This window comes from Podarcis muralis, chromosome 2 (assembly GCF_964188315.1).
Source record: "Podarcis muralis chromosome 2, rPodMur119.hap1.1, whole genome shotgun sequence".
In the NCBI taxonomy this organism is placed as follows: Eukaryota; Metazoa; Chordata; class Lepidosauria; order Squamata; family Lacertidae; genus Podarcis; species Podarcis muralis.
In genome coordinates, this window is record NC_135656.1 from 26352501 (window position 1) to 26894699 (window position 542199).

Here is a 542199-nt window from a genome sequence, read left to right on the forward strand (position 1 = left end):
TGTGCTTTTGTTTAAAATGCATCTCTGGGTTATTTGTGGGGCATAGGAATTCGTTCATTTCCCCAATATATATATATATATATATATATAGTCCAGCCCACCACATGGTCTGAGGGACGGTGGACCAGCCCACAGCTGAAAAAGGTTGCTGACCCCTGATCTACCTGTTGGACATGCCTGTACTATAGAATAGCAAATAAAAAATCCCATTGAAACGAATAGAAGGAATTGTTCTTGTTGTTTTGTTTGACCCTGGAAAACGATTTTGTATTTCTGATTGTATTTTACCCTGGAAATATTGAAGGCACGTTCTCCAGCTATACAACTTGGATCTTGGGCAAGAAGGGCTGTGCAGGGAAACTGTAGGAAGGGACAGGATGTGCTAAGCTGCCTGAAGGGACATTGATGGATTGGAAGGAGCTGCTTAAGGAGATAAGATCAAAAGCAGAAGGGAAGACTCTCATTTGGCATAACGCTCCTGTTACAGAGGTTCTAGAGTACTTCCAGGTGGGGGGAATCAATGTTCAAAGCCGAAAAGAAGTCTCACTATTTTACTGAGCAGACCAACTGGAAATGCATTTATGTTCTGGGAGTAGATGGTAAAGATGTATCAAGTCCTTTGCTCTTTCAAAGTATTGGCCTTACTATTGCACGTAAGGGTATCTGACATCTTTCAAAAACCAGGCAATTCATTCACAACAGTGAAATCTTGGAGAAAAACTCTTTTGCATAGATAGTTACAGCTGAAGCAACATCTTAAAAGGCAGGTCCTATGGAGCTGATTCTGTTGGAGAAATCAGATCACATTTCTTAGCTGTGCAATCAACTCTACGTTCTTCTAGAGCCATCACTCTTAGCTAATCCAGCCTGGTGTTTTACCTAAAGAGTGGTTTAAAGTTTGTGACGGAAATATGGGGAGAATCAAATACTGCCCCGAGCCATCGAGTCCGTTCATGTTACCCTGAACATGACACATATATTTCCATTGCCACAATGCAGAAGGAATACAGTATAGTTAGCATTAAGTATCAGACTTCCTTCCTTGGAGGTTTATAAGCAGAGGGTGGATGGCCATCTGTCATGTATGATTTAGTTGATATTCCAGCATCGCAGGGGGTGGGACTAGATAACCCTTGGAGGTCCCTTCCAACTCTACAATTCTTTTATTCTAATCCACGGCCCCATGACTCAAGTTTCGATTTACAGTTGCACAGGAGACAGGCATTCATAACAAGTTTGAGTGACGCTTGACCTCACAATCCACTTTTGCCTACAGGTTGGGAAAGAAAAGCTTCCCAAGAATTTGGCACCCAGGCAAAACATACCATTTAAATGCTCCGCATTATTATTGCCTTGGGTGCGTGAGATTTTTTTAAAAGACACCCTCTAACCTTCCAAAAGCTCGATGTTCACATACTTGCTCGCTAAAAAGGGCACGCCTGCTCTTACCTAGGTTCAGAGTTCAGTTGCTCATCCCAAACGTGGGTTCGCCAGCTAATTGTCCACTCCTTGGTGGCACTGGGAATACCGTATTTTTCGCTCTATAAGACGCACCAGACCACAAGTCACACCTAGTTTTTGGAGGAGGAAAACAAGAAAAAAAAATATTCTGAATCTCAGAAGCCAGAACAGCAAGAAGGATCGCTGCACAGTGAAAGCAGCAATCCCTCTTGCGGTTCTGGCATCTGGGATAGCTGCGCAGCCTGCATTTGCTCCATAAGATGCACACACATTTCCCCTTACTTTTTAGGAGGGAAAAAGTGAGTCTTATAGAGCAAAAAATACGGTATAGGGATTGGCAGCCTAATCAGGCAAGGACTGAGACAGAAACAGTGTATGTTGTCTCCTACCCCACCATAGAAGCATTTATCCCATACTCTCTGTTGCACATGGGGATTATGGGACGAAGCCGTAAAAAAAAAAGGAGAAGCAGCTTTTTAATACCACTGCAAACTGGAAGGATGAAACATTCCAAACCCGACTTCTGCACTCCCTCCTTCTCCTCCTCTCTTTCTGTCTTTCCCCATGAGCAACATGCTTGTGGGTGGCACTTCTGTATGGCAGCTGGTGGAATTAATGAGCGCCGGCAGAATTGTTTCCAGGCAAGCAGTTGCTCTGAGTACATTTCATCATATAACACCAATTGTCAAGTGCTTGGAGGCAAGAGGCTTAAATCAGCCCAGCCCTAGATCCTAGGAGCTGATAAGCCACTTAGCTCATCCAAAAACTTTCTGTTTCATACTTCGCTTGGGTAGATAAATACTGACGCTTAATATATTCAGTACAACCTTATCTGTTCAAGTGGCCTGGGAGACAGCCAAGAAAATTAGGATGATCAGAAATTTGGACAAATGAGAGTGCTTCCTGTTTTTTTGTGTGTGCATGAATGTATTTTTGGTTATTGCAAGTTTTAAAAACAGTTTTTCATGCTGTACAGTGGTGCCTCGCAAGACAAAATTAATTCGTTCCGCGAGTTTTTTCATCTAGCGAATTTTTCGTCTTGCGAATCACGAATTCCCATAGGAATGCATTGAAAATCAATTAATGCATTCCTATGGTCAAAAAAAGTCCAAACAAAGCCAAATTTGGTACAACAAGAGTTTATTAAGTGCTCTTTAAAGTCACACATACTGTAAAGAGCATTTCAAAAATTGAAGGAACAATAATTTAAGTTTCTAAACATGACAGAAAAACATTTAAAAATCAACAAAGTGTACAGTACATTTTCTAAGACTCTGGGGGACAACTCGAAGAAGGTTCCTCTTCCACTCTTTGCTTCTTGCTGAAGAACCTGTCCATGGTCTGCTGCTTCATCCGCCTTTTCAGCACCTCCCTGAAAGGCGACATGACCCTCGTATCAAAAGTGTTCACAAGGTCATGTGCCACATGCTTGTCAGGGTGGTGCCGCTGTGCAAAAGCCTGCACATCCTTCCACTTCAGGCAAATGTCCCTCAGTTCTTTGGAGGACAGCCGTTCCTCAGTTGCTTCCTCCTCTTCCAGCGAGGCCTACTCCTGCACAGCCTCTGCCTGCATTTCGACCAGCTCCTGGGTGGTCAGCTCGTGGTCGTGCTCCTCCACCAGCTCGCTGATGTCCTCCTCTGTGGCCTCCAGGCCCATGGTCCTCCCCAAGGCAACAATGTCCTGCACCACTGTTGACTCTGGTGCATCAGAGTCACTTGGTGCCGCACAGTCCGGCCACAGGCTGCGCCAAGCGCAATTCAAATTTCTCTGGCTGATCCCGTTCCAGGCCGTGGTGATCATCTTCAAGCAGGTGACGATCTCGAAGTGGTCCTTCCAGAATTCCCGCAGGGTGATGGTGGTGCACTCAGTCACCTCGAAGCATCGCCTGAAAAGCTCCTTGGTGTAGAGTTTTTTGAAATTGGCGATGAGCTGCTGATCCATCGGCTGGAGCAGTGGCGTGGTGTTAGGCGGCAGGAACATGATGCTGATGAAGCTGAACTCCTCCAGCAAGTCCTCCTCAAGGCCTTTAGGATGAGCAGGAGCATTGTCCATCAGAAGCAAAGCCTTCAGCGGCAGGTCGTTGTCCAGCAGGTACTGTTTGACAGCAGGGCCAAAAGCATGATTGACCCAGTCCACAAACAGCACACGTGTGACCCAAGCCTTACTGTTGGATCGCAACATGACACTCAGCCGCTCCTTGTTGACCTTGTGTTTCTTGAAGGCCCGTGGGGTCTCCGAGTGGTACACCAGCAGGGGCTTGATCTTCAGGTCGCTGCTTGAATTGGCACAGAAGAGCAGGGTCAGACGGTCCTTCATGGGCTTGTGGCCAGGCAACTTGGCCTCCTCCTGTGTGATGAAAGTCCTTTTGGGCATCCTCTTCCAAAACAGCCCGGTCTCGTTGCAGTTGAAGACCTGCTGTGGAACGTAGCCCTCCGTCTTCACAACCTCCAGGAACTCCGCTGCAAAGTCTTCAGCCGCAGAAACATCAGAACTGGCAGCCTCTCCATGCCAGAAAAAAAAACACAAGCTTCCAGATTCTTGCAACCCCCTCCCCAACTGTTCCCCCAGCCACCCACCACACAGAAATTCAAATCCAGATTTTTTTTAAAAAAAACAGCAGAGTGGCCCAATGGTCACAGAAAATCATAAAAATGCAGAAAAAAACGCACAAGCTTCCAGATTCTTGCAAACCCCTCCCCAACTGTTCCCCCAGCCACCCACCACACAGAAATTCAAATCCAGAATTTTTTTAAAAAAACAGCAGAGTGGCCCAATGGTCACAGAAAATCATAAAAATGCAGAAAAAACCACACAAGCTTCCAGATTCTTGCAAACCTCTCCCCAGCACCAAGTCCTTGAATTCCAAACACCCCAACCCAAAATCCAAAAACCCCCCAAAAAGTTTTAAAAGCTTAACTTACCAAATGGCTGCAAAAGAAGTTTTGGAAAAGCTTCAAAAATCACCAAAGTCTTTAAAAACCTCAAAAAAGGCTACTATGTACACTGCGTTCTATGAGTTGCTCCTCGAAGTCAAGTCGCAACTGTATTAACGGTGTTAAGAAAAAGGAAACAAACTTGCAAGACGTTTCCGTCTTGCGAAGCAAGCCCATAGGGAAATTCGTCTTGCGAAGCAGCTCAAAAAACGGAAAACCCTTTCGTCTAGCGAGTTTTCCGTCTTGCGAGGCATTCGTCTTGCGGGGCACCACTGTATTTTAAAGTGTATTTGCCCGCCCTGTGACCTTAGGATGAAGGGCAGCCAATAAAATAAAATAGAAACACATAATGCATTCAAATTATAAGTTTTGCATCACCATTTTTATAATGCATGCATACATACAGAAACAGTCACACAATCCTAAACACACCTACCAGACAGTAAGCCCTACTGAATACTGTGGTGTTTTCTTTTGATATGTGGATGCCACTTTGCAAACAGTTTCCTACAATGTAGGTTTTAAATTAATGGTAGTCTGCTGTTCCATCATATGTCTTTGAAAATGCTTTCTTACTTTATGCTTTGACAAGGATGAGAGCACAAAAATCCTCCGGCTAACCGGCTTCTGTTGGCTGTTTTAGCCAAATGTGAAATATTTGTGCAAATGTCTTATTAAATGTGGCGAACCCATTGCCAAAGAACTCCATACCTGGCAATGTGGAACTAGTAGCAATGATCAAACAGGTCATGCAGTGAGGTTCTATTCATGCACATGACCAATGCACAGAAAAGGGAATGACGTATGTGAGACTAGCATCCTACAGGCTTTTTTTTCTTTCTTTTTTTTTTTTTTTTGCCCCAGATCTCACACATGTCAACCAACATTGCTATTGCTGCATTGTTACCAACTTTTAGAAGCCACAGGCTACAAGGAGATATCACACAGGAGAAAGCCAATGCGGTGTAGTGGTTAAGAGCGGTAATCTGGTGAACCAGGTTCGTGTCTCCGCTCCTCCACATGCAGCTGCTGGGTGACCTTGGGCCAGTCACACTTCTTAGAAGTCTCTCAGCCCCACTTACCTCACAGAGGTGTTTGTTGTGGGGGAGGAAGGGAAAGGAGAATGTTGACCACTTTGAGACTCCTTCGGGTAGTGATAAAGTAGGATATCAAATCCAAACTACTACTCTTCTTCATCATCATCATCATCATCATCATCATCTTCATCTGTACTGCCCTGTAAGGAAGAGCAGGAAGATCTGCTTTGGGGCTAATGATATCAACTGGACCCCTATAAGTCTCCAGGGGAATGTAAAGAAACGGGGGAAATTCCAGCTAGGCTCCAGTAGGCTGGAGCCTCACCCTGGATGGTCAACAGCTTCTCGCTGCATCACAATCACTTCCAGAGAGGTTGAGTCACCACACTTCCCAGCCCCAGAGCCTGTTTTTTTAAAACTGTGAGAAGGCTGTTTCCACCCAAGCTAGTCCTTAGGCAACATTTTACAATCCCCTTCGTGGGGAGTGTGGGGAGGCAGGAAGACTGTTGAGTTCTTTGGTCACCTACCAACAATAAGGTAAATTCAGTCAAGTCGTCACCTAAATTATGTGGACATGCCTGAGAATAAGAGAGAAAAGCAGAAGCCTGTTTCCCAGGAAAAGGAAGCTTTTGAGAAATTGAAGGACATTTTTGAGGAGAACACTAACTCAAACACACCTGAAACTGGAGCTACGCAGCAGCAGTCAGCTGTATGAAAAATGGTTTCTCTTCAGACACAAGCCCATGAGGTCACAACCCCATCAAAACTACCATTTTTTTAAAAAAATGTCTATTTAAAACCTTCACAGCTGTTTCCCTCCAAGACCTAGCCTTTGCCAGGAGTTTGCTCAGAGAACTTTGAGTTGATGACATTATTGTTTATTTTCCAGATAAAACCATGGTATCTTTGATGCCATCGGAGTGCAGCTTGTTATTTTCCAGATAAAACCATGGTATCTTTGATGCCATCGGAGTGCAGCTTGTTGAAATGCTCTCATACTCAGCGCTGCAGGTGAAACAAGTTATTTTGTCTCTCATCCACTGTGTGACAAATTCTCCTCCATGATGTTTCTGCTCCGGGGATTGAAAAGAGTCTCTGTTGAAAGACAAAGGGGGAAAAACTTACTTCTGGGGAAACATAGTGCTCTGAGCTGTGTAGATACAATAGAGAATATGTCTGAAAGCCCAAGGTCCATCATATCACTTCTCACATATAATATGATGGCCCTTGATGAAAAGCTTTTGTCACTTGACTTTTAAATGAGCATTGGGTGTACTTTAAAAGTACTGTGTAAATTTGCCCTCTGTGAGCAACTAAGAAACAGTGACTTCTACCCCAAGGACACCTAGAAAGCTTCCTGGCTGAGTGGGGATTTGAACTCTGGTGTCCTAGGCCTTAAGCCAGGCTTCCTCAAACTTGGCCCTCCAGATGTTTTGAGACTACAATTCCCATCATCCCTGACCACTGGTCCTGCTAGCTAGGGATCATGGGAGTTGTAGGCCAAAAACATCTGGAGGGCTTAGTTTGAGGAAGCCTGCCCTAATCCAGGGTTTCCAAAACTTGGGTCCAGCTGTTTGGGGGACTACAATTCCAATCATCCCTGACCACTGGTCCTGCTAGCTAGGGATGATGGGAGTTGCAGTTGAAAAACCATTGGAGACCCAGGTTTGGGGAGTACTGAGAGTCTAACCCAGTGTTCCCCAACCTTGGGCCTCCAGCTGTTTTTGGACTACAACTCCCATCATCCCTCGCTAGCAAGACCAGTGGTCAAGGATGATGGGAATTGTAGTCCAAAAACAGCTGGAGGCCCAAGGTTGGGGAACACTGGTCTAACCAATACAACGAACTGAAATTGTCACTTCAATTTGTAGTGACTCTACAAACCACCTTTTCCCACTTCATTGACCTTACCCAGAAGATGGAGTTGTGCCACTCACCAGTCAGTGACTGTTCAAAACTAGTAAACTCCATGCCAAACCATGTTCAAATGCTGCTTAAGAATAGCGAAGGCTGTATCTATTACCGATGTACGTATATGTGAGTTTTGCACATGTATATGTGAGTTTTGTACAATAAACTACATTGTTTGTTTCAATTAATTTGCACAAGGATGTAGGTGCAGCCAATTCAGTGGTCCTACCAGCAAGTTTGCACCACACTGACCTCACCACCGTAGTTGCCACCCTCTTTGTCCTAGCATGCTGCAATGACTCTGCCTGATGGAGGCAAAAAGTGCTGCCTAAAAAGACACCTAATACGGGCCGTTTCTGTTGACAAAGTTTGCCATGCCTTTGATTATCGGCAGGTTGTACATGGACTGCGCACCCAGCACTGGCTCTGCCCCACCGATAAACCCCCGGAGCAGAGTGGAGTGAAGCCTTCATACTCTCAGTCCGCTCACTTGGGCCTGCCCTCAGAGATGCCGTGGATTGGCTCATTTGAACAGGGGTATAGCGGGAACCTCAACGATCCACGCTGCCAGCTCTGGCCAATCCAGTGTGTCTCAAGGGAGATTGGGGGTGCTGCAAATGGCACCCACTGTGAGACGGGTGAGAGGTTATTATGAGCAGGTTGTACATGGACAAGTATTTGGGTCTTCAAATTTCAGCAGTGCCCTGTGCAAGGCAAAACTTTAGCACCCCAACCTTCTCTTGCCTTCTATTCTGCATGTGCACAGCAACAAAGTTGTGGTGCCCTGCGACGACCCCATCAGCTTGGTGCCCAATGTGTGGAACCGGTCATGCTGTCCTAAATCTGCCTCTGACAAGAACCACTGCAGTTATTGGTAGGGACATTACCATACATGGCACACGTGTTTTCTTTACCTAGACCTCAGCAAATGGATACATAACCCAAAATATATTATAATTATATGGAGAGAGAACTAGAAGTCTCTTTTCTCATCCATAAAACAGTTAACTACTAATAGTTTTATTCTGCTGTGCAAACTATTGCTACGGAAGGAGCGTCTCCACCCCCATCATTCAACCCGGACACTGAGGTCCAGCACGGAGGGCCTTCTGGCAGTTCCCTCACTGCAAGAAGTGAAGTTACAGGAACCAGGCAGAGGGCCTACTTGGTAGTGGCACCCACCCTGTGGAACACCCTCCCATCAGATGTCAAAGAAATAAACAACTATCGGACGTTTAGAAGACATCTGAAGGTAGCCCTGTTTAGAGAAGTTTTTAATGACTGATGTTTTAATGTATTTTTAATCTTTTGTTGGAAGCCGCCCAGAGTGGCTGGGGAAACCCAGCCAGATGGGCAGGGTATAAATATATTTATTATTATTATTATTATTGTTGTTGTTGTTGTTGTTGTTGTTGTTGTTGTTGTTGTTGTCAGCAGCAAGAAATAGCTACTCACAAAACACAGACACACCTGCAGCTAAAGGTATTCCCTTCTTATTACTTGCACTCAGGCATGCATAAGCTTCATTGCTAACTTAAAAGAATATTTATTAATAGAGGGGAAGGTAGAGGGAAAGACAATGGAGTCTTACTCCTAGTTTACCTTTGCCTCCCAGTTAAGATATATTTTCTTCTCTATCTGGGAAGGTGGGTTTAACTAACCTAAGCCAGCATCTCCCTTCTTCGCACAAGGCAGTTCAACGCAACAGCCTTTGCCCTTGGAAATGTGAATTCACACCCTCTGACTCCTCTAGGAAAACATTCAGCTGTTGTGGGCTGAAGGACAAAAGGGAACTCACATGACAGGGATTATTATTTTTATTTTTAACTTGAAATATACATTCTAATGTTTCTACCTCTATGTAATTAATTCTGAGTGATGGATTTCTAATTACCTGGTATGGAGCTTGCTAAGAGAGATTGCTTTAGTCTTTCATCTCATAAATTTTATTAATGAAAGTCATGTGCTTTAGTAAAAAGTGGGCCTCTCATGTTTTGATGTATTGTTATGAGTTTGTGGGTGGGGGTTGTATGTATGTAACATCAGCTAACCTCCCTAATATCCATGCTTAGTCTGGGTGCCATCAAATTATTGTTGTGCAACCCATGTACCATCAGTGGGAGAAATTTCTGTCTTAGGGTGTGTCTGTGGGTTGAATCCCTTAGCCAAAATCTTCAGGAGAAAATGTCCAGGAGGCTTTAGAACAAGCTTGATGCAGTTAAGAAGCACCAGACATTCCCTACATCAACATTCTCCAAGGTACCGTATTTTTCGCTCTATAAGACGCACCAGACCACAAGACGCACCTAGTTTTTGAAGGAGGAAAACAAGAAAAAATATATTCTGAATCTCAGAAGCCAGAAAAGCAAGAGGGATCGCTGCGCAGTGAAAGCAGCAATCCCTCTTGCTGTTCTGGCTTCTGTGATAGCTGCGCAGCCTGCATTCGCTCCATAAGACACACACACATTCTCCCTTACTTTTTAGAAGGGAAAAAGTGAGTCTTATAGAGCAAAAAATACTACTTTTTCAACTACTGCTTTTCATCAAGTTAAAGAATCAAGTACCTCTAGTATCTTAATTCTAGAACTACCATCCATAAATGTTCACCCTCCTTCCTTAGCTGCAAACTGTTGCCTGATTAAAACACACAAACACATAGTGGGGTGCCACAGGGTTCTGTCTTGGGCCCAGTCTTATTCAACATCTTTATCAACGACTTGGATGATGGACTCAAGGGCATCCTGATCAAATTTGCAGATGACACCAAACTGGGAGGGGTGGCTAACACCCCAGAGGACAGGATCAGACTTCAAAACGACCTTGACAGATTAGAGAACTGGGCCAAAACAAACAAGATGAACTTTAATAGGGAGAAATGTAAAGTATTGCACTTGGGCAAAAAAAATGAGAGGCACAAATACAAGATGGGGGACACCTGGCTTGAGAGCAGTACATGTGAAAAGGATCTAGGAGTCTTGGTTGACCACAAACTTGACATGAGCCAACAGTGTGACGCGGCAGCTAAAAAAGCTGCATCAAAAAGCTAAAAATAGGCTGCATCAATAGGAGTATAGCATCTAGATCAAGGGAAGTAATAGTGCCACTGTATTCTGCTCTGGTCAGACCTCACCTGGAGTACTGTGTCCAGTTCTGGGCACCACAGTTCAAGAAGGACACTGACAAACTGGAACGTGTCCAGAGGAGGGCAACCAAAATGGTCAAAGGCCTGGAAACGATGCCTTATGAGGAACGGCTAAGGGAGCTGGGCATGTTTAGCCTGGAGAAGAGGAGGTTAAGGGGTGATATGATAGCCATGTTCAAATATATAAAAGGATGTCATATAGAGGAGGGAGAAAGGTTGTTTTCTGCTGCTCCAGAGAAGCGGACACGGAGCAATGGATCCAAACTACAAGAAAGAAGATTCCACCTAAACATTAAGAAGAATTTCCTGACAGTAAGAGCTGTTCGACAGTGGAATTTGCTGCCAAGGAGTGTGGTGGAGTCTCCTTCTTTGGAGGTCTTTAAGCAGAGGCTTGACAACCATATGTCAGGAGTGCTCTGATGGTGTTTCCTGCTTGGCAGGGGGTTGGACTCAATGGCCCTTGTGGTCTATTCCAACTCTATGATTCTATGATTCTATAAGCTCAAGTATGTACAAGACTGGTCTTAATCTGCATACATCTGAACATGAGAAAATCAATAATTCTAAAATCGGGGAGCAAGTATCACGGCACGTAACCATCATCGGAAAAGAAACTTTCCCACCACTTGTCTCACACAGGAGGGCACTTGTAGGTTTGTAGGAAAGACAAAAAGTGTTTTCTTTTTAAAAAAATATCAAAAAATTGCTGCCTATTTAATAGAGGATGCCTTTTTAGTCAATTAAGATGTTTTATGTTATTACTCTGACAGATTAATTAACTAAATTGCTGTTCCATCCTCCTTGATGTTTTCTTTGAGCGTCATTTCATAGGGTTGCCATATTTCAAAACATGAAAATCCGAACAGAAAAATTGTTGACTTTGGAGCTTTCTTTTAGGAAAATTGTCAAAATCTACACTTCCGACATGGGTTGCCATACACATGAGAGAGCACATTCTGAAGTGAGGTGGCTGCAAGGGGAATTACTAAGTTCAGAGTCCCTACACCTGCACTATTGTAAAACAGAGTTGGGGGCCCTCAAGGTATTGTTGGTCTCCAACTCCTATCAGCCCCAGGCAGTTGGGCCATTGGTCAAGCTTGATGGGAGTTGCAATACAACATCATTAGCTGCAGCAGAGGTTCCTAAACTTATTTGGCCCACCTCCTCCCCTTTTCAGAAAAAAAATCACTCAATGCCCCCCTGGGCTCAGTCCAATCTGCCCCAGGAGCAGGACAAGGCCAGGGCTGAGGCCCGCCTGCCATTGGCCAAATAGACAGGCAAGCTGCAATCCACTTCCTGGGCCTGGATGAAGCTGAAAAGGGTTCGCTCAAGCCAGAGGAAACCCCTCACCTCCCACATAACTGCTGGATCCAGGGGAGGTGTTGTCGCCATCCCTCAACACCGGTAAGTGTCATTATGCAACAGATTAAACATGTACGAACGGTTTTTCAAAATTTTCTTCTCTTCTTTCTTTATGCTTCCACTGCCCCCTTATTTTTATTCAACACCACCCAATTGTACCCAAGGCTGCTACTGCCCCCCCCCAGATCATTCCAGAGCCCCCCAGGGAGCGGTATCACCCACTTTGGGAAAAACTGATTTGGAGGAACACAGGTCCCCATCCCTGCAGTATATGTCCAGGCAAGGCTCTATCCTGGAGAATTGTGTAGAATTAGAGCAGGCTAAAAATAGGGAAGATATATAGCTGGTGACCTACCAAGGTATACTGCATCCCTCTTGAGTTCTGCCATGGGGCAAAGTAAGCTCACCCATTGGATGTGTTGCTACACAGAATTGTGAAGGTGCAGAGTTCACCAGAGGGGTTATTGTTTGTGGTGTGTATTTTTGTGCTTTTATATTGTGGTTTTCTATTGTAAACCACCCTGCAATCTTCAGATGAAAATTAATAAATAAATTAATAAATAATAATAACGAAGAAGAAGAAGAAGAAGAAGAAGAAGAAGAAGAAGAAGAAGAAGAAGAAGAAGAAGAAGGCGGCAATCCCAAACATAAGTCTGTGCAGAGCACTGCAATTCCATCCAACCAAATCGGGTTGTTGGCTGAGGTTCGAAAGTTTGTTTGGAAGCAAACCTATAGACACAGTGGGAAAGTAAGAGACAACACTTAGGCAGGAAGGAGATTTTCAAAACACATTCACAAGAAGCCAATTAAGCTAGATCAGGTGTTCCCATCACCTTAGGCGAGTGTCAGCAAAGAAAGAAAGAAAGAAAAGACAAACAGCCCATAATATGCTACTCTTCAGCTTTCCACTGCAGGAGCAGCTGCTGCTGCTGCTGCTGCTGCTGCTCTCCTTTTACCTAAACGTCTCCATGACAATGTATATATAAGTCTGTCCTCACTCTGAACTACGATACCTGACTTGACAAAGAACACTCATTTTGGATCCAAGGACAGGTAATCATCACGGATTCACACAAGGGCCTGCGTTGTTTTAGGCTGAAATCTGAGATGGCTCACTTTCTCCGGAGTATTTCTTACACACCATCCTCTCCCCTACCCCACCCACCCACACAACAAAGAAATACTGGAAAACCACAGAGAGGGGGAAAGCCTGGAGGGGGGGCAGCAGCAGAGCCCTCCTGGTTATACATCAATCCTCCAAGTTCACAGTGTTAACAATGAGAAGGAAGAGCATATGAACAAATTCCAAAGTATTGTTGTGTGAGGGTGACCTCTGGCCAGTCACTTACTCTTAGCCAAGCCTACCTCACAGGTTTGTTGAGATGACAGAATAGGGGGTTGGGGATGGACGATGCATGCCACCTTGAGCTCCTTGGAGAAAGGATGGGGTGTCAATGTCGAAATAAAATCAATAAATTTACAAGCTTCTTTTTATTTACATTTTCCCCCAACCATAATAATAATCATTTTCTTTTTCTTACTTTTACCACAGGCCTGATCTCTGTCAATTTTAGGGGGCAATAAAAATGCAAGTGCTGTTGAAACTTTGAAGGGCTTCTGTGCCTTTAATCAGAAGCTTCCTGTTGCAGGTGAACTTATTTCAGTGCTCTCTGATCAGCATAGCTGGTGGAGCCACGAAGAATTGGTGTCTATTTAATTATTAATTTTCTTTCATTATTGCTGCTGCTTTTTTTTACAGCAAAATTGGGTTATTTCACCGCAAAAGACAAGGATATTAAAGCAAATCAGTAATTAGCCCTTCACTTTTGTGGGAAATTGGTGAATAATTAAGGGGCAATTACTAATAGCCCAGCCAGCCCAAGGAAAGCAATTAACATGAGCTTCACCTCATCTAGGGAAACGAGGAAGGTTTCAAAGGAATAAGGACAAACATTGAATCTATCAGAACAGTGAGTTTTATTAAATCATCATCATCACCATCAGGGAAACCTACCAAGTGATGGGACAACTACATTGTCTTTCATGATTGCTGGAACAAGCAGTGGAGGTTTAACTAGAGCTGAGCTAAAGCTACTCGCCATTTTCCCTGAACGTTTAAGCAATGCTGGGGGGGGGGGGGATGAACATGTTTCTGCACACTTTGTAAAAAAAAAGTTCACTTTACTTATTAACATTGCCTTCCTGTGCTGTCAGTAAAGTCACCACATATTCAAATCTGATTCTCTACATGATGTCATGATGAGTGCTTTCAGGAAAAATGTGCTTCTGATCAGGGTGCAAAACAAAAGAAAATAAAAGATGCAAAGGGAGAAAATAAACGACAAGGGGATGGGAGAACAATAGGTAAAGGTAAAGGGACCCCTGACCATTAGGTCCAGTCGTGACCGACTCTGGGGTTGCGGCGCTCATCTTGCTTTATTGGCCAAGGGAGTCGGTGTACAGCTTCTGGGTCATGTGGCCAGCATGACTAAGCCGCTTCTGGTGAATCAGAGCAGTGCACAGAAACGGCGTTTACCTTTCCACTGGAGCGGTACCTATTTATCTACTTGCACTTTGACGTGCTTTCGAACTGCTAGGTAGGCAGGAGCAGGGACTGAGCAACGGGAGCTCACCCTGTAGTGGGGATTCGAACCGACAACCTTCTGATCGGCAAGTCCTAGGCTCTGTGGTTTAACTCACAGCGCCACCCACGTAGTACTGTTCAATTTTTGTTCTCTCAAAAAAAAAGTATAATTAACCATAACTGTGAAATCATGGGGTATTGGAGCTAGATGTTACAAGAAGAGGAATAGTCCAGTTGCTGCACTTCTACATCTTTTTCTCTCACTCACCACCGCAGTAAAAAATATGTCATGTGATGTCATCACGCTTTGAATTTTCTCACCCTGCAGACAACAGGCAATGAAGTAGAGCAAAGGCAGGGAAATTCAAACTGTGATTATGTCACAATCACGTATTTTTGCTCACTCAGTATAGGAAGGACTGTTGAGAAACTGGTTCCTGTGTTTTGATTTTGATTTTCCTCTTCCCTCCTTATACCCTTTCCATACCCTCCAACATTTCTCTGATGAAAATAGGGATGCTCTGTTTAATAATAAATAATAACAATAATAATAATAATAACCAACCACCCATCTAACTGGGTTGCCCCAGCCATTCTGAGCAGCTTCCAACATATGAACGAATCAATTTATTCCAGTCACTGACCAGAGTGCAACATATACAACAACATACAAACGTACAAACATAAATAGATTAAAATTAAGCTCCATGAGCTAATACACAATAAATAATTCAGATACAAAACAGTTAAAGATATAAGTGAAAACCTTAATGGCTAATTTAAAACATATTAAAGCATTGGCCGCTAGATTCATTTTTATATTGATATATGAAAACATCAAACATTAAAAGAACATCCCTATACAGGGCTGCCTTCAGATGTCTTCTAAAGGTTGGATAGCTACTTACCTCCTTGGCTTGGGGGTCGCATAACTCCATACCTTCCAACCTTCTTCAACCAAAGCGTTCTTAAACCAAGGCGTGCTTTCCCATAGCAGCGGAGGACTCAATTTACAAATGGAACACATTCAGCAGGAAGTGAAACATGTTCTTATTCCAAGGCAAAGTTCACAAACCAAAACACCTACTTCTGGTTTTGCAGCGTTCTTAATCCAAGTTGTTCATAAACTAAGCCGTTCTTAAACCAAGGTACCACTGTACTGGCCAATGAGTCCTTAAGTAGTCGTCATATAGACCACTGTGCCTCATACCATGGAGACATGGTGTTTAATTTTTCAGTTTCAGATAGTAGCCCACAGGGGACCCGATTCAAACCAGTGAGGGTTCTTACCCACCCTTTACCTATTGCTGCAATTTCAACAAGTTGCTGTTTGTGTTGGGAGGGAAGCAAAGAACAGCTTTGTGGATGGGTGGGGTGGTAAGACTTTTTATAGGATTCCTACGCAGCCATACGGGGTTTAAAAAAGAAAAACAACTTTGTTGCAGTCCTGGTCACACACACAACTCCAAAGGTGCTACTTAAAGAGGAAAAAATAAATTTGGCCAACAGACAAGATGCTCCAACTTTTTCATTTTAAGATTAGAGTGTTATGTTCCATCAAATCAAAAGTACATATGGCAGTGGAATTGTGTACAGCTAATATTATTTGGAATATCTTCTGCACTTCAAATGAAATTTATATTTTTCTACACCACATACAGATTTATTTTTTAATGAAGATTTTTTTTTCTTTTTTAGAAAATGTTTAACTATAGATTTTTCTTCTGGGGTTTTTTTGTACATTCTTCTGGTTGCTGTTTTTTCCCTATGAAGAACATTAGCCTGTTTTTGAGAAACAGCCAAAGCAGTTACCACACAAGATCTACACTGCATTCACAGAGGTTCTGAGTGAAGTTTTGTTGAAACTGGCATTTTAATTAGCAAAAATGCAAGGTATAATTTAAGGAGAAATGGTATCTCAAACTTAATAAGAGAAAGATTTTAATTGTGGTATTTAGCAAGTTCTGACCACATGGTAATGTTCCCTTGTGAAGAATTTGTATTGTTCTTCCAAAATGTGGAGACAAGGGGGGGGGGCAAGAGAGGATGTCACAGTACTAGAAAACGCATGTCTGACTTACAGTATCTCAGGAAGAAAATAGGAAACACTGGAGATTCAAGGAAGGCAAGGGGGTCCCCTTCACTTAGCTGCTTTTATTTGAATTTTTGGTACTAAATACTAAATGGTATGAGAGATCACCACTGGACCCAGGTGTTGATTTCAGAATTTAAGCAAGGGAATGGGAAATATTTAAACTGCCAATGAGCACTAACAGAGCACTAACAGAGAGCAGATGCCAGAAAAATTGAAATACAGTTGTACCTCGGGTTACAGACGCTTCAGGTTACAGGCTCGCTAACCCAGAAATAGTACCTCAGGTTAAGAATTTTATCTCAGGGTGAGAAAGGAAATTGTGGCGGTGTGGCGGCAGCAGGAGGCCCCATTAGCTAAAGTGGTACCTCAGGTTAAGAACAGTTTCCGGTTAGGAACGAATTAAGTTCCTAACCCGAGGTACCACTATACAGAGCTGCCTTCAGATGTCTTCTAAAGATTGTACAGTTACTTATCTCTCCTTGATGGGACAGTGTTCCACGGGGCAGGTGCCACTACCAAGAAGGCCCTCTGCCTGGTTCCCTGTAACCTCACTTCTCACAGGCCCTTGGAGGTGGACCTAAGTGTCCGGGCTGAACGATGGGGATGGAGATGCTCCTTCAGGTGTACCCCTCTTCCCACTTCCTGATTGGAAGCAGGGACCTCTATGATACCTATGCATAGATGGACTGTATTCATGCAGGGAACATTACAAAAAAAGAACCAGTGTGGTACAGTGTTTAGAGTGTCAGACTAGGGCCTGGCAGATCAGGGTTCAAATCCCCATTCAGCCATGAAGCTCACTGGATGATGTTAGACTGGACTTCCTTTCAGCCTAACCTACCTCACAGGGTTGTTGTGGCTAATTAAATGAGGAGGAATTGCTGTGCAATTTCTGTTCTCATCCTGAAGCAAAGTTCTCAACCCGATGTTCTGTTTCTGGGTTAGCGGAGTCTATAACCTGAAGTGTATGTAACCTGAAGTGTCTGTAACCCGAGGTACCACTGTATAGGGATGTTTTTAATGTTTAATGCTTTGATATGTTGTTGTATATGCTGGTAGCTTCCCAGAGTGGCTGGGGCAACCCAGTCAGGTGGGTGGGATACAACAACAACAACAACAGCCCCCCACTCCCCATGCAACAGTTCCATTCCAACTCCCCTCCCGTCAGCTATGCAAAGGACAAACTACGTGACAAACATCACATCTTTTTTTGCCTCCAGGGGAAATTACTGACCATCTATGAAATGCCAGTTTTTGAACGTCTCACCCTCACTTTTTTTTTTTTGCAAGCAGACTCAGGATAGCATTGTAAATTCCTATTCCGACACTGCTAATTAACACAGCAGAGGGTGGAAGCAGACAAAGTGAGTCAGGCAAGCTGGTTATTTTTCAACTGGATTTTCCCCCAAAAGGGAAGCATGCAGAAAATGTTCTGTTTTGCATATCCCAACATGCCACAATAAGTGGCAAGGCTGGTCACTGCCACATAACATCTTCCAGGCATCGTACAGAAAAATGGCACGCTGACAAGTCAAACACCGTTTAAAGTTTACAACCTGTCCCAGAAAAGAAATTGAGAAAGGAAGCAACCAACCAACCCTGAAAGACAATAGGCACCCGGATTAGGCTGGGTTTTTGGTTTTTGTGTGTGTATGTGTGTTTGCTTAAAAAAGAAAAAGAATTATAATTTTTTTTAAAAAAAGAAATCTTGGCTCATCTTTCAAAGACTGTTTTATTGCTCTGTCTGCTTTTATAGAAGCACACGAAAGAGTCTGCAGACAGCATTTTCACATATAGTCTCCAGACGTTTTGTATGCCTCTGACACCATGTTTACCGCAACAGCCTACATTCCTTTATGCGTTCACACCGTGATTTAAAATATATTGTTGCCTCACTTAAAAAAAAGAAAAAGCTAAGGTTGTGTTTGCATGAACAATTTATTCAGTTTAGTAATCTCTCCTAATATTATTTGATCTCTTCTGTTCCCACTTGATGAAAGAGATCAAAAGAAGCAATGCTGGCTCTCCTCCTCTTAAATATCCCTTTACTAGAGACGGCCCCTGTTCTCTGACACTTGTCTATGCTAAATCAGTATCCCATTTTTGTCTTTGGGAGATAATTCAAAAATGAAATATGAACAAATTTATTTCTTACATTCATATATTTTCAGTTTTCAGTGAGAAATCTCTATATGCACCAGCCTATTTGGGGTGTGGGCTGTCTGGCGATGGGAATGCCTCAACACATTATATTAACAGAAAAGATGGAGAGGGGAGAATGTTCCATCTTGTGCCCATGAAACCATTTCCTTAGGACTACATTGAATTCCTCCCATTTGTTTACCAATGACCATTGAATATACTGGGCAAATGGAAGCTCAAGTTCAACAACATATGGAGGGCTACAGTTTCCCATCCCTGGTGGAGAAGGACTATGTTATAGGTCTACTTCTGTGTAAATTCTGCAATGGAAAGTCAACTTATCAGTTGGGAAAATCTGGAAACAATCATCCAAAGCAACCTTTTACTGTAATGTCACAACTTTTGTTGCTAACCAAGGCTAGCAAACATATACTAGGTAAATGCCTCCAGAGCAGGTCCACCATCAGGAAAAATAAAACCATACACTGACCAGAACATTAAAATCACTTAAAATGCTTGTCTAAATTGGCTTGAATTCCTTATAGAAAACTGGAAGGAGAAGCCAAGATGGAAGCACTTATAGCAGGAGGAATGGAAGGTATAGAACAGGAGTTCTGGATAGGGCTGCAAGCCTCCTGAAGGAAGAAGTATGCAGTCTGGGATTCCTCCTGGAGTGAGCTGGGTGGACAAGTGGTAGCTTTGGCCAGGAATGCCTTTTGTTCCGCTTTATCTGATGTGCATGCCAATTGCAACATTTCCCAAAGAAATCAGATCTTCCCTCCAATTACACCTTGGGCAACTTAAAAATTAGATTGCTGTAAAGTACTCGACTTGGGGCTCTCCTTGAAGAGTATCCAGAACCTTCTGTTGGCAAAATTCATTTATCTTGTATATTTATTTAATAAATGACGCCTTTCGAGAACAAGATCCTTCTTTTCTGGTATTATTGCTGCTGAATTAGTTTTACTGTTGTAAATAAAACCACCTCTCCATTCCATACTCCTCTTTTCCGGTTGAAAGAAGCCAGCCTCCTGAAAGCCTTTCGAAACCTTAGGAGTACTAAGGGGTTAACGTCAGCTCATGGTTGAGGGATTTCTCCCTAATCTGTACACATGTCATGGGGATCAGGGCTGTGGGTGGTAGTGCTAGCCTGTGGCAGTTGTTCAGGCCCACAGTCCATCGCCTGACTGGCTCGGAAAGCCCTCTTATCCAGGCAGTTTTCAAATTTAATTAAGAGGGACCCATCACAGGCTTAGCTCGTTGCTGTGCCCTTCCAAAGGTCTTTCAGCAGCTGTACACAAAGGAAAAGTGAGGAGTGTGGTGGTGTCACGACAACGCGAGCGCTTATTAGCAAAGCAAGCCTGAGAGAGGCTGGGTTCGGCCCTCCATGATCCCTCGAAAATGACATCGCAACTGCTGTGTTCCGTAAAATGCAGTTTGTTCCGTTCTGCAAAACATGCAGCGTCTCAAGCGACGGGGAAATGCAGAAGATGTGCCATGGACAAAGAGTGCTTCCCGGTAGACAACCCTGCTCAGTCTTAGCTGCCACCCACCCACCCCAGCCACCGTGTCCTCCACTCCATGCCTAATCGGATCTCGCTCTGCTAGCAAACTGACATGTGAGATGCAAGGCAGACGGCATGGGCCAGACAAAAGCAGGGAGCTGTCGACAAAACCCACCCACTACCCAGGAAAGAAACAAAAACAACCTGTTGAGGCAGCCTGCTGAATCAGAGCAGAGGAGGAGCGCTGGGCAGGATGGTAGAAGGCAGCTTTCGGAGGTTGCTGCTTTCTGATTAGACAGGTGCCTGAGCTTTAAAATGTCTGAGCTTTTGAAGAATGTCAAAGGCGGCTGGTGCAGCTCTGTGCCTAGGTGAACCTTCACAAGGGGGTTTAGATGCCTGAGGTTTTGCTTTGATCTTTAGAGGAAGAGGGATTGGGGAGGGTGGAGGAGGTCCTAAAGTAGCTTCCCCACAAAACTTTCCTAAAAACAGCAGTACTGCAATGCCATAAGCCCTGCCCTTCCATGCATTGCTTTTTCAGGTTGCCAAATGTCGTTTTGGACATATGTAGCCAATCAACCAGTGTGGTGTAGTGGTTAAGAGAGGTAGACTCGTAATCTGGGGAACCGGGTTCGCGTCTCCGCTCCTCCACATGCAGCTGCTGGATGACCTTGGGCTAGTCACACTTCTCTGAAATCTCTCAGCCCCACTCACCTCACAGAGTGTTTGTTGTGGGGGAGGAAGGGAAAGGAGAATGTTAGCCACTTTGAGACTCCTTTGGGTAGTGATAAAGCAGGATATCAAATCCAAACTACTCTTCTTCTTCTTCTTCTTCTTCTTCTTCTTCTTCTTCTTCTTCTTCTTCTTCTTCGTGTTGAAACAAGATCAGAACTGAAATCCACAAAGCTCACAGTCATAAAGCTTCACTGCAGCTCCTTGAGCCTGCGGTTCAGTGGTTAGGGTGTTGGACTAGCGCCGGGATGCAAATCCCCACTCAGCCATGGAGCTCATTGGGTGACATTGGGCCAATCACTGCCTCTCTGCCTAACCCAACTGTGTAGAACCTTTGGCCATCCAGATGTTGATGAACAATACCCATTGGCCCCCGTAAGCATGGCCAACGACCAGGGATGATGGGATTTCAGTAACATCTGTAGTGCTATAGGTTTAGCTGCACCAGATCTAGCTTACCATACAGAGTTATTGCAAGGAAAAACTGGGTAGAGGCCTTTCCAAAAAGAACAAAGTGCCTTTTCAAGGTTGGAACTGACCTATTTGGTTGAGCATTGAATTGCCATTGCAGAAGAAGATTCACAAACAGAGACTGAAATCCAGTTATCTTTTATTTTCCTACTCATATTGAAATACTGGCCCACAATGAGGCCAAACTTAGATTCACAAAATGTTTCGGGGTATGCGTACTCCTGCGTCCCCCCAGGGAAAAAAAGAGCACTGGTTATCTCATTGCCAGAGTTCCGTCGGAATCACACAAGCAACAAGCGTACACATATAGAGAGTTGTTCTCTTGGACTTTTTGCAGAAATATGTGGACTCTTTGGCTTTGAGATACTAAGTTGCATATGTCCTTATTATTTAGGCATTGTAAATATCATTTAAGACCCTAAGTATCATAAGGTGTTGAATTTTGGTACAGTACTGTTAAATTAAAACCACATACAGAGTTATTTAGTTTGTACTCATCTGTCATAGCAGTGACCAGAAGAGGAATGACCGCTAGAAAGAAGAAGCGCCGTGATATACCCGCATCAGTACAACCAGACATATTCATCTGCCACAGCTGCAACGGAACACAATTTCCCCATATCAGCCTCTACAGCCACAGCAGACGCTGTAACTTCCTAATGGTTCAGCCCCAAAGGCACACTCTTCCATTGTCTCCCAAGGCAGATGGATGCAGTCAAGTGCCTAAGGTCTTGGACAGATATCTTTGGCACTGCATCCCTGATACTTAGGTGATTTTAATGAAGAGAAACTGGAGCAGGTTTTCTGTGTACAAAGACAGCGCACAACCACTGAGCTATGCAGCCCTTCCCCATTTATCAGAGTAGCAATGTCCCATTCCCCCTGACTCCTAAGAGCCTCACTCTTGCGCCATCTAAAAATAATGGGAATTCACCTTTGGGCAAGTCCACAGCCGTAATGTGCGCCCTGTCGGTGAAGACTTGTTTTTACTCTGGTTTTGATTTTGCCTGGAGGACTTCGCTCACTCAACTAGGAAATTAGGAAGGGAAACAGCCTTAATGTTATTGCTTCCCTGAGCTTATTTACCTCGAGCTATTTGCAGTAGATAATAACTGCAAAATATCTCACCTCCTAAGCTTTGTGGAAGGCCAGTGATGTCATGCTGAGGGCATCTCTCAAGGGGGAGGGAAGAAGATCTACCAATCTGAAGGAGGAAAAACCTGTAGAACAAACAGCATGTCATTAGGCAGAGGAGCTGCAAATACACCGTTCCCTAAAACTTTGCCTGCTGTTCATGGAGACAAAAGTATAAGAGTCCCATTGGGGGCAGACCAAAAGGCCATTTTGGCTGCCATTCTATACCCTCTTTAAGCCCCCTTGAACTCAGTATAACTTATTTCTGAGGAGATATTGTAGTACAACAGTGACAACCAGATCATGGTTTCCAAGAAACTTTTAAGCAGGGTGTGTAGGCAACAGCCTTAATGTATGTGCCCAACATCAGCTATACTGCCTCTGAGCTTGGAGGCTCTGTTTGGCTGTCAGGGATCATAGACACTGATTGATTTTTCTAAGCAGTCACAAGTTGACACAAGGTGGTGAAGATCTGAATGCCATTACGACATATCACGCCAAGGTTATGGTGGTACCTCACCACCCAGCTTTCTCCACGTTACCTGTTCTCAAGATAATCAGGTGACAGCAAAAACTGCAAAAAAATAATAATAGCAGGGGCAATTAGAATAAGAGCTATATGTAGTTTTCCAGTTTTGTTGTTCTGCATGGGACAATGACAATAAAGATATCGTATATGGTATCGTATATGGTATTTGATTATTGATGTAAACCTCTAGAACGTATTTTGTATAGTTAAGCTTTTACCTCTGTCTTCAGTACATTGCATTTTATTTTATTGCTATGGCTAGTGGCTGATGCAAATAAAGATTCTTCTGATTCATGTCACCTGTTGACATCATATTTGCTGCAAGGCCACGTAGACTACTAAATTTTTGATAGTTACAACCAAACACTACAAAAACATGTGAACCAAACACCGCAAGCATGTTCAGGGGTTTGGTTTTGCTTTGTTTTTGCTCAGCTCAGTCAAGCAAATCCCCGGAAACAATGTACCACACAGAGGCTTACTCCTCCATTTTGGCATTATTTAATACAGGGGCAGCCTGTCATAAACATCAAAACATTATTACGGTTGCAGACCAGCATAAGATAAAAACATGTGAATAAAATAAAGCACATAAGCACATAAGAGGAAGGGGATATAAGAATAATGTTGTTGCTTAAAGAATGGCAGGCAGCAAGTGCAAGGAAATCTGTGGGTGAGGAAAAGGTTTTCCAAATCCCACATTCACTTAGTTATATCTGAATGGTATAGCAAATATACAAGCCCCCGACTTTGGTACCTGGAATCTCCATTTACAGGGGTGGGGGTAGCTGTGTTGGAAAAGGACACATGCCTTTCAAATGTCCCGATTTTCCTGGGACATCCTGGAATTACAGAAGCCATCTTGGCAACTGATTTGATCCCGGAGGATCCCATTTTCATAGAGCAGAGCAGAACCAAACAGGACTTTAATATTTTGGCACATCTATTTTCTCTTTTGAATAGTTTTTTTTTAAAAAAAAAAAATCCAATTCCAAACTATTAACAAACACAAGAAGAGCAAGTGTCTCAGCTATTCAAGAACTAAATAAAAGTAATTAGGATCTAAGAGCTCACCCAAAATTTTAAAACAAAATCTCTTTTCAATAGTAGGAACCAACGGTGTACTAAAAGCAGACAAATTATAATACACTTTATCATTAATGTTGCAGTGATTCACTTATTACGTTAACTTGGTTGCTTTCTATGTTTCTATGTTGTTCTGGTTTCTGGTTTCATGTGAAGAATGTAGACTGGTACAGTGTGGCAGACATTCATTCTTCCAGTTCTTAGGGGGAATTTAAGTTGCAATCCTCCTATACACTATTTCCTGGAAATAAGCTCCATTTTACAAAGTGTGGCTTAACAAACAAACATATGTTTGCATGGAACACAGGGGACAGGTTGATTTGAGGTACGTATTATGTGTTATAATAAAACAGAAACCCTGTACAGTGGTAAAGGTAAAGGGACCCCTGACCATTAGGTCCAGTCGTGACCAACTCTAGGGTTGCGGCGCTCATCTTGCTTTATTGGCTGAGGGAGCCGGCGTCCAGCTTCCGGGTCATGTGGCCAGCATGACTAAGCCACTTCTGGCGAACCAGAGCAGCACACAGAAACACCATTTACCATCCCGCCAGAGCGGTACCTATTTATCTACTTGCACTTTGACGTGCTTTTGAACTGCTAGGTTGGCAGGAGCAGGGACCGAGCAATGGGAGCTCACCCCATCACGGGGATTCGAACCGCCAACCTTCTGATCGGCAAGTCCTAGGCTCTGTGGTTTAACCAACAGCACCACAGGCGCCCCTTATACAGTGGTACCTCGGGTTAAGTACTTAATTCGTTCCAGAGGTCCGTACTTAACCTGAAACTGTTCTTAACCTGAAGCACCATTTTAGCTAATGGGGCCTCCTGCTGCCGCCGCGCCACCGGAACCTGATTTCTGTTCTTATCCTGAAGCAAAGTTCTTAACCTGAAGCACTATTTCTAGGTTAGCGGAGTGTGTAACCTGAAGCGTATGCAACCTGAAGCGTATGTAACCCGAGGTACCACTGTACAGCCGGTCTGGGGAACTTTCGCCCTCCACATGTTGCTGAACTACAACTCCCACCATTGCTGTGCCTCAGTCATGCTTCCTGGGGCTGATGGGAGTTGTAGTTTGTTTTTAATATGATTTTTATTAAATTTTCTGTTTTACAATTTCAAATAAACATTTTACATCCTTAAGATATCAGTGACTTCCCTTCTTCTCTTTCCATGGTTCATTTTACATATCTTATATTCCTGCATATTTTACAAAAACTATACCAATCGGTTTTCCATTATTACATCCATCAAAACCTATTTACTCTGTTGAATTTATCTTATTGCTTCCAGCGTTTTCAGCTGTACACAGTTATTTCCCATATATTCAATAAATGTTTTTCCATCTTCTTTAAACATATATGCTCCTTGTTCCCTTATTCTATATGTTAAGTCTGCTGGGAGTTGTAGTTTGGCAACATCTGGAGAGCCAGCGGCTCTCTGCACCTGCTGAATGTGTATACTTATTCCAAAACAGTTGCCATTTCCAGTGGCATTTGAAAGTAAGTTTCGAAGTTGATGACGTTCACATGTCAAAAAATTGTCCCATAAGCAACCCAAAATGCAGGGGGCGAGGCACTAAATAGAGGAAGCAGCCCTTGGTCACACGTGTATAGCTACCATGTACTCTAAGGACGCGGGTGGCGCTGTGGGTTAAACCACAGAGCCTAGGGCTTGCCGTTCAGAAGGTTGGCGGTTCGAATCCCTGCGACGGGGTGAGTTCCTGCTCCTGCCAACCTAGCAGTTCAAAAGCACGAAGTGCAAGTAGATAAATAAGTACCACTCCGGCGGGAAGGTAAACGGCGTTTCCGTGCGCTGCTCTGGTTCGCCAGTAGCGGCTTAGTCTTGCTGGCCACATGACCCGGAAGCTGTTTTTCCCCCTCCATGTGGATTATTTTTAGTGGTAGGAGTCTACCATGCTTCATCTGAATATCTCAGGGTGGTTCACAGCATAAAAATACAAGATAAAAATGCATCGGCCAACTCAAAGAAATTACAGGCATGTTGAAATCCTGCCGTTTGATCTGAAAGAATGAAGATTCTGGCCCCCAGTTCAAGATATTTGTCAGGCCTTCTTTTACTCTTCCAAAAATGCAGCTTCCCTTACGACGATGGCATGGCAACTATTTAGAATCACTGGCTTAGACAAAATGGCTGTGTTTGATGTTTCTAAATAGCTGCCCTAATCATAAATGAAATTCCATTTTCACAAGGGGGAAACCAAGCACTGAATGATTACTGCCCAAGCTGCTTGAAAAGAGAGATGAGAAAAGGGAAAGGGAAACAGCATTTATTCCTATTCTTGTGACTATTTTCTTAAACCATTATCTCAAATTTCTAATAAACAGATTGAAGTTTAAATTACAAGCTCTCTGTTAACCAAGTCGGGATCCAAACAGTTCAGAAGCCTTCAGATAACAATCACCTTCCTCCAGATAAGTTTCAGATCATTTCTTGACAAAGACAAAGGTCCCATTCAGAAGCAAGGAGGAACCTCAGAGATTTTCATTATCCTAATCATTGTAGCGGTGAGGAAAAGGAAGGAGGGGAGCAGAAGGCTGCATAGCTTGAGATGACAGCGTGGAACGCAATGTGCCCAGTAAACTCCCCATGTTTGTGCGCTGATAAGGCAAAGAGACGGGCAGGAAGGTGGAAGAGCCTCAGCTGGTCAGGATAGTGGCTGGCAAACATGTTACATCACCAAGGCAGAGCGAAATGTGGCCTAACTCAACCAAGTGCTGCCAACCTGCAAGGAAAAATAGCTGCAATCTGCTTGGAGTGACAAAAATGATGCCAAGACAAAACCCAGAAGGCTTCCGGAGTATTTTCAGGTGAGATTCACTCACATGCCAGCAAATTCAGCTTGTGCAGTTTACATACCCTCCATTGAAAATGGGGATGCCCTATTCCATAATAATAATAGTAATGATTTTATTATTTATACCCTGCCCATCTGACTGGGTTGCCCCAGCCACTCTGGGCAGCTTCCAACATATATAAAAACAGAATAAAACATTCAACATTACAATACTGTGGGAACTCGGGTTACATACACTTCAGGTTACATACGCTTCAGGTTACACACTCCGCTAACCCAGAAATAGTACCTCGGGTTAAGAACTTTGCTTCAGGATGAGAACAGAAATCGTGCTCCAGTGGAGCAGCAGCAGCGGGAGGCCCCATTAGCTAAAGTGGTGCTTCAGATTAAGAACAGTTTCAGGTTAAGAACGGATCTCTGGAACGAATTAAGTACTTAACCCGAGGTACCACTGTATTTCCCTATACAGGGTTGCCTTCAGATGTCTTCTAAAGGTTGTATAGTTACTTATCTCCTTGGCTCGGGGGTTGCATAACTCCATACCCTCCAACATTTCTCCAATGAAAATAGAAACATCCTAAGGCAGGGGTAGGCAATTGAAGGCCCATGGGCTGAATCCAGCCCCATCGCCTTCTCAATCTGGCCCGCAGACGGTCCGGGAATCAGTGTGTTTTTACATGAGTAGAATGTGCCCTTTTATTTAAAATGCTTCTCTGGGTTATTTGTGGGGCATAGGCATTCGTTCATCCCCCCCCAAAAAAAAAAAAAAATATTGTCTGGCCCACCACATGCTCTGAGGGATGGTGGACCAGTCCACAGCTGAAAAAGATTGCTGACCCCTGTCCTAAGGAAAAGCGGGACATTCTGGGATCAAATCAGAAACTCAAACAGCTTCTGTAAATCCAGGACTGTCCCTGGAAAACAGGGACACTTGGAGGGTATGCAGTTACAGATGATTTTAAGTTCTTGTACAGCAAACCCACTTCTCCAAAATATCTGATTATTTTTATTTATTTTTTTGGCAATAAGGAAAGAGATAGGGAAGTGTGGGGTAACATTTAGACACCATGTGGCCTAGCCTTCTGCAAACAAATTAGAGTGCATGCTCATTCGCTAGCCAAGGTTCTCTGCTTTCCCTGCAAACGAATCAGGATGAAATGCCGAAAAAACAGGTCGTTTGAAAGTGCCTCCCATGACACTCTAAATCTGTATCCAGCCTTCATTGTTATATCTCCAATGGTGAAGGAGTTAATTGTCCATCTGCACACCATATTCATAGCTGTCAACCTTCCCTTTTTTTGCGGGAAATTCCCTTATTCCAGCGCCATTTCCCACTGCTTCCCGCTGCTATCCCGGATTGTTAGATATCCCGTAGACTGTCCCCGGGACAGGTGAGGCTGCTGATCCCTTATTTTCAAATCTGAAAGTTGACAGCTATGCATATTATGTATATATGAATGTAAAACTATACAGTGATAGGACTGATACCTGATTTTTCAGTGGGATGAGGGCAAAGTGCCCTCTGGGACCCCCAAAATGTTACTTGGGTACATTCCCCAGAGCACTGGCTTAGTAGATCCCCTACGCTGGCAAGCTTACCAGGTACCCAGGGCAAGCAGCAGGGTGGACAAGATGAGGTGCAGAGAGAGAATGCTATACACGCCTAGCCTGGTGTTTCTGTCTGCTTCAGGGCCTTAAAGTTTTTTTTTTTAAAAAAAGGCAGGTCATGCCCACTAAGATTGCAGAAAGGGTTTGTGAATGAGCCAGCATTCCAAAAATCAGATCCCCATCTGTAGTCTGAGGTGGTACAGTCCTCTCTGGATTTGACTGCCTCATCCACAACATGTGAAGGTCAGGCCTTTGAACAGCTCCAGCAGATTCTACTTCCAAGTCATCATTAGAAGGAAGTTGAATCCCCTACAGCACGAAACACATGACAATACCTATTTAGACAGAAGTCCCAGTTCAGTGGGTTTTGCTCCCTTTAGGATTATAGCCACCTCAATCCACCAACAGTCCCAATAAACCCAAGATAACCCCCAGCTACAGATGCATTTTTTATTTTCTTTCATTTTTTATTGATTTTCCAAAAAAAATTAAAACAGACAAACAAACAAACAAAAATCCTAGCCGTAATTAAACCTATCTTAATAACATTGTTAAGTCACTTCCTCAAATCCCCCTGGTTGAAATTTCAGTGTATATTATTTTAACAGCTTTCCATAATCAATTTTCTCAAAAAATTAACTTAATCACCAGCTACAGATGCATTTTACAGCCAGGGTTTCCTCCTCTTAATTTTAATTTTAATTTGTATATTTTTAAAAAAGCACATACATATATCTGCATGGTGCACCCATAACCAGAGCCCCATTGTGAGGGAAGGGATGCAGACAGGGAGGAAGAAGAAGGCAGACTGGCACACTTTTCAAATATGTGCACAAGTAATTTAGGGCCCTGTCTTGGGGCACACCTTGGAATGTGAGGTGTGCCTGCCTGCCTTTCAAGCAATTTGGGTTTCAATGCACCGGTCCTGGGATTGGGGTGTGGGGAAACCCCCTTTTCTGTGTTATTTCAGGTGTGCCAAGCCCAGCTCTGAAAATATTCCAACCTCGCTGTGCAACAAGGAAACTCCTCTTCTGTCCTCTTTGGGCTGGAACCTACCCCAATGGGCTGTTCTAATACAGGTATTCCATTTCATCCAGCTCTCTCATACCTCCCCGTCATGCTCACCTTGAAGACCTGAAAAACATAAGCCCCAAATATCCTTCCTTACAGACCCACTTGGGTGTCAAGATCAGCAGAGGAGACCAGCAAAAAGGGGGCCTGGCCTGGGAGAGAGCATTCTGTGTGGTAGCTCTTTAGCTGTGGGGTTTCCTCTTCACAGGGTTGTGTCTAGCATCCTAATTATGCAGTTTCAGTCATAAGCTGAAGGCATACCTCTTTGACAGCTGGTACACACACACAGGGGACGTGGGTGGCGCTGTGGATTAAACCACAGAGCCTAGGACTTGCCGATCAGAAGGTCGGCGGTTCGAATCCCCGCGATGGGGTGAGCTCCCGTTGCTTGGTCCCTGCTCCTGCCAACCTGCCAGTTCAAAAGCACGTCAAAGTGCAAGTAGATAAATAGGTACCGCTGTGGCAGGAAGGTAAATGGCGTTTCCGTGCGCTGCTCTGGTTCGCCAGAAGCAACTTAGTCATGCTGGCCACATGACCCGGAAGCTGTACGCCGGCTCCCTCGGCCAATAAAGCGAGATGAGCACCACAACCCCAGAGTCGTCCACGACTGAACCTAATGGTCAGGGGTACCTTTACCTTTACACACACACACACACACACACACAGAGAGAGAGAGAGAGAGAGAGAGAGAGAGAGAGAGAGTTTAGAGTCATTTATATACAGATAAGTAGAAGTGCACTTGGGCTGCAACCTAAGCAGACTTTGGTGACCATGGGAGAACATTTCAGGGGTCAGAAGATATATTGGAGCGCCCATTCCAGTGTCAGAGAATGAGCTCAGATGTTGGAGATCACAGCTGTGGAAATTTCTCCTGATCCAATGAACATCAGTAGAGCCAAATGGGGCTGCCTCAGGAGCAGTTTGGGGGCATGCCAAGACTGGGAACCTGCTTGGTTCCGAAGGATCCAACCCCATGCTCCAAAAACAGACAGGCAGGAGGGGATATATTTTAAAGGGTGTGTGTGGATGCAATATGAAAGAAGATTGTAGGAGTAATAATAATAATAATAATAATAATAATTTATTATTTATACCCCGCCCCCATCTGACTGGGCTTCCCCAGCCACTCTGGGCGGTTCCTGTAACGTCCTGTACTCCTGTAACGTCACTTCTGCCCCACTGTCAAGAACCAGCAATTCAACACTCTTTGGTTCCTCCCACCAACAACCACCACCTTGGGATTGGAGCCTTAGATTGGAGCCTGTCCCTCCTTCCCGCTTGCACAAGGCCTTGTGTAGACTTCTGCTATTACACAGCAGATTGGCGATTTCAGTCATCCAGTATTTAGAAATGCAGTCTTTGTGACAAACCCTTATCTTTCTCCATCAGGAAACTGTCAGTCACTTAATCCCATCCCTCCCTCTGCCTTCGTCAATCCGGAGGACACAGAGATGCCTGGCAAGAGTCTGAGCACACCCTCCCCCCCTTTTTTTATGCTGTTAATTATATATTGTATAAGCCCATCGCGTAAGGGATTGTGACTCAAAGCTGCAATTTTCATAGTAAGTCCCCGCTGGGCAAAAGCTTCATTCCATAGGACAGGTACAAGCAGTACTGGGAAATGAATATACCAGGCAACCATCCATGGGAAAGAGAAGGAAACTAATCCCATCTGCGAGGCCTCCCTCTTGCTTCACACACGGCAGAGGTCAGAAAGGCACAGGGAGTGCTTCTTCTGAGCTACTAGCTTTGCAATATTCTGCTTCACGGTCCAGATACAACTGGGTGAGCAATGATCCAAGTGTGAGCAGTCTCTTCCAAAAGCTGTATCCTATTATTCCTATAATCAGACTAGCCTTCCTTTCTGGCTGAATCACACAAGGAAGACTCCATGAGGAAGAGCTGTCTAGGCATCTCTCCTCTTTGTTCACGTCACTGCTTCCATCAGTGGGGAAGGGCTGTGGAGCTCAGTAGCAGACTTCCAACTGGCTCTACCTTGTTTGAACATCACTTCATCCCTTTGCTTCACAATGGGCAAGTCCTCATCTTGGGCTGTTTGTTAACTTCAGCGATTTGAGGGAGAGGAGGGAGCTCTGTTCTTCCACTGGATCTGCCACAGCCATCCATCCACATGGGCTTCCCCCTCTCTCCCGGCCCCCAGCTTTGCTCCATATTGAGGCCAATAATTACTGCTGAATAGATTTCCAGATTCCCATGCTTGTCAGCCTGCCCTCTCTGCCCACCCACCCCCTTTCCACTTTGTTCTTAAAAGGGGGGGGGGGGTTGAGTGAGGATTAACCGCTAGCACCAAATCTCTGAGGCGAGAAAAAGACAGAGAGGAAGTTTGCAACAGCTCCATTGCTCAAGAAAAGTGTATAAAATGCAGGTGAATAATTCCTCCTGCACTACCACCTCAGTTCATCCTCTCTTATTAGGATGTTCCAATTTCATCCTTCAGTTACGGTATTGATTGCCAAACTAAGCATTTACACACAAACACACACACACACACACACACACCTCACTGTCTTGAGCTGTCTGCTGTAATTATATAGAGTTCTGGAATAAACAACTCTTGAGAGTCCCATGGACGGCAAGAAGATAAAACCTATCCATTCTGAAGGAAATCAGCCCTGAGTGCTCACTGAAAGGAGAGATCCTGAAGCTGAGGCTCCAATACTTTGGCCACCTCATGAGAAGAGAAGACTCCCCGGAAAAGCCCCTGATGTTGGGAAAGATGGAGGGCACAAGGAGAAGGGGACGACAGAGGACGAGATGGTTAGACAGTGTTCTTGAAGCTACAGACATGAGTTTGACCAAACTGCGGGAGAGCAGTGGAAGACAGGAGTGCCTGGCGTGCTCTGGTCCATGGGAACATGAAGAGTCGGACACAACTGAATGACTAAACAACAACAACAAGTATCACTATTGAACTAGGATACAGAGTCAGACCTTTAGTCCATCTAGCTCCATGCTGACTACTCAGACCGGCAGCCACTCTCCACAGTTTCAGGTGGGAGATTTCCCCCAACGTGCATGGAGACACCAGGGATTGGGCATGGCACCTTCTGCCCCTGTGACCTACCACAGAGTCACAGTTCTATCCCACTTGGGGTGTGTATATTAAAGATTGACACCTTTGTATTACAGACTGGTTCAAATTAGCAGTCCTCCCTTCCCAGTTCTGAATATGGAATCACCTGCATCCCTCAGGTTGGGTGACACATGGACCAGAATGACATGACAGGATGAGAGAAGGGACTGTACCTTTTTTCTCTTTTAGTGTACGGTTGAAGTAGTGATGCCCTTATTCGTGTGCCTCCTCCCCAAGAGGTCAGAAGGGTGGCAAAACGAGAATGAGCCTTCTCTGCAATGGCTCCCTGTCTGTGGAACGCTTTCCCCAGGGAAGGTCACCTGGTGCCTTCATTATGCACCTTTAGGCACCACACAAAAACGTTCCTTTTTAACCAGGCCTTTGGTTGATTTGACTGGCATCCTATGGCCTTTTGAAATGTGGTGTTTTTTTCAGTGGGGGAGGTTATTGGGTTGCTGTTTTTATTTTGATTATATATTTTGTGGTTTTATATTTTGACTCTAGTGGCTAGGCCAATTTTGTGGCAGTTTTAGCAGTAAACTACTGGCAAATAGTAGTGATGTATGGAAGTGAGAGCTGGACCATAAAGAAGGCTGATCGCCAAAGAATTGATGCTTTTGAATTATGGTGCTGGAGGAGACTCTTGAGAGTCCCATGGACTGCAAGAAGATCAAACCTATCCATTCTGAAGGAAATCAGCCTTGAGTGTTCACTTGAAGGACAGATCCCGAAGCTGAGGCTCCAATACTTTGGCCACCTCATGACAAGAGAAGACTCCTGGGAAAGATTGAGGGCACAAGGAGAAGGGGATGACAGAGGACGAGATGGTTGGACAGTGTTCTCGAGGCTACCAGCATGAGATTGACCAAGCTGCGGGAGGCAGTGGAGGACAGGGGTGCCTGGCGTGCTCTGGTCCATGGGGTCACAAAGAGTCGGACACGACTAAATGACTAAACAACAACAACAACTGGCAAATAGCAAGCAAACTAAATTTAAAATTAACTTCTTTCAGTGAAGCTGTGGAGTTGTGGTTTCTTGTTTAAATTAGGGCTGGTCAACCCCCAGTTTTTGGTGATGGATCTGACTGCTCCCCAACACATTTTTCTGTTTATTTATTTTTCTGTTTATATATTTTCACCAAATATATTTTGGTGGGAGAAGCAAAAAGAAGTGTGTGTGTGTGTGTGTGTGTGTGTAGACATAGTGCTGGGATGAGCAAAACCCAGCATCCTAATAGGGATGCAAAATTGGCTCTCCCCTGCTTATCAGACTACTCGTTTGCTGTATAGAGAGTGGTCAATAACTCCCCTTCTCAGCCAATTTGTGCAGATCAGTTGATGAGAAGTGCCTATATGTGTGTGCCTATGTTATGTGCACATGAGAGTGTGGCTGCCACTATGCGTCAAGGCTCAGTTCAAGGTTTTGTTTTTAGTGTTTAAAGTCCCAATACAAATTGGGGCCAGGTTATCCAAGGGATTGCCTTGCCCCATATAACCCTGCCCGTAGCACTCTTCATATAGGGCATTGTTAAGAGGTCCTTATGCCCCAGAGGCATCAGTTAGATAGCAGCCCCAGTTAGATACCAGAAACCTGACCTCAATGTTGGAGCTCAAATCTATGGGGATCAGCTTCCAGGTGAACTTGGTCAAGTGTAATTTTGCTTTTAGGCTGCAAGTGTTCAGGGAAGCTTTTAATGTTTAATAGGTTATTGTATTTTAATATTCTGTTGAAAGCCACCCAGAGTGGATGGAGAAACCCAGCCAGATGGGCGGGGTATAAATAAACAAACAAACAAACAAATAATTCAATTGAGAACTTAACTCTTTTTTTTTTTTAAAAAAAGAGCTTTTCCTTAAGAGCTTAGCTCTTTAATACTGTATAGTATATGAAATCTTGTGATTATAAGATCTGGGTGTTTTTTAGACTGATATAGGCTCTTTTGGTATTTTTGTTATATACCTGCTTCAGAAACGTCTGTTGGGAAGCTGTTTATAAATAAATGATGCAAAATATTTGAAGGTAATTTTGATGAAGATGCGGAAATTCCTTTGCAACAAGTGTAAATGTGGGCCCTGCCGTGTGCTGGCTTGCTTTTGAGTTACCACAGTAGAACTGGACTCCCTTGAATGGATTCAGAGAATGAGCAAGGCTACAGTCTCCACTGTAACTGAGGGACATCTTAATGAGGTGCATCATGGAAGATTGCTTTTTCCTTCTTTCTTTTTTTACTGGTTTCATCTGGGAGTCTAAAAATATTGATCAGTGCAGTTGAGGCTTAGTTTAAGTGGCTCAATTCTTTAAAACCATTATGTTTGGGTCCCAAGTAGCTCACAGCTGCTGAGCAAAGGCATTGCCCTAACTTTTTTTTTTTTCCTTGGCTAAGCCAGCTCAGCCAGGGTTTGGCAACCCGAGAGACAGGAAATCATTTAGATACATTATCATCCTCTTCAGGCAGCTCAGAGGAGCTTTTATGGAAAGGTTCACACAAACATCCAGACTAATTATTTGTTAGTCATGCTCGCCCATTATATAACAAATGAGAAATGCTTCAGCTTTGTTGGGAGCTCAGCCAGAAACCACAGCTCAAGAGGTGAGAACAAACTGCTCTATGCTGCCTGCTCTCCATTAAAGTCCTGTGCTTCTTAAACAAGAGTCACACCTATTTGTTAAGGGGTTTTTAAAAATTTTGTTCACATTAAACTACTGCCACTGGAGCAGCTGGTACTACAGAGGACTTGGCAAAATAATCTGGGGTGGTGGTGGGAGATTTAGAGTTTGGGGGTGAACAGAGAAATTGTGTCCCTCCATTGCAATATTCTGTACGGCAATTGCTCATATTTTGTATTTATCGTGTGCTTTCCCCCCTGAATCTCTCTCTACTTGCAAGCTTTGTTTGCCTGGCATGCACATCTAAACATGCTACAAAATAAATGAGGGCCTTTGTTTGTTTCTAAAGTTTCCAAGCAACAACAGGAAAAGAAACCCAGTCACATAGAAAAGAAACCAAACTGATCATTTGTATTCAGAATGGTGACTTAAAACCCATGCAAATTCAAACATTGATGTGAAGATTTGCGAACAGTATTTGAGAACACACTGGCTATAATCAGAATGTGTTGCGAAATCTCCTATCTGAAAAGTAGACATTTAAAGCAACAAGGTTTCTAAAGTTTTGCTACATATTACTTATTTAATCCCCAAATAGATGAAAGGAATGTTAACAGAACTCAGAGTTCTATTCTATTGTTGAATATTTGTGAAAGGAAGTGAAGCATCAAGTTTTACTGTCAAAGTTGGAAAAGTATGGTGCAGTTTAGCTCTAGGTCCCTCTGCCCCAACCCAGCTAGATTCCCTTAAACACAGCCAGTTAATGTACACTTCAAACATATCACAAACTTCTGAGATGTGGGCATGTAGCTTAAACTTTCACCTGCGTGCATTAGATCTTGATTTTTTTGAAGCATCAATATATTTGCCATTAGAACAAAAGTTGTTCAGAGAGCAGGAGTGACTTGTGTCACTTGAAAAGAGCTGGAGAGCTTCTCAATTTGCTGCGATGGGAATGAGCAGGAATTCTGTTAATTTCTCCTCCCAGCCCTGGAACACATAGTTCATTAGCACCCCTCCCAGTCATATTTATTTGACAGGATTTCGCAAAACATAAAGACAACAGGGAATTTACTGTTATTGTTGTTAACTGTATGTTGTTCCCTCTCAACCTCGCGCTGCTTGTGTCAGGCATATAATGAACTGCCTTTCCTTTGGACAAGCTACAAGACTTGCTGTCACCTTGGCAACAGCATCCCACAGGGAAGCAGGGAGAGATGGGGAGATGGGAGTGGGAAAAACAAAGAAGGGGTGATGTCACCCCAAGGGGAGCAGAGCAGCCAATCAGCTGCAGCAAATATGAGGTCATTCCTCTCTCTCCCGCCCCCTCCCCTCTCTTTCTTCTGGGCCATTCCATTCAAAACTACAGAAGTGTGGTGAATTAAATGAAGCAGTAGCAAGGTCACACTCTCCCAGCCTATGCCAAAAGAGAAAGATGAAGCAGGAGAGGGATATGGGAGTGAGCGACAAACAAGGGGAAAACAAAGATGGGAGGGAGAGGGAAGAGGAGGAGAGGGAAGGGGGGGAAGCCCTTCCAACCAACTGAATAGATGCTAATAGTCTTGACCAGCAGCCTCATAAAGATGTCATCAACTTTGGCTCTTCGTGTTTAGAGCACAATGTGTGTATCTGGGGAGGAAGGGACATTGGGGTGGAAGTAGGGGGGAGAGATTTACGTCCGTTTCTTTCCTCCCCATCTACAGGAGGGGGGAGGGAGTCCTTGTGAATGAAGTGTCAGAAAGGTACCTCCCAAAGAATCAAACAAGACAGTAAAGGCAAAGTGGGAGAAAAATGGAAAAAAGAAGTAGGGCCTCACATCCTTTTTTTTCCTTTTCGTTTGCCCTTGTTTGCTTTCTGAAGCACAGACAATCCCCTCCCCTCGCTCGGAGCATGTTTTCTGTGAAGTGGGACAATGCTGTTGCCTAAACGTTGTGGGCGACAAAAAGAAACCCTCTTTTCTTCTGAGGGGAAAGAGACAACAAGGAGTTCCACCAGCTTCTTGCACAGTTTGCCTGGAAAAATGGGGAAAGGGATGTGGCTTAAAAATAAATAAATGAGCCTAACTTACCTTTACAGTTCCTGGTAGAAAGGACTTGCAGCATCCAAATGGCCCCACTTGTTCCAACAATAATCGTGTGGTGGAAATAAATACCCCATTAAATGACAAAATGACCAAACACAGGAAAATGACTTGGCTGTCCTCCCTGGGCATTCCCAGCAAACAGGCCTTTTCTATAGATTATGGAACCTCGTTTAGGTCACTTTCCTGGCAGAAAGAGCTTTTCCAGCAGAAAGGTTAATGGGACAGCAACAGAGGGATTTGGGAACGGAAAAAGCACCCAGGAAGCTAGTCAGAAAAGTAAGCAGAGAATAGAGAGGGGGCAAAACCACGTAAGCAGCACTGCTTTTTCAGTACAGTGGTACCTCAGGTTAAATACGCTTCAGGTTACATACGCTTCAGGTTACAGACTCCGCTAACCCAGAAATAGTACCTCGGGTTTAGAACTTTACCTCAGGATGACAACAGAAATCGCAATGCGGTGCAGCAGCAGCGGGAGGCCCCATTAGGTAAAGTGCTGCTTCAGGTTAAGAACAGTTTCAGGTTAAGAACAGACCTCCGGAATGAATTAAGTACTTAACCTGAGGTACCACTGCATTTTCCCCTTGCTGGTTGTTTCATGTAATTGTTGTTGTTGCAGCAGCAGCAGCAGCAGCAGCAGCTTTGAATTACTTATTATTTCTTTGACAACAATTAACAAAACTCAAATGCAGAATATTTGCTTCACATTGTGATATCACATGATATATTAATCTCACAGAGAACTCTCAGTTCACCGGAACTATATTCTGGGCTTCCACAGACATGCTGCATTAAGAAACCACGAGGAAAGTCAGTTTTGCGCCTTCCAAAAAAGAAGAAGTCTGTATTCCTAACAGCAGCAGCAGAACAAATTATTAGTTCCTTGAGAATTAGGGGTTTTTGTTTTGTTTTTTGGTCATTTAGTCCATGCTGCATTTCCACACAAGCGGCAGTGTGAGGAGAGCATGTTTCCCCCTTGCTCCACCATCTCGTCGTTAAGCAGGGCAAAATGCCAGCCTGACAAAATTGCCCTGGTGAAACTTCCTTTGGGGAAGGTTCTCAGGCTGGGTGGAAGGAAAAAGAACTTGCCCGTGTGAAGACCACCTGGTGGAAACCCTTACACATATGGTTCTTCATTGTAAACTATATGCTGATCTCCGCCAGCAATTTCTAGATCAACTCTGTATCCCCAAATGGAAACCAGAGCTGGAGGTCTATTACTGGGGAATGAACAGGAGCTCACCAAGTTAGTGGCTAAATATCTCTATTTGGTTTTTTGTTGTCGAAATACACTGCAGACTTCTGATCTCCCTGGAGATCAAGAGATGTGACGATAGACTGCCCTGCCTCCTTTCTTTTAGCAAATGTTTTGTGCCACTGAGGAAGTGGTAATTCTGAATTGATTTGTTTTGGATGTTTGTATGTGATGCCAATAAAAGGTTTGATGATGATGAATTGCCCTGATGGGAGAGGGGCAGGAAGAAGTTCAAGGATAACCAAACACAAAATAGGTGTTCAGTGAACCACAAGGGGAAGGGGGAACCCCAATCTCACTCTAAACCAGGTGTCTCTGCGTCACCTCCGTCGCAAAGGATTAGTCCATTACGAAGTGCAGAGCCCTGCAGTATCTCTTTGCATCTGAAAACTGACTACTGCCAAGGATGAGAAGCCCTGTTAAGCACCATCTACAAATTCAGAACTGTAAGGGAAAGCTATGGCCTTGGCTTCAGTGGTAGCTTTGGGGCCACTTTGCTTCCCGGAAAGAGGGCTCAATGCATCATTTGCTACTCAAGGCTTGAAGACCTATGGATTGATTGATGCGGCACCTCCTTCAAAAGCCTTAATATATATTTATATTATGTTAATATATATTATATTATAAATACAGTGGTACCTCGGGTTAAGAACTTAATTGGCTCTGGTAGTCCGTTCTTAACCTGAAACTGTTCTTAACCTGAGGTACCACTTTAGCTAATGGGGCCTCCTGCTGCCGCCACCCCACTGCCACACGATTTCTGTTCTCATCTCGAAGCAAAGTTCTTAACCCGAGGTACTATTTCTGGGTTAGCGGAGTCTGTAACCTGAAGAGTCTGTAACCTGAAACATCTGTAACCTTACAAAAAGCCTATAAAGTAGGTTAGGCTAAGATAAAGTGACTGCCGTTTGAGCTTTGAGACTGAGTGGGGATTTGCACCCTGGGATTTGCTTAATGTAGCAATATGTAGCACTTCTCGGTGCAAGTGGGACAACTTCTGCTTGAACCATGGGACTTCCCACCCTCTCTTCCTTCTGTGCCCTCCCACAATCTGTTCTGGGAATTCCCCCAAAGCTCTGGAGCAGATTTGGTGATAGTGGAGAGGTGCATGCAAGGGACAGGAGGGATGTTGTGTTGCATAATAATAATAATAATAATAATAATAATAATAATAATAAATTTTATTTATACCCCGCTCTCCCCAGCCAGAGCCGGGCTCAGGGCGGCTAACATCAATAAAATTTCAGTAAAAACATCATAAGGGAAAAAAAGAAAAAGAAAAAAACAATTTAAAATACAGGTTAAAATGCAATTTAAAATGCAGTCTCATTTTAAAAGTCAAAACCATAAGGGGAGGGAAACGTAAGGGTCAGACTGAGTCCAAACCAAAGGCCAGGCAGAACAGCTCTGTCTTGCAGGCCCTGTGGAAAGATGTCAAGTCCTGCAGGGCCCTAGTCTCTTGTGACAGACCGTTCCACCAAGTTGGGGCCAGTACTGAAAAGGGCCTGGCCCTAGTTGAGACCAACCTAACCTCCTTGTGACTTGGGGCCTCCAGAATGTTGTCATTTGTGGACCTTAAGGTCCTCCGCGGGGCATACCAGGAGAGGCGGTCCCGTAGGTCCGTGGGTCCTAGGCCGCATAGAGCAGATGCCGATCCACTTGCAGATTTATTGAGTTGAAGACCTCCCCATCATTCATGCACACCAAACATTTAAATCACATGGGTTCCCCTCTAAGGGCACTGGGAATTGTAGCTCTATGAGGGGGTCAGCTACAAGTCCCAGGATTCTTTGCGGGGGGGGGAGAGACACACACTAGCTCATTCAGTAGAGCATGAGACTCTTGATTTCAGGGTTGTGGGTTCAAGACCTACATTGGGTGAAGGATTCCTGGACTGCAGGGGGTTGGACTGGATGACCCTCGCGGTCCCTTCCAACTCTACAATTCTAAGATGTTCTTTAAATGTATGGTGTGTACACAGCTGCTGCCTGCTATGTTAACTACCACACCAGTTTCGATATACAGTGGTACATATGGTTACGTACTTAATTCATTCCGGAATTAACCTGAAACAGTTCTTAACCTGAGGTACCGCTTTAGCTAATGGGGCCTCCCACTGCTGCGAGCGCGCAATTTCTGTTCTCATCCTGAGGTAAAATTCTTAACCCGAGGCACTACTTCCAGGTTTGCGGAGTCTGTTTATATCCGAAGTGTTTATATCCCGAGGTGTTTGTAACCCGAGGTACCACTGTACCGCACTGGTGCTGCAAGCACAATGCAGTGTCTAAAATTTATAAGCATCTAGTCACAATCTTAGGGGACGCGGGTGGCGCTGTGGGTAAAACCTCAGCGCCTAGGACTTGCCGATCACATGGTCGGCGGTTCGAATCCCCACGGCGGGGTGCGCTCCCATCGTTCGGTCCCAGCGCCTGCCAACCTAGCAGTTTGAAAGCACCTCCGGGTGCAAGTAGATAAATAGGGACCGCTTACCAGCGGGAAGGTAAACGGCGTTCCGTGTGCTGCGCTGGCTCGCCAGATGCAGCTTGTCACGCTGGCCACGTGACCCGGATGTGTCTGCGGACAGCGCTGGCTCCCGGCCTATAGAGTGAGATGAGCGCACAACCCTAGAGTCTGGCAAGACTGGCCCCAACGGGCAGGGGTACCTTTACCTTTACCTTTAGTCACAATCTTGCTACACTTTAAACTTCTTTTCATGTGTAACTTCACTGGCAAGTCAAAACTGCTTTCAGCCTGACCATGTAAATCCTTAATGTCAATCAAAGAGGTCACACCCCGTGGATTATTACCTCAGAATTCCATTCAGAAAATAAATAGGAGACTGTGGAAAAGAGCTTCTTAGCACTATTCCTGCCAAGCAGGTTTGCTCTCCTGGCTCTATTTCCTTACTATAACAATGCAACCCCCCCACCCCCCCTTCTTTCCCCCAAACCGCAGGCATACTGAGGCATGTCCGGAAATTATCCGTGTTATCTACAATAATGTGAATATTAGCCAAGCAGTGAAAAACAACACATTGTTCCTGCATTTTATATATGGGTAAACTCTTATGCTTTCTATAAATGTCAAGTTATATTGGCCTTTGGGCATTCCCCTTCAGAACACAAAACAACTCATTCAATGCAGCTCCAGTCCAAAATAAATATCAGCTGAAGCTGCTTTTCCTTCTATAGGAAATAAAGTGGTGATGACTAGACCAGTGGTATCCGACATATTGCCTATTGCCTACACAACACAGTTCTCTCAGGACTGCAGTACTCCCCCCCCCCCCCCATGCCAGCCAAATTTTGCACATTACTGCTCTGTATAGCACTAGCAACACAGTGTTCCTCCTTCGGCTTGTGTTTGAGGAGATCAAATATTCAGTGCAAACGAGCCTTGCCACTGACTTTTTGCCTAAAGCAAATGTCAACCCGAATTTGGAGGGTTCGGAAGCCAACAGAATTCCTACAAAGTGAGCAAAATTTCTCTTGGGGCTAATCTCACACATCTCTGGTCAACATGAAACACGTATTTATCTTAAGGGGGAAAGGCAGGGGAACTAAAGTAAGCTCCGCTTTTTAAAGAACACATGCACGCTTAAGAACATGGCTAATGGGTTGTTCAGTTCTGGGAGCTGCTGCTATGAACACTGCAGAAAATAAACAAATAATCGTTCCCCATCCAGATGGACAGACATATTGAAATTGCATTTTAAATTTCATTTACATTTTAAACAACCAGAAATTATGTCTTAAAACCACCCGAATGCAATGGTTTAGCAATGACATTTTCGGTATAAAAAAGAATGTAGATGCGTGTTGATTTCAAAGAAAAGGCTTGCATGGAATCAATCTAAGATTCCTTCATGGTTTTCACAGCAACGGAAGCCTACTGCCTAACTTGTGTCCAATTTACACAATGAGGTGATGTATATTCAATATGTTCTTGGTTACAGGTTATGTTTTAATCTGTTGCCCTGTATTCCGGCATTGCTGCTTTCTATTAATTACTAAATCAGTGGCTATGAAAATAGGGACGTCCCAAGGAAAAGCGGGACATTCAGGGATCAAAGCAGAAACTGGGACGGCTTCTGTAAATCCAGGAAACTGTCCCTTCAAAATAGGGACACTTGGAGGGTCTGTGCCATGGCTACCCACCCAGTGGATAAGGCCTGCAGTCCATTCACAGCCTCCCTCAGCGCCTCTACCTTGTAGAGTTCAGCTGTGATGGTCACTGAGCTGACAGCCACAGGTGTGCATTGCTTATTGCACACAAACACACGCACGCCAAAGGACTGCAGCCAGAAAGGGGAACCTGAGCAGATGCTTGGTTCCTTAAGTGCCGGATGGCCTAGCTGTGCCCCGCCGCATTATGCAAAGCGAGACGAGAGCCAATTTCCGGATCATTTCAACAAGATCTACCCAAGGTGTGCAATCTTGGGGCTCCACCTGCAATGTAGCACGTTCAACTGGTTCCTGGTGGTTTATTTCCCATGCCCCTTCTCTCAACTGAGACGTTTTCTGGCTTTCTTGGCTTCCCCTTTCAGGCCCTAACTTGTCAGGCAGGCTTGCTTTGGTACCGCTGCTTATCCAAACATCTTCATCTCTTTCATAAATCCAATTCTTCCTTATCAGGCGCAACCATCAGGAGGAAATGCAAGAGTTTTAGCCACTGAACTGCGGGGAAGAGTAGAGCTTTGATTAGCCCACTTACTCCTAAAGGGGTCACGCATAGTTCACTTAAGAGGGGATTCACATATTAGGAACCCAGTTTGCAGCAGTGCTGGGAATGAAAACCCAGCCCCCTCCCCAAATAGACACTAGACCAGGGGTCAGCAACCTTTTTCAGCCATGGGCTGGTCCACCATCCCTCAGACCATGTGGGGGGCCGGACTATATTTTTTTGGGGGGGAAATGAACGTATTCCTATGCCCCACATATAACCCAGAGATGCATTTTAAATAAAAGCACACCTTCTACTTAAAGGGACGCGGGTGGCACTGTAGGTTAAACCACAGAGCCTAGGAGTTGCCAATCAGAAGGTCGGCGGTTCGAATCCCCGCGACAGGGTGAGCTCCCGTTGCTTGGTCCCTGCTCCTGCCAATCTATAAGTTTGAAAGCACCTCAAAGTGCAAGTAGATAAACAGGTACCGCTCCGGCGGGAAGGTAAACGGCATTTCCATGTGCTGCTCTGGTTCGCCAGAAGCGGCTTAGTCATGCTGGCCACATGACCCAGAAGCTGTACGCCGGCTCCCTCAGCCAATAAAGCGAGATGAGTGCCACAACCCCAGAGTCGGCTACAACTGGACCTAATGGTCAGGGGTCCCTTTGCCTTTACCTTTTATTACACCTTCTACTCATGTAAAAACACCAGGCAGGCCCCAAAAATAACCCAGAAATGCATTTTAAATAAAAGGACACATTCTACTCATGTAAAAACACACTGATTCCCAGACTACCCGTGGGCCGGACTGAGAAGGCGGTTTGGGCCGCATCCAGCCCTGGGCCTACTCCTGCACTAGACACATTCAGTTGAATTGCCTTATTGAGTCTTCTTGAGTCAAGGCAACAGCCAAAGCTCAAAACAAGTAGAAGGTAAATGTCATATATATTAGCAGCCTAATCCTGTGCATGTTTATTTGGAGGTATATTCAACTCAACAGTGGGAAAATCAGTCACCGGACAACTTGTGTGGCAGGATTCTGCCAAACACAGTCAGAGGGCACCTCCAGGCTGTCACTCTCCCAGCACATACCAGGAAATGTATGCAATTGAAGTGGATTAAAAGCGCTTTGTCACCCTAGCACTAGAAAGCATCTTTTAAAAAAATGAATGGGACTTTTGGGAGTTTGGAAAGTGAATGAATGGGAAAGTGTGGAATGAATGAAAGATTAATGGGAAGATGTGTAAATAACTGGTAAGCGGGAGGAATGGTCATTGTCATATAACCACCTTGTAAACAAAGCAGAATGAATGTGTGATAAAGAATGGATAAACTACCTAACCACTGCATAAGCTTTGTGCAAGCGAATCAGGGTGAATGCCCAATAAATAAGTCATCTGGAAGGGTCCAGAGACTTTCTCATCACTGTTGCAGCCATATTCTTTATTTCCACCCATACCTAGTGAATATCAGAGCAAAGCCCATTTTTCTCTGATATTGGACTAGCATTCAACAGGTGCTTCTTGGGTTCCTTTTGCAGTTTATTTTCTATGCTCAAGTGCAGAAAACTACTGACTGACAATATGACTTGATTTATTTCTTCGGTTTTTTGGCAGTTCAGAGTCAAGAGAACACGTCCATTGAAAATGATATTCTATGTGACCATCAGCTGTCATATCCTCCAACATTTCTATGATGAAAATATTCAATCATCATCATTACTATTGTTATTGTTGTTATTATTGTTATTATCTATTCATCTTCTTCATCATCATCACCATTTTACTATTTACTATCCGACTTGGTTGCCCCAGCCATTCTGGGCAGCTTCTAACATATATGAAAACATTAAACATTTTTAAAAATCCTTATATAGGGCTACCTTCAGATGGCTCGGAGGGTCGGATAACACCATACCCTCCAATATTTCTCCAATGAAAATAGGGTTGTCCCAAGGAAAAGCAGTACATTCTGAGATCAAATCAGAAACCAGGAAGGCTTCTGTGAATCTAGGACTGTCCCTGGAAAATAGGGACACTTGGAGGTTCTGATCTTAGTAGTAGCTGCCTTCACATCATAAGTGAACCACTTCACGTTGCCCTTCTAGTCTCACTGATTTTTCTCACCTCTGTGATTGCCACACTGTCTTGAACCACTGATGCAATGGAATTTCAGAAGCTCTTTTTAAATTTGCAAACTTTGAATTTTATCTTCCAAACCTGACCTCCTTTATGAATAGGGTTTATTTCTCTTTGTTCATGTCAATGGCACCTAGAAATCTCTCTTTGTGAGTCTTTCTAAATTCTTTACCTCAACTACTTTGCATGCAAATGATCCTTACAATTTGGTTATGAACCCCGTTTGAATATCCACTACAGTGGTACCTCGGGTTAAGACGCTTCAGGTTACAGACTTCGCTGACCCAGAAATAGTACCTTGGGTTAAGAACTTTGCTTCAGGATGAGAACAGAAATCATGCTTCGGTGGTGCGGCAGCAGCGGGAGGCCCCATTAGCTAAAGTGGTACCTCAGGTTAAGAACAGTTTCAGGTTAAGAACGGACCTCCAGAACAAATTAAGTTCTTAACCCGAGGTACCACTGTACAGGATAAGGAAGGATACATGGCTGCAGAAGCGTAGCAATGGGGGGCATTGCCCCAAGAACATTTTTTTAGGGGGCGCCTGGTTGCATCCCCATGACAGGCTCCCTCCTCTAGCCAAGAGCCGTGGGGTGGGAAGCCCAACAGGGCTCTGCTTGTTTCAAAACTCCCTTGCTTAGAACATTAATTATTTTGAGCGCACTCCTCTGATTCATTTCTGTACCACATGTTCAGGCTTTGAAAACAAAAGGGAGTTTCTTAATGCTCGTAATCATTACCTGAAGCAACGTATAGATCACAGTTGTACCGAAGTGACTGGAGAGCAAGTTTTGGAAAATCAGTAAAAGGCTTGATGTAGCAGGGACCGAATACTGGAAAAGCAGGATGACTCAAGTGCACTGACAGGTTTGTGGGCATCCCTTGTCTGGACCGCTGAGAATTTCTACATGTCAGGGCTGGGTTGCTGTAAGAAAGCTATGTGTGGGTGATGTTGGACCAGAACATTGGGGCCTTTAGAGGTCACGTTTGAGGTGTGGGGACGTTTTTAAGGCAGCGCTTGACATGAGGCTTTATCTAAAGACCTTTCAAAACCTACAGACAATTTTTGAATTATTTGCACGTGAAGTCTGTACACAAACACCGTGCTTGCGTCAGGGCTATCCCATCTTAGAACTTGGGATGGGGCTGGACTTTGAGTTGTTTTAGGGTTGCAGATTTTGGAAATAAGCCAAAACAGGGCCAGCACAGTTTGGGTCCAAGAATCAAGGGACTGCTGCTTGTGGCGAGGTGAAAAGGAAAGAGAGAGAGAGAAGGTGAGAGGAGAGACTGCAATACTGCCACCGCCTACAGCTACCCACACCCTCCATCTAGCCTTGCACCTCTTACCATCAGGCAAGTCACCTCCAGCAGATGAGAGCAGCAGTAGTCTTGTGACCTCTACCAGACCCTCCAAGTGTCCCTATTTTCCAGGGACAGTCCCAGATTTACAGAAGCCATCCCAGTGTCTGATTTTATCACAGAATGTCCTGCTTTTCCTTAGGACGTCATCATTTTCTTCAGAGAAATGTTGGAGGGTGTGGAGTTATCAGACCCCTGAGCCATCTGATCAGGGAAATTTTTTAATGTTTCATGTTCTTTTATGTTTTTAGATATGTTGGAAGCTGCCCAGAGTGGCTGGGGCAACACAGTCAGGGGTATAAATAGTATTATTATTATTATTATTATTATTATTATTAATTTTATAATTTTATTAATTATTATTATTATTAATTTATTCAATCATTATTGAATACGATGTCCCTATTTTCATCAGGAAAATGTTGGAGGGTATGTTCTGCATCTGCATCCAATCTACCTCTCTTGGCTGCAGCAACTACCAAGCAGAGACAGGCCTGCTGTTACATTTTTTAATGTTTTAAGTCAGGGGTCAGCAACCTTTTTCAGCATGGGGCTGGACCACCATCTCTCAGACCTTGTGGGGGGGGGCGGACTATATTTTTTTTTGGGGGGGTGGGAAATGAATGAATTCCTATGCCCCACAAATAACCCAGAGATGCATTTTAAATAAAAGCATGCATTCTACTCATGTAAAAACACCAGGCAGGCCCCACAAATAACCCAGAGATGCATTTTAAATAAAAGGGCACATTCTACTCATGTAAAAACACGTTGATTCCCGGACCATCCACGGGCCGGATTTAGAAGGCGATTGGTCTGGATCCTGCCCCCGGGACTTAGTTTGTCTACCCCTGTTTTAAGTGTTTAAAAGATATGTGGGCGGTTGGTTTTATTGAGGGACGGGAGGGATAGCAGGGGGGATACCTAATCACAGTGGTTCAGGGTAGGGAAAGGCATGGTGTGGGATGTCCAGAGGACTGCAGCATGAGAACGAGCCTTTTCTGCTGGGGGTCCCTAGTTGTGGAAAGCTCTCGCCAGGGAGGCTCGCCTGACACCTTTGCTACATATCTTCAGGCACCAGGCAAAAACATTCCTCATCTGCCAGGTCTAGGGCCTTTTAAACTGTGTGAGGCACATTGTTTTTGTTTGCTATTGTAGTATGTATTTTTGTATTTTTGTATTTTTGTATTGTAATCTGCCCTGTGTGATCTTCGAATGAATGGCAGTATAGAAATTTATTTATTTTTTAAAGATATTTATTGAAGTTTCAAAAAAAATTATATAAAATAAAAAAGAACAAAAATACAAACACAGACAACAGCAAGTATAATTTCGATCCCTTATTTTCTTAATTCCTTACTTTCCCGACCTCCTCATACCTCCCCTTTCTGTATTCCAGTTTCTAATTATTTAATTCAGCAAATCCCCCCCCTAATTTCTATTGATTTTCAACATTTCTTTTCTTAATTACATAATCATTACAGCTAGAAACCACTTAATTTCTAAACCAACATCGTTCTAGCATTCAATAATTTTACAATGTTTCTTAAGATAGTCCTTAAATTTCTTCCAATCTTCCTTCGCCGTCTCTCTTCCCTGGTCTCGGATTCTGCCGGTCATTTCTGCCAGTCCCATATAGTCTATCACCTTCATCTGCCATTCTTCCAGGGTGGGTAGATCTTCTGTCTTCCAATACTTTGCAATGAGTATTCTTGCTGCTGTTGTAGCATACATAAAAAAAGTTCTATCCTTCTTTGGCACCAATTGGCCGACCATACCCAGGAGAAAGGCCTCTGGTTTCTTCAAGAAGGTATATTTAAATACCTTTTTCATTTCATTATATATCATTTCCCAGAAAGCCTTAATCCTTGGGCACGTCCACCAAAGGTGAAAGAATGTACCTTCAGTTTCTTTACATTTCCAACATTTATTATCGGGCAAATGATAGATTTTTGCGGCAGTATAGAAATTTAATCATGGTAATTGTTATTTATTGCACGTCATGTGAAGAGTGCCTGTCTTTGAACCAATGAAATGGAACATAAGAGCCTGCTGAATCGGGCCAATGGCTCATCTAGTCCAGCAACCTGAAAGCAGGACCTGAGCACAATATAACTCTCCTTGTCTATGGTTTCCAGCACCTGACATTGAGAGGCATCCTGTCTCCAACTGAGGTGGCAGAGCATAGCCATCACGGCCAGCTCTGTGAGGTCATTACCCATAATTCCTGCATTGCAGGGGATTGGACTAGATGACTCTTGGGGTTCCTTCCAACCATTCTAGGACCCTATAACAAACTACAGTTCCCAGAATTCTACATGGCTGTTAAAGTGGCGCAATTGTGTGTGGATGTGACTAAATCATTGTTCTCCCTCTGGCCATTCCAACCAGGGGACTGTTTATTTTGTTCCCTGAATTTATGACGCCTTGTAAAAAGTTCTCCAGGTGTCATACAGAAGAATAAAACATAACAGTAAAACCATGGCACAATAAAAATCCACAATAAGCGTTAAAAAATAAAGCACAAAAGCCAAATAGAAAATACATTTTAAAAGCACAGACGCTACGATCACCATCACATCACATACAGGAGCTGAAAACCACCAACCACACCAGAGGCTAGAAGGCGAGGCTCTAAAATACCTGGGAGAACAGGAAAAGTCTCAGCTCTTGCTGAAAGGAAAGATTATTATTAAGTGGCCCAAGATAAAGTGTTGCCTGAGGCGAACATGCCACCCCTCTCAAGCCCACTGTATTTTACATTCAGAAGCCAACAAAGCAAGCAGTTGACTCTTCAACACAGGTGACAAGCTGGCCCATGTGTAAGATGAGGCTATTGTTTCAAGTGGCAGGGTCCACAAAAGTGGAAAATCTGGCCTCTGAGGAACACAACACCCACTGCCAGAGCCGTAGTGCCAGCAGCAGCTGCAGAGAGCTCATTGGAGATCTGCTGCCTCCTCAGCAGCCTCTCATTGAACAAAGAACAGGGTCACTCCACGTTGCAACATTTTGTGGCAGGTCCTATTTGTTCCACGCTTTATAAACATTTCTCTGCAACTAGAAAACCCTAATCCCGTGCATCGGATAACACGTGCAGAATAAGCAGATTAGCAAGGAGGCTTGTTACAATTTTGTTCCAAAACAACGCGCTTACTTTTTCTTGGCCGGGTCTTTAGCTGCTTTCGTCTTTGCACTTTGGCACTAAATTGATTGCCCCCGAAAGCTGTCATGTAAACATATGGGCAGGGAAAGTGAGATAGGACTTGGTAAACACTGGTAGCAAACAGGTACTTGGGCGCAGGGTCTGCGATAAGATTTGCCAAGCAAAGGGGAACTCAGAAAGAAAGTGCTTTCCCCCAGCTTTGTGGTCTGGAGTTAAGAACACAGGAAGCTGCCATATACTGAGTCAGACAATTGGTCCCATTTGGCTCCCTATTATCTGTAATGACTGGCAGTGTCTCTCTAGATTTTCAGGCAAGAGACATTCTCAGCTCTGCCAAAAGATGCTTCAGACAGAACTTGGATCCTTCTGGCTGTAAACAGATGCTCCTATGCTGAGCTATGGCCCAGACCAGAGAAAGGCAGTAAAAGAGGTGGCATATTGTCTGCTAGTTGGCAAACCATTAAGCTGAAAAGCCTGGTCACACCCTTCCTTCCTTACTTTGACAGAAATACCTGAAGTCTTCAGTCTAAAATAACTCTCTGACAAATCCCAATAGCCATTTGGTTTTGTGGGCTACAGTGGCAAGGGATATCTTGAGGTGCCAAGGCCACATCAGCACCTACCTTCATATGATAGCAGGAACATAAGGGCAGCCTGCTTGGTGAGGCCAATGGGATATCTACTCCTGTCTACACAATGTCCAACCAGATGCCTCTGGGAGCAGTGGCATAGCATGGGGAGGATACCACAGGGCAGCTGCAGGAGAACCAAAATTGTTAGGGGCACAAAATTTCAACATTTGGTGCTGCCTCGATACAGCTGTGCCCTTCCGTCGCTGGGCTCCATTGAAAACAGCTTCTCAATGCAAAGCAAGAAGCAACCTCTCCAAACAATGGAACAACTCTTTTCTTATCTTTGCGTCGGCGATTTCCTGGGTGACGCGAACACCATTGGAGTTGCATGTGTACTCCGTCCGTTTCTCTCCCTCTGCACAGCCCCAGTCACTGGCAACCCATGCTACACCACTGTCTGGTAAGCCCCGAAGCAGGACCTGAGCACAAGAGCACTCTCCCTGCCTGCAGTTTCCCGCAGCTGGTATTCAGGAATATCCTTCTCCTAACTGTAGAGGCAGAGTATAGCCACCATGACTAGTAGTCATTGATAGCCTTACTCTCTGTGAATTTGTCTAATCCGCTTCTAAAACCATCCAAGTTTGTGGTTATCACTGATCCTGCGGGAGCAAGTTCCATAGTCTCACTAGGCACTGTGGGAAGAAGAAGAAGAAGAAGAGTTTGGATTTGATATCCCGCCTTTCACTCCCCTTCAGGAGTCTCAAAGCGGCTAACAATCTCCTTTCCCTTCCTCCCCCACAACAAACACTCTGTGAGGTGAGTGGGGCTGAGAGACTTCAAAGAAGTGTGACTGGCCCAAGGTCACCCAGCAGCTGCATGTGGAGAGCGGAGACGCGAACCCGGTTCCCCAGATTACATGACTACTGCTCTTAACCACTACACCACACTGGCGTAGTGTGCCTTTTCATCATTTAGGCATACAGAGCATAAACATCCAGGAGGCACATTTACAAAAGAAGGCCTCTGCTCAAAAGTTGCTTAGGAATGACAGTGCACTGTTGATTCCCCCTCCCAATTTAAAAATCCACAAGCAATATATTTCTGCATCATGGTGTGTTTCCGTGCATTGGACAAAAGGAAGTGTCCTAACATCATGCTTCTGAGTACACCTTGACGTGTTTGAGGCAGAAAATGAAAAGAGAGAAACTAAAAGATAAGGTGAGAGATTGGTTTCATTATTATCAAATAATGGAGGTTTTTAAGATGGACAGGAAAATTGGCTTCCAGGTGGAAAAATCAAAATTAGAGACTGAATTGCTAGAATCCGGTACTAAAAATCTGTCAAAAATGTATAACTTGCTGTTGAAATGGAATACACAAGATGAAACGGTTAAATCAGCAATGATTAAGTGGGCACAGGATATTGGTCATAATATTATGTTTGCTGACTGGGAAAAGTTGTGGACCACCGGGATGAAATTTACGGCATGTAATCCCTTAAGAGAAAATATTATGAAAATGATTTACAGGTGGTACATGACCCCAGTCAAGCTCGCAAAAATTTATCACTTGCCTGTTAATAAATGCTGGAAATGTAAAGAAAATGAAGGTACATTCTTTCACCTCTGGTGGACGTGCCCAAAGATTAAGGCGTTCTGGGAAATGATTTATAATGAATTGAAAAAGGTATTTAAATATACCTTCCTGAAGAAACCAGAGGCCTTTCTTTTGGGTATTGTCGGCCAAGTGGTGTCGAAGAAGGATAGAACATTTTTCATGTACGCTACAACAGCAGCAAGAATACTCATCGCAAAGTACTGGAAGACACAAGATCTACCCACCTTGGAAGAATGGCAGATGAAGGTGATAGACTACATGGGACTGGCAGAGATGACGAGCAGAATCCGAAACCAGGGAAGAGAAACAGCGGATGAAGATTGGAAAAAATTTAAGGACTATTTAAAGAAATACTGTAAAATTAATGACTGTTAAAATGACGTTGGATTAGAAAATATGTGGTTATTAGCGATAATGGATAAGTTAAAGAAGAAGAAAGATTAAAATTAAGTCAAAAATAAGGGAAGGATTTGCTGAATAATTAATAAATTGGAATACAGAAAGGGGAGGTAAGAGGAAGTCGGGGAAGTAAGGTATAAGAAAATAAGGGTTGAAGTTATATTTGTTTTTTATATTTTTTGTTTGTCATTTTTAGTGTATTGTTTCATTTTGTTTTTGTTGTTATAAAAAACTTTTGAAACTTTAATAAAAAAATTTATTAAAAAAAAGAGAGATGCTTATATTATATTATTATATAGAGCCAGTGTGGTGTAGTGGTTAAGAGCAGTGGACTCATAATCTGGTGAACCAGGTTTGCGTCTCCGCTCCTCCACATGCAGCTGCTGGGTGACCTTGGGCTAGTCATACTTCTTTGAAGTCTCTCAGCCTCACTCATCTCACAGAGTGTTTGATGTGGGAGAGGAGGGGAAAGGAGAATGTTAGCCGCTTTGAGACTCCTTCGGGTAGTGATAAAGCAGGATATCAAATCCAAACTCTTCTTCTTCTTCCTCCTCCTCCTCCTCCTCCTCCTCCTCCTCCTCCTCTTCTTCTTCTTCTTCTTCTTCTTCTTCTTCTATATTTAGGTGACTGAATCAAGTCAGGTTTGGCACCATGGAGAGGTAATGCAGATTCCCACCCAACCCCCAGGCTGGGCTCCTCTGCCTTAAGGAGACCAGCTCCTTCCTTACTACATGTGCTTGCAAATTCTCTGAGGGGGAACTAGTGACCCCTCTTCCACCCTGTTCATACCATAAAGGTTTTTCATTCGTAACAACAGACATCGCCAAGTCATCAAGTGGGGAACAGGAAGGGTGCTTTGGAAAGTCCCTGTTGTAAAAGGACAAGGAGGGGAGAGAAAGAAATGTTCTCTCATTCTTAAAAAAAAAGAAGAAGAAAGATTAATTATCCACCTTGTCCAAGCGTAAAATACCTCACTAGTGCTGTAGGCAAGTCTGAGTTATAGAGTGAGAGTTCTCTGAAGGCTGCCGCTCCCCTCCTCAGGATTACACATTGAGTGTTGCAAGTTGAAAATTAAAGAATTGCATGCTGGGAGACATGGGCTGCACAAGATGGCTTTTGTCAAAGGGGTTGGAGGTTAGGAGCTTTTGTGGCAACATGAAGCCATTATATATATATATATATATATGCTTATATATATATATATATGCTTATGTATATATATATATATACATAAAATAAAATTGAGTATGATCCACTGCCAAACAGATTGTGGTGGTTCTAGTGGGGAAAGAAATGCTGCCACCCCCCGCCCTGAACCTTTGGGTAGAAACCAAGGAATTTAACATCCATTCCATATCTCAGTAAGAACTGGAATTCAACCAAGCCATCAACATTGAAACTATCAGCTTAACTTTTCACCGGACCTAAGTGAAGCTCTCCACCCAGCTAAACATACATTATACCCGGGTAGTAATTTTACAAAGCAGATGGAGGTTGTATCTTTGGGTGTTTGAATGTTTCCCCACATCAAAAGTTCCCCTCAGGAAGGCTAGACTACCTTTCTGATGTGTAACATTTCACCTTCAAGGATTCCAGAATGGCACGGTCCCGTGAGGGCTGTACCTCATGCTTTCCCCACCTCAGAAGTGTGAAACTGCCTTGAGGGATTCTACTGGGGTTCCAAAATGCATATTGAGGCAATGCCTTTATTAAGCCAACACAAAACACAAAATAGTGTGCAAGCTTTTGGGTTCTCCAGAACTCTACTTAAGGTTAGGTGATAAACTGAGCAATTAAGACAGGAGAAGGTGGGAGGAAACCATATATTGGCTGGTGTTGAAGTCATGGAGTCTCCATTTGGTCATAGTCTTGACACAGACAGTGGGACGAGGAAGGAGACGTTCAAATGAGGCTTTGTTAGATGCTGTGCAGGTATCAGGTTGCACCCAGGCTGGCTGGGAAGAAGAGTCATAGCAATGGCTGACTCCCCTTCTCTGAGAATGCAAGAACAGACTGTTACCCAAGTTTGTATCCATCCTTAGGCAAACCACAGACCTTCCTTGATAGGTGGAAGATGGGAATTAAGAGAAACTGGGCGGCCCTTATACTGGCAAAGAAGGGAATTAAATTCATGTGGCGCACTAGGCAAAAAGTTAACAGAAGCCAAGCTGGGTAGGGTTACTTAATATTTGAAGGGAATTGTCCTCAGAAAGTAAAGCCCCATCTTCAACGATTTAGGACCCATAGCTCTATTTGGATTGACTTTTAAATGGGAATATGTGTACTGAGCAATATTTTGCTTAACTTGATTTTAAGTGACACGACTATGTGTTTGTGTGAGAGAGAGGGAGTATGCGTGTGCATTCCACTCTGATCATTAGAGATGAAGCTAATCTAAGAATTCATGATCAATGATGAACAGCAACTTAAATGAGCAGCCCTTCAGTCTGAGGAGCAGAAACACTGGAAAGCCCATTCAAGGAGGAAGAGGAGACACCAGCCAGTGCCAAATAGAGTAAAGGCACCCATTCCTGTTGTTCTAACACCGCCAAGAACTGCCACTCACATTCAACTCAGGCACACTGAAAGGCAGGTCTCTAGGCCCCAAGTCTCCCCACCCTAGGGAAGCATGCTGCGGCAGCCTGTGCCTGGCTCGCTCCTAAGCCTATCACGTTCAGAACGCCTTGAGGCCAGTGGCAGCAGCAACCACACCACCCTCCACTCTCCAAATCAGATTAAAGCCGCACAACTGCCAGGTCTTTGCAGGTCACAGTGTTCCAATTAAATCAGGCTTTTCCGAGAAGGTGTTCCCCACCCCCCAACCCTTTTCCTTTCCAGACAGAAACTAATGACCCATAGAAAACGAAGAAGATAGCTTATGTTAGAGGTGGGAAGAACCAAGACAACACTTTTTCACCACTGATCCAATCCAACACCCTCCCCCAAGCAAGAGAACCTACTCAGTACCTGCAGAATTCTGATGAAACCCAGGAAATAGAGTAAAGGCATTCATTCCTGTTGTTGTCCAGGAAACCCAAAATTATTTTGGCTTAAGGACACTTTTTTTTTAACCAGGGCTCTTGGATTCTTTAGCAACTCTTGACTCTTCAGGAAAATATAAGTCCAGTAAGAACAGAGTCCCTCTGATAGCCAGGGCACTCTCTTGAAACTGATGGTCTATCACTTTCCAAATGAATACAGTTGGAGCAGGGGTTGCGTTCTGGGTCATTGGAAGTGTTGGCACAGCATACATAAGCTCGCGCTGCCCCGTTCTGCCCCCATCCCATTCCACCCCCTTCTGGGGCCAAAAATGGTGCACACATTGGTGGTCACACACCAATCAAATGCACGCAAAATGGTCACCACTTTTATTGCTGGTACAGACAGCATCAATGTCTACCTAAGAGACACACCACACATCTAAAGCACAATGATACCACTTTAAACCGCCATGGATTCCTGCAAATAATTTTGGGAACTGTAGTTTATTAAGGATAATGGGAGTGGTTAGGAGACCCTTATTCCCCTCAAAGAGCTACCGTTCTCAGACCACCCTGTTAAAAGGAGTTGATTCTTAAACCATTATGGGAATCATAGGGGGGGTAGGGATATTGAGTTCTCCTAACAACTTTTGAATGGTGCTGGAGGAGACTCTTGAGAGTCCCATGGACTGCAAGAAGATCAAACCTATCCATTCTGAAGGAAATCAGCCCTGAGTGCTCACTGGAAGGACAGATCCTGAAGCTGAGGCTCCAATACTTTGGCCACCTCATGAGAAGAGAAGACTCCCTGGAAAAGACCCTGATGTTGGGAAAGATGGAGGGCACAAGGAGAAGGGGACGAGAGAGGGCGAGATGGTTGGACAGTGTTCTTGAAGCTACCAGCATGAGTTTGACCAAACTGTGGGAGGCAGTGGAAGACAGGAGTGCCTGGCGTGCTCTGGTCCATGGGGTCACGAAGAGTCGGACACGACTAAACAACAACTCTCAGCACCCTTAACAAACTCCTGTCAATCACCCAGCATTCAAGTCTCCTTCCTGCCAGAAAAAGCATCACCTGCCAAATATCTGCTGTTTGGGAAGCTGAGAGAAACACAGGGGTGGGGGCTGGGGCTGGGGCTGGCGGCCTTCACAGTTGAAGAATGAGAAGCATAAACCAAGAAACAGAAGTATTCCAACTGCCTTTCAGGAACACCATTTCAGATTATGGGGATAAGGTTCTTAGGCAGGTTCAAAGTCCCGGTTGAAGTAGGTCACATCCACTGCATACATTTAAAGCACTCTTAGACCATTTCAAAGGTCATAGTGCCCCCCCCCCCAAAAAAAAATAATCCTAGGAACTGTAGTTTGTTAAGGGTCCTGGGAATTGTAGCTGGAAAAGTGGTATGCATGTGTTTTAAACATATGGCATGCACGTGACCATTATCAGTGTCAAGATAAAACTGCAAAGCAAAAGCAAATAGCATTGCATGTTAAGTGCACTTGTTGTGGTGGAGAGAAGCATTTGTTTCTTTGGCATGCAGAACTATCACACCAACCCATTTAATTGTTTATAACTATTTCCAGGTATGCAGCTGACCCGAGATGTTAAGTGATCTTGAAGAAAAAAATTACATGCAGCCTTCCATGAATGTTATTCATGTTCCCGTTAAGCTCATTACAGAAAATGGCACTATTTTGCAAGATGTGCAGAGAGGTTATTCGAACAGCTGAAAAAGTCACGGAACCGAGGGCTGCCAGACGTCCAGAATTTCCTGGACATTCCTGGATGTATTCGTCCATCGAAAATTGCATCCAGGAAGAATTTCTGAAAATCAGTAACAATGTCCGGGGAAAACCAGGCATATGGCAACCCATGTAGGAAGTGTTGTTATTGTTGTTGTTTTTAGTAAATTAGCCAACTCAACAACGCTCCAAAAACATAAAGCTCAGATTTTCACTTTTTGAAATATGGCAACCTTACAGAACCGAAGATAGTAGACACACACATACAGCCCACTGAAAGAGCTCCAATCCCCAGTCTGGAACTTGGTTCACAAGGCATTAAGCATGTCGCACCATCTAGTCATGCAAATCTTTGCATGGATTCATGTCAACACTAGGAGGCAGCTGCTGTCCTCATGAATCTGCGAGGTCAAAAGGCAGGACAGATGACAACTCTTTGACCTCTGCAACTTGATCAGAGAGTACTCAGAGCATCTGAAGAGGATCCCAGCCAAATCCCATCCACAGAATCTTGCTTGCAGCAAGTACTTCGACTGCCCAAAGTAACCATCAAGTACATCTGCAGCTCAAATGCAAACATGGAAAGCGTAACTTATGGTACAAGATCACCTCTGTAAAACAGCAACTCATGGCAACTCTGAACGTGGTGGTGAGCATCTCACTCATTCTGGATTTGTGCTTCTACAGTAACATTTGAAATGGGGGCTTATGCTTGTCTACATGTGGAGTCAGCTTAGACACCTCCCCATGTTAGCAAATCAACTTGAAAGCAAAAGGCAGAAGGGATTCCACTTTCTGTTTTACCACAAAAGCTGTCGGCAGCCAAAGCCACTCCCTGGGAAGGAGAAATTGGATCTTGCTTGCAAAAAGCTTAGTCATTTTCATGCACATGGGCGAAAAGTGAGACTTGTGAAATAACAGCAACTTGGCTGGTTTCAACCAACCAAGAAGCAGTCACACACTGAAGTTTAAAGCATCAAGGGAATTAAAGAACCAACACCTCTCTAAAGCTTTGCAAAGTTGCAGTAAGCAACTGAATAAGTCCCAAGTCTTTACAGGCTTCTTATTTGTTCCAGAGAGACCTTAATAAAAGCTTGGTTTGACTGTGTTGGTAGCATCCTTCTCTCTTGGCTGATGGTGCTCTGCACACACTGCTCCTAAGCTCCTTTTAAGCAGCACACACTTCAGAACAGGCTGGAGTTTGTCTCGAGAAGCTACCTGTAAACAGAGATGATGCAGCAACAGCCTGTAAGGGTGGAGAATGAGGGCTTTTCTCAGCTAAGCCAAAACAGTCATCAGTAGGCCACACATACACTATTTTCCTCAGTTCAGTTTTTCCTGCACCTCCCTCCTGAAACAGAATCTGTTTCAAGTTTAGGCAGCAATCCGTCAAATGCATTGGGGCTTACTCTTCATAAACATTTAAAAGACTCCACCATCAGTTCCTGTATAGGGTAGCCAGCATGGTGACTTCCAGAAGTTATGATGATAAGATTTTTAGTCCATTGGCATCATATTGACTCCTCCTCTGTAGTAGCTCTTCCTCCACTTTCTTCCTGCTTCTCTCTGTCTGGGAATAAACTTCTCAAAATAAGTTTAACTGCAGACCCTTCAAGTCTGCCTATTTTCCAGGGACTGTTCTGGATGTACAGAAGCCATCCCAGTTTCTGATTTGATCCTGGAATGTCCCACTTTTCCTTAGGACATCCCTATTTTCATCAGAGAAATGTTGGAGGGTATGGTAAGACATCCTTCTTTTCCTTGGAGAAATGTTAGAGGGTATGTAACTGTAATAGAAGTATGATCTATTAAAAATCTGGCGTGTGGCCCCTTTAAGAGAAGTAGCTATGACCCAGGAAGACAGCTCCTGGAGTGCTAACTCAGATGTTTGGCCTCCTTGGACAAGTGAACCTTCTAGCCTTTGCAGGCTCCCAGTGATGGTCAAGAATACGACTTAATTTATCATTAACTCAGCTCATAGTGTGTTCAAACACAGACAGCAGAAGACAAGACAACATAGGAGTCCCTTCTCTTATAAACTTCCCAAGTATTCCAGAACTTGGCTTTCCAACCGCATTCATGTAGTCCAGAATACTGAGTGTACACAAAACCTCCTCCTATCAAACCTCTGGAATGAGGAAATGCGATTCCTGTAACCTGAATAGGCAAATCACGCCAACTCAGGCCTCTTTGCACTTAGCTGCTTACTGTGCATAACCAGTTCTGCTTCCGAGTTTGGGGGTGGAATCAAAGGGTTGAAGATCATGGAGATGAGCAATCAGTGCATTTTTAGCTCCAGATTACTACTAGGCATTGTACACAAAGGGTTGCCAACCTGTGGGCCAAGGGTACCAAGTGTACAACCTATGGTGTTTGCAAAAGGTCTCTGTAAATAAATACCCATTAGATTACTGCAGTCTGTGGACTACAGGAGAGTTCAAAAAATCTCAGATGCTCACTCCACAGTAAGTCAGAGCAGGGCTTTTAGTGTGGATGCCCCTGTTCTGTACAACACAATCCCTGTTGAGCTACAATAGGCACCCATTAACTGCAGTTTCGACAAACAGTTGAAGACATTTTTCTTCTGACAGGCTTTCCTAGTTGGATAAATGGGCCTTTGCCATGAGTGTCTGTTCTATATGGTTTTAGTTTTGTTGTGTATGTATCTGGGCTTTTGTGTTTGTGTGTTTTTAGCAGTTTTTAAACTGGTGTTTTGATTCATTTGCAGTTTTTATTGTACCGTATTTTTCGCTCTATAGGGCGCACCAGCCCATAGGACACACCTAGTTTTCAGGGGGGGGGGAATCAAGGGGGGAAAATATGATTCCCCCCCCCCTGCAGCTCTGGGAGCAGACCTACTCCAAGACCTTCTCCCTGCTTTTGCGGGAGGTGGCGGAATTCCTCCACCTCCCACAAAAGCCCACAGGTGCCGCACACGACTCCTGCAGGCTTTTCGACCAGGAGGGAGAAAGGACTGAAACGGCCAGTCAGTCCCTTGTCCCTCCTCAGGGAAAAGCCCCCAAGAGCGGCGTGCTCTTTAAAGGGTGCGCGGCTCCTCGGGCTTTTCTACGAGGTGGGGGAATCCCCCCCCCTCGTAGAAAAGCCAGCAGAAGCCACACAGCCCCTTTAAAGAGTGCATGGCTACTGCGGGCTTCTGCGGGAGGTGGGGGAAACCCCCCCCCGAAAAGCCCGCAGAAGCCGCGCACCCTTTAAAGAGCACGCTGCTCCTGCAAGCTTTTTGACCCAGCTTGTGGGGCTGGCGGTGGGGGGAAGCGCTGCTTTCCCCCACCGCCAGCCTCAAAGCCGGGTAAGGGAGCAGCGCTAAGGCATTGCGTGCCTTCCCGCTGCCCCCCCCCCCCAGCTTGTGGGGCTGGCGGTGGGGGGAAGCGCTGCTTTCCCCCACCGCCAGCCTCAAAGAGCAGACTCTCCTGGCTTCAGCGAAAGCAACGCGAAACCTCCGGAGCGCAGGGTTCAGAGGCTTCGCGTTGCTATTGCTGCAGCCAAGGAGCCTGCATTCGCCCCATAGGACGCACACACATTTCCCCTTCATTTTTGGAGGGGAAAAAGTGTGTCCTATAGGGTGAAAAATACGGTACATTAACTTGAGATGATTGTATAGAGGATTATCAGTAATAATAAGATATCCTCTCAGAAATCCACATGGTATGAGAGACTGTTTACTCTTCCTGCTTACTGGCTTGGCCTCTCCTACATTGACCACTCACCCTTAAACACGCTCACATTTCATTGGGTGCCAGGACTGTACACACACCTTTCCTTATGTTCTTGAAGAGAGAAGAGGTTTTCCCCTCTCTGTGAATGAATACAGTGGTTGCTGATGTAGGTACCTATCTTTCCATTGACAGGGAGACGTGGTCACACCATTCTGTGTTTCCATCTCTTTTTCTAGATGTGGCAGCCATTTTGTGTCATGCTACATGCAGCCATTTTGTGACCGACACCCATGGTACTCCTTCAAAATTCCAAATGTGCCCACTAACCCCAAAAAACCTGCTCTTATGTAGCAGTAATGTTTTGACTGCCCAGTGACAATTAAGTACTACACAGAACATGGCAGCCAATTGAAGGAAAGTTGGGGGTATTTAACAGTAATGCTGGAGGAGGAAGGAGGATCAGCAATTGTTCTGTTAAGATGGTTTCTGTTATGTAGTGTAGTTTCACCCTGGGCCAACAGGGGGATACTGTATATAGTTTTCACTCAGGTCTGTAGATAGTTTTCACTCAGGTCCGCGGCAGTTATTTTAGGCGGGAACTCTGGGCTGTTGTGGTTACAATGTGACAGCCGGCTGCCTATAAATACAGGCCGGCTGAGCTGTTCACTGTCAGTTCTATTCCAGCTTACCATAATAAAGAGCTACTTGAAGAGATCGCTGTGCCGGCTGCTATGTCAACCCACGACTTAACACTGGCGACGAAGGTGGGATGGATGGACATCAGAGCACAGCCAGATGCGGCCAGCCTCTGAACTGAGCTGAATCACTGAGCTGAATCACAGAGCGAAATCACTGAGCGAAATCACTGGGCAGAACCAGTTCAGAGCTGACTGTTCTGGCTAGAGCACTGTGTTCCATCCATCGCCCTTCACGCCGGCATCGGAATCATGGCTTCACTTGTGCCTCTACCGCCGTTTGCGCCAGCCTCTGAATCATGGGACTCCTACCTCGCTCGGTTCGACTGCTACCTCCAAGCCAACGAACTGACAGCAGTATCACAGGATCGGAAGCGGGGCCTATTCCTCAGCCTCTGTGGGCCTGAGGTGTTTGCGACGGCCCGAGCGTTGGTTGCGCCTGAAGCAGTCCAGGCATCACCATGGGACACGATCCAAGAGAAGCTCCGCAACCACTACGCACCAAAGCCGTCCAAGATTGCTGCCCGCCATGCGTTCTACCACAGGAACCAGGCAGAGGGGGAGTCAATCAACAACTACACCACCGCCCTGCGACAGGCTGCAATGCACTGTGAGTTCCGAGACTTAGACGATGCCCTGATGGATCGAATCGTCTGCGGGGTCCGGGACATCCATCTGCAACGGCGTCTCCTAGCCAAGCCAGACCTCACGCTACAGAAAGCCATTGAGGAGGCTGTGGCCTCAGAAGCTGCTGAACGCTCCGCTCAGGAGATCCGCAAGTCCAGCAGCCTGCGTCTTGCTAGGGAACCCGTTCCGGTGCATCATGAAGAGGCCAGCAGTGAGGAGGCATCCTCCAGTGAAGACGATGATGTGCACCAGACAAAGCGGGAGCGCAGGAAGTTCCAACAGAAGTCCAAGGGCCAACCGGAATGTGCTGGCTGCGGAGGCAACCATTCCCGTGCCAAGTGTCGATTCAGAGACACCATCTGTAGGAGGTGTTCCAGAAGGGGCCACATCGCTAAGGTCTGCCGATCGGCTCCGTCTGACACCCCCCCTTCATCGACTCGCAAGTCCAAGTCTTCACTCCAGTCTGCCAAGGAAAGTTGTTTCGCTCTCACCAACTGCCGCTGCCCGTCTGGAACCACGATTGGCCAAACCGACTCGCCTACGCGACGCAAGCTGAACGTCACGGTGCTCATTGAAGGAGCTCCATGTGACATGGAGATCGACACCGGGTCTGCCCTGTCCATCGTGTCATGGAGCACCATCAAAAGACTGGTACCCAGAGTGTCCAAAAGGCAACTCGACTCTCACCGCGTACACCTGAGAGACTACCAGGGAAACGACATTCCCGTGGTAGGCATTGGCCGGTTCCGGATCGCCTTCAAGGATTTTTCGGGCCTGCTCCGGTTGGTGGTGGTCGAAGGTCAGCGGCCAAGCCTCCTAGGGCTAGACTGGTTTGATGCCCTCGGCCTGGAAGTCACCGGCATCAACTGCATCTCTAACGCAGAGACTGAGGGTCTGGTCAAAGACTTTGCCGAGGTTTTTGACGGCACCTTGGGCCAATATACAGGTACGCCCATCTCCTTTAGCCTGGATCCACAAGTCGCCCCCATCAAGCTAAAGCCACGCCGGGTTCCCTTTGCTCTCAAGGCTAAGGTGGACGAACAACTGGACAAACTGATCGCCCAAGGAGTTTTGGAGCCGGTTGACCACGCAAAGTGGGAAACCCCCATCGTCACGCCTGTCAAGCCAGATGGGTCGGTGAGAATCTGCGCTGACTACAAGTGCACGATCAACAAGGCACTTCAGCAGCACGCTTATCCGGTTCCTGTTGTCCAACACCTGCTGCATTCCCTGGGTGAGGGTAAGGTCTTCGCTAAGCTGGACCTTGCCCAAGCCTATCAACAACTGCCAGTCGATGATGCCACTGCTGAAGCCCAGACGATCGTCACCCACCGGGGGGCATTCCGTTGCCGCCGGTTGCAGTTCGGGGTGAGTGTGGCTCCTGGCATCTTCCAAAGCCTTATGGAGCGTCTCCTGCAAGGGCTTCCGGGCGTGGTACCATATTTTGATGACGTCTTGGTGTCTGCAGACTCACACCAGCAGCTGTTCGAGCGCCTCCGTGCCGTGCTGACCAGGTTCCAGGAGGCCGGGCTCAAGGTAAAAAGGGAGAAGTGCCAGATCGCCGTTCCACAGGTAGAGTTCCTGGGCTATCTTATCGATGCCTCCGGTCTTCATCCAACCACATCCAAGATCCGCGCTATCCAGCAGGCCCCCACTCCAAAGAACAAAACGGAGTTGCAGGCGTTCCTGGGGCTGCTGAACTTTTATAACATGTTCCTGCCCCACAAAGCCACAGTGGCTGAGCCTCTTCACCGACTCCTTAGCACTAAGACGCCTTGGGCCTGGGGTCATCGGGAGACGGCGGCCTTCAACGCGGTCAAGGCTCTCCTTTCTTCGGACAGTGTGCTGGTACAGTACAGTGAATCCAGGCCGCTGGTCCTTGCCTGCGACGCCTCACCTTTTGGCATCGGGGCTGTCCTTAGTCACCGTTTTCCAGATGGAAGAGAAGCACCGCTCGCCTACTTTTCCAGGACACTATCTCCGACGGAACGGAATTACAGCCAGCTCGACAAGGAGGCATTGGCACTTGTGGCTGGAGTGAAGAGGTTCCATGAATACCTCTATGGCAGGACTTTTGACCTCATCACTGACCACAAGCCACTCCTGGGCCTCCTCGCCGGTGATCGTCCAACTCCACCGGTCCTCTCACCACGCATGCTGCGATGGACTGTTTTCCTGGCTGCCTACCACTACCGGCTCATCCACCGCCCGGGGAAATCGATGGGCCATGCCGACGCCCTCAGCCGTTGCCCTCTTCCAGCATTTGTGGAAGACCCGGCTCCAGCTTCATCGCTCCTTCTGATTGAGGATCTTCCGGCAGCGCCTGTGTCGGCTGCCACTGTGGCCTCCGCATCTGCCCAGGATCGCACCATCAGCCGGGTGCTCAACTGGGTGTGGAGGGGGTGGCCACAAGGGCCCTTTGCATCGGAGTTCCAGCCCTTCGCAACCAGACAACATGAACTCTCAGCTCATCGCGGCTGTCTGCTGTGGGGAGACCGCGTCGTGATTCCCCAGGGACTCCGTCAGCGCGTCCTGGAGGCTCTGCACGTTGGCCACCCGGGAATTGTCAAAATGAAGGCGTTGGCTCGGTGTTACGTCTGGTGGCCTAATATGGACGATGCCATCACTGCCTGGGTGTCCGCCTGTCAAGCGTGCCAGGAGTCGAGGCCTGCACCACCGGCAGCTAAGGGATACACGTGGGAGACGCCAAAGACACCCTGGTCGAGGGTGCACATCGATCTGGCTGGCCCCTTTCACGGCCGGACCTTTATGGTAGTGGTGGACGCCTATTCCAAATGGCTGGAGGTCGCCCTGATGCCCTCCACCACTACCGAAGCTGTCATCCGGGTGCTGCGAGGCCTGTTTGCAACGCATGGGTGTCCTGATGTCCTTGTCTCTGACAACGGACCGCAGTTCACATCAGGCACGTTTGAGCGGTATCTTTTGGGACTGGGCATCCGCCATGCCCTAACGGCACCCTTTCATCCATCCAGCAACGGGCAAGCGGAAAGAATGGTGCGCTCGACAAAAGAGGCACTGGCGCGCCTGGACCGGGGAGACTGGCATGAGCGGGTCGCCGAATACTTGTTCGCGCAACACATCACCCCTCATGCGGCCACAGGGAGGAGTCCTGCGGAACTGCTTATGGGCCGCCGCCTCCGGTCACCGCTCGACCGGCTACACCCAGACTTTGCCGTGGCTGAACCCCCAGGCTGTGCCAACGCACCACGGTCATTTGTCCCAGGAAACCAGGTCTTTGCCCGGAACTATGTGGGGGACATCCCTTGGGTGCCAGCCACAGTAGTGGGAGTCACTGGACCTCGCTCGTACCAGGTGGCACTCGAAGACGGGCGCTTGTGGCGACGGCACATAGACCAACTTAGGCGCAGGGTTGGGGACTTGGACACTACCGAGGTGCCCCCAACTGCGCTTGCGGCTCCAGAAGAGACACGTACAGATGGCGAGGCCCCACCTACACCTCCCTCGCAAACTGCCAGCGTGGAGCCGAACCAAGCCGTCTCAGAACAGACTCAGACCACTCCACTTGCGGAGGCTCCACTCACAGCAGCGGATCCAGGGGAGTTGGTTCCAACGCCACCTAGGGTCGCACCACAGCCTCAGCGAGAACTGTGTGGCCCTCCGGACTTGGCTACCAGTCCCCGGCGGTCTGGCAGAGTTTCCAAGCGCCCAACTCATTTAAAGGACTATGTTGTTGGACAGGTATCACTGTTGGTCTAAGTATGGGAAATGTAACCGATATGCTTTTGTGCCTAATTGAACCATTACGCGTAGTGCTGTATATAAGGAAACCATTACGATTGTAACTAACGCCTTATCTCGGTGGGGAGGGGTGTTATGTAGTGTAGTTTCACCCTGGGCCAACAGGGGGATACTGTATATAGTTTTCACTCAGGTCTGTAGATAGTTTTCACTCAGGTCCGCGGCAGTTATTTTAGGCGGGAACTCTGGGCTGTTGTGGTTACAATGTGACAGCCGGCTGCCTATAAATACAGGCCGGCTGAGCTGTTCACAGTTCAGTTCTATTCCAGCTTACCATAATAAAGAGCTACTTGAAGAGATCGCTGTGCCGACTGCTATGTCAACCCACGACTTAACACTGGCGACGAGGATGGGATGGATGGACATCAGAGCACAGCCAGATGCGGCCAGCCTCTGAACTGAGCTGAATCACTGAGCTGAATCACAGAGCGAAATCACTGAGCGAAATCACTGGGCAGAACCAGTTCAGAGCTGACTGTTCTGGCTAGAGCACTGTGTTCCATCCATCGCCCTTCACGCCGGCATCGGAATCATGGCTTCACTTGTGCCTCTACCGCCGTTTGCGCCAGCCTCTGAATCATGGGACTCCTACCTCGCTCGGTTCGACTGCTACCTCCAAGCCAACGAACTGACAGCAGTATCACAGGATCGGAAGCGGGGCCTATTCCTCAGCCTCTGTGGGCCTGAGGTGTTTGAGACGGCCCGAGCGTTGGTTGCGCCTGAAGCAGTCCAGGCATCACCATGGGACACGATCCAAGAGAAGCTCCGCAACCACTACGCACCAAAGCCGTCCAAGATTGCTGCCCGCCATGCGTTCTACCACAGGAACCAGGCAGAGGGGGAGTCAATCAACAACTACACCACCGCCCTGCGACAGGCTGCAATGCACTGTGAGTTCCGAGACTTAGACGATGCCCTGATGGATCGAATCGTCTGCGGGGTCCGGGACATCCATCTGCAACGGCGTCTCCTAGCCAAGCCAGACCTCACGCTACAGAAAGCCATTGAGGAGGCTGTGGCCTCAGAAGCTGCTGAACGCTCCGCTCAGGAGATCCGCAAGTCCAGCAGCCTGCGTCTTGCTAGGGAGCCCGTTCCGGTGCATCATGAAGAGGCCAGCAGTGAGGAGGCATCCTCCAGTGAAGACGATGATGTGCACCAGACAAAGCGGGAGCGCAGGAAGTTCCAACAGAAGTCCAAGGGCCAACCGGAATGTGCTGGCTGCGGAGGCAACCATTCCCGTGCCAAGTGTCGATTCAGAGACGCCATCTGTAGGAGGTGTTCCAGAAGGGGCCACATCGCTAAGGTCTGCCGATCGGCTCCGTCTGACACCCCCCCTTCATCGACTCGCAAGTCCAAGTCTTCACTCCAGTCTGCCAAGGAAAGTTGTTTCGCTCTCACCAACTGCCGCTGCCCGTCTGGAACCACGATTGGCCAAACCGACTCGCCTACGAGACGCAAGCTGAACGTCACGGTGCTCATTGAAGGAGCTCCATGTGACATGGAGATCGACACCGGGTCTGCCCTGTCCATCGTGTCATGGAGCACCATCAAAAGACTGGTACCCAGAGTGTCCAAAAGGCAACTCGACTCTCACCGCGTACACCTGAGAGACTACCAGGGAAACGACGTTCCCGTGGTAGGCGTTGGCCGGTTCCGGATCGCCTTCAAGGATTTTTCGGGCCTGCTCCGGTTGGTGGTGGTCGAAGGTCAGCGGCCAAGCCTCCTAGGGCTAGACTGGTTTGATGCCCTCGGCCTGGAAGTCACCGGCATCAACTGCATCTCTAACGCAGAGACTGAGGGTCTGGTCAAAGACTTTGCCGAGGTTTTTGACGGCACCTTGGGCCAATATACAGGTACGCCCATCTCCTTTAGCCTGGATCCACAAGTCGCCCCCATCAAGCTAAAGCCACGCCGGGTTCCCTTTGCTCTCAAGGCTAAGGTGGACGAACAACTGGACAAACTGATCGCCCAAGGAGTTTTGGAGCCGGTTGACCACGCAAAGTGGGAAACCCCCATCGTCACGCCTGTCAAGCCAGATGGGTCGGTGAGAATCTGCGCTGACTACAAGTGCACGATCAACAAGGCACTTCAGCAGCACGCTTATCCGGTTCCTGTTGTCCAACACCTGCTGCATTCCCTGGGTGAGGGTAAGGTCTTCGCTAAGCTGGACCTTGCCCAAGCCTATCAACAACTGCCAGTCGATGATGCCACTGCTGAAGCCCAGACGATCGTCACCCACCGGGGGGCATTCCGTTGCCGCCGGTTGCAGTTCGGGGTGAGTGTGGCTCCTGGCATCTTCCAAGGCCTTATGGAGCGTCTCCTGCAAGGGCTTCCGGGCGTGGTACCATATTTTGATGACGTCTTGGTGTCTGCAGACTCACACCAGCAGCTGTTCGAGCGCCTCCGTGCCGTGCTGACCAGGTTCCAGGAGGCCGGGCTCAAGGTAAAAAGGGAGAAGTGCCAGATCGCCGTTCCACAGGTAGAGTTCCTGGGCTATCTTATCGATGCCTCCGGTCTTCATCCAACCACATCCAAGATCCGCGCTATCCAGCAGGCCCCCACTCCAAAGAACAAAACGGAGTTGCAGGCGTTCCTGGGGCTGCTGAACTTTTATAACATGTTCCTGCCCCACAAAGCCACAGTGGCTGAGCCTCTTCACCGACTCCTTAGCACTAAGACGCCTTGGGCCTGGGGTCATCGGGAGACGGCGGCTTTCAACGCGGTCAAGGCTCTCCTTTCTTCGGACAGTGTGCTGGTACAGTACAGTGAATCCAGGCCGCTGGTCCTTGCCTGCGACGCCTCACCTTTTGGCATCGGGGCTGTCCTTAGTCACCGTTTTCCAGATGGAAGAGAAGCACCGCTCGCCTACTTTTCCAGGACACTATCTCCGACGGAACGGAATTACAGCCAGCTCGACAAGGAGGCATTGGCACTTGTGGCTGGAGTGAAGAGGTTTCATGAATACCTCTATGGCAGGACTTTTGACCTCATCACTGACCACAAGCCACTCCTGGGCCTCCTCGCCGGTGATCGTCCAACTCCACCGGTCCTCTCACCACGCATGCTGCGATGGACTGTTTTCCTGGCTGCCTACCACTACCGGCTCATCCACCGCCCGGGGAAATCGATGGGCCATGCCGACGCCCTCAGCCGTTGCCCTCTTCCAGCATTTGTGGAAGACCCGGCTCCAGCTTCATCGCTCCTTCTGATTGAGGATCTTCCGGCAGCGCCTGTGTCGGCTGCCACTGTGGCCTCCGCATCTGCCCAGGATCGCACCATCAGCCGGGTGCTCAACTGGGTGTGGAGGGGGTGGCCACAAGGGCCCTTTGCATCGGAGTTCCAGCCCTTCGCAACCAGACAACATGAACTCTCAGCTCATCGCGGCTGTCTGCTGTGGGGAGACCGCGTCGTGATTCCCCAGGGACTCCGTCAGCGCGTCCTGGAGGCTCTGCACGTTGGCCACCCGGGAATTGTCAAAATGAAGGCGTTGGCTCGGTGTTACGTCTGGTGGCCTAATATGGACGATGCCATCACTGCCTGGGTGTCCGCCTGTCAAGCGTGCCAGGAGTCGAGGCCTGCACCACCGGCAGCTAAGGGATACACGTGGGAGACGCCAAAGACACCCTGGTCGAGGGTGCACATCGATCTGGCTGGCCCCTTTCACGGCCGGACCTTTATGGTAGTGGTGGACGCCTATTCCAAATGGCTGGAGGTCGCCCTGATGCCCTCCACCACTACCGAAGCTGTCATCCGGGTGCTGCGAGGCCTGTTTGCAACGCATGGGTGTCCTGATGTCCTTGTCTCTGACAACGGACCGCAGTTCACATCAGGCACGTTTGAGCGGTATCTTTTGGGACTGGGCATCCGCCATGCCCTAACGGCACCCTTTCATCCATCCAGCAACGGGCAAGCGGAAAGAATGGTGCGCTCGACAAAAGAGGCACTGGCGCGCCTGGACCGGGGAGACTGGCATGAGCGGGTCGCCGAATACTTGTTCGCGCAACACATCACCCCTCATGCGGCCACAGGGAGGAGTCCTGCGGAACTGCTTATGGGCCGCCGCCTCAGGTCACCGCTCGACCGGCTACACCCAGACTTTGCCGTGGCTGAACCCCCAGGCTGTGCCAACGCACCACGGTCATTTGTCCCAGGAAACCAGGTCTTTGCCCGGAACTATGTGGGCGACATCCCTTGGGTGCCAGCCACAGTAGTGGGAGTCACTGGACCTCGCTCGTACCAGGTGGCACTCGAAGACGGGCGCTTGTGGCGACGGCACATAGACCAACTTAGGCGCAGGGTTGGGGACTTGGACACTACCGAGGTGCCCCCAACTGCGCTTGCGGCTCCAGAAGAGACACGTACAGATGGCGAGGCCCCACCTACACCTCCCTCGCAAACTGCCAGCGTGGAGCCGAACCAAGCCGTCTCAGAACAGACTCAGACCACTCCACTTGCGGAGGCTCCACTCACAGCAGCGGATCCAGGGGAGTTGGTTCCAACGCCACCTAGGGTCGCACCACAGCCTCAGCGAGAACTGTGTGGCCCTCCGGACTTGGCTACCAGTCCCCGGCGGTCTGGCAGAGTTTCCAAGCGCCCAACTCATTTAAAGGACTATGTTGTTGGACAGGTATCACTGTTGGTCTAAGTATGGGAAATGTAACCGATATGCTTTTGTGCCTAATTGAACCATTACGCGTAGTGCTGTATATAAGGAAACCATTACGATTGTAACTAACGCCTTATCTCGGTGGGGAGGGGTGTTATGTAGTGTAGTTTCACCCTGGGCCAACAGGGGGATACTGTATATAGTTTTCACTCAGGTCTGTAGATAGTTTTCACTCAGGTCCGCGGCAGTTATTTTAGGCGGGAACTCTGGGCTGTTGTGGTTACAATGTGACAGCCGGCTGCCTATAAATACAGGCCGGCTGAGCTGTTCACTGTCAGTTCTATTCCAGCTTACCATAATAAAGAGCTACTTGAAGAGATCGCTGTGCCGGCTGCTATGTCAACCCACGACTTAACAGTTTCTTGGGTTGTACTACTAATGGCTTTCTGGCCTAGCTGTATATTTTAACAAAACAAATACTGTTCCTCCTCTTATTTCACCTCATCTGTCCTGAGAAGGTAGGAAACTTCACTGGAATCATATTGCAGCACCAGCCATGCCAGTAACCACCAGGAAACTGTCTGGAAGTTGTTTCTCGTGTTGCAATGTATGCATTGCTTCTGCAAGACTTTTCAGACCACCAGCTGTGTGTACACTATATGCACGTTCATTTGCACTTGCAGTATACCTAGGTATATACAAACTGTGTCCACAAAGAGACCCTTATGCCATCAGGGAATTTGCGAAGCAAACCACAAGTCACACCTATGCCATACATTTAAGTCACATGGCTTCTCCCAAACAACTCTGGGAATTGTAGTTTGCCAAGGGTGCTGGGAATGGTAGTTCTGTGAGGGGTAAGCTACAATTACAAAGATTATTTGGAGGGAAGCCATGTATGGTGAGGACAGTCTCCACTGCTGCATATGAGTCCACACATGTAGTCTGATCACAAACCTGCAAATGAGTGTGTGTGCCACAGGGCTGGGGCTCGACATGGCAATCCCCCCCCCCACTGCACAAACCCATTGCACGTACATTTAGTTGTCCATACAATTGCTTGAGTGTCTCCACCTGATGGATTTTCTCACAGGAACAGGGTCATAATGTACATGCAGGTAAATAATTCAGGTATGCTCATCTCTTCAGTTTGTTAAGGATGTTTCATTGCCCTTAGCAGCACAGCATGGGATGGTTTAGGGCATTGCCTGGTTGCCTTGGCAACAAAGGGTGCCTCTCCCATGCCCCATGAGATCAATACAACCTTGTGTGCTCTCCATTATGTTACTAAACATAGCCATATAGAATTGGGGATGTGGCACCATGATGGAAAGGTTGAGGTCTACTGTCCTAGCCATAACCCCTCAACATCCCTGCTCCACTCTCCTATTGAGTGACTCTGCCTGGCTGGTGTGTGTCCTTGAATGGTGATAATGCTTGCTGGGATTGAGGATAGAGGGGTTTGTGTATGTGTAAACCATTGACCTTTATATGGTGGAATGTAGCCTCCTATACATTGGTACCTCGGGTTACAGACGCTTCAGGTTACAGACTCCGCTAACCCAGAAATAGTACCTCGGGTTAAGAACTTTGCTTCAGGATGAGAACAGAAATCGTGCAGTGGCGGCACAGCAGCAGTGGGAGGCCCCATTAGCTAAAGTGGTGCTTCAGGTTAAGAACAGTTTCAGGTTAAGAACGGACCTCCAGAATGAATTAAGATCTTAACATGAGGTACCACTGTACACCCACTGAGTAAACACAGCTAAGGAGCAAGCACAGTTCCTATAGGCAGAAGGACTTCATACGAGTGCAGAAAAAAATGTCCTCCCCTCTTTTTACCTGTCTTCCTGGATTTAGTTTACTTCTCTTACTGCTCCCCATGGTGCTGACGATGTAATACGCAAAACACTAAAAATGGGCTAACACCTCTTAAAAAGATATTTCCACTTTGTGGTTAGCAATCAGACTTTCTCCTCCCCTCCCGCCCCCTCCTTTCACTTGCTACCAGACCCTGGCAACATAGTCTCTAAGTCCATTTAATTTGAAAAGCCTGATTTAGGCTAATTGATAGCAGATGAGTCCCGCAGAAAATGGCGAAGCGGGATTTACTGAACATGGCATATGACAGCTTAGAAACAGGCACCCTCCTCCCTTTGACCCCTAGTTTTATTTCACACATAGTGCACTACTGCCAAAGGTGGTATTCCTCCAAAAGGAGTGGGGGGGAATAGTGTTTAATTTTTTAACAGTTTTTAAACTTCTTTTTAATTGCTTTGCATAAACCTGTCCTACAATTTTACAACCTTCAATAGTCTAGACCTCCTTGCTGGTTTTCATTAGCCCAAGAGATGTCTGGCACATTAAATTAGAGAAGCAGAGTTTGCAGGAGTTTGGGGGCGGGGAGGGCACATTATAGAAATGGTTTGCTGTTGTTGGTGTCCATCTTATTTCGAACAGGCACAAGATGAGAAAGCACAGAACCAGGGCAGGCCACACACATCCTAGCACCCCTTATGGCAGAAATTTGGGCTCCTGGACTACAATTTGATGACAGCCAAACACTCCATTGTGGACCTAACTACATGTGACATTAAACATGCTTTCTTTGAGGGGGGTATGTGTGCTTAATATTGCTGCTTTTATGTTGAAGGAAGTGTAGCCCATCAAATAGTACATAGTTAATAACAGCATCTCCTCTATTTCCCAGCTCCCCAGTAGAGAATAGTCAAAAGGAGAGAAGGACCCCACCAGCCTTGACATCTCTTAACCTCACCCCATAGTGCCAGCTGTGAATAGTGAGAGCTGTGAAGCAGTGAATAGTGAGAGCAAGAAAAAAAAATAGTGGTACTCAAAATAAATCACAAGCAGCCACCTGTGCCCGCCTGGTCTCTAGGTCAGGGTAGCCAACATGGTGCCCTCCAAATCCTTTCTGTCAGAAAACCTAGTCTCACTCTGACATTAATAATAATAATAATAATAATAATAATAATAATAATAATAATAATTATTATTATTATTATTATTATTATTATTATTATTACTGCAGTATTCTGTAACAGCTGAGGCTGCTTTTTTATTATTATGGTATTAAAGTTTTCATGATTTACAAAAGTAGGTGTAATGTCTCTTTTTTCAAGTTACATTTTCCATAGGTCAGTTTCATTTGTTGAGACATTAGGGTTACGTTAGGAAGAAAAAAGGGGAGAAGAGGTGGAGGGCGCCATGGTGGATGAGGGTGGGGTTGGGAGGAGATGTTTCTATTTTGCTTAAAGTATGTGTGGGTTGTTGTGTCAGCATGGTTTGTGCAGGTTCTCTTTGCTATTTGCTTGTGTTCCTTTGGTGGTGAGAGAAATTGTGGTTGGCCTAGGGTGCGGTGTGCCATTGCCATTATAAGAGAACAAGAGATGAGTTCATGGCAAATTCCAGCACCTCTCTTTCTGGAAATATAGCACTGGATCTGTTGCTTTGGAACTAAGTGAAAGGATGAATTAGGTGCTAGTGTGGCGGTCTCAACATCAATCTGTTTTTCTCTAATATCCATGACACAGTGACCCAGCTGCTTCAGAAAGAACAGCCCTGTCTTTTTAGGGTCATCCGACCTGGAGAACTGGCTCTAGGCCACCACTGGCTCTAGGTCACCACAACCACCCCTCTATTTTCATAGTGGTGTGATTAAATTCTATACCTAGATTTGCAGAGATTCCAACTGAGTTTGGGTTTAGACTGCAAGTAACTGCAATGGGGTGAGCTCCCATTGTTCGGTCCCAGCTCCTGCCAACCTAGCAGTTCGAAAGCACATCAAAGTTCAAGTAGATAAATAGGTACCACTCTGGCGGGAAGGTAAGCGCTGGTCTGGTTTTGCCAGAAGTGGCTTAGTCATGCTGGCCACATGACCCAGAAGCTGTCTGCAGACAAACGCTGGCTCCCTCAGCCAGTAAAGCGAGATGAGCGCCGCAACCCCAGAGGCATCCACGACTGGACTTAATGGTCAGGGGTCCCTTTACCTTCACCTTTACTATGAGTGACAGCTTAAAAATACTGCTTCCAGTACCGCTCTGGAAATGTATCACCTGTACTCAGCAATAAAAACTCAAGTTATTGCCTGTACTTGGCCTTAGATAAGGTAAGGAAATCACAGCACTGAATATGATTTTGACAGTGGACAGCACCTATAAAACCTTTTGAACCTAAGAACAAAATAGCCTATTATAATTTGCCATTCAGATAACACAGCTGAGTAAATCGGGGGCTCTTGTTTGTTCATTAAGGTACTAATCCTTTGTTTTCCGCTGTGCAAATCTTTTCCAGGAATCCCAGGGTAGTGTAGCATTTAAGAGAGATTTATTTATATAAGCAGTGAACGGGGGGGAAGTCCTTCCGATGTCTTAAGGATTCCTGGTGCGTAACGTGTGTTGTGGAAAAGGGATTGATTTTGTTTTCCTCTCTTCATAACTGCAAGATACATTTCATACAGGGGAGGGCTCAAAGCAGGGAGGAAGGAACCCAAGCAAAACAAGGGAGAAACAGCTTATAACAGGGACAGCTGAAGTATACCAGAGTTATGACATCATTCTCATCATGCCCTGCCCTGCTCTGCACTACCTTGTCTTTGGCATCCGTAAGGTGAAGATACAATTCTATGATCCCATAAACACAATGGGAGAGTTCAGTTTGCTCGATGCTATTGAGATGTAGCAGAGTAGATCCAAACAAAGATCTGGCGGTGGGATGACAAGAGCCCAAGTAGATGCAACTCTGACATATCCTTTTTGGTTAGACATGGCCAAAATGAAAAGCAAAAGGCTGCACAGGTAAAGAGTGCAGAATCCTCCCTGTACCCACATGTCACTGAAATGGAGTATCTACCTCCTCTTCCCCAGCACTTTACTCCCCAGTTGACCTCTGATCACCAGAAGCGCAGCAGCAGAGCATGGAAGGGTGTGTGAGAATGTTCTGCACTCCTCATGCATGCATCTCTTCATCCTGTTAAAGACTGGGGAAGCTTCGTTCTTTAAAAAAGAGAGACATTGCAATGTAATGCAGAGGTTTTTGTTTGGTGGAACGGGAACCGCAACTGGGTTGCAGACTGACCTAAACTAGGTCGTGTCAGTGGCCATTTATTTGTTTAGTTTTTCTAGGAAGGAAGGGAGGGAGGGAGGGAGGGAGGGAGGGAGGGAGGAAGGAAGGAAGGAAGGAAGGAAGGAAGGAAGGAAGGAAGGAAGGAAGGAAGGAAGGAAGGAAGGCATGTGATTAAAAAGATACTGGCGCTCATGTTGCAGATTGGAGCAAATAGCAACTCCAGCCTGCAACATAGTGGAAAGCTAGTGGAGATATGGTCTGGCAACAACAATGTCAGCTTATAGGAGCCGGGCAAAGACATTCTTACCTTCCCAGGCATTTGGATCTTGATGCATTTTGATTTTTGGCCTGTTGTCAGCATTCATCTTTTAGCCGGGTGGAGAAGCATATTTTCCTTCTTATTGATTGCTGGTGGATGAATGTTATTAGTACTATGCATGGTTTTACTGCTTTCGAACATTTTGTGGTACTCTTATATTCTTAATTTGTAAGTTGCTTTGAGTTTTTTCTCTAGAAAGAGATGAACATGTTTAATAATATAAATAATGACAAGACTTCTGTCATTGTGGTGAGTTTATTTTGCAGTTGTTAAATATTAGACGCTAGAGGTGGATGTGTTCTGGATGTGTTCTGAAGGCAGATCGGCCCATTTAGTGGTAACTTAAGAGACAATGCAAATATCAGTAGGTATTCATTTCTAAACCTTCATTTAACAGATCGGTCTCCAATGTGGTGCCCTCCAGAAGTTATTGGACTACAAGTCCTATCATCCCTGACCACTAGGGCTGATAACAAATGTATTCCTAGGGTGAGTAACCTATGGCCCTAAAGGTGCTGTTGAACTCCAGATCCCATCAACTCCAGCCAGCGTGGCCAATGGCCAGGGATGATGGGAGTTTTAGTTCAGCAACATCTGGAATTCAGCCACAGGTGAGCCACCAGAGTTCCACAACTGGAGGGCACCATGTTGGCTTTTAAAATATATATATCAAGCTCGAAGCCCATTAATCATTGAGAAGCTAGAACCCAGAATATTCCTATGTTCTCCAGAGGGGCTGGTGCCACTGATCTACTGCCAATTAATGCACAATTTGCACAGCTCCCACTTGGCATGTAATTAGATGCCCCTTTGAATATTAATCCTTTACCTTATTTCACCTTGGTTGTGGTTTTTGGGCCCATTGATGCTCCCTTGGTTTGTCTGCAAACGGGACCCAACCCTGTGGAATAAGCCGAGCAGGATACGCCTGGCGCCAATGAGCAGGGCAGCTTGGGGTATGGAGCTTAGCCAACCTGGCTCTTCACACATGGTAGTTAGTGCTTTTTAAAACCCAGTAGTTATTACAATTAAAAACATTACTGGGGAGCGTCTCCCTCGTTAAGCATATTAGGATTAGAATAAATGAGAGCTGTATGAAGCAGCTGGTTTATACACTGTTATTATTTTCAGCTGGAATGATGCGGGAATTGGGATGTGTATGAAGGAGAGGGGAATATCTTGCAAATACAGTTAAGGATGTGGCATATCAGCACTTCCTGGTTAACTCTTCGTGGACTGCCAGATGGTCACTGCATCTCCTCTCTCGTCAGCAATGTCTGCTCTACTATCAATGTGAGATTCTCAAGGAAGGGGTGCTGTTTTGCCACTTTCCCATTAAGCTTCTTTACCCCACAACGGGTTCAATAGTTCAGGACCCAACTTGCTTTCCATGTCATTGAAATGTGTCATTTGGTATTGTAGCTATTTGGCTGGTAGAGTGTCAAGTTTAACCTTTGCTCGGGTACCAGATCCAACCACCCGCTAAATAGGAGAACTGCAAAAGTTAAACCTAGCAATGTTGTGGAGAGGCAAAAATAAAAATAAAAATCGCCACCCTTGAGGTGTTTGATAGAAGGGCAGGGTAGACTTGTAACATACAACATGTTAGCTGTGATGTGCAACATTTCACTTCCCCCTACTAACTTTCCTAACATCTCTTGTAGTTTGTGAGTCTGAGGGCAGGGAATGTCCTGTCACTGATATTTGTAAGCTACTCTGGGAGCCTTTTTCTTTTTTCCTTTCTTTTTCTTTTTACAAAGTGATAATCATAAATAAATAAAAATAAAAAATGTGCACCTCTCCGCCGAGACCATTCCATTGTAACTCCCAGTATTTCAACACCTCTTGCAATGGTTTTGACCCCTTTTCATTTTAACAGTACAAATTCTACAAACACCCTCCATATTGCTTCTAAATAATTTCACCTGCATATTCCCCATCTTACCTTAATGGCACATGTTAATTTATCATTAATAACTATATCCCACACCTCTTTAAACCATTCTTCCATTTTATGCTCTGTTTGCCCCTTTCACTTCCTAGCTATAATAATTCATGCAGCTGTCAATAAATTTGTGAGCATGGGGAGCCCTTTTTCATTTGCAAAGCTGGATTAAAAGAAAAATAACGGTGAGCAGCAGCAAAATCTAGGGTTGTATGGCATTCTAGATGCAGAGTTGAGGTGATATAGAACCATAGCACTGTAGAGTTGGAAGGGACCCTGAGGATCATCTAGTCCAACCTCCTGCAGTGCAGGAATATGCAACTGTCCCAAATGGGGATCGAACCTGCAACCTTGGTTTTATTAGCACTGAGCTATCCATGCTTAGTATAATACCCAGGAGATAGATATGGAGCGTTTTGTTCCAGCTCAATATGCATTAACCTGTATGTCCCCTGAATGGATTGCTTCTACTTGATCAGGCCAACAAAGCTGTCAGCAAGAGATGAGAGGGCATCTAGATATCCCAATGTTTGAATATATATATATACTCATGTTAAGTGTTTTTAGCTTACTGAGGTGAAGGCCTGAAGAGGATGGCTCAGTGAGAATAGCTTTCAACACAGGGAATGCTAAAATATTTGTAGCTTTGTCGAAACCCTTGTGATTTCAAGGTTTTAACTGCCACACTCGAAAGCTCTGTGACCAGATCATGAGGATTGCTAATCTTGTGTTGGAAAAATTAAGGAACACTGACCTGTTTTCCATTAATACCTATCAATGAATTGGAAAAGGGAGAAGAAACATGAACCATACAAGCACCATCCCCTTCTGCACTGCAACCAATTCAGTGTTTCCAGGTGTAACTCCTTGAAAAGGTCAGAAGCTTGACACTATGAGGCACAGGTTGTTTACAAAATGATAAGGGAAATTCAAGTCACACTCTGTTTGCTTGGCACTTGTCTGAGAAAGGTGGCTTAGCACACAGCCAGGAAGTAAGAGTGCTTTTCAGACATGAATCATATTATAAAAGAAATTAGAATTTCCTTTTCATATCTTATAGGCAAAGTTCCAAGATTGCTGAAACAAAACAGCCAAAGTTTAGGGATTGCCCGCTGACACACACGTGCATTCACACACAGAAACACACTTCACCACTTTTGCAAATCTGCTGAACCAGTGATGAGGAACATGTGGACTTCTGGGTATGATTGGCCTCTAGCTCCCATTATCTGCATCCAGCATGGTCAATTGTCAGCCCCAAACAACATCCAGAGGGCACCCTGTTGTGTAACCTTGCTGTGTGAGATCCGGGGGTTCGCTGCCTAGCCAGAGGAAGCAACATTAGGTTACAGGGAATCTCTGGGATCGGCAATCAACTCAGTGGAAGGCAGCTTCACATGTTCATGTAAGAGTCACATATGGGCAGGAGCTGTAATGAATCTCCCATGCATCTCTAGAGACTTATAGACAGTGGCATTTGCACAGGATGTCAATGTATTGTAGGGTTGACATACAGTGGTACCTCAGGTTACAGACGCTTCAGGTTACAGACTCCGCTAACCCAGAAATATTACCTCGGGTTAAGAATTTGCTTCAGGATGAGAACAGAAATCGTGCTCCAGCAGCGCGGCAGCAGGAGGCCCCATTAGCTAAAGTGGTCTTCAGGTTAAGAACAGTTTTAGGTAAGAACAGACCTCCGGAATGAATTAAGTTCATAACCTGAGGTACCACTGTATTTCGAAGAGCAAAAAAGAGGACACATTTGCCAACTTCTGCTTTTAACTATGGATTGCTATGATGACTCTCATTTTACATAGCCATGGGAAAAGAGGACGTGTCCTGGAAAAAAAGGACATATGGCAGCCCTAAATATGTCTAGTCTGAGACTGCTTGCCAGTTAAAGCAAATCCAAATCCTGCAGCCTTGATTATTTACGGAGCTCAGCTTTAAGGCAAACAACTGTCTGGATTGCCATTGTGAAGGTTGAATGCCTCCTCAACTGGCACGGATCAGCCACTCAAACGGCTCTCCTGGAAAAATGTAGAGCAAACTGCCCAGGTAGGGCCAATCTGGGGATGGAGCTTCATGTTGAACATTAGAAGATTTGCCTTGGGCAACTTAGCAATTTAGCCAAGCGGTCGCTAAGGAGTGCTGGTTTTGTGATGTGCGAAAACACCTTTACAGTCTCATTTCCCCCTTACCTCAAGTGAGACTAATAAAAGGCGACCTCTCTCCCTCCCAGGGCTGCCTGTGACTGTGATGGATGAGCTAATGATTGCAAAGTGCCCCATGCACTTAAAAAGAGCTCTATTAGATGTCGTAACTTGCAGCCTGTATGTAAACACTGTAACAGGATACAGAAACCACAAAGGAGAGTCCGTGGTAAGATGGGAAACAATGGGGTAACAATCAGGGGGCAGAGAAGGCACCCTTGGCAATCAAGCATGATGTGGTGGTTTGGCTGCTGGGGAGAGCCTTGTTCAAATCCCCAATGAGCCACAGAGCTCAATATCTCTCAGCCTGACCTCCCTCCCTCCCAAGATTGTTGTGAGCTCAAAATGTGAAAGGGGTCAGTGACAGAAACGTGTGCAATACCGTGAGTTCTTTGAAATAAGAACGGAAGTGCATAAATAATTTTTCAAGATTTGGCTACCATCCTTGTGTGGCTCAGTTATTGTGTGGTCCTAGCTGCTCCTGGTGGCTGCCATATCTATGGTGCACCTTGGTGGCACAGCAATAAAACTGCTAGCACATTGGCAAAGCTAAGCAGGGTCTGGTATGGTTTCAGATTGGATGGGGAACTCCATGTTGAGAGTCCTGCATTGCAGGAGGTTTGGATCCCTTCCAACTCTACAATTCTATGATTAAGGCTTACGTTGATGATGTCAGTGCCACAGCCCTACTTTGAAATGTGTTCTGCACGTATGTCCTGTTATTTGTTTACATTCATATCCCACTTTCCGTCCATCATGGAACCCAAGAGGGTATACATGTGGTCCCCAGGAAATCACCCATCCAGACATGGACCAAGCCTAGACCTTCTTAGCTTCAGCTAGGCAGTGGCCTCAATGCAGTCAAGACAAGACAATTCAGGCAAGGCAGCGGAAGACTCTGAATGGCATGTAGAAGGGGCAGAAATTTAAGTCTTTTTTCTTCCTACTCAGAGTATGCTATCCACACCCTGGATATAAGGTAAAGGTAAAGGACCCCTGGACGGTTAAGCCCAGTCAAAGGTGACTATGGGGTGTGGTGCTCATCTCGCTTCAGGCTGAGGGAACTGGCATTTGTCCACAGACAGCTTCCCAGGTCATGTGACCAGCATGACTAAACCACTTCTGGCGCAATGGAACACCATGACGGAAGCCAGAGCACGTGGAAACACCATTTACCTTCCCGCCGCAGCGGTACCTATTTATCTACATGCACTTTGACGTGCTTTCGAACTGCTAAGTTGGCAGGAGCTGGGGCAGAGCAACAGGAGCTCATCCCGTTGTGGGGATTTGAACCACTGACCTTTTGATCAGGAAGTCCAAGAGGCTCAGGGAGCGGGTGACACTGTGGTCTAAACCAGGATGTAAAGCACATCACTGCTATGAAGCATCGTTAAATGAATACACATTTTGGGAAAGTATCACTAAGACCTACGCTGAAACGTTTTCTGAGAATATTGGCTGTGGCCTTTTTTTCAGCTTTTACACACACTTCCTTTTGAGCCCATGCAGAGGCATCTCTGCGCACACCTGCAGCTGCTGAACCAGGCATTGTTAAGCTGTCAAAACAAACAGTGTAGCAGAACACATGCTGCATCGGAATCTGCAAATCATCAGTACAAGGGACCACACCAAGGGCTGGGAATTCCCCCGGAGCCGACCAGCAGCTCCTCCAGCAGATGGACTTTATGAGCCCCAGAGGGGAAATAAGTAGAAGAGCATCTACAAGTCCCTGGTAAACATACACGCCAGATGATGCTGGAAAGAACAGAAAATAGCTGGAGGAAGAAAGCTCGGGGGTGAAACACTGCAACGTAACCAGTGGGGGAAATATGCTTTGTGTGAACAGCCAGCATTGCAAATTCATTCATCTGACTTTTGTCTTTTCCTTGTCATTTACTAGTTCCAAGACTGTCAGTTTTTTGGCGTTTGGAGTTTATAAACTAGTTCTGTCTTTTCTGTGGCTACAGTCCAGAGGAAAACTTTAGGAGAGTGGAATTGTTAGATCCCGCAGAATATCCCCACCACCACCAGAATCGCAATGTTCCTTGACATATCACGAACTACTTTGGAAACACCCTTGAGTTTCAGAAACGTTTGCCCTGATCTAGATAAGGATACCTGCTTAATAGTTTTTTTGAGTTGAGAACCATGGGCAGAAATTGGACCCCCAATTTCTTTCCTCCAAAAAATATTTGTTTTCAGTTAGCTTCACATTTGAAGGCACATCGATTTGCACATCACCATCCTTAGTCCGGTGCAACTACAGGAGTCTAGAACAAGCCTCTTGAGCATAGGGATGTCTGTGTTTGGGTCAGATAAGACAACAGACCTCACCTGAGTGAGACCATGGTGTAGAGGGGAGATGGCCATCAATACAGCATGCACACACATGCACCACTGGCACATGCAAGTAGCAGTCATGTGCTCCTGTACAAAACTACCCTTCAGTGTTTACAGGAGCTGGCATGCAATCCAACCACAGGAAAATGACATTTGCGATGTATTAAAATAAGAGATGTTGGAACCTGCAATGTGTACGATTTCTGAGCATGAGGCACAGAGGAAAAGAAATCTGTTCACAGCATTTTGCACCAACGATGGACATGTCCACTTCAAGCAACTAGGCTACCTGGAAAAGGTAACTATTTACTGTTACTAATAGCCTTGTAACCGTACCTGGCATTGTCTTAAATGAGGTTGGGCAGAAAATTTGAGTTACCCTTCCTCTTGTGAACTCAGAGTGAACTCTTCCTTCACTTTGGTTTCTGGAGAGCTCTCGTCATGGGCTAGAAACATGGCACAAATAGCAATACTCTTTGCTTCTCTGCTGTGGTATGTAATGCTGAAACCAATAGTTTAATTCCACATATTTGGGTCAAGATATTTCCACAACAAGCCGATTTCAGGGATCAGAGAAATAAGAGCAGTTCTCTTAAACACACACACACAGAGAGAGAGAGAGAGAGAGAGTGAGAGAGCGCAAAGGGGAGCAAGGGGGGAGCTGAGCCCTGCTACATCATCATCATCATCATCATCATCATCATCATCATCATTATTATTATCCAGCCTTTACTAGAGACTCTTTTAACCTGACCCAATTCACATAAAAAGCTTCAACCTATGTCAAGGGAAAGACCTGGTTAGAAAAGGTTGGGAAACAGGTTTTGCTCCACTTTCAATAGTAGTGGAATCGGGAGAAGTCTAAAGAGGGCGGGATTATTATTATTATTATTATTATTATTATTATTATTATTATTATTAATACCCTGCCCATCTGGCTGAGTTTCCCCAGCCACTCTTGGCGGCTCCCAATCAAGTGTTAAAAACAGTACAGCGTTAAATATTAAAAACGTCCCTGAACAGGGCTGCCTTCAGATATCTTTTAAAGAGAAGATAGCTGCTTATTTCCTTCACATCTGAAGGGTAGGTGTTCCACAGGGTGGGCGCCACTACCGAGAATGAGATGAAAAGAATAGGGACTGAGGAGCAGAGCAGTACATAGAATCATGGAATTGTAGAGATGGAAAGGACCCCAAGGGTCATGTAGTCGAACCCCTTGCAATGCTATTTGGTATGTCTAAGGTTGATAACAGGATATGGTTTTAACCCCCTACCCAATTTCAGCCTCTTTCCCTCTTTCTGCTACCTCAACACATCCTCAACACTCCATTATTCCTTTTTTTATAAAAGAAGTTAAGACCATGCAGAGTGTCAATGTGCTCTGATTTCCTTTCACTAGGGCAGCACTCAAGCCATCCAAGATGGCATCATTTAATACAGTCAGTATGGTGTAGTGGTTAAGAGCGGTAGACTCGTAATCTGGTGAACCGGGTTCGTGTCTCCGCTCCTCCACATGCAGCTGCTGGGTGACCTTGGGCCAGTCACACTTCTTTGAAGTCTCTCAGCCCCACTCACCTCACAGAGTGTTTGTTGTGGGGGAGGAAGGGAAAGGAGAATGTTAGCCATTTTTGAGACTCCTTCAGGCAGTGATAAAGCGGGATATCAAATCCAAACTATTCTTCTTCTACTACTACTACTGATTTAGAGGTTTACATTTTCAAATACGAGTTGATATATTTTCTAGAAAGTCTAAACTAGATTAAAAGTGGGAATCTGTGATTAAGAGTATAAAAAATCCCCATTTCCAATCCGGAGTCTATTTCCTCAGTGGGGATTTGAACCCATGTCTCCCCCAGTCCTAGCCCAACACTTTTTAACCATTACACCACACTCTGCTCTCTGCAGAACAATAAAACCTGCTACTGTTGTTCCACATAATTAAATAGAGATATAGGCACAAACTGTGCCTCGGGTGCTTGGGTCCCTCAAGGTTATATCTTAAAATGCATGCCTCCCTCTGAGGCCTCCCCAATGTGTCATATCCTTCATAAAGCAGAGTTTAGGTGGAGAACCCCTGGAGGGCAGGGCATCCATGCCACCAATTCTTCCCAGTACCTCATAGGGCCCTAGGCAGTTTGCTCTTAGTAGAAAGCCCAACCCCAAAGCTAGGAGGAGATGCAGCCAAGGAAGGCGTTTTACAATGGGAAAGGCGAGAGCAATAACACAGCTTCCCATCATTTCCATTTCCCAGCCGCAGTTGATATACGAGTCCAGCCCTACTCCTAGCCGGCCTGAGACAAGTATGTGAGAAATATGGACTCCCATCAGGAATGGTTGCCAAGGGTCCACTGGGAGGCTAAATGGCAGGGGTGTATCAGTGGTTGTTAGCTATGATAGCTATATGTTCAGAGGCAGAATACCAGGAAACCACAGAAGTAACAGGCAAGAAGAAGAGAAGAGTTTGGATTTGATATCCCGCCTTTCACTCCCCTTCAAGAGTCTCAAAGTGGCTAACATTTGCCTTTCCCTTCCTCCCCCACAACAAACACTCTGTGAGGTGAGTGGGGCTGAGAGACTTCAAAGAAGTGTGACTGGCCCAAGGTCACCCAGCAGGTGCATGTGGAGGAGCGGAGACGCGAACCCGGTTCACCAGATTATGAGACTACCGCTCTTAACCACTACACCACACTGGCTCTATGATGAATTCTCCATAGCTGGCTGGGCAGAGCTAGGTGAGACTTCATAGCCTTATTGAAGGGATGGAGAACCCTTTGCTGCCCGAGGGCCACATTTCCTTCTGGAGAACCTTCTGGAGGAAGGTTACCAGATTTTTTTCAATGAATCCGGAGACACTTTTCAACTTCAATGGATTTTCTATGGGGACTGATTTGTAAATCCAGGGACTGTCCCCGGGAAACGGGGACATCTGGTAACCTTATTCTGGAGGCCACATGCCATTCAAAGCATGTATCAAAGTTCAAGAAAACATTTGAACCAGAGAAAGTCTGGAGTGTGCAAAGGAAGGGCAGCGAGAGATTTGGCTTGGGAGGGTCCCAAGGTGAGAGCCAGTGTGGTGTAGTGGTTAAGAGCGGTAGTCTCGTAATCTGGTGAACCGGGTTTGCATCTCTGCTCCTCCACATGCAGCTGCTGGGTAACCTTGGGCTAGTCACACTTCTCTGAAGTCTCTCAACCCCACTCACCTCACAGAGTGTTTGTTGTGGGGGAGGAAGGGAAAGGAGAATGTTAGCCGCTTTGAGACTCCTTCGGGTAGTGATAAAGCGGAATATCAAATCCAAACTCCTCTTCTTCTTCTTCAAGGACCTGATTGAGAGGCCTGGGGGGGGCACATCTGTTTCCTAGGCCTGAGGTTCCCCATCCCTGTCTTCTGGATCGGAATCACCTGCTTAACATCCCACAGGGATGCCACATTGAGGGATCAGTTCAGAGGACAGGAAGCATCTGTAGCTTGGCTGTCCTCTCAGCTGTCAAGAGAGTCAGTCCTTGAAAAAGTTCCACACAGACATGCCCTTGCTGGAGGCAAGGGCCACCAGACAGCCCAAGTCCTTAAGCAGACAAGAAGGTAGCTATGGGGACAGACTCTAACTGCAGGTTAATATTTGCCTTCCACAAAAGCAAACTTATAAATCCCACTGGGTTTATCTGCACTTCCAAGGTTTGTTTGCTCATTAACAAGAATATTCAGCTGCTTTTCCTCCAAGTGACACAGATAAATGGCTGTGCAGCTCCCACGTCCTCTTCTTTCCTCATCCATCCTTGATGGCTTGAGTTTGCCAGTTCTGTCCATCTCCACGTAAGCCGAGTGGCGATACTGCTAAAAAGGGACAGAAGGGCTCCTGCCCAACCCTCAGCATGGCAGAGGACATGCTTTGGCTTCCAGTTGCCATTGGTGTGGGGGCAATGCTGTTGCCCACTGCCTGTTGCTTTCGCTGGTGCTAACCTGCCTGCCACCTCCAACTGATTTTTGTTGCAGTACTCAGATGCCAAGCTGTTTGCTATGCACTGGGAAAAGGAGGTGGGGCCCAGAGTCAGAACAGTGCATATGTGGGGGACCTGTGGCATGGCCAAGGGTTTATGGAAATGATATACAATGAATTGAAAAAGATGTTTAAACTGGCCATTCCCCAAAACCCAAAGCCTTGGGGGGGGGGAATAATAAGGATGGAGGTTCCCCAAAAGCTGAGTAGCCTTTTTCTGTATGCAACAACTGCAGCTAGAACTTTAGATGCTCAGAAACGGGAAGACAAAGAGACTTCCGACTATGGAAGAACGGCTTATGAAACCGACGGACTATGCAGAAATGGTGAAACTGAGTGCTAAAATAAGAGGGCAAACTGGTCTTTTAATAGAAGAATGGAGACCATTGGTGGACCACCTATCAAATTATCATTTTTATATGAAAACATATGCAGGATTTGAGATATGAGCAACTGAAGGACATAGAGAATGGATTGGGGGGGTAAAAAATGTGCTTTAATGCAGCTGATTAAGGGGGAATAAAAATAAACATCAGGGAAGGAGGGACAGGAAGTCAGGAAGAAAATGTATAACAACAACAAAAAGATATCTATGATTGGAGTTGTGTAATAATTTGGAAGGTTTAATAAAAATCATTATTAAAAAAACAGAAACTTCTGCCTTGCATGTGTTTGCCATGCAGCTGATGCCTCTGATTCTTATACACACACACACACACACACACACACACACACACACACACACATATATATATATATATATATATATATATATATATATATATATTTGCACTGCTGCCATTACAGTCCCTGCAGTCCTGCCAAGCAGATGAACCTGGAGGAGCAGGCAGCCTGCAATAGCTGAGATTTTGCAGTTGATATGCTCTGCAAAACAGCCTTTCCCTTTGTAGGAATTGTTCATTACCATGCTGTACAGGAAGGGATGCGGTCTTCTTCAATGAACGATGGGTGTTGGCGGGCCTTGACATTGAAGAGGGAAGGAAAGAGATCAAACCATTCAGTGCTGTCCCTGAAGGAATCTTCCTCCGTTTCAGTTGGGTATGATGCTGAATAAAAACACCAGCTATATTGGGCAAGTCTACACAGGTACAGCTTGTGTGTGCATGCCAGCATGCTCACAGCAAGGAAGGGCTTTGAAAAAGGATCTCAGACTTCCAGAGTCGCTGTAACAATTGGTGATCTCTCGTCTCAAAGCAAAGATGCACGTAGCGCTGGTTATTAGCCCTGCTTGAGGTCGTGTTAGTTCAAAGGTAACCGCAGTGATGCAAACGTGGCAGGCAGTACCAGAAACTTGAGTTTTGTGCACCAAGGATCAAGTGTCCATCAAAAAGAATATTGCATGCCTCAAACAACTCTGAAATCGACACTCTTCCAATCTTCCAATTGAAAGAACCATCGTTCAATGGTGTCACATGATGTCGGATACTGACCTGGAAGGAACTCTCAGAATGAATTGCACAATACTTCATAAAAGGACAAATCACTTAAAACATCATGATAATGTAATGCAGAACTGGTAACCCTGCTGTATGTACCGATCATCGATAGCAGAGCAGAATGGGAACCACAAATCATTATCTCCATCTGGTCAGAACTATTACATTTCTAATCGCCTTTCTTCCATGTTAGAACTCAAGGCATCACACACAGGCAGTTTCTATCCCCAAGTACTGTTTGAAGCCAGAACTCCTTGGTTGCATCATGTACCTTCAGTCAGATGTAGTGCATACAATGAGTGGAGGTTGTTCTGTGTTTACTTCCAAAATAGTGTTTTTATTCCACTTTTATTCCACTTTTTATTCCACCTGCCTAGAGTGGATCATAGTGGAATTCACATGGGGATTACAACCCATAAGAGGACTATCACAGCAGGAAAATACATTAAAAGGTCAGGAAAGACTTTGTCCAGCTAAGATGATGTGTCAGGATGGAGGAAAGTCTAAGGAAAATTCATAGCCTAAAGGGAAGAGCAGACTTGACTATCAAGAGTCTCTTTCAAGGAATGCAACAACAATGCTAACAAATATTGCTGGGAATCTGCTGAGAATATGTCACTAATCTGAAATTTAATTCCCATGTTAAACCTTGGTAAGCAATAGTCAAAACCAAAAATTGAATATTGAAATAAATTGATCACCATGCGTACTATCTAGCAGTAACCAGCAACAATTTAGGCAAAACGTGGCATGTATGTGCTGAAGTGCTGATCATACTTCTGGGACTGGCATTTTCACAGTTGGGCTCAAAGCTCTATATGAGGTATGTTAAAACTGCTTTGAGCAGCGTCCTAAACCCCTGGCCACAGGCAGTCCAAGGTCAATCCAAGTAGCCAAGTCTGAAGTCCAGCAGTCAGGATACAGTCCAGAGTTAAACCCAGAGGACAGTCCTGTAGAGCAGTGTTTTTCAACCTTTTTTGGGCAAAGGCACACTTGCTTCATGAAAAAAATCATGAGGCACACGACCATTAGAAAATGTTAAAAAATTTAACTCTGTGCCTATACTGACTATATATAAAGTAATTCTCTTGAATAGGAATCAAATAAACACAAAGAAAGTATTTTATAATTACTTTATTATGAAATAGTAGGTAAACAGAAATATGAAAAATTATAAAATACTTTATTTTTAAATCTTTTGAATTTTTCCATTTTCCCCACGGCACACCAGGCAACATCTCACGGCACACTAGTGTGCCGCAGAACAGTGGTTGAAAAACACTGCTGTAGAGGTCCAGGAACATCCACACCAACCTGGGCAGTTGAGCAGACTCAGTCCCTCAGCTCTGCTTCCCTTTTATACTTGGCCTGATTGCAGCCTCTGGCCTGATAAGGCAGGTGACCCTCACCTGTTCTGAGTCAACTCCAGCTGAGGAATCACATACCTCTTCCCAAAGCTAGCGAGCCCCACCTGGCCAGCTAGGGAGCTGGGCTGTGGGCCCTTGCCTGTCTCAGCCTCCTAGAGCATCACTCCCACAGCTCATTCTTTTGAGATGTGTGGATTTGGTGTATTTTGCTGTTCGGTAGTACAGAAAACACACATTTGCAAGGGAACATTTTCATCACTGGACCTTCTGCATTTGAAAGTGTATGCTCACCAACCAGGAACTTCAGATCCTTTTCCACAGAAGGGCGTCATAGGAGAAATAGCACAGCATTTCTAATAGCTTGTTGCCCACCTTGCCCTTGAATATGCCACTGGCAAATGCACGATAAAACACATACTTTTGCTTCCCATAATCATTCTAAACAGCTGTATGATCCCTTAAGAGAATCCTCAGCAAGCCACAACAGAACTCTTGGTAATCATGAAATGCTCAGGTCAACTCACTCGATGGGGAAAAATATAATTCCACCACAAAGGAAACTCTTCCATGTACCCAGGAGAGAAGCCAAGAGATCTGTCAGAAAACCTGTATAAAGCCAAGAGATTATTTTGCATTCACACCCCTTTATAACTCAGTTACCAATTTAAACAGATTTTTGGGCTCTGCCCTGACACACAGATGTGTCTGTGGGTTGTATCCAATGACTATTCAGAGCAGACCCTCTGATATTAATGGACCTAGTCATTATGGGTATGACTAACATTGGTACGAGTCTGTATTTTGCTTTTTATGGTATTTTTATTTTGAAATCACTCCCCCTCTTTCTCTTATTTACTTTGTAGTATTATTGTTGTTGCTGACCAGTTGTTTTAAATTCTTGCAGCCTTGATGCAATCAGGCTCTCACCAACTGAGCTGGTTGGTGTTTTAGTTCTTTGTTTAGTTATTGTTGATTTTAAAATACCTGCTTTTACATTGATAATTTAAATCTTTTATTTAAACCGCTCAGAGTTTTTCCTACAAAATGCATTTTTTTAAATGAATAATAATAATTTATTATTTATACCCCGCCCATCTGGCTGGGTTTCCCCAGCCACTCTGGGCAGCTTCCAACAAAAGATTAAAATACAATGATTCATCAAATATTAAAAGCTTCCCCAAACAGGGCTGCCTTCAGATGTCTTCTAAAAGTCTGATAGTTGTATATTTCTTTGACATCTCATGGGAGGGCGTTCCACAGGGCAGGTGCCACTACTGAGAAGGCCCTCTGCCTGGTTCCCTGTAGCTTAGCTTCTCGCAGTGAGGGAACCGCCAGAAGGCCCTCAGCATCCGGGCAGAACGATGGGGGTGGAGACACTCCTTCAGGTATACTGGGCCGAGGTCATTTAGGGCTATAAAGGTCAGGATCAACACTTTGAATAAAAAAACCCAAATAGACTCCCTTCATCAATGGCAGATTTTGGTCTCCCAAATGGAGCCTTTTTGTGCTCCGTTCAACATCACTGTTGAAGTGCCCCCTGTGGTGCCGGTGTCCAGTGCAACTACCCTAAAAATGCCTCTGCCCTCTTGCCTGACAGCTGTCCATAATGTCTGAGGCTGATGGGGGTTGCAGAAGGCTGCTTTCAGCTTCTTTACAAGCTGAAATTTACTTTCCTCTCTCTTACAACCTCACTTAGAAAAGGTACAGTTCTAATGCATTCTCACCTTATTCCAGTAAAATAATAATAATAATAATAATAATAATAATAATTCTATTTATATGATGCCCATCCAACTAGTATGCCCCAGCCACTCTGGGCAGCTCCCAACAAAATATTTAAAACACGAAGCATAAAAAACTTCCTATGCTTATCCATGCTTACATGAGGCTGTCTTTTGTATGTCAGATGGACTCTTCGGTATAAGTATATGTGACATTATAATTTCCTTTTGACAGAGGAATGACAATTTGTATTTCCTGGGTTTCCATGTGACAACTCATAGTAAAATTTGTAAAACTGACTATTAATTCCACGGGAACAGATTTAAATTCTGTGGGCCCCCAACACTGGGTATATATAGTCCAATTTTCTTTTTTAAAAAAAATTATGATTTTATTGATACATCAGGACAACAACAACAAAACAATCTTCTTGTTCCAATCTTCCTGTTGATCATCTGGGCATCCTGAACTTCCACTGAATCATTAAATCGGCAATGAAAGAGGAGGCATAAGAGATGCAGAGGCCATTGGGAAAATTCACAGCTATTTCCATTGCCATATTTGAATCTTTCAACAACATAGGGTGTGTGTGTGGCATATACTCCTGTTTGGACCAAATGGCTGTTCCCTTTCCCCAAGTGGTTTTCAGGTCTCTGGTGGAGGTGACTATACAGGCACAGAGGAAAAGGAGGGAACATCTGGAAACTGTAAAACCAGGGGAAACAAACCAAAGTTAACTTGCTTCATTATGTACAGATACTGGTGAGGTAGCTTGACCCAGTATTCTGCTAGCTGAAGATCCCATACTCCACTTCTGCTGATCATGAGATGAGAGCTCCTCTCTTCACTAGACATCTGTTTCAGATCTTAGCAGCTGGTGGACTACAAGTCATAAGCATAAGCGTTCCTGACATTTCCAAAGAGGTTTCCTCCATCAGGTGAGGTCCTTTCTGCACAAACAGTTGGGTCTTCTGCATCTTGGCCTTTCTGTCAGCGTCCTCTGTGCACTGAGTACCTTCTTCTTTTGACATGTGATCCTACAGGAAGAGAAATAAGAAGCAATGGTCAGTTTGCTATGGAAACCATTGTGCTATTAAAAAAAACAACGGAACTACACATTCTTTCTCCCATTGACAAAGGCACTTAACATTTGACAGATGAAATAAATTATATATGTGTTTCATTTTGACATGCATGGCTCTTGCTTTAGCAGAACAATCCACTTCAATAGCAAGACTCTGGAGGGCTAACTCTGACCTCAGCTTGATATTGAACAGCCACCAAACATATGGTCGTAGAAATCGGGGATGGACAGCTGTATATTCTATCCAGGGGGATCTGTTGGAGAAAATCTGTCAGAGGAAGCAGGGCCAAAATCAGTGACTGGCAGGTCAGAGCCCTTTCTCGTTCTTTCATCCCTGTTTTCCTCCCTCCTTCTGCTACCTTAGTACAGCGGTACCTCAGTTTACGAACAGCCCGGTTTATGAACTATTCAGTTTACAAACTCTGCAAAAACAGAAGTAGTGTTCCAGTTTGTGAACTTTACCTCAGTCTATGAACGGAAGCCGAATGGTGGAAGGGCACAGGCAGCGGGAAGCCTCATTAGGGAAAGTATACCTCGGTTTGAGAACGGATTTGGTTTAAGAACGGACTTCAGGAACAGATTAAGTTCGTAAACCGAGGTACCACTATATTCCAAAATTGTATCCATCGATGCACCTACCTGTCTGTGTTACCATGTATCCATCTATGTATCTGTATCTATGTATCCATCTATGTGTTTATTTATGTATCCATATAACTATGTATTAGTGATGTATGGAAGTGAGAGCTGGACCATAAAGAAGGCTGATCGCCGAAGAATTGATGCTTTTGAATTATGGTGCTGGAGGAGATTCTTGAGAGTCCCATGGACTGCAAGAAGATCAAACCTATCCATTCTGATGGAAATCAGCCCTGAGTGCTCACTGGAAGGACAGATCCTGAAGCTGAGGCTCCAATAGTTTGGCCACCTCATGAGAAGAGAAGGCTCCCTGGAAAAGACCCTGATGTTGGGAAAGATTGAGGGCACAAGGAGAAGGGAACGACAGAGGATGAGATGGTTGGACAGTGTTCTCAAAGTTACCAGCATGAGTTTGACCAAACTGCGGGAGGCAGTGAAAGACAGGAGTGCCTGGCGTGCTCTGGACCATGGGGTCACGAAGAGTCGGACACGACTAAACGACTAAACAACAATAAACATATCTATGTATCTAGCTATGTATCAATCTATGTATCTCTGCATGTTTCTATGTATCTAGCTATCCATCTGTCTTCTACTTCTTCCTTACCAAAAGGCCTGATCACTTGCAGAGGGCTTTTGAAATTAGGCTGAGGACCAGATAAAATTAGGCAGAAGGTCCCATGTAGCTCTAGGGTTGCAGAGAGCCCACCTGTGACCTAGACTATGCAGTGAACTAGATGTGATTGTGGCAAAATTGGTGTGTTAGAAGCAAGATGCTTCTTAATTCCTGTAAACTGTGTGCTTTAATGAGCAGGCAGAGGGAGCTTGCATAACCCTTTCCCCAGTTGTGATTTTCCTCCTTGGAGCCACCAGCCCGGGTCTGGCTCCAATTCTGGAAGGGAAGATGCAACTTCAAAGTGAGGGGACATGGAAATAGAAAATCTCCCATCACTTTCTTTCACCCTTTAAATCACCACCTTCCATTTACAGGAATCTGAATTCAAACAGATGGGTAATGTCACTATAGTGGTTGGGCTCATAGGTTTCGAACCAGGTATTACAATGCCATAGATTAGCACCACAGCTGCAAGCTTTACCCTTGGCCTTCTCCTTGCCATTGCATGCTGGCTTGAGTGCTGAGATCCTGGCTTGTATTAGGTTAGGTCTGAACTGGGAAACTCAAGCTGAATATGGTTTAAGGAACTAGCAATATAAACCAGGATCTAAAGCACAAGTAGCATCCAAATCATGGCCAATGTGTAGAGGGAGACTGAAACACCCTTATGAAAATGGGCAGATGCAAGTGTATCCATAGAGCACATTTTAACTAGATTTCACAGTCAGCTGGGACTAATTAATTAGGAGAAACAGAGCAGCACATATTATATAGGAGCATCTGTTATGCCAGAATACTTATCATGTATGGTAATGGCAGACAAGCTTGTAAGCAGTAGAAGTTTCATTCTGAGCAACCCTAACTCACAAAAGGCAGAATTTTCACAAGAGGGAGTGATTCCTTGACCGAATTGGATTCATGAGCAGTGTTCAAAATTCGCCAGGCATCAGGCGCATTTTGCACCTGGCTATCAGCCACTTGTGACCAAGTGAAGATGCCTGGGTACCAGGATGGCACCTGATGTCTCCACCATCTGGAGGAGCATGCCTGAGGATCCTTGAATCTGGCCTGTTTTCATACACAAGCAACACATCCTGTAGAATTCTATCCATTTTATTTTCTCTGCACAATCAGAATGAATTTCAGGAACCAAAAAGTCATATTGGAAAATACAACTTTCGATCTGCCTGGCCCCGCAAATGGCAACAAGGCATTCTGTTTTGGCAACTGTAACCCTGGTTTAAGAAGCCATTTGGCACCTAGCTTATACAGTGGTGCCTCGCAAGACGAAATTAATTCGCTCCGCGAGTTTTCTCTCCTTGCCATTTTTTTCGTCTTGTGAAGCACGGTGTCGGGAAAGTTTTGGAAAAGCTTCAAAAATCACCAAAGTCTTTAAAAACCTCAAAAAAGGCTACCACACTGCGTTCTATGAGTTGCTCCTCGAAGTCAAGTCGCAACTGTATTAACGGTGTTAAGAAAAAGGAAACAAACTTGCAAGACGTTTCCGTCTTGCAAAGCAAGCCCATAGGGAAAATCGTCTTGCGAAGCAGCTCAAAAAACAAAAAACCCTTTCGTCTAGCGAGTTTTTTGTCTTGCGAGGCATTCGTCTTGCGAGGTACCACTGTATGTCTGAGTTTCTAACACTGCTCATGAGGGAAGGAAATATAAGAGCAAATTAAAAAGCAGGCAGTTTCTTTAAAAAAATACTTAGTTGTTAAACCCAGATGCAGATGCTTATTGACAACATCCTAATGAAGAAGCAGGTCAAGGCTCATGAATTCTCCATTTTACCTCCGAAAAATCACCGGTGTAGTTGTGACCTTATATCTCCCCTGTCCTCTTACAGATTCATGAATCACGCAGAATTAATTTTAATGCTAACTGATTACGTCCTAATGCGCTTAACAACTATTCTTCCATTTCCATTCTTTTCATTTTCTTACATCCTCGAAAACAGCATTATTAAAAGCACTCTAGTGCTGCAGCACTGAAGCTCTATTCATTCATTGGGTGGGGCGGGGGGGGGGGAGATACACAGAGTAGCAGGATTGTGAGAATGAGTCCATAAAAGTGGCTTGAGAAATGCCAGACTGGAGGAAGTGGGCGGGGTTGGGGGCGAGAATCTATCCTCTCCCCCCCCCACACCATTTAAAACACCATATCCAAACAAAAGGCTACTTGAAAAATGTTGGGCTAAATCTGTATCAAACTATATTCCAAATGTGTTACACAGTTTTGGAGTGGCACGTTTTATCAGTAGAACGAAATGAAAAGAGCAAAGTCTATCTCGGACTAAGCTGTGTATTATTTTTTTTAAAAAAAGAAAATAAATAAAAAATTACGAAACTTAATAAATATTCAGCCAGAAACTGTAAACACAATCCTTATGAGAACTAGTTCCAAGGAAAGTAGAAACCAAGAGAGGCAGTTTTGTCTAAACTGGCACGGAGTACGGGACACGCTGACTGTGTCGTTCCCCTAGAAACATTAGATTAGAAATAAATGAGACTTTGCCCCAGGATGCTAACACGAAATGACTGGCCACAACCACGTGGCCCTAGTTGGCACTTCCTTTCCGTTGCCTGGAAACAGCATGCGCTTGACAGAAGATGATAAACAGAAGGCCAGAGGGAAGAGGTTCTGCTTTGCCACTGTGCTCAGTAGAACTAATTCTGGGAGGGAAAGCTGAATTAGGAATGGGTGGTGGTGAAAAAGGAAATTAGCTTGGACAAATAACCGTCGCGCACACTCCCTCACAGGCGAAACAAGCAGGCTCTGTTATGCTTTTAGGGGCTAACAAGACATACCTTCCAGCATCTGGGCAATGTTTGACCAGTGTGAAGCCAGAGGCCAGAAACTTTAACTCTTGGACACAGTTGTGTCTGCCTATAAGTATACCTGGTTTCTTGTTGCACGCCTCAGTGGTAGGATTTAAGATAATGAAAAATTATTTGGGTCCTAGTTTTAAATCGGCACTGCTTTTGCCATTTGGTTGGTGATCTGACTTAGGTGGTCCAAGACAAGGGGCTATCTCCCTTTCACTTTCCTTGTCACTTACTGGTAGAGAGTTTTGCTCTCTCTACTCCCCACCCACCTCTCTGCCTCACTCTGAGGAAAATGGATCCTTCCTCAGTGCCCGTGCTCTAGAAATTATCGTTTAAATGGAGTTGGACTCAAAAGCCACTTTAGCAATTTTGATTTTATTTTGCTTATTGTTTAAAAAATGGAATTCCTAGCTACTGTGGAAAAATGGCAGTGGTGCAGACATTATTCCTGACCACCTCACCAAAAAATGTTTCATCCTGAGGAAGGACTCCCCCTGGTTATGACAGGATGAAATTGTCTCAGTGAAGAAGCGGCTCAAAGCAACTTGCCCAACTATTAACAGTGAATTACGTCTGTCCTATAACTGTGAGGGGTAGTGATACGTCCTGGGATTATCACCACTGCTTTATTCATTGAGCTTTTTAATGTCACTTTACACAAGCATTTCCAAATAGTGCCAGTGGTGATCTTTCCCTCCATGGCTCCTAGCTCCACAGCTGCGGCAGGGAGCGTCTATGCCAACCGAGGTGCAGGAGTGATGAAAAGATCAGTCTCCCCACCAGCATTTACTGCCTTCACAGTGAGAACTGGGCTCTCTTGCACCTTTAATTGGCTAAGGAAAAACAAGATACGGATCTGCCTATTCCATATTAAGTACATATCTAATTGGGACACGGGTGGCGCTGTGGGTTAAACCACAGAGCCTAGGACTTGCTGACCAGAAGGTCAGCAGTTCGAATCCCCGTGACGGGGTGAGCTCCCGTTGCTCGGTCCCAGCTTCTGCCAACCTAGCAGTTCGAAAGCACGTCAAAGTGCAAGTAGATAAATAGGTACCGCTCCAGCGGGAAGGTAAACGGCATTTCCATGCACTGCTCTGGTTTGCCAGAAGTGGCTTAGTCATGCTGGCCACATGACCCGGAAGCTGTATGCTGGCTCCCTCGGCCAATAAAGCGAGATGAGCGCCGCAACCCCAGAGTCAGTCACGACTGGACCTAATGGTCAGGGGTCCCTTTACCTTTACCTTACATATCTAATTGGGCATAGAAAGGCTGAACCCGTATCTATCTCCATTCTCATATGGCAAATTCAGTGATAAGCCTGTTTTACTCCATGTTTCCCTAAGAATGGCAGAAGCTGAGAAATTTAAAGCCAACCTTGGCACAGCCGTTCTTTTCTTTTGTTTTCTAACTGTGCAAGCTGGAAAACAACACTCTGTTACTTCCTGCTTTAGTATTTCAGCTAGTGCAAATATTTCTCAATGAGAGTAATAAACATGCCTCTATACACACGCCCGCCCCTCTTACGGTTCTTTGCACAAGGTGGTGCAATGGCAGTGTGCGCAGCTTTTGAAGTTTCCTTGGGCTCCTAAGTATCCTGCTGCAATCAAAGCCCCATAAAGAGCAGAATTATCACAGGCCCTGCGCAGAAAGCTGTTACCTGTTATCTCACCCTCTCAGGTAATGTTGCTCCTTCTGCGGCTTGTTTGAAAGTGTGTTGCCAGGAGAGATCAAAGCTCTTTCCCGAAATGCCCCACCCAGGCTCAGACGTAGGTGCCAAGCAGCCTTCCAAGAGGGACGCAGGAATGCCGCTGTGGAAGTCAGGATTTCAAATCCTTGCTTCAGAGATGGCAGTAATAAATCTTTAGCCAGTTTTTTACAAGTCAAGCGTTTTCTGCCTCGGAACGAAGTACAGCCATAGCAAAAATGTGAGCAGATGCCAAGATCCAGGGTGGAAATGTCTGCATACCACCATCACTACCGCTGCTGCAAAAAATGAAAGGTTGCTTGCGGCAACTTTTCGCCCCAATTGTCTCCCATTTGGAGTTGTTATCCCCAGTTTCCCAGCCTTGGAGATAGCAGTAGCTGCTGCTTCCCTTCCCATGAAAAGAGCCCACAATATACTGCAGCAAGGAAAGGGAAATGGTTCCTTGTCCCTACTGTAAGTTAAGAAAGCTTGGAAGCCACTTGCTGCTGCCCATAAGATTCTGAATCTTTCTGGGAACTGCTTAGGGAGACACAAGTAGCAATGAACATTCGTGCAGCACTAAACTGAAGCCAACTAAATTATTTGTTTTATTTCTGACATTTGTATACCACATTCTCCTCCAAGGAGGTGTACATGGTTCTCCCCATTTATATCCACACAACAACCATGTGAGGTAAGTCAGGCTGAGGTGGAGCAGCTGACACAACGTCACCCAGTGAGCTCAGTTCCGGCAATCCTCTCAGGTGGGCGCCATTGCCATTACAGTGGTACCTCAGGTTAAGGAATTAATTCGTTCTGGAGGTCCGTTCTTAACCTGAAACTGTTCTTAACCTGAGGTACCACTTTAGCTAATGGGGCCTCCCGCTGCCGCTGCGCCACCACCGTACGATTTCTGTTCTCATCCTGAAGCAAAGTTCTTAACCTGAGGTACTATTTCTGGGTTAGTGGAGTCTGTAACCTGAAGCGTCTGTAACCCGAGGGAGAACAAGGGAGGCATTCATGGTGAGTCCCGACACCTCTTTTTCTAGAAAAATATCAGTGGCAGTAGTGTTTCCATGAGAACCCTTCTCCGGGGGAACTGGGTGACAGGTTCCACATCCCTGGCCAATATGAAAGGGTACCACGCACAATTATTTTATTGGATTTATAGACCTAACCTTCCTCCGTCCCATTTAAAACAGCAAGCTGAATGTGCTTGTACATTTACACACCTCCATCTGGATTGAGCTGAGTAAAGAAGAGAGAGAACCGAGAAGCACATAGCCTCCTTTATCGGGGAAAATCAGGCTTATAAACCTCAAGTTACTGCTTTCTGGCAAGGAGGAAAGCTTGGTTACCCAGCAGTTGAAAACTCCCAGAAACACACAGTGAGGCTAAATGATTCAAGCCAATGGCCCACACATGCAGCGAGGCAACAGGGTCTCCAGGGTCAAAGAGTCCTGGCCTCCAACCCCCACACTCTTCTTCTCTAACCCCCGAGTCACAGAGATTCCCTCAGGCCATAAGAGGAGGCAGCATAAACTGCTAGAGTTGGAGCTGGCCTCCGTACAAGGGCACAAGCTGTAAATGTGCAAATTCCACCTCAAGCAGCGGGACAGGAAGACATCCCTATCCAGAGAAAACAGCAGAAGGACCAAGAATAAAAACAATAATAATGTGGATCTAGATCTATCTGCTTGTCACAAAGTTCTCCTGTTCCTCCACCTCCTTCTATTAGTTCAGCAAAGCATGCGCTCGCTCTTCAGCACAGGGTGTGTTTTTTCTGATTCAGGAGGAGGGGGAAACCCTCTCGCTGGGACTTGGAATTTTGTTTATCAGCAACTGCAAAACTGTGTGGGCAGAAAAACAAAACAGGAAAGGAAACGATTCTGGCAGTTTTCACCGTACAACATCCCCTTGGCAGCAATTAAAACTGAAAAGCCCCCCTCCCCTTAGCTGCTTTATTTTAAAAAGGCACCCCTTAATCTTGGTTCTGAGTGCAGCAAGAACTATTTCCCTCCCTTTTGGTGACAGAACAATCAGGAAGCAAGCAAGCTACAGAACAAAGCTACCTCTACGATACAGCAATGCAAGATTTAGAGTCTATTAGTAAGTCAAAGCTTACTTTCCACCATATCTCAGGGCAGCTTTAGGGAGATTAAACATTTGGGTTAACTCGCTTCCCTGGCATTCTGTTTGCAAGTTTGCAATGCATTCATGTGAAGCCAGCAGAACGAAATTTCTCTCTCACACACACACCATAATTCCAGCTTGGTTCTGAATTCACCTGCTTTTAAAGGGGTGGGGTGGAAAAACAGAACTCCAGTGCCATTTTAGAAAGGTCCAGCAACACAACAAAACACAACACAGCACAGCACAATACAATGCAATGCAATACAACACAACACAACACAACACAATACAATACAATACAATATCTTCTTCATGGCTGGAGATGTTGGAAGGAAAGTTCATGTCAAGTTCAATATCTTGTGGTGTGTGAAGAGTTTGATCCTCATGCACCCCTATCGAAGGGGATCCTAAAATATGTAGAACTCAAGGTAATGCATCACCTGGCTTGAGCGTTGTGAAGTCATGGAGCAGTCTAAGCATCCACATCAAAAAGTTCACAGTAAGGATTAGGAATAGAGGTGAAATTCAACTCAATTCACACCTATCTTGAATTTTGCCATTTCTGAAACAATATGAGAACCTAAACTGAGTCATCCTTCAAAACTCGAAGCGATTTGAATTTTTCAATCAACCAAAGTTTTCAAAACAAACCCAAACATACATTAGGGGGAAGTGATGGGATGCAGGTGGCGCTGTGGTGTAAACCACTGAGCCTTGGGCTTGCCGATCAGAAGGTCGGCAGTTCGAATCCCCATGAGGGGGTGAGCTCCCATTGTTCGGTCCCAGCTCCTGCCAACCTAGCAGTTTGAAAGCACGCCAAAGTGCAAGTAGATAAATAGGTACCACTCTGGCGAGAAGGTAAACGGCGTTTCTATGCGCTGCTCTGGTTTCACCAAAATCAGCTTAGTCATGCTGGCCACATGACCCAGAAAAACTGTCTGCGGACAAACGTCGGCTCCCTCAGCCAATAAAGCGAGACAAGTGCCATAACCCCAGAGTCGTTCGCGACTGGACTTAACTGTCAGAGCATAAAAATTGCATATATCAGTGAAAATAGCATACAATAATGCATTATGGTAGGTGATATAATATGTGGACATTATTCAGAACCGCATATGAAAATGTGTTTATTAGGAGGAATGCACACTAAAATACTAGCAAATTGCTGCAGGACTGAATTTAAGATGGGGAAAATTGAGAAATAGTGAGAAACAAAATTGACAGACCCTTCCATCCCTAGTCAGGAGTCTATGAAAATGGATAGTTCTCTGCTTGACTGGGCTTTAAATCTCACATAGGCTATTATTGGAAAGTTGACTGACCAGAAAGTGGCTAAAGAAGTCAGGGAGAAGAAAAGGTGAGCTGAAGGAATCGGGTAGAGCAATCAGTCCACTGATGTTCATGGACCTGAGGGAAGGGTAAGCGGAGGAGACAGGGGCCTGGGGAACAGGTTCGGGGATTGCAAGCTAAGGAGCCAAGGAGATATAATTTTGGCACGTCTACCCCAGAGATGCAGAACTTGTGGCACCCCAGATGTTGTTGGACGACAACTCCCATTAGCCCCAGCCTGCTAATGTCAGGGATGACAGGAGTTGTGATTTGACAACATCTGGAGGGCCACAGTTTCCTCACCATTGGTCTGGAGACTCCTAAGATGGAATCCTGTGTCTAAGAGCAGCACTGAAGGGAGAATTCTGCCAGCTGTTACAGCATTACTGCGGCATTTCTCCTGTCAATCACAAGAAGGGCACTGAAGGGAAGGAAGGAGAAAGATACGAAAACCCACATGTCAGTGTGAATTTCTTCAGCTACAGGTATCTGGCTATATTTTTATTAGGTAGTAAAAATGTCTGTAGTGCCTATGTTTGCTTTTTAGGCAACAAAATCAGAATTTTGATCTCTAGAGTTGGGTAGTTGCCTCTTAGCAGATGTAGTTTTTGGCAGCTATTTTAAAACCTTATCCAGAAATCGATTGTTGGGCACTCACTGACCATTGGCTAAGTGCAAGATCATATTATATACATTGCTCAGTGTACAAATTCTATTTGACAAGCAAGGAGAGGTCATTCAAACGCCAGGCTGGAAGAAACTTAAGCAAACTCTTTATTTCCCAGGACACCTTTGGCTAGCAATTAGTTAATAAGTAACCATGTCCCAGACAGGTGCTGTCGGCTAAGCTTTAGGAGTTCTTGTTTGGATGAAAGGTGAGTCATTTCCCTTTTATGTTGGTAAATGAATTATGTGTCATGGAAAAGACAGATCCTTTTAAGAAGGCAGCAGTAACTTTTTACACACTCATCTAATACTTTCGCATACAAATTTCACAGTGAGTGATGAATGGGAATTAAATTTTACAATAGAGCTTTGGCTCCATAAGGAAGGATGAAAGGGAACATCCAATTGGATCAAAATCCAATCTCCAGTTCATGTTTTAGGATGTCCTTTATTAACCCAACAAATACGAGCAGGGTCATGTGCACATTTGTGACGTTTTCACAGACCCTATATGTGCCACCATTGCTTTGTGATTTGCTTGGACCTTCACAGAATCAACTATACAGTCACTGAGCAGCAGCATGGTTTTATTACCATGTGAGCAGACTTCCCACCCACAAACAACACCACCCCAGCACCGTAAAAGCATAGGGGTCTGCACCTACCACCATGATTATTTATCTTGCCATACAAAATGGTGTCCCAAAAGATTTAGCTAACTGAAGATATGATGAATTCCCCTTCACAACTCCCCACCAAAGTGCCCGTCTCCTGCCAGTAGCTTCAAATCAGGGCAGCACCAGCACCTTGCTATTCCTGGATGTGATGATGACCCATCATTTGGGCAGCCCTCTACTTCCCGCAGGTTTTTAACCTCTCAAACTCTTTGCTTGGATCTGTGCCCCTTCCCCAGCCGCCAGGTCAGGAGTGCTCTGATGGTGTTTCCTGCTTGGCAGGGGGTTGGACTCGATGGCCCTTGTGGTCTCTTCCAACTCTATGATTCTATGATTCTATGTAAGAGCAGGAGCAAGCAATGCCAGTCAAGCTGTCCATTCTTGTTTCCCCCTATACATGGCGGAGGATGAGCCTGAGCAATTCTGTTATTAACCTGAGATGTACGCTGCAACCATCTCTGAAAACCCCTAATGCTCTCTAGCATGTTTATGTGCATGATTAAAATTCCCATCAGTCTCTGTTTCAGAGAATGCTCTGCACATTTTTCAAATGAACACCTTACTCGGTGGAGAAGCAGGATTATGGTGGCAAGCCCTGGTCCTCTTTCTAGCATAGACATGTTCATAAGACTCTCTGCGTAGTCCCTACCTACATACAAACTGCATGCATAGCCAGGGATGTTTCTTAACAGGGTTCCTTGACATGCCATACTGTGTGCAAAGCAAGCATGTAGGGATTGCATGGGTGGTCCTGGTTGGGGACTTTACTGTTGCAATCCTGTCATGTCACACACATTCACTGAATTTTATCCTGTGAACGGCCTTGAGACCTGAAGGTTTAGGGCTGTATTCAAATCAAATCAAATCAATCAATCAATCAATCATGTGTAACGATCATTGGAAAAGTTGATAACCTTTGGTGGAGAAGGCATTTTATTTAGCCAGCTTCAATTTTTACTCCTTCCCCCATAGTGAATGTTCCTTTACTCTCATATTCAAAGACAGGAAGAACAGAAGGCTTTGTTGCTGTATAGCCATTTATTATAACCCATTGCATTTGTCTTTTTTCGACTGTAGGCATACCCAGCCGTTTCCACTGATACACATGCATGGTAGATGTGAGCTTAGAACTTCGTTCCTATTTTACCAACATGTATACCATTATGGAATCATTATGGAATACCGCATTTACTTGAATCTAATGCTCACCTCTTTTTTTGGCCAAATGACATTGCGATAATTAAGGTGTGCATTAGATTCGATGGCACATTTACATTCGCCAGCAAATACTATTTTTGGTTTCAAGGTTCTGATAACTGAGGTGTGCATTAGATTCAATGGTGCATTAAACTCGAGTAAATACAGTAGACTTGACATGGTAGACGACTGGTGTAGTGTAGCATTTAGAGTGTTTGGCTAGCGCTGAGAAAGATCATTACTTTTGTTGTAACAAATAGCTTCTTTGCCTTGCATCATTGCTAAGAAGGCTGCTGCTCCTTTAAATAGCACATACTGTATGTGTCATATCTGAACTGACAAGGTGATGAAAGAATGAAGAAAATCCCCTTCTCCTTGGTTTCTAAAACAAGATGATAAACACCAAAGTGATGTTAGCACTGTCTAAACCACAATGGGTCTGGAGACAGCTCATTCAACCTGAGCACCTGAAAGATAACCTTGGGGCTTCTTCATTAAGCCCCCTTCCCCAGCTCCAAGGAATGAGGGGGATCCTGCGACTGCTAACTTGACAGGTGTGGTAAGTTAAAATTACCTTTTTCCAGCTGCCCTTCTTCAATCCTGACCCGGTACCAACAAGATTCTCCCTCTGCCTATAGACGTCGCCTGAACAGAGGAGGCTTGCACAATCCAACCACATGTTCTTGCAGCTCTCCACATTTTAAGGGAAAGGGCCTTAGTAAGTCAGTTTCAGGTTGCTTCTGTGCTTCGTTCACATTTTGTCACCCAGATTTCCTGAAAGAAGCTGCAAGGGGCGGCGGCGGTGGCAGCAGCAGCAGCTCCATTTCTCTGGCTCCACAGTCTCAGCATGTACCCATCTTTTCCCAAGCAGCGTCTTCCGGGGCTCAGCAGCTTGTCAGATGAAAGCATTGGCCTAAAAACCAGGAACTGCTGGTTCTACTGCCATGACGCCAGCTAGACATCTATCCCAGGACATCAGCAGCTCCCGTTGCTCTGTCCCAGCTCCTGCCAACCTAGCAGTTCGAAAGCACGCCAGTGCAAGTAGATAAACCACTGCGACAGAAAGGTAAACGGCGTTTCCGTGCACTCCGGTTTCCGTCACAGAGTTCCGTTGAGCCAGAATTGGTTTAGTGATGTTGGCCACATGACCCGGAAAGCTGTCTGTGGACAAACAGCGGCTCCCTCGGCCTGAAAGTGAGATGAGCACCACAACCCCATCGTCGCCTTTGACTGGACTTAACCGTCCAGGGCTCCTTTACCCAGGACATCAGGAGTGGGAAACCTTTTTAGCTCTGAGGGCCACATTCACTTATAGGCTACCTTCCAGAGGTCACATGCCAGGAGTGAGAGGGGTCAGAGGCAAAGGTGGCAGAGAAATGAATACCAATTTCATCTATGTAAAATAGGCTGCTTCCTACAAACACACACTTCTCCTTATCCTTCATTCAGGCAACAAGAGTCCCTTTTATTACCGTATTTTTCACCCTATAAGATGCACCAGACCACAAGACGTTTTTGGAGGAGGAAAACAAGAAAAAAAATATTCTGAATCTCAGAAGCCAGAACAGCAAGAGGGATCACTGCGCAGTGAAAGCAGCAATCCCTTTTGCTGTTCTGGCTTCTGTGATAGCTGCGCAGCCTGCATTCGCTCCATAACACACACACACATTTCCCCTTACTTTTTAGGAGGGAAAAAGTGAGTCTTATAGAGCAAAAAATACGGTATTCAAGGACACATTCCATCCAGACAGGGGTTTTCTTTGAGCAGGAACTCGAGGGAACTGATCTTGAAAAGGATTCCATTTCAGCAAGCCATGATGTGGCCACACCTGTAGTTTCTTTCTCTGGCACCCCAAGCCACCTGATACGCTCATGAGTACCAGGAATCTCAGGCAACTTAGGCTGGTTGACTGGCTTGAAGACCCAGAAGTGCCTTGGCTGCAAAAGCAATCCAGGATTTGTTTCCTGGCCAGGCAGAATAACACAGGTGAGAGCAGAAAGAGGCAGCACACTCCAACCATAAACAGCATAAATCAGTTTCACGGTTTGGCAGCTAGCAAAGCAGCCCATTAGAAGTTATACAATATTTCTTCCAGGCTTTTTGGGATTAAGCTCCTTTGACTCTCGACTTCTTTTTTAGCTCTTTTCTACTCTCAGCCGAAGAGTACTCCTTCCAGTTTTATGAATGAAAACCTCCTTCTGTTGCAGAGGTCTGGATCAGGTGCCAAGGATGCTGTTTCGGTGAGGCTAATTGATGCAAAAAAAAAAAAAAAAAGGACGTTAAGCTTTTATACCACCTGCATTTCAAACACGCCATGGTCATTAAGGTAAGGCTTCTCTTCACTAAACGATCAGGGAGATTTTTGTGGGCACAGTGGTGATGGATTGGGATGGGAGGTATCAGCAGGGAGGTAAATCATATCAGAGCCAGAACTAATGAAATCTGTTGTGTTGTTCTCGGAGTTCTGTCTGGAATTCTTCCTGAAGGCGCTCCATCGAAGCCCGTTTGCTCCCGCACTGCCAGCTGGAAAATCCCCAGGAGGCAGGCATCATCCCGGACAGTTTCACAATCTAAACCGAACTGTTTCACTCCTCAAATATGAGGGGGAAAGGATGTCTGGCATCCTCCGCTATCCTGGGGCTGTGCATTATACAGACGGTTCCTAATGAACTCGTCTAGTCTAACAGGTTCATATGAATCACAGACTTTGTCACAGGAATAGAGGAAGCGGCCTTATAGCATGACAGGCCACCGGTCCATCTGGCTCAGTATTCTTGACACTGACTGGCAGCAGCTCTCCAGGGTTTTAGGCAGGGAATATTCCTACCTAGATATTCTGGGCGCAGTGGTTTTCAACCTTTTTGAATCCACGGCGCCCTTGACCAACCACATTCTTTCTGTGGCTCCCCTGTGGGAGAGACTGACACTGGGGTTCCATTACAGCAGGAGTTCTCAACCTGTGGGTCCCCAGATGTTGTTGGACTACAACTCCCATCATCCCTGACCTCTGATCATGCTGGCTAGGAATGATGGGAGTTGTAGTCCAACAACATCTGGGGACCCACAGGTTGAGAAACACTGCATTACAGGATGTGTGCATGTGGGGATTCCCCTGTTCTATATATACATACAGTGGTACCTCAGGTTACAAATGCTTTGGGTTACAAATACTTCAGGTTACAGACTCTGCTAACCTGGAAGTATTACCTCGGGTTAAGAACTTTACTTCAGGATGAGAACAGAAATCATGCTGCGGCGGCAGCAGTGGGAGGCCCCATTAACTAAAGTGGTACCTCAGGTTAAGAACAGTTTCAGGTTAAGAATGGACCTCCAGAACGAATTAAGTTCTTAACCAGAGGTACCACTGTATACAGTTGTGCCTTGGTTCTTGAACGTAATCCATTCTGGAAATCCGTTCAACTCCTGAAACCATTCAAAAACCAAGGCACAGCTTCAGATTGGCTGTAGGAGCTCCCTGCACTCAAGCGGAAGCCACGTCGGACGTTCGGCTTCCAAAAAACGTTCCAAAACCGGAAGACTTACTTCCGGGTTTTCGGTGTTTGGGAGCCAAAACATACGAGTGCCAAGGCATTCGAGAACCAAGGTACGACTGTATATGGTGGCATTGCAAGAGCCAACATGCTACTGCTTGTTTCAAACTGCAGCATTTTGGACCTCACCCTTCCAAGCAGTTTTCATCAAAGCCTGGCTGCGCACTGGGCAAGCAGTTTGTCTGAATGCACACTCATGCTGCTGCTGAGGGTACTGCCACAGCTGCCACATGGGTAGGCTATTAAGATTTTGGGCAGGCAAGGGGAGGGTGAATGATGTGATTATGGGTTTTCTGTAAGATCGGTGGGCACAACAGAGCTATCAGGGTTGCACCCATGGCAATACCTGGACAGAACCACAGAATACTGCCCGCTCGCCCCGGCACAGTCGCTTGGGAATTTTAACTCTGTGAGGCATAAACTACCCAGAATTCTTAGAAGACTGTGTGCTTTGAATGTGCACACAACCTTAGAAAGAAGAGGAGTGGAGGCAAATCTACCTGCACGTTTATTTATTTTTGCCAATTAATTTTATCGCTTTTCAAAAAATTTAACAAATTAACATCAAATTAAATCAAATAATTAATATAATTCAAATATCCCCACACGTTTGTGCCAACATGCAAGTCCTCCAATTCCATACTTATCCGCGGCAAAGGAATTGCCAACTTTCTTTAGAGCAGCTGTACTTAAGTCAACAATCTGCAGTTGACCCTCTCCCCCCCCCCACCTCAATAGTTAGAAGACAAACATTAATCACATCAGCTGCATCAGTTGTGGGGGGCGGGGGGTGTGGAGCTGAGTGGAGTCATAGACAGAACAGACTTTAGTTAGCAATTGGCCTGTTAACAAGAGGAATTAGTAATCCAGCTCACACTGATACAACAAGGATCTGAAAACAGGCTGCTATCCCCTTACTACACAAGAAGATTCAGGTTGGATGGGGCATCATGAAAGTCTCATCAATACCACAAGAAGTGTGAGCTCCCCCCCCCCCCGCCCCTGCACTTCACTGACTTCATACTGGTGACTTTCAAGTGAGCCCAAGGGAAATGAGCTTGGGAGAGGGAGGGGATAAATGTTGATTGCATAGACGCACATATGCACCTTTTGCAGTGTAACAGGAAAATTACGCATCACACCCAGTCCTATAAACAGCTAATTGCCCAATCTGATCCGGTAAATTAGCACCACAAAAGCCTGTCTAATGCACACAATGGACTCCCCAGAGTGGATCAGGAGGGGAAATTAATTCGCATCCTCCATGAGACAGGCCCGTAGGTAAGGATTAGAGCCAACTATGGAGGCAGGGTGGAGAAGAAATTTCACAAAACCATCCCCACCCTGAATTTGGCCTTTGGATAGAGGCAAACCTGAGCTCTCCCATTGCCCTCTCAATATGCAACATAACATGTACTAAAAAAAGAACAGAACTCTTCGCCTGGGAGCTAACTGGCTCCTTTGATTTTAAAATGTTAAAAGTAGCTACAAATATCTCATCTGCATCCACCAACCACATCAAACAAGTTCCTACTCAAGAACAGATTCTCTGCAGTATCGCCATTACTAGTCTACGTTCGATAGGTGTGCTAGAACCACTTCATTCTGTGTACAGCCTTTTCTTGATGAAACATTCATGGTCTAATTTCTAGGAGGGATAGAATGGATAGCATACCAGCATTAAGCAAAGGCCGTTCACATGTTGTATTCCCTTCTGAAAAATCGGGGGGAACGGTTACAAGAAGGGATGGTAGGATCTTTTGGTTTCATTTCTTCCCCACATTAAATTAATTTCTCTGCATTTCTGCAGCAATTTACGATGATTATTTTTTTAACCAAGCCTCATAGAAATTCAGCAGCATTTTAATAATAATAATAATAATAATAATAATAATAATAATAATAATATCCCTTCCAGTAGCACCTTAGAGACCAACTAAGTTTGTTATTGGTATGAGCTTTTGTGTACATGTACCCTTCTTCAGATGCACAAACTTAATAACAATAACAAACTTAGTTGGTCTCTAAAGTGCTACTGGAAGGAATATTATTATTATTTTTTTGTTTCGACTATGGCAGACTAACATGGTTACCTACCTGTAATCAGCATTTTAGTTTAACTTTCTCATAATAATCACTTCTTCTTTTTTTGCATGCAGTTTTGTCTAATTATACATTGTTTTGCAAGGACATAGGAAAATAGAAAGCTGCCTAAACTGAATCTGACCATCGGTCCATTTAGCTCAGTATTGTCTACTCATTGACTGGCAGCATCCTTCCAGGGATTCAGGCAGGGATCTCTCTCAGCCCTACCTGGATATGCTGGGTGTTGAGCGTGGGACCTTTTGCACGCAAAGCAGATGCTCTACCGCTGAGATGCACCACCTTCTCCATTCAACACATGGGAACATTCAACACATGGCTCTGGGTCACCACGCGGTGCTTCAGCTCCACATTCCTGGCAGCTGCTGGGAGAGGTATGTGATCTACTTTCATACTGGCCCCAGTCCACATGTGGAATGCTATTGTTTCTATTTGTACCCCACTCTGTAGACCAGAAAAGAACTGCTGCTGCTAAGCACAACAGAAATATTACAAAATATCTTAAGTATGCCGGAGGGGGCAACCCAAATTAAAACCTGTACCTAAAATTGCCACAACATTGAGATGGTACCACCTTGGCTACCCTTGCTATAATCATTAAGACTGCCGCTCTAGACCAGGGTTTTCCCAAACTCATGTCTCCGGCTGTTTCGGGACTACAGTTCCCATCATCCTTGACCACTGGCCCTGCTAGCTAGGGATGATGGGAGCTGTAGTCCAAAAACAGCTGGAGACCCAAGTTTGGGAAGCCCTGCTCTAGACACAACACAGTACAGTGGTACCTCGGGTTACAGACGCTTCAGGTTACAGATGCTTCAGGTTACAGACTCCTCTAACCCAGAAATAGTACCTCGGATTAAGAACTTTACCTAATGGGAGGCCCCATTAGCTAAAGTGGTACCTCAGGTTAAGAACAGTTTCAGTTTAAGAATGGACCTCCGGAACGAATTAAGTTCTTAACCCGAGGTACCACTGTAGTTGGAATGGTCACACTTCCATAGCACTGACTTGTGTTTTCCATTTTTAAAAGCATTACAATCCTTAAAGCATTACAGTTGCATGCACATCTACCTGTGTCCAACTGAACAAACGCTTTTCCGTTTAACATAATGTGGCAGATTGACACGTTTGCCATCTTAGTTGTGTTTGTTTTAATTGACGAGAGGAGCGCGGAATGCTAGCAGCATAACCACCTTAGACCTTAGTTTCAGCTTTCAGGTGCCTTGATTTATTGATTTGGCCAATTCCCATTTAATAGGTTCTCTCACTCAGTCTCGAGTCAACGGTATTCCCAAGGGGCCTCTGCTCTCACCTCTAAAGACTCAGGGGAGGGGAGCCAAGTGAGGCAATCTGCACTTGGGGGGCCCCAGACCAGGCTCATTAAGTTTGTTTTCCTGTTTGAAAAAGAAAACACCTTTGCAGTCTCAAGGCTAGTGGGAACCAATAAAATAAAATAAAACCATACTTTCCAAAGTGAACATTTGGTCAATATTTTGGTTTGGCAAATTAGCCAGTTGTAGAAATGGGATGGAGAACTTGCCTTCCTCCAGATACTATAGGACTCAAACTTCCATTATCTCTGACCATTGGCCATGCTGGCTGGGGCTGATGGGAGATGGAGTCCAACATCACCTGGAGGATCAGCCAGCTCTACATCTTCTCTTGGAGCCCAGGTGCTGAAGGGCCTTCTCCTCTTGTGCTCATGAACAGTGATTCTACTCTTGAGCCAATGTGACCAATGCAGAACTTCAAATCAGACCAGGCAGTATCATGTGGCAATGAAAGTAGGCGTCATTTCTGGGAAAGCAAGGAAGAACATTAATTTAATCTTTTTTCTTCTTTTTTTTTACAGGAGAGTTCCTTTAATGACTTTGCCAACTTTGCGTACTCTGTTTGCATAGATTTCCTGCAATGTATTGAAATCTAGAATAACTATTTCTGTCCCCTTTCAAGTTCACGCTGGGAATCACACATCCTTCAAACTCCTTGGGAAGATGGAAGTGTGTGTGGCAATCTCAGAACATTCCTGCCAAGTAGGGAGAACAATTCCTTCTGAAAGTGTCTATTGCAAGATAATAGAAGCAACCAAGTATCATGCTCACCCATGCACAAACAAGCCTGACTCCCAGCCTTCAAGAAGGATGAGAAGTTCATTTGGCACCAAGATTTACATGGAATTTGTGTTCTGCTCTGGCTCAGTGGTGTTTAAACCCGTGTTCCAATCGGAACCATCTTGAGACCAGAGTGGCTTCTGCAGTTGGCCTTCCTGTTATTTCACTGGCATTCCAGGCATTTCTGGGGGAAAGACCACAAGAAGTGCCCTGCTGGACCAGGCCAAAGGCCTACCTAGTCCACCACCTTGTTCTCGCAGTACCTAACGGTGGTTGGTACTGCTGCAAGCAACGGTGTGGGGCTGCTGCAAGCAAGATCTGGGTGCAGCAGCACCCTCCCCACCTGTGATACCCAGGAACCAGTTTTCAGAGGCACACTGTCTCTGACAGTGGCAGTGGAACACAGCTGTTATGGCTAGTTGCCATGGACAGACTTATCCTCCATTAAATTGTCTAACCCTCTTGTAAAGCCATCCATGCTGGTGGCCATCACTGCCTCCATTGGGAGCTCCTTCTGCAGTCCCTCCAAACTGTATCATGAATTCCACACCGAGAAGACCAGAAATTAATTGCACTTCTGTATAATATGCATTAAAGGAAACTTACAGTGAATAAAATATGACTATATTTGACCCCCCCTCCACCAAAAAAAGTGAAGGATGAAAACCTCAACACTTCACAGAGACAATCATTTTAAGGAATTCTAAATGCCCAATGGATTTTGAGCTTTCCTGAGAGCAGACAGTGATGAGGGCAGGTATATCACTCCAAAATTAAGGTGCCATAGTTGAAAAGGCCACAGGCAAGAGGAAACAGCCTAGTTCAGTTCCAAATTGTTAAGGTCAGAAACTGCACCTTGAATTGGACACAGAAATTAATTAGTAGCCAATAAAACTGGTACATGAGCAGCATAAATATGATCTCAACAACTAACTAGCCCCAGACAAAACGCTGATTGTTGCTTTCTACACAAAATCAAATTTCCAGTCGGTCTTCAAAGCTAGCCCCATGTGCAATACATTGCAGTAGTCCAACCTGGTGCTAACTAGAGCAGGGATGACCATGAAGATGTTAACTTTTCCAGGAAGGGGCACAGCTGGCAAACCAGAAGGCCTTTGCGGCTATCATTCCTAACTGAATATCCCAGAGAAGTGCCATATACATGAGCATCACCAAGCTACAGACCAAGCTTCATGCCATTTGTCTATCTGGACCAGTCACATCTGACTGGTAGTGGTTCTCCAGGGGTTTCAGACAAAGGGTTTTTCATATCAGGTGCTGCTCCTTGATTCTTTTAATCTGGGACCTGCACACACATACACACACATTTACACTTTCACAGTTATAGACAAACAGGGCCAAACAATGGATGTTGGGCAGGATAGCCAATAGACCTAGGGCATTAAGCTCAAAATGCGTCTCTGATTTTGACACTTGAGGTTTTTAAAAAACTATTTGATAATTTTTGCAACTTGTTTGTATGTACATTGGACCAAAATGTGACACACACTCTCAGCTTAGAAGTGCAGATTTCAGCAAATAGGAGAGGTGATCTGGTAAAAGACATATTTTTTGTGTTAACTGGTAATAGATTTTGTCATATTAAAGAGCTAAAAATATTCACAAAAATGATTAAGAAAGTACTGGTTCTGATGGAACAAGATTAGACCATGAAGAACGTTCCCTCTCAGATCCGCTGATTCTATAAACAAGCCACTGGCTCTTTTCTGGGTGTCTTAAAAAGGGTTTTGTGTGTCATCATTTTTTATTTTTCTCATGGCTAGGTCCCTCAGAAGCTGGAAATGGCCTGGGTCACTCTAGACCTCTGAGAAGGCCTTTGGGCAAGAGGCTAGGTTCATAAATCCTGGCCTCTGAATAGATTCCTTCCATCTCAGGCAGGAGAAGACGGTGTGTGGGAACTGCCTCTTGCTTGGGAGAGTCACGTTCCACCTGTGCCCTGCAGGGGTTGCTGGTGACGCTGATAGAAGCAAGTGGCTCTGAGACTTGCATTCAGACACATACAGAAACTATGCAGAATGCAGACTGACCTCTTAATCCTTAATGGGTTTCCTCCTCTACAAGCTTGGTGTGGTTTCAACCACAAAAACCACACTATAGGAGACAAAAGCAGGCAGGACCGGCCAAGCAGCCTAGTGCATTGGGACATGTTGCAAAGCAGTCGCTCCCAAACATTGCATTCTGTGGAATAGGCAAAGAATCAATCAATCATTCTCAAGCACCACCTCGGCCTGCATTCAACGACTGCAAGACGGGTACCGGTTAGGTAGGGTCGGGTCAGCAGAAGGATCTGACTTCTACACCTCCACTAAGCCAAAAGGGGCACCCCCATTGAAATCCTCCTTCCTGTTTCCTTTCAGTACCTTCTGAAGAACAGCCAACTAGTGCCAATGGGAGGTTTTTCTATATGGGTGCAGGTGTGCGCTAGATCCATCGGGACCCCAGCTGGGAAGATGGGCTCACATCCCTGCATGCTACAGACCCAACTGAAATTGGAGGTACTCCATCAATTCTCTGACCTAGGATCAATTTTTTTAAATCCTCCAGCATGACTTATGCAAGGCAATTCAGGCTATTCTCAAGGGGACAGCAGATGCTCTCTCTCCCCCCGCCTCCTCTCTCTTGTTAAGAAATACCACAATTAGATTTCACTCAGGACTAGGCACTGCCAAGATGACCATGGGGACTAATTCTTCATAATCCATGGGCTGAACTCCACCCTTGCACCAGCTCAGAGTTTGCATAGCTTCTAGAGTTACAACAGACAAAACAACTGGCATTATTTAGGATACTTGGCATGAGTTTCGGTGCAACTGTCAGTGCATCTCCCTTTCCAAATCCTTTTTCCTCAAGGCATTGGATTCAATCAAGATTCCTATCTATGGGGATTCCCTCCTTTATTCATGATTGGACACAGACATGCCCTCTGGCTGTCTGCACGCTCTCCCACTTTCAGAATGATGAAATACACTCCATGCCCACTAGAGTGGGTGTTTCCACTGAGGTAGTGCAGCAGATTGGCCAAGGAGCCAAAAACCCACCAGTTCAGGTCTCACTTCTCCCATGGCTTCGCTATTCACAGCATGCCCACACCTCCGCAGGCCAACAACGGAGAGGGAATAATACTGAAGGGTTGCTGGAAGAAAAACTGCAATGATTGATGTGAAGTGCTTTGGAAAACTCTCATGGCCTAGAGATAAATGAAGTACAATTTCGAGACACAGGTCCTGAAACTATAATCTGACTACAGCTAGTGATTCACTAACCAGAGCATAATTCTAGCAGCAGTTTTGGTCCTGAAGGGACAAAAAACACAGAGCCAGGAAGACAGCATCTTCATCAAGCGCTGAGCAATACTCTAATTAGACATACAGTGACATGACTGCCCTCAAATGGCAATACACATAAAATATAGGCGTGATATCCATATTAACTTAAGCCCATTGATTTCAAGGGGGTCTCCTTTGAGTGTGGGGGCCCAGCGGGGGCAGGGGATGCATGAAACACACAAGGACTCTAGGGCAGAGCTTGTGTGCATACCCCAATTCCCACCATCCCTGACCGCTGGTCCTGCTAGCTAGGGATCATGGAAGTTGTAGGCCAAAAACATCTGGAGAGCTGAGTTTGAGGAAGCCTGGTATAGTGGAAGTGGAATCGGGTCTGATTACCTCTCCCCCCTCACCCTTTATGCATCAATATGTAACATTTGTGTGTTGTCCTAGGTGGAAGGCAGTGAAAGGAAGTAGAGGCAGATGGAGGAAATCCTTGAACCATCTGACTTGCTTCTCTCTCCTATCATGCCCAATTATCATGCCATTTTGTCAGCTCAAGCTCTTCTAGACCCGGCCTGCCTCCCAAAATCCATGTCCCTAACGGGTTAAAAGTAGATGCCTTCAAGCATACACCTTAAAACATACAAGGCCCACCTGGTTAAAATTCCTAAGGCAAACATACCACAGAGCGCGCCTCCTCCTTCAGCAGGCAGACCCACACAGCTGTTATAAAACAGCACGGCTGCCTGGTGGGGTTTGTGTTCCTGGCACTTTACCCTGCTTTCAATTCTATATCCTAAAAAATAAAAAAATAAAAAATAAAAAATGCATGCATGAGTTCAGCAAACTGTCATCGAGGCTGCAAAATAATAATAATGGTGAAGTATGGCTCACTGGCAAGGCTGGGAGTAAAGCAAACAGGCAGCAAAAAAGCCACTGCGTCTCAGGCTGTCTAAGAAAACTGGATAGCCCAGAGGGCTGGGCAGTACAGATGGAGAAAAAGCTCATACTTTCCCATGCTATGCTAGGCAGCAGGTACCCAAAGACAGCAGGATAGCAGCTGCACCCGACAGCAGATGATGCATTTTCAGCCTTGCATATATTCGCAGTGGGAACAGCTTGATGGGCAAACACACTCCTTTAAAAGAACGTGTGGCCCTGGTGGCTGTGAGTTGATACATCTATGCCAGAGGGGCATATGTGGCAGAGAGACCAGGGTTCTCTGCTTTTGGTCATATGAATCCTTTGCAATAATTTTTAAATTTTGCAAAACAACAACAAAAACAAAAGCAACCTCCAAAGTGATAAAGACCAGTATCTTCAAAGGCTGTCTCTTGTAGAGGAACAGGCCATCCCTCTTCAAGGTTGCTTTGCATTTGACAAACCAGCAATAAAATTTATGTTTTTTCCACCATCCATTCATGGATAACTCCAGGTCCAGAAAAACATTTGGTCTCCATTGTCTGCCCCACCTCCTCTTTTTATGCTTTTCTATCTCTCCATAAAAAGCTAGCAAGTGCCTGCCATAAGAATGAGAGAAGGGCATTTTGCTCAGGACAGGGGTGGAGAACCTATGGTCTTCCAGTTCTTGCCAGACCCCGACTTCAACAGCTCCAGCCAATATGGCCAAGAGAACCATAAACCCATAGAATTGTAGAGTTGGAAGGGACCCTGAGGACCATCTAGTCCAACCCCCTGCAATGCAGGAATGTGCAGCTGTCCCAGATGATGGGGATCAAACCTGCAACCTTGGCATTATCAGCATCACACTCTAAAACCAACTGAGCTATTCCAAGATAAATAGTTATGGATGATGATGATGATGATGATGATTTATACCCCGCCCATCTGGCTGGGTTTCCCCAGCCACTCTGGGCGGCTTCCAACAGAATATTAAAATACAATAACCAATTAAACGTTAAAAGCTTCCCTAAACAGGGCTGCCCTCAGATGTCTTCTAAAAGTCTGGTAGTTGCTTTTCTCTTTGATATCTGGTGGGAGGCCGTTCCACAGGGCGGGCGCCACTACCGAGAAGGCCCTCTGCCTGGTTCCCTGTAACTTGGCTTTTCACAGTGAGGGAACCGCCAGAAGGCCCTCGGCACTGGACCTCAGTGTCCGGGCAGAACGATGGGGGTGGAGACGCTCCTTCAGGTATACTGAACTGAGGCCATTTAGGGCTTTAAAGGTCAGCACCAAAACTTTGAATTGTGCTCGGAAACATACTGGGAGCCAGTGTAGGTCTTTCAAGATAATGGATAATGGAGCTGTAGTCCAATAATGTCTGGGGTGGCTACAGATTTACTATCTCTGGCTTAGAAACAGCATTGTGTATTTCCTTTTACGCAGACAGGCAAAAGTGGCACATAGGGCCTGTGGCATGAACATGTGGAGGGGAAAGATGAAATTCCAAGTGACATTTTAAAGAAGTGAACAGATTATGCAATTAAAACCTTACATTCTGTTTAACGTCACCACTAAAAGTAATGCCGTTTTTAGTACCAGAGAGGTATTTAAAGCAGAAGGCACAGCCATACTTTTGTGGGGAGTCTGAAACCTCAGAACGTCTTACGGTGGCCTCTAAAAGCCATCCTGAGCACTCCCCAGCAACCTAATGAGCTACTGGCTTCTTGCGCATGCCACACAGATTAAGTTTTCCATCTCTGCTACCATTAGCAATCAAATGGGCGCCAAAGAACCTTACTTCCTGCCCAGCCTCCATGTTAAAAAGAAAGTATCTCAATATTTGCCTAGGCTACGTCCAAAAAAATACGAGGCTGCTGGCTGATCTTTCGCTCTACTCCAGAGTTTGCTGGTGGCCCTAGGTAATAATCTCATGCCAAACTTCCTCACACCCCGGTGGCTGGCCCCAGGGCAGACCACAGAAACCTTCAATCGAGGCCTGCGAACAAGAGGCCCACAGTCCTCCTCCATCAACTGCCCCCTTCTGCTGCCGAATTCCCCCTAGAGAGATATTCCACAGAGTAAATTCTATGTTCTTGGCACTCAACCCCAAAATATACTCTATTCAAGGCTCGGTGGTGGTGGGGAGCCAACCAAGATTGAAAAGGAAGAAGAAATTTACAATCTGCTATTCTGGGAAGGATACACAAGCCCAGCAATACTGAAAGAACCATTACCTTGGAATCAAAAGCTACAACCTCATCCTCAGGCTTCTTGTGTCCCCCTCCCCGTTGTTGTCTAGGCAGGAATGTGAGGTGACAATGAAAGTGCAGGGGCACCAGCTCCTGGAAGCTGAGACCTTTGGGGGCCCCCTCAATATTTTGGGGGTCAGGACCAGCCCCTCCCATGTCCCCAAAGCATGAAGGCTCCTTCTCCTGCTGCTGCCGTAGAGAAGAAAGCAGGTCAAAGCTGTCCTGCTCCATGGTTTGCACCAGAAGGAGGCAGAGGAGGAGCCACCAGCCATTGTTTGAAAACCCACCAGATATTGAAAGGTCTTCCGGGATGAACCCAATTCCAGAAAGGTCACAGGACCCATGAATACATGGTTGTACAAGCCACACAGATGTAGAAACTATTGAGTGAATGAAACAAACTTTCAGAGATGATGCATGCAAGCACAACATGTCCAGTTCCTTTCCCTATCTAATTTTGGATTCCCGGTCAAATTCCAGTCATCTGAATGCAAGTAAACCACCCTGTGGAATGCCCTCCCACCAGATGTCAAAGAGAAAATCAACTACCAGACTTTTAGAAGACATCTGAAGGCAGCCCTGTTTAGGGAAGCTTTTAATGTTTAATAGGTTATTATATTTTAACATATATTAATATTTTAATATTCTGTTGGAAGCCGCCCAGAGTGGCTGGGGAAACCCAGCCAGATGGGTGGGGTATAAATAATAAATTATTATAATATTATTATTAACTGATGTTTTCACAAGACTCTGTTACAATGCCTTGCTCAGATCTTGGCATCAGTTGATTTGATAGACCTTAGTTCTGTAGGTGTCTACGGAGCTTCAGGTCTGTGTCATGCAGAAGTGAGATTAAAAAGAAAAAGAAAAAAGAAAATAAAAGTGCAGCTCTAATCTGACAACAAGTCAGATACAAAAGACGTGGCTGGATATAGGTTACAGCATGAACTTGGAATGAAAACATAGGCAATGACACTGGGGCTTTCCTCTGTTGCATCAAGAAATGTAAGACTAGGCCAACAACATATTATGGTGCTAAGCGGTACTACAGAATATACAGACTGCTACACACACGGCATCTTTCAACAGGATAATGGGAAGATTAGCTAAAAAGCAAAGCCAAACAATCCTTCCAACACAAAAGGCTTATGTCAGGAATACACAGTTACCAAGGAGCCAGGTAGCGAATGCACCGCCATGGCTCGAAATCCTCCCATGTGGTCTTTGCTTACGCTGCAGAATTCCATCTAGCCCTAAAAACTGGTCAGCCGGGAAGATGCCTAGGCAAGCAACATGCACAAATGTTTGCTCAAGGGGACTCTCGTGTTCGTTACATTTGGTGAGATGCCGGCCTCGCTGACCTGCTTTACTGTGCTGACTGGGAATCAGCAGAATCCTGTCCGAGGACACAAATAATCCCATCTAAACGCAACGGGAGAGGACTTGCCTATTGTTGATTAAGTGCTGCAATGCTCCCCCCCCCCAATGACTGGATTCAAGCAAGTTCTAGAGCCAAGGCAGGCTCCCCACCGAGCCTCCGCTGCCCTCGCCTTGGCCTTACGCCACTTATCCCTCCCCTCCTCCAGCTACGAGCTCTCAGCCTTGCACTTTCTGTCCAACCGGTTCTACTCTTATTTTTGTTTCACTGGGGATTATCTCCATGGCAATGTCCAGGTGACAGCAAGGGGGGAGAAAACCCACCTGCACTCAGGCCTAAATCCCTTACAGTGTGTCATAAAAGCGGGTGGGGAGGGCAGCGATTCTCCTGGAGCCCCAGTGTCGTCAAAGAAAGCAAAATACAGTTGCTTTGGAAAGCTGGGGGTAGGGGGAGCCTCACACAATGGAGGGGAATTTATGTTCAATCTTGAGTGTTGAGGATAATGGAGCTGATTGGCAAAAAAATAAATAAAAAAATATTCAGGCCCCAGAATCAGGGCCAAGTTTATTTTTCCTCTTCACCTCTCTCTTAAGCAAAACAACACAGCTTTTGCTTTGCACAAGTGTTGTGTGTGTGTGTGTGTGTGTGTGTGTGTGTGTGTGTGTGCATTTTAGCCGTTCTCATTCCGTGAGGGGGAAGATTTGGTCAGTCACAAAAGCTCAGCATGCAGGATAAATGGGAGCAGAGCTCTTTCGCAAATAAAACCTTTATTATGGTTGCTTAGTGCTTTGAAGTATGTACTACTTTATGAAAACTGTCAGAGTCAAAGCCACAGAGGAAATTCTCAGAGTTGCAGCGAGGGGAGGGATCTTTATTCCCAGGGGTTTTTAACTCCCAAATTCTAGGTTTGTATGCTTTGGGGGAGATTTCAAAAACTCGTAGCTGCCCAGGCAGCTGACTACCTAGTCTATTTCCTGGTATAGTTCCATTGACAATTTATAATGCTGTCTCATACACTCACATACACAGACTTGCCTCATGATAGTGATGGTGGACATGGGATGGTCTCTATCAGGTCAGGGCCATTGGCACAGCAGAGCCAAAGACTGAAATAGTGGGATGCACACCCAGCCTCTTTCATTCATTACCTTCAGGGACCAAACTGGGATTTCCTGCCAAGTATCAATTCTGCAGATGTTGGATTCTTGGCAAGGAGTTTGCGCATGCTCCCGAGGCAACAAGTAAACATCTCTTGAGTACATGCTCAAGCCAAGCTCACAACAGGGGAGTTAGTGGTGTCCATCTGCCCTCTGAAAAACAGCACTGTGCATCTTCAGAAATCCTCCTTTGGTTCTCAGCCTTGCTTCTTCTCTTGTTGGAGGTGGAAGAACAATATCAGAAGGAGGGGTGGCCAAGCACTGATGGCTTGGGAAGTGAAGAAGATGGTTCTTCAGATCATGGGTGGTCATTGTGGTGCCTCCAGATACTGCTGGATTCCAGCACCCTTCATCCCTGAACTCTGCCCATGCTGGATGGGGCTGATGAAAGTTGGGAATGCCATAATGGACACCTGAATTCCACTTGTTTGACTGCTCATCTGCACAACAGAAATAAGCAAGTTGAAAAGAGCATTTAACTTTATAATAGCAGCAGAAGAGTTCAGATAGATGTTCAAGGACCCAAGGAAAATTTCCACTGAAGCTGCTGTCCCCCATTGGCACCAGTAGAGTTTGGCCCTCAGTGATGGCAAAAGAGCAGCTGAGTCCATCATCCTTTCGCCGTCAATGACCAGACCTATTTTCCCCTCCACGATGGTTCAGTAAACAATTCACTATTCCCTGGGCTATAATCTTCCTTGCTTCTCCCCGGACCACCCCCAAAGCCACAGCCAGTGGTACTCTATAAACATTTTAGGAAACATATCAAATCATGGTTCTGATTTCTGATCCCACCTTTGAGGAGGGCAACACAATACAAACACCTTTACTGGCATTCCAAGTTAAGGCATTTCAAATCAGTGGGATAAATTTAAAAGGGACAAGAGTGAGGCTGTTGAGGGTCACAAGGCATTCGATGGTTCTGCTTCACGGGACAGTTATTGAAATCAGATTGATGACTCAACAAATTCTAATTTCTGTCCTGGCAAAAACAACAACAACCCAATGCTCTGTAGAACTGAGCCCTCAGAGTTTGGCAGCAGTCTTATAGGAACAGGAGCACTCTCCCCCCCCCCCAGGCGACACAGGTGCTTCGTTCCACCTGAAAAGTGAGGGAAACAGGGAACCCAGGCTGATCCATTTTCACTAGTATAGTTTTGAAAGGAATTCCTACACACCTGACCAGTTTTCTAAGTGGCAATGCTTCCCATTCCCCTCCTGGAGAAAGTGTGAAGCTATCTCTCCACCTGCTTTGCAAATATTGACCTAAGGGGGGGGGCATTTGTTCCCCCCTTTAATCCACTTTTTAACACCAAAGGAAGGGAAGGGAAGGGAAGGGAAGGGTGGACTGGAGGAAAACCTGGCGAAGTGAACTGGAGTTGGAGCCCAGAAGTGCAGAATCTCCAGATAGGACTGGGAGATCCTTCCCTGAACCCCCCGGAGAGCTGTTGCCATCCCGTGCAGAAAGTACTGATCTAGATGAATGAAAAGGTCCAACTCAGTATAAGGCAACTTCCTATGTTCCTTCTAAACTGAAGACAGATTTCCACACAGAGGTGTTTGTTTGCAATGTAAACTTTAGCACACCTTTAAAAAGACAACTTTAATTTTTCATCCGATATATACAGTGTCAAGGCTGTGGGGTGTTCCGGGCTTAAACACACACACATGTACAAGTGTGCATGCATGTGTGCAAATACACACACCTCTCTTAACAAGAGAGAACTCTGTGCGTTCTACCTCCAACTTCAGAGAAGAGCTGAGGAGCTCAACCGAGCCCTGAAGCGAGAGAAGCATAACATGATCCTCTCATTATGTAAAAGCTCTTGGCAACGCTCCCCCATCTATGTATCCTCTTAGCAATTTTGTATCCGGTTTGGGAATTCCAGGAACATCTGCAATTGTCTTTTGCTTAACCACACATCTGCGAGACAAGGAGCATCATGTCCCTACCTGCAGTGCCCTGTCATTAGAAACGAAGGATGCATTCCCTTCTCACCAACGAAATGTATAAAACCCTCATGCTCAGCCGCACCTGGAGCGCTCACCTCTTAACCCTAACCTCCCCCTGCGACTGCTGACAAAATAACCCATCACATTCCTACCATGAGCTGGGAGGGTGGGGAGCCGGCAGACATTGGGAAGGTGGTTAAACATCACCACTAGGCCATGCTGAAGGACAGCTTCCACTGCAGCTCCTTACACAGTCTTACAGCAGCCCAAACTGCACTTGATCCATTGGAGAGAGGAGAAACCCAGCCAAACAAAAGACTTTTGGTGCTCATCAAGCCTGTGCATGCTGCTGTTATGATAAAACATTGCCTGAGCTCAGGGAATATTTCCCATCTCGACCGAGTGACAGCTTGGGGAAACACACAGATTTTATGAACAGCTTCGCGATAACGAACCACATCACAGAGTGAACCACAGTTCCCATTAGACAGACCTGGACGTACTCCCTCCATCAAAGGAAGGAACTGGAAGAAGGGTGGGGTGGGTTTAAACTGAAAACAGCCAAAGGGCACGAGCAGAGGAAGGGGGCAGGGGGGAGGAAAGGTAACCTTAAACAAATATCCAAGGCTAGTCAATTGATCAGATGAAGGACCTGACACTTAGGAGGTAGGCTGAGAATGCAATTCTCATGAAAGCCAGGAGGCCACAGAAGAAATTGTGAAATCCTTAATGCAGCAATGTGCCAGGCCTAAAGCCAAACAAGACTCACCAGTGCTTCCAGGCAGTTCCTGGAAATGAATCCAGACTTGCATGCATCAGTATTTCAACCAGTTTAATAGAGCAGGTTAGGTCCATAGCTTAGAACCCAGGCACCACACTGGATCCTTCACTGGATCATATGTTGATTGTCTGCAGTGGAAGAGAACTTATGCAGAATATGCTAAGTGTCCCAGAAACACTTCTCCAACTTGAGCAGCTCTTCTCCACCCCACATTCTGGCAGTGTTTCTGTGCTTTTAGCAGCCAGAACGGCAAGCAGAAACTCAGTGAGAGACAGTTTCTCTACTGCTGTTTTTATCTGCCAGACAACAGACATATATCTATCAAAGGCCGAGGAATCCTGCCAGAAAAAAAGGTGGCAACACTTCTTCCTAATGTGATGAAATGGCAAGCATCAAGTGTTGCCAACGTATCCTGAACTAATAACGAGAAGGATGCTGAAAAACAGAATAATTATTCAACCACTTTTGCAAATGTCTTTTAAGAAGCTTTCAAGGAACCGCAGCTTTACTGTTTCAGACAAGAAGTCTATTCTACGTCACGGTGGAGAATTGCCGGGGCTCCAAGGGACAGAGACATTATAAACATATCCAAGTTGCAATATGATGGGGCTACAGAGAGATTCACGGTGGTTACACACTAGGTGGAATTGCTGTGCTTTGATCATTGTTTACAGGACATCCATATGATGCACTCATCATCTCACACTGCTGAAAATTGGACTTCCCCCGCTCTCCCAAAGGAACAGACAAGTAGTGCAGCCTCCACAGGTGCAGAAACCTTTAGATACACTCTCCCATCTTTTGAAAAGGGCAAGGTTTTGACAGGAGCAGTGACTTATCAGGAAAAGGAACCTATTACACTTCAGCACATAATCATTACGACCTTTCTTGGTGGGTGACATATCATGGCATGCTTCTTTTTTTAAAAAAAAATCTTATAATGAACACCATAATGTGTTTCCAGACACATTTTTTTTTTTAATAAAGGAGAGGAACAGCAGTATAAAAGATAAAAGGAAAAGGACCCCTGGATGGTTAAGTCCAGTGAAAGGTGACTATGGAGTTGCAGCACTCATCTCACTTTCAGGCCGAGGGAGCTGACATTTGTCCACAGACAGATTTCCGGGTCATGTGCCCAGCATGACTAAACCACTTCTGGCGCAATGGAACACTGTGACGGAAACCAGAGCGCACAGAAACGCCGTTTACCTTCCTGCCACAGCGATACCTATTTATTCACTTGCACTTGCATGCTTTCGAACTGCTATGTTGGCAGAAGCTGGGACAAAGCAACAGGAGCTCACTCCGTCTTGGGGATTCGAACCACCAACCTTCTGATCAGCAAGTCCAAGAGGCTCAGTGGTTTAGACCACAGCGCCACCCGCATCCCTAATAGCACTATAGCACAATAATGTCATATTGTTAATCTCTCTAAGAAATTCTTAAAAACACAAACCTTTTCCAGTCACTGCCATTAAAATAGTCACTGGAAAGGGTATTTGTGCGTGGTTATATAAGCATTTCTTTAAAAAAAGATCAATGTTGTAAAATAATGTTGTTGCGCTATTCAGTGGTACCTCGGGTTACAGATACTTCAGGTTACAGACTCCGTTAACCCAGAAATAGTACCTTGGGTTAAGAACTTTGCTTCAGGATGAGAACAGAAATCTCATGGTGGCGGCACGGTGGCAGGCCTCATTAGCTAAAGTGGTACCTCAGTTCTGGAGGTCCATAGTTAACCTGAAACTGTTCTTAACCTGAAGCACCACTTTAGCTAATGGGGCCTCTGCTGCTGCTGTGCCGCCAGAGCACGATTTCTGTTCTCATCCTGAAGCAAAGTTCTTAACCCGAGGTAATATTTCTGGGTTAGTGGAGTCTGTAACCTGAAGTGTATGTAACCCAAGGTACTACTGTATGTGTCACCTGGAACTGATGCTCAGCAAGCATCTCTTGTAATGCATCAGTTCTTATCTTGTACAGTGGTACCTCGGGTCCAACATGGGGCTCAAACCCAAGACCCTGAGATTAAGTGTTATCATGCTCTACCGACTGAGCTATCCCAGGCGCAATGACAGATCTTTCACAGAAGGTCCTTAAGGCCAAACTACATATTTTCATCTCGATAGCGGAAGTTTGTCAGGTGAAATGTCCCCACTCGCCACAAATTCAGTCCCCTAAGAAATAATAGCCAAAGCAGAAAGGAATAATTTGTCAATCCAAGCTTCTTGGAAGACTATAGTATTTCGGTGTTTGTCCCCCCCCCCCACTCTCCCACTCCCAAAGATGGAACACAAACCTCTTAGGTCTACTTTACTCAACTACAAAGAATGTGCCAGAAGGATTATTTATTTTCCCTGGGGGAGCATTAGCTAGGAAATGGCAAAGATGCTGACTATTACTGAAGCCTCTATTGGTTAGGCTTGCTGGAAAGACTGTAAATTCACTATCCCTCTCCCAGTTTAAAGGGAACCATAAACCCTGACCGGGGGGGGGGGGTTATTGGGTTATTTTTGTTTTTCTTTCTATTATGTATTCCGTGCTTTTATATTGTGATTTTATGTTATAACCGCCCGGAGACCTGCGGGTATAGGGCGGTATACCAATTTAATAAATAATAGTAATAAAAATAATATAACTTTCTGTTCGTAAGAGCTGTTCAACGGTGGAACGGACCACATGGGAAGGTAGTGGACTCTCCTTCCTTGGAGATTTATAAGCAGAGGTTGAATGGCCATCTCTGTCAGATTATTTAGCTGTGGTTCGTGCATTGCACAAGGTTGGCGTACATGACTCTGGGGGTCTGTTGCAACCCTATGATCTATTGAATGTCCTCCCCTCCTTGCCCAAGAAACAACACACAAAACAGTGGGGGGGTTGTGTGTTTGTGTGTGTGTGTGTGTGTGGAGAGAGAGACAATGAATTAATTGAAAGGAAGGAAACAAACCAAGGCAGGTAGATAGAAGGAGAGTAATTTATGAATGTGAGATAATAATAATAATAGTAATAATAATAATAATAATAATAATAATAATAATAATAATAATAATAATAAATTTTATTTATACCCCAAGACTGGGCTCAGGGTGGCCAACAACAGGTATAAAAACAATTGATTAAAATACAACTTAAAAACAAGATTAAAATACAACATCAGAATGCAGCCTCATTTCAGTAGAAACTCAAATCAAAAACTTTTTTGGGGATGAAAACGTCAAATCTTCACCAAGGCCAACTATCCAGACTGGTCCTACGTGGGCCAGAAAATAGCCAGGGAAGTCCCCAAATAGGAGTTCCATCACAGAAGGAGAAAGGAAAAAGGAAAGAGGGAGAGGGGATCAAGTTGATTCCAAGCCAAAGGCCAGGCGGAACAACAAATGCACTTTTTATATGCACACTTGATGTTAGCTGGTGAGAACAAAGGGTTAAGCCCAAAAGCTTTGCAGAACAGGCAGCTGTGATCGAGGGAGTTCCAAAGCCAGGAAGAGTTGACATCCACCACCATGACCACCCTCGTAGGTTCTACCTGTTCAGTGACATTTTTCACCAAGCATCTAAATAGATTCCACCCTTTCCTCCCTCTAATGTGTTTCAAAAGTTCACTCTGTATGTCTCAGATGCCTAAACCAGGAGGTGGGAGACGGAAGGACACAGAAAGAGATGATGGAGCTGAATGGAATTCATTAATTTCATCCACTTCCAATATAATTATATACTTTGGACGTAACAAAGGAGAAAAGGAACTCCCTCCTCGTCCCCAAACAGCTCTTCACACCATTCCTTCCAGAACACTGAAAACTACTCTCTGGTAACCAAGTTTCACAAGTTAATTAGTAAGCACTCTGACCTTGGAAAGTATTGACCAAGGCATGCTGGTCCCCTCAGAGAACATGGAGAGAGCCTCTTCAAAGTTCTCTTTTGCAATATAGTTTGGGATATGGGTTTCCTCTGTGTTTCCTCTCCAGTAACTTGAACAAACTTCATGCTGTGATGGCTTAAATGGCAGGTTGCAAGAATGACATGAGGAGGAGGAGGAGGAGGAGGAGGAAGAAGAAGAAAAAGAGGAGGAGGAGGAGGAGGAGGTGGTGATGGTGATGGTGCTACTATTTGTACCCTGCCCATCTGACTGGGTTGCCCCAGCCACTCTGGGTGGCTTCCAACATATATAAAAACATAATAAAACATTACACCTTAAAATGATTCCCTTAAAGGTTGAAAAGTGCTGTTCCAAACAGTGGCACTTTGATTTCTCATTGAGCAAAACCAACAGGAAGGTTAAGACATTCAAAAGAGAGGAGGAGGTCAGACTCTGATCAGTTATGTTGGTTACAGAGAGCTACAACACAGAACAAATGAGACAATGCCTTGATGGCCAATGATTCAAATGTTTTATGGTAATTCACTCACAGGACATGGATTTTGGACCACCCTGTAGATAAGACAACATGACTATTTGAAGCTGTATTACTTAAAACAGTTGTGGGAGTGAATGATTCCCACTCAGTCATTCCATGTGAAGAACATGTCCTTCAATAGAGGCATTGTATGTCATGAGCCTGAACAGAATCCTGCGTTAGATATATGCTTATCTGTTCCAGTATAACAATGATCACTGGATTCCTGTGCTACAACTATAAGTACTCCGAGGAGACCAAGGGTGGGGAAGCTGTGGCCTGCCAGATGCTGTTGGACTCCAACTCCCATCAGCCCCAACCAACATGGCCAATGGTCATGGATGAGGGGCGTTGTAGTCAAGCAATATTTGGGGTGCCACAGGTTCCCCATCCCCTGCAGCAGAAGACGCAACAGAAACAACCATTCTACCTGAAGCAGTTGAGCGAAAACCACACCCAATTGCAGCCTCCAGAATGGGCTTTTGACTTTAAAAAATAACTTCAGGATAATGTTATATTCACGTGAGCAAAATCTACTTTGGCCCAATGCATGAACTTGTGCTGGGAGGTGGTGAGCCCTCAGTGAAATCCAAAAGCCCCACCTCAAACTCTCCTCATTTTGAACCAAATCATCTCCCTCTAGACCAGTAGTGAAGTAGGCTTTCAGAAACATAAGGAGACCACTCTGTCCCTCTCCTCAGTAATGTGAGCAGTGGCTTGGCGTTGAAAGCAGCTCAATATACAAGACTTGGGTATATCAGACACAGCATTGCTGCTATGATCATCTGCAAGGAAGAATGAATTGGCTGTAGGGTTGTTATGCAGGCAGAAGGCAGCAAGAACCCATCCCGCCCCCCACTATGGCCTAAAGGATCACATATGACTCCCATGATACTAGAAAATATACCACTGGGGTAGAAGGTTTTCGTATGACAAACAGTACAGCTAATTTATTTGGCTCTGTGTGTGTGTGTGTGCGTGTGTGTGTGTGTGTGTGTGTGGTTTTATAATGTTCTGCCATTTTTCCACTTCCCTGGATGGACCAAGTAATCAAAGTACACACCAGACCAGAGTCACCATTTATTTACCTGGACAGGTGTTAGTTCAACTGTGCAGACATCAGAGAAGTTGGGAAAGAGCCAAGGCTGCTGATTAAGATGCCGGGGAAAATAAAACGAGATGAGAGAAACCTTGATTAATGGAGAAGCCATGCCCTGTTTGCCTAAGATTATGCTGTGGAATGTGGCTCTCCTTTTTAGTATGCTCATTCATTGGAAACAAAATGAATGAAGGCAACGTCCGGGCACTGTAAGTGGAAGGTGAAACAAGGATCCACGAGAGGTGGGTCAAGATAATCTGGGACAAGGATGTGGGGATGCAGTTTCAACTACAGTGGTACCTAAGGTTAAGTACTTAATTCGTTCTGGAGGTCTGTTCTGAACCTGAAAGTGTTCTTAACCTGAAGCACCACTTTAGCTAATGGGGCCTCCTCCTGCTGCTGCGCCACCGCTGCACGATTTCTGTTCTCATCCTGAAGCAAAGTTCTTCTTAACCCGAGGTAATGTTTCTAGGTTAGTGGAGTCTGTAACCTGAAGCGTATGCAACCCGAGGTACCACTGTACTGTCGCAGAATTGGCCATCAGAAGGGCTTCCACATTATATACCAAGGTGCAGCCTAGTTTGTCTGGACCAGTACAGAGTAGCCACACTCCTATGGAAAAGGCCCCCTAAGGCTTACAAATACCTATGGCTTCAGTTGTGCTTGAATGCCTCTGAGTACCACCTGCTGGGGAACAAAAGTGGGAAGCTGCTATTGCCATCATGTCTCTTGGTCTTCCCAAGAGACACCTGCTTGGCCAGTGTTGGAAAAAGGGTGCCAGACTATATGGGCTTTTGGGTATGATCCAGCTTGTGTTTAAAAGCAACATAACTACACTGCAATTTACCATCTTGTTAATTTCCACATTAACCAAAATCCACCACTGTATGGCACACACTTATAATAATATTATAATAATAATATTTTATTTATATCCCAGCCGAAGCCAGGCTCAGAGTGGCTAACAATAATAAAAGTAACACAGCATTCTAAAATCAATTCAATTTAAAATCAATTCAAAATCAAATAAATGGCAACCATTGGGCTAGAGTTCTGTGAAGAGTGCCAAAGGAGGGGATCAGGCTGTGCCTTGGCCAATGGCCTGGTGGAACAGCTCTGTCTTGCAGGCCCTGTGGAAAGATGTCAAGTCCCGCAGGGCCCTAGTCTCTTGTGACAGAGCGTTCCACCAGATCGGAGCCACAGCCGAAAAAGCCCTGGCTCCGGTTGAGGCCAGCCTAACCTCTCTGTGGCCCGGGACCTCCAAGGTGTTTTTGTTTGAAGACCGTAAGGTCCTCCGTGGGACATACCAGGAGAGGCGGTCCCATAGGTGTGAAGGTCCTGGGCCGTATAGGGCTTTAAAGGTTAAAACCAGCACCTTAAACCTGATCCTGTACTCCACCGGGAGCCAGTGCACACTATGGTCTTCCCCTTAAGTCTGCCTTAGTTTGAGTTGCCTGGGCAAGAGGTGAAATGATACGCTTCTGAAATGATTCTGCACTGGAACATGTGAATATCTCAACGAGGGCAACCCACTAGCTGCAGTTATCCTACCTACACCCACCCACAAACCTGCAGGGTGGGTTTCCATCAAGCAAGTTTCGGGGGACAGGCGGAAACCCCTCATACTTCTCATGGTATGAAGTATGTGGCATCAGTTTAAAAGACATCATATTGTGGGGTGCAGACTGGAGAAATCCTAACACTCACAGACAACTCTTCCGCATAGCCCAGGGCTCTGCAGAGGAAAGGAATGGAGAATTTATGGCCCTTCAGATGCTGTTGGACTACAATTCCCATTATCCTTGCCTCACACCATTTATTTGGCAGAAGCTCTGAATGGAAACCTGCAACTAGGACAGGCAATGTCTGAAGGAATCCAACATCACGTTTTCACAGCATAACCCAAGCTGTGTTTCAGCCTATTTTCGGCACACAGCTTCTGCATTAAAATCGCCATATGAAACCTGCATGGAAGGAGTTTGCACAGAGCCGTGGTGCCATGCTGCGTTCATGATGGCAACTTTGCCACTTTCAGACACTCCTGTTGTGGAATTACGAGCCAGAAGGCTTCTTTTTATTTTATGCTTTCCAGGAGGGCCAATTTTGTGACTGAAGTCCGAGCTTGTGGGTCAGTGTAGGACAGGGGTCTGCAACCTTTAAGACAAAAAGAGCCACTTGGACCCGTTTCCGAAGAAAAAACAACAACTGGGAGCCGCAAAACCATTGCAACATTTAAAACAAATATATCTCCGGAGCTGCGATCTGACAGCGGGCGGGAAGAAGAAGAAGAAGAGTTTGGATTCGATATCCCGCCTTTCACTCCCTTTAAGGAGTCTCAAAGCGGCTAACATTCTCCTTTCCCTTCCTCCCCCACAACAAACACTCTGTGAGGTGAGTGGGGCTGAGAGACTTCAAAGAAGTGTGACTGGCCCAAGGTCACCCAGCAGCTGCATGTGGAGGAGTGGAGACACGAACCTGGTTCCCCAGATTACGAGACTACCGCTCTTAACCACTACACCACACTGGCTGGAAGGTGACGTCGGGACGGTGCGTGACTAATGCACGCACTGCCCCCATGCGACGTCACAGCCAGTACAGCGCCCGCCACAGTGAGGAGTGTCGGGGTGCACAATGCGCCTCCTCCCCTCGCTAGTATCCGCCCCGGAGCCGCGGCAAAGATGTAAAAGAGCCACATGAGGCTCCGGAGCCGCGGGTTGCAGACCCCTGGTGTAGGAGTTTCTCTTTTTCACTGTTATTGTCTGGTGGGCATAATACTGCTCGTTTTACTTGGGGGAAAGATTTCAACTATTGTACCAGGCATAATGTCCTTAAAAAAACCAGCAACAGTGTTTCAGGAATAAAATGTTTTGCAACACCAGTTTTGCCTTCTTGTTTGTAGGGAAGAGGAAATGGCGTGTTTTTTTACAGTGAAGATTGACAGAGCTTTTTAGCAGGTTAGGTAACCTGACCTCATAAAAGCGGCTCATTCATTTGACAATTTTGGATTGAGGATTTGTATGTTCACCAGAGGATGCCAGTTTCTCTTAAGCACTGAAGACTACGCTGTGAGCATTTCGCATTTCTGCTTAAAATCCTGATCCACAGCACCAAAGCGTAAGTAGATACTGGTGGAAAAAAAGAAGGCTAAAAACTTGATTTCCAAAGTGCATGTTCTACCTATGGTAACAAGGCTGGAAATTTCCTCCAAATTCAAAACAAAACAGATTTCCGTATAAGTTAAACACATAGATTGATGGGTTGACAACTCTCACAAGCCCTCAAGCGTGCATATATATATATATATATATATATATATATATATATATATATATGCAGGTTTTGGTGTCCTCGGGTGTCTTCCCGTGTAAAAGTTGGGGTGTCTAGGCGACGTTTCGACGAGGTCTCACTCGTCATCTTCAGGCTGGTGCTTTCGGCTTCTTGTTACTGGAACAGAGCAGTATCTCAGTGTTTGAGTTCCTATAAATACTGTTGAGGGGTGTGGTGTGTAGCCTCCAATGTTCTGGGCCGAGAGGATGTTCCCAGGCTAGTGTGCCTTTTTTTTCTTTTGTTCCTTAGTTGCTTGAGGGATATCTTGAGTGATTTCTTGAGTGATATCCTGAGTACCACTTAGGTGGGTCATTAGGTGTGGATTAGTTGCTAAAGCCTTTGTGTCTTGACCTCTTGAACTTTGTGAAGAGTTTTTCTGAGAAGATGGCTGTAGTTGTGCTCTGGCTTGGCTTCGTGTATAGGGGCGAGCTGTGGTTTTGTGGCCTGTGCCAGCCAGATCTGTGTAGGGATTGCAGGGGGGTGCAGCATCCGGAGGTGCCATCATGGTTTGGCTACTGGATGGTGTCTGTAATTTATCTGTGGAGAGGGTCTGGGTTTGGGTCTGGTGTGGTTGATTGGTGATGGCGTTCTGTGTGCCTCTGGATCTGGTGTCAGTTTTTGTGGGGAGGGCTAATTTCCAGATGTCTGGCAAGCGGGATGTGTCGTCACGCTTGTTCATGTTGTGAGGGTGTTTCTCTATCTCGATGGCTTCCATGATTATTCTCTTGTGGTGATGTTCCATGTTAGAGAGCAATTTGGAATCTGCAAAATTAATTTCGTGTCCTGTTTCTTTCATGTGTTGGAAAAGAGAGGAAGTTTTTTCTTCTTTTTTGACGGCATTCTTGTGTTCTGCGATACGTGCATTTATTCGTCTGTTTGTTTGTCCAATGTACGTGGCTGGGCAGACTTTGCAGGGTATTTCATAGACCCCTTGGTTTTCCAACTGGATTTTATCCTTGGGGTTTCTGAGGATATTGGCTATCTTTTGGTTGGCGCAAAAGGCTGTTTTGATATTGTGTTTATGGAGGATTTTGCTAATTTTATCTGTAGTGCCCTTGATATAAGGAAGGAGGGCCATGCCATTGTTTTCTTCTGTGTCTTGGTTTTTGGGGGGTGTTTCTTTTTGGATTAGCTTCGTAACCCTGTTTTGCTGGTATCCATTGGCAATTAACACATTTGAGAGATTCTGTAACTCAGTTGTCAAGTGGTCTTTGTCAGCCAGGCGTTTGGTTCTGGAGATGAGAGTCTTGGCTACGGAGTTTATTTGTGCAGGGTGGTGGTGTGATTGTGCATGTAAGTAGCGGTTGGTGTGTGGTTTTTTCCGGTAGATAGTGTGTCCTAGGGAGCCATCAGGTTTTTTGTAGATTAGGACGTCAAGGAAGGGAAGTTGGTTGTTGGCTTCTATTTCCATAGTGAATTGTATTTTGGGGTGTAGGCTGTTGAGATGTGTGAGGAAGCTGTCCAGTTTTTCCTTCCCGTGTGGCCAAATTACAAAGGTGTCGTCAACATATCTGAGCCAAAGTTTGGGTTTGTGTTCTGACTTGTCTAAAGCATTGGTTTCAAAGTGTTCCATGTACAGGTTTGCGATGACCGGTGAGAGGGGTGATCCCATAGGTGCTCCTTCTATCTGTTTGTATCTTTGTCCATTGTGGATGAAGTACGTGTTGGTTAGGCAGTGGTTGGTCAGGTCCAAGATGTATTCGGGGGGATTGTATTTGTTTTGAATGGCTGTCAAGGCTTCATTAATGGGCACTTGTGTGAAGAGAGATACAACATCGAAGCTCACAAGTAGGTCATTGGGATGTAGGTTTTGCCTAGACACCCCAACTTTTACACGGGAAGACACCCGAGGACACCAAAACCTGCATACCTATACCCGTGAAAATCTACGAAAGCATATATATATATATATATATATATATTCTGGCATTGGCAAAATCCAGCCTGACTAAATTTCCCCCTGCTTTAAGGCTGCATTAGTCAGTTAGAGCACCTGCTTCCTAATCAACATCTGATATCACACACAGTGAGTTTCAGACATCAGATAGAGGTGGAAGAATGAGCATCTGGCTTATTTAAGACCTCTATCTTGCAACAGCCTGGAGTGCCCAGAGGCAAGAAACAGTATTCACTTGCTGTGACCGAAGCTGTGGTTTGGTTTCTGCCAACATATTACAGGGACTTTGTGGGGTTCCCTGGCTGCTAGAGGCAACTATCGAAGGGAAACCTAGCCTAAAGCTAATTGAACTTTACTGTATCCCAGAGAGTGAGAAGAAGCAAGTGTGGGAAACCTCGATCTGAATCACAACTCAGCAAGAGAGTGGCCTAAGGCTATGGACACATTCGCAGCTTAAAATGCAGTGAGGTGCTGCTTGGGTGGGAAGCACCAACCGCACCCCAGATCAATCTGGGGGTGGAGCTCAGGAGTTTTACATCCTTAAAACTCTTTTTCGAAGGTCAGGGAGCACGGCACCACGCAGAATCAGATCCTCCCACTTTACAGCTGCTAAGCGGGAGAATCTGATATTACATGATGTCGAGTCCTTTGCGAGCATGCAAAGGAAGCTACTCAAGAAGGAGTTGTGGCCAGCCGAGTGCAGGATTGGATTATCCCGCTTAACGGTTGCACAGTGCTGCTTTTGAGTGGAGGCGTGGAACCTGTAGGGCAGGCCATCAGAGCTGCAGCATTGAGTCAACCTTCTCCTGGGTCAGGTAGGTCTTTCTGCACTCTGCCAACTTCTCTTTTCTGCCTGATGCTGACAAGTCATGGGTTCCTCTTGGCCAACCCAACCCAACTCATAGGCATCCATGGCGATGTGTTGCTGACTTGTCCGAGGGATGAAGCCCTACAAATATGCCCAGTTTGGTTCAGAGCTCAGTCACGCCCCAATAGATGCAGAGAAATAAGTTTGCATAAATATCCAAAAGGATGATGTACAGTTTACCCACATTGTTTTCCCTCATGGCAACTGGATTGCAGCCCAGCTCTTCCTGAATCCTCAGGCCTGGGTTTCTCCCACTCACTGCCCATGTTGGGCCCTGCATTTTGTTATTAACTGAATTTTTATTGCTACCTATTTGTACTTTTAAAATGTTTATTACATTAAATGGTTTCATGCATTTTCTACTTGTTGCGACTCGCTCAGAGTTGCTCCTTAAATCTATTTACAAAAATCTGTTGCAAACCAGCTACTTTCGTGTGTAACGGAAACCTGCAAAAATTCAGATGGATAGATATGAGGTTACGACGAATAAAGAAACAGTTTGAGGCTCTCTCTTTTTTGGTCCTAATCAACTTGACAGCAGTCTGTAAGTTTCCTCTATATACCTCTCACAAGCACTGTGATTGGAAGCAAACTTAAACTAAATTCCTTGGTTGGGACCTAGAGATATGAGCCACAAAACTAAACCCTGTCCCTTCTCTCTCCTCCCTGCCTGACACTTGTTTATAGGGAGAATTGGGGGAGAGGGGTTCCAGTTTTCACATGCACATTGCAGACTCCAAATTGGAAAAGCCTCATTTGGTCTGGGCAAATTTTGGAGAACACCGACTTCGCTTCATATCATATTTAGGCTTGCAAACCATGGTTCACAGGAACCAAAATGCACACCCCTAATGTTCTCATTTTGGATGGGCATTTCCACCATTCTTGTCCTTTAGCAACTGTATTGCCTGAGGCCGGGCCGGGGGGTGGTTTGGGTGTTCAGCATTAGCTTCATTTATTACAGCATGTTCCCTAGCAATAACTTTAAACGGCAACAATTTATGATAGCAATAATGTTCTTGGGCAGCAACTAGTCTGTAACAGTTTTAGTTTTATTGGGGGGGGGGGGAATTCCAATAACCTATCTAAAAGGCATCTGCAACTGCAGCATCAGAGTAAAATAAAATAAGAAACATGCCCTCCTTAACCTATGTACATATGGATATGTAATATTTACGCGCACATTGCACTTTCAAAATCACTACCTATGTGGGTGCAGGTGCAAAAAAATGAGAGAAATGACACAGCACCCAAGGATACCAATTCATGGAAAACACATCCCACAGCAATGCAGCATGTGCTAGCATGAAAGGGGCTTTGTCTATTAAGGTTAAAAATAAGTCATCCCTCAACACATTTTAAAATATGGAATTTTATCACGTGGGCCTGAACCACATGGAGATTTTGAAAACGGACCCTTCTCCACCTTGACATGACTGAGCATATCAGTTGCAACCAGAAGCCACACTGGACAGAAACAAGGAAAGTTGGAGGGCTCCCCACACCTCTCCCCACACACCACTTAAGAAACAACTTGTTCCACCTCTCAAAGCTCATGAGAACAAACCTCCTTTTGGAGAACCTTCCTGTCTTACAGAATGGTTGAGTGATCACTCATCTCTCCAGGCTCTGCCAAAATGTGAGCTCTTGCCAAAGAGCTCTTTGCCAAAGAGTCCATAGCTAAAAAGCATTGTTGCTAGTGTTAAGAAACTGGGAGTTTGCTGTAGGGAAAGCTACCATTCCCAGGCCACGGCTGCACTCTTATGGGAAGCCCCCTTGCAGCTTGTGATACTGCAAAAGTCTTCCCCATCAGGGCCACAAGCTGTCAGGGGAACATTTGCTAAATGCAAATAGCAATATTTTGTTATATTTATCAGTCGCCAGATGCAATGAGCCTCTTGGAGTGGAATGATGAGTTTGGGGAAAATGCATGACATTTCAAGGCAGGCAGATGACAGCACACTGGAAAGCAGAAACGCATTTTCTTTCAACAACAAACGAAAACCAAAATGGGGGGAGGGAACGTCTCTGCTTACTTCTAACCTGGAGCCTACATGGGCTGAAGAGATCCTTGAGTTGGCGCTCCAATAAAAGTGAGAAATAGAACAGAGTTACACGATGCTGAGGTTTGAAGCCGCCTGCAACTCGCTCAAGGTCACACAGAGAGTCTCTGTGTCGGGAGTTTAACTTGGCCAAAATGCAACACCCTTACTGCTGGAGCAGCCTTCCTTTATACATTTGTCAATACAAGAGGAGGCAGTAAGTGCCAGAACTCTGGGCGAGCTCCTATCCCACTGACATGCCTGGATAATATATGCAGCAGAAATCCCTCGGCCAAAAGGCCTGGCCAGTTTTTTTCCCCCTTCAACCTTTTCCTACCTAGATTCAAACGACGATCGAGGCAACAGTCTCTGAGGAGGAAAAGACAGTATAGCTTAAAATGCTGACTAGTAGCGCCTTTCTTTCTGAAGAGGCATAGGCAATATCTCCTCATGCTACTCTTAAGGCAAGAGTAATGAAAACGAGGAGGAGAAGGAAGGGGAAATTCACTGGAAAGCCATCTGGAATGTTTCCCTCACAGCCAATGATAGGCAACCATCTGCATCACCAGAACAGGCGGCCATTTTACAGGCCCTCACATGTTGCCTTTTCTTACTTGTCTGGAGAGCTAAGAGTGATCCCTTGGTGGGGGACATGTAATTACTGGAGGTGCTGGCCTTCCTGCATGTGGCATGTCGCCGTTTATGCTCACTAGCCTTGCTCCACCACCACACAGGGCCACCACAGGGCCCTGTCAGGGCAAGGGAAACCATTGAACTCCCACATTCCCCGCCATTTTAATTGCTCTTCCCCCGCCACACGAGCAACCGTGCTCTAATTTTAAATCGCTAATTTAAAAACTGCTAATTGGTGCCTGCAGCGAGAGAGAAAAAACCAAAGCCCTCAAACAACCAAGGCAGTAACATTCTGCTTCTTCTACCTCGTTGCTTCTGTATTCGGGCAACTCACTGAACCACAGCCATAACTTATGTGTTGGCCAGTGAGCCTAGCTTTCCTTCAGAACCTAAAGTGAGTCACAGAGTTATGGCGGGAAAGAGCAGGATGGGGAGCGGAGGAGGAACAGAAAGTGCAAGCCTATCGAGGGCAAACAGGAGCAGGCATATTAGGGTTGGCAAGAAGTTGGGTTTTTTTACACCACCCAAGGATAGAGACATAGCCACTGAAGAACACACAATTCTGTGGTGATCTCCTGAGGTCTGCCACAAAGAAACAGCCCTATAACTTCAGTTCCTAGGGCAGGATCCCAATTTTATGGTCTTCCCCCAAGGGGATTAACCCCACAGTGAGTTATGAGTGGTGGTGGAGGCTCTGAAAAGTATTCCTGCAAAACTGCTTCTGCATGAAGCTGATATGTGAAAGAAAATAGGGGGTAGGATCTGCTAGCTTTTACTGTCCATCATTGCATATCTCAAATTTCCCCGCTCTAGATTGGCAATACTCAATGCTGATGGCATTGTACCACACTAGACTGCAAGTGGAGGTCCAATGAGAAGTTACATTCATGGAGTGAAATCCCCAAAAAGGATGTTCCTTTTTTTCTGTATGCCACAACAGCTGCGAGAATATTGTTAGCAAAGAATTGGAAGAAACAAGATTTACTAACTATCAGAGAATGGCAGATGAAGATGATGGACTATATGGAACTTGCAGAACTGGCCGGGAGACTCCGAGACCAGAAAGAAGAGACGGTGGAAGAAGACTGGAAGAAGTTTAAGGAATATTTGAAAAAATATGTTAATATTTAAACCTTAGAATAGATTTGGAAGTGGATATAGGCTGTAGGGTTAGAAGTAGAAGATAGGGTATTTTAAAATAGTATTATTTGTAAGTGATAAAATGTGAAGTTATTTTAAGTGTGATTTAAAAAAAAAGATGGTTAGAAATTATGATATATGTAAACTGCTAAAGATGAAGTAAAATGAAAATCAGCTAGATGAGACTTGGGGAAGCCCACTTAACAATGTTTAAAAAAATAAGGATATGACAAGAATTTGTTCGTATTGTTTGTCTTTTCTGTTTGTGTTTTTTGTGTTATAAAATAAATATATATTTTTTTTAAAAAAGAAGTTACATTCATGACAATGTTAGTGTGCTTCTCCCCAATCTCAACGCCCCTCCCCACCATAAAAAGCTTATGTTTTTATTTTACTATGTTAAAAGCAAATGTTGCGTTGTAGAAAACATTGCGCAACTGAACATAAAAGGGAGATCCACACCACATGTGGGTTGCATGTGCTTTAAATGTATTTTGTGGACCTGAATAAATTTTACTGCCTTCTGCCAATATACCACACTCTCTTTCATGTACATTTGGCCCTCCTGGCCAAGGCAGGTGCCCCCTTATCACAGCAACTTTGCTATACTTCTGCCGTACAAAATCACACCATCTTGCGGAAAGCTTGCCGTTTCTCCAAAAATGGCTCTTTGCAGCAACCTCAAACGAACTGAGAAGTTTCAGAAAAAGGAGGGAGTGGGGGAAGAAAAACCAAAAGGACAACAAGAAAAATCTGCTGGTTTTTATTTGGAAAATTTAATAATTCTGCAACATACATAGAAAACAGACACAGTTCTGAGAGGGGAGGACTTCGTGTTGCAGGCGGGGGGGGGGAATAATAATAATAATAACAACCAAAATTCCCTTTTACTTTATATCCACAATCAAAGCAGCGTGAAAGGGAAAAAAGCACAACATGCTGTTGATGAGTTTTCCATTAAGAATGAGAATTTAACCCCCCACCCGCCACCAATGTAATCCAGCCCTTGCTCTCAGCCACAAATTTCCCCCTCCTTAATAAAAAAATAAGAATAATAAAAAAGTTATATGACTTTAATTAAATGCACTTATTAAAAGAGTGAAATATTTGGAGAGGCTGGCTTTTTCTTTCTTTCCTTTTTTTTTTTAATGCTAAAGGCACATTTTCCAGCATGCTGCAGAGTGTCTGCATCCGCCCGCCCCAGGCCATTTTTAATGCATAAATAAATCCCCACCTGAAGTGCTGACAGATTATTATGCAGTGTGGCAGCCAACTAAAGTAAACACTGGGGCAAAAGTTTTAACCTCTTGCAGGCACAGAGCACGCTCACACCACCTTCCTACCAGCTGTTTCTCCTACCTTTGGCTTGGATTTGACAAGGTGAGAAAGTTGCTCCCAGTTCTGTTGTGCACTCCCTGCTCCTTCTCTTGCAACCTTGCCTTCCATGCAAAATGCCCTCAAACAGCATCGCCCGTCAATGGTGCACATCTGCAAACATTATGCATATTGCATGCTTAAAGAGGCAAAAGGAAGGGTCTTGATCCTTGCCCCTCTTTGTATTTTGCCAACAAAGGCTCCAACATGCCATTCACAACTCACATGCTTTATGCATGGTGGGGTGAACTAGAAATTCCAACTTCACTTTCTCAGGGGCAACCCAGTTGTCCCAGAACAGGGGTCAGCAACCTTTTTCAGCCATGGGCCAGTCCACTGTCCTTCAGACCATGTGGTGGGCCAGAATATATATATATATATTTTTTTTGGGGGGGGGGGGAATGAACGAATTCCTATGCCCCACAAATAACCCAGAGATGCATTTTAAATATTCTACTCAGGTAAAAACACCAGGCAGGCCCCACAAATAACCCAGAGATGCATTTTAAATAGAAAGACACATTCTACTCATGTAAAAACACGCTGATTCCCGGACCGTCCGTGGGCCAGATTGAGAAGGTGATTGGGCCGGATCCGGCCCCCGGGCCTTAGATTGCCTACCCCTGTCTCAGAACATCACAGCTACATACAGAAGGGATGAGAGTCTGGTACAGGAGTAGAGGGAACTGATGTACCCTCCTGCTAAATATGAGCACATTCACTCTAATAAACAACTTTCTCTAAGATATTAACTAAAATGAGAGCTCAGATGTCAAGATCGATGAGCACAGGGGTGAGGGGAGACTCTAGGGGGGAGGTGTTTAGTTAGCTGGGTAGTTTCTGACCAAAATTAATAGTTACAAAAGCCCAAGCATTTGCAAAGAATTAGGCTTTCCAGTTTAAGATCATCATAATTTTATTACCCAGCCAATCTGACTGGGTTGCCCCAGCCACTCTGGGCAGCTCCTAGCTTTTACAAAAACAAAATAAAACATCAAACATTAAAAACTTCTAAAAGTCGTGTAGTTACTTATCTCATTGACATCTAATGGAAGGGCATCCCACAGGGTGGGCGCCACTACTAAGAAGGCCTTATGCCTGGTTCCCTGTAACCTCGTTTCTCTTAATGAGGGAGCCACCAGAAGGCCCTCGGAGCGAGATCTCGGTGTCTGGGCTGAACGACATCTCACAGTGCCACATATGATTAAAATTTTCAAGCTGTAAAGCACAGCTGCAGCCTTGAATGGAATAGATTGGACAAGTTTTTTCCCCAGAATCAGGGGTCCCACGGTCACTAAGGCCCATCATTTGGCCGTCTGAACCCGAGATATACGCTGATATCAACATCTCTCATCTCCAAAAAACCAAGAAGTCCCAGACTGTGTTTTCACATTTGACAAGATGCCACATGCTTTGATAATCCTTGCAGGAGATTTGTTTTTAATGCAAGATTCCTTCCTTTTAAAAAGTGGTAATTATGAAGTTATTTTTCCCCAAGCTCCTGGCAAAAAAGAAGAAGAAATTGGCTGGAAAAGTTGTGCTCGAAGCTAGACTGTTCTTTGGATTTCACAATAATGGACATCTTCATTCTGTCACATTGGGAATCATTTCCCCCTCAGAATGACGTCTCACCTGTCACCCCATCAAGAAACAGATAGTTTCCTAATATATGCATAGAGAAAGATTTATTAACAAAACAGAAACCTGACTATTATTTGTTTGTTTTAAATAGTTTATTAGATAATGAAACCCATTAGTTTTATTTTTATTTTTTACTCTAGCCTCAGTTCGGGGTTAACGGGACAATATCCAATTCCCAAATTAAGGGTGTTTCAGTTGACAAGAGGTAGCTTAGTACAATATGCCAACAAGAGTTGCACCAACAGAGGGCTAAAATTATTACCACTGGTATAGCTCATTGTGCTCATTGACTAGAGAACTTGCTGAATCTTCATCATCTTAGAATTTTAAAAAGGAAGTTTTAAGAATAAGACTTTCTGTCTTCAGTTCAGAGTGTGGTGTCCAGGTGTCAGGGCACTCACATACAATTCTGTCAGTTGTAGGCTCAAGTCTCAAACTGGGAATCTTCTGCCTAAATTTTATCTAGCTATAAACTGGTAGCTGAACAACCAGTAAAAGAAATATAATGGTGGTCAGACTCTATGAAATTGACTCCATCACACTGGATTAAACCCCAAACCTCAAGAAATGGGTGTGTGTGTTGAATTCACTTAGATCATTGGCTCAGGGTCATTTTTATTTGACTTTCAATCCCTGATGCAGCAAGTGTAGAATAGATTACACTCAAGCCAGTGTGGTGTAGTGGTTAAGAGCGGTAGTCTCGTAATCTGGGGAACTGGGTTCGCGTCTCCGCTCCTCCACATGCAGCTGCTGGGTGACCTTGGGCCAGTCACACTTCTCTGAAGTCTCTCAGCCCCACTCACCTCACAGAGTGTTTGTTGTGGGGGAGGAAGGGAAAGGAGAATGTTAGCCGCTTTGAGACTCCTGAAGGGGAGTGAAAGGCGGGATATCAAATCCAAACTCTTCTTCTTCTTCTTCTTCTTCTTCTTCTTCTTCTTCTTCTTCTTCTTCTTCTTCTTCTTCAAGGTCCTGTCCAACTTCCTTCACCCTACACAAACCTGGTAGGTTTTCTAGTCGTGGAAAACACAGCACAGCACTTTTTTTGTCAGCAACAAATCCAAGAGAACAGGAATACTTGGCAGCTCTCAGGAGACAAGGTCTCGTGGCTGATATTTTGAAAGGCTCTCCCGAGGTTATTGCTAGAGGTTTTCAATAAGGCCACTGCTTTCGTAAACACTAAAATTCAACTACATTGCTGAAATTAAATGGAAAATCCGTGTCTATGTTAATAACTCACAGAGGCATCTGAACGTATGAAGATGGAGAAGCAAAGACCAAAGCAGGCTATACACACTGGCAGATTCTTGGGAGCAGGACCAAAGGCAGCTGTTTCCACTCAACAAAGACAAGAGAGAGAGAGTAACTCCAGCAGCGCTAGATCAGTTTATATGAAACATGAGGACAGACGCCCTGGAATCTAGGAGAATGGCAGCCCTTGCTGTATATTAAAAGAAGGGGAAGGGGTACCAAGTGCCAATAACTGTCGGAAGGCATTTCTGCCGCAGCAGCTTTGGCAAGACAGACACAACTAATTTAGTGAGGCCTCGCTGAGGTATATTAAGCTGTCAGTCTGGATGATAGGAGTTTAATCACCCACAATAGATCAAAGCCCCTCTCATGCCTTTGGTGGTGGGCCAGGCTCACACACAAAGACCAAGGAAGAAGATGGTCTCGCAGAAAATACTGAGCAGGAAAACATGGGTGAAATGGAGCTGGTCCAAAATACGGGGAGCTGGCACGGGTTGTTGTGAGCTCACTCTTTTCTTTCCCAACTTCCATCGGAAAGGTGTGATACTTATCAATGCAGGAAGGGACTTTAGCAGACCTGTTTTGGAAGTACAGTGGTACCTCGGGTTACAGACGCTTCAGGTTACATACGCTTCAGGTTACAGACTCCGCTAACCCAGAAATAGTACCTCAGGTTAAGAACTTTGCTTCAGGATGAGAACAGAAATCGCATGGGGGCAGCGGGGCGGCAGTGGGAGGCCCCATTAGCTAAAGTGGTACCTCAGGTTAAGAACAGTTTCAGGTTAAGAACGGACCTCCAGAACGAATTAAGTACTTAACCCAAGGTACCACTGTAGTTGGTTGTGTAGAATCTTTTACTCCCAACAAGGGGTGTGTGTGTGTGTGTGTGTGTGTGTGTGTGTGTGTGTGAAATGAATGGGTGTCTATCTCTCCGGTGGCTGCTTTGAAAGAGCGGTAGAAAAATCTCTCCAGACTCCAATCTAACAGTTCTTCCTATTACTTCACTCCACTGACATGAGCCTCATCAAGTTCCATAAAGCTGGAGCTCGTGGCTGCACTAGACCAGAAAGAAAAATCAGGATGCAACATGCTAACAAGTGGATAGCTCAGCCAGTTAGAGTGTGGTGTTGATAACACCAAGGTTGCAGGTTCGATCCCCATATGGGACAGCTGCATGTTCCTGCATTGCAAGGGGCGGTTGGATGAGATGGAGCTCCTTCCATTGCTACAATTCTCTGTTCCTATGCAAACAAACAGGGACGCAGGTGGCGCTGTGGGTTAAACCACAGAGCCTAGAACTTGCCGATCAGAAGGTCGATGGTTCGAATCCCCGCGACGGGGTGAGCTCCCGTTGCTCGGTCCCTGCTTCTACCAACCTAGCAGTTCCAAAGCACGTCAAAGTGCAAGTAGATAAATGGGTACCGCTCCGGCAGGAAGGTAAACGGCGTTTCCGTGCACTGCTCTGGTTCGCCAGAAGCAGCTTAGTCATGCTGGCCACATGACCTGGAAGCTGTACGCCGGCTCCCTCAGCCAATAAAACGAGATGAGCGCAGCAACCCCAGAGTCGGCCACAACTGGACCTAATGGTCAGGGGTCCCCTTTACCTTTATGCAAACAAGATAGCATACATTATCATTACCTCCCCCCCCCCCCATCTCACACTGCTGCATCAGGAAGATAGTGGGTGAGTGCTAATACAGGAAGGCTGGAAGGTTGTACATATTATAAACACTAGGAATGGCAGAAGTTTATGGGCAGCTGACCAAGGTTAAGAAGCAGAGCGGAGGGGAGTGGAGTGGAAAGCACCTGCAGAGCGACAGAAAGATATTGCCGCTCCTCTGTCTTTTATGCACACAGGGAAGACAACAGAAAGGTAAATCAAGGAAGGAAGATCAAAAGGGCAGCTATAAAGCCAAGCACCAGCCCAATGCGTTTATGATTGCCAGTAGCCGAAAAACTTGGCAGCGCTCTGAACCAAACAGCCAATCGGATTCTCCCACAACATGCCTCTAGCAAGATTTCTTCACCCTTATTTACACAGCCTTTTCATGGTTCCTGCTCTTAAACATACTAGAAACAAAGTAATCTATTTCCTGGCTGCCACTACCACTGCCTTGGTTCCCATCCTGTTTTCCACCACTCTGGAGGTGGTGGCAAGTCCTCGCTGCCCTCCTTGCGCAGGCTCTACAACATGGTGAGCCGCTCCTTCTGTATCCCCACGTATCCCATATCATACTGCAACAGCCAGGGGCTTTGGGGTGGGGGTTGTACAGGAGCCCATCATATAAATTCATGCTACGGGGAAATCAGTTGTTACAGCAACAGGACAAGATGTGAAATTAGCAGCACAATGCTCTGGTATTCCAGTTTCAAAGGGCACACTGAGATATTTGCTTCCTACCTCTCTTTTGGCACATGCACAATAAAGCAGAAGGATGCATAGGATTCAAAGACTGCACTTGCACATTACAGTAAGCCATGGTTTACCGTGAATGTGTGACTTGCTCTTACTTCACTTCTTCCTGCTGGTGAACAGGGACAACACGCCACGACTGGCAAGCCAAGAAGAAGCGTTGGCTTCAGCTTGTGGCTACCTTGGAGTGAAACAAACTACAATCCCTGGTTCAGCTGTAAACACTATAAACAACGGATTGTGGTTTATTGCTCCCACTCATTAGTAGGGAAGAGCAAGATGGGAATGATTACTTCTGGTAAACTATAAACCATGGTTTACTGTGATGGGCAAATGTAGCCAAAGTTAGGAGGTGGTGTTTTTTGTGGGGAAAGTGTATTGCTGCTGCTCAGTCACCAAACAGTCCACATTTATCCTGAAACATTTATATCCCATCTTACCTACTAGACACTCTTGGTATATATGGGCTTCCCCCTGCCCGGGCAAGAATTGTCAGCTTCCAAGATGGGAGTGCATTTGGTAACACCATCAAGTGGTTCTGATGCACACTAGGTCCTTGTCAAAACTATAATCACCACCATATTTCAGATTTTTTTCACCATGAAGTTGTTACAATAAGTGACACACTTTTAGCCAGTGCTTTTCTTCTGGGGTGCCGGTACTGCGTACCCTTGAGTACCCCCAGTAGAACAAGGACGGCAAGTACCCATACACATACACAAGCTATCTAAAACACTGTCTCACCTCCTACACACTCAACCAATCACTGTGCTCTGCAGGAATGGACATCCCATGGATACCATCCAATCAGGGGTCCATTCTGCATGATGTAAGAATTTAGCCTTTAGTGTGGTGGCATCTGTATTGGATGTGAAGTGTTTTTATGTACATACTAGGGCGGTTCATAGGGACGTGGGTGGTGCTGTGTTCTAAACCACTGAGCCTTGGGCTTGCTGATTGGAAGGTCGGCGGTTCTAATCCCCACGAAGGGGTGAGCTCCCGTTGCGCGGTCCCAGCTCCTGCCAACCTAGCAGTTCAAAAGCACGTCAAAGTGCAAGTAGATAAATAGGTACTGCTCCAGCAGGAAGGTAAACGGTGTATCCGTGCGCTGCTCTGGTTTCGCCAGAAGCGGCTTAGTCATGCTGGCCACATGACCCAGAAAAAGTGTCTGTGGACAAACATTGGTTCCCTCGGCCAGTTAAACAAGATGAGCGCTGCAACCCCAGAGTTATTCGCAACTGGACTTAACTGTCAGGGGTCCTTTACCTTTTAAGGCGGTTCATTAACTGATATGCATGAAATTTCAGATATAGCTATATATTCCTTAGTGTAGTAAGATAAGACCTTTGGAGCTGGCATTTTTTAAAAAAAGTTTTTAATGAACTGCCCTAGTATGTACTGTTCTGAATTACTTGTATATATGTAATTGGTGGGTTTTGTAAACAGAGACACTCTCATCTATCTATCTATCTATCATCTATCATCTATCTATCTATCTATCATCTATCATCTCTCTCTCTCTCTCTCTCTCTCTCTCTCTCTCTGTGTGTGTGTGTGTGTGTGTATGTGTGTGTGTGTGTGTGTGTGTGTGTATTTATTATATTGTAAATTGCTCCATGATGCCTAAATGCAACAAATAAACAACACATTGACAGACAAACGAGCAAATGAACAAACAGCACACTACCGGTTTGTCATTTATATCATTTATATAAAACTGAGAGAGCTGCTTACATAAATCTAACTAGCAGCGTATCACTTTCAAAATGGCAGACAACCATGCTAACCTCCTGGATATATTATGACAAAAACTTATTTAATCAGTTCCTGTGCCAACAATCGGGGGGGGGGGGAGAATGCTGAAGAACAAGCTAATTCTGCATGCCATTAGCCAGTGAGGAAATAACGTGGACTCACCTATTGGGATTAGTGAACTGGAAGCAGACTGAAACCACTGGACAGCATGGTTAAAGCTAGAAACGTTTTTTTAAAAAATAAGAAGCTTTCCCGCAGAAAGACAACTAATGACTTATTCAAAAATCTTATTTTATCAACATTTTTCATTTATTTGAAGCTTTCCAAACTACAGTGGTACCTCGGGTTACAGACGCTTCAGGTTACAGATGTTTCAGGTTACAGACTCCACTAACCCAGAAATAGTACCTCAGGTTAAGAACTTTGCTTCAGGATGAGAACAGAAATCACACAGCGGCGGCGCGGCTGCAGCGGGAGGCCCCATTAGCTAAAGTGGTATCTCAGGTTAAGAACAGTTTCAGGTTAAGAACGGACCTCCGGAACGAATTAAGTTCTTAACCCGAGGTACCACTGTATGTTGATGAGATAGATATTTTATATCTGAGCTGACAACTAATGACAAAGGCTGTACACACACCATACCTATAAAGCAGATTTAAAGCACATGACTTCCCCTGGAGAACTGTAGTTTATCCCTCACAGAGCTGCAATTCCCAGCACCCTTAACAAACAATCGTTCTCAGGATAATTGGGGGGGGGGGGGGAATCAGGGGCTTTCAATGTATGGGAATCAGGGGCTTTCAATGTATGGGCCGAATCGCCAAAGGCTGCAAGGATGACTTGGCAGTCATGTGATAAGATGACAGATCCTTATAATCGGCAACACTTTAAGAGCAGGATTCTTTGACATCACGTGAGCTGTGCCACACAGCGCCAAAACAGCAAGCATGAAGTTTCTTCTCCAGGTTACTGCTGCAAGGGGTGGAGGCGTCTTCGCAGCAGTACATGCCAATTCCTATTCAATTCCACGCTCCAGCTCCAACCTGGACGAGGCAAACTGGGGTTCTGCTCATCTCTCTTGTGAGATGGCAATGGAAGCTTCGCCATAGTGGCAAGGAAAACTTTGATCGCTGCAAGGAAGAGCAGCGACTATTGTATATCAGACTCTGCAGGGAAACCACACTGAGACAAGGGCTCTGGATTTTGAGCTACCTCCAAATTATCCAGCGTTCCAAGGTTCTTCCCCCAAACAGATACAGGAACTGCTTTAGAACTCCCTGCAAAATTCTCTAGATTTTTACTGCCTTAAAAAGGAAGTAGCGTTAGGGCTCTCTGGATCCTGAAGCATTGGGGATTAAAAAAAATCAAAACAAAACAAAAATCTCCCCCCTCCCCCCGATGTATGATGCAGTATTCTTTCACGACACAGGTCACAGCAAAAAGAGGGCTCTGGAGTCTTTCACAACACTAGTGCCCATTTACTTTCAGGGGTACAAAGCACAACCCCTCTCATTTCCTTTCCTCCAGCCTCCGCAGTGTTGATGGAGACTCCCTGAAAGAGACCCTTTCAGCAGGCTCAGGAGGTAACACGAGCCACAGGAAGGAAAGACAAAAAGGATCTAATGCTTAGGCAGCCTAGGGTTTTCACCTAAGCGCATAGGAAGAGTTCATGTTATGGTGCCCAAAGCGGAGGGTGCGCTGCTTGGCCCCTCACCCCACCCCAAAACAAGGCAACCAGATCTTTCCAGCTGATAGCGTCGCTTCCCCTCCCGCCCCTTGGCAGCCAGCCAGAAGCCCCTGAAAACCTAGCTGCTTAGGGATATAGGAGGCAGGGAAGTGTTTGTTGAAGGAATGGGCTTTTTCCATCCTCCCCCAGCATCTTGAAGCCTGTCACTCTCATTTACTCGAGGCATTAATCTTGCCAGGAACAGGAGCTGCATGAACAAAGCGCTGTTAGCAAAATGCAATGCAGCGAATCATGGGGTTGTTATCTCTTGAGGCTCCCTGAATTGGGGGGGGGGAGGAAGGGTCCAGGGTGAAGGAAGGCATCCCATCTTTTGGATTCATCATGCCCACAGCTGCATCCTTTCAAAGACCTCTTTCATGCCAAGGCATTGTGCGCATGCGCATGAGAAATGACATGCACTGGCATGCATTTGTCCAGCAGGGGAAAAAATGCATCACAGTTATTCAGCAGTCAAGATCTGATACGCAGCTAACTATGATGATGCCTTCAAACAACATCCTAGCACAGAGCAGTGAATGAGATAGAACCTGAGAAGGAGACCTTGAGCATCTTCTGACCATTCTGTTGATATAAAGCAAGCCTCCCACTCTGGACTCGCATATAACATTTCCCCCAACACAGGTCACACACACCAAGAAGTCTCCTACTATTAGAGCAATGATCTATGTGCTTTGGGTAGTCATACTGCCCGTTTGGCTTGCTCTTCCCTGAATTTCAGCAATCCCACTCTGGTCCACTGAGACTAAAATCCACAAACACACATGATGACACATGGTGAACAGACGGATGATGGAGGGAGCCAAGCAAGGAGCAATCCTAGGTTGGCCTGGCCCGGCACACCTCTCCACTGGCATTGGGAGCATTCACCTGCCAAGGGCCACATTGACCAGCCGGGCTCTGCCATGAACGAGTGGGCAGGCAGCACAGTGTGGCCCCGCTTGGCTCTGGTGATGAGGGCCGGGCTGGCACAGCGGGCTCCATTCACCCTCCGCACCGCGCCCCTGCCCATGCACAAACGATACTACACCACTGGAAAAATGGGAGGGTTCCCGAGAGAGCCCAAAGCCCACTACAATACTTGGCTGCCATTCAGAGCCGTCTTCCCATAGGGCTTAGTAGTTTGTTGTGCCAGGGCACCGGCCTCTCAGGGATATCCAGTGAGTGGGGCAGCTGCGCGGCTTTGCCAGCGGCCTCCCCTTTCCTGGCACGCCCGCCAGCTGCGTCCCGCCAACCATATGGCTGGCCTGCGCGCAGCTTCCCTCCCAAGCCTGTACGGGGATTACTCTCCTGCATGCGGGAGAGTTGTGCCCCACACATGGCTGGCAGTGTGCAGCTTCGCACCCTCCCCCCACTATCCGTGGTAATTTGGGGGCGCTGGGCGGATATTTGCACCCCGGCACAGCATCTGCTAAAGACGGCCCTGCTGCCATTATAGGGGGATTGTCAAGGTAGAGAGTGTTTCCGTCTGCTGCCACTACAAAGCGGGCGGTAGGTGAAGCCAGGGCAATGCAGATGCAGCCAACTCATACAGCTAAGGAGAAGAAGAAGAAGAAGAGTTTGGATTTGATATCCCGCCTTTCACTCCCCTTCAGGAGTCTCCAAGCGGCTAACATTCTCCTTTCCCTTCCTCCCCCACAGCAAACACTCTGTGAGGTGAGTGGGGCTGAGAGACTTCAAAGAAGTGTGACTAGCCCAAGGTCACCCATCAGCTGCATGTGGAGGAGCGGAGACGCGAACCTGGTTCACCAGATTACGTGACTACCGCTCTTAACCACTACACCACACTGGTGTCTGCACATGGCAATGGTCACTGAATATGTTTGTCCCAGAAGCCTCTGCTCAGATGCCATGGAATTTTGCACCTTCATTCGGGCGACCTTCCTTCTCCAGCTCCACGATGGTGGCCAGGGGCCCACCCCCAATACCCACCCCTCAGCTTTGAATGCCAAGTGTTGCACTGCACATGTCAGTATGACCTTCTTTGGTTATCTGTCATCGTCAGGACATTTGGCTTCAGTTTCGCTCGGCGGGAAAGATTTTGGATTGACCTAGATGCAAAATCCCAACTCACCATTCAGCTCTGGGCAAATTCCTTCAACCTCAGTTACAAAAAAGGGATAAGAGAGGCCTGCCTCAAGGGGAGTTTCTGCCAGGGCGAATAAGAAGGAAACACTGCTTTCTCTGAGCCTTACAGGCAGGCTCCGCCATAAATCTACTTTTGGCAAGTCCCCCTTGTAGGATTTATTCGGGTTAATTTTGTACACAAGCAAGAAGAGAATTTCTGTACTCAAGAGCTGCCTTTCTGTAAATCCAGCCAAACTGTGCATCGTCACTAATGCCGCTTTTATATATATATAAAAAGGGACAAAAAGTGGTGCTGTCATCTTAACACCGTTTATAGATACAGTGGTACCTCGGGTTAAGAACTTAATTCGTTCTGGAGGTCCATTCTTAACCTGAAACTGTTCTTAACCTGAGGTACCACTTTAGCTAATGGGGGCTCCCACTGCCGCCGGGCGATTTCTGTTCTCATCCTGAAGCAAAGTTCTTAACCTGAGGTACTATTTCTAGGTTAGCAGAGTCTGTAACCTGAAGCGTCTGTATGCCGAGGTACCACTGTATGTGAGATTATATTAAAAATGTGTAAGTTGGAATCATGTGGTCATTTCTACTTTTAAAACAGCAGGGCGGAAGAATAGGGTTGCCATATATCCAGGTCTGACCTGGCGTCTCCATGTTTGCCTGGCCCTCTCTAGGTAGGAAGTCGAGGGCTTGAACCTCCAGGTAGCTTCAAAAACAACAGCAACAACAACAACAACAACTGTGCATCTCCACAACAAGGACCTATCCACGCCCTCCCAACAGCATATGAATCAATATGGCTAATCTGCCCCAACAAGCCCCCACCCACCTCACAGATACAAACAAACCATACTGCAACCAACCAAGCTCTGGACCCTCCAGTCTCTCACAGTGCCTATCTATCTATCTATCTATCTATCTATCTATCTATCTATCTATCATCTATCTATACATCTATCTAGGACAGCCTTTCTCAACCTGTGGGTCCCCAGATGTTGTTGAACTACGACTCCCATCACCCCTAGCTAGCAAGGCCAGAACTCAGGGATGATGGGAATTGTAGCCCAACAACATCTGGGGACCCACAGGTTGAGAACTGCTGATCTAGGACCTACCCATGTCGGTGCTGCTGACACAAAAACTCTGCGCAAATAGTACATGACAGAACAAAAGATGGTTATCCCCCTATTTCTCTCCCTCCCCTCTCATTTTCCTCAATCGCACAATGCCTATGACAACAGCGTCTCATACCGAATGTAAACGAACTGTGAAAAAGACTCCGTGGAGTGAAAGTGGAGACGCTGTGCGTACTTTTCCTTGTTTGTTTGTTTTGTAAGACAAGAAAATATTTAATTAAAAACAATCCAAGAAAAGGGAAAGAAAAAAGAAGGACTGTGCACGCAGCTTACAAGCTTCAGGCAGGCAGAAACTCATTGCAAATTATGACACAGACACGGGAGCGTGCCCTGACCGTCTCTGCTCCCCTCTTCCAATTTACCTCCGTCTCCAGGGCTTGCCGCCATGACACCACCAGGGGCCTTCCCCTGGGCATCACCAGGAGTTGCCCCTAGGTCTCAGATTTGGGTGTCAGAATCTTGGAGTCTGGGTGCTCCTGACCAGGGAACCCTACGGAAGAATCACAGTGCACAGGCAGGGGAGTTTAACCCAGGGGCGAGGAGCCTGGTGCCTGCCACATGTTGCTAGACTACAGCTCCCATCATCCCTTGGGCTGGCGTGGGTTGCACTCCAAAACAGCTGAAAGCACAGGTTGGCAAAGGCCGACAGAAACCGAATAGTAGAGGGGAAAAACTTAGTTGCCTGGCTACAATGGGGACAGGGGAGAAGAGCCCAGTTCACTTTGTTTTCTTTCTTTCTTTCTTTCTTTCTTTCTTTCTTTCTTTCTTTTCAGCCACTGAATCAGGCTAACCCTCTCCCTCCCGCTCAGTCATGAGGCTAATGTGACTTTCTTCATGTCGTCTGAAAATTCGGCAGCGACCAGAGTAGCACAGGGATGCAGAATGATACAGAGGAAGAGCAGCTACGCTATGCCCATAACTGAATAATCGAGCCTTTAAAAACCCTCCAGTTATTTAGAAGAACTACTGCTAAGCCCAGAAGGAACTGCTAATGATGCTGCCCAGAGAAGTCTGACCTGCTGGGAGCCTGAGGGCCCTGATCCTGCCTCTCTCCACCTGGCCTAGGGCAGGGCCTGACAGGCTCCATAAGAACTGCTGCTGCAGATTGCCCAGCAAGGGCTGGGGTATTTGGGGAAAAGTTCCGTTGGGAGTTTTTGCTGTTATTGAAATTAATTTTTTGTATCTTTATTTTCATGTGGATAATTGTTCAGTTCGGTTATGTAGTTTTGATGTGTTTTATTTATTTTATATGACTACTTTGCTATGTATTTCTAGTTTAAGATTTTGATTTATGTGGAAATTGTTTCCTATTTGGTTGTGTATTTTTTGATGTGGTTTAGTTATTGTTTTTGACTTTTGTAATTATGTAAATCTTGTTATGTTGTAAGCCGCCTTGAGCATTGTTTTTTAACGTGGAAATAATAATAATAGTAATAATAGTAGTAATAATAATAATAATAATAATAATAATAATAATAATAATAATAATAATATTTATACCCCGCCCATCTGGCTGGGTCTCTCCAGCCACTTTGGGCGGCTTCCAACAGAATATTAAAATACAATAACCTATTAAACATTAAAAGCTTCCCTAAACAGGGCTGCCTTCAGATGTCTTCTAAAAGTCTGGTAGTTGTTGTTCTCTTTGACATCTGGTGGGAGGGCGTTCCACAGGGCGGGTGCCACTACTGAGAAGGCCCTCTGCCTGGTTCCCTGTAACTGGGCTTCTCGCAGTGAGGGAACCACCAGAAGACCCTCTGCGCTGGACCTCAGTGTCCGGGCAGAACGATGGAGGTGGAGACGCTCCTTCAGGTATACTGGACCCAGGCCGTTTAGGGCTTTAAAGGTCAGCACCAACACTTTGAATTGTGCTCGAAAACGTACTGGGAGCCAATGAAGATCTTTCAGGAAAGGTGGCATACAAATAAAAATGATGATGATGATGTCTGTAACTATGTAAATATTTTCATACAGTAAGCCGCCTTGAGCAGTGTTGTAACTGTGGGAAGGCAGCATACAAATAAAATGATGGTGGTGATGATTTCTACAGCGCAAGAGGTCCTGAGCGTAAGAGGTGACGCAAGAAGATGTGAAGATGTGTCTGGCTTTGCCCCTTCCTGAGTGCCTTTGATTCACTTGCCTGGTCCAGAAAAGTGATTGTGTGCATGTGATGCTCACTGCACGTTCAACCGAGGTTGCAGATTGGCCATTTCTCCCTAAGTTTTTGCACAATGCTCCATCGCAGCTGATCTGTGTGGGTGGCAGCCTCCTCACCAACAGAACGGCCGGGAGCGGGGGTAGAGAAGAGAGGAGGATGCTGTCAACCTTTGCCAATAGTCCTTTCGGTGCTGGACAGCCCAGTGTTGTGTAAACACAAAGTCTGCATAGAACTAATTCAGCAGAAGTTTTAACACTAAGTGGTCAGCGACAAAGGCAAACTGGCAGAAACAAATGCAGTGTGTTAACAGCCCTGGAAAGCCCCATCTCTTGCTTGTCTGTTAAGTGCAGGATAATTCACCTTATTCTAAAGGAGTTCTGTAAGAGATTTGCGCAGGTGCTCCTGGCCTCTCCCCGGTTTAATTGCTCTTTTGCTGCACTCCCAAAAAAGATAAGAGATAAGAGCACCCGAAGGGTCCAGCTGAGATTTTATCTGCCGAGATGAAGTGGTTCAAGGCACATATCTGTGACTATTGGTTCACAAACAGTGGGGAACCAGGTGGCTCTCCAGATGTTCTTTGACTCCAACTCTCATCGGTCCGAGATAGCATGGCCAGTGGTCAAGGGTGATGAGTGTTAGTGCCCAACAATATCTGAAGTGCCCTGGCCACCATTTTATAAAAGAAAGTGAGACTCTTCCTTTCCAAACCTCTCTCAAACAACCACAATAAAGAAATCACTAATATTTCAAGCGCTCCACGTGTTCCTATTTTCCAGGGACAGTCTCAGATTTACAGAAGGTTTCTGATTTGATCCCAGAATGTCCTGCTTTTCCTTTTGTTGTTGTTATTTGGTCGTTTAGTCATGTCCAACTCTTCGTGACCCTATGGACCAGAGCACACCAGGCACTCCTGTCTTCCACTGCCTCCCATAGATTGATCAAACTCATGTTAGTAGCTTTAAGAACACTGTCCAACCATCTCATCCTCTGTTGTCCGCTTCTCCTTGTGCCCTCAATCTTCTGATCGGACGTCCCTATTTTCAACGGGCATCACACTGTAGTTAAGTATTCTCAACCTCTTTTTACCTCATGAGTGACATTCTCACATTCACCCTCCCTCCCCTTTCAAAAGCCACTCTTTTGCTTTACGAGCTCTCCTCTGCATAGTTCACTTTGAAAAGACATGTTTTACTATAGATAAGGGGTGGAAGGTAGCCTTGCTTTTTAACTTGGCCATAAATTCACCTCAAACTTTGTTTTCAAACAGTTGTTGGGCTTCATTTTCCTCCTTCCTCCAGCCTCTCAATTGAAGGCAGGATTTATAGCTTGTCAGATTTAATCATTTTGCAGCAGGAAAAGATTCTTTTTAAACCCCTCAGGATAAGGCGGGCTTGCCAGAAAACCATCTATGAGAAGGAGGGATTGCTCTCTGTAAAAGGAGGCTGAGAATACTCAACTGCACTGCGATGCCCAGGCACCCACCTACAGAGAAGGCTTTGCCTTCAACAAGGCCGGGCAAGCAGTTTAAGGCTGTGCACGCACTATATCTTTAAAGCACATTTGAGGCACATTTCTTTCCCGCCAAAAAAATAAAATAAAATTCTGCGCTCTGTCGTTGGGTTTTATAAACAGAAATACAAATTATACAAATAAATACAGTGGTACCTCTGGTTGCGAACGGGATCCATTCCGGAGGCCCGTTCGCAACATGAAAAGAGTGCAACCCACAGTGGCACATCTGCGCATGCGCGAGTTGCGATTCGCCGCTTCTGCGCATGCGCGTGACATCATTTTGCGTGTCTGTGCATGCGCGAGTGGCGAAACCCAGAAGTAACCCTTTGCAGTACTTCCAGGGCGCAACCTGAAAAAAACGTATCATGAAGCAAATGTAACATGAGGTATGACTGGATACAAAGTTTTCTCATGCCATTTGTATATCACAAAAATAGCATAATATATGTGGGGAAATATCTACAACATATATTTCATTATTAGTGGTCAATGTATGAAACTGACACGGGGACAAATAGAAGAAGACGCACTGTCGTTTGTTAAGGGTCGCTGGGACTTGTAACTCTGCGAAGGGTAAACCACAGTGCCCAGAAATCTTTGAGGGAATGAGTGTGTTTCGAACGGTAAAGTGTGTACACAACTTGAGTATGCATCCCACCTGTGGGCTGTTTGCTCTCTGTATGTCGGACTGAAATAAAATGAAATAAGAACTAAGAGTGCGCCTTGGAATAGGTCAAATGCTTTCTCACAGCTACATATGGCAGGAGAAGGATTGGTGTGGGAGGCAAGCTGTCTTGCCAGGAGAGTTGCCCGCCATTATTGATCTTCCAGGAGAGCAGGTGCCATGCATTCAGAAAGCCCGTTTCCGTCCCTGGCATTTCCAGGTACAGCTAGGAAAGGCTACTGTCTGACACCCTGGAGAGCCACTGCCAGTCAGTGCAGACAGTAAATAGCTATTTACTGGTCCAATAGATGGACCAATATTTTACTTTGGATAAAGCAGTTTCCTATGATCTCTGAATTTTGAGCTCCCTGGAGTAGTTTTAAAACAGCTGGGGTATAAACATATCACTATCTCCCCTTCTGCAGTTTCCCGCAACCGATATTCAAAAGATGTTGGCTTCAAAGTTGCAGATGAAGGCTTAGGCAGAATGATGCCCATGAACGGGGGGGGGGGGGGATGTAAAACAGAGCATTTTGTTATCAAGGTGTTTTTTCGATGGTTGCACCAAGAATGGGTGCTGTTACAATGAATCCAGCTGTATTACAAAAGAGGAAAAGGTGGCCATTGGCTAATAATAATAATAATAATAATAATAATAATAATAATAATAATGTATTATTTATACCCCGCCCACTCTGGGCGGCTTCCAACCAAATATTAAAATACAGTAATGCATCAAACATTAAAAGCTTCCCTAAACAGGGCTGATTTCAGATGTCTTTTAAAAGTCTGGTAGTTGTTGTTCTCTTTGACATCTGGTGGGAGGGTGTTCCACAGGGCACTCACGACTACTGAAAAGTCTTCTGCCTGGTTCCCTGTAACTTCACTTCTTGCAGTGAGGGAACCACCAGAAGGCCCTCGGTGCTGGACCTCAGTGTCCGGGTAGAACGATGGGGGTGGAGACACTCCTTCAGATAAACAATATAAAACTACTGACTGCAAACTGCTTGACTAACATCCCACATCCCATTCTGAGAGTCAGAAGCAGAGTCACTCACAAATATATTCTTGCACAATGTAAGGCAGCAATTCAGCCCATGGGTCATCAGTACAGGACACTGGGCAACAGAGTCACAACTGCCCTGGGAAGAGCAGGAAAGATATTGAGGCTTTTCATTAAAAGGGGGTTTAAAAACACTGCTTTCCATATTCATAAACAGTTCATTCTGGACTAATTCAATTGAAATTAAAGGGACGTGACTTTGGGCAGTTGCTTTTATGCAGGCGTTCATCAACACTGACATTGATCCCAGTGCACTAAGGTGCCCATTTGCTTGCATCGAGGTTGATACAGTGGTACCTCGGGTTAAGAACTTAATTTGTTCCGGAGGTCCGTTCTTAACCTGAAACTGTTCTTAACCTGAGGTACCACTTTAGCTAATGGGGCCTCCCGCTGCCACCGCGCAATTTCTGTTCTCATCCTGACCTGAAGCAAAGTTCTTAACCCAAGGTACTATTTCTGGGTTAGCAGAGTCTGTAACCTGAAGCGTATGTAACCTGAAGCGTATGTAACCAGAGGTACCACTGTATTGGGGGCAAGTGGGGGGGGGGGCGCAGAGAGCCTGATTTATTTAAAGCTGGCTAGGCATCACCTTCGAATTGCAGCCTCCTTAACCAGGAACACTTTCAGATTCTCAAGCCTAACATCCAAGCCATGGCAGGCCTATAGCGGCTTGTAGCTATGACCTGAATGCTCCAGAGTGGGTTTTCGTTTGAGCCTGTGATTGTGCCAGCCCTACCCTTCGCCCAGTTGAACAACAGCAGCCGCCAAGGGGCAAGGGCTTGCAGATTGAGCCAAGTTCCTTGGAGCCGACGTGAGTTTTCCCTTCCCTTCCCTTCCCTCTCAGCCGCTGCCGCCTACTCACTGCCCTGCGATTATTTGTTATCGTTGGGCGATTTCATAATCTTTGGTACATGATGTAAGAACAGAAACAACAATGTTGCACATTTAAAAAACAAAATGAAAATCCCAGGCCCAGAAGTGATGTGGGAACATGCCTCCCAGCACCTTTTCCTTCTTCAAAAATCTATGCACATGTGGCGCAGGAATTGCTCTGCTCCCCCAAGAAACGCCCCTCAAACTTCAGCTGAAATAACAAGAAGAACCGGAACTGACTCACGGACGTAGCGACAAACTAGTTAATTAAAGCCCACACCTTCTGGCTTGGTTTCTCGGTTCAGGATCTGATCAGGGTGAAAAGAGGAGATAGCAGCATCTGCAATGATAAGTGTCCAATGCAAAAAAAAAAAAATGTGTCCCCCCCCCCGCCAGTTTTCCCCTCCCAGCCCACTGTCAGTGGCCATAAGACTCGTTGTAGAAAGGAATTATTGCCAAGTGGTTAGAACCGTGAGTGCAGGAAATTGTATGGAACAAAAGTAGGGGGAAGCACAAGACACCAACGTGTTGCTGTTGTTGTTTAGTCGTGTCCGACTCTTCATGACCCCATGGACCAGAGCACGCCAGGCACTACTATCTTCCACTGCCTCCCGCAGTTTCCTCAAACTCATGTTAGTAGCTTCGCGAACACCAGCCAACCATCTTGTCCTCTGTCATCCCCTTCTCCTTGTGCCCTCCATCTTCCCCTACATCAGGGTCTTTTCCAGGGAGTCTTCTCTTCTCATGAGGTGACCAAAGTATTGGAGCCTCAGCTTCAGGATCTGTCCTTCCAGTGAGCACTCAGGGCTGATTTCCTTCAGAATGGAGAGGTTTGATCTTCTTGCAGTCCATGGGACTCTCAAGAGTCTCCTCCAGCACCATAATTCAAAAGCATCAATTCTTCGGCGATCAGCCTTCTTTATGGTCCAGCTCTCACTTACATACATCACTACTGGAAAAACCATAGCTTTAACTATACGGAGTTGACATCAATCGTTCTTTGGTCACTGTTTAATTTGGCGAATTTAAATGCTGCTGTAAAGCATATACCAAAACCACTGCGCATGGTACTCACTGTACATGGAACTGTAACACTTCAGAAATGTGAGGAGTTTTGCATTCCTTTCCACATATGTGAAAAGCCTCCTTGAACATGCAAAGGTATCAGAAAAGGCTGAGCTACAGGCCAACTCCCTGATGTTCAAGTTTTGTACATGCTGGGGTGGGTTTCAATGTGTGCGCCAGGGGGCATTCAGACACATATATCCCTATATGCATAACCATCCAGATGGTGCTGAACCACAATTCTCATCATCCCTCACCATTGGCCACTCTTGCTGGGGATGCTGGGAGTTGCAGTTCAACATCCGGATGGACAGAGGTTCCACAAGCCTAACATAAGGTAAAGGGATCCCTGACCATTAGGTCCAGTCGTGGCTGACTCTGGGGTTGTGGCGCTCATCTCGCTTTACTGGCCGAGGGAGCAGGCGTACAGCTTCTGGGTCATGTGGCCAGCATGACTAAGCTGCTCTGGCGAACCAGAGCAGCGCACGGAAACGCCGTTTACCTTCCTGCTGGAGCAGTACCTATTTATCTACTTGCACTTTGACGTGCTTTCAAACTGCTAGGTTGGCAGGAGCAGGGACTGAGCAATGGGAGCTCACCCCGTCGCAGGGATTCGAACCGCCGACCTTCTGATCAGCAAGTCCTAGGCTCTGTGGTTTAACCCACAGCGCCACACAGACCCAAAACAGCCAGAGCTACTTCCTCTATAGTCTGTCAGTTCTCCACTTTAAGGAGGTGATCAGCTTCAGACATCACCAAAGATGGCACAGAGTTACACAGGCACAGTGAACTAACTGGATTTGGCTACTCAATATTTAGCAGCCTACTTTACATGTACCAGAAAATAAAAAATAAAAACTCTTCCCTCTCTTTTTTCCAGTTCTTAGTTTACCTTCTTTCTTTACTTTGCTGCTGGACCTTTGATTGTCTTTGAAGGGGTGTTCCTCCTGGATTGCTAGCAGGCTCTGCATAATTAGCTGAGCTCTAAGTGGAAAGATGAAAGAGTTTGCCGGTTTGTATGAGGGCTTATGTCATTTCTTATCTGTTAGGAGGGAGGAGGGAGTGAGCAAACAAAGATGGAGACACCATGCCAGCAAATTATCTGCAAAGTATCTGTAAAGTATCAGTTCAGATGAACTAACCCCCCCCCCAAGCTGTTCAGTGTCCACCTTTTGTTCACCGGTATATTGCCTTGTTGAAACACTTATCACAATGTTATTTCAATACCGGTATTCAGTGGTATGGTGACTTACTGCACAGCCCTAGGGCCTACTCAATTTTAGAAACTCAGATATATCAGCTAGTTACCAAATGGCTCCTTAAACCAGGTTTACAGTCGCCAAAATGGAATATCTACCGTATTTTTCGCCCTATAGGACGCACTTCTTCCCCTCCAAAAATGAAGGGGAAATGTGTGTGTGTCCTTGGGGGCGAATGCAGGCTTTCGCTGAAGCCTGGAGAGCGAGAGGCATCGGTGTGCACTGACCCCTCGCTCTCCAGGCTTCAGGAAGCTATCCGCAAGCCTTGCAAGCCCGGCGGGAGTTCCCGCGGGCTCACAAGGCTTGCGGGCAGGTCCCGCCGGGCGCGCAAGGTTTGGGGTGGCGGCCTGCATCCAGAAGCACGGGGTGCCCTCCGGAGGACGCCCCGTGCTTCAGGAAGGTGTCCGCAAGCCTCCCGCACCCGGCGGGAGGTCCCGCCGGGCTTGCAAGGCTTGCAGGCAGCAGCCTGTTCTGGGGGCTGGGGTCGGGGGAAGCTCGGGCGCCAGCCCCGCACCTGGGGGGGAAATAAATTTTTTTTTCTTTATTTCCCCCCAAAAAACTAGGTGCATCTTATGGGGCGGTACGTCCTATGGGGCGAAAAATACGGTAGTTGCCATTTTGGAGTCAGACGGCTCGAGAGTTGTATTTCCCAATTCAGCTTTTTGGTTCCTGAGATCTGTTCTGGTTGTGCAAGTAAAGGATCACAAATAGAACTCTACAGTTTGTGTTGTTAGTGTGTGAAAGCAGTCAAGATCCAAGGATCCCCAGGCATGCAGCCCAGATGGTGGAGACGTCAGGCACCATTCTGGCACCCAGGCATCTTCACTTGGTCGCAAATGGCCGATGGACAGGTGCAAAATGCACCTGGTGAATTTCAAATGCTGGTCCTACTCTGTGTTTCCCATTCTCAGATTAGCATTTTAACTACATGAAGACATACCCCTCAAAAGGAGTCTGCAGAAAGACAGCAAATGTTTGGGGCTGATATTCAGCAGAAAATGGATCAACTGTTTCTGGACACTAACCTAAACGCGCAAATATTTGACAGGAAATATTCTACCTGTACTGTTTCAGCTGGTGAAGTTCAAAATCAACAGCCAGGGAAGAAAGCAAACTTGCATTATTAAAGTTCAGAACACTTATGTCGCAGAACAATCCAGCAACAAGCTCTTTCCTGAAAACAGTGGTCACACACAGACACCCCCCAAAAAGTTATATCTGTCTCCTGAATGGGTCCCATGCCTTGTTTAGAAGTCGGTGGGCTGGTGGTGTGAACCTTTGCTGCTGCAAACAGTCTGAAGAGCGTGCACTGGGGTGTCAATCCATTTATTTAGAATTATGATGGAGACTCATCCAAAGAATGGCAGGAGGGAGTGAAAGGATTTCAGAGCTGGGGAAGGCCGGGGTCAGGATGCTTTGGCCGAAAGAGTCTGAGGCGAAAGCACAGCACAGATCATCATTCAAGCACAGAGACTTTTGACTGAAACTCTGAGAGCAAAGATGGAAGATAAGACGTTCAGGCATGAAGTAAATTACTGGAAATCCAGATGCTAAACACACACATGCACACACATCCCCAAGGAGTTAAGATTCAAGCCTTCTGCTTTTCTTATTTTTTTAAGCGAAGATAAAGAAGTGCAGAGAAGAAGTTTTGCACGAGCTGTAAGAATTACAACTTGTTCCCGAAACTCAACAGCCTGAGCCTTGGCTGCTTGCAAAATACCAATCAGAGCCTGAAAGCTCAAACAATCAGAAGGGAAAGTCTCTTGGCAAGGTTTCTTCTGGTTTTGTTTACGACTTGAGAGGAAGTGGTAATGGCTCCTGTTTGTTCTTCTAGAGAAAGTTGTTGGGGGTGGGTTGTTTTTTTAAAAGGAGGAGAAGAAAATCTCTTTTGATTAGAAACACCCTGGATATTTTGCCTTAGATTACACCAGATCTGGCTTCCTCTTTTGTTTGTGGACACTTCGGCTGATTAAAAAAAAAATGAAGGGAGAAGGAGGGGGGAAATAGCTGAAAGGAATAATGAAGGTACATTCCTTACACTACTGTTTCTACCCAAGAACGATGCTCTCAATAACTGAATTGGAAGGAAGCATAAGAACCACTCCGAGGGGCTGAGGTCCCCTTGGCCCCACTAATAAAATATTTGAGGGGGCCAGCCCCCTCCCAGAGTTCATAGGCATTGCCATTCAAATGGTACGCTTGCATCTTGTGATTGATTATGCAGGGGCTGGGCTTATCTGTGCCCCCCACCCCAATATTTAATTCAAGTTGGCTCCCTTCGAAGGAAGAAAACTGGGTATACGTCTAAGGCAACGTGCCTTTCAGTGAGGCCAGAGCTGATAATACATGTACAGTGGTACCTTGGGTTAAGAACTTAATTTGTTCTGGAGGTCTATTCTTAACCTGAAACTGTTCTCAACCTGAGGTACCACTTTAGCTAATGGGGCCTCCCATGCCGCCACCGTGCGATTTCTGTTCTCATCCTGAACCCGAGGTACTATTTCTGGGTTAGCGGAGTCTGTAACCTGAAGCATCTGTAACCCGAGGTACCACTGTATTTTGACTTTCTGTTACAAAAGTACTAGCATTTGTTTTACGGTGCAGTTTTGGTGTGAGGGCTTGGGGTTCAGCTGAGAACTAGAGGGCTGCGCTGTGCTCCCAAGGTCACCTTAATTTATTGCCACTTGTTTTGCTGATGTCGCACTTCTCCCAGCCCAGCGAAAACAATGGCTCTCTGACTGCGGGCTGGGGGCCACCATCTTCTGTCACCTACAATTGCCCTCGGGATGTTGCTACATGATGAAAAACGTAGCCATCCGGATACCTATGGGCTCAGGACATGAGCATGGGACAAGTCTGCCCACCTGCAATTCCCAGAAACTGGCCTTCAGAGGCATAGTGCCTCTGACAGTGGAGGAAGAACCACTAACAATAAGCGTTCAAAATTTGGCAGCTGCATTTTGCACCTATCCGCCATTTGCGACCAAGTGAAGATGGCCGGGCACCAGGATGGTGCCTGTGGAGCTGCATGCCTGGGGATCCTTGGGTCTTGCCTACTTTCACACACTAACAACACAAACTGTAGAGTTCTATTTGTGATATTTTACTTGCACAACCAGAACGAATTTCAGGGACCAAAAAGTTGAATTGAGAAATACAACTTTCAAGAAATACACCTTTCGCGACTGTAAACCTGGTTTAAGGAACCATTTGGTGGCTAGCTTATATATCTGAGTTTCTTACACTGCTAACACTTATTCATCATCATCATCATCATCATCATCATCATCATCATCATCATCATTATTATGAATTTATTCGTATTTGTGGTGATGGTGGTTTTAGTTTTGATAGCCATATTAGATTTAAATAGCAACCCAGTAGTAAACATTGCCTGGGAAAGATGGTGGTCACCAGTTGCTAAAAGGAATGCTGTGCTCACTCAAACCCCCATTTCACCCTCTCCAATTGCCCCAAAGCCACCCATCTCCTGTTAATGGAACAGCAAAGCTTTAGGAGAAAACATCATCTCAGCCCCTAGGAAGTATGCAAGGTCAGAGCCAAGATGTGACAGGTAAGAGGACTTTTGGCTCAGAAGAAGCTTCATCCTTTCAGCACACTTGCAATTTTGTCATGGTACACTAGTATGTACCCTGATCCAGGCACTGGGAGCTACTGCCACAGGGTCTAGGAAGATGGTTTGAAAGATCTGGGAGGGAAACATTCTTCCTAAAATGCAGACACCATACATTCTCATCTTGTCAAGGTAGGCTTGCTTAAGCACAGAAGTAAAGATGTCAGGCTTCCCAAAAGGCCACGGGGCATGACCTGGCTTGGAGGTGACATGATGCAGTGACCTTACTTGAAATTAAGCAGGTCTGGGTCTGATCAATGCCTGGCAGGAGACTACCTGGAAACCCCATTTAAGTTGCCTCGGTTTCCATGATGGAAAGCAGGTGAGATATGAATGCAATGTACTTAGCAAACAATGCCATAGGAAAGTAGATAAAGCAGACGTTTTTATTATGCAAACTCATATTGACACTAGAGGTAAACTCACATGCTATGCAAGTTTTCACTGGCTTCCTCGACTGGAGAGATGCAACATCTCTACTTGGACACGATGGATGGCTAAATGACTTTGGACGCAGGTGGCGCTGTGGTCTAAACCACTGAGCCTCTTGGGCTTGCTGATCGGAAGGTCAACGGTTCGAATCCCTGTAACGGAGTGAGCTCCTGTTGCTCTGACCCAGCTCCTGCCAACCTAGCAGTTCAAAAGCACGCCAGTGCAAGTAGATAAATAGGTACTGCTGCAGCAGGAAGGTAAACGGCATTTCTCTGCGCTCTGGCACTCATCATGGTCCTCCGTGCGCCAGTAGCAGTTTAGTCATGCTGGCCACATGACCCGGAAAGCTGTCTGCGGACAAACGCCGGCTCCCTTGGCCTGAAAGTGAGATGAACGCCGCAACCGCATAGTCGCCTTTGACTGGACTTAACTGTCCAAGGGTCCTTTACCTTACCTTTTTACCTATCTCAAAAGGATGGGCAGACCCCCACGACAATTCCACCTTTTATGGCATGGTCATGCTACAGGCCAGAGCGCACCATATATAATAAGGCTGTTTTACAAAGCAGTAGGCAGACTTGTCTTTTAACTTGCATAGATTTATGCAGTTTGTATCTTCAAACAACACAAATTATCTCTCTGGGAAAACTGGCTTCCCAGCCTTAGTTCAACAACAAGCCCCTTTTCAGGAAAACTGGAGAAAGAGGGGAAATTGCAAGTGGGTCTGCCCAGTGCCTTTGTTTTTTTTAGGGCATACTCAAGGCTATGCACCTCTTTTTTTGCTTAAAAAGGGTGACACTTACTGCAACAACTTCATGGTGAGTACCAGCACCTATTTATTTTTCCAGGAAAAAGCCTCCAATTCACTCTTTTCTGCACCTATTTTTCCAGGAAAAAAGCCTCCAATTCACTCTTCTGCACCTATTTTTCCAGAAAAAAAGCCCCCGATTCACTCTTTTCTAATCAAGGTTGCAGCCAACCTCCTCAACCCCTTTCTGCATCGATCCTTAATGAGCTTGCGGAAGGCGACATTTCTGGCATTCTGGAGTCTGCAAAGCTCCAGTTCCAATACTGCCACCACATTCTCTGCCGATTAGTCCAGGCCATAGCTGTCAACTTTTCCCTTTTCTTGTGAGGAATCCTATTCGGAATAAGGAAATTTCCCTTTTAAAAAGGGAAACGTAAACAGCTATGGTCCAGGCTGCAAAAGATTATGCAGGACTTAAAAGTCTGCATTTGCTTGGAAAAGACTCTCCCCGGGCCCGATTCATTCCCTGCTTCCCACCACTCAGTTCTCACCATCAAGATTTCATAGCAGGATAGCCCATTGACAAGCATGTTTAGGGTTTATTTCATTAGGTAAGTGGAACAAGGCAGCACCTTTTTACAGTCAGTGGCTGGCAACTTTGTCGGGGGGGGGGTCATGTTTATTTCCTTGCCTTATCAGTCCTGTAATAGTCTGCGGATGGGTACAAAGTTGAAGACGGGGGTTAGAAAGGAGTAGATTCAGGAGTTATTAGAGTCACATAGTCCAAAGAGGGAACATATGTCTATGTGTGTATGGCTGCCTTTATTGGAAAACAAAGAATTAGGGAATGGGGGAGATTTTCCTGCAGCATGTCCTCAGCCAGGCACAAAACCAGAATGGGTGCCTAGCCCTAAAAGACTCACAATCTTCTCCCACCCCTCCTTTTTCTCTCTCTCTTTTTACAATGCACATAATCTGTTCTGAATGCTGGGAATAGGCCAACCTACATAAAATAGTATTGGAAGTTCCCAGCTGAGCGCTTCAAAAAAGAAAACGAAGAAGCTGCAGTCTTACCAAAAGCTTGCTTATTTCAGCCGAAGAATGTTCTGCCAATTGCACAAGAAGAACAATGAATGAGTGCCCTAGATACCATGGGACTGCATAGACGAGTGCCCAAGCAACACAGTCAAGTCCAAAACAGCTGCTCCAGCGGTGGAGCAATACTGCCACCAAGTGACAACAGCTAGTTATTGCTTGCAGAGTGACAAGCCCTAAATTCCCAGCCATGTTAAAACACTGCAGACTTTACTATTGCCAGTTACGGTTAAAAATCGCCACTGTCCTTATTTTGCATGCATTTAAGCTTGAATTTAAATGTACCGTCAGAGGTTTTATTTTTTGCCATGTGACCCTCCTACCCCATTTTCCTCTCTGTAACCACATAACAAGCACATCTGCCTGGGTGGCTCAGTTGGTTAGGGTGTGGTGCTGATAATCGCAAGGTTGTAGGTTCGATCCCTGTATGGGGCAGCTGCATATTCCTGGGATTGGACTAGCTGATTTTCAGAGTCCCTTTCAACTCTATGAGTCTATGAGCTTCATCTGTTGAAACGGACTCTACTCCCAAATAACTTAAAGGTAAAGGGACCCCTGACCATTAGGTCCAGTCGTGACCGACTTTGGGGTTGTGGCGCTCATCTCGCTTTATTGGCCGAGGGAGCCGGCGTACAGCTTCCGGGTCATGTGGCCAGCATGACTAAGCCGCTTCTGGCAAACCAGAGCAGCACACGGAAACGCCGTTTACCTTCCCGCCGGAGCGCTACCTATTTATCTACTTGCACTTCGATGTGCTTTCGAACTGCTAGGTTGGCAGGAGCTGGGACCGAGCAACGGGAGCTCACCCCATCGTGGGGATTCGAACTGCTGACCTTCTGATCAGCAGGCCCTAGGCTCTGTGGTTAAACCTACAGCGTCCCTTTTCCCTAATAACTTACGCAATAATAAAAACTTTTTTTGTCCTTAAGAGGCCTTGAAGACTGCTATCTCCAAAGCAAATTATACCTACAGCACTAGTAAGCATGTGCCAATCTCAGTAATCTGTACCACAAAGCGGCCAGACAAGACAGTATCAAACTCCCACGACTGCTGAGGGCCTAGAAGACAAGAGGCTTTCCGTGTTAAGACCAATTCACACATCCAAAATTGGTCTTTTGTATGTGGCAAATGTTGTGCATGTTACCACTAGCTGCATGGTAGAAACAGTCGATCCCTCAAAATGCCTGGTTGAGTTTTGGCATGGGCATCTCTTTCAACTTTTCTCCGTTATGTAATGAAAGCGAATCTTGGCTGTGTAACAAAGAGTAATCAGATGACTGATTCACCATGCAGCCTTCTGGAACGCTACAGATTCACCCTAGGCTGAGAGTCCAATTTGGCTCAAGAGTCTGTACAAAACACCCACGAAAATAGCACCGAGGCATCTTGCAGCACCAAACTATACACAGAATTAAACATACCAAAGCCCATTGAAATAAATGAGCTTAAACACACCGAGCTCTGCTTTGCATTACACCTTTTCCATTCATTTCCTCTATCTTGGAATAACCAGAACATGAACCAGAAAGTAGGAAGAAATGGACAGTTGAGCTGGCAATATATCAATATATCATCCAAAGCCAGTTTGAATTCCATATTGTGATATCGGTTTTTATAATTTTTGACCTGGCAATACAACACAAACCATGGCACACACACACACACACACACACACACACACACACTCACTCACACACACTATGCAAAAAGCACAATGTGGGGGAAACCATGAAGCCAGCCAATGCTTCTCTCGATTCCTACAGCCCCTGTTAACTCTGCCACCTCAGATCTCCCCTGCTTCCTGCAGGGGGTAGCGAAAATGGATTGCAAGGAGCTGCAAAAGGATTTCCCCAAAATGGGGGAATCAGTATTAGAAAGGGAAAAGTGGCTCAGTGTAAAGTGATGCTCCACGGGGTAAATAAATGCTAACAATGCCACTTAAATGTTAAACAGATCTTGGGGTTATGGTGGATAGTTCAACAAACAATTACGGTATGTGTTTATTTAAGCCATGGGTATGGGACGCGGGTGGCGCTGTGGGTTAAACCACAGAGCCTAGGGCTTGCCGATCAGAAGCTTGGCGGTTCGAATCCCTGCAATGGGGTGAGCTCCCGTTGCTCGGTCCCTGCTCCTGCCAACCAAGCAGTTCGAAAGCATGTCAAAGTGCAAGTAGACAAATAGGTACCGCTCCGGCGGGAAGGTAAATGGCGTTTCCATGCGCTTCTCTGGTTTCTCCAGAAGCGGCTTAGTCATGCTGGCCACATGACCCGGAAGCTGTCTGCAGACAAACGCCGTCTCCCTCGGCCAGTAAAGCAAGATGAGCGCCCCAACCCCAGAGTCATTCGCGACTGGACTTAACTGTCAGGGGTCCTTTACCTTTACCTTAAGACCCACTGGAATTTCTGCAAAGAATGCTAGAATAAGGATTCTTTGGATTCCTACAGTCATACCCTCCAATACCTTGAAGTCAAACTCACGGATGCCATAAGCAGGGCTGCCATTTCGGTTGCTGTGATCTCGCACAATTTTGCACCATGTCCCCCCCAAAAAGTGGGTTTTTGGGGGTACAGCTCCCCCAAACACACATTTTGGGGTGCTGCACAAGAACACAGCCCTGAAAAAGTGCTGGGGGGGGGGGAGTTGTGCAGCAAACTCATGCGAGATCACAGCAATCAAAATGGCCGCCGTGGTCTCATGATAAAAACTGGGATGTCCCATCAGATGTCAAGGCAAAAAACAACTATCTGACTTTTAGAAGACATCTGAAGGCAGCCCTGTTTAGGGAAGCTTTTAATGTTTGATGAATTATTGTATTTTAATATTTTGCTGGAAGCTGCCCAGATTGGCTGGGGAAACCCAGCCAGATGGGCGGGGTATAAATATGATGTTGTTGTTGTTGTTGTTGTTTAAGTGCAAGGATTTCCCCCCACCTCCATGAATTGTCAGAAAAGAGGGCCCAATCCAGAAGCTAGCATGGGTGTACAATAGCTTTTAACCCTTGCCCTGCTCCCAAGTCCCATTCAGGGTGGCCCATACCTGGAACTTGCATCGGAAAGAAAACGTCCCCTTGAAATGAACGGGGCCTTCTCTCTCTCTCTCTCTCTTTTGTGGTGTAAATTAAAGGGGCGTGAGTCTTGATCTATACTGGGACTACAGCAGGAGTCATAGTGTTAAACCCCACTTTTAAAAAATGACACACCCCCTCTCTCTTGTCTCAGGGATAGCTCTGTTGGTCATGGTGCTGATAAAACCAAGGTTGCAGGTTTGATCACAATATGGGACAGCTGCCTGTTCCTGCATTGCAGGAATGATGGTCCTCACTCGGCGATTCTATGATTCTGTGATTCTCGCAAACACCCTCCCCCTCCCCCGACTGGCAAGTGATGGTGGAAACCACCGAGTTCAAGGGTAGAACGATGAAAAACCTTGCCCTTCACACAAGTTAGTCATGCCTCAGCAGTAAAGAACCCTTGCTTTCTAAAGTTAATACACATACAGTGGTGCCTCCGGTTACATATGCTTCAGGTTACATAAGCTTCAGGTTACAGACTCCGCTAACCCAGAAATAGTACCTTGGGTTAAGAACTTTGTTTCAGGATGAGAACAGAAATTGACCGGCGGCAGCGGGAGGCCCCATTAGCTAAAGTGGTGCTTCAGGTTAAGAACAGTTTCAGGTTAAGAACGGACCTCCGGAACGAATTAAGTACTTAACCCGAGGTACCACTGTACCTGCGGACCACTTGCACTCCCAGTCAGATTACAGACTGCTCTGGACTTTGTGATGCTGTTTCATTCTGCAAGAAGCATGCCCCCCCCCCCCCAAAAAAACCAACTACATTCTGTTTTCAAAATACACACAACATTTTATGGGGAAATGCACCGAAAACACACATTTTGCATTTTAAAAATGTGTTTTATGTGAAATGTGTCCAGTTTAAATGGGGCAAAAAATAGGACTGGCCTATGACTGAGAGCCAGCGAAATGGAAGCAGGAGAACTCAGTCTATCTCCATCCACAGCCTCTGTCTAGAGAGGAAAAATGGACAATGTATGTATACATCACATCCCTCCTCCTCCTCCTTTCTCCTCCTTTTTGTCTACTTTTTTTGTGGGGGGCATATTCTTACACAGCAGGGTCAGGCAACTCAGGGAGAATTTTTAGGGTGTCTTCAGGAAATGATGGCTATGGCAAAAATGGTGTACGGACTGGTCTGCGCTTTATCCTACTTGAAGCCGGGTTTGCAGCTCAGAGTGCTGCTTATTCCTTACAAGACAGCAACAAACCTCTGGTTATGTGAAACATATTCAACAAACACACAAGACGTAACCGGCTGTACGTTTGAAAAAATAAGATATACTATTCATTGCATTGAACTGTAGATTTCAACAGAAGTAGATCATAAAGTTCAACGAAAAAAGTAGAAGACCCAGTGGATCAGTTCATTGTCTACTCAATTTATGCATAAGGTCCATATATGTGAAAGTGTCTATTCCACCTGTCTGTTCATAAAGTCCAACAAACCACACGAAAGGTTGTTACAGTTCCACAGAATCTAAGACAAGGATTTCCAGAATATTAGCCTTTTTTCGCCGTCCTGGGCTTCATCAGTAGTACAAACTCTCGGTAATGCAAATAAATACAATATTGTAATCTCACACATTTTTACAGCAAAAATAATATAAAAACCATCAACAACTGTACATACCATATATTATATCACAGGACAGTGCATCTTTATAGCATAGTAGTAGCTGCTGTAAGCATCAACTTTTACAGAGTAGAGTTATATGGACAAGCACAATATTGATTCGAGTAACAGGCGTTGGCAATCAACAGATACAAAATTTCTATCTTAAAGTGACCCATATGGCACAGCAGAAGTAAAACAAACTTAATCCATATTCCTTACAAGAGGCAACAATTGTTGCGTCACGTGCAATTCTTCAGCCAAGAGCCTTTCATGAAGAAGGCTTCGGCATACCACTTGACCTGGGCTCCAGGAACTGCAGAGTCTCTGCCCTCCTAAGCCAAAACACTGTGTCTGGGAAACTGTTCCAGCCCTGTGTGTATATTCTGCCTGATTTAGGCTGCCCATATCCATCGGTCAGGGGCCATCCATGTGGATAGGACTAGCACAAACTAGATCATACACACAGTATTCAACCCTCAAGTTCCCAACTCTGTCCTACTGGATGCTTTGCTAAAGCAGTTTCAGCAAGGCTCTCTTTTTTCCAGATGAGACTCTCCTGTTCTTCCTATAAGGTGTTCCTTCCAATCTATACATCCCTTAGCAAGAGATTTGGAGAGCGGAGGAAGTTGCTTTTGAATCATGGGAGGACTAGAGGGCATAATATTCCAATTTAGTCTATGAAGAGTCACTAGGTGTCAGCAGAGACCATACTCTGCTGCAGGGCAAGTGGGTAGTAATATTCCAGTCAAATTGTAGGCAGCTGTAAAAAGAAAATGTAGACAACTCTCTAAAGGTGATCGTAAAAGTTGGCAAGCTAGAATAAGGTGGGAAAAGGCAATCCAGAAGAGGCAGCATATTATTCCCTTCCTTCCCTCTTCCAGGAATTATTTGTTCCACATAAAATGGAGGTTATACACATGAACATTAAAGAACTGTACCTGAAGAAGTGGGTAAACTGTATGCACACAGTCCAACAAACAGACCCTTCTTGATATACTCATTCATTTATGGTTTTTAGAATGTACTACACACAGATCTGGGTGATAGCTGGTCTTCAACATCAATGCCATGATATGCTGATATATCATACCCTCCAACGTTTCTCCAATGAAAATAAGTACGTCCTAAGGAAAAGCGAGACTTTCCGGGATCAAATCAGAAACTGGGATGGCTTCTGTAAATCTGAAACAGTCCCTAGAAAATAAGGACACTTGGAGGGTCTGATATATCACAACATCTGGAATGTATCTCAGCTGCTTCTTCCTTCCTACACAGCCCTATGAGCAAATCCCAATCCCTCTCTGGCTCACATGAGCCAGAGGAGCATAGGGGCTTCATTAAGCTGCTTAGCTGAGTGAGATCCGGTCCCTCTCTGGCTCGTACCTTCGCCATAGTAGGTGGGCTGTGTGTCCCCCCCCCCCCCGGGCAGTCAGTCGCTCCAGGAGGAAAAAGGCAGCCTGCCTGGCCAGGCGAAAGCAAAGATCAAGAGTCTCGTGCTCTACTGACTGAACCATCCACAGAACAATAACAATAATAATAATTTATTATTTATACCCCGTCCATCTGGCTGGGCTTCCCCAGCCACTCTGGGCGGCTTCCAACAAAATATTAAAATACAGTAATGCATCAAACATTAAAAGCTTCCCTAAACAGGGCTGCCTTCAGATGTCTTCTAAAAAGTCTGGTAGTTGTTTTTCTCTTTGACATCTGGTGGGAGGGCGTTCCACAGGGCAGGTGCCACTGCCGAGAAGGCCCTCTGCCTGGTTCCCTGTAACTTGGCTTCTCGCAGTGAGGGAACTGCCAGAAGGCCCTCGGCGGTGGACCTCAGTGTCTGGGTAGAATGAAGAAGAAGAAGAGTTTGGATTTGATATCCCGCCTTTCACTCCCTTTAAGGAGTCTCAAAGCGGCTAACATTCTCCTTTCCCTTCCTCCCCCACAACAAACACTCTGTGAGGTGAGTGAGGCTGAGAGACTTCAAGGAAGTGTGACTAGCCCAAGGTCACCCAGCAGCTGCAAGTGGAGGAGCGGAGACGCGAACCCGGTTCCCCAGATTAGGAGACTACCGCTCTTAACCACTACACCACACTGGCTAGAATGATGGGGGTGGAGACGCTCTTTCAGACATACTGGACCAAGGCCATTTAGGGCTTTAAAGGTCAGCACCAACACTTTGAACTGTGCTCGGAAACATACTGGGAGCCAATGTAGCTGATGCCTTACACACAAAGACACCAAACAAGCTTTGTACAGGTTGTATTGCCACCAGGAGTCATGCAGACCAAGCCACTGGCCTTCACAGCAGTGAAATTGTGTGTGTAGTAAAAAGGGAAGCAGGGCTGCCATATTTTACACCCTAATCTGCAGTTCTTTCCAGTATCCCTATCCTTCTCAGCATCACTGCCTTCCGATCCTAGCTTTCTCTCACAAAGTCAGGTCTCCATTAGGTTAGAGTGCTCTTTTTTGCATGCCATCCATTCTCAGATCATCACTAAGGTTATGGACAGTGACCTGGGAAGAAGCCCAACCATACCAGTGGGGCTCACTTAGGAATAGGACTATGTATTCTTTTCCTTTCCTTCACTGTTTTTATTCTTTGTTCAGATAAGTTTGGTTTTTGTAATGTATTATGAAAAGTCTTAATAAAATCCTATTTTTTTAAAATTAAAAATGACCAGAATTGGGTTGTACGTCATCAGCTCTTGCCTCAGGAACTTAGTCTCTTCCATTGATTGAAAATCATTATTTACACTACACCTCCTCAAAACAGCACCAATCATTCAACATGTAGCCAAGGCATTGGCAGGGGTCTTCCAGCAGAGGTCTCTAAAGCTACATGTACAGGCAGAGAAACCACTTCTTTTCACTTGTTAGCGCAAACCGTGACACAACTTCTCCTTGCAAGAGAGGTGGACACTAGTATCAGATGACAGAAAACCCACTTTGCCAAGACTCGGCGGCTCTCACCTATTACAGCTTAAGCATTTTGTTTAAGCAATGCCAAGCTTGCCTTCGGCTATTTAAGAAAGCACTGCAGGAAAAGATCCACTTTGCACAGCCAACCAGACCAGGACCTTTCCTCCTGACTATTGCTGACAGGGAAAAGCTTCTCTTTCTTCCACCAGACGATGGCAGTAGCGTTAACAAGAACAGTTTGAACACCCTTGGTTTTTAGATCTTGCATTGAGAAACCTTCTCAAGAGACTTCTGCGTGAACAGAATATTAGGAGTGATTCCGTCAATGCACACATGTGAAGGTGTTGATTGGAACTACGGTTGACCAGGCAGAGAGGGGGTCTCTGTCAAGAGTGGATCAATGCAGCCTGCTTGTCTTAGATGGAACCTTCACAATTTGTGATCCACAAAGCCGTTAAATGCTTCTTGTTAGTCATGCAAGATGGGCCTCAATAAACCTGCTATGGCTGTTAGCTCAGAACTGCAAAAAAGTGGAGGATTATTACTGATAAGCACACGGAAGGCTACAAAGCACGACTGGTGGGCTGCAGTTGGTGGGTCATAAATTTTGCGGTGCTGGATTAGGAAATTACCTGCAGTGCTATTAAAGGGTAACACCTGGAGTGGTCTTTCACCACTAGAGGTGCCAATCAAATTTTTCCCCAATGGCTGCACTTTCACTCAGGGACAAGAGCTGGGTGATATATCAATATATTGCCTGAAGCCGGTTTGAAGAAATCCAATAGCAAAAAAGGCCCGAAATACGCTGTGTCTCCCTGTGAATTTATGAACAACCTCAGATTCATGGTACCCTCAGGGATTGTCTGAAGCCTTATATCCCAGCTCGATCACAGTGAGGTCATTTGCAGAAGTGCCAATGGTCGTTCCCTGAGCTGGTGAGGCTTGTATGACAACAGCCCAGTCCTTTGGAAACAAGCTGCTAAAAGAGATTCAGAGGACACCTTTTGTGCCAACTTTCAAAAGCCTGCTGAAAACTGTTGGGTTAGTGGGACGCGGGTGGCGCTGTGGGTAAAAGCCTCAGCGCCTAGGGCTTGCCGATCGAAAGGTCGGCGGTTCGAATCCCCGCGGCGGGGTGTGCTCCCGTCGCTCGGTCCCAGCGCCTGCCAACCTAGCAGTTCAAAAGCACCTCTGGGTGCAAGTAGATAAATAGGGACCGCTTACTGGCGGGAAGGTAAACGGAGTTTCCGTGTACGGCTCTGGCTCGCCAGATGCAGATTTGTCACGCTGGCCACGTGACCCGGAAGTGTCTTCGGACAGCGCTGGCCCCCGGCCTCTTAAGTGAGATGGGCGCACAACCCTAGAGTCTGTCAAGACTGGCCCGTACGGGCAGGGGTACCTTTACCTTTACCTTATTGTTGTAGACCACTATGATATATATTTTATGACACAGTGGTATATAAATAAAATAAATGAAAATAAACATCTTTTGCACACATAACAAAATCCATTTGCACGGCGACTTTATAGAAATGGACGTTCCGTGTTATCTCACACATAGTGACTATTTTGGGCTCTGATGCCACAGGCTAGCAGGCTCTCTCTTCTGGCATGTTCACGACTCCCAGGCCTGCTGCCTCTCACTCCTGAGAAGAGCTGTGTGGGGCTCAGGAATCCAAAAGATGGGATGTGAGGCAAGTCAGAACCTTGCAGGTAAACAGTGGAATCATGGAAGGGGGAACAGCAAGGAGCGCAGCTTGAGGATTTTCCAGTTGGGCTGGAAAGTGAATGGGGAAATAATGAGCCTTTCAGGTTGCACCATTGCTTGCGACGCATTAGAACACAGGAATGGTGGAAATCGCCAAGCAGTGACGAGATACTTCTTTATTTTTTCTTTGAAAAAAGTGCTTCCCTAGCAGTTTACACAGTAGCCAGTACATTGCAAGACAGTTTGCATTTCGAATTAAAAAATAAAGGCAGGTGTGAACCCAGTCATAGTCCATCATGCTAACCACTAAGCCACACATGTCAGCTCACTAATCTATGACCGTCAAGCTGACCCTGTTAAGTGGGTATGAAGTACTGCGGCTCATGGGTGGGTGGAGATTCAAGCTGCCTGCAGTTGCTGTTTTAACAACATCCATGGGTGTGTGGCTATAGTGAGCCTTCTGCACTTCTGCACTGCCATTAGTTCCTGTCCTACAACCCTCCCTAATTCCCTATTGCTAGGCAGTGTTAGAAATTAGCCAGGCACCAGGTACATTTTGTGAATGGCACAGGTCCAACTGCTACCACATGGAGGTCTTTGCATGCCAGGCTGGTGGCTGGGGAAAGCAAAATGTCAAAATATTTTCCTTGAAGCTTGAATATGTTCTGTTCTGGAATGTTTTATTTGATGTTTTAATGTGTTGTAAACCAGTTTGAGATTCATACTTTAAAATACAAAGAGGGAATGAAATGAAATCTATTATTATTATTATTATTATTATTATTATTATTATTTCCCACCATGGAGGGTGCAATTCCAGCAACATCTCCCTAGCACCCAGTCATTCCCACTGACACTGTGTTTGGTTCATCCCTCTACATTGAGATGCAGAAAAAGAAGAGAGTAGAGATCACATGACACCGGTCATGTACATGGGGAGAAACAGATAAATCTTCAACTGCCAACTATCCATGCTGGGAGTGAACAACCATTTTGGGCAAGCATAAGACCGGATGGCAAATTGTACATGCTCCCTCCATTCATGTGAAAATGGTGTCCTACAACAAAAGCAGCAAGTACCTTACTAGTCAAGGTTTCTGGTGGCTTCGGGTTACAATGTCAGGAATCAAAAGAATCCCCATCGTTTTGCCCAGACACTGAGGTCCAGCGCCAAGGGCCTTCTGGTGGTTCCCTCACTGCGAGAAGTGAAGTTACAGGGAACCAGGCAGAGGGCCTTCTCAGTGGTGGCACCCATCCTGTGGAAAGCCCTCCCATCAGATGTCAAGGCAATAAGCAACTATCTTACTTTTAGAAGACATCTGAAGGCAGCCCTGTTTAGGGAAGTTTTTAATGTTTAATGCTGCATTGTGTTTTTAATATTCAGTTGGGAGCCGCCCAGAGTGGCTAGAGAAACCCAGCCAGATGGGCAGGGTATAAATAAATTATTATTATTATTATTATTATTATTATTATTATTATTATACCGGGATGCCTAACTGGTTTCGGCAAATATACCTCTAGACTTGGCTGTTTCACAGAGCGCGAAGTCAAACAAGTGTATCAGGCACTGCCTTCCGCAGAGCAGTCCAGCTCTCAGCCAATGCACAGTTTAACCAATACAAGACCCATGCGTTGAAGAGTTGGAGAACATGGCCTGTTACATCCAGACCACTGCAAGCTCAGCGCAAGTCATTTCATGTCACCGGTTCTCTCATGGAAAGGAATGAAATGATTTGCAGCACCGTCTTGAAGAGTCTTGGGAATAGCCATTGCCTTTGGGAAAGGTACCACATTTCAGAAATCAAAGCCCTAGAGAAACAAGGGAAGAAGGGACGTTTGCTTTTCTCCAGTGAGAGTTTCTGTCATTCTTCCCCAGCAGGCTCAAAAAAAAAGAAGGCGGCAGCAGCCACTCCTCCCATTTCGCAAGTAAAACATGCCAACATTGGCTGGGGCAGATGTTTCTGCTTTGGCAACAGCAGGCACAGCAGGGAACAGCCTCAGATCATCTCAGTCAGGCTTTGTAAAAGCTGCCAGCACTCAGTTTTTCCATCTGGCTTACACTGGAGCTCATCCACCTGCTGCCCACCTCTCTTGGGGCCATGAGAAATGAGGGGTGACTTGAGGATTTGAGGCCTAAAGACAGGCATGACTTGAGTGTGCTTCAATGAGTTTCCTAGATGCAGGTGGCGCTGTGGCCTAAACCACTGAGCCTCTTGGGCTTGCCAATTGGAAGGTCGGCAGTTCTGTTGCTCTGTCCCAGCTCCTGCCAACCTAGCAGTTCAAAAGCACGCCAGTGCAAGTAGATAAATAGGTACCGCTCCGGCGGGAAGGTAAACGGCATTTCTGTGTGCTCTGGTTTACGTCATGGTGTTCCATTGCGCCAGAAGCGGTTTAGTCATGACCCGGAAAGCTGTCTGTAGACAAACGCTGGCTCCCTCAGCCTGAAAAGCGAGATGAGCGCCACACCCCATACAGTGGTACCTCGGGTTAAGTACTTAATTCGTTCCGGAGGTCCGTTCTTAACCTGAAACTGTTCTTAACCTGAGGTACCACTTTAGCTAATGGGGCCTCCCGCTGCCGCCGCGCAATTTCTGTTCTCATCCTGAAGCAAAGTTCTTAACCCGAGGTACTATTTCTGGGTTAGCGGAGTCTGTAACCTGAAGCGTCTGTAACCCAAGGTACCACTGTAGTTGCCTTTGACTGGACTTAACCATCCAGGGGTCCTTTAAGTTTACATTTACCTTTTTACTGGGCTTATTGGACAAGTTTCTCTACCATGAAGAATCCCTTTCCTTCCTCATCTCTAGTCTTTCCAAAGGAGATTGACCCCAGGTCACAGTACCACAGAATTACGAACTTGGAGGGATCCCAAGGGTCATCTAGACCAACTCCCTGCAATGCAGGAATCACAACTAAAGAATCCCTTGCAGGTGACCACCCGGTCTCCATTTAAAAACATCCAAGGAAGGAGAGTCTAACCACATTCTGAGGTAGTCTGGCAATCTGAGGTAGGTCAGTTCACTTAACAATGGAACACTGGGTGTGTGGCAGCGCTGTGTTCATGGATGGCTCTGCTGAGAAGAACCAATGCATGCATGTGGTATTGGATGCGGGACGATTCATTCACACGTGCACCTTATCACTCAGTGCTGCTATCAAGCGATAAACATGCCCTTACAAACCAACCCACAGACGGCCACAATCTAGCATGCTACTGTTCTGAGTATTGCTACCAGTACAAAATGGTTGCCACCGCCGCTTCTCCCCAATCGCTGGATCACATGTAAGAAGTAGGGAAAGGGGCAAACAAATAACTTAAGAAACCGGGGGGGGGGACACACCAAAGGGGGACTGGGGCCTTGAAAGGCACCCTAAAGAGTCATAGCTTTTTTATAAAGAGAGGAGGGGGGGGAGGAATGGAGCAACTGAGTGGTCTAGAGTGAGAGACTAGGGTTTCCAGGAATTCTCACTGTGACACTTTTGTGGGTGAACTGAGAGCTCCTTTGGACCCTGGGTGCAAACAGATGAATGCCTGGATAGCTCAGTTGGTTAGAGCACGGTGCTGATAATGGCAAGGTTGCAGGTTCAATCCCTGTTTGGGACAGCTCCACATTCCTGCATTACAGGAGATGGACTGGATGATCCTCAGGGGTCCTTTCCAACTCTATGGTTCTATGGTTCTGTGGGCTGAGAGTGTGCCAGAAGGAAAATGAATTGATATTGCTTGATATACAGTGGTACCTTGGGTTAAGAACTTAATTCGTTTTGGAGGTCCGTTCTTAACCTGAAACTGTTCTTAAACTGAGGTACCACTTTAGTTAATGGAGCCTCCCGCTGCTGCCACACAATTTCTGTTCTCATCCTGAAGCAAAGTTCTTAACCCGAGGTACTACTTCCAGGTTAGCAGAGTCTGTAACCTGAAGCGTCTGTAAACCGAGGTACCACTGTATATTATTAACTTGGTATTAATGTAACATTTTTATATGTCACTGTATTTTTGTAATATATTTGTTGTGGTTGTTGCTTTTCTTCAGACTGCTTAGATATATTTTTAACATATTAACTGGTACAGAAATCAAATAATCAGTCATCAGGCTTCAACAGAGCTACCTGAAGAAAAGCACAGGCTAAAGGAGCCAGAGTCGAGCTTCAGAACACAACTAAGCCAATCCTTCCTAGTCCATCCGCACAATACTTACGATGTCATGACGCAGTGAAGTTTTGGAGCAACCTCTTTGCCTTCTACCTGACCAGGGACTCTCCCATAAATACAACCACTTCCTACCATCACCAACTGGTTGCTGCCACCCTGATCCCTCCTCTGGTGAGGGATAGTGCCCCACAACAAAGCTGTCATGATCCCCACTCTCAGCCCAATGTCACAGGGAAGCAGGGAAGGGACTTGTTCGTTTGGTGGGGCATGCACTCACAAACAGAGGACACAGGAAACGTACACAAAGCATGCAGAGAGGATCAGTTATTCTCCTATCCAACCCTACCTGCTATATGCAGTGGACCATAGAGTGGAGGCAAACCTGATTCTTTCGTTTCACACAGGCCTTGTCGGGTGGCAGGTAGGAAGCGCCCTCTTTACAGTTATTATCGGATGAGCACTTTTGGGAATTTTGTTCCGTTTAGATTGCATTTTCCCAGATATTTGGATTTCAAATTACCGACTTGCCGGATTTGTACTTTATGGGTTTGCAAAGTCACTTCGAGGCAGCTTCTTCTTGTGAGAAGTGAGGAACTAATATAAAAGACAAAGCCTCCTCCTTTCTCAGAGTGCCCAAATACACAGCACAAATACACACACCGGCGATATTAGCCCAGTTTATGGTACACACAAACACCTTTCCCCCACTAAAAACGAAGAGATCACCCATACTGGGAGAAGAAATAAACCCAAGGAAGTACAGTAGTACCTCAGGTTACATACGCTTCAGGTTACATACACTTCAGGTTACAGACTCTGCTAACCCAGAAATAGTGCTTCAGGTTAAGAACTTTGCTTCAGGATGAGAACAGAAATCGGGCTCCGGCGGCACGGCAGCAGCAGGAGGCCCCATTAGCTAAACTGGTGCTTCAGGTTAAGAACAGTTTCAGGTTAAGTACGGACCTCCGGAACGAATTAAGTACTTAACCTGAGGTACCACTGTATTCCTATCAATCACCACATAGCATAAAGGTAAAGGGACCCCTGACCATTAGGTCCGTTCGTGGCCGACTCTGGGGTTGCGGCGCTGATCTCGCTTTATTGGCCGATGGAGCCTGCGTACAGCTTCCGGGTCATGTGGCCAGCATGACTAAGCCGCTTCTGGCGAACCAGAGCAGCACACGGAAACGCCATTTACCTTCCCGCCGGAGTGGTACCTATTTATCTACTTGCACTTTGATGTGCTTTCGAACTGCTAGGTTGGCAGGAGCAGGGACCGAGCAACAGGAGCTCAGCCCATTGCGGGGATTCAAACCGCTGACCTTCTGATCGGCAAGTCCTAGGCAATGTGGTTTAACCCACAGTGCCACCCGCATCCCACCATATAGCATACTTCAGTGTAAAAAGGTAGACGGCGAATTTTGACTCCAGAGTCCTTCTCTCCATCAGGTTTTGGTGGGGTTGCCGGGGGCTAGGGGGAAAGAAAAGACACGCTAAAGCTACAAGTCATTTTCCAGCTCCCTCTTCCCCAAATAAAACTCAATTCACATAACACACAAGCCACCTCTGTGGTGGCGACCGCAATCTTTGCTCAGCCTTGCCAACAAGCTACACAAAGAAAGAAGTCTTGATTTATGGCTTGTCCGACAAATTTATCCACTGCTATCGTACAGGGGAGCGTAACCAACCATTCCATTATTGGGATATTAGTACACACACTACTCTGTTTTGTTAAGATTGCTACTCTCCAGCACAAAGTCTGTATTTGTTTCCCTGCAGGGGTGAAAATAAAGGGGGTTTTGTGTGTGTTTCTCTCCCTTCCCCTCTCTTCCTCCCCGCCCCCCCCCCCAGCCACCGGCACCCTCTGTCCTCTCTTTTGCAGGTCTGAACGAGTTTATTTGACACTCCAGTGAGCTTTGTGAGGAAAGTGCCCGAGGATAAATGCTCCCCTAAGAGTTACTTGGCGTTAGACAGAGGGACCCTCTTCAGAAGAGAATGGGGGCTTGTTGAGATGAGGCGGGAGGGGGGAATCTGGTGAAGAGATCCCAACCGGCCCTCACAGAAGGGTCTCTGTCCTGGACTTACAATAGAGCAAGGCCTTAAAGACACCCAATGCTGACTGGGAGTGGGGGAACACATTCCCCTCCTTTTAGAAGGATTTCTCCTCCTTTTCTTTAAGGAACAATTGAATAAGTTATAAAAGGGGACTCCCCTCACCATACATTTTTAGGAAGCATTAAATGAGGTTCGGGTGGCCGGTGGCGGGGAGGGGGGAGGGAGTAGGTGGAAAAGAAAGAGTTTCATTCATGACTCTAAGCAGAGGGTTTTCTACCATCCTCCCCACCCACCCAGCCCCTCTGTTTGTGTGTCCAGAAGAAACGTACTTTCTTTAAAAACCGAGCCTACTTGAAATCTATAAGAAGCTGGCTGAGAGGGCTCTGGGAAAATGTTAACAGAGAAATAATCCCACTTCCAGCTGTGGGCTAATCAAATATTGTCCTCCAATGCTAAAACAAGACAGGTGGACCCCACAACCCTTTCAGCTGAAGAAGGCACTTACGTTTCCCTAGATTACGTACGAATTTGAAGAGGAGATGGCTTGGACTCCCAGTTGGAGGTAAAAGTTTCTCCAGTTTGGGATGGTCCCTGCTTCCACAGAGAAAAAAGCTTAACCTAGCATATCTAGTTCCCAACAGCTAAATCTGTTACCATCTCTCTCTCTCTCTCTTTCACACACAAACACAGCATTACAATGATAGGAAAGTGCACTATAGAATCACAGAATTGTAGAGCTGGAACGGACCACCGCGGTTCATCAAGTCCAATCTCCCGCAGTGCAGCAATCTTTTGCCCAACATGAGATTGAGAGTCTCATGCTCTACTGACTGATGTTGCAGCTTCTCCTACATCCCACCCAAATGTTTCCACAAAGAGTAAGTGGGACATATGAGCCCTATCCTCCTAGCCTGGAGATTGATGCCAGTTAGTTCATCCATTGGCATGGTGGAGGAGGTGGGGGTGTGGCTGGTGTGCATCCCAGGGGGCGTGGCACGTCACCCGCGGGGGCATGGCACACATTTGGGGGGGGCGTGATGCGTGTCCTGGGGGTGTGGCTCACCGCCTGCAGGGGTGTGGCACACCGCCCGTGGAGGCGTGGCGCCAGCGCGGTTGGAGGGTGCATGGCATGCGTCAGGGGGGCAGCCATGATGGTATCCCCCTCCCCGATGGTGCCGGGGGCGATGCGCTCCCCCCGCCCCCCCATTCCTCCGCCAATGTCCATTTGCCCATCTTGCTCAATAACTGACCAGTGGACTGATTTTGGTATAGAAATGTCCCTTTTCAACCAGGCCTTTGGCTGATGAATATTCTATGGCCTTCTGAATGTGTTTTGCTTTTGTTTAACTGTTTATTCTGTGCTTTTCCCCTTGTATTTTAATGTTGTGAACTGCCCTGAGATTTTTGGATGAAGGGCAGTATATCAATTTTAAATAATAATAATAAAAAATAATAATGCTATATCAACACAGGTAAGGTGGAGCCATTCCCCTAATGGTGCACACATTGACTTAGTACCACATTCAGGTACATTCAGGTTCCAGATCACACTGAAGCTATTCAGACACACAAAAACCTGCAGAACTGTATGCATGAAGCTCCCTCTCTCTTACTGCAGGTGTTGTCTACACAGCATCAGTGTGGAGCTAGCTGGCACAGCTCCCCTCCTCCACTGGTTTCATCCATTAGTATAATGCCAGAATAGGCCTATTGTGTCGCAAAGTTCCCTCTGAAATCAGGGGTGTCTAACCTTCGGGCCTCCACATGTTGCTAGACTCCAGCCCTCATCATCCCTGACCTTTGGCCATGTTGGGTGGGGGCTGATGAGAGCTGGAGTCCCGCCGACATCTGGCAAGCGACTTTGGCAACTTTCAGGGAGAGAGATGGAACAGGAGTGTGGGCGTGAAGAAATATATAGCAAAATCCTGTGCTGATCTGCTCAAAAAATAAGTTCTGCTCTCAGGTAAGTGTGCACAAGACTGCTACCTTTGAATGTGAGAAGGGAGAATAGATGAAGGCAAGAACTGCTGCTTGAATGGTACAGGGTGATGTTTCAGAGTGCTGACATTTGGGCTCCACTTCAAGCAACATTTCTTGGGCCAGTACAATATTTTTTTTTGTAAAAAAACAAAACAAAAACCCAACCATTACTGTCCTGTGGCAGTGTACTGGTGATTGGCACAGTGAATGCCACTGGAAACTGACTAGGTTATGGCAAGGATTGAGATTTAGGAGTACACTGTCTAGGCCCCTTTGAACCATGATCTGCACCTAAACTTAAACTGAGATTTGACTATAAATTCCAGCTCTACCTCCTCTAAATACTGGCGCTCATTTTTATGAAGTAGCAGCCTAGATAAACTAGTTGTCTAACAGGTTAGAGCACGATTTCCCAAACTCAGCCCTCCAGATGTTTTGGGACCACAACTCCCATCATCCCTAGCTAGCAGGACCAGTGGTCAGGGATAAAGGGAACTGTAGTCCAAAAACAGCTGGAGACCCAAGTTTGGGAAACACTAGGTTACAGCAACGATGGTGAATCTGTGTGCCCCTTCAGTTGCTATTGGACTACAACTCCCATAAGCCTCAGCCAGCATGACCTGATGGTCCGGGATGATGGGAGTTGTAGTCCAGCAACATCTGGAGGGCAACAGGTTTCTGCCTTCCTAGATTAGATTTATCATAGTCCACATATTTTTACTTTGGAAGGCAAACACACATTGTTGAGAAATATTCAATAATAATAGCCGACTGGATAGCTCAGTTGGTTAGTGCATGGTGTTGATAATGCCAAGGTTGCAGGTTCAATCCCCATATGAGGATGCATACTCCTGCATTGCAAGGGGTTGCACTAAATGATCCTCAGGGTCCCTTCCAACTCTACAATTATATGATTCTGTGAATTACATGCACTTAATCACAAATATGAGAGACAGTTCTTACCATATAGTACCGACTATCAATGTCAAAGGCTACCCAAGCAAACCTTGAATAAAATGCTTATAGGTGTGTGATCTGAAGTGACCCTAACAGGTGAGTAAAGGTAGCTCAAAAGATAACTGGAGAGATTATACTTTTCAGGAGTGAGCCATCATCAGGTATCCTGAACAATGTACTCAAAAGATGCACAGTTCAGGACATCCCAGGAGGCAGTCAAGAGGTCATCCCTCACCTCTAGCTACTAGGGAAGTTGATCAACTTTGTTTAGAAGCTACAGAGTGCATGGCCATATAGTACATTCATAAATGTGATATGAAATCTTGACAATTAAAAATTAACCTGCCAGAAAGATGAGTGTATATTTAGGGATAGTGTAATGCAGGGACTAGAGTGGGGGGGGGGTCCCCTCCAGATGTTGTTGGAGTCCAACTCCCATCAGATTCAGCCAGCATGGCCAGAGATCAGGGATGATGGATATTGCAGCCCACATCTGGAGGGTTGCAGATTCCCTATCCTTGGGCTAGGACCAAACAGGTTGAAATCTCCACTCAACCAGGGTGACTCTAAGATAGGTTACAGATTCAATGTTTATCTCAAAGGCTCCTTGGAAAAAAAGAATCATGAATACCCCATGGAGCAGCTTGAAAAAAGCAGGCATAATAAATGCAATAAATAAATATATATATATTAGTAATGTAATAACTGGTGTAGTGCAATGAACAAAGTGTCCGACTTGGACCATGGAGATGTAGGTACAAATTCTCATACCAGATTTAAGTCAAGCAAGAATGAGAAAGAGGGCTATTGTGAACACTTCCCATGAACACCACTGTTCCTTCACAATTAAAAGGTGCCTTTGCTTGTCCCAGACTTGAGAAAGAAACCAAACAAGGACAGCTATGCTTTTCTAAAGAAACATATTGAATGCTGAATGTTTAAAGCTTCTACGTGTACATGTGAAAGCACAGTGAAAACTTTGCAATGGAATGTGAAGTTCAGGTCTAAGAGAGATTGTCAAAGCTGGATGATAAAACCTTTATTGTGGTACAAAATATACCAGCTGCCACAGCTGGGGAAAAGGGAAAAAACAGTCTGTATTCCAGCTAATTCTGTCTATTGTCAGAACACATTCAGTGATGGAGGAATTACTGTGAACAAGCTATGCATTTCCTTGAAATCTGACAGCTGGATACTGGAACAGAACCAGTGTGCTGTGATTGTCTGTTTCTCCACTTGCTCTAGTTGCCCATTCCTCTTACTATGTTATCAATACACCTGCATGGGGAACCTGCTTCCATGCATGGATGAAACTCTCACCAAATTATTCTGAAAGTTTCCTTTCTTTTCTAAAATTTAGACCACACACAAAGTGCATAAGCCTCCCCACCCCCTTTGGCTGTTTCTTTAAAAATAAAAGGGGGGAAATATAACGGGGGGCATTCAACTAAGTTTTAATTTTAATGATTCACATTAATGTCAATGGGTCTTCTATGAGTAAAACCCAGTACAAGTAACTCCCCAAATATCTAATGTCTTATGCTAAAATTAATTAATTTACATGATTGAGGAGTGGATTTGGAGAATGGAGCAAACTGGCAGCGATGCACAAACTCAAAGTCAGGGACTCGTTTTCCCCTTCTCATCCCCCATGCGGGATTACCAGTACGATATTATGGCCAGAGCATCAGGGAGGCAGTATGGAATACAGATCGCTATCCACAGCAAGCACCTTTTACAGCAGGAGAAAAGGGGATGTTTGCATCACAGCACAGTGAAGTTGTTTCCCCCACCTGAATTTCATATCTCTTCCTCCCCAGCTGTTCGCATCAGCCTGCTTTCTGCTTCTGTACACACCAGGGGGCATTGATGGGAAGGAGATGTCTTCACACCCATGCAAAGGTGTTCATGTCTTTACAAGAGACATACAGAAAAGGAGATGGTGTTGGCATCCATCAGTATTAGGCCTGGAACCTGCCAGAAAGTGACTTCCCCTGCCAATCAACTGCCTTCTTTCCAATCCACAGCCAGGCCAGGGAGGTACTTTCTAAGGTACCTGGCTAGGTTGGTCTACTCTAGACCAAGGATGACCTCTAGATGCTAACAAGAGCAGCCCTCTTGCGCTCACAGAGCTACAATTTCCACAGTTCCCTGGGAGAGGAGTTGACTATTAAACCACTCTGTTATTGTAGCTCTGTGAGGAGAATGGGGGTCTCCAAACAACTCTCAGCATCCTTAACAAACAACAGTCCACAGGATTATCGGGGGGGGACCCCAAAGTACGATACTGCTTTAATTGTATAGTGCAAACAGGGTTTAAAAGAAAGAGAAATGAGCGAGAATCAGCAGGGGCAAGTTGTGGAAGTTGTTCAAAAGACAGCATTTGTTTTCAGCACTGCTTGGCTAAAATGCTTCACTCCAACATTATGTGCCTGTGACAGATAGTGGCAATGACAGCACCAGCCTAACCAATGCACTACAGGTGTGCAGCATGGGAAACCCATGACAAAGGATGCTGGGATCTGTAGTCCAGCAAGATCTGGATGGCCACAGGTTCCCCATCCCAGACATATGGAACCAGAAGCCAATTCCTCATGAAGCCCCCAAGCAGCATTATAGATAAAAGTCAAGAACAGCAGTGATGTTCTAGATTGGATGGGCAGAAGGTCTCTGGATGATCTGAAGAAGATGGGCAAGGGTTTGGCTCCCACTTAATGTCTTACGTTTAATGTATTTTTAATCTTTTGTTGGAAGCCGCCCAGAGTGGCTGGGGAAACCCAGCCAAATGGGTGGGGTATAAATAATAAATTATTATTAATTATTATTATTACTTGTTTATCAATGACAGCAACAAAATTTTGTGAGGAAGGCCAGTGAGTTCAAATTAAGTTCTAGTGCTCAGAGCAAATCCCTGGGCTCTGGATCCTTAAATTCAGACAAAAACCTGGCTTATGAATCTCACTGATCTAGTAAAATAAAATAAAATTGCACAACTTTGATCATCCCTGTTCTAGAATCTCAAAAGGCAAATTGGGAAAAGGACACAAGGAGCGTCCATTTTTCCACAACTCTACTGAACAGCTATACATGGCAGTACTCATTGACTTCGTTTATCTATATAATTCACACTGCAGGTCTAACATTTCTCCTTGTACTGCAGTTTGTCACTTAAACTGTTAGGAATCCCTTTGCACAGATTTCTTCCAGATGCCCATGGATGAAGAGGCAACCCTCTAGAATGCCCGTATTTTAGAACAAGTTTTAGATAGGTAGGTCTAGCTTCCTATCTAGAGAACATTTGCAGCTTTCCCACAATCCGGACACAGCTCTGTTTTGTTGTGTGAATGTGATTATCAAAAGTGCCTTTTGTATAGGAAACAGTCTTTGAAGTAGCTCCAAAGACCCAAAACTTTCACAGATAAAAACAAGATCCTCCCAAAAGCTTTTCTGTATTTCCTTTAACTCAACACAATTGGACACATTAAAAAGTCAATTTCTTCACAACAGGAAACAAGGGCCAAGGATTTTACTATGTAACATTGCGTTGTGGATCAAAGAGACACCTAAAATCAACCAAGGATATCTGATGAGTTTTGCCATTAAAAGCACCACATAACTCAGAAGCTTCCTCTTTGTATGAAAGTTTGCTTAACAAACACTGCTTTGCTTACTTTTTATCTCTTCAGCTGCTTCACCCATAACATTTTTTCCTAAACAGAGTTAAGACAGACTTTCCCATGACAATGTCAACATCTGTTTGGTTTTCAAATCTATGTAAGCAAACCCCAAACAGATCTATGAAATGCTAATGAACCATTTGCAGCTTCATGTGCAATTTGCACGACATATACTTAACCAAATGTCAAAATTGCTCATTTCCATTTCTGCAAATATTGCTAAGGGGATATATTTTAAGAAGCAGGTTAGGGCAAGGCTCTGGAACAGCTTCTGGAACAGCCATTTCTGGCTCGAGAAAAGCGTAGAATGTTAGTCAGGTCTTGTCCCAAACGGACAGAGGCTTTGTGCACATGACATGAGTTAAGGACATTAATCCCTCTTCTTCTGAGTCAGTGTGGTGTAGTGGTTAAGAGCGGTAGACTCTTAATCTGGTGAACCGGGTTCGCTTCCCCGCTCCTCCACATGCAGCTGCTGGGTGACCTTGGGCTAGTCACACCTCTCTGAAGTCTCTCAGCCCCACTCACCTCACAGAGTGTTTGTTGTGGGGGAGGAAGGGAAAGGAGAATGTTAGCCGCTTTGAGACTCCTTAGGGTGGTGGATAAAGCGGGATATCAAATCCAAACTCTTCTTCTTCTTCCTCTTCTGGGATAGCTCAATTGGTAGAGCATGACACTCTTAATCTCAGGGTTGTGGGTTCAATGCCTCTAACTAGGCAAAAAGATTCCTGCATTGCAGGGGTGATGGACTAGATGACCCCCGTGGTCCCTTCCAACTCTACAGTTCTATTCCCCCCCCATTATATTTATTGAATTTTACATTATCTATTATTACAGTACTTTTATATTTTTTGCCTTGTTATTTGCTCAAAAGAGCTATTGACTTCCCTCCCTCCCACCTCATGGTTACCTAAATTATTTCTATTTCACAGTATTTCTATTTTTTCCTGTTTACATTATATCCATCTGAATTATCAAATTTTAAATAAATATGTCAAAAAGTACATAACCTCAACATTACAAGTTTCTTAAGTCAGTCCTGCTAATGTTGTTGAACGTTTACAATTATCCTTCAAATGTCATATAAATTTACTCCAGTCATTTTGGAATGTTTGAACCCGCTGGTTTCAGATTTTCCCGGTCAACTTTGCCAACTCTGCATATTCAATCATCTTCATTTGCCACTCTTGAATCGCTGGGAACTCCTGTTTCTTCCATTTTTGAGCTAACAAAGTCCTTGCTGCCGTTGTTGCATACCTGAACAGCCTTTGGTCTTTCTTCAGGATTTCCTCACCTATTATCCTCAATAAAAATGCTTCTGGTTTTTTAACAAATGTACTTTTGTATATTATCTTTAACGCATTACAGTGGTACCTCAAGTTAAGTACGTCTTATAGAGCGAAAAATACGGTACTTAATTCGTTCCGGAGGTCCGTTCTTAACCTGAAGCACCACTTTAGCTAATGGGGCCTCCTGCTGCCGCCACGCCGCCAGAGCACGATTTCTGTTCTCATCCTGAAGCAAAGTTCTTAACCTGAGATACTATTTCTGAGTTAGCGGAGTCTGTAACCTGAAACGTCTGTAACCCGAGGTACCACTGTCCCAGTAAGCTTTTACCTTACTGCACTTCCACCACATGTGATAAAAATTCCCTTCCTTTTCTTTACATTTCCAACATTCCTTACCAACCCTACGATTCTATGACCAACAGCACTGCATATTGCAGTTATGGAAGGGTGTCCTTCTAGTCACACACATTTGTAGGCTGAATTGGGGTGGCGAGGAGATGAATGGAACTAGAACAAAGCTTGCATTATGAGGGCTACATTAGGGAAGAAAATGAGCAATAGCAACAAAAATAAATGGAGAGAAAGTGTTTTGGGGATTGTTTGGTTTTTTGGCTTTCTTTATTTTCTCAAGTTACCTGAATATTCATTTGGGGGCGCAGGGCTTTTTTTCAGCCGGAATTCACCTGAACCTCTCAGGTGGGAGTCATGGCCCTTATAAGAGAACAAGGAAGGTGCACCTCTTTTTCTAGAAAAACAGCACTGCTTTGGGGTATATTCTCCCAAGTGCTTACAGGGCTGTTGATTACCTTTCTTAAAACTACCCCAGGCTGGTGGGATAGCAAGACATTACTGTCCAGAAATGTTGCTGAACCCAAGTGATGGTTGCTAAAGCATAACACCATAGTTTGTATGATACACCCATTTGAAAAGGGGAGATATTAAACACAGCACCCAGGCTAAAGTCCAGAAGATTCGCTTCTTGCTTACTGCGGAGTTATCTCATGCGTCATTTCCAGAACATATTTTATGCTAGATGTCTTAGGAAAGGATTTGCCCCGATCCCTTTGTAATTGTCCAACACAGGACCAGAGGGGTGTAGCCTTTATTTACAGAAGCAAAATAAGAAAGGAGATAATATATTTCACCGAGAGTTGACGTGAGGTTATGAGCATGCACACACATGCAGAAAGACTTCTACAATGTCAGAGTGAATGCAATTCACAGACAAGGAGGAAATAAAACTGATAGCACCACTCGAATTCCCATGAGAAAGATTGCATCTATAAACCCGTGTGTGTGTGTGTGTGTGTGTGTGTGTGTGAGAGAGAGAGAGAGAGAGAGAGAGAGAGAGAGAGAGATTGCTGCTACAGAACTATGTATGGATGATAAACCTTTACTGCAATATACATCTGAATAAATGCATATTTATTAGAATATGCATCTGAATGAATGTATATTCAGAGTTAGACATTCCGCTTCTGCTGTATGCTTCTGCTCAAACATAGAATTTTGTTGTTGTGATTAACACAAGCTAATGGTCACATCACACAAACTGCAACAATGTGCAAGTTCCAGTGTCACCACTGGATCCCATTTTTTTTAAATGATGTTAGCTTGCCCAAATCCCCATACCAAGGCAAAGACCATCATAGCTCTGCCAGAAGTTTCATCTTCCTCCTGATGAAACACACAGAGATGATCCTACAGTTTCTTTAACGTTGATTTCCATTGCTCAAGTACTTGTGTGGGAACGTGAGCCTCATTCATTTTCACTATAAGGTTGCAGTTGAAATACAAGAAATGATGTTCCAATCCCCCCCCCAAAAAAATTAGTACAGTGATGGAAAGGAAACTATCATGCTGGAATTGCCTAAAAGATTACACTGACAACACAGACCCTTTTATTTTTTACTACATTTCTACACCACCTTTCCTTCAAGGTGGTCTACACACTTCCCAAATGAGTGCATTCCTGCAGGGGCTGAAATCTCAGACATGTGAGCTTTGAGAGTTGGATGAGCTGTCTGCCATACAAAGTAAACCATGCACTAATCTATCTACCTTGAATGATTTGGGTGTTCTTCCTTGTATCTAACCTCCTATGACCTTCCTGCCAGTCAGCTCTACTGACTTCTCCACCACCACTGAAAACATAAATGCTCTGTCTTGGGAGACGACAAATGTAAAAAAATCTGAGAGGACAGAAATGCATTCACACCACTGCAAGAGACTAAAACATGTTTATGCATATCTAACGGACATTTGGAGCTGCCTTGGGAGCAAATGGCTCCTATAAGATCATTCAAATCAGGTTTCGCTAATGTGCTCCCAGAAGCAAGAACAGGCACAAGTGATGGTGAAAGGAAGGGAAGCAGTGCAAAAGAGACATTCGATCCAAGATCCTTGTCAAGCTAAGAAATGTGGTTTAGGCATTCTTGCCATAAATAAGATTCATGGGCGACAAGATTGCACCAGTTCCCACAAGAGCTCTATAAAAAGGCTGCGGTGGTGAGGCAGTGTGTAGCATCCCAGTACAAGCGTAGGGGCCGGTAAACCTCACTATGGAGCTAGTAGTGCTGTCAGGGAACAAGATAAACTGCCTCTGCCTCTTGGGCAGGTGAGTCACTGAAACATAGAGGAAGGCTGAGGAGGGAATTCTAGCTTTGCACACCCTGGCTAGAGGGTGCATGAAATATGTCCTAGTGGGAAGAAACTCCCGAGATCAGAGAGGCACCCAGGAAGGAAGAAAAACAAAGAGCATATTGGCTACCCTAATGAAAACAAAGGCTGATTATATAGAAGAGAGCAGCCTAAAGCAAACCATTAGAGCCCATTTACACAGATGAAGGACTCAGTATTAAGTTACAGAGCAAGGTTAACATCACCTGTGCCCCCAGGGACAAAATAAGGAGGCACAAGAGACTGAAAAAAACAACCCGTGTTGGAAAAGGAGGCACAACCAAAATTTGTGTTGGGGGAACAAGCAGACAAAGCATTGCATGTGTGCATCTACGGAAGAACTGCAAGGCTTTGTGATCAAGCCACTGGGCTCGCTCGCCTGCATAACAGGACATGACCGTTCCAACAACTCCAGTACATGCATGCTTTTTATTAGATCTTATTTTTGAAAAACAAGGAAGAAGGGAAGAAGGAAATATTATGCAAGGTTCTCCCTCCCCCCAAAAAGGTGAACACTTTTGAATTACGTGCACGGATAAGCCATACACATTGCACAGGACTTTCCCCAAAGGACAGGTGCGTTTCATCCTCACACCCACCGCCAGGCACATAATGCACTTCCTCTCCCCAGATGCCATTTCCTACATGACTCGCTCGCCTCGCCGCCCCAAAACAAAACACCCCAGAATTGCACCAGTCAGCGCGCGCAAGGCTCGTCTGTATTCATTCGCGGCTCCATCTCACCGGATTGCGGGCTGCCTGGAGCTTCCCTGCGGTGGGTAGGCGCTGTTCCCTCGCTAATACAAGCCTTCAAGTAACGGGCCCTGAATGCAAAGCGATAATAAAGCGAAACTTCCTGGAACGCGATAGGGAGAGAAAGGGGAATGATTTTAACGCTCACCCTCATCACAGTGCTGGGGATTCGCCCGCTTATTATTCCCAGTTTGGCGATGTCTCCTTAAGAGCATCACGTACATCCATACACATTGGTGGTGCATGTAAAACAATCACTGGCAGAACTGTTGAAAATCCAATAATAACAGAAAGCGCTCCATCACCCACGTTGGAGCCGAGATGCCAAGACGAAGAGCACCAGCTGCCCCTCATCCTCACGCCACCGCTTCCCAGAGAATCCAAAGCAATCGACGGCAAACAGGAAACTTACCTGGAGAGCATCCCCCATGTGGAGAGGGGCTGCCGCGAAAAGCGCAGCAAGAATTATATTCCAAATATGAAGGCGGGGACGGAGAGGGCACCAAGCAGATCAGCTCCAAAACGCACCGGATTTTGCGTCAGGCAAAGGTGTCCAAGCCCAACAGGGGTGCGCAAAAACCATCGTTGCGAGGCAGGGGTACCACAATAATCCAGGCCCGAGGGAGACCAAGGGGCCAGGTTCTCCCAGGTGTTCTTGCCAGCATCTTCCCTCCTCTCCAGCAGATGCCCTCTTCCCGGAAGGGCGATGCTTGAACATCCCAGAGGCATAAATCCAACGCAGCGAGGTCCTTCCTTGTCCAACGGGGAAGATGCGTCCAGGTCGTGGGGGCCATAATAACCCGCATCCCATCCTTGGCAGACACTCGGGGTTTAGGGGTTCTGCCGACCTGCAGGAGCCAGCCGAGAAATGCGCACGATCCCCCGCGATTTGTGCCCGGCGAAGCGCGCGCTCTCTGTCTCTCTCCGGGCCAGCCCCAAAAGAGCGAGAGCAGCTCCCGGCGCATCCAGGCACCCGGGAGAGAAAGAGGCTGGAAGAAGCAGCCCGCTCTCGGGATCCCGAAGCATCGAGGAGGCGCCGAGAGGTCCCCTCCACCAACCGCCAAGCCCCTCCTGCCGGACCCCGGCGGCCGAGCGCCGCCCAAGCAGCAGCTCCGGAGGAGACGAACTCTCGCAGCGCACCAGCCAAACGCGCGCCCTGCCCACCTCCCTCCCACTGCCCGAGCTCGAGCCATGCCTGCTTTTATATACTCCGCAGCCGCAGGCTCGCTCGACTGCGGCAAGCCGAGGCATAGAGCATCACGGGAGTCGTAGTTTTTCCTCTCCCTCCGTCCCTCCCTCTCTCGCCACATTCCAGTTAATGTTTATATACTTCGTTATTTAAACGAGATAGATGATAGATAGATTAGATAGATAGATAGATAGATAGATAGATAGATGATAGATAGATAGATAGATAGATAGATAGATAGATAGATAGATAGATAGATAGAGATAGATAGATAGATAGAGATAGATAGATAGATAGATGATAGATAGATAGATGATAGATAGATAGATAGATAGATAGATAGATAGATAGATAGATAGATAGATAGATATAAATGGATGATAAACAGATAATGAAATGCAATAATAAATTCTCATAACCACAACGGGGCTTACTTGTGAGTAAGCATGCACCTGGGCTCTGCGGCTAAGCGTTTTCATGCACCAAGCTTAGACATGCATCCGGACACACGAAAAAAAAGCTACCGCAATTCTGACGTCACGCTATTTCCTTGACGCAACGGTGCTAGCACCGTTTTTGTACCCCATTCATGTGCGGGGCACAGCAAAGTCATTTAGAGCGGGGACTGCTGGTCCCATTTCCTGTTGGTCTTATTCCTATAATAGGAATTAATAGGAATCGGATGAATTTCTTTAAACTTTTGGGGACTACACGAATCTAAAATTGTGCAGAAGGCTAGGAGTACTTCATTTATTTGTACAAGTTGGAAACTGGCTTTTTTTTTTAAAAAAAAAGTACATTAAATAAATATGTTGAATTACAGATTCTGTTTTATTCAATGTTTTCTGTGTTCACAGTAAACCTATTGAAGTTAATAGACATGACTAACTTAGGTCCAATGGATCGACTGAATAGAACTTTAAGGTGATCCTCAGATACTTTAAAAAAAAAGAAAGAAAGATTGGTTTTGTGTGGTGCTGTCTGCTGTGATCCACCCTGAATAATTTCACGTTAAAGGGCAGGGTTTTGGAGATAAGATAAAATAAATAAATAAAAATAAACAAAAATATTTTAGCCTCTCTCTTATTTTAACTTCTTGACCATTATATTTAAGAATCGCCCCCCCATTCATGTTCTGACAGAGAAATAAAGGGATAGATGCTATTATCTTCAAACTCTTACAATTAAAGAATGAGCAAAACACTAGTTTTCTTGGAGAGGGGGGAACAAAAAGCTTTCCCCCAAATTTCCTCCCATCCATAGAGTTTCCAACTAGGTACTCTGCAGCCTTTTTTTGGGGGGGGGGTCATTTTACACCCAGGGTCAGCAAAGTTTTTCAGCAGGGGTCCGGTCCACTGTCCCTCAGACCTTGTGGGGGGCCAGACTATATTGGGGGGGGGGGATGAACAAATTCCTATGCCCTACAAATAACCCAGAGATGCATTTTAAATAAAAGGGCACATTCTACTCATGTAAAAACACGCTGATTCCTGGAAAGTCCGTGTGCAAGATTTAGAAGGCGATTGGGCCAGATCCGGCACCCGGGCCTTAGTTTGCCTACCCATGTTTTACACCAAAAATGGTTTAGCTTCAAAAAATGTGGCAGCAAGCAGCACTGTAGATAGGAGCAGCTATTTAAAACACACACTACCAATAATTCGGGGGGCCACGGGTGGCGCTGTGGGTAAAACCTCAGTGCCTAGGACTGGCTGATCGTAAGGTCGGTGGTTCGAATCCCTGCGGCTGGGTGAGCTCCCGTCGTTCGGTCCCAGCTCCTGCCAACCTAGCAGTTCGAAAGCACCCCTAAGTGCAAGTAGATAAATAGGTACCGCTTTAAAGCAGGAAAGTAAACAGCGTTTCCGTGTGCGGCACGGGTGCCGGCTCACCAGTGCAGCTTCGTCACGCTGGCCACGTGATCCGGAAGTGTCTTCGGACGGCGCCGGCTCCCGGCCTCTTGAGTGAGATGAGCGCACAACCCTAGAGTCGGTCACGACTGGCCCGTACGGGCAGGGGTACCTTTACATTTACCAATAAGGCAAGAAACCTCTGCAGTGACCAGTTAGCAGGGAGAAATAATGGCATCAGCTAGAGAGGTGACAGATGATAATTTGATATTTATAGTGCTCCTGCAAGGTGTTAGGTAATGCTTAGATGAGAATTCCTGTCACTCACCTGCTAAGCATTTAAATCGTTTCCAGACTTCTCAAATACACTTCCAAGACGAAAATGGAACCAGATCTCTCCCCCACCCCCCATATCTTACTGTAAACAGCAAATGGATACAAAACCGCTCCAGGAAAGTCTGTAGTCCTTAGTGAGCTTAAAGGCCGGCTATGCACACATGGTCGGTTGTTGGATGAATTCAGAAACTAGGGAAAGAATGGCTGTGATGGCTGCGGACAAAACACACATCCATGGCATAGTTTTCAGAGGTGAGGGATCAAAAGGGGGGAAATGGGTCCAGCTTACTTGCTAGGCTCCAAGTTCTTGAACCCAGCAGCGGCAGGCAGAAAGAGCTGGGTGATTTGTCACAAAGGAAGAACAGGTTTGGGCTGCCCATTGCAATGCTAGGGTTCAAACAGTTCTCAGATACCCGTACTCGCCTAACCCCACCTGGACTACCCATCAGCAGTGGACCAGAGTCCCTCCATCTTTTGAAACACTTCCTGTGAGCATCTTTCTTTCCCTGACCAATTGATTTGCATTCTGCACTGTAATAACAGCCTCTGCAGTCTCCGAAGTGAGCATGTGCCTGGTTGTCCCCACCCCCCAAAGCATGGCAGATTTGGCAGAAATCCAAACCGCACACAACTTTTAAAAGCTGAATGATCGCTATCTCAATGTCTACTTCCCGCTGCCTAAGGCAGGGTTGGGAAACCTGTGGCCCTCAAGATATTGTTGGACTCCCAATCAGCTCCAGCCAGCATGCCCAATGGTCAGGGCTGATGGGAGCTGCAGCCTGGAGGGCCATAGGCTCCTTATCCCTGGCAGCTACAGAAAGGTCTTCACCTGCAGTGTTTAGGACTCCGATCCGAAAGCACCTTACTTGGAAGTATGTTCTATGCGTCCAATAAAACGTGTTACGGACCAGGATGAAAGTGAGTGAGAATTCTGCTAGTTCTGGCACAATGCCCTTCGGCACCTTATGCCCTGGTGTTTTTTAGCACAAAATGATCTGCTTGGTAAATCCCTAGTTTTCTTTGCAGGCCCACAATCCTCTGCTGGTAGAGGCCTCTGCCTGCTTATCAGCCAATCTGTCAAAAGCATCTTTCTACTGCTTTCTTGAGGGACGCGGGTGGCGCTGTGGGTTAAACCACAGAGCCTAGGACTTGCTGATCAGAAGGTCGGCGGTTCGAATCCCCGCGACGGGGTGAGCTCCCGTTGCTCAGTCCCTGCTCCTGCCAACCTAGCAGTTCAAAAGCAAGTCAAAGTGCAAGTAGATAAATAGGTACTGCCCCAGCGGGAAGGTAAACGGTGTTTCCGTGTGCTGCTCTGGTTCACCAGAAGCGGCTTAGCCATGCTGGCCACATGACCCGGAAGCGAGATGAGCACGCAACCCCAGAGTCAGTCACGACTGGACCTAATGGTCAGGGGCCCCTTTACCTTTACCTTACTGCTCTCTCTTGACCTACTATTACCTGTGGCTCACACAGGATGGGCATTACACAAGGCTCTCGTTCCCCACTCCCCCCCAGGAGACCTCCAGGTTAAATAGAATAAAGGATGCTTTGAATTGCTCATGTGGGCCTGTGGGGAAAACGCCACTAATTCTTTGTATCTTAGCAACATCTGGTTGACATATTATTCAGCCTGCGGGCTTGTTTTTTTCTTTTTTCTTTTCTTGGCAATCATGCTTAATTTACCTGTTCCGTACATCCTTTATCTTGCTTTTTCAGTGGGTGCCTTCGCTCCTTTCCAGCCCATTTTAGTAATTAAAACATTTGCTTCCTCCAGCCCTCTCTTTCGCTCCCTCCACAGCTTTCCCTCCCCATCTCAGCAGTGGTTAAGGAATGCGAAGGAGGAATGCTGTCCTCTTACAAGGAGGTTGGAGAAAGGGAGGAGACTATCACTTTAAAACAATGACTTTATGTTTCCAGCCAAAGCTGTAGTCACGCAAGGCGCTCTCTCTCTGTATGTGTGTGTGTGTGTCTCTCTCTCTGTGTGTGTGGTGTATAAACAAACTTCTGAAAGCCTTTTTCAGCTCTCTGTATATATTGAAAGCATCCAGCTCTCTGGAAATGGCACAACAGACACAATGTTTAGTGCACAATTCAAATCCCCACAGATATAGCTTCTCCCTATACAACACTGCAAAAAACAACAACCTCTCAGGTTTTGTAAAGCTTGCTTTGGTCAGCTCCTGGCTGCCTTTGGCTCTTCCAACTTTCCTTCTGGCAGTCTCTTCTCAGCCAGACCTTTCGTCTCTGTCCAAACCACCGGTGCAAAAGCTGTTCCCAGAACATGTGGCATCAGATCCTGACTCTCCATCCAGCCCAAAGCCCTTGCCCTCACCTGTGAAGCTTGCTGTGGCATGACCTTGCCCCATATTCCCTCCCCTTATTTCTCATGATAACCTTATTGTGAACTTCGTTTTCCCAACTTGCTCTCTCTCATCAGCATAGCTCCTTCTTCTTCCCATGCTTCTCCATCTGCCTTGAACTCCTTCACAGAACACTTCCTTCAAATCGCTCCTCAAAATTGGAAACTTTTGGCTTGACCCAGTGGTGAGGAACCTGTGACCCTCTGGCTGCTGTTTGGCTCCGAATCCCATCTGCTCCTGCCAACATGGCCAATGGTGAGGGATCATGGGATCTGCAGTCCAGCAACATCTAATGAGAAACAGGTTCTCCACCTCTGATACAGCCAGTTAATTCGCACCTCCAACTGAAACAAATCTGATGTCCATGTAACAGTATCAGCACCCATTTATTAATTTCTTTGTTATGGGTATAGGAACATAGGAAACTGCCTTATTCCAGACCAGTGGTCCATTTTAGCTAAGTTCTGTCCGCATTGGCCAGAAGCAGCACTCCACAGTTTTAGACTGGCCTTTTAGACTGGCCTTTCCCTCCAGCCCCACCTGGAGACGTCAGGGTTTGAACCTGTGACCTTTTGCATGAGAAACATGTGCTCTACGACTGAGCTACCTCTCCTTCCCAGTACCCCACCCATCCTCCAAGGAGTTCAGGACAGCATACATGCTGCTCCCGTTTTCTCTTCACAACAACCCTGCAAAGTAGTAGCAGAATCAAGCTCACTTAATGAGCTTCACAGGTAAGTGAGGATTCGAACCTGAGGCCTCCCAGTCTGTCAATCACATCTCTGCTGGAATGGACAGGTTGTTACTGTATGTTTATATAACAAGAACAAGAACAAGAACAATGATTCTCTCTCTTCAGACAACATGCCACTGGATTGAAAGAATTCATTACTCTGTATAGTTAACACACACATCCTAGTTTTCATCAGAGCTGTTCCATTCACATAGTGCTCAATGCCAACGACACCATTAGAGTCATAGAGCAGAAACAGCTAATGTGATGGTGTTGACCTTTAAAGCCCTAAACGGCCTTTGTCCAGTATACCTGAAGGAGCGTCTCCACCCCCATCGTTCTGCCCGGACACTGAGGTCCAACGTCGAGGGCCTTCTGGCGGTTCCCTCACTGCAAGAAGTGAGGTTACAGGGAACCAGGCAGAGGGCCTTCTCAGTAGTGGCGCCCGCCCTGTGGAACGCCCTCCCACCAGATGTCAAAGAGAACAACAACTACCAGACTTTTTAGAAGACATCTGAAGGCAGCCCTGTTTAGGCAAGCTTTTAATGTTTAACAGACCACTGTTAATACTTTGTTGGAAGCCACCCAGGGTGGCTGGGGAGACCCAGCCAGATGGGCGGGGTATAACTAATAAATTATGAAGAAGATGATGATGATGATGATGATGATGATTGGGAGGGAAGCTGCGCTCTCCTCCCGCGGAGGCTTGGGAGGGGCACAACTTCACTCCCAAGCCTCTGCAGGGATCGCTCTACCGCAGCAGCATGAGGGAGAGTTGCGCCCCCGGGTGGCTGTCAGTGCGCAGCTACAGCCACCCCAACACTATCCGTGGTAATTTGGGGGCGCTGGGCAGATATTTGCACCCTGGCGCCGCATCTGCTAAAGACGGACCTGGCAGAGGTGTCCTTACTTTCTTTTCTGGGTGCTCTCCCTGCCTGAGGGAGAAAACAGCTTGACCATAAGGAAGAAAGAGAACTAATGGGTACTTCAATTACCTTGGGCACCTGTGAGCCTAAATGGTTCGCTTTTGGTCGGGCGTAGTGTGGGTTGCTGACACCTGGGTGAGGTAACTGTTGTGGCCCCCCTCCCCCCGGTGGACTGTGCCATGGTCAATCCCTTTGGGGATTGTTTCCTTAACTGGCTATCACCCAGTCTCTTCCTTTATATACTGTAAGCCTGCAACTTACAAGCTTTTAACTTGTGCACATTCAACTTTACGTGCATGACAATGAAATAAAATAGGTGGAAAGGGGGTGAGGTTACGGGGGGGGGGAATGACTTTAGCAGTCCCACCCGCCATTGAACCCATTTGGTTTTGACTATACGCGATTTTGGCTTTAGGCACAACCCCATAACATTCAGCCTGCATAAGGCTTACTGTACTGGGATAGGGATGGGTGATTCCAGCCTCTGCTATTGGTATCTCTATAAATTCTGCTTTCTTCTTCTTTTGCTTTATATTATTTGAAGCAACCTTCCGAGCTGAGATGGGTTTTTAAAGACCTACTCCTCAACCCTAAATGAGGAGCTTGGACTTGAAAGGCTGGGGCTATTATAAAAGGGAGATTTTTAAGTAAAAAAAAAAAAGAGGGGTGCTTTTCAGGGAGTCCAGTGATTTAGTGTCTCGTTTCTCTGCCTCCCTCCACTCTTTTGCCTCCTGCACAAGGATCTATTGAGAAGCCACAGAACAAACGCTCCCTTATGAAGCTCAGAGGGAGAGAGAGAAAGAAAGGGGGGGGGGGAAATCTTCTCTTTGGTTTGTCTGAAACAGCTGCCTCCAAGCACGCTATAGTTACTCATTAACCAGGTCTCCTAAGGCGCGGGGGGGGGGGCAAGGAGAGGAGGAGAAAGAAGTCGAAACCTACCCTCAATAAGCTACTCCCCCTCCCCTCCACACACACACAAAATAAAAAATAAATCAGGTGTCCTGGGAAATAAAAGTGTGGAGAGCAGGTGGCCTCTTTGGACAATGAAATAATGTGCAAGGAAAAAGGGGTGTCTCTGATCTCTCTCTTTCTCCTAGGCGCCTGCCTGGTAGCTCCAGAAGGCAGAGGGAACGATAACATTGCTGGGAGTGTTTAGGGAGAGGGAGACACAAAAGGCATCCGATTATTAAGGCTGGACAGAGGACCGCTTGTGTTCCGTCCCGCTTGATGAGCTCAGGATGGGATGAAGGCGTCTCCCTCTCTCTCTCTCTCTTCCTCTGCTGGAATTTGGCAGCCCCCCCTCAACATTAGAGACTCTCCCCCCCCCTTTATCAGAATGAGGGGAGAACCAGCATCTGGGTTTAACTAAGGAACCAAGTCGTGGGAACCAGTTGCTCCAATGCAGAGTAGCCAAATTGAATAAAATATTGAGGGGGGGGCAGCTAAGCCATGCCCCATATAATTGATCACAAGATGTGACGCATGCACACTGTTTGAATGGCAATGTGCATCAACTTTGGGGGGGCAGTCCCCTCAAATATTTTAATGGGGGGGGGGCTTAAGGGACATTGGCCCCTAGGAGTTTGCTCCTATGCTGCAATGGATTGTTCTATACTTTAAAAACTGCCATGTGATTCTCGAAGGGCGGCATGTGGATTTAATAATAAACAAACCATTTCAGGGTTTTATACTCTGCAAACAGCCATTTTTATTTTTATTTTAGCATCAAGGGGTATTTCAATAAATAATAATAGCAGTCAAGAGAGCAGTTGGTGTGTCCTAAAAAACAAAGCACAGAATTGCAGAGTTGGACAGGGAACCCAAGGGTCATCTAGAAATGCAGGTTCTCTCCACCCACCCCATATTTTACCCACCCCAAATATTTGCTTACTTATTGCAGTTACGTATTCCGGCTTTCCTCCCAGGAGCTCAAGGTGACGTCAGTGGTTCTTCCCCCTTCTCCATGTTATCCTCACAATGGTTTATCCCATGGGTAGGTAAACTAAGGCCCGGGGGCCAAATCTGGCCCAAACGCCTTCTAAATCTGGCCCGCAGATGGTCCGAGAATCAGCGTGTTTTTACATGAGTAGAATGTGTCTTTTTATTTAAAATGCACCTCTGGGTTATTTGTGGAGCATAGGAATTTGTTCATTTCCTCCCCCCCCCCCCAAAAAAAATAGTCTGCCCCCCCATAAGGTCTGAGGGACAGTGGACCGGCCCCCTGCTGAAAAGTTTATCCTCACGACAACCCTCAGGGAGACAGTGACTTGCTCAAAGCGGCTCAGGCTTCCCTATCTCTAATCTGACACTTTAAAAAAAAAAGTGTCTAGCCTTAATTTATGGAGATGTGAGAGATGTTCACTTAAAACTAAGCCTGCCGCTCCCAATTTCCATTGTTATGTCCGAAGAGTGCATAAACACTTGTTGGACCTGTAAGCACTTGACAGTTATTTCCCCTCCAAATAATAATAGCATCATTAAATTGTACTGTACAGTAAACTAAGCAAATCGTACAACTAGCATTTACCTCTTTTCTGCTTCGTATTAACTCCTACTGGTGCAACTTTCCCCACCCACCCTCCTTATTAACTCCTTCGTATTAATTCCTACTGGTGCAACTTTCCCCACCCCAATCACAAAAGAGTTTCTTGTCAGGGGTTTCTATATCATATCTGAGTTCCTTCAGGTGTGTTCAGAATTGCATCTGTGATATAGAAACCCCTGACAAGATTTAAAGCCATTCCCTGGGCTATCTTTTCTGATGCAGTTGTGCCAGAAAGAAACAAATTTCTTCTTTAAACTGAACTTTGTTTAAAAAATATATTATTTTCTATGAAAATAAAGGGTAGGGGAGAGAGAAGATCTGAAATAATAACCCACCTGCATCAGTTTTAAAAAGAAGAACTAATAAGTTGATTCTCACATCTGATTACCCCCTGTTGTCTTGACTGAATTTTTTTTATGATGTGGATTTTGTTACCTACTAATTATATATAGTTAATATAGTTAATAATTGTGTTACCTACTAACATTTCTATTGGGTTAGTTGGCTGCAATTTGCCTTTTTAAACTCAAGGGGCAGACAGCATGGATGCCCATGTAGAAGCAGTCACCTCTCTGCACTCAAGAAGAGAAAGCCACAGGGAGGAAAGAGTTAAAACCATGGGGAGGAAAGAGTTAATTCTGTGAGGGATGCAGCTGTGGGATGTTTTTGGAGCCCAGTTTTCATTGGCATTAAGCTCTGATTTATTATTGCTGATATAAGCTACATTCTGTGCATTATTTGAAGTAATAATTATGGTTCTCAGACAGCATCTGTGCAATATCACACACTAGACAATTCATCTGGAAAGGGCAGTATCCTCAAACAACTCCCTTGCTCTTTTGGTCCATGATAAATGAGCACAATTAGGGCTGTTTGCACAAGCCTCCAAAGGCAACACTAAATGAGAGCCAATTCTGAGGAGAGTCCATGTCAATTCAGCATTTGCTAAGTCAGGGTCCATCTGCCCAAACACTGTTAAAAGTGGGGTGGCAGGGGTGAGGACATGCCAATGGCAAAATTAATGCAGGTACATAAGGACTAGGTAAAGGTAAAGGGACCCTTGACCACTAGGTCCAGTCATGACCGACTCTGGGGTTGCGGTGTTCATCTCGCTTTATTGGCCGAGGGAGGGACCCAGCTTCTGGGTCATGTGGCCCGCATGACTAAGCCACTTCTGGCGAACCAAAGCAGTGCACGGAAACGCCGTTTACCTTCCCGCCAGAGCGGTACCTATTTATCTACTTGCACTTTGACGTGCTTTTGAACTGCTAAATGAGTTCGGCGGTTTGAATCCCCGCGATGGGGTGAGCTTCCATTGCTCGGTCCCTGCTCCTGCCCACCTTCTGATCGGCAAGTCTTAGGCTCTGTGGTTTAACCCACAGCGCCACCTGCGTCCCTACATAAGGACTAGGGACAACCTAAAAGCTTGTTTCCAAAACAAGGCTTTTGAATTATGGTGCTGGAGGAGACTCATGAGAGTCCCATGGACTGCAAGATCAAACCTAGCCATTCTTAAGGAAATCAGCCCTGAGTGCTCACTGGAAGGACAGATCCTGAAGCTGAGGCTCCAATACCTTGGCCACCTCATGAGAAGACCCTCATGTTGGGAAAGATTGAGGGCACAAGGAGAAGAGGACGACAGAGGACAAGATGGTTGGACAGTGTTCTCGAAGCTACCAGCATGAGTTTGACCAAACTGCGGGAGGCAGTGGAAGACAGGAGTGCCTGGCGTGCTCTGGTCCATGGGGTCACGAATAGTCGTACACGACTAAACAACAACAACAGTCCTTATGAACTTTAAACTATGCAGCCAAGTCCCAGGAGCTACCAGAAAGCAGGGTGTGGGGATTGAGGGATGTTACATATCAGTCGGGCATGTGTCTCTGCCAGGGTCCTACTCGAGTGTAGGCTGAACTGCTGACAATTATGAGGTGCTAGTGAGCAGGAAGCAAGTGCAGTTTTTCACTGGCATTCACACAATCTCTGCAATTATCTCTCCATTATAATTATACCCCACTAACATGGGTGGGATGTAACATCTCAGCAAACCTGCCCAGGTATTAAGACCATCCTCTGAGGCCCTTCTCCAAGCCTCCCTACCATGTGAGGTAAGGCACCCTACCTTTGGAATCCCTTCTCCACCTGAAATTGTCTCTGTGGTGTGTTTTTTACTGTCCAGGCACATGAGAAGCTGCCTTTTACCAGTTCCAACTATTTGTCCAACTAGTCCATTATTGTCTACTCTGACTAACAGCATCTCTCTGCGATCCCAGGGATTTCCCCCACTACCTGATCCCTTTTAGTGAATATGCCAGAGATTGACCCTGAGATGTTTGCCATCTAAGTTATGCATTCTATCATTGAGCTACTTTATTGTACTTCTGTTCCTCTTTTTAAAATGTATACCTCCTTTTGCTGAAGAGCAGCCAATCAATTTTCTAAACAAATAAAAGAAGGCACATTAAGCTGCAATCCCATACACACTTCCCTGGGAGCCAGATGAGCTCGGCAAAACTTAATGTTGAGTAAACAGGCATGCAATTGCACTGTCAGCCCTAAAGTCACCCTGATAATTACACTGAGAAAACTAGAATTACATGAACACTTTCTAGGAGAAGTAAACACATCTCTTAACTCCACTTAGCGTACGACCAGAATTCAAAGTAAGCAAGTAAAGAGGGGTATTCACACACGACATTCAAGAAGTCTACACAAATGTTTGAACTGTACACTCATACAGCTATTCACATGTAACACTCTTCTGCCTTGGCCAGACACACGGAACACTGTGTCCAGTGGGCGCCACAATTCTGGGCGCCACAATTTAAGAAGGATGTTGACAAGCTGGAACCTGTGCAGAGGAGGGCGACCAAGATGGTCAAGGGTCTGGAAACCAAGCCTTATGAGGAATGGTTGAAGGAGTTGGGTATGTTTAGCCTGGTAAAGAGGAGACACCTTCAAATATCTAAAGGGCTGTCATATGGAAGATGGAGCAAGTTTGTTTTCTCCTGTTCAAACCAATGGCTTCAAGTTACAAGAAAGGAGATTCTGACTAAACCACCAGGAAGAACTTTCTGACAGTAACAGCTATTTTTTTTTTTTTTTTAATATTTTATTAAGGATTTTCTTGTTTTACAGAAGTGTAGTGCCTCATATATATTTTTCCCCATGTAACATTTTTACAAATCCGTTTCATTTGTTGAGGCATTAGGGGGAGAAGAAAATAAAAATAAAAATAAAAAAAGGAGAGAAAAGAGAAAGGGGGTGGAGAGAGGGAAGATGGATAAGGGTGGGATTGGGTGGCGGTGTTTCTATTATGTTTAATGTATGTAGAGTTTGGTGTCAGCGTGCTTGTGTTGTTCACTTGTGTTCCTTTGGTGGTGAGAGAGGTTGGGGTTGGCCTAGGGTGTGATTGTTTGCTTGTGATTGGCTGTGGTGATCTTTGTTTTCGTGTGTGAGTGAGGTGGGTGGGTGTTTTGGATCAGGTTAGCCATATTGATTTGTATGCTGTTGGTGGATTATTGTCATTGTCCTGTTGGGCTGTGTGTGTGATAAAGGGGAGCCATACCGGGGTGAAGGCATCTTCTTCTGCTTGTCCCCGTGTCAGTTTCAGTTTATTAGTTAATTTTTCTAGTAGGGCTGTTTCCCATACTATTTGATACCATTGGTCCATGCTTACTCCTGACAGGTCTCTCCAGTGTCTGGTTAAGGAGCTATTTGACAGTGGAATGGTCTCCCTTGGGAGGTGGTGGACTCTCCTTCCTTGGAGGTTTTAAAGCAGAAGATGGATCTGTCATGGATGCTTTCATTGAGATTCCTACATTGCAGGGGGTTGGACTAGATGACCCTCAGGGTGCCTTACAACTCTACAATCCCATGATTCTATTATTCAATGCATGGGCAGTCAGTGTACACAACAGGTGAGCTGCACAACTCAACACATGTACAGCCTTTCACACAAACATTTGTATATGGTTACAGCAAGATGCTGATAACACCAAGGTTGCAGGTTCAGTTCCCGACTTGGACAGCTGCACATCCCTACAATTCTATGATTCTATGTGCAGAGACAGCTTTTACCTGCATTTGGTGTAATGCACGAACAATCCAAAAGCCCAAGGATCTGTTGACCTACGTGAAGCAATGCCAATGTGATTGTCAAAAGGCCAAAAAAGAGCCACTTCTAAAGGAAGTTGAGTAGTTATGTGCTGTATGGCACTTTTTGGTGGGGAGCAGAATAAGACACACGCATGCAGAGCAATACACAAAGCATTCTCAAATTGATTGTTTTCCCCAGGTGAGATAACCGGTTCTGCTATGCATCTGAGCTGCACTCTCACTGCTAGGCCATACTCCCCCACTGGCATTCAGTCAAAATTGGCTTGAGCCTTATTGAAACAGGGCATCGCCAGGTCACCCACAGTGACAGGGAGGCATTCTCCTGCCTCCCAAACCCAGAACTTACACCAGCTGCATGAGCAGGACACCAAGTGCAAAAATTCACTTTCTTTCTTTTTCTCCCTCCCTCCCTCCCTCTTTTGCAAAGAAGTTTGAAAATCTATGGTTTTCCTCCTCCCCAGCTGGTGTTTTCGTGAGACAGGTACCTTATGATTAGATTTGCTTGAAAATGCTAAACATCTGGAGCCCAGCATTACAAAGCAGCCTTTATGCTACTGGTAAGTTATCTGCAATAAAACAGCACTTGTTGCTGAGAGTTTCAAGTGGGAGGGGTGTGTGTGTGTGTGTGTGTGTGTGTGTGTGTGTGTGTGTGTGTGTTTGGCTTTTTTTAAAGGAGAGCAAGAGCATGAAAAGGAGAAACACAACACCCTTGCCATAGCAAATTTCAGGCCTCTGAGAACTTTCACAAATATTTTCCATAGTTCAGCTTCAGCAGATGACTTTTAGGAGGCAACGAAAAATAAGCTGTTGAGGCCAGCTCCCCCACCCCACCCCATTCCCTTTCCCAAGCAGCAGAAAGCAAAAAATAATGGATCTGAAAGTGGGGGAAAGGTCTTTCCAAACCATGGAAGGAAAGCAAATTTGGGGTACGCTCACATTACTGCTTACACGCTGCATCTGGTGTGCTCGCACTGCTAGTTTTGGAAGCTGCATTTACACAATGTTAGCCACAATCCATATTGATGTTGACAGATGCTGCTGTTCAGTGATCCTCTCCCCTTTCAACCTGACTAGAAAACATAAGCTGCATTCGGTACGTTTTTAAGAATGATGTGTGCATTGAGACAGCCATGGCACATGCACAGGTAAGCATGCATGCACAGGTGACTGCTTTGTTCCAGTTGCGAGGGCGAGGAAACCAAAAAGGGCATGCATGTCAGGTAAAGATATCCCTGCCCGCTTGCTGATGTGAACAAAACTGTGCAAATGTGGCTTGAAATGCAGCAGGGGGGGGGCGAATTCATGGCATTTTAAGCCAGTAATGTGAACATAGCATGCAAAACACCTTTCCCCTTAGAATGGATGAGGGACAGGCCTGCTGCAAAGAAGAGCTCCAGAGGCAAGGGGTACCCATGTTGCTATTTCACTCCCCTTCCTCTTTTGGGAAATCAGAATGGAAACATTCTCCACTGCAATCTGTTTCAGTTTCACTATGAAATGATGGTCAATGCCATGGGTAGGCAAACTAAGGCCTGGGGGCCAGATCTGGCCCAATCACCTTCTCAATCTGGCCCGTGCATGGTCCGGGAATCAGAGTGTTTTTACATGGGTAGAATGTGTCCTTTTATTTAAAATGCATCTCTGGGTTATTAAAAAGCAGAGACATGACCTTGCCAACAAAGGTCCGTATAGTTAAAGCTATGGTTTTCTCAGTAGTGATGTATGGAAGTGAGAGCTGGACCATAAAGAAGGCTGATCGCCGAAGAATTGATGCTTTTGAATTATGGTGCTGGGGGAGACTCTTGAGAGTCCCATGGACTGCAAGAAGATCAAACCTATCCATTCTTAAGGAAATCAGCCCTGGGTGCTCACTGGAAGCACAGAACGTGAAGCTGAGACTCCAATACTTTGGCCACCTCATGAGAAGAGAAGACTCCCTGGAAAAGATTGAAGGCACAAGGAGAAGGGGACGATAAAGGACAAGATGGTTGGACAGTGTTCTCGAAACTACTAACATGAGTTTGACCAAACTGCAGGAGGCAGTGGAAGACAGGAGAGCCTGGCGTGCTCTGGTCCATGGGGTCCCGAAGAGTCGGACATGACTAAACGACTAAACAACAACAAGTGTTTTTACATGAGTAGAATGTGTGCTTTTAATTAAAATGCATCTCTGGGTTATTTGTGGGGCATAGGAATTTGTTCATTTCCCCCCCCAAAAAATATAGTCCGGCCCCCTACAAGGTCTGAGGGACAGTGAACCAGCCCCCTGAAGAAAAAGTTTGCTGACCCCTGGTCATTGCAGACATAGGCAGGACGAACGCACAGGGGAAGAGGTTGAAGCTCAATGGCAGACAGGCTCGGCCCTCTCCATACCCTCCAACATTTCTCCAGTGAAAATTGGGACGTCCTAAGGAAAAGCGGGACATTCCGTTATCAAATCAGAAACTGGGATGGCTTCTGTAAATACGGGACTGTCCCTGGAAAACAGGGACACTTGGGAGGGCCTGGGTTAGCCAAGCCTGACTTGGTGGCCCACAAACCGTGGAGGTCTGAAGTAAAGAAAAATGACGCTGGAAGCAGCCCTCTGTGCTCCGTCTTCAAGATGAAGATAATAGGTTCCTACCTCGCAATGCTTCAGTGGCAAATATGGAAAAGCGTAGCAAAAGAGCCTGCACGCTTTTCGAAGGAGACACATCCACACTTCTTTAGCTTGGAAATGAAACGTGCACCTTGCACCTTTGCTCCCTTTGCCAAAAGCAGGAGGTTTGTGAAAAGGAGAGGAAATCCACCCAGTTTTGGAGGCCTGCCATTTGTCATTCCAGTGCCTAAAGCTCTGGTTCTCCAGAACAGAATGTCAAGTGCGGCCTGGTAATGAGGGGGAGCTGAGCAGGGTGGCTGCTGTTAACTCGGCTCCAGATGAAGTTACGACTGACATAACTTAAGAACCTTAAAAGAGAGAGACATAACCGAGCAAGGGGAAATCTTGGCTGCCGCTCTGCTCCATAGCGTGACCACAGCACGATACACCTGTCTCAAGTCTTTTAGGTAACAGGCAGAGGCTTGCCCTGCCAAACAATGACTGCCATTGTACTGACAGCTCCCACAGTAGTTCCTATTGACTGGGAAGCCCAATCCATCAGCATTTGTCAGAGCCTATAATATACACAGCCCCAGTTAATTCACACGGGCATAATATGAACCACGGGACCTCGGGGCCCTTCTGATCGGCACTTTGACACACAGTGTTGTCTATCAGAGCAACAAGAAATGACAAGGAGGGATTATTGGCAAGCTTAACAGCCAGTCGGAAGAAAAGGGGCAATATTTAGGGAGGCATTTAGAAGTCGTGTTTTTTTGGGTTTTTAAAGCACTACTTAAGCATTCTTTTTTTTTTTCCAAAAAGGGAAAAAGGAACCACATGGTCTCAGAGCCAAGCAGGAAACTTTTAAAATTAACACACCTTGCAAGGAGACGAGTAATAAATTGTGAGTCAAGGGAAAGCCTGTATCCTGGATAGGGCCCTACTAGGCTTCCATACATAAATCAATTGAAAGGCATAGTCTCGTATCTTAAACACACACACACACACACACACACACACACAAACAAACACACTTGCCCTTGTAATCCTGGATGAATGACAACGAAGCTGGAAAACAGAAATCACACAAGACTGATGGGTGAGCGTCATCAAGATCCCAAAAACTACACTCAGGTGCAGAGACTGGAAGAAAGAGGTGAGACACAGGTATGGACTTGATGCTAGGGGCACTTTATTCATAACAATGTATGAACATATGATCTTTATACGGGGGGCGGGAAGAGATATGCAGATGTGGACCAAAAGAATGCAGAGCAATATGTTTGGCACCAGCTTGGCTGTGGGAGTTGCCGGGAGGAGGCATACATGGTGCCATCTAACCATCTTAGGGACTCCACTCTGGATTTGTGTAGGGTTTGCTCCTTGACCTTTCCCGGAGTCATGAACCGGCAGGACGATGGGGACGGGGAAGGAAGTACTCACAGGGTGACGAGAGAGGATGGTGAGGGGATGGGGGTCAATGCACAGGAACCAGAGCAGCAGGACCCATCATCAGAGGAGCCCCTGTCTCCGCGAACATGGCAGGCTTTGAGGTATAGGGAGCAGCAGTGTCAGAAATGTGGTGCAAGGTTATTTACATCTAATTACGCAAGATGAAGACTCAGTCTGTGGTTCACTGTCCATTTTACTGTTCAATATTTATCACCGATGTATGTGCTGAATGCTTAAAATCTATTTATGGGTGGGGGAAACCTTTGGAACCCCAGAAACAAAACACTGTGTGACCAAGGGACACTAAAGAACAGACACAGATGAGACATTTGCTTTTTCATGTTCCTAAGCCTGCAAAGGCTGATAAGTATCTGCTGCTATTTGCAGCTATTCTGACCCAAGAGGAGTTTTCGGAGAGTTGGCTTGCACAGTCATAATTAGATCATTCTATCTGGAGGAAGAGGAGGGGAAGGAAATTAATTTCTTGAACAGGCAATGGAGAGCAAATTGGGTGAGAAGTCAAACGGGCTGGCTGGAATCATCTTTCTTGGCAAGCCTGAACTTTAAGGGAGCGGGAGTTAAGGGGTGGGTGGAAGGATAGGGGAAGATGGCACTCTCTCTTCTCCACTCACTAACACTCTCTTTCTTTGTAACAATTGCAGACTCCCCTGGGGCACTCACACCCAATTACAGGGGCAGCCCCCGCCTTTCCTAACAACTTAATTTGCTTAATGATTCAGGAGGCCCCTAGGGGAGCCCTTGAGGTCATTGTCTGGCTAGAGTTTCCATGCTTCACAGATGGGTTTTAACAGACACGTGCAGAGCCGAGACAATGCAGGTGGGATGTGATGGACAGCAGGGTGAAAGCGAAAATAAAAATACAATAATATAATAATAATCTATTCCTCTATGTATATACACCAAACAGCTGTTATAGTCAACAAGGTGTCTTCTAGGTGTTGAACTGTTACTTCCCACAATCCTTTGCTGGCTGGGGCTATTGGGAGTCCAAGATAAGTTTCAGGGCATGACACTGAATACACTGCTTTATGGGTTTACACACCCACACCAAAAAACGTCCCTGCTGCTGGAGTAGCTTGCTTGCAATCTGAATTTTGCCGAATTTGGGAGACAAACAGGGGAAGGGAGAATCCCCAGCACAGACAGCAGTGAGCAAATGCGTTTGTATTTGAAGCCAGAGGATGGAGTGCTCAGTCAAAGGCTGCGCAAAATAGAGTCGCCTTGAATGGGGAGCAGAAGCAGGTGGGGATAACATCCCGTGGGTTTTATTGAAGGAATGCGTTGGCATATTTTTATAGGACACAGAGACTGGTGCGCATACCAGTTTATTTCACTAAACAAAATGCATCGGGTGTGCCAATGCATGCTTTAAAATAGCAGGTCTTTAAAAATATACACATATATCTTGGAGCGGCTTACGCATTTCCAAGTCTTTCTGATATGCAGTAAAATGTATACACCCAGCATTTTATAGGTGAGCATCTCACCTGCATCCATCCCAGCGATTTAAAATTGTGGCACAGAATTGATAGAGCTGAATGCAAAACCACACAATCTGCATGATGCTTCTGCAGGGCAATTTGAAAGTGAGAGGGGCTGGGCAGCGGGGGAAGGAATAGCCCTATGAAACCATTTCCGCTTTGCTTCCCCAAACACTCAGAGGATGATACTCTGTCTTGTTTTCTGTGGGTCCTAATATGGTCCGTTCCAGTGCTGTATTTTGATAAGCCATGGCATGAAGATAGTCAAAGGCAACTTCCTGTAAATTAGTCTCAACTTCCTGCATTTCTCGAAGGATCACTCCTTGCTCCCGTTCAACCACTGCCTCCCCAAGTGTGCTTTTCTGTAGGATATCAGCAAGAATCTCCACAGCTCTTGGCAGGTCTTTTGAGAAATGCACAATATACAGTTTGTTCTCTTGATGTATAAGCATTAAGGTGAGCTCCCATGTTTTCAATCTCTAGTTCCAGATCCAACTGGGGCCTCTCTCTTTTTTGTCCCCTTAAAAGCCGTATGCTCCAGGAAGTAAGCTGTTCCATTGTTTTTCTCATTTTCGTATCTGCTTCCAGTGTCAATCCAAAGTCCCACTGTGCATGTTGAAATCCCAGAATCTTCGGACGCTACCCTCAAGCCGTTATCTAGAGAAGATACCTTTGTCTCAGGAACATTTAGGGCAATTTGGGATACTGCCTTGGTAGCTATGAATCTGGTTCTCCCAAGATGTACAGACCGTTTTCCTAAGGCTGAGCTCCGCGAAAGGAGGCCCCGGCAGGCCCACAGGAGACGCCCGCCCGCCAGCCGACCCGCGGCTGCCGCCATTTTACTGCTGTGGCCAAGCAGTCGGTGGAGCCAGGAGCCCATGATACTCTACCTTGATATATATAACACCTGTAGCAATGCAAAGTTACATTTCAGGAGGACGTTCCCAAAAGCCACATCTTCAGAACTGATACCTTGCCAATTGTTTAAAATGACAATTTTTCCTCCAGAGAACCCTTTGCTTCTTCTCTGCAACCTGATCTCTTGGTGCCTCTTGAGGAATAATCTCTCCTTCCTACTTACCACCAGAGTGAGTGGATCAGTCAAGGACTTCTGCAGATGGTTTCATTGCTTTGCAGGTTTCATTTTGTTTTTGTCTTTTTAAAATATTTTTTACTGATTTTTCCATGTATACTTCTTCTAACAATATATCTTTAAAAAAATTTCATATTTCGACCCTCCTCCCCTGGACTCCCGTTTTGTTTTATTTCCATATTGTTTACTCTGCGTATTGTTTCCCCCAAATTTTCTCAATACATACAGTCTTATTTTTTGTTGTAAACAGTTGTGAGTTTACTCAAACCCTGCCAATGAGTCCATTTCTTTATGTTGCCTCTTCATATATGTTGTAAATGGTTCCCATTCTCTTTTAAAGTCTTTGTTGTCCTTTTCATGTAATTTTCGGTTAGTTTTGCCAGTTTTGCATATTCCATAACTGCTTTGCAGGTTTTGAATCTGTTTCAAGAGCACACAATATTCCACAAGTACCAAAACTGACACAACCCTGAGGCATAAAGCGCAAGCCTACTCCAGCTACCATTGGTGGTTTTGTAAGATTATGCAACAGCAATGAACCTCTGGAGCGGTTTATTAGCGTGTACCAGAGGAAGCCTACTTAAAAGGGGGGGGGGGGGAATCTAATTGTGGCTTCCTACAAGCAGCTAACCAACACAGAATGCTCAGCACCTGGTGCTCTGTTTTGGGTTATGTCCAGATAACCGGTTTATTGAACATGCATTCTGATTTGTTTGCACAATGCTTGCAATGAGGCCATATACATGGTGCCAGGGGCTTGCTAAACATTCATTTTCACTTGTTTGCAGGGAAGTTATATGATGCCATGTTAAACAAATGTAATCCCACGCACTTTCCTGTCACTTTCCTTACTGCTAAGAAATTTGGGGTGGGGGGCGGGGAGCAGCAAACTTCTTGCACAAAACCAGCAAATCCGCTTTAACTGCACAAACTGAATTTACTAGTATGTCGCACTGAATTCCACTGTAAAATACTGACAGTCTGGAAGCCCTTGGTCTGGGCCTGGTAACCTATCCAGGTAGGCCATGAATCTAGCCATGTCCCCCACCCCATTCTGCCCCTTGCTCCCTGGCAATGAGGCAAACATTTGCTCCTAACTTTGTAGACAATCGGGCATTTTACAGCGCACTACATGGGACGGAGAATATTGTAACCCAGATCCAAAGAGAGAACTGGGGTACTAGTTCTGCATGACTAAAAATTATTTGGACTTGCATTTCTCAAATACCTGTTCCCCTTGCCACGTGGTCAACTGCTTTTGAAAGTCAAGGCAATGGAAGTTGGAAATGAGGGGGGGGGGGCGTTTCAAACACAGCTTGCTTGTGATATGGCATGCTGGCATCAGAAGCACAAGAAGAAGACGTTGAAGAAGGAGGGAATTCCTTGAGCTTCTCCCCTTCATTAAAGGTAAAAAGGTAGAAGTCCAGTCCTGACCATTAGGTCCAGTCGTGGCCGACTCTGGGGTTGTGGCGCTCATCTCGCTTTATTGGCCAAGGGAGCCGGCGTACAGCTTCCGGGTCATGTGGCCAGCATGACTAAGCCGCTTCTGGCGAACCAGAGCAGCGCACGGAAATGCCGTTTACCTTCCCGCCGGAGCGGGACCTATTTATCTACTTGCACTTTGACGTGCTTTCACTGCTAGGTTGGCAGGAGCAGGGACCGAACAACGGGAGCTCACCCCGTCGCAGGGATTCGAACCGCCGACCTTCTGATCGGCAAGTCCTAGGCTCTGTGGTTTAACCCACAGCGCCACCAGCGTCCGTCTGTCCTTTATTAGCATGAGCCTAATTTAGGAGCCCAAGCTGTTCCTGTGGACAAATGGCAGGTCAGGGTATATTCTGGCTGAAAACCTAAAATGGTGTTATAGCTGTAGGAACCGGGGTTTTTTTCCCATTCCAGTTCCTCCCAAATTATAGAATCACAGAGTTGTGGAGCTGGAAGGAACCATGAGGGTCATCCAGTCCAACCCCCTGCGATGTAGGAATCTCTTGCCCAACATGGGAATCGAACCCATGACCTTGAGATTAAGAGTCTCATGCTCTACTGACTGAGCTATGAAACTCTCCCCTTCTTTTACTATAGCTTAACGGTGTGATAACTGGATCGCTGCAGTTGTCTGCCTCCAACATGAAAGCCAGTGCGGTGTAATGGCTAGAGTGCTGGACTAGAACCTGGGAGACCCGAGTTCAAATCCCCACTCAGCCATGAAGCTCACTGGGTAATCTCGGGCCAGTCACTGCCTCCCAGCCTCACCTACCTCACAGGGTTGTTTTGAGGCTAAAATGGGAAGGAAGAGAACTGTGTGTGCCACCTTTAGGAAAGGTGGAATTAAACTGCAATAAATAAAGCATGGTTTCCAAAGCGCCCATAGAGAACTGCAAGGGGGTGTGCCATTATTTACTACCACACAGTAAGAACTCTGTCACAAAAGAACTCTGCAATCAAGCAGCGAAGAAGTACCTTTGCCCTCCACTTAGGAGAGACAGAAGCCTCTGTGTGTCTCCGTTTTAATTGCTATCGTGTTGCCAAGTACAACAAAGATATATATATATATAAATATGAGATAGATGGCATTTTGTTCTTAGCTTCTCTCTCCCTGCCTCCCCCAAACACAGAGTGGGGGTGAGCAGATGAAATCAGCATGCCTTTATGAGCAGTGACTCAGGTGCTGCTGTCTATTCTAGCTTCGGCGTTGAGAGAGGGCTTTTGTGCTGCGCCGGGCTTTATGGCATCACTTGTAATAATAAGGCGATTGTTTGGTTGCGTGCAAAGCTCTCGCTCAGGGATTCCTGTTGCGGCCTCCTCCCTTGAAACCGCAACCATGCGAGCTGCACCTTCCCTGCTAAACTCTGCCCCCCCCCCGGGACTCTGCTTGCTCACAGGTAAACATTGAGTAGTGCAATCCCTGCAGGAAGGAAGGGTCCTCGTCAGCCTCGGTTAGCCACACAGGCACTGAGAGATAACACTGGCTCCAGCATTCCTCATCTCTGACTCAGAGGCAAATGAGGACGTGAGCTCGCTCACGCTACCTAGCGAGGGTGACAGTTCACCTGGTCGGCCTTAGTCTGTCTCGTCTGCTGCGCTCTCCTCTTTGCTGTCCTCACCGCTTCCTTTTTCCTGCTCCACTTAACCGAGAAGCACAACGTAGGCTGGAGGTCTCTTGGAATACAGAGCTGGGACTTAACTCCAATGCTGGCTTCTATCTCAAATGGGACCCTTTCTATCATAGCTGTCAACGTTTCCCTTTTTTTAAAGGGAAATTCCCTTATTCCGAATAGGATTCCTCGCAAGAAAAGGGAAAAGTTGACAGCTATGCTTTCTATCAGTGTGAAGAGGTGGCACAGCGTCGCATCCACCCTTGTTTTTCCATGATGCGAGCCAAGCAGAAGAGAACAAAATCCAAATTACAGGTTGGTTTCGGTGGCATGGGCTCAGCGTACTTCTGGGAGCATGTTATCCTGTATGAGCCCTTCCGTCTGTTAAGATCAGCTGGAAGATGGCAAGGGTGTGTTAGGGACTGCAATTCTAGATCAATTATGAACCTTATTTGTGGGCAGGAGGAGGAGTGCAGAAGGCTGAAGAAGTGGGGGTGTCCTCAGCAACATGGAATCTTGCTTTTTGAGCACAAAAAAGCAATGCCCATCCCTTTGAAGCCCTCAGCATTTTAAGAAGAAGCATCAAGCCCTTCTATTCGCAAAAACAAAACGCCTCCCTAACTAAACATAGTCAAAAACGTCTGGAGAGTGGCTGTGAAACCTGTCCCATATATCACACCCAGATGCAAATGAAAATCTTTCAGATAATTTTTGGTGACTAAAAGGAAACAAAAACAGATACCAGTGATCCAACTATTAGCCCTCTTGCCCCCAGGTTTTTCTAGCATATTTCTGTCTGTGCCAGCCAGCAAACTGCTTGCCCACAAAATACTAGTTCCTTCAGTTCTGCCAAGAAATAAATGCATTACAGCCATTTGTTGATTTCCCCATTAATAGTCAATCTCATGCTTATTCACTTTGTCCCTTATAGATCTCCTGCAAAGGTTTCTTCCCATTAACGTTTAGGGATCTTCCTCTTGTCTGTTTCACTTCAGACAAATCACATTGACACACACTCCAAATAAGCCTCTCTCAGCGGCTCTCTCTCTCTGCCCCTCTCTCTCACACACACATACACACACACACACACACACACACACACAGAAAGAAGCAGAAAACGTTAAAAACGACAGTTACTTGAATAACAGTCACAATAGAATGGAATGCCTCTCTCATGTGACTCACAGTCAGCCAATTACATGAGAACTACTGCCAAAGGAAAAACCCCATGTTAAAAATGCACAGTAATTTAACATAAGTAAACATTCCCATTTCCATAATGGAAATTAAACCATTATCCTTTGTGGTTCAAGGCACTCCAATGCATTTAACTTGTAATATGGAAGGAGAGGTTCAGCTGTGTCCTGGGCAATTCTTTTGACATTTGCTCCTCAAGGTCACTTCCAGGAATACAGACTGGCTCACATTCACCATCAATTGAGGAAGGAAGGCGCACTGTCTAACCAGACATTGGCTCATTATTATTACAGTACAGCAAGGGGCTTTGAATGGTTACCAGAAGCAACAGTGTGAACGGACCAAGGATCCGATGAAGCAAACTCAACTACGTTGAGCCCGAGTAGTTGTACTTACGGACAAGCGGGTTAGAACGAACAATAAAATAAAAATAAAAATGGGAGAGAGATGGCAGGAGAAAGAAATTAGTCCAATGACTCAAACACAATTTTTAAAATCTCCTCTTTTATTCAGACTCACCACAGTTAAAAAGTCAGATCAATTACTAATCATCGTTATGTACTGGTCTTTGTGCATACAAACAAAACCACACACACTGAAGAAACAAGCCCATGGGCTTTCAATTAATTTAGTCCAAGAGCACCAACTGGCTGATGGTAACCACATGACCCCTGGGAAGCCTCCGGCACACACATACACCTTATGCTCTGTCCCCCCTGGAGAAAATAGATATCACAAAGCAACCAAAGTAAATCCTGCTTTGTGAACTGGGAGAAAAGCCATGGTGGGGATGTGTGTGTGGCACTGGTTATCCAGAGGCCTCTTTTGCAGAGCCCTGAGGTGACATATAGGAAGACAGGTTCCAGCGACACACACACAATTCTTGCAAGCACAAATGCAACAGACAAAAAGCAAGAAGCCCTTAGCTGTCAAAAGTATATGATGTACCAATGCAAGCTCTCTTACTTCTCTTTCCGCCATAGAGCACAATGGGCGTGTCTTTTTACTCAGGGATCTCAACCCTTATAGCTGATCTGCCAATGAGTTGGTACTGATTTTCTGGATGAACACAAGTTGTCAACTAACCCCACAAGTTGTCAATTAACCCTACTCTCTTGCATTCATCACAAGGAAGCGGGTAGGAACAATTCCCCAAGAAAGCCCTCTTGCTATCATAGCAAATAAAGATATTAGAAAACGCAGGTAGGGAGTGAGGGGTGGAATTAGGTGCTACTGCAATAGGCCTCCTAGTGTTGACACTCGGAGGCTCAGATCCGCCTTCAGTGCTGAACTCTGCTTGCTTGAGATGGTAAAAACGCCATATTGGCATGTCAACTGAGTTAAGAGCTTAGATTAACGATTCACAGAGGCTCAACCTCCAGAAACCCTACAGTAGTAAGTCCAGAAGTAGTAAACCTCCATAACCCTAAAACTGGAGGGTGATTATTTCCTACCAGACAAGGGATATTAGGAAATGAGTGAACCTACGGGAACAGCACTGTAGAAGTCCAGACACTTGACAGAAGAAGTGCAGCCTTCGCTTAAGATTTGCCACAAACACTTTGCAATCTTCCCTTGCTCTCCAGGTAAACCTCCAACACCATATGCGGATAGGAAAGCTCTTGCTCCCCACCTCTAAACACAGCCCCTAAGTTCCCATTATTGATTAAAAGAAATGATCTATCCATTTCGACAAGCAGTGAAGCCGAATATTTCCACAGCTAAAAACAAAGCACTGTATGGACTTCTCTCGTAGGTCACTCTTGTAGGCCATTTCAGCTCTTTGATGTTGCCTTGCACCACTCAGTTTATACCACACAACAAGATTTGTGAAGACACAGCAAAGACAATCACCACAGATTAGACCTGACTTCATACCAACAACCCCGCTGGAAAAGGAGTAATGGAGTGGCAGGAGGGGGGGGGAACCACAAGAATGACTTTCCCACGTTTTCCAGAACCATCCACATTAACATTATGGCAAATTTTAAGTCTGTATAATTTAAGTCAAATCAACATTAACCCAGATCAGTATTATTATTACGTAAAAATGCATTGTTCCCATTCCAGCTTCTGCTGTGCATTTTGTCCAGAATGACATATTCTGAAGGTCAAAGATGGGGAAAGTTGGCATCGCCTGTTATCCAAGTCCAACATCCAGGGACATCATGACCACAAATCCTAAGATCGATGTCCAGGAAGCCAGCTTCCCATTGCCACTGCGAAGAGAGGGGAAGTAGGGGAAGAGAAGTTAAGGTCTGCATTCTTAATGGTATTTGCTGTTGTTGTTTTTTTGTTTGTTTCCTTATCTGACACAAAAATGTTTCTTCTTCCCCCTTTGGAGAAGCAAACAGTGCATTTAATGCCCTGTTTTATGCTGTTCGGTTTGGATGGTCATGATTTGAGGGATACTGACCGATGAGGGGAAGTGCTTGTGTAGGCAGAAGATACTGAAAACAGTGACAGCTAACACACCAACAATTCCCCTCTAGAAGGGGAGAATTGGGATGAAGATGAGGTGCTTTTGACTTGCAGGGTTTCATGACAAGGAGTCTACTACTCCAACCAACTCTTAGGATTGGATTCTACGACATTGGTCTGAGTAGTTTCAGGAGGTTGTGAAAGTCTGATGTCCTGGGAACCAAAATCTTTTCCTCAAAAGCTGACTGAGAGGAGCTTAATTTAGGTGGCGTTGCTGCTGTTGCTGCCTGAAGTGGGTTTTCCAATCTTTTCTTCTCTACAGAACAGTTAACCTGAAACAAAGCTACAGTGGACCTCACAGTCATGCTTCGGTTTTAATCTCCCCTTGATTTGGTTTGCAGAGGCTTCTCTACCTGAGAGACATTTGGTGTTAAAAACAGCATGAAAGAAACAGAATGGATGTGGCTGCATAAGGAGTTGCTCACCTGATCTGTGCCTCTGGGATGATGTCGTCCATCACCACATATACCATTGCCCCAGCAGCAAAGGCCAAGGCGTAGGGCAGAAGAGGCTCTGCTAACACTATGGCAAAGGCCCCAAAGATGCCAGCTAGTGGTTCCACCATGCCGCTTAATTGCCCATACCTGTAAAACAGCCCAAACAACATGTCACTAGATAAGGTAGGATGCTGTCCTGTCCTGTGCATTGTGTTGTTTGTCCCTTTCAAGCTGCCACAGTTTGCGAAGTCAACACAAATCAGTTCTTCCCCTTCTCCTTGACAACTTCCCATTTGAGGCCAGGACAACAGGGATAATTATTGCCAATCATCATCATCATCATCATCATCTCCTCTGAAACCATTCAGGAGCAAACACTGCAGAAGACAATTCCCCTCCTTTAATCTGAAAGGTGGCAAATGGCTACAGACAAAAGAGAACATCTGGCTATAACAGTGAATTTCTCCTCCCCATGCCTTTCTCTACTCCACAGGGACCTTTTGCAGTCAAGATCTTTTGTCAATCAATTCCCTCCAAAAAATAAAAATAAATAAAAAATCTACTTCTGTTTTTTAGTCTGATAGACAAGTTTTGTTTTGGGACAAAAACAGAGAAGTTAGAAAAGTCTTATTGGGATTGCAATTTGCAATACAGTGGTACCTCTGGATGCGAACAGGATCCGTTCCGGAGCCCTGTTTGCATCCTGAAGCAAACGCAACCTGTGTCTGTGCATGCATGGGTCGCGATTCCCCGCTTCCGCGCATGACGTCATTGTGAGCATCTGCGCATGCGCAAGTGGCGAAACCCGGAAGTAATGCACTCCGTTACTTCCGGGTCGCCGCGGAGCATAACCTGAAAACGCTCAACCTGAAGCACATTTAACCCGAGGTATGACTTTATCTTGGGGGGGGGGGTTGGGGGGGAGTTGCTACATGTTTTCAGTGTAGTGCTATCAGTTTTCCTTTCAGGGCTACCCCAAGACATTCTACTGTGGTCTAAACCACTGAGCCTCTTGGGCTTGCTAATCAGAAGGTCTGTGGTTCGAATCCCCGCTTCTGAGTGAGCTCCCGTTGCTCTGTCCCAGCTTCTGCCAACCTAGCAGTTCGAAAGCACACCAGTGCAAGTAGATAAATAAGTACTGCTGTGGCAGAAAGGTAAACGGCGTTTCTGTGCGCTCTGGTTTCTGTCATGGTGTTCCGTTGTGCCAGAAGCGGTTTAGTCATGCTGGCCACATGACCCGGAAAGCTGTCTTTGGACAAACGCCGGCTCCCTTGGCCTGAAAGCGAGATGAGTGCTGCAACCCCTTTGACTGGACTTAACCATCCAGGGATCCTTTACCTTTACCTTTTTACTGCCAGAGGTGGAACTCAAACAGCACCTCTCCCAGAAGCAGAGCCCAAATGGTGCCCCTGTTTGGTCTCCCATTCAGACATCAATTCCAACCTTTGTCTATCCTCCTCTCAAGGTCACTTTGCCTTGCTTTGGCCAATTCTTGTAATGGTTTACTAATCAATTCCTGTTCCCAGTGAACTCTGGGAAGTGTAGCTGTGTGAGGGGAATTTCAAGTGGGTCTCCTAACAACCTTCAGCACCCTTAACAAACTACAGCTCCCAGGATTCTTTGGTTGAAGCTATGGTTGTTTAAAGTGGTATAATACTGCTTTAACTGTGTAGTCCAGATGAGACCTACATGACAAGGAGTAAAGCAATTTGCATTTCCAATTGATAGTTGGATTAGATAGGAGGACCTTTAGCAACCATAGAGTAGGTAGGCCCAGTTAGGAAAAGGATTGAGAACCACTGACATAAATAACAGCAGCCTCCCCCAGTGTGCGAGAGAAAGTGTGAATCAGGGACGCGGGTGGCGCTGTGGGTAAAACCTCAGTGCCTAGGACTTGCCGATCGTATGGTCGGCGGTTCGAATCCCCGCGGCGGGGTGCGCTCCCGTTGCTCGGTCCCAGCGCCTGCCAACCTAGCAGTTCGAAAGCACCCTCGGGTGCAAGTAGATAAATAGGGACCGCTTACTAGCGGGAAGGTAAACGGTGTTTCCGTGTGCGGCTCTGGCTCGCCAGAGTAGCTTTGTCACGCTGGCCACGTGACCTGGAAGTGTCTGCGGACAGCGCTGGCTCCCGGCCTCTAGAGTGAGATGAGCGCACAACCCTAGAGTCTGTCAAGACTGGCCCGTATGGGCAGGGGTACCTTTACCTTTACCTTTACCCCCAGTGTGTGAGAGAAAGTGTGAATCAGGGCCACTTGAACACATTTCCAGTTCCAAAGTTGCATCAGGAAATACAAAGGAAACGTGAGAAACGGGTTTTGAACCTTACCAGAATGCTCTCCACGTCGAAAACCCAGCTCCACGCAAGGGAAGGCTGACAGCTAGTCCTTCTGGAAAGTTCTGGATTCCAATCCCAATGGCTAAATTCCTGTGTGAATAAAATGAAATAGATCATAGGTATTATATAACAGAAGTGATGGCTGCGCATGGGTGGAGCAAATAAAAGACATTAGGCTGAGATAGTCCTTTTGTTGGCGAAATATTCCTTGTTATTAAACATGTCTCTTTAATGTCAGTATTTTCAGCCCTTGGGGCCTAAGGCAATCATGCTAATGCTTGGCATCCAACTCAGGATTCTCATCTTCAAAGTGTTCTACATAAGTTACTCAACTTAACAATGCCCCTGGGAGGCAGGGAGGAACAGAGGTGGGTGGGGGAAAAGACTTGTCAAAAGGAGGCAGATAGCAAGTTTAAAATAGCTGTCTATGCGGAACTCCAAATTGCTGAAACAGACACCAGAGGCAGAAAGGTGCTTTTTTAAAAAAACACACACACAAAAAAGTAGGGTAGGGGCATTGCTTTACACATTATTATTTCAGCCTGCTTCTGTTTGTTTGTTTGTTTGTTTGTTTGCTTGCTTGCTTGCTTGCTTGCTTGTAGTAGTCATAATAAAGGTAAAGGTAAAGGGACCCCTGACTGTTAGGTCCAGTTGCGGGCAACTCTGGGGTTGTGGCGCTCATCTCACTTTACTGGCCGAGGGAGCCGGCGTACAGCTTCCGGGTCATGTGGCTAGCATGATTAAGCCACTTCTGGAGAACCAGGGCAGCACACGGAAACGCCGTTTACCTTCCCGCTGGAGCAGTACCTATCTATCTACTTGCACTTTGACGTGCTTTCGAACTGCTAGGTTGCCAGGAGCAGGGACCGAGCAATGGGAGCTCACCCTGTCGCGGGGATTCAAACCGCTGACCTTCTGATCGGCATGCCCTAGGCTTTGTGGTTTAACCCACAGCACCACCCGCGTCCCAGTAGTCATAATAGTAGTATTTTAAAGGCTTTGGTAACTTCTACACATCCTGAGCTGAAAGGGGGGTTGCAGGCACAGGGCAAAAATGTGTCATAGAAAGGATTGTGAGTTGGCATTGGGCATGAGATGCCACAGTTTAAGAGTATACATCTCTTTTCATGTGGGAAGCTTACACATCAGGGAGTATGCTAAGCTAGAGCCTCTCACCCTGATTACAGATTTCCCAAATCGAAGAAGATGCTAAGATGCTGACACTTTCCCATCAACCAACTCTCCCTCCTTCAAAGTGCATTCTGAGCTGATGCAAAGAACAAAATCAAGCACTCCTCTGAACTCTGGAATAGACATGAACAGAGGCTTGGAGGAACACATGTTCATGAAGACCCAGGTCTTGAATTCTGCAGGAGCAACTAGGAACACTGAGTTCCTTCAAAAAGCAAAAGTACCCATGGCTGCCCCATGAGAAAAGCCAACTCATTCAAACCAAAATCCATTATTAGTGCAGTATTTTTATTATCCTTTACCTTTACCTTTTATCTTTATTAGGCCCAACAAAATGTCGCAACATAACATGCAAGCTTTCGAGTTCACCAGAGCTCTTAATCAGGCTAGATGGTAAATGATTTGGGGTGGGGGTGGGGAATTGGCAGGCACTGTAGACGTCTGTATTTGTGTCTGCTGTGAGTCTTTAAATGGGACAGTGGGACGAGGTAGCAGATATCAAATGGGGGGTTGATAGGTGTTACTGAGATTTCAGATTGTGTGAAGGCAAACTGAAGAAAATACACATATAACAGCTGATTCCCCCATTGGGAAATGGAAAAACCAGCTGTGACCCAGGTCCATGCCCTTTACAGTTCCTTATATTCCTAAAAGAACCGGGGGCACCATACCTTACATTCCACACTTCCCAACTGCTTGCCAGAGAAGAGGCAAAGGTTATTCCATATAGGTTGCTTGTTACAGAAAAGATTTCTAAAGAACATATTATATATAGATCTCTCTTGCACTGAGACACTCTCCTCTGTGGTTTTAATTCTAATTGCTGCAGAAACAAATGTCATTATACCAGACCCTAGCAGGACTGGAGACTGACTTGGAAGAAGGAAACAGTGATCTGAGGGATCCTGTAACAGCCAGGAGATGGGAGGCAGAGGCAGGAGAAACTGCAGGATTGGAGAGCGAAGAACAGGTGCAGGAGGATGGAGCGATAGGTCAGGCTGGTGGAAAGTCAAGAACTTCCATGCCTCCTCCTGCCCCCACCTCTCCTGATCCATTGCCTCCCAGGACCAAGTGAGGATTGGAGGGGGAGGAGCAGAAGCAAGTTACACACAGGTGGAGTCTGAGGTTGGGGGCATGGCCTATTTGTTGTGGCAACTGCCTCATTGGGTGCATACCTAGGAGCAGCTGAGAGACGCAGGGCTGATAAGACATGCATTTTCCTAACAACTCCTCACTCTGGGCATTCCTTGCCTGACACATACTGTATTTTTCACTCCATAAGATGCACCTAGTTTTTAGAGGAGGAAAACAAGAAACAAGAAAGCAATGCAAAGCCTCTTGAGCAAAGACGCAGGAGCAATCCCACTGTGCTCAAGAGGCTTTGCGTGGCTATCCCTGAAGCAAGAAGAGCAAGAGGGATCGGTGCACAATGATCCCTCTTGCTCTTCGGGCTTCTGGGATAGCTGCACAGCCTCTTCAGGGCAGCGGGATGAAGGCTCCTCACTGCCCTGAAGAGGCTGCGTGCGACTAAGCCAGAAGCTAGAACAGCGAGAGGGAGTGCTGCACAGCGATCCCTCTCGCTGTTCTGGCTTCTGGGATAGCTGCGCAACCTGCATTTGCTCCATAAGATGCACACACATTTCCCCTTACTTTTTAGGAGGGAAAAAGTGCATCTTATAGAGCGAAAAATACGGTAACTTCCCTGTTTTGGCCAGTGCTGAGTAGTGATGCATGGATGCCTCACATCATTCATGTCACTAGGTGGAGGACATGCTACATACAGTTCAAGCAATGGCAATTTGGAGCCTGGGAGTCAAGCTCCAGCTCCCTCCATTCCCACCAGCATCTTGTGTTAGTGGCAAAGGTATTATTTCCACAATATCACTGTTCAAGTTGGGTGTTTGGGGGTGTGCATTCCACCTGATGGTGAACAGCCATTTTTTAAAGTCCAAGATAGGTTTGCATTTCTGGACAGCACTGATCCCAAAAAACAAAAGAGCGCTTCACTGATGTTTCAGTATTATCTGTGGTCTAAAGCAGGGTGTAAAGGTAAAGGGACCCCTGACCATTAGGTCCAGTCGTGGACGACTCTGGGGTTGCGGCGCTCATCTCGCTTTATTGGCCGAGGGAGCCGGCGTACAACTTCTGGGTCATGTGGCCAGCATGACTAAGCCGCTTCTGGCGAACCAGAGCAGCGCACGGAAACGCTGTTTACCTTACCGCCGAAGCGGTACCTATTTATCTACTTGTACTTGGACATGCTTTCAAACTGCTAGGTTGGCAGGAGCAGGGACCGAGCAACGGGAGCTCACCCCATCATGGGGATCCGAACCGCTGACCTTCTGATCGGCAAGTCCTAGGCTCTGTGGTTTAACCCACAGTGCCACCCAAAAGCATGGACTGCACAACAAGCATGGGAAGTTTCACAATTGAAGGCTCAGCTATAAGTTGGTTGAAAATGGAACATATTAAAGTGTCTTTGTCAACTGAAGATAAAGCATTTGTTTACTTGGTGAGGGTTTTAAGAGGCCAAGTATGCCGATTACTCAGACATATAAAATGAGGGCCAATTTACTGTCTGGCTCAAATATTTCCAAATGGGTAAGGAACCCTGTTGCTTGGTTGGGGCAGCGAATCATCTGCTTAGCACTGCCAATATGCTGTCTACTTTTGTCAATACTGATGAGGTGCTCAATTCTTAAGAGAAAAAAATACAGGTCCTTGGTGTTAAACAGATGTGAATGTCTAACACTCCATCTAGTCAGCCCTCAATAGCTGGTTGAGAGGGAACACAATCGTGCTAAGGGAGTGTCAAACCACACCGACATTTTATTGTCCTTAAAATAGAAACAAAGGTCACAGAGTTCCTGTCTTGCATTTAAACAGCGGGTAGATTTTACCTGCAGAGGCAGACACAGGGAAATGTGGTTAGGGAGGTACAATATTGAGTTTTAAAGTGAGAAATCGAGATTGAAATTTCTGTTAAACCACGAGCTCGCTGGGTGGGCTTGGGCAAGTCAACAATATTTTAGTTTAATGTAGGTAGCAGAGTTATCGGGAGGATAAATGAACAGAGAATTTCAAAGCAATTTATACACTGTAAGGCAGCTTTCGGCAACTTGGTGCCCGCCTGATTCCTGGGATGAAAACTTTCATCATGGTCAACATGCTGGGATAGATGAGAGCTGTAGTCAAAAACATCTGGCAAAGACTACTGTAAGATGCATTGTCCTTTCCCCATCCTGTACTTTTCTTGCTGCTTCTAGTGTTCACTAGGATTATTTGCCTTGACTGCCATGTTTGCTTACAATACCATGCATGTGTGCAAGCACACTATGTACTAAGAAAAATGGCAGCCAAGACTGGTCCACCAATGGTCACTGGTAGCAGCATATGAACATGAAGGGTTACAACTAGAGATGACAGGAATCTGGGGAGTTGAGGTGGCCTGCCCAGTCATCTGAGTGCCACCAATACACGCACTTTCTTACAATATTGTAGTATTGCAGCACAATACTATCTGGTACCTGGCAAAGCAGCTAAAGTTCTTTCTGAGGATTTTCTAAGTAATTCTAAACCATTTTGAGCTAAACTATGCATGCGTTGTATGTATGTACTGAAGTCTATAGAAAGAAATGTCTGTATTTGAAAATACAAGGAAGGAAGGACTTCTGCTCCACCCAGTTGACTGATAAGGCTCTTAGTTTCCCATAAATGGTCATGGGGTGGCTAAATACTAAAAGGATACAAAAACAGTTGAATGAATCAGCTTGATTGTTCTTATGAATGGAAGGATGAATGAACTGTGGTTTGCAAACTTGAGTTTCAGTCCATCTCAACATACAAGGCATGGGAGGCAGAGAGACTGAAGGTTACATAAAATTCTTGGCATGGGTGCTGCTGAGGTGTTGGTTTCAAAACTCAGGACTCACCTGGTGTATATTAGACTATCTGCAGGATCTACATCTGCACAAACTTGAAAATGAGGGATTCATTCTCTCATGTGAGCTTCTCCCAAAATGGAATTGAAAAGGAAACAAAAGCTTCCCTTATTGCATTTCTCTGTTTGATGACAGAATTTACTGCTCACAAACATGAAGGATTAACAACACCAGAGGGCACAGTACGGACAAAAGCAGCACAAACCTTTATGTTGCCTCCAAAGCTGTGCCAACAAGTCCCAGCCATGCCCTGTAGTAACCCTTCTTCCTCTGCCACCTACGCACTTGTGGTATAAAACCTAAAATTTCACCTGCAATCCCATTCCAATCGCCCAACGTATAGCACAACCCTGGCAGCTGCAACTCTCAAAATGAATGCAGTTTGAATCAATGATGCTGCGGGATTTCAAAGTTCAGCATAATGGGGCTACAGTTGTACCTCGGGTTAAGAACTTAATTCATTCAGTTCTTAACCTGAAACTGTTCTTAACCTGAAGCACCACTTTAGCTAATGGGGCCTCCCGCTGCTGCCACCGTGCAATTTCTGTTCTCACCCTGAAGCAAAGTTCTTAACCCAACGTACTATTTCTGGGTTAGCGGAGTCTGTAACCTGAAGCGTCTGTAACCCGAGGTACCAATGTACATTTTTTAAAATTATTTTTTAAAAAACCCTTCATCCTCCCATTGCATAATATGACTTCAAGTTACAAGATAGGAGATTCCAACTAAACATCAGAAAAAACTTTCTGACCGTAAGAGCTGTTCGACAGTGGAACGGTCTCCCTCGGGAGGTTGTGGACTCTCCTTCCTTGGAGGTTTCTAAGCAGAGATTGGGTGGCCATCTGTCATGGATGCTTTAGCTGAGATTCCTTGCAATGCAAGCTGCTGGACTAGATGACCCATGGGGGTCTCTTCCAACTCTATAACTCTATAATTCTGTGAGCACTAAATCACCACACCAGTGCTTCCTTGTGTGTAGGAGCTCCACAGACACGCAACCTGCACACATGTGTCTTTTCCCATTCACTTCACTGAAATGCAGCCTTGCACACTGGAAAGGAAACAGCACCTCACATTAAAGTGAGGAAGAAAGGCAACGCAAGCAAGAGCTCTGCATTCTCAGCCGAGCACCGGCAGCTCAGTATTGGGCAAATGGAAATGTTCTGCTTGGTGGTGCATGAATTACGGGAGAAAGGAAAGAGTGACCGTTCTTGAAATTCAGAAGCCTCACCACGCCTTGACTTACCCCCAGTTTTAGCCAAATCATGGCCCTCCTCCCGGTAGCCTTTTAAAAACTGTAGCTAAGCAGACAGTTTCAGAAATTGGGGTTCACCCCAACTCTTGGCTGAATAGTAGTGGTTAGGACACGGGTGGCACTGTGGTCTAAACCACTGAGCCTCTTGGGCTTGCCGATTGGAAGGTTGGTGGTTCAAATCCCCGCAACGGGGTGAGTTCCTGTTGCTCTGTCACAGCTCCTGCCAACCTAGCAGTTTGAGAGCACGTCAAAGTGCAAGTAGATAAATAGGTACCGCTCCGGCGGGAAGGTAAACGGTGTTTCCGTGCGCTGCTCTGGTTTCGAAAGAAGTGGCTTAGTCATGCTGGCCATATGTCCCAGAAAAACTGTCTGCGGACAAACACCGGCTCCCTCAGCCAGTAAAGCGAGATGAGCACCGCAACCCCAGAGTCGTCCACGACTGGACTTAACTTTACCTTTACCTTTTACAACACCTAGCTCAAATGGGGGCACTTGCAGCAAAGCTTTGGAGCCACTGCTGTGAAGCCAAACAAATCCGAGTAGGGCTGGGACAAGATTTTCCCACCTTTCCAGCAAAGGTCACTGTCCACCTAAACATGGAGTGCTTTTCCCCTTGAAACACAGAGCCAAGAAAGCAGGGCCTCATTCTGTCCCCCCAGGTCCTCGCCCCTTAAAAAGGAGGCTCAAATCGCCGCACAAAGACTGGCTTCATTCTTAGCTCCTGAGAAACCTCAGCAGCTGCAAGAAAGATCTTTTTTTCTGATACATTAAACACTTGTTTCCTCTTAGCAAAATAAGACCAGTCTTGGTGGTGGGGAAGAAAAAACCGCTCAGAGTTGTTTAAACTTATATATACACAGTATATTAACAACAACAACAAGATGGTTGAGAATGGAGAAGGAGCTGCTGCGAATTTCCCTACCCAGGACAGACTTATTTCAATAAAGGGAAGAAGGATGAGAGAGAGAGAGAGAGAGAGAGAGAGAGAGAGAGAGAGAGAGAGAGAGAGAGGTGGGGTGGGGGGAAGAGTATGGGGAAAACATCTCTTCCAGAAAACAGTAGAGCTGCTGTCTACACGCTTCCTCCCCCCCCCCTCCGGCAGCCCCCCCCCCTTTGCCTCTCCTTAGCACAAAGCAGCTATTACCACAGCAAATTAATGGGTGGGAGAGGAAAGTGTGAATGGAGGGGTCTGTGCAAAAAGAAACCACAAAATTGCCACTGAGCCTTCCCCCCACAAGGAGCCAAAACCTATTCTGACCTTGCTCTACTTTGCCTGCCTTAAAGGCAATTAGGTGAGGTGTTTTTGTTGTTGTTTCTTTGCTTTGTAGGGAAAGGGTGGGTGGTCAGGTGCAGATTGGAGAAAGAGGAAAAGAAAAGCAATTGCAGAAAATCTAGAACACAGATACCCCTTAGGAATCTTAACACTATGTGTGGAACCTGGACTATTACGCCTCTTCTTATTTTCCGTGGCATGCTTTCAAAGCCACGGGAAGTGAAAGTGCACAATTGCATGATCATTCTTGAGATTTTGTGAGTGCAATTAATAGCGCAATTCTGGGCATGTCTGCCCAGAAGTAAATCCTACTGAGTTCAGTGGGACTTACTCCCAAGTAAGTGTACATGGGATTAAAACCTTACAGGTTTACAACACAGAGATTTGGGTACAACTGAATCCCTCTGTAAGGATAATAAAACACTGAATCATAGAGTTGGAAGGGACCACGAGGATCATCTAGTCCAGTGTTTCCCAACCTTGTGCCTCCAGCTGTTTTTGAACTACAACTCCCATCATCCCTGACTAGCAAGACCAGTGGCAAGGGATGATGGGAATTGTAGGCCAAAAACAGCTGGAGGCACAAGGTTGGGAAACACTGATTCTAGTCCAAGGGTCAGCAAACTTACTGCACCTTGGGCCGGTGTCTCCAATGCCAATTGTGCAGCAGGCCAGAGGGCGGGGGAGCGCGTGCCCATACGTGTGCACACACGCTATTTCCGGTGCACTTCCAGGTCAGAGGAGCACCGAAAAGCTTGTGCACACGTGCATGGGCCTCGTCCGACCCAGATGTGCACTGCAAATAACACTTGCGCATGCGCACAAGCTATTTCCGGTGCTCCTCTGACCTGGAAGTGGGCAGCCATGCAGCGCAGCGCCGGTAAGAGCGGGCGGCGGCAGCGGGCATTACCGCGGGCCGGATAAATGAGTCCCTCAGGCCTTATCCGGCCTGCAGGCCTTAGTTTGGGGACCCCTGATCTAGTCCAACCCCATGCAATGCAGGAATCTTTTCCCCAATATGGGGCTCAAACCCATGACCCCAAGTCTCGTGCTCTACCGACTGAGCTATCAACAAAGGTTTGTGCTCAACAATATATACAAAAAAAACTTTTCTCCATGAGCGGCATCTGGTTGATGTCTTTCTATGGACAGGAGACGTCTGTCAGAGAAAGAGAAGGCAACCCCTTCCCCTCTGGAAGTGCCCCATTTGCTCCAAGGGGAGAGGAAATCACCCAAAACTGCCTTCAATCAGAAAAGAACGCCAACTGAATACCACCCCTTGCACCCAAGCATTCAGTAAACTTGAAGATTCTCTTTTGGGGTCTACAAGTCTCAAATACTGTACCTCTGCTCTCAGTTTCCACGCTAGCCAACCTCAGGTCACTCTCAAACAACCATGGCATGGGCCTTCCACAGAACTTCTCCCCTGCCCCAGAAGATGAAGGGTCACAAACAAGAACAGAATGTCTTGTCTCATTCATAAACTCAGTCTCCTTCAGTAAGCAAATACACACAACAAACAGCTTTGTTTGAATCCAGGGTAGCGGGAAGAGCTTAATGAGGTGGAATTGCAGATTTTTACATCAACATTCCCTTTAAGTTCCCTCAAGGAGAGGGGTGGAAGTGGAACCCTGATGACTATCAAAACTTTCAGGAAGCTTATTTGCTTTGATTACACACAGGGAAGTGAGATGACAGTGTTTTACACAATTCCAACACTGATACATAATGGTTCTTAACACCAACCAAGTGACTGTGGGTTCCTGGCTCGGGTTGGGATTTGATTCTGCCCAGCCTTTGTGCAAGGAACTGTGGTAGAAGTAGCCAGACTGTGGTCAGATCTAATTAGCTAATGCTTTTAGGAAATGTTGTAATAGGCAAAACAGGCAGCTCACAAGTCCTAAGAATGACTCCTCCAATTCAAAGGTGGAAAGGGTATCTTCTGTGATGGGTGGGCATCTCTCTTGTTACAATTTCTGGAGAAGAAATTTGACGTGATTGCTCCTCTATATGAGACCCATCTGTTCGTGGTTTCTCCCAAGTTTACTGGGAAAGATTATAACCCCAATAAAACTTCACTGTGCTCTGGGAAAGAAAAGATGCCTTATGAAGAAACTCTTGGTGTCGTTAGGAAATGTACACTACCAAGGCAGGTGGCAGAGCTCAGCAGGAGTGCTTCAGTTGCCCCCCCCCCCTCCATACAGCCCAATGCTATGATGTGAGCAGCACTGGAGTATTCAAGAGTAGAATCTGTATTTTGGGACTGCAAAGAACTGGGCAAAGGCCTTGCTCACCCTTCCAGGGCAGTGAACATCGCCTTGAAAAGCCAGATTGTTAAATTGTGAATTATGGAGGCAAACAGAACAAATATCAAGAAACAGAAGCAGACTGTGAAAACAGAACATAACAGAAACAGAACCAGGAATCAGCAAGTAACATTCAGACAGAGTAATTATTCCAGGAGCAGGAACAAGGTACATCACAACTGCAACTACTATGACATCACAGACTGGGAGCTCAAATAAATTTGGTCCTCACGATTGCCTTCAACTTTCCTTTGCAAATTTTGACGCTGAGTCATTTCCAAGTATTTTCTTAATGCCATTATATTCTTTGAATAATGGCTATCTACATTCAACACTTAATGATATATATCTGACGTGCAACGGTACATAGCCAGTTACATTGCAACAGTATATTTGTTCTTGGTGATAGCTTGTGGTTAGTGAAAAGAGAGCTTAACCAGGAACCTGGGTTTTGGCAACAAGCCAAACCTCGGGTTAACTCAGTGTGTTGCAGGAGCAAAAATGACCAGGAAGCAGCAAAGTGGCTGTGCAGTCCTAGTGGTGAGGTATTATCAGGAAGGTGCAGTCTCATAGACCTTGCTCCCAACCTATGAAGTCTTCTTTCCCCTCTGTCCTATTAAAATTATCCTGCCCTAAATGGAAACTTATGCAACGGACCTTATACACAGTATGCCTGTGAACTGGCGTGGCATCACCTTGGAACTCTCTCATTAACTTTTTTTTTTTAATATAAAAAAAGCAAAGAAATTGGCATCTCTGCATATTTGCAAGGTCAAGACACAGAAAGCCTTCTATAAGCCTAAAACCTTGTTTTGAAGGGACTATTATTTTACAGAGCGATTATGAAAGTAGGCTACATATTCTTAACAAGCCCCTTTTCACTCTGGCTTTCAATTCCCCACAGTGTATAATATGCATGTGTATTCCTGCATGGCAGGGCCCTTAACATACTGTTTTGATTGTTATCGCCTTGCCATGAAAGGGCCGATTGTTTTGGGTTCCTACGATTACATCATGGCTTCCCACTCTGGTTGCCTGTCAAGGTGTTTGATCGGAGCTCGCAGGTGGGAAGGAGTCCTGCGGTAAGCCTTGAGCACTTCCCCATACTTGCCCTACCTGTTAAACACAGCTGCCTTAGCACGCAAAGGCTCTCTTCTCCCCTCTCCCTTCCTTTTCTTGTGAACGCTCACGTAGAGCAGGCAAAGAAAATGAATTGGAGATGGAAGATACGGGAAATAAAACTATTGAGTTTGGATTCTGGCTCTCAGGAGACAGGCAGTGCTCAGAAGAACCTGTCAAAATCTTTCTACAGTTTCTACTTTTAGTTGTTTTTTTTTATTTACTTGATTTGGGGGGGGGAGCTACTCCCCTCCCCCCCCAGCTATGCCCATGGTCACACACACTGCTGGAATTTGAACTCTGGAGTGCTGGCCAAGGGTGAATGTAGTCTGTAGTTGGTGGGGGAAGGAAAGGTTAATCTATCCTATACAGTGGTACCTCAGGTTACAAACTTAATTTGTTCTGGAGGTCCGTTCTTAACCTGAAACTGTTCTTAACTTGAGGTACCACTTTAGCTAATGGGGCCTCCCGCTGCTGCCACCGCGCGATTTCTGTTCTCATCCTGAAGCAAAGTTCTTAACCCGAGGTACTATTTCTGGGTTAGCGGAGTCCGTAACCTGAAGCGTCTGTAACCTGAAATGTCTGTAACCTGAGGTACCACTGTACAATCTTCAGGGCTTGCAACTGGTGCTTGGGGGAAGCGCTATGGCATTTTCTTTGCAGACCTACCTGCCTGTCTATATCTGCCTCCTCTCTGAATACTTTGTCCTTTATTCCTCTGCCCACAGGCTGCCATTTTGTGTTTGAGCTCTGCCTATCTATGAACTTCACAACCACTTGCTTTGACTCTCCGGGTGACATACAGATAGGTTTCAGTTCCACGATTTATTCTGAAACCACAAGTGGCTACAAAGGAAGAGCCTCGTGTAAGAGAGCATGTACTGGTCTAGCACAGCCGATAAGATGCTACTCCACCAATTAACAAAGCACCCCAACCTGCTTTTAATTTGCCCCATCACTATGAACTCACCCTCCTTTTCTTACAGCCTCAGCTCACCATCTGAATTATTGGGGAAATATGCACCTGTTTGAGAGAGGACCCTTGTGAGGTTTGCAACAAAATCCTGTGTTTGGAACGGTTTAAAGTTCTTTGTAAATGCTGAGTGGTATTCTCATTTCCACCTAGTAGAGAAGCTGCAAAGCATGATGCACAACTGCTTCTTTAATACGCCTTGTAGACCTTATTTATTATTGTTGTTAGAGAAAACAAAAATTGGGAACAGTCACTAAGAATTTAGAAGGACTGTTTAGATAACCTTTTATTTCACATCTAACATACCAACACAATGGTAAGCAGTGATTATTTTTACATTGTGTCTCTGAGGGACAACAAACAGAGGCTTTTACTTCCTTGCTACTTACACTTTTTTTGGTTTGCATCAACCTCTTGCCTTTTTAGCTACAAGTGAATGTTAAGCAGTCTTCATTTTCTTCTATTTTTACTTTTTAAAAAGGAGCCTACTTTCCACTGCATCTCTGGTGGTCTTTGAGCTTTCCCAAACCCCAACAGCCATTGGCGAGGACCAAAAAAACGAAAAGCACAAGCTATATATTGTTTTGGAGGCTTAATTGGCTAGAAGAAAATGGCTCCACCTCACAATTCCAGCCCTCACACTGGGAAGGAATCAATTGGGTCTTATTGCCAGTCAATGGATGCCAATTCTTTCCCTCCAGCTTGCATATAGAATGCCGATTAACAGGGTGATAGCAGGAAAAAAACACCCCAATTGTGCTGTTAAAGGGGAAGTAAGGCCATTTATGAGCAGCGTAGAAACATTTATATCTGTGTCTGAGCTCAGGTATCTGTTCTCTGAGGAGAATCTCTTCAGGAAATTCAAGGACCTTTTAACTGTGCTTACAATAAGGCAGGGGTCAGCAAACTTTTTCAGCAGGGGGCCAGTCCACTGTCCCTCAGACCTTGGGGGGGGGGGCTGAACTATATTTTTTGGGGGGAAATGAACAAATTCCTATGCCCCACAAATAACCCAGAGATGCATTTTAAATAAAAGCACACGTTCTACTCATGTAAAAACATCAGGCAGGCCCCACAAATAACCCAGAGAAGCATTTTAAATAAAAGGACACATTCTACTCCACACTGATTTCCAGACTGTAAGCAGGCCAGATTTAGAAGGCGATTGGGCCTTAGTTTGCCTACCCATGCAATAATGCCATGCAAGCTTATATAATACAGGAGGGCAGTTCTGTATAGCGTGTGGAGAACAAATGCAGTTGACACCCCACACCCTTTCTGAAGTGCTCCTCACTGTGAATCCTAATACCCTGACTGCAGGAGGATGCTAGGCAGTCAATATGCCACACGAGAAGGGTACACATACCCATCCCTTGTCGTATTCTTGGGTATTTTCAGTGGCAGCACCACACTTATGGAACTCTCTCCCTGAGGGCATCCTGTGTCGTCATCGTCCCCCATAGAAACATTCAAGCGAAAGCGAAAGACATTTCATTTGTCCAGACTATATGTATTACAGATGACACTGGCTTTTAGTGGGTGGCACTGTAGATAGCTTCCACTGCTAATCGCTATGAAAGTGTTTTTCTGTGACTTTGTGGTATTCCTTTGTATTATTTTATTTATGCTGTCAGCCACCCTGTTCCCTGGTTGGAAGAAGAGCAGGGTGGGAAAACAACCAATAAACAAGGAAATTAAAACACTGCTTTTCAAGCAGAAGGCCTCCTGTTAACATCTAAAAAGAAGAAGCCCAGGACAAGGCTAGGAGAAGGAGACTGGTCGAAGATCGCCGAGTGAGCTTCACAGGTCAAAACCAGCCAATGCATTGCAATGATTGCAATGATGCAATACAGTGGTACCTTGGGTTACAAATACCTCGGGTTACAAACACTTCGGGTTACAGACTCCGCTAACCCAGAAGTAGTACCTCGGGTTAAGAACTTTACCTCAGGATGGGAACAGAAATCATGCGGTAGTGGTGCGGCAGCAGCAGGAGGCCCCATTAGCTAAAGTGGTACCTCAGATTAAGAACAGTTTCAGGTTAAGAACGGACCTCTGGAACGAATGAAGTTCGTAACCAGAGGTACGACTGTACTGCAAAAAAAGATCAACAATTTCGCTGCCACCCCCCAAAGAAAAGCTCAACAAATCAAGGTTTTTTTTAAAAATATGTAACTGTACTTTAATTTGGCCCTGCTCCTGGATTCTGTATTAACCGCCATTTTGAAACACATTTCAAGGATAGGACCCACTCAAGAGTGTCCACATGGTGGCTCATATCTTTTGATAAGGGATAGTGCTAAGTAAATTGCCCCAAACCAAGAAGGAACTGTCCTAGATTACATGTGTAAAATATTATGCATTTATATTTAGAAGTGCCTGGGAGCAGAGGGAAGAAAGAGGCATATGGGGAGAAAGTCTCCAGCATGAAAAAGGCTGGGTATGTGGTTGAGTTCAACACAATGTATTCATTCAGGAAAGAAAAGGAGGGGGAAAGCACTTGTCTCACAGGGCTTTTCCCAGTGAAAACACCAAGATAAGTTTACCAAACACTCTTCACCCTTGACAAAGAGAGAAATTGTATCCTAGCCCTGCAGGCTGCTAGTGGCGGAATCCAAGGCCCTGAGTGTGCCTGTGGGTTCTTTGGCGAACAATATGTTTGCTCAGTCTTGTAGACACATCCTCAAGAAATCTTTACGACTGTGCTCAGGGCGACATTCCTTCTCCCTGCCCCCCACCCCGCTGCAGTGAAAAATACAAAAAAAGAAGGGGATGGGCTTGATCAGGGGGTGCCAATTCACCCACTTTTATCTGGTGCCACTGAAAAAATGAGGCACTGCTAAATATCTTTCACCACTGGATGGCACAAGCCAAACCAATCTGTAACAACACTGGTGCAATGGTAGCCACAACAAACAAAACCTCCTTGGCTTTAAGTTAAATCAGTCCTTGTTACTTAGCCCCATTTGGTCTCTCTCGCATGTGTACTGCTTTTAATGACTACCGGCACAATCAATTTAATGATATTAGCCCCATAAAACAGGAATTCTCCGTCAATTTGTGCAACAAAGCATCTCATAACATGTCAAGTTGTGCTTTGCATGCTGCTAAAGAATGATTAACGCAAGCCTCTCCCCACCTTTTAAAGGAAATATTGCAGTACAGTGGTACCTTGGGTTACATACGCTTCAGGTTACATACACTTCAGGTTACAGACTCTGCTAACCCAGAAATAGTACCTCAGGTTAAGAACTTTGCTTCAGGATGAAAACAGAAATCGGGCTCTGGCAGCGCGGCGGCAGCAGGAGGCCCCATTAGCTAAAGTGGTGCTTCAGGTTAAGAACAGTTTCAGGTTAAGAACGGACCTCCGGAATGAATTAAGTTCTTAACCCGAGGTACCACTGTATATAAAAGAACTTGGCATGTTTGCTTTTTTGTGATGGCAGTAACGGATCTTGATAATTAAGAGAAATGGTGCCAACAAAAAAATAATATATAGGAAGCAGCCGTGGTTGCTGATTAATTATTGTGCAAAAGTCTCCTCAATATGCAGCAGCAATATTATGAGATGCCCAGTCCTGGCACGAAACAACTTTATGGGTCAACAATAGGAGATTTCTTCTTCTAGTACAGCAAGAGGGGGGGGGGGAGAGAGGTATGTGATGTATTGAGGCATTTGTTGAGACAAAGATACTGGGGTGGGGGGAAGGAACAGCACACGCCTCAAGCCAATATAGGCTCATGTCTTCAGCTGGCGCCAGAACAAAGCGATTCCAAAAATAGAGCTCAAACACCTAAGTAATCGCTCATATGTTTTTGAGGAGTCAAGTCGTACGCATTGCCAAATCTATCGGCCTTACTTAGTTTTCTATGCTTTTGTGGCCAGCTCCCTTTTAGAAGCACGAAACAATATTTCACATGCTGTGGAAGTCAAGACTGTCTTCTTTGTTCTTTGAGTGGCTGGGGAAACGCAGCCAGATGGGCGGGGTATAAATAACAAATTATTATTATAATTATTATTTATCAAGGAATGTTAAATCTCACTGAGCTTTCCAACAGCCTGTTTTTGTAGTAGCCAAATGCACAGAGAAGAGATTTTAAGGGTTTCTGAAGAGAAGTGGTTGGGCTCCCTCTCTTTTAAGATTCGGGGCATACTGAAAAAGGGCCTCTTTAACCAGGCCTTTGGCTGATCGACATCCAATGTGTTGTGGAGGGATTGTTGGGGTGGATTGTCACTGTTTTGATTTTTATTATGTATTTGGTGTTTTTACATTACAGACCCTCGAAGTGTCCCTATTTTCCAGGGACTGGTCCTGGATTTACAGAAGCCATCCCAGTTTCCAATTTGATCCCGGAATGTCCTGCTTTTCCTTAGGATGTCCCTATTTTCATCAGAGAAATGTTGGAGGGTATGGTTAGGAAACCCGTTTTCAGTGGAAAAATGTTGGAGGGTATGGAGCTATGTGACACACACACACAGCTCCGAGCCCAGGAGATAAGTAACCATACAACTTTTAAAAGACATCTGAAGGCAGAAGTTTATTAATGTTTAATATTTAATCATACTTTTATAAACGTTGGAAGCCGCCCAGAGTGGCTTGGGCAACCCAGTCAGATGTAAGGTAAAGGTAAAGGTACCCCTGCCCGTACGGGCCAGTCTTGACAGACTCTAGGGTTGTGCGCTCATCTCACTCTATAGGCCGGGAGCCAGCGCTGTCCGCAGACACTTCCGGGTCACGTGGCCAGCATGACAAGCTGCGTCTGGCGAGCCAGCGCAGCACACGGAACGCCGTTTACCTTCCCACTGGTAAGCGGTCCCTATTTATCTACTTGCACCCGGAGGTGCTTTCGAACTGCTAGGTTGGCAGGCGCTGGGACCGAATGACGGGAGCGCACCCCGCCACGGGGATTCGAACCGCCGACCATGCGATCGGCAAGTCCTAGGCGCTGAGGTTTTACCCACAGCGCCACCCGCGTCCCTCAACCCAGTCAGATGAGAGGGGTATAAATAATAAAATTGTTGTTGTTGTTGTTGTTGTTGTTAATATTATGGAATAGGAGAAATGTTGAAGAAATGTTGGAGGGTATGATATTGTGTTTTTTTTGTTTTTGAACTGCCCTGAGACCTGTGGGTATAGGGCGTTAAAAAGGTAAAGGTACCCCTGCCCATATGGGCCAGTCTTGACAGACTCTAGGGTTGTGCGCCCATCTCACTCTAGAGGCCGGGGGCCAGCGCTGTCCGCAGACACTTCCGGGTCACGTGGCCAGCGTGACAAGCTGCATCTGGCGAGCCAGCGCAGCACACTGAACGCCGTTTACCTTCCCACTAGTAAGCGGTCCCCATTTATCTACTTGCATCCGGGGGTGCTTTCGAACTGCTAGGTTGGCAGGCGCTGGGACCGAGCGACAGGAGCGCACCCCGCTGCGGGGATTCGAACCGCCGACCTTTCGATCGGCAAGTCCTAGGCGCTGAGGCTTTAACCCACAGCGCCACCCGCGTCCCTATAGGGCGGTATACAAGTTTAATAAATAATAATAAAAAACAAGGGAAGAGGCAGTAGCACAGCACAGAATGATGTTGGAGTAGCCAAGCATGCAGACCAGGAAATGCACCCTATGCAGACCCACAGGCGTTCCAGTACCACAAACCTCCATTGTCTGCATCACTTGCCACATGTTGGCCACCCATGAACTGGACGTCGGTACAAAAAAAGTACCACATGCTGCAACAACCCAGAGCGTCCATGATTTCAGAGAATAGGAAAACATATTATTAAAGTTATTTCTTCTGTTGCCTCAAACACAAATAATCTGGGTTTTGGTTGAAAGCCCTTCTGCCCTTCCTGGTATGATTTTTTTAAAGTTTTAAAGATATTTAATGTAGCTAAGCCACGCAGACAAAATGGGGTCAAATGTTTAGCTTGTACTATTTTTGGAAATGATTTAAGAGGGCCTTCCTTTGAGATCCCGCCAGCTTCATGTTAAAGCAGCACGCCCTCCATAGAAATGCCCACCAAAACTTTATTTTTGGGAGGAGAAATAAAAAATTGCACGTTAACACTGGCAAGGCTGCACACAAAGTACAATTTAACGATGCGGCGGCACTGATCCCGAGAAATTCTAGAGTTGGAGAGAGCTTTAAAGCCTCTTTATAAAGGTTATTAAAACATTATTATTTTTTCAATAGGGGGGGAAAAGCACACATGTGCATTAAAACTGGGTGGTCTGAAAGGAAAACTTTCAGGCCTCTTGCCCATCTAGAACGATTCTCTGAAATGCTGATGAATGTATGTTTGTAGCCTTGTCCATTATCAACTGCACAGAGCGTGCCCACCCCCCTTGTCACACTGCCCTGCCCCAAGCAGATAAGCCACAGTGACACCAGTGACAGGAGGGCAGTCTTACAACTCTGCCCCCCTTCCATCTTGACTACTACAGTCGTACCTTGGAAGTCAAACGGAATCCGTTCCGGAAGTCCGTACGACTTCCAAAACGTTTGGAAACCAAAGTGCGGCTTCTGATTGGCTGCAGGAACCTCCTGCAGCCAATTGGAAGCCACGGAAGCCCCATCAGACGTTCGAGTTCCAAAGAACGTTCACAAACAGGAACACTCACTTCCAGGTTTGCAGCGTTCGGGAGCCAAGGTACGACTGTACTTGTTTCAGGATCTGGGAGAAATACCCAGAATTTGGGGAATGCCTAGGATTTTGTGCTGTATGTCAAGGCTATACACAGAACACCTGTGCATCTTCAGCAAAGGAATCGGGCAGGGGGGGAATGATATGGTGGTTGCACCCATGACTTCAATACTGCACTGAAATTCCACCTATAAATTTCCACAGAAAGATGCTCTAGGGATTCAGTTGTAACTCAAACATTGACTTAGTAAAATTCATGGCACAACCGGATCGCAGTTCCCAGTTTTAAGTGCTAACATGCCACCCAGGGCAATACATTAATCTCTTTTGCAAGGAATATGCCTTGAACTATAAAGATAAATAAGATAATATTTAGTTAGCTCAGAACTGCATCAGCCTGAAGCATAACTGTGCTCTGAAGAAACATGTGCCAACTTAGATGCAGATTGTTAATTGATTTAAAATTTAAAAACAAATACAGCAATACATACCCACAGGGATTCGAAATTCAAATGCAAAACCAAACAAGACGCTTTGAAGATGATAATCTAGTTATCTTTCCTAAAACTCTTAAACTAATGTGGACTCCAGTAAGTCTTTTAAATATTTGTAGAACATCCACCCATTTTATTTAAGCAAAACTCCCCACTTTTTCATTTTTTTTAAAGTTTAACTTACTAAAAGGGGTCTGATTTACTGCCTAAAGTCAATCCCAACATCACTTAAGCAATACTCTCTTTTTAAAAGAAAGCATTATAAAGCAAGTTGAACTTCAATTCCTACAACATTACTCTCCTCCAAATGAGTAGATTAAAATAGCTTAGAAAGGAAGAAAGAATAAATCTTTCCTCCATCTGAAATAATATTTTTATTTGTTTTAAGCTGTTGGCTATATGAATGAATACCTTTAAGACAAAACAAATCAGTGGTATAGTCAGCTGAACTAACAGAAACCAATCAGCCATTTTTCCTTTTTCTTTTTTCCTTTTTTGGTTATTGGCTTCCTCCTGCCACCACAGTGGACAGAATAATTCTGGCTTGCAAACAACCACTCACCTTGCCACCTGTGGCAAAGAAGAATTCCCTCCAGCCAATCAGGAATGAAAGCTTGACCAAAAAATCTTATTGTTTTAATTTCACTACGATAGAGAGGTGTGGATGGGCAAACAACTTATGTCAGATGTCAAGGGAATAAACAACTACCTGACTTTCAGAAGACATCTGAAGGAAGCCCTGTTTAGGAAAGTTTTTAAGGATTGATGTTTTTATTATGTTTTTAGATTATGTTGTAAGCCGCCCAGAGGGGCTGGGGAAACCCAGCCAGATGGAAGGGGTATAAATAATAAAATTGTTGTTGTTGCTGCTGCTGCTGTTGCTGCTCCTGTTAACTTTTTATTTGCAATGACTGTATTAATCCTGCCTTCTCCACGTTTCTTGCTATAAGCTGGTATAACATGCAGGTGTAGGAAACATCACAGTATAGTGCTCTTGAAAGCAAACAACAGCAAACAACGAAGACAAGTTGCTCAAAAGGCAGCTCATGAAGCAGGAGAAGGAACTTCCATAATGCAAATTTTGGACCCGCCATTGTAAAAGAAGCCAAGCAAAGGAGCAGATGTCCCACCTCTTTGATTGCCACAGGCTGGTTCTGCATAATAATAATAATAATTTATATCCCGCCCATCTGGCAGGCTTCCAACACAATATTAAAATACAATAATGTATCAAACATCAAAAGCTTCCCTAAGCAGGGCTGCCTTCAGATGTTGTCTTAAAGTCTGGTAGTTTTGGTTCTCTTTGACATCTGGTGGGAGGGCGTTCCACAGGGCGGGTGCCACTACCGAGAAGGCCCTCTGTCTGGTTCCCTGTAACTTGGCTTCTCACAGTGAGGGAACCACCAGAAGGCCCTCGGCGCTGGACCTCAGTGTCCTGGTAGAACAATGGGGGTGGAGACGTTCCTTCAGATACACTGGACTGAGGCCGTTTAGGGCTTTAAAGGTCAACACCAACCCTTTGAATTGTGCTCGGAAACGTACTGGGAGCCAATGTAGGTCTTTCAAGACCAGTGTTATGCATGGTGTGTAGCCAAACCCTTTGCCCAGATTATACACTCATTGAATGTGGACACTGAAATGACATAGTGCACACTTTTTTGTGTAGTTCTTGATATGTCTGACTGTACAAAATCATTCAGGGCACTTGACTGTGAACGGCCCCCTGGCCCTTCTTTAGATTTCTTCTTAGCAGCATCTTCCTTCTTTAAATTCTGCAGGAGCCTTAGCAAAAGTTAGAAGTGGCTTTTCTAAATCACAGAAACAGCAAGGAAGCTTTAGCTAAGCCACAAAGAAATCCAAGAAACACAACAGCTCAGAAATATTACTGCACCCTGTATACATCTTTGGGCAACACATCTGAGGGAAGCTTTCGGAAAGCTTGAACTTGCTATTCTGCCTATTTTTTTTAAAAAAGAGTCCAAATTATGTAGCAGACAGGATACCCCCTCCCCCTTTTAAGGAGTGATTAATCATCCTTACAGAAGAATTTACAACTCCTTTCTACACAAATTTGCCAGATTTGACCCAGCTCATTTGTTTTGGCACTGTTCACTGGGAAACATAAATGCCTGTGGGACAAAGACAGTGATCTCTAATGCAGCAGTTTTCCACCTGAATATGTCTAGATTTAGCTATTGGATTTTGCTATGCTGAGTGCATTATGGAGCAACTGGACACCAAGCCTTTATGCAGCCTGGTGGTATTTCTGCTGCTGCTGTTGCCACAACATTGCAAATCAGGTGGTCTTTTTCTTAAAAGGTAGTCTGGGCACACATGGAGAGAGAGGAGCAGGTAGTAGGACTGGAAAAAGTCTAAATTTGTAGGGGACAGAAGCCTGTGAGCTGTGCAAAGCAGGTGTTTTGTGTTTTTTCACACATACAGAGGGTCCAGGAATAGGTCAACAACCAATTGCAGTAAGGAAGGAGCAGAGGAAAGACCCACTACAGTTTCTGTATTAGTGTGTTCCCCCAAACAATGCTAATTTGAACATTGCTAAAACCCACTCTCTTAGTTACTGGAGAAGATCAATGCATGGCTCAGCATTCATTTTAAAGCAGCCGACTCTTCTGCTTGTCAAAGCAAAAAACAAACAAAAAAACAAAAAAACCTCTAGCGAAGGAACTTTGGGGTGGATGGAATGACAGCTGGTGGAAAACACCATCAATAGACAACCTTCAAGGCCATGGTGCACTTTGGACAATTTTCTACATCCACCCAGTCCTTTGCTTTAAGAGGTGTCTTATGCAATGAACAGGTTAGTTCTTAGCATTCAGGTCACATCCACACCATATATTTAAAGCACTCTAATACCATAGATGCGGGTGGCGCTGTGGGTTAAACCACAGAGGCTAGGACTTGCCGATCAGAAGGTCGGCGGTTTGAATCCCCACGACGGGGTGAGCTCCCGTTGCTCGGTCCCTGCTCCTGCCAACCCAGCAGTTCGAAAGCACGTCAAAGTGCAAGTAGATAAACAGGTACCGCTCCGGCGGGAAGGTAAACGGCATTTCTGTGCGCTGCTCTGGTTCGCCAGAAGCGGCTTAGTCATATTGGCCACATGACCCGGAAGCTGTACGCCAGCTCCCTTGGCCAATAAAGCGAGATGAGCACCGCAACCCCAGAGTCGTCCTTGACTGGACCTAATGGTCAGGGTCCCTTTACCTTTTAATACCATAGAATCATAGAATTTTAGATTTGGAAGGGACCCCAAGCGTCATCTAGTCCAACCCCTGTAATGAAGGAACAAAACGCTACAAAAAGACAGTTAGATATAAAAATGTTACATTAGTACCAAGTTACAATATACATAAATTAGTTACTTTTATAAAAATGTTACATGAATACTAAGTTACTAAAATTAGTAACTTGCTATTAATGTAACATTTTTATATCTAAGTGTAATATTTTTGTAATATTTTGTTTAAGTTGTCTGTTGTTGCTCTTCAGTGTTTTGTACACCGCTTAGAGATATTTTAAAAATATATTAAGTGGTATAGAAATAAAATAATCTATCCACCAAGGTCAGATTACTGCAACACTTTATATGTGGGGCTGCCTCTGAAGATGGTTTGGAAACTTCAGCTGGTTTATATTTCCATGGCCAGGCTGCTCAATGGCACAAGAGTATTTGAACATATAATGACAATCCTGGCTGGACTGCATTAGCTGCCAATTATTTCGTGGCCCAATTCAAAGTGCTGGTTTTTACCTCTAAAGCCTTAAATGGCTCAAGACTGCAATACCACAAGGACTGCCACTCCCCATGTGAACCAACCTGGACCCTGGAATCATAATCAGATGCCCTTTTTCGTGTGCCTCCTCCACAAGAGGTCCAGAGGACAATAACAGGCCTTTTCTGTGGTGGCTCCCCACTTGTGGAATGCGCTCCCCCAGAAGGGTCACCTGGAGGCTTCATTACATATCTTTAGGCGCCAGGTGAAAACATTTCTCTTCTCTCAGGCATTTGGCTAATTGTGGTCTTTTAAACTGTGTGTCCACACACAGTATTCAGAAATCTTAGGGGGAAGCCATGACTGTTAAAGCAGGGTAAGAGTGCCAGTCTCTAGAATGGTAAGTAACCATCGGATTTGCAACCTTAATGATGAGTAGTAATTCAAACTTTTACAGGAATAAGAGACCGGTTAGCTCCACTGCTGACATACCCTCATCGGCCAGGGGTCAAAAGGTTCTCTGGTTTATTAAAAATTCTCTTATAACCTCTAGTTACGTCTAAAAATCCTTGCTTTCTCCTAAATTTATGGATTCTGAAGACTGAAGCAGCAACACAAGGCAGAGCTAAGGGAGAGGGAAGGGAAATGAAACAATATATTCTTCCATCCTCAAGAATGTGCACGATTGTCTGCCAGTGGCAAAACAGGAGAAATGCTTAGGCCGGCCAAAGTTATGCAACCTCTAAAGACCTGGACCTAGACAATTTACTAACAGATGTAGCTATAAAAGGCCCCATTATAGCATCGTGTACAGTAACAATGCGTTCATTCAAATTCCCTCTCCTCCTCTGAAGGTTTATTTTTAAAACCTTGTTGCTGAGGAGGGGAGAGGGGAGAAAACAGGCCATAATGGCTGCAAAGGACTATAAATCTCTTGTTCAAAGAGAGCCTTGCTCAGCATTATCCTGATAAGATAAATATGGATAATGGTCTGCTATGATTTTGGTTTACTTTAAAAAAAAGGGGTGGGGAGAGCAACACAGCCAGAACAGAGGAAAGTCTCAAAGGGAAAGGAAGGCATTCTTGGGAGAAGCCGTTACCAAAATAGGAGAGATCCCTGGAGAAAAAGGAGGAATACACATGTAACAAACAAGCAAATGAATGGAATTGTCAGAGATGTCGATAGCTGGGATTCACACAAAGTGCCCCTTTCTACTGCAAAGAATGGGGAAGTTCTTACTGCATGCCATGCACATACCAGTCCCAAAATCTCAAAGAAGCTGTGATTTGTATTAAGATTGATTGTGCATGAAGTGATTGTAAGACAATTTTGGAATGAACTGAACTTCTGATCGATGTATCAAGTTAAATTATCCCATTCTATTGGATGCATTGCAGTTATCTGAAGGGAAACCTCTGTGTGATAGGTATGCATGTGTTTACATCTTTATCTTAAACAGGGGAGGACCCTGTTTTTGAACATTTTGCCAGTACAGTGGTACCTCTGGTTGCGAACGGGATCCATTCCAGAGGCCTGTTCACAACATGAAAAGCCCGCAACCTGAAGTGGCGTATCTGCACAGGTGTGCGGCGTGATTTGGCGCTTGTGCGCATGCGCAAAGTGCAATTTAGCGCTACTGCACATGCGCGAGTGGCAAAACCCAGAAGTAACCCTTTCTGGTACTTCCGGGTTGCCGTGAAAAAACTTAACATGACACAAACATAACATGAGATATGACTGTATATAGAGCATACTAGGATTCAGTTTTCTACCCTCGCAATTCTGTGCTGTGTTAGGTTAGAAGATTTAGTGCCAATATGCTTGCCAGCCACTCCTATGATGCCTGTGGAATGCCTCAGAAAGTATCCCTTCAAAACTCATGATGCAAGAGGGAATGATCTTTTTGCCAAGTTCCCATTTGCCCCGACACGGCCTCTCCTAGGTTGAACACACCTTCTTAAACATGTCTGCATTTCATTGGCTGCCAGATCCACTCTCCCATCCATTCTGAGCAAAGGAGAAAGCCACAAGTGGCTTCTATCAGTGTGTGCAGTGGTGGCTGATGCAAACCACTCTGAGGCTGCTTCTGCAGTATATGAATTTTATGAAATAAAACAAACAAATAAATGTAGCTGCCCTCCCCTCACATCTCTTTCTCTGCATCTTTGGCATGAGGCTGGCATTCTGTGTTATGCCACATGCCATGGCACCCATTTTGAACTGGCGAGCACCCCTGAACCAATGTTTCATTGCACCAGACGGATTCCATGTTTTACTGCTTTTAATGCACCCTAAACAGTGTGAAAATATGCTGTGGTGAAACCAGTGGAACTAATTTATGACCGTTGAGATTGCTCATGTATTTTGCCAGCAATGAAAGGTACTGCCCAATTACCAAACCCGTCTCACTCTCTATGCCCTTAGTAAGTAACTGAACTTTCCTGTCTGTTTTACAACACTTACTAACAAAAGTGTATGCAGTAATTAAAGCAGTAATAGAAGTGATGTTTGGATTCTCGTCCGAAGCTTGATGTATGGGTACCCCAACAAAATTCAAAAATTCGGCTGTATAATTTGGAATTAATGTGATTTGAAATAATGTGATATGATTGGCCTGTTAATAAAAATTATGTTAAAAAACAAAACAAAAGTGTATGCAGAAGGCTTAGGGGAGCAAGTTGTGATAGCCTCTTCCTTTCTCTCTCTCTTTTAAAAATAACATTATTTTATTCTTTTCTCCTTATAGAAAGTCACTCAACAATTCTATCCCAATCCAACAAAACTAGTGACTTCCCAATCACCCAACACTGATGTTTATAACCCAAGTTACACACAATTGCATTTTAAGGTTCTGCCTTATCTAATTTCATCCTAGCATGTTTCTTAATATTTTATATACACTAGAAATGGTCTGCAGTCTCCTTTAAAAGATTCTAAATTTGTATCTTTTATAAGTGCCATCAATTTTGCCATCAATGCATATTCCAAGATTTCCACCAAACATTCTTCCTTTGACGGTCTTCTCTCCTCCTTCCATTTCCGAGCGAAGAGAATCCTTGCCACTGTAGTCACATATATAAATACCACTGAGGCTTTCTTTGGGGATTTTGCTGTGGTATCCTCTTGTTAAAGAAGTAGGCGGAAGTTCCCTCAAGGATGAACAGGTAATTTGATCTAGGGGCTGCCTAACACACACACCTCTTCCCCCATGTGATCATCAGGCAGATTCCAAGCATATTAAGCTCTTCCCAATGTTGTTATTGTTGTTTAATCGTGTCCGACTGTTCGTGACCCCATGGATCAGAGCTCTGCGCTTCCCAATAAGCCTCCTCAATTATTCCCACCCTTCCTGTCAAATATCTCGCTTGCAAATCGACTGGAAACAGAAAATGGCAAAGCTCAGCACATCCATCGTTTCTGTTCTTTTCCAACCTGCTTGTTAAATTATGGCACTTGGATTGGTAGACCATCTTTCTTCAGCTGTGAGGAAATGTGAAAAAGGGAAAGTAAAACCCAAGACTGCCAAGAGAGTAGGAAGGCATGAAGTCATAAAACAAGGAAAGGGAGGAAAGGGTAGGGTGGCTGGGTTAATGCCCAGTCTATATGGCTAAGTGAGGGCCCTTGGGTCAGGTTGGAATTAAACTAAGAACAATCTGTTCCACAGAATTCATATTATTTTATTCTTTAAAAGTCCTGCCTTTTACCATGAGCACAAGAATGCTGCTGTGATGGAAATTGTCTCTGTGTGTGTGCGTGCGCACAAGTGCTTTCTGGCAAAAGGGGTCACCTGTGACTGGATTTAGTTCTGCACTATGACAAAGAGTTCTTTCTTAATGCAGTTTAATAGCCACACGACTGCCATGGGGGTTTGGGTTAGGAATGGACTCAGTTTTTTGCTAGATACAGTAGTTTGAAAAGGCCCGTTTAAATAACGACAGAGCGCTTTTTTCTGCTGCACTGTGACTAAGCTTGGTTAATGAGAGAAATACATACCTATATTATTATAACACAAGTTTACGTTTGTGGTGCTGGTGCTGGAACCACAGCACAAAAATTTGTTTTCAGGAAATTAAAGCTTTGCTTTCACTTATCCACATATGACCCCCCCCCCCCCAAAAAGAAGAAACAGCAGCTTTAATAAAATCTTTCAAAACCGTGGCAACAGTAAAGTTGTGTGAAGTCTTCTGTTCCTATTTAAAGCATTGCAGAAGGTATGCTAATTGATGAGTCCATCACCTGTCTGGTCCCTGATAATGGTCAGCACCTGGTATTTTATGATGAAGTGCAAGAGACCCTGGAAGTATGCAAGCAGAATCCAAACCTAAGAGCTGGATATTGGTTTTTAGCAGGCTATCCATCATCAAAACCGTTAGCATCCAACTTCTTCCCAGTAACCTTCTCTACCTTTGTGGCTCCACTCCAACATTTTGCTATGGCTTTGGTTCTCTTCCAAAAACTTGTCGAAATAAATGCATGTTCCACCAAAGAACGTATGTAACATGTCTGACTCTTGTTCCAATCTAAGAGGGTGACTGAAAAACTGCCTTGAAGTGGAGAGAACACTTGTCCAAAAAGCCTCCATGTCTTTAGGAGCCCTCATAAGTACTGAGGACCTAGATACAACAACAGCAACATTAACAAAGGTAAGGGACCCCTGGATGGTTAAGCCCAGTCAAAGGCGATTATGGGGTGTGGTGCTCATCTCACGTTCAGGCCGAGGGAGCCGGCATTTGTCAGCAGACAGCTTTCCAGGTCATGTGGCCAGCATGACTAAACAGCTTCTGGTGCAACAGAACATCGTGACGGAAACCAAGGGCACGAAAACACTGTCTACCTTCCTGCTGCAGTGGTATCTATTTATCTACTTGTACTAGCATGCTTTTGAACTTATTATCTATATGCTGCCCATCTGACTGGGTTGCCTGCCCCAGCCACTCTTAGCGGTTTCCAACAGAATATTAAAAACACAATAAAACATTAAACATTAAAAACTTTCCTGAACAGGGCTGTCTTCAGATGTCCTGTCAGATAGTCCTGTCAGATTAACAAGTCAGATAGTTGTTAATCTCCCTGCCACTATCGAGAAGGCCCTCTGCCTGGTTCCCTGTAACCTCACTTCTCGCGGTGAGGGAACCACCAGTCGGCCCTCGGAGCTGGACCTCAGTGTCTGGGTTGAATGATACAGGTGGAGATCCTCCACAGGAATACAATCCAGTCTACTTTGCAAAGATCTTTGCAGGTACCTTCTGTTTCAACTTTTGAACACTTGCTGAAGACTCTTCTATTCTGCCAGGCCCGTGCAGGCAATTAAGATTTCATCTTTTCACAACAGTTAATTGATGTCTGATTTTAACTTTTTGTATGTTTTCTTTTCTTGCATGATTTTATGTATTACTGTTGTAATCAGCTTTGCTTTCCCCCCACGAAATAGCAGTACAGAAATACCATTTTTATATGTAAATAAACAAGTTGAACAGCTGTTCCTTGGGTGAAGCCAGCATTGGAGAAGCCATTTGTGATAGTGGGACACTGTACACGAGTTTGCCTTTAAAGATGGTCTCAGCTAGTGCAGAATGCAACAGCCACATTGATGATGGAAATCCAGAAGGTCTAACCATATAGCAGCCACTCTGGCCTGACTGCATAGGCTTCCCATACATTTCCCAGTCCAATTCAAAGTGTTAGTTTAAATGTACAAAGCCTTGCATGGCTGGAAAACACTTGACAGAATGCTTCTGCTGGCACATACCTAAGTTCAACATCTTAGGCTCTCCTTCAAATACTTCCCTGGGCTCAGAAGGTGGTGACAAGGGAAAAGGCCATCTCACTTGTACACCACCACCACCCCATTTGGGGCACACTGAATTTTTCAACTTTCAAATTCCAAAAATGAGGGGCGCTAAAAAGCTGTAACATAACTTGGGGATTCAAAAAATATTTTAGTTAAATTAAAATCATTGAGTTGTGCTTAGTAAGTAAAAATGTGTGTAAGATTGCACAGAAATCATGAAAAATGATTGCCAAGTACTTGCAGTTGTTGTTGTTGTTGCATTACTTGACATTTTCAGAAGGCAAAATTAAAACTTCCAGGTTTTCCGAAAGCAGTTTATGTGCTTCTTCATCAAACGTATACTTACCAAGCTAAAAGTTGCCCAATCACAAAAAAAACAGCAGATTTGAATTCCTCACACCCAACAACATATTCTCAAGACCCCTCACCAAAGAAATTTGCAAAAATTAACTCCCTAAAATGACATGCCCTACCCCCCCAGCACCCCACCACCCACATCTCCTCCCAGTGAGGCCAACATCACAGTCCTTTTGACACCAGTGTAAGATGTTCCTAGACTCTCAGACATACCATGGGATGCAACTGGCAAATTTCAGAAGGCTGGCATCATGCTAATTTTTGAAGATCCCCTCTTGGGTAGTGTGGTTTTAGCATATCACGGCTATTGCTGTTGCATTCTTTTTATTTTAAACTTTTGTGCATTTTCGTCTGCTGAGCCCCTCACCCTTTTTACGACAAAGGCGCCTTAAGAAATTTAAGAAACCTGGGAAACAGTTAAAATGTGTGCGTGCCTCGAGCTTTTTTGCTTTCCATGAGGCTCCCTTTCCCCGCCAACAAAGGCGTTTTCTCTGTAGGGAAGTTCGCTTCTTCTGCACCTGTGTTTTACAGCTCTACCCAAGCACTATACAGCTCTCTCGCTCGATCCAGTGCTGATTGTACTTCTTGAGTTTTTACTGCCAATCTGCGGGGTAAGGTGTGTGTATGAGGGGGGAGAGGGGGCTCCCTATCAAAGCAGCCCTTCCACTTCCTCCGTGTGGGCTGTTGTAGAATTCAGGAATTCAAGCTGGGGTTTGATGTAAAGCGCTCCGCCATCATATGGTTCCTTTTAATCAGTCCCACGAGGCAGAGGCATTTCGAGAAGGGTAAATCAGCTCATTTACAGACATGGCTTGTCCTTCTCTTTACCTTCCTTTCTGGAAGGCAGCCAGTGGCCGACTCATTCCTCTGTTCACATCTGGAGAGAGAACTCTGCCTGCATTCCACAGGTTAAAAGTGCTCAATTGGGCCATTCAGGGGCAGCCGCTCGGTGCGAGTGCTGTTTCTTTCCTTCATTTGTGACTGCACACTCCCGACTTCGCACATGAAGCCGAATGCCAGAGCCTGAAGAGCAGCCAAGAGAAGAGAGGACCAGATCTTTTGGGCTACTTGTGCGCTGCACAACCATTCCTTCCAGTTCCTATGAGCAGCCCCCCAAGGACAAGGAGAACATGAGCTCTGCCTTTCAGTTTCGTACAACTTTGTACAATTCAACACTGTAATGCATTAGGGGATTTTGTGGCAGCAAGAATGGCCCCTGCCTGCTAATCACTCATTCGTTCTGGCCTGATGCTTGTCATTGACTTAAATTCTTTCCTACTGATAATGTTGGCTTGCTACTCAGAATCCGGATCAAATTTCCTGATATACAGTGGTACCTTGCAAGACGAATGCCTCGCAAGACAAAAAACTCGCTAGACGAAAGAGTTTTTTGTTTTTTGAGCTGCTTCGCAAGACGATTTTCCCTATGGGCTTGCTTCGCAAGATGGAAACGTCTTGCAAGTTTGTTTCCTTTTTCTTAACACCGTTAATACAGTTGCGACTTGACTTCGAGGAGCAACTCATAGAACGCGGTGTGGTAGCCTTTTTTGAGGTTTTTAAAGACTTTGGTGATTTTTGAAGCTTTTCCAAAACTTTCCCGACACCATGCTTCGCAAGACGAAAAAAATCGCAAGACGACAAAACTCGCGGAACGAATTAATTTCGTCTTGCGAGGCACCACTGTACAGCGGGGGTCTAACAGATCAGTTCAATTACAGTGATACCTCGGGTTAAGAACTTAATTCATTCTGGAGGTCCGTTCTTAACCTGAAACTGTTCTTAACCTGAAGCACCACTTTAGCTAATGGGGCCTCCCACTGCCGCCGCGCCGCCATTTTCGGTTCTCATCCTAAAGCAAAGTTCTTAACCCGAGGTACTATTTCTGGGTTAGCGGAGTCTGTAACCTGAAGCGTCTGTAACCCGAGGTACCACTGTACTCTGGATTATTTCTAGAGAGACTTTGACAGCACTTCCTATCCCTAATGTTATTTGTTCATCTTCCTTTATAATAGGGAACTAAGAAGCAAGAGAACAAATCAAAACCCTATTTGCGAGCATAAGAAAAGTAGCTTTGAATAAAATGATCCAATGAAATGGCATGTGATCTTCTCAGCAGGACAAGGAATGATCAAGCTAGTCTGGGAACAGCGAAGGAGAAATTCAACACAGAAATAACGCAGTGGAAAAGTGTGAACACTTGGTGGCAGCAAAGAAACATCAAAGAAATACAAGATGTCAAAATCAGCCTTTTTGGTCCATAAAGGAGTGGGAGGGGGGGACACCGCAAAATCCACAATTCAGCAATACATTTCATGGCAGAAACCCCCATGTCCCTAAAATGTGAAAAGTTTCTACTTCAACAATCTTCATCAGGCAAGATCTGACACAAAGAGCAAGGACAAGAAAACACTTAAAAAGGAACGACCAAAATAGAGCTTTCTGTACTTTTCAGCCTGTAATTTCCATCTCAGAACCGAGTCTACAAACTGACCTAGTGGCTACAAGGTAGGATTAATTTTTATACTTTCTCCCTTCTCACTCGGTGTTTTGTGTAACCTCTTGCCAGATGAAGATCTAAAGCTTGCTACTCCTTTTTTATTGTTCCAGCAAAGGTATTGCCCAACTGCGGATAAAAGTGTCAAACACCAAAACCTTTATAGAGAAACAACACTCAAACCAGGACCAAACTCCCACAAGTTCTAAAACAACAATCTCAAACAGAGTTGGTCCTTGTAACCTTTTTATGAGCGAGTCTTAAAAGAACACACTGAAAATACTACAGGTGAGCTGAGAACTCTGGCAGGAATGTTCTTTGGGATCCTGAATATTACACCCAGGATCAGAGGAAGGCTGAATGCCAGCTGCTGAACATCAGTCACTGGGAAACATAGGTAGAAGAAAGTAATCAGGCTCATGTCTTGTCTCTGGGCTCACTGTGAGAGTTGGTCCCTTTTAGAACAGAATGCTAGTCTAGAAAGGTCTTTGGTTTGATCCAGCTGGGTTCTTCCTGGGTTCCTATTAGTTAAGAGCTTGCTTTTGCTACTACTCCTAGGCAGCTCAATCTCTCAGGATCAGCAGCTGTCTTTCACTAGCTGAATCTGCCCTTCTCCAGTTGGTTGTGGACACTGAACTGCAAAATTAAATAGCTTGTGGACCAGAATCCTTTACAGCACTGCTCACAAAGCTGCTCCAAGGTGCCTAGACTGCAGCCTGGAACAGCCCTGTGCTAAGGGAACCAGCTGCAGAAATGCTCATGTCAACACAAGCCACAAGCAGCTTTCTTCTTCTGCAGTGGGAAAAAAAACCCAAAGGCAAGTGAGCTAGCAAGAAGCTCCCTCACTGTACCCATCAGAAACATCTGGCAAAAACCAAGAGGTGCGAAACCACTGTTGGGGAACAGGAGGACAAAGAACCTCAAACACCTAGCAGTGCCCTGGATAGGTAAGAATGACAGAACAGAGTTTTGCTCAAAGCAAATGAACGAGACAAGGACTGACCGGAAATCAGAATGTGTGACTCAAGAGCAGGATAGGAAATGTACAGACACTCCCCAAAGTGCTACTCTATGAAAATCTCAGCTTTTAGTATTCAGGAAGTGAATTCTACCTCTGCATAGTTTTGCAGCTGGTTCATTCAAGATCTCTGTAAATTAGAAGACGAGTACGAGTACACTATTTGTACACTTTGGGTTTCAAGCAATACATTTGAAGTCTTCCAGTTTCGAAGGCAACCTAATGGTTTACAGAATGGATTCATGCTCTTCAACAATTGGATAAGGCAAAACTGTGAGCAAGGAACTGCTCTTCAAGGTCTTCAAAGGATACCCCCCCCCAATATATATATATATATTCTGATTTGGACAGGGAGTCCAAAGCTCATACTAAAATTGTTAGTATTTAAGGGGCCACAAGGCTCTTTGCTGTTTCTTTCTTCTGCAAAATACTAACACACCTAAACCTCTGGGAATTAAATATCTTGGCTGCCCCAGATGCCCAGATGATCCCAGCCAGAAGTCAGTGGTTATTTATTGGTGTTTATTTATTCAGATGGATCAATGTTATAAACAAATCACAACAATGAAACCTGAGGTGGCAAGCAGGCAGCATTACTCACAAAGCGTTTCCTAGGCAGCAAAAAGTTCCATTATGCATAAGATGCTTTCAGATATTTTTGCCTCATCGTGCTGCCAACTACCCTTGAGTGACAAATATGAAGTGCTGCCGTGCTTTCACATGGAGGCATAAAAGATCAGAGGTTGCAGTGCTGTTTTCTGCTTTCAGTTGCCCACAGTAACAGCTGCTGGGATGTTCATCCCTAACTAATACTTCCGATTTCCTTTCCTGCACAGGAAGTGGCTTCAGATGCAAGCTACCCAGGTGGTAAAGGAATTACATCCGAGCAACCACTACAAATAAATTGGTGAGGTCAGAGTCCAGGGCACTGTGAGGTACTTAAAGGATTTGGAACACAGGCCTGTGACAGAAACTTGTATGCACTGATTTCCACGTATGGGTGCCTCTGGACAAATTAAGATGATGAGTGGTTGGGGTCTCAGCCACCCTGTAAGCAAAGCAAAGCAAAGCAAAGCAAAGCAAGAGCAAAACAAAGCAAAACAACAACTTTAAATTGGAGGCAAAGGAGTCTCTGAACCTCCCTGCCCCACAATGCCCCTTGGTGAAGTTACTAGAATACCACTTCTTGATCTACCAAGACTATAACATAAAGGAAATGCAGCATTTGAAAACAGAAAGAGAAATTATAAGATTCTAAAGCCACATCTGACCACTGGGACATGAGATCCAGGAGTTCTGACCTTGATAATCCTGTCAGTTCTCTGAGCTTGAATGAAAGAGAGCGCATGCGTCAAAAGCGTGAGCCCAGGTAAGTCTCTGATTCCGTTTCCCCACTCCTAATATTTAGTGCTTCTCTCCCTCCTGCCCCACTCTCCTCTTCTCTTAACAATTTAAACTGGTCGGCATTTCCCTACTGCCTAGGCGAAGCTGCAGCTTCTTGTCTAGCAGCCTTTTCAGAATTTGAAGAAAATAATAGTAAGACAGGTGTCCTTCATGCCTGTATGGAAGAATGAGCCAGGAGAGTTTTGCACTTCCTTCTGCTTGACCACACAACCAAGCAGCAAGTGGCAATCTTGCTAAAACAGAGCAGGAACAAAACTACGGTAGATAGAATGAAATCTCATTACTGATTCCTTAAAGTAAACCACAAGGGGGCAGCTCCATCATTTCTAGACTTCAAAGGATACTTCTTAGGTGAAGTGACGGGAATACTTCACTCCCTTGGTTTTACCTCTCCTCTACATCTAAAGCAGGAGTACGTATAGGCAGTCCAGCATGCTATTTGCTACTAGAAGGTAACATGATGCAGCCCATATCACCTCCCACATACAAGTCAAAAATGCACTTAAATGTGAATGCTTGGCTTTTGTTATAACCACATGCAGGTACAAATATTTCCAGGATTCACTGAGCCATACATACATACATAATTTTTTTTGTATGCTGCCTTTCCACAGTTCAAACCATGCTCAACATGAAAAAAAATGTGTAACTGCAACGTAACAAAGGCAGTCATAAACAATAAATAAAACATTAAAAATACACAACTAAACAGAACAATTTCCACATAAATTGCAGCAAGATACAAAACACAAGATACAAAGAAAGCCATAACACCCACCCACAAAAATAAAAAACGTCAAGCAACACCCCAGACGAAAAGCCTGTTCAGCAGCCTCAGCTATTGTAGCCGGAGTCAGTCAGACCAAGTGGAAAATGGCCTCCAAGAAAGGGTGCAGGTCTTCCAAGACTCACAGCCAAGATGGTTTCTCCCTTTCTCTCATTCTAACGGTTGTTAATTCTGATGCCAAGTTCATTCCCACTCCCTTCCAGCCAACACTCAGATCTGCTGAGGTGCATATGGGTACGATTTCACATATTCAGCATAACTTTGTTAAGCTCCCTTTGTGTGTTGATCGCATGAAGAGGCAAAGCGTGCAGAAGGGGCTATGGGCCCTCGCCTCTTTTTGTTACTGTGGAGAAGCCTTTGCACATAGATTCTCATGTGTCACAAGCAAGCCTGAATCCCAGAACTCTGGTTGTGCATGGTTCTGGGCCTGGGGAAGGGAAGTTGTGTAGACGTCTGTTCCCAGTTTCCGACATCCACAGGGCCTTGCCCCTTCACACAAGCAACATTAAGATCATATAATCGTATGCAATGCAGGAATACTCAGCTGTCCCACACAGGGATTGAACCTGCAACCTTGGCATTATCAACACCACACACTAACCAACTGTGCTAACCACATGAGTCAGCAATTTTAGGCAGAGGAGGTGTATACATATAGGAAACGTGTAAAGATTCACACTGGGACAGCAAGGGACACAACGATAATGAAATGAAATGGACAAGAGAACTGGACTTGCCCTGAGAAACTAGGGGGTGAGAAGAGGAATATGCTGAAGACTTGCCATTCACTCTTTTGTGCAATGACCGATTTGCATTTTGCACTTCTCTTCGGGAAACCTTAAAGAACGCTGCTGTTTTTCCCCAGCCTTTTCTCTTGTTCTGATGCCATGCAATGAATGAATGAATGAATGAATGAATGAATGAATTAATGCTGAGGTCTACTCCTTCCTTGATCTCACTGCATAAGGAAACTGACTAGCAGAAAAGGGTACGGACAGCAGAACCTGCAAAGGAAAGGGGAGTGAATGCTGACCAGAACAGCAATGTCTTCCAGCCCTGATGCTCCCAAAGCACTTATGGGGAACCTGTGTGGCCCTCCAGATGTTGCTGGACTGCAACTCCCAGCATGCCTGACTACTGGCTATGCAAGCTGGGGTTAAAAGGAGATGAAGTCCAGCACCATCTGGAGAGATACAATATCAAATTTATATAAGGGATGTATAGTTTAGGGCAGGCATAGGCAAACTTGGCCCTCCAGATGTTTTTGGCCTACAACTCCCATGATCCCTAGTTAGCAGGACCAGTGGTCACGGATGATGGGAATTGTAGTCCCAAAACATCTGGAGTTTGCCTATGTCTGGTTTAGGGTATTTTTCGTATATTGTACATATTCATCTACACGTTTTTGTGACTTTTTCTTTTCTTTTTTTCTTTTCTTCTTTTTCTTTGCATCACTTTATTTCTTTACAACTGAAACCCTTTTCAATAAAAAATATTACTACAAAAAAGGTTGATAACAAGGTATGAATATCCTGCAGACTGTTCAGCACTTTGCACGGACAATCAAATAGGGCTCCCCCTCCATTTCCAGCATTATATGCTGCTGTCCCAGAGAAACCCATTTTTTCTGCTTTTCGGATCAATGCCATGAATGCACCTTAAAGGCTCCTCTTTTGAAAAATGCTTCCAGAAACCAAACCCCAGGAGCTATTAAAGCAAAAGTCAGCTTTCCAGGGTACGTATTTATTAACCAAGCTCCCCTTAAATTGTTTTCATTAGAAGACCAGGTTCTTCCATTCTCCCTATCTCAACTCATTTCAGAACCAATGAATGTTAGATTAAGATAAAGTATCACACTAGGAGGGGGAAAGTTTAAGCGCAGCTTACGCGGTGGAGGGGTGAGTGCTTTTCTTGTATTCAAATGCAAATGCAGCTGAAGAAGAGAAAAAGAAGAAGATTGATATGTATTTTATTCCACCTACCCAATTTGGCTTTAAAATGAACAAGTATCAGCCCTACAGATAATGTACTTCAATGCTTGCCATCAGTTGGACCTGCTCTTGACTGGGCTCATGAAGCCAGCCATGAATCACAGAGCTGCTTGAGGTCATTATCATATTGGGGGATTGGCAGAAAAGCCCTGCCCACACCTTGTATTAGTGACAATCTGACAGCATCTCCCACTCCCCCCCCCCCAATCTATTTAAGCCAACCCCCAAGTGACAAAACCTCAACTAGCATCCTCTCTGAAATTAAGGCTAATGCTTGATGCTTCCACTAGTAGGGACGCGGGTGGCGCTGTGGGTAAAACCTCAGCGCCTAGGACTTGCCGATCGCATGGTCGGCGGTTCGAATCCCCGCAGCGGAGTGCGCTCCCGTTGCTCGGTCCCAGCGCCTGCCAACCTAGCAGTTCGAAAGCACCCTCGGGTGCAAGTAGATAAATAGGGACTGCTTACTAGCGGGAAGGTAAACGGCGTTTCCGTGTGTGGCTCTGGCTCGCCAGAGCAGCTTCGTCATGCTGGCCACGTGACCTGGAAGTGTCTGCGGACAGCGCTGGCTCCCGGCCTCTAGAGTGAGATGAGCGCACAACCCTAGAGTCTGTCAAGACTGGCCCGTACGGGCAGGGGTACCTTTATCTTTACCTTTACCTGATGCTTCCACTAATGTTAGGCAAGGAACTGATAAGATCTGTTAATAAATTGTTATAGCGGCAGGCTTTTAGCTGTGACGTCCGTGAAGAAATGTTGCAAATAAATGCTGCACATTCATGCGATGCATTGCATGAATTGTTAGAATTCCTGCTCCATGATTGCAGTCATGGGATTGTTGTCTATTACATGACGGCGTATGTTTTGACTCCACAGAGTGGGAAGTGACGGAGACAGGAGGTTTGTGTTACTTTGTTCTGTGAAGTGGGACTATTGTCCTTTGTTTTTTCTCTTTGCTGTCTGATGCTAGAGAGAGAGGGAGCCATGTTGCAGTGCTCCGTTTGTGTTTATATGTAAATAAAGTAGATTAGCCAAAATGCTGAGTTGCTGAGGTCTGTTACGCAAGCTGTGAAGACTCTGCGAATCTGTAAATGTGCCGATGTCGGTTGGCATCGGTCGCTGTGATGTTTGGGCAGAAGAAAGCTTTTGAAGCCTCCGAACGATTGACCAGGAGGGTGGGAACATGCCAGTTGGGCATGTGTCTCTGCCAGGGTCCTACTCGAGAGTAAGACGAGCTCCTGACACTGATATCCCCCCCAGGAGCATATACAGTATGGCTCTCCTCCTCCTCATTTAATCCCCAGAGTAGCCCAGTAAGGTAGGTTAGGCTAAGAGGCAGTGACTAGCCCAGAGAGTGGACTGCAAGAAGATCAAACATATCCATTCTTAAGGAAATCAGCCCTGAGTGTTCACTGGAAGGACAGATCGTGAAGCTGAGGCTCCAATACTTTGGCCACCTCGAGAGAAGAGAAGACTCCCTGGAAAAGACCCTGATGTTGGGAAAGATGGAGGGCACAAAGAGAAGGGGACGACAGAGGACGAGATGGTTGGACAGTGTTCTCAAAGCTACAAACATGAGTCTGACCAAACTGTAGGAGGTAGTGGAAGATAGGAGTGCCTGGCGTGCTCTGGTCCATGGGGTCACGAGGAGTCGGACACGACTAAACGACTAAACAACAACTTCCAGGTCCAACACTGGCTTTCAGTTTGTGCATGCAGGCATGCACACACACAAACACACAAATGATTAGTTGAATTGTAGAGTTGGAAGAAGCCCCAATGGGTCATTTATTCCAACTCCTTGCAATGCAGAAATCTCAACGAAGGCATCCATGACAAATGGTTATCCAACCTCTGCTTGAAAATCCCCAATGAATTGGATATTCGGCTAGTGACTTCACTTGCCCTTTAAATTGGACGGCTGCTTCCATCCTATCTTGTTCTATCTTATCCAATAAAGGTATAACAACAGCCCCACAGTGGGCAAGACTCTAAGTAGCTTGGAGTGATTTTTCATAGGGGTGTATGGAGAAATGGTGAATCCTCTCGCCTTCCTTTCCTGCACTGCAGTATGCTGAGAATTGTAATAAATCAATACATCTTTAAGGCACACGACATTTCCCTATATGCTAACCCAGAAAGACATTTGACTCCAAGTTGGCAGGCTGCTTGTCTCCTGTTTCCAAGCTCTACATTATCCTCCCATCTATTGAAGGATCGCGGGCAAATCCAATGTTTTTATTTTATAAGGAAAAAGAGTTCTGGTACTCACCATGAAGTTGTTGCAGCAAATGCCACATTTTTTGGGGGGGGGGATGGGGGGGGAATTGTGCTGATACTGCATAGCCTTGCACACACCCCCCGGGGGGGGGGGAGGAAACCACTGGGCAAATCACTTGCCTTGCTATTCTGACTCAGTGGAGCACTCAGACTGGGTTGGGAAGTTGCACATACTCTAGTTCTCAAAGTCAAGGGGCAGGTTTATTTTTATTTATTTTTTAAGCATCAGAGGCATCTGCTTTGGAGGTTTCAATCCTTGGGGAGGCAGCTCTGTGGAGCTTGTACTAGGAAAGAAATGGTACATTAACCCTCTTCAGTCCCAGGAGATAGCCCTCCTCCTCTCCGAACAGGACTCTTTCGCAGCAAATCATTGTCACTAAAATATTGAGCACTAGAAGACTGAGAAGCGGAGCATGTGGAAGTGGGCTTCCAGCAAAATTAACTAGAGTTTCATTTGAGTCACCTGCAAAACTGGTCTCGAGGCTGCCATTCCATGAAAAACGGATGGATATAAAAATGTTGGTCCCCAGAGTTCTATCACTGTCTTCACCTGCTGAAGGAATCATCTTTGGAGGGTAACCTGGAGCTCCCCGAACCAGCAGCCAGTGTTGAGGAGCCATGAGGCAGATCTGGGGGATCTGTGGCCCTCAGAGGACATGGCAAACCAACCTCCACCTCAAGACATGGGTAGCCCCTTCATGGAATTGGAGGTGGATGCTGAATAGTTTCCAAGTCTTCTTTGCTTTAATGCAGGCATGGCCAAACTTGACCCTCCAGTTGTTTTGGGACTACAACTCCCACCATCCCTAGCTAACAGGAACAGTGGTCAGGGATTATGGGAACTGTAGTCCCAAAACAGCTGGAGGGCCAAGTTTGGCCATGCCTGCTTTAAGGTGCAGTTTCAGTTGGCTACCAAACTGCTCACCAGAGAAACTATGACTCCTCAGGAGAAATGTGATTGTTGTTGTTGTTTAGTCGTTTACCGACTCTTCGTGACCCCATGGACAAGAGCATGCCAGGCACTACTGTCTTTCACTGCCTCCCGTAGTTTGGTCAAACTCATGCTGGTAGCTTCGAGAACACTGTCCAGCCATCTCGTCCTCTGTCGTCCCCTTCTCCTTGTGCCCTCCTTCTTTCCCAACATCAGGGTCTTTTCCAGGGAGTCTTCTCTTCTCATGAGGTGGCCAAAGTATTGGAGCCTCAGCTTCAGGATCTGTCCTTCCATTGAGCACTCAGGGCTGATTCCCTTCAGAATGGATAGGTTTGACCTTCTCACAGTCCATGGGACTCTCAAGAGAAGGAGAAGGGGACGACAGAGGACAAGGAGCTGAATGTGAGTCTGCTGTTTGTAAAAACTGCATTGTTTTGTGAAATTCTTGCAGTTGGATTGGAAATTTAGTGGGTTTGTTGCTATGACTTTTTATGAGCTACTTCAGATGATAGAAGAGGCTGCATTTACATTTCTGAAACAAATTAATCAACAAGGAACAAATTACGTCCCCACATTTTGCTCTCTTGCTCATTCACAAATTAACCTAATCAGCAGATATGAACAGCAAAGGAAATGTTTGTGCCTCGGGATAACAGATGCCAATTAAGAACAGATAGTAAAAGTCATGTTAATTTTTCATTCTAAGTATCACCAGAACAATCTCACAGCCTTGATGGCAGCAAAATGAGCAATGAAGCAGGAACGAAAGTGTGGAACGGCTTTCGATGTAATGGCTCCTTTGAAGTCTACCTTGCCTAAAGTAATTATTGAAAGCTGGAGAGATCCTTGTTTGCTGTTTTAAAAGTTCTCCTGAGGAGAAAACAACCTGTCTCCATGGCTCCAAAAGATGGTTAGAGAACGAAAGAGAAAAAGTTGTGAAGACCAATAATAAAAAAAAGTGGTAACACAGAGCCTGGATTCTCAAAATGTAACAGCAAATCTCCTTTAGAGTGCCCTTGTGGGCCACTGACAGGGAAACCAGGATGTCCTCCTAGAAGTTCCAACTCAATTTTCATGTATATATGGCCCAAGAGATGCAATGCTACCTTTTTATTTTTAACTCAGAGCAATATTTTTCTTACCTACAAGGCATCAGGTAAATATCTGCTCCCTAGCCAAGATTCACTTGCTAAATGCTGCATTACACTGCATAACAAAAAGGCTTTCAATAGGTAATTGGAATCAAATAACCCAACAAGGAACCAATGGTCACAAACAACACAGCAGTAGGGAGGGGTAACATATTTCTGGAGCTGAGGGAACAGGTTAGCAAGAGTAAGTTTTGAGTGCCTGTGCGTGTACACACAAACATGCGCGTGCACACACACGTGTTAATAACTTAGCAACTGTGAGAAGTTATGCAAAGGAACAAGGATGATGAAAATTGCAGCTGACAAGCCACTATCTATCTGTGAGAAGAAATCAAACAAATACCAGGCATTAGCTCTACCAATACTGCCCTCTATGAGGCCCCACCTCTGTTATCTGAAACTGTAACATCTCACATGCTCATCTCATCAATCAACACAACATCCTGTGCCAGCATCACACAGCTCTAACATCTGTCACACCCAGTTCTAAGACACCTTGTCCCTGTAGTCAGTTTTGCAGAGGACAAAATACACTGGAACTGAGAACACAGGTCAACCCATAACTAATAAAAATATCCATGTCAGGAGCTACGACATTCAACATGAATTGTTTGGGCAAACTCTTTATTTATATGCACCATGCAGCCGCCTGAGAAACAGTTCCTATGCAATTCTGGTTCTAAATGCAGCATAGGGAGTCTCTATAGTATATTGTATTTTAAAATGGGGTTTCAGAGTTTTTAGGGGGTTTCGAATGTCTTATGTAGATTTTTCAATTTCATTGTTCTGTATGGGACAATGACAATAAAGATATCGTATCGTACCATGTTCAACAACTGTAGTTATTTTGATACATGAAGGAATTCTGCAAAGGAAAAAAAAATCAGTTTTGTTCAAAGGAAATCCTTTCTTACCCACTTTTCCCTCAAGGGATGCTTTAAAAAAACATTTTTTAAAAGTGGCGCTTTTAGTACTTCATGTAACATTCCTTTATACACAAAACATTAAAAAAAAGAATCCGTCCAAACAGTATAGTGAAAGCCCCTCCATGTATGACAATTGGTCTTAAGATGCCAGCAGTACAGATTTCTGAGAATTCTCTCTTTTCAACAAGCAAATTAGAGTGTGGATCATTTTTAAGGTTAGACATAAGCAAGGCTGAAGCAATATTACCTTGACAACACCTGGCATACACGACTATGCTCTGTTGTTTTCCTTTTATTGATTGCTTAAAGCCCAGCATTGTGTGAGAAAGAAAGTGCATTTCAATATATGCTTATTACCAAAAGACCGTTATACCCAGCAGACACAGACAAGAGACTCACAGCCATAAGAATTCTGCTTCCTTGGGATAACATGGGCTTACCTTTTCCTGCTCTGCAAAATCCTTTCTGAGGTGATGTCAACAGAACTGCACACAATATTCATATATTCATAGCATCACATAACAGTGTTATGATATTAGAGCTTATGTGAAATTAGGATTATTATTATTTTTTGCACTTGGCACTTGTTTACACTGTATCACATTTGCCTGTTGACTGTCACAGCTCACCTTGTTTGCAGATATCCTTCTGAATATCCTTGCATTCCCTTTATGTTAAAATCACCTTGAACAATTTGGTATACAACCAGCAAACTAGACTACCTCACTGGTCAATCCTAACCCTAAACCAGTTTCCCAACCTTGGGCCTCCAGCTGTTTTTGGAGTACAACTCCCATCACCCCTAGCTAGCAAGACCAGTGGTCAGGGATGGTGGAAATTGTAGTTTGAAAACAGCTAGAGACCCAAGGTTGGGAGACACTGACCTAAACCATTTATGAACAAAAAGCACAGGTCCCTATCAGGAGGATCCATAGACCCCTGGTACCAAACTGTATGGGAAACCACCGTATGGGAAACTGTATGGGAAACCATGGGAACAAACACAGCAAGACAGCTTCACTCCTGCATGGCTCCCCTTTGTCACATACACAGGCCGACAAGACAATGAACTACCCCCTGACTACAAATCAATATGGCAAACAACCCAGCGACACTTCCTTTTCACATAATCAAAACACACTGCAACCAACCATGCTCTGGGCTCTTTGATCTCTTGCTCCGCCAGCAGAAATAAGACACCTATCCATGCGACAAAAAAGCACCACCCATATACTCTGTAAAGAAGGAAAGCTTACAGCAGTGGTGTGCAAACTTTTTTCAAAGAGGGCCAGATTTGATGAAGTGAAGGACCGTGAGGGCCAACCAAAGGGCTGACCACAGTTGTTGACCTTTTTTCAGGATTGAAGTTGTTGACCTTTTCTTTTCTTTTCTTTATTTTATTTTACCCCAAAGTTGTTGTTGTTAGGACTGAGGGTTGAGGTCATTGAGGGTTTTTTTAGGATTTTACCCCAGGAAATAAACTGCCACAAGGGCCGGATTAAACTGGATTAGGTCCCCGAAACGGATTTTGGACATGCCTTGTTTACAGTCTACCTCACCCCCTTCCCCTTCTCTATTTTCTCCTCTCCCCCCCCCCACTTTTCTTACCCTCACAACCCCACACTGACTACAACAAAAATGTCTCAAATGGACTGTAGTTGAGCTGTAAGAAAGACTCTACGATTTGAAAATAGAGACACTGAATGTACTCTTGTTACTTATGGAAAATCTTATGGAGAGGGGCCTACACTGTCTACATCCCTCCTGTCTATCTATTCCTATTTTCTGTTTCTTGTTCCTTAAGCAGTTACCGATCCCCAAGAGGACTTGAGGCGGGCCACAACTTGAAAGCTGTCCATTGCAACTTGCAGAGTGATGCTGAGGGTGGGGGTCTGGGGTCAGTGTTTCTTGGAGAGCAGCTGGAAAAACACAACTGCCTCCTGCATTTTCTTCCCCAAGGAATTTGAGGAAGCATCAGTCCAAGCTCTTCAAAACACAAGGAAGATGTCACCTCTGCATAGTGAACTTACCTGGCACTTTCAAAGGTTGCAGATGCTGACTTTCCAACAGCACCAAATCCAACGCCAACAGCCAAGCCCTCTGAAACAGAGAAAGAACATGGTAACGTAGTAACCTAGCAGGTGGCTTGGCTTATAGATGGACCCCCTGCACAATAATAATAATAATAATAATAATAATAATAATAATAATAATAATTTATTATTTATACTCCGTCCATCATATACAGCAACAAAATATACAACAAAGAACACACACCTTATAATAATCTGATCCAATACAAAAAATCACAATAAAACATAACTTTAAAATGGACTGACTTGTATCAAGTATCAACAATCTTTCAGAATATAATAGTAAACAATAAAATTAACACTCAAAATGTAAGCAAATAATAATTAAACAGAAATTTACTCTTAACAATCACAGTAAATAATTACTAAACTAGGATCTATAAAAATTACTGCAAGTCACAATGCATAAAATACCACAATCAGTGCTTTTTTTCTAAAAAAAATATGGCATGGCAATCTTAAACTCACTGGCTCTTGAAGTATTGCAAAGAAATAACACCACAATCCGCAGGAAGTTAGACATATTTAAATCAAGTTATTCTAAATTTAATTGCAACTATACTCGTTCTACCGATTTCCATGAGACTTAAATGCAGCTAACTTGAACTGGACCGAGGCCTGAGAAGGAAAGACTTAAAAGGGGGTGGGGGCAGAGAACAAGACAAAAAGCAGTGAGCATTGTGGAACCTTAGAAGATTCTGTTGGCTTTTTTTACAATGCCTCAAGACTGTTTGTTGTTTTCGCTAACAGCGTGGTTACACTTCTATAATTAACCTTCTGAGAGTGCAGTCAGTTGCTGCCTTTACTCTAATGACTCAATTTTATCAGCTTCCACACTAGCAAATAAGCACAAATATTTAGGCTCTTTCAGTGAAACATCACTCAATACAAGATAGTCTTAGCAAGGACACTGATCCCACGGAGCAAGAAATACTGTGCAAGGCAATTCCTTTCACTGGGCCAAATGACTTTCCTTTTTTGGGGTACTGGATAGCTCAGTTGGTAGAGCATGAGCCTCTTAATCTCAGGGTTGTGAGTTTGAGTCCCACATTGGGCAAAAGATTCCTGTAGGGAACTGGATGACCTTTGGGGTCCTTTCCAACTTTCCATTGATTCTACAATCCCATGATATTCAAAGCATCACAGTAGCATAGAAATCAATGATGTACCACTAATATGGTGGAAAAGAAGCATGGCGAGTCTGGGCAGGGCAGAGTGGAAACTATTCATGTGCCATCTTCATTGGCATTCTGCCCACCAGGAGAATCCAATGGTAGGCAAAGGAGAATATGAGCTATTAGATTACATAGCTATGGAGCCATATTGGTGTGAGTCTCTAGCTGCACTGGCTATGGCTGCGTACACAGTATACATCTATATCAAATTTTAAAGTGCATTGCTACTTCCCAAAGAATCCTGGGAACTATAGTTTACCCATCTCCTACAATCCCTAGCACTCTTACCAAACTGTATTTCCCACAATTCTTTGAGGGAAGTCATGCACTCTAAATGTATGGTATTTACACTGCCTAGTCGTCTAGGACTAGCTAGCCCGACCACAGCATCAAATTTAAGACCATTATTTCATACCTCAAACGTCAACAGAAAACAAATATGTCTGGCTCCCCATCCTCTCCCATCATATGAAAAAAATATGAGTAAAATAGAATGTCCTGCTATATGCTGTGGATATAGTTTGCCTGAACCGCCTTGGTTTTTGTTAATACAGCCATCCAAAACTAGTCTTAGGTTGCCAGCCTCAGAGACATGGGAAACAGGAATCCACACTAAAGTGTTAGGCCATGTTAACTAACACATATGAGACTAATTTTTGCCATGTGCCAGCTTTGTAGATGTTTTAATTATTGCAGCGTTCAGAGCTCAGCATATTCTAATAGAAGCTTCACTAGCAGGTGCATTTACATCTCCGCAGGGCATAAATCAGAACTGCCTTAATTACAATTGCTGTAGCTGCTAATGGGGAGAAGAAAGCATTTAGCCCTCAAACAGGTGCAGGGAATCTGACAACTGACTTCGTTATGTGCTTTGGGCTTTGTCCCCAGAGGTGAGTCTTGAAGCCACTCCTAGGCAATTGACTCAATTCTCTCCTTGGTTCATCCCACTTCCAGATGCTTCTGTTTCCTCCTCAAGCCACAAGTCCCTTAAACTACTTGAAGCATCTTCGCATCTTTCAAACAGCGGCCGTTCAGAGGAATAATTCCTAGTGACACAACCTTTTCTACAAATATCAGTTTGTTTTTTTTAAAAAAAAGAAGTGTTTGTGTTGTTATCATTCTGCCTCCAGCACCACATGGGAGAAGGAGAGAGAATGAATGAATGAATGAATGATAACTGTAGCACTGAGAACCTCTTCATGTTGGCATGAAAAACAAAGCTCCATTGAGACAGAGGCAATGGCCAATAAGACAGCAGACCAACACATATTTTCAAAAAGGCTCTAGACTTCAGCTTTCGGTGGCAAAGATATTACAAGACTGGAAGGGCGAACACGCCACCCACTGTTCTGCAGTCTGAAGATCTCACTGCCCTTTCTGCATTTGAATGCAGGGCTTATCACTGTCAGTCTTGTTTAGATACCTATTTGGACATATAGAACTGTGTATATTAACTTACACTTTTAAATTGGAAATGATGGAATATACTTATTGTAAATGTCAGCTGGAAATGGAAAAGAGACTCTTGCAAATGTCTCTTTGTAACTGCTGGACTCAAGGATATACATAGCATTGAATAAGCATTAGGAGTTCCAGATACTTTAATGTCTAAAATACAGAATGGGCTCTGCAGCCTCTCCACTCCAGCCCGGTTCCATCTTTCACCCACCATCACACCTTAGCTGCTATCCTGCCTTCAAGTCCCTCTCTAAGTTTTGAAGTGTGTTAATTGCAGAGTTAACACAATTGTAGAGCTAGCAGTCGCAGTGACTTCTCTTGAGATAAGATGGTGCTGACTGCAGCTTCTCCCTTCTCATGATGAAAATGGTACTGGCTAGGTCTGGTGCTCCAATATGGGGTGGCAATTGATGGGAGGCACAGCAATGTTTCTGAATACCAGTTGCTGGAAGCCCCAAAAGGGGAGAGTGCTCTTGTGTTTGGATTCTGCTTGCTGGTTTCCCAGAGGCAACTGGTTGGCCACTGTGTGAAAAGGATGCTGGACTAGACGGGGCATTGACTTGATCCAGCTAAATGTTCTTCAGTTTATTCTTCTGTCCTTAAGAGATGACTCCCGAAGGAAACTCAAGGCAGTAGAACCATAAGATGATTGGACCCCACTGAACTTGAAGCATGGGAAGCCCCAACAAAAATTTATAATTTGGCAAAATATTTGGACTTTATGATATGTATTTGTATAATTTGGAATATTTAATGTGATTTGATTGGATTGTTAAAATGGAAAACAGAATAAAAATTACTCTAAAAAAAGAGAGAGAGAGAGAGATGACTCCTGAAGGGGTTCTTCTTAAGACTCTGGAAATCTGAACAAAATGGAATTGAAGGGAAACATACACAACTGCCTCAACCAATAGCAGCAATTCCAATGGCTAAGTGGTCTCTTGAGCATCTGTCAGAAAGAAATCTTGCGACATGGAATGGTTAACAAAGTGAAATAGCTATTGCAACTTGCAATTTGCCCCTTGCGATTAAAGTAACAGACATTAATCTTGAGGCCAGTGTTAAAAATGCTGCTTTAAATTTGAATAAAGACAGCAAGATAAATCTGCAAGGTGCCTGTGAGGAGAAAGGAAAGAAGCAGGAAGCCCACCTCTGCCAAGAGGACGCGGAGTATTCCCAGCAGGGGCAGGGGTCTCTGGCCTCAGCCCTGTTCCCCCTGCCACCAATGAGTAAGAGATGTCTATCTGAACACCCCTCCAATGCCCGGAAGAGCCCTACTCACTCAGGGCAAAGGCTCATCTAGTATAGCATTCTGTTCTCACAGTAGCCAACAAGATGTCTATTGAATTGAAATTGAAATACTTTATTGTCACTTGTACAACTTGTATACTGTGAGATTACAGGAGCACCCCCACTCAGCTCTCTTAGTCTTAATTCCCCTTGTTTACTGATGCACACCCACCAAACCCGAAAGTCAGTTGCCCTGTTGTTATCTTTTCATTCAGCAGCCTAACAGCCCACGGATAGAAGTTGTTCTTTACCCTGTTGGTGCGACTAATCATGCTTCTATATCTTCTGCCTCAGGGCAGGAGATCAAGAAAGTGCCGGCCAGGGTGTGAATCATCCCTGAGAATTTTCCTCACTATCCCGAGGCAACATTCTTCCGCTATTTCATCCAGCAGATTCACAGGACAGCCCATAATATTTTGTGCTGTATTCACCACCCTCTGTAGGCACTTCCTATCAGTTGATGTCAAACCAGCGTACCACACCGTGATGCACACTGATAGCCTTATCCTCCAACCTAGAGCCTGGGTAGCTCAGTTGGTTAGTGTGTGGTGCCGATAATGCCAAGGTTGCAAGTTCGATCCCCATAAGGGACAGCTGCATATTCCTGTCAGGAAAAAGCACCAAGGCAAAAGCCAGCTCCAGATGGCTGGAATGCAAAACAGGATGTTGTGGTTTGCAGATGTACTGTTGGAGAAAAGGTGGAGCCTATTCTCTGTACTGAGCACCGGATGTTAGCTCAGAGTGTCATCTGACCTGTGCTGGAAGTACAGGGGAGGAGTTGTGTCTCTCCTAATGGAGACTGAAGGGTGCAGTCACATTTCTATGTACTGCTGGAGACAGGAATAAAAAGACATGAAAAAGGACTCCTGTCTGTCTCATTTCCCTCCCTGGGAGAATGCAGGGGAGGAGAGAAGAAGAGGAAAGCAGAGGGTGTGTTTTTCTCACGACTAATGAGAAGAATCGCCGGGTTTGTTTACCTAGCCTGCCGGCAGTCGCAGACGGATGGTAAACACAGTATCTCGCTCAATTGCCTCGGGGGAGGCCAGGTACCTCTGCCTGTGAGCCAAGATACTGACAATTCCTGCATTGCAGGGGGTTAGACTAGATGATCGTCAGGATCCCTTCCAACTCCACAACTCTTTGATTCTAATCCTCTTTTAAAGCCATCCAAATTGGTGGCCATCACGGTATCCCCTGTAGGAGCGACTTCCCCAGTGCACTGTGTGAAGAAGTGACACTTGAAGAACAATGGCGGTCGGGGGGAAGCCAAGTTCATCCCATGTCAAATGGGCCCATTTGCTAATATGATCTCATGCAGCTTCAGTTGCCCTAAAGGTGAAAATAGGGACAAATGAAGAAGAGAGCTTAGGGTGGGAAATGGTGATTATCCAGTTGGAATTTCCAGTGAACCCAGGTAGCTAGCATTAATGAAAGTCAAATGCGAGCTGCAGCTACATAAGATACGTAAAAAGGGGGGAATTGAGCTCAGCAGATGGTGCAGAATGGGATAACTGTGTGCTGGGCAAGAGCTGCCAAGTGGAAATGGAAGCCATGACGTGTGCCAGGTGTGCTACCAAAGTGCAAATTAGGGTGGTAATTGAGAGCAGAAATGGGCTGCGACAGCATACTAATTTCACTCATGAATGTGCAAAGTGAGGCTCTGGAAAGACAGGTTGCACCAATTATTGCTGCAGAGGGAGATTTTCCCAGACACATGGGAAGGGGAAGGCAGAGATTGGAATAAATGAGACTGGTGAGCTGCATGAACAGCCTCTCCAGGAAAAGAGGGATCTACATAATCATAGGCTTGGAAAGAACCTTGAAGACCATGTAGACCAAACAGTCTGATCAGCGCAAGGGCTGCAATGTGGCACTCGGCTGCTAGCATCCCTGGGCGTTGGTTGTTCAGACTCCACTTAAATGCCTCCATGGAAAGGGATCTGATCATCTCCTGAGGAAACCTTTGTACCGTTCAACGCCTCTTACCACTGGGTCCAGAATCCCTTTTCTCTGCAATATCTATCCATTGGCTCTCACCTTGTCCTCTGAAGCAACAGAGAATAACTCTACTACATCTTCTTTCAGATATACGGAGGTCACTTTCACATTCTCCCCAGTCCATCTTCTCTTCTCCATGCTGAACACACCTGGTCCTCATTGGATTTGGTTTACAGCCTGCTCACCATCCTGGCCAGCCTCCTCTGGACTCACAACAGGGTTAGTTGAGAAGACTTCAGAACAGCTATCCGCTCACAATTAGAAGTATGATGTAACTGTGCATCTAATTACCGTATTTTTCGCTCTATAGGACGCACTTTTTCCCCTCCAAAAATTAAGGGGAAATGTGTGTACATCCTATGGAGCGAATGCAGGCTCCTTGGCTTCAGCGATAGCAACGCGAAGCCTCCGAAGCGCAGAGGGAGCGCTCCCTCCGCGCTCCGGAGGCTTCGCGTTGCTTTCGCTGAAGCCTGGAGAGTGAGAGGGGTCGGTGCGCGCTCTCACTCTCCAGGTTTCAGGGATAGCCGCCTGAAGCCTTCAGAGTGCAGCGCAAGTTCCCGCTGCGTTCCGGAGGCTTCAGGTTCCTTTCGCTGAAGCCAGGAGTGTCTTGCTTTCCTGGCTTCAGTAAAAGGAACCCAAAGCCTGCGGAGCACAGCGGGAACTTGTGCTGCACTCCGAAGGCTTCAGGGATAGCCGCCTGAAGCCTTCGGAATGCGTAGATAATGGGGCCAGTTCTTGACAATGCTAAGATATCTAGGACAGGACATTAGGGTGGTACGCAAGCATCATCTGTATCCTCCAAGGTTCCCCATAGGACCTGGGGCTGCAATGAAATTGGAAGATAATTCTCCAAGAGAGCTGAGAAAAGACTTAAGAGCTTGGCAGGAATCAATTTCGCAGGCTCTCCTCTCCCTGCAGAGAAGAACAACAAAGACAAGAGGCAATGGTGCTGTGTTGCCAATGTATGCAGCCTCCTAAGAGTAGCATGTGGTTCCTTTGAAGCTCGATGGCTGTGAGCAGATGGTCTGAGACTGGCCCCAGGTAGAGAAAACTGAGCAACATCTCCAGATGAAACATGCACTTAAATGGAAGTGAAGGAAGGCATAAAGAAAGTTTATCTTTCCTCATTTCACCTTCAAAAGTATTTGGTTGAGGTGAATACACCCACATAATTTATCCTGTGGCCATATTCAAATAATTGAATCCTTTGGAAAGAACATTACTCCACCAGAGAGAGAGGGATTGTTAAGTGGCAGAAAATATATAATCTTGGCCGACTCTCACCACTCATACTGAAATCCACGTACGTCATTCACACGCAGCAGTTTTAAAACCTGGGGCGCACACACAAATCTTTGTAAAATGACATATTCGGGACAAAGGACATGTTATGTGGAGTTCTAGGTAACTTTCCTTCCATGAGATGTGTGAATACACACACACACACACACACACATTACTGAAAAGCAGCCACAAAAGGCTGCAATCAGGAGAAGAGGAATAGTGCGTAGGTTTCTTCCTAATGTCTCAACAAATGAAACTGATCTGTAAAAACTGTTACTTGAAAAAAGAGAGAGAGAGAGAGATTGCACATACTTTTGTGAACCAAGAAAATCTTTAATAAAAATACATTTTAGAAAAAGAAAAGGGTGTTAAACCATTTTCAGGCTCTCATAATTCTCCCCTCCCTGACTGTTTTAACTCCCTGTGGGGGGAGATAAAGATTCCCATTATATTTTTTCCCCTGCAGGGAGAAAAACCAGCTGGAAGTGGTGGTCGTGGTTTTCAGAGCGCAGCAACAACTGGATTTTCATTGCCCCAGAAATATCCTTGCGTCACATTCCCAAAACGTAAAAAGGGACATATGAAGAGCCTGCAGGATCAGGCCAATGACCCATCTAGTCCAGCATCCTGTTCACACAGTGGCTGCCCAGATGCCTGTGGGACACCTGCAAGCAGGATTGAAACCCAAGAACACTCTTCTCCTCTTGCGGTTTTCCAGCAACTGGTATTCAGAAGCATAAGGACCCCCCCGACCATTAGGTCCAGTCGTGACTGACTCTGGGGTTGCGGTGCTCATCTCACTTTACTGGCCAAGGGAGCCGGCATACAGCTTCCAGGTCATGTGGCCAGCATGACTAAGCCACTTCTAACGAACCAGAGCAGTGCACGGAAACGCCGTTTACCTTCCCGCCAGAGCAGTACCTATTTATCTACTTGAACTTTGACATGCTTTCGAATTGCTAGGTTGGCAAGAGCAGGGACCGAGCAAGGGGAGCTCACCCCATCACGGGGATTCGAACTGCCAACCTTCTGATCGGCAAGTCTTAGGCTCTGTGGTTTAACCCACAGCACCACCCGCGTCCCTATTCAGAAGCATATCTGCCTACAAATGTGGATAATAACACAAACAACGTAACAGGCTGTATGTAACTATATAAATTATTTTTAAATGTGATTCAACATATATCAAAATATATGGTTCTATAGACCAACTTATCATGTAAATGAAACATACTATGAGAAACTGAAGTCCAGCAGATAGATCAGGATCGGTGATGTGGTAGTGTTGTATTTGTATTATTTATGCAAATTGATTTCCTCTGGAGTTAAAGATCTGACTGGGACAAACCTTGTTATGCTGAACTCGTATTTTGCACAATTAGTACAGTGGTGCCTCGCAAGACGAAAATAATCCGTTCCGCGAGTCTCTTCGTCTAGCGGTTTTTTCGTCTTGCGAAGCAACCCTATTAGCGGCTTAGCGGATTAGCGCTATTAGCGGTTTAGCGGCTATTAAAGGCTTAGCGGCTTAGCGGCTAAAAGGCTATTAGCGTCTTAGCGGCTTAGAAAAAGGGGGGGGGGAGCGAAAAAAATCGCAAGACTTGCAAGACGTTTTCGTCTTGCGAAGCAAGCCCATAGGGAAATTTGTCTTGCAAAGCAACTCAAAAACGGAAAACCCTTTCATCTAGCGGGTTTTTCGTCTTGCGAGGCATTCATCTTGCGGGGCACCACTGTATACGGTGTCTGTTTGATAATGTGTGGTTTGCTATACCTAATAAAGGATATTTGAATTGAGATAGATCAGGAAATACAATCTATTCAGTTCTTATATTGGCAATATCCAAGGTGTGGAATTCCAGAGCTTATTTTCTGCATGTGCCATTCTTCCAAGTTTTTCGTCTGATACCTGCATACAAGGAACGCTAGAATTCTTAAAAGCATCTCCACGTGGAACACTACACGATTGATATAAGAATTCCACACTGTGGATATTGCCAATGTTGACTTTAATTTCTCACAATATGTTTTGTTTATATGATAAGTTGGTCTATAGAACCATATATTTTGATATGATATGTTGAATCACATTTAAAAAGAATTTATATAGTTACATACAGCCTGTTACATTGTTTGTGAGCCAGTGTGGTGTAGTGGTTAAGAGCGGTGGACTCGTAATCTGGTGAACCGGGTTCGCTTCCCCGCTCTTCCACATGCAGCTACTGGGTGACCTTGGGCTAGTCATACTTCTTTGAAGTCTCTCAGCCCCACTCACCTCACAGAGTGTTTGTTGTGGGAGAGGAAGGTAAAGGAGAATGTTAGCTACTTTGAGAGTCCTTAGGGTAGTGATAAAGGGGGATATCAAATCCAAACTCCTCCTCCTCCTATTCTTCTTCTTCTCTTCTTTGTGTTGTTATCAGTTTTGTATTTACGTGACAAAGGGCTTGGTAGTGTCTACAAATGTGGAGGCAGAGCACAGCCCTTGTGGTTAAGTAGCCATGGGAATAATGCCCCCCCCCACATAACCCATGGCGATTAACATTTATACACAAGAGGCTAATGCAGCACTATCAAGTAGTGAGAGCAGGTCAGGGAAATGTGGAAGCAGATAAGACCAGAGACGGAGATCAAACCCTTAATTAAGAGGGCCATTTCCTCCCCTACCCACACACTATGTTATTATTATGTTATTAGCAGAAGCATGAAATTGAATTAAGATAATTTCGGGGTGGCGGGGAAAAAGCAAAATGCACAAAAAAAGGAAAGAGGGGGGAAACAACACCCACCGCACCTTCACAACCCAACATCCCGTGATCTCACAAATATTCTCTTTTCTGGACTGCTTTGAGTACAGCTTCCCACCAGCTGTAGCACATCCTGCTGCTTTTATTCCCTTATCTGGGAACACAAAGAGCGATTGACTACAAATGCTCTTTAAGCAGAGACTACTCAAAACACATACACGCTCCCACGTCTGTGTGTAAAAATATAACAGCTTGGAGCTGCTTCACAACCAGCCTGGAGGCTTTTAATGTAGGAAATATTCATCTCCTGCATGGGTAATACAGAAATCCGCCCGTTGGTGGGCTGCCATGCATTTAATGCCCCAGCAGGCTAGCAAATGTGGATGCAATAACTACATATTTTTTAAAAACCACAACCCTCTACTCTAGATCGGTGAATCCTTTGGTTATAACGAGATACCCTGTATGCTCACAAAAGTTTTCTTTGGGGTTAATGAAGATGCCACATAACTTCTAGTCTTCGGCTATTTTTCATTATTGGCCTCACTCCTTTGGCCAACTCTGCTCCCATTAAGGCTGGACGCTTTCTATCAGGAGGGCTCCCATAACAACTTCATAGCAAGCATTAATTAAACAGGCGATGTTTTCCCTATTATCACACCTCTACTTAAGGAGTAGCTGCACCTCTTAAATCCTGGGTCGGAGTGAGAGTGAGGACATTGCAACCCCTCTCTCGTCTTTCCTAAGCACCTACTGTATGTTGACTGAATGCAATTCTCCGCTTCGTAGGAAGGAAACTGCACAAGAAACGACCACTCATGCGCCTACTAGTGACTGATTCTTCTAGTGAATTATCTCTTCTACTCATGCTCTTTTCCCATGAAAGGCTGCATGGCCACATCCTGTACAAATTCTGTTGTCCCTTCTGCCATGAGTAAGATGCTTCTCATCCCTATTAGTATGCAGCTGTCATTGTGATTCTAATATATCTTTATATAGATATATGTAAGGCTGTCGTCACGCAGCTCCCATTGGAGGATTTGTAGTCATCATAATCCTGGATTTCAAATGGGGGATGGCAAGGGTGGTGGTGAGTGGAATGAGCCGGGGCGCAGCTTCTTGCGCATGCCTTAAGACAGCCAATGTAATGACAGCTGACACAATGCAACACAGACCTTGAGAAGGATTTGGGTTGTGAATGTTGCGTGTAATGGTTGTTGTTGCGAGCTCTCAGAGAGTTCACACTGGAGAGGAGCTTTCGTTTCATTGCCAACCCAACTAGCGCTCTTTAGAGCTGCAAATACTGTTCTTGATCTTTCCCATTTCATTAATTTCAGAGCAACACACACTCATTATTAGCTTGCGAAGTACTGAAATGAACCTTCTAGGTGCACTTTCAACATCTCCTTTCTTCGCGCTGTGCAGGCACCATGTTTTGAAGGGAAGAAAGAGCTTATCTGAAAGCATGTGTTCTACCTAGCAATTACTGTCACCCAAGCAAGAAAATTAAGACATCTGCTGGTTGCTAATGTTGCTGCAGCCTTCCTGACCTGCTCTAGTGAATCAGTAGTCAGGAGCCTGCAAGTAACGAAGTAATCAAGGCGACTCAGTTCTTTTGTCCGTAACTTTCACCCAAGGCAAGTGAAGCAAGTTACAAAAGCATTAAAAAATCCATTCTTACATTTGCCTTCTCAAGGGGAGGGAAATGCCATTTCCCCCTTTCACGAATGTGTAAAACAAACCAAAAAAGCAACTGGCGTTAAAACAACAACAACAACACTCTAATGCCTTTCATATTAGTTAGAATTATTGCTACTCATTGGAGTGGAGCCAGGATCTAATACATAAAGCAATACAAATTTTCTCAGATGTTGTTTGTGTGCACCCTGTGGCAAAAGACCATCTCACATTTCATCAACAACATCCACTTATTTACAGTAGCTGTTTGGAGATTTTCTCCATCTTGGCGGAGAACGGCATTTTTGGACATTTAAAAACTACTAGGTAACATTCCAGAGTGGGGTCCAAATCTCTCCTAGGTCACAGAGAAGATGGAGCGGGAGCTGCTCTCTATTTTGCTTGTCTCCGTGGTGCCCCCCACATGCTTTTTAACAGCAGCTGGGTAAAGCCATTGGAGGGGGTGAGATATTGTCAGCATACTGATAAATCTATATCATCTGACTCAGGTGAGGCTGTGCAGGCACTGGGTGAGCCTTTCCCAATCTGGTACCCTCCAGATGTTTTGGGCAACTCCCATCATTCCAGACCACTGACCATGTAGTAAGGGGCTGGTGGTAGTTGGACTGGTTAGGCATTGCTGTGCTAGACCAGTTATGGAGTACATGAAGGATGAATTATGACCAGACAGAGGCTGTACTCCCCTGGAAAGAACAGATGCATGTGCTTCATCCCCCCTCAGCTACCCCACAGCCTACAGGATGAATTCCTCAAGAGCATGGCAGGATAGCCCAGCTGGTTAGGGTGTGGTGTTGATAATGCCAAGGTTGCAGGTTCAATCTACATAAGGGACACCTGCATATTCCTACATTGCATGGAGTTGGAAATAATAATAATAATAATAATAATAATAATAATAATAATAATAATAAATTTCATTATTTCATTTCCTTTTTGTACAAATCTCAAATTGGTTTACAACACAGTAAAACTTCAAATAAAACAATCCATAATAGAACATATTCAAGCTTCAAGGAAAATATTTTGACATTTCCCTGGCCACCATTTATTTATACCCCGCCCATCTGGCTGGGTTTCCCCAGCCACTCTGGGCGGCTTCCAACAGACTATTAAAATACAATAATCTATTAAACAGGGCCGCCTTCAGATGTCTTCTAAAAGTCTGGTAGTTGTTTTCCTCTTTGACATCTGGTGGGAGGGCGTTCCACAGTGTGGGTGCCACCACCGAGAAGGCCCTCTGCCTGGTTCCCTGTAACTTGGCTTCTTGCAGCGAGGGAACCGCCAGAAGGCCCTCGGCACTGGACCTCAGTGTCCGGGCAGAACGATTGGGGTGGAGACACTCCTTCAGGTAGATCAGGGGCCAGCAAACTTTTTCAGCAGGGGGCCAGTCCACTGTCCCTCAGACCTTGTGGGGGGGGCGGACTAGATTTGGGGGGGGGGGGATCATAATAAACGAATTCCTATGCCCCACAAATAACCCAGAGATGTATTTTAAATAAAAGCACACGTTCTACTCATGTAAAAACACCAGGCAGGCCCCACAAATAACCCAGAGATGCATTTTAAATAAAAGGACACATTCTAACACACTGATTCCCAGACTATCAGTGGGCCGGATTTAGAAGGCAATTGGGCTGGATCCGGCCCCTGGAACCGTTTTTCAGTTAGAGAAGCACTGGAAGTTGAAACGGAAGCAAAAGTTTCAGTAATCAGTATTAAAGACATATGGCCTGGGTAGAGAATAAGCCCAGTGAGTAGTCCACACTAGCACATTTTAAGTGTGGTTTGCTGCCCTGGAAACAAATGTGTTGGGATGCTGTAAAGTGCATTCAAATCACTTTCTCTACACTTACAGAATTTTATAGCTGTCTTCACCTACAGAGAAATGCAAGCTATCACAGAGGTTACCGATAAACTCTTCCTTGACTTCAGAAGGCTTAGCTGTCAGGACACAAAAGACTTACAGAAGAACAAAGCACCCAGGATGGAGGGGAAATCAATGAGAGATTCACGAGAGAGATATCTCTTTTTTAAAAAGTCAGAGGAGCAACAGGAACAGATAACGACAGAAAGCCATTTTTACCAAAGCAATAAAGAATTACGTCTGAAAAAATAAATTGAGGTGGCAACGTAGAGTGAAAGACTCTAACTGGAGATCTGTAGGCATTCAGAAGAAATGGGAAAGGTCACCTCTCCCTCTTTTTAAAAGACTTTTTTGGGAGGAGACTCTAACCAGAGCAAATGCTAACATCAGCAAGTGTTGAAGAAGAAGAGCAAATTGTCCTGGTGCCACAGAATTACGCAAAAAAATATTCTAACAAAGTGCTTTTATCAGTCTTCAGCTTATACAGTGATACCTCTGGTTATGTACAGTGGCACCTCAGGTTACATACGCTTCAGGTTACAGACTCCACTAACCCAGAAATAGTACCTCAGGTTAAGAACTTTGCTTCAGGATGAGAACAGAAATTGTGCTCCGGCGGCACGGCAGCAGCAGCAGGAGGCCTCATTAGCTAAAGTGGTGCTTCAGGTTAAGAACAGTTTCAGGTTAAGAACAGACTTCCAGAACGAATTAAGTACTTAACCCGAGGTACCACTGTACTTAATTCGTTCTGGAGGTCTGTTCTTAACCTGAAACTGTTTTTAACCTGAGGTACCGCTTTAGCTAATGGGGCCTCTCGCTGCCACTGCCGCACAATTTCTGTTCTCATCCTGAAGCAAAGTTCTTAACCCAAGGGGCTATTTATGGGTTATCGGAGTCTGTAACCTGAAGCATCTGTAACCCGAGGTACCACTGTATATCAGTGGCAACTTTACCTTGATGCAGGTAGCATGGCTACATTTAGAGTACTGCAATCTGCTATATGTGAGGTTTTCTTTAAAGGGGGGGGGGGTCTGGCAGCTGCTAATTTTCTTTGCAGCAAATTGCGAGGGGAACAAAGATCACTTTCCCTATATACCAACAGCACTTCTCCATCCCACCCAGACCGCCCCGCTGCTGACATGAACACACCTGTGATTGCATGGGAATGAGTACATGCAAACCAGTCTGTAACACAGTTACATGGGAGTGGGGCAGGGAGAACGCTGACCAGTTTGCAAAATCACTACTGACCGACTCGAGTTCTACGTGGTTCATGCTAAATTTCCCTCACACAATCAGAGGGGCCATGTTGCTGATTGTATGCAGGACAACAGGCCTCTACACCAGACAGTTACATAAATCACATAAAAGGAATGGAACTACAAATAAATACGATAGATTCCAGCAAACCCTGCTGCCATAGCAACCTAGCCAAATGACAGGAAAGGTGGAAAGAGAGGCCTATCCTTAGCTTCTTCCTTTCCTTCCACACTGAAGAGAGTGAGGTGGCAATGTTTCTGTTTCCCTTTCATCTGCATCCGGAGATGATATATCGTATTTGCAATCCAACAGAATTGAGAATTAATAACATCACTAGGGAGCCTGACTCCTTATCATTCAAAGTGGAAAAAAGAAACCTACAGCAGAAGCAACTATCAACAGCAAAGCTAGGATAGGCAAGTTTTTCCAACCACACTGTTTCATGCACAACCTTCCAGGGGCCACACACCAGTGGGGAGTGGAGTTTGAGGCAAAAAAACCCACATGGTGCAACCTTTGAACAGTAAGCTATTTCCCTGCCACTGATGTCAAAGGTTTTGGCACCTCCATCATCCATAAAGGCAAGCAAGTAGAATAACAGAATTGTAGAGTTGGAAGAGACCCTGAGGGTCATCTAGTCCAACCCCCTGCAATGCAGGAATCTCAGCTAAATCATACATGGCAGATGGCCATCCAACCTCTGCTTAAAAACCTCCAAGGAAGGACAGCCCACCACCCATCGTAGAAAACTGTTGCACTGTCAAGCCGCTCTTACTGTCAAGAAAGTAGCACTATCATAGTTCAAGGATATATTCTAGAAGAAAGCTGGTGTGAAAGAGGGGTTGCGAAGATCCCTAAGAGTCAGATGAATAGACCCGGAGGGTCAAATTCAGCCCCTAAGCCTTACGCTTCCCACCTCTGGCTTAAAAGCACCAACAGCTCCATCACCATGCACAACAACTACAAAGATGGTCTTCTGTCACAATGTTACTTCCCCACTTCCCGTGCTACGGAATGGTCATTTAGTTTATTAGCCCAATTTAGGTTGATAGGTTCCTTAACTCTACTACAAGGGTAGCCACCATGGTGCCCATCAGAACGGGCAGCCCAAGCCATTTTGGCGCCTGAGGTGAACCACAAGATGTCCCACCCACCATCACTAGAGAAGAAGGAGTAAGTGAAGAGCTACATTAGGAACAAGGGGAAGCTGAATCAAATCAGCCTTACCTGGTGGCAAAAATTCTGAAATATAGATGTATAAGACAAATAATAAATGTTGGAAATGTACAGAAAAAGAAGGAACATTTTATCATAGGTGGTGGGAATGTAAGAAAGTAAAGAACTTCTGGGAAATGATATATAAGATGATATATATATTCTGGGAAATGATATATAAATGATATATATAAGAATGTATATTGAAATATACATTCTTAAAAAAACCAGAAGCATTTTTACTTAGTATTATAGGTCAAGACATTAATAGGCAAGATGTTGAATTGTTCTTATATGCAACAACAGTGGCAAGAGTACTGTTAGCCCAGAAATGGAAGCAGGAAGAAATTCTGATGAAAGAAGAATGGCAGAAGAAATTAATGGACTATGCAGAATTGGTTGGATAGTGTTTTCGAGGTTACCAGCATGAGTTTGACCAAACTGCGGGAGGTAGTGGAGGACCGAGGTGCCTGGCGTGCTCTGGTCCATGGGGTCACGAAGAGTCGGACACGACTAAACGACTAAACAACAACATGCAGAATTGGGCAAAATGACAGGAAGGATTCGAAACCTGCGGGACCAGAGATTTACAGAAGATTGGAAGAAGTATATGAATTATGTGAAGAGCAACTGTAATCAACAAATTACGCGAGTAGGACTACAAGAAGTTTTGTAAGGAGAAATATACGAAGTGTTACAAAATAGAAAAAGATAGATATATTGGTTATGAGTTTGAAATGTAATAGGGAAAATAAGAAATGCATACTAAGAGATTAGATTGGAAAATTTTCAGACAGGACTGATGAAAGTAAAAAAAAATGAATAAGATGTAAAAGTATGTTTAATTAGTGTTGAAAATGGTATGTTAAAAAACTAATAAAAATTTATATATAAAAAAAATTCTGAAATATAGAACAGTGCCATTTCTAGCAAGAGGAAGAAACTTTACCTTTAAAACACATGCACACACAACTCCGCCCCCCTGCAAAAAGTAAAACCCACCACCATGCCTATACCCTTCTCTGTCCATCAATATGAAGTCAAACATCAGCAGGAAATGTGACAAATCTCTAAAAGTACTTGCTTTAGTACTGCCTCAATATCAATTTCAGCACTTTTTAGCTGAACAGATGGAAATAGCCACAAGGTTATAAAAGCCTAGTCAGGGGAAACTGATTGCTATTGCGTGTGGAACGGAATGGGGAGGATGTCAAATTTTCACTCCTTTCCCCCTTCGTTTATGTGAGAGCCCCACGGCAGTAAAAGATTCAGCACCATACGTCAACTAACAAATCCCTACGGTGTGCTTTGTTATTGCAACACTAAAAGCAAAAGGTTGGGGAGAAAGCTAGCGGCCAGCACGAGCCCAACAGCTATTCAATGGTCGAGCAATGAATAGAATTCTCATCAGAGATCCATATTGCTAAGTAAATGACCGAAAAAGCTAAGAACAAATTAAATATATTCACAGATTCTGCCAATGCCACACTTGTTAAACATGTGCACCTTGGTTCCTTAACACTGTTCCTTTGCATGTACAGTACATCTCAGTCGAGATCAATTCAATTTCTGGATGCTTTGTGAGATCACTGCAGTCCTATTACGCATTGATTTCTTATTTATCATGGCTTCTTCTACCTCATTCATCATTCTGCATCTCATTACCGTATTTTTCACTCGATAACATGCACCTGACCATAACACGCACATAGTTTTTAGAGGAGGAAAACAAGAAAAAAAACTTCTGAATGAAACAGTGGATGTGTCATTTTTGTGCTTCATGCTGTGGCCACAGACATGTGATTTGACAGCGAGTTTGGGGTAGCCCAATGCAAAAATCCTGAGAATCCATGTGGATCTGTGCTTTGTAGCCACGTTTTTGCACCATTGTGGCCCCAGGCAACAGTGGGTGCATGATTTTTTTGGTGCAGGCTGTAGCCATGGACATGCTATGTGATCTGATGGTGAATTTGGGGTGACCCAATGCAAAGATCCTGAGGATCCATGTGGATCCGTGCTTCGTAACCACGTTTTAAGTGGGGAGGGAAGGAAAAACACAGAAGGGACAAGGAGCACGAGAGGGGTGTGCAGAGAAGCAGCTGGCTAAGAATGCAGGAGAGGGGTTTAACGGGAGGGAGGAAAGGAAGGCAAAAGTTTTCCCCCACCCACCCAAGCCAGCTCGCGCTCTCTCTCTCTCTCTCTCTCTCTCTCTCCCACCTGCATTTTCCGGCTGCCTGCGATGCTGGACGCAGCAGCAGCGGAGCATGGAGAGGAGGAGGTGGTGGCTGTCAGCTGCGCTCCTAGCCGATGGAACCTGAGCCGGGTGGGCTGGAGCCTGCTGTTGCGTTTGAGCAACACAGCAACCAAAAACAGTGGGCTGTAAGACCCTGAGGCAGAATGCAGGAAAGCAGCAACCTCCTCTCTTTAGCCTTCCCTTCTCCGCGATCTGATTTTTGCCTGATTTTGTACTCAGGCCAGTCGGCTCCAGGGACCACATATTCGCTCAATAACACGCACAGACATTTCCCCTTACTTTTTAGGAGAAAAAATATGAGTGTTATAGAGAGAAAAATACGGTAAGTTATACTATTTGCAGGATCATTGATTTAGGTTTGTACTATTATCCTTGCATTGTGTGGTCAAAAGGCACAACTGGCTGCTAATTCAAAAAGGAGGTACGAGTGAAGCCAAGGGAGAAGATATAAGCTGAGCCAAGGAAGGGGGCATTGCCAACCTCATGGGAACACAGGAAGGGGCCTGATACAGAGTCAGACCATTGGCTCATCTAGTGCAGCATTGTCTAGACTGACTGGCAGCAGCTCTCCGGGGATTTCAGACTGGGATATTCCCAGTCCTACCTGGAGATGCTGGCGACTGAACCTGGGATTATCTGCGTGAAAACCAGATACTTACCACTAAGGTATGGTTCTTCTCTAGACTTGCACTCTCAAACAACAACTTAATCAATATCGAATGAGACTTTTTTTTCTTCTTCCTGCACTCCAGTTACAGTGGGACCTCGGGTTAAGAACTTAATTCATTCCGGAGGTCCGTTCTTTACCTGAAATTGTTCTTTACCTGAAGCACCATTTTAGATAATGGGGCCTCCTGCGGCTGCCGCGCCGCAGGAGCCCGATTTCTGTTCTTATCCTGAAGCAAAGTTCTTAACCTGAAGCATTATTTCTGGGTTAGCGGAGTGTGTAACCTGAAGCGTATGTAACCTGAAGCGTATGTAACCTGAGGTACCACTGTATTTGGTGCTAGCTCAGTTTTTTATATGAAATGTATTTCATCCATAACATACAGCTCAGGAGAGCATCTAAGAGCTTGTTCAGACATCATGATAAACCGTGATGGAGCAAGACGGGACCAAATTGCCGTGGGCACCCTCTGCCTCTGGTGTGGCTGAGCAGAAGAGATTAACCACAGCTTGCTGTACTGTCTGAATACAACATGCGGTGGGTTAATGAAAACTATGGTTTATTCTAAATAAAGCCAAATTAAAGCCACAATCTATGAAGCTGTCTTGTTTTCACTAACCATCATTAAGAATAACCATTGTTTAGATTTTAGATGCAGTGTTAAACTGTGGCTAATGAAAAACAGAAGCATCAGCTTATTTCCTTGAGGCTGTGCCACAAAGGGAGAGATGAGAGTGTGGCTCTTTCCCGTCGCAATAAACCATGGTTATCATGACATCTGATATCATGACCTAATTGTGTAGGTAGGTAAAGAAGATTCAAATCCAGAGCTAGGATACCATCAAGGGTTGACTTGCAATGCGTATGTATCTAGCTTGGAATATGCCAAAGTATTTTAAGGTGGGTTCATCTGTCCTTGAAAAAGATCTGCTTGTAGTTTAAACTGAGTTTGTTATGAGATGGTGTTGTGCACACTTTGCACCTGTGCAATCAGAGGTGCTCAAAAAGGCAGGTGCTGTTTTGGCGGCTGCTTGCCACATTTTTTCCTCATTGCTAAAACTGACTTGAACTTTTTGAAAAGAGATATGTAATTTACGGAACACCACGAGCTGCTCACATACACCCCAGGGGCAGGGCATGCATCATGTAAATGTGACCTTTGCAAAGAGTAAATCACACAAATCCCGCCGGTGGGAACACAAAAACACTGCCTCGTGAGCAACAAACCACCAAACGATGTGAATATTCACAAAACCAAACCAATTTAAAACAATACTCCGAGCGCAACACAAAGAATAAAGGAAGCTTCAATGTTGGCACAAAGGACATGACCGCAGACCGCTTGTAAATTTATAACGAGCGCACAATACGGAATGGGTTTGGCACTGCAGGGGAAGAGAGAAGAACGGGAGAAAAACAAAAGTCTGATGCAATGGGAGGAACAGACATTTATTTATGTATAACGTTTCTGCCTTGCATCATGATGTCTGGATCTCCTGAAGCAAATAACAAACTGAAAGCACGTGGGTCACGGGATCATGCCAACTAGACTCGTTCCTGCCGACACTGGCCAGGCCCTTCACTAGAAGAAGAAGAAGAAGAAGAGTTTGGATTTGATATCCCGCTTTATCACTACCCGAAGGAGTCTCAAAGCGGCTAACATTCTCCTTTCCCTTCCTCCCCCACAACAAACACTCTGTGAGGTGAGTGAGGCTGAGAGACTTCAGAGAAGTGTGACTAGCCCAAGGTTACCCAGCAGCTGCATGTGGAGGAGCGGAGACGCGAACCCAGTCCACCAGATTACGAGTCTACCGCTCTTAACCACTACACCACACTGGCTCTTCACTAGCCACACATTCGGTGGAATGGGAAAGGGCCCTACATGGATGCTTTAACTGAGATTCCTGCATTGTAGAGGGTTGGAAGAGATGTCCCTTGGGGTCCCTTCCTAAGCTCTACATTTCTATCATTCTATGACACCACTGCTGAATGTACAGCCAACATGGCATGTGACTGGTGTACATTTCAGCAGGTGGGGCTAGTCAATGAAAACCCCCCCACACGCGTGCTTTCAACATGCAAGGCTCATGTGAGCCCCTGATATAATGGCTCGAATGAAAATCACCAAGCTTACAAGGTAGTGGAGGGGTGGGGACCATAGCTGTCAATGTTTCCCTTTTCTTGCGAGCAATCCTATTCAAAATAAGGGAATTCCCTTTTTTTAAAAAGGGAAAAGTTGACAGCTATGGTGGGGACAGAGGGATCTGCTTCGTTTTCCTCCTTCAAGGCCTCTAGAAGTTCGTGGCTTTTCTTTCCCTTTGCTGTTACTTCTTTTTTGTTTTTCCTTATTTCTAGGCGCCCTTTCTTAACTGCTAATTCATTTCACGCCTCCTGCGGTGTGAGAAGATGCTCACTGCCAGGTGCTGAAAATGCAAGTTATGCTTGTCCTCTGACCCATGGCTTCTGTCCACCCCAAGGAGGCCCCACAAAGAAGCAACTAAGTTATTCAAATTGAAACTGGCAGGAACAAAGAAGGATTCGGAAACTTTTGCGTTTAAGGCAACAGACCTCTGCGTGCCACATGCTGGAATGAACAAGCAGGGATGGGCTCTCTCTGTTATGCTCAGGTGTGAACTCCCCCCCCCGGGGGGGGTAGACTTGCCTGGCTGCTGCTGAAGACAGACTGCAGTACTAGATGGATCTTTCAACTCATTCCAGAAAACAAACATTTACAGTGGTACCTCTGGTTAAGAACTTAATTTGTTCTAGAGATCCATTCTTAACCTGAATCTGTTCTTAACCTGAGGTACCACTTTAGTTAATGGGGCCTCCCACTGCCACCACGATTTCTGTTCTCATCCTGAAGCAAAGTTCTTAACCCAAGGTACTATTTCTGGGTTAGAGGAGTCTGTAACCTGAAGTGTCTGTAACCTGAAGCGTCTGTAACCTGAAGTACCACTGTATTCTATTATTTATATACAGTGGAACCTCAACTTACATATGCCTCGTCTCGCAGACATTCCAAGTTGCGTCCATGGCAAACCCAGAAGTAAAGACCGGGTTTGCTGCGATTCACGCGAAAGCAGCTTCTGCCATCCGCCGAATGCGCACAAGACGCCTCTTCTAGCATCCCATTTCAACCAATGGACGGACCTCCAGAATGGATTATGTCCGTAAGTAGATGTTCCACTCTAGTGCTAAAGCTCACTGAACCTGAGAGAGAGAGAGACCATCAGGAGATAAACGACAAGAAAAACTAACTGAGGTCAAAGACGGAATTTATTCAAATCAGAGGTGAAGACCCCAAGCCACTGTGAGTAAGCCTGGGACGCTCCACAGGGTATGCATCTTGCTGGAGGCTTAAATGAGGAATGTTAAAGTTCCATTCCGCAATACGTATGTCCTTCATTTGAAGGCAAAGGAGTAGTAGCACTTATTTTGGGCAGCAGGAATCTAATAACACACCAAGCATTCTACCTGACCCCACTTGTGTTGCATTAGTGCAAAGCTGACACCTTCTAAGCCACAATGATAAACAAGCCCTTTTCAAAGAGATTTCCAAATATTGCTCTTTTTTTATTCTCCAAATCTCAGGATAGCTAATTTAAATGGAATGTAAATGTTATTTTTAAGGTTTTATATAGACCATTATTTAGTACACATCCCAAATGCACTTTTTTCCATGGGGCAGTACTCACGGAAATAAGCTGATGTTTTCAGCATAGGGGAAACATGATATCCCAGCAACAGAACCACTATCTTGGGTAAAGACAGTGCTATTTTTCTAGAAAAAGAGGTGCCAGAACGCACCACGAACACCTCCCTTGTTCTCTTATAATGGCAATGGTGCCCATCTGAGAGGTGCTAGAATTGAGTTCTAGTGAGTTCCAGCTTTGGGGGGGGGGGGGAAGCCCTGGGTAAAGATGTTGGTACCCCTTGTACCAATAAATAACTCATCCATTACAATGCTTGCTTAAGTCAAGAAAACTGTACCAGACTAAAAAAATTACAGTCCTCCCTCCCACAAATCATTAAATAGACTGTAAATAGAACTGCACATATGTACACTGGAATCAAGCAATGTTTGTCACACCCCATGAAGAGTTATCTTGGCAATAATTTTGATTTTTTTTAAAAAAAGCTTAAAATCATTACCTGCCTTTTTAGCACTCAAAAGCAGGCAGTAACGTGAAGAGAACTGTAAATTACATTAATCACCCTTCCCAGAAGGATTTCTTAAAGTTGTTTAGCACTGCATGAGTAAATGATCACACATTATTCTGGAAATTATTACGGAGTCTAACCTTTTGTCAATTCATTAATATATCTCTCTCCCCAATTCAAATGGAAATGTATTTCCAGGACAAATCCACCTCACAATATATGGTCTTTGGCACATTTACTTACTTTTGTGATAACAAAGTGGCTGAGGTCAGGCAGCTTGGAGTCTTTTAAAGTTGGCTAATGGACAAAGAGCAAGGTGCAAATTTCCAAAACCAGCCAACTGAATTAGAAAATACACTAAAGATTCATTATCTCAGTGGCTTCAGATCATGCTATGCCTTCTTTTCTGCTGCTGGCCCTAGACAGATATGTCACCCACATGACCTGCAACAAATATATAATTGCACCAGCCTGTTAAGACAATTATGCAATGCATTAGTTGTCTGACTATGCTCCACTGTTTCTTCTAGATCTGACTAAAAAATGGACATTTATGTTTTACAAACCATTCATGTCTCTGAACCTTGTCAGTCTGGGTTTTTGTTCATTACAGAAGGAAGGGTTGACGAAGCGGCAGTCACAGAAATTGGGACTGGGTGTTACAAAAATCAACAAATACCTCACATGTGAAGTTGTGCACATTCAATACAATGCAATGTTTGGGTGTGCCTGAGGTTATTGGTATCTGATGTCGCCTTTCTGGCTAATGGTTGAATCTTGTTAACTTCAACTCATTAACTGAAAAGTTATACCTTTTCCTCCCAAATAGATTCCTTTAGCTTCTAATCCAGGGGCAGTCAAAGTGGCGTCCTTCATATGTTCTTATCCTTTAACTCCCTTCATCCATGACCATTGCAGGTTGGGGCCAATGGAAGTTAAAGTTCAACAACATATGAAGGCGCCATGTTGGCCAACCCCGTTCTAAAGTCACCTGGTATAAGAGCTCCCATTTACCAAATGACACCATATGACTATACCAGCATTGCTGGCAAGTGCTAAACTTTCTACTGAGAGATATAGGTTACACAATCCGGCTAGACCAATGGGAAAAATTATGGAAATGTGACATTAAATTCACAGCATGTTATACAATCAGAGAAAATTTGATGAAAATGATGTACCAATGGTACTTAACACTGGTAAAATTGGCAAAAAATTATAAATTAAAATCAGACACCTGTTGGAGATGCAAGAAAAAAATAGGAACAATGTTTCACATGTGGTGGGAATGCCAACCTATTAAACAATTCTAGAATGAAATATATGAAGAAATCAAAAAGACGTTTAAAATATCTTAGTAAAAAACTGGAGGCATTCCTTTTGGGTATAATTACAAACAATATTCCAGGCAATCAAAGGAAAGTATTCCTCTATGTGACAACAGCTGCCAGGATGCTCATAGCAAAAAACTGGAAAGGGGGTGGGAATCCCATCAATAAAAGAATGGAAAATTAAACTTTGTGAATATATACATTTGGCAAGATTTACAGCATTCTGAAGGGGACAATTGGACCCAAAATTAGCAAAAGAATGGGACTGAGTACATGAAAAAACATTGTTCTGGAGTAAGTATATTGGTATTTAATGAATGAAGCTTTGTAGGGTTAAAGAAATTGAAAAAAAAATGGTGCAAAAGGTGTAAAGATAGAGGTAATTTATATTAGACACAACAATTCAGAAAGATTAAAAATTTTGAGGTCTCAAAACAGAGGAAAGAATGTGTATGTGTATGTGTATGTGTATGTGTATGTGTATGTGTATATGTACATAAAGTTTGTTAAGATGGTATGGTTTTCTTTGTAGGTTTGTTTTTTGTTCTTTTTTGGATTTTATGTTTGTAATTTTTGTTGTAATTTTGCACTGGGGGAAAAATTTTAGTTTCTACTGAGAGAATGGTAATATTTGTCCTTAGATACACCTGACACTGGAGAATGAGAACAAACAAAGTCACACATCTGCCACAATTTCTAGTTTGGTCTAGTGGGCAACTTACAGCTGCCAGGAGCAACGCCTCAACGTCTTCCATATGCACTGCATCAAAAGGATTTTGATGATCACATGGCAGGACAGAGTTTCAAACCAAGATGTGCTCTCCCAAGCCCACATTCCCAGCACATTTGCACTCCTGCCTCAGCGACTGTTGGGACTTTTGACTACATGCTATCTGATGCAGCTTCCCACAGAAGCAATTAAGGAGTTGGTCGAAGGCCAAGAAGACTGAGCAGAGGGAGTTATTCTGCCTAGAGATATGGGACCTTGGATACAACTCTGCTATTGGTTGAGGTCTCCACATAGGCATGATGACTCATGACCTTCCTTGTTGGATAGTTGGTTGGTCAGTATGTGGTCTCAGAGTTTGTTGGAGTTTGTTCAGTGAGAGAGTTAAGATCCGTGTCTATATCCTGTATATAGTAACTTGTGAGTCTGCTGTAAATAATAAACCTATAAGTAACCAAGTTACTGGTAGCAGCGTCTTGTTCCTGCTTCATCCTGCCTGGACAGTCTGCATATGCTCTGCTATATTCAACAGGTTCTGGCTAAGATCCTTCAACAGCGACTTGGCCATGTCCACAGGAAGGAAAAGATGGCAGGATCCCCAAGAAAGTGCTCCACAGGTTACTGGCTCCAGGCACCAAACCCTTTTGGCAGACCATCTCTGCATTACAAAGATGTCATGAAGGCTGGCAGCATGAACCGTCATGTGGGAATGCCTTGCAGATAACCACAGTGCCTTGAGACAATCAATCAGGTATTCACAGCAATGACCAGAGGAGCAATGATAACTGGGAGGAGTGCAGAGAGAGAAAATGCCATGGTGCTTCTGCAGCAGCACAACCAGACACTTTCATCTGCCCCAACTGCAACAAAGCATGTCTCACCCATATTGGTCTCTACAACCACAGCAGGCGTTGCAACCTTCCAACAGTTTGGCTTCACCCCCAAAGGCAAACCCCTCCATTGTCTCCTGAGACAACCAGAGGCCAACAACTAGTTTGGCCTTAAGTTCCTCTAGTTCAAGAACTGAACAAGCTGCCTTCTCAACTTTTAAGGTAAAAGTTTTTGCTGCCAATCTGATGATGGTGCCAGCAGAGCCATATAACTGAGACTTATGGTTTGAAGTGATTCAGGTTCCTTTTTAATTCCATCATCATACATCCGTTCAACTTCAATTCCCATATAGCAAATGTACAGACTTCCCTCCAGCAAGCAGAAAAGAAAGATTCTGCAGGTGACTTTTGTCATATTTCACTAGGCCCATTTCATCTGCTCTGCCTCACGGCAAAATCCATTATTCACTGAACATCTGCCCATAAATATCACTCTCCTTAGTAGGAAAGTACATGAACTCGCATGTATTATTTCATGGCCACTGTCTAGCCTTCAAAAGGGAAAGACTCCATTGATCTATGCAGCCAAAGATCAGGGTTGTTCCAATCATACAGAGCATCTATCTTTTCCAAGCTTCAGTACTTCTCATAAATAATTTTAACACTATAACTGTATTAACTCAGAGTTTTAACGCATACACATTCCAAGAGCAGGAAGCTAAATCCAATTTGGACACAGCTTGTACCCCTTCCTTAAATTACAATTACATTACTTATTTTGGTTTGCATAGGGTAACTTACATTTTCTTCCCTATCATATATATAATTCTGAATGCTGAAGGTTTGGGAGGGGGGATGAATAGTTGTGTGACAATAACAATTTGACATCTAAATATCGGGAAAGTGCTCTCTAGGTGGTAGCAAAATGTGCATATTTATTGATTCATGCTTTCTCTTTTCTGAGCTGAGCAACATTAAGGACAGCCTTTCACAGAGTAATTTTCCTTTTGCAGCCCCGATGACTCATGGTGCTTTTGCAATAGTCTATAAATTCACAGGTTAAGCGGGTACTAGGGTGGCACAAAAACAAGTGCACGCAGACAGACTAGATTTAAAGCAAAATCTATGGGACTCAAAACGGGCTTTCTCCAGCAATGTTTCTTCTGAAATTCTGCCATCCAGACCCTAACTCAAAAACACTTGCTTTCAGCCTTCCTTGACTATATATCTCACAGTTACTGGGCAAACCAGTTTTTCAAGCTCCTCATTCTCAGTGGAAGGACCCATCCAAAATGACCACGGGAATCTGCTTTCCTCATCAGCATCCATTGTTAGTTACCAAGCCACATCAAAGTTAAAGGGAAGTTTTGATTACCTGAACAATGTGGCTCTTAACAATGTCAGGTGATGTCATCCAGTCTTAAGCACAGCGATTCCAATTTTGTTTGCTCTCTATTATACAATTTCACATCATAAGTGCTGTTTTACAATTTTTTTTGGGGGGGGGTGGATCTTTTTAGAATATTCTAAAAAGCTCAGTGACACCTGGAAGGAAAATGCTTATCTGAATGCACAGAGCAGGCATGCCACAGCCCACCAGGAGATGCCTAAAACAGTCCTGGTCTGATATGGCAGTGGCAGTGGCCACAGATGGCTCAGGAGGCATGCGGTCCAGCTGGCAGCCAGAGATGATGGTGACAACAAGGCTCAAGGAGGAGGAGAAGTCCAGGATGTTATTTGCAGGCAGCCGATAGGTCCAGGGTTCAGGAGAAGCAGGAGGGTCAGATAGAAGGCTTTCAAGACCATGGACAGATCATTGGTTATGAAGAACTTGCTTCCAAAGGAACTCAAGCTCCAAATGAAGCTTCGACCAGCTTCATCCTTTCAAGATCTGGCTGTCCTTCCCAGCCTCTAACCTCCCCCACCCACCGCTGCTGAACCAATAAGCAGGCATGGGGGAGCAGGAGATGGATGAGCTAGGACTTGATTCCTCAGCGGTGAGAGCAGAGAGGCATTGTACTTAGGAGGAGATGCCTATGGGAGTTCAGGGATCTCTGATTCCAGGCCCTCAGCTTCCACATATTGGAACTTACTTCCTCTGCAGGGGACGTGTACAAGCTGGACTCAACTGACTCCTCCCCTTCCATGCCCAAGTCATGCCTGCTACTTGGATAATGGGAAGGACCAGCTTCTAGATGTGAGCCTCCCTTTCAAACATGGCATTTCAGGTCAAGAGTTGCCAAAAGAGAAGAAAAAACTTTTTATGTATGCAACAACGGCGGCTAGGGTGCTGCGAGCCCAAAGATGGAAAAGTGAAGAAATACCAACAAAAGAAGAATGGCAAGAAAAATTGATGGCAAATTTAACTGGAAGACTACGAGTTAAGGACAACAGAGACTTTAAGAAAGATTGGCAACCATTTATGGTACAGTGGTACCTCGGGTTAAGAACTTACTTCGTTCTGGAGGTCCGTTCTTAACCCGAAACTGTTATTAACCTGAAGCACCACTTTAGCTAATGGGGCCTCCTGTTGCTGCAGCACCGCCGGAGCACAATTTCTGTTCTCATCCTGACGCAAAGTTCTTAACCCGAGGTATTATTTCTGGGTTAGCGGAGTCTGTAACCTGAAGCGTCTGTAACCTGAAGCATCTGTAACCCAAGGTACCACGGTATACTTACAGAAACAATGTAGAAAGATGGCCTCATTGGCAGGTTTTGATTAAACATTTACCATTATCAAAACAAAAATAGAAATACAACATTGAATTTCAAACAATAAGTAAACAATAATAAATATATTAGATGCCAATTTAAGAATAATAAAATATACAGAAGAAACCTTTTAGTAAAAAACCAGAAGAGGAAGTTGGGGGAAGTTTATTGGGGGGGGGATTATGAGGATAATATTATTTTTATTTTCTGTTATGTGAATGATGTAAAGGTGGTAAAAATATGTAAAACCTAATAAAAAATATTTTTTAAAAAACAAACAAACACGGCAGCACTCAGAATATCTGAGTGCTATGATGAAAACAAGGAGCCATATGAGGAATGAATGGCTGGGTAGCAGCTGGAACCTATATAGGTATCACAGGAAAGAGAAGTAATGTTAAGTTTTGATGCCTATGTAGATCACAACTCCCTATTCTATGCATCATGGAATGAGTGGACACCTGAAATGAGACATGCTGCTTAGACAGGTTTCCTAAACAATGTTTATGCAAACAATATGAAAGCAGTCACAATCACAAGCCACAGTACAAAGTGTACCAAGACAGAAGCCCTGTGAGCGAGTAGTTCGTGTGCCTGATACACAGGTAAATTGCCTAATCTGGATGGGGTTGCACTCCCTCAGAAGGAACAGGTAGACAGGTACTCTTGGATCCATCTCCTCAATGGCTAGGAGTGCCTTTTACCAACTCCAACAGGTAAGACAACTGCAGCCATTCCTGGACCAGAGCAAGCTGGTCGCTGTGGTTCAGGAATCAGTAACCTCAAAATAGGATTACTATGTGGGCCTTCCCTTGGGCATATTCTGAAAGCTGCAGCTAGTGCAGAACACAGCATCCAGGCTGTTGACTGGGACATCCTCCAGACAGCATGTTTTGTTGTTGTTGTTGTTGTTGTTGTTTAGTCGTTTAGTCGTGTCCGACTCTTCATGACCCCATAGACCAGAGCACGCCAGGCACTCCTGTCTTCCACTGCCTCCCGTAGTTTGGTCAAACTCATGCTGGTAGCTTCAAGAACACTATCCAACCATCTCGTCCTCTGTCGTCCCCTTCTCCTTGTGCCCTCCATCTTTCCCAACATCAGGGTCTTTTCTCATGAGGTGGCCAAAGTATTGGAGCCTCAGCTTCACGATCTGTCCTTCCAGTGAGCACTCAGGGCTGATTTCCTTAAGAATGGATATGTTTGATCTTCTTGCAGTCCATGGGACTCTCAAGAGTCTCCTCCAGCACTATAATTCAAAAGCATCAAATCTTCGGCGATCAGCCTTCTTTATGGTCCAGCTCTCACTTTCACACATCACTACTGGGAAAACCATAGCTTTAACTATACAGACCCCTATTAAGATAACTACACTGGCTGCCAATATGCCACTGGGCTCAGATCAAGCTTTTGCTTTTAGTACTTAAAGCCCTGTGCAACTTGGGTTACCGGAGAGACTGCTTGCTTCATGTGCCCCTGTCCAGTAATTGTGTTCCTCTGATGAGGAACCAAGAGTCCCAAAGAGAAACTGAGCAGGAAGAACAGTCTCTTAGGCATTGTGGACTTTTGAGAAGATGTTTACCGGGAACTTATGTGGGTGCCATAGGAGGTAATGGTGAGCACACTGGCCCCTGGAGACGCCATGTTGGTGACCTACAAAAATGTTGTTTTTTTAGGCTGGTGTTTTTTACATTCCTGGGAAATTTTGTGGAACACAAACTACTCATCACTGTACGATTCTCCAGACACAGCCAATCTCTAAATAGTGTAAGGACATAACTAAAAGAAGGGTAATCAATAACATAAGCTTTTAGACATTTCAGGAACCTTTAAAGTGATGCCAGATGCCTCTCAGCTGCATCCATTTGTTCCAATGCGTGCAGCGTTCGCCACTGATTCATCTTCAAGGTCAACATGAGAGTGGATCTTGGCCAAAGCAATGCCATTTGCACATTAAACGGTGCAATTCTTTTAGTGGAAAATTAAAGCAGCTGTAGCAGCTACTGTTGAATGTGCCATGAACATCAGAATGTGGGCCAGATTTTAATATCCAAAATTATTAGTGTGTGTGTGTGTGTGTGTGTGTGTGTATCCAGTTCTGAGAATCCATTAAAATTTTTAAAAGCCTAACATCCCGCCCCCCCATGTGAAGGTTTAACAAGTTCCAGATAAGGATATTACAGAATCAGTGGAACAAATCCCCTAATTAAAACTTGACTTCTGCCAAGTTCATAAGAATATTGTGCGAAATATCACATGATGCACAGCTACATGTAACTAAAATGAGCAAACTGGCTGCTGCCTACTATCTCATGACCTATTTTCAATGTGACGCTCAGAGTAATGTCTAAGAATGCTTAGAGGTTCTTAGAATAAGACTCTTATGCAGAAGTCATTACTCTGAAATGTAAAAAAAATAAAAAATCACGCGTGCCATATTCTTAGAAAAATCTCATTGTTGAGAGTCAGAAACAATGCCAAACGTCTTTTATTTACTGGCATTATTTGGTGTCAGGGAACAACAAATTCTGAAACGTGATTTATTGAGGAAAGCAAGGATTTCACCGTTTGAAAAGAATTGGTCACATGGCTGCAAAATTCTCAACTGCATTCTGCTCAGACTGATAATTTTGGAGCCACTCCTCACTTTTAAATAAAACAGATTGTGTTGGATGCTGAGTTGTGCTCAGCAGTGGTCTGCGGGCAACGGAGAAAGAGGATGGCAATTATTTCTGCTCAGTCCCTCTTCTGCATGCAACAAGTGCTGCTCTCTTAATGACTGCTCCCCACATTAAATGGGGGCGCCCTTTGCGTGGTCACACGCAGCCCCCTGGACCCTATGTGGCACCATTAGCACAGGCTTGGCTTCACCTTCCCCAGGTCTCCACCTACCTCAGCCAGTTGCCCAATCCCGCCTAGGGAGGCGTTGCCAAGGTGAACAGGCCAGGTAGGGGGAGGGACTACCTGCCCACACAATAGGGGTCGTCATTGCTCTCCCCTGCAATGGCGGCGTAACGGGGCGGGCTCTCTCTGCTTGAACATATGTTCTCCAGAGCCAGCCAGCCCATCCCCCCCACACACACACTGGATAACCCTGATGATCCCCAGATCCCCAGCAGGGGACTGGAAGGGATAAACGCCCAATGCCTGAGCCAAGGTCTACCCACATCTGAAACATAATAAAGTTGTGGCCAATTTTAATCCCATAGCACGTTGTCTTGAGTCGTTATTCCACACGGGGGCTGCCCAGGGTTTGGGGGACTCCGCCTGTCCACACAAAAGCTGCTTGGGGGGGACTCCCGCCCACACCCAGAACAGTCTGGGAGGTGCAGGGGTCGTGGGCTAAGGACTGGGGAACTCACAAAAATCAATATCCCTCACTCTTCCTTCAGACTCTGTGGGATCCTGGCTGCCAGCACAAATGAAAGAAGTTCTTCCATGAGGGCAATAGCAAGTCAAGTCGCAACTGTATTAACGGTGTTAAGAAAAAGGAAACAAACTTGCAAGACGTTTCCGTCTTGCGAAGCAAGCCCATAGGGAAAATCGTCTTGCGAAGCAACTCAAAAAACCAAAAACCCTTTCGTCTTGCGAGTTTTTTGTCTTGCGAGGCATTCGTCTTGCGAGGTACCACTGTATCTGTAAATCATGAGGTTCTTGCCATTATACACAAACACATACATACACATACATACAAAAGTAGTATTTCAACAACAGGCCCGAGAGTTCAAGACCTGTTGCTTTCTCTTGTGTCCTTTTGCTGGAGCAAAGCAAACACCCACTTTGACGTGTGTGGTTTTTTCAGTATCATTTTTTATTAATTTTTTCAAGCATTTTCACAATAATCTCTATACCAAATAACTGCATTGTTTCATAAATTGACTTCCCAACCCCACCTCCACAGTGTTTTTACTCAAACATTTTCTTTTGAAATAATTTTTATTGGATTGCACAGGTATAGAATTATAACAATACAAAATACATATCCATATTTAGAGATTTCTCCGAATCTCTGGACTTACCACCTTCCCCTCCATTGGTACTATTGTCAACCTTTTCAACTGCATCTTACTCAATAATCCATATTTTATGTCTCTCCATTTTGTCCATAATATTTGCTACATTACAAGTGTTAATCCAATCCTGCTAATGTTTTCATCTGCTTAAAGTGGTCTCCCAGGTAAATTATAAATTTTCCCCATTCTTTGTTAACGTTTTAGTCTTCTTAGTTCCTGAGCTTTCCGGTCAACTTTGCCATTTCGGCATACTCCTACAACTTAGTTTGCCATTCCTCTCTGGTAAAGACATTGTTTTCTTTCCACCTCTGGTCTAGTAACATCCATGTGGCTATCTACTCAAACATTTTCTACTGCATTATATCTTATTATATATATATATTAAATTGTACTTTAATATTTTGTTGGAAGTCGCCCAGAGTGGCTGGAGAAACCCAGCCAGATGGGCGGGGTATAAATAAATAAATAAATAAATAATCTATTACTATTTTTTCACTTTGGATAAAAGAGTGCAAAACAGCTCAGCCATCCTGCACTTCAGAAAAACTGGAACTGTATTTTGGTGGGGAGGGACGGGGACGTAATAGGTGATGAAATTATTAAACAAGAACAACAAAATGGATGCAGAATCAAGCTCCTACTTTCCAAAAAACCTTCAACTAGTCCATCAATATTTAAAAGATGCCCAGAGAAAGTTCTGAGGAATATTGTGTCACAATAATCCTCCTAAGCAGCAGCCTTTAAATTGCCTGTATAATGCCAAAAGAAGATTTAAGAAGATGTAAACGTAGCTGACACAGACTGATGGGGCAGAGTATTTTAAGATTAAACGGCCTGTCTCAAGCATCACACTGTAGCTGTAGGTTTCCATGATGCAAACCATGCCCCTCTGCAGTTCATAAAACATTCAGCGAACAAGTCACAGCAGTTGCAAGGACCAGGCTGATCGTAACATGTTAGTGTTATCCGCAAAGCAGCCAGGTTCATCCAAACATTCTGTGGGTGAACCTTGTATAAGGTTTCCACTAAAGCTGATCCAAAACAGGTTCCCTTGCTTCAACTCACATAAATTGTTTACATGGGGCCTCAATGATCCAGAAACAAATTGGCCACAAGTTGTGTTGGCAAGTGGACAGAAAAATAGGAAAGACAAAGGGGTTTTCAGACAACACGCCAATACTCAGCCAGGCAGATTGGAATTACTGTTCAAGTCAATGATTCAGTGTACCATCCCATATTTTTCTGTCCTAGACCCTATTGAGCCACCGATGTCATATGCAGACAGTGGCTCCTGGGGGCTCCTGACTTTTAGACACAACCTTATCTCCTTTGATGCTACATCCATCCCATCTCAACAAACTGGTGATAAAATACATTCTCCCCCTCTTACCAAAAAAAAAAAAAAAAAATTGCAAACAGAGTAAACACTATAAACAAATTCCTGCATATTCCATGTCAAGATCAAAGGTTGAGTTTCCTGTTAGGATCCCTTTGGACTGCTTGTTAATTAAAATAAAGCAAGCTTAAACATGCCAAAGCCTTTTGAACAGTCCAACTTTGTAAAAAAAATTAAAGCAACAACAACAATAAAAGTAACGGGTTTAATTTCGAATTCTGCCTGCAACGTGCAAATGCTGTGTGACAGCCTGATCAATGTTAGCAGAATTTAATTCCAAGAGATACAGGAACATAATTATGCACAAGATCCTGTACTTTGTGTAAATCAAGGCGATTAGGTGACTGGCAACAGATTGCAATGCGAATGTAGTGAATGCGTAGGAGTCCTCAAGGCTCACAGACTCATGAATTATGATGATACATTAAGCTATGACAGACTGTTCAGCAGAGATTTGTTTAATGGCCAGAGTTTAAGCTTCAAGGACTTCACATACACCAGTGTCCTTACTGGGATGTTTCCTCTGCTTTCAGAGACAACCTTGGCTGAGTAACTTTTAGGGTTTGTTTATAAAGCACGTAAGTTTGCTGATCAACTCCACATATCGAAGCAGAATGGAGGGCTGTTTCAACACGTTACGCAGGAGCAAAACTAAGGGGGTCAACACTGCAGCCTGGCTGGAATAGGGAAGGCCTATACCATAATATAAATTTTCTTATTTGTATCCCGCCCATCTGACTGGGTTGCTCCAGCCACTCTGGGAGGCTTCCAAGAAATATAAAAACATAAAAAGGTAAAGGTAAAGGACCCCTGACAGTTAAGTCCAGTCGCAAACAACTCTGGGGTTGCGACGCTCATCTCACTTTACTGGCCGAGGGAGCCGGCGTTTGTCCACAGACAGTTTTTCCAGGTCATGTGGCCAGCATGACTATGCCGCTTCTGGTGAAACCAGAGCAGCGCATGGAAACGCCGTTTACCTTCACGCCGGAGCGGTAACTACTTGCAATTTTTGGTGTGCTTTCAAACTACTAAGTTGGCAGGAGCTGGGACTGAGCAACAGGAGCTCACCCTGTAGCAGGGATTCGAACCACTGACCTTCTGATCAGCAAGCCCAAGAGGCTCAGTGGACTAACGTCCTAAGGAAAACAGGGGCGTTTTAGGATCAAATCAGAAACTGGGATGGCTTCTCTAAATCCATGACTGGAAAACAGGGACATTTGGAGGGTCTTACAATGTGCATGCTTAAAGAGCCCAGGTCCTCTATATTATATGATGCCTTCTTAACTGTGTTAAAACATAATTATTGCAAATATAGAAGAACCTGATATTGCTGTAATAGTTTTTGCAAAGTATTGGGAAATACAGTTAAGACTTACGTAATAGTACTGGATTAGTAAAACCTTGGAGCAACATAATTTAGTAAAATTATCAGCATATCAGAAACCTGGCATCAAATTTAAAGAAGTGGAAGCAAGCAACAGAAATTTATGATAGGCTTTCTGTAAGTTTCTTTTCTTTTGCAAGAAATTTCCCCTAATACCACAATTTTTGTTTATTTTCTTAATCAGTATCAGCACTTTTCTGTACACTAATATATGTTTTTTTCATAAATTTGTTATTGTTGTTGGAGAACTGTGTGTGTGTGTGTGTGGTGTTGTTGTTGTTTTGTATTTTAATACTGTAAACTGCTCTGTAATCCTCAGATGAAGGGCGATATATGGATTTAGTAAATAAAATAAATAACCAACTACATTGCAAAATTCAGAGAAGTGCAAATTTTGAAAGACCGCTGTGCTCCAGTTTCCATAGCAGCACTGGGAAGAGCAAATTAAGAAGGATTCCCCCACCCTTGCTCCACTAATTGGCAATTTGTATTGTGGCCGAAGTTGGTAAATTTCAAATTAACTAATTTGTTTTTGCCAAATGAAACAAACAAAAAAAAAACCCTCTGCCACTTAATTAGCCAACACTTGTATAGAGTCAGGTGGGAAATTATTTTTAATTATCCTTTCAATTTCACTAGCAACCTTTCCCTAAATATCTTGGGCTTTGCTTGCTTTAAAAAAAAAAAGAAGAAGTCCTGCCAAATGTGAGGAGAAATCTGATTTATCACAAGTTCATGTGCAACATTACTTCTGATTATTTTTACAGATGTTATTTAACAGATGCACACATTATCTTCAAAACTATTTTGTATTGATTTACCTTCCTATTAACACAGGTAGATGATGCAGTAAAAAAATTAATTTGGACCAGCTGTTTTCTGTATATTAGAGACCCTGTCATTCTTTTTCAGACAATCTTGGGTGCTTCCTGCTGAGTCGCCAATAAGAGATGATGTTTCAGACAATAAACCGTTTAGTACTACTTCTGCTAATTATTAAAGATTCAAAATTTGGCAAGGAATTTTCAGCATTCTCCTTTACCACAGGAAAAACCTCTTAGCTACTGAACATAGCCAAAGGTCTATTGAACATGGCCAGATTTACTTCTGAGTAAACATTGATAGGATTGTGCTGCTAATTGGAACTCTTGAAATTATTGAAGGTTTTTATTTCTAATTTTGTCCCTCATTAGTTATAAAGGCACAAAACTAAGTGTTAAATGCTACACACATTGGGACTTAACTCTGAGTAAACATGGATCGTGGTCCATATTTAACTCTGAGTAAACATGGTCTGCAAATCTGGTTATGGCATAGTTTTTTCAGCTTCCCCATGGGAATAGCACATTTATCGCTGATAGTACAGCACAGATACAGAAGGAATTCAAGGTTTTTGACAAAGCAAAACTTCCAGCAATACACTACCATAGGACAATAGCTGAGTTGGTTAAAGCATGGTGATGCTAACATCAGGTTTACAGGTTTGAACCCTACATGGGATAGCTGCATATTCCTGCATTGCAGGGGATTGGACTAGTCCAGGGTTTCCCAAACTTAGTCTCCAGTTGTTTGGGGACTACAATCCCTATCATGCTTGACCACTGGTCAAGGATGATAGGATTTGTAGTCCAAAAACAGCTGAAGACTCAGGTTTGGGAAACTCCACAAGTCCATGATTCTATGACAAGACTACTGGAAACCTAGAGAACATACAACATGCACAAGTGTAGTTTGCAAAGCACCAGTGTTGGAGCAGAGCATAAACAGCATCAGGGACAAAATGGCAGCATCCAGAGAAAGAGCTGGCATGTGAAAGTCCAAAAATGAGAGGCTTTGTTGGAAATAATGGAGGCAAGATGGTATCTGCCTTGTGAGTCTCCCAGGCACAGGCTGTGTACACATACCCATTTGCTATGCTTTCCGTGCACTCCCATCACTGGTGTGGAAAGCAGTGAGAGACATTACATTAGCCACAATCCACGACTACCCTGTGGTTTCTTGTGAAATAATGCATTTCCTCCTAAGCCAGCTTTGATCTGAGGTGAGTAAAACCCCCAGCTTAGCTGCATTTTGATACAGCAATGGTAACACACATATAGATGATGTGCAGCTACTGAATTTAGGATTATACAGTGGTACCTCGGGTTACTGACGCTTCAGGTTACAGATGCTTCAGGTTACAGACTCCGCTAACCCAGAAATAATACCTCGGGTTAAGAACTTTGCTTCAGGATGAGAACAGAAATCATACGGCGGCGGCACGGCAGCAGTGGGAGGCCCCATTAGCTAAAGTTAAGAACAGTTTCAGGTGAAGAACAGACCTCCAGAACGAATTAAGTTTTTAACCTGAGGTACCACTGTACTGAGGAATAGTATACATGCTAAGACTAAGTGATCACTTAGGTGATGCATCTGCAGATGTACCAAAGATTAGCAGAAATAGTCCTCTGAATATCAGATGTTGGGGACAAAACAGGACATGGCTAGGGTCATAGTCTCAGATTTGGGAGTTTCTGATAGGAGGCGTGCAAAATAGTTCTGATGTAGCAAGGCAATTCTTATGTCTTAAACAGCACAAACTGTATTAGGATGCGCCCAAATGATGGTAAACACAATTGAGCTACAGTCAAGCTGTCAAAAATATATACTGCCCCAAATAGCATTACTGGAAACCACTTAAACGGACCTCACAGTGTTACAGCCCTCGGTATCACAAACTAACACACCTCAGAAGGATGAATTCACTGGTTTCACTTCGTTGGCAATGAGGAATGATAGCACAGGGGATGTTGCAATTCCCAGATGCATTTAAAAGGAGTGGGATAAAGGAAACAGTAGTTTATGACTCAGTTTTGTAGCATGAGAATTCTAGTCGCACCACACCAAAAACACGGATGAGCAGAAAAATAAATAAATATTGGATTTGACTTATCCTCTATTGTAGAGAAAGGGACGCGGGTGGTGCTGTGGGTTAAACCACAGAGCCTAGGACTTGCCAATCAGAAGGTCGGCGGTTCGAATCCCCGCAACGGGGTGAGCTCCCATTGCTCGGTCCCTGTTCCTGCCAACCTAACAGTCTGAAAGCACGTCAAAGTGCAAGTAGATAAATAGGTACCGCTCCGGCAGGAAGGTAAACGGCGTTTCCGTGCACTGCTCTGGTTCACCAGAAGCGGCTTAATCATGCTGGCCACATGACCCAGAAGCTGTACGCCGGCTCCCTCAGCCAATAAAGCGAGATGAGCGCCACAACCCCAGAGTCGGCCATGACTAGACCTAATGTCAGGGGTCCCTTTACCTTTACCTATTGTAGAGAAACAGAACAAACAGAAAACTCACAAAGAGAGTCTTGAGCAGTAGAAATAGCTATCAGGACCAGTCATGTCTGTCATGTCTAGTAATGGTGAAGAATTTCCCAGGACTTGAATAGGCAAGGAAATGCTACTCTAACCTTGGGGGAAATGAGAGGGGACAAAAACGGATCACAGATTTATTAAGTGCTGAACACCAAAAAAGCAACAACCAGCTTGAGAAATGGGTTGCAAGTACAGCACATCAACAAATGCCAACAGTCCCAATGATGCAGCCTCAGCTGTGTGTGTGTGTGTGTGTGTGTGTATGCAAGAAACGGGCTGTTTCAAAACTGAGAGTTAAGAAACATGGTGTTCTATAGATTCCTTGTTTAAAACAGAATTCTGGTGGAGAGGATGTTGTTGCAAATATAAAACTGCATGGACGACTCCCTAAATGTTTCCCAAGTTTTCATTTGCAACTTTGCCATTTATCCCGCTGGTACACTCTCACTCGACACGCTCTTCACATGTACATAAGATGAAATGGATAGGCAGAGATCCAGTCAAAATGAAGCACTCACTGAGTTCCAGAGTTGAGCAGCCATTGAACTATTCCAGCAAAATCAAGGGAAAGGGAAACACTCAGCCTTGGATGAATCATCCCCTACTATGTCCCTGTCTTTGCAAGATGCATATAACAAGACACTGGGAATGGCTACAGATTTCATCGTCATCTCTGGCGCATAGCAATTCTCACATTTCAGTTATGATTCAGACACATAGGTGGCTCACAAAAGTGCTGCAACATGTTTAACGTGCAAAAGAACAAACTACCCCAACTTCAAAGACATCTGACAGCTGACCTTTGGGTCAGCTCAAATCAATTTGTCCCTGCCTTTCAGACCCAAAGAAGGGAATTTCATTTGTAGAATGTGCATCTAACTTTCTTTACTTGAATTTTCAGTGTAAATAAAATCCAAGCACTGTTTTTCCCCTGTTGTTGCTCTTGCTGTTCTTATTAGAGTGACTGGAATCAGAGTATTCTAGGAGGTTTTAAAAGGCTTTCTTCAAACCATGTTAAAATGTGCAACAAACCTCACCATTTCTCAGCCCCCTTCACCATCTTTCTATGGTGCACATGCTCACATCCTGCCCCTCTGTCTTTCAAATATATATATATATAATTTTTGAGTCAGGCCACTGGTTCCCAAACTTTTTCAGGCCACTGCCCTCTTGGTTCCATGAACCCATCCCCAGTGGCCTACCCTATAAAAAAGCATTATTCAGAATGGCAATTTGCACAACCCACTAAAGAAGATAATAACACTATGTGGTGAGAATTAATTGCACATTTATTCAAAATCCAACTAAAACTATTTAATCAATTGATGTACTTGATCCAGTGATACTAGCTTTTCACAGTCTCATAGTCATTTACACCTCTGCTATCCCTTGCCTCTTAATACCCCAACTAGGTATTCCCACTGCCCCACCCAGGGGGTGGTACCACCCATTTTGGGAACCACTGATCTAGGCTATAAACATATTCCACAGTCTTCACATATTGTGCTAATTTAAAAGACAGCTTCCAAGTGCCAACCCATACCTTTGCTTGGTGTTTCAGCTCAAATACCCTTCTCTGTAGCTGAGCAAAGATTTTCCTTTTTAATTTACTCCATTAACTAACAGCTTTAGTTGCACAAAACAGGCTGTCAAACTTTCTTTCGCGGAAATTGTAGTGACTGTTCCTTCCATTGAAATAAATCTCATACAAATGAACAAGGGTACGAAAAGGGCAAAGGCTATGTCGACTACTGTCTCTACTACATCCTTGTTCTTTATCAGACCAAATCCAGATTAGCATCTCCCCCTGTGTGAGTGACAGCTCAGTGAAGACACTATTCATCATTTGCCACATACGGTAATTATAGACTCTGTTCAGGCTTTTGATCAGCTTTACTTCTTTTTTTTAAGAAAAAAAGAAGTAATGATGTAAGCTACACTGAGTCATCCGACAGTCCTGAGAAACTCATTTACATTTTCTGAGCAAGCTACTAGCTACAACTCTACCCCAGTCTTGCTCTTTTGACAGCTTTTTCCGGTGTCGAAGAAATAAGTTATAATCAGGTTGGCTAATGAAAGTGTAATGATCTTGGGAGATCTTTCAGCTTTCCCTATGGAAGATGAAAAACAAAACAATAATAAACAATTCACGTGTCCCACAATGCAATCTGAATTTGACAGTTTGAAAATTGCATCTTGTGTCAGCATTAAAATTGCCTCTCTCTGCTTAACAAAACCTGCGGCCCCATTGCTGCTCCATATCTAAATGCTGCGGAATGAAGTTCTACCACCTAGAATTTGTTTGCTCGCTACGTTTCGTGTCTTCTTACACTGCCTCACATCAGGTCAAAATGGATTTGCACATCACAAGAGCACATTTTTACGGATCTGCAGGGGGGATATGCTAACTCTTTTTGTGGCTGCCTTTTTACGCTTTTCAAAGATAGGTAACAGGCCATAGGAACAACCCTGCCTGGGACCCTGGGGAGCCACAGCCAACCAGAATAGACAGAATGGAGCTAGATGGCCCAATGATCTGACTCCGTTTAAGGCAGCTTCCAAAGAGTATTCTACAAGCCAGTAAGCTATTCATCCTATAGAAAAGCTCCTTTAATAGTTGTCCCTGCTTGGAACCACAGGACTCCCCATTCCCATTGTTTCCTACATTCTGCAGTTCCTGTTCTCATCTTAATACAGTGGTACCTCAGCTTACAGATGCTTCAGATTACAGATGCTTCAGGTTACAGACCATCACAAGAGGTGTTGAAACTTTGGGAGGTTGGATAGTTATAATGGAATGGCCATGGTGGTGGGGTGCACATTTTTATTCTTGTTTATTTATTATTATTACTTTGTCCAAAAAAATTAAAAAAGAATGTCTAAAATGTAAATAAATGTATAAGAAAGAAAGAAAGAAAGAAAGAAAGAAAGAAAGAAAGAAAGAAAGAAAGAAAGAGGAAATGCTAATGCTGATAAGCCTGCTTGTCCTCCAAGGTGTGGGATTTTCAAAATGCCTCGGAAGACTATTTTACCACATGAAGTCACCCCGTGGAAAACTGTCCCTAACTGGAAGAGAGCAGTGGTCACACAACACAAACAGCTCCCTGAATAAACACCCAAGAGCCAGGCTGGCCAAGCTGCTAATTCCCACAGCTTGCCCGAACACAGCTCTCTGCCTGATGTAGCAGAAGAAAACACAAGGGGCTTCCTTCACTCCCCAAACCAGAACCGTCAAAGGTATTTAATGGCTCATTTGCCAGCAACTGAATTATCCCCACGCCATTGTGCACAGATGTTTAATGCAATCAGGCAGCGAGAGAGCATGTGCCCTGGGACCCCTGAAACCGTATTTCAATGGACATCCATTCCAGCAAAGGAAAATGCTACCTTTTAATTGACATTTATTGTTTCCTTAGCGGCTGTGCTGTTTACAAAATGAAGGTCTCTCTCCTTATGAGCAGTGCATAGGAGCCCTGAGACAATTATACGGACAAATCGTTTTTGCTGGCGAATGCACTCTCGAAATAAGATCCGCTGTCAACAGATCATTAAAAGGAATAGACAATCCCCCTCCAGTTCCTTAACATTCCAATTTTCAGCATGCCGCAATACATCATTACTGTATGTTTCCTTAGCACCACTCCCAATGACCGGTTATGATAGCCTGGTACAATTTATATGAAAACTGACAAAGCATGCCCATGTACTACATGAATGGCCATTTAAAGATGAGCACATGGGCCATTATTCTCGCACAGTGATTCTGTCTGTGCTCAACTACTCATTGATGCCTGCCTAGAGATTCATCGCTAAGGAAGAGAACATATCCAGAGTTTGTGTGGAAATGGTTAAAGGTGAGGGGCGAAACGAGCAAAGCTCGAGTCAGAAATGCACTGGCTGGAAATACGTACCTTTGGTTGAGAAACTAACAGGTGAGAGCAGCAAAGGGCAAACACAATCCATATTCCTTTTATAATATATGGTGAATGTTTATTAAATACATGAATTATTCTGTGGCAGGAATCCCTCCAGCACTCATGGGAAAATGTGGCGTGATCTCTTAGAGTAATCAAATGAAACTTTTAACACATGGCATGATAAAAGTGTGCAATTTTATCACAAGAAGTTATTTGTTGTTTACTGTTGTAACAACTGTTTTCTCAAAATTTATCTTCTGTACCATGAAAATAAACAAAAACTCTCTCTCTATATATATAAAGGGGTTCTTTTTACACACACACACACACACACACACACACACACACACACACACACACTAAAGGACCCCTGGATGGTTAAGTCCACTCAAAGGCAACTATGGGGTTGTGGTGCTCATCTCGCTTTCAAGCTGAGGGAGCCGGCATTAGTCCACAGATAGCTTTCCGGGTCATGTGGCCAGTATGACTAAACCACTTCTGGAGCAATGGAACACTGTGACAGAAACCAGAGTGCATAGAAACGCCGTTTACCTTCCCATCTCAGCGGTACCTACTTATCTACTCGCGCTGGTATGCTTTCAAACTGCTAGGTTGGCAGGAACTGGGACAGAGCAATGGGAGCTCATCCCATCGTGGGGATTCGAACCGGCAACCTTCCAATCAGCAAACTCAAGAGGCTCAGTGGTTTAGACCACAGTGCCACCCATGTCCCTTCTATATATAGAGAGGGGAAGGGAGAGGGAGAGGGAGAGGGAGAGGGAGAGGGAGAGGGGGAGAGAGAGAGAGAGAGAGAGAGAGAGAGAGAGAGAGAGAGAGAAGCACTGGATGGCAGCATCCAACGGCACTGATAATATCAATTCTCGGCCTCCTGGTTGAGGACCAGTGCTAGCTCATGCACTGAGCGGCTATTGCAATCCAAGCACTGAGGCATGGAAACTAGGCTCCAACCCCACCGCCCTGCTTTGCATATAATCTTTTAATGAGAAATGGAGCTTTCATGTTTAAAACGGATTACTGGCTCCCGTATCATGTCGCACCATACAGAACCTAGGAGTGCAAGCCATCTATAAACCAATCCAATGATTGTACGCCAGTTAGAAATGGCTTCCCCTAAAAAAATATCTCCCCAGTGACTCTGCTGGTTCACTGGAGCCTGCACATTCACTGGTTAAATGGAGATACCTCGCCCTCTAATCACCTTTTCTCTTCTAGGGTTGAGTGTTAAGCTGGAGGCAAGCAAAAGCAGCTCACGAGAGAAGGAACTCTCTTTCAGCATTCATAAGCAGAGATGAAAGAGATAGTTGGGGATTATTAAAGCTAAAAGCTTCAGACCATCACCCTATCAGCAGAACCCAGATGCAGCTTTACCATCCTTGATGCAGCAGAAAAGGAAATGGCGAAGCTCTAGGCCATGAAATGGAGCTATCGATAGTGGGGTTTTTTAAAAAAAAATCATTTAAAGTTAATTTAGTGCTTGATAAAAAGGTATTAACTGAGCCCCGGGAAATGAAACCTTCAACGTATTCACAGAAAAGGTAGAGCCCGAGAGCGGTAGCAGCAACTCAACAGGAGCCTCTGACGGAACAGTATTTGCAATAATTTATCACGGCTGCAAATGTCCATTTGCAGTTTCAGTGCTTGATTTCAGCATGACAACCTAAAGGCCATTTTGAAAATGAGAGAGGTGTTTTTGCTTTTTTTAATCATTATAGTACAGTTCAAAAAGAAGAAATATTTTCCACTGTGTTTCCACATTTGCTTTCATTGCATAAAATCAAAGTCATGGTTTGGACATCAATACAGTGGTACCTTGGGTTAAGTACTTAATTCGTTCCGGAGGTCCGTTCTTAACCTGAAACTGTTCTTAACCTGAAGCACCACTTTAGCTAATGAGGCCTCCCACTGCTGCTGCGCTGCCGGAGCACAATTTCTGTTCTTATCCTGAAGCAAAGTTCTTAACCTGAAGCACTATTTCTGGGTTAGCGGAGTCTGTAACCTGAAGCGTATGTAACCTGAAGTGTATGTAACCCGAGGTACCACTGTATGAAGAAATCATAGGGTCACAGAGTTGGAAAGGACCACGAGGGTCATCTAGACTGCTCTGAATTCCTGGCCTTGTCCCTTGAAGAGGAGAATGCTGGCTCCAGTGTCACAGCAAGTCCATTAATCCATCGAGCCCAGTCCTGCAATTTTCTAGCTACCAGTGGCTCTGTCTCAGGCAGTCATCTCCCCCAGTGTTGCTGCCTGGAATTGTTTAGCTGCAAATGGTGAAGATTGAATTTGGGACCTTCTGTGCAAAGCTATGCTCTACCACTAAGCTACATACCCTCAAGAGGCAATTTAGGCTGGGATTCAACTCAGTTTCACTCAAGAGTAAACCTACTGAAAGCAATGGACCTAGCTCAATCATAGTCATCCATTTCAGTGGGTTTACTTTTGAGTAACACTTGGTTGAATACCACCCTTGGATCTGCGAACAGGCACACTTAACCTAGGAATGGGGAGAGGATGGGAATTTATTTTTCCTACCAACAAAATACTGTGGGTTCAGTACTGGGAAATACAAATACAGTGGTACCTCGGGTTAAGAACTTAATTTGTTCTGGAGGTCCGTTCTTAACCTGAAACTGTTCTTAACCTGTGGTACCACTTTAGCTAATAGGGCCTCCCGCTGCCGCAGCACCATTTCTGTTCTCATCCTGAAGCAAAGTTCTTAACCCGAGGTACTATTTCTGGGTTAGCGGAGCCTGTAACCTGAAGCATCTGTAACCTGAAGCATCTGTAACCCAAGGTACCACCGTAGCTGGGGCTATTGGGGGGGGGGTCATTAAAACAACTGTGTGTTATAAACAATATGGAAAGGGTCCGGGTGCCTGGGGGATATTATAGTTATCGCATGCTTATGGAAGAACCAAATTTGGGCTGCAAATTCATATATGAGTGTGTGTGAGAGAGTTTGTATAGAAGGGGTGGAATCATAGAATTGAAGAGTTGGAATAGACTCTGGGGGTCATCTAGTCCAACGCCCGGCAATGCAGGAATCTCAGCTAAAGCATCCATGACAGATGGCCATCCAACCTCTGCTTGAAAACCGTGTGTGTGGGGGGGGGGGGAGGAGATTGAGGTGGATCCTACAAAAAGGAAAGAGCTTTCAGAAAGCTGATAATTGGCTGGCCTACCAATTTCCAGCGCCATCAATGTTAGGTGCATTGTCACTTTCCTTTTAGGCTTACAGGAGAGGGTAGCAGATAACTGGCAGCTAATTAGCTGTCTGTTTTTGAGCCTGAAACAGTTCCAAGTATCTCCTTTCCAGGTAGGGAACTCGATTTAGCCAAAGGTGAGCTGACAAGAAGGACAAGCTCATGCTGGTTTTTCAAGCAGCCACACCGTGTAAGCTGTCATGTTGTCAGCAACTCTACCTGTCGCAGACACGCAAGAGCATTAACGCTGTGTAAAAAACACGCAGTGTGCTGGGGGGGGGGGGCACAAAGTCAGATTCCAAGGGTCAAAGATACAGAAAGTTCTGAATCACAACCAATGCATAGTGCAAGGAACTGGACGGAGCCCCCTCACTCCACCTAAAATTGTGTGTCTGCGTTCTCCATCCTTCCTTCCAGCTGTTACAGATTTTGGCAAGAGGGGGAATGCATCAGGAATGTGTTAGCAAAGATTTATTGTTCGAACTGGGTTCAGAGGGATGGTAGGGTTGATACTTAGGGACCTCTTCACACTATTCATTCTGTGTTTGCCCTATGCCTTCTGTTGCAAAGGAACCAGCTGCTTCACAGCACATTCCCATCAGACCAAAGGTTTGGCTTATATACCTATTTACAAAACGTAAGTATAACATTAGGTGGTTATTTTTATTTTTTAAAAAACTGATAAAAAGGGAGTCCCTGTCTCCATATTCTAAGAGATCGAAACTATTTTTTTTTAAAAGGAAAATGCTTTCATCACCTCTGGTTGTTTTTTTCCAGTGGCCTTCTATACTATTTTCAAGGCAACTGGTGGCGATTTAAAAAGAAGAGAGCACAGTTATCTGAAGAGCCATCTGTCTCCGCATTATAGGAGAACATTAATGATGGGGATATGTGGCTTCTTATGTAGAACAGGCACCTGAGTTATGCAGCATATCCATGCACATATTTCACTAGTGCGGGTATCTCTGTGCCTGCCAGTCATTCTGATGGAAATTAAAATTTGGGAAATAACAGGCTTTGCTCTCCAAGACCAGTGTTTCGAGTCTGCTGCGTCGTCCTCAGAGGAGGATAATAGCCTATGAAAAATTCATCACTGTGATTGTTAAACATTCATCTTCAACCGCATGTGAAGAACAGCGCTTCAGCCGCGGAAATCTCAGATTTCTCAGATCAAGGGAACTGCTATGCAAACAAAGTGAATAGCAAGATCCAATATAAAATATCTGGTCTGATTGGCTGTCTTAATTCCACTTATCCCTCCTCTCCTTGCCTCTTCAAAAAGATTTCAGCTCCCCTTAAATTCAACTTTCCTTGCAATATTCATTAGCAAAACAAAAAACCCACGAAGCTTTCTGGAAGCAGAAACGGGACATGTTTTAAAAAGCACATCGAGAATTTCTGCAGAGGACTGAATTTTAGGATAATTTTTTTAAAAAGAGAAAGATTTTGTAGACTTACACAGAGTCACCAATGTTAAAGGGCTCATGTTTTCACACTCATAATCAGAAGACAATAAAATGCCCCACAATGCATATTAAATGCGACAGGTGCAAATTCTTCTCTGTGCTAATGGACTGACAGTCAGATACAATGACTGTTTTATATCTTTCAGAAACATACAATGCAAAATCTTTCCCTTCATCCTAACTCCCCCAATCCCCATGTAAAATTTCATACACAACACTGGAAACGTAAATCTTTGGAATCAACAGTTTAAGAAGCCTTATGAGGGGGAGGGGGAGAATGAATCCAGACTGTTTTTCCTAATGACAAAATAACCAGTATGTGACTAGACCTTGCAAAAAGGCAATAAAGCCTTGATTAACAGAGTAAATAAGCAGCCTCTTGCTGCATTCAGCTCTGTAGTACATTATTTTTAGAAGACATAGTCCAGGGGAGCCCTCCAGATGAACTCAAACACCCATTATTTTTGTTTACTTGTTTATGAGTATTTATATCTTGAGTACAGTACTACTTGCAGCTCTCAAGGCAGCTTATAATATGTTTAAAATACAGTAAAGTAGACAATACTACTACAGTTATTAGGGACGGGGGCAAATGTATATATATATATTTATACAGTGGTACTTCAGGTTAAGTACTTAATTCGTTCCGGAGGTCCGTTCTTAACCTGAAACTGTTCTTAACCTGAAGCACCACTTTAGCTAATGGTGCCTCCCGCTGCCGCAGCACCGCCGGAACATGATTTCTGTTCTCATCCTGAAGCAAAGTTCTTAACCCGAAGTAATATTTCTGGGTTAGCGGAGTCTGTAACATGAAGTGTATGTAACCTGAAGCGTATGTAACCCGAGGTACCACTGTATACCTTTCGCCACACACGCCTGTTTGCCCATGTCCCAACAAGCATTACTCTGCAGGTGAATCTCCTGGTCTGGAACTGAGAATTGAAGCAGCTAGGGGTTTAGTCCCTCACAGCCCAGGGCTTCCTTGCTGGTTTGCTCCTGATGTCTGTCACAGCCCCTGGCTTAAACATAGGAGGAAAACTTCCCATTGGGCTGATGGGAGTTGGAGCCCAATGACATTTGGAAGGTACTGCACTGCCTATTCCTTCCCTAAGTTCACCTCTCTTTCCCATTCTGCAAAAAGTCTCTACTATGCCTTTCAAAGAAATGATTATTAGCTATAATGGGAACCCAATAATCACCCTGATTTGTCTCAAGTTCTAGAAAATGCAGCCATTTCTGAACTGCAGAGTCAAACTAGTGATGTTGTTACAGTGGTACCTCGGGTTACATACGCTTCAGGTTACAGACTCTGCTAACCCAGAAATATTACCTCGGGTTAAGAACTTTGCTTCAGGACGAGAACAGAAATCGGGCTCCAGCGGCGCTGCGGCAGCAGGAGGCCCCATTAGCTAAAGTGGTGCTTCAGGTTAAGAACAGTTTCAGGTTAAGAACAGACCTCCAGAACGAATTAAGTTCTTAACCCGAGGTACCACTGTATTTGAATGGTTGGATTCCCCCCTGCCCCAAATAAATAGCAGCCATTGGAGAGCTGAGGTCAAGGGGAAGGGACTTGGGACCTGTCAGACTTGTCATTCACAATGAAAAAGAAGCTCCTATTCTTGCCAATCATATCACAGCACTCCTTCTACGTACTATAAATACAAATAACTAGCGACATCCGAGTCCAGGAAGTGTTAAAGCCATTTAAAACATATGAACAAGACTCGTGCGACACTTCATCTCTACAAGGTAGCTCAGTGCTGATGTTACTAGCCTGAGTTATGGCTGGAAAACCACTGTCTGCACACTCCCTCTGCTTTTTGTTGTTGTTGTTATTATTTATATTTTATCACATTTTCCATGAACTACAGAAAAGAAAAAAGTGTCGTGCTCTCAGCAGCCACCACCACTCCTCTTCCCTCTCCATCAATCTACATTGTTTATTTATTTGATGAATAAATGCAAATAACAAGGGGGGGGGGACTGGGGGAGGCGGTCATACACTACGCAAATGCCCTTTTAAAAAAGCAGCTTTATATACCTCATTTCTGATTGTTATCGCTATCAGCTGGCATACATTTCTAGGTAGCTACTCCTTACTGTGAATTTATCCTCAATGTTGTGCTTACTCCATAAAACCTGTTAATGCGCTATTTGCCTGAGCCACATTTTTTATGTGACTGGATTGAAATTCCCCTGCATAGGGTAGATCTGGGTCTACCCCCCATGGGGGGGGGGGGAGGGAGTACATTTTAGCAAAGGTCCTTTTAGGTATGGAAGAGTTTATCTTCAGGGTCACTATCCCAATCAACTTTCCATGAAGGTGGACAAAAGTGTTGTTACACTCACAGTACTAACTGGCTAATTCTTAGCGCTGCACTTTTGCACGCCTGTATTCCCAATAAAATCTGTCGCCATCTTAATTGGTTTCTTTGTCAGTCATCACAAAGCGCTCAACTTTTCCCTCTCTCCAAAAGTCCTCACATTTAACTATCAGCTCAGTTCACTCCCTCGTTTAAAGGTTTTATAAATGTCTTAAAACACGGAGCCAATTAAAAACCTGATCTTTTGACAGATACTCTCAGGTACATAAAGCGCTTCCAAGCACTCCCTGTTGAACTTCCCTGGTCTGTCCCTTTACAGCTCAGCCTTTTATCCTCTAACCTGCCCCCAGCTTGCTGCAACAACCCAATCAATGCATAATCTCTGAACCCAACCAGATCACAGTTGTCTTCTTAAATTTCACAATGCAGAGGCAGTCTGTGAAAGAGCAAGAAACTAAAAACAGATCTCCCAGGTAACAAACTAATGAATCCAATCTCCTTTTTCTACCTCTGATTGCCATGTCTGATTTGCTTGAGAGAGAGGCACTGAGCTGGCGGGGGAGAGAAATCTCTGTTGCAACAATGAGAAGAATCAAAATGAACAGGAACATGAAATTTATTACGGTCAGAGACCAGTTTGAAGAATCAAAATGTTTATGGCAGGTTGCATGACTGCTGCTGAAACATCAAAACGTTCGGGACAGCATGTCATCTCCTGCTAGAGCAACCCTTCAAATCACCAGTGGGCAATTCTCTCACTCAGACTGCACCTTTGCAGCTCAACACCTGGATGAAGCCTGTTTTCACTCTCTGCTGCTTAGCTTTGGTACAAGTTCTGCTCCAAAGCTACTCTGTTCCCACAGCTGTCACAGAAAAGATCCCTTGCCCAGTGTTCAAACCTCCAAGCAAAAAAAACAATAAAAAAATAAAATAAAAAGGGAAATGCAGGCCTTGGTTTCCCTGGCAACACTATCTTCTTTGCAAAGTACCTCCTGTATCTAAGCAACAGGGCATTCTCCCAAGTTGCTGGCAGGCTGAATCCACTGCTTTAACCAAGAACAAAAAAGGTACCCAAGAACAAGGCACATAGACCTGGAGTAGTGCATGGAGCCGTGACCTTTTCTGGAAATTAAAGTGAAGGATGTATTTGGATGGTGGCTGCTTCCTACAGTGAGATTTTTTAGCCCAGGAGCACTCTGTCTCAAGTTGGGTCTGTGCTCCTGACATGCAAGATGAAAAGGTGTTTGCCACTCTTAATACTTTGGTCTGTGCTGATAACATTTTTAAACCCAACAGTTCTTAGATTCTTTCTTCCATTTTCTTGAGACCCACTGCCAAAGACTCCGTTTCAAATCCCAATTGCATATTTGCTCCAGAGGCAAGCCTAATCAGGCTGCCAGCCTAGCCCTGTTCTTTAAACTCAGTTCCTCCAATTAGCTGGCTACAGAAACCATCAGCTGCTGTGGAGAACTCTCAGAACTTCCCTCTGTGTTTTGCTTGAGTCATCTGAATAAGTTGGAAACAGCTCTACGTTTTTCCCATTAACTTTACCAGGTTGCTTTCCCTCCCAGGCTTACTGATACTTGAGGTGTGGCCAATCTGAGCTCACTTTATGTTCTCAAATACACCTTCCTCCTACATAGAACTCAGCCTACATAGTGGAATAATCTCTCCTGCCCAGAATAGATCAGAACATGACCTAGGAGTCTTTTTTGCTCAGAAAGATAATGATCGCGTCCTCTTTACTCAGCACTGAATGTTGACAAAGTACACGAGAGATGAAAATCTTCTTGGCACACAAGGTTGCACTTATAAATCCTCAGGCATGCTACTTTAATGAAAAGTCTTTAAATAATGAAAAAGTGTGATACTTTCCCCTCCCCATCAAACTACTTGCTATTTCCTGTAGAAGCTTTTGTAAAAACAAAAACAAAACCTCAACCTTGACCGGAATTTAATAGCCACTTAAATTCAGCTTCCCTTTGATAAGAAAGAAGACTCTAGAATACCGCAAGTTCCCCCCAGACCCAATTAAGTCAATTGTAAAATCTCTTTCCTCAGCAAATCACATCTCTGCTAAACAAATGGGAAAGAAATTATGGAAGCTGCTGACCTTCTCCTCTTAAACTGATGACACTTGGATACTAATACTCTGCAGACCCTTGATATCATGAACCATCCATCTGAAGACATTCATCATGAGTCCTCTGGTTTCATTGAGTCCTCTGGTTGCACTGAGTCCTCTGTTTTCAAAATGGTTTTGAAACCATTTCCAATGGTTTACAATGGGCTTCACAACAGTTATTGAGCAGCCTCCCAGATCCCTATAGATCGTTTCTTTTCCAAGAGTAATCAAGACCTTAGGGGGTCATGTTTCAAGGTTAGATCAATGGCTCTCATTTGGTCTGAACAAACCCTACCAACTACTCAGTATCTTCAAACTGGTAATACTTCCAAGCATTCTGACTCTTTACAATGATGTTCGCTTTCAGACCACACACCCAGGTTGCAATTCCCACTTAGCTGGGAATACTTACATAGGACTGCACTTTACTAGGCAAAACAGCAATGGGGAAGGTATCTGCTGTATTAATTACTAAGGCTACATGGGTCAAGAAAGGAATAACTCTATTTGTCAAGACTGAGTTTGTCCAGCTGGGTCCTTTATCTGTAAGTTGTTCTCTCTGAATTATCTCCTATGCCACTCAAGAATATATGGCATACATTCTATCTCCGGCACACATGTAGAAAATAAGAAAGATTGTTCTGTTACTCCCTGCACTATCACAGCCAATGCTTCTAGAACAGGAAACAGAGGCAGCAGCAATTTTGATATTAACTGCATAGGTTGGGAGCTGGGAGTACCACTTTACAGTGGCTCTGATGCTAAGAGAAACTATTTCCTACACCCTATGGGAATTATTCCCTGGGGTTCCTTAGGATTCAATATCATCTTCCATGTTTTAAAATACCCACATGAAACCACAGACTTAAAATCATCCACATCAATGTTTCCCAAACTTGGGTCTCCAGCTGATTCTGGACTACAATTCTCATCATCCCTGACCACTGGTCTTGCTAGCTAGGGATGATGGGAGTTGTAGTCCAAAAACAGCTGGGGACCCAAGTTTGGGAAACACTGATCTAGAGAGTTGGAATAGGGTACGATCAGTATGCTGACTATCAGTGTTAATTCTTCTTTTCATCAGTGCCAGGTGAGGTGTGATCAGACTGCCTAGATATGGATTTGACAAAGGCAAACATACTGAAGCTCAATCTGTGTAGAGATGAAGATGGTGAGATGCTCAGTCAATGCCTCCTCTTGATGGGGCCACACTCCTGCTTTATGGATCTGTTTCATGGTCTGGAAGTACGCCTGGACTCACAAATGTTGCTCCCATGTCTGACTCTTGGCATATCTGGTAATTTAAGCTACTCCTTGTGAGGTCAGATTGAGTCCTCAGGCTACCAGCAGCCAATCCCTGCAAGACAATGAAGTGTACATCCCTAATGTTTTCATTCCTAGAATTTTCTACTGCTGAGGTGTTGATGTGAAATAAGTTGTGAATATGGACAAGCAACTCAACTTTCTAATGCTCAGCTGTGAAGACCCCAGACAGACATTTACTAATGTGATACCAGTAAATGCTTAAAGCCAAAGAAGCAAAGAGACCAAGCCGGGGGGGGGGGTGGATGAGACTTTGTCATTAACAGATAAAGGTAAAGGTAAAGGTACCCCTGCCCGTACGGGCCAGTCTTGACAGACTCTGGGGTTGTGCGCCCATCTCACTCAAGAGGCCGGGGGCCAGCGCTGTCCGAAGACACTTCCAGGTCACGTGGCCAGCGTGACAAAGCTGCATCTGGCGGGCCAGCGCAGCACACGGAACGCCGTTTACCTTCCCGCTGGTAAGCGGTCCCTATTTATCTACTTGCACCCGAAGGTGCTTTCGAACTGCTAGGTTGGCAGGCGCTGGGACCGAACGACGGGAGTGCACCCCGCCGCGGGGATTCGAACCGCCGACCTTTCGATCGGCAAGCCCTAGGCGCTGAGGCTTTAACCCACAGCGCCACCCGCGTCCCCCATTAACAGATACAGAAGCCCAAAATAACTGAAGACAATCTTGCCGTTTTATTATAAATTGAACTAAATTAGCCTAATGAAACCAGAAGATTCTAATGTATTCAGTCTGAAAATCTGTTCAACAAATGTAACTTCAAATCCAAATAACTTTCCAAATATGTGCCATATTTCAACCCTGTATATCACAAGTCTTTCAAAAACACATTTCTCTTCCATGCCAGTGATAATGATTTAGCTGAGATTCCTGCACTGCAGAGAATTGGACTAAATGACCCTCAAGGTCCCCTTCACTCAACTCTACAATTCTGTGATTCTATTATCTCCTTCCTTCACAACATAAAATCAACCAATCAAGTTTGTTGTCAATATAATTAACAAGAAGAAATCAGGCTACAGTTATGATTCAACAAAACAAACTCACTGGAAAGTACAGATGGGGAGAGATTCAACTAAGTTTGCACTAAAAGCCAAATCTATCAAATTCACACTTTCTGAAGCAAAATGAGAACCGAAACACAGCCACCCTCCAAAAATTCACACTTTCCCAAATTTAGCAATTCCAACCCCAACCAATGTTTACAAAAATGAATATTTTAGGGGAAATGTCTATAAAAATGAATATACTGGTGTAACATTAGAAAAGCATTGTATTAGGAGAAGATACTTGCCAAAAAAAGTATCTTAGTCAACTGCATTCAAAAATATGTTTATTGGGAGAAATTTGCACTAAAATGCTGAGGAATTTTTATGAGGGGTTTTTTGGGGGGTGGGTGTTTGCAAATTGCTGCAGAAATGTGGAGACCTAAATTTCAGACTGGAAAACTGAGAAACCAAGCAAACTGAAATTTGTTTGTTTGACAGTTCCTTGCATCCCGACTTGAAAATCAACACAATTTTTCATCAAGATTAATTGTCCGCTGTGTTATTATATATTTTGCACTCAATGTTACAAAAATTCCAGATGTAGCCACTTTAGCACTTAAGAGAATTTTACCTTCGGAAACTCAACACAAAAAGAAAAAACAATTGCACCACTCAAGTTTGTGAGAAATGAGTATCTTTTTCTATTACTCCAGTCTATTATGATATACAGTTTTCATGGTCTAAAGTGCTCATACCTGTGGCTTGTTGACGCTACAGCCTATAACTGCAGCCATTCAGAACAGCAGCCAACAATAAATAGTAGAGGGATTCACACAACTATCCATTTGCTTAGGACTAGGCACTGATTAATGTCTTGTGGGTTACGGGTATAAAGAGAAAAATCAGCTTGCACCTTTGGTGGCATAAGGTGTGTGCAAGTGTAATGCAAGGCACTCAGATGTGTGGTATTGAATGACCCACCACTGGCCAATAAAAGAACCCTGACAGTGTTCTGAGCAAGGCTTTAGAATGTACCCCATTGGTGGAAAGCTATGCCGCAAATTAAGTACCGTATATACTCGAGTATAAGCCGACTTTTTCAGCACATTTTTTATGCTGAAAAAGCCCCCTATAGCTTATACTTGAGTGAGGCAGGCGGCGGCGGCAGAGGGACGAGTGGCCTGAAAGGAGCCCTTTTGGGCTGCTCCTTCCTCCTCCGCTGACTTTGCTGCTGTCAGTGGCGGTGGAGGAGGAACAAGCAGCCCAAAAGCAGCCCTTTTGGGCTGCTTGTTCTTCCTCCGCCGCTGCCGCCACCACCAGGTTTGTGGTGTGGTGAACTGGCTTATACTCGAGTCAATAAGTTTTTTGTGCTAAAATTAGGTGCCTCGGCTTATATTCGGGTCGGCTTATACTTGAGTATATACGGTACCTTAACATCCGGACCCTAAACGTTCTATTGCAGTCTTTCTCAGCCTTGGATCCCCAGATATTGTTGGACTACAACTCCCATCATCCCTAACTAGCAGTACCAGCTGTCAGTGATGGTGAGAGTTGTCATCCAACATCTGTGGCACCAAGGTTAAGGTCATTTGCCTGCAACACCACTGCAACAGCATCAGAATCCCAGTTGATTTAATATTTAATGTTAGGTAGGTGTAGCAACCGATGCATTGCATTCCAGTCACATTATTTCTCAATGCAGCCCAGAGGTTTTTTAAAAAAACCATTCATTTTGTTACTCTGCTCCTTCTTTTTCCAGTTTCTACAGTTGTTGATCCTTCCATGCATACCAGTCACACATGTGCAGCTGATCTTATTCACTGACACTACAAGGCAGCATATTGCTAAGAGAAACCAAAAAGCTATTGCGGGGCGGGGGGAAGAGACGACATCGAGTGTGCAAATTCCCTCTTCCTATCTTTAAGTCAGATTTTTAAAAGAAGAGCAGAATGGTATTTAGACTTTTCTTTTACACCTTGCTAATTGTTCTTTGCAGTAGATCCGTAACATTTTAATTCATTTCGATTTCTCGCCATCACAACCACCCAACAAGCAAAGATGGACCAGAATAAACAGGCTCTGATTAAATGCATAATTAATGTTCCGTGAAAAAAAATGGCATCTAAGAATATGAATTAGCAAGTCCTACTCCGCCATTTGGCAGCTCCCGTCTATATCAATTTATTCCCTTCATTAGTTCCTGGCTCAGAGCAAACGAACAGGCTTTTGCTCCGACTCCTGAAGGCAGCAAACATGAAGCAGGCATGTAAAGTGGATTGTGCCCCGCTCCATTATCTTTGCCACATGTTATCTAGCTACAAGCGGTGTTATCAGAAATGAAAAGAGGATTCTTTGCCAGAAGTTACAAAACAACATGAAGCAGAAAGTACCCATGCCTCAGGCATTAAACTGCGGAAGGAAGGATGGAATCACCAATGCCCCCATTTGTACAGCGTTATTTTGCATCTGATACCAGTTTTAAAAAATAAGGATTCCCTGTGTTCTCAAAAGCTTACAGTCTACTAAAGCTCCCTCCATCTTATCCTATTTTACAAAAAAAAATACGTGTTTTAACATATTTCCATGGAAATGTTAATGTATTAAAAACTAAATTTTTGTAATTCCTATGATATTTGTATGTGAAAGTGCTACAATAGCTGTAAGAGTTCACTGCTCACATGTGCAGTGCAGAGATTTCAGATCACATCACAGGAAAGCCATTTGTATGTTGTGAGTGTGTGTGTGTGTGTGTGTGTGTGAGAGAGAGAGAGAGAGAGAGAGAGAGAGAGAGATGATGAAGAAGAAGAGTTTGGATTTGATATCCCGCTTTATCACTACCCTAAGGAGTCTCAAAGCAGCTAACATTCTCCTTTCCCTTCCTCCCCCACAACAAACACTCTGTGAGGTGAGTGGGGCTGAGAGACTTCAGAGAAGTGTGACTGGCCCAAGGTCACTCAGCAGCTGCATGTGAAGGAGCGGGGAAGCGAACCTGGTTCCCCAGATTACGAATCTACCGCTCTTAACCACTACACCACACTGGTTCCAAGTTTGTATTGTGGCATAAGGCGTGGTCCACACATGTAACAGTGTATGTTGGAAATGGGACTGCAAGGTAGTGAGGTGACAAGAAAGGACGGTGCCACTTTGGTCTTATTCTTTTTAAAGATACTTCATTAAAAAAAAAAATTCCTTACAAGTAGATAACTAGCTTAGCAAAAAGAATGCTGGTCTAGAACACTGGTCTTCAACTTATCATGTCACAGCCTGATCTAAGATGGGTTGCAGCAGCAGCAGCACCATACCAATATATGGTTAAAAATAAATGAAGAAATGGGTCCACACATGCATGTTTGGATTAAAGGTTGGTCATCGGAAAAGGTTGAATACTACTGGCCTAGAAGAAGTTCTTTTATCAACATGAAATGAGAAGCGGACGGATAATGTATTATTTACTTGTTTGTTTGCTTGCTTGCTTGCTTGCTTGCCTAATATAACAGCATTTTAATATAGCAGAAGTGAGGAAGCTTTGACCCTTTGGATGTTGCTGACCTACAACTCCCATCAGCCCTGTCTACTGGCCATGCTTCCTAGGATTTATGGGAGTTGTAGTTCAGTGACACCTGAAGGGCCAAAGCTTTTCCTGCCTCTGATATATGTATGCCAGCTCCCTGCTCCATGGGGCTCACCATCTAAAAGAGGGAAACAACAGAGGAAGGGAAGAAATGGAGGTATGGGTAGGCAAGGGAAGAAAATGTGACCACTTCAAGGACATACAGTGGTACCTCAGGTTAAGAACTTAATTCGTTCTGGAGGTCCGTTCTTAACCTGAAACTGTTCTTAACCTGAGGTACCACTTTAGCTAATGGGGCCTTCTGCTGCTGCTGCACCGCCAAAGTACAATTTCTGTTCTCATCCTGAAGCAAAGTTCTTGACCTGAAGCACTATTTCTGGGTTAGCGGAGTCTGTAACCTGAAGCGTATGTAACCCGAGGTACCACTGTACTTTGACTTAGTTAAAAAAATGTATAGGGACTAGGGAGAACAGGCTGCTTCGGCAGGAGTGGAACGGGAGAGAAAGAAGGGCACAAATGAGGGTCTAACAATAAGCATGGCACTGATTTGGCTTCAAGGAGTTTGAAAGCATTAGCCCCTTGAAAAACCACAGATCAGGTGCCTAACTAGTTCTTAACCATTGATCCGGTGGTAGTGCCCAACAAGAGCCAAGCACCTCTTTGTGTATCTATCAAGGGAGAAATATATTCTTGAAGCACAAAGATAAGTCAAAGCAGATCCAGGTTTACTGCAGGTCTAAGCCAATTGGAGCCGATTTTAGACTTTTCGAAAGCACTAGAAGAATAACATCCAACACAAACATTCCCTTTTGCTCCTGAAACAATTGGTGCAGGGTTATTAAAAGCGTCAAAAGCCTCAAGAGCACACCTACAAGAGCAGAAGGCTGGCAAAGAGAAGCTCGATGCATCTGAATGAACTTGGGTTCGTTATCCAAGAAGCAGCCTTGGCCAGCTGCCTGTCGCTGGAGCTCACCTGGTGCTCAACTAACAGAAACTGCATGTCATTTCCAATTTATTACAAGCCTTTCAGACCTGGCTCTAATGAGAAGTTGCAGCACCCCAGAACAGCTGCCTACATTTGCAAGGAAATTAGCTGTGGGATGGCAGAGGGATCAGGTTGAGAGGCAAGGCAATTGGTGGTATCTGTTGCACCTCAGAGAATATATGTTGGTGTAACCTCCATGGTGGAGATCACAAGTTCCAATCTTCTAGGATAAATACAATATACCGTATTTTTTGCTCTATAAGACTCAGTTTTTCCCTCCTAAAAAGTAAGGGGAAATGTGTGTGCGTCTTATGGAGCGAATGCAGGCTGCGCAGCTATCCCAGAAGCCAGAACAGCAAGAGGGATTGCTGCTTTCACTGTGCAGCGATCCCTCTTCCTGTTCTGGCTTCTGAGTTTCAGAATATTTTTTTTCTTGTTTTCCTCCTCCAAAAACTAGGTGCGTCTTGTGGTCTGGTGCGTCTTATAGAGCGAAAAATATGGTAGATCTTAGCTTTGGGGACAGGGAGAGAGCCTTGTTATATAGAAGCCTGCTTTCCGATAAGATATCCAAAATGTTTCCTATCTCTTCCCTGTCTACATCACCCCCCAGCAAGTCAGAAAAAAACTAGTGTGCAGTGCACTGTGACTTATTCACACGATAGTGTTCCCCACCCACCACCCCACTTAAGCAGTCGTCTCCAGACTCCCCACAGTACGTAGCTTGCAATCAACTCCATGCCATTCTTGTCTGCACAAGGCACAAAGTTCTACAGTCAAGACAGCCCTATCACTAAATCTATCATTTTTGCGTAGCGACTCTTTAGGGACTTGTAGTTTTTGGTTCAGCTTGGTTGCATCTGAGTTCTTGCAACTGTTTGCACCGCAGACTAGTTCCGTGGCTCCAACTCTATCGACGTGTTGAAGGTTCAAGCTTCTCTCTCTTTTGTGCAAAGGTGTGGGACTTTGTGGCCTTTCTGATGACGTCCAAGCTTGATTAGTAAAGGCCACCTTCCCATCTTAAAGAGTGCTAAGCCTTATAGTCTACTGGAAGGCAAAGCAGAGAATGAAACCGTTTACTCTGTGGACTGTGGGTTGCAAGACAAACACACCGTCCACTAGCTGACCTGAAATATAAATTCTGACAACACTGCTATCTCACACCGCTAGCAACATTACAGAGAAGAAGAAACACATTAATGCCATGACCTTTAAGGAGCAGGAGATCATTTCTAGGGCCTCTATAATTGCCTGAAGGCAGCTTTGTGCTGTATAGGAACATAAAAAGGTTAGGCAGGTTCTTTCAAGATTTCTCTCCAGCAACAGTGAGACTATTGTCATTAACCTACTGCCAGGAGAAGTGGGGAAGAAGCACTTTGTTTCTGTCTTTTACAAAAGGTCTTTCCTTTTTTTTTTTTTTTTTTTTTGCTTTCAATTGAGAGACAATAAAAATAATTCACTGCTGCCCAGCTGACAGAGCAGCAGGACGCCAAGTCACTAAGGTATATCCACTCCCTGCCTCAATCACCATTTGAAGCCATGAATCTTGACAGTTATGAAGGAGGGGTGAAATCCAGCTCCCAGTGCTTGACCTTTCACAGTTGGAAGCCAAGCTGCACCTTTTAGATCTAGCTGCTCCCTGATTTCAGCACTCATGCTGTTCCTGAGCTTCACACAGCAAATGATGCTTCCACAATAGAAGACTGCACAAACAATCCTTTTAATCATCAGTAAGGATTAACACTTTCTGCCCTTTGCCGCAGTGTTGTTGTTGTTTAGTCATTTAGTCGTGTCCAACTCTTCGTGACCCCATGGACCAGAGCACGCCAGGCACTCCTGTCTTCCACTGCCTCCCACAGTTTGGTCAGACTCATGTTTGTAGCTTCGAGAACACTGTCCAACCATCTTTTCCTCTGTCGTCCGCTTCTCCTTGTGCCCTCCATCTTTCCCAACATCAGGGTCTTTTCCAGGGAGTCTTCTCTTCTCATGAGGTGGCCAAAGTATTGGAGCCTCAGCTTCACAATCTGTCCTTCCAGTGAGTAGTGTTGCCGCAGTGTTACAAGGCATAAATTCTGCAAGAACGTCTTCTCCCCAGTTCTAGGCTAAGAAAGCTACATTACGTGAAAATCTACCTCTCATGTAGGCTGTATAAGAGGGGCATGAGAAGAGTCCTGCTGGATCAGGACAATAGCCCTTCTAGTACAGTGGTACCTCGGGTTACATACGCTTCAGGTTACAAACACTTCAGGTTACAGACTCTGCTAACTCAGAAATATTACCTCGGGTTAAGAACTTTGCTTCAGGATGAGAACAGAAATCGTGCTCCGGCGGCACAGCGGCAGCAGGAGGCCCCATTAGCTAAAGTGGTACCTCAGGTTAAGAACAGTTTCAGGCTAAGAACGGACCTCCGGAACGAATTAAGTACTTAACACGAGGTACCACTGTACAGCCTCCTGTTCTCACAGTGGTCCACCAGATGCCCATAAGAGGCTTGCCGGCAGGACCCTGAACGCAACAGCAATGTCCCCATTTGTGATTCCCAGCAGCTGGCGTCCACAGAATCATGGAGTTTGAAGGGACCACAAGGGTCATCTAGTCCAACCCCCTGGAGCAGTGCAGGAATATTTTGCCCAACATGGGGCTCAAACCCACGATCCTGAGATTAAAAGTCTCATGCTCTACCAACTGAGCTGTCGCAGCTGATCTGCACCTTAGCCATCAAGGTTCGTAGCTACAACGCAGTGTGTCCTGTGCACACATAAGTAAAAAAGATGAGAAATTGCAACCTGGCCATAATCATTTGAAAGGATTTGGAAAGTCTGTGGAAAATGCCCCCCAATGAGAATGTGAGCCCTCTGTTCTTTAGGCTCACCTAGGTTTATATGCTGGAATTGGCAGCATCAGGCAGGTTGCTTGAACTTTGCTGGCCTCAGGCAGAAAGCTGGAGAAAGCAGTCTTCTGCTTGCTGGCTCACAGAACAGCTTAATAATATTAATGGGCTTTCTGGAATCTAAGAACCAGGACTTGCCAAGAAGATTACTGACATTCTCCTGGTGTTTGTCTGGTGGCAGAACTGTCTTTCTTGTCTTTGGGTTCTCAGAAGGTTGCCTTTCTGGCTTCACTTTGCAAATGATACCCCAGGAAGTACTGTGTCCAGATTGTCTTCCACAGGGCTAAAAAAAATTTTTTCCCCTTCTCCTTTTAATTGGCTTTTGTTACCCAAGAACACGAAAGAATATTTTAAAAGATTCTTATTATTATCAAGATGTAAAGAAGAGTAAAATGATACAAAAATATATATCCTAAAATGACTTAATCAGGGGTGTCATTATCCTTCATAAATACTAAGTGCAATATATTATTACTATGCTTAGTGAATCTATTGCTTTCACTGGCAACCAAACTCATGTAGTTCCTAATTTATCATATTTCACCTATATCATATAATTTATACCAATTGCAAGAGCATAAAATCTATGCAAATCCAAACCATTCCTAGCTTCACTTACTGAATTTGGCCCAATTCTTTATACTCAGCATGTCCTTATAACTTTGCTCTTAATTTAATTACCAGCAAGTGTTCCCATAATTTCCTTACTTGTTCTATTTTGCACTTCTTCCAGTAAAAAGGTAAAGGTAAAGGACCCCTGACAGTTAAGTCCAGTCGCGGATGACTCTGGTGTTGCGCCGCTCATCTCACTTTACAGGCCGAGGGAGCCGGCGTTTGTCCGCAGACAGTTTTTCCGGGTCATGTGACCAGCATGACTAAGCCACTTCTGGCACAACGGAACACCGAAATCAGAGCAGCGCATGGAAACACCGTTTACCTTCCCGCCAGAACGGTACCTATTTATCTACTTGCACTTTTTGGCATGCTTTCAAACTGCTAGGTTGACAGGAGATGGGACGGAGCAATGGGAGCTCATCCCATCACGGGGATTCAAACCGCTGACCTTCTGATCAGCAAGCCCAAGAGGCTCAGTGGTTTAGACCGCAGTGCTACCTGTGTCCCTACTTCTTCTTCCAGTGCCTAGCATATATCCATGCAAAGGGGTAAGTATATGCAACACCTGTGTCTGATATTTCTTTTGGCATGCTGTGCTTGACATAATTTAACAAGCATAGCAGTAGGTTAGTTGTTACCAGGATCTGAAAATTAAAAAATAAATAAATTATAGCTTCAGCCACCATACACCAACATCCTTCTGCTTTAAGACATTTCCACAAGTTAAAAACACCTGATCCCAAAGGATTCAGTGCACTGCCAAAAACTTCAGCAAAGAGGTAGAAACTTACTGAGCCCAAAATCTTCATTCACCATTCCAGCGCTCCATTCTATATTTCCAACACAGCTATGAAAAATTCACAGAGCATCTCAGCACAACCTGCTCCTCGTTCCTTAGCTTCTGTTTCTTTCTCTCTCTCTCTCTCTCTCTCTCTCTCTCTCTCTCTCTCTCCAATGAACAGCAGCAGCACAATGCTTTACACCAGTGTTTCCCAAACTTGGGTCTCCAGCTGGACTACAACTCCCATCATCCCTAGCTAGCAGGGCAAGTGGTCAGGGATGATGGGAACAGTAGTCCAAAAACAGCTGGAGACCCAAATTTGGGAAACACTGCTTTAGACTCTGCCGATCCAAAAATTCCCACTGCTTCACATGTGTCATTTTGGAGAGGGAAAACTTTAACATCTAAAATATCTCCATCTATTCAAATGGAATATAAAAGGTAAAGTGTTATAGGCTCTTCTTAAAAGAGATGTGTTGCCCATTCCCATATTATCTTGGGTTGCAAGAAGTCAGACTTAAAGCATTTATTCCTCCAAAAAATCCCAAAACGACTAAGAATATGGGACAGTTGGGGAGTGTACTCTTCATAATTTTCTTTTGAACTCTTCACTACTCAAGATACAGGATTTAAAATAAAATCAGAAATATTAAGCATAAAACCTGCTGAAATAAATTGCAAATGTTGTAGTTTCCTAAAGATTTAGGTAGATTTAGTAGCAATAATATGTTTATTTGCTTCCAAGTGGGGATGTGGTGGGGATGCACACATTTGCTAACTGTTGAACAAATCCAAAAAGGCACTTAAAATTTCACTCTGATGCCACCGAAGCAGATAACAAAAAGCTGTATTATTTCAAAGGATTGTGAGTTCAGTTGAGGGTATGCATAGGGAAAATTGTGAAAAGAAAAGAAGGTTCCTAAATTGTGAAGTCATTTTCTCCAGGCTGTCCGGTTCTTGGAAGGACAACACAAAAAAAGTGTGTTTAAACAGTGAAACAGAAATAAAAAGAATGCATGTCACTCTGAAAATTCTGTGGATTACATTTAGCAACTCAGATTAGCTCCACCTCCTGAACAACTAGGGTCTTCAAGAGTGAGACATTGGCACTAAGAAAGAGTTTGGTGCTTACCTGGAATGTTGTGTATTGTTATTGCTAAGATGAGCAGCATGATCCGCCTCCAGCTATTGCTTGCTGGCGCTGAAGTGCTGTCTCTGAGATTTTGGGATGGAGCAGAAACATCTGGCTGAGGAGCTCCAGCACCTTTCTTCCTCTGATAAGGTTCCCCATTTTCACCTTTATCTAGAGCAAGAAGAAGAGAAACAAAGTGACTTTTTTAAAAATGAAAAAGGCTAGGGTTCAGTCTTAGATAAGTTTAAAAACAAAGCAAAAGGGGGGGAATGGGAAATAATAATAATAATAATAATAATAATAATAATAATAATAATAATAATAAAAAATAATAATAATAATAATCTGCCGCTATTACAGGTTCTGAGTGGATAAAACTTGGGGCTCACAGGCCACAGCCTGCATACTTAAAGGTAAAGGGACCCCTGACCATCAGGTCCAGTTGTGACCGACTCTGGGGTTGCGCGCTCATCTCGCTCAAGAGGCTGGGAGCCAGCGCTTGTCTGCAGACAGCTTCCGGGTCATGTGGCCAGCATGACTAAGCCGCTTCTGGCAAACCAGCGCAGCACACGGAAACGGCGTTTACCTTCCCACCGAAGAGCGGTCCCTATTTATCTACTTGCAGTTTGAGGTGCTTTCAAACTGCTAGGTTGGCAGGAGCTGGGACCGAACAACAGGAGCTCACCCCGTCGCGGGGATTCGAACCGCCGACCTTCCGATCAGCAATTCCTAGGCTCAGTGGTTTAACCCACAGCGCCACCCGTGTCCCCGCCTGCATACTTAGCACCCCCCAAAAATCTAACTAGATAGTCAAACTGAAATAAAGCAGGAGTGTAAAGGCTAAGGAACTGGGAGTAGCGTGAAGTCGCAGAAGAGTCTGTGGCACAACATGTAACAGAATCAAATTCCACACATACAACAACTGTGTCCCTTCTACCTTAGGGTAGAAAACCCCTGATGCATAAGAACCATTATGTACCATATTTTTCGCTCCATAAGACGCACCCGACCATAAGATGCACCTAGTTTTAGAGGGGGAGAACAAGGGGGGGAAATATTCTCTCCCTCTCTGCGCAGCACCCCTTCAGCGAAGCGGCAGGAGAAGCGGAGCCCCTTCCGTTTCTCCTCCCGCTTCGCTGAAGGGGCGCTGTGCAGAGAGGGAAAGCTGTGCAGCGCCTCTCCAGCGAAGCAAAACGAGGAGAGCAAGAGAGGTCGGTGCACAACGCTGCGCTCCGTAGGCTTCGCGTTGCTTTCGCTGAAGCCATGGAGCCTGCATTCACTCCATAAGACGCACACACATTTCCCCTTACTTTTTAGGAGGGGAAAAGTGCATCTTATAGTGCGAAAAATACGGTATTTATACAGCTTGTAGCAGGGAGAAATTGGGCAGGTTCAGCTTCTTCTATCGCTGTGCTGCAGGGGTCTGGAGATCCACTCTTTTCACCTGCTTCTGGGAGCAGCATGAGCTGTAGAACAAAGCTGGAAGGCGAAGAGGTTGGGCTGAACTGTCACCATACTGTAATGAAGGATGCAGCTCCTTCTGAATAGTTCTTTGCCATGAAGCTATTAAATGAACAGCAACTTCTTTCAGGTCGACCTACTGCTGCCAGCATAATGCTACTACAGGATAAATGGGAGGGTTATTATGGATTATAAGACAGAAGGTGAAGGTGCATGGAACTTAAATCATCTCCCAAGCAGATCTTCACCCATACAGTGTGTGTGTGTGTGTGTGTGTGTGTGTGTGTGTGTGTGTGTGTAGATTAACAGAGATTTATTTTTTTATAGATTCTACCCAAGGGAAGGCCTGTAACCCAGCAAGAGGAATTCACCAACCGTACATGGAAGCCTACCCGGGACATGATAAACGAGGCATTACTTTGGGATGATGTGGGTCGCTTTATAGGAATAAATATCAGCATGCATGGCATTTTGCAGCATGCCCATAAGAAACAGCCCCTGCCCCAAGGACCTTACAATCTAAAAGTGGGATAATGGAAAGGGAACAGAGGAGAAAGCAACTGAGAGATAGTTAACCTTTGTTGCAACAAGGGGATGGAACGACCGTTTGCTAACATTTTTCTGATATTTTGCTAGGACTCTTCCTGCCCAACTCTTTCCTCTCAGGCACAGCGCTTCTTGAAAAGGTCCCTTTGATTTAGCAGCCAGCAGAAGTAACGCAAATGCAAATTAGGACAATAAAAAGGGCAAAACATGCAGCATTCTGAATTGCGATAAAGAAATTCTTTCCATTTACCCACTAAATGTTAGGGAAAGCCGAGAAATAAAATGATGGAGGTAGCTGTTCCTGAACTTTACATAGGCAACAGCTGTGCTCAGGCCGCAATGAAGATTTGACATTTTAGATGCATTTTACACTCTTTTCCCCCCCCACCCAGCTTAATTTCCTAGCAGACCAGCAAGTGCCAAAAGGCATTTGAAGGAGGTTCTGAATTAATGTCAATTGCTTCCCATGCAGCTTAATGCTAAACTGTCATGTTGCACTTAACTTGGCGGCCATTAAGAAAGTGTAGCATATTAAAAATGCTTCTGCAAACGAGCACATGACGCCAATAGAGAAAAGGCAAGGTCTCTTTTAAACCTGCCATTCAGAATGATAGCTTTGAGGGAGAAGTGGGAACAGCTTAAAAGGATTCATCGGTGCAAAAAAAGGAACATGGCCTTGTGAAGGGGAATATGGCCTTGTGAAGAGTTCAGCGCAAGTTAGTCCATCATGCTTTTAGACCAGAGCTTTCCAAACTGTGTTGTTGGGCCAGCTGCAGTGTGTTGGTGTGTCGCAAAAACACTCCCCACTCTCCTCCCAGGCTGTAAAGGGGTGAGAGTAATCCCCGGTTTGCTAGTAAAACTGAATTACTGTGTCCCAAAATGATGCACGTCTAAAAAGTTTGTCACCAACATGAAAAGTTTGGAAAGTTCTGCTTTAGACTATCAGTGCTGCCAAGTGGCAATTAAGCATATGGTGATACATAGTGACCGCCTTGATTTTCAGCTGTGACAGTGTCACTTTTCAACCGTATTAATTGCATCCAACATGTATTGCATCCAACAATCTGCAGAGTTCTTCTCATGTAATAGGACTTTCTCCTTCCTCTCCTTCCTCCCACTCCCTCTGCCAAATAATTTTTTTTAAAAATCTGTTCTAGTGAGTCCCCCAGCCCTCTGGAGTAGACTTTGAAGAGGAGAGTGCAGGGGGTGTCCTATTTGAAGCAGCAGCTTCTAAGCTCATGTGATCACAGAATAAACTACACATCCAAATAAACAGGGCACACAGTCAGTTGCAACTGAGGTTTGCCAAGACACAGTCACATCCAACTCTGTGGGACTTACTTCTGAATAAAAACGCTCATGGTTGTGCTGTAAAGTTTACCAGAACATGATCACAGGCCACTTTAGTGGTAGTGGGATCCATTTCCCTCTCCAGGAAAGATAAACTTATTGTAATCTAGTCTCAGACATTTCTCTTTTCTTTTTTGAGAGGTGGCTACTCAACAGCTGCAATGTCCCGGACCATGTGATAACACCAATATTGTAGCAAAGGCTATCCCATGAAGCATGTGAGAAGCCCCACAAAATCAAGAGGTAAAGGTAAAGGAACCCCTGACCATTAGGTCCAGTCGTGGCTGACTCTGGGGTTGCGGCGCTCATCTCGCTTTATTGGCCGAGGGAGCTGGCGTACAGCTTCCGTGTCATGTGGCCAGCATGACTAAGCCGCTTCTGGCGAACCAGAGCAGCGCATGGAAACGCCGTTTACCTTCCCGCCAGACTGGTACCTATTTATCTATTTGCACTTTGACATGCTTTCGAACTGCTAGGTTGGCAGGAGCAGGGACTGAGCAACGGGAGCTCGCCCCGTCACGGGGATTCAAACCGCCGACCTTCTGATCGGCAAGCCCTAGGCTCTGTGGTTTAACCCACAGCACCACCCGCATCCCACAAAATCAAGAGGAGTGAATGCTAAATGAAAGGAAATGTTTTGGCGACACTGTAGGAAGCCACCACCACAGCATTCCCAAGAACAGTTGTAAGACATACTCAGTGCTCTCATCCAGTATTAACACCATCTGCAAAGCATGACCCTTGTCATCCACCTACAGAAGCAGAGTAGTTGAAGTAGATCTGCCTTTCACTGACAGATTGTTCTGCATAGCATGTCTGCCTATGTGCTTGCCGCAAAGCAAGGTACTCCCTACATCCCAAGAGAGGGCCTCCCTGCAGCCTAATAGAGCTGTCACACCTCCAGTTGTCTAAGTATTCTGTTTGTCACTGTGACCCTTTATATCTCAATCTTTTCTCCACAGGAGGAAGCATAGCCCATGGTTGTCAAATATATTCACAGCAGCCAGGAAATAATTCAGAGCATCATTAGGACATGTGGGAATAAACGTCTGCAGACAGGAGACTGAATAATAAGAGTGTGCTCAATGCAAGGAATGTGGAAAGGCAGCACAAGAGCAAAGCCAAGCAGAAGCATCTGTAGAGAAGCAGCCTAACAGCCTGTCATCCTCTCAAATAGCATGGAGCAGGGTACCAAAAGTGATACCCTCCAGATATTGCTGGACTACAAACTCCCATCATCCATGATCCCCAGATATGTTGGCTGGGCAACAGTTTCCCCTGGCATGGAAGGTGCTAAAGACAGATAGACTCCAGGGCTATGGAAACAGCCACTCTGCCTTCTGTTTCACAGGGAGCTGTCCAGCACCACAGAAATCTTGCAGTACATTGGACAGTTCCGAGCTTGGCCAGGTAGGCTCTGATGGACCAAGATTCTCCATCCCTCCCTCGCTCTCCCTCTCCACAATACATAGTCTTTATTTAGGCCCTTATTCAACTAACCTAGCACACTTGTGAAAGCTAGCAAAAGGAGTCCCATCAGCGCAATGGGGGTCTTTTGTCAGGTCAGGCTTCACCTGCTCAATTCTTATTGCCTCTTAAGCACAGATCACGCCTTCATGGCTACAGTATTAGACCAGGGATAATTACTGGATGTGGGTGGCTCTGTGATCTAAACCACTGAGCCTCTTAGGCTTGCTGTTGGCAGTTTGAATCCCAACGATGGGATGAGCTCCCATTGCTCTGTCCCAGCTTCTGTAAACCTATCAGTTTGGAAGCATACCAGTGCAAGTAGATAAATAGGTACTGCTGTGGCAGGAAAGTAAATGGCGCTTCTGTGTGCTCTGGCTTCTATCATGGTGTTCTTTTGCACCAGAAGCAGTTTAGTCATGCTGGCCACATGACCTGGAAAGCTGTCTGTGGACAAACGCCGGCTCCCTCAGCCTGAAGCAAGATGAGCATGGCACCCCATAGTCGCCATTGACTGAACTTAACCGTCCCGGGGTAATTTACCTATTATTTTATTTATCTATGGATAATTATATGATTCTCTCTTATGTAGCTTTTGACTATGTCTCTGGCTGAACTCTACAACAATGACATTAACTTCTGGCCAACAGACCACCAACTCATGACAGCAACCTAAGAGCTGTTATCAGGATGTATGGGCATAAATTATCCATTTAGATCACCAAGGAAGGTAGATTTAAATCAAGCATTCAGCTTTCAAATTAGTTTCTTTTCTGAAAAAGTATTCATACTAACTGAATGCTGTAACTCATATCTGCTTGCCACAAAATGGAACCATTTTATTATGCAGCAGCATAATCTAAAATGTCTGTTCATGCAACCCATCTGCCCTTTCTGCTATAGAATTTATACCCACTTGGGGAAAAATAATTGTGAAAATAATTGTTTCTGTTTGGCTTCTGTTTGGACATTCAGACTCTGTTCCCAGAACTTTCAAGTCACAAGGGTTTAGTAGTTGCTAGGCAGGAAACCATTTCTCCATGACATAGGAAGGTCCACATTGTTTTGTTGACGAGCTAAATATTCATAATCTGCATAATGGCATCAGTTTGCTTTACTTGTTTCATCCATAAGCCACAACAGTGTTCAAATTAATTACAGAAAAAGGCAGAAAGCCAGCAGCCACAACCAAATCAATAAGCAAACAAAAAATATTTTATGTTCAACCACACTGCTGGTTCATGAATTAAGCAGGAGCGAAACAGAATTGAAAAAGCAACAAGATAAAATCCAAGATTAATACAGATGGCAATCAAGCACAGAAGCATCAAGAGAATTCTGTCACAATATGGTCAACAATCTGCATAATAAAAAACACAATTTATGACCTATTTGGGTAATATTCCTAATGCTTGATCACTTTTTGCTCCTTGGTAATTTTTACATGTAAAATCATGCTTTAATGCATGTGATCTAGGATGACTCATTCACTTATAAATATCACTAGGGTGATAAACATGACCATTAGATCTTCATCTGAGGCCCTGCTCCACATCCCTTCCACTGAGGGAGGCTCAGGGGGTGGGGGCCTATACTTTTGTAGCTCCACAGCTATGGATTCTTTCTCCAGGGAAGTCCACCTAGAACATTCACTGACATTTTTTCAGAGCCCGGTAAAGACTTACTCCCTGTTCCGGATCTTTGATGAACTGAGCTGATAGTTAGGTGTGCTACCCCAACTTCCTGTTGCCGTTACTGGGGGGCGGGGGTGTTGCATGACGTATGGAAATGTTGGTGTTTTATATCAGTATCAGTATCAATATCAAGCTTTATTTCAGTCACAGACTAACATACAAATAAACTAAGACTTAAAACAGGTAAGGGATTAAAAACTAATAGTTAAAAGGTGATTATATCATACATAACTTGAAAAGATAGAAACAAGGACAAACAGTTAAAAGCGACTATAAGGGAGGAAGCATGAAGGAGCACAGGTCTTGGATTTTCGGGCCTAGTTTGTGGCACAAACCATCCTTTGAAGGATATCCATCATGGCAGCGGAAAATCTAGCAACTGAGTATGTAACGTCTGGGTTTTCATCTTCAAGTAGCAGGGAGGTATAAAGTTGTTTTGTGTGACCTGGAAATTTATGTAGTATAGGCAAGATGAACCTAGCTCACACATTGGTATAGCATTGGCAGTAAAAAAAGGCATGTTTCGTTGGAGACATTGAAGGTAGCAAGGAACAAATACTTTAAATTAATAATTTCAGGTGTCACTTTGAAACCAGGTTAGTTTTAAGCAGTACTTAATATACCGTAGCTGGGTTATCTTTAAAAAACAAACAAATAAATAAACTATCACCCTGGGCCAGTAAAAAAGTCTGAGTCACAGTAATATGTAATTAAGATAAGACAAAACTCTTAAGAGGGAAAATATATTAGCATCAGTCCAAGCAGTGGTTATTTGTACCTCTTCCTGTGTGCTGGGATGTTCATTTTATGAGAGTGAACTGTGATAACACTCTTTGCAAGTTGCAACAGTAGAATTTTACTTGGTAGACATACAGTCTAAAAGATCTGTGCCACAAGCATGCAGCACTTAAAACATCAAGCACCCTGTCTACTAACTAAAGGTCCTCAAAACGTACTCCTGGTGGGATTCATCTAACGAGTCCTGCCAGCCCTAGCCATCGTGGCCAGTGGGCAGGGTCTATGGGAGCTGTAGTGTGGCAACATCTCAAGGGCTGCAAGTTCCCCATCCCTGTTCTATGGGAATTATAGAGCTCCATGCATAACGTATTGACTTTCAGTGATATACAAATGTGAGATCAAGACCACTGCTAAGCCACCCTCTGGACAACCATCAACACCATGCTGGCTGCTGTGTCTGCCCAGAAAGGACTCAGTTTGTATTCAGTAGTGAAAGCACCACAGCAAACCCTTATGATCTATTGTAGTCTCTATTTCTCTTGCCTAACAAGGAAGCATTTGAAAGCTTCGTTTACAGACAATGTCAAATTTGAGAGTTCTGCCTTGTTTGTGAAGCCCTGACTGATTCATTTACTACACAGCAGTAATTTACAGACAGGCAAAACATGAGGACCTTGCTCTAATGGCAGGGAGGGAAAATTTCAAGGCTTCTCAGAGAATCAATATCCTGGTTTGGTCGGCAGGTCACTTGACAGCCTGCTTATTAAAAGAAGAAGTGGTGACAAGCAGTGGCGAACTCCCTTAAAAGATTACGGTCTTATACAGACACAGATTATGTGGTGTTCTTGGCTGCATTCATCTGTCACAAATCTGAATGGCAGGAATGTAGGCATTTTAGCTGGGTCAGGGCGTGTCTTGTGACAGAAGGAAAAGACGACAAAAAGCAGATGCGACATGAACATTTGTCAGCAGGGATTCAAAGCTATCTCTAAAATAACAACAGAGGTGCACTGACATCTCCTCAATGAGCACCATTCAATGCATAGCTTCATTCTATAATCCTTCAGAAGTACTGTAACAACAAAGCAAAACTGTGTGCTTCCTCAGTGTACCTCCAGGTAGATTAATATGATGCTCTACTGATCTGCATTTCTCTGGGTTCAAGAAAAGAGTTCATCCCACCAAATTTTGCTTTCTCTGACATACAGAGAGGTTCAAGCACTGTTTGATTGAAGAAATGAACAACACCGTGCCACAGTTTATGAAACTGTCCCTTAGAGAAGCAAAGTGTCTTACTAGAATACAGAACTCAACTAAATTTATGTTCTATATCTGTATTTATATTTAAAAAGTACCAGGTGACCAAGGTCCTCCAGCATGACAAGTCACGGTTATAGTTTAGTACTACCAAGAGTTGGTAGATGATTTTGTCTATCTGGGCTTCACCATAACCAGCAACTTCTCAATTTACCAGCTGGACAAGTGTATCGGCAACACAGCTACAGCAATGGCTGGCTTCCCTAAAAGGGGATGGGAGGATGTGATGCATCTCCAAGGACGTGCTCTATGGGGAGCTGGCTTCAGGCACCAGACCCATCGTCAAACAAACTCTGCATGACAAAGATGTCTGCAAATGAGACATGAAGGCTGGCAGCATCAACCGGCATCATGTGGGAATCCCTAGCAGATGACCACAGTGCCTGGAAACATGCAGTCAGGTTATCCATCCTCAGCAGTGACCAGAGGAGGAATGACCGCTGGGACGAGCGCAGAGAGAAGAAACACCATGGTGCATCTCCAAAAGCACAACTGGACACTTTCACCTGTCCCAGCTCCAATGAAACATGTCTCTTCATCAGTCTCTACGGCCACAGCAGGCACTGTAACTCTCCAACGGTTTGACTTCATCCCCAAAGGCGCACTCCTCCATTGTCTCCAGACATGGACAGATGCCAATCATGACTACAAGATCACCTACTCAAATATAATGCACCCAAAACCAGCAAGCTATCCAACTGTTTTCTTAAAAAAAAAAAAAACCCTCTATGTGGAATTAACAAATTGTGTAAACTAGGTCATTATTTATTCATCTGTTTTATCTTAGCAAATGTGCAGAACAAATCTCTCCACCCCAGTAAACGTTTGGACCAATCAGCAGAAAACCAATAATTATATAATGTTGTGATGTAAAAAGTGGATGATATTATTTGGAAATTAGCAGCACGGTGCCCAGATCTTTGTTTTATATTCATATTATAAGGTATTGTTACCTGTGTCGCTGAATTTGTATGCTCTGTTCTGGTGCCGATCTGAACCAGGGATCGGAATGTACATTTACTGAAGCCATTACTTTTATTTTAATATGACCTTTTATTTTTCATGGATATGTATGTTGTAGCTTTGTTATGGCCAATGGCCCTTCATCATAATAAGAAAAGGAATGTACAGGTGGTACCTAGTTTAATTATAGTCACTACTGAATTTTTTAAAGGAATAAAATGTCAAAGACTCGCAAAGCAGTAAAATAAAAGTTTCTGCAGAAGAGGGTAGGGCTATTGGGAAGCAAAGAGCCCACCCCCCCCCCAAAAAAAAACACCCATGCATTTTTGAGTTTACAAACACATACACATTAAATATATGGGGATAAACAACACAGATCATATCCAAACCCATCAGGCAGGAAACTTTGGTCAAGAAAGGTCACTTCTTACCAGTATCAGAACGATTTGCTAGTTTCAACTGTGCTATAACACTATTACTATATGCATTATTGGAAGAGCTGTGCCACTAGTTGACTGTATGTCTATAAGTATCTATAGGCTTTGATATGTACGTTGCACTTTAATTTGCTGAACTAAGTAAAATTGTCCTTTATATTTGCAAGCCGGTTTGGTGTTGTTGTATTAAAATTGCACACAAGTAAAAAATGCATCTGTACGTCACCAGTATGGTTCTCTGCAGTAAGTATCCTAATCAGTGACAATACTAGACACTGTGTCAATACTATCTTGCCTCTTCCTCCTCCATCAATCAGCACAAGAAAGAGATTGAGAAATATTTTGGAGAAGATTCTGCTTAATGTCTTCCTTGATAACTAAGTGCTTACGCCAGTAAGGAAAAAAGGGGGGAGGGAAATCACCCATTCAATCAGCAAATGCTTATCATGCCAAAGGGCCTCTTCTTCTCTGTAGGGAGGAGAAATGGGATTTCTGAATATAACATCACACCAGGCAATTGCAGCTGTTTCTTCCCAAGTAGGTTGAAATTAGCTGCTTGTATACATATTTAGCACCTCCAAGGACTACTATGTACTTTACAGAAAAAGGAGACATATGCACACACGTGTGTTCAATATCTGGCTCTAGCACAAAGAAATGTATAGAATATCCTTCCTACAGAGTGGGATCCCTGTTTCTTCTTGGAACCAAGATTTATAAAATACAGATGGAATCTGTTATGTCATCTCTCAAAGTGCTCAAACATCCTGCTGCTAAGAAATGAGGTAGAAATTGAAAACCTCCTTCCAGTGCCAAAGTCTAAGAAATAGTTTCTTGTTGCCACTTAGTTCTAATCAGCACACTGCTTTAAAGGTGGGAAGAGAAAGGAAGGAGGTGTAAAGACATCGCAGAAGACACCCCTGAACACAAGGTCCAGGACTAAAATACCCAAGAATAGTTCGCTGTGGGTTAAACCACAGAGCCTAGGACTTGCCAATCAGAAGGTCGGCGGTTCGAATCCCCTGCTCCTGCCAACCTAGCAGTTTGAAAGCACGTTCGAAAGTGCAAGTATATAAATAGGTACCGCTCCGGCGGGAAGGTAAACGGCATTTCCGTGCACTGCTCTGGTTCGCCAGAAGCGGCTTAGTCATGCTGCACACATGACCTGTATGCTGTACGCGGGCTCCCTCGGCCAATAAAGCGAGATGAGCACCGCAACCCCAGAGTCGGTCGTGACTGGACTTAATGGTCAGGGGTCCCTTTACCTTTACCTTACATAATGCTAAGAGAGAACTTAGGAAAAAGGAACAGAGAAAGACTTGTATGCCTCTTTCAAGTTAATAAACAGAAACAGTTTTTAATTATTTAGAATCCGAGGAAAGTGAAGCATCGATCTAGAAAAGCAACTTTGTAAAATTAAAAACAATTGTTGCAACACTGGAAATGGAACTGCTTCCAGCAAACATATTCTGTATTTCTGAAATATTCACACATTGCGATGTGAAAGCTGGAAGGGAGTTATATGGGGGAGTGGGAAGGGAAGAGTTGAAAATTGCCAGCATAACTTCCAGCATAAAACAAACAGACAGACTGTATTTAAGCTCTGTAGCCCATCCTTTGTTTTGGAAAGGACCTGTCGTTTCTTCCCCACAGGAGGGCTGGTAATCTCATATTGCTACCCCCTACCTCCTTGCACATTCCTCATTGTTTTCAGAAATGCCAGCACTGGATGTTAACACTTGGGAGATTGAGAAAAGATAGACCATTTTCTAATATTAGCAAAAGCACATACTTCCATCTCCTCTTGAGTTATCATCACTCAACACAGCTATCCAAACCAAATGCTGGCACATCTTAAATAACAATGGCTGTCAGCCATTCATCATAGAATTGTAGAGTTTGAAGGGACCCTAAGATTCACCTAGTTCAACCTCCTGCAATGAAGGAATCTCAATTAAGCATCCGTAAGCTTTATTTGTTCTGCTTTGAAGCAAGGTAATTTCTTAACAGTTCTGTCACATTTCCCTCATGCTATACACATATATATGGGACGCGGGTGGCGCTGTGGGTTAAACCACAGAGCCTAGGGCTTGCCGATCAGAAGGTCGGCGATCTGAATCCCGGCGATGGGATGAGCTCCCGTTTCTTGGTCCCTGCTCCTGCCAACCTAGCAGTTTGAAAGCACGTCAAATTGCAAGTAGATAAATAGGGAAGGTAAATGGTGTTTCCGTGCGCTGCTCTGGTTCGCCAGAAGCGGCTTAGTCATGCTGGCCACATGACCCGGAAGCTGTACGCCAGCTCCCTCGGCCAGTAAAGCGAGATGAGCGGCGCAACCCCAGAGTCGGCCACAACCGAACCTAATGGCCAGGGGTCCCTTTACCTTTACCTTTATACACATATACATATGTGCACTTAAAGAGGTCTCGCAGCAACTGAATTAGGAGATGAAGAGAGAAGTCAATACAAGCTCCGAACAGCTTCATATAGGTGTTAAAGAACATTAGCGACAGATATCCTGAGCAACTCCACAGTACCAATGCCAAAGTGCTTAGCAGTGGGCTCTGTAAGAACTTAACAAGAGTCTGCTGGGTGCTATGTTGCAAGAGGTGCAAAAAAAATAAATGCTTTAGAACGGGGCATGAGAGGCGGGGGGCACCCAATTTTAGCATGGAACAGGGTGCTGCTGAAATCTGAGAGTCCAAAGCCTGCTACTGCCCTCGTGGAACCGTCATCTTAGGACAACACTCAATTCCTCCCCTTACACTCACAGAGCAATCCTAGGCATTGTTACTCAGAAGTAACTCCCACTGTGTTCAACAAGTTTCACTCCCAAATAAGTGTACCTAAGGAGTTCAGCCTTAGTGAGACAAATTTATTTATTTATAATCTGCTTAATTAAAGAGGTAAGTGTACAAATAAAAATGATTTTTTATTTAAAAAAACCACAAATAACATTGTAAATGAAACACAGGTGAAGTTCACAAAACTGTTAAAAATATAGGCATAAAATAATTATCATAAAGCCAATGAAACAGTTAAAATAAATCTAGGTAGCTAAATTATATGACTGGATAGGCTTGCTGAAATAAATGAGTTTTTGGCAGGTTTCTAAAACAATATAGCAAGGTGCTGCCACACCAGACTACTTTCTTTTGTCTGATCCCAACTTTGAGGGGGTAAATGAACTGGCAAGTTCTATTACCTCTAGGAGTATTCCAAGCATCCAACTGTGACAGTGTTTAACCTCTGATTATTTCAAAGACTCTTTTCATGCTCTCACTTCCTACCCAATTTTCCATGAGACACCATGACCCACCAGCTGTCTACACGGCGAGCAAGCTGCCTAAAATTCAGCTGGTAAGGCAAGGCCTATATGTGATATTCTGATTAACTTTACCCTTATGCTAAGGCAACAGGCACTTGTATTGCATGTTTAAAAGACTAGGGGGAAAATTTGTAAGGATTCTGTCCTCTTAAATATGGCAGCCATCTGGAAAGAGCTGAACGCTGCCAGTTGGCTGGGCGAATGCCTGCCCACGTTACTGAAAGAAAGAAAAGATCCAAGCTCCCTCTCATCTCACAATTCTGTGCAATATCTGATAAAATAACAACTTAATTCACTGGCACTCTGACAGGCATATCTGATGGCCTTTACCGTAAAAAAAAGGACTTGTGCAGGAATCAACAGGTGCAACTCTGAGGGGTGGGGATGTTTTCTTTTTAAAAATTACAAATCCAAGCCAGAAATTAAAGAAGGGAAGTTCATAATTAAAAGGATGTTTGCAATAACTATACTTAGGCTAGCAGGTTCTTAAAATTAAAATGCATATGGTGTTTTGAAAGATCTGAGAGCTGTCAATTCCTTCTCCCCTTCAATCGAGATGTCTCACTTCCACTTTTGAACTGGATAGCACAGTGTTTAATCAAATGCAAGCCTTTAGAGCAGGGCCACGCATTCGGCTGGGTCCTTGACGTTGCACCCTACTGCACTACCCTGACCTCCACGGGTTCGGTGCAGAGGTCTGAGAAAGGAACTCTTCACACAAAGCAATTGCTTGCACAGAGGGAGCCCATGCAAGCTAGACACCCATATAGCCAAGGCATGCGACTCACATGCACAACCTCTGCAAAAGCATTGCTCACACGAAGTGCAGCCCTCCTCCTCTTGCTACATGAGTGCCCTACACGCAAGTGAAGGCATGAATAGGGCTTGTGAACAGGGTTTACGAAGACAATCCTCCAGTGAAAAATGCTTGACAAGGATTTCTAAAACTGTCTCAACACCATTTCAGGTAAGTGCAGCTAGCACTCAGAATTTAGGCCTGAATCCTAAAAGCATGTTCTGTCCAGACTGTTTTTAAGATTTGATTACTAAGCAGCCTAATAGTTCTGCAGTTAGAAGAACCCGATGCTCTCACCTTCATGTTTTTAAACACAAAGTATGTCTCTTCACACATCTGGCTTTGATAAAACAATGATGCACATTCTCCTGGTATGCCCCGCGGAGGACCTTAAGGTCCACAAACAACAACGCTTTGGAGGTCCCAAGCCACAAGGTGGTTAGATTGGTCTCAACTAGGGCCAGGGCCTTTTCAGTACTGACCCCGACTTGGTGGAACGCTCTGCCACAAGAGCCTAGGGCCATGCGGGACTTGACATCTTTCCGCAGGGCCTGCAAGACAGAGCTGTTCTGCCTGGCCTTTGGTTTGGACTCAGACTGACCCTTATGTTTCCCTCGCCTTATGGTTTTGATCTATGTGCTACTTTTAAAATGAGGCTGCATTTTAAATTGCATTTTAACCTGTATTTTAAATTGGGGTGTTTTTTTCCCTATGGCGTTTTTATTGTAATTTTACTGGTGTTAGCCGCCCTGAGCCCGGCTCTGGCCAGGAAGGGTGAGGTATAAATAAAATTTATTATTATTATTATTATTATTATTATTATTATTATTATTATTATTATGGCCAAATGAGATGTTGCTTAAATTGTGCATGGTTTGTTGGAGGGGGCTATTTTAATTGGGATCAAGTTGCACAGGGAGGGGATGTTTAAGTCTTCCCGTCACGTGATTCTGATGAAAATCAGCCCCTCCTCAAAATGCAACTCACATTAGGAAAAAAGCTCCCATTTTCCTCTGCAATGTATCATGTTGTTGTTTAGTCATGTCCGACTCTTCGTGACCCCATGGGCCAGAGCGCACCAGGCACTCCTGTCTTCCACTGCCTCCCGCAGTTTAGTCAAACTCATGCTGGTAGCTTCGAGAACACTGTCCAACCATCTCGTCCTCTGTCGTCCCCTTCTCCTCATATTAATTATCAATTAAGAATTGAACTGAATGCATGTCAATTGGGTTTTCAGTAATCATTAATGTTTGTAATCCATTCAGTCCATTAAAAATGCTATTAAAAGTTTGCAAAACACAACTTTAAAAATGCATTATGTTCATTAAAAAAATGTTGGCGCCACCCACTTTGGCATGCAGCCAAATTGGAGGGAAAAAAGGTGGGGCACCCTTTGGATTTAACCAGATAAAAATTATACGACAAAAATAATGAGTTTCTCAAAAACAAAGTGACAAAATAGGTTGTGTCCCTGCAAAATGAACATTCCTTGCACTGCGTGTATGAGAAGAGCCATGCTGAAGATCCACTCTTGTTAATACATTACTAGTATCTCACACATCTTAGATAAAAGCTCTCTCTGATCTCATTATGGAAACAATTAGCACTGCAATTTGGCACCACTCTGCCCATGCACAGTTTCGGTCAAAAATTGGTTTTACTAACCCTGCTAATGAAGATGGCTGCCTGAATCAGCCCACCTGCTGCCCATTAGCATCCCACCCGCTAAGATGCCCACTAGCATCCCACCTGCTAAGATGGCAACTCTGCCCAATTGCATGGGTACAGTTTAAAGAGAAGTGTTATATTAAAGGGGAAGTGTAAAAACAGCTTGTTTGATACTGCCGAAAGCGGACACACCAGCGGTCTACTAAATATTTGATCAGCTGCCAATTTATCTCAAGGGAACTGCTAAAATCGGTGGCAAAACTCAACTAACCTGCCTTCTCTTTTTTAAACACCATAGATTTCTATGGAAAGCAAGGGAGACATGACTCTTTCAAATAGTGATTGAACTCTTACATGCCAACAAAACCTAAGAGCCAATGCCTGTGTAAATGTTAGCTATGAATCTTTCATTTCTTTCTTTCTCTTCTTGAAGTGACTACTTCCTTGCCCAGTTTTGACATTAGAACTATAAGAATGATTTGCCTCATAAAAATACAGTGGTACCTTGGGTTAAGAACTTACCGTATTTTTCGCCCTATAGGACGCACTTTTCCCCCTCCAAAAACGAAGGGGAAATGTGTGTGCGTCCTATGGGGCGAATGCAGGCTTTCGCTGAAGCCCGGAGAGCGAGAAGCGTTGGTGAAGTAGAGGAATCCGTTCATATATTTTTTTTCAAAATATAGTTGTGGTGGCGCGGCGGCAGTGGGAGGCCCCATTAGCTAAAGTGGTGCTTCGGGTTAAAAACTGTTTCAGGTTAAGAACGGACCTCCAGAACGAATTAAGTTCTTAGCCCGAGGTACCACTGTTCTAGATATGGGGCCTGATCCAGCGGGGTTCTTTTTTCCTAGACTTGCTGGATGCAGAGGAATGGTAGCAGGCACCAGCTGGGGGACCCCCAAGGGAAGCCATAGGGGAAGAAGGCTAAGAGCCAGAGGATTGGTAGTGGGACGATAATGCATGGTCAGCGGGAAAAGAGGGAACAGACTGGGAGGAAGAGATGTCAGAAACTGAAGAGGCAACAGGGTTTAGTGAGCAGGAAGAGACTGGGGCAGAGAGCAGTTCAGATTCAGAGGCAGGAGAAGAGTGGGGCCAGGAGACAGAGATGAGGTGGGCTGCTGAAGAATCCAGCATGGGGAGAGATGACAGCCAGTTATTGTTGGAATGAAGAAAGTACTGCAGTAAGATTACTTAGGAAGCAAATAAAAAAGGGAAGCTTTGGGTTGACTTCACTGATTTTCTATCAAAATCAGGAGATCCTGATAAAAAAGCAGACACATAATTTGTTTCCTTCAGCTGAGAAAGGGAAAAACAGTATTTTTCAGAAATAGAATAAAAACTCACAAATGTCATAGCCATTAAGAACAATACAAGCAACAACAACAACAGTAACAACAACAAGGCCACCTTTATAGTAAAGTTCTTATCATTTGCATATGAACAGAAGTTTAGACATTGCTTTGCAACTTGCTGGATTTTTCACAACCTTCACACACAATCAAGTCTAGAAGAAGAAAAATGGCTCATGCTGCAGGCAACTCAAAAAACCAAAAAAAAAACCCAATAGCTGTTATGAAATGGTCTTTTTATTTTGGATCATTTCTTAATGAAATTTCCAAGTACTGGCAGTGATCTCAGCATCATTTTGCTCAGAAGCTGCCCGTGGAGCAATCAATAGACACAGTGCCCCCGCCTCATGCCTTCCTGCAGCAGAGCTGCCTTCCAGCTCAAAAATGGAAATGTGCATCAACCATTAGATAGATTGCTGTTGGAATGTCTGTACCTTTTGCTTCCCCTCTGACTTAAGTATGTGTTTCTGACCAGACTGAACAGTAATGGAATGACACTTGGAAGTCTTTACCATGAGAGAGTCTATTGCTCCCATCCCTATTTACACGTCTGTGTTGAGAAGGGTAACATGGCAACCAGGCCTACCTGTACCTTCTTAAACTGGGTTGAAGTCTCCAGCACATGAAGTCAATTGCTGCAGGTGTTCATGCTATGTGTTCCTGCTTGCCCCACGTTCATCACAAATTTGGGGGGCTGCTATGCTGGGCTGGACCCTTGGCTTGGCATTGGCTTTCTGAATTCTCAGTAGTCTGGTTGCCTTTCCAGAATTTGACTTCTGGCCTCTTAAAACAATATTCCAACCTCCAAACTTTCAAGGAGCATCACAGTGTCCTGGTTGAAGACACTGGCACAGAAAGCTTTGCTGCTCTTTTTTGGCTCTTGGAGGGAGGACAAGTAGGACTATAAATGGGAAGAAAAATGTTCTAGAGGGGTAGCCTCGACCATCCCTCTCAGCAAAAACAATGAAGGGTATTGCGGCACTAAAACCAAAATTTATTAATGCATAAGGTTGTATTGACTGCAGTTCACTCGGGCAGATGTGTGTAGCAGATATGTATTGTAAAAAGGAACTGTAAAAGATCAGAAGGAAAGGAAATGCGGAAACAAAGCCAATGACATTTACCTTATTAACAATGGCCATTCACAAGAAAAACTGTAGCTGATAAGACATGTATTTGGGGATCGGTAAGCCAATTAACACAAGCGGTGTGATAAAAATCCATTGTGCTGATTTAATGCACAAGTGGTGGCATTTAACTTGTGGGTGCATTTTAACTTCAGTGGTTTCACTTTGAAGTAGCCATTTGAGATTCTCTTCAAGGATGGCCTCTGTAAATTCCTTAACAGAGTGCTCTAGTCTAGAAGACTGAAAAGGTCCCCGCACTGGTTTTTCTACATTGCCATTTCCAATGTCAGGTTTGTGTCCATTTATTCTTTCGCATAGAGAATGACCTGCAGAATGCAAACGGACACTGCTGGCCGTTGATGGCATATAGTACACCCAAAGATGAGCAAGTGAATGAACGCTTAACGCCATGGATGACATAAAGCACCCCATAATGGTGCTGCCCCAAAAGATTTGGACATATACATACGTAATAGACAATATTTTTAGAATTCCTTCAAATCATAAAAAGTTCAAAATGAAATCTTTAGTCTCAAAGTCTCTGAAAATCTTTAAATGAAGCAAGGTACCAAACTTTCTACGATGGAAGACAAGCTGTGAAGCTTTGTGTATTCAACAATGATGTCCAACACTGAACAGTAATTCCAGATATTGACTATTGTTTCGTAGAATTCTTCATCAGCGTGGTGGGTGGATATAGAATGCTTCATAAACCCATCTTATTTCGAATGAATGTATATAAATGAAAATATCAAATGCTATGGAACAGTGCTCATGTAATACAGTGGTACCTCGGGTTATATACGCTTCAGGTTACAGACTCCGCTAACCTAGAAATAGTGCTTCAGGTTAAGAACTTTGCTTCAGGATGAGAACAGAAATCGTGCTCCGGCGGCGCAGCAGCAGCAGGAGGCCCCATTAGCTAAGTGCTGCTTCAGGTTAAGAACAGCTTCAGGTTAAGTACAGTCCTCCGGAACGAATTAAGTACTTAACCCGAGGTACCACTGTAATGCAGTCACTGCATTGATATGTTCAGTGTTGGACATCACTGTTGAATACACAAAGCTTCACAGCTTGTCTTCCATCGTACAAAGTTTGTCTATAAAGATTGTCTATTACGTATGTATATGGTCATCGTGTTGGCTAGACATTGTTGACGTTCTCTTTGCAACACAGGGGTTTGTTTGGATGCAGAAAGATTTGGAGACAGTGGTACCTGCATCTGCCACAGGTTCTGTATCCTGGTTACGTGGTGTGCTGTTGCTTGTGAGTAGCTGTTCCATGGTTCAAGGACTTTCTGTTTGCAAGCACAGACCTACCATTGAAGGCCCTTGAGAGGCATGGGTCATTCTCCATAATTGGCTGAAAATCATCGCGACGGAGGGTTGTCAGTGTCCCAGAACTCTGGCTGCTAACCCCCCCCAAAAAAATTTGGGTGGGTGTTCCCATAAAAGAAGCTCAGCACGTTCCACCACCTCTATTTCTAGAAAGAAAAGCCCTGGTGCTTGTGCTCATTATGTAGTCACACAGTAGTGTTCAGAAAGTAAATTTTTCGACATCAACCAATCCAGGCTCAGGTTGATAGTGGAGTGAAAGTTACTGAAGTCCTAGCAGAACTGTACTAATGCCTACTGTCAATGAATCCATATAATGAAGATATCAGCAACGTATCTCAGGTCCACCCGAGGAGAGGCTTTGTGGAGAATGGTGCTAAGAAAGCATCATTCCAAGTCAACTATGAAAATGCTGTCCTACTGTAGAGACACGTGAGTGCTCACGGCTTTGCCACTGATCTGAAGATACAAGTTCTCCCTAAGCTGAGCTCATTATGTGTAACTACAAAGTAGCAGGGTGGCGCTGTGGTCTAAAGCATTGAGCGTCTTGAGCTTGTCAATCAGAAGGTTGGCGGTTTGAATCCCTGCGATGGAGTGAGCTCCCGTTGCTCGGTCCCAGCTCCTGCCAACCTAGCAGCTTAAAAGCATACCAGTGATTGATAAATAGGTACCGCTGTGGTGGAAGGGTAAACTGAGTTTCCATGCGCTCTGGCTTCTGTCACGGTGCTCTGTTGTGCCAGAAGTGGTTTACTCATGCTGGCCACATGACCCGGAAAAGCTGTCTGTGGACAAACGCCAGCTCCCTCAGCCTGAAAGCGAGAGGAGGGCCGCAACCCCATAGTTGCCTTTGACTGGACTTAACCGGCCACGGGTCCTTTACCTGTACCTTTTTTACAAAGTAGCAGAGTTCTGTAACCAGGTGTGCTATAATTTCATCAGGTATGATATTCCTGGCGGCTTTTAGTCCAACCTTGTGGGGTATTTTGGGGTAATGGACTAGTAGTCCATGTAAGGCTATGCCGCAATTAATTTGTCAAGTCTTTATGGGCCGCATGACTCTTTTATTGCTTTTGGAAGAAAGATGAAAAGAAAAGAAAAAAAGAGAATGGTTCCTCTCCATTCCATCTTGTTCTTTCAAAATTATGCCTGCAAAAGGGTATTGACATTGTAATGCATTTCCTTATCCAGCAGCTACCAGACAGATGCACACTGAAGATCGAGAACTGGGGGTGGGGGTGGGGAGAGACAAATGCTCTTAATGAGCTTTCATATTATCACACTTGAAATGGAAAACCAAGCCTGGTTGCTCTCAGGCTGAAGACAGAGACAGAGAAATTAATGACGAGACTGAGATTCTTCCACATACATTCCTCTCTTTCCAGACCAACAAGATCCTGGTTTTCCCCTAATAGTATTCGTTTTACTGACTGTCGTGTCAAAGGCACCAGTTAGATAGTCAGATATGATTATAACATGGAATCCTCTGGTGACTCCAGAAAGCTTATTCTTCCCAATTAGATTTGAAAGCAGTAAACAAGCTCCCCAGAAACAACTAGTGGCAAATGTTAAGTATTTGACTTGGTACAGGCTGAAATTTTTAACCTCGCTGCTTAAATCACAATGTTGTTGTTGTTTAGTCATTTCCGACTCTTCGTGACCCCATAGACCAGAGCACGCCAGGCACTCCTGTCTTCCGCTGCCTCCTGCAGTTTGGTCAAACTTAAATCACAGAATAACAGTGACCTCATTGTGGGAGTTTACTATAGATCCCCAAGCCAAACGGAGGACATAGATGATGCCTTCCTGGAACAGATGGCCAAGCATGCAAAAGGAAGGGAGATAGTAGTAATGGGGGACTTCAATTACCCGGATATTTGTTGGATGTCAAACTCAGCCAAGAGCATAAGGTCAAACAGATTCCTCACTGCCCTTGCAGACAACTTCATTGTCCAGAAAGTGGGAGAAGCAACAAGAGGAACAGCCATTTTAGATCTGGTCCTAACCAATGTTGATGACCTGGTTAGTGGGGTAGAAGTGGAAGGATCATTAGTGATCATGCTCTTCTGAAGTTTACTATACAGCGGAAAGGAGCAGCCAAGCATACTAGGACTCAATTTCTCGACTTTAAGAAAGCCGACTTCATAAAGCTTAGGGAAGTGCTGGGTGAGATCCCATGGACAGTAATACTAAAAGGAAAGGGAGTTCAAGATGGCTGGGAGTTTGTTAAGAGGGAGATAGTAAAAGCACAACTTCAGGCAATACCAATGAGACGGAAACATGGAAGGTGCCTAAAGAAGCCAGGGTGGCTATCTAAAGAACTTTTAACTGAGTTAAGATTAAAAAAGGATGTGTACAAAAAATGGAAAAGGGGGGAAACCACCAAAGAGGAATTCAAACAAATAGCCAGCACGTGTAGACACAAAGTCAGAAAAGCTAAAGCACAAAATGAACTCAGGCTTGCTAGAGAGGTTAAAAGCAACAAAAAAGGCTTTTATGGGTATGTTCATAGCAAAAGGAAGAACAAAGAAACCGTGGGGTCACTCAGAGGAGAAGATGGTGAAATGCAAACAGGGGACACAGAAAGGGCTGAACTCCTCAATGCCTTCTTTGCCTCAGTCTTCTCCGATAAAGAAAACAATGCCCGACCTGAAGAATTTGGAGCAAATGATTCAGCAGAGGAAACACAGCCCAGAATAACTAAGGAGATAGTACAAGAATACTTGGCTAGTCTAGATGTATTCAAGTCTCCAGGGCCAGATGAACTGCATCCAAGAGTATTAAAAGAACTGGCAGATGTGATTTCAGAACCACTGGCAGTCATCTTTGAGAATTCCTGGAGAACAGGCGAAGTCCCGGCAGACTGGAGGAGGGCAAATGTTGTCCCTATTTTCAAAAAGGGGAAAAGAGAGGACCCAAATAATTACCGCCCAGTCAGTCTGACATCAATACCAGGGAAGATTCTGGAGCAGATCATTAAGCAAACAGTCTGTGAGCACCTAGAAAGGAATGCTGTGATCACCAATAGTCAGCATGGATTTCTGAAAAATAAGTCATGTCAGACTAACCTGATCTCGTTTTTTGACAGAATTACAAGCCTGGTAGATGAAGGGAACGCAGTGGATGTAGTCTACCTTGATTTCAGCAAGGCATTTGACAAGGTGCCCCATGATATTCTTGTAAAGAAGCTGGTAAAATGCGGTCTTGACTATGCTACCACTCAGTGGATTTGTAACTGGCTGACTGACCGAACCCAAAGGGTGCTCATCAATGGTTCCTCTTCATCCTGGAGAAGAGTGACTAGTGGGGTGCCACAGGGTTCTGTCCTGGGCCCGGTCTTATTCAACATCTTTATCAACGACTTGGATGATGGACTCAAGGGCATCCTGATCAAATTTGCAGATGACACCAAACTGGGAGGGGTGGCTAACACCCCAGAGGACAGGATCACACTTCAAAACGACCTTGACAGATTAGAGAACTGGGCCAAAACAAACAAGATGAATTTTAACAGGGAGAAATGTAAAGTATTGCACTTGGGCAAAAAAAATGAGAGGCACAAATACAAGATGGGTGACACCTGGCTTGAGAGCAGTACATGTGAAAAGGATCTAGGAGTCTTGGTTGACCACAAACTTGACATGAGCCAACAGTGTGACGCGGCAGCTAAAAAAGCCAATGCAATTCTGGGCCTCATCAATAGGAGTATAGCATCTAGATCAAGGGAAGTAATAGTGCCACTGTATTCTGCTCTGGTCAGACCTCACCTGGAGTACTGTGTCCAGTTCTGGGCACCACAGTTCAAGAAGGACACTGACAAACTGGAACGTGTCCAGAGGAGGGCAACCAAAATGGTCAAAGGCCTGGAAACGATGCCTTATGAGGAACGGCTAAGGGAGCTGGGCATGTTTAGCCTGGAGAAGAGGAGGTTAAGGGGTGATATGATAGCCATGTTCAAATATATAAAAGGATGTCACATAGAGGAGGGAGAAAGGTTGTTTTCTGCTGCTCCAGAGAAGCGGACACGGAGCAATGGATCCAAACTACAAGTAAGAAGATTCCACCTAAACATTAGGAAGAACTTCCTGACAGTAAGAGCTGTTCGACAGTGGAATTTGCTGCCAAGGAGTGTGGTGGAGTCTCCTTCTTTGGAGGTCTTTAAGCAGAGGCTTGACAACCATATGTCAGGAGTGCTCTGATGGTGTTTCCTGCTTGGCAGGGGGTTGGACTCGATGGCCCTTGTGGTCTCTTCCAACTCTATGATTCTATGATTCTATGATTCTATGAAATCACAATAGGACTGGGAATGGTAGGACACTTATTCAGGGAAGTGTGTCATTATACACATGCAGAGTGTCCTTGTTTCCTCGCTAAAAAAGAAACAAACAATTCTTCTCTGCACATCTACAGACAGGGAAAGAACTTCCATGTAAAAAGTTCTAAAAAGATTTTCAGACAAGATGGATTCCATACCTCTTATTTAGAAATAAAGTCATAGCATGTGTAAGTTTTTGAATGCATGTACTGTTTACATTAGGGGTCGGGAGGCCCCATTAGCTAAAGTGGTACCTCAGGTTAAGAACAGTTTCAGATTAAGAACGGACCTCCAGAACGAATTAAGTATGTAACCAGAGGTACCACTGTAATGGTAACTGCTTTTTTGTCCATTCCAGAACATTCTAGATATATGCCCTGCTAGTGGAAGGGATTGATGGAAGCAGATCCACATACTTTCCCCTAAAATACTCTGGAACTGCACATGGCCCAGATGTACCTTGCTTGCTCTGTCATACTCAGCAGCTGCTGCAGCTTTTAATGAGTGAATACAGTATAAGGAAAGGAAAGTAGGAAACACTTCCTGTTGCTACTCTAGCCCTCAGGGAAACAGCTCTGACAATGCTCAGAACCAGTGTATGATTCTGATAGGGCTGCTTTTGAAGCCTTCTTCAAAACTCCTTCAAAACTCAAAAATATGGAAGATTTGCCACAGTGGGTATGATGTACAGGCTTTATAATAACAGGAAAGAATGGGAGCTTTGTTTTTTCTGCTTAGAGACACATGGGAGTGACCTCATTGCCATAGTTATCCTTTTGAATTAGGATTGGCCAAGTGGTGCAAAGAGCTGATTGGCCAGAAAACAGAAGATTGACAAAAATGCCTCTGCAACTTTTTTTTTTGGGGGGGGGGGGGGGGGAACAGGAAAAAGTGTGCAGCTTTACATTTTTGAGAAGGATTTTTTTAAAAAATTGCTTGACATTTTCAGTCGCCCCAGTGGACTAGTCTCCGTGGGCCATAGCCTATGAAAAAATGGGCAATTATTTTTGTGAAGAGAAAGGTTGCTGTAAATTCCCCTTAATGGCATCTTCCAATTATTCATACAAAATCATTCAGCGCTAGTGCATCTAGGAAGCTATAGAAGAAAGGGTGAATTTAAAAGGAGTATGTTCAATGGAACCAACGTGCAGATTTTGATCACATGCTCTCTTGCTGTTAGAAGATGACTTCGAGAAAAGAGCTAGGGGCTTCAAAGCCTACCTCATGGGATACCACTTTGTGTCAAGACCATACAAAAACCACTTCATGAGCTCTCCACACACACAACTGCCATTTGTATGGGCAACTAGAGGCCACAACAATAGCAAACAGGACATGGCTTAAGCCCGGGGCCCTACAAATTATATATGATGCAGATAAATATTTAGATTGATATCTGACATCTATTTAGCTATGTCAACCATGCGTTTGGCCCCATAAGGTTTAATCCATTGGATAAACTAAATGCTGAAAGGGGTTAGCCTCTCTGACTTTGGGGACCTTTGTTGGCAAGGTGACGTGAGAAGTAGAGACGTCACCTTGCCAACAAAGGTCCGTATAGTTAAAGCCATGGTTTTCCCAGTAGTGTTGTATGGAAGTGAGAGCTGGACCATAAAGAAGGCTGATCGCCGAAGAATTGATGCTTTTGAATTATGGTGCTGGAGAAGACTCTTGAGAGTCCCATGGACTGCAAGAAGATCAAACGCATCCATTCTTAAGGAAATCAGCCCTGAGTGCTCACTGGAAGGACAGATCGTGAAGCTGAGGCTCCAGTACTTTGGCCACCTCATGAGAAGAGAAGACTCCCTGGAGAAGACCCTGATGTTGGGAAAGATGGAGGGCACAAGGAGAAGGGGACGACAGAGGACGAGATGGTTGGATAGTGTTTTCGAGGTTACCAGCATGAGTTTGACCAAACTGCGGGAGGTAGTGGAGGACAGAGGTGCCTGGCGTGCTCTGGTCCATGGGGTCACAAAGAGTCGGACACGACTAAACGACTAAACAACAACAACAACAACAACAACAATCGGAAGCTCACTCCAGGACAAAAGTCAGCCACTTTTTTTAATGATTCCCAAACCATTCTCACCAATTTATGATAACCCAGATAGATCATCTGAAAGTTTTTTAAGTCACCTCTGTGTATTTCATCCTCAGGAGATAAGACCTTCCTGATAAGGCGGACTATGAGCCATTAGTTCATTTGTAATGAATGGGGGGTGGGGTGAAGGCTGGTTGTTTTAAGAAGAAATTTAAGTGAGACACAATAAGATATTCTTCTATAAATTAGCACTACCACTGATAGCAGCTTCAAAAACCAGTCCTAAATTATCCTAAAGTAAGGAAAGGAAACAAACCCCCAAAACAATATTGTTTTCCTCAGCTCAAAAGCCCCCTTCCCTAACATTAAAATCATTCTGCTGCTAAATCCCTCCTTGTAATGATGGGTATGAATCAATATAATTCACAAGAATCTAATTCCCAACGGACCATTAGTCAATTAGAGAACACTCTGGATATGCTTTGATCTCTGTTGCAATTGTAATGCCATTAAAATTCCTTGTTGTTCTGTGTTTGCCGTCACCCCCTCTTTTCCTTTATTTTAATGCTTCATTAACCCTGAATATTGGTGACAACTGTCTTGCAGTGGTTGCACTTAATTCCAATATAACACAGACGCTGCTGAGGTTTTATTGCTTAATTTCCAACTGTAGCAGGTAGGAGCTCTGTGCACAATGATGTGCAATTCTTACCTCATTCAACCAGAACATGATTAAGTGGATGAAATATTTTGCGGTCAATAAGACTTAGAGGATATAATCAGTTAATCGGTGTGATAGTTTGATTAATTAATTGCAGGTGAAAATCGGTATTTTCAATTGGGGTTCAAGCAAGATGCAGTCTCTGTGCAAAGCGTATCCAGTGTTGAAGAGAATGATGGCAAATCATTTCTTGACTCGTTAAATATTTTCAAAAGAGCATAAAACAGCGTTATTAATTGGCAAAAGGCAGTAAAATGGTGGGGGGAATAAAAAGCCTTTTTGGCAGACTGACAAGCTTTAGCGATAGATGGGACTTTTGTGCGGGCAGGGGGGGACTGAAATGATGGAAAGAGACCACCTTTATGCAACAGCTCCCAAGTCCAGAACCTTCCACACTGCGGCTGTTGCCAGCAAAATACCTGTGTTGTCCGTAAGCAGACCGGCTTTTTAATATGACCCTTCTCACTTCTTAAGACACTTCCCTGGGTTGCTTTGGGAAGAAGGGCAGTAGATAAATTCAGTGAATGAAATGAAAGAACTTGCATGTCAACCAAGATAAATTTCAAATGCCCTCTTGTGTGTGCCTTTGGGGATCCGGTGGGAGGCTACTGGTGAGCGGGCCATTTCTGTGGTGGCACCTAAATTATGGAATTCTCTCACCTGGCCTGCATACCTTTGGCCCATAGAAAACCATGCCTTTCTCCCCAACAGCATTTGTATAAAGTCAAGGCTGGATAGACAGCAGTGGCTGGAAAGATAAGTTTGTGGAGCATCGCACCTCATCATTATGTAGCTTCCTTTGTTCTTCCAGTCACAACCATGGACTCCCTGAAAAGGTCACTTCATTTATCATCACTGGCAACCGCACTCACTCATGCTCAGAATTATTGTTGATTCCCTGACCAAAGCGCCAAGTGTATTGCATGTTTTACAACTCTTTCCCATCAGTTACACGGTCATCCTGTAGGATGGGGAAAAAACTACAGTGGAAGGCTATCAGTCCTGAACATTACCAGGCAACAGCTCTAGAATAAGGGGAGGGAAAGGGGGGAAGAGGAGCTTTCGTCTACAAAGGTTGATAGCAGATAGCAGAAGAAATCACCTTAATTTCTGCATTTTCATGGGTGGCTTAGCTCCAGGGCCTAGGGAGGGGGATAATTAGATATTAAACTACCCATGAATCTCCCAACTTCACCTATCCCTCCCCTAATTTTTTTTTTTTATGTACTGGGAAAACTACATGAAGAAGAAAAAGAAGAGTCTGGCTTTCATATCCCGCTTTATCACTACCCTAAGGAGTCTCAAAGCGGCTAACATTCTCCTTTCCCTTCCTCCCCCACAACAAACACTCTGTGAGGTGAGTGGGGCTGAGAGACTTCAGAAAAGTGTGACTAGCCCAAGGTCACCCAGCAGCTGCATGTGGAGGAGCAGGGACGCGAACCCGGTTCACCAGATTACGAGTCCACCACTCTTAGCCACTACACCACACTGGCTCTATACCACATGGAAAAGACACACTGGAAACTTGGGGAAATAAGAGCCATCAGCTGCTTCTGCTATATTGAGTCTCCAAGGAGTCAGTCATTTTATTTGTGGCAATTCTATAGAGTCCCCCCTGTCCAAGTCATACTCTGTAAATGACACCACAAAGAAGCAGCGCAAGAACAAAGCAAACGAGAAATCAGCACTAAGTCTCTGGTGTAGCGTTCAGGACAAATAATCACCAAGATTTAGGGATGGGGGGACCCCAAAACCTTTTGATAGTCTATCAGGCTGATGACAGTCACCAAATTGTCTTTTGGTGGTAGCCCAGAAGGTCTGGAATCATTTAACAATTTTCTTGGAACAACATATCCAGGACACTGGAGGAGTTGCCAAGAACTTACTTACTTTCTGTCTGTCTGTCTTCCCACCCACCTCTCACTCTCTCTCTTCAGGCAAGGCTTTTGTATCTTGTTTTAATATCAGATTAATGCTTTGCTCTGCACCTGCATTTTATTACTTGCCGGCAGCAGAAGCCGATTGATTGGAAGTAAGCAAGGTGACTCACTGCAGAGAAGGAACAAGCAGCTTTTGTCTAAGGGGAGGTAGTTCTGCATTGTGGGTGACTGAATGATTCAATGACACCTGACAGAAGTTTAATACTGAAGAACAGGTAAATGCGTCGAGAGGGTCAAGACACAACAACCATGTCATTTTGATTTTTGACAAACACAGTCCTAGGTATATAAATAGTGCTTAGATCAACAAGCTTGGGACACGGGTGGCGCTGTGGGTTAAACCACAGAGCCTAGGACTTGCCGATCAGAAGGTCAGCAGTTTGAATTCCCGCGAAGGGGTGAGCTCCCGTTGCTCGGTCCCTGCTCCTGCCAACCTAGCAGTTTGAAAGCACGTCAAAGTGCAAGTAGATAAATAGGTACCGCTCCGGCGGGAAGGTAAACGGCGTTTCCGTGCGCTGCTCTGGTTCGCCAGAAGCGGCTTAGTCATGCTGGCCACATGACCCGGAAGCTGTACGCCGGCTCCCTTGGCCAATAAAGTGAGATGAGCACCGCAACCCCAGAGTCAGTCACGACTGGACCTAATGGTCAGGGGTCCTTTACCTTTACCTATTTTGCTGTACGCAGGCTACCACGGCCAATAAAGTGAGATGAGCGCCGCAACCCAAGAGTCGGCCACGACTGGACCTAATGGTCAGGGGTCCCTTTACCTTTAGATCAGCAAGCTATAGAAGAAACCCACTCATTTAGATACCTGGGTGTATTTAGTGAAACTCTCTCTTGGAAATGCCACACGAAGGCTGTGAAAGTCAAAACACAGGAAACCATTGGGGTATTGATAAAGTCCCATTACAATAAGGAAGGGCAGCTGATTGAACCTGCCCTAAAGCCATTTGGTAGCAAAGTGCTTACTCAAATGCTCTATATGGTTTTGAAATCTGCAGCTCTGATTTGAACTCCATTAAAGTTTTGGAAACTGTGCAGATCACACACACCCCCACACCCCCGAAGCTATACTCTCTACCATCAGGAATAGCAGCAGCAGGTGGCCAACAATTAAGGCAAGAGTGGACTGCACTCATTTAAAGTAAATATATATTTATTTAATTGATACTATGCCTATTAAGCATTTTCCTGTGCTGTACTACATGGAATTGGGTGATAACCAACTCTGGAAAACAGCTTGTTGATATGTTTTTGACTGTTAATGTTTTCCAGAACTGAGCTCTGCTTTGACCTTGAATAAGTGTCACCTAAGGGATTACTTCTTCTGGGTAGAATCCAGAAGGGACCTAGAACTAATCAGAAACACCAGATTTTCCCCTTGGAATCCATTCTTGACAGCAGAGCATTTTACAGCTAGCTATCTGGCCAAACTCTCAACAGTTTCCTTAAGAAAGACCTGTACTGAGCTGTGCTGCTCTCAGATGCCCACTGCAGTCTTGGATAGCTGCTACAACAAGGTCCCATACACAGATGGACTTTGTATCTGTGGTCAACCTCAGGCGGTGGAATCACACATTCATTATGTGTTAGCCTGCCCCTCATGTAGAGATCCAAGAGTTACTTTCTGAAACCTTTGTTCACACAAGCAAGCAAGCAAGCAAGCAAGCAAGCAAGCAAGCAAGCAAGCACACAAACCCCTGCAGAAATGGCTTGGCTTCTTTTCAGTGACAATAATAGCTTCCTAACACACAGAGTGTGCTGAACTCAGAAAGTATCACCACAGCCAGAAGATACATTAAGGTGAGCCAATGATATTTCAAGGAGTCAAGTACTATGTAATTTTCTGAGCAAAGACATTCCTGGTGTCCACCTGGGCATCCAGCTGTAAGGCTGATTCCAGCAGCATCTTTCAAAGCACAGGCCTTATTCTGCCAGAAGAGTAGCAGTGAAAAGAACCAGGGGCGAGCAATGCAGTTCTCAGCTCCTCACTGGGAATCTGCACTTACACAAAGCCATGCTTTGGCTTCATGTGATGTGCAAATGAGGCTTCTTGGGTTTTTTCTCCAACCAGAAGTACCATGAGAACAAGGGATCACGCCAGTGGCCCATCTAGAACAGCATCCTGTTCTCTGAGTGGCCAACCAGATACCCATGGGAACCCTGGAACCTGGACCTGAGCTCAACAACACTCTCTGCTCCTGTGGTTTTCCGGCAACTGGCATTCAGAAGCATTGCTGCCTTCAACCATGGAGGCACAGTATAGCCACTGCAGCTACTAGCCATTGATGCAGCACTGTTGCGTTATCTAATCCTTGTCTTTTCACATTGCACTCAACAAAACAGATTCCCCCCCCCCCCCGGTAGGTTTCAGTGTGTTCAAATAGCTTTCTCCGATTCAAACACGTTCTTAGAAGTGGTATTTGCAGGGCACTGGAAGTCAGATGGTTAGATGCAGAAAATAGCATATGATAAACTTAATGTGCACCTCCTGTTTGGTTCCTCTGCTTGACCTCAAGACATTGTAAACACACATTGCCAATGGCAATTTTCCTGCTCCTAGTTCCCCAAATATGTTTTTGGAGATACCTGCAGTTTGCACCGCTTTATTATGTTACAATTCAGGCCATTTGGCTTGACTGCATTTTGTCATTAAGTCTGGGTTTCATTATAAACACAAAAGATCTTTATTATTCTTATCATTCAAATGCAAATAGTGACATCTGCAGAGAATATGTACCAGCTACGGCTTTTAAAATTCTTGCTATTTCTACGCAAGCTCGTCTGAAATGAACAAATACAGATATAATGGATACAGGAGCAAGGACGGAAGTTTCCTAACAAAGGCACGGTCTTCAAAATCGAAGCAAAAAAATGTCAGTCTTGCTCTTTTTAGCCATTACGACAACAAAGAGTCCCAATACATCAGATTAAGGAAGAATGCATTTATAGCAATTTGCTGTTTTATAGACATGGTGCTTTTCAAACAAGCCAGATTCATTACTGATGTCCCTTTTCTGTTTTAGTGAGGAACATAATAGTCAGCGTACTGCTATTAAAATGCCAACTATAGCTTTCAAAAGCTGCCATTTCAAAGCGGGAAAGGCACTTCAATCTTTGGCTGCGAGGAGACGGGGATTCTTGCAAATTCACTAATGTTTCTCTCGCATGACTAAAATTATAATTCCGTTGTTTTGCCAATTACAGAATTGCTTGGAAATTAGGGTGCAATCCTATTCATCACCACCCCATGCTTATTGACTGGGGAAAGTAAGAATAAGGTGTCGGGCACTCTCTACCACCAGGTTTGGAGCCCCCAAACTCCATCAAAACTGTGCACCTCAGGATGGGGTACCAGAGGGGTTTATATTCACAGGCCCATGGATCTCTCAAGAGGCCTGATCTTCTAAGACTTCAACTCCGCAAGCCTGGAGTTGGTACATCAAAAAGTGTACAAAACCACCCCTCCTTCCATCTTGGGTGGCACAAGTACTAGAGTTTCGGATGCAGTAGTAGATCTGTAGCGTGCCTGCTGCAAGCTGCAAGGAGTTTGGATGGCTTTGTCCCTGTAGTACGGTGGTACCTCAGGTTACATATGCTTCAGGTTACATATGCTTCAGGTTACAGACTCTGCTAACCCAGAAATAGTACCTTGGGTTAAGAACTTTGCTTCAGGATGAGAACAGAAATTGTGCTCTGGTGTTGCGGCGGCAGCAGGAGGCCCCATTAGCTAAAGTGGTGCTTCAGGTTAAGAACAGTTTCAGGTTAAGAACAGACCTCCGGAACAAATTAAGTACTTAACCTGAGGTACCACTGTAATCCCACCTGCTTTAAAAACAGCCTTTACTACCAAAAGGGACTGTGATGGTGACATCACATGATTCACCTTCTATGTTTCTGGCAAGCCCAGGGGAAATGAGTTACTGAGTCCTTCCTACCTAGAACTTAAGTCCATTGTGCATAAGATTTGGTCACAGGAGCTGGCCAATACACAGCATGTGAGACCATCCGTCCCTCAACAATTCTAGAGAGCTAGGCAATTTGCTTTTCTTACAGTAGTTTCTAACCTATATCTTCTGTCATTGCTACCTTAATAATTATGGAGTCGATTCCTGCAGCCCAAAGCTTTGGAAACACAAAGCAATATGAACAAAAGAGCCCCTGTTACCTATATATTTGGCCTAGCTGTCCCCTAGCTGTTTAATTCACCATCACCCCACCTGCAAATTATCTCCCTATTTGCCAAGCACGTGTCCTCTTCAAGCATTACCAAAATGGGAAAATTACAACACTGGAAGGATGGGCAGCTGTTTTTGTCACCATCCACAAGCTGGAAGGCAAGCCTCTGGCATCTGTGGGGGTATTTGGTGCATTCTGAAGTCCTGATTTTAATCTGACACTTTGCCCTATCTTCACATGCTTGGAACAGTCAATTGCAAGGTGTGTGTTTTTCCTAAAAAGCAAGAGACCCTGCTGTATATCCAGCCTTTCTGCAACTGGACTCACAACCAACTGGCAAACTTCCCCTTCCCCACATATAGCACAATGACTTCTTTGTTCAGTTAAAACCCAGCTCACAAGTTGCACCATGCAGGCAACCAACCCACTGCAGTTTCTCTCCTGGACTTAATGTTATGCTCAAAGAAACTTCCACACACTCCATTATCTCATTATGAGCTTTGCATTCACGCTAATATGATTTTTAATAGCTTTTGTCATCCTCTTTGCATGCAGCTGCTCATGCAGGGATAGATTCAATGTCACAGAAACCTAGGGTGGCAGTGCAATGACACTAAGAAGAAACCCAGAGTTTCTTTCTGGGAAAATGCAAAGGGAAGAACAAGTGATCTCATTGTTCTCTGAAGGACTTGCAAGTCCATTGCCTCTATTTCTGTTATTGTGCTAAAGGAGTGGGGTGGCTGTGTTCAAAGACAGAACGGCCAAAGATGCAATTCCAAGCATAGACCCGTAAGTTTAAAAAAAGCCTGAAAGACAAAGGTGTTTTTTCGACATGAATAGCCCATTTTATCCTATAGCAGAACTTTATCCTATGCTCCAGGAAGCAAGCAATTCAAACACAAGACGATACACTAAGGGAACTTACAGAACAAAACCAATCACAGCATAAAACCATCTTCTCTCTTCTTCTGTGAAGGCTTTTTAACTCTTGAGCTAGAGCTGGCCCATGCTTGAGGCAAGGTGAGGCGACTGCCTCAGACTGCAGGGTCCACCAGGGCAGCAGATCCCAATGTAGATCTTTCTTCACCCTTTGTTCCGGATGTAGATTTCCCCTCAGCCCTTCTTCATTGGTAAGGAGGGGGCACCATTCTGGGGTAGACCCAAATGTATTGGGCCAGGTCAACCCAAGTGTAACCAACTGAATCAATTGGATATTCATCTACCATTTACCCTTGCCTCCATTTCACACCCTTTCCTCTGTTTCTATTTCTAGATTGTAAGTAAGTGCCTTGGGACAGCGACATGTACTCTCATTCTTTACAAAGTGCCACAGATGATGCTATATGGGTTATAATTACAATGATTATATCTTTCATCATAATTATATAAATCTGCCAACTGACGACACACTTCACGCATCTGCTAGCTACCGCCACCACAATTATGTGGCAAAACTTCTCTTGCTAAGAAATTGGTTCAATGGGCACATTTATCTTTTATAAATACATGCAACTGTATCCACCGGATAAGGGGGGGGGGGGGGACACCTCTGTTAATTTCATATTGAAGACTAAATACAAATCCATATAAAATTTCACAGATAATTTGGTGCAAGAAATACAAAAATACAAACTGGAAATTGTTACAATAATATAATGGTTTACCATTAAGCGCAAGCGCGCGTGCACACACACCCCTGTGCAAGTAGATAAATAGGTACTGCTGTGGCAGGAAGGTAAAAGATGTTTCCATGCGCTCTGGTTTCTGTCATGGTGTTCTGTTGCACCAGAAGCGGTTTAGTCATGCTGGCCACATGACCTGGAAAGCTGTCTGTGGACAAACACTGGCTCCTTCAACCTGAAAGCGAGATGAGCGCCACAACCCCGCAGTTGCCTTTGACTGGACTTAACTGTCCAGGGGTCCTTACCTTTTTTTTTACCTATACAGTCGTACCTCAGAAGTTGAATGTGAGGTGTCTAATACACAGTTTAGGAAGTTTGCCTAACTTAATTAGGATTTCACACATGCTAATTAAAGTATTAGAAGCATCTAGTACATAGCTCAAATACATACACAGATCTACGCTAAATACACATGACTCTGACTGTTTCCCAGTTTTAATACCCCAAGCCTTAATTCAATTGTAACACTATTGGTTCCAGGCATTTAGGGTGTCTTGCACCCACCAACATATAATAATACGAGCACTTTTCCACAGCTCACAGGTCATGCCAGAAGTGAAAGGAAAAAGAAATGCATAGACAAATACATGAAATACAAAGCTACACTGTTGTTGTTTTATTCCAGCAAATAAAAATGTGATGTCTCTGGCAATACAGCTCTGGGACTTGTGAAAATCAATCAAAGTTCCCCTTGAAGAGACAACTTCATTATTTCCTTGTCTACTGCTGCCTGGGCAGAATTAGATTGCTTTCAGCCAAATACCTTAATGTGCTTGCCTTCAACAGCACAATGTAGGAGAGAGCAGAAGAATTTTAGAAGGCATCACTATAGAGGTGTTATATTACACAACCAACGACCCCCCTAGCAGGGTCACGTTCACTAAACTGACTTTCCTGGGTTTCCTGAACACTTACACCATGGCCTGCTAAGGAACTTTTATTGCCTCCCACAACGAAACACCTATGTCAGCTCAGCAAGCCAAGTCCTACTCTGTCTACACCAGGCATAGGCAAACTCGGCCCTCCAGATGTTTTGGGACTACAAATCCCATCATAACTGACCACTGGTCCTGTTTGCCTATGCCTGATCTACACAAATATAAAGATTCTTACTGTTTAAAGACCTCTGCTAATTCATGAAGATTGGAAAAAGTAAACAGTTCCCTTACACAGTTAAGACTAAAAAGAGGGTATAACTGCTGATGTGATATTGGAAACCTCTGGCCAGGCAGCTCCTATTGTGGAGCTGCCTTCCTATTAGCAAAGAGACTCATTCTTCTGGGGAGGTGATTTGAGAGTAGGGTGGCGCTATGGGTTAAACCACAGAGCCTAGGACTTGCCAATCAGAAGGTTGGCGGTTCAAATCCCCACGACGGGGTGAGCTCCCGTTGCTCGGTCCCTGCTCCTGTTAACCTAGCAGTTTGAAAGCACATCAAAGTGCAAGTAGATAAATAAGTACCGCTCAGGCGGGAAGGTAAACGGCGTTTCCGTGCGCTGCTCTGGTTTGCCAGAAGCGGCTTAGTCAGGCTGGCCACATGACCTGGAAGCTGTACGCTGGCTCCCTCGGCCAATAAAGCGAGATGAGCGCCGCAACCCCAGAGTCGGTCATGACTGGACCTAATGGTCAAGGCTCCCTTTACCTTTAGGATGCTGAGCCAGTGCGGACTCCATCTCCACGGACACAACAGCTGTCACGGACAAACAGTGCAGGCTGAATCCACTCCAAAGAGTGCCCGTTTAGTTGTTTATTCCCATGACTTCAACTGCTTGCCACACTAAGAGCTGTGCCTGCCCTGTTCTTCAAAAAGAAGATGGAGGGTTCATGTCACTTGCTGGATCTATGTCTCAGCCCGCACTAAACCATACAACTCACCCTTTCTTGCAGCTGCCATACCTTGTAACCAGTGCCTTGCCCAGGTACCGATCTGATTTGTGTGTTAAAGGCTTTGGCAGGAACAGAGCTGGGAGTTCAAGTTCTTCGTCTGGCAGTGAAGGCCAGGACAAGCAGGGCATGCTGGCTGAACCTACTATGCACTGCTAATGAAATACTATGCACAGGCAGCCCTAGAAGCAGTAAATCTCAGACATGTAAAACCAAATCATGTACCAAATCTGCATAACGTTTGCTTCCAACTCAACCCAACCCAGTGAAGATATATTAGTATGCAGTTATTTAGCGCCAGCAGACTACTACAGGAACCTCCCTTCTCTCAATTCAAAATGCACCAGCTCCACTAAGGCCAGCACAATACACCATAGATCTGTATAACGTTCCTTGTTTCTAACATACTGGTTTTGTTTGGGATGCCAATTCTGCGATAAAGTGCACATGTTAAATGCACACATTTCACAAAGCATCCCCCTTGGTCTACAGGATACTAAAATAACCCCTGACCACAGAGGGAACTGAGATGTGGATACCATTATTGCCCATTCTCTCCAGATGAAATAGCAGCCATGGAGGGGGGGGGCAAATTAAGTAATATGATGAGCGTGGAAGGGTGAAAGCCTCCACACCACTCAATACGGACCGGAGTGAGGCTGAAAGTGCTAATTATTATTATTATTAACCTTTGCAGAGATGTGAACAGAATCTCAACTACTTTGGCCCTTAAGACAAACATGCAAAACACTTTCGATAATCATGAAGGTCTGTTGGTTGAAGGGGAAACTGAATGAAGCTACGCCATATCATGATTTTTCCACCGAGGCATTCCTTCAGTCATGGTGGGTGGGTGGGTGGGTGGGTGGGGAATCTGTCAAAAACTGCTAATAAGCAGCTTTTCCCCCTGTTTGGTGCAAACTGAAGGCTACAGGGTAAGTGAAGCTGCTGGCATCCTAAACTGCTGTTTATCTAACATTAAAACTCTTGCCCGTGATTTTTCAGCATCTGTCTCGTCTTACATTCCTTCTCTCTTGCCAGCTAAACAAATAACAGCTGCAAAATCAAGCATGCCTGGAGCATCTCTGCATTCAATCTTCCGCTCTGCCTTTTGGTAGTATTATACTCAATGAGACAATGTCTTGACATTTCAATCAAATACAGTGGTACCTCGGGTTACATACGCTTCAGGTTACATACGCTTCAGGTTACAGACTCCGCTAACCCAGAAATAGTACCTCGGGTTAAGAACTTTGCTTCAGGATGAGAACAGAAACAGTGCTCTGGCGGCACAGCAGCAGCAGGAGGCCCCATTAGCTAAAGTGGTGCTTCAGGTTAAGAACAGTTTCAGGTTAAGAACGGACCTCTGAAGAATTAAGCACTTAACCCAAAGTACCTCTGTATATGTATAATAATATGCTCATACCCACCCATGGGCACCCCAATACTAAATATTTTGCACCACTATGATCAGCTTGGCATACATATAGATTCATGATTTGGGAAGGTGCACTAGAACAAATAGGTGGGTACCTCAGCAACGAACAAGCAAACTGCAGGACTGCTATGCTACAACATTCCACGGCAAGGATGCTATTATGCCACTTCATTACTTGACATCGTTTTGTCTGTGCGATCATTTGCGACAGCAACAGCCAGTACATTAATAATTGACTCTGTCCTTTTAAGTGGCATGTGGATCATATGTCTGCAAGATGTAGCAACACCGAATTGTATGACATGTTGGGAGGTTGTCTGTGCTAAAGTACCCGGTATATTACAACAGTGAAATGGGAATCAGTGCAAGCAAGCTGTTCCTACATTGTTCCAGTTACATTTGGGGGAAGAAGTGAGCAAAGGAATGAAGGCAGAGATACTTTGCTGGATACATCTCCATTGTCAAGATCCTGGGTTCACACCATCTATCTTCAGGGGTGAGGCCTATTATCTATCTATATCTGTCTGTCTGTCTGTCTGTCTGTCTGTCTGTCTGTCTGTCTATCTATCTATTGATCGATCTGTTGCCCATCTGACTGGGTTGCCCCAGCCACTCTGTGCGGCTTCCAACAAATTAAAACATTAAGCACTGTAAAACATCAAACATTAAAAGCTTCCCTATATGGAGCTGCCTTCAGATGTCTTCTAAAAGTTAGACAGTTGTTTATTTCCTTGACATCTGACAAGAGATCATTCCATGGGGTGGGCGTGGCTACTGAGAAGGCCCTCTGCCTGGTTCCCTGTAACCTCACTTCCCGCAATGAGGGAACTGCCAGAAGGCCCTCGTAACTGGATCTCGGTGTCTGGGATGAACGACCAGGTATGCATACTAGAAAAAGAAATTATATTCAAGGTCAGTCCAAGATGTCTTTACGAACTCCAGAACACTTGCCCAACAGGAACCTATTCTTCCTAAAGTGGTCGTGTGGTCCCCTCCTTGAATCTGAGGACACCTGCACAAAAACTCTAAGGCTCACTGTCTCCTTAATCTGTCAATGTCAACGACTGCTGAAGCAGGCTGGGTCCCTTTAAATGGAGACTCCTCACACAAATGCATAAGCTAGCTTACACAAATAGAGCTCCTGATGTTCACTGCTGCTGAAGCAACATCTGAGCTCTGCCCTTATGGAGTCTCAAGCCTCATCCTTGGACAGAGGTGTCCAGGGGGCCTGACCTCAACTAGACCTTGTCCTATTTCGCCTCAGCTTGTTCTGTTTGCCCAAATCTGAACTCTTACCTCAGGTCAGAACTGCTGAGAAAGGAACTCGGAACAAGACACTCGTGCCAGTTCTGTTGGCCCCTGATGTTCACAAGCTGTTGGCAGTGGTGATATATAGATCAGTCCTTTGCTTTGAGGTAATGGGATGTCGTATTGCAAATCATTAGTGCAGCAATAAGATAGCCCATAACCATAACACTCAGGGGCAATCATTGTCTAGTGTGAAAAACAGAGATGACTGCTATCAGCCACCAAAGTCTCATCCATTTTACTTATGCCTTCAATGGATATCAGTGGTTCCATATTTTTGAAGGATAGCTACTATTTCTTTCTCTCCTTTTATTACTTGAAACACTTTTGGCTCTAAAACCGTACCCAGGGAGGGAGGGAAACAGGGCTATAGTTAGGACTAAGGATGGAAAATATATAATCTGTACTGGAATCTCATTTCCACTAAATATATGGCAACGAAATGGCAATGGGGAGAACAGAATCACCTGCTAGAATATAAAATAAAACATCGAAGTAATCCTGGTATTTGTTGTTAGGAACCTCTTTATTACTATTATTCTGCTATCACTGCTGTTGCACTGTGAGTTGGGGAAGGCCGCTCCCTCCTCAGGCTAATTCCACCTGGCCTAGGAGGCGGGGCCCACACCCGCCACCGCTACAGCTTTAAGGACACTGGTGCTGCTGCAGCAAATGTTAAAAATGTTTTTATATAAAGTGTTTTAAAGGGGTTTTTACTTTTTACTTTGTTGTACCACCGTGAACGGTGGTTTTTATTGATGTATTTTTATTTTGTCCCGTTTTATTTTGGTTTGGGGTTGGATATTGAGTGGGGTGGGGATTGGTTTTGTTTGGGTATAATTGTTTTTGGTTGTTTCGTTTTTCTATTTTGTAAATGGAGGCAAGTATGAGGCTTGGGATTGCTACTGTAGTGGGGCGAGGGAGGTATGGCGGTGGGGGCAGATGTCATAGGCGAAGGGGATCGGGATACGGATATGCTCGTACCCCTTCCAATCTGCGCCCCATCCTGAGGGACGAGGGTAGGGTGAGCAAGGATTACTCACCTCCGTCACTGGTGTTGTGCAATGCCAGGTCTATAGGCAACAAAACCGCCGCCCTGCGAGATTTCTTCACCTCGCAGGGGGTTGACCTGGCTTGTGTGACGGAGACCTGGGTGCGCGAAGGGGAAACTGTTACCTTACGAGAGATGACGCCCCTGGGTTTCTCCGTCCTCCACCAGTCGCGGACTGTGGGCCGGGGGGGGGGGAGAGGGGTGGTATTATTAATCCGGGAAGATTGTTCTTTCAGGGCTCTACCATCGCCATCAATCCCCGGCATTGAATGTGTTGGCCTAGTGTGGGGCTCCGAGGTGAGCTTGGCTGTCTGGCTGGTGTACTGGCCACCTAGCGCACCAGCAGCCACTCTGTCAGGCCTGCTGGAGGCGGTGGCCAGCTGGGCCTTGGAGTTCCCTAACCTATTGGTATTGGGGGACTTCAACGTCCATGCTGATGCCACTCCCTCCTCACAGGCTCTGGACCTGGTGTCTTCCATGGCAACACTAGGGCTCTCCCAGTTTGTTTCGGGTCCCACACAACAAGCAGGCCACACGCTGGATCTGATCTTTGGCGTTGGTATAGATGTGATCATGTCTCCTTCAATGAAGGTGCCATGGTCTGATCACTACGCTCTGAAAGCCAGGATTGATTTTCCACCCCCACCCTGCTTAGGTGGCGAGCCAATTTGGGCTCGCCCGCAGAGGCTGATGGACCCTGATAGATTCCGTCAGGCCTTGCGGGACCTTGCTCCCCCTGGCGACTCATTGACTGAGCTTGTTGAGGGCTGGAATATCCAGCTCCTAGCAGCCATCAATGAGATCGCACCTAGGCGCCCTCTGCGACCCCGCAGAAACCGGGCTCCCTGGTTTACCGAGGAGCTTCGGAAAATGAAGCGGGACCTCAGACGGCTAGAGCGAGTATGGCGGGGTGCCCGTGACGGAGCCTCAAGAACATCTTATAGGGTTTTTATGAAAACCTATGAGATGGCGGTGAAGGCCGCTAAGTCCTACTTCTTGGCCTCCATTGCCTCCGCTAGCTCTCGCCCGGCGCAATTATTTAGTATAATTAGGTCTTTAACGTCCCTTGAAGGACAGCCAAATTTAAATAACAATTTGACACACAGCTGTGAGGCATTTGCAAGCTTTTTTTGCAGAGAAGGTCCTGTTCCTCCGCCATGACCTCCCTGCCAATTTGGATACAATAAAGGAACTGGAGGCGCCTCGACTGTCCTCGGGTCCAGTATTGGACCACTTTGGCCGGATATCCCCAGCCGATGTGGACAGACTCCTCCAAGCTGGAAAGCCCACCACCTGTCCTCTTGACCCGTGCCCATCTTGGCTGATTAGAGCGTGTCCAGACGAGGTGCGGGCCCCCCTGGGTGATATCATCAATTTGTCCCTTGGCACAGGGATATTCCCAGGGGAGCTGAAGGAGGCAGTGGTGCACCCGCTCTTAAAGTAAACATCATTAGATCCCTTAGATCTTTCCAATTACCGCCCAGTTTCGAATCTTCCATTCCTGGGTAAGGTGATTGAGAGAGCGGTTGCTGAACAGCTTGGTAGGTTTCTGGATGAAACATCGGCTCTGGATCCATTCCAGTCCGGCTTCCGCGCTGATCATGGGGCCTGCAAGACAGAGCTGTTCCACCAGGCCTTTGGTCAGGGCACAGCTTGACCCCCTCCTCTGGCAATCTGCACAGAATTTTGCTTAATGGTTGCCACCAATCTGATTTTAATTAATTTTTACAATGAAATGTTTTTAGAACGTTGGATTATTTTGATTGTTGTTAGCCGCCCTGAGCCCAGCTTCAGCTGGGGAGGGCGGGATATAAATAAAAATTATTATTATTATTATTATTATTATTATTATTATTATTATCACTTATTTTTGAGGATTTATTTGTCACTCCTCAGATATCACACCATCTACTGCGGTTCTCCACCTAACATTTATTTCTGCCAGGATGAATTATGCCCAAACCTGGAACAAAATTAGCAGAAGCACTCTTGCTATCAAGCGTGATGACTTCGGGTTGATGGAGTCTGTAATCGGGTGGGTGGGCTGCTGGCTCGGGAAAAGGCGTGAGCATCTGCTCAGAGGCTTTTGATCTTCGGAAGCTGCCGTAAAACAGGCAACAGTGTTGTTCACTGCTATTGTGCATCACTGATGGAGGTATTAAAAGACCTACCCGATTCTTCAAAGTATATTTGGCACAGAAAATCTGGCAGGAGACAAGGGCCATTAAGGGGGGGATTAAAACCTCGCATTTAAAATATGTTTCTGGCACATGCCCCAGGCAAAGCTGGGTTTCTCCTGTGACACCATCACAATTTCACCACTCTTTCTGTTTGGGGGCTTGCTTTGGCCTTCTCAAAATGCACACAATCATATAACTTTTTCCCTTGCTACACAGTAAACAACTTTGGAAATACTGGTAGAGAACTTCACTGATGTCCAAGCAGTAGCAAAAACTATAGGGGCCAGGGCCATCTTACCCATAGGCGCTAGGGGTGTGGGGCACCTGGGCGCCGGGTTCTCAGGGGCACCAGGCCGAGAGTCCGGGGCCCAAGAGTTGAGTCTGTGGAAGAGCCCACCCATTGGTCGGAGCGCAGTGGTGGGCTCTTCTGCTGCAGGCGGCTCTGCACCGCGGGGCCAACCGAGCCAGTAAGATGCTGAGGCGGCCGGCAGACTCCGCCCTCCTGTGCGCCTGGGACTGTGCAACTGGGGGGGGGGCCACCGGGTGGATCTTTGCACCCCGGTGCCACATATGCTTAAGACAGCCCTGATAGGGACAACACTAGTGTAATTGCAAAGTGATCTTACCACTGCTCTGGAATAACATCAAACATGACACCGACAAGCCACCTTAATGGTGATGGTGTTGCCTTCATGCCAGATAAAATCAAAAGCCAACACTAGGCAACCCTGATTGGCTTTGGATCTCAACTTCACATTGGGTTTTAGCACTCACATATATTCCGGAGTGCTTGAACGAGAACAGTTGAATAGCTTGCCAGGTCACTCCCTCTAGAGCTGCTAGGTTGGTGTTCCCAAAACATGTGCCTCCAGCAGTTTTGGGGCTACAGTTCCCCTCATCCCTGACCACTCATCCTGCTAGCTGGGGATGATGGGAGTTGTCATCCAAAAACAGCTGGAGACCCAAGTTTGGGGAAACCCTGTGCTAGGTGGACACAGTTACTGCTCACAGGCAAATGCTCCAATGGGTAAAGACGGTTTGCTCAGACTCTCACTGAATTATAACAGGTAAATGAGACATCTCCCACTACAATATTTCCCTCCATGAACACTGGCGCATATTTGCTGCATTGCCCGAAACCATATGGTCAGCAATGGCACAATTACCTGGACAGAAAGGAATTTGTGATTGCACCCCTCAAGCACAAACCTCATTTCTGATTCACCAGGTAAAATGTGGGGAAAGTGTATTAGCTGCCAAAACGCACAGCTGCATCCAAGACCTTCTCAACCACCAAGGAACTCCACAAGACAAAGACAAATCGCATCAGCATTACTTGAAACCTACGTGTGGGCAGAAACCTCCTTGATGGGGAAGCCACTCCACCTCTCAGCCAGAAGTTTTGGGCAGCTGGCATGATGAACTATATATCAACATTAGTACATCACAAGACTGTTTTGCCATGGAATGAATGCACAGCACTGTTCTCAGCTGGCTCAAGGATAAGTTGATGTCTGCCAGGTTCACCAGGTCCATTGTTTAGACACAATAGCAGAGTGGCTTTTCATATGAAGGAGTCCTTCACATCTGACATGGGAATGGAGAATCAGAATCTTAAGATCTTGATATTTCTTTCTTCCATAGCTTAAAAAGAAGCTAACAGACCATTCACAGCTAAAGAGAAATGTACGGCCATTTTTAAGGTGAGAACACTGGGGCCAATTGCCCTGGGCATCAAACACTGGAGAGCCACATCTGCATTGGCATGAATGTATTGTTGCCAACTTCCCCCCACTCACCAAATCCTACTAACTTGAGCTTCGTAAACCTGATGAAGAAGATACAGCAGCAGCAGCTCAACCCAATCATATTCAGACTTATCAGGGTGCCCTGCAGGTTCTCTGTGCCCTTCTCCTCATTGCTGGATTCTTACTGGCCAGCAGATTCAGAAAAGAGGAAAGAACAGAATTAGACACCACTAGCACAGGGACATATTATCATTTATTCTTGAGGCAAAGTCATGTTAGTCTGCTCCAGCAAAAACAGTATCAGTATTCTGGCACCTTAAAGACTTAATATATTATGGCATAAGATTTCATGAACTATGATGCACTTCATCAGATGCATGCAGTGTTGGTATTGTGAGATGCAGTGTAATGGACTGGCTAGAAGCAAAGGAGTGGTAGGAAGCACCAGAGATGAGGCAGGTTGCTGATGAAGCCAGGGGGTCTCCACCTCCTGTGACCAGCTCCTCTCCTTCCTGGTCTCCCAGAGTCAGAAGAGGTATGAAGAGGGTGGAGCAAAAACAGACAAGCAGCAGTCTCAGATTGCTTGGGAAGGACCTGGAGGGGGGAGGAAACCCCCATGAGCTGTACAAAGGTGGGGACCATCAGTCTTCACAACTGCCTCATTGGGTCAAGATCTACCGAGAAGAACTGTTGTGCTCACTAAACCTGGCCTCCTGAACTGTTTTGTTTCTGTGAATAAAGAGAGTTAACTTCACTGACACTGCGTGAGTTATTGCTGACTTGCTTCTGACAACCACCCTGACATGCAGGTATAAATGAAACACGTTTGGGGCAGGTGGGGGCGGGGGAAGCATTGTAAACAATAATGTCAGGGGGAAATGAAATGCAGAAAGTCCAGGGCTAGGTAAAGGCAAAGGGACCCCTGACCATTAGGTCCAGTCGTGACCAACTCTGGGATTGCGGCGCTCATCTCACTTTATTGGCCGAGGGAGCCAGCGTACAACTTCCGGGTCATGTGGCCAGCATGACTAAGCCGCTTCTGATGAACCATAGCAGCACACGGAAACACCGTTTACCTTTCCGCCGTAGCGGTACCTATTTATCTATTTGCACTTTGAAGGGCTTTCAAACTGCTAGGTTGGCAGGAGCAGGGACCGAGCAACGGGAGCTCACCCCGTCATGGGGATTCGAACCGCCGACCTTCTGATCAGCAAGTCCTAGGCTCTGTGGTTTAACCCACAGAGCCACCCGCGTCCAGACATGGATATAATTATGTGATTAACAGGGGCGATTCACAAGACAGTTGTTGGTAGCACAGACATCCTAGCACTTGATAAACCAATTAACAGGTAGCACAATAAAAATCTATTGTCCTACATCAACCTCAAGTGATGGCCGTGGACCTCTTGAGAAATTGTAAACAAGCAGTTTCATGCTGCAGCCTCCTCCTTTGTTCCAATTTGGCCACCCATGAGTACATTTTAAAAGAATCTAATATAATTTTTGTCTTTGCATTTAGAGACCTAAAAAATAATCAAAAATTGCTTCTGATGTCAAATATAGATTTCTTTGCTTGTTTACTTTAGAATATATATATGCATATCCAGTCCTTTGCCAGGTGAGGGGGCGAAATTGATGGTGTAGCAAAAAGGAAGGAGGGGGGGTCTCAAATGAAAATTCTGCCTATGGGCCTCTTAATAGTATTTTTAAGGAGTCTGAAATTGCTGCACAGGGTGGCATTAGGTGAGAGCATTCCCTGGATGCAACACAGTCTCTTTCCTAATATGAAGCAGCACTTTGGCAAATGTTATTAAAGGCAGCTATAATATTTGTAGATCTAATATGCAGGCTATTGAGATGGAGTTCTAACCATTTTATTTTTTGCAAGTGACAAGACGGAAAGGGGCAATGGGAGGGGGGAATAGAATCACCTGCTGGAACAAAAATCTGATTTTTATTTTTTTAAAAAACAACACACCAAAACAAACAAAATCTATCATTTATTTTCTCCCCCTCAGCCGGAGGAGGATGACTCATCCTGCAAAATGGCATTAGAGCTCCATCCCACGCAACCCTACATGAAGTCAGCTGAGAGGCAGCAGAGAAATCAGAAATAAGCGACTTGATTTCCTTGAAACACTAAAGGGTCGTTGTTGTTTTTTAAAAAGGAAATAAACGAAAAACTACTACATTTGTGTGTTGTTGTTTTTAAAAAAAACACCCTTCAAGCAGAAAGAATAGGGCAACATCAAAGCAACAAATTATTAATATTCCCTACCAGGACAACTGTTTGTTAAAGATGAACTGAGCCCTGTACCTTCTATTGAACTCTTCGTGATCCCATGGACCAGAGCACGCCAGGCACTCCTGTCTTCCACTGCCTCCCGCAGTTTGGTCAAACTCATGCTGGTAACTTCGAAAACACTATCCAACCATCTCGTCCTCTGTCGCCCCCTTCTCCTTGTGCCCTCCATCTTTCCCAGCATCAGTGTCTTCTCCAGGGAGTCTTCTCTTCTCATGAGGTGGCCAAAGTATTGGAGCCTCAGCTTCACGTGAGCACTCCTTCCAGTGAGCACTCAGGGCTGATTTCCTTCAGAATGGATAGGTTTGATCTTCTTGCAGTCCATGGGACTCTCAAGAGTCTCCTCCAGCACCATAATTCAAAAGCATCAATTTTTCGGCAATCAGCCTTCTTTATGGTCCAGCTCTCACTTCCAACTCTTTTTTTTTGGGGGGGGGGAATGATAACCCTTTCTTTCTTTCTTTCTTTCTTTCTTTCTTTCTTTCTTTTGAAGGCTCCATTGGCGAAAGCGTGCTTTGGGTTACAACCTGTTTTGGTTTACAACCGGACCTCCAGAATAGATTATGGTTTTAAACGAAGGTACCACTGTATGGTACACTGTATGGGACGCGGGTGGCGCTGTGGGTAAAAGCCTCAGCGCCTAGGGCTTGCCGATCAAAAGGTCGGCGGTTTGAATCCCCGCAGCGGGGTGCACTCCCGTTGCTCGGTCCCAGCGCCTGCCAACCTAGCAGTTCGAAAGCACCCCCGGGTGCAAGTAGATAAATAGGCGTTCCGTGTGCTGCGCTGGCTCGCCAGATGCAGCTTTGTCATGCTGGCCACGTGACCCGGAAGTGTCTCCGGACAGCGCTGGCCCCTGGCCTCTTGAGTGAGATGGGCGCACAACCCCAGAGTCTGTCAAGACTGGCCCGTACGGGCAGGGGTACCTTTACCTTCTTACCACTGTATAGGGGAGACAGGATGATGAGCCAATTCCTTTCTGGGTGGCACCACTGTGTACTCTATGTGACACTAGTAAAATCAATAGCATTAACATAGAGTTACACTCTTGACAGAGCCCGGTCTTAGTAATGGAATAAATTTGCACAAAATGTAGTAGGAGGCTTTAAAACTTTAATAGGAACTGCACGCCAGGGAACAATATAACTTAGCATATGTGAGCAATAGTCTTAAATATTAGTAGAGTAATGTGCCTACAAAGCTAGAGGTGCCTTTCATGTCTGCACATGGTGCTTTTAAAAACCCGATTCTATTGCCTAAGATGTTTTAACATTATGAAAGGGGGGGGGGAGAGAGAATGAAGAGTGGCACCATGTTTGGATTTAAAAAATAAATAAATCTGAAAACAAAGCAGAGTGCAAATTCCCATCTGCTGCTATCAAGACACAACAGTGGGGTCCCCAAACAGCAGGGAAGAACGTAACCCAGCTAGCTAGCCAGCGAAGCGAGACTCCACAAGCAGGTCTCAAATATAATCAGTTTGCATCATTTAAAACTCATGGGTAAAATTTTAGGCAGGTTTTCAGGCAGGTAATTTAAATAAATGAAAAGCCTTCAAAAGCAAAGATTGCTTTCTTATAGCACTCAGGCACAATGGTGTTGCATCCTCCTCGCTTGGCCCTCAGTGGGATAAGCTCAGTTACAATCTGCTCTGTATTTCCAGCATTGTGCTGCCTTTTTCTCTCTTATCCTCTTTTCTCCCTCTCTTCACCACCTCTCCTCTCTGACCAGAACATGCCCCGGCCCCTAAGGCACAGGGTCTCGCCCCTGACCTCATGCTGCACTTTAGAAGTCTGAAGTCAGAGACAAAAGTTATGTGTGATGGCTTCCTCTGACTCTATGGATGGCTGGCATTTCAACCACCCAGCAGATGATGATGATGATGATGATGATGATGATGAATTTATTCATACCCTGCCCATCTGGCTGGGTTTCCCCAGCCACCGTGGGCAGCTTCCAGCTGAATATTAAAAACAGTACAGCATCAGAAATTAAAAACTTCCCTAAACAGGACCGCCTTCAGTTGTCTTTTAAAAGTAAAATAGTTGTTTATTGCCTTGACATCTGCTGGGAGGGCGTTCCACAGAGCAGGCACCCCTACCGAAAAGGCCTTCTGCCTGGTTCCCTGTAACCTCACTTCTCACAGCGAGGGAACCGCCAGAGACGAGCCTCTCTAAGCCTTCATCACCTCTTGTCAGCTCTGAGTTGGAGATGGGTGGCAGGGACTTGTTTGTGTCCCTGCACCTGCCAGATGGCTGGAGGTCTGGCCACTAAGGCAGGCACAGAGGCAGAGAAAGCAGCTTTGGAAAACAGTTCCCAGTTCTTCACCTCACTTTGGGAAAACGGCGTCCAACATTCCAATGGCCTTGTATATTTTGTTGCTGTAGGCCGCCTCATGTACAGCAACACTGAAAGGCGGTCTACAAATTAAAAGGTAAACGGACTCCTACTTCTGTGTTGGGATTTCACGTACGAACATGAATCACAAAGCAATACTTGCTTGCAAGTACAGTGGTACCTCGGGTTAAGAACTTAATTCGTTCTGGAGGTCCATTCTTAGCCTGAAACTGTTCTTAACCTGAGGTACCACTTTAGCTAATGGGGCCTCCCGCTGCCGCCACGCGGCCACCGTGCCATTTCTGTTCTCATCCTGAAGCAAAGTTCTTAACCCGAGGTACTATTTCTGGGTTGGCAGAGTCTGTAACCTGAAGCGTCTGTAACCTGAGGTTTTTAATTTACTTGGGAGAGGTAATTTACTTGGGAGATGTTCACTTATAAAGCTCCACACTCCTACAGGAAAAGTCTCTATGACAAGACAGTGAAATGTGCACACACAAACAAACAAAATAAATATAAATAAAGGCAAACATCAAGCCAATTACATATTGTTGTAAATGTAGGGCTATGCTTTACCAACTTTAAAAGACAAATCCACAGCTTGCGCTATTACACGTTTGGTCTTTGAAGGAACAGCTGAGCCTCTCTCAGCTTCTTACCGTGCCTAGAAGGCCATGCGTATTGTGTTATCACATAGTAACACCTGACTCAGAGAATAAATTCATTCTTTCGCTCTGGCAGCGGCAGGAGGGAGGGAATCACAGCAAGGACTCTTGACAGAGAGGCAGATGGTGATGAATATATTTGAGTTTTAACACTTACTACTGAACGAAGTCCCTTAAAAGTAAATCATACATTCAAAACAGTTCTTTAGAGCAAAGTGGGGAACTGAAAAAAATCAACATCACATCATCGTTTCAATGGGGGACCATCACTTCTTCCTCATAGGTGCTATCCTGAACTGCATCACACACACACACTGACATATGCAGTTGTGCACTTTTAGCTGTTGCCCTACAAGACAAAGCCACAATGACACTTGGGAGGAAAGCTACCAATTCAGGTTCTGAGGACTGAATTAACAACGTCGGACATCCTCACTGGAGCTGCCACTGAAAACTACTCTGTCTGCACTAAGTTCCAGGCCCAGCAGCACAGAGGATGACCACGTGGTTGAGTCCACCATGCCCTACACTCTGCAAGAATTGGCTGATAGCATGGCACTGTAAAAATAAATAAATGAATCCCAATTGCATCCCCAGTGAGTGGCAAGCTAAAAGCCAACCCAAACACAACTCGTTGCATGCCAGACACAATCATATAAACCAATCAGCACACACTGCTTTGGCTGTAGGTCAGCCTTGGCCAATGGAACCTTCCAATGGAAACCAACACAAGGTTTTCTTGGGGGCAGAGTAAACTGCCAGGACTTGATGCAGCAAACCAAACCCTTTTTGCACCAATTCTACTGGGTTTTTCAGCCTCCAACTGGCTGCCAGCTGCAGAGACAACTCACTGCCACCCCACTTCCACGAAGCTCCTCCTTCCACCTTCCTAACAATGAAAGCACAGGTGTTTCCAGCAGGATTTCTGCCAGCAGCCTGCCAGGGCAGAAAGGGATAGGACTAAGCTGAACCAGGATCTATGAAATCTCAAGCCAGCCCTGCTGCTGTCCGAGCCAGGCTAACACAGCTATCTGCTTCCCACTAGAAGAGTTTGGATTTGATATCCCGCTTTATCACTACCCGAAGGAGCCTCAAAGCGGCTAACAATCTCCTTTCCCTTCCTCCCCCACAACAAACACTCTGTGAGGTGAGTGGGGCTGAGAGACTTCAGAGAAGTGTGACTGGCCCAAGGTCACCCAGCAGCTGCATGCGGAGGAGCAGAGACGTGAACCCGGTTCACCAAATTACAAGTCCACCGCTCTTAACCACTACACCACACTGGCTCTCTCACACTGACTACCACTTTCTACCTTCTACCCTGGCCGCCATGTGAGCAGGATAGCTGGTGCAGGAGTAGTTCTGTCATTCTGTAAACCGCACTATTGAGGGAGGGAGACAGAATTGCAGCCTGAGCCCTTAACCATAGATTTTAAGGCAGCGTAGAAGAAGCCTTCACATTCAGAAACGGGAAGAAGTTCAGAGATTTTGATCAAAACATAAAATCTGGTGTGTGGGTGGAAAAATTAGAAAAGGGGGGGGTCTTACCCAAAGAAGACATATTAGCAGGAAGAAACATGGGATGTAGAAGTTCGCACCAACAATTCAATGTGCCAGGGTACAGCAACATGCGCATGACAAAACTGAGTGATGAGTTTGGGTGGCAGCATGGCATGTGCAATGGGAGTTTCATGAATTTGAGGGACAGCAACCAACAAGGGAAAGCATTGAGTGGCATAGCACTGCACCTGCTTTCACAAAAAGGCTGCAGCAGGGAGACTTTTTACTCAGATGCATGCACACATATATGCGCATGAGCGCACAAGAAAGAGGGGAAAGCATTCTTAACCCTGACTCAACGCAAGGCATTTGGGCATCTCTGAAATAAGCTGATATTTCAATGAATAGTGGGAAGTGAGCCATTGCCATTTCCCATCCACATGCAAAATCAGCAGCGCCAGCTTGATTAGCGATTGGTGACATTTATGGATCATTAATCTCTAATCAGTAGCTAAAAGTCTGGCTACATATGACAGCTGCAGAGGATGGAAGGAGCCAGGATTTGCCTCCAATCCTGAGATTGTCAGCCAGGCATATCCAGGTTCTAAGACTTCAGCCTGGGGTACAATATAAGGATGTGATAGAAACTTATGGTGGTAAAGTGCGCTGTACCACTTCAGGTCACAGGAGGGAAGTGTGCACATGAAGGTTAGCAGAGCTAGGTGCACCTCAGGTGGCAGATCCCAGGGGCCAGAGAGCAGCAGTGAGGAGGCCAGAGCTGTGTGTGTCACATGAGCTGCCCTGCATCATATAAAGTAGCCTGCTGTCCTCAGGTACGGTGGAAGTTATGGCCCCATTGCCCATATGATACATTCTTCTGAATGGGTGGAGTGCCACCTTGTTAGAAGCAGTAATATTTTCCAGCATGGGATGCAGATCCTTGAGGATACACTTGAGAAGTTTAGTCTGGAAACTGGAAGAAGGAAAAGGTGGCCTTCTTCAGAGTAGCACAAGTTTTTAATTACAGTAAATTCATGGCCTACTGTAAGTAACAATGAGGACAAATGTCTTCACCAACAGGAGAAGAGTTGATGAATTAATCCATGTCTACAAGTCAACCTGGTTTGCAATATTTTCAGCTATTTGATTTTCATACCAATTAGCCCTTTCTGCATTGTTCTCTAGGGTTATATAGCATATACTCGAGTTACAAACGCCTCAAGTTACAAACGCTTCAGGTTATAAACTCCGCTAACCCGGAAGAGTTACCTGGAGCTAAGAACTTTACCCCAGGATGAGAACGGTAATCGTGTGCCGTCGGTGCCGTGGCAGCAAGAGACCCCCATTAGTGAAAGCACTCCTCTAGTTAAGAACAGTTTCAGGTTAAGAACAGACCTCTGGAACGAATTAAGTTCATAACTAGAGGTACCACTGTAAAGGCATATAGGACAAATTTATACTATACAGCCCTAGCGAACAATGCACCAAGGAGAGTGATCTTCACAGGTAGTTCACAGTCCATTCCAAAATGACAAATAAACATCATCGGAGATGCATAGTTTGCATCACTCACAGCTACTGCTCTTAAGAATGGGAATAACTCCAACAGGAAATGAAGAGTGTACTTCATTTGAACTTGACAAAACTACCAAAAGGTCAAGCTTTATATGATACGTATCTGTCTGCTATTCTTTCCTTTATCTAAAACTGGGGAAGAAAATTATTCCACTCATCGGAAGCAGAACCAAATTTGTACAGCGTAAAATATTTGAATAATTCAAGTATCTTCCAAGCCAGCTAGAAAAGCTGCATCTCAATACTTAGTTTGATTTCTATGACCTGAGCCCAACTGCATGGAACTATTTTTATTGATCCCATTTCCCGCTGGCCCCCTGGGATGCTTTTTGCCGGAGTGCCGTTTCAAGGATGTAATTGCTTCTTGCTTCCAGCTTATAGATTCCGGTGAAAATAACCAAAGCACAATGAATCATGTGAAAGCATGAAGGCTTTAAAAAACATCCAGAGTAGATTTTTTTGTTGTTGATTCAGGTTACCTGGAACATGAAATAAAACTAAGGTCAACTATGCTGAGTGTTTCTTTCTCCCTCTACTTCAGAAAAGCTTTTTGGGGTGCGTAGAAACAAACAAATGTGAAAATCAGAACTTGCTGTGCTCTCTCTTTCCCTCCCCCTCCCCTCTCTGTCTGCAAGAGATGAATCACTTCTAGACAGACACAAAGGCCAGACAAGAAAGTTACAAAGGGCTGGACCAGATTGTGTCCTAGCCTCAGGTTCCAGTTGAAAATGGAGGGAAGATCAGGAACAAATCTTGGCTTGTGACATAGGAGAGCACCAGCAGAAGGACTCAGGGAAGGGCTAGCCCTAAAAAAGCAGTTGCAGATGACCTACTAGTGAGAGACAGCAAATGTTTTAGAGGAGGTGAAAACTGGTAGAGTAACGGCGGTGCAATCTGAAGAACAAGTCAAGGGAGCCAGCCTGCAGCAATCACAGGATCTCCTGCATTATTGCAGCTCAACCACGGCAGCAAGTGGAGTGCAAACTATGAATTCAGGGTAGTGGACCCAAGCCTATGGAACTCCATCCCACCTGAGATTAGACAGGCACCCTCCTTGGCGAGCTACAGGAGCATGATTAAGGCTTTCTTATTCCGGCAGATATTTGAAGATAGTGTTCTTTTTTATGATAAATGTTATTGTTTTATTGTCCCATTTCCTGAGGACTATATTTATGTACCCCACTTAGAAATGCCACAAATTGAGACATATGTAAAATGTCCTAAATAAAGTTGAAGAGGATGTTCAGAAGTCCCTGAAGAATCAGAGAAAATGTTCTGATCCTCCATTTTGCGTCCAAGCTCTACCTTCACATCCCAGCATCCTTTGCAGCCTATTCGCTCACAGAACTCTCCGGGTCTCCCAAGTACAACCGAAAGCACTGGAAAGGACTGAGGGGGACACAGTGGAATTTTGATCTGGCAAAGAAACATCTGTATCAATAATTCCTAGCAGAGGAAAGGAGATTAGACAAGGATGCACACTGAAAAGAAACCTTTTGAGAGAAAAACCTAATACGAGAATGCAAGGATAGGGCAGATAAAATTTGTGATGATTTATCTCCTTGAGGGCCTCTTTCCTTTCCACAGGCTACTCACAGAAATGTCTACAGCACAGGCTTCAGGCGGTAAAAGGTCTGATCCTCTTTCTATATGCCCTCTAGTCATGCCTTTGAGCAAGTATTGCTACGGGGCACTTTTGCAGGAGGTGAACTGTGAATGCAGCAGCAATCTGGAACAAAGCAGCACTTCATGTAGCAACTGGCTCTAATGACGTGGAAGGAAGCAAATCGGTCCAAGACAGACATGAGCATATCAATATCCTATAGCACACCCAGGCCAAGTCACCATGAAATTCAGTCTAATTATAAAATTTATCTCACACTACCCAGGGCAACCTCCAATTGTTGTGCTGTCTTGTGATTCATCCCACCCCTCCGAGCTTTATTCTTAGTGCCCCCACCTCCAGCCTCCCTTGACTGAGCATTCCTAATACACGGGGACAGCTGTACAAGAAGGAAATTCCATCATTTGGTTTGTCAGCAACAGGGCTCTAAAAAACATGAAGCAAGCCTCTCCCCGGAGGAACAGATAGCTGCTTAGAAAGAAATAAACAGAGACTGGAGACAAAAAGAGCAAGAGGCGAGAGCAGAGATGTAAGACAGGAAAGGGAAGAATGAAATGAAAGTGTCCTTTCCGAAGATGCACAAATACTACTCAAAACTTGACGTGGGTGTTCCTTACTATCATCAATAGTCATATCACTCCTAAATTCTATATACAGGTAATTGCAGTATGTCACAGAACAGTTAAAAGCACCGGCGAGAGCAGCCAAGCCTTGGGAGCAGTGTGAACTTTTTATACTGTTCACTTGTGACTCTGCAGCTTTGGGGAAGTGATGGCTCCTTAACTGTAGTTAAGGAGGAGGGTCTGGGTTTGCACATAATGCCAAGCTATGGTTAATGTTAACAAAGGTTACTCAACTAAGGTTAACTAATTAAACCAATTGCAAACATTAGTTAATGAGCAACCTTTAACCACAGTTGATAAACTGTTGTTGTTGTTGTTTGTATTCTGCCCTATATTCACAGGTCTCAGGGTGGTTGAAGCTGTTGGACTGGGCTGGGCTGGGCTCGCATGTAACACTAAGCCATGGTTTAGCATTATATGTGAACCAGGCCAATGTGTTTATCACATAGTCCCTACTAGATTTCATCATGTAGTGAAAATACCCTTTCAGATTAAAAATAAATGCTCCCAAGCAACAACAAATTGGAGGATGAACATATAAAATAAACGCATAGGAATGTATGTAAGGTAGGGATTTTTCACATGCGTCCTCCCAGAAATAGCAATGTTCAGTGAGCCTCCTGAAGTTCTAGTGCTAGACTGGAAAAAGAACACAAAGGAAGTCACAGCAAAAGAAAGCAACATCAGATATCAGATATCTACACTACATGACACCAGGGAATGAAAAATAGACAATTCATGATGAAGAAAGAATTAGTGGTAAAATGCATCTTCTTATAAGATGAATCCTGGTCACCAAAAGAAGTAAACATTTCGGCTTGAGCAAGCCAAACATGCCCTTCACAAGAGCAGACAGGAGGACATGGCAGAGTAACTCTGACTGATATGGTCCTTATCGGCCAATTACACCTGTTTTATGGCCTCTCTGTGCTTTAAAAGAACAATGCACTGCCCAAACACTTTCCAAACAGAATTATCTTCAGTGTCAATGTTTAAAACATTTGAATATAAGATAACCCTCCTCATTCAATTACTTTGTACCCTTTAAAATTAAAATAAAGCAGAGTAACATTGACAACTGGAGAGCGATTTCAGAGGTGCCATTCCAGATCCCATCTCAAAATGATAAATGCCTACCTCTTACTGCTTCCTCTGTATTTCCTTACTGACGAAACGACCAATGCAGAAAGGCCCAAACATTTAGAAGTGTGAACTCTTCCTTTTAAGCACTACATGTATGGACTACGAAAGGTTCAGAAAAGGGAAACTAAAATTATCAAAAGGAAGGAGCAGCTCCGCCTACAAAGAAAGGTTGGAGTGTTTGGGACTACATAAAAGTTACCATACTTCTCCTGGCACCCTGCAACCTTCTATTTCCATGTCGGTTTTTCCAAAGCTGACACACAATAAAACCTTTTTTGTTATCTCTCCCCCACATCCTACCTCTTGTTCAAAAAATGAGGTACCAGAGTATTGATTACACATAACTGGGAGTGCATGGGACGCGGGCGGCGCTGTGGGTTAAACCACAGAGCCTAGGGCTTGCTGATCAGAACGTCGGTGGTTCGAATCCCCGCGACAGAGTGAGCTCCTGCTGCTCGGTCCCAGTTCCTGCCCACCTAGCAATTCGAAAGCACATCAAGTGCAAGTAGATAAATAGGTACTGCTCCGGCAGGAAGGTAAACGGTGTTTTCTTGCGCTGCTCTGGTTCGCCAGAAGCGGCTTAGTCAAGCTGGCCACATGACCCGGAAAAACTGTCTGCGGACAAACGTCAGCTCCCTCGGCCAGTAAAGTGAGATGAGCGCTGCAACCCCAGAGTCGTCCGCGACTGGACTTAATGGTCAGGGGTCCCTTCTGGGAGTGCAATTGGGCAAATTCAAGAGGTGAGTGCTAGCCATTTTCCTGATAAGGAACGACACAGAAAATTAAAAGCATACATATTTGTAAGCAGCTGTTGTGAGACAGTTCATTAGCGCTCCTGTTACGTATCACCTTCAGGAAATGCACACAACATTAAGGCTATGTGTGAAACTTGATCACCTTTTGGGACTGAGCTATCTGCACAGCTGTCAACCTAAGCCAGCCCAATGCAATAGCAGTATAAACCTATCACTTTGCAGAAGAGAGATGCAAGTAACAGTGCAATTCTCTGCAAGGTTAAAACCACACCAGGTGTGACTGGCAAGAGCAGCAAGGCCTCTATTAGCAACTGGCAGGAGACAGAAATCCCCCACCTGTTTTCCAGTGGTGCTGGACGATTGCCAAGATACAGCTGCTTTTAAAGATTTTTGTTGTCACTATTGTACATCACTCGCTGCCAATGATGCTTGGACTGCATTAGCACACACAGGCATGGCAGCTTGACAAGGCATGGGGAGATTATTGTACACAGACCAGCAAATATTGGCAGAGAAGAGATATCAAAAGCAGTGTAGGGTGGGGGGGACTTGGATAATAAATAAATAAATAAGTAAATAATAATTTATTTGTACTCCGCCCATCTGGCGGGTTTCCCCAGCCACTCTGGGCGGCTTCCACAAAGACCAAAAATACACTAAGATGTCACACATTAAAAACTTCCCTGAAAAGGGCTGCCTTAAGATGTCTTCTGAATGTCAAGTAGTTGTTATCTCTTTGACATCTGATGGTAGGGCGTTCCACAGGGCGGGCGGCACTACCAAGAAAGCCCTCTGCCTGGTTCTCTGTAGCTTTGCTTCTTACAATGAGGGAACCGGCAGAAGGCCCTCAGCGCTGGACCTCAACGTCCAGGCAGAACGATGGGGGTGGAGATGCTCCTTCAGGTATACTGGACCAAGGCCATGTAGGGCTTTAAAGGTCAACACCAACACTTTGAATTGTGCTCAGAAACATACTGGGAGCCAATGTAGGTCTTTCAAGACCGGTGTTATGTGGTCTCGGCGGCCGCTCCCAGTCACCAGTCTAGCTGCCGCATTCTGGATTAGTTGTAGTTTCCGGGTCACCTTCAAAGGTAGCCCCACGTAGAGCGCATTGCAGTAGTCCAAGCTGGAGATAACTAGAGCATGCACCACTCTGGCGAGACAGCAGTTCTGTGACCCAGGCTGAGAGCACAGAAAGCCAGTAAAAAGGTTTGACAATTAAAAAAAAGTCAAAGATTGCTGGAGCACTGTTGGAAATGTTAATTAACATACCAAAAAAAGTGGGAAGGATCTCTACATTTGTACATTTGTAATATTATTTACCTGTAATCAAAGACGCAGGCAGACAAAAAACGAACAAACCAACCAGACACCATTTTGTGGAAGAGTTCAAGATAATGTCCCAAATTCACTATAACTGGGAAAATGCTTTTTCCAAAGAGTAGAATTGTGGACAATATACACTTGCAATACAGCAGTCACGACAGTGTCCATTATAAATGCCGCGGGAGGAAGACCTTGAAAAGCAATTAATTGATCACCAAGCATTAAAAGTATGATATACTTACACAAATGACAGTTCCTTTAAAAAAATTACTTTGGCAGGACAGGAAGCTGCTGTTTTGCCAAATTAAATCCTTCAAAGATTTGCTCTCCTGCTAAGCTCTCGCAATCAGCTTTCTTAGGTTTTTATGACAAAGCAGCCATAGGCGAATGATTCAGTGAGCAATTATGGTGCGAACAGGACTCTGGTCAGCACAGTCAATATCTGTATTTGTTAATGCTTCCTTTAAAAGGGAACAAAGGGGGTGAAATAATAAAATTTTGATTTATTTTTTTTAGTCAAAAGGCAAGAGTTCATCATCCTGTGCCATATACCACATGAAAGAAAACCTTGATCTAAAACTGTCTTCCTGTCTCAATTTAGAAGGAGCCGAATTAAAATGTGTCAAAGGAAAAGATCAACAAATACTAGGAGATGCCAAGCAAGTAAAAGAGAGGAACACCGATAAACATGAGAGCAAGAGAGGCATTTTAGTAAGATTAAGAAATATGAGTCTTTCTTTTTTTTTAAAGCTAAGTATGCAAAGCTTCCAAGGGAGAAAATAAAATGTACCACACGCCAAAGATACAGCTATTCAAGCATCGGAAAACAGAATTTGACAATATTTCATTACTTTAAGCATTGCTGGGAGAGGGGCAGTTAATTTTCCCAGAATTGTTTTAATCTTGATTTTGCAGGCCTTTTCTGCCTCTCCCTGAGACTGTGAATGAATGGACTACATCATCTCAGTGCCATAGCCCTGAGGGCAGATTAAAACATCTCTCTCTCTTTTCCAAATGCTTATTTGCAGCGCTTACAATTACCGTATTTTTCGCTCTATAAGACGTACCAGACCACAAGACGCACCTTGGTTTTGGAGGAGGAAAACAAGAAAAAAAATATTCTGAGTCTCAGAAGCCAGAACAGCAAGAGGGATCGCTGCGCAGTGAAAGCAGCAATCCCTCTTGCTGTTCTGGCTTCTGGGATAGCTGCACAGCCTGCATTCGCTCCATAAGACGCACAGACATTTCCCCTTACTTTTTAGGAGGGAAAAAGTGAGTCTTATAGAGCAAAAAATACGGTATTTATTCCCCCCTTTGAATGCAGTGTTTATTTTATTTTATTTAGAATTTATGCACCGCCCTATACCCAGAGGTCTCAGAGCGGTAAACAGAATAAAACCAAACTATAAAACCACAAAATACACAATCAAAATAAAAACAACAACCCAATAACCACCACTCCCGGCAAACCCCTCCCCCCATTTAAAAAGGGCATAAGATATCAATCAGATCAACCAAAGACCTGCTTTAAAAGGAACATTTTTTTTGCCTGGCACGTAAAGGTGCATAATGAAGGCACCAGGCGAACTTCCCTGGGGAGAGCATTCCATAGATGGGGAGCCACTGCAGAGAAGGCCCTTTCTCATGTTGCCACCCTCCGGACCTCTTGAGGAGGAGGCACACGAAGAAGGGCCTCGGGAGATGATCTCAGGGTCCGGGTAGGTTCATATGGAAAGAGGCGGTCCTTGACGTATTGCAGTCCTGAGCCATTGAAGGCTCTATAGGTCAAAACTAGCACTATGAATTGGGCCCAGAAACTAACTGGTAGCCAATGCAATAAAGGATCAGTGTAATATGCTCAAACCGTGTTGCTCCGGTGAGCAACCTGGCCGCTGAATTCTGAATTAGGTTGGAAAGATGCAGATAGGGCTGAACATATTGCAAACAATGAATTCCAACAAGAGGCAACGAAGTTGCCAACTTCTGCATCGGATTCCCAAAGAGAGCAACTGTTTGGACCTTCCAGGATATCAGTCCAACTGAACCCTGTCCAATTACCCGTCTCCAAATTCAAAACGTCAACTCCTTTCTTTTCCCCCACACATACACACACCCCTACATAGAGCACTGGTCTCAGACCCTGCTATCGCAGGTAAACAACTTCGGTCATTAGCTGGAGGAAACATCAATCAACCATTCTGGAATACAGTGCTACCTCGGGTTAAGAACTTAATTCGTTCTGTAGGTCCGTTCTTAACCTGAAACTGTTCTTAACCTGAAGCACCACTTTAGCTAATGGGGCCTTCTGCTGCCGCTGCACTGCCAGAGCACAATTTCTGTTGTCATCCTGAAGCAAAGTTCTTAACCTTAAGCACTATTTATGTGTTAGCGGAATCTGTAACCTGAAGCGTATGTAACTTGAGGTACCACTGTATTTTCAAGTACTCAGCTGAACATAAGGATATTAACTGACCCAACAGACAAGAAGGTGAGGCCTTTTTGCCCCTCATTAAAATCATCTCCCTTTGGCTATCCGATTGGCTTTGTAGCACCCCAACATCCTCATATCTACAGTGTGGTTTCTGATTGGCAATGGCTGGCATTACAGACTTGTTGGGGGGAAGCAACACAGCAATAATGGAATGGAGCAGGCACTATATTTGGACTAGCACCAAATAATGTGAAAATAATGTGAAAAGAACACTAACTCAGAGTGCTATGGGGAGACATTGTTCCTTCCGAAAGCTCACTTTTCAACTTAAGCATTCAGCCTAGCATTAAATATTACTGCTGCCTTGCCAGCCCTTCTCCCCATCCGTCTCACCTAACTTTTCTCTGCACTGTTCAGCAGCTGCTGTGATTTTATTGAGCCACATCTCCGGAGCTGTCGAAGAAAGTCAACCGTCAGCACAAAGAGACTTGCAAGTTCTGCAGCAAAGTTACGCTCCGAGCGTGTGGCAAAATGCTGCAACATATGAAGTATTTCAACGCAGACAAAAAGGCCTACAATCATTAGTACCAAAGGGATGCACTTAAAATTAAATAAATCATGATGTCCTTAAGAAATCCTAAAGTCCAACTAAATGGCAGGTTTCTTGCATCTGCAGACAATGGTACCTCCGGTTGTGAACGGGATCCGTTCCGGAGGTCCGGCTGTATACCGAAGTTTTTGCAACCAGAGAGACGGCTTCTGCGAATGCACATGCGCAAGCGGCGAAACACTTTGGGTTTGCAGCTTTCGCAACCCGAAGTTTACGTTACCCGAGGGTAACGTAACCTGAGGTTCCACTGTACTTGAGAGCATCACTATACGGGAGCAAAGCTGTATGGCTCCACTCTGATGCCCAAAATACTGCTTGCAACACTTTATTATTCAAGGGTTCTATTCTGCACTCTTTTTATATCTTATTCTGCAACGGCAGCACCCTTTTCATTGTGAAGCCTCCCTCTATCAAATTCTCTACTTAGATAGATGTGCAAGACCGCTTCCTCCCCTATATTGCTTTCAGTGATACGTGAAAACTTCCCTATTTTCTTTAAAATATATATATAAAACAACTGATGGTCATAGAATCATCGAACTGCAGAGTTGGAAGGGACCCCAAGGATCATCTAGTTCCACCCCCTGCAATGCTGAAATATACAGTTGTCACATAAGGGGATCAAACCTGCAACCTTGGCATCATCAGCACCACACTCTGTTTTCCTTACTGCTGTTGTTTTAGCTTTGACGTCTATAACACACATTGACTTCGTAAATGGTTCCTAAGATTAGATTTATCACCATAATTTGGCTTTATTCTTTCATTGAAAACGTTCTTTGGAATTGGGAAAAGAAAAGCAGTTAAAAATATTCTAAACAAACCAGTAGGAATTTTGAACAACATACTTCAAAAATAAGGGCCCCCTCCGCCGAATTACTTTGGCATCAGAGTCAAATTCCACCTGATTTACAAAGCAATAAGCAGCTAGATGCATATCTGGAAATAAGCTATTTTTCTAGATTAATTACATGCCCACCCTTGGTGAATATTATGAACTTTTCAAGTAAGCAGCATCAGTGATTTTGATAGATGAAGGCATGAAGAGAAATTGGTTCTCTCTCTCTCTCTCTCTCTCTCTCTCTCCCTTGGCTTCTTTCCAAATGCCTAAGAATGTAGAATATCAACTGAACATACTAACCATTATCATACGAATGTAACACTGAAAACAAAGCAAATGTTGCACTTTGCATAAACCATTTATTCGCTAACCCATCCCAGATTGAAATTTCAAATGTGCATGCTAGTTTCTCGAAAACTATTGCAATGAATCAAATGTGGTTTTATGGCTGAAAAATGTAGCTCCGCCACTCCTCCCGCTACTCAGTCATTGTGTGCTAATCTACAGCAGTCTGCCTCTATCTTGATTTTAATCTTTCCGTCTTGTTACAAACAACAGCACAGCGGGAGACAAAAGAGAAGATCATAGAGCGAAACATTAAAACGATTTCCAAAAAAATGCAAATTAATGAATTCAAATTAATGTGGAGATTAAAAGGGGGTTTTGCACTGAAACCCCACCTTTCCAAGAGGAAAGTGGGATACCTCCTCAGGCATTCAGCTCTATGTTTTTAAAACTGCCCACTGCTTCTCACCATCCTGTGGTCCAAGTGACACCAAAAGTTTGGCTTCCCCTTTTGTCCATTTAATCAGGGAGACAGGGTTCAACATGAAAACTAAATAAAACCCATGTTCTGCCAAGTAAAGGTAAAGGGACCTCTGACCATTAGGTCCACTCGTGGCCGACTCTGGGGTTGCAGCGCTCATCTCGCTTTATTGGCAGAGGGAGCCGGCGTACAGCTTCCGGGTCATGTGGCCAACATGACTAAGCCGCTTCTGGTGAATCAGATCAGCGCACGGAAACGCCGTTTACCTTCCCGCCGGAGCGGTACCTATTTATCTACTTGCACTTTGACGTGCTTTTGAACTGCTAGGTTGGCAGGAGCAGGGACTGAGCAACGGGAGCTCACCCCGTCGCGGGGATTCGAACCGCCGAACTTCTGATCGGCAAGTCCTAGGCTCTGTGATTTAACCCACAGCGCCACCCGTGTCCCTTGTTCTGCCAAGTATGAGGTGTCTAATTTCCATGCAAAATGTTAAGCAAATAAAGGCAGTGGCATACATCTCTCATATATGAAAACGGGAGAAGCAGGAGTGTGGCTGCACCAGTCTATTTCTGATCTGCGTCAGTTTCACAGCTCCTAAGTACATTCCATCCAGCTCCACTTGAAGAGTTACTTAGAAATGAGGGGAATCAAAGCTCTTCTTGCTTTCCAGATGATCATTAGCCTGGCAGAGGGGAGCTATATTTGGCTTACCAGAAGGAATAAGAGGGGAGAATCGATTTGGCAGATTGTGGAAAGAAAATGACTCTTGTTAAAAGCAAGCAGCACTACTGGTAACAAGCCCTTGTCAGAAGCTTGGCCGATAGCCAGAAGTCCATTTGGTTGTGGGCCTGAGGCTGGAAGCGCAGCCAGGTTGGCATCAAAGCTGCACATCCAAAGGGCGGGGAGGCACTTGGCATGCCAGTGTCTGTTATCTCATAGAAGTGTTTCCAGTAGAGAAAAGGTGGCAAGCGAAGCAAAACACCAAATGTACACAGACGTGTACCTAGGGCAGGAGCCCAAGGCTGGAGAAGCAGAAATTAAACTGGAAATCATAACCAGAACAATCAGGACTAGCAGTGGTGTGCGGTCAGTGGACTAGGGGGACTAGGCTACTCCCCTAAATGTTCCCAGTAAATCAGAATATTAAAATATTCAAGCCTGGTGCCTCCTTCCCAAAGCCCAGGAAGCTTCTGCCTTGCTTAGGGAGGGAGGCGCAATGTTTCAATGGGGTCCAACAGCCCTCCCACCACCTTCCTAAAGACCCTCCCAGCTTTGGGAAGGAAGCAGCAGGGCTCCAGCATTCCAGCACCCACTATTGGCCTTGTCCGCTCAATTTGTTAGAAGCTGTCTTCACATGTAGGGGAAGTCCCTAACTCAACAAGGCTTTGAGACTCATCGACTACCCTCCCCTGGTTTAGCCAGTCAGTCGAAGCCATTTCCCAGGGTGTGGCCACTGTCACATGCTGACAATTTCTAGGAGCCACAGATGAGAGCTGAGTGCAGGGTGGGGACCAAAGGTGAACAAACTACCCCACAAGGAGCACGACGTATCCCCCACCAGACTTACTACCCCTCACCCAATGCTCCCAATCTACTGACAGAAAAATATTTATTGCATGGTGACATTTAGATATGGCAGAATAAAGGTGTTCCTAAGTCATTAAATTCAGAAGCATTCCAGCAAATCAAAAGACCCCAGAACTAACAACTCAGAGTCCCAGCAGCATATTTTCTTTACATCATCAGTAATTATTTAAATTTCCATCCCAGATTTGTTGCACGCAATTGAAGGGCAGGTTCAAGGTTGAGATTAATGACAATTGTGAAACAGAGACCCAGATTAAGCAAGGAGTCTTTGAAACCTTCATTCTCACGCTACTAGAACAACGTGGTCGGAGCCTCAGGTGGGTGGAACAAATATTAAGAGCTGGCAGGAGCAAGAGCAAGGCGATTAATAAGCTTGCAACCCCAGCTTTACTTAACGCGTAAAGCAAACCACAAGCAAAACTCTTAATACCAAATAATAGCCTCAGCATCCATGGATTGTGAAAAGAAGACCAAAGCCTCTACAATAATGAAGGACAGGGTCTGGGAATGGTAATAAATTCAAGTGCAATTTGTTATCCACTAGGCCATCCTTCACTGCATAAAAATTCAAGCACAAATTATAAAATCCTCCAATTTAATCCCCAAGTACCTGAGCAACTCCGAGAGAGCAAATTTAATCCTACATGCAAAGGCCTACAGCTTCCAGGACGAAAGATTCTGGTTAAAGCGTGGCGTTTACTTTATTAATCATCTTGCATTTTGTAAATTACAGAGTTTTAATTTGTAATAGATGGCATTAGGAAGCCCTCAAGCCCCATTTAATAAGCTTGAGAATGAAATTCCCTTCCCAAAGTTTCCTTCAGTAGTTATTTCCCACATGCCTCTTTTAACTACTTGCCGCCCTATAGCAGCCATGGCCTAATCATCTTGCCTTAGCCACAAGCAAACGAATTCACTTGCATGAGATTTCACAATGCTCATTTACACATCCCTGCAGTTTGTACACACACTTACATCACCAAGAGGCAAAGATGTATTGGCAACAGAAACCGCAGAGAAGAAATGCCAACAGTTAATTCATTCAGATGAACTCCTATTTGATTATTAATTTTCTACTCAGAGAGGACCCAACAGACAACAGATATGCTCCAGAGTGAAATCTGTGCTGTTAACCACTCCGAAGCCCAAAATGAAAAAATAAATAAAGATATGCAAGTGTACATTTTATCATCACAAAACTTCTACTGCAGAGGAAAGCATTACACCGCTAGTGCTGCCCACAGAACAGTATTCCCAATACATTCACTGAATAAGTGTGCCCGACATATTACCGAATATTACTAGAGGTGTTGAAGTATTTTAAAATTCAAAGCACATCAGTATTGTGCCTGACATAAAAGGAAGCCTACCTCATCCACTTAACAGAGTTACGATAGCTAAGAAAATTCCTTCCAGTAGCACCTTAAAGACCAACTAAGTTAGTTCTTGGTATGAGCTTTCGTGTGCATGCACACTTCTTCAGATACCAGGTATCTGAAGAAGTGTGCATGCACACGAAAGCTCATACCAAGAACTAACTTAGTTGGTCTTTAAGGTGCTACTGGAAGGAATTTTTTTTGTTTTGACTATGGCAGACCAACACGGCTACCCATCTGTAACTGATAGCTAAGAAAATGACTTTACCTGGGTAGATGTATCTAGCATTGAAAGAGCAGCATAACTGCAGATACAACACTTCATTAAGTTCGGTAATTATGGATATGCAATATGCACAGCTCAAGGACAGCAGCAGGTGCTTACAAGGATGAACAAGATGCACTTTCTGTTCCAGTGTTTTCAAGAGTCAAAACTGAAACCAACTATCTGGATGACCCATAGCCTAAAAAATCTAAAGGAACTGGGGTCTTACTTGAGCTTCCTCATGGCAGGCACATGGAAAGCTAAGTTTAACATGGTCCTCCCTGTCTATATGAACAGCCCTTCGCCTTCATCCCTAAGAGCAACTCTAATTCCAACAATTTTGGTTGTCGCTTGACAGATAAATGTTGGATGTTACAAGGAGCAGCTCTCATAAAGCACTGCCTCTTATATCAAACAATTAGATGTCTGTGTGGAAGGTAGAATGCCCTGCCTGTTGATCCACATGACTATATTAATTTGTATCTCAGGCACCAGCACTCAAATGAATCTCTTAATCCTTTTATTTTGACAATATTAGCTTGATTATGTGAACGACACTGTGTGTGTGTATGCGTATGTGTGTGTGTGTGTGCGCGCACGCGGATACGCACACACCAATCACCTCTTCATACATCTTATAAAGACTAATAATAATGATGATGATGATAAGAATTTATTATTTATACCTCGCCCATCTGGCTAAGATTCCCCAGCTACTCTGGGAAGCTTCCAACAAAATATTAAAATACAATAGTGCATCAAACATTAAAAACTTCCCTAAAAAGGGCTGCCTTCAGATGTCTTCTAAAAGTCTGGTAGTTATTTTTCTCTTTGACATCTGGTGGGAGGGCGTTCCACAGGGCGGGTGCCACTACCAAGAAGCCCCTCTGCCTAGTTCCTTGCAACTTGGCTTCTCACAGCGAGGAAACCACCAGAAGGCCCTCGGCGCTGGACCTCAGTGTCCAGGCAGAAAAATGGGGGTGGAGACGCTCCTTCAGGTATACTGGACCGAGGCCGTTTAAGGCTTTAAAGGTCAGCACCAACACTTTGAATTGTGCCCGGAAACGTACGGGAGACAGTGTAGGTCTTTCAAGGTGTTATGTCGTCTCGGAGGCCGCTCCCAGTCACCAGTCTAGCTGCCACACTCTGGATTTAGTTGTAGTTTCCGGGTCACCTTCAAAGGTAGCCCCACATACAGTGCATTGCAGTAGTCCAAGCGAGAGATAACTAGAACATGCACCACTCTGGCGAGACAGTCCACGGGCAGGTAGGGTCTCAGCCTGCGTACCAGATGGAGCTGGTAAACAGCTGCCCTGGACATAGAATTGACCTGCGCCTCCATGGAAATGACTCCCAGGCTGAGCACCTGGTTCTTCGGGGGCACAGTTACCCCATTCAGGACCAGGCAGTCCTCCACACCCTCCCGCCTCCTGTCCCCCCAAAACAGTACTTCTATCTTGTCGGGATTCAACCTCAATCTGTTAGCCGCCATCCAAGAAGAAGGCTGTCTATAACAGCTCATGCAACTATAAACCAATTACCAGCTAAAGTACTTTTTTTTTTATGATGGAGCCAAATGCACAGCTAACACCTTGATGATTTTGCCTGGCTCAAGCCACTGGCTTCCCTCTAAGGCTGGGAAATACTGTCTGCACATTTGGTATTGAAATTACATTTGACATTTATGTGAGGAAGCTGGGGGATTGTGAAGCAGCAGACTTTTCCCACATCAGTGCTGCGACAGTCAAGAAACCAGGGAAAGGGGGGATTAGCATAGTGAAAAGGCACACTTAAGAAAAATTGTTAGAATTAAAAAAAAGAGGAGAAAAGACACCAGAGGGATATTTCCACCCCCCCAAGGTACGCTTGCACTTCCTTTGCACTGTCTGCAATCCAATTTAGAATTAAACCGATCACTCTGCATCTGAAAATTGTTGGGGATTGAACTACATTTCAAACTGAGAAATGCATTTCCCCAGTTGCTTCTTATGCTCGAACACCAGGAAACGTTCACCTGCTAACCTGTCATAAGAACAAAAGAGGAATCCATCAGAACAGCGGTGTAGCTAGCCACTTGGGTGCCTGGTTGCGGGGTTGCGTCCTGCAGCCGGGGGCGGGGAGACCCACCCGTGGGGCGGGGCAAGCTGCCCATGGGGGCAGGGTGATCTGCCCATGAGGCAACGCTCCGACACTTGGAGCCTCTCCGCCGCCTCCCCCTCAGCTGTTGGGCGGCTGAGGGACAGGCAGTAGGAAGGCACAAGTCCATTTCAGGCAGCGGGAAACCTACAGGCGCCTAAGCCACCACGTCACTCCTGAAAAGGTTCATGAGCCCAATTTTTTATTTTAAACTCACACCGCCCTCCCCTCAGTGATGGCACCCAGGGCGGGCCATACACCCCACACACCCCTTCCTCTGCCACTGCATCAGAAGGTGGAAATTTGGCCCCAACAGCCAACAAACCCCCTCTTCTTAATGGGCCAGGCTTGATGCTGCACTGAAGAATCAAGAACACCCACAACCAAGTCTAAATGTGAGCAGCTGCCCTTCCTTTTCTTCTCTCCCCAATTCGTACTTCAGGGTTTTAAATTCCTTGGGGCAGGGATATGGCACTTACTTCCTTTGTGCTTATAATATCCTGGGTGGCACACTGAAAAACCAACACTATGCATGTCGGGAGACGCGCTCACAACCAGATGCTGCCTTCTTTTTCCAACAACAGAGGCTTGGGCCACGTTATAAGGGACAAGATAGAATTTCAACTCGGAAGTCTTTCATTATACTCACTGGATGTTAGCTCTTCACAAAAAGGAAATATTGCCAGATTTACGTAAGTTATGTAAGAACAGCTCTTCTGAACTGTGAACGTAGCTCACATGTACATGCAACACATGCTTGAAAGCAGTTTCAATTCAAGCGATGCGCCAACATGTTAAATGTATATATGGCATAGGAGAAGGAAAAAGAAACATGTGCAATCTTTTTCCTAGAAGGTCCTCTTTTTTATGCCTGGAATGTGCCAGTCCTACTACCCCACTTCCTGCAGGTTCACTATAATACTTCTGCCATGTTCCCCAGATATTTTTGTCAACCTACCCTGTCAGAATTATGACCAAGCAATAATTAAGAGAGGTTGTGTCAAGGGCACTGCCTAGTTATTAGAAGATCGTCTTTCTAAGACATACGGATAAAGTCAAGCATTCTACGCTTTCCACTATCACTACATCCATCACTCTGCATCTTGGGGCTTATTTACGTTTTTATCGTATGATGAAATTCAGGCCAGAGAGAGAGAGGCTTCCCTCCCCTAGACCATTTTCCTCCCGATTGTACTGCCTGGCTCTGAATTAACTGCAAGAGTAATGCCATCACTTCTTGTGTTTAAACTTTAAAATAGAAGTAATGATCCAACAATGCTTAAATGTCAATATCCACATTAGCAGGTAGTATCCATTATAATATGAGATGTCTGTATTAGATGGCCCCAAAAGCCTTCGCAAGGAAATAGCTGGAAAGTTCATGTAAAGTAGCAAATTAATAAAGTTCGCTGTTAGTATTTTATTTGTCCTCGCACTTCTTGGCAGTCACGATTCATTTTGTGAAGAAGAAAGAAAGATTTCATCCCAACAGACCAAAAAGCAAGGAACAGAAATGTCACTGAAGAAATAAAGAGCACTGGTTCCCAGGCATGCATCTTTTTAAAAATAAAATAAAATACAAAAGCAGAAGGAGAGGGAAGAAAAGAAGAAGAAAAAACCCTTTTCTCTAGCCAAGAAGAAAAACCAGAGTCCATAACAAACAAACAAAAGTATTTTCTCCAAACCACTTCCATGATAATTGCTTACAAATTATATTATTATGTTATCACTACACATAAAAATGCAAACAAGTTCTTTTGAGGAGAAAGGAAATGTGTTCTCCCAATTCAAATGCAGTTTAGATTCAAGGTTACCATTCTTGTATAAGAAATGTTCTATGATTCCAGTAAACTCATGGGAGATTGCAGAACAAGGGCGTACTGCAGGCACTCAATTATCAGCCACCTTTTCCTCATCCCTCCCCGACCCTTTACCCTTGTGTGTTGTGTTTCGTTTTGTGGGGTTTTTTTAGATCATGAGCTTGAGGTTAGGAACTGTCTTGTTTTGATTGTATGTAAGCAACTCTGGGAGCCTTTTGGGCTGAAGAGCAGGTTACAAATGCTTTAAACAACAAAACAAATTATTTTACTTCTTGTTTGTCCACAGATTAGGCTGCACTGGAGGAACTGCTCTGTTCTGAGCTTAATTTGACCCTAAAGTGTTGGAAAACTTCTAGGAGTAAGGAAATCTGGCTAGTTATGAAAATATTACAAGCTAAATTATATGTACAGGTTTCGTTTGAGGTGGAAATATAGAGTTTTACCACTGCCAGGAGCAGCAGGATAAAATATTTGAAGAGCAATGCTGTCTGACTTAGCCAATCGGAGGTGAGATCAAGACAATGCAAATACTGGGGATATCAACAGTATTTGCAAAAACTAATACAGTATTAGTTTGGTTTTTTTGAATGGTATATTATACCATTCTCTCTTGCCACAAATGCCAAGAACTACTAACAATCTGAAAAGACCTATTTGAGTATCACACACCTGTGACAGGTGGGTTAGTACGGGAATTGTAGCAGGTATACCTTTGTCACAGTATTGCAGGGGATTTTAAAATGTATCTTTTTAAAAAACTCAGACATATTTAACACATCAGACCAGCACTGTCTCCATTGACCTGTTGTCATCAGCTGCTGAAGACTTTCCTCTTTCAACAAGCTTTCCAGGTGGAGATTTTTATCTCATTCAGTGCCTGTGCTGGATCTGAAAACATTTTTATATAATAATAATAATAATAATCACAAAATAACAACAGCAACAACCTGGCGTGCTCTGGTCCATGGGGTAACGAATAGTCGGACATGACTAAACGACTTAACAACAACAACAAATAATAATAATAAATTGTTTCCTGTTTGTTTTATTGTACCGTGAAATTGCTTTGAGATGTTTCATAGGAAGCAATTAATAAATGAAATTAAGTAAATAAGTAATACCCACACTGACACATCTAATAAAAAGGGAAAAAACAGGCCATCCTATTATGAAGAGGTTTAACTTAGCCACTGTCTGGTACAGTGGTACCTTGGTTCGCATACGTCTTGGTTTGCATACATTTCGGATTACAAACCTGTCAAACCTGGAAGCATGTGTCCCGGATTGCAACCTTTTTTTGGATTATGAACAATTTTTTTTTTTTGGAGGCCCCATTGGCGAAAGCGCGCCTTGGGTTACAACCTGTTTTGGTTTACAAATGGATCTCTGGAACGGATTATGGTTCTAAACCAAGGTACCGCTGTATAAAGAAGATAAACTAGCAGCAATATGAGATGCAGATATTAAGACCCACGGAAGTAGTTTGGAGAAACACAGAAGAAGTAAGAAGGAGCCCAGCTTCTGGCTAGTTTCACAATGGAAGAAAATTGTATTTGAAACCAATTCGCTGTGTACATGCATACACACACATATCAAAGGTGAGTGTGTGCATGCGTGTATTCATTTTTACATATTGGTTACATCCTTTGTAGTCAATATCTCAGAATTAGCTGTGGATGGTATATGACAGGATGCTTGCCTGAATGTAGAGCCGTTCTACCTATCCGGATGGACAGCTCGTTGTCATGCTGCCGACGATGTGGGGGCTGCTGCTCATACTTCTCTTTCGCCACTCTTGAATCGTAGCTCAAAGCCAGTGCTGTCTGAGGAGGCTCAGTGATACCCTGGAAGACAGAGAAACAAACGAGTAATCAATTACAGTGGTGCCCCGCAAGATGAATGCCTCGCAAGACGAAAAACTTGCTAGACGAAAGGTTTTTCCGTTTTTTGAGTCGTTCCGCAAGACGAATTTCCCTATAGGCTTGCTTCGCAAGACGAAACGTCTTGCGAGTTCTTGCGAGTTTGTTTCCTTTTTCTTAAAGCCGCTAAGCCGTTAATAGCCGCTAAGCCGCTAAGCCGTTAATAGCCGCTAAGCTGCTAATAGCCGTGCTTCGCAAGACGAAAAATCCGCAAGACGAAGAGACTCGCGGAACGGATTAATTTCGTCTTGTGAGGCACCACTGTAATCCTATATCAGCCTGGATAGCTCAGTTGGTTTCAGCGTGGTGCTGATAACGCCAAGTTTGCAGGTTCGATCCCCGTATGGGAATCTGTGTATTCCTGCACCACAGCCTGGATAGCTCAGTTGGTTTCAGCGTGGTGCTGATAACGCCAAGTTTGTAGGTTCGATCCCCGTATGGGAATCTGTGTATTCCTGCACCACAGCCTGGATAGCTCAGTTGGTTTCAGCGTGGTGCTGATAACGCCAAGTTTGCAGGTTCGATCCCCGTATGGGAATCTGTGTATTCCTGCACCACAGCCTGGATAGCTCAATTGGTTTCAGCGTGGTGCTGATAACGCCAAGTTTGCAGGTTCGATCCCCGTATGGGAATCTGTGTATTCCTGCACCACAGGGTTTTGGATTACATGATCCTCAGGGTCCCTTCCAACTCTGCGATTCTATGATTTCTCATCCATCTGTATTGCTATTATTATTATTATTATTATTATTATTATTATTATTATTATTAACGTATTATGGACCAATTCTATGCGGTTTTGTATAGAATAATACAGTGGTACCTCAGGTTAAGTACTTAATTCGTTCCGGAGGTCGGTTCTTAACCTGAAACTCTTCTTAACCTGAAGCACCACTTTAGCTAATGGGGCCTCCCCGCTGCCACCACGCCACCGGAGCACGATTTCTGTTCTCATCCTGAAGCAAAGTTCTTAACCCGAGGTACTACTTCCGGATTAGCAGAGTCTGTAACCTGAAGCGTCTATAACCTGAAGCGTATGTAACCTGAGGTACCACTGTAATTTGACTATTCCAAGGTGGAACAGACCCCAATACAATGCTTATTAATTTATCTGTGTTACAAGTTTCAGCTGCTTGCTCTGCAGTGTGGATTAAAAAAAAAAACACCTTTGTTTAAGAGGCTGTCAGTATCCCCTTTGGATATGGACACATGCCTGGTTCACACATTATGGCAAACTACAGTTTAACACATCACAAGCTAACCACAAGTTGTTATAGAAACGATCAAGCAAACCATGTGTTGTACAGCCAAACCTCTACTTGCAATCGCCTCTTCTTACAGTCATTCCAAGTCGCAACCATGGCAAACCCGGAAGTAACCGGCAGATTTGCTGCCGTTCGCGTATGTGCAGGAGTGGTGATCGCCGTTCACACATGCACAGAAGTGGGCAATCAGTGCCCGCGCCTGCGCACAACGACACCTCTCCCAGCGACCCGTTTCGACCTCCGGACAGACCTCTGGAACAGATTATGGTCGCAAATAGAGGTTCCACTGTATCTCCAAAGTTTGGGTCATTTTCCAGATGTTGTTGCCTTGTGCCTTTGTAGTTTGCACCTGAGGTAGGGCGGCAAAACAAACTATGGCTAAGTGTGCTGGGTTTGCATGTAATGTCAAGCCATAGTTGTTGTTGTTGTTGTTTTTAAAAAAAAGGTTTGTAAGCTGATAAACCAAATAAGCTCACCATTTTATTCAGCCCATTTATGTGACGTTTGTATGTTTTAAAACATATATTTTAAAACATTTTATAAGCAAAAAAAATTGATTTCAGATTAGGCTTGTTTGCTAGTTTAAAAAACCAGGGGACCAAGTTTCTCAATGGCATCAGACTGGGGCAAAATATTAGTCATTGTTCTCTCTGGAAAAAACTGGGAGTGAACTCAACCACAAATTGGCATTCACCTCCATATCTTTACTGCTCTCTTTTTTAAAAAAAAATGCTTGCAATAATCACAGCATTATGAATTTTGTCAAACACTTCTGATAAACATTCAGTAAAGGGAAAATAAATATGAAATATAAAAGGTCAAGAAATCATAACATCAGCTATATAACTGGTGGCATCTGTGCTGTCTCTAGAGTCCCATTATCTAATAAATGTTCATCATCTGACCTGGCATTTATCCAACTTGGACACTTTCCCATACCCTTCCATTAGCCAATTTCACCACTTCTGCGACAGCCAAATCACTTAAATACTGATTATATCTAAGTCTTGTTGCTCTTCCAGTACTAAGTTATGTCAGTTTTGGCTGATATCAATAGTAAATATACAGTCAACTCCTGCTGCTCCCTCAGGACATAATCTTTGAGATAATCCAACAAAAGAACTAGTAAGCCGTAGCAAAGTACAAACTAAGCTGCCCTTTAACACTAAATATGTGCCTCATGCTCAGCATTTAGTGGGAAAGGAAGTCTTTCTGGCAGGATGATATAGATGTAGCATCTCTGAGACAGTGGATCATCCTTGGGGTTGTCACTCCTAGATGCAGACGGGGGCAAAATAACCTGTCTCCCTGCCCATCCCCTTTGGGTAGACCAGTAGGACAGCTATCTATTACTCACATGGAAGCATAGGCTAAAGGCAAAATAGTAATTTAAGACAGCTCATCCTCACACAACTGTGCACACCATGTCCACTGGAGAGAAAAAGAATGAAGCAAATATACGCTGAACTATTAGAAACAGAGATGCTTCCTAAGGTCACTTTGGTTTTGTTTGTTTGTGTTGGGTTTAAAAAAAAAACAACAACCTAAAAGGTTAGAGATGAAGAGCAACATTCTACTCTCTTCATCTGCATAATGTACTCTGACTGATGGTATTCATGCTAATCACATATTTGCTAGCCCTTTTTAAACACTGTCTAATCAGGATGCTGTCTCTGCTTCTATTAAGCCAGCAATTAGAAAACCGAACTGGAGAGAGCAGATATTTATCATTGAATGGCTTCTTTTTATTTTTAGCCAAGAATACCCTGTCCTTGCATTCTTCGTCACCAAAAACATCCTCGTCTGACACCAAATAGACCTTCAGCAGCACATGTATAATTTCAATCCCCTATCCCATAAAGCAGGGAACCTATCCCAAATGCACGAATTTACTAGTAAGAAGCAGCCACAGGAAGACGGGGTAACTGGGGCCAAGTCCATGGCAACATCCATGGGGCCTGAAACAAAACAAAACAAAACAAAAACCACCTTGCAGTGCACCCCCAAACTCTAAGAGCGTGTTCTGTCCTGTGCTCCAGACAGCTGAGGATGGAAGACTTCTAGTGCAATTCATTTCTCCAAGTGGGAAGAGGAGTTTCATGAAGGATGAAAGGGACACCTTTTCCTTTCTGCAAAAACAGCCCAGTTTCGTGGTCCCCTCTGATTCAGGACTCAGAAGCCCTTGAGGATGGAGATGGGAGGATGAGATTACACTGCAAAGCCTGATTGATGGGGCATCCCCTACCTCCAGGGATACTCACACCTGAAGAGGCAGGTAGCTCCCAGCCTGTGGACGATGAGGTGGACTAAGGGGCATGACCTGCTGCTGCTTTTCTGATCTCTCTCTCTCTCTCTCTCTTTCTCAGGTATTTTTGCATCCAACTCTTGCAAAAATGAAGAATACACTTAAAATATACCGTATTTTTCTGTGTATAAGACGCCCCCTATTTTGGGGGACTCAGATTTAAGAAAATGGGGGGGAGATGACTATCCATGTATAAGACAACCCCCGTTTTTTAAACATTATTTTAGAGTATAAAAAAACAACAACACCTAGTCTTATACACAGAAAAGTACGGTACACGCACACTTTTAACATTACATTCAAAGTAAGGTGACACTTAAATCTTCCCCTCTGTGGCTTCTGGTGTAACCTACACAGAGGTCCAGACTTTTTGCGCTGAACCCCAATCTGATCTGATTAGTACAGAAATAGAAGTGATAAAGAGTTGCAAACCTATTTCCAGTTGCTTACTGGCAACAGGGAGAAATCCTGACCTGACTGAGAGAGAAGCACAAGGAACTCCGGCAAATCTGAAAGACTCTATGACCTCCAGGATGGCATTCCATTTAATCCAGCTGCGATAGCTCTGAATCATTCAGACGCCGCTCCCTATGTACAGCCTAAAATTAGGATGTGTCGTTGGGTTAAAACAGGCATTACAAAAGGGGAGAATAAAGTTACTCACATTAAATTGGCTTATCTGGCTAATTAGAGTTAGCAGAAATAACCACGGGGAGTTGGTACATTTGCAAATGCTTGGAAAACAATAGTCTTTGAGAGAAAATATCTCCGCAGCTGGGTGCAGATGCTGTATATGGCACAAGATGGTCCCAGCAAGCTTGTTTCATGTTGTGTCACCACCAGGGTGCATATACAATCCCTCCTGCCCTCATAGAATGGCCGTGCTGATGCTAACAGATGCTGCTTGCATTTTTAGTGTTATTACTGCAGCAAAGCTTGCTAATAATAGGAGCACACCGTTATACAGGGCTAGAAAGAAAAATAATATTTCCTCAATAAAAAAAAATGCAGTCGTCACATTTTAAGCAGTTTCATTCGCCATGTTTACACTGATCCATATTTTTCAACTCTGACACAGATCACGAAAGGGAAAAAGCGTGGAACAAGTTCAGACGGGTTTCTTTTTGACGAAAATCTAATACTAGCTGGACAGGCTACGCAACTGCTGACCTCTTGTACCCCTGCTAGGAAAGTCACCTCCAAATTTAAACCTCAGACTGGATAGGTTTGGCCAATAGATCTGGCTGTTAGCATATAAAGCTTTAAATGACCTGAGGGAAGACCTCCCCTGTTACCAACCAACCTGTGCTTTAGGATCCGCAGGAGAGATTCTGCTCTCCTGCAGACCCTTAACATATGCTAGGAGGGTGGAGTCACTAGAAAGGTCATTCTTACTAGCAGTAGCTCGTCTGCGGAACTCCCTTCCAAGTGACAGGTGCTGAACAGGAGGCTTAAGGGTTTTTTTTATTAGTCCAGGTTTTTCGGATCATGAGGAAAACATTACTCGGTTGAACTGATGGCTCCTATTCTTACTGTACTTTTACTATGGTTGTGTTAGTCGGCTTTAATTAGTATGGCTACTTTTATCTGGGATGCAGGTGGCGCTGTGGGTTAAACCACAGAGCCTAGGACTTGCCGATCAGAAGGTCGGCGGTTCGAATCCCTGCAATGGGGTGAGCTCCCATTGCTCGGCCCTGCTCCTGCCAACCTAGCAGTTGAAAGCACATCAAAGGGCAAGTAGATAAATAGGTACCGCTCCAGCGGGAAGGTAAACGCCGTTTCCGTGTGCTTCTCTGGTTCGCCAGAAGCGGCTTAGTCATGCTGGCCACATGAGCTGGAAGTTGTACGCCAGCTCCCTCGGCCAATAAAGCGAGATGAGCGCCACAACCCCAGAGTCGGTCATGACTGGACCTAATGGTCAGGGGTCCCTTTACCTTTTACTTTTATCTACTTTTCTTATTAGACACTCTGGGCTCCCAAATTAGAGGGATGGATACCCTTTACCATGATACTGCTGGAACCCAAAGAGCATGGCCATACCTCAAAAGCAAAGCTATGCCTCAAAGGATTTGAACAGACCACCAGAAGCCATTTTCTCAATATATTTTGGTCCCTTCTGTTACTATATGGCAAATGGGTGGGCAGGAGTGGTGAGGCAGAGTAGAAAAGTGTGTGTACACCAGTGGTGGACCTACATTTTTTTGGCCCTGAAGTCTGAATTGTTATGGGGGGCCCTTTGCAATCAGCAACGAGGTCTGGGTAACCACTGTTATCTTCTTCAGTGGAGTTCTTCCATGGCAGATCACCACCAGTGGCGTAGCGTGGGTTGTCAGCACCCAGGGCAAGGCAAGTAATTTGCGCCCCCTAACCCGTGGATTTGCGCCCCCTAACCCGTGGATTTGCGCCCCCTAACCTGTGGATTTGCCCTAACCCCAGATGTTGTGCCCGGTGCGGCCGGCCCCCTCTGCACCCCCCACGCTACGCCACTGATCACCACACCTTTTCAACTTCTGTGCTACTGACTCTCAAACTTTGAGATTGTTGCAATATAAACAACAACAAAATCAACTTGAGTTGTGAGACTCAGATTGGGTCTACTAGGCCCAAACCTTTTAAGCAAAGTGGACTGAAGTCGCTCCTGGGGCCCCTCCAGGATCAGGGGCGCTGAAGATGAAGCTTCATTCGTTTCATAGTAGAACCACCCCTGGTTTGCACGCTTACTGGTCACCATTCTGAAGTGGTCACTAAGGGATCGGGAGAGTCCCGTTCACACAACATGGCTTCCAAATGAGTAACGGCAGTCAGTAAATTGTACTGGTACAATATTCACACATGACGGTTGCATAAACCATCTTACTTACCTGGAGGAATGTGCACATGACAATTGCACACAACCTTCACTTTCCAGGATTTTTCTCATGTGCCAATGGTTTACTTGAATATGTGGAATTAATGGGAACAACTGGGGTTTTTGGAAATGCCTGGAGTACAATGTTTGCAGAGGGGGCAGGCATTCAATCACTCCAACTCTGTGTGGGCAGCGAGATGGTTTATGACGGTCTCCGCAACAGCTCCTCGTGTGTTTGCTAGTGCTATTTAAAAATGCTGCATCTCCTGCCCAAAGCAGCCATGCTCATACCAGCAGATTTTACTTTTATTAGCAATAATATATCTTTCCAAAATAGAATCATAAATCCAATCTACAATTATTCAGCACCGAAGAAACAAAATTACGGGCATATTTCCCAGTAAATAATTTATTTTAAAGATATGCGTACACTTGGTTGGATGCATTCAGCTCGGGTACATTTACCCACCAACTGCCATCGAGATTTTGTTAAAACAGAAGGGTCATAACAATTAAAACAGGGTTGCCTGTTCACATGTCAAAAAGAATAATTGTGAAGAGCAGGATGGCACCAGCATCCTCACTTAGTAACAAATTCAGACCAGAGCACAGGGTTTTTTGGTTTTTTTTTACTAAAGTAAAAAATCATAACATAAAAGGGTGAGTGGGGAAATCAACTTTGCCTTCATTTTAACTTTCCAATTCCATTTCACTTATCTCTCCTTTGCTTCTGTAGTGCGGGAATGGGGCCCTTGTTATGCCAAGTGTACACCCTTCGCACAAACCTTTATGCTCCCCCTTCCCACACATGAACACAGATTCTGAATTCGGCCCTAGAGATCATCCTTATGAGAATCATAGCCCAAGCCTCTAAGACATGTTTTAAATGAGATTCTGTCTCCGCAATTTCAGCCAGCAAAATAATATTTCACAGACCATCTAGATGCAAAGGTTCCTAAACCGAATATTTTCTCAACTTCCCCCCAGAAGTGAAAAGGGAAGGAACTCCCCTCTAGTCGTCCAAAAGACTTCTAGTTCTTTGAAAGACTTCCCATAATACTAAAATCAGTGTCTGAGGTGTGCTGCTAAAACAAAATGTAAGTGTATAGCTCCCTTGTTGCCTCTTGCCATCCGGTTTCCAGCCCCAAATCATGCTTAACAAGTTTGAAAGTAATTCAGGTGAGAGGCAAGTTGTCAATTCTCTAGACGAGCATAGCAGAAAGGAGCATATTCCCATTTCGCATGTCTGGTAGTTTCTAGTATCAATAATATATAGCACTTATATCATCCCAATAGAGTGCTAGAGGCATTATTTGGAATGCAGACGCGACACAGCCCCCTTTCCAAGTTGAGTAACAATATCCATTAGACAAGACGTCGCAGAGAAGGAAAGAGAGATCAGAGATTTACAAGGGGAAGGGAATGGCTTACAGGAGCTTTAAGAAGCCTTGAAAGGAGCTTTAAGAAGCCAGGGCTGGCGAAGTCATCTTCTCCCAAGTTTGGTTTTTCTGATTCCCTTCCCCCTGCAAAATAAAGGCCTGCAGAGATTTTAGAATAGCCCAATGGTTTTCAAAAGACCATTAATTTTGCACTGCTTTTACACAATATAATCAGTGACTATTTTTGTTCCTCTTGTCAACCACTGCCACCCACACTTCTCATGCATGAGGACATTCTTCCTAGGTAAGACAAGAAGGGTGAGGGTTGGGTGGGAAAAGAGGCTACCTCCTCATGTTGAGATCACGTAACACTGCCAATACATAAATCTGGAAGACGTGGTGATGCATGGAAGATCACCTTTATTCAATGGTATCATTGCTGCAGTGCTGTCCCGATTTCTTTACTTCAAAAGAGTGCGGCTCTCTTCCTTGGTCTATGTATTTTGTTTATGGTATCTCAATGGGTTTTATGTGGATAACAATAACACTTGTTTCCACAGATCAGCAGCTAGATGGACAAGATGGTGACTCCAGAAGAGAAATTTGAACTTGCATGTTCAGTTGTGCCGTCAATCTACTTTAAAGAATTATAATTACCCCTTGAACAGTGTCTCTTTTCATAGAATCAGTGAATTGGGGAGGTGGAAGGGCCCTCACAAGTCATCTGGTCAAACCCCCTGTAATGCAGGAATCTCAACTAAGGCATCCATGGCAGATGGACATCCAACCTCTGCTTAAAAGCCTCCAAGGAAAGAGTGTCCACCACCGTCCTAGAGAGTCTGATCGACTGTCTAACAGTTCTTACATGAGAAAGTTCTTCCTGGTGTTTTATCAGAATATCCTTCCCTGCAACTTCAAGCCATTGGTTTGGGTCCTACACTCCAGAACAGACGAAAACAAGCTTGCTCCTTCTTCCATGTGGCAATCTTTTAGATATTTGAAGATGGCTATCATGTCTCCTCTCCTCTTTTTCAGGCTAAACATACCGAACTCCCTCAGCCATTCCTCATAAGGCTTGGTTTCCAGACCCTTTGTCATATTAGTTGCCCTCTTCTGCACATGTTCCAGTTTGTCAATATCCTTCTTAAATTGTGGCACCCAGAACTGAACACAATATCCCAGGAGTTGTCTGATCAAGGCAGAATAGTGTGGTACCATTACTTCCCTTGATCTGGATAGTATACTTATGTTGATGCAGCCTAGAATAGCATTAGCTTTTTTATTGTGGCTGCATCACACCGTTGACTCATGTTAAGCTGGTGATCTACTAAGACCCCTAGATCCCTTTCACATGTAATACTGGCTTTTTGGGGGCTTTTTTTTAGAGAGAAACACAAGTGTGCTACTAAACCAAAAGTCTAAAATGGCTAGATTGGGTGGTTATTCCAAATACTGCTGAAGTAAGTCAAAGTTATGAGACAGAATAGATGGAAATATTCGACAAAAGTTATTTCAATCTGTCTCAAGCATACTTCTCTTTACTGGCTGCAAAAGCACCAGCTGAAATAGTCCCCTAGTCAAAAGAGATTATGCTTCCCAGACTTTCTGGGTAATAAAATGCCATCATCGATCTCCGCTGATGCATCTCCGGAGTGGAAATCTTGCAGATCTCCGAGTTATATCCGAGTTTTCTCAGCCATGACAGCATCCAAATATCTGGGCTTCCAACAACAAAATAGAGGCAACTGGAATAATTTATCCCAAAGGTTTTCAACACCTAAGCACAAAATCCGATTGTAAGAATAACCTCAGATAATCAAGGCTTTTTTCTTTTCTTTTCTTTTTTAGAGACAGAAAAAAGAAAGGTAACTTATTTTGTTTATGGCATTGAGCACAGTCCAATGATTAAGAACTGTATCTCACCCACATACTTTAACTGTATTTGATTTACTAGATTTTTATGACTTCCCCACAACATGCATTCCTTGGGCAGCTCACAGAAACAAACATGAATACAACAACATAGACAAAAAAAGTGAAGCATAAAAAGATGTTCCTTTCCTGCAAATGGGGGTAGGTAAAGCAAACAATAAATCACAATTCAAGCACAAGTTATTTGTTGAATAAAAGGGCCCTCACCTGGTTCTGAAAAAAACACAAAGGTACCACCAGGTGAGCCTGTCAGGGGAGGCTATTCCATAGTGGGGTGCCACCACACAGAAGGCCTTCTCATTACGGTGGTACCTCGGGTTAAGAACTTAATTCATTCTGGAGGTTTGTTCTTAACCTGAAACTGTTCTTAACCTGAGGTACCACTTTAGCTAATGGGGCCTCCCGCTGCCACCGCACCGCCGGAGAACGATTTCTGTTCTCATCCTGAGGTAAAGTTCTTAACCCAAGGTACTATTTCTGGGTTAGAGGAGTCTGTAATCTGAAGCGTCTATAGCCCGAAGTACCAGTGTAGAAGTCATCGACCTCACTTCACTTGCAAGGCTCTGAGGAACATCTCAAGATTCAGGTAGTTTATATGGGAGAAGGCAATATTTCAGTTACTCAGGTCCCAAGCCAATTAGGGCTTTTTATGTTAAAACAAGCACCTGAAATTGAACCCTTAAACAGACTGGGAGCCAGTGCAGCAGATAAAAGGAGATTCTCACAGTGAACTCTTGTTCTCCAGGGCTCTCAGATGTCATTCTGATTTGCTACTCTCTGAGATGCCATACCACCCCGCATCAGTGTGGAGGCAGAAACCCAAATGACAGGAGAACTGGATATGCCACTCAAGTATTCTTCTTGAGCTACACCTTTGAAGCAACACATAACGTTTCTAGAATAAATAAATCCTAAAATAAAGTACAGAAGAGGCTGAGGTGCAAAAGGACACAACTTACTACGCTGGGCAGAAATAGTCATCGGAAGCAGACTGAAAACACAATGACCTATATGGGATGGAGAAGTTTACAAAAAGATTTGGTGGCAACATAGATGGATGAAAATAAGAAACATTCCTGTGGCACCTTAAAGGCTAGCAGATTTATTGGGTCATGATCTGTGAAAGCTTAAAGGTAAAGGGACCCCTGACCATTAGGTCCAGTCGTGACCGACTCTGGGGTTGCGGTGCTCATCTCGCTTTACTTCTGGGTCATGTGGCCAGCATGACTAAGCCACTTCTGGTGAACCAGAGCAGTGCACGGAAATGCCGTTTACCATCCCGCTGGAGCGGTACCTATTTATCTCCTTGCACTTTGATGTGCTTTCGAACTGCTAGGTTGGCAGGAGCTGGGACCGAGCAATGGGAGCTCACCCCGTCGCGGGGATTCGAACCGCCGACCTTCTGATCAGCAAGTCCTAGGCTCTGTGGTTTAACCCACAGTGCCACCCGCATCCCTTAACATTGTAAATCTGTTAAGAGACCGCAGCAGACTCACATGCTGCCCCTCTGAGATAGAAGTTTAAGCACATGAGAGGCTGCCAAGTGAGAAGCACAAACGCAAAGACTAAGGAGGAAATTCAGAGGAGAGGATAGGTTTTAATACTGCCAATGGGTATTTATGTTGCAAAGCAAAGGATGAGGGTGGGACAAGTCTGCTGCAAAGGAGGAGTTTCAAAAACTGAGCATGGAAAGCTTGGGATAGTCCCATTTATTTTTCAGTGTTTCAGTAAAGGCATTCTCCTTATTTGACAAGGTTCTGATGTCATTTTACACTATAGAATCATAGAGCTGTAGAGCAGAAAGAGACCCCAAGGGTCCTCTATTCCAACGCCCCGCAATGCAGGAACCTCAACTAGATCACGATATATTAATAAGCTAGGCCTAATCACAGCAGCTCCTCATCTGTTAATTGGTGCATAGAGGCAGTCAGCCTCCTCCATGTAAATTCAAGGACTGACAAGCATATGGTATCTGAATATTAGTTGCTGGGAAACAACAACTGGGAAAGACTGCAGTCTTTATATTTGGCTTTCTAGGTTTTCCAAAGACAGTGTTTGACCACCATTGGAAACAGGATGCTGAATTAGATAGACTATTCTGAGATTCCCAGGGACATAGTGGCAAGGGGGGGAAATGCAAGGTGCACAACTAAATCAGTCTCAATTGACCTTTATTGAGGGCAAATTCTAATCAATTCCTTTCCATTTGGTACCACTTCAGGCAGAATAGAACCTAGCAGTAAGATTAAAATAAGTTCTCATCATCAGTATAATGAGCTCATTATGAACAATTACTCTGCTGCGAGAAAGGGAAGGAAACAGCGATAGCGCTGTATTTCAAAGGGAGGGCATTCTAATATTCTACACCATAACCCAGCGCCTAACCCGTGCAATCTATTTCAGGGGCTTCTGTGCTGAAATCACCTATTTCAGGTTCCTTTCAAGAAGTCTCTTGCAATTTCGGGACTTTAAATTACTGCTTGCCAAAATAAATCGAAGGTTATATCAGCGCTAATGGTGATCCATGGATAGGGCTCTCGGTATCTCATGCAACTCCAGCTTGCAGATTTGGGCCTCCGCCAGGTTTGGAGACCTGGCCTCTCTCCCTAATAGAGTTTCAATTGCCTCCACAAAGCCACATTAAGGAACCTCTACCGTTGCTTATTGGAACAGGTTTCTCAAATACCACCACCGCCTGCTTTTCTTCCCACATTTGAAAACAACAGGAGAGGCCAAATGGCAAAAAGTTGCTTTCACTTTTCCGTGGCTCATCACTTCTCCTTAGCTATCCCAAGATCGTGAAGTTTTGTTTTTCTTTCTATAGCCATGGAGAATGGACCAGGTATCTGTTGTGGGGGGGTGGGGGTGGGGCGATTCAAAACAACAACAATCCTAGAATCCTAGAATCATAGAGTTGGAATAGACCACAAGGGCCATCGAGTCCAACCCCCTGCCAAGCAGGAAACACCATCAGAGCACTCCTGACATATGGTTGTCAAGCCTCTGCTTAAAGACCTCCAAAGAAGGAGACTCCACCACACTCCTTGGCAGCAAATTCCACGGTCGAACAGCTCTTACTGTCAGGAAGTTCTTCCTAATGTTTAGGTGGAATCTTTTTTCTTGTAGTTTGGATCCATTGCTCCGTGTCCGCTTCTCTGGAGCAGCAGAAAACAACCTTTCTCCCTCCTCTATGTGACATCCTTTTATATATTTGAACATGGCTATCATATCACCCCTTAACCTCCTCTTCTCCAGGCTAAACATGCCCAGCTCCCTTAGCCGTTCCTCATAAGGCATCGTATCCAGGCCTTTGACCATTTTGGTTGCCCTCCTCTGGACACGTTCCAGTTTGTCAGTGTCCTCCCGCCAGACTGGGACTATCCCCTCACTCACCCAAGTTTAGGATATTCCACCATTCTTCAGCAGAGTTTCTTTCAGCAAAGTAAGCGGCTCGTGTACATGTCAAACCAAGCTTCAAAAATAAAGGAAATCGTAATGCAATACAGTGGTACCTTGGTTCCCAAATGGCATGGTTGTCGAACAAATCGGCTCCTGAACGCCGCAAACCCGGAAGTAAGTGTTTCGGTTTGCGAACATTTTTCGGAAGCCGAGCGTCCGACGCAGCTTCCCCTTGAGTGCAGGAAGCTCCTGCAGCCAATCGGAAGCCGAGCCTTGGTTTTCGAACAGTTTCAGGAGTCGAACGGACTCCCGGAATGGATTAACCAAGGTACTGCTGTAATAAAAGACTGCCTGAGAGAAACCAAAAGAACTTCCTGAGGGAAGAACACAACACAAAAGCCCTGCGCACCAGATGCCAGACATTCGACTCCTAATCAAATTAGGCCCCAGTGTTTTTCTTACAGTATCTGCATTCCCCCAAAAAAGCACGGTATGGATATCTCATGAAACTTAGTGCCAAGTTATTTTTTTAAAATGACCTCAGCCAAGATGTGTGGCGCATGAGTAGTTTGGGTCAAGATCATGCGGATACCACAATAATTCTCACCCAGTTTTTCATTCAGAATATTCACTGTGTCTACGACAAAGATGGGGGGAAGGGGGAGAGAAGCCATCCCTTTTTGCAAAACACAGTATCTTTTCATGAAGGCGTTCTCTAACTCATCCAGATGCTGATAATGCGAAGCTGGAAATGCCTCATTTAGGCATATGATGTGGGCTTGTCAAGTGACCTTTCCTTTCTGGTCTGAAGCTGCTGTTGGTGTTCATCTTGCATTAGCAAGATCCTTGATATTTGCAGGTGTTTGCATACTTTTAAATTCTATCCCTGGGATGAACAGCAGGACAATAAAAATGGACTTTAGAAGCCCTTATGGTCACTAGGAGACTTATATTTTGAGTCTGGAAGGATCAATGTTCACCATCCAATGGTCTAAAAGACCTTCATGTCCTTCCTACATTTTAATGTACCGTATTTTTCGCTTTATAGGATGCACTTTTCTCCCTCCAAAAATTAAGGGGAAATGTGTGTGCATCCTATGGAGTGAATGCAGGCTCCTTGGCTTCAGCGATAGCAACGCAAAGCCTCCGAAGTACAGAGGGAGCGCTCCCTCCGCCTGAAGCCTTCGGAGCGCAGCGCGAGTTCCTGCTACGCTCCGGAGACTTCAGGTTACTTTTGCTGAAGCCGGGAGAGCAAGACTCTCCTGGCTTCAGCAGAGAGGGAGAGCTGCGCAGCGCCCCTTCAGCCAAGCGGGAGGAGAAATGGAAGGGGCTCCGTTTCTCCTGCCGCTCCACTAAAGGGGTACTGAGCAGAAAGGGGGAGAATTTTTTTTTTCTTGTTCTCCCCCTCTAAAACAAGGTGCGTCCTATGGTCGGGTGCGTCCTATAGAGCGAAAAATACGGTTCTTTCTCTAAGCACCAACTTAGTTTGGATACGTATTTGGACATTTGGTTGGCATATATTGATCTGCATGTATAAATTAAGATGGTTGTACTGATGCATATTGAATTGTGAATGTCAGGTGATGGTTTTGATTTGTTTTCCCCTTTTCCCATTTAGTAAATCATCATCATCTCCAGTTCTTAGCTGCTACCAGAGTCTCTGCCATCAGGCTGCAATTTAGAAAAACACAATTTTCTTTGTTCTAAGCATGAAATATGAATGATCTATACAAGCTGCTCTGAGCCTTACAATGGAGTAGAATATAAAACTGAATGAATCCATAAATCAATCATCAAACCAGCAAGCCAATTCCTATGTTCTGAGATATGGGCTTTTGAAATTACGTTCCTCCATTAGAAGAGAGGACATTAGTCAACCCTACTTGTGACAGCTGCACTTAACCTTAACACCACAAACCACAACATATGAGTAAGGCAAGATATTTGAAACAATCACTTATTATAAGTTATTGATCTTGCCTGATTTAGACTGACCCAGATGCATCTGCCTGAACTCTTCCTTCCCTCCTTGCTCCCTTCCTTCCTTCCTGTCCAGTGATAGACTTGGGACTTATTGTTTTAAATGGGCACTTACAAGCTTACTTAACGAAGAACAAGGAAGTAGAGCAAGCTACAAAGCTGTGTGAAGTGCCACATCTCTCATACCAATCTGTCAGAGCGGCACTCTTGTTTTTTTAATTAGCCAAGCAATTTTCTTCCTCCCACAGACGTGTCTCTACAAGTTCCCTAACTGAATTCAATGAAACAGAAGACAGTATTAAAATGCCCTGATTAATGTTAACGCTGTCTAAAAGGTCGTTTTAATCTTTGCCAAAAACAAGCAAAGACACCCAATGAGCCCCCAGGAATCAAGCAAAATCAAAAAGGTAATGGAAATTTTCATAGAATCACAGACTTGGAAGGGACCCTGAGGATCATCTAGTCCAACCCCCCTGCAATGCAGGAACATGCAGCTGTCCCATACGGGGATCAAACCTGCAACCTTGGTGTCATCAACACCATGCTTTAACTAACTGAGCTATTCAAACTGAGCTTGTATCATCTAGAACAGGCTTTCTCAAACTCAGCCCTCCAGATGTTTTGAGACTACAATTCCCATCATCCCTGACCACTGGTCCTGCTAGCTAGGGATCATGGGAGTTGTAGGCCAAAAACATCTGGGGGGTCAAGTTTGAGGAAACCTGATCTAGAACGTACAGAACAATGTAGCTGGAGGTGCCAAGAGGTATCTTAATCTTCCAGTTCAAGGGCCATATGTATTTATGCATGAAGGGTGGAACAAATCTTTTCAAGTTAAATAAACAAAATCAATAAGAGAGTGTCCAATGAGAAATTGGGGGTGTGTGTCCTTTTCTATCACTTTTTTTGCTTACATCAAGAGAACTCATGTTAAAACTTTCTACTCCAGAACTACCTTATTCATGGCTCCATAATGACGTCAAAGATCAGCGTGAGTGATGTTTTCTTTGGTTACTAAGGTGACAAAGGGCTCTCCTCCGTGTATGTGATGGAGGAGGGAAGGAGAGGCTGAAGCGCTAAGTCACTGTACAAAAGGCCATCAATGTGAATGGAAGAGATGAGATCATTTTTCAAGGCTACTACCACACAAAAACAAGTATTATTCTGAACTAAATATATGAACATGAATAGTATCTCCAACTGATTCCCACTTCTGCAACAACCAGGTGCAAAACACAACAGAATAGCAGCAGCCTGACAGATTTCTCCCCTGCATTGTTTTAAAAAATGGCATGAGAAAAGAGAAGAATCGGTTGGCTTAATATCAAGACTGACACACATACATTCCTGCCCCCTGCCCCCCAAAAATCTTGTCTTATTATCCACCTTTCCCAGTAGACCATGGTCTCTCTCTCTCTCTCTCTCTCTCTCACACACACACACACACACCCCTTCTGTTTCTCTTGGCCCAGCACATGATCCAGAGACAGACCTAGTCAAGGTGGCCTGAGATGAGAAAAGCTCATTTGCTCTGAATCTGTGTGAAGTTTATGCTTATGCTTGCAATTAGCAGAAATATAGACACTGGTGGAATATGCAAATCATTGCTGGGACGGATGCTGACAAGTCAGAATTTGCACTAAATTATAGAAGGGCTTGTGGAGTTGGCAGAATTTGCAAGGGACCAGAGAGGAAGTGCTGCGCATGTAGAGGAAAGGCCAAGAGACTAATGGGATATTCAAGCTGGCTAGTTAGGTATTTTAGAAAAATAGGAAAAGAGCATGGCTTGCAGAGACTTCTGATGCAGGTATCACATTGTGTAGGCAGCAGCTAAAACATTATAATAACTAAAGGGCTACCATGAAGTCATCAGTTAACTTTTACAAGCACAGGGAATGGAGAAAGAATCTAGTCTAAGGGGGAGAGCAAAAATAGAAAGTATGTGAGAACTTTTGTCACAATTAGACTTAGTTGGGTCAGCTGAAGATGTGGCTTTGACTAGCTCCTCCCTGCACAACAGACTGCAGGATTTTCTGCCATTATTGGTCGTGCTGACAGTGTAATCTCAGTTGCAAGGAGCCATCTTTGACCCGTTGTAGGCACCTGTTTTGCTTTGAATTGCACCATACCTTTGTGTCTCTGGATTCCTGTTTCTGCTTATACATTCTGTAGAACACTGGCAAACCCCCACACCGTCCTGTGTCAGTGCTTACATAACAGCTTGTAGAGCTTTCTTCTAGTATTGAAGTCTCTATGAGAATGAGTCCACAGCTGGTTGCCTAGTTGTTGCTGACAAAGACTCCTCTGCTGTCTCCCCCTTAGCCAAAAACCACAAGAGGGACGGGATCGTTTGGGGAAGGGAACCTGCTAAAGAAATCTCCCCATCTCACCCTTGTGAAACCCAGGAAAGGAAAAAAGATTTCTCCAAGCACTTCCTAAGGAGGTTCTGAGCTCCTTCCCAGTAGAGTAGTCAGCCTTGTCTAATCCTAATCAGAGGTGCAATCCCAAGATATAGAACATGCCCTCCTTACCAAAGAATACTATGTACATCGGAAGCTGTCTTATATTGAGTCAGACCACCGATCCATCTAGCTCAATGTCATCTACATGGATTGGCAGTGGTTCCCCAAAGTTTCAGGCAGGAATGTTTCCCAACCTGTCAGGGAACTGCCATCAGCTCAGAGGTGGGAGGTGGAAGGGCAGTTGGGTTACAGGGAGCCGCGGAAGATCGTGAGAAGCAGCTCGCCCTCTGGGGAGGAGGAAAGCCACACCTCCAGTGGGGAAGGGATGCAGGGCTCGGAAAATGCAAGGGAGAGCTGCAACACCGAGCCCTGAGCAAAGTGGGGGGGAGGCAGGTCCCCCTTTGCCCACGCCCTCTCTGTGCAGTAGGCTTACGCGCAGAGAGGGGAGGCATAGGATGGGGGTCAAAAGACTGCTCTGCTGGGGAAAGTTTAAGGACCGCCCACTCCCAGATTCTGCTAGCGACTGAGCAGACATGGAATTGAGGCGATCTGCATTGTGAATGTTTTGGACAGATAATAAAGCCTTGAAAAGACCAGGGGGAGTCTTGCCTGTTCGCTCTCAAGCAACCACACTGGCATTCATAACACAACCCTACCAAGAAATGCCAGAGGTTAAATCTGGGACCTTCTGCATGCATGATAGATGTGCTATCAATGACCCAAAGCCCTTCCCCAAGTAACCTCTGGAAGAAAGGGGAAAGCAGACAACACAGGAAATTCAAACAGGCTGCAATATCTACAGTAGACTTCCTTGCCCTTTAATTTGCAGAATTAGACAGAAGCAGCAAGAAGGAACAATCCAGCCAATTTTTCAACTGGACAAAGGCCTATTTCTAAATTCTGAGTTTGAATACCAGAAGTTCTAGGCACATGGAAAAGTTATATGCAGGGGAGTTATATAAGGTAATATATAAGTTATATAAGGGGAGCTTTGATAAGCCTTGCAATCCCCAATAACTGAGAACCATGGTACGGTAATCTCAGAAGCAGTTGGTTGTCTGCATAGACCTTCCGCTAAACAACTTTGGATACAGAAACTTACAAATGCTCTCAAACACAAAAGCGAGACAACAGACCTCCAGCTGGTGTAATTAAAATAAAACTTTCATGGAGCTCTCCGCTATCTGCTATTTGTTATTACTAGGCATAAAGAATCAAAATCACTTTTTACTTTTTCCTAGGAGAAAATAGAAGGGAATAAACTCCATTGTCATAACACACTATAAAATATATGAGCAAGCACTAATGGGAAAAAGCACAGGCCATAAATGTAGCTTCTCTGATTCCCACCCCACCCCAATCTGCAACGTTCATAATACTTCCAAGTGGCTAACACTTGGAAGCAATAATAAGTCATAACTCGATAGGTCCCAGAGGCTTTCTCATTTCATGCTTATTAAAAGGCAGAAAGGCAGTAATCGTTTAGAGACTGGAAAATAATATGAATAACTCATTGAGAAAGTGTACTGAGGGGAAAAGCAATGTATTGAACAAGATCTGCAATAGAAGGTCTACTTTCTGAGTGAACATCTCCAGGCATGAGATAAATTAATCATATACAGCCTACAATGGGAAGAAATCAATGGATAAAGCTGAGCCAAGCCAGAGATGCCTCTTGCTACACAAACCAACACTGCTAAACTAATGCTTTTTACCACAGGACAAAGGATTATAATAAATCTATCTGTCCACCCTCAGAAAAGGGATTGCGGTAAAGAAAGCCAGCTATGAATGATACCGCTTTACTTTTAAGTAACTCTTGTTTTCCCTCCATCCAAATCGCTTTGTAAAGGAAGGTAAACACCACTGTTGTTCTTTTAAAATAAATAATCCAGTGAGGATGTTAGATGAAGCAGGATACAGTGGTACCTCGTGTTACATACGCTTCAGTTTACAGACTCCAGGCTAACCCAGAAATAGTACCTCGGGTTAAGAACTTTGCTTCAGGATGAGATCAGAAATCGTGCTCCGGTGGCGCGGCAGCAACAGGAGGCCCCATTAGCTAAAGTGGTGCTTCAGGTTAAGAACAGTTTCAGGTTAAGAATGGACCTCCAGAATGAATTAAGTACTTAACCTGAGGTACCACTGTACATATGTCCGTGCCATTTTGTAAGCTGCTTTGAGACGCATGTGGAAAAGCAGGGTGTAAGGTTTTTTAATTAACCGATTCCTTTTTATACACCTGACACCAGCAGCTTCTAGGCAACTTATGGTCAAGTTTTACATGTACAAAAATGTTAATAGAATATTGAAAAGATGTCTGTATCAATACCAGGCGGGCCTGACTATGAAGAACATTCCACAGGCAGGGGAGCCAAGTGCCCAAATTCTCCTTGTTGCCACCCGCCAAGCCTCTCTTGGCAGGGCAACCCTGAGTAGGAACTCAGAGATTATCTTCAAGTCCAGGTAGAATCATATTGGTACTGATTCAAAACTTGAAGATGACATGCAAAACATTATACATATATCAAGCAACAAGTTCAGTAAGTTCTTTCTCTCTCTTTTTTTTATGGCAGTAAGTTACAATTGTTGGTCAATCTTCTGTAAACTCTACTGAACGATACATCTCCTTCACTTCCCCAAACCCATCTAATTAATATATGTCAGTTGTTTTTTTCCATTTCTGCAACCTGCCCAGTTTTCTTCTCTGGAACAGTGCTTAATTTCCAAATCCCTGGCATATGGTTGTTTTTTTTAAATACACTTTGTTCCCAAGTTTAGCACTATGAATCACAAATTCTTATGAAGCTCCCAAAATATTCAAGAGGCTCCATCTCTCACAATTAACCAACCAAGTTGTCCAATGACTCGTTTTGCCGACGAGAGACAAAGGTTGCAATCAATACTTAATTTAATCTAGCATGGTTTTACTGTTCTGTGTACTTTGAGATTTAACCAAAGCCACAAAATCCAAGGCAAGGTAACAAACGAGTAATATCTGAAACATTTATTTTTTCTATCTTTCATTTTATTTCAACGCCCGATACTCATAAAAGGATTTTTAAGCCTTGAAAAGAAGGAAGAGGCACGTCTTCCAACAAGAGAAAAACAAAGCTGAGAAAAGCACCTGGAGATACTGGCTCCTATTCACACATTTTTCAAAAGGCAATCAAAGTGCTTCTCTAGATCAACAAATCTTTTCAGGCCAACAGGGATCACATCCAACACTATCCTTGAGATCTGGCTGAGGTCCTCAGCAAACTGTTTTGAACTTAAGAACACTATTTGCAGTACATGAGCATTCGCGCTTCCATCCTCCATTGGTGGGACAGCTGTCCCTGCCGATCCATACCTAGGGTCACAGAAAATGCAAGACCAACAAGGCCTTTACTGTATAGATTCTGCACAGCTGAAGTTGCATTATATCGATCTTTAAAATGTAAGTGGATTTTGTAGGCATCCACTTTGCCAGTAGCCTATATTTTTGGGTTTGGCACTATCTGCTAAACTAGAATATCGCAAGCAGAAGGGCCTATATTTCATCCCTGGCATCTCCAGGTAGGGCTGAGAAAAATTCCTGGCCCTGGGAGCAACCTACCCACATAGTGGGTTGAGATTCAGCCGCAGTCCACCAGCCACCACCGCACCCAAGCAGCAGTCTAGGACCTGAGCAGCCTCACTTGTCTCAGACGATGCTGAAAAACAGTGCACTTATGTATTTTCCTCTTTTTTGTATCATTTATGCTGAAACAGCAGACCAAGGGGACGAACAAGGAGCCCAGCCCAGCACTGAAGCCCCAGCAGGTGATGGGAAATCATTAAGAACCACTCACCTCCCCAAGCACCTGAAATGTTATGTATACTCTTTAAACGCTACATTAATAACTTCAAGAGCTAGAAATGCTATGGTTTGGTGCAGTCACTGAATCAAATGCACACAGTCCTGTATATAGGCAGCAACAACAGTAATGACCAGGAGGAAAAGAACTCATTAAGTCCCAGAGCCTCTAAGAAAAGCTGGTGTCAAATCTCCAGGCAGCTTCTAATGCTCAAATTTAGCTCTGTCCAAGGTTAGTCTTCCAAACACTGAAGTCTAGATTGCCATCAAGCATTTCATCAAGAGAGCAAAAGGACCGGTAATCACTTGTGATAAATGGCACTTCAGGTAGGGCATTGGCGTGATCAAGAAGACATTGATTCAAGGAGGGAACAACTTGGCAAAGAATATGAGCAATTAAAGCTTGCTGCTCAACCTTTATTTTCCAAGCAGCATGCCTGCCAAGGGCTCTTGTTGCTCCTCAAATAACCCTCTGGAATGCAAAGTTAGCTGTTAGGGTCCTGGGGGGCCTAATCTACAGCTCCAGCTCCTGATAATATATCCAGCAGGGCAGCTAGCAAGGGTGTTTAATAGGGTACCTCTAATACCAAGAAGAAATGGCACAGAACCCAATACCAACATCACCTTGGACATATTTGGGCAGTGATGATGTTGTGAGGGGCTGCAGAGCAGGGCCGTCCTAAACATATGCAGCGCTGGGGGAGGTGGGCAAGCAGAGCCCAGCGAAACAACGGTCACGCCTGAGGCAGTGGCGGCAACTGAGTGAAGCCAGGCACCTCGTGTAAGCTGTTAGTTTCTGTTTCTGACTGTGCAGCTGCGTGGAGTCACAGGACTTTGTTTACATTCCATACAATTGGAGTCTCATGGGAAAGGGAGACGGGATGTGACGTTAGTGGTTTCCTGTTTCCTTTGTTCCTTTGTTCCTTTGTTCAGTTGCTCTCTACTTCCATAGAGAGAGGATGTCTTTTCTGTTCTGCGTAGTTTAGAAATAGGTAAAAGGTAAAGGTACCCCTGCCCTACGGGCCAGTCGTGTCCGACTCTGGGGTTGCGTGCTCATCTCGCTCTAAAGGCCGTGAGCCGGCGCCGTCCGAAGACACTTCCGGGTCACATGGCCGGTGTGACGAAGCTGCAGCTGGCGAGCCAGCACCAGCGCAGCACACGGAAACGCCGTTTACCTTCCCGCTATAAAGCGGTCCCTATTTATCTACTTGCACTTAAGAGTGCTTTCGAACTGCTAGGTGGGCAGGAGCTGGGACCGAACGGCGGGAGCTCACCACGCCGCGGGGATTCGAACCGCCGACCATACGATCGGCAAGTCCTAGGCGCTGAGGTTTTCCCCACAGCGCCACCCGCGTCCCTAGTTTAGAAATAAAACTCCTTTAAAATGTAGCCATATGGTCTCATCACTTCCGCATGCTATTTTGATGCTCTGCTGGGAGAATGTGCCTGGAGCCTTATCAAAGGCTCAGGTCAATTAATCGTCGGAGGCGATTTCAAAGGCTCCGTAGAACGGAGCTCCCGACATTTTTGGTTATGGGCCTAGATGACGAACGGCAGAAGAACAGAATGCAGCTTATCTTCTCTGTGTGTCAAGAAGATTGATGAGAGGTATGTGCTCGACGGTCCGCCAATCCCAGGCACGCAGGAGGGCGGAGCCGGCCGGCTGCCTCAACGCCTTGCTCGCCCGCAGCAGAAGAGCTGAGGCACTCCAACAGGCTCTGCTCCGCTCAGCAGTGGCTGTCGGCTTTTCCCAATCTCCAGACTCCAAAATCTCAGCCCTGGCGCCCTGAGAGCCCGGCACCCGGGTGCCCCGCACCACTATCAGCTATGGGTAAGACAGCCCTGCTGCAGAATACAGATCCCTGAACTTTAGTGGTTCGCTGTGTTTTTCTACTAATATTTCATTTAAAAGAGATTAACAAACGAACAAAACCATTGTGCAAATTGGGAGGGGGGGAAATACAAATTTTATTTCATCCACGTTGTCAAAATCAAATCCCTTCACTTCTAATCAAAATCACTATCCCTTGGTAGAATATAATCAGCTTCAGAAAAGCTCTAGCAAGCTTTTGGCTCAGTAAGAAAAACCTTAAGACTGAAAAGAGTGAAAATACAGTTTTCCACATAGCTGAGGTACCCACAAAAGATTTACATTCAATTAGATAAATTTCTAGAAAAGGTTGCCAAACTGAGTTACAGTTCAACAATTTATGTCTTCTGGTGTACATTATTCATTCTTCAATAGGCAGTACGAAGTGATCTTCAATCCAATTTTCAATTAAAAGTGCAGAAGCTGTATAATAATGTACTTCGCTGTTAATGCTGTGGCAATCAAGAGTATGGTAGTTTGGGGACCTCACACTGGGCATGTGGTGTAGTGCAAACTAAACAATTTAGCTACAGGTTGGCACATATCCGGTGTCAAATTGATTGTAGATGTGGGCCACTCAGTCACTTGAAACACTTAAGCCGCTTGGGCTTGCTAAGCAACTGCAACAAGGAATTTTAAGCAGAAAGTCAACCATGACTTGCCAAAAGCTTTTCTCTCTCTGAGTCCCCGGTCCCATCAAACTCAGTCCCTAGCATGCTGCGTTTAATACAAGACCAAATTAAAACAGGGATGGAAGCAGCAGTGAATCCTATACAAACTAACTCATTGGTCCCACCATAATCTTCACTTTTCTCCCACGAGTTATTGACTATTCTCCAAACTTATTAGGTCCTTGTTCATTGATGGAGTTCCTTCAAAGTTGTCATAGACTTTCTGTGTCCACTTATTCATTTTATACATTACTATTCTCTTCCTTTCTCTGATGGCTTTTCCTCCAGTTTTAGGAACGCTGCTTCCTCTCCATCCTTAAAAAGTCTTCCCCCAGAGTATTCAGGAATCCATCAGATTCCATCTGCCTCTGGGGGTGGACCAACTCTATGAGATGCATAGTGGAGCACCTACATCTTGTCCCAACCTCACCAGGGAATGGTGTAGCCATGGCAATGGACTCACAGCAAGCCCCACCACACCCCCGGTCAATGGAATATTACCAGTCTGCTCTGTGGCAAGGACCCAGGTTGAGGGTTCACATGTGCTGGGCCACTGATCTCACTGCATGGAAACTACCTCAAAGAATTTTAATAATCAGTTTTCAGTTACTAGGTTCTGCGTACTCTGTGTAACTTTATAGCTTAGGATCACCTGGGAAACCCTGAAATATATGCCTCTCAGAACGGAAGTGAAATGCCTTTTAAAATGCCTATGAACACATTGAGCTTTATGAATATTTAGCCCATACTTTTATCCGCTTTGGGGGGGGGGGCTGTAAATTTAAGAATCCCATCTTTCGCTTACTGGCCTTTTCAGAGCATACAGATTATTTATGCCTCTTACAACATGGCTTCCTTGCAAACCAACAAAAGCTTACAAATGCATAAGTGAGTCATTAGAAAACGAGACCTTCAGTTCAGCTTCCCTCCCACTGCTCCTGTGCTTTTGTTTATATTTGATTTAGTTCAATATCCGGAGAAGTTAAACCTGCCCTAAAGTTCAAGTTCAGTTTTTTAAAAAAATACATAAATGCTTTAATTTTTGCAAAGGCTGCACAAAATATTTATACATACATTCATTTGTTTGATTATGCTTCGGTATGAAAGTAGATTGCCTTTTTGAAACTCAGCTTCTCCCTGCAGGATTTGCAATAAACTCACACATTTTACAGAGGCACAAGAGAAGTTAAACAGGAACAGAGCCAAACACAGTATTTCCAAAAGAGAAAAGTAAGCAGCAAGCTTGCAATATAAGCAACAGAACTATGTGCTCCCTTTTCTACCACAGACCTGCTTGGGAGATTTCAGACCCATTTCTTAACCTGCTCGTGTCTCTGCTAACCTTGTTACTGTAAGCAGCCATAGTCACCCTGCACGTTATGCAATAGCAGACCCAAGCTTACTACTACAGGTATGTGGTACAGAGACCTGTCAGGAAACTTGGTTCCCCAGCACATGTACCTATAAGATCTGCTTAGCTGGAGATGTGTTTACCATAGACACACATTACAGTCAGATGTACTTGAAAAGGTTTTGCACACATTCCTTTAAAACAAAAACAAAAAAATGAAAATGAGAAGCAGTCATCAGATATCAAGGTATGTTTACCTCTGACATTCTGACATTAAATTAAGGAAAAACTGGGTTGTTGTTGTTGGGCCGGAACCCATGGCAGATCAGAAACTGGGAATCATCAGCCTGTTGGGAAGGTACCACTAGCACACAGATGAGAGTACAATTCCAAGAAACGTGAAAGTACAAGCAAGGTGAATAAGCAACCTATTGCGTTTTCAAGAAGGCATCCCATAATCACAATAGATTTGTCCTTTTTAAGCAGTCCAGCCCCCAACATGAAACAAAAAAAAAAAAGAGGAGAATCTGAACTCAAAATGTAATGTACCAACGTACACGCCTCACTTAGAAGTATTCAGAGAGCAGTATGCAAGGCAACACAGTTGTGCTGCCAATGGTCAGAGCATCCCAGACTAATTTTGAGAAGCTCTAAGAGTGAGCTATTAAGCTCCTATCTGAAAGCAACGTTGCAAAAGGACTAAAGGATGTAAACTTCACACTAAAGTTAAGTTGTCAGGTAGACCATGGATATAGAAGTGTATCTTCTGGCTATCAGTGCTTTACAATAATTTAATTCTTTAAAAGGATCACAATTAAATCGGGAGTCAGATGGGTGACGGTAAAACCACCTATTGCACTGGCATCCACACAAATACAGTTCGCTGTTACTCTTACAATTTCATCAAGCGACATTTCCAAGTTTGACTTCATTACCTCACAGAGCGCAGTTACATCACCCTGGTCAAGAGAAAGAGAAATGGATGCACAAAGAAAACAGGGAACCCAGTCATGAGAAGCAAAACTTGTTTTCTTCTTGCTTACTCCTATTGTACATAATACAAACAGCATTATAAATTGTTTCATGTCCCATCATGCCCCATTAACAAACAATTGAGACGGTTGTGCTTTCACTGCTCGTGTTTGTTAACAAACAGGGGCCTGTGGCTCTTTTTTATGTGACAAGGGCAAGGGGAAGCATGAGTCACAACAATCACACAGTGCTATTATTCAAGAAAGAGAAATCCATTCAACAAACTCAGTTTGCTCATGGCAAGAAGTCAAGCAAGCAGAGGTACTCTTTGAAATTATTGGAAGAAAGATCCTAAGGAGCTACTTTGCCCGGAATTCAACTTTAGAAGTTTCAAACACCTGGAGTCCCTTCAGTGTAACTCAAAATATATTCTTCGGTCCTGGGTATCAAATATACCGTATTTTTCGCTCTATAAGATGCACCAGACCACAAGACGCACCTAGTTTTTGGAGGAGAAAAACAAGGGAAAAAAATATTCTGAATCTCAGAAGCCAGAACAGCAAGAGGGATCGCTGTGCAGTGAAAGCAGCAATCCCTCTTGCTGTTCTGGCTTCTGGGATAGCTGCGCAGCCTGCATTCGCTCCATAAGACGCACACACATCTCCCCTTACTTTTTAGGAGGGGAAAAGTGAGTCTTATAGAGCAAAACATACAGTAAATAATTAAAAGTTACAGAAAGCAATTGTGCTTGAGCATAATCTGCTATATAAGACTTTCTATGAACACAGTTTACACAGTATATCACACATATGGATGAAACACAACAAAATAAAAGCACACACGCGCACGCACGCACGCACACACACACACACACACAACACAAAGGATTTCCAATACCTCTGTGCCAGAACTGAAAAGTTCTTACACAGAAAGGATGTGGAAACACCCAGCATAAATAGCATAACTACCAACAGTAATAACAAGCAAAAAAAGCCTGGAGGAAATTTAAGAGCTTTTTCAAGTACTGAAAACATATACTGCACACAACACTACATTTTCCACAGCTGAGAAACCAACTCTTAGAGCAGCTTCTTTGGATCATTAAACGTGGTGTTTTAAGATCAACAAAAACAAAATTGAGTGGCGAGTAGCACACAACTTCCAGAAATTGGGGGGGGGGGGGAATGAGTGAGATTTGGGTCTGAATACTAAGGAATGCGGAGTCTAGTCACTCCTTCCTTCAGCAGGATCGAAAAGAAGCAAATTGCCATGGTCTGGCCCCAGTGTGGCATGAGCAATACTTGCGGGCACATCAATTTACAAATCCCAGTGCTGGCCACCCCAGCACAGCAATAACCATAGAATCATGGAAAGGACCCTAAGGATTGTCTAGTCCAGGCATCCTCAAACTCGGTCCTCCAGATGTTTTGGGACTACAATTTCCATCATCTCTAGCTAACAGGACCAGTAGACAGGGATGATGGGAGTTGTAGTCCCAAACCATCTGGAGGGCCGAGTTTGGGGGTGCCTGGTGTAGTCCAACCCCCTGCAACGCAGGAATATGCAACTGTCTCACACGGGGATCGAACTTGCCACCTTGGCCTTGTCAGCACCACACTCTAACCAACTGAACTATGAAACACTTCATCATAAAGCCAGAGTTCCATCTCACATATTGATCTGCTGGACAATGTCCATGTCATTTGGTAGGCAAAGGGACATTCTACGTTCCATTTCTCCTTGTAGCATCCCGCTGCTCTGAGTTGCTGCTTCTAGGTCATGGGTAGGCAAACTTAAGGTCTGGGGGCCGGATCCAGCCCAATCGCCTTCTAAATCCAGCCCGCAGAAGGTCCAGAAATCAGCGTGTTTATACATGAGTAGAATGTGTCCTTTTATTTAAAATGCATCTCTGGGTTATTTGTGGGGCACAGGAATTCGTTCATCCCCCCCCATACACACACACACACACACACACACACACACACACACACACATATAGTCCAGCCCACCACAAGGTCTGAAGGACAGTGGACCAGCCCCCCACTGAAAAGTTTGCTGACCCCTGTTCTAGGTCTATGTCCACTTTTTCATCAAATGGCAACCCTTTTAAGGGCTGGTACTTGTTTTTAATTACGTTGGTTGGAAGCTGCCTTTAGGGTAGGGGAAAGGGAACAGATAGTAACTCAGGATATTTGACCTGCTGGAAGCCTTACTTCTGGCAACTCCTCCTTATATGGTTGCGCTTGCCCTTGCCAGGATTATCTTCCTAAAATGAAGAGTGCAAACTTCCGGGGACCGTTGGGACCAGAAATTTACATACCACATAACACCCAAGAGACACCTGTAGCAGCCACCTGATATATAAAGACAATAATCAGGCCAGATGGAAGATTGCCCTGCTTGTCCTGGCCCATTATCAGAATGTAGGCTGAACTACAAGAACTGCATTTTTTTCGTTCTGAAAAATATTGCCAAGGACAAAGGCAGAATAGAGTCTTGGATCCAGACTAAGCATGTTGAACGACTCTCCCGATGGTTCCATTATGAACCAAACTTAACTAGCTGAGTTTGTCTCTAATTCAGAACATTTAAAACGTGCCGCAAGATTGTTTGTGAAGGCTCTCAGGCATTTCTTCAAACACGCCCATTCTATTTTTAAGATTCAATTTCTGCTTCTGCTTCTGCTTCACACTATATAATCAAAGGCTTTTAGAACCCCACATAGCTGCTGTTACGCAGACCAGGCTTCCTCAGTGAAAATGTAATGTTATCAGGATCTAAAAACTAAATTATATAAAAAATACTTTTCCGTGTATAAAACTAGGTTTTTTTATTTAAAAGTTGTGTTCAAAATTGTGGGTCGTCTTATACAATTGTGGGTCGTCTTATCTCAATTTTGAGTCCCCAAAAATACATGGGGGCTTGTTATACACGGAAAAATATGGTACATTGTTTTTTCTTGAGATCTCAAATGGAAACAACCCAATCATTGTCTCTCCCCTCAAACTTTCTGTACCCACACAATATTCACCTATCGCCTCCCATCCTTCCCATGCCAATCACTATCTTGAAACTTCAATTAATAATGGGGGGAGGGTATTAATTTTTTTGATTAACCCAGACTCTGCATTAGTTAATTCTATGCAAGTTTCTCAAATCTACATAAACTATTTTGATTGTGGCATTCTTTCATCAAAGAATGAAATATATTCTTTACTTTAGTCTGTAGCATAGCTGTTGTTGTTTAGTCGTTTAGTCGTGTCCAACTCTTCATGACCCCATGGACCAGAGCACGCCAGGCACTACTATCTTCCACTGCCTCCCGCAGTTTCGTCAAACTCATGCTGGTAGCTTCGAGAACACTGTCCAACCATCTCATCCTCTGCCATCCCCTTCTCCTTTTGCCCTCTATCTTTCCCAACATCAGGGTCTTTTCCAGGGAGTCTTCTCTTCTCATGAGGTGGCCAAAGTATTGGAGCCTCAGCTTCACGATCTGTCCTTCCAGTGAGCTCTCAGGGCTGATTTCCTTCAGAATGGAGAGGTTTGATCTTCTTGACGTCTCAAGAGTCTTCTCCAGCACCATAATTCAAAAGCATCAATTCTTTGGTGATCAGCCTTCTTTATGGTCCAGCTCTCACTTCCATACATCACTACTGGGAAAACCATAGCTTTAACTATACAGACCTTTGTTGGCAAGGTGATGTCTCTGCTTTTTAAGATGCTGTCTAAGTTTGTCATTGGTTTTCTCCCAAGAAGCAGGCGTCTTTTAATTTTGTGACTGCTGTCACCATCTGCAGTGATCATGGAGCCCAAGAAAGTAAAATCTCTCACTGCTTCCATTTCTTCCCCTTCTATTCATCAGGAGGTGATGGGACCAGTGGCCATGATCTTCGTTTCTTTGATGTTCAGCTTCAGACCATATTTTGCACTCTCCTCTTTCACCATAATTAAGAGGTTCTTTAACATAGCAGATAAGCCATAGTCAAATTAAAAATTCACTAGAAGCCGCACCTAAGTTTTGAGAACGTCTAAATGAAAGGAATTCAATTGCAATCTTCTAAGTAAAAGCAACTGTCCTCCTATCCACAGCACACACGGGTCTACACTCACTACACTGCAGCTTTGGAAGCAGCATCAACAACATCTGACCTCATAAAAGCAAGTCCCAAAGTTGTTATTGCCAGAGACATTACTTAATCATAAGCAAAATGTCCAAAGTCCTCGCCCAATAACTGGAAACAAGGGAGCCGAAGAGGATATTTCTTTAAAGCCTGGTGCCAGGTTATATATATCGCTAATGCAATATTATCCTGAGAACATTTCATTCACTACTAATTACAAACCACTTTGCCAAGTCGTAATTCTTGCAAATTGCAAAACAGAAACTTTAGTAAATCACTTCTTTCCCCATTAATTAGTTTTAGGAAGGGCCCTGGGAAATTATTCACATCCTAAGCCAAATAAAAAACAAGCTGAAGGTGCTGGCATATTGTCCACTGGATTATCAGAAATTTGTGTATTTCTATTTTTTAACATAAGCTGCCTTGAGAAAATGCAGCTAGAACCTTGTTTTCTAAAATGTGGGAATAATCCCAACTCACACACCAATTTAAAGATTCATGAAAAACTAATGTGAAAATGATCTCTCTCTCAGAGGCAAAGGAAGAGACTCCAGAATTCTGGGATCATACACGTTTGTCTCAGACGTCAGGTTATTTCAGAAATTAAAGGTAAAGAAACGGTCCGCGAAGCAAATACAAATGGTTACTGTCATTGCTGTAATATATACAAACACTACTGTGGTGAGAGCCTAATTAGCTTTGATGCTGAACGAACTGCCACAGTCAATTCAGAAAGGCTTCCAAGGTCGAAAATCTATTTTGGAAGAGTCAGGTGCTAAATGACGTAAGAGCTCAGAGGGAATCCAATTTTGATTCAAAGCACCACCCTTCATGACCATGGCCAGATCCAAATCCCTCATCCCGATCCTGAAGATTTCAGCACCCCTTGTCAAAGTAGATGCCAAGGAAGGAAGCACTTAGCCTTGTGGGAACACAGGTTCCATCAACTTCAGGAAAGGCTGATATAATTTAGGATCCATCAATATTAAGAAGGGGACAGTTGGGTAGTGAACGTATAAGTTTTTAAAGCTAGAATTCACTTAATACCTTAATAGAGGGTACAAAATAGTGCCAAACCAGTTTCCTGTAAGATAGAGACGTCTAGTCCACAAGAGATTTCCACCTCAAAAGTTAGTTGCCATCAAGATAACTGGAGGATGAATTGTGAGGCAAGAAGGTAGATAGATGATAGATAGATGATATAGATCAATAGATCGATCGATAGATGATAGATAGATAGATTGATAGATTGATAGATGATAGATAGATGATAGATAGATAGATGATAGATAGATAGATAGATAGATGATAGATAGATAGATAGATAGATAGATGATAGATAGATAGATAGATAGATAGATAGATAGATAGATGATAGAAGATGATAGATAGATGATAGATAGATAGATAGATAGATAGATAGATAGATAGATAGATAGATAGATAGATAGATGATAGATAGATATAGATAGATAGATGATAGATAGATAGACAGATGATAGATAGAGATGATAGATGATAGATAGATGATAGATGATAGATAGATAGATAGATGATGATAGATAGATAGATAGATAGATAGATGATAGATGATAGATAGATAGATAGATAGATAGATGATAGATAGATAGATGATAGATAGATAGATGATAGACAGATAGATAGATGATAGATAGATAGATAGATAGATAGATAGATAGATAGATAGATAGATAGATAGATGATAGATAGATGATAGATAGATAGATGATAGATAGATAGATAGATAGATAGATAGATAGATAGATAGATAGATAGATAGATAGATGATAGATGATAGATAGATATAAAGCAAACAAAAGGGTGTCTGGCAATTATTTTGAAACCCACAATTCTTGGGATTGCTTCTAAGCACAGCACACTTATTGTGTGTTCTTGCCCATCCATTATTGTATCCATGATACAATAGTCACATAGGAAGAATCACATCAGCCATACCTCCTGTTAGTGTAGGGAGCCATACTTCCTATAGTTTTCCCACGGTTTGAATGGGTTTTTGTGTGAATTCTGATAACCTTTAAGTAAATCCTCTTACCTTTTCATTAATCAGGGAATTATACTGCTAGAAGGGACCCAGAGAGTCATCTAGTCCAACCACCAAGGGCCTCAGGCTTTCTCTGGCTGCTAATAATGTTGGCTTCCCCTAAACACTGGAGTTCTTTTATGTGAAAGGATTTTGCGTGTCTCTGGAGTACCCAAGATTCTTATTTGTTAAGGACTCTGTGGCATTGCCATTATAGGAAGAGTTTATACAAGGTGAGAAATCGCTTTACTCCCCAGCCACGTAGATGAGAAGGGAAGGGGCTGTTCCTTCATTGCTAAAAGGTAAAGGGGAAGAAATTACAGCTTTCTACAAGCAAGAAACAGGAACAAGGCAGCATTATAAAACATTTATGTGCCAATAACAACCAGGCCTCCAGCTGTTCTCTCATCTCCCATCTTATCTACTCAGCGAGGCCTAGAAGCAATGAATGCAACATACCAAAGATTATGGCTGCTTTTACACAAGAGATTTACTGCAAAACAGCCACACTGTGCTCACTCACCTTTTATGGGGTATGACTTCATGAACAAAACATTTCCCTCTTCTTCCCCCCCTCCCCCCCGGTCACCTTTTGAATGTTTTTGTTTTTCCCCAAAGATCAGAAGATCCAACTTTTTAAGACTCAATGGAATGGCTTCACAATTTCTGCAACTGTAAATGACTTGCCACACTTGTACTCTGGCCATTTATTTATTTAAAATACTCGTACCCTTGCCTTTGTATCATATGCTACAGTCCACCTATGCAGAAGCCAGAGGTTTCTACATATTCTCTCTCACACGCAGCCCTCAAGCCAGACAAGCATGAGGCATTCTCACAGCTCAATGGCAGATTCTAAGTATGGCAAAAGGCCAATGTAGAAGGAAACCACTGAGGGGTGAAGACTAGAGTGGATAATTATCCTGTGGAAATTCCTGAGGGCCCAATACAGAAACTTGGAGGACCCCATTTGGCCTACGGCACCTGAGGTTCTTCACCCGAGGTTCTCCAACCCTACTCTAGCAATTTCCTTTTCTGTGGTCTCTCATTCTCTAGCATAGGAATCAGCTTAAACCCTTCCTTTTCCGAATAAAAGTATTGTCGTCGTCGTCGTCTTCTTCTTCTTCTTCTTCTTCATCATCATCATCATGCCACCTATCTGACTGGGTTCTCCCAGCCACTCTGGACAGCTTCCAACAAATTAAAAACATTAGCACAGTAAAACATCAAACATTAAAAACTTCCCTATACAGGGTTGCCTTCACACGTCTTCTAAAAATCAGATAGTTATTTATTTCCTTGACATCTGATGGGAGGGCATTCCACAGGGAAGGTACCAATACCAAGAAGGCCCTCTGCCTGGTTCCCTGTAGCTTCACTTCTCGCAGTGAGGGACTGCCAGAAGGCCCTCGGAGCTGGACCTCGGCGTCCGGGCTGAACAATGGGGGTGGAGATGTTCCTTCAGGTATACAGGGCTGAATCACACTTACTAGGGAGTAAGTTCAATATAACTCAGTGACGCTTACTTTTGAGTAATAAATAACTGTGTTGTAAGAGTTGATAGGTTTCAGTGAAAATATTTCATCATTGATCATCTTGTCGAAATACCAAAATACATGAGGATCATGTCATTTTATGAAGTATCCAGTGGGGTGGGAGGGAAATAACAAGAAACAGTTGAAATCATTTATTATATTGCTATTTTTTTCCTCTTCCAGAATGGATCATTCTGCTTTATAATTTAAAATCTTAGCAAAAGCTGCTTTAGCAAGTGTCAAGTTATACATTTAAACAAACAAAGCCTCCAATGAATAATTACTCCAAGCATTGCAAATTACTGTTTGAGGCACTGGGTTTGTGAACGCATCCATCTGCAGCACAGTGCCACAGCAAGTTCCATTCTTCCCAGTCAAAGACAAATGGTTTTAGAAGAAAATGGGAAGGGGAAAATGATATCCCAGGTAATCTCTCCTAAATAAGAATTTTTAAAAAGGTAGGAAGGTTTATTTGATGTGCAGTCTACCACTCTGCTACACAATACATAGTTCATCTTATTTGTACGTTCATCTCTTTTCGGAAGAGTGAATATGAGTTTTTGCAAAGAATTTCAGAAAATAGTTTTCTACGTGGGTGGAATCCAACACTCACCCATTGGAAGCAACAAGATCTGCTCACACTGTGGGATTTTACCTTCATCTACAAACTTCTGAAAGGTAGGAGCAGAAAGAACCATGTCCACATTAATGTTCAAAGCCAGAGTTTTCCAAACTGTGTGTCGTGACACATTCATCTGTTGGCTGCAGTGTGTAGATGTGTCACGCAAACACTCCCCACACTCCTCCCAGGGCTGAACAGGGGTTAGTTTAATCTCCCGTTTGCTAATAAAACTGAATTACTATACAGTGGTACCTCGGGTTAAGTTCTTAATTCGTTCCAGAGGTCCGTTCTTAACCTGAAACCGTTCTTAACCTGAGGTACCACTTTAGCTAATGGGGCCTCCCACTGCTGCCGCACCGCCAGAGCTTGATTTCTGTTCTCATCCTGAAGCAAAGTTCTTAACCCAAGGTACTATTTATGGGTTAGCGGAGTCTGTAACCCGAAGCATCTGTAACCTGAAGCATCTGTAACTTGAGGTACCACTGTATCACAAAGTGATGCACATCTAAAGAGTGTGTCACCAATATGAAAAGTTTGGAAATCTCTGCAGTAGGCACTGAAGTATAGATTATTGCTACATCCTGTAATGCATAAAGTTATTCCTTGTGGGAAACTTAACAACACTGGCATGGGAAGGAGTCCCAGTCCGGACTCCCGCTATGAGATTTCATGTTTCTGGTGTTACCTAGGAAACACAAAATTGCACTGCTTTCACATGAATGTCCTAAAGAGGGTAATTTTAACCAGTTTCCTGGAAAAGGGTGCCTAAGTGGCCACCAAATGGGACTTCTGATTATGGCAGCACACTCAGCAGGGCCTCTTGGGATTAACTTGAAAGTATAGCATATGACAAAAGAAAGAAAAGCATTACTTTGGTGAACCAGTGCCTAGGTGATACAGGACTGAAATTTCACAAAAAGCTCTTTGCACAATGACCATAAACCACTTAAGGTACCATATCAACATTGCCTTTTAGGCTAGTCCAAATTAAGAACCTGACTGTTGCATTCTGGACCAAACAGCCTTTCAACTGCGACCTCAAATTAATGCAGGTATGAACACTTTATATACTGAAAGTAAGTAGATTAATATAATTTACGGATAAAAATCAAATTGTCAAAAAGGCAATCCGCTATTGCATAGCCTGTTATTTTTATGAATGCTGCAATACATAAGTTTTTAGAATACTGTTCCACACATTAACAAGATGAATTGATGTGTAACAAGTTTTATTGCTTTAATAATCTGTGTATAAACAAATAGGTTCTGCAGAACAATTCACTGTATTATTCTATGTCTGCGATACGAAGTTGCCACACTGCTCAGAAAAAACACTCTGTTGTTTTTATACGTAAGTATAGGAGAGTTTTGAATTGTATTGTTTTACTTGCTATGGAAAAGATGCACAAAGGCAGCAAATGGCTTTACCATTTACTAGCACATTAAGTAAGGTTGAAATGATCTCAATAGCAAAGTATTTAGCCAAGAAGGAGACTACCATTCTGTCTCAGGCCAATGGTCTATCAAATCTCACCTCAGCAATGAACTTCCTAGTTTTCCAAGCCAGGAAACCATGCTTCTGTAAAGCAGCCAACAAATGCAAAGGCTTATTAATTTCCTATTGATGAACCATGCGAATGAAGGGATTCGAGACACTTGCGTATCATCTAGTTTCCTTAAAATACTGCCTCCCTCCAGAATTTCAGTGTGTGCAAGTGCTTGCTCTGGCCTTTTTGGCAGACAGATGGGAAGGCCATGAAAACCGCCGTGCTCCTTTGACATCCATCACCATCTTCCTCCCATCAGACTCCGTGAAGTCACAATGAGAAATGTCAGAGGCTGAAGGCAGCAGCTGGGCCTTCAAGGAACAAAGCTAAACATCAAAGTTATTCCTGGCTGCCTTTTATTCTTCTACCAGACTCCCAGATGCTTCGTGTATACCCCGAAACAATAACCTAAAAAGCAACAATGCCCAAGGGACGCAGTAAGTTGAAGGCACAGTTGGTATCCATAAACAGTGACAGCCATTTCGCAAGGAAACCTGCCCTGAATATTGAAAGAGGCACGTACAGGGAAAACCTCACAATGGGTTAGAATCTCTCTCTCCCTGTGTCTTTCTCTTTAATTGTTTTTCATTCCTGCCCAATTGTTTTTTTGTCCTGTAATGCCCCATGAAAAGCAGGATGGCAATCATATTAAGAATACTTCCTCAGTTTGTCACACACACATATATCCTGTTTGCTGCAGCAAGTCAAAAAAAGAAGAAGCATTTCCAGGTTACAGGTGCACAGTTTGCCAATATTGAGAGGAAGGTAGGGATGGGAGATAAATTAGATTCAGTTCGCATTTAAAGGTGAATCTAACTAATTCGCATTTTCCAAAGCAATACAGGGATCGAACCAGAGCCATCCTTCAAGATTCACACTTTTCCATATGTTGCATCATAGGTTTCCAGCCACAGAAAGGCATACGATACCGTAAAGTGTGCATGGAAAGGCATTAGTGAAAATAACATACCGAAATATATTATATTAGGGAGGATCACTTTGCAAAACTGTGTATTAGGCAAAATCACATACAGTCATACCTTGGACCTCAAACGCCTTGGCTCCTGAACAAATCAGCTCCCGAACGATCAAAACCCGCAAGTGGGAGTTTCGGTTTTTGAGTGTTGTTTTGGAAGCCGAACTTCTGACAGGGCTTCTGCAGCTTCCGACTGGCTGTAGGAGCTTCCTGCAGCCGATCAGAAGCCGCGCTTTGGTTTCCAAATGTTTTGGAAGTCAAATGGACTTCCGGAATGGATTCCATTTTATTTCCAAGGTATGACTGTACAAGTAATTTGCACTGAAATGCTGCTGAGTTTTCATGCAGACTTTTTTCATTTCTTTCTTTTCTTTTTTTAAAGGCACATAGTGATGTGGAAATGTGGAAAACTGAACTTAAGGTTGGAAAAATGAGATACTGAAAGAAACCAGATTTTCCTGTCCTAATCTTATTTGAGAGAGAACTAGGTTCCTTGGTGTTCCTGCAAGGTCTCCCAGTTGGTTGAATTCCTCCAGAGGTAGGGATTTATCTAAAGCAATAGCTAATAGTAAGTAATAATAGTAAGTGGCGCTGGGGATTAAACCACAGGGCCTAGGGCTTGCTGATCAGAAGGTCGGTGGTTCAAATCCCTGCGACTGGGTGAGCTCCCGTTGCTCGGTCCCAGCTCCTGCCAACCTAGCAGTTTGAAAGCATGTCAAAGTGCAAGTAGTTACTGTTTTTTCGCTTCATAAGAAGATAAGAAGAGTTTGGATTTGATATCCCGCCTTTCACTCCCTTTAAGGAGTCTCAAAGCGGCTAACATTCTCCTTTCCCTTCCTCCCCCACAACAAACACTCTGTGAGGTGAGTGGGGCTGAGAGACTTCAAAGAAGTGTGACTGGCCCAAGGTCACCCAGCAGCTGCATGTGGAGGAGCGGAGACGCGAACCCGGTTCCCCAGATTACGAGACTACCACTCTTAACCACTACACCACACTGGCTCTCAAGACGCACTATTTTCTTCCTAAAAAGTAAGGGGAAATGTCTGTGCATCTTATGGAGCGAATGCATGGTCCCTGGAGCCAAATTGCCCAGGGGCAAAAAGCAGATCATGTTTTTTTATTTTTGAGAGAGAGAAGTGGGTGTTGAAACAAAGCCGCTGATCGTTTGCCGATCGGGGAGAGAGATAAGGGACGCTAGTGGAGGCTGCCTGGGAGTGGGGAGGTAAAAGCCCATGGATTCTCAGGATTTTTACATTGGGTCACCCCAAATTCACCATCAGATCACATAGCATGTCCATGGCTACAGCCTGCACCAAAAAAAATCACGCACCCACTGTTGTGTGGGGCCACAATGGTGCAAAAACGTGGCTACAAAGCACGGGTCCACATGGATCCTCAGGATTTTTGCATTGGGCTACCCCAAACTCACCATCAGATCACATGTCTGTGGCCACAGCATGAACCACAAATACATCTACTGTTTCGTTCAGAATATTTTTTTTCTTGTTTTCCTCCTCTAAAAACTATGTGCGTCTTATGGTCAGGTGCGTCTTAAGGAGTGAAAAATACGGTAAATAGGTACTGCTCCGGTGGGAAGGTAAACGGCGTTTCCGTGCGCTGCTCTGGTTTCGCCAGAAGCGGCTTAGCCATGCTGGCCACATGACCTGGAAGCTGTATGACGGCTCCTTCGGCCAATAAAGCAAGATGAGCGCCACAACCCCAGAGTCATCCGCAACTGGACCTAATGGTCAGGGGTCCCTTTACCTAAGTTTGACCTTACGCCAAACACTTCTCCCCCGCTTCAGACGATATCACTTAAAAACTCTGCTTCTTGTCACTTCTCCTCTGCCTGACCATACTTGTCGTCTGAGCAAACAAAACAAGACAGCCCTGCTGGGTCAGGCCAATGGCCCATCTAGTTCAGCATCCTGGTCTCACAGTGGGAAGCCTCTGGGCTGGACGTGAGTGCAGCAGCAATCCACCAACTTGTGATTCCCAACAGTCGCTGTTTAAGGCATACTGCCACTCTGTCAGTGGAGGCAGACCTTAGTCATGGTGGCTTCTAGCCACGGATAGCCTGGGTCTTCCATGAATTTCTCTAATCCGCTTTTAAAGTCATCTACAGTCTAGGGGCGGGGAGCCACAGCACTCATGCAATTCTCAGGTGCTACAACAACCTCTTAGCAAACAACTTCTTTCCCAACTTACACAAATCATGGACGGTTACCAAGCAGAGAAAATATCCATTCCTATGACAGCGCTTTTACAATAAACATTCAAATACTGACATAACCTTTCCTTTCTACTCTATGTCAAGCACAGCAACTTGTCCCGTTTCAGCTTTATTCAGAGCCTCTTATTATTATCCATTCTAATACTGAAAAGGGCCTCTTAACTGCCCGGTATTTGGCAACTGTGGTTTTTGCCATAACAGATACTGAAAACATGCTTTTGTTTCAAGGTCTACAGCTCTCCTTAAAATGCCAAATACAAGAAACTGTCTGAAACCACGTTAGGCGATTGGTCCACCTAACTCGGTTTTATCTACTGGGAAGAACTGGCAGCATCTCATCAGGGTCTCAGGCAGAGATGAGCTGCCACCTGATGCCTTTTTATGCGCAGATGCAGGGGAAGAATTGAACCCATGACCTTCTGCATTCAAAGCATGCACTCTTCCATTGAAGGATGGCACCTCGCCAAGCTAAGCCTTTAGATGTTACCCTACAAAATGAGAGCTGAAGAAAAGAAAACACTATCAACAAATAATTACTTTGCAGGCAAAATAGGAAAATGTGGAAGGGAAAATATATATGTTAAATCAGCATGCCACTGTATTCTCTGGGACATCTGTCACTGCAGGATCACAAACACAAAGGCAGCCATTGGTGTGCCTTATGGATTTACAGTGGTACCTCGGGTTAACTTGATTCGTTCTGGAGGTCTGTACCACTTTAGCTAATGGGGCCTCCCACTGCCACCGTGCCGCTGGAGAACGATTTCTGTTCTCATCCTGAAGCAAAGTTCTTAACTCGAGGTACTATTTCTGGGTAAGCAGAGTCTGTAACCTGAAGCGTCTGTAACCCGAGGTACCACTGTATTATGTTCTGCAGAATCTGGCCTAATCTTTCCAAATCACGTTTAAAAACTGTTTTTTGGTTGTTGTTGTTTTGTTGTTTTTAATAATTTTTATTGAATGTTTTTATGTTACAAAAACCAATAAAGCCATACTACCACTAAATATAATTAAGAAATAAAAATTACATACATCAATATTTAGTTTGTTATTTGTTATGTGACAGGAAGTCAAAGTTGAAGAAAAGATTTTGGAAGATAAAAGGGGGGGAAATATTTACTTTCTTTATTATCATTTTCTGTGTGGGTGTGGGTGTCTGCACATATGTGTGTTGTTGTATGCAATGTTTCGGAGGAAATACGATGGTAAATAACAAATATCACGTTTAAAAACTGTTAAGTGTGCAGCAGATGTCCTAGAATATACAGGACTTCTAACCATGTTGAAGTGTTTTTGTATCTACACTGCTTGGCACCATAGGAAAACCAAGGTGGTGGAAGAGCAAAGACCTGCTCACCCATCCCCTAAAACACACCAACTAGGACAAGGAGATTGAAGTGGGCAACAGGGTCACAGAAATGCAATAATGCAGTGCTGGAAAGATGGCAAGAGTTTCATTTCCCAAACTGCTGCATGGAGGGAAAACTTGCCACCACATTGTACCTGAATTACTCATCCCTTACAAAGCCTCTATAATGTAATGTCCCAGGTTATCTGATCCTATCTATGTAGTCAACATGAACCACAACGTTCTGCCAAACCATTTACATGAGGGCCAGAGGCACCGGCCAGGATGGATCATTGTGTTGCTATTCTTATTTCTAGGAGGGTGGAATTTATAGTGGAAAGAAGTATCTTGATGGACGCATGTGATGGTTAAAAAGGGGAACGCTGCAGATAAAGAATGGTTATTGGGAAATATTTATGTGCCTAATGCAAGGCCATCTCATTTCCTTAAGAGGTTGTATACCTAGAGCGAGTAGTTGAAAACGTGGCAACACAAGGAAAGAGTTTAACAGTGCCATTAATCCACCTATATAGACAGATCGAGCAAACAAAAAAGGACAGCCTGTGAAGGACTGCGAGGGGTTGCCTTGCTGCATCCTTCCCTCTCACCTGCTTAGAGACAGAATCGGGGCGCCAGTCCACAGGCAGCTTCGCCTTTGCCATAGAGTGGCCTGACAAGGTAGATAAGAAACAGCCAGGACGGGGCACAGATGTCGGCCTTGAGGTTTCAGAACTCCTTATAACTTAGGAGGAAGGGAAGTGGCTGGCTGGAGTTCCGGCAGGGCAAATAACCAAGCAAAGAGGGAGTCTGGAATGGCAGGCAGGCAAGAGGGAGAGGTATACTATTGCACACTATGCTTGGCTGCTTCCCAGGCCAGGACACGGACTGGAAGAAGGCTGAAGGAACACGGGGGCCTTGTGAGCTGCAGGCTCCTCTGCCTGAAGAATAGAGTACGGCTGAGCTCCTGGAAGGAGTAAGCACAGACACAGACCTCGTACAGTGGACTCCTGGGCCTCAGTCCCTGGGGAGGTAGGGCAGTCCCAGAAAGGAAGAACAGAACTTTCTTTCTGTCTGCAGACTGGCAGCAGGGAAAACAGAGGGAAAGCTGCCAGACTTAATTCGTGGACAGGAATGCAAGCTTGGCCCTGCGACTGTGGGTGCCCAGCGCCGTGGATGCCATGCAGCGTGCATGCCCCTGGCACCAAAATTTATGGGTGCCCGGCCCCTTCATGGGGATTGGATTGGATTGATCTTTATTACGGCCATTGGCCCGTCACACGACAGTTTCCCATACCAACATAATGTACTTGAACCTCCAAATTTAAAACCGCCAAAACTTACAAAAAACAGACAAGAACCAAAGCAGAACAAAAACAAAAGACCAACATCATACATTACAATAAATTTGTAACATAAACATTGCCCTCTGCTCATAAATTAATAGAAGACATCAATGGTGATATCACCTAATTACATCCTAAAACATAGATCATGGTTTAAAGGGATTATCCGAGCCGCACAGGAGTCCGTTTCTCTTCTTTAGGCCCTTCATGGGGAATTTTGTGGGTGCTTGGGCACCCACACCCCAGGGAGTTGGCAACTATGTTCATGGAATGCCAAAGTGCTCTTGAGTAGAATTCACTGCAAGAGGCTTATCTGGCGAGGCTGCCTTAATGCTCAGAGGGAGGTATCTACAGCTTTCTTGAAGGTCACTGCCAGAGTGTGCTGTAATGCTTAATCCCATGATAAAACTGTGAGCTGGTGGGGTTATACTCCCTCTGAAGGAACAGGTATGTACCTTGGGGGTATTTCTGGATCCTTTGCTATCATTTGAGGTTCAAGTGGCCTTGGTGGCACGGAGTGCCTCCCATCAGCTTAGGCTGGTGGCCTAGCTGGGCCCTTATCTGGACAGTGCTTTTTCTGCAGTGGCTCCCTGTTTGTGGAATGCCCTTCCCCAGGGAGGTTCGGCTGGTGCCTTCATTGTACACCTTTAGGTGCCAGGCAAAAGCTTTCCTCTTTAAACAGGCCTTTGGCTGATTGACATCTGATGCCCCTTTTAAATATGTTTGTGGCATAGCTGTTAACTTTACCCTTTTTTTAAGGGAAATTCCCTTATTCCGAATAGGATTCCACACAAGAAAAGGGGAAAGTTGACAGCTATGGTTTGTGGCAGGAGTTAAAAAGGAGGTTATTGGTTTGTTTTTGTTTGTTTGTTTTCATTTTATCATGTATTTTGTGCTTTTATGTTGCGAACCACCCTGAGATCTGCGGATGAAGGGCGGTAAACAAATTTAACAATCAATAAAAATTAATGACAGATAGTTCCAGGAGCCGGGAGGTGGGGAGAAATAAGTATCCGGAAAATCAAGCATACAGAGGAGCAAGGAAAGCACATTTTAGCTGATCTAGAGAACAATCGCAGCTGCTAGAACTGTCTGAAATAGAAAGATCATTAGCATTTACAAAGCAGAAGTACTCTGAATTTGGAAATAAATTAGTGAAGCAATTAGCACATGGTGCAAAGATTAATAATCCCTCCAGTGTGTTTGAAGCGTGGTTTCAGAACAAGGCAAGGTGGGAGGGCACATTTTGATAGCGGGTTGTTTTAGCAAACTACCGTTTCCCCCAAATTCAAATGCAATGGGAACTGTGGTTTGCTTAAAAGGCAGACAGGGGTGCTTTCGATCTCTTTCCTCATTGCTACAGAGCAGGAGGGGAGGGAGGAGCTCATTCACATAGCAGGAAGCCATGATTTCCTGTCGCATCTGAGTTGGTTCACTGCGTGATGAGGAAGATGTTAAAATTTCTGAGAGCTCCACATGCAGCCAATCAACACTTGTGGTGATAATTTCTGCATGAGGCTGTTTACCTCATAATCCACCTCATAATCCATTCATATTTATAAACAAGCGTTTTCTACTGGTTCCCTGCTGAACTGAAGCAGAAAGTTTTTCCATCTGAATACTGTACAAACTTCCTAACCTCCATTTCCTTAAGAAATAACATATGAAAAGAAAAGAGGAAAGGGGAAGAGAAAAGGATAATTATGTCCTTTATTTTAACTAATACATGGCCCATTGCTCCCACACACCCCTTTCCTCTGCCAGTATTACGCAAACAGCCAAAATTACACATGGGCGGAAATCTTGTATTGAATATTTACAAAAACAAACTGTAAACAAATCAAGACATTAGCAGGATTGTTGTAAAAACGTGCCGTTGCTAAAACATATATGAAATAGGTGAGGGAAAGTATAAATAGGTTTAACTGGGAAATGCCGTGGGAAAAAGAGAGTAAATTTAAGGAACCACAGAAAGAAGGGGAAGGGAGTGGAGGTTTAGCATGTAATGATGACATTTTCACTGTGTGAAATGTTTATTTGTTATAAATGAAAATAAATAAATAAAATTGCACATGGACTTTATTCCATGGTTCTTCTGCAAACACATTTGGAGGGATGTCTTCTCCTATGCAGAGTGCTATGACCTCACTATGCAAACAGCATTTTCCCTGAATGCCACCTCTTCATAATACATCACAGAAACAGGCAGCATGTCAAAGGAGCACCCCCCCCCCTTCCTTTATGTGATTCAGGGTTTCTTTCGATAATAAGCTGTCACTATGCTACCTTACATATATTTCAATCTGCTGCATCAAAGCAAATTCTCCCGTTTCTGACACATCCAACGCCCTTCCGCTTGCAATCATGCTTGCTTCTCTCACTGTCAATTTAATTGTAGGTTTACATATCTAAGGCATACGGATTAATTTGTGCCTACTGTTTGGCTTTGAATGCAGGATCAAATGGCGTCTTGAGGATTTTTTCCCTCTTTTTTTTTTACGTCTCAAAGTGCAGGAACAGAAAAAGAAAAGCCTTGCGATGCAGTCAAAAGGGTTAAGCCCTCTATGTGAAAGCACTGGGAGAGCTTTTCCCAACCTGGTGCCCTCCCTACGTTCTTGGACTACAGTTCCCATCTGCGCCAGCCAGCATGGTCAATGGTCTGGTAAGATGGGATACTTAGCCCTGGAGACCACACTTTGGGAAGCTGTACTTGGAAATATGAGATAGAGCCATAAAATCCGGAGAATATATAGCTCTGGTTTAAAGCCTTATCCTCAAGCAAGCAGGAAAAGATCATCCCTGAATTTACTGTGCTTTAAATTAGTCCTAAAATATTATGAGGATTTTGCACAGCATATGCAAGGCTGTGCTCTGTGTTATCTGCTGCTGTAACATTTCTGACACTGTTTATTTAAAACGCCTGCACCAAGGACCGTGGCAATGGGCTAGAACACTAAAAAAAAAAAATCCTCATAAATGGATTTTGTGGAGGTGATGGATAGGTGATAGATAGATAGATATGCAGCTAAGGAAGATTCTAATTTTAAAACACTTAGCCAATTTCAATATTCTTAATGGTCCCCTTTTTTGCTCCTGCAAACAGCGGTCATGGGCTGCAAGTCAATTTGGTTTTGCAAGTTCACCCCGCTGAAAAACAGCTCGATTTTATTAGGCTGCTGTCAACCAGTAAAAAGAGCTTCAAAGTGCTCGGACATTGCTGGAACATTATGTACACGATACACTTAAAGAGAATCAGTATTAAAATGTGGACTTTTTACAGCCTTAAAAGAAAAATGCTCTTTCCAGTGGAAAATATGAGCAAGCATTTCACCCTATCATTGATTAAAATCCAGCAGGATGGCCTGGAGCTAGGCACTATGGTTTCAGGGCTTCCCATTTAAATTTAGGTCCACTAAGCCACACTTCCAGCAATTACCTCCTAACACCAGTTCAAGGCTGTGCAGCATTTTGCCTTCAGTATTATCACCGTAATCATACACCTGAAGCTGACTTACACAGAGGCCTGCTTTGCAAAACATGGTGAGCTGCATTATGGCTATGCGAATGCTCCCAACAGCATCTTGCACCTGATTTGCTGCTCCTTGGTCCTTTAGCTCAACTTAGCTGCTAAGCCAAGGTTTAGTGCGTTGTCTAAACCCAGGTTCATGGGTTCTTTCCTCCTTAACCACAAGCTGTAGCCAAAAACAAGCTTTGTCCCCCCATCCCAAACCCCCTTTTTGGCATCCACTCCACACTGCTATAGGGACGCAGGTGGCACTGTGGGTTAAACCACAGAGCCTAGGGCTTGCCGATCAGAAGGTCAGCGGTTCGAATCCCCATGACAGGGTGAGCTCCTGTTGCTCGGTCCCTGCTCCTGCCAACCTAGCAGTTCGAAAGCATGTCAAAGTACAAGTAGATAAATAGGTACCACTCCAGCGGGAAGGTAAATGGCGTTTCCGTGCACTTTTCTGATTTCTCCTGAAGCGGCTTAGTCATGCTGGCCACATGACCCGGAAGCTGTACGCTGGCTCCCTCGGCCAATAAAGCGGGATGAGCGCCGTAACCCCAGAGTCGGCCACGACTGGACCTAATGGTCAGGGGTCCCTTTACCTTTTACCACACTGCTATCTCATATTCAGAACTACGGCAATCTCCATGTCCTTTCCCATGTCCTACCACCAAACCAAATTTTTCACATCCTATCCTTTTGTAATGGGGTTCTTCCTTTTTGCCTAAGTGCAGGATTTTTCATTTGTTCGTTTAAGCCTGGTTTTCCATTCTGTCGAGGTCAGTTTGAATTCTATTCCTCTCTCCTTCAGTGTAAAGCATTGAAAGGATTCCCTCTTTCTCTTTCATCCAGGTTGCCCATAAAAATGTTGAAGACTATGGCGCCTGGGGCAGACCCACGCAGCAACCCACCACCTGAAGCCTCCTTCCAATATGAGGAAGAACCACTGGCAATCACTCTCCAATTAGCTCTGATTCCACCTGACTGTCTTATCATCTCGGCCACATGGAACTAAGCACATGCACACACAAGGCACCAAAGATCCAGCCTTGGAATCTGAGATCTTTCTGCTTCGGTTGCTTATTTGTTTGGGTTTGTGTCTTACCTCCTGCAGACGGCTCAAGGCAAACAATGGCACCAAAACTAAAATCCCATACGACTAATCTGAAAGATACGCCAATTCTGTCTTGGACATGGCAGCCTATTGATAGTCAGCACATATGCTGCTACCCTTCCTTGTGTGCTCTTGCTTCACACTCTGTTGCGAGACTTTGAGGGGTAAGAAACACAATGAGGTCAGGAAAAGGATTTTTTTTAATAAGCAGGAATTAGTATGAATTGCCTGCCAACCTAGCAGTTCGAAAGCACCCCCGGGTGCAAGTAGATAAATAGGGACCGCTTACTAGCGGGAAGGTAAACGGCGTTTCCGTGTGCTGCTCTGGCTCGCCAGAGCAGCGATGTCACGCTGGCCACGTGACCCGGAGGTGTCTCCGGACAGCGCTGGCTCCCTTCCTCTAGAGTGAGATGAGCGCACAACCCTAGAGTCTGGCAAGACTGGCCCGTACGGGCAGGGGTACCTTTACCTTTACCTTAGTATGAATTAGTATGAAAGGGAGGGAGGCCATTGTCCTATTTATTTTACAATTCTGAGAGCACTTTGGAATGAAGATCATCCTCTTTACAATTTCCCTATCTATAAAAGTGAAGTAAGAGCAAGGATACAAGCTGCCTGTCAATGAGCAATATGGGCTAGAACCCAAATCCCAGCCTGCTCCTATAAAAGATAATCGTCCTCAACTCACATAGATGGGTCCAATCATTTTTTGCAGGAGACTCACACAACTTGAGACCCACTATGGTAGGGCAGCCCATGTATTTTTGTGGTCTGCAGGCACACAGACATGCACACACACAATCCTGTTTTGCACACAAAGAAACAGATTTATTGAACTTGGAGCCACCCCCAACTTGGTTCGTGGACTGCCTTTGGTTTGATGAGTCAACAAATTGCGACCGCCTAGTGTGTAGATGTGTCTTTAGACATGTTCTTGCAGGCATTTTTAATATAGCTCAATAACTATTAATAAGTGGAACTGTGGCTTTGACACATAGAGCATCATTTGTACTTGGTTTTATGAGTGCTCTCTTTCAAATATGAAAACCAACCAGATTACAAAGCATTTTTCATTTTATTTTTTTAAAAAACAGGCTTTTTTCCAGGTTCAGTGATTCTATGAAGCAACCTCAAAGCATTCACTTTGAGCAAATTTCCAAAGAACACCATTTCCCTGCTTCTACTTTTGTGTATCATGAACAAAATCAGTTGGAGAGAAAGCTGTCTTTATTCTCCAAGGTACAAAAAACATCTAAGGTCCCTTCCAGAATGAATGAGCATTCATCCCAATTTGCTTGCAGGAGTGTTAGATGAAATTGCATCAAGCAAGTGTTATTCCACACTTTCCATTGTATTTTCCCATCACTTTCCCTACTGCAAAACAACAACAACAGCTTCTCAAAGCATCAGGAGCGCTAAACTTTGTATTACAAAAGTGTGATCAACCCTGGAAAGATTTGCTCTGTTACTACTGGGAGTAAAATTCATTCTTCCCAAACCCTGGGCAAAATGCCAAGGAGCCTCTGAAGAATTCATTGAAAGTGATACTTTATTATTGTGCCAGGGGAGGAAACAAATCTGAGGAAATAAGAGACCAGAGAGAAACTGAGAGCTGACTCACACAAATAAAAATGTAAATTGAATCCCCTCAGTTCATTTTTCCTCTCACCTCACATTGTCTTCCTCCTCCTTCTCCCCTCCCCAACTGCCTTCACCTGAAAGCAGCAGTTGGAGTGGCTGCTTTAAATGCAGTTGTCAATTCAGGGGGGGGGGGGGCAAGAGAGAAAAAAAAGATTGTAAACAGCTCTCATTTCCCTCAGAAATCAACCTTACAGGGGATGGAAATGCTATTTTGCATGCATGGTGATGACACCAGTTTGGGGACATGCCTTCGTCTTTCCTCTGCCTCCTTTTGATGCTCAAATGTTCCGCATTTGCCTTGTAAACTTTGGCCTCAACACCTGTGCTTGTATCACAATCCGGGTCCAGCTCATTCTGGTGCAGAATCTTCAGTGTAGGAAAGGAAAAAACCATGCACACTTTGGATTTTCTACTGCAATTGCCACTCAAAATGTATCTAACCCCCCCCCCCTCAAGCACTCCCCAGGCCTTTCCTGGTACATAAAATGGGCAGGTTAAAAATATTATGGCCAGCATTGTTCTGAGAACGAGGTACAGTGGTACCTCGGGTTACATACGCTTCAGGTTACAGACTCCGCTAACCCAGAAATAGTGCTTCAGGTTAAGAACTTTGCTTCAGGATGAGAACAGAAATTGTGCTCCGCCGGCCCGGCGGCAGTAGGAGGCCCCATTAGCTAAAGTGCTGCTTCAGGTTAAGAACAGTTTCAGGTTAAGAACGGACCTCCGGAACAAATTAAGTACTTAACCCGAGGTACCACTGTATTTTATAGATTGAACACAAATTCAAATGCAGAATCCACACATTTTTCTTTCAGGAGAAAGAAAATCATGTTTCTAGTTGTTGCGACCACAGGGAGAGGAAACTGGACAGTGGTCTGGAAGAACACAGGAAGCGATCCTTATAGGATCTCCAGTGGTCCTAACTGTTTGAATTTTCAATTTCTGGCTGATGCCGAATCCCGTATAACCGCTCAGTACAGAAAGCTGGCCATGTGGACCACATAACTCGTGCTTGTTTTCGTCTGGAATAAGGAGAGAGTCTCTGTAGGCTGAGTGTCGTGCCCCCCTCTCCAAGACGAAAACCTTGCTCTATTTCACAAATGGCTTCTGAAGAGAAATGCATCCATGTACGAGCTGCTATAGCAACAGGAGGTAAAGAAGAGCCATTTCCCACTATCGGAGTGACCTTGGGCTTCTTTCTTTCTCTTTCTCTATGCCTTCCCCAGGTGCTTCAGTTCTCACCGGAACATGAGGACAATAGCGCTGAGAGCACACAAATATTCCAGAAGCTCCGGTGCTGAATTATTAAGATTTCTTAGTGCTTCGGATGGAACAAAGAAGGAATGTGCTACAACTACAAGGGGGGGGGGGGACACAGCTACCGTATTTTTCGCTCCATAAGACGCACTTTTTCCCTCCTAAAAAGTAAGGGGAAATGTGTGTTCGTCTTATGGAGCAAATGCAGGCGGGATAAGCCCCCAAGAGCCGCACACACGCTCTGTGTGCTCTTTAAAGGGAGTGCGGCTCTTGCGGGCTTTTCCCCGAGGAGGGAGAAGGGAGGGGAGGGAGCCCGTCCATGACAATGGGCAGCCCCTCAGTCCCTTCCCCCACCTCCCGGAAAAGCCCCCAAGAGCCGCGCTCCCTTTCACAAGCTGCTCCCGAGGAGGGAGAAAAGCCTGCAAGCGCCGCACACACGCTCCACGTGGCTCAGCGCTCCCTTTGCTATCGTGCTAAATTCAACTGTCTGCTGATAAGGAGAGGAACAGTGTATCACTGCCAGGTTGTGCAAAAAGCATGACATTTAATAGGATGCTTTGTATTCTACATATGCAAACACAGTGTCAGATTATCAATTTAATAGCTTGGAGGAAAACAAAGAGCAAAACCAAAGTGGATTCACCCCCCCCCCTTTCATCGTTACCATCCTTGACTGAAGAGAGTGGCTCTTTTCCTAGATCTCGATATCGTGAGCTTTCCTAATCTTAATCCATAGCCAATGACAAATGTTCCTTTAGGAACCCAGGAATTAAATGCACATTACCTCATTTTCCATGCTACTGACATTTATCAGGCCAGAATCCAGCCCACATTACTATTCAACCATTTGTTTCTGTTGAGCTGTGCACTTTAGTAATAAGCACCCTTTTAACTCCTGTTATCAGAGTTTGTGTATGATTACAGAGTATTGAATTATTGCCCAAGGCAGTATCGACCTGCAGCAGGCTCCATTAGTCTCTCTTGAAGGCAGGGCTCTCTCCCTGAACATTGGCAAAGCTATAAGACCATCACATAATTCAAACATCTGGCTGTACGACAAAGAACTGTACAGTGGTGCCTCGCAAGACGAAATTAATTCGTTCTGCGAGTTTTTTCGTCTTGCGAATTTTTCGTCTTGCGAAGCAAGCCCATAGGAATGCATTGAAAATCAATTAATTTTCAATGCATTAATTAATTAATTAATTAATTGCGGCTAAGACCAAGGAATTGGTGGTGGATTACAGGAAAAAAAAGGCGGACATTCAGCCCTTGTATATCAACGGGGAACGGGTGGAGAGGGTGGCGGAATTCAGGTTTTTGGGAGTAACTATCGATCAGGGCATGACTTGGAGCGCAAATACCACTGCTCTGGTGAAGAAGGCCCAGCAGAGAATTTATTTCCTCAGACTTTTAAAGAAGAACAATCTGAGTGAGAGACTGCTGGTGTCCTTCTACCGAGGCTCCATAGAGAGCATTCTTACATACTGTATTTGTGCTTGGTTCTCCAGTTGTACAGCTAGGGAGAGGAAGGTGCTCCAGAAGGTCATAACCACAGCCCAAAGGATTATTGGTCATCCTCTCCCATCTTTGGAAGAACTGTACGGTTCCCGTTGTCTTAGGAAAGCAAACAACATCCTGCAGGATTCATCTCACCCGGGACACAGTCTGTTTGCACTACTGCCTTCTGGCAGGAGATATAGAAACATCAAGTCAAGGACAAATAGACTGAAAAACAGTTTCTATCCAAGAGCTGTGGCCTTTTTGAATGCTGTAACTCGATAGTGTGACCTGGGAGTTTGATGGGTGTTGGTGTGGGTGTGGCTGGAATGTGGTTTGTTTGGTTGTTGTTGTTGTTTTGCTTTTGTTGTTTTTAAGGGATGGCATCCAATTTCGTTGCACTTGTGCAATGTTGCACTTGTGTAATGACAATAAAGAATCTATTCTATTCTATTCTATTCTATTCTTTAATGCGTTCCTATGGTTAAAAACAAACAAACTTGCAAGACGTTTTCGTCTTGCGAAGCAAGCCCATAGGGAAATTCGTCTTGCGAAGCAACTCAAAAAACGAAAAACTCTTTCGTCTTGCGAGTTTTTCGTCTTGCGAGGCATTCGTCTTGCGAGGTACCACTGTATGGCCCCTCGAAGGAATCTATGGCACCTGCTTTACGCATTTTACTTCGACTGAAATCACTGCAAAACATTTTATCTGAATATACGATAAATAAGACTATAATAAATAATAATAGCTCACCCTGATAGGCCAGCTACAGATCTATTTGCAACCTTTCTTGCCTTAGAATAGATCTATTGTTACAGAATAGCTTGAATCTTTCACGCCAATAACTCATCTCCAGTGCCACATCAGAAGCATCCTTTTTGGTACCCAAGTTGAACAAACCTGCATCCTATTATGTTTGGCAGAAAACAAGGCCACTCAAAAATAAAGTAGTAGTTTAGGGTTGCCATATTTTGAGGGATGCGGGTGGCACTGTGGGTAAAAGCCTCAGCGCCTAGCACTTGCTGATCAGAAGGTCGGCGGTTCGAATCCCCGCGGCGGGGTGCGCTCCCGTCGCTCGGTCCCAGCGCCTGCCAACGTAGCAGTTCGAAAGCACCCCCGGGTGCAAGTAGATAAATAGGGACCGCTTACTAGCGGGAAGGTAAACGGCATTTCCGTGTGCTGCGCTGGCTCGCCAGATGCAGCTTTGTCACGCTGGCCACGTGACCCGGAAGTGTCTCCGGACAGCGCTGGCTCCCGGCCTCTAGAGTGAGATGAGCGCACAACCCTAGAGTCTTTCAAGACTGGCCAGAACGGGCAGGGGTACCTTTACCTTTACCTTTTATTTTGAGGAGCAAAAAAAAAAAAGAGGTCACATTTGCCAACTTCTACTTTTAACTATGGATCGCTTTGACGGCTCTCATTTTAAATACCCCTACTATACGTAGGCTATAGAATCTGAGATATATTGCTAGTAGCAATGTTCTTAACTTTCAAAATAATAATAATAATAATAATAATAATAATAATAATAATAATAATAATAATATATTGCTCCCTCGCTTGCCACATGAAAGTATTTGGGCTCATGTTCACATCTTTGTGGGCACAGAAGTGGGCACAGAACAATTTATTAAACTGTTTAACATGTACATATGGACTCTCTCCCTTAAGGGCAGGGGGGTGTTAACTCTTGCCCTCCCAGACTCTAAGCTAGGCCATTTGTTACTATCCATCTTTCACCCCATTTCATGCTACAATCCATAGCACATTGCTCCATTTTATTCAATGATCCGACTCACGCAAAATGCTTTTTTATTAACTGTTCCAACAGATAGTTGAAGGTAAGGGACGTTTTGATGTGTTCTTCAGAAGACACCAAATCCTTTCTCAGAATAAGTTTGAGGGGAAAGGGAGGGGGTGCGGAAATACAAGAATAAAGTTTTACTGTCCTAAAGCAGCTATGCTAATGGGCTTGGTGCTAGCAAGGGAATTCAGAATAATATCATGATACGCTGTTGTTAATGAGCGTAGAAGTTAATGGCAAACTTTTTAGAAGGACGTTCATACATTAGGGAACATTTTCTCTGATATGCATGGCGACGACTTTGAAACGTGTTAATAGCAAAAGTTTGTAATGATTTTTTGGATTCGCAACTGGTTTTGCTCGTGAGCTTTGTTAATTCATTTGCTCTTGGTGCTTAGAAGCAGGGAAAAATTACTATCCTTTTTTGCTTTCAGGCAGCTTGAAAATAACTGGTGCATTTGTTTTTTTAATGATACATAACTTTTAAGAATCTGGGGGCTGTTTTAAACTCTGGACTTTATATTAAATCCTCAAAGACGAAATGTCTAATGAGACTGAACAATCCCAGCCATTATCAGGGAGGCAAGGAAAGCCTCCTGATAATACGGCTTCTAAACATTAACAGTTTATCACTTGAAACGATACCTTTAATAGTTATTAATCTTGTATTTTGCTGTATTAGTAGCTAAGCACCCTCAATATTCAAACAAACATACTTTTCTTTCGCTAACGGACCCACGTCAGACAAAACTAAATCACTTCTGATTCAGAAACTAGGCAACTCCTTTATTTTATGTTTGCTGGGGAACGTCTCCTCTAGAAGAGTCAAAGGAAAACATAACTTTCCCACTAGAGTCCGGATTAGCACTGGGCAATATATAGATACATCATTCAAAACTGGTTTGAAGTCCATATTGTGATATCTGTTTCATAATTTTTGACCTGGCAATAGATCACCAGTCATGTTATGTGTTAGGGCTAGGCGATATATCATTCAAAACCAATTTGAAGTCCATAGTGTGATATTGGTTTCATAATTTTTGACCTAATCTGTACTAAACCACCTCAGCCAGAGCCAGGGCTTTTTCGGCTGTGGATCCGATCTGGTGGAATGCTCTGTCACAAGAGACTAGGGCCCTGCAGGACTTGACATCTTTCCGCAGGGCCTGCAAGACAGGCCTTTGGCCAAGGCACAGCCTGACCCCCTCCTTTGGTAATTCCTCACAGAAATCTAGCCCAATGGTTGCCATTAATTTGATTTGAACTGATATTATAATGAATTGATTTTAGAATGCTGTATTACTTTGCTGTTGTTAGCCGCTCTGAGCCTGGCTTCAGCAGGGGAGGGCGGGATATAAATTTATTATTATTATTATTATTATTATTATTATTATTATTATTATTATTATTAAAACATGGGGTGGGGAGCTTCTCAAGGACCTGGGAGCACCCAATGTCATCATCAGCCTATTCCTGGCCTAAGAAATATCTGACCATTGGGTAGATGGAGGTGGTAGGCACCTTCCAACTGGTCCCATCCTGACTGCTCAGAAAATCCTTAGGCCAATCTAACAGTCTCAAACAGAGGGGTCAACATTTAGAAACTAGTTATCATGCTAATGCTTTATCTGTTTCCATTGGGCAAGTGTTTTGGAGGAAAGGCTTTTACTCTTTGGACTGAGACATTAGCGCTCCCTGGAGCACAACACCAAGAATATCACTGCAGGACATTCCTATGGGCTTGGGATGGGACAACCTTCATCGTTTCGGTGATGCAGCCCACTTGCTCTTTGATAGAATACTGCATGCAGCACACAGGGGGGTGAGGAAGAGATAAGTAAAATGCTCCAGTCCTTTAAAAAGAAATCTAACAATGGGGTCCCATGACATGGGTTAATTAATTTAGTAGGAAGATGTTGCAAAACGTAGGAAGGATCAACATAGGAGAGCGGCCTTGACCGTTCTGCTTCACAGCGGAGTGCATTGTTTCTTTGAAGGAAAGGAATACCAGCAGTAGAATCCCATGGCAAGGCAGAATTAATTTACTGGGAACATGCTACAAGGAGGAAGAACAATGCAAGCCAGCTGCTTTGATTGTTCTGCTTCATGGAAGAAATGTACTTAGATGTCTACTCACTAAACAGAGGGGTTGTTTGCTTAGTTGAAGTTGACTGTCCTCAAATGACAAGCTTCCTGCTTGCTTGGGTGTTTATCTAGCACAGAGAATGTGTTTTCCCTCCTTGCCAAACTGCTGTGCTTGGAATAATAATAGAGGAACCCCACTCCACCTCTGGCAATATCCTTGGAAAAATGCAGAGCTATATCTAGATGGGTTCCCCACGATTCTTTCCATTGCATCAGGGAAGTAGACACTTCTTCTGACTCTGGAAGCAGCACCACATTTTACAGTGCAACATATGTGCATCAAAACGTTTTCCTCTTGACAGAGTTGTGCTAATTCTTAGCAACTGTACTGGTGATCTTAAAGGTAAAGGTAAAGGGACCCCTGACCATTAGGTCCAGTCGTGACTGACTCTGGGGTTGCGGCACTCATCTCGCTTTATTGGCCAAGGGAGCCGGCGTACAGCTTCCGGGTCATGTGGCCAGCATGACTAAGCCGCTTCTGGTGAACCAGAGCAGTGCACGGAAATGCTGTTTACCTTCCCACCGAAGCGGTACCGATTTATCTACTTGCACTTTTGGCGTGCTTTCGAACTGCTAGGTTGGCAGGAGCAGGGATCAAGCAACGGGAGCTCACCCCATCGCGGGGATTCAAACCGCCGACCTTCTGATCGGCAAGTCCTAGGCTCTGTGGTTTAACCCACAGCGCCACCTGCATCCCTACTGGTGATCTTACTGTGCTTATTATTACAACCTGATGTGTTGAAGCCATTCTACTACAATGATGAGGTTACCTGAAAGACCACCTTGTCGCTTATACACCAGCCAAATCACTGTGACCATCTGGAGAAGCTCTCCTGACTGTTTCAGATTTCCCATTGAAACAAGCCAGGCATCTACAATTTAGATATTCTGATATTTCTTCTCCTGCTGAAAACGTTTCTGTTTCACCAAGCACTTTTAGACAATTAATTTGATTCAATGTTTGTCATTTGTTCTGTGTTTTATGGTGTTTTAATGACTTGATTGTACAGTGCCATGATACTATCTTTTTTCCTTTTTTTTTAGTTGGAGGTTTGAAAATACTCTTGTAGATAAATAATAGGAGTGACAGCACCAAGTAAGTTATGCAAGATGGTTGTTTAAATGATGCAGCTGGGTTTGTTTTTAAAATCATTAGTAGGAGAAGGAACGCATTCTCCTCTCGTGCCCCTTATGTAACATCTTCACTAGGCAAAACACTCCTGTCAAAGATTCCCTTCAGAGTCAACTCCAACAACATCCACAGGAAATGGTCAACTTAGCTCAGCATCCCGCCTCCAGCTTGCTCAAAACTATGTTTCTACCACCACTCCTTTCTACTTGGTAGCACTTTGTCTCAGCATCCTATTAAGCCAAGGAAGAAGGTGCCAAAGCCAAGTCTCCTACTGCAATCCAAAGAGTCTCAACACATGTGTGTTTGCATTATTATTATTTATGACATGCACTAAGGCAAGGGCAGCCAACATGACGGCCTCCAGACTCCCATCATCTTTGACCACAGGCCATGCTGGGTAGGGCTGATGGGAGTTGTAGTTCAGGAGGGCATCAAAGGGCAGTAGCATTTCAAATCACAGCAACCTGCACTCCATCAGAGACTGGTTCAGGCATCACTGAGTTTTATGAGTATAATAGCAATACCCATTTCCAAACTATCTTGCACTTGCCATTTTTCTCCATCAGCAGCTAACACACAAACTCCTTTAACACACATGAGGGTTTGTTGTTGTTCTTGCTTTTGTATTTTTTAGAAATATGGTTAGAGCAAACAGGAAAAGCGGGAAACCAAGTTGAGATAGTGCAAGAGGCGATCCTCAAGATCAATGTACAGTGGTACCTCGGGTTACAGACGCTTCAGGTTACAAACTCCGCTAACCCAGAAATAGTACCTCGGGTTAAGAACTTTGCTTCAGGGTGAGAACAGAAATCTTGCTCTGACGGCGCAGCAACAGCGGGAGGCCCCATTAGCTAAAGTGGTACCTCAGGTTAAGAACAGTTTCAGGTTAAGAACGGACCTCCAGAACAAATTAAGTTCTTAACCCGAGGTACCACTGTATTTAAGAGTTGATCCTTAAAATCAATGCACATGTCTAAAGAGTTTAGAAAAATAGTGCAGAAATAGGCTTTTCTTTACATTAAGTATGCTAAAATTCCCACACAGCTACTGTGCAGAGCATAGATACGGAGTCTAGCCAGGATGAAACAATAAAAATAGCTCAGGGTCAACTTTAAAGAATCCTTTTATTCTAAGGGAGCGCCAACCACACATTTCAGAGGAAAGACAGGAGATGCATTTTTGATGGTTTGTGCCTCTCAATGCCAGTTGGCCACTGTGAAAACAAGATGGCTCTTTGGCCAGCTTCACCAGGGCTCTTACAATGTCCTTACCAGTCATTAACTAGTACTGTGTGCAGATAAAGAGAACGGAATTACCCAAAGTAAATAACCTGAACACTCTTTGTTGGAACTCACTGCTGGAATTTCTGAAACAAGTACATCTTCATATTCCAACTTAATAGACCATAAACCCAGCATAGCTTTCCAAAAATCTACTGGGGCGCTCAGAAGAGCAAAGCAAAACAAAAAAACATAAAACAGCAGCTAGAACAATGAAATAAGTATCCAGGAGGATGTCCTCAAGTTGCTCCTTGGCTTCAGAGCTGAACACTTTGTCAGATACAATATAAAAACATGACTGATTTGATGTTGCCTTGTAATCTGAGAAGGGTTTCCCCCTCGTTACAACCCTGGATAATGGAAACAGCTGTCTTAGCTGGCTGCTATAACCAGATCCCTTTTAAAAGAGCTTGGGGTGGGGAAGAGAGAAGTCAACAGAGATGGAAACACTAGATTTTCTATTAAACCATCTTCCCTATGAAGAAGAAAGCAAAGCTCTCCCACCAGCCTCACAAACATGCCTGTGAAGAACCAATATGGACTGCCAATGTTTTAAGACCGTGTAGAATGATGTTTGCATGGCACCTGCTTCAGGCAGGTGGCTAAAAAACTATGTTATTTTCTCAGGTTTCAATCAACACAATATGGCTGGTTTTTTGTTGAGCTGCCTTGGAACTGCTGTTCTTACACTATGTATTGCTTTGCGCTGCATTCTCTGATTTATTGAATTTATATGTAGCCATTTTACTGCATTTTATTAAATTTAAAAGAAAGCGTCTTCCCTATGATGGGGAGAAAGTAGACAAAATGAGCAGACAAAAAGAGCTCCCTGTTGTGATCAGGAAATTTCACATTCCATCTTATGTGGGGGGGGGGGGGCAACTGAGGCACTCATTAATACATAGCTGTCAACTTACAGATTTGAAAATAAGGGACCAGCAGCCTCGAAAATAAGGGATCAGCAGCCAAAATAAGGGATTTTCAGAGCACAGGTATGTTCAACTTCTGAGTCCCTCCGAGTCAAAGGCAGAAAGCCCAGCCAGCAGCCAAATGAAGCCTCAAGCGGTGGTTCGCACAGCACAGCAACCCGGCAAAGGGGATGCAGCAAGAAAAACCACCGTCACTTCTCTGCTGGGAAGCGCTGAGCAAAGGCAAGTCCCCAGGCAACGCTGCCGATTTGATCGGCACAAGGCATGCAAGCTCCATCCCCCAGTCATTCTTAGACTACTTATTGGGTGAGCAACGCAACCAATCAACACAGCTGGAGCGTCCCTCCTCCCTGGCCGGCAGGGAGGGAGGGAGAGGAGCTGCTTCCTTTGAAACCCGGGAAATTTAAGGGACATCATCAATAAGGGACAGCAGCAGGACACGGCGCTGGGATAAGGGAGTTTCCCACCAAATAAGGGACAGTTGGCAGCTATGCATTAATATCTTTAGAGTACAGCTATTTTGGCCCAGACGCTTGGCCAAAAAACCCTAAGGAAATTTATTGGTTTTTGTTTGTTTGCTGCAAAGAAACAACAACCCCCTTTTATAGCACTGCTTTAAATGAGTAGTTGCTAAAATACTAAACCACCTCCATCAGAAATAATTGCCCCCAAGCACAGCTGCCTCATGAGGCAGTCCCTTCAGGGAGAGATCCAATGGTATTTTCCTCCTACAAGTAGCAGAGGCTATTACTGTGTCTAGGCTCTTAAGAAGAGACTGAAGCAAGACACGTTGTTCAAAAAAGCAATTCAGGATCTTCAAATTGAAGGAGGGGAAGAATGCTACCTGAGCCAACTAAAATCTCCTCTTGGATTTAAACAAAAAAACAAAAACAAAAAGGGGTTGAGGGAGGGAAGAGAGAACAAGCCCTACCAAACAAGAAATGAAAAAGCAGGTCATAATTTCTCATTCACATAACCCCAAGAGAAAGAGCAATGCAAATATGCAGGCTGCCCTGTGAAATATATCCTCAGAAATATATATATCTTCACCAGATCACCAGTAGAAAGTGATAAGGCATCTTGCTTCTGCTCAAGCAGAACCCGGTGGAAGAAACAGCTTCTCCGGCAGCTTCATTTCACCCACCAAAGCACACAGAATATTAGGATTTGGTGCAGGGATTTGCTATAGCAGCAATTCCCCAAATCTCCATCAGTCCCAGGTTACAAAGGTATTTGTTTCCGTCTATATCCCACAGAGCTCGGAAACTTTTAAACAAGGGATGGGGAATCAGTGTCCTTCCAGATGTGGCTGCAATACAACATTTCTGGCCACTGAACATGCTGGCCTGGAACTGATGGGGGCTGGAGACAGACAACATCTGGAAGACCACATCCCCCCCCCCCCGCCCCAATCTGTGTTTTAAACCAGTATGTTACTAGCAACACATATACTAACTAGACTAACAGTAGCAGCAGCAGCAAAGTCCTGCCACGGTGCCCCATTTATCTTAAATTTATGAGGACTGGGGCACGGCCACACTTGCAAAGATGCAAATAGTCTATGGATCCTTACTTAATAAACCCAATAATATAATAAAACAAGACCAGTTTCCAGCACATGTAAGATGAACCTAAGATTGACTTTCCTGGCTGCCACCAAATTATAGAGACCGTTGGAAGGGCTACTCACCAGCCAAGGGAGAATGAGGTCAGCAAAGTACACAAACGCAGCGCCCAGAGTGAAACCAACAGCTACGGGGAAGAAGGCAAAGGCCCCAAACTTTCCAGAGTCCTCCGCCAGTTCAATGGCAGGTGCAAGGAGAGACCAGTAAGAAGCAGCCAGCATAACCTAAAACGACAGAAGAGTTAATGCAAATTAAGGATGCAATAACGTAGCCCTCTTCGGTCATTCTGGTGTGCGAGAATTATGGCAGTGTTGGATACAACATGGCATTTTCAATAAAGCACCACAAGTGGAGATGCAGATTTAAGGCCTCCAATCAATACTTATTTCACTGCTACAATAAGATTCACGGGTAGTATGTTGCATTTCTATAGCAATGAACCAAGATAATCAAATTTCTACCTGTCCTTTGTTCAATAATTTGAGACACCCGAATCCAGTAACTCCACAGGGTAAAATCTCCCTTATATGTATTTTATTTTCTTCCAAATCCAGGTGCCTGGACTGTAAACCATGAATTTAGGAGCTGAATTGATTTTTTTCTTTTTAATATAACTCCCACTTTAAAAAAACACACAAAAAACCAAGGTAAAACGTCCAACGATATTGAGAAGCAATTCCTGTCCTATTATGTGGCTAACATGCCTTGGAACAACAGAACTATCCAGGAGATTTGGGGAGCTTCATAAGAGGTTGTGAAATGTTTCACTACAGACAAACCATGAGCTGCAACCACGTTCCTTTCCTAGTTTACAGCTCATGGTTTGTCTGGGGGAGACAAACCACAAGATTAGGATCAGACAACACATTAAGTCAAACCATGACTTAGCTTACAGCAGCCAGAGGACTGAGAGAGGAGTGTAGCAGCTGCGATAATCTCTCTGGGAACACTTAGGCTTCTGTGTTTGCACTTAGTGTTATGCATGAACCAGCTCCATATGCTGAAATTTGGTGGGAGATGTAGGTGGGAAGAAGCTGAAGATGATACATTTCTGTCCACCCTTCAAAGTGTTGTAAGCCAGAAAATAGCTTATCTCCTGAGTTTACGCCAATAAAACTCAGAAACGTGAGGAGTTAGGAGTCCAGAGTTGTTTATTGCAAAGCAATAGGGTACAGTCGGATTGTTCCGCGAAACCGCAACCCCACCCGGTGGTCCAGCCAGTTGTATTTATAAAATTTCAAACAAAGCATTTCAGTTTTCAGCAATCATATGCATCATCACCTCACTTCATGTTTAATACACATGTGCAATAAACACTGGCAATTTCTGCTGATTAAGTTCTGATTCCCACTATGTTCTGTTACACTGTGTTAGTGTGCATGTTGGGAACGTGTGTTACGTGTAGCCATTTGCACCATGTAGCAACTTATGTTCTAGCTTTGAGATTCACTTATTAGCTGTATTTCTGCCCCAATGCAGACGGCAACTTGCAAAATCATCAGTTTCATAAAGTAACAGGCTACCATCACTTCTCTATTAGAAGCACACCCAAGGATTTACACGGGTACACATTATCACATTTATTGTGGCCCTTTGGGCCACTGCCACAAAAGGAAGTTCTTCCTAATGTTTAGGTGGAATCTTCTTTCTTGTAGTTTGGATCCATTGCTCCGTGTCCGCTTCTCTGGAGCAGCAGAAAACAACCTTTCTCCCTCCTCTATATGACATCCTTTTATATATCTGAACATGGCTATCATATCACCCCTTAACCTCCTCTTCTCCAGGCTAAACATGCCCAGCTCCCTTAGCCGTTCCTCATAAGGCATCGTTTCCAGGCCTTTGACCATTTTGGTTGCCCTCCTCTGGACACGTTCCAGTTTGTCAGTGTCCCTCTTGAACTGTGGTGCCCAGAACTGGACACAGTACTCCAGGTGAGGTCTGACCAAAGCAGAATACAGTGGCACTATTACTTCCCTTGATCTAGATGCTATACTCCTATTGATGCAGCCCAGAATTGCATTGGCTTTTTCAGCTGCCGCGTCACACTGTTGGCTCATGTCAAGTTTGTGGTCAACCAAGACTCCTAGATCCTTTTCACATGTACTGCTCTCAAGCCAGGTGTCCCCCATCTTGTATTTGTGCCTCTCATTTTTTTTGCCCAAGTGCAATATTTTACATTTCTCCCTGTTAAAGTTCATCTTGTTTGTTTTGGCCCAGTTCTCTAATCTGTCAAGGTCGTTTTGAAGTGTGATCCTGTCCTCTGGGGTGTTAGCCACACACACACACACACACACCCCAGTTTGGTGTCATCTGCAAATTTGATCAGGATGCCCTTGAGTCCATCAAGTCTAAGGTCTAAGCGTACAAACTTTTTTCTCAAAGAATTTGAACATGAATTTGAAATATGATGCTGAATAACATTTTTCATCCTTTACATATTTCATCCTTTACATGTTTCTGTCAAGAGCAATTTAAGAACAACGAAAGGACAAATCTTGACTCCGCCAGAGCATAGTCAAAGCAGCAATAAGCACATACAAAATACAGTGTGCTTATTCCATTGAGAAGTAATGATGTCAAAATAACCCTTCCAAACGGGTGGCTAGAGACTAAGCAAATAGGCAATTTTAAGACCGCTGCTTCTTAAAAATGGACTGTGCTGTCAAAGGGAAGTAGCCACTGTGCTCTCTTAAAGACTGTTTTGTTTTTATTTATTTTTTAAAAGAGTAAATAATCACTTGTTTATGGCCTTTCCTCCCCACATATGCTAGTTTCAAAGTGCTCCAATTTCTCCTTAAACAGCTGCAAAGCACCTTCCCCACTTAAACTCCCACACTGTGAAGCCAGCAGCAAAACATGAACAGCACGTTATCGCCATACTGATATATGTTCTTTACTTGGCCCTTTGTCCAGCCGACTGGTCTTGGAACTAGGGAGCTTTGGTGCACAACAGGGCTGCACCAGCAGCACCCAGCAACTCTTTCTCTGAGGTATTTTTTAAGTCTGCTAGTGAAGAAGATGGAATATGAAAGGGGGGGGAGAGAGAATGGGGGGGGGCCCAAAACACGGAAAGAAAAACTTAAGTAAATTTAAGTCCCATGTTGGAGGTTGAGGCTAAAGGACTGAACACGGCGAAGGACAATAGTTCAGTGGACTTTTTCCACCATGCAAGAAGGAGAGGAACGAAAAGCTGCTCCAGAATCTGAGTGGGTTTTTCTTCTTCTTCTTCATTTTTGTTTCTGTTCATCAATGTGGCTTCGACAGCACCAGAAGCACCCGCATTGCAAGGGGTTGGACTACAAGACCCTAGTGGTACCTTTCAACTCTACAGTGGTACCTCGGGTTAAGTACTTAATTTGTTCCGGAGGCCCGTTCTTAACCTGAAACTGTTCTTAACCTGAAGCACCACTTTAGCTAATGGGGCCTCCCGCTGCTGGAGTACAATTCCTGTTCTCATCCCGAAGCAAAGTTCTTAACCCGAGGTACTATTTCTGGGTTAGCGGAGTCTGTAACCTGAAGCGTATGTAACCTGAAGTGTATGTAACCCGAGGTACCACTGTACAATGCAAGTAGGGATAATGGGAAGGGGTGCTGCAGGCCCGAATTGCTACCTGAGGGAAAGATTTTCAGATCCTCCCACACAGAAGTCTAGTTATCCTTCCACTTGGAAATTTAGAGACTTATAGTTCACGCCCTGTAAAACCACTGGATTACTACAATACAGTGGTACCTCTGGTTACAGACGCTTCAGGTTACAGACTCCGCTAACCCAGAAATAGTACCTCAGGTTAAGAACTTTACCTCAGGATGAGAACAGAAATTGCACGACAGCGGCGCAGCGGTAGCGGGAGGCCCCATTAGCTAAAGTGGTACCTCAGGTTAAGTTTCAGGTTAAGAATGGACCTCCAGAACGAATTAAGTTCTTAACCCAAGGTACCACTGTATTTGGTGCGGGATGGGGAGGGACCTCATCAAATAAGGCCCCCTAAGACACAGCCCAATAATAAATGCTGAGCTTTCCTCAGCATTTTCTCAGATTTCAGCATTTTGAAGTCTACACACACATCCTTTCCTTTTCCTCATCAGCGAAAGCAATTACGCAACTGCCAAGGAGCAACACAGCTGCAGGAGAAAGATCGACTAGTACACTGTCACAGACTGCCTTCCACAAATTAGAACAACTGTAACGATTTTATCGTTTGCTCGCTCACAATGCAGAAGTACGTACCCCGCTCCCCAGGAAGGCTACGCAACTGTAATTAATCACAGGTGAACCTTCTTTTGTCTTCATTATATAACAATTACGTTTGGTGACACTCCTGTGTCACGCATTTGAGGATTTCATTATTACTATGGCTTGCGTCGAAAGTTATGCCAAGTCTCTCAATTCCACTTGTGCAAGGATATATACCCTGGTGCAATTGAACTCCCCCCCCCCCTCTCTTCTCCATCTACTCAGTCTGCTCAGGGGTTTCCCAACCCTATGAAATAGATCTGGAAAGGGCGGGGAGAGGAGTTTCATTGTGCAAGTGTAAATCCTTGTGCAAATGGAACAAGGGCACTGTATACAGCCCTTGGTTTTTAAGTGATTTTGTACAGTGCCTTTACGAAGTGCCTGTCATGAGAATTATAAGGTCTAAGATATAAAATAAATGTACCAAGCAAACATATACATAAATATATAAACCACATGTCTGAAACAGTAGAGGGAAAAGTCCTGAAACCATTTTGTCTCTCCCAAATTGACCAAAAATGTTTCTCTGCAAGGAGGGAGGAAATGGGGAAAACCTCCCCATTGTCTCTTTGCTCACGAATCCTGCCTTAAGGGCACATTTAAGATATGAATAGGTCGAGCCTGTGACCTGGACTCAGGACTCAAGAATTAAGTATTTATCATCACAAAAGAAAAGCCAGGCTGTCCAGGTAAACCCATTAACAGCCAGGTAAACCCATCAACTGGTTTCCTGCCGGCCAGGATTCTGTTGTAGACCACCCCTTCTGTGATGTATGTGTGATGTATGGGGGGGGGGGGGATCTTGTGCTCCAGGCAATTTCAAATGTCTATATAAGGGCTTGTGCACCATTGTTTGGGGCACCCTGTTACAACAGTTAATAAAGATCAGGCTTACTAGCTGCTTTGCTTCTCAATATTCTCTGGTTGGCCTCTGTTATTTTCTCCTTCCGGTAGAGAACCTACAAAAGGACTCTATATGGGCTCTGTCAGGAGCCTGTCCTACTCTCGAGTAGGACCCTGGTAGAGACACATGCCCAACTGGCATGTTCTCTCCCTCCTGGTCGATCTTTTGGGACCTTCAAAAGCTTTCTTCTACCCAAACATCACAGTGACCAATGCAAACAGACATCGGCACACTTAGGGATCCGCAGAGCCTTCACAGTTTGCGTGACAGAACTCAGTAGTTCAGCATTTTGGCTAATCTACTTTATTTACATATAAACACACATGGAGCATTCTGACTTAGCTCCTTCCTCTTTCTCATCAGACAGCAAAGAGAAAAAACAAAGGACAATAGTCCCACGTCACGGAACACAGTAACACAAACATCCTGTCTCTGTCACTTCCCACTCTGTGGAATGAAAACATACACCATCATGTGATAGACAACAATCCCATGACTGCAATCACGGAGCAGGAATCTTAATAGGCTCTTGAGTACCCCATAAGGGAAAAGAAGAAGTTTTTTCTTACAACATCCGACAAATACAAGCAGATAGGTGATAGATAAATGCAGTAAACAGTGGTTTCTGAAATTCAGTAAGGTCTCATCGCAGTCCTATTTCTCTGTACCAGTGTTTCCCAAACTTGGTTCTCCAGCTGTTTTTTGGGACTACAACTCCCATCATCCCTAGCTAGCAAAACCAGTTGTTTTGTGTGGATGGAATGCAGCCTACTATACCAAGGGATACCTCAGTCTGTAGAGCATGGGACTCTTTAATCTCAAGGTTGTGGGTTCAAGCCCCACGTTGGGCAAAATAGTCCTGCATTGCAGGGGGCTGGACTACTTGACCATGGTGGTCCCTTCCAATCCTGCAATTCTATGATTCTAAGGTAAAGAGCCCCATCCATTGCTCCTCCCACTTTTAGATCATTGGTACGCAGCCTCCAGAATGCCCCCCTTGATGAATGCAGCCCTCAGGCTGCGAAAAGGTTCCCTACTCCCGGCTCTGCAGGTTTCCAGTTCCATGCAGGACTGCTGGAACCAGCAAACACAGTGGCTGACCTTAGGAGAAAACCTTCAGTATTCTGAACAGAGAGTCCTGTTCTGCTTTGACAACAATGCAGTCCAAGTACCAGCTGCCCAAATGAATGGCACACAGCTCTGATTCAGCTCTGTTTCGCTACTGCTTAGGAACTGGACTGATAGTAGTAGTTTGGATTTGATATCCCGCTTTGTCACTACCCTGAGGAGTCTCAAAGCGGCTAACAATCTCCTTTTCCCTTCCTCCCTCACAACAAACACTCTGTGAGGTGAATGAGGCTGAGAGACTTCAGAGAAGTGTGACTAGCCCAAGGTCACCCAGCAGCTGCATGTGGAGGAGCGGAGATGCAAACCCGGTTCACCAGATTACAAGTCCACTGCTCTTAACCACTACACCACACTGGCACCTAGGCCCCCGACCCCACAAAACCCACCATTTATTTACGGTGCTGCTGTTTGTTCAGAAGGAACTTTTTTCCTCTCTCTTTTTGGCAGAGGTGTAGCGACTCATCTTTCTCATCTGATTATTTCTCATAAAAAAGAAAAGGAACCTTTGAACAGCATATTGATACACAAGAAAGCGCCCTCCTCTCTCTCTCTAGGACACAGAGTTCTCTAACTAGAGCTAGGAAGGATGACATTTGGTAGTGCTCTCATCCAAAAGCAACAATGCCAGATTATTCTTCAAATTCCTTGTCTCTGAGCCAGTCAGTCAGCCCTGATGGAAAGAAACTGAGGACAACGTTCTTGGTTTAATTACAATTGTCTTTCCCACAGGAGTGCAAGGAAATGGCGTCTTCAAAACAGCCATCATAAGTGGATTGTAATCATAATTAGAAGGGAGTGACACCTCGGCACTGAAACAGACTCAGACCCTTATGAATCTCTTGAATAAAGTCTGAGTGCATCCGCCCACCCTCTCAAATTTTAGGAGTTAGCTACAGGGTTTCACTCTTTCAATTTCATATCTATATTTCTGAATTCACACAGCATCAGCTTCCATCAGAGCTTTTAAGAACATGCCAAACAAGTCATTTGCATCTAGCCCAAAATTGCAGGCAAGCAACACCGTTCACTGGAGGCAATCTCTGCTGGTGAAATGAACTGGTTAAAGAAAAAAGTTTTCGATTCCCAGAAAGAATGAGGAGGTGGGGTGAATTTAATTAATTTCAGTTCCTTCAGTTCACTGCATCTTCTTATTCTGCATTTCACTTCTTCTGCATGAAAGGGAATCCTGTAGTGCTGAAAAATGCTGCAATCTATTTTACCTTTTCTATTAAAAAAAAAATAATGATCCAAGTTACCTAGGATGTGGAAGTCAAGGGTGCCTAACCTCCATTACCATTAGTAACAAGAAGAGCCATTGATTTCAGCAAAAATTAGGCATGCCTGATTTGGTCTCCAAATTGCAATCAGTGGCAAGGACCCAGAAAAGTCCTTGTGCACACACACAAATTGCTTCCATATACCGGTACATTGGTTGGGGGATTGGTTTTGCCTTCCAGCGCCTGCCATTTGTACCACCTGAGTCCTGCTCTGGAGGGCTGCCTTACTATTAGTGGGCTGTTCAGTTGGCTACTGATGAATGACAGAAGCTGGGGAGGGAGAACTGTTGTGTGAGCTGAAGGAACCCCATCATTTTCTGGATCCAAACCATTGTCTCCTGCCTTTGCCCCCCTGTCGTCTGTGCCTATCCTACCCAAATGCTTTCAGCTAGGCTTGTGCTGTCTAAACAAAAAACCTGGACGCTGCCGATTTCCATCAGATCTATTGCTTCTTCCTGTACTCTTCTCTCTGCTGGCTCATTTATGAAAACATTTCTTTCCCCAGAAAATCTCAAATCGCTTCCTTCTTTATCTCTCTCTCCCACACACTAAAATAATTACGAAACCAAAATGAAATCAAATATAAGATGAAGCAGCCGTTTAAAATTTAAATCCTCGCTTAAAGCTCTGGCAAAGCAAGGACATTTTTACAGCCTGTTCAGATTGACACTGATGCTTTCTTAGTCACTTCTGGGAGAAGGTTCTGAAGTTTAGAAAGTACTGTATTTTTCCGTGTATAAGACTAGGTTTTACCCCTAAAAAATAATGTCAAAAATTAGGGGGCGTCTTATACACGGATAGTGCCAAGGGTGGACTGGCGATTGGTTGTTGCCGCAAAAATAGGGGGCATCTTATACATGGGGGCGTCTTATAGACGGGAAAATATGGTATTTTTTGAGATACACCCCCACACCCCCTGCCATCTCAATTTGGATTGGCTGGAGTCCTGCATCTTGCTTCTGACAGTGACCAACCAGATGGTGATTACACACATACACACACAAAACAAATGCTTCCAGGAAGCCTATAAACTGGATAGGAAGCCACCACAACCTCCTACTGTTGCCGCTTAGTAACTTGGAGGCTGGAATGCACCTAGCAATAGCCTCGTGCTGCTTCTCCATAAACTAGGGCAGATCTAAGAGTGCCCCAGCAGTGGCATTCCCAGCGATGGGCCCACAAAGCACTGGCATGAATTCTTTTTCTAAGTGCCACAAGCGTTTCTGAATGGTAATGAATCTGGGGAGAAACTGAAAGCGGGTTCATGATCTGGGCTGCATGGTAAGATACTAACTGGAGGAAATAAGATTCATTTGGGATGTCTGTCTAGAAAGGATTTGAGGGAGGAATGAATTGATTTGAAGCAGGATCTGTTGGAAAATTAACTGGGGATTAAATGTATTGAAGAGGAACTGAAGTAGGGTGCAAATTAATTTATGTGGCGCACATTGGATGGGAAATTAGATGGGTTGCATTCTGTGTGACATTTAAATTCTAAACTTGCATCGATGCATATAAATAAGCTTATGCAACATTTATGCAAAGTTGCATCTAAGAGCCCCAATGTTATAAATACATTAGCAATGTCTCTGGCTCCCAGGTTCTTATACCTGCTCCAATTAAAACCCTACATACCCCACCAATGGCATGCATATCCTCTCCAGACCAAAAGCCATTTCCTGTGTCACCTTTCATTTCATCCACCAACTAAAATGAGATGAGTTTTTTATTCTAATACATGCAATAGCAAAACTCCAAGGGCACTGAGGAACACAGGGAAAGAGTGTTGGCAGCTACAGAAAGAAGCTACAAAAGCTTCTTTCAGCTTATCAGGTAAAGGGTCTATAAAAGTACATAAAGGTAAAGGGACCCCTGACCATTAGGTCCAGTCGTGGCCGACTCTGGGGTTGCAGCGCTCATCTCGCTTTATTGGCCGAGGGAGCCGGCGTACAGCTTCCGGGTCATGTGGCCAGCATGACTAAGCCGCTTCTGGCGAACCAGAGCAGCGCACGGAAACACCGCTTACCTTCCCGCCAGAGCGGTACCTATTTATCTACTTGCACTTTGACGTGCTTTTGAACTGCTAGGTTGGCAGGAGCAAGGACCGAGCAACGGGAACTCACCCCGTCGTGGGGATTCGAACCGCCGACCTTCTGATCGGCAAGCCCAAGAGGCTCAGTGGCTCTGATCGACGCGCCACACGCGTCCCATTAAAAAAAGGGGTCTATACTCTTGAGGCAAAATTCTTTTCTTCCAAGGCAATAAAGGGGCTAATTTATAGGCAGAAATTGCTGCGCTGGCATAAAGGGTTCAGCTTTTGAGCTATGATTTAGCAGACATGTTCCTCAACCCCGGCCCCCTAAAAATTGCAGATAATCCAATATGGATTGGTCAGCATGACTGATCATTTCAGTGACTTGACATTTCAGCACTGGAGTTGAAAACAGCCACAAGGAATTTGTGAAAATGGTAAGAGAAGATGGTGCTGCTATCAAAAGATTCTAAATGTTACCACGATAGCAAAGACTGAAAAGACAGGTTTGCTGGAGAGTGCCTCTGTGCTAAGAAAACGTTACACAAGCTAGCTAGAAAATAAGGAGGCAAGGCTCTCTCTTTCCAACAGAAATGAAATCTCTTGCTGGGTAGCAAGAGAGCCTATCAGAAGACAATATGGTTAGATCTGGAGCCACAACAATGACTATCGAGTTCTGGTTCTCCATTGCTTCTGGGACCTGAACTTTAATTTAGATCAGGCATAGGCAAACTCCGTCCCTCCAGATGTTTGGGACTACAATTCCCATCATCCCTAGCTAACAGGACCAGTGGTCAGGGATGGTGGGAATTGTAGTCCCAAACATCTGGAGGGACGGAGTTTGCCTATGCCTCATTTAGATTATTTTGTGCAAAAGGAAGTTGTGAACAATGGTTCCTTGCACTGTAATACGTTCTTCTGTTGCAAGCGGCATTGTATTTGTAATGTTGTTTGCAGAGCCCCCTGAATGGCCCTCCTGCTACTCCACATGGAACTGAGGGTCTTATAAAATCTTAAAATGAATGAAAAAAAGTTTTGGAGATTCAGCTGATACCAAATCAAAGTTTCATCTAGATTGGTTGGGTGCCAATTCTGGAAAGACTCTTTTCTTACATAAACCCTCTACACCAGATTTCAATGAGCAATTACAGCAGTCTAAAATGATCCGTTCTTGGAAGGGCAGGCCGATTTAACTGTGGGGGGAAGGAAGGGAGTGCAAGACACGTCACTGTTTTATGCTGTCCAACCCTGTGTGCAAACATGTACCCAGTTCCTGCACGTGGAATATACAAGAGGTTACTTCCTATACATAGCAACTGGGCACCAAGAACAAACTCTTTTTATCAAAACTGGATCAAGGTGGTCCTGTTGGGGAGCTCTCATGGGGGGGGGGCAGTAACCACATGCAAAGCAGAGCACAGGACGCATGAAGCTGCTTTTAAGGGGATGCAATGCTCTGATGCAAAATATATCAAAGCATTCTGCAGTATTCTGAACTGCCGCTTTAAACACACGCACACATATACACAAAATTATTTATTATTGGCTTAAAACACGCCTAGAGAGATTGGGGGCGGGGGAATTATAAGCTGATTATCATTTTTCTGCAGTGATTTGGGCAATGTGTTTTTTTCTATAAAAAAAATGTTTAGGGGTACTCTCATATTGACTCCACCATTTTACAGTTCAAATCGCGGAAAATAAATACAGTACAGTAAATGGACCAAAGTACAAAGAGTCACAAAATGTTTAGGTGTATGCGTACCCCGGGGGGGGGGGGGGAGCACTGGATTTGGGAAACAAAAATGTATCACCTTTACAGATATAGAATAATACCAAAAACAGTTCACAGAGAATTATTGTAATGAACTGCTAACTGCATGCCAAAGATGCCTAAGCAAAGTTCCAACACAATCCCTCAGGCTCCAAGGAACTTCCAGGGCTATCTTTCAAGGGGAAGTCCCAGGCTGGGAGTGAGATGGGAAATAATTAAGAGAACACCTTGAGGAGGGGAAGGAAGGACATAGTGCCAGCACATGTCAACATTCTTTATTTTATTTTCTTTTTTAAAGGCACACCAAGTATCCAGTCCGTGGCACAATTTGCATGTCCCTGTATACCACGAACGAGCCAGTTGCCCTTTCCTGCTATTATGTGGGAGAAGCAAATCATGAATTTCTGACTTAAGTGCTTTGTCACAGCCAGAAATTGTGGCTTGTTTCATCCAAACAAATCATAATCAATACAGTGGTACCTCAAGTTACAGACGCTTCAGGTTACAGACTCCGCTAACCCAGAAATAGTACTTCAGGTTAAGAACTTTGCTTCAGGATGAGAACAGAAATCGTGCTCCGGTGGCACGGCGGCAGCAGCTAAAGTGGTACCTCAGGTTAAGAACAGTTTCAGGTTAAGAACGGACTTCCAGAATGAATTAAGTTCTTAACCTGAGGTACCACTGTAAACCAAGAAGAATCTTTGGTTACAGATCATGGTTTGCTTAGAACAAAACAAACCATCACCCTCTGTTCAGAGGGGCTGCAAAGCCAAATAACCATGATTTGTTTCTACCATGATAGCAGGGAAGATCAAAGCAGCCAAGAGCGAATTTCACGGTAAACTGTGGTTTGCTGTGATATGTGAACAAGGCCTGGATCTGCTCATTTGCAAAGGTGAGGACTTCACTACGAAAAGGAACATTTCCGAGGGCCTTCTGGCGGTTCCCTCACTGTGAGAAGCGAAGTTACAGGGAACCAGGCAGAGGGCCTTCTCAGTAGTGGCGCCCAGCCTGTGGTACGCCCTCCCATCAGATGTCAAAGAAATAAACAACTATCGGACTTTTAAAAGACATCTGAAGGCAGCCCTGTTTAGGGAAGCTTTTAATACTGGATGAATTGTTGTATTTTAATATTCTGCTGGAAGTCGCCCAGAGTGGCTGAGGAAACCCAGCCAGATGGGCGGGGTATAAATAAATAATTATTAATTACAGTGGTACCTCACAAGACGAATGCCTCGCAAGACAAAAAACTCGCTAGACGAAAGGGTTTTTTGTTTTTTGAGCTGCTTCGCAAGACAATTTTCCCTATGGGCTTGCTTCGCAAGACGGAAATGTCTTGCAAGTTTGTTTCCTTTTTCTTAACACCGTTAATACAGTTGTGACTTGACTTCGAGGAGCAACTCATAGCACGCGGTGTGGTAGCCTTTTTTGAGGTTTTTGAAGACATTGGTGATTTTTGAAGCTTTTCCAAAACTTTTCCGAAACCGTGCTTCGCAAGACGAAAAAAATTGCAAGACGAAAAAACTCGCGGAATGAATTAATTTCGTCTTGCGAGGCACCACTGTATTATTATTAGTGCATGCCATTGCATAGAAACATTGGTAGTAGACAGAGCTGGCAGGTGAGGGGACACCCTTTCATAATAATATAGCCATCTGTTAATTCCTCAATTTCTCCACGCAGGTAGACTAGGAAGGTGGGAATCTGACCTGATAATCTCTCAGAGAAATCCTATATGCAGTGATGCTAGGACCAGAAACATGCCACCATGAAGCCAGAGAACAAAGCACACAGGAGTGAATTCCTAATTTAGAATTAAATTCTCAGCGCCTTTTCGATTGGCTGATTGTCACACAACGGAATCAGTGTCGCCAGCTTCAGTGTTACCCACAAGTTGCCAAAACAAAATTAAAACACGAAAAGCGTTCTTAAAATGGGCTGTCACGCAGGCTGCTTGTCAAAAACCAGCAAACATCATTGTTTTCGATTCTGGAATGGGAAAAGCGATATTTGTTTCATAGGCCTTTGCAAAACAAAGGAGGAAAATGTATCAAATACCTAAAGCTCTTAAACAGTGTCAGAACTCAACGGAATAATCAACAGAACGGAATATAAAAATTCATTTCATGCATGATTGCTTAACTGCTAGAGTGTGCTGAATTTCTCCTGAAAGAATGACTAGCCATTTAAAAAAAATAAATAGCACTTTTATTATGGTCCTAAATCACTGTAAGTTCTTCTCCCACCCACCTCAAAGCTGGAGAAACAAAGGAGGAAAGGATCCAGCAACCCACCACAAACTTGTGGCAAGATATATACCATCTAAAAAGCATCCTGGACTTGACATGAGACTAAGAGTGGGCCATACAACAAGAACTTATATAATTTGTTGTTGTTGTTGATACCCCGCCTATCTGGCTGGTTTCCCCAGCCACTCTGGGCAGTTCCCGACAGAATTAAAAGCACAATAGATCATCAAACATTAATAACTTCCCTAAACAGGGCTGCCTAAACAGGTGTAGTGGTTAAGTGCGGTAGTCTTGTAATCTGGTGAACCGGGTTCGCTTCCCCGCTCCTCCACATGCAGCTGCTGGGGGACCTTGGGCTAGTCATACTTCTCTGAAGTCTCTCAGCCCCACTCACCTCACAGAGTGTTTGTTGTGGGGGAGGAAGGGAAAGGAGAATGTTAGCCGCTTTGAGACTCCTTCGGGTAGTGATAAAGCAGGATATAAAATCCAAACTCTTCTTCTTCTTCTATTTACTTGATATATATGCTCGATCAATTCACCAGGCAAATATTGTTAGATAATTTTTTTTAATGAGAATTTAAAGGGGGGGAGAGAAAGCTATGGATGCTAAAAGCTGTCTATTACATTTTTACCCTACACTTCCCTAAGCTTAAGACTGCATATATTTGTCACTCTGTGGTATACTCACAACAGCCTGTAAGTTGGGAGTATCTCAGTTCAAAGTTGTTTCCTCAGTGGAAACAGAACAATAGTGGCTTCCATTAAACAACAAGTTCCAATAAAGTAATGTCTGAGTGCATCGTCATCCAGATTTGAAAGAAATGCTACCTTGCAAAATCTTCTCCCTTATCCATTCGACAAATCTTCCTACCATTACTTAATTGTCCCTTAATGGAAATCAATCCTGCTTTTATTTTTTTATTTTTTAAAAAAGCTTCATTTTTTCAGTGCAACAGATGCAAGCTTGGATTCCTTCACAGGCCCACACAGAGAAACAAGAGACACAGCGCTCAGGATTAAATGGGTGTAGCTTGAGCAATTTACACACACAGCTGGCCAAGCAGCAACTTGCTCCATAGTTGATATTCATATGGACTCTCTGCTACCTGACAAAGACTTGCTTGTCCATTAACAGCCTTCCAGGACTTGAATGGGAGCTTGAAAAGATGCCCTGAGGCAGCATCTGTTACAAGGAAAATGATAAAGAGGCCAACAACAAACCACAATTCTGCCAGGAAATCGGGCTCAGCAGAGACCTCCTGAACAGATTTCTTGCTGCTGCTCCTTTCTGGGAGGCATCCTGAGATGTCATCTCAGATTCAGGGTGGAAGAATGATGGGACTGAAGAGCATCTGCTATCTCATCAAGGAACACAAAGGCAGAAACAAGGCCAGCAATAGCAATGGAACTGCATACAATGAGGATGGCCAATCCTGGAAACCATATGGACCACATTGGAGGAGGAGATCCTTCAAGTAGGTCCTCCTAGCCCAGCTTTGCCCAACCTGGTGACTTTCACATGTTTTGGACTACCATCCCCATCAGCTCCAGCCAGTAAGGCTGTGGAAAGTTGTCCTACACACACACACACACACACACACACACACACACACACACACTCTTACTCTGGATTAACATTTGCAGGAAGTGCTCTACTTTGGAGGCCCCAGCTATCTGAGATATGTGTGAATGTTGACTAGATACAAAGACTTCTTGGCAGTGGTACCGAGAAGATCTGAGCCTGAAAAGCATACACAGGTATGAAAAAGGAAGCGATTCAGCTCTGTGGGCTTCTCAAGGCTCGGAGAGACCAATGAACAGAAACCAAAACAACCAACCAAGAGGGTAGGAAGGAAAGGGGAACCCTCTGGGACCCTGGGGTGGTGGCGGTGATAGTGAAAAATGGAATAACTGGGGGTAGGTGGGTGGAGATGCAATGACAGCAATGGTGAGGTGCATGCAAGAGAGATAATAAAAAGGGAGAGCTCAAGAAAGAAGATGAGTATACATCCAGTAAACCTTGAAATTGCTATTGTACAGGTTGTCCCCTGCAACAACCATCATCAGATCACATCCATCTCCATTGACTGAACCATAACCATCACGGTTCTAGTGCTTTTCCATGGTACAAAAACAAGACTCCAAGATATGGCCCCTTTTGGATCTTCTAGATTTTGACAAGGGGTCCCCTCAAAATCACCAGCAAATCATAGGTCAGCTGTGTCTACAGATGTATTATATAATTTCTTGGTGGTTTTGTTGTCATCTTATGAAGTTCCATGAGGATCTGTGAGTTGGATAAAACTTTCTGCATTGCTGGCAAGCACTGGATCTGTGATTTTATTTTATTTTTTACTGTGCTGTCTTTTCAAAGTAATTATTTTGTTCCTAGATTTTCCACTTAACAAAATTTTAGATGCAGCAGCTTGCAGCTCCATCTCCAGAGCTGGCTATATTTGCAATTATCATCTGGAAAAAATTAAGGCATAACGAACAATTTTACATTCCAACTAAGTTATATGTAAGAGATTTCATGTTCTCAGAGTAATAGAAAATGTTTATGTTTGCCTCCTTGTTATGGCTCCAAAACTCTTTATTTGTTTATTTTTCAGGGTGAAAATGGAAAGCATGTATTTGGTTTTTGTCATTTTTTAATCAGGTTTCAACATTTCCATAAATTTTACACCCATAGCCATGGAATGTTAAGTGGTGGCTCTGACACCACATCCACCTTGTTTTTTTACAAACTGAAAATTCAATTTCCCCTCATGCATGTTTCTACAAGGAGAGGGGGGACCCAAGAGACCCAAATAAAAACCACAACTGCAGCTAAAGCAGTCTCCCTTGAGTTGTACCCAATGAAGTCATCGATATGATATGATACAATACGATAAGATAATCTTTATTGTCATTGTCCCATACAGAACAACGAAAATCTACATCAGACATTCAGAAACCAACAAGCCTGCTATCCCAGCTATCCCAGCCTGGTTAGCCCCCTAAAAACTCTGATACCCCATAATTACACACAATATACTCCCATAGAAACTACCTTACGCTGCGTTTAAAACCAAAATCGCATTTGAATAGAAACTGTTTCTCAGGCGGCTAGTCCTAGTCTTTATAACCCTGTACCTCCTTCCAGAAGGCAGAAGCTGAAAGAGATCATTTCCGGGGTACGCACTATCCTGCAGCTTTCTTATGGCACCTGGAAGCATAGATTTGATCCAAGGTAGGGAGAGTGCACCCAATTATTCTCTCTGCAGTCTTTATAACCCTGGACAACATTGTTTTTTCCCTGACACTGCAGCTCCCAAACCACACACAGAGACCTATTGGGGCAAGGACTTCCACCTGTGCCATGAGACCTTAGCTCCCTCTCCTCTCCCAATTCACCCCCTGAAATCTGCTCCAGAGGACTGGGGGAACCCCTGGGCCAGATATGAGGGTGATGGGGAGGGGAAGGCAAGACACACAGGAAGTCCCATCACATAGGCAGAAGCTACAGCACTAATGGGACAACTTTGTTGATTATAACCCCCTCAACTTTGGAATAAAATTCAGTACAGGAGAAATGCATTACCTGGCATCAGAGACAACATTACACCTGCTCTCCCCTCAGAAGTACCAACTCAAGACAGGGCATGATAAATGCTGCCCAAATTCTTCTGATATCTCACACAGATATAATTAGCCCTCGAGCAGTTATGCAAGAAACACTAATGCAAAAAGGCAGGCAAACGATGCACCATCGGTAGCCAAAGAGACAAGATCAGGACAGCATACAGAGCAAATTAAAAGAAACAAGGGTGTGCTACACTTACCCCTGCAGCAAAACCCAGGCTGCCATCCAGGATCCGTCTCTGCAAATTAAAACAAAAGAGCTTAGATCGCTACAAGAGGCAAGGTATGGCAGCTTGTTGTGTAAGAGCAAGACGAAATACAGAGTTGGAGACCTAGCCACAGTTCAGCAAAGAACTTTGGCTAATGGACACAAACTTCCACCCGACTTGCAACATCCCTGTGAGGCAGCTCGCCATATTTCCACCTGACAAGTGAGAAACTTAAACTAACAGCAACTTGTGTGTTTACTCAGCAGGTCCATAACTCAACAGGTTATTAGCCCAGGTCTCCAGGCCTAATGCGCTAAATACACCTGTATATTCAAACAAAAAAAGAACAACAGCAGAAATAGCAGAAAGGTTTAAGTCAGGAACATACAGTGACAGTGTTAATTGAACTGCATCATACAATTAATGTTCACATGGAGCAAAATTCAATTAAACAGTTGTGCTAGCAGGAGCCAGTGCTGTTAGCATAACAAAGCCTTCCTCCTGCTTCCCCATTGGCTTGGATGTGGGGTCAGAAGATCCCCCCTGAACAGCGTGCAGGGGGAACAGAGAGGACATTCTTCCATCTGGCAAGCAGAAAGCTGCACCCTGAAAAACGAACTGAAGTACGAGACTCACCTGCCCGCTGGAGAAGATAAACACAAGCGCTGAGCCAGCAGCCGTCAATCCCCAGGTGAAGAACGTTCCTAGCAATGCTTGTGACACTGGACTGTAACCCAGTAACATACTGAGTGCTCCTGGATTTGATGACCTAGGACAGATGTAAAGCCAACGTAAAGGCAGGATACTTTCGACATTGAAGCTTCACCATTCAAAAAAAAATTCTTTCCAATCAGATTTTCAGAGGTTCCACACACACCTATTGCTCTTATTACCAGAGACAGGTGATGGATGGATGGATGGATGGATTGATGGATGGGTAGATGGATAGATGGATGGGTAGATGGATAGCTGGATGGGTAGATGGACAGATGGATAGATAGATAGATAGATAGATAGATAGATAGATAGATAGATAGATGATAGATAGATAGATAGATGGTAGATGATAGATAGATTAGATAGATAGATGATAGATAGATAGATAGATAGATAGATAGATAGATAGATAGATGATAGATAGATAGATAGATGATAGATAGATAGATAGATGATATAATTTTCTTAATCAGATTTGCATTGCATTCTAAAGGTATTTTCCAGTGGATCTGAATAAGGGAGGTGCAATTTCAAGTGCCACTTCCCTCCCAGAGTCAGTTTGGGGCAGAACTCAGGCAAAACTCTCTTCCAAGCATCAGTTCCTCCTTGTAAAACTGCAATATGTTTGCAACCCTGCACACAACAACAATGGATCAAAAGTCCTTAGGATTGTACTGACCATCTTGAAAGGATTATTGTGAACTTAATGAAGATTACAGAACAAATCATTTCTAGTGCAGTCCTGCTCAAAAACAAGTCCCATTGCTTTCAAGTGCGTATGAAGCCTTAATTTCATTCAGAATGATCAAAGCATCTACACTGATGTGATATTCTTCCATTTACAGCATATGTCCCCAGAGGTGGACAAATTTATACATATCCAACACAGCTATTAATTATGAACAGCCAAAACCAGAGGCACTCAGCATATCTTGCACGTAATCCATAGAAACTCAAGGGAATGGTAAAGCGCGCCTTATGCTGACTCTGCAGTATTTCTGATCAAACGCCACAAAAATGAGAACTCCGGAAAAGGAACTGGAATAGCAACGAAAAGATGCAGCCTCAAACCCTTGCACTCTACTTATGGCCTCCCTGTGTGGGGTTTATATACTGGAGGTGGCATGCTTTGTAATATTGACATACCTGGGGTGGGTGTTGACTTGGGGAGGGTGTGGCTCTTTTAAATCCCCCCTCCCATTAAAAGAGTGGTGGCCAAACGTGGCCCTCCAGCTATTTTTTTGGGACTACAATTCCCATCATCCCTGACCACTGGTCCTGTTAGCTAGGGATGATGGGAGTTGTAGTCCAAAAACAGCTGGAGAGCCAAGTTTGGCCAACACTGCATTAAAGTCAATGGGAGAGAAATGACTTGTACCAGGCCCATGGCTGGAGTTCATTTGTGCCATCATCAGCATGTGTCCTGATGCGAGTTCCTTCCCTTTGGCCATTTCGCTGGCATTTTCCTCTATGGTGGAACAGCTCAGGTCACAGGGTATCCCCCCCCCCCCCAGTGTATCCAGGTTTTGTTTTTGTTTTTTGCTGAGAAAACCCCTTCAGTCGGCAGAACTCAAATTCAGGATTGCTCAAACCTTCTCATGCCTAAAGCGAGACGCAGTCTTTTTCACACAGGGGAGACCCTCAAGAGTGATTTGTTGGCAAAGCACTCCGCTCCATCCAGTGCAGTTGCTGAGCACCAGGCCTTGCAGAACGTAATTCAGATTCATGGAGGTGAACCAGAGTCTCTCACTCACACGCACTTTAACAACCCCATGGGGAAAGGGTTGGATGGAGACAGACAGACATACACACATACACACACACACACACACACACACACACCACATATACAGTGTTGTAAATTAGCCGGGCACCCAGCACGTCTTGCGACCGGCGCGGGTCCAGTTGCGATCACATGGAGATCTCTGGATGTCAGGTTCGCGATTAACATCTCCATCTGGCAGGTTCCTCCAGCTTTCTTAAGCAGGTAAGCAGAAGAGCTTATTTATTCCATGTCCATCTTTTTTTCTCCAAGGATAGCTCACTCCGCTCCTCAGTTAATCCCCACAATGACACTGTCAGGTAGGTTAAGAGGCTGTGACTGGCCCAATTACTCGGCTCCCTAGTTTACCAAGAACAAAGTATGATGTGGAACATGCCACAAAGCTTCCTGATAAAATAAAAAAGACTGCGTGGTATAGCACCCAACAGCCGTCTGTGTTCCTGCAACAAGTTTGTAGCTAATGTACACACATATATCATACCATTGGACCAGGGACAGTGGGGTGGGAAGAGAGCAGCTAAGTGCTCATCCAAAACATGTGTTCAGAGTTTGGACACAGGTATGGGCATAGCCAGGGGATGCGGGTGGCGCTGTGGGTTAAACCACATCACCTAGGACTTGCCGATCAGAAGGTTGGCGGTTCGAATCCCCATGACGGGGTGAGCTCCCGTTGTTCAGTCTCTGCTCCTGCCAACCTAGCAATTTGAAAGCACGTCAAAGTACAAGTAGATAAATAGGTACCACTCCAGCGAGAAGGTAAACAGCGTTTCCGTGCGCTGCTCTGGTTTGCCAGAAGCAGCTTAGTCATGCTGGCCACATGACCCGGAAGCTGTACGCCGGCTCCCTCGGCCAATAAAGCGAGATGAGTGCCGCAACTCGAGTCGGCCACAACTGGACCTAATGGTCAGGGTTCCCATTACCTTTATGGGCGTAGCCAGGATTTTTGATGAGGTGGGCGCAAGCCTGGGGGGGGACCTCAGTTAGCTTTGTATTGTTATTGATTTTTATTGATTTGGGGGAGGAGGAGGGACTGCCCCTCCCTGCCCTCCCCTCTTGGCTACGCCATGGACCCACGTATGACGTTCCTCTTTCCCTGATCCTGCGGGCAACTTAACTTCATAAAACTAGCAACCAGGAGGAAGACTTGCGAAACTTGCAACCGCACTGAAGCTGTAAGCCGTGTTCTGCACAGTCTCCTTTCAGTTGTGCAAGCACAGACCTACTGACACAGCCTACCCAGCGCGTGAACTGCGCCTGAATGAATGAATGAGTCTGCTTGCCACCTTGCAAAATACAAACCCAACACCACAAAAAGAGGGGGGAGACTCTTTCCATTAGAATTGTTGTTGTTGTTTGCACAATCACGAATTGTTCTAATATGCACACCTTCTAGCCAAGGGATCTGTTCCATAACACAGTTCTAATCCGTTCGACATTCGTATTTAACTAAAAACATTTCCTGGTTTAACTTCCTGGGTTTTACCAATAACCTGCTTTAAAGACCACTTTAAAGAAGGGGGGGGGGGAATACGTAACAAGAATCAACTCACTGCACATGAACCACTTCTAGGACCGCGCAGGAGTTGCAAGTTATCGCAGGCGCTTCAATTCCGGCAGCCACTTCCGAGTTCCTCTGTACACGTGTCTCTCAAACAGGCGTGGCTCCGCCCACTATCCCCCCGCTTCAGCCACTAGCAACGCGGCGCGAAGGTGCAGCGTGGATTCTGCGGTGCACGCCTCCTAGCTTTGGAAAAAGTGGAGCGGGCGGCTAAGCTTGTGCGCGTCTTTGCTGCGGTCGAGGATCGCGATAGGGCTGTGAAGTTCCCGCTGATTACCAGCTTGCTTACACAGGGAGAGCTTGTTTGCTTTCCAGGGGCATATGTTTTTCTTGTAATTATTTGTGTGTTGTGTGTGTGTGTTGGCGTGCACGCACACACATACACACACGTATATGTATATGATAGTTTTCTTTTTTTGAAGTTCATATTTTTATCTGTAAGCCTCCTTGAGTCCCATGGGGGGAAAGGTAGGGTATAAATAAAGATATAATAATAATAATAATAAGAATAAGAATAAGAATAATAATAATAGAATTGTAGAGTTGACTCATCTAGTCCAACCCCCTGCAATGCAGGAATCTCAGCTAAAACATCCATGACAGACAAGGTTCGAAATTAGCAGGGCGCCAGGCGCATTTTGTGCCTAAATATTCTCCATTTGCAAGCACCTCCCAAAGTCTGAGTGCCTTTTTATTGTTATTATTATTTTGCGCCTGGCTGACACTCAAGGATTATTGAAATGTATGTGCTTTGAAGCCTCAAAGTATACGTTTAGGTAAACAATACATTAAGGAGTTTATCAATAAAGAGTAGGGTGTTTCGAAAACTGAAGTTTGGTAACAATATTTTTATCGTAAACATCAAATTAAACATGTATTAATAATCTCTCTTAAAATGTGATATTAACAATGTGTCACTTATGTGAATTGCGTATTAGTTCATGCTTATCAAAATAATAATAAAAGTGTTGCTGACCCTCCAAAAAATGGCAACTAGACATTCTGTTTTGGTGCCCACAACCCAAGTCCCAGGAGCCATTTAGCTCCTAGCTTTTAAATCCCAGTTTCTAACACTGATGACAGATAGCCATCATCATGAATCAAAAAGTTTGGTTGTTCTTTTTACACTCGAATCAAAGCAGTGGGGTTCTCCTTCACTAAACTTATAGGAATAAGTACAAAATCCAGTATTACTGCTGTAAGCTTTACATACTATTGTTGGCAAACAGTTGTGTTTCATGGCCACCTGACCTCTGTACTTGCAACGATAGTTTCTCTATGTATCCATATGTAATGTGTGTGTTCATACATATATTTATGCTTACAGACACATTCCAGCTCAGTAAACCATGTCATGCAGTTTGATGAAACTGACTACATTAGACTGCTTTAAGGTACCACAAGAGTTGAATTTTTGCTTCTGAAAATGTGACCTTCTCATGTGGCCAGTCTCCTCCAAAATCAAAAAATCTTAACATTCTATTGCTTTAAACAGTTTATTGGACAATTGTTATGAAACATCCATGCTTTTGCCATTATCTTACTTATTTGTTTTATTTATGGATTGCCTTTCATGAGGCATCCCAAAACAATTTACAATGTAACGTACATAAAACAGTAGCATATGCAAAAACACTTGAAGCAATTACATTTATAAAAGCAATTATATTTTAAAAACTACAAATATATAAACAGTTTGAAACAACAACAGCACTTTGAAACAATTCCAATTCCAACAAGAGGAACGCCAAATGGAACAGACTCACTAGGTGTGGCTTTCTTCATCACCACATCACCAAACTAGTTAAATTTATTCATGCTGCGCTGATTTTTGAAAGCAGATATCATCAAGAGGGGAGGAAAAGTAACAGTCTTCCCTGGATTTCTTTTGGCTGCTATCACAAAGAAAACAGCAGGTTTTCTGACCCTCGTGAACTTGACTCACCTTGCTATAATTTTTGCTGTACACAAAGAGCTCGGTGGGACTGCGGCTGTTTATTTTAAAAACAGCCATGGACCTCCCAGAATAAGCAACAATCTTTAGAAACTGCATTCCTGAGCATACTTAATCTGGAAGCATGTCCAAAACTCTGTGGGATTCTCACTTATAAACTTTCATCAGAAAGGCCAGTCCAAATCGGACAAGGAGGGGTGGAGGGTGGCGCAGAGAATTAACTGTGCTACTCTGTTAAGGTAAAAAAAAAAAAAATCAGCAATGGTTTAGAATCGCCTTTGGTTTTTCCCAAGACTCATTGGCAAAGGTACTTCATCTTCCTACCATAATTGTCTCGGCGTGTGCATGTTTCACAGCATTACCTGGTTCTGTTAGCAGGCAGCATTAATGGGCTGTCACTTAGCAGACTTATCGATTGCCCATTTGCTCACCATTAAGTGGAAGGTGGAATAGCTAGCCCTGAAGAGCCAATTGGTCTAGAGAGTCAATAGCACAGCTTGATAATTGGATATTTGTGGTGGTAACCCGTTAACATCCCTTTTGCCTGCAACTGATGGGATCCGGCTGTCAGCTCTAACCTAAACAAACTCAGTGCCCCTTCAGGAGCAAACAGAAGCACAGATTTCTTGTATACCCCTGTTGTTCCAGCTTCAAACATAAAAGGAGAGGCCGAAATGGCAACAAGAACTGAAGCACATGCCCATTGGAAATCTAACTTCACATCGCATGTACAGTGATATTCACAAGCAGCTATTTCTATTTGCTGGATTAATTTGTGAACAGAATGGAGGTAGCAGCCTCGGTCCAGTATACCTGAAGGAACGCCTCCACCCCCAGCATTCAGCCCAGACATTGAGGTCCAGCTCCGAGGGCCTTCTGGCAGTTCCCTCACTGCGAGAAATGAAGTTACAGAGACCCAGTCAGAGGGCCTTCTCGGTATTGGTGCCCTCCCTGTGGAATGCCCTCCCATCAGATGTCAAGGAGATAAATAACTATACAACTTTTAGAAGACACCTGAAGGCAGCCCTGTATCAGGAAGTTTTTAATGTTTGGCTTTTTTGTGTTTTATATGTGCTGGAAGCCACCCAGAGTGGCTGGGTAATAATAATAACAACCACCACCACCACCACCATTCACTTGAGAGGTTTTTAAGGGACTTAAGGGATAATCAACATGGTGCTCTCTGGATGTTGTTAGACTCCATCAGCCGCAGACAGCAAGGCTAATAGTCAGGGATGAGATTACAGTGGTACCTTGGGTTAAGAACTTAATTCGTTATGGAGGTCCATTCTTAACCTGCAACTGTTCTTAACCCATAGCTGTCAACTTTTTCCTTTTTTTAAGGGAAATTCCCTTATTCCGAATAGGATTCCTCGCAAGAAAAGGGAAAAGTTGACAGCTATGTCTTAACCTGAGGTACCACTTTAGCTAATGGGGCCTTCCGCTGCTGCTGCTGCTGCTGCAGTAGCAGCAGCTGCTGTGCCGCCGCTGCACGGTTTCTGTTCTCATCCTGAAGCAAAGTTCTTAACCCAAGGTACTATTTCTGGGTTAGTGGAGTCTGTAAACTGAAGTGTCTGTAACCTGAAGCATATGTAACCCGAAGTACCACTGTATTTGGAGTGGGAAAGATGGAGGGCACAAGGAGACGGGGACGAGAGAGGATGAGATGGTTGCACAGTGTTCTCGAAGCTACCAGCATGAGTTTGACCAAACTGTGGGAGGCAGTAGAAGACAGGAGTGTCTGGCGTGCTCTGGTCCATGGGGTCACGAAGAGTTGGATACGACTAAACGACAACAACAAACAACTGGAGGATTGTTGGCCACCACTGGACTGAATTAAAGATGGCAAGGAGTGTGAGATTTTAAACCTTCTTGCTTGTGCAGTCAGTCCCCTTGTAGCTATAACATTGCCTTTGCAGCTCACATGTTAACAGAGCTGATGAAGGATGGAGGCAATTAAGAGTAGACATGGATCCAATAATCAGTTAGGGATATTTCAAATGGCCTTGACCTCACTCAAGGGGAATCAGCAATTGCAGTTAGTAAACATTTATTAAACATTTTAATAAACAACTTGCACAACTTGCAGTGGCGTAGCGTGGGTTGTCAGCACCCGGGGCAAGGCAAGTAATTTGCGACCCCTAACCCATGGATTTGCGCCCCCTAACCCGTGGATTTGCGCCCCCTAACCTGTGGATTTGCCCTAACCCCAGATGTTGCGCCTGGTGCGGCTGCCCCCCCCTGCACCCCCCACGCTACGCCACTGACAACTTGTACAACTTGCAATTCACCAAGACGAAAAGAAAAGCCTTCCATGAATGTATAGTGGCTCATCAGCCATTTGATTAAAAACTAGTTTTGCTGTCTGGTTGAAGCTGATAATGTTTGGAATTGTGGCAAGTGTGTGTGTGGAGGGAGTGGGATTTAACAGTTTCCTTCCCCCTGCGGAAATCCTTTCTCTCAAAGTACTATCTGAGTTGGAATGAACTTCCCACACATACTCAGATGTGCACGGGGGAACTTCAGAAAGAGTGACCTTAGGACCACAGCAAGGGAGGAAAGGGTTAAGCTGCAAACAGCTGCTGTGGTGCTGGTAATTATCAGTCCTCTCCAGTCCCCCAGGAAATGCCTGCACATTAAATGCAAAGAGGCACATGATTCCTAATTTGGCCCTGTGGCTACAAAACTGAAGGGAACGAGATCATCAAGCACCTAACCAGGTCTTTTGCTACATTCTATTGCTTTAAACAGTTTATTTAGGCAATTGTTATGAAGTTTCCAGAGGAGAGCTATGTAGACCTTTTGTTACAGCAAACTAAAAAAAAAAGTGTGTTGTAATATTCAATGCTAACAGAGTTGCTGCATAAACATTCAGCTTGACTGGCCTGGGGGTGAGCATGGTACCATTCTGCTCCTTTGCCTTCAGTGACAGTCTAGCACACAGAAATTTAGCAGGCAAAGCTTTTTGCACAATTTATCTGCATTTCAGGAGCTGTTCCGGTTTCTGATTTGATCCCGGAATGTCCCGCTTTTCCTTAGGACATCCCAATTTTCATCGGAGAAATGTTGGAGGGCATGGAGTTATGCGACCCCCCAAGACATGGAGATGAGTAACTATACAATCTTCAGAAGACATCTGAAGGCAGCCCTGTATAGGGAAGTTTTGTAATGTTTCATTATATTTTTACATATGTTGGACGCTGCCCAGAATGGCTGAGGCAACCCAGTCAGATGGGCGGGGAATAAATACTACTACTACTACTACTACTATTATTATTATTATTATTGGATAGGATGTCCCTATTTTCACCAGAGAAATGTTGCAAGGGTATGTAAATTGATTCACCAGAGTCAAAGCCAACAAAATGTGTTATTTCAATTTCAATCAAACAAAATAATACAAATTTTCTACATTCATGGGACCAGTAAGGAGGTTGAAGTGAACAAGCGGAGTCCTTCGGGCAAAAGACAAGCTGGCTACCCCATTTTATGTTGTGTTCCAGGAAATCAGCAATGGTGGTTCCCACCCCCATTGTTTAGCCCGGACACTGAGGTCCAGCTCTGAGGGCCTTCTAGTGGTTCCCTCCCTATGAGAAGTGAGGTTATAGGGAGCCAGGTAGTGGCGCCCTCCTTGTGGAATGCCCCCCCATTAGATGTCAAGGAAATAAACAACTGACTTTTAGAAGACTTATGAAGGCAGCCCTGTTTAGGAAAGTTTTTAATGACGGATGTTTTATTGTGCTTTTAATTCTGTTGGGAGCCGCCCAGAGTGGCTGGGGAAACCCAGCCAGATGGGAGGGGTATGACATCATCATCATCATCATCATCATCATATCCAATCAAAGGGTGGTAATGGTTTGTCCATAGGCTGCACACTTTCATAGACGGATGCTTAGAACCTAGTAATTGAGGTTTTGCAGTCCTTTCCCAGAGCTATGGTTTTTAGCACCACAGCTTGTCTTGTGTAGTGTGTTGCTTTTCTCACTTCTCTCTCATGGAGAAGAGTTTCCGCTTAGAGAATTAAGAGTTAGATCTGTGCAATCTTGTCACAAGAGTTTGCTGGCAGATTTTCACAGTTTAAGATAACACCAAGAGAGCTGCTGCTGCTAACATTTAAATTATCAGGTATATATATATATATATATGCAGGTTTTGGTGTCCTCGGGTGTCTTCCCGTGTAAAAGTTGGGGTGTCTAGGCGACGTTTCGACGAGGTCTCACTCGTCATCTTCAGGCTGGTGCTTTCGGCTTCTTGTTACTGGAACAGAGCAGGATCTCAGTGTTTGAGTTCCTATAAATACTGTTGAGGGGTGTGGTGAGGAAGTTCCCAGGCTAGTGTGCCTTTTCTTCTTTTGTTCCTTAGTTGCTTGAGGGATATCTTGAGTGATTTCTTGAGTGATATCCTGAGTACCACTTAGGTGGGTCATTAGGTGTGGATTAGTTGCTAAAGCCTTAGTGTCTTGACCTCTTGAACTTTGTGAAGAGTTTTTCTGAGAAGATGGCTGTAGTTGTGCTCTGGCTTGGCTTCGTGTATAGGGGCGAGCTGTGGTTTTGTGGCCTGTGCCAGCCAGATCTGTGTAGGGATTGCAGGGGGGTGCAGCATCCGGAGGTGCCATCATGGTTTGGCTACTGGATGGTGTCTGTAATTTATCTGTGGAGAGGGTCTGGGTTTGGGTCTGGTGTGGTTGATTGGTGATGGCGTTCTGTGTGCCTCTGGATCTGGTGTCAGTTTTTGTGGGGAGGGCTAATTTCCAGATGTCTGGCAAGCGGGATGTGTCGTCACGCTTGTTCATGTTGTGAGGGTGTTTCTCTATCTCGATGGCTTCCATGATTATTCTCTTGTGGTGATGTTCCATGTTAGAGAGCAATTTGGAATCTGCAAAATTAATTTCGTGTCCTGTTTCTTTCATGTGTTGGAAAAGAGAGGAAGTTTTTTCTTCTTTTTTGACGGCATTCTTGTGTTCTGCGATACGTGCATTTATTCGTCTGTTTGTTTGTCCAATGTACGTGGCTGGGCAGACTTTGCAGGGTATTTCATAGACCCCTTGGTTTTCCAACTGGATTTTATCCTTGGGGTTTCTGAGGATATTGGCTATCTTTTGGTTGGCGCAAAAGGCTGTTTTGATATTGTGTTTATGGAGGATTTTGCTAATTTTATCTGTGGTGCCCTTGATATAAGGAAGGAGGGCCATGCCATTGTTTTCTTCTGTGTCTTGGTTTTTGGGGGGTGTTTCTTTTTGGATTAGCTTCGTAACCCTGTTTTGCTGGTATCCATTGGCAATTAACACATTTGAGAGATTCTGTAACTCAGTTGTCAAGTGGTCTTTGTCAGCCAGGCGTTTGGTTCTGGAGATGAGAGTCTTGGCTACGGAGTTTATTTGTGCAGGGTGGTGGTGTGATTGTGCATGTAAGTAGCGGTTGGTGTGTGTTTTTTTCCGGTAGATAGTGTGTCCTAGGGAGCCATCAGGTTTTTTGTAGATTAGGACGTCAAGGAAGGGAAGTTGGTTGTTGGCTTCTATTTCCATAGTGAATTGTATTTTGGGGTGTAGGCTGTTGAGATGTGTGAGGAAGCTGTCCAGTTTTTCCTTCCCGTGTGGCCAAATTACAAAGGTGTCGTCAACATATCCTCACACATATTCCTCACACATCTCAACAGCCTACACCCCAAAATACAATTCACTATGGAAATAGAAGCCAACAACCAACTTCCCTTCCTTGACGTCCTAATCTACAAAAAACCTGATGGCTCCCTAGGACACACTATCTACCGGAAAAAAACACACACCAACCGCTACTTACATGCACAATCACACCACCACCCTGCACAAATAAACTCCGTAGCCAAGACTCTCATCTCCAGAACCAAACGCCTGGCTGACAAAGACCACTTGACAACTGAGTTACAGAATCTCTCAAATGTGTTAATTGCCAATGGATACCAGCAAAACAGGGTTACGAAGCTAATCCAAAAAGAAACACCCCCCAAAAACCAAGACACAGAAGAAAACAATGGCATGGCCCTCCTTCCTTATATCAAGGGCACCACAGATAAAATTAGCAAAATCCTCCATAAACACAATATCAAAACAGCCTTTTGCGCCAACCAAAAGATAGCCAATATCCTCAGAAACCCCAAGGATAAAATCCAGTTGGAAAACCAAGGGGTCTATGAAATACCCTGCAAAGTCTGCCCAGCCACGTACATTGGACAAACAAACAGACGAATAAATGCACGTATCGCAGAACACAAGAATGCCGTCAAAAAAGAAGAAAAAACTTCCTCTCTTTTCCAACACATGAAAGAAACAGGACACGAAATTAATTTTGCAGATTCCAAATTGCTCTCTAACATGGAACATCACCACAAGAGAATAATCATGGAAGCCATCGAGATAGAGAAACACCCTCACAACATGAACAAGCGTGACGACACATCCCGCTTGCCAGACATCTGGAAATTAGCCCTCCCCACAAAAACTGACACCAGATCCAGAGGCACACAGAACGCCATCACCAATCAACCACACCAGACCCAAACCCAGACCCTCTCCACAGATAAATTACAGACACCATCCAGTAGCCAAACCATGATGGCACCTCCGGATGCTGCACCCCCCTGCAATCCCTACACAGATCTGGCTGGCACAGGCCACAAAACCACAGCTCGCCCCTATACACGAAGCCAAGCCAGAGCACAACTACAGCCATCTTCTCAGAAAAACTCTTCACAAAGTTCAAGAGGTCAAGACACTAAGGCTTTAGCAACTAATCCACACCTAATGACCCACCTAAGTGGTACTCAGGATATCACTCAAGAAATCACTCAAGATATCCCTCAAGCAACTAAGGAACAAAAGAAGAAAAGGCACACTAGCCTGGGAACTTCCTCACCACACCCCTCAACAGTATTTATAGGAACTCAAACACTGAGATCCTGCTCTGTTCCAGTAACAAGAAGCCGAAAGCACCAGCCTGAAGATGACGAGTGAGACCTCGTCGAAACGTCGCCTAGACACCCCAACTTTTACACGGGAAGACACCCGAGGACACCAAAACCTGCATACCTATACCCGTGAAAATCTACGAAAGCATATATATATATATATATATATATATATATATATTTAAAAAAACTGATATTAGTTCCCACAAATATGTTGAACAATGTGAGCCTGGAGTCCACTAAGACAAGCCACCCTGAATACTCCTTCTTGAAATCTCAGCAAATACTGTGTTCCTAAATGTTGTGACAGGATAAACACATCCACTGCCCATAGATACAGTAACTCTTCTCTGCATAACCTTTCCAGCATCTCTCAGCAAACTAATACCACTTATATTTGACAATATAAGGGGCAGGGGTGCCAACTTGAATAGAATATGGGGAGGGCAGGTAAGCCTCACCACACATAATCGATCGCAAGATGCAACACACACACACATCATTTGAATGGCGATGCCTATCAACTTTGGGAGTCCTTCTCCCTGCTCGGGGAAAAGCCCCCAAGAGCTGCACACATGCTCCGTGCGCTCTTTAAAGGGAGTGAGGCTTTTGCGGGCTTTTGCAGGAGGTGGGGGAAGGGACAGAGGAAAAAGCCTGCAAGCGCCGCACACACGCGGCTTGTGAAAGGGAGTGCTGAGCTTGACATAAACAGCAACGGCACACAGCTCACAACCCTTTGGACTGAGTGATTAGTAATATCAATTGAATATTGAATAAATATAGTCAGCTGGGTGTTGAAATGTAGGCGTTTCAGCAGTTCTGAGGGCCATTACAATGGTGGCTCGTGGCAGTGGTAAACTGGCATTTGAATCCTCAACAGATTTACTTGGAAATTGCGGGTCAAGCAAGTCATGGTGGCGGCTGGATCTTTGTGTTCCTAGATCTGCTCCCATCATGTAGAAAGAGAGGTGTTGGGGGTAGATATGCACCTCTTATGCAATCTGAGGGGCTTTACTTCCCCACTGAGCTCATATACTATAGAAGCCTGCTTGGCTGGAAGTCTGGCTCTGTGGGGAGATCAATTTGGGGTGGGGTGGGGAGGTTCCTGCAGGCTTCACCCATTCACCCTTTTTGCTGTTAAAAAACCTGACTCCTCTCCCCCCCCCTTTTTTGCCTCTAGTGCCTTGGCGTTGTCACATTAAACTAATTCGAAGCTGGCTGAAAAATGGCATGCTGCAAATCTAAATTAAATTCTTTCTTTGATGAATGTGTGACAAGAAATTGAATCTTGCAGTCTGATTTGCAATTTTATTGTGCTTAAATCTATAAGAGGCGAGAGGGGGAAATTATTGTCAGCAAAACAAATTAGGGTCTTACAAAAACGTAAATAATGCAAGCTGCTATTTCTTGACAAAACAGGCTTGTCTGTTGTAATGCTAACTAAACCTCCCCCTTGAGTACTCTTCCCCACCTCCCCCCCCCCATATGGGTCTCTGTGTGGTAGGGCTTTCCATCTCTCCTGGGTCCATGGGCAAGACCATCTCTGGAGGTCAGCCTCATTAGGCAACTGTCAAGTTCCACTATAAGTTCCTGTGTCTGCTGCTCTTTGCTGTAGCTGCTGCTGCTACTAGCTGTTATCTGCCCTTTCCAGATGAGTAAGCAGGTAGAAGAGCAAGGGATGCTCTTGACTGGCATGAGTGAGAAAAAGAGGCACGGGAATGAACCAAGAGGCCTACTGAGAGCATCTTGACCAAGGACTCACACAACCATAGAACCAGCAATGCCATGGGCTCCCAACAGCTTCAGACCTAGCCAGCAAATAGTTTACCAGAAGCTAGAGCTGCCACTTCCCTGTGCCTCTGAGCCTCCCATTGCAGAGTCAGGCCTTTAAGGGTCCGGATTTGGTCCAGGAGCTACTAGGTGCTGATCCCTGGCATGAGATCAGACTCTCCAAATGTCCTTATTTTCCAGGGACAGTCCTGGATTTACAAAAGCTGTCCCGGTTTCCAATTTGATCCTGGAATGGCCCGTTTTCCTTAGGACGTCCATATTTTCACCAGAGAAATGTTGGAGGGCATGGAGTTGTCCGACCCCTGAGCCAAGGAGATAAGTAACTTTACAACCTTTAGAAGACATCTGAAGGCAGCCCTGTATAGGCAAGTTTTTAAATGCTTAATGTTTTATTATGTTTTTATATATGTTGGAAACTTCCCAGAGTGACTGGGGCAACACAATCAGATGCGTGGGATATAAATAGTAACATCATCATTAATTATTATTATTATTATTAAATAGGACATCCCTATTTTCATCGGTCCTGCCAACCTAGCAGTTTGAAAGCACATCAAAGTGCAAGTTGATAAATAGGTACCACTCCGGCGGGAAGGTAAACGGCATTTCCGTGCGCTGCTCTGGTTCGCCAGAAGCAGCTTAGTCATGCTGGCCACAAGACCCGGAAGCTGTACGCCGGCTCCCTCGGCCAATAAAGCGAGATGAGCGCCGCAACCCCAGAGTCATCCTAATGGTCAGAAGTCCCTTTACCTTTATTCTCATCAGAGAAATGTTGGAGGGTATGTGAGATGACTATGTCTCCAGGGAAATCCAATAGCTATCAGGGTGCCAAATGGTGAGAAACACACACAAAGAGCAACACAGCCTTTTTAAAAAATCTGCTGCAAGAGTATGGTAGTTCTTAGTTAAAATAAGTGCCATGCTGTTAATCATTGACTTCTGTGCTACTCCTTGCCAATTTTTGTCTGGCATAAGCAGCTGCCTGTATCAGGACTAGTCTACAAGTTACTCCTGAGTCACTGCAGACAAGATGAAGAAAGGTCCCAAAGAAACCCTTGTACTGTACCTCTGCACCAGTCCCCCACACCTCTGTACTCCAGTCATCTATTGACACTTTAGGCACCCAGGAGTAACAGCAGCAGTGGGTGAGAGCTACTATCCAGATATACCCTGTGTAGGATTCCCAGCTGCACCTAAGACCTTCTGCATGCTGAGCACATGGTTTATCTGCCCCTGAGCTATAGTAGCAGAATGTGCAGGTATTAGTACGGGATAATGTTTCTCTCCATGCTGTGATAAGCGGCACCTGGTTTATGCAGCTCAAGCTTCTGTTAAAGGACAGGCCACTCTGGTATCTGGCCAGCTTGCTTAATGATAAACAGCTACAGGAGTTGTTGCCCCCGAAGGTGCTTTTGTGTTCTGTGACAGTTTTTAAGCACTGCCTTCCTTTCCCCTGCATTTCGTGGAGCTGGCTGACATTTTGTTATCAAAATAGCATGTTGAATTCTGAGGCTCTGCGTGCACCGAGACGACCTTAAGTTAAGCGCTTTGTGGCTGATGTGGGTCCTACACATTTATGCAAGCCACGGCAATGTGCATTATAGGCCCCTAATAGGAAATCGCTTCTGAGTAGTAATTAAATGCTCACGTAATTCTTGGCTTGATAGGCTCCAGGAAAGAGATTAACTCTGTTTGTGTCCAGGGGGGTCTGGTGGTGATTCAGAGCTGCAACCCATTAAGAAAATGAGTTAATGCAAAGTTTCTAACTCTTTCCAATCATGTAATTAAATACTATTGCTCCCTAGCACTTGGAAAACAGGCTTATTTTTGGAAATAGAAGGGCGGCAGAGAAGTGGCATTCAGGGCACTGTGCACTGCAGGCTTTTTCAGGATGTAGGTTTATAAAGGAAGGAATATGCAGTTCTGTTGCATTTCCCCAGTACTCAAGTCACAATGCATACGTTTCTCAGAAAATGCAATTCTTTTCCCAGTGAGTTTGTTGGCTGAAAGTTGGGGGGGGGGGGCTTCATTTGGGACTGCATTGGGTAAGGAGGGGAAGTTTAATTTTCTCCTCCCCAGTTGCAACCCTGATGAAAATAAAAAATTGCTCCACACTGCAATTAATGAAAGCAAAAAACAACAACACCCCTCACATTTGGCACCAGTTAAGTAATTTACATGCTAAAATGACTTCTGGCCCATTGAAAGCCTGTTAGTTTTCGCACTCCTGGGAAATCCTCAGTGGAAAAGCCTACTCAGTATTCTCCTGGGGCAAGACAGGCAAGTATGATGAAGCTAGTCAGATAAATTATACTTTAATTATCTGTCCTCCTTGCCCTTCCTTGATCATAAAGGGGTTTTGTTTGTTTGCAGTCTAGATCGGTCTCCAGAAGATTTTGTTGCATCTTACACATTGCTGACTCCTCATATCTGCTTCTGGCATGCTACAGTCTCCTTGAATCTAGTAACTACTAGATGATGTGAGCTAACCTGTCAAAGACTCAATAGTTTGTGTGCAAAACAGGGAAAGCCAATCTGGTTCCATCCCGGTTTGGACTACAACTCCCATGAGTGCCAGCAAACATGGCTAATGGGCAGCAGTGTTTGGCGTTGTAGTACACAATATCTGGGGAACACTATGTTGGCTGCCCCTGTGTAAAATAATCCACAGTGCATCCTACCAGGCAGGTTGGGGAGTCTGAACAAATGGAGATGGGTTTCTGCCCAGATTATTATAAGCATTAACAGAGTGGCAGTCAGTTGTTCAAGTATTATCTGGGATAGCTCAGTCTGTAGAGCATCAGGCGCTCAATCTCAGGGTCATAGGTTTGAGCCCTATGTTGGGCAAAAGATTCCTACTTTGGATTAAATTACCTTCGTGGGTCATTAATGAGCACTGCATCTATAAGGACTTCTGTGCCGATCAGATATCGCTTTTTGTTATCTACATAATATGGTGTAAATAGGGTCCCAGTGTTGGTGCTTGGAGAATTTCCTGCCCCCTCCTTTTTTGGGGGGGGTGGACTTTAGCAAACTGCCTCGCCACCTAATCACTCAACAAGAAACGCAGCTTGCTCTGTGGAACGCAATTAATCTCACTTGCTCTCAGAGCACCTTCTCCAAGACTTAAAAGCATTCCTCACACCGCAGATGGATCCTTGTTTGGGGCATGGGTTAACTCAGCATGGTACATTCTGCCATTTAAACTATACAGAGCCTCAAAATCATAGCAGTTCAGGATCAACAAGCTGCCATGGGAAATTCTGCTGTAAATAATTAACAAGACTAAAAGGGTACGGATTGACAGAATGGACTAAGCTGGACAGAGGGCACTCTCTGGGTATCAGGAGACCACTGGCGTCAGAAAAAGGGCTGGAATCTTGTCGTTTAAGGATGCAAGTGCCCCCCAGGTAAGTCCCTCTCTTTCTAGGTTGGGATTTCCACTTCCGCACCTACTCTCCTTTCCTATCATGTTTTAAAAGAACAATAGTGGCCTGAGTGGTCACATCAGAGGGAACATGTTTGTGTTAAGCATTTAGTACAGGTTAATTGCATTGGGATCCCTTCAGGGTAGCTGGGGCTACCTGTGGATTTGTGAAAGCAAGAGAAAATGGTTTGGCATCCTAAAAGACAAAGGTCTTTTCAGATGAAACCCTTCATTATACACCGTTAGGCTCCTGGCAAAAATGTTCCTCTTTAACCAGGCCTTTGGCTGATTGACATCCAGTGACCTTTTAAAATGTGTTGTGGAAGGGGGGATTATTGCGTTGTTCTTGTTCTTGTTCTTATTATGTATTTTGAGTTTTTATATTGTGATTTTATGCTGTGAACTGCCCTGTGACCTGCTGGTAAAGAACAGTATACAAATAATAATAATAATAATAATAATAATAATACTGGAGATAACAGTGTTCTGGTTGTTAGCACTTTCCTTGCACTAGCCAAATTAAGCAAAATTGCCACGCCAACAAACAACAGAAAACTGGAATGGAGAAGTCTAGCATTACAGTGGTACCTCGGGTTACAGATGCTTCAGGTTACAGACGCTTCAGGTTACAGACTCCGCTTACCCAGAAATAGTACCTCAGGTTAAGAACTTTGCTTCAGGATGAGAACAGAAATCGTGTGATGGTGGCGTGGCAGCAGTGGGAGGCCCCATTAGCTAAAGTGGTACCTCAGGTTAAGAACAGTTTCAGGTTAAGAACAGACCTCCAGAACGAATTAAGTTCTTAACCCGAGGTACCACTGTACTGTGGTGTGGGATAGTTCTCCCTGCTGCCTTTTATGTACACTTGAGAACTGTTCAGGGTTCTCAACATCCAAAAGGGGACAAAATTATATTAAACAAAAACAAAAAAGAAGAACCAGGGGCTCCAATTGTTACAAGAAGGCAAAGATACTTGGCAGTTCTATCATGGGCAATATCCAATAAGTGCCCATGTCACTATTGCAAGGAAAAACGTTCGTGAAAAGGGTGCTTTCTGGGTCCAACCATTCCCTCTAATGAGCGGCAACTTCATTCGGTGATCTGAGTTGGTGGTAAACAGCTTTTCTCCCTCAGCAAGAATGCTTTGCTGGGTTTGCTTCAGTCTGGTGAAGGTGCTGCAACCACTTCAGTTAAATCATGCAGAAAGGCCCTAATAGGTTAATTGCGATATGGGGATTTGAACATAATGGCTAACGTCCTTGAAGGGGTGTGTGACCTACATCAAACCAGTTGGCCCCATAAAGAGTGTCAACTCCCTCCCCCCCTTTTTTTTACTGCTATAAACAAAGGCACACTTCATATATTCAGTCATATAACCCGCTTCCACATGCTTTGGTCCCACATTGCTTCCATAGCAGTTGATGATGTGAGGCTGTGCAAACCATGGTACTTTTCCCCCAAACCATCAACAATGGCTGTAATGGAAAGGATGCATTGCGGGGGAAACAACATGAGCAGTGTGTGGCCACGGGATGAAATCTGTACAAGGTACTGAGGTGACGTGAGGGTAAACTGTGGGGAAGTGGTTTTCCAGTGGCTACCATCAAGCTGGTTTTAAATGAATCAGGCCTAGTCTGGTAATTGTTTCAGATTTTGTCCCCATTGAGCTGTTCTTCTACAGAGCGCCACAAACGGAGATAAGGGGAAACACTTTGCTCGGGAACAGGGCCAGAAAGCCTAGGTCAATCGCAGATTTGGAGGAGGCAACCCTTTCATGAGTAAGTTTCGACACACTATTTGCTTGTCACCCTTTCAGCTGTTGACAACATGCCTCTGTCAGAAAACAAGGTGTTCCAATGTCCTCTCCGTCTCCCTGTGTGTGCCAGAGAATGAGCGAAGGATACAGTTCGGCAGCAGTTTATCCAAAGCACTAATAGTGTTGATAAAAGGAAACGTTTTCTGCTTCCACTTGGTAAGTGAATCTCTTTTCGGTTTGTTCAGGGAACAATGTTTGCTTTTGCCCGAGGCATCAGGGATGCTTGCCTAGCTCGCGCTCGCTGTGAGGAAAACTGAAAATACACATTGCAACAGACGGTCTTAAGAGCCTGGATGCTTATTGGGCCAGGCACATGAATAAAAGCGGTATCTAGTATAAAGCTGAACCTCAAGCTTTCCTTATGTCTGGAAGACCTGGCCGGGTATGCCAAGTTGCATCAAGTTACAAGAAGCAGAACGCAGCAGTTTTTTCCTGTGAGAATATACTGGAAAGTTCAGACACGTACAAGAAGTCTGGCTCTTTGCACATGCTCTCAGAAACTAAATGTGGATGCTTATAGGTTAAGTGGTGATTCTGATCTGCATTTGGAATTGTGGAGAAAGAAACAGGGCTCTCTGAGATCTTTCCATTTTGCCACAAGGCTACTGCTGCCTTGGTCATGAGGTGGTGAAGGCATAACAGACATTAAGGTTCAGTGGTGTGTGGTGAGTGGATGAGGGGGACTAGGCTTGTTCCTGATAAATTAGAGTATTAAAGTATTAAAGCCTCCTCCCCAAAGCATGGAAAGCTTCAGCCAGGCTCAGGAAGCGAGAGTGCAGTGCTCAAATGCAGGACGTCACAATGTCAGCAACCGCCGATTCCCCTCGTGAGCTGGTGCTTCTGGCCCTGTTCCCCTATGAAAAAATTTGCTGCCATTGTTAAAATCTTAAGAGAATTTTCCTGTGGATGTATTCTTTTTGCTTTGTAACAGATACATTTCCACATCAGCTTGGTCCACAGTTCTAGATATATTTCTAAAAGAAAAGGCAACAATAAATAGTGACTGGGGGTGGAGGAAAAAAGTGAAATAACAGATGATGAGCCATTCATCCCCAGCTTGGAATTGCAATACTCTTACATAATCCCATCAAATACGGGCTCATATATCTATCTTATTCTAGATGTCAAGGAACAAGCAAAGCACAGAAGTGTTTCCGCCACATGATAAATAAAGCGACTTGCCATGTTCCCAGAACTCTTCTTCTTCATCATTCCTCAGCTTATAAACAGGCAGTAGCAACAGATGTATGATTTATGGCGGGAGAGCTTTGTTTCAGTTCTTACCACACTCACCTCGGCTACACACCTAGACAGACTTTTCCAGATGTACAGTATCACTCACTGGAACAGCAACCATGAGTGTAAATTGTGCAAAAAGATGTGGCTTGCCAGTTAACCTGCGTATCCCCGTTCTGGTTGAACAAATCATACACTTTTAAAAGTACGACTCAAGCGAGATTGGGGCACTTATGTATGACTGATGCAATTTACATGGTAAGATGTATATTAAGGCTTCTGTTAGTTCCACAGTATGTAAGTATTTCTATCCCGACTTTTCTCTAAGGAGCTCAAGTATTGTACCTGCTTCTCCTCCCCATCCCCCACCCCCGCCATTTGTTGTTGTTTAGTCGTTTAGTCGTGTCTGACTCTTCATAACCCCATGGACCAGAGAACACCAGGCACTCCTGTCTTCCACTGCCTCCTGCAGTTTGGTCAACTCATGTTGGTAGCTTCGAAAACAAGGTCCAACCATCTCGTCCTCTGTCGTCCCCTTCTCCTTGTACCCTCCATCTTTCCCAACATCAGGGTCTTTTCCAGGGAGTCTTCTCTTCTCATGAGGTGGCCAAAGTATTGGAGCCTCAGCTTCAGGATCTGTCCTTCCAGTGAGCACTCAGGGCTGATTTCCTTCAGAATGGATAGGTTTGATCTTCTTGCAGTCCATGGGACTCTCAAAAGTCTCCTCCAGCACCATAATTCAAAAGCATCAATTCTTCGGCGATCAGCCTTCTTTATGGTCCAGCTCTCAATTCCATACATCACTACTGGGAAAACCATAGCTTTTACTATACGGACCTTTGTTGGCAAGGTCCCCCGCCATTTAATCTCCACCAAAACCCTGTGAAGTATTTTATGCTGCAAAAAACAAAAACAAAAAACAGGTGACTGGCCATAGGTCATGGCCGAATGGGGATTTGAACCCTGGTCTCCCAGGTCCTACTCTGAGACACTACCCGCTATGCCATGCTGGTGTAGTGGGTACTCTCCCCAGGCTTCGCACTTGAGTGTTTTTGCCCATCCGCAATATGTCCTTGATCTCCGATAATGCCTCTCGCTTGTCTGGTTGGAGGATAGAGAAGGATGTGTGAATGTGTGTAGAAAATAGTGCTTTCCAAAGGTAAGATTTACATTTGTTGCTCCACCCACTTTTCCCTCTGGCGTTCCCCATCACTGGCATGCGGCCCTCAGAACACTACCCAGAAGACAATATGGCCCTCAGGCTGATGAAGTTTCCTCACCCCAGTTCTAGGATCAAGGACAGCTGAGCGCTAGCAGAAAGGCAACCAGATGCAGTGGCATGTGGTCAATGGACGAGGGGGACTAGGCTCATCCCCTAAATGTTCTTGGTAAATTAGACCATATAACACCGGTCCTGAAAGACCTACATTGGCTACCAGTACATTTCCGAGCACAATTCAAAGTGTTGGTGTTGACCTTTAAAGCCCTAAATGGCCTCTGCTCAGTATATCTAAACGAGCGTCTCCACCCCCATTGTTCTGCCCGGACACTGAAGTCCAGCGCCCAGGGCCTTCTGGTGGGTTGCTCACTGCACGAAGTGAGGTTACAGGGAACCAGGCATAGGGTCTTCTCAGCAGTGCTGCCCACCCTGTGGAACTCTCTCCCATCAGATGTCAAGGAAATAAATAAATATCTGACTTTTAGAAGACATCTGAAGGCAGCCCTGTTTAGGGAAGTTTTTTATGTTTGATATTTTATTGTTTTTAATATCCTGTTGGAAGCTGCCTAGAGTGGCTGGGGAGGCCCAGCCAGATGGGCAGGGGGATAAGCAATAAATTTGTTGTTGTTGTTGTTATATTAAAGCCTGGTGCCTCCTTCCTAAAGCCCGGGAAGCTTCTGCCTGGCTTAGGGAGGGAGGCGTGATGCTCTGACGGGGTCCAAGAGCCCTTCTGCCACCTTCCCAAAGCCCGGCCTGCCTTCAGAAGGAGAGAGCAGGGTTCCAGCATCCTGTCAAAGGTCTGGCACCTCCTTCCCAAACCCCAAGAAACTTCTGCCTGGCTTAAGGAGGGAGGTAAGATGCTCACAAGAGCAACACTGGGACTCCCCAATCGCCCTCGCAAGCTGTTGCCTCTGCCACTAACTGTTCCCCTACAAAAAAAATTAACTGCACACCACTGGGCAGATCATAGGCACTAATCTGCAATCAAAAGCTACCGAAAGGTGTATTCAGCTTTCCACAGGATCTCGCTATTGCTGGGAGATATTCAACCATGGGTGAACTAGGATTTGAACTCCTGCTTTTTCATAGTCGCACTGTGCTGGAGATCACACTTGGGGACATCTCTTACTCTTCCCCGCTTTTTGGGGATACTGCAGTTTCTACAGGGTACTTCACAACAGCATAGTTACCTGTGTTTTAGTCTTCCAGTTTTGACTCAGCCATTCTTCTCCAAGCTGATTGCACACCTGCCTCTAAAGCATAGGCGCCGACTCCATGGGGCCTGAGGGGGCCCGAGCCCCCTCAAAAATTTTATTGGGGGGGCTCTGCCCCCCCCCAATAATTTAAGAAAATTATTAGTTATATTCAGCGGCGCCCGGCAGAGCAGCCCTCTCGGCCACGGCAGCCCGGCTCTCCCAGCCCCCGGGGGCCGCCCTCCTCCCTCGCGCACCCGCAGCGTTCCCGCCCGGGGAGGCAGCGCCCCCAGGAGAGGCGGCGGCGGCAGCAGCAGCCGCGCGCAGCCCAGGCTCCCCTCGCCGGCTGCCGAGGGCAGCCGAGGAAAGGAGCGCGCGGCCCCGTCCCGCCCTCGCCACTCACCCTTTTGCAGCGGCCCCGCCCGGCGGGGAACTTAGAAAACTTCCCGGGGCAGGACCCCGGTATGGGCCCCCCCCAATATTTTTTACAAGTCGGCGCCCCTGCTCTAAAGGAGATACCAGGAGCAAGGCCAAACTCTGCCATGTTTCCGAACTCAAGTCGATAACCCTGATACAATGGGCCTTATTCACAGAGTCCCAACGAACACGGTTTAAATCAACACCAACATCAGCAGATAAGCTGTCAATTGATTTGGTTTAATCATGCATCAGATATCTTGTATGCACACATACGACAACAATATATTCCTTGCATCTGTCAGAGCAGGGATGGGCAGACTTCAAGATTGTCTAATCTACTCTGTTTCATACTAGAACCTGCAAGATCTACCAACCAGAATCAGGTGAAGAAGATTTAAGAGATTTATAATTAGAGGACAGGGTACCTCTGAGCACATTCTAAGCCTACTTGTTTTCAGTACCACAACTGAGCTGAACTCACCCTCCTTTTAAATAACACAAACATCCACACCTGGTTAGCTCTCCTCATTTCAGCAGCTTGAGAAAAGTTAGTGTTATGTATTCAGCTACAGAGGTAACCCCAGTGGCGTAGCGGGGTGCAGGGGGACCGGCCGCACCGGGCGCAACATCTGGGGGGGGCGCTCGCCGCTTCCGGAGTTGCCGAAGAGCCTCGGGCGCAGTCTGTAGCAGAGCCCCATGTCTCGCGGAACCAACGAGCTGGCAGCGGCTCTCAGCGCTCGCCGCGGTCCCCGCACGTCAGGGCCGCAGAGGGCGTGCCAGGCAGCCCCTCCTCACAGCCCTACCGCTGCTGCTGCAGCTGCTGGGCCATGTTGCATTTTCCTCGCCTCTCTGCCCTCCTCCTCCTCCGGGCAAGTGGCGTTGTTTGGGCGGCAGCGCCTGCGGCAACTCGCCTCAGATCACCTGACACGGACCCGCCGCCGCCGCCGTGGCTACCTTACCGTAAATACCCCAGCCCAGGCAGCAGCAAGAAGAAGCTGGCAGCGGCGGCAGGTTAGGGGTTAGGGGGCGCAAATTACTTGCCTTGCCCCGGGTGCTGACAACCCACGCTACGCCGCTGGGTAACCCATAGCACTCATACCTTATGCCGATCAAGTTGAGCTTATAACTCGTAACTGCTGCCTCCCGTGTTGTTTTTTGATGTGTTTGCAGCACCGAAAGGAGCCACACCATGCTAGCAAGCATAAAAAACAATGGGCAGCACAGGGAGGTTTGCCACAAACTCTGTAGATATAACATCCCACATCATCCAAATCTTCTAAGTTTTACCATCCATTTCAGAGAAGGACTTCTGCCAAAGTTGGTTGATATTTAATTATTTCATAAAATTTGCACACTATGTGATTGTAAAAAAAACTAACCCCCAAACCAAAAACCCTGAAATTGGTTTACAGAAACCATATGACCAGTCAATACATACAACTGTTGCTATTGCAATTCCCTTGTGCTTGACAGATCTGTGTTTATTATTAGCATGCTTCTGAGCTTAAAAAAGAAAACCGATGCATTCATCAAGGCTTAGTTTCAATTTTTAAAAGAGAGGCACAATTTCTAGTCTTTGTGTTTGTAAAAGAAGAAAAAGAAGAAGAAGAAATAAATAAACCTTTAACACCCATATTGGGGCTTAATGTGGAAGGAGCAAGAGCAGGTCCCTTTTACCAACTCCTTTCTCTGTGGGCACTGCCTCTGACAGCCACCTAAGGGATGTGGGTGGTAAAGGTAAAAGGTAAAGGTACCCCTGCCCGTACGGGCCAGTCGTGTCCGACTCTGGGGTTGCACGCCCATCTCGCTCAAGAGGCCGGGGGCCAGCGCTGTCCGAAGACACTTCCAGGTCACGTGGCTAGCATGACAAGCTGCATCTGGCGAGCCAGCGCAGCACATGGAAACGCCGTTTACCTTCCCGCTAGTAAGCGGTCCCTATTTATCTACTTGCACCCGGGGGTGCTTTCGAACTGCTAGCTTGGCAGGCGCTGGGACCGAGCAACGGGAGCGCACCCCACCGCGGGGATTCGAACCGGACGATCGGCAAGTCCTAGGCGCTGAGGTTTTACCCACAGCACCACCCGCGTCCCATGTGGGTGGTACTGTACTCTAAACTACTGAGCCTCTTGGGCTTGCTGATCAGAAGGTCGGCGGTTCGAATCCCTGCGATGGGTGAGCTCCCATTGCTCTGTCCCAGCTCCTGCCAACCTAGCAGTTCAAAAGCACACCAGTGCAAGTAGATAAATAGGTACCACTGCGGCAGGAAACGGCGTTTCTGTGCGCTTTGGTTTCCATCATAGCGTTCCATTGTGCCAGAAGCAGTTTAACCATGACCTGGAAAACTGTCTGTGGACAAATGCTGGCTCCCTCGGCCTGCTTGGAAGATAACTGTTGAGCAGCAAATGTAACTTACTTCATGGAAAAAACCCACAAATTATTAGTACAAAAACAATTTTAATGTATGCACATTAAAATTATTTGCATTGAAGGGGATAGTTTTAAACATACACACATATCCATATTTTTTTACTTGCCATTATATTGTGATCTTTATATTTCTGCTACTTTGGTGGGTTAAAATGTGCATATACCATATATCTCGGCTTCTAAGCCTCATGATTCCTCCTGTTCATGACATTTAATCCAGTGTCTTCTAGTGGCCTTCATGAGGCCTAGAATCCATTTCAAATGAAGTCTGTGTGACAAAGGTGTTGGTGAGTAATTATAAACCTTTGCATTTTAACTGGAGCATGGCCTTGGCTTTTCCACAGAGGCGTTGTTTGCATCCAAGGAGAATGTTTTAAGATCTGTAACACCCACCTCTGCAAATCCAGGGAGGTACACATATCCCATTCACTGGGACACTCGTGGCAACACCATCTGCTCTTCTGTCGTGCTGATACCATGGGCTTTCTTTTTATTGAAAAAATGAAGCTTATTTGGATATTTATTTCTCATCTGTTTCTTTGGGAAAGGTCATTTCCCTGCCTTATGGGTTATTTATTATGCTAGTGATTATTCCCCTGAGCTCCTGAAATCATGCTCTCTTAATATCGTATGGATTTGTAGGATGCAAATTAAACCTTATCCTTTTCTCCTGGGTATCAGTACGCAGCCTTTCATCTTAATTCCCTTAATTCCCAGCATGATTTTGCCTCCTTGGTAGGTGGTGAGGGAGGTGGAAAAGGAAAGCTAGAGCTGAACTGCCACCTGAAATCTCATGGGAATCCAGTGAAGAGTCTACCTTTCTAACCCAAACCACCCCTCCTGTCTGAACTGCTACTTGTTAACTGACTCTTGCTTGACAGACAGGGTGTGTAGACAGGGTTAACTCTTGACACAGTTATCTCATGCACCAAAAGCGTTGCATCCGCTTCCTGCTTCTTCTGTCTTCCTTGCAAGAGTCGAAGGCTGCTTCTCCAAGAACCAGCTCCTTGTGCTGTGATATTCCACACACTTAAAAACATTACTTAAAAACATTACAGTTTTTTAAAACATTACAGGGGGCACTTAAAAACATTACAGTTCATTTCATTTCACTTTTAATTTGTACACCGTTATTCCATTTTTCTGTACACAAGGCAGTTTACAGCAACAAAATGCACAACAAAGAATGCACACCTTATGATAAATAATCTGATCCAATAAGAAAACGTAACTTTAAAATGGAATGTGTTATCAAAAAAAGTAATATTCAGTAATCTACTAGAATATAATAGCACGCAATAAAATTAACTCTCAGAACACCAGCAAACGATAATTAAACAGAAATTCACTCTTAACAATTACAATGAATAATTACCAAACTATGATCAATAAGGGATGCGGGTGGCGCTGTGGGTTAAACCACAGAGCCTAGGACTTGCTGATCAGAAGGTCGGAGGTTCGAATCCCCATGACGGGGTGAGCTCCCGTTGCTCGGTCCCTGCTCCTGCCAACCTAGCAGTTCGAAAGCACGTCAAAGTGCAAGTAGATAAATAGGTACTGCCCCAGTGGAAGGTAAACAGCATTCCCATGCTCTGCTCTGCCACATGACCCAGAAGCTGTACACCGGCTCCGTCGGCCAATAAAGTGAGATGAGCGCCGCAACCCCAGAGTCGGCCACGACTGGACCTAGTGGTCAGGGGTCCCTTTACCTTTATGATCAATAAAAGTAACTGCAAGCCACAATGCATAAAATACCACAATACATACAAAACCATGTAAAAAGATCAAACTGAGAAACAAAGACAGACAATTTATAAAGGTTTTTTAAAAACAAAAACAAAAAAAACCCCTAAACTCCTATTTTCCCTTCCTAGCTGCTTCTGCTTCGTCTTAAAGTCATGGCCTGGGAGAAGCCAATTGCTCAGCTGGGCTTTATTGAGGGAAGTGAGGCTCTTTCCCCCTTCTTGGCACTTCCTCGCTGAGGAAGCTGACTTCTGCTGAATTATTTTAGAGCAGTGTTTCCCAAACTTGGGTTTCCAGCTGTTTTTGTACTACAACTCCCATCATCCCTAGCTAGCAGAACCAGTGGTCAGGGATGATGGAAATTGTAGTCCAAAAACAGCTGGAGACCAAAGTTTGGGACACACGGTGTTAGAGTCTTTCTATCCAGCCTGCTGCTCTGGGGACTTACCTGCCAGTTAATGCCTGTGTTGTTCATTGTATGTACAGTGGTACCTTGGGTTACATACACTTCAGGTTACAGACTCCGCTAACCCAGAAATATTACCTTGGGTTAAGAACTTTGCTTCAGGATGAGAACAGAAATCATGCAGCGGCGGCGCGGCGGCAGCAGGAGGCCCCATTAGCTAAAGTGGTGCTTCAGGTTAAGAACAGTTTCAGGTTAAGAACAGACCTCCAGAATGAATTAAGTTCTTAACCCGAGGTACCACTGTATATTGGCTCTGGACACCAATATTAGCAAAGGTTGCAATCCTGTTATACACTTACCCGGCAATGTCTCATTTATCTCAAGGGGACTTGCTTCTGATTAGACGAGCATTTGATTGCACTGTAAAACCACTGATACGAAGTCCTTTCCTAATCTACAGCCTGGTTTTATGCCTGTCTACTTGGAAATCCATCAAACTGAGGTCAGGATGACTTGCTACCACCAGGTAAATATGCAGAGGACTGCAGTCTTAGTTACTACTTTGCGATAGTTAAGGCTGTGGATGGATTTTTATAGTGTGCATTAAATTTTAAAGCCTTAGCCTCAATTAAGGTGTGTTTCTGTACATTTCATGGTGACAAGGACTTGTTTCGCAAGGACGGACCCTCAAATCACCATTCCGATGGGGTGAAGCAGGACTTGGAAGTGGCCCAAATTCGTAATGTGTATATGCTACAAATATAATGTGCTTTCTAAAAACACGGTTTAAAACTTCTGTTAAATACCCATACCTGGTAGGGAGCTGTGGAGATCCCTCTGAGGTTCCCTGCAATGTGTGCCTATATCTGGTGGTCCATTCTCCCATTTGCATGGCAGCAGGGCTAGGGAACCTTCAGCCCAGAATGGGTCCCAATTTGGCCTGCAATTACTTTCCTCCCAAGCAATGCCCACTTGCCCCACACCTGATGGCTGCCATTTGTGACATCAGTTATGGGACTGGTAGAAGCATTGCTCAGCTAATCCTTGCACCAAGCACAAGTCTAGGTTTGTCTCCATCTTTCTCCCTGCTGAGTTCTACAAGGACGACACTGAGGCTACGGAGGAGGGGGAAGCTGAAATTCAGGGACGCAGGTAGCGCTGTGGTCTAAACCACTGAGCCTCTTGGGCTTGCCCATCAGAAGGTCAGCAGTTCGAATCCGCACGACGGGGTGAGTTCCCATTGCTCTGTCCCAGCTCCTGCCAACCTAGCAGTTCAAAAGTACATCAGTGCAAGTAGACGGCCTAGGACCCTCATACCTACAGGACCGCCTCTCCTGGTATGTTCCACAGAGGACCTTACGGTCTTAAAACAAAAGCATCTTGGAGGTCCTGGGCCACAGGGAGGTTAGGCTGGCCTCAACCAGAGCCAGGGCTTTTTCGGCTGTGGCCCCGATCTGGTGGAACACTCTGTCACAAGAGACTAGAGCCCTGCGGGACCTGACATCTTTCCACAGGGCCTGCAAGACAGAGCTGTTCCACCAGGCCTTTGGCCAAGGCACAGTCTAACCCCCTCCTTTGGTAATCCTCATAGAACCAATGGTTGCCATTAATTTGATTTTGAATTGGTTTTAGAATGAATTGATTTTAGAATGCTGTGTTACTTTTATTGTTGTTAGCTGCTCTGAGCCTGGCTTCGGCTGGGGAGGGCGGGATATAAATAAAAAATTATTATTATTATTATTATTAGATAAATAGGTACCGCTGCGGCAGGAAGGTAAAGGTGTTTCCGTGCGCTCTGGTCCTCCATGTGCCAGTAGTGGTTTAGTTACACTGGCCCCATGACCCGGAAAGCTGTCTGTGGACAAACACTGGCTCCCTCGGCCTGAAAAGCAAGATGAGCGCTGCACCCCATAGTCAAGTTTGACTGGACTTAACCATCCAGGGGTCCTTTACCTTTTTACCTACCCCCTGGACTGGATGTATTGTGAGAAAGATGGGAGCTGTCTGAGAGCAGACAGATTGGTGGGGCTGTTCACTGTGCCCCATTTGTTCTAATAAACCAGCCTGCCCTGGAGTAGTGCAGAGGGTCCGCCAGCCAGCCGTACCTCCTTCTAGGGTATTCATGGAGGACATCCACCCCAAACCAACAGCATTCCATGAGCTTGCTCAATCTTCATTGGCTTCTCTTGAAGTTTCCTCCTTCCTGAGGTTTGTGTCTGCTAAATATTTATTCTACTTTTGGGGGTTTATCCCAATCCTGCCGATACTGTACCTCCCTCATATATATGTATGGCACCACTTTGGCCTCATAAGGATTTGCACTTGGATAATGAGTTCGCTGGTTTAATGCTGCTGTGCTTTGTATTTTATTTATAATTAATTTCCAATCTGCTGGTTTAATGCTGCTGCGCTTTATTATATAATTAATTTTTATCGCTTCTCGTTTTTTATTTGCTCTTTTCAACGTGCTTTCATTTTATTCCATTTTCCCTGTCAGTCACTTTGGAAAGGGGGATCTCGGTCACAAAGCCAAGCGTACCATTTCGGAGGTTTAGCAATTGCTGTGTTTAGCAATGAAGCTGTAGTCTTTGGCAGAGAGAAAGAAGGCAAATATGTCGCAAAAGGCCAGATCAGCAGGGCCAGACAAACACAGACCAACATAAAAGGGACCCTGACTCCTTGACAAGCAGGCCACCTAGAGAGCAACTCCTCCGGTCCAATAAATATTTATTGCTTGTAGCCATAGGCATTTGCAAATTAGAGAAGATTAGATGTGAGCTGGAGCAGGTTTTATAGGGCTCCCAGTCAATTGATGTCGGGGGCAAACAGGTTGCTGAAAATCAAGAGAATGGCTGGCTGAGGCTTTTGCCTTTAGACCTGAAGGATTCTCCAAGGGCTCCGGCAGCAAACTTGCGTAGGTACTGAAAGAAAGTTCTGCCCACCTCTGCACCTCTGTCTCCCATTCCAAAATGGCTGGTACAGTTGGAAGTGATGCAATATGAGCATGCTTGTATTAAACATGTGTTGGAGGAAGCTGCAGCTGCCAACATGATAAATGTGCTTTAAAGTCAAGGTTCAACACGATCCTGCTGACAGGAACACAGTTCGGTGCCTATACATCCCACTTCTGCCCCCCACCCCAGTCACAACCAGAGACACACTCTGCTCAACTCACTGATCAATAATTAGGGCTGCCACCTTATTTCTGTGGTGTTTTGCCACAGCTGTGGGACAGGCAAGCCAAATATCTCTCTATCTGTTTAATGGTTGCAATTTTGAAATCCACAGGCGTCTTGCTGAAAAACTGCTGTGCCAACCTTAACAGTTGTCCTTAACCATCTCCTTGCTGTGCCGACATTCCCTCCCCCCATTGACTTATTGATCTCTGCGCCAACTTCTGCCTCTAGTCTCTATAGCCTCTATAGCCTCTATAGCTCAGTCGGTAGAGCACGGGACTTTTAATCTCAGGGTCGTGGACTTGAGCCCCACGTTGGGCAAAATATTAATTAATGCATTGCAAGATTTCCTGCACTGGAGGGGCCTTGGACCTCATGGTCCCTTCCAACTCTATAATCCTAAGATTAAGGTAATAAAGCAACTCTGGTTGCTCATTGTTTCCTCTGCCTTTTCAGCTGATAAATGCTGCGATTAACATCTTTGACAGGAGAAAACATTTTCAGGGGGGACTTCTGGGAATGTGGGCTAATCCACCAAGCTGACTGCAGAGGGTTCAAGATACAAGAGAGGAAGTCTCTAGAACCTAGGATGGGTTCTAGGTCAGCAATCCACTTGGTAGGCCTGCCTAACTAAAATACTGGCAGCCTGCCTCTTCAGAGAAAACTGTTTTCCCTAAAGGGAAACTGGTTGTGGTCTGCAACTGGAAGCAATAGCTTTGTGCATTGCATAAGGAATCCTGGGGACTGTAGTTTTGTTAGCGCTGTGATGGGTAAACTTACCATTGAATTGTAGCGCTGTGATGGGTAAACTTACCATTCTGGAAATGTGAGGGGTAAATTACAGCTCTTGGGATTCTTGGGGAGGAAGCCATGTGCTTGAAATGTATGGTGTGCATGCCGGGAATGTCTGATTTCCCACCTTCCTAGGATATGGAAGGAGATCAAGGCAGGCTTCTAAGGATACCAATTAAAGTGTGGTTCTCTCTTCCTCCTACAAAGCTGAGTTGTTGCCTTTGCCTTTCAGTCGGCCAGCTAGTCTTGCTAGAGGACCACCATACTGGAAACAGAATAAGCAACTCCCCCCCCCCCCAGACCACTGGCACCTCCATGACTGCCACGGCTCTTACAGCGGCAGTCTCCATATAAGACGACTACCAATTCCTCTTTCACTCTTGTTTTGGGAGCGGAGGTGGAGACCATAGGAGCCAACTCCTGCAGGCTGAGGTCCCTTTGACCTCCCCCCAATAAAATATGGGGGTGGGCTCCCCCAAAGTGATGGGCATTGCCATTCAAATTGGTGTGTCACGTGATCAATTATGCCGGGTGGGGCTTGCCTGCCCCCGCCCCAGTATTTTATTCAAGTTGGCACTCCTGGTGAAGATGGGTGGCCTACTGCATTGTTTCTCAACCGGTAGCTATTTTGTTTGTAAATAGGACATGTTTCATTTATAATTTTTATAATCCACCTGTAGCCCTCTTGGTATATCGGGGGGGGGGGGGGCAGGGGACCATATGGCCCCCTGGTTGAGAAACACTGATATACTGGAAGGAAGTTGACCGAGCCCCGGGGGTGGGGTGGCGCTTCCTCTAGTTCCTGAGCAAGCCCTTCCTCCGAGTCTCTTCTTCCCTAGGGAGACCCCTGGATCAGGGCCGTGTGAACGCGTTTTGAAAGGCACACGCTGCACCTACAAACCAAGCGCACTCCCTATATTGACTATTGCAGGAAATGGCAACGGGGGTCTCAGTCGCTGCCAGTGTCTATCTTTTTAGGAAGGGGTTGGGAAGCATCTTAGGAGCTGAAATCCTGCCCCTCGTTTACGGGGAGCTTCACCTCCCCGCCCACTACCCATCTCCAACGAAAGCCTGACGCCTCCTCGCCTCCGGCAAAGCCCCCAAAGGTGGACTCCGGCTCTCCACGGTTGCGCGTCGGAGGTGGCGCGCCTTTGCGCCGAGCGGGGCCCATTGATTGCCCGGGCTTGGGGGGAGTGGCCGCGGGTGGGCGACGACGAGAGCGCCTCCCCGGCTCTGCTGGCCACTTGGCACGTCGGAGGTGCAGCCGGCAGCCTTCCTGCGCCGCGTGAGCTGCATCTGCGTGCCAGCTTGCGAGCTGCTGCTGCTGCCGCCGCCGGCGCTTCCTTGGCACTCGCGTTTCCCTCGACTAGGGGCTCGTCCCGAAGCAGCAGCCAGCCAGCCGCCGCCGCCAAGCGCAGGTCTGGCGCCCCCTGCACTCGGAGGCGATCTCCGCTCTGCTTGCAAGAAGTCGTTGGCTTTCCTTTTTTACCGGCGATCTGCATATATCTCTATTATACATGCACACACATGCAAGCAAGCGGGAGCGTGCGTCGAGGGCGAGGGAAGAATTCGCAGAAAGACGCCGAAATTGTGAGTGCTTCGCTTTGGGATAGCGGTGGAGGGGGTGGGGATTGCCGGTGCGCGGCCGGGGGAAGAAGTCTTCGGAGGAACGGCTACAGGTGGAAACTTGGGTGGAAGGGGAAACCCTCGAAGGCTGTCCGGATGCGCTGTCAAGGGAGCTCCCGGACAACTTGCAGGCTGCAGCTGGGAGGGGCGGGCAGCGCTTGGAGATCCTGATGTTGCTCGTCTCCTCCTCCTCAGTGGGATTTGAGGTGGCAGCTGGCTTTGCTTGGGGACCCTGGGCTTCAGACGTGGGCGAGCCCCGAGGGGCATCCATTTCCTCGAACTCCGTGGGCATACTTTCTGGGTCAGGGATCCGGCTTGCGATTGTAGGCGCCTTCTGCTCGGGAGCAAGCAAACCCAGTAAATAGGTACAGGATTCACTTGCGTGCTTCTTTCTCTCTGCCTGAGAATCCAGTGCAGAATCCTCAGCAGCCACCTTGGGGTGGGCTCTCGCTGTCTGTCTGTTTTCTGAAGACGCTACAGAGGAAGGAAATCCCTCCCCTGTGAACATCTGCCTTAAAAGTCCGTGGAGATTTTGCTGTGGTACCCAAATCGGCATTTCTGACACTTGATCTCTGGAACAATGAAAGCTGCTCTTTCAAATCTAAATTTTATTTCTAGGATTGTGTCACCCACTACCTCCTCCTTCAGCACGTTGTCTTCTCCATCTGCTTCCCAACCCACTTCCATCATTCCCAGTTTCACCCCCTTTAGCGGGGGAGAGTTTGTGCAGCGAGCCAGAAAACCCCTAGTTCAAATTCTGCCTCTGAGTGGTCAGAGGTTAAAGCTCGCTGGATCTCTGCCTCACTCATCTGCGGTGGAGGGGATATGGAGCAATCTTGCAGGGTTGTTGTATTGGTGTAATATTATGTAGAGCATTCTGAACACCCTGAATGTCTCCAGGGTTCATAATTCTCTCCCTGCATCTTATTAGCTCCACAAAGAGGGTGTGAGTGTCACAGGGACAGCTAGCGTAGTGGTTAGAGTGTCAAACTAGGACAGAGTGTGTGACCCTGTCTACTCAGAAGCAGCTCCTTCTGAATTCAGTAGGGTTTACTCCCAGGTTAAATGGAGTCAGGATTGCACCTTCTGCCAGTCACTAGATTTCAGCCTAGCCTACCTCACAGGGCTGTTGTGATGATAAATTGGCATGGCAGGGGATGGGTAGCAAGTACATCCCCGTAGGCTTCTTGAAGGAAAACTGATATATAGATTTAACCATAAAAAACCACATGGTTTAAGAGTTGTCTCCAATGCTGGTCCTACTCAGAACAGAACCATTGAAATGAACAGATTTTAGTTAGCCATGTCCATTAACTTCAATAGGTCTGTTCCGAGTAAGGTAAAGGTAAAGGGACCCCTGACCATTAGGTCCAGTCGTGGCCGACTCTGGAGTTGCGGCGCTCAACTTGTTTTATTGGCCGAGGGAGCCAGCGTACAGTTTCCGGGTCATGTGACCAGCATGACTAAGCCACTTCTGGCGAACCAGAGCAGCGCACAGAAACGCCGTTTACCTTCCCGCCAGAGCGGTACCTATTTATCTACTTGCACTTTGATGTGCTTTTGAACTGCTAGGTTGGCAGGAGCAAGGACCGAGCAACGGTAGCTTACCCCCGTTGTGGGGATTCGAACCACCAACCTTCTGATCGGCAAGCCCTAGGCTCTGTGGTTTAACCCACAGCACCATCCTTAATATTAATCCATAATCTTCATTTCAATAACCCAAGTGATTGCAGTCATCCCATACGGGGATTGAACCTGCGACTTTGGTGTTAGAAGCGCCGCTCTCTAACCAACGGAGCTATTCATCCATTCCTTGGTTGTATCTCTTCTGCCAGCACCCGGAACTGCCTTCTGACTCTGTTGAGAACAACAGGAGGAATTATGTGTGTAACTGGAGGCAGAGAGCAGCCTCATTCCTGCAAAAGACCAAGTGACCCTCCCACACTTACCCTCCCCACCTCAGCACCCTCCTGCCTGCACCATTATTTTATTTTCCTCTTTCAACATTTAATTTGATGAGGTCCACCAAAGAAATGAAAGGAGGGGGAAACAGGGGTATTCCACACCATGAGGGATGGTTTGGACAGGTAGCTTCTCCTCTAATTAAGACCTCAAACTCCAACCAGTAACAGCAGCTCAACCATGGAGCTCACAGTAAACATAAAGGAAAGAGAGGGATGAATAAGATGCTAGGGTTTCAATCGTGTATGCAGGCTTAGGAAATCTGGCGTGAGGCATGGCAGTTCAGAGGAACTGTTGAAGTTGCAGGAGGGGGAATGTCGTTCTAATGAAGGTGGAAAGAAATCAAAGGAAACCAATTTGTTGTTGAGGCGCTCTCTCTCTCTCTCTCTCTCTCTCTCTCTCTCTCTCTCTCTCTCTCTCTCTCATACACACACCCACACCCACACCCACACCCCACTTCCCAGACTTAACACTGTGTGGTTTGGAATGACATTTCCTGCAATCTGCGGCAAACCGCAATAGCTTGTGGTTTATGTGTAAGGGCAAACAACTGTATTCAATAAGCAAAAGGCACAGATTCAGATATGATTGTTTGACCGTCATCCACCAGGAGTACATCTGAGCTAGGACCTAAAAGCTTTAGGTTATGCTATAGCACTGAGTCCATCACACTTGGGGCTGTTTATCTCAGTGAGCTTCAATATGTTTAAGTCCATTGGATTGTATCTCTAAGGGACTGGCTGTTCATTGATGAGCCGAAAGGGGGTGGAAAGAAACAAAGAGGAAACAATTGACTTCAGCATATCCAGGTGGTATATTCTGAGATCCAATAAAGAGATGGTCCAGATCTCTGAAGACTGCATAGTTAAATATTTACATATAACGGCTGTATATTTTTTAAATAACAACAACAATGGAGTGTGTGGGATAACTGGAAAATTAGGGTAGTCAGATCCTCCCCCAAAATTGCTTCCGTCCCTTTCAATAGTTTTGTAGAAGATGGAATTTCCTACACCTGCTGAAATTTATTCCTTTATATATACATTTTACCCAGCTATAAGGAGTGCTGGAGCCATACCCTCTTTTTTCACCTGGCTACCCTAGAATCAATAAAAGTGAATTTATTCATTTATTTTATTTCAGAAAATTTATATGCTGCTTGATTATAAGAAGAAGAAGAAACCCAAATTGGTTTTTAATAAAAGTGAATAGAAATGATATTGCAATACCCTTAATGATGCAGATGAGTGCTCTGGTCATCCCTCCTCAAAATCATCTAGGATAATTAGAAGTGCTGAGAGTTTCTAAAATGCTCCCTTTAATTAAAAGGATTAAACTGGGCAATTGAAAACATGTCTGCTCAGAAGTAAACCCCACTGAGTTCAGTGGACTTATACCCCAGGTGCGTGTGGTTTTATTTTTTAATGTGTGGGATTGCAGCCTAAACGGGCTAGTACTTTCTGTAGAAAAGGGGGGGGGCAGCAAAAGGTGATTTCTGCTCCTCAGCTATAGAGCACAAAGATTTGAACTAATGTCCAGTGTGGTGGCACCCAGTGATTATTTTTTTTGTAGGGGAACAGTTAGAGCCAGAGGCACCAGCTTGTGAGGGCAATGGGTGGTGGTGGTGGGGGGGTGGCAATGTTGTGACGTTTCATAAATGAGCGTCATGCTTCCCTCCCTAAGCCAGGCAAAAGCTTCCTGAGCTTTGGGAAGAAGGTGTCAAGCCTCTGACAGGATGCTGGAGCCTTCCTGCCTTCTTCCCAAAGCTGGGCAGGAGTTGGAAAAGTGGAGGAAGGGCTCTTGGACCCCATAAGTCAGGCGTCAGGGAATCTGATTCCCTCCTCCCATGGCAGGCTGCCAGGGATAGATAGACAAGAAAAGCTCTTACCAAGTCTTTTATTCAATATTCACAGAGAGAGGCTTAGAAATACTGCCTCTTGGAATAATGCCGTTGCTCCAAGTAATCTCCACCCCTTCTCAGTCGTCAACAGCACCACCCACCTTACGGTGGCTGCTTAAGGCCATTTGGCTCTTCGCTCTCTGCTCTACTACTTTCACTCCTCGCCGGGTTCTGGGAGAAGGGGGGGTCTGGAATGTTTTCTAGTGATAACGTTGCAGCATGCTTCTCCCTCCTCCTCTTCCCCCATGATTTCCCAGCTTTGCCCCTCTTCTATCTCTGGGCCACAAGTTGTGACCTTCTGCAAACCCCTGTTGTAAATCTATACTGTCTTCCTCTTCTCTGGAAGGGGGATGAGGATGTGGAGGTGGTTGCCATCATTCTTCCTCAGTCCAGTCCCTGACACCATAGGAGCATCAGGCCTCCCTTCCTAAGCTGTTCAGAACCTACTGGGCTTTGGGAAGCAGGCGCCAGGCTTTAATACTTCAATTCTCTAATTTTCCGGGAACATTTAGGGGACTAGCTTAGTCCCCTCTAGTCCACTGTAACTGCAACCCGCTAGTCCAGTGTAACTAAGACGCGGATGGGAGAAGAACTACATTTGACAGTGCAATCCTAGGCATGTCTAATCAGAAATAAATAACACTGAGTTCAGTGGGTGCCCAGTTGCAACCTGCATCGTGTTTTAGTCACCATTTGTGGTCTGCTCCAGCGAATGGCCACTTGCATGCATATACAGTACAGGTGCACATAAAATCACGCACAACTTTGAGGAATAAAATATGAGGATGTGCGTTTTTATTTTAGTTTTTAAACGCAGTGGAGAAGAGTTTGTGGGAGAAAGGGCAATACTCAGATCCCGTGGCTCGGCTGAGGAACGTAGAATTGGAAGTAGTGGCTCCGGTAAAGTTTCGTTGGTGTAGCTGAATATTACCACCTCCCCTTCCTTTCCCTTCTTTGGGCAGTTCTGCCTCAGCATAATTTCTATACCATGCCATGCAAGAGGGCAGGAGGGGACAGGAATGCTCTGCCCCTCCCCGTATTGATCAGAGTGATGCTCTCAACCTTGCACACCACTGTTGCAATGTTGCAATGCTGGCAGTGTGTATCGAGGAGGACTAGGTTCAAATTCCACCTAAGCTATATATTTACTTAGTGGCCTTGCACATGCTGCAGTCGTTTAGCATCTCCCAACAGCCCCACGATCTACCAAATGGAAAGTATCCGAGAGCCGATGAGTTGTATTAGCGAGAGAGTGAGGCTTGGATTGGAGAGACCCACTGAGCCAGGAATATCACTGAGTGGTCTTTGGCCAGTCACTTTCAACCTAAGCTACCCCAAGGGATCGTTACGACAATTTAGAAAAAGAAAAGCCAAGTAGAACAACTCCACGTATACCACATCGAGCACACAGTTCCTGGAGGAAGAGCTCTCTATAAATGTGATTAATAATAATATTGGCCTACCTTACAGGAAGGGACGCGGGTGGCGCTGTGGGTTAAACCACAGAGCCTAGGGCTTGCCAATCAGAAGGTCGGCGGTTCGAATCCCTGTGACGGGGTGAGCTCCCGTTGCTCGGTCCCTGCTCCTGCCCACCTAGCAGTTCGAAAGCACGTCAAAGTAGATAAATAGGTACCACTCCAGCGGGAAGGTAAACGGCATTTCCATGCGCTGCTCTGGTTCGCCAGAAGTGGCTTAGTCATGCTGGCCACATGACCCAGAAGCTGTACGCCGGCTCCCTCGGCCAGGAAAGCGAGAAGAGCGCTGCAACCCCAGAGTCGGCCACAACTGGACCTAACGGTCAGGGGTCCCTTTACCTTTACCTTACCTTACAGGACTGCTGCAAAGATTACTGGGATAATGTGTGTGAAACACACACATAAAGTACTATAGGAGATGTTAAGTGATGGTGTGGTTAAAGACTATGGGGACTGGGGCCCATTGGCTGCGTCGTAGGAACATAGGAAGCTTGGATATTGTGTCAGATGATTGATCCAGCTACCTTGGTGTTGTCCACACTAACAGCAAGCAGCTCTCCAGAGTTTTGGGCAGGAGTCTCTTAAGGCCAACTCAGTGGGCCACATTATCTACTTGAACCTAAGTTGGTATTGTTTTTCAGTCTGCATGAGCAGTCACAGGACACAGCTATCAGTCTCTGTGCTAGTCATTAAGACAAGAATGATTAACACAATGAAAGAGCAACCCATGTATTTCCCTGTGACATCTCCTGTACCCCTGACACTTTCATTCTCTCCCAGTCAGTGTACATTGGAAGAGATGGATTGTTAACACCCCACCAGCATTTGAAATTTACCAGGCACCAGGCGCATTTTGCACCTGATTATTGCCCATATCTGACCAAGTGAAGATGCCTAGGTGCCTAATATCTCCACCATCTGGAGGTGCCTGCCTGGGGATTGTTGAATCTTGCCTGTTTTAAAACTCTAACAACACATCCTGCAGAATTCTACCCGTGATATTTTACCTGTGCAATCGGAACAAAAAGTCATATTGAAAAATACGACTTTTGGTCCCCAAATGACAACTAGACATTCTGTTTTGGTGGCTTAAGGTGTCATTTGGCACCTAGCTTATATATCTGAATTTTCTAACACTGCACCCCACCCACAGTGGCAGTTCTGTTCAAAAGAAAGCCCAAGAGCCTTTGGGAAAGGTAGCAGCCGATGAGTTTGCTCTGTCTCTGATAACAGAAAATTGGTCTGATGCAGTAAGCCATATGAAGTTGGTATAACAGCGTTTCTTCCTTCTTTGGGTTCCAGATCCTCCCACATTGCCTTGGACCACCCTGACCCAATCGACATGAGAGGGTTTCTTGCCTGAAGAGTACTCTTTGTCCATGACAACAGCTGCACCATGGGCCTTGAGAATGATTTGCCCAACACCACAGCCTTCTGGTTCCCCTCGCCATCTCAGTTTGACAGCTTCCCCCCAGAGACTCCTGCCGCCAACACCTCCATCAACATCACAAGCCCCCACTATGACTTGACTAGCAATGCCATCCTCACCTTCATCTACTTTGTGGTGTGCATTGTGGGCCTCTGCGGCAACACTCTGGTCATCTATGTCATCCTCCGTTACGCCAAAATGAAGACGATCACCAACATCTACATACTCAACTTGGCTATAGCAGATGAACTGTTCATGTTGGGGTTGCCTTTCCTGGCTATGCAGGTAGCTCTGGTTCACTGGCCCTTTGGGAAAGCCATCTGCCGGATCGTCATGACAGTAGACGGGATCAATCAGTTCACCAGCATCTTCTGCCTCACAGTCATGAGCATTGATAGGTACCTTGCTGTGGTCCATCCTATAAAATCTGCCAAGTGGAGGAGGCCAAGAACAGCAAAGATGGTAAATGTAGCTGTCTGGGGCATCTCCCTTCTGGTCATACTACCCATCATGATATATGCTGGAGTGAGCAATAACCACGGGAGTAGTAGCTGTACCATGATCTGGCCAGATGAGTCTGTTGCTTGGTATGTTGGCTTCATCATCTATACCTTCATCTTGGGCTTCTTGGTGCCCCTCACCATCATCTGCCTTTGCTACCTGTTTATCATCATCAAGGTCAAGTCTTCTGGCATCAGGGTGGGCTCCTCCAAGAGGAAAAAGTCAGAGAAGAAGGTCACCAGGATGGTCTCCATTGTCGTTGCCGTTTTCATCTTTTGCTGGCTTCCCTTCTATATCTTCAACGTCTCGTCGGTCTCTGTTTTGATTGAGCCAACACCTGTCCTCAAGGGCATGTTTGATTTTGTAGTGGTCCTCACCTATGCCAACAGCTGTGCCAACCCCATCCTTTATGCCTTCTTGTCCGACAACTTCAAGAAGAGCTTCCAAAATGTCCTCTGCCTTATGAAAGTCAGCGGCATGGATGAAGCCGACAGGAGTGACAGCAAGCAGGACAAGTCCAGGCTAAACGAGGCCACAGAAACCCAGAGGACATTGCTCAATGGTGACCTTCAGACAAGCATCTGAAAGATCTCTGCCCACTCATCTCCTTCCTGCTTCTTCACACAGAAGCCCACAGCAAGTCAGCATAACGGCCTTTGGTCCTTCTTTCAAGGGAATGGTAATGCATGCGAAGGATTGGTTCAGGGGACAGACTTGCTTCTCGGCCAACAGCAGGCTGGTTTTAAGGATATTAATCGAAAGGAGAAGTATATTGTGAGAGCGATCGACTAGAAATAGTCATAAATGTGTACACACTTGTACATGCATGTTTGAATACAAGGGATGATGCAGCATTGGTCGTACCCCTGTGCTAAATCCATTTGAATTAATTTGAACTTTTTTATAAAAAAACAACAACCCTTCACGGGTCAGATTTTCCACACAGGGTCTAGAATTTCAAAAGCTCCATCTCCAATATTTGAGTTAAATTATTAAAAGAAGAACTTGGCTGACACACAAAGACACCGGAATAAGGACGAAGGTGATAAGTATTCCACAAGTTCACATACTGAATTATATATATTTTTTATCAAGCTAGCCTCTTTGCAGCCATCACCACCCCTTCTAAATGATAGGTACTTTGAAAGTTTAGCTCTATGTGCTTTTCAAGTAGGCAAAACATTGATCTCATATGTTTTATATAAAATCAAAAACTCATGAGATATTGGGAGGGAGGGAGGGTGTGGTGGTAAATGAGTAATTGAATTATATTGCTCTTCTTGTTTATGGAACAGCTAATGAAATGAGGTCTTCAGAGATGGGATCAGAAATCTTCATAGCTTGAATCAAATAAGTATATAGTATGCTAAGAGGGTGACAGAGAGACTTGTCTCTAACTGCAACAAGAGCCCCTTTCCATGACTTCAAAGAGATGGCAAATATGTTGTCATCCCTCCATCCCTTTGCCTCCTACATAATGGTTTCCCCAATGAACAATCTTTGGCAGATAGGAATGATGTTATCAGAGTCTGAGAGCAGATCTCCAGCATCTGAGTCCAAAAGCCACAATATGTTAACTTTGCCACCCAAACGTCACGAAGTCATCAACGAGCTTTTGAGGTCACCAGAACTCTTCATCAGACTGGATCTTGCTCACAGTTTTGTGACATTTTGGTTGGTCCTAATAGAGGTATTAATGTGTTGTGGATTTTGGATTCCCCTCCCCCCCCCCCAATGCATCAACATGGCTGTGTACAATTTTTGTCAAAACCAAGATCAGAGACGGGTGAGAATGCATACCTCGTTGGTCTTGCATAAGTGAAATAGCCATCACAGATCAAACAACAGAGGCAGGGCTTTAACATAATTTCTGCTTGCCACCTTTACTTTAACCAGTAAAAAGTAAAATAAAAACTGGCCTGGACACTGAAAACAAAACAACAACTCTCCAAAACCAACCAAGCAACCAGCTAGGTTGCAACTTCAGGTCACTCAAGGAAGGAGCCTTTATAAGTCCTCCCCGCCCCCTACATACCAAGAAGGTGTCTTGAGTTTGCCACTGACAGAGGACTTTAATGTACTAAGGACACCGTGGTTGGGAAAAGCCTGAGCATGGCTTCCATTTCAGAATCTATAACCTTGTGGAGATTGCGCGAGAGCTTAACTTGCACTTGCTGAGAGAAGAAAGAACGAGCCTTTAAGCCTACTTAAAAACAGAGTGGTCACATATAATAAAAGCTTGAGACGGGGGTGGGGGTGGAGAAAGAGAAGAGTCGGTCGAATTGCTTTAGTAAGCAACCAGGAGCCAATTTCATCATCCTGTTTTTCCCCCTCTCATTGTCCCATTTCCACAGTGCCCTGGCCTATGATGCCTCCTTTTGCTCCTCCATTCAAATGGATGGATCACCATGAATCCCACACCCCCACACAATTTCACCAAGGTTTACATGCAGAGCAAAGTATGCAAATTGAGCCCACATGTGCATAAATGTCCAATTTCTATAGAGTTTTTGTTCTCCTAGTTCAAGGTTTCCTGGCTGCAGAAGCTGACTTGTTTGATGAAGAGTAGTTCTGGTTCTCCCGCTACCTGTCCTCAGCAGAAGAGTTTGTCTGCGGGGCTATTTGCACTGTTGTCAGTATGTTTTGGGGAGTTTTAAGTGTAGACTATTAAGTTTTATGACCTGGGAGGTTTAAAGAGCTCTGCCCAGGGAAGGGCATTATGACAGGGTTCCAGATGGCAAGCGACTCCCACAACTTCTGTCTTGGGCTGTGATTTTTACTATTGAGCACAGGCAAGCAGAGCCACGACTAGAGGAACCTGATGAAGGAGTTGCCAGGAGCTGAGAATTCCCTGCTTTACAGTAAATTGTTTCATTTATCACAAATCTCTGATTGATTAAAAAGAAACAGAAGGAAGAGCCCACACCATCAGGCTATTAGGAACAACAGGAGGAGCATCCTGGCTCTGCCACCCTAGCCTCCTTTTCGGTTCTCACTGTCCTGAAACTTGTGGAAGGTGAACTTCTGCAATGGAAAACCTTTTGCATCAGCAGCGGTTGTTCCCGTTGCATTTGAGACCCCTGGAAAATCAGGGTTTCGAAAATGCATCAGCAGACACTATGGAGAAAGGCAACCAAAATGAAGCCTTCAACTCTAAAATACATTCTTGCAACAATTTCTTAGTTGTTTACAGAGCGTCCAAGTGCCTCTTGCACCAGGCTGAGATGAGGCGGTTTGGATTGGGCAGAGATGGCTTTTTTTACACAGCCCTGCCACCCTCTGCCTGCAGAGTCATGCCAGCACCAGTCTGCTGGCGCAGAGCTCTCCCTTTTGCCCGCTGAACTGCCACTGATGGGCACTCTACTGGTGGCAGCCAGCGGAAAGATTTCAACCACTTTCAGCCTCAGCCAGCATGCTTGCTTGGGCTGTTGATGTGGCTCCCTCACTCCACTCCTCAAAGACACCCCAGACAGCAGCTGGGGTTGAGATTGATGTTTCCAGCTCTTTGGCTGCAATGCTGTGCATACTTACTTGGAAAGCAGTCCCTCCTCCCACCAAACACAGTGGTACTTACTTTTGAGTAAATGTAAGTAGGCTCATGCGTTGTGGATCCTTCAAGCGAAGAAGCTTCTGCTCCTGTTCATGCCTGCATTTTACGCTGCACATTCCTGGGAGCAAACCCCATTGAACTCAGTGGTACTTATTCCTGAGTAGGCGTACACAGGAGGAATTGCTCTGAAAATGCCTCTGAAGCTCTCGCACTGTTATTTGGGCACCTGTTGACTGTAGTTAATGCAAACAGGGTAGACAGGAGAAGAGAGACATTTAAAATCAAATGTGTACCCCAGCCAGTTTGCATCAGCCGCAGGCACCGATGTAAGCCTTGGTTTGGTATTTATTTTCACCCCCGATATGACATATGGGAAAGTTTTGACTTCCCAGGCGTGTATTGTCTCTTAAATATAACATGAGAAATAATAAATAATCATATCCCATTTTTACATGACTTTAAAAAAACCAGAAAGCTTTGGAAGTCAGATCCTGCATGCCCTAGTAGAAATGGTAAAACCCCACATATGTCTTCATTCAGGCACTTGCTTGCATTACAAATTCCTCCCCACCATTTTCTCTTCTGGGCGGATAGCAAGATATAGATAAGCAGCTTAAGAAAGGCTGGGTTGTGACTTTAGCCTTACCAGTAAAACTCTCCCTGTTCTTGTTGAAAATGTAAATGACATTTTGGAGCCTAAGAAACAATGTGGTTTGATTAAACTCCTTTGGCAGAAAGTGTTGTTCAGCCACAGGGGTAAGAAACTTGGTGCTGTTGGGCATCAACTGCAGCCAGACAGGGTGATGGGAATTGTAGTGCTGCCACATCTGGAGAGCACCAGGTTCCCCACCAGAGCTCTGTCCTTCAGCCCCAAGCCAACCTTCCAACAAGCCCAGTTGCCCCAGCCACCACTCCTCCTTCTCCACCCACACCTCATGTCCAGGTTGTCTCTTGTTACTCCTAAGGGGCTTGGCTTAGCTTGGTGTTGGAAGTCTTAAGCGAGGCTGCAGGAGTATTCCTTACAGCTACAATACTATCACTGCAGCTTCCTCTTGCAAACAAGCAAAGCAGAGGGGTTTCTCCTCCATCCAGTGCACAATATCTTACCACATTTGGTGCCTCATGCGGTGGAATTATTTTATTATCTCTTTCGGTCTCAGAGGATGTGCATTCTTAGATCTTCTTTATTAAGGGAAGTAAATATTAACTGAGGCTTTGTGGCGACTGTGTAGAATATGCCAGTGAGGATTAAATGGGAGCTCAGCACATTACATTAAGATGAAAAAATCGCCTTGTGGCTGCTAGGTGCTGATAAAGGCGCTTTCTTTTTATTAGATGATGGCTTAATGTTGTGGCCACAACATTGCGTCAGAATGGCTTTAGTACTTTAGTAGGAAGTGGGTAACACAGGAGCGTATTTGCAGAGAGAGAGGAGGAGTTTTGCTCCACCATTGGCCTGACTGCTAAAATACAGCCATGCTCTCCTACTCAGAAATTTGCACATAATCATTTTATGTTGCATACAACAATCAAATGGCCTGGTGTGGCTACCCAGAAGGCGAGAAAGATGGAAGACCTCGTGTTGTAGTATGTGGAGTATACTGGCAGCAACAGAAAGATGGGGTGTTGGTTCAGGGATGAATAAGCAACAGCTTAGATGACCCCTGTCCGAGGGGAAGGTGGAATTCAGTGGCAGGTGCACAGCAGAGCTGGGAGTGATAGAACCTTGCAAGTACAGCTGGCTTGTTTCTCAGTCAGAAGGGGAAAGAGGCTCTGGCAAGCCAGAATGGATGGAAGAGTTGTTAGGCTCGGAGGTCAGAAAAAGGATGCCAGTTTAATCATTCACTGAAAGAACCTGCTAATATTTTAATCAGGTGCTTATGCATGGTAAATGCTGATCTTCTATACAACTCTGTAAAGCACTGTAGCCCTTTTGAAAAACCGGTGAGCTCTATGTGGATTGTTCAGTTGGCCAGTCTGGGCACATTTCACTTCATGCATCCTTGTTGTGCAACACAGTAATACCAATGATGTTTGTCCATTCTGTAAACCACACTTGACTTTGGGGGATCTCACTAGACTGCGGTCATTTCTGTGATTCTGTACTCAGAAGACTTCCATTGAAAGTTTTCAAGTCAACCAGGTTCAAAGCATTTTAATCTGTTGTTAATCTCTGGCAGTTGAAATAGTGGGAACCCAGGAGCTGCTTCTCCCACACAATTTCTTTATGGCAGTCTTAACGATAATATTATTTTGATCTCCAATCTGGAGAGATCAAGTACTAGCACTCAGTGTTCATGGCATATCAATATAGAGTTTATCTGCCAAATATTCCCAAAATGCCCACAAAGCTCTTTTGTGCTGGTGGCATTTTTAATTGCTTGGGGAATTAAAGATAGTGGTTTCACAGCCCACCCATTTCCTGCTGTGAAGGATTCCTTAGTGGCTATCACTTTTATATATCACACCTTATTTCACTTGGACCTCACAGCTGAATTGCTCCCAATAGAGTCCTCCTTCTCAGAAACATATAACGGTCAAGAAAAGTTTGTCCAAAGAACATTCAGTACTTTTAGATCTCTAGCATCCTCTAGCTGTGTGGAGAGAATAGCATCCTTGTTTCCTTTAATAGCATGTTCACCTTGCCACACCACTGCTTTTCACTATAAGGGCACTTCCAGGTGACTTGCTAACTGAGATTTGTTTGTAAGGAGATCAGATAGCGTTGGCTGTTTTATTGAGCATTCTTTCCGATTTGTTTGCAGGGAGGGCATAGATGCAGTTGCAGCCAAAAGAATAATATGTAATATCCTACCCTTTCCTTATTGCAAATAAGGCTGTTCTTCGGAGGGGGGGGGTTGTTGCACAACCATTGCAAATCAGCTTTAATGGTGCAACCTGAATTTGCCCATATGTGATTGAATCCCACCCCAAAATAGCAACAGTCAGGAAACATCCAAAGAGGAAAGCATACGTGTTCACATCTTTTGAGAAGTATCAGGAAAAGGAGGCCAGCTTTAAGTGTTTATTTAGGTGGTCACCTAATTAAATATTCACTGCCCTGCCTCACCCCCCCCCCCAATCCATTCTCCTTTGAGAATTTAAAGGATCTGAACGAGAAAGAAGAATCCTTAGCGATTTGTTAGTCCTATCTATGATTCCTTTAGGGCAGTGTTTTCCAAATGGTATTCCAGGGAACTCTGGGATTTTCTGCAGGTTCCTGAATTAGAAGATCAGTAATAGTGGGCTTGCTTCTCTAGAAGATAGGGAGTGGTGGACAAGCCATCTTCCCCTTCATTGTGCAATATCGGGTTGCATCTCACTGGGTTTTGTTTCAAGTTTGTTGGTGTAGGGTCATTGTGCAAAGCTCTTGTTCTTATGTGGTGGGACTGATGAAAGGTATGCACGTCTTTGATTTAGGACTGAAAGGGTGACATATGCACTAGACATCAAGGCTCCTGCATCTTTAGCCAATTTTTCTATATATAAGAAAAAATTACCAGGTGCATCTTTTCTCAGTTTTGGACCAGAGAGATGCAGAAGGCTGCAGAAGCTGCCCAGATGTCCCCATCAGTTCCACTGGTACAGGAACCTAGTCCTCTAAATTGCACCTGGCCACCTGTTAAAGCTTAAACTAAACCTTTATATAATTTTCAGATTATAGAGTGTTAACAGACCCCATGGATCTTCTCATCCAATATGTTGTCAAACAGGACATGAATATATTCATTTTACATATTTATATTTTGCATAGAATGTATTTAAGGGAAATATATTTATTCTGTATATTTATAGTCTATTTAAGAATATATTTATAAAGCGTCTCCATCAGATTCTTGGCCAGCTTTTTCTTGGAAACCTGAAAGAAAGGAATCCTGCAGCTTTTGCCAGGGCACCTTGGAAGAAGTTCAGCATTCCTGGATCTAATGGAACCTCAATTGTTGGGTTTGAATCTCTCTTCTTGCAGTTGAAAACCAATGGTTCTTGTCCTTTCCTTGGTGGATAAGTGAGAAGCTGATTTCCATCTCCTTTTCTAAGATCTTTTTAAACATCTGAAAACTGCTAGCTGATTTTAGCTTGTTCTCACCAAATTTGTTTTCTAGACTAGAAAGATAACTTAGCGGTCAATGCATCCAGATAAGCCTAAAAGAGACACATGGGAATAAAACATTTGCTTAGTTCCAGCTTACTTTTCTCTCTTTTCCTCTTTCAAAGTTCAAAACTGAAAGAAGAACAAACTGATTTGTGTGACACCTCCCAGTGTCCTGCTAGACACCCGGCTAGTGTGTCTGTAGTGTGGTGTAGTGGTTAAGAGCGGTAGTCTCGTAATCTGGGGAACCGGGTTCGCGTCTCCGCTCCTCCACATGCAGCTGCTGGGTGACCTTGGGCCAGTCACACTTCTCTGAAGTCTCTCAGCCCCACTCACCTCACAGAGTGTTTGTTGTGGGGGAGGAAGGGAAAGGAGAATGTTAGCCGCTTGGAGACTCCTTAAAGGGAGTGAAAGGCGGGATATCAAATCCAAACTCTTCTTCTTCTTCTCTACTTAGATGTCCCCAGATAATAATTTCAGTTTATTCATTCGCAAATGACTGCTTTAAAACAAAGTGATTTCAGTGTTAAGTGCAAGTTTACCTCTCTTCAACTAAAACCAATAGGATTTAAAGGTGATTAACCTTAGCTGCATCATTTCTCCCAGCTGCCAGCCAAAGCCCTCTTTTGCAGAGCTATCAGGGTGAAGTTAAGTGCAGCAGAGACAGTTTGACAATGCCTCTGGTGCACCGTAAAGAAGTGCACATTATGCTCTGTTGTAGTAAGCTTTTTGTGGCAAAAACTCAAAAGTTCAGCTGATGAGAGTTTTAGTGCAGCAACACACTGCCTATCTTTGGCCATGGCATTAGTTTAAAAACCCTCCCTTCTCCCTGGAAAGCTTTTGCAAACTTTTCTGTGTACAATATTCATGATCTGGAGGGAGAGGGAGGTGAGAGGAAAAGATGGAGATGAATGGGTTTCTTCCTGTTTTCCCAGGGCACGCCAGCTGAGCATAGGAAGCTGTGCCAGTCCGGACTATTTGACCATCTGGTCCAGGATGGTCTATTCTGAGAGGTAGCAGAGCTCAGAGCCAGGACTCTCATGCCACCTGTTTGCCTGATCCATTAAAAAACCCCGCACAAGGAGAGACGGAAAGGTTTGAACCTGGGTCATTCTGCATGCTCTCTACTACTGAGCTATGTGGCCCCTCCCAGTGAAAGATGCCCAGGCTTCCCTGCAGCTTCCACCTTAATATGTTGAACAAGCTAAAACGTTGATCATCTCAGGACAGCGGTCCTCTTTCTTGCTGACTAACCATACCTGTTCTGAGTTTTTGCTTGGCTTTCTCAGTTGCCTCCTCTCACCTTGAGCCAGTGCACCTCTTTTCTTGAGCCAGTGTGGTGTAGTGGTTAAGAGCAGTAGATTCGTAATCTGGGGAACCGGGTTCGCGTCTCCGCTCCTCCACATGCAGCTGCTGGGTGACCTTGGGCCAGTCACACTTCTCTGAAGTCTCTCAGCCCCACTTACCTCACAGAGTGTTTGTTGTCGGGGAGGAAGGGAAAGGAGATTGTTAGCCGCTTTGAGACTCCTTAGGGTAGTGATAAAGTGGGATATCAAAGCCAAACTCCTCCTCCTCTTCCTCCTCCTCCTCCTCCTCCTCCTCTTCTTCTTATTCTTCTTCTCTTCATTGCAGACTTGTCTCCTGGAAAGCGTAGGCTTATATGTTGGGGTACACAAATTCCTTACGCAGAGTCAGGCCAAGGGTGTATCTGGCTCAGTATTATCCATCCTTTCTCCAGCAACGGCTCTCCCAAGGTTTCAGGCAGGGCTCTCTCCCATCTCTTATCTGGAGATGCCATGCCAGGAGTTTAACCTTTGACCTCCTGCAAACAAAAGCAGATGATCTACCACTTTTCTGCAGGTAAAGTAAGGGTTCTGCGCTTGGTCAGAACGAAATGACTGTCTGCTTCAAAGTGCTGCAGAAAGAGCCTCAAGACTCAGCACGCCACCACAGATATTATTTTGTTTTATTTATTTATTTTTTAGATTGCAGATCTGTAGTCTCAACCAGCATTGTTAGGCCTGTGCTTTTTATATTGTGCTTCTCGTCACATGCTGCATGTAAAGGGGGTGCGTAACTATATGGTCTGATCAGAGGAATGTGTATCCATGGCAACACCATGTATTACCTAAAGATGCATACACATTTCACTGGGGGGGTGGGGAACCAGTTCCTTTGCTTTTGTGATCTGCATCTGGCTCCAGGCATATTGCAGGGCAAAGGGACCAGGTAACATCGGGTCTCTTTCTGCTCATCAGTGAATAGTTTTATTCTCTCTCCTGTAGGGATGTTCAAATGCTGCTACCTGCCATTCCGTGCTTCTGAACCCTGCTTTCTTCTTCTTCGCTGCTATCTGATTTGTAACCCACCCCACAGCTTCCTTTTCGGCCCCTGACCTCTCCTGTTTCACCTGCGTAGCTCAGACTGTAAGCCATGGGTAGGCAAACTAAGGCCCGGGGGGTTGGATCCGGCCCAATCGCCTTCTAAATCCAGCCCGCAGACGGTCCGGGAATCAGTGTGTTTTTACATTAGTAGAATGCGTCCTTTTATTTAAAATGCCTCTCTGGGTTATTTGTGGGGCATAGGAATTCATTCATTTTCCCCCCTTCAAAATATAGTCCGGCCCCCCACAAGGTCTGAGGGACAGTGGATCGGCCCCCTGCTGAAAAACTTTGCTGACCCCTGCTGTAAGCCTCTGGCTGGTCCCGTGTCAGCGCAACACCTAACAAACACACTGTTGGCAGCATATCTATGATTGTCAATTAGTAGTGGAAGTAGTTAGGGATGGGTGGGAAGCGTGATCCAGTTCAAGGGTGAACCTTCTAATTCACACTTTCTGAAGCAACGTGTGAACCAAAGTACAGCCAGCCAGCCTTTGAAATTCACACTTGTCTGCAGTTCTCCAGCCAACTAATCTGATTTTAAAAATTAGATAAATGCACATAAAGGTAAAGGTAAAGGTACCCCTGCCCGTACGGGCCAGTCTTGACAGACTCTGGGGTTGTGTGCCCATCTCACTCAAGAGGCCGGGGGCCAGCGCTGTCCGGAGACACTTCCGGGTCACGTGGCCAGCGTGACATCGCTGCTCTGGCGAGCCAGAGCCGCACACGGAAACACCGTTTACCTTCCCGCTAGTAAGCGGTCCCTATTTATCTACTTGCACCTGAGGGTGCTTTCGAACTGCTAGGTTGGCAGGCGCTGGGACCGAACAACGGGAGCGCACCCCGCCGCGGGGATTCAAACTGCCGACCTTTCGATCGGCAAGCCCTAGGCGCTGAGGCTTTTACCCACAGCGCCACCCGCGTCCCTATAAATGCACATACTACCGTATAAATAAAAAAATTGTATATCAGTGAACACAGCGTATGAAATTGCACTGTATTAGGGAGAAGTGCTTTGCAAACGTGTGCCCATTAAGCAAACTTGATTGTGTATATTAGGAGAAATTGACACTAAAATGCTGGTGAGTTTTCATGAAGGCTAAAAAATAATAATCACAAACTGATGTGGAAACATGGAGCACTGAACTTAAGATTAGGAAAATAATACATGAAATGGAGAGAAACCAAAATTGACAGATCCATCTATCTCTGTTCATAGCTGTATTCTCTCCTCCCCACCCAATATAGGGCCCTCAGTAGAAGAAGGCTAAGAAGCAAACCCTACACAAATCCGGAGTATAGTCCCTAAGACAGCTGGATGGTGCCTTGTACGCTTCCTTCCAGCAACTCCTGCAGCCACGCTGGTGCCAAACATATTGCTCAGCTTTCCTTTGGACCACATCAGCGAGGCTGAGAGGGGGGTCTTTTCATCTGGGCAGCCCAGGACTTCATACACACTGCCCCAGGCTTGCACCCCAGGGAGGTCAGTTGAATGCTGCTAACGCAGCAGTTTGACTTCACCCCTGGAGGCGCACTCCATTGTTTCTTGAGACAGATGGATGTCAACAACAATGGTCTTTAAGCAACACATTCAAATGTCTTAGCAAGGGTCAGTGCAGGTGAACTGGCATGAATGCTGGCCCAGTGGGACTCTGGTTCCACAGAGCAGGAGTTGTAGTAGGAAAGACCCTGTAACTGCACTCTGGATAGAAGTGATCGTAAGCAAGGCTCCTGCCGTAATGCATTGCACTCCTCCACTCAAGCCTTTGGCATTGGGGCAAACTGGTTTTAGGAACTGGATAATCAATGGACAACAGGATGTAGCTGTCCTCTGGGCAACTTCGTCTGGCTACCTCAGTTCCTTCCTATTATAATATGAACTGCTCATAAAAGAGGCCTGTTGGTTCTTAAGCCTCTATCTGATCATTTCCAGCAGTTCTGGCCACTTCAGAGGGGAAGCTTTTTGTACGGATCTATGATACGCCGCCATATAAAATGCCACCTGCACAGTAATAGCTTGCATGAAGAGACAGGGAAAACAACTTACACCCCATTGAGAATCCCAGAATAGTTGGGGTTGTTCCATTCCTGTTCATTAAGCCCACCTCCTCATTCTGGAAGAAGACACACGATGATCTCCCCATGTCATGCTGCGATTGGCTGTACAATAGCCCGAAATGAGAGGTGATTAAATATGCAGTGCAAATTTAGATAGGGCTTTCTGTTGTTTTGGTTGTCATGTAGGGGGACATACTAATAATCTGGAGATCATTTATTTTGACCTCATGGTAGGGTACAAGTCCAGCCCCGCCTTGGAAATGGAGAGTTTAAGAGATATGTTGAGATCCATAATACTGGGTGTTGGCTTTGGCCTCCATTCAGAACTAAAGTTCCACAGGGACACACAGCTATTTGGTTCATCAGGACTTGCATACATGAATCAAGACGTTAGTCTAAAGGTTATATATAACTCCCAGACTATAGAACAGCAAACAGCTTCTTTATCATTGCCATCAGATGATTGATTGTTTAATCAACAAGCCATTACAAAGTCACAAAACAACAATAAAACTCAAGTAATTTCCTTCAGGGGGGCTTTAGCAATACATATTAATACAAATGGATTTCTTGTCAATTCGTGGCGTTTGTTCCTTCAGGCTTTCTCCTTTTTGCTTTAGTGCTGCATTATTATTTTTTTAAACTCTCCATTTCTCTTGGTTGTGAAATAGTGCTTCTGCTCTAGATGGATCACACACAAAAAATCGGCATACAGACCAACAGTTCAGTTATAAATTTCCTTCCAAGCACAGCACTGGTGGAGCAAAGTAATTGAACAGCATAATTTTCTGAGGTCTGTGATTCATATATGCATAATTGCTGATGTGATGGAATCTTACGGTGGCTGGTGGCCGCGGCCCCTCTTGGCAAACTGAATGGGCATCGTTTGAAGTCTTAATGCTGAGAAGGTCTTATGAAGGCAGCTGGAGTAACTTTCTGATGTGTCTTAATGGGGGTCTTGGTCATGGTTTTTGACATGCACCTTAAGCAAGTATGAAACATGCTTGAAAGGAAACACGGAGTCAACTTCTCCCTCCCACGCCATCAGTTTAAAGCATCCAAGCCCAATCTGATCAGACATAATTTCATCACACCTTGTCGGCATTTATTCCATAGCAAAACAAGATGAGTGCCACATCTCTCATGCTCACCTTTGACTGGACTTAGTGGAGCATAGCTCATTGGTTCCCCTACGTTTTTCCCCCTCCAAGCACCACTTTGAAATCGCGAAGGGTCTTGGTGAGCCACTTGGTAATCTTTCTACTTGTTGTAGCACTTGTAATGAGCTCTACTAGATGCTTCGTGATTTTTAATTGTATTTTTATTGCCTCCTTTATTTCTTATCAATTTTTTATTTCTTTACAATTTGCATTCCATGGAATGCAATGCAATATAGGAATGAAACAATACAAATGCAATCAAAAATCAATACATTAAATGTGATGGATGCGCTGTCTCCTGCCTTCAACCACAAATCCACAGATATGCTTTGGACCACATGAGTGAAGCTCACAGACCAGAGATGGTCCACAGACCACAGGTTGGGAATGCCTGCCATAGCTGAACGGCTTGTAGTTTCCCTTAACCATTGTGCAGAATCTACCTTTTTGTAATATAGAGTTTCAGGCTAACACAAGGACTGGATTAATGATGTCTAAGAGTGCACTTTCACTCTGGCCCCAAAAACACTTGTTTCTTGGAACGAAGCACCGCTGAGAGAAATAGGATTATATATTTAGGATTAAGGTACTAGACTCTGATGCATACTGAACACTGATTCACTCAGTATTGAAGTTGTATTCAGTCATGTAACCCACACGACATGTATAAATATTTATGTTTCTCATGTGTATTGTATGTGTGCTTGCTGTATTATATGCTATAACCTCTAAAACTGTGACACCAGAGTTACAAATGACTTTCCTACACCTGCTTGATTTCAATTTGTTCTCTTTTGATATGTACTTTTATAAGATGTCCTGGGGGGTGAAACCTTGCTTCTGCAAGGGGGCCCTCCTTTATGTAAACTTTTCTGTAGACAATGGAAGATCAAAGCTGGCTGGAAATAAAATTGTGAATGATCTATGTCTGTTTTACAAAAAGATCCTGTGGTTGTTTTTTTCTAATAAAGTGGTGTGAATCAGAGTCATTTCCCTCCATTTTAAGGATCTTTAAGAAGAATGCCTGAATTTTCTTTCAAAATCCTATGGACTTGATTACATCCAGTGAAAAGAAAGTTACTTGGGACCACAGCAACTACTGTGCTTCCTGGGTGAGGGCTTAATAGTGCAGGTAATTTAGATATTGCAAGTAGGTAACTAGCAGCAGGTTGGGTTGTTGTTGTCCCCTCCAAAAAAAACATGTTGGGTTTCCCTTGGAAAGGATAAATCTGGATTAAATGGGGGGAAATGTTAATGCCAACAACACCATGTGTGCACTTGTGGAAAAAATTGCATCCGTGAGGAGCACACACCCCACACTAAACACCTATCTGGAAGCACCCAAATACATTGTGGTAAGTTACAGACATTCTCAGAAAAGTATATCCTCCCCTAGCATGGTTTAGTCCTTTTGGTATGAAGAAATGTTTAGAAGATTGCTCATCATACAAAGTCTGTGATACCCCAAATGACTGGTACATTAAAGTTTAACTGGTAATTGTTGCAGAAACGTTCGTAGGTAGCAGCCTATTTTGTAGTGTGCCTCATCCACCTGATGTACCGTAAGTCTGTGCACTTATATTGCAGTATGCTAGTCAATCTTTGAACAGCCATAGCACTCTGTTCTCCCCCCCCCCCACCCTCCAGTCCTTGAGAGTTTTGCATTGAACACAGTAAGACAACCAAGTAAATGTGATTTAAATTGAGTTGCCAATGTGACCTCACACCTGAAATCCTAAGACATTCCCTCTGGACTAGTACTGCAGCTGATGGATTATTATTTTTTTAGGGGTGGGGGTGTGGAAATCCTCCCCAGTGGCAATCTTTAAAGCTTCTGCAAGGGTACCAGACCCCAAAGCAACCAAAGATAATACTCTTTCTTCTGATAAAATGAGACATTTGTATTGGCATCTTTGTGTTTCTGGGGGGCATACGGAAACTTCCAAATTCTGTCAGGCATCATATAACCAGAAGCAGGAACTTGTTAAGCCACACATTGGGGAAATTCACTGAACACTTGTTACATTGCTTTCTCGTCCTCTCTCTCGCTGTCTGAGGCAGGATCAATCATTGCATTAACACAAGTGTCTTAACTAGAACATCTGTGCCCTAATTCAAGAGGTTCCTTCCAGGAAATCTCATGGATGAAAATAAAACCTGACAGGAGAGGCACTTCTTTGCTGAATCAATACATTTTAACCCTTCATATAATACTCATGATGGCAACAGGGAGAGAAAAGAAGGGAAATTCAAGAAAAGTAAAGAACATTTCTTGGTGGGTGGGTTGTGTCTCGCATGTTCGATTTCTGAAAGAGATATTATTTGACATTAATACTCTTACCTTATGCACACTGAAATAAGTCTAATTGACATAGGCCGATGATATACTTTTTAATGTTTTAAATATTAACCACCCAGATTGAAATCACAATAAGGAAAAGGCCTTTCAGACAAAAGAGACCCCATAAACAATCATCTCCTTGAGGCTCAAATTAAGCAGACACAGCATGGATGTATTTCTTTAGAAAACACAACTACTTTTTGCAAGGAGGCCAGGAATACAGGCTTGGAGTGAGAAGAAGCCAGGAGGCCCTGCTTTCCCGCCCAATGTCTCACCAGGGTGGTACATGCTCTGGTTTTCTCCCGCTTGGACTACTGCCGCACATTCTACGTGGGGCTACCTTTGAAGGTGACTCGAAAACTGCAATTAATCCAGAATCCAGCTGCTAGATTGGTGACGGGGGGCAGCTGCCGGGACCATATAACACTGGTCCTAAAGGATCTTCACTGGCTCCCAGTACGTTTCCAAGCACAATTCAAAGTGCATATCCTCCCTATTGGTGTGGATGTGACCAGGAAATAAGTTCCAGAGGATCTCTGTTTGCATGAACGGCTCAAGGTTGTGGAACCTGTTGCCCTCCATCAGTTGTTGGACTTCAGCTCTCATCGTCACTGACCACTGGCCATGTTGGCTGAGGCTGTTGGGAACTGGAGTCCAGCAATGTCTAGGGGGCTACAGGTCCTTGACCCAATAAAGAAAAGCACTTTGAGTACGTAAAAGGGTATTTTCTTTGAGGAAATATAAGGGTCCAAGAACTGGGAGAGATGACTGAGGGCAAGCTAATGGTCTGGGAGAGGGGTGTTTGCTCATCCTCACCGTCCCTCCGAAGCTGTGCAGAATGCAGCAAGGGCTCTAAAAACACACCCTGACACTGCCAGTTGCTTCGCTGTTTGCAGAAAGCAGAATGGCTTTCAGTCTATTAATGCATACCCCCTTCATGGGTGAGATTCATTAAGCATAATGGGTGCTTGTTCTTTGCAAGCCATGGGAGAGGATGTAGAAATGCTTTTTTGCTTTCGCAATGTGATTCTAAATAACCTAACAGCGAGAGATTGGTGCAAAGCAGTTGCCTTAACAATAGCCCTGGGAGAAGCCTTCTTTTGAAGGCGGGTGAGCATTGACCTTTCGTTCATACTCAGAAATGTGTTTGTGCAAACTGAAGGGGATGCCTCCACATTTTAAGTCCTGCAGCTTTCGATCCAGATTGTTTTGAGCATACAACGCTACTTACATTTTACTGTGTTCATGCATGTCACTCAATAAAAAGTGGCTTGAACAGCTTCGTATATATGTTTTTAATCTTGTTTAAATTTCCTAACCTCTTCCTTACCTGCCTACCTTTTATGTTTCAGCCGTCTGTAAAATTTCCTCTGCCTTTTGATTTTGTCGTGAAACTTTTATACATTCAACCACATTGTTTCGGTATACAACGTAACATCTTCAGGGAAAAGCAAATCTATTACATTATCTGCCAATTGATGGGGTGGAGGAGGAGGAGGAGGAGGAGGGAGCTAAATGTTTTTCTTTCTTTTATTTAAATTATTTTTGGAGGACATGATAAATAGTAGTAGTAGTAGTAGTAGTAATAGTAATAACAACAACAACAACAACAACAACAACAACAACAATAATAATAATTTATTTATACCCCGGTCAGAGCCAGGCTCAGGGCAGCTAACACCAGTAAAATTACAATTAAAAATAAAAGAAAAAATAAAATAAACCAATTTAAAATACATGATGCATTTTGCAGCCTGGTTAAACGCCTGTGAACGTATCTCCATCTAATGGCTTAGCCAAGTATTGCATGTTGCTTCAGTTGGAAGCAATGCTTTTCTGCACACAATGTAGTTTGTGAAATTCACTGTCACAAGAAGTGCTGTGGACCATCAGCTGTAAAAGGAGACCAGCCAGATCCATACTGAGGGGGTGGGGTGGGGACTATCAATAGCTATCAGCTTTATAGGGAGGCATTTTGCCTCTGAATATTGAGTTGCTTGGGTTCAGCTGTGGAAAGTGCTGTTAACTTTAAGCATTGCTTGTGGGCTTCTTGCTGGGATCTGCTTAGCAACTGAGGGAAGCAGGATGCTGTTGTGTTAAATGGTTCTTTGGCCTGTGCTAGAGGTTGTATGACTGTGGTAAGTCCTACGGTATATGCTCACTCATAACCTTTCTTTACTTTTCACTCTAGAAAGAGAGCAGCTTTTAATACAGTGGTACAGCGGGTGGCTGTACCACTATAAAGAGAGCAGCTTTTAATACAGTGGTACAGCGGGTAGGGGGACACGGGTGGCGCTGTGGGTAAAAGCCTCAGCACCTAGGGCTTGCCGATCGAAAGGTCGGCGGTTCGAATCCCCGCGGCGGGGTGCGCTCCCGCTGCTCGGTCCCAGCGCCTGCCAACCTAGCAGTTCGAAAGCACCCCCGGGTGCAAGTAGATAAATAGGGACCGCTTACCAGCAGGAAGGTAAACGGCGTTTCCGTGTGCTGCGCTGGCTCGCCAGATGCAGCTTGTCACGCTGGCCACGTGACCCGGAAGTGTCTCCGGACAGCGCTGGCCCCCGGCCTCTTGAGTGAGATGGGCGCACAACCCTAGAGTCTGTCAAGACTGGCCCGTATGGGCAGGGGTACCTTTACCTTTACTTACAGCGGGTGGCGCTGTGGGATAAACCACTTGCCGATCAGAAGGTCGGCGGTTTGAATCCCCGTGACGGGGTGAGCTCCTGTTGTTTGGTCCCTGCTCCTGCCAACCTAGCAGTTCAAAAGCATGTCAAGCGCAAGTAGATAAATAGGTACTGCTCCGGTGGGAAGGTAAACGGCGTTTCTGTGCACTGCTCTGCTTTGCCAGAAGCGCCTTAGTCATGCTAGCCACATGACCCGGAAGCTGTATGCCCGCTCCCTCAGCCAATAAAGTGAGATGAGCGCTGAAACCCCAGGGTCAGCCATGACTGGACCTAATGGTCAGGGGTCCCTTTACCTTTAGTTACTGACGCTTCAGGTTACATACTCTGCTAAACCAGAAATAGTACCTCGGGTTAAGAACTTTGCTTCAGGATGAGAACAGAAATCGCGCAGCAGCAGCGTGGCGGCAGCGGGAGGCCCCATTATATAAAGTGGTGCTTCAGGTTAAGAATAGTTTTAGGTTAAGAACGGACCTCCAGAATGAATTAAGTTCTTAACCCGAGGTACCACTGTAGAAGGGTGTGGTCGAGGGGTCGGCAACGTTTTTTGAGGCCGGTCTGGTCCAGTCCCCAGCAGACCTCTCAGTGGGCTGGAGTGTGTGTGCCCGTGCATGCGCTCAAGCTATTTCCGGCACTCTTCCGGGTTGGAAGAGTGCCGGAAATAGCATGTGCACATGCACACGGTGCTCCTCCATCGGCACTCTTCCAACCCAGAAGTCGGTTCCTGCGACGAGAAAAAAATGGCGCCGTGGCAAAAAACCAGGGGATGCCCATGCCGATCCATGGAACGCCATGGGCCGGTTCCAGGAAGCTCATGGGCCAGAAGCGGCCCATGGGCCCTAGGTTTCCGACCTTTGGTCTGGTCAATTTAGGTTACAAGTGGAAACTGTAACAAAAGGTTGCAGCATGGGATGCTTGTGTTCAGGGTTCTAGCTACTGTATCCTGCTTCCATTGCACCTTGTCAGTATTTAATGGCCTCTCTGCATGCTCAGACACCACTGGGTGCTTGTTCAAGTCAGTTGGTAAGTTCATTTTTCTCTTCTTCTTTGACAATCGCTTGTATAGGAGTAAGATTGTCTTCCATGAACACTAACTTAACAGGTAGTGCATTGATGCATCAGCAGAGTATGAAGAGCCCTGGAAAAGTCTTCAGAGGTTTCCTGTCCCAGCAGAGAAAGCTTCTTCTCCGGTTCAGGGAAAACTTCTCCCACACAGTTCTAAGTAACAAAGTGTTTATTGTCTTCAGATACAAGACAAAGCTAAACACTACTAAAACATTCCTGTTTAGA

General features: G+C 44.7%; 2 protein-coding genes and 2 long non-coding RNA genes across 11 annotated transcripts; 2 read left to right on the forward strand and 2 right to left on the reverse strand.

Moving 5' to 3' along the window:
* Positions 1-91131: 91131 nt before the first annotated feature.
* Positions 91132-194767, reverse strand: LOC114588489 (uncharacterized). The gene is made up of 2 exons (XR_003704471.2): positions 193987-194767; positions 91132-92139 (listed from the first exon to the last, which is right to left on the reverse strand). It is a non-coding gene; the product is annotated as an uncharacterized LOC114588489 (long non-coding RNA).
* Positions 105950-112190, forward strand: LOC144326909 (uncharacterized). The gene is made up of 3 exons (XR_013391797.1): positions 105950-106276; positions 109744-109978; positions 111457-112190. It is a non-coding gene; the product is annotated as an uncharacterized LOC144326909 (long non-coding RNA).
* A 24263-nt stretch (positions 194768-219030) lies between the features above and the next one.
* Positions 219031-485325, reverse strand: SLC39A11 (solute carrier family 39 member 11). 5 transcript variants are annotated; one of them, XM_028713848.2, is made up of 10 exons: positions 485209-485325; positions 481795-481927; positions 481150-481188; positions 463793-463951; positions 403537-403660; positions 332090-332260; positions 267876-267945; positions 223791-223889; positions 221453-221611; positions 219031-220765 (listed from the first exon to the last, which is right to left on the reverse strand). In XM_028713848.2, the coding sequence occupies exons 2-10, from the start codon at positions 481900-481902 to the stop codon at positions 220687-220689; spliced, it is 1008 nt and encodes a 335-aa protein (XP_028569681.2). In that variant the 5' UTR covers positions 481903-481927; positions 485209-485325; the 3' UTR covers positions 219031-220686. The 5 variants fall into 5 exon arrangements, with proteins under 5 accessions (XP_028569681.2, XP_028569672.2, XP_077780182.1 ...); XM_028713839.2 differs by having other exon boundaries at positions 403516-403660; XM_077924056.1 differs by lacking the exon at positions 463793-463951.
* A 13730-nt stretch (positions 485326-499055) lies between these two features.
* SSTR2 (somatostatin receptor 2) lies at positions 499056-536815 on the forward strand. 4 transcript variants are annotated; one of them, XM_028713889.2, is made up of 4 exons: positions 499056-499313; positions 501147-501302; positions 510251-510316; positions 522024-536815. In XM_028713889.2, exon 4 carries the CDS (start codon positions 522118-522120, stop codon positions 523234-523236), a length of 1119 nt encoding a protein of 372 aa, XP_028569722.2. In that variant the 5' UTR covers positions 499056-499313; positions 501147-501302; positions 510251-510316; positions 522024-522117; the 3' UTR covers positions 523237-536815. The 4 variants fall into 4 exon arrangements, with proteins under 4 accessions (XP_028569722.2, XP_028569713.2, XP_028569732.2 ...); XM_028713880.2 differs by lacking the exon at positions 510251-510316; XM_028713899.2 differs by lacking the exons at positions 501147-501302; positions 510251-510316.
* Positions 536816-542199: the final 5384 nt, after the last annotated feature.

Coding starts and splice junctions, on each gene's coding strand:
- SLC39A11 (XM_028713839.2), bottom strand. CDS start 481,902: ATGTTACTGGGTTACAGTCCAGTGTCACAAGCATTGCTAGGAACGTTC. Junction 481,189..481,794: donor TTATCTTCTCCAGCGGGCAG/GTGAGTCTCGTA, acceptor TTTAATTTGCAG/AGACGGATCCTGGATGGCAG. Junction 223,890..267,875: donor GCAACCTTTGAAAGTGCCAG/GTAAGTTCACTA, acceptor TTATTCACACAG/GAATTTAGCCATTGGGATTG.
- SSTR2 (XM_028713889.2), top strand. CDS start 522,118: ATGGGCCTTGAGAATGATTTGCCCAACACCACAGCCTTCTGGTTCCCC.